The sequence below is a fragment of the Alligator mississippiensis genome, chromosome 5, assembly GCF_030867095.1.
Source record: "Alligator mississippiensis isolate rAllMis1 chromosome 5, rAllMis1, whole genome shotgun sequence".
Lineage (NCBI taxonomy): Eukaryota > Metazoa > Chordata > Crocodylia > Alligatoridae > Alligator > Alligator mississippiensis.
This window is the reverse complement of record NC_081828.1, coordinates 180,803,582-181,380,297: the sequence shown is the minus strand read 5'-3', so window position 1 is coordinate 181,380,297 and position 576,716 is coordinate 180,803,582. Positions and strand designations below refer to the sequence as shown.

General features: G+C 42.8%; 4 protein-coding genes across 7 annotated transcripts; 3 read left to right on the top strand and 1 right to left on the bottom strand.

The window, feature by feature from the left end:
- Nucleotides 1-32,038: 32,038 nt before the first annotated feature.
- On the bottom strand, nucleotides 32,039-46,064 carry VIM (vimentin). The gene is made up of 9 exons (XM_006265857.4): nucleotides 45,456-46,064; nucleotides 44,528-44,588; nucleotides 37,380-37,475; nucleotides 37,134-37,295; nucleotides 36,390-36,515; nucleotides 34,327-34,547; nucleotides 34,179-34,222; nucleotides 33,330-33,415; nucleotides 32,039-32,437 (listed from the first exon to the last, which is right to left on the bottom strand). Exons 1-9 carry the CDS (start codon nucleotides 46,016-46,018, stop codon nucleotides 32,396-32,398), a joined length of 1,401 nt encoding a protein of 466 aa, XP_006265919.1. The 5' UTR covers nucleotides 46,019-46,064; the 3' UTR covers nucleotides 32,039-32,395.
- Nucleotides 46,065-79,479: 33,415 nt separating this feature from the next.
- TRDMT1 (tRNA aspartic acid methyltransferase 1) lies at nucleotides 79,480-123,302 on the top strand. 3 transcript variants are annotated; one of them, XM_006265858.4, is made up of 11 exons: nucleotides 79,480-79,665; nucleotides 87,185-87,294; nucleotides 94,749-94,825; nucleotides 97,240-97,311; nucleotides 106,948-107,013; nucleotides 110,961-111,030; nucleotides 111,997-112,080; nucleotides 112,868-113,238; nucleotides 116,709-116,766; nucleotides 117,510-117,639; nucleotides 122,957-123,302. In XM_006265858.4, the coding sequence occupies exons 1-11, from the start codon at nucleotides 79,602-79,604 to the stop codon at nucleotides 123,055-123,057; spliced, it is 1,203 nt and encodes a 400-aa protein (XP_006265920.1). In that variant the 5' UTR covers nucleotides 79,480-79,601; the 3' UTR covers nucleotides 123,058-123,302. The 3 variants fall into 3 exon arrangements, with proteins under 3 accessions (XP_006265920.1, XP_059585032.1, XP_059585033.1); XM_059729049.1 differs by lacking the exon at nucleotides 79,480-79,665 and adding an exon at nucleotides 79,831-79,852; XM_059729050.1 differs by lacking the exons at nucleotides 79,480-79,665; nucleotides 87,185-87,294 and adding an exon at nucleotides 87,554-87,645.
- Nucleotides 123,303-137,254: 13,952 nt separating this feature from the next.
- Nucleotides 137,255-378,793, top strand: CUBN (cubilin). Its single transcript, XM_019497851.2, has 67 exons — nucleotides 137,255-137,413; nucleotides 137,570-137,699; nucleotides 138,060-138,152; nucleotides 139,750-139,788; nucleotides 140,409-140,510; nucleotides 142,773-142,876; nucleotides 151,192-151,318; nucleotides 154,023-154,191; nucleotides 154,818-154,949; nucleotides 157,492-157,587; nucleotides 158,248-158,369; nucleotides 162,407-162,593; nucleotides 165,014-165,132; nucleotides 166,480-166,714; nucleotides 169,121-169,302; nucleotides 171,364-171,526; nucleotides 171,743-171,933; nucleotides 175,124-175,280; nucleotides 176,649-176,827; nucleotides 177,380-177,542; nucleotides 177,839-178,055; nucleotides 179,338-179,468; nucleotides 193,547-193,733; nucleotides 197,941-198,101; nucleotides 198,751-198,932; nucleotides 201,139-201,295; nucleotides 207,862-208,049; nucleotides 228,340-228,499; nucleotides 249,252-249,433; nucleotides 263,894-264,068; nucleotides 268,540-268,721; nucleotides 277,565-277,721; nucleotides 280,751-280,867; nucleotides 282,986-283,099; nucleotides 283,951-284,079; nucleotides 284,937-285,069; nucleotides 287,511-287,716; nucleotides 292,468-292,649; nucleotides 295,493-295,685; nucleotides 296,885-297,082; nucleotides 297,666-297,812; nucleotides 298,889-299,079; nucleotides 299,349-299,532; nucleotides 301,339-301,513; nucleotides 302,750-302,928; nucleotides 304,907-305,116; nucleotides 305,955-306,095; nucleotides 310,160-310,341; nucleotides 312,727-312,898; nucleotides 316,211-316,417; nucleotides 318,355-318,504; nucleotides 318,846-318,967; nucleotides 323,517-323,742; nucleotides 323,889-324,076; nucleotides 330,870-331,026; nucleotides 334,027-334,176; nucleotides 341,569-341,769; nucleotides 344,206-344,335; nucleotides 346,960-347,177; nucleotides 367,197-367,402; nucleotides 368,970-369,132; nucleotides 369,556-369,764; nucleotides 373,560-373,707; nucleotides 373,831-374,012; nucleotides 375,212-375,377; nucleotides 377,847-378,082; nucleotides 378,554-378,793. The coding sequence occupies exons 1-67, from the start codon at nucleotides 137,304-137,306 to the stop codon at nucleotides 378,659-378,661; spliced, it is 10,899 nt and encodes a 3,632-aa protein (XP_019353396.2). The 5' UTR covers nucleotides 137,255-137,303; the 3' UTR covers nucleotides 378,662-378,793.
- Nucleotides 378,794-388,173: 9,380 nt separating this feature from the next.
- RSU1 (Ras suppressor protein 1) lies at nucleotides 388,174-572,039 on the top strand. 2 transcript variants are annotated; one of them, XM_059729048.1, is made up of 9 exons: nucleotides 388,174-388,277; nucleotides 388,401-388,512; nucleotides 413,458-413,508; nucleotides 441,120-441,240; nucleotides 451,203-451,321; nucleotides 452,799-452,881; nucleotides 453,152-453,266; nucleotides 468,425-468,557; nucleotides 523,673-523,690. In XM_059729048.1, coding segments are annotated over exons 2-9 (732 nt in total). In that variant the 5' UTR covers nucleotides 388,174-388,277; nucleotides 388,401-388,403; the 3' UTR covers nucleotides 523,674-523,690. The 2 variants fall into 2 exon arrangements, with proteins under 2 accessions (XP_059585031.1, XP_006265921.1); XM_006265859.4 differs by lacking the exon at nucleotides 523,673-523,690 and adding an exon at nucleotides 571,536-572,039 and having other exon boundaries at nucleotides 388,175-388,277.
- The last annotated feature ends 4,677 nt before the right edge of the window (nucleotides 572,040-576,716 follow it).

Here is a 576,716-nt window from a genome sequence, read left to right as displayed (position 1 = left end):
TGCGGCCCACCAAGCCATTCTATCCAACCCTCAGGGCCCCTAAAAAATTTAGAAAATTAATATTTATCTGCTCCTGGCTACCTGCCATGCAGCCCTTGATGGCTAGCCAAAACTCAGCGGCCCTCTGCTCAAAATAATTGCCCTCCCCTGGTGTAAGGGGAGTCTTTGAAGAACTGCAACCTCCAATGCTGAAATCAATACCTGGAAACAGGAGGGAGGAGGAGGGGGAGCAGCATATATCATGGTCATAAAAACACCCCGTTTTCAAGAAATTCTAAACCTGGTGATCTTTTAAAAAAACCACACCCTGGAAAAGTAGCATCTCTGTCAGCAGTGGCAGGACAAAGTGACTACAACTTCTGTACTTCAAAGGCCTTCTGAAAAGATCAGTATGACGGACCCAATTAGAAAGGAAATTCTAGGTACAGGAGATAGCATAGGAGGAGGAGAGTAAGGAGGACACACTGGTTTGTCTACCTTGCACAGGATGTGGAGAATGGGAACAAAGAGACGTGAGCCTAAACGGCTTTTACATTTCTCCCTTGCCTCCTTCAAAGTGTAGTCTCTTGTCATTTTGATGCAAGTTAATTAAGTTAATCATTGCCAAGTCCCTGCATTCTTTGGCAAATACCTTTTGCTGCAGTAAGATAATTCTAATCAACAGCAAAAATGTACATTTTAAGCCATGATATAAAATGTCAAGTGCATTGAGCTGATAAACTAGTGCAAACTGCCACATAACATTCTTCAAGATGAATCGTTGCCTAGTAAACCTGTCTCAGTTTAGATGTTCAAACAGGAAGCATGTTATATGTATGCACAATTGCACATATTTCAAATAAATTAAAACATTAAGCACTGTTTCACATACCACACCCCAAACCACACACATCACACACACCCATACCCCACACCCCCCCACATACACACCCTTCCCCCACAATATCCAGAACTAAGAATTTAGTTTTGACTTATTATGCAATCACTGCTATATACACTAGGCAAATGCAAATCATGACAAAAATATTTTTTGTAATAAAATATGTTATAGTAGGTGTTTGACTTTTAGTGTATGAGTTGTTTTTTTCTGGTTCCAAGTTGGCAATCCCCCCTCCCCAATTATTCAAAAATACAAATGAACAATAGAACAATCCAGAACAAAGGATGTTGATCAGGCAACCTTATAACTCTATTAAAATACACACTATTACTTCAACTTATTCACATAAATTATAAGGCACAGTCTACAAATATCTACAACGTCTTCCATCCGAGCCCTGTCTATGGTATAACTACACGACCTCCAAGGGGAGTCTATTCCAGACCCTGGACACTCTGACTGTAAAGAAGTTTTTCCTTATGTCCAATCTAAAGGCCAGACTCAGAGAGTGGTGGTCAACAGAAGTGAACCATCATGGCGCTCCATGACCAGTGTTGTCCCTCAAGGCTCCTTCCTTGGACCTGTTCTCTTTAATGTCTTTGTCAACTATGTGGATACTGGTGTCAGAAGTGGACCAGCCAAGTTTGCCGATGACATCAAACTTTGGGGTAGAGTATCCGAGAATAGGCTGGTAATCCAGGCTGACTGGAATAGGCTGAAAAAGTGGGCAAATACAAACCTGATGACATATAATACTGACAAATATAAGGTACTCCACCTTTGGGAAAAAAAACCCACAGCACTCTTATAGGCTCGGCAGTGCTACGCTCGCTAGTGCCAAGGCCGAAAGAGACTTGGGGATCATGATTGACCACAAGATGAACATGATCCACCAATGTGATGTCACAGCTGATAAAGCAGACCAAACTCTGGCTTGCATCCATAGATGCTTCTCAAGTAAATCTCAGGATGTGATCCTCCCACTGTACTCAGCCTTGGTGAGGCCACAGCTGGAGTACTGCATCCAGTTCTGGGTTCCACAATTCAAGAAGGATGTGGAGAAGCTTGAGAGAGTCCAGAGGAGAGCCACATGCATGATCAGAGGATAGGAGAATAGGCCTTATGAAGAGAGGCTGAGAGCCATGGGACTCTTCAGCCTGGAAAAGTGCAGGCTCAGGGGTGACCTGATGGCAGCCTATAAGTACATCAGAGGTATGCATCAGGATCGGGGGAATGCCAGTTCACCAGAGCGCTCCAAGGGATGACAAGGACCAATGGTCACAAACTCCTCCAAAACCATTTTATGCTGGACATAAGGAAAAACTTCTTTACTGTCCAAGCCTCCAAGGCCTGAACTAGGCTCCCTCCAGTGGTGGTGCAAGCACCTACTCTGGACCCCTTTAAGAAGAGTTTGTATGCTTATCTTGCTGGGATCCTTTGAACCTAGCTGACTTCTTGCCCTTGGGGCCGGGGGCTGGACTCGATGATCTCCTGAGATCCCTTCCAGCCCTAATATCTATGAAATCTATGAAGTCTATAAATCATCCTTCCAGAAGTTTGTGGCCATTAGAGCTTATTATCCCTAGGGGAGCCCTGGTGAACAACTGTTCTCCCAGATCCTGGTGCACCCCCCTTATATACTTATAGGCTGCCATCAAGGCTCCCCTGAGCCTTATCTTCTCCAGGCTGGAGTACTGTGTCCAGTTTTGAGTGCCGTACTTTAAGAAGGATGTTGATAGACTCGGGAGGGTCCAGAGGAAAGATAGGGGCTTACAGGACAAGCCCTATGAAGAGCAACTGAAGGACCTGGACCTCTTCAGCCTCTGCAAGAGAAGGCTGAGAGGTGATCTTGTGGCCGCCTATAAATTCATTAGCGGGACGCAGCACGGGATCGGAATTGCTCTGTTCACCAGGACGCCTCTTGGGGTAACAAGGAACAATGGTCACAAACTGACAGACAGCAGATTTAGGTTAGATATCAGGAGAAACTTCTTCACAGTAAGGGTGGCCTAAATTTGAAACAGGCTTCCAAGGGAGGTGGTGCTCTCCCCTACCTTGGGGTTCTTTAAGAGAAAGTTGGATAGGCATCTGGTAGGGGTTCAGACTCAATGATCTTTTGAGGTCCCTTCCAACCCTAGCATCTATGAATCTATGCAACTATGAGTCCCATGTCCCTCAGCCTCTCCTTGTAAGGCTTGCCCTCTTGGCCTTTGATCATACAGGTGGCTCTCCTTTGGACTCTCTTGAGTTTATCTATGTCTGTCTTGAAGTACTCCTCACTAAGGCTGAGTAAAGCTGGAGGATGACATCCCTGGTTTTGCTTGAAATGCATCGGTGGATGCATGCCAGGGTTTGGTTTGCTTTTCCAGCTATGGCATTGCATCGGTGGTGCATATTCATCTTGTGATCAATCAGGACCCCCAAGTCTCTTTCAGTCATAGTGCTAGCGAGCATAGCAGAGCCGAGCCTATAAGTATGATGCTGGTTTTTCCTCCTAAGGTGGAGTACCCTGCACTTCTTTGCATTGAATGCCATCAGGTTTTGGTCCCCCCTGTTGTGAAGGCATGCCTGCAGCCTGAGGCTTACAAGGCCTAAGTGGTGCTCTCAGCAGCTAATCCAGTCACAGAGAACTGAGACAGTTGCATTGGCCAGGGGCCAAGTTCAGGTATGGAAGCTCAAGAGCTTGGTTCAGCCAGGCGTAACTGGCCAGAGGCTCTGATAATTATCATCTTTCCCATGAGGAAATAAGTGCATTTACTGTTTCAACTACCTTATATTCAGGAGCAAAAAGGCTTAAACAGTAACCAGAGGTGGTGTTAAAAACAAAAATTGATCTAAGTAGGAAAGAGCTGGAATCAAGATCAATAACATTACATGGGGTTAATCAGCTGAGTACCAGCCCTGGTCATTTAAAAGGGGAACTAGAATGGCAGCCTGCAGTGAGCCCATGCCACTATGGTAGGAAATGTTCAGCACCCTCCCACCCACCTGAGTTGCCATAATTCCCAGTTATGCCTCTGACCAAGATACAATAGAGAATCCACATTAGAGTCAGTGGTGGAAAATGAAAATGGAAGGTAGGCAACAGTGAAGAAAGGAAGTTATAGGATGAGCAAAAGGGAAATGTCTACAGAGCTAGTTATTGCAAACATAGTTTATATGGACAGAACAGAATTCAGGTATCTTTGATAATCTACTCCTGAAAAAATAGGTTATGAGAAATCTATTGAAGGTGAGTAGTCTGTCATGACTGACTGAAAAATAAGTGCTAACAGGGAGCCTAGAAGAAGAGAAAGAGACCCCAGCTGATGACTCCATAATAAGGAAAGTGGCCATAAAAATATGTGATTCAGATACTAACAAAAGAAAGAAATGTTGCTTCCCTGGGGATAAAGAATAACTCAGGAAGGAGACTAAACAGTCCAAAATATGCTGAGAAATTCCCCCTAATGGTAGTCTTGTGTGGGAGCAATTGTCATTATGGAAGGAAAAGTCCACTTCAGGGACTTGAAAAGTAAACTGAATACAGCAATGACAGTAGCTTGCATAGATGTCACACCATGTAACAGGGAGCCCAAGACTCTTGTTACTTTAAACCAGAGACTGCAGCAGGCAGGGGCCCAGGCAGCTGAACAGGGATTAGCTGTGGGAAGGAAGGTAGCAAGGGAGCGCTGCAGCCTAGGCACAGCAAACTGCCTATCAAGCTGAGAGGGCACATGTGTAGCCAGTCAAGAGGGTACCTAATCAGAAGAGGAGAAGCTCAGGGGACATAAGCCTGGGTTCCTGAAGCAGAGGGGAACTGCACTAAAGAGAGCTCCTGCCAGCTCAGGCAGCAAGGGGGTGCGTAAGCTGCAGGCCAGATCATTTAACCACAGTATCGGGTTGTGCCTACAGGGGAGCTGTGGAGGCCACAGAGGGGTGCCTGGTGGAGCAGCCTGTGACAGGCAGCCTGGCCAAGGGTTAGAGATCTAGAGGGCTGGCCCAGAGCACATGACAGGGCCAGGGGCCCAGAACATGCAAGTGCAAAATGTGACTGGGGCCCAGGAGCTTAAGGTCTGGGGCAGAGGGCCTGGGCTGAGGGGCACAGCCAAAATAAAAGGGCCAAGGCTGGGAAGGCTGAGGCCTGGACAAAGTTTAAAGGCCTCTGGGCCAAAAGCTGCATTGAGAGTAGGAAGTCCCCTCCAAATGGACATGGAATAACATCTGTGAGGCATGGGCATGCCTATGGGGATGGCAGAAGGCCATGATTAATGCCTCTAAGGCAAATACAGTGTTGAGAAGTAAGACTTGGGCCAGCTGGGCATGAGAAGTAGAGGGTGAGGTAAACTGAGGCTCACTTCAGGGTCCTGGGCATCCTCCTGAAGAACTACAATATACTGTACATCAAGTCGTGGCAGGAGAGTCAACCATGGAAGGGTATCCTGAGGAGACGAAGTGAGGCAGGGATAGCTTGGCCATCAGGGGGCATCTTGGCTGTCCTTGAAGGCCAGGACTTGCTGCGCACCACAAGAACCTTTCATGGTCTGAGAATCTGAAGACCTTTTTGGCCCAGACTTCTATTATTCCCTTGCTATCTTTGTCTCTCATATTGGTGTTGTCATAGTCCAGGATTTATGATATTACAAAACACAACAACAGGCATCATGATCTTTCAACAAAAGCTCAGATCCAGTCATGTTTTCCATTTATCCTGACCTGTTCAAAAGGCAGAGAAAAAACGTCTGCTTGTCCTTCCATTTTTGCTCATCTTTTTTTCTGCATGTGCAATCCAATTTCAAATAACGAATTTGCTTTTCAGTTCTCAAATATTTATTTCTAGTCATTTAAGAAAATTCTTCCCAAAATGACTACAGTCCAGAGGCGGGGGGGGGGAGGGAGAGGGGGGAGAAGCGGATGAGAGGGGGCTGTTCCACACTCAAAATGTTTTTCTTCCCTATGCAATAAATACTTGACATTTAGAAAAATTGCTTCTAAATTTACACAGTGCAGTGCTCACCGTTGGAAATTACCCTCTAAACACCCTGAAGTGCCAAATGCATAAATAAATATCTTAGCAAATAGATACTCATTTATTAGTTTAGTAAGTATATTTTCCCTTGTATGAGAAAGATGATTAGAACAGGAGGGGAGAAACAGCTCCCTGATTTAGATTAAATATCTAGAGAGAGGTTGGAGAGAATGGCTGTTCAGAAACATCAGCTTATCTCCATGTCCTTAGAATTGTGTCTCCTTTGCCTGCAGTTTAAAGTACAGAATTGTGGTTCTGCATCATCTGAACTGCATTTTATTTCATGGCTCAATCAAATTTAAATCAAGTTGTTAAAATGCCTCAGTCATCAAGGATAAACTGGAGCAGAAAATCTCTTTGTGGGGTATTTATATGACTTCCATTCCTGTAGGATCTGAGCATCTCTCAAGCTTTAGTGCGTTTATTCTCACAAAACCCTAATGAAGTCAGGAAGTACTATCATGCTCCTGTTGTAGATGAGGAGCTGTGGTACAGAGACACGGAAGAAATCAAACAGCAGAAACCAAAGTAAATTGAGTATGTTTGTGTGTGGAGATTAATAAAACACAAAAGCTCTGACACAGGCATTAATTCTTGCAGGAATGCGAAGTGCTGTCCCATTACCATAGGGGGTGCTTGCAGAGTGCAGAAAGGAGAGTGAGGGAGTATTCCAGAAATTGAAGACAAGGCCTGTACCCTTCACCACCCTGGAGAATAGCTCTCTTGAAGCTCACTGTGCCCAGGTTGCAATCCTAGTTCAGGATAGCCAGGGAAAAGCATGAAACTGATTTTTTAATGATTACATGGATTCACTGATCATTCCTTCCTCCAGATACAGTCTCATCCCAGGCCAGAAAGGGGAAGGATTCTTTTCCTGCTACACTCTGGCAGAGAACCCCATGGTACGTGCTTGGACTCACCAAGGCTAAATGCAAACTGTCAAAAAGTCCAAGGCTGATTTGATTCAATCTTGACAAGTTAGCATAAGCTGCATAGACTGAACCAATAAGCAAATAAACAGACATTCACTTTTGATTCTGGAAATGCAGCCACATGCCTGCAGTGGCCCAGGCCAGAAGCCAGGGGTTCTAGAGCATGCCTCCCTGGTCAGCTGGAGCAGACAACTTGAGCCAAAGCTTATGATAAAGGCAGGAGCTTTGGGACAGGTATATCTTAAACCAGTTTGGGCCATTTTGAAAGCAGTTTATGTGCACTAAACTTCTGTTGTGTTACAGATTTGAAACAGTTTCCAATCACTTATATCAGTTTATGCGTAACTTCTGTCCCTAGCCCATAGGATTTTCTCTGAGCTCAAGAATTTGTTTCTCGCTGGTCCTACAAAAATTGAGACAGTTAGTGTTGTGTGAGGGTGAGAAGAATATATTTATTTCTGTCATACTAGATTTTGACATAAGTTAAATAAAGTCTTGGTCATTCTTTACAGAGGAAAAATTATACAGGGTTTCTCCAAGATTCCCCACAATCCTCCAGCTAAGTGGTTCCTTAAAAGGATATTTGTTTCTTACAGAGTAAGTAGAAGTTTTCCCCCTTCCTTTGGATGAGCTGCAATGTTCCCCTTCATTTCATCTTATGTATACTCCCCATTGCCTGTAATTCATCCTAAAAGCTTGAAGGGGAAAAGATTAAGAAAATGTCAGTTCCTCCAGTAACCAGTTCACAGCATGAACTTTTAAATAATTCTATCAAATGACTAAATAACTGTGTGCTGAACATGAATTGTGTGTTCATCCTGATTAACCCAGAACACTTTTGTTATCTGTTCCCTCACTTTTTCTTATTTCTGATGTAACTATGCTATGTAAACACACCAAGTGTTGCTGTGGAACCTCTAGGCAACTCATCATGAAGCTTGTGTCATCTTGAAAACCTGCTGTTGTTTTGTTGTTGTTTTCTAACTCGTGAACCCATGGCTAGTCACATCTTCTCTATAAACGGAGCTAATTGAACCAGCGCACCTCAATCAGTTAAACCCTCTTGCTATCAGTATAGCTTGCACATTGCTGAGCAAAACTAAACCAGTTTAAAAGGAAGTGCCTCATGATTCAACTAGGTTAGTTTAAAATTAGAATTGTAGAAAAGTGGGGCTGGAAGAGACCTCAGGAGACCTGGCTGCCCTCCAATGCTCTATCACAGTGGCAGAATTTAATAATAATGCATGCTCTAGTTAGGAGCTCACCTCATTTATTTTTCCGTTTCTTCTGACGTTTTGGTTGTAGATTGGTAACTTACTCTTTCTAATATCCCATTTTGTTCCAGCATCCCAACCGCTGACCTTCTAAACAAAAATCAGTTCAACAGAAGATTTCACCTAAAAATCCTTCCTGATGAAAATAGTTGCAAAGAAATGTGATCTTTGTAGCATGCTAACCCTCTTTAGTTATATATCCCCTTTACTATCTGGTAGATCAACAGACTCACTGATTTACCCATAAGGCTCATTCTTATAATGTGTCAAAAACATTTGGCTTTATGTTTATTGTAATCTTTTCTGTATATTTGAAACATCTTCATTTTCATCTGTTTCCCTTTCCATTGCTCATTCTCCCTTCCATTTTCATCATGTAATTTGAAGCAAGGATTTCTTTCACTTTCTGAAGGATTCCCGCCTGACCCAAATAACCTCTTGTACAGTACTTAGTAGTTTAGTTATCCCCACATTTTGCTTGACCCTTCTGCTTCCTGTCTCACGTAAAGCTATGAATGCCTTCTGTAACTTTGTGGTATACTTAGAATTTTTAGATGCAACACTACAGAATACCTAATTTCCACCAGTTTCGACTTGAAGGTCTGTTTAGCTATTTTTTGGTTTTTGTTTGTTTAAAATATTCATTCTAACATTTAGTAGCAGCCTAATAATTTTCAGCATATTTTCTCCTCTAAGGCTGAAAGAGTTGCTAATATGGTTGTGACCATTAACTATTAGCTCATCTATAATTACTTCAGAAATCAACTCCTATGTTAAAACTGAATAAATAGTAGCACACTTATTTGTATGTTCATCAGGAACAAGCTATTCCAAATGCAAGCAAAATCAGTATCAAGAAATGGTATTGCTATTCTGTTTTACTAGTTCAGATGCAGGGAATGTAACCACGTACAATTAGTGTTCTTAGACTTAGGTCTAGATCCTCAAAGGTATTTAGGCATCTAAATAAGAGTTAACGCCCACTGAATTCAACTGTAGATAGCCTTGAGAATCTCTGCCTTAGTTGCAGTGTCATTTCCCGACAGCACAGTACATCTTTTTTCCTGATGAGGAAGATGCTAGTTTATTTGTACTAAATATTATTAGTAATTCCACTTTAAAATGTTGTATTAAAATTTAGTAATTTATTTGACTTCATTCAGAATAGTCTATTTTCCAATGCAAAAAAGACAGTCAGTAAAACTACTTTATGTATAGGAACAGTAGCATCTAGTGGTGTACTTGTTTTATTACAGACCTAAATACCTAAGATGTTAGAAGAATTTGAATGTGAGAAGTATTAAGTTTATTGAACTCCCTTTGAAATCAGAGAGTTATGGCTTCTTAGAATCTCTCTGGATATAGCCCAATATGACCTTTATAGCCTGTATACATCAGACATCTCAGGCTGCTTACTTACAATACATAGCGGGTATGTCTATAGGCCGTTGTAAACTAGTAAACACCACCATAGGATAGTACTTGTAAACACAAGTACTATCCTGCAGTGGCATTCTTTACGGCACTGCAGTGCACGTGTAGACACTGACGGGGCTGGCTAGGGCACAAAGGTGCTTCAGTGTAGGATCTGCCTACTGGTTAGCCCTGTACTGGAGCACTCTTGGGCCCCACCCAGCCCCTCTACAGTACATTGAGCCAGGTCGGAGCAGCCCCGGGACAACAGGCTGACCCCCTGGGCCTCCTGCCAGCCAAGGCTGTTCCAGTCCAGTTCAACATGCTGGAGTCCCAGGCACACATGTAAACACAGCACCCACGAGCAATAAACTCCAGCACAAACTGCACTGGAGTTTATTCAGGTGTGTTAATTTTACATGTAGATGTGCCCAGTGTGTTTTTGTGATTCCAGTATCTGCCAGACGATTAACAGACTTAAATGTTAAGTTTCACAGATCAATGAATCAAAGCAAAATATTGTTTTATAAAGCTTGAGACAGATTTAGAAAAAAAACCACATAGGGCACTATTCACTGGAACACTTGTATGAATCTACAAAAGTTTCCTGGCTCGACCAAACTCTACTGAAGTCTATGGTAAACTTCCCAGTTTTTCCAACATTAAGACTTTTAAAACTTGCTATTTTTAAGATTTTCAAAAGCATGTAATCATATTACTTTACTTGAAACATTTCCAGTATGTTAAACAAAATATCAGTCAATGTAGTTTTAAGCATTATAGTAGTAATTGGAGCAAAGACTGATATCAGTATCCCCCAGGGAAGGACCCTAACAACAATGTGCAGTCATTCTTTTCCCCCTAATGAATTTAAATATTTTACACAAAGTCTTGCTTCAACAGAAAAGACTAAGCCCAGAATAGCCCCTGAGCTAGGACAACCTCCAGGAAAAGCCAGGTTAAAAACCCAACTCTAGCTCAGGTGGACAAGGGATCTGAACCCTGAGCCCAAGTCCTAATTTGCATCCTTCCTGTAGTTGCATGATACAACAACACAACTAACTTATTTCCATCTCTGCTGAATCATAAGGACCACTCACTAGACTGTCTTACCTAGAAACTTTTCTAGCATCTTATAGAACATTGGATATCTTCTTAAGCCACAGAAGAAAATTTTATTTTCTGCCTTCACAGTTAGAACTAGAAGGTCCATTTTAAAAAAATGCAACATTTTAAATAAATCATCTTTTGATTAGTAATATATACTATCTCCTAGTTTTTCTCTTTCTCGAATCCACATACAACCAAACATTCATGTCAGACACCAAACCAAGATAATTATGAGGCAGGAGAAGAAAAGCCAACTGCAGTGCAATTCCTGTGGGGGAAAGAAAAGCACATATGTTGTGTACACATGCTGATGCTAGATCCTCCTGTATCAAAACCCCACAGTCAAAGGCAGGTGATATAGAAGAAAAGTTGATGTAATTTGTCTTGTAGTACATCCTCTCTGCCACATGGGGACAGCTGATATACATGTCTAGAACTAGCTCTCAGCAAGATGCAGGAAGGGAAAAAATAAGAGAAATTTTGAATGTTGACTTGTTCATATAAGAAACACTTAAAATTGTTTCTCAATGATTCAGTAGTTGTGAATATTAGTATTTCCTAAGACATTGTGCCTGGTTGCTGGGCATTACTACATTTATTATAATATTACATACTAAGTACGTAATACACATCAAAACACAGAAACTAGCATCTACAGATAGCATCAGGATTCACTTCAAAACTACAGGACAGTTGTTTAACCTCTCCAGACTGCATTGGACTAAGGTTGCCAAATACACTATATGGGCCTCTTTGCTATGCCCATCAAATACACTATACAGGAAGTCTTGGGTGCCAATGACTGTGCACTGTTAGCCTATTCCAGGGAAGATCTTGGCTGCCGCCAACTGTTTTGATGCCTCTTCAACCAGTTTTGACTCTCTGTCAATCTGAGGAAAAAAAAGATTCCACCTAAACCAAACATAGGGATTCTTCTATACCCATTAGCGTAACTGAACTCCCAGTCATTCACAAATTCACTTATCTTGGAAGTCTTGGATAATAGTACTAGCATTGATAGAGCAGTAGTCTGTGGTAGCCAGAAAACTAGCATGGCCTCTGGCAGGCTTACAAAGCAAATATGGAGTCAGCATGAGATCAAGTTCTTTCCCAAATTAAACATGCACAAAGCTGTTAGTCTTATCACATGGCTATACCGGTGTGAGACTTGTCCATTATACCGAAGATAGATCCAACACCTGGAGAGTTACACCAGAGGTACTTTTCCACCCTGCCGAGAGTGAGACAGGATGTCAGACTATCAATGACAATATCCTGCAACATGCTGAATGCATGTTCATCAGTGCATTGATAACAGAGGTCCAGATATAACAGGCTGGATGTGTAGTTCAGATGGACAACACTGAAATAGCCAATCAGCTCCTATATGTTGAGCTAGAGCACAGGAAGAGAACATGGGGTTGCCCAGGACAGTGCTTTAGGTAATCATCCCGCTGGCTATTTCTTTTGGGCTCTTAGCCATACATAGACAGCAATAGGAGAACCAAGGCGAAAGAAGGTATAACATTTTTTGAACAGGAGCAGCAAACTCTTGAGCAACAAAAGCAGTCCAGGTGAAGAACATGTCAGCAGCAGCAGACCGATGCAAACAGTAGCATTGTCAGTTATGTGCCAAAAATCATGTACAGGCCTGCACAGTCATCTCTGAGTCTCCATGCTTGACCCATTTCCAGCACAGCACTGTCATCTTCGGCTCCAAAGGGCTTGTGACAGTGACGATCTAAGAGGTTAGCTAATACTTGGCACCTTTCTGAACTGTTTCTGTTAGGAGAAAATAATGATACAAATCAGGTCTTTATTTGGTGCAATTCAGTTTATACACAAGAACATAGGGAGTCCTGTTTTGCACAGCACAGCCAAACAAACAGCTGGAGGCAGTCCCCTTGCTCAGAATCCCATACTATATGGCATATGGACCCAACTAATCTCCCTTTTGAACTCCATCTGATGCAAGATATTGAAGAAAATGAAGGCAATCCACAGAGCACAGGGTAAGGTACAGAGGTAGAATTAACAGCATTACAACTAGCACCCTAATTGCTGTTGTTGCCAGTGCAGGCTCTCGCCAAAGAGGTGGCAGCCGCTGCCACCACCACATGCCCTCTAAATTGATACTCAAATGCTAGTACTTACTACTTACTTCAGCTAGTTACACTCCTGGAAAGATATAGAAGACTTGTGTGTAGTCAGTGTGCTTAGAGTAAGTCTTCTCAGCTGCCTTGGAGACCAATCAATACAGCACCCTGATAAACTAGCCAGCCTCACCTGGGGCTTTTCAGACTGCCTGACTCCCTATGGGCAGATTTAGAGACAGCCTGAGTAGCTGCCCTGTGTACCCCATTTCTGAAGCAGGTTCCTGACTTTTCACATCTTCATTCCTTGTTCCCAAGTTCCTATTTTGTCTCCAGTTCAAGGCTCGAATCTTGCTTCAGTCTCATCCCTACATTCCTGCCCAGTTTGTAGTTCCTGCCCTGGCTCCTGCCTTACCTATGTCTGAAATTCCTGCTTTAGATCTGGCCTTGTTTTTTTTTCCTCCTACCCCAATGCAGTTTTTGTTCCTGCCTGACTTCCTGTCTCTGCTCATGGATCTTAGACACCAACTTGGACCTTTTCCTGATTCCTGATCCCACCACCAGCTCCTGACTTTGATGCTAGCTTCCCACTCTACCAGACTCCTTATGCCTTGATCTTAACAGCTAGAAGTTCCCTAGTGAGGACACACACCTTTGTATCAGTAATTAGTGTGAGCTCCATATTATGTAATTCACGTTTAATTGACCCTTAAACAGCATTTATGTCCTGGTAAGTAATGCACAGGATAGCCTATACTCAGGGATAAAATCAGAGTTGTGTACTGAAGGAGCTGGCTCTTTGATAACATGCTTGTTGGAAGTTGTGGAGTGACTGAGGCAGGGGATGGCAGGGAGAAAAAAGAGTAGTATGGTTATCGCAATAGAATAGAAGCCCTGGAGAACTGGATTCTATCCCTGCCTCTGTGGCAGAGCGCCCATGCAATGCTGGCCAAGTCACCTAACCCAAACTTCTCACAGCTAGGCATTAATTCTGTTTTCCTCTTTTTCTGAGTGACTTGACACCCTACAGCTTGATGTGCTGAGCACTTAGAGCTGTAACTAAAATGGAGAGGAATGTGCAAAGAGCTATACAACACAAAATATACAGTGGAAAAGCAGACCATAGGCAGCTGAAACTGCACACCTAAAATTACTAAACTCTTAACCCCAGCTGTAAAAGGGAATAATCGTAGCCCTTCATCTCATAGGGTTATTGTTGAAATAGAATAATAATGTTTGTGAGGCATGCAAATACAGCAGTGATGAGCACCAGAGCAGGGTTTGCCTAGCACACAGTATGAATTACTACATACTGAACAAAGCTAAAACCTGTGATAAAGAGAAAAGTGACCAAACGCCAAACCGAGAGCAAGTTGTGCTCGTGGTGTGGGGGAAGTGGTGGGCGCGGCCTGATAGCCGCGTGATCGGTGTTCCCGGCCCGCGCAAAAAGCCTCTGACGTAAAGTCAGAGACATAATCTAATTGGCCGAGCGACCGTGTGTTCAGGGCGTGATCAGTGCATGCAGCAAAGTTCCCAGCTCATGCAGCCCGCGCAGCGCGCCTAAAACAAATTGCCGGATGTACTCGGCTCAATCCTATTGGCTACCCGAGCAGTATAACTGAAAAAAAAAAAAAAGGACAGGGACCCGCACAATATCGGAGAGGCCTGATCACCCTCACTGGACGTCCTGCGTCCACGAAATCCCTTCCCCCTGGACGCCCCCCCATCACGACCGAATATATCATTCAGACGTGTTAAGAGCTCTTGAGTTACTGGCAAGCTTAATCTTGAAACTGCTGTAAGAGAAACTACTATACGAAAGTGTAAGTAAAACATTTATTTGTTACACCGCTTCTTTAATTGTTTTCCGTCAACGGGAAGAAAGATAAGGGAAGGGGAAGCAAGGTCCCGCAGCCCTTTCGTCCCCAGCCTGTTTGCGCAGCACCTCTCGGGGTCCAACCACCCACCGTCAGGTTGGTCATGGCGTCACGAACAGGATCCTCGGGGCAAAGGGGGAATGAAGGAGACGTTGATGAGCTAGTCAGCTGTTGCCCGTGGGGGAACCATCACCGGCCCCCGACCACGGACGCTGATACTCTGTGGGCCCACGTGGCGTACCATCAAGCTGGGCAAGACGGGAAGATAGGGGGCTATGTCTCCATCCGCCCGACTGAGGGCAGCAGGGAGCCACTTAAAGAATGGGTCGTGTCCGGCCTCAGCCCCGCAGCCCTAGGATGCCTCCTTTCCAGCCCTGCGGTTCTTTACCACCCGCCCGACACAAAACCAGAGGCGTTACTTAGCCGTGTCAAGCCCACAGGCACAGGCGACCACACTCCTACGAAAGAGTATGCCAGGTGCATCCAGTACCTAAAGGAGGGGAGCGGCTGCGAAACCCCCCCCCCCCGATAAATTCAGATGCCCCAACCTCGATCCCGGGGGCGCCGAAAATGAAATCCTAACGGCAGTCCGTGAGAGTCTTGAGACCGATGGGCGGGACGCCACAGGGTGGACAGGGCAAAAGTGGAATAAGGGAAGGATGATTAATGTCCTGTTTCACTCGGTGACCACCTTACTACGAGATGCGGCAAACCAAGCCAGCATGATAGATACGCTGAGTAGAACGGCCGCGCAGCAGAGTACTGCACAGCCCGAGCCACCGCTTAAAGATGGCACCGCGGGAGAAGAAGAGGGAGTGGCCGAAAAGTTCCGGGCAGGAAACCCCGACACTAGTGAAACCCCGTCGACCCCGCCCGAGGAACCGCCCCCGTATAACACTCCACTGCGGCTATATCCCGCCCTCCCCGCCGACGTAGGCGCACCCGTTCTGCATGTGAACCCTGTAGCCTTAGTGAAAACTGTCACCGACGGCGCGGGAACCCACACCCTCACTACCTTCCGCACGCGCACCAGAGGGGAACTCCAAGAGTTGGTAAGAGACACCCGACTAAATCCGGGTGAAACACTGGTAATATGGTTGGGACGATTAATATTAGAACACGGGTCAGATTTAGTAGACCCTGAGGACTGTACTACCCTAATGCGCCAACCCGCATGGAGCGGAGGAGCGTGTAGCGACACGACTCAAATACTGCGCAACCAGGTTTGGCCAATCCCTCTGTGTGCTGCTGCGGTCCCAGCGCTGCTAAACCAAACCCACACTTGGCATGCGGATCCACCCGGTGATTCATCGCCCGCACAGCTCCTGTATGCAATAGCGAGAGCCAGTTACTTAACCTGGGATGCCGGACGGTATCCACTAACACTGACTCCACACCAGGCAAACAGTGTTTGGCCGCATCGCTGGTGTCATGATCCTGGCAAGATCCCTGTGTCTACATCAGCAGTAGAGGCCTGCGTTGAAATTTACAGAGGTATGAATACACCCATGTTCCGCTTGCTATTACACCCACTGGTAGGGGGGCCGATAGGGAACGTCCTAAGTAGCCTGGGAAAGCTCACCACAGCGCGTAAAACAGAACCCAAGCCCACCCCACGAGTGGCAGTGCAGGCGGTAGGAGCGTGGGGAGCACCGCCTAGTAAACCCCAAACTGATCGCTCGTTGTGTGGGCAACCGCCGGACCCCACACCTGAGGAACGCGCCATGTTTGGCTTTCTGCTAAACAAAAGCGGCCTGATGAAGAATCAGCTTCGTGGGCTAGGGATGAGGGGCAAAGAGCACTGGCACTGAACCTAGGCTTTAAGCCTAGGGGGCAGGAGCCAGACAAAGAAAAAAACAAGTAGCGGCCGTCGATACGGGCAGTGACAGCCAACCCCCCAATGACGAACGCCTGTATGCAACCTATGGTGTGAGCGCAACTGCAAATTCTACCCCTACCCCTACACACTTTTTGCTAGACACGGGGGCCCAAGTAAATGTGTTGAGACCTGAAACACCCCATGTCAAGACATCCAAAGTCATCTTTGTACAAGGGCTAAATGCCACGACATCTGCGCGCGTGGTCAAGTTTTGGATCAACAAAAGGGCCCTGTATGGAGTCTTAGGGGGCATAAACATCTTGGGCATCCCCGCAATAAAGGCGTTGGCCTTAAAGAACGCCATATACTTAGCACTCCCATTGACTGTGGCACCAGGCGAAAAACACCAGCCAGTGCTAGCAAACCCTGCACCCTGGCGGTATCAGCCAATCCCAACGCACACTGACCTGCAGCCCCAGATCCAAAACCTCTTGGCTGACTTGTGCAAGCGAGGGTGCATTCAGCCCGTAAAATCCTCCACCTACCTTTCAGCCGGATGGGGCATCCCCAAACCGGGAAAACCAACGGAAGCTCGTCTAGTGGTGGACTACTGACAAGCGAATCATCGCTGTAACCCGCTCCAAATGCCCGCCACACAAACCGTCACGGACATCCTCGATGGCATAACCGAGATGCAGAGGGGCGGAGAGTGGTTTGCCACCACACTAGACTTAAAGGACATGTTTTATTCGATCCCTATACACAACCCGCACGGAATCCTTAATATGTGCATAGGCGGGCAAATGTTTTCCTGGAAACTTTGTCCGCAAGGGTACCGGAACACACCAGCACTGGCAGCCACAGCGATGAATGGGACGTCAAGGCCTGCTAGGCCAGCAAATTCACAAGAAAACACAACGCAGAGTCCCATGGAGCGAGCGTGACCAAGCTGCCCTGGAAGAAGTTATGACAGAGGTTAAAAAGACGCGTCTGATCGCACCCCCCGCCGGCAATCTCCTGACAATTCACGTGGGCTACAACATGGAACATATCTGGTTTACAGCCAACGACGCCGAAACGGGAAAACTCGCGTACGTCAGTCACCGCACACTCCAAAGCCACCAACATCAGTATAGTTGTCTAGGGAAAATCATGCTCGCGGCTCAACTAGGGGAACACCTCACGGCGAGCCCAGATGTACTTGTTGCACCTGGTGGCACCACACTGGGATTACTTAACCCTAGCAAAATCCACCCGGAGTATCAGGGCACGGCAAAAACTTGGAGCGCCCTAGTCCTTCGTCACCAGTATCACTGGTCGGCATGGCAAGTCACTGATGGAGAAATGATTCCAGCTGCCGAAGAGGATGATCTCATTGTACCACGATTGTATGGGACCACATCCCCGGCGCGGATAGCTTCAGATGGTACATCCCGTGATGGCAGAGGGTATGGATATTATTGCGACCCTTGTCACGACTACGAGCTCCAAACGTCCCATCCAGGAGAGTCGGTCCAAGCATCTGAACTACAAGGCTTTCAACTAGCTCTTGAACACGCCTACTGTCACCACGATGGAATGTTCCCGGTACCCGTCATAGCCGTAGACTCAGAATATATATACAAGATTGTCACCGGAATGGCACAAGTTACGAAACACACACCCCTCTGGGACGATGTCAAGGCCACTTTACTACATTTCTCTGTCCGCCCCTTAATCAAGCACACGCACTCTCACCGACCTGACACGGACCCCGTACATGCCATCATAGATCAGCTACTGGCCCACCAAAGAGCCATGAACCAAAAGGACATACCTCAGTTATATGCCATTGACATCATAGACACCGACCCCTCCCTCGCTTGGTTCCACGAGTGTTGGGGACACCTCGGAGCAAAAAGGGCGCAAGCTCGCTGGAGGGAGCAAAGCAACAAAGGACCGAACGTAGAACAATGGAAAAGAATAATCCAGGCCTGCTCTGCCTGTGCGCGAGAAAAACCGGTGCACCACAAGCACCAAAAGGGTGCCTATGACCCAGCGCACTTTGCTCCAGGTAAGGTGTGGCAGGTGGACCTGCTCCGGCCACTCCCAGGAGCCAAGCCACCAAACAAGGGGCTAGTAATCGTAGACCTGGGAACCCGTCAAATCCTCGTCCTCCCCACGAGGAAGACCACCGCTCCTGTAATTCAAGGATGCCTACAGCTCGATTTCGCCCATTGGCAAGTGCCCCACATCATACACTCCGATGGAGGACCACCGTTTAACTCCAAAGGCTTAGAGCGGTTCGCGACAGAGCATAACGTTCAGTGGCATCACCATCTACCCTATCACCCACAGTCCAATGGCGTCGTGGAGCACCAGATAGGACTATACAAGGAACAGTTAAGGCTAAAGGAAAATGGATCATTCAAGAACTGGACCAAGTACAACAATGATGTACTAATTGCCATGAACGCCACTAAAGCTTTGTGGGATGAACGCACCCCGGTGCCACGTCCGCCTTGGAAGCCATGTTACTCATCCCAAGAAACAGTGTGGCTGGCCATTCCCACAGCTACCAGCAAGCACCCAACCCCAGCTCCCGGTGTTGTATTTAAACCCGGCAAGTACCCGAATACCTATTTTGTCTCTCTTGAAGCAGTCTCACCCTCACGCACCGTCTTAGCCCACCATAATTGGCTAAGTCGACATAGCACAGTTTAGTATACATTACTAACGAACCCCAAGTTTTGTTTTCCAGCCTAAAACGGTATGAAGCCGCCGATGCACGACATGGTGTGAAACGTCGCATTGGTACTCGTATTCGGGACAACCGTCGCTGTGAGTGAACCCATCGGCGATGACCCCCGGCAAAAACGCCATGCTGCACCTCGTAAAAATCTAGACAGACGCGGCCGGGTTCAGTACTGACTAGCTCTTGATAACTCTATTGTTACCATTGTTTGGTGCCTTATTATGTATTTGTATTGGATACTGTATTTTGTATGTTATCAAACTATCGTTTAATGACGTTTCAGTTTTGTATATGCCCACTTACTCGCTATAGGAGAAGAGGTTCTCAAGCTTGAAGATGTCTGAGCCTGGCATTTGGTCAAGGGGGCATGTGATGAAGAGAAAAGTGACCAAACACCAAACACGAGTGCAAGTTGTGCTCGTGGCGTGGGGGAAGTGGTGGGTGCGGCCTGATAGCCTCATGATCAGTGTTCCCGGCCCACGCAAAAAGCCTCTGACGTAAAGTCAGAGACATAATCTAATTGGCCGAGCGACCGTGTGTTCAGGGCGTGATCAGTGCATGCAGCAAAGTTCCCAGCTCATGCAGCCCGCGCAGCGCGCCTAAAACAAATTGCCGGATGTACTCGGTTCAATCCTATTGGCTACCTGAGCAGTATAACTGAAAAAAAAAAGAGGACAGGGACCCGCGCGATATCGGAGAGGCCTGATCACCCTCACTGGAGGTCCTGTGTCCACGAAATCCCTTCCCCCCGGACGTCCCCCCATCGCGACCGAATATATCGTTCAGACGTGTTAAGAGCTCTCAAGTTACTGGCAAGCTTAATCTTGAAACTGCTGTGAGAGAAACCACCTATACGAAAGTGTAAGTAAAGCATTTATTTGTTACACTGCTTCTTTAATTGTTTTCCATCAACGGGAAGAAAGATAAGGGAAGGGGAAGCAAGGTCCTGCAGCCCTTTTGTCCCCGGCCTGTTCGCGCAGCACCTCCCGGGGTCCAACCACCCACCGTCAGGTTGGTCAAAACCAAACCTTAAATAGAGGCTTTTTAAGTGAAAACTATACGTTCTGTATACTGAGTTAGGGTAGGATCTATAGGAAAAAAGTAGTGATTCTGTATGTCATCCAAAGCTGTCTCCCAATGCATATGCGCAAAGGAGCCTATACTAAAGTTGAAGTGGCAGTCTTATTCTCAGCATTTCCTAACTTCCAGATGCTTGACTGCAATCAAGCAGCTATTGTTTTACTGAATTCTTTGGTTTGCAAAAGATTAATAACCTCTGTGATGTTCATTTCTCTTTATGTAGGGGCTTGCGACTAGAAACCCGAAGTGATCTGGCTATCGAGGTCTACTGATAGGCATCACAGACATGGTCAAAGTTACCATGCAACTGCTGCACCAACCCCTTTGAGACCTAGATTTCCCCCAGGTGGCATGTGTAATTTAAGCACTGACTCTATCCCATAGCTAATGGACTGTCAAGCCTGTACCCCAGAACCAGGATTCTGAAGCTAGCTGTTCCCTCACATAGCTTGCCAGTGCGACTCCATCTTGCTGGCATGCTCAGAGCACACTTCTGAATACAGAAACCCTGTGCAGAACAATGAGTCTAAATCGTTTTAAAGGTATCACAGCACGTGACGAGAGTGGGGGGCAGTGTGAAGAACAGAGCTTGTACTTTCTTACCTTGTAATTCTCTATTTTCCTTTGCTGTTTGCATCATTGGTTCTATATTTCATCACTAATGGAGATGGTCAGAACCTTTCATTGCAAACTCTCTGACCTTTTTAAAATGAAACTAAATTGTTAGAAAATAATCATTTTTTAAAAGTTTCCATTTTTTAAATTCAAAATAATTAATAAAAGTTCTCTACAATGAACCATATAATTTATTTGATAACCCAACTATGTTCCAACTCAAGAGACTAATATCACCTAAGGGTAGAGCAATTTGATTCTGTTTAGGCTCTATTCTATCCATTGAGTCCAAAGATACAGGACAGTCATTGGTGGCAACTGAGGCCCTTAATTGTCTATTATATTCCCTACTCCGGAAAGTAGGCTATCTTCCTGGATTTCTACCTCAGGGAGAGGGTAATTGGCTACCCCAGTTATCACTAGGTGCCTAACATATAAACTCTTAAAACCAACTCTCACAGGGGTATATCTGGCTGAGCCTTCTATGGATTGAATTTTGGATGCATAAATAATATTATTTTCCAGTAGGTGAAAAGAGATTCTAAATCTTTTGTCTAAGAACCATGCAATTCTCTATTTCATATTGAAAAAGGTCTCTCTCGTGTGAAAAAAAATTGAATAATAATATATTTTGCTGTCAATCTCTTGTTTGTGTTTATAGTAGAGCTATGATTAATAAAAACAGAAGGTGTTTCCAGTTGATCAAATTTCAAATCTGTTACGTTTTCATCTGTTACACTTCATCAAATGTAATAAAATCCTCATTGTTCAGGGATTTTAGTGTTATTAAGCCCATTTCTTACAATGTCATTGCTTATCATTAGTAGCCTTAAGTAAAATACTGTGTGCTGCTAGATGTAATTTGAAATCACAAATTAATTTCTTAATTGCTGTTAATTCATTTCAAAGAAGGATATTTCTTTCTTCATTTTCTTTAAGCATAGCAAATATTGAGGACATAAGGGATGCTTGGTGGGTTTGATAGTCTATAGCATCCTCATACCCCTCATTTTCCCATTGTAGGGCTATATCATGTATGCAAGTCTTATCTCCTGGGAGGATGGAGACAAGCAATGAGTTAAAACTGTTACTCAAATTGAAGTCAAGGGTAAATGCTACTTGTGGGTTTGATAAATCTACATTAAAATTTACTTTATCCACAATGCCTATAGTTGATAATGTTGAAATCAAGTTTTCTTCATCAGTGATCTTTTCAGGAAAAGGAAGAGGTTCTTTTTAAAACTTTTAACTATACATTTTGTAATTTTTGGCTGTGCAGACAGATCTCTGTTTACTGAGATAAAGAGGTGCTTCCATATTGGGTGGAATAAAAATCACAATTACAATGACAGGTGCTTTTTGTTATAAAACGTATTACTCAAATGAAGTAATTCCTTACTTGGGGCACTGGGTGTATCTACATGAGAAGCTTTACTGTGCTGTAGACTACTCTACCGTGCAGTAAAGTGTCACCTTCTACAAGTGTGGGGCATTTACTGTGCAATAAATTAGGCTACTGCACAGTTAGCTAGTAGCTGTAAATACAGGTACTAGATTAACTATGCAATAGCTACTGCACAGTAGCACTTGTGTAGATGCAGAGGTGGGCAGAGGACATCACCCACAAGGACACATGGGACTGGCACAAGGAGGCCAGGGACTAGGCCAACCAGGAGTTAAGGAAGAGGCTGCTGGCCCTGGAGGAGCAGCACGGGGAGGACTTGCAGCAGCAGGCTGTCCTGGTGTCCAGGGCAGTGGAGACCAAGGAGGAGGATCACCAGGTGCTAGATAATGTCCTGGGCCTGACAGTCACCTTCATGCCACCTGCTGCCATGCCCCTGGCCCTAGTCCAGGGGTGGGCAATTATTTCACCTGAAGGGCTGCTTAATGAGTTTAGCTGAGCTGTTGAGGGCCGTAAGGGTAGCTCCACCCCTTGACAGGTGCCCCACCCCTTTATTGCCATACTGAAACTGGACATCCCACTTCTATCTCCTGACCCATCCTCATCAATAAATTAAGCAACCGCGGCAATGATGCCTGCACAGTTGGATGGGTAAAAAAATTGTCTGACGGGGTGCACCCAGAGAGTAGTGGTGGATGGGTTGTACTCAGCCTGGCGAGATGTGAGCAGTGGGGTACCCCAGGGCTCGGTCCTTGGGCCCACGCTATTTAACATCTTCATCAGCAACTTGTACGAGGGTGTGAAAAGCACGCTGTCCAAGTTTGCTGATGACACTAAGATATGGGGCAAGGTAGACACACTTGAAGGGAGAAAGAGGCTGCAACTAGATTTAGACAGACCACAAAAGTGGGCAGATGGGAATAGGATGGGGTTCAGTGTAGACAAATGCAGGGTGCTGTGCCTTGGGAGAAGGAATCCGCAGCATACATACAGGCTGGGGAGTTCCCTTCTTGAAAACACAGAGGCGGAAAGGCATCTTGGAGTCATTATTGACTCCAAGATGAACATGAGCTGCCAAAGCCAGACCACAGCCAGCAAGTCCAGCCATACCTTGTCATGCATCCAAGGTGCATCTCAAACCAGTCCAGAGAGGTGATACTCCCCCTCTATGCAACTTTGGTCAGGCCGCAGTTGGAGTACTGCGTCCAGTACTGGGCACCGCACTTCAAAAGGGATGTGGCTAGCCTAGAGAGGGTTCAGAGGAGGGCCATCCTCTTGGTGAGAGGGCAGCAGGACAGGCCCTACGAGGAGAGACTGAAGGACCTGAACCTGTTCAGCCTCAGCAAGAGGAGGCTGAGGGGGGAACCTGGTGGCTGCCTACAAGCTCATCAAGGGGGATCAACAGCAAATAGGCAGAGCTCTTTTCTCCCCAGCACCACCTGGAGTGATGAGGAACAATGGTCATAAGCTGATGGAGAATAGGTTTAGGTTGGAGATCAGAAGGCAATATTTTACAGTTCGGGTGGCCAAAATCTGGAACTAACTTCCCAAGGAAGTGGTCCTCGCCCCTACCTTGGGCATATTCAAGAGGAGGTTGGATGATCACCTGTCTGGGGTCTTGTGAACCCAGTATTCATTCCTGCCTGTGGCAGAGGGTCAGGCTAGATGATCTGTTCAGGTCCCTCCTGACCCTAGCTACTATGAAACTATGAAACCTTTGCCACTGGAAGTCACTCTCGTTGCCCTGGAAGTACTCCTTTTGGAAGGTAGGGTGCTGCCATCTTGAAACCAAAAAAACAAACCCCCCCGAAAAAATATACCAAAAAATAAAGCAAATACTATAACTTATTTTAATTGTATTTAAAAATATATTTGTCCCGATTTGTGTGCGCTTGCATAGTGTATCTAGAAGCAATTGCATAATAGCTCAAGATACAGTCCTACTTTCATAGGTGGCAGGAGAAAATATAATTTGAGGGGGCTGAATAAAATGTAAAAGATACATGTACAGTGCTGCTATTGGGCACAGGGGGTGGAGGGTGCAGGGGGTGGTGCAGGGTGGGGTTTGGGGGATAGTGCAGGGTGGTGCAGAATGCACCCACCTGACCCCTGACCCCCCCTCCCTCCTGCAGGGCCATTGCAGGGCTGCTGCACAGGCACGGGTGCTGGTGCGGTGCTGTAGCAGGGTGCAGCAGTGTTGCTGGAGCACTGGAGCCATGCACAGCTGAGCTCCCCTGTGTCTGGGGTGCTGGTCTGGCTGCACACCAAGCGGCACTGGTAGCTATGGTATGGTGGCACTGTGGTGCTGCTGCTGTCGCCTGCTACAAAATGAGTTGTGGGGGATAAGCCCCGTTAGCCCTGGTCTTCCACTGCCTATGTCTACTCTTGTATATTGTGTGTGGGGGAATAAGGGTGTGTATGTGGGGGTGTGGTTGGGGAGTGTGTGTGTGGTAGTGTGGAGGGTGTGGGTATGATGAGTGGGTGTGGATGGGTGTGGGGTATGTGGTTGCTGTGGTAAAGTATAGGGTTATGGTGGGTGAGGTGGAAGTGGGTGTGACAGTGTGAGTGTGAGTGTGAATGTGGGTGTGTAGGGGTGGGTCCTTAGAGTCCCTGGAGTGGGTGAGTCCCTGGAGATGCCTGTGTTGGCAGTGAGCAAAGCCAGCCCTGCCCGACTCCCTAGCATGCAACTCCCTGTGCTCCCACCCCAATCTCCAACAGGAGGTGGTGGCAGCGTGTAGGGCCAGCCACACTGAGCCCTGTACAATGAAGCTGGTGATGCAGGTCACAGGGCTCGGCTGGGGCAACAGGGAGAAGGGTGGAGCCAGCCCAGCTCTATAGCGTGGAGCTCCCTGCCTACCTTTGGGGCCAAGCTGATGGCTCTATTGCATGTGACTCTCATGGGCTGTGTGTGAGCCTCATGTGATGCAGCCAGGTAGACCCTGTGACCAGGCTCTGTGCTCCTGCTGCCTCACTCTGGGTCCCCACTGGCCCCATAGCACCAGCACGGGCTCTGCACTCCCACCTGCTGCAGCTACTCCCCAATCACTTCCCTACTTTCCCTCCTGCATGCCCACCTGCCACTGCTTCCCAGCTGCTGCTACCACTGCCCCCCCCCCACCTGTGCACCTGCTGCTCCAGCCTGCCTCAGCCAACACCACATGCTTCCCGGCTGCAGCGCTGGGACAGCATGGCACAGCATGGAACCAACCTGGGCCAGCATGGGCTCTGCAACATGGGCTGATCACAGCAGTTTCTGCCCCCACCCCCTCCCCTGCCCCACATGGCCGGGCCCCACTGACTCCATGCTGCATGGCCTGGTATGGATTCAGCTGGCCTGGGTCCTGCACCATGGGCCGATTGCTGCGGTTTCCCCCCTCCCTCTGTCCAATCTTATCTGAATTTCCACTGAGATGGAGCAAAGGTGGGGAACAGCCAAAGGGTTACTAGCCCAGAAGTCGCAGGACTTCCGGTTGGGGCTGGGGTGGGGAGGGGCTGGGTGGGCCTTGCTGCTCAGCTGCTGGGTCCTGCCGCCAGCTTCTCCTAGGTCCTGCTGCTGCCGGCACCTTGTCATCTTTCACAGGCAGCCACGCACAGATGATAATTAACTTTCCAAATTTTGCGGGGGGGGGGCAGGCAGCCTGGATAGAATGGCCTGGTGGGCTGGATGTGGCCCATGGGTGGTAGTTTGCCCACCCCTATTCTTATCTGATTCACAGGTGGAAAAAGTCCCCAGCTGCTGCTTCTGCAGCAAGGTTTGCCTGTTTCATTTAGGTGGGAGGTATGAGGGGCAGCTGAGAGTGTAGGTGTAGCCATCACTGCAATACCATTTGCTCTGCTACACACACCCTCCTCCCCTTACAAAATCCTGGATCTGCCCATGGCATTGCTAAAGTCAGAAAAATTATGGAGGCCTGACTTGATCCAACAAAGCTTGTGAATCACTGCTATAGAGTAATGACAAAATACCTTCTCCTGAGTAATAATAGTGCATTTGCACTTCTCACATCTCTTGTTTTAAAGCACATGCTTTTCCAGGTTTCTAGTGATTCTCACAGCTTTTTCTTTAAAGCTCCCAGTTTTTCCAACCAGTTTTGAAAATGTGGGCACCAAACCTGAACACTGAGTACACTAATGCCATTTACAAAGGCAGTGTCACTAGAAAGCTAGCAAAATGCAATGGAAGATGAATGAAGAATCCTTCTTGATCAGGGAAGAACAAGCACTGACCCAAAAAGCAAACTAATCCCAAAATATATTCCCCTTTTTGTCCCATAAATTGTATCTCCCAAAGTTAAAAAGTAACAGGAACAGCTTGCTGCAGGTAAATGGTCTGTAATGTTATCCTTCTGTGTGATCCCTGTTATGCCCCAAAGTGTTTTGCAACTGATGTAAGAGATGTAAGAGATTGAACCACCAACTCTGTGGTTCATCGTCTGTGTGAGATCCCAGTTTTATAGATGGGGAAGCTGAGGCACATGGGAGAAGTTCAGACAACAGTTCTGTAACAGAGCTCTGAACAGAATCCACATTTACCAATTTATACTTCTCTATTTCAGCTAGAAAGTACTAATTCTTCCCTATTAATAATAAAACCTTTCTTAAATGTTACACATACTTTTAAGAGTTATTTGTTTTTTAAACTGTAGGTAGCAACAGCAAACATTAGGGCTGATCAAATAATTCATCAGTCGTGCGGAAACCCTGAACTCTGTCAAAAATGTTCATATTACTTTTACTATAAAAAGGAGGTCTTTGATTACATGAAACAGTGAACCAGAGACTTAAAACCCTGAGTCTGTCATTAAGCTGTAATGTTTACAGTAAGCACAGAGCACCAGTGTTGGTATTAGTCACTTTTCAAGAGATTATATGATGTGGCAAGACTGAACCAGAAAAATTCCAGTTTCCAGTAGCTGTCTCATTAGGAACCAGTCTCTGAGTAACCTTTAGGAAAAACAGCATTGCCTTTTACAGCACTGGTTTCCACATGGGGATTTTAAACTGGGGCAGCTACTTGTTAAGAAAGGACATTGAAGCTTTCAGCAGTAAGCCCATGACAACGGAGACCACTTCATAGATATTTTGTTCTTGCCAGAAGACAGAACAAATCCACAGTCTCCCATGGCATCAACTCAGGTTATTAGGATGTGAAATGTAGTTCTGAGGTTAGCTGTTGGATCAGCACTTAAGTAGCTTATACCAGTTATACCCCAGCATAAGCCTAGTGTGCCCGGATTAAACAACCTGAAGTTTACACAGCCGTCATTCCCTCCCACTCCCCCACGTTTTCAGTGCTGTGAGAGTACTCAGCGAGCTTTTGCTTTAGAATAATTTGCAGTTATCTTGCTGTCCCCCTGGAAACTGGGTTTTTTTGTTTTTGTTTTGTCTTCATCCAGGGTTGGATGGTCTACCTCCTGCTTATCCTTTAAGCTTTGAGTAACACTGGACATAAAAGGAGCAGGGATAAATCACTTGATTTACTGGAAGTGTTTGGTAGCCACTTCTTTTCATCTTGTTGCCAAAGAAATAACAGATGAGAACACAATCAAAGGGATAGTTGGAGGTGGAAATCTAACAGATTGCAATAGATTGTTAGGAGCTGACTGCTCCCGAAAGCACTGATGCAGTTCTCACCATTTTCAGTGCACTGCTGCAGGTCAAATCATTTTCCACGAGGCCTGTTTTTCAAGGTACCATCTCCTTCATTTTCCCATCTGCAGCAAAGCAGCAATGGCAGCTTTCCTCTTCTCTCCTGTCCGTCTCAGAAAATGCAGCTCTCCTCAGTGAACTGGTCTAGCACCCCACCCATGTAAGGGCTGAGATGTAAGTTGAACTCAATGTGGGCCTTCCCCCTGAAAAATGTGTTGGACTTTCCCCCTGAAAGATTTGTTGGACTTCCCCCTGAAAGTCCAACAACTGCTAAAAAAAAGTGCAAAGTTTCATTTAGTCCTATTAAAACAACCATGTTGTCAATGAGCGCTTAGGTCCACAAAAGGATGTCAGTGTTAAAGGGGAGAACTAGGCAGAATTTAGAGGCCCAAATCCAAGAGTGTGACCTACTTAATTCTTACCTGACCCCTTAAGTGCCTGAAAGGACATATGTGCCAAAAGCATGGACAGTGAATTCCCTTCAGGATCTAGAATTTTGTTACTGCTCATGCCCAGAAGCAGGGCTGTGCACCTGAGCTCCTCTCGCTGCTAAGCTCCCCAACAAAGCTGAGCTGTCCAATCAGATAAACACATTATGAACCTGTGTAGCACACTCCACATTGAGTTCAACTCAAAACGTAGCTGTTGTTATTTTCAGAGACCCTGAAGGAGGAGCTGCCACCCACTTTTGATATTTGCTTAGTGGTTGGGGTACTTGCCAAAGTGAGAGTACCTTACCCCTCAAGCTCTCTGCTTGGCAGAGTGAGGGGCTCTCCATATCTCCAAAGGAGTTTGTGCAGCAAAGCATGCAAGCTTCATAGAGCTTGAGAGCACTCAGGGCAGAGGACAAACATTCATTCTGCTTCTTTTGCATTAAACAGTCATTATGTAAGATAGTCCTGAGCGTGTCCCAGGTACAGGGTATGTTCTACCATTAGGTGAGAAAAAATGCTTTATTTAAAACCGTGCAATCTTCATTCATCGTGGCTGTGAAAGAAGCTGAACAATGAGGGAAAAGAGCACAAACATACAGAATGGTGTTGCCAGTCTTGGCCATCTTCAAGGGACCCAGGCCAAGCTGCAGAAATGTAGCTAAGCAGAAGGCCCCAAAGCCTGTTTCTGAGTGAGCATAGCATGAACCTTTGCAGATGTGACAACTAGCTTGGTCAGCAAAGTAAAGGAAGCCATCCATATGTCTAACTAATCTAGTAATTAACGACACTTAAAGCACAGGGCCTGACAGAAGACATTAAGAGAAGACCATACATTAAATAATCCAACACACACTATTCAATAGTTTTATCTTAAAATATAAATGATGTAACCAAAAATATTAGATGTTATTTTTCTATGATATATATATTTTTGCTAAGCTGCTTAGATAATTTGTAAAAACAAAACAGCCTTGTCAAAGAAGACCATAAACTGAAGTAAAGAAGAGACAGGCTGGTGTTGAACAGCATTCCACAATGGGGGAGGAAAGATGATAAGAAACCCTCCCTTTTCTTTCCCAAGGGTATAAATCCCAACTAATTGACACCTTCCAAGTCCACATGAAATCCAGCTCAGTCCAAAAAAACAAAAAAAATTTAAATAAAACCAAATCAGACATCACGTATTAGTACCAGCCATCTCTAAATATCGGGTACAGCCATGAACAACTGGTGCCTCCCGAGACTGGGGGGGCACCGTGGTGGTAAGCAGCCTGCAGCCACCAGCATTGATATCAGCAGGAGGGGTGGGATGCTTTAAGTGCCCACAGAAGCCAGCAGCGGCTTCAGCGGTGGCCAATCTTGAGGGAGCACATGCCCCCCTGAGCCCCACCATGCATCGCCTATGGGTATAGGCAGGAGGGAAATTTGGAGAACTCAGTAAATTCAAGAAGACATGCTGCCAATCTGTGTACCACCGTCCTCCCATCTTTCAAATCACCCCAGCTAGTATAGGTGAGAATCTATGTTGTGCTGTCACGTGTAGCCAGATAGATTTTGGGATAAATGTTTGTTTTTATATTTCAAGTGCAAGCAAATAGAAGGTTGGGTTGCAGATCTGTTTCTACCTCCTTTATCCATAGCCTACCCATGGTTACCTGTTATCTAGGTAACAGTGGGCATTTAGACACTCTCCTCAGACATGGAAGATATAGGCTTGAACTAGGGATGCGAGAGGTTAAACATTGAAACAGTAAGTACATTTATCCTGGTAATGCATTACCAGTTAATGGTTAGTGTGCAGTGCAGTCTGATGGGGAAGGGAAGCAGCACAGTGCCTCAGAAACAGGAAGGTGGCAGGGGAGGAGGGAGGAAAGGGTGATGAGGGACTAGTACCCATAGCTTGTAAGATTAAAGAGGAAAAGGGAGTAGCCTAATGATCCAGGATCTGGGTTATTTCCCACAGAAAATGGAGTAAAACACACATTTCCCTCTTTACCAGAGGAAAAAAATGCAGATTTCTCATTTTCATAGGGAAACCCACAGATTTTTCTTTTTGCAAAAGCTCTGTGGGCTGGCAAAGTTCCAACCTACAGGGAGCTGGGGGAGCAGGAGGAGGGTGGTGGTGAGGCAGGGGGCACCCAGTGCATGTATGTGCACATGGCTGCCAGGCAGCCTGGAGAGCAGCTCTCACAGGTAAGTGAGAGGGGGAATTGAGGCCCCCATAGGGAGGGAGTTGGGCAGGGATGAAGAAGGGGCTGCTTGCCAGCTGGGCGGTACATGGGACTTGGGGGTCTGGGGTCACAATTCACAACCGTAGGGACCCCACAGGGAGAAGGATTGAGCCACAGGTAGCTCATCTGGGGGTCAGGAATGAGAAGCCAGCTCCCTATTACTGTGCACACTCCCAGGGGGGCACAGGGGACCCATGCCTGCCAGCTCTGTGCATGGGGTGGCAGCAGGGGCAGGCTGCCTGCTACAGGCTCAGGCTCCCTACCCTGCTACCCTCCCCCAGGGCCTCCACAGCCCAGCAAGTGTGATCCAGCACTGCAGGCCACATCAGGGCCATGTGGGGAAGCTGCTTGCTGCTCCGAGTTCCACGTTGGCCTGGCGACACAGCCTCCTGCGTGCACAACAGCAGTAGGAGTGGCAGCATGGGGTTGTGCCCCTCACCAGATCACTTTAAACAAATGAAGTGCTGCTCTCTCCATTTCTACCCCACTCTACTTGGTAAATTATGTATTCAACTCCAACCCATTACAAAATGTAAGTACCAAATTCAGGCAGACTTTCATTCTAGGTAGAAGGTACCTACTAGTTAATGCCAAGACCCTTTATAGAATTAAACTTGACTGCGTAACTAGGACGTAGGCAGACTTCAGGTGCTGAAAGCAGTAATGTCATCATCCTGGAGGCACCTTGCTTCCTGCCCCAACTTCCCTAAACAGTGGTCCACAATTCCAAGACAGATGTATTAGACAGTTATTGCTACATTTCAACTAGGTAAATGTTTGTTTCTGAGATGAAGGATGCCTTCCTGTGTACTCATGTATTTATAATGGGCATGCCACTATTTAAAAAATTAAACAGCTTGCACTCACTTTAAAGTACTGCCCCTCTTTTAAAAAAAACTAAGAAAGTATGCATATATTCTGTATAAATGCACAACAAAAAGCTACAGGTGCTCAAAGTACCTGAGCCATCCTCCTGCCAAAGAAGCCACTAATAGCTGTTGGTAATAGTCATAAAAGTATACTTTGTCATCTATGTGTTGTTGTTGTCCATTTAATTTGGTCCACTGCTCTTTAAGTGTTCAGAGAATTAGACATAACATTGTTACAAGCTATTTTTGGTATACTCCATGTAAGAATGAATGCATGTATACTAATCTAAGTGTATTCCATGCAGCTTCACTTACCACACCTCAATCTGCATATTTCAATTCAAAATTGAATTCCTATTCTATTGTCCAAAGCCAAGGTGCTCAACCCCTAGCCTGCAAGCAAGATCTGATCTGTAGAGCCATGTCATTTGGCCTGCAGAGCCCCTCACATGTCTAGAAATTTGGCAGCAGGAGAGTGGGGGGAGCCCTTTGGGATGAACAGCATAGCCCTGCATGTTAGGGCAGGTGTGGGGCAGAGTCCACAGAGCAAGCACAGGGATGTGACCTACTAATCTGTCCTCTGGGGCTAAATGGTCAAAATAAAACACATTAAAAAGCTATTTTCCAATTATTTATTGATGCAGCGACAGGTTGCTCATACTGTGCTGGAAAAAAGCAGTTTTATTAAATTTGGATACTTAAAAAACAGTATTGCAGCACAAGATATTGCTATTTGTAAACTAGACTCCATTGTAAACGCTAAACCTTCAGGGAGAGCCAGTTTGCAAGATCTAAAACCTATTCTCTAGCATTACAATCTTGCGCTCTTATAAAAAAAACAAAAAAAAAACAAAAAAAAAAACAACTGCGAAAGGCACTTGAAAGCTGTTTCTTCCTTTAAGACTTGGACTTTTTTAAATCTTGCTGGTAAGAATTTTTCCTGCACTAATTAGCATGCAGATTCCTTCATAGTTTTCACTCCAGATCATCATGATGCTGGGAGGTTTCATTAATAACCTATCAAAAAAAGAAAAAAAGATGACAACTTAAGTCTGAACTTCATTACTTGACATCTATTAGAAAGCTGGTTTTCAAGCCCGATTTATTACTTTTCACAACTTCTTTTACTCTGGCATAAATGCAAATCACTACCTATTCATTTGGAGATCTCTGCTTTGATTAGATTAAGCAGCAAGAATGCAGTTTACAAGCATTGCTTGCCTGCCACATTATATAATATTTCTACAAGTTCAGAAAATGGCTTTTAGCAATACCACTTCAGAACCAGCTAGCAGCCCTGGACAGCTGTATTTTCAGATATTTTAGACGTAGAAATAGCCTTCTGCATGTAGTTTTACATAAAAGGTTACAGAATTCTCTGCAACACTGCTGAAGAGTGGTCTCCTGGAGGTTACAGTAAACAGGTCTTAAATTGTATAAAATATCCAGAAAATGCAGGCTACTACACCCTGGGCTCATGGGCAAATACAAATAGATGCATTATTTTGAAGCCTGTCTTGTTTGGTAGGCAAAGAGACTACACAGATTAGTTAGGTCTACATCATGTTAGATTTGTGATCAAGGGGCATTTATACAAATACTAGTTGCCCTGCAACACAATGGAGATCCGCTGCTTTAGAGCAGACTTGCTGCATTGCACGCGGTTGTATAAGTGGTGTGCAGAAAATGGTGACAGTGCACTTTTGAACTAAAGCCCCTTCTAGGTATTTTAGTTCAAAGGCGCACCACCACTATTTTCTGTGCGCTCATGTGCGTTTTGCCACTTATACAACTGCAAGCTTCACAGTGCCAGGTACTTTTCAAGGCACCCAGCACTGCGGGGCTTGCATGTGTAAAAATGCCCAAGATTATTTCCTCCCCCACTAAAACAAATGAAATGACCACCAACCTGTCCATCTCTGGTTTCAACAGTCTTAATTAGGAGTGTCCTCTTTGAGTGAGTATCAACCATAGGTTGAGACTCAATGTTAGTTTCTGCAAGTTAAAGTATTAAAATTAGTTAATTGTACAGAATATTAAAAATGACTCATTTGCTCCTGTAGTTTATTAGTAACGAATGAATTTATAAGAAACATCCTTCAGGGCAACAGCTAGACACCAGCAATAGGCACTAAGAAGGTCAGATTTTACAAGTAAACTTGTTTAAATCTGGTCTCTTTCTCTCTCCCTCCCCACAAAAAGAAGAGACTTCTGAACTTACTTAGAAATCTTTAATATATACTAAAATTTTGTAAGCGCTGCAGTTTGGAGTATTATGAAGCAATTCATCTGAATTTGACAGCTGTCCATTGCTCATTTTTGCCTAAGTGTATGCAAAAAAGTGTTTTGAATCGACTAGGTCTCAGTTCTCAGGTGGTCAACTTGAAAGTGGGATCCCTTTTTGACAAAGGAGTCTCTGCCCTCTGAGGACCAGACTCCCTTGAAAGATGCCTTTAGTGAGCTCTGATACTCAGCTTGCCAGTTCAATCTTGGTTGCAAGGTTTTACTCTTATAAAAAGGTAGCATTATCAAAATGTAAGTACTCCATAATAAGACAGAAGGTACTACATTTTTTTTTTAAACTAATAAGGAAAGATTAATAAGCTGGTGTTTAGGGCCCAAATATCCAAATAGATTCAAGGAACAAGACTTTGATTAAAATTACACTAGAGTAAAGAAACATCTTTAGCATATTGATAGGATTAAAATATAAAAATAGATTTATAAAGTAATGTAGAAACCATCCGAAACTGCTTACCTCTCAGGTTCAAGGAAGCAAAAGTTGGAATAGGCATGTTAATCCTGGAACGAGGAAAAGAAGTCTTAGTTTAATAACTAACTAATGGAATGTGCCATTTGTTACAGCAGACAGGAGTTAACTCCTTGTCTCCAGTTTCATTTTGTACCTGCTCTCCTCTCCCTCCAGCAGTTTTCTGTAGGTAGCAATCTCAATATCAAGAGCCATCTTGACATTCAGCAGATCCTGATACTCGCGTAGGTGGCGAGCCATTTCTTCCTTCATGTTTTGAATTTCATCTTGCAGACGGGCAATAGTGTCTTGGTAGTTAGCAGCTTCAGCATTAAAGTTCTCCTCTATCTCACGCATTTGGCGTTCCAGGGACTCGTTCTGAAAATGTTTTAACATGGTTGGCTGTAGTTCAACTTTCAGCATTCCCTCCACTACAATTCTTTAATCACGCTAATTAACATTTACACACACACAAACACACACTGGTGACTGATGGTAGTAATCTAGTAGAAGACTACTTTTGATATTGATCATTCTTATCCTTCCCTTGTGGTGAAGATAGTAGGCATAACATACTGTTAAAAGACAGACCAGAAGGTAGTCAACTTTAATAGTCCTCAATTCTCCAAGAAGTTTGTTTCGAGACTGCCCTTGAACTCTTACATCTTGCCTACAGTACAGAAGTTAGGTTAATGACTTATTTTCAAAGCAATTTGTTTTTTTATAGTAGATGTATGTAATACACAGTTAAGACGACTTCAGTTTTAAGCAAACTTTATAACTAGAATCTGGCAACTATAGGAAGAGTACTCAGAGCTGTCTTAAGTCTTGCTATATTTTATAGGTGTACACAAAAGTTATTTTTCTTCCAACCCTGTTAGAGAACCATAAGACTAGAGGAACCTCTGGAATTGCAGCATCAATTTTTCTACCAGTCAACCACATCACAATTCTTTCCGTAACTGAAGTGTGGAACGTAAATTGTGGATTAAAAGTAGGTAAGAAGTCTTTATGTTAATTTACTCAGCTTGCTAATATCCATACACTCCTCCCACTCCCTCTGAGCATCAATTTGCAAGTCATAAGTAGTATGCTTCAGGAAAGCAACAAGTTTATAAAAAGATCCTTCAGCATCTATTTTATGATCTCATACAGTGTAGATGCTGTGTAGACCCTGGAGTTTTGTGCAATTATGCACCTGCACAATTGTGTGCATAAAAGGCATAGTCATGGAAAATTGCATAATTTTTGCATAATTTAATCCCAGCAGGCTCTGTGCCTGCATCCATGCAGGGCTCCCAACACTCCAACTGTGAGCCCCATGTAGAGGCACAGATCCATGTGACTGGTCAGCTCGGTAAGTAAAGAAAAAGCTCCTGCCTGCAAGAGGGGGTGGGGTGCGTGTGGGGTTTGTTGGTGGGCAGGTAGACATCGGCTGCACACCATCAAGTCAGACCAGCTGGCTCTGTGCCTCCACCTGGGGCTATTAGCACTCTAGTGGGAAGCTGCAGGTGGAAGCAAGAAGCCTGTCTGGCCTGATGGTGTTCAATTTCATGCTTCCATGCGCAGCTTCCTGCTGGAGCGCTGGAAGCCCCGTGGACACACAGACCCCATCTGGCCCAATGGTGAACAGCTCACATCTGAAGCGCCAGAAGCCCCATGTGTTGGCACAAAACCAGCCCAGTCTGGTCTGTAGGCACATGCCAGCGGACCAAGCTGGCTCTGCGCCAGCATGTGCAGGGGGCTCAGTCTGCTGTGGCCATGAATTCTAACCCCTTACCTGCCCCCTCAACCCAGCTGCCTGCTGCTGCTGAGCTGCCAGTGGCAAGGGCTGTGTACCATTGTGGGGGGGTTGGAATGTGTGGCAGGGGGCCCACAACCAACCAAACACACAAACCCCTACATCCCTTCACAACCCCCTGCACAGACTGTGTTATAAAATATATCATACAGATGTATAAATACAAAGTACCTGCATAGATTTCTAAAAGGTTCATATAGTGTTATATACAGAAATTTGTGGGAAAACATTCAGAATCCCAGGATTCTTCTGCGCAGAAAAATTCAAAGTCATGCCTGAATTTTTCTGTGCATAATTCCCCGGGGTTTGCTCTTTGCTCATCAGCTCAGACCATTCACAGTCATTTTAGCATTTCATTATACATCCTTTCAGCAATGACATTTGTAGCTTTTTCTCCTTAACTGTTGCCTTTCACTTACAGTTCCTTTAAGTGCATCAACTTCACAGGTGAGGGACTGGATTTGTCTGCGATATTCATTAGCTTCTTGCTTGGCCTGACGGAGGGCATCATTGTTCCTGTTAGCAGCTTCAGAGAGATCTGCAAACTATTGCAAACAGATTTACAATTTCAGTCACCAAAACACTTTAAGGATCTGTCATACCATGTAGACACAGGCTTAAGAGGGTTTTAAAAATGATCAATCAAGAGCCAGCACCAAGACTTAAAAAGTGTGAAATAAAAGAGCGAAGATATTATCTTCTCATTTAATGATTAAAACAGCATTAACAGCCTTAACAGTTGAACTGCTCAAATGGAGTAGAGATTGACATTATGTGCATGCATCTAAAACAAAAGAACAATTTTCCAACTATTTAGCTGGTCTAATAAAAGTTCACATTTACCCAAAGAACCCTGTCTGCCTATGTCCTTAGACCAACATGGCTATAACCAACACTCTCTAAAGCATCCTAAAATATTTTCAGATACTCCATGAACAGGAAGAACACTTCAAGAAGAAAATTAAGGAGCCTAAACTGTCTTGGGGGGCTAGTGCCTATTTTAGATTCATAACAGGCTACATCCCTAGAAAGCAGAACTACACCATTTGGGAAAACTGGTTTTACTTATCTAAGGCTTCACTATATTGGTATGATTCTGATCCCTATTTGTGGGATTACCATATTCTAGAATCTAAATGTAACAGCTGTTTAGACAGACTTACTTTGGACTTGTACCACTCTTCAGCTTCATGAAGATTCTTAGCAGCAACACTTTCATACTGCTGACGAACATCACGCAGGGCAGCAGTAAGATCTGGTTTAGAAACATCCATATCAATCTGAATGTGGTGATCCTGAATCTGGGCCTGCAGCTCCCGAATTTCCTTAAAAAGAAGTAGATAGTCAAGCACTATTCAACAGACAGTGATACAGATTACTACTCAGGGCACAAGAGCTATTCCACTTACCTCATCATGAAGCTTCTTCAAGAATACAATCTCCTCCTGCAAGGACTCAACTTTGCGCTCCAGGTCAAGACGTGCCAGAGATGCATTGTCAACATCCTGAAGCCAAGAAAAGTCTGTTTAGCAAGATCAATAGGAAAAGTGCATCTAACAGACATTTGTGCCATTAAAACAGATTCAGAAGACAAGCAGTAGGCAACCTGCAATTTCAAGGCCAGTTTTAATTTGAAAATGTGGCCCCACAACATTTAGAGGCATTGAGCTGCCTCTTACTCCCAAGAAATCAGAGTTACAGACTTCATGTGTTCCATATATAAAAGAAAGGAAAAGAGGCAGAAGTCTAACTTTTGAGGTCACAGTTTATAGGTATGATCTAATAGGTCATGTACTGCCTTACAGGCTCCTGTGAGGTACTGAAGGGCTGTGGTATGGGTGCAAGAAACTGGTAAGTCACCACAAATGCAGGACTCTGCCTCCAATTCCAGGAGTTTACTCATAGTCTCCCACAAATCTTCTCCTCAATTTTAGTTCTGGTGGTTTATTTCCCATGTTGTGAATGTTTATGACTACCCAGCAGATAAACTTAAGTCTCCACCATTCATACAAAATATAAACACTGACCTGGCCAGTTACTACCAGCCCTTGCTTTGACATGATTCAGACACCTCAAATAAATACAGTATTATTGCATGTCTCTGTACACATACAAGGCTGACTAAACAGAGGTCCATTCATTCCCTTAAGTGCCTCCCTCTGTCTCCCTAGTAGAAGTCTGCAGTATAGCTGGCATGTAAAATACACTAGCAGCACTGGGACTGTTCTGGGTGTGGGCATAGAATTTGGGTAATGTCATGAAGCCAAGCAGTGTGCAAACAGAAAGGAACCACACTGGTCTCAAGTCCCTGGGAGATGTTACATTTCAGATGCAATTAACCAATTAATCATGTTTTCTGTAGTTACCCAGCCACACATTTATGCAATTAATGGCACGATAAAACAGGGAATAAGCCACAAAAAGTCATTACACAAAATAGTGCTCTTTGTGTCTTAAAGGTGTGACCATGCTTATCAGCACACCCAGCCTCAGGAGCACCCAGAGCCCTTCTCCACAATGAGCTCTTAAGCCTGGGAGTGCCAGTCAGTTGACTGACCCTCTGAGCTGGAAACTCAGCACGCTACTTGCCAGTGCAGAGAAGCCCTGGATGCAATCCCAGGCTCTCCCTGCACTAGGAACAGGGTGCAGTTAGGAACTGATCCCCAATCCCACAACTGTGCTTTATGCCATGCACGTGGCATGGTAGAAGGTGTGATTGTTAGGAATCACAGATCAGATCCCATTGTATCTTTAAATAAACATCTGTCAGGCACCTTAGAGAAAGACAGCGTAAAGGGAGTCTTTGAAGAACTGCAAACTCCAATGCTGAAATCAATACCTGGAAACAGGGGGGGAAGAGGATGGGGGAGCAGCATATATTATGGTCATAAAAACGCCCCGTTTTCAAGAAATTCTAAACCTGGTGATCTTTAACAAAAAGACACCCTGAAAAAGTAGCATCTCTGTCAGCAGTGGCAGGACAAAGTGACTACAACTTCTGTACTTCAAAGGCCTTCTGAAAAGATCAGTATGACGGACCCAATTAGAAAGGAAATTCTAGGTACAGGAGATAGCATAGGAGGAGGAGAGTAAGGAGGACACACTGGTTTGTCTACCTTGCACAGGATGTGGAGAATGGGAACAAAGAGACGTGAGCCTAAACGGCTTTTACATTTCTCCCTTGCCTCCTTCAAAGTGTAGTCTTTTGTCATTTTGATGCAAGTTAATTAAGTTAATCATTGCCAAGTCCCTGCATTCTTTGGCAAATACTCTACCTTTTGCTGCAGTAAGATAATTCTAATCAACAGCAAAAATGTACATTTTAAGCCATGATATAAAATGTCAAGTGCATTGAGCTGATGAACTAGTGCAAACTGCCACATAACATTCTTCAAGATGAATTGTTGCCTAGTAAACCTGTCTCAGTTTAGATGCACATAACACGCTTCCTGTTTGCACATGCACAATTACACATACTGCAAATAAATTAAAACATTAAGCAATGTTTCACAGGTTAATTTTAAAAATCATTAAGTGGGGGGGAAGAAGGGGTAAAAGAGGAAAGAATAAGAAAGGGAAAATGTCTGAAACTTAAAAATATGCTTTTATCCTGAACATGTCATAAAGCCGACTCCCTTGCCAAGTGCTAGAAGACTGTATTATCGTCTCTTGGGCCAAAGTTATAGTACTAACAGAATTTGTTGGTCACTTTTACCCATTAGCACTTGTTTAATGCTTCTTTGTACTCTCAGAAAAGAACTGCTAGCATTTCATATGAGGCTGTATTCTGCTTCACAAGGTAATTATCTCCTTCTGGAAGGAAACTGTACAACCATAATTTAACCTGTGCAATGCCCAGCTATTCACAGAATGAGAGATCTTATAAAACAGTGCCCTTCAACAGAGACACTTAGGCAAACTTTAATGTTAGCTATCAGCTGTCCTACAAAGTTAAATTATGGTTAACATTTGTGTCATTTAACCATTTTCAGTGGAACATACTTAACGAGCATTTAAGTGCAAACATTTTACAGACTTCCGCAAAATGCCACACGTGGTTCAGATGTGATAGCAGCTTACAGCAGAGGAGCTGACATTATGTTTTACCTGAAGCTGTTCTGGCTCTAGCTACTTGCATCTCCACCAACAGAAGACACATTTATATGATTGCATCTGATTGAAAGACAGGTGCAGGTAAAAAATCCACTTGAACCTGGCAGCCCACTGGCCTGACATGTTTAAGGCATTTCAGTTTCTATTGCCAATAGCAAACATCACAACACAATCTAAACCCCCTCAGCTCTGCTCAAATGAAGAGACCCAGTTCCAGCAGGGTCAACTGGGAGAAGTCTGACAATTCCAGAACAAAGCAAGGCCTGTAGAGCAGCAGTAGCAACCTATAGCCTGCACAGCCATTTTCTCCCACCCACCAATATAGGTCTTCAGCACCATTTGGCATTAAGGGGGTAAGGGGCTTTGGGCACAACCACTTTTCTGTGGTGCCATTGGGGGGAGGGGGGAGGGGGGCAGAGACCAGTGATAACACCCATGTTCTCCCCATGCCACTACAGAGAAAGCAGCGGCTGGATCCTAACACCCACTCATCTTTGACCCTGAAATGAGTCACTCTGGTCCACAGCCTAAACATGTTGCCAACCACTGTTCTAAAGCACAAACATTTTAACTACTCTTCCACTGCACACCTGTGATGGAGTAGTGTCCAGTTCTGGGTGCTGCACTTCAGGAGGGATGTGGACAGCATCGAGAGGGTCCAGAGGAGAGCCACTCACATGGTCAGGGGGCAGCAGGGCAGGCCCTACGAGGAGAGGTTAAGGGACCTGAACCTGTTCAGCCTCCACAAGAGAAGGCTGAGGGGGAACCTAGTGGATGTTTATAAACTAGTCAGGGGGGACCAGCAGGCATTGGGGGGAGTCCTTGTTTCCCTGAGTACTACCAGGAGTGACAAGAAATAACGGTCACAAACTGGTAGAGGGTAGATTCAGGCTAGATATCAAGAGGCGCTATTTCACTGTCAGGGCAGCTAGGATCTGGAACCAACTTCCAAGAGAAGTGGTGCTGGCTCATACCCTGGGGGTCTTTAAGGGTATGCTGGATGAACACCTCACCAGGGTCGTTTGACCCCAGTACTCTTTCCTGCCATGGCAGGGAGCTGGACTTGATGATCTGCTCAGGTCCCTTCCGACCCTACCAACTATGAAACTACAATGCTAGAGATATGGAATCAGCTCTTTTTAAGCAGCATGCTAAACCCAGATATGCAGATGACTTATAGCATAAGTATACATATAAAAAAAAAATCTATGCATGAATAATACAAAATAACAAGGCAAAACTCTAGTAGCCTAAATGGCTGGATATGTCTGTGTTTATCAGATCATTCTTCAGAACCAGGGAAGAAAGCTGCCCAGAGGCTTGCAATGGGTTTCAATGACACTTACTCCCCAATGACACTCTGGGGCAATACTGCAGTAACTGATATTGCCACACTTTTGACCCCAGAATCTAGGGCACGGAGTTCAATTTATCCAATCTTCCCATCGTCATTTTGAAAGTTTGTGGTATGTGTCTTGTCATTCCTTAAATTGATTTTGATTAAGTTTAAATTCAATTAGACACACTTGCTCCCCATTTTGAAGCACAATTACCTATTAAGAAGTTAACATGCATTATGAAGTTTTTTCAGCACCTATACACATGCAGAGAGGCTGCTCCAATGTGCTGTAATTACAACACACCTGGGCAGACATGATTAATCCAGTCTGCTGGAGTGTGGTAATTACTGTGCTCCAGTATCAAGTGCATCAGTATCCCTGCACTGAAAAGTGGCAGCAGGGACACGAACTAAAGCTAATTCCATGAGCTTTAAAGTGCTCCAAGCTGCCATTTTTCAGTGCGAGGACAAGGATATACGTCACACTCCAGGTGCTTTAATTTGAGCAACTCTCAGAGCTGCTCTAATTCAAGTGCACCCCACAACTCCCCAAGCACATGTATAAATGCCCTGTGTCTCCAGAACAGCTCTTGGGAGATGGGGCAGCACTGTGTTCCCAGAAAGAGCTTTGGGCCATAAGTGCAGAAAATTAAGTGTCAAAACTGCTAAAACCATGCAATCAATTGAAGCATGCATTTTCTGCTAGGAAGCAATAGGCTATTCCTCTTTAAAATTTTCCTTCATGAAACAAGCTATCTTTTTCAGCCTTAGCATCAATGTGAGACCAGTCAACATGTAGTGACAGGACTATGTTAAACTGTTCAGGCTTTTGGTTCCTCAAATAAAGGCATGAATCCAATGCTTCTTCTATCATAACCAGAAAATAAATAAGATATGGTTTGTAAAATACATTACATAAATCAAACCAGAGCCACTGTAACACATTAAATGCGATTCAAATCCCGATTAATCTCAGTTAGACTACTGGCATCTGACTACTTTTAAAAAGAGTGGTAACACTTTGTGAAGTTTGACACTTCATGTAGTAAGGATATACATGTATGCCACTTTAGTCTTACTGGTAACACTGTACCTGCACTTATGGCAAAGATGAGATCTGACAGAATATTACCAACTACAGTATAATAGAGGTTATGAGATTCACCAGCATGCTGCATGTCTAGAACTCCAAGTGTATTAGGAGAAACTTGAGCTATTATTGAGTTAGCTAAGTGAGTCTTCAACAGATTGGTAGAAATAAAAAAGTACTTCTCTGATTTAAATTTAACTGATGTAAGCCAGGTTTAGTTAATTAAATTTGGCAAGAACTCTAGTTCAGCAATACAAACCAAGCACATATGCGTCCACGTAGGTCTTTACATTCATTTACATTAGGTTCTAGGTTATGAAGCATCCAATTCAGACACAAAGTGCTTCCCCTGAAGTTTATGACAATTCTCTGGCCAGTTTCAGGCTAGTTACTCCCAGTCCGTTACTCCCAGTTGCCACAGCCTCCATAAGACATCTATGCTCCAAAATAAGTTTCAGCCCTAAATATCAACTGGCACAGTTCAGCTTGATCGACAAACTGTCGCCATGCAGATAGCACCCACTAGTGGTTCCTAACAGCTTTGCCTCCAGCCAGATCCCAGTCCCTATTACAGGATTGTATTCAACTACTATGAACTTTGCCTTTCCTCCTCACCTTCTTTAGGAAGTCATGTAAAGAAGGTAAGCACTTTCATCTTAAATTAACTAAATTTAAAATAACCACCAGAAAGGCTGAGCTTGCAAGCCACTATTTGCAAGCTTGCTACTTGGAAATACCTGCACTATTTGAAAAGTTCAATATTGTAGGTCAATTAAAGGTTAGTTTCTTGCTAAAGTAATTAAAAGGTATCCAGGTAACCCTCATTATTTCACTCTGAAGCTTAGCTGACTACCTCCTGTCTCAGACCCCCAGCTCCCCCACACCATCTTTGAGAACCTCTACATTAAATAGAAAATCCAGTTTCAACACCGTAACCAGTTAGTCTGCTCTTGATATTATAACCCTTCCCTTAAAAAAAAAAAAACACAAAAAAAAAACCCCCCAAGATTGTGAAGCAGATAGGAAATTTTAATTTGGAACAAAAGCTTTGGAAGTTTGAAATGAGGTCAGTCAAGTCTTCTGAAGGAGTCCTGTATTATATACTTTGAGACTGGGAAACAGAAAATAGTTGATGCCTCTAAAATATGCTTGCATCATTACACATCCGATAAGAATGCAGCCTGTTGAAAGTCCCCCTGAATACAAAGACTTCTATTATTTCAATCTGCTGCCACTACACTTGCCATAATGCCTGCATCTGCATTCCATGGTGAATCCCATAGAAACCATTAATACCCTTCAGCCAAGCAAGCAGATGGTTCCCTTTCACCCTTATTGGATCAGAAAGTGATTCCACATCAGGGCACTTTTGTAAGATAGGCTAGACTTGGATAAAGCAAAAAAACAAAACAATACAATAGTTTCTCCCCTCCCCCTGAGACAACAGCATCGGCCCAAAGAAAACAAGCAGAATCTACATGATTACTGACAGAATTCCTCTGTGCGTTAACAAAAGCCTCTACAAAGTCCTGGGATCTCATTTATACACTAACATTTCACCTATGATACATCAGGCATGCCATACCTAGTCATGCAGATGACTTCTACTAATCCAATTTATTTAATAAAAAAAACAACCAAAACAACCCCCCCCACTCAATTTAATTAAGCTGTATCATTTGCAAAATATTCCAAAATAACCCCTACATACTTTTTTTTTTTAAATAACCTTGCAAGTTTATTATTGTATAACTGAGTTTTAACCCTAAAAGCATGTTGGCATCCTGGATTAAAAAAAAAAAATTAACCAAAAATTCCCCCAAAAACGCTCTAAGACTAAACAAAAAAATCCATATGAACGTCTACAGCTTTTCCAGTCTGCTTTTTTACCACTAGGTGGCTTTTCATCCAACTTATGTATTATGCAAGCTTTATACACTTCAATTTAGGTTGGCTGGGCCCCGCATTTAAGTGAAAAGAGAAGGGAAAAAAGCAAACAAACAAGAGAGACAAACCTGTCTGAAAGACTGTAGGGTGGTTTCAGCTTCTTCTCGCTGCTCCATCTCATCTTGCAACCTGAAAGCAGGAACATAAACAAGGGGTAAAGCCATGCAAGGAGGAAGCCACCAGCCCCTGGTGTAAAACCTGAGTGGAGCCACACCCATTCAGAGGGAGAGATGGAGCATTTGCTAAGAAGCATCCCATGCCTACACTGCCCTGGGGGGCAGAGCCTTTCCAAGTCAGCCTGACTAGGCTTTTCATGCTTCCAGTTGACACAACTGTCCCAAAACCAGACATGAGCATCACAACTCATTCAAGGGATGCAACAAGTGGCTGACTCCAAGTTGGGCTGCTTGAAAGCTGCCTTCTGCAGAAACCCAAGCTGTGGAGGAGCGACTTTCCTTTGGTAAAGGAAGGAAACAGACTAGCCTGCCCATCCGCCCAAGCCTCCCCCTTCAGGGTGGGGCTGAAGACCCAAGATCTGGTGCCCCAGGTCTCACCCCACAGCCCTAGGGAAACCTCTCTCTGGAGGCCGGGCTACAGTCACAGAACATTAGAGTTGAAAGGGACCTCAGGGTTTCATAACCCGTGGGTTGCAACCCAGCAAGAATATATGAAAGGGTCAGGCGTAAACTTTAAAAATGGGTTCTTTTAAAGGAGAAAACGTGTGAAACCACAACTTCTCCCTCCAGGCTGGCAGAACTGTGGGGCTAGGGCAGAAGGTCAGGGGCGAGGGGCAGCGGGTCGGGACTGGCCACCCGCGCCCTTGTACAAGAGGATGAGAAGCGCTGATCTAGTGCAGCCCCCTGCTGCGTAGCCAGGGGCAAGGATGGAGACCCCAGAACCGCTCCAGCGCTTTCCCCCACCCTCCTGGGGAGAAAGTTTTCCTGTTGTCCAAGCTCAGCTCCCCTCCCGCCCTGCCCCGGCCCCCCGGGCACTTACTTCTCGCGGAGCTTCATGATGTCGTCGGCCAGGTTGTCGCGCTCCACCTCGACGCGGGCCTTGTCGTTGGTGAGCTCGTCCACCTGGCGGCGCAGCTCGCGCATTTCCTCCTCGTAGAGATCGCCCAAGCGGGACGTGCCCTTGCCCTTGAGCTGCTCGAGCTCGGCCACCAGGATCTTGTTCTGCTGCTCCAGGAAGCGCACCTTGTCGATGTAGTTGGCGAAGCGGTCGTTGAGCTCCTGCAGCTCCACCTTCTCGTTGGTGCGGTTCGCCTTGAACTCCGTGTTGATGGCGTCGGCCAGCGAGAAGTCCACTGTGTCGTGCAGCATGCGCGCGGGCGGCAGGCTGCTCCGCAGCCGCACCGACGTGCTCCTGGTGGCGTAGCCGCCGGGCGTGGACGAGAGGCGCACGCCGGCGCTGGGCCGGGCGCTGCCCAGCGAGTAGCGGCTGGACGACGTGACATAGCGGGTGCCGCCGCTGGAGCTGGAGCGGGCGCTGCCGCCGCCTCCGCCGCCACCAAACATCCTGCGGTACGAGGAGCCCTTGGTCGTGGTGAAGCTCATGGCTGCGGCGTCGGGCGAGCCTAGCGGTTCGAGCGCAGAGAGCGGGGCGCTCGGCGCGGCGCGGGCTTTATAGCCTGCCACGCCCTGCCCGCTGCCAGCCAATCGGCGGCGCCGGGCGGGGCGGGGCGGGGCGGGGCGCGGGAGGGGGGGCCTGGCTCGGGACGTGGCGGTCGGGGGAGACCCCGGCCCCGCCCGGCCCGGCCCGGCGGGACTTCGCGCCTTTTGGCTGGCGCGGCGGAGCCCATCCGCCCGCGCCCCGCGGCTGCTCGGGCGGCGGCGCTTTGCCGGGCAGGGGGCGCCGCATCCCCGCTCGCAGCCCGCCCTGCTCGGCGCGGCCCCGCCGGCGCCGGGGCAGAGGCACACGGCGCTGCCCGCGCGCGTCCCCGGAGACATGAAAGCTGCTGGAAGGGTTGGGCGTAGCCGCGCTGGTCTAACGGCACTGGCAGACAAGTCCTTTGGGTAAATCCGGTATCTTTTATTAGCCCGACTCAAATAGTTGGAAAAAATCTTGGGAAGAAGAATCTTTCCAACTATTTGAGTTGGTCTAATAAAAGATATCGGATTTACCCAAAGGACCTTGTCTGCTTGAAGCCTTGCCCTTCCTTTCCCCCTGCGGTTGCTTATTCCGCAAGGTAGAGGCTGAACGCCCCGGAGGGTATGGCCTCAGCTGCGCGAAAGGGCCGTGGGCCCCAGGCTGAGCAGTGAAAAGCGTCGCTTCTCTGGCGCCGTTTCTCCCAGGGCTGAAGCGCAGAGACCTCAAGCAGAAACTGCTCTTCAGCGCGGTTTTCCCCTGAGCTGGGTGAAGGAACAGGGTGGATTTGCTAGGGCCTGGCAAGGTGCAAATGCAGGTTTTAGTTGGGCTTGGTGTTGTTCTAGCCAGAGGTGCACAGGAGTCAGCACTTGATGCTCATAAATAGAAGATGGTTTTCACCGTGGCAGCACGTCTGGAGACCAAGATCTGGCTCTTGCTTCCTGGCTCAACCCTCGGTGACTGGGGACCCAACAGGAGCCTGGCCACTGACTCCAGTGGGCACCAGCCCAGGCTTTGAGCCTTTCTAAATGAGTGCTCTGGTGAGCTGTGGAGTGTAAACAGCAAGGAGCAGGCATTCTTTATACTTAGGCAAGACTCATCCTCTCAGATGGGAATTTTGACTTAAGAAAGTTGTGCTCTCTGCAACTGTGAACAATTATTCAGGTGCTACAAGGAGTAGGAACTAGGAAGAATGAAAATTTACATTGAGTGGCAGGGAAAACTCCCTACCAGCAAACTGTATTTGCTTATAAAATTGTCTCCCAAGGGAAGACTTGGGGACTCCTCCCCCCACCCCCCTGCCCCATCGTTAAAACCCAGCCTGGCCTGAGCACAAAGGAGTGAAACTTTGCAAGACAGATCAGCTAAGTGATCTGAGCAGGAGTTTCCATATTTGCTGTGAAAATATAATTGACATAATGTAATCCTGTTATGATGTATTACATGTACTATCATAGTGCCTAGTGTGCTCTATCACAGACAATGAGCCACTGTTTTGTTTTATTGTGTTTTTACATCTCCTCTCATTTGCAACCCTATTAAAACAAATACTTCTACTGGAAGTGCAGATAGACAGCTGATGATGGAGCTGCAAAGCATTCTCCCCTCAGAGGACACTGGAGTCAGACTTACTTGTTCCCTGTGGAGTAGTAATCAAGCCTGGAATGTTCTGTAAAGGCTTTTGTAAAATAAGGGAAACTGCGCTGTGCTTTGATTCTGGATACTACCTGGAAATAAAAGCATATAGTTTGGATCTAAATGAAAGGTTTTCTTGTGGACCTCTTGCCACCCATCTTCAGACCTGCCTTTCTTTTATTCACTGCAGCTTAGTCAAACAAACGAAGCTGACAAGGTTGAACTACAGAAGTGCTTGCAACACAAGACTTGTACTATAGCTCACTTCATTCACTCATTCAATAGGAGGCAGGGGTCACACACATACATGGCATTCCTGAGGCTAACTGTACTGGCATCCTAGCCTGTATTCAGTTGTGCTGTCCAGCTCTCTGAGAGCTCTTTATTTCAGCACATCAAGTTTCAACCAGAACCCTTTGGGAGTTGTCTTAAGGTTCTGGCACACCCTCCTTCTGTGAGAAGGCAAAAGTAAGACAGCTCCTATATCAAACAGTTTATAGACTAATGATACTTTATTTGGGAAACACTGATAGTTTAGCTGAATTTTTAAAGGGGAAGAGAGAGTGTACCACACCCAGTCAGCCTTCTGCCATTTCTAGCAGAACAGTATTTATTTGTTTCACAAAATCCCTCCATACAGTGAGAATCCTGTTGTCAGTATTTATTTTCAAATAAATCTGAAAACCCCATTTTTTAAACATAATTTGTCATATGTTCTTGCATTCCTGACACATGCAGTACTTGGCCAATTGCTACTTTGCTTTTTCGACTGTTAGATTTCCTTAGAAATGCTACAAAGTTGTCAGCTGGAATGGAAATAGTAAGACCCTCTAAGCCATTTGTTGCCATGCTCTCACACAGATACATAAGTGAAAGAAGGTACAAGGTATCTTTCCCCTATTACAAAAGGGGATCTACGTTCTGAAGTTCCTACACTCAGAAGAGCACAAGGCTTGCACTCTCAAAGTAGTCTGAAAACTTCAAGAACAAAACAATGGTAGTGAGGAACTATTATATCCCATTAGAAGTGGACAAGGATTTTAGGTAGTCAGGACACACTGGCCAGATCTGGAGTTTTACCACAGCACAATGGCTAACATGCATACTTTTAGGAAAAGTGCCATGGGATTTTTAAGAACCATAACTGTCAGGAGGCTACCTTCAGTTCTCATCAATGGATAAAATACGTTAACATAATACTCTGACAGCTGTAGTAACAGTCTTGGAAGCAGGGACTGGAACCCAGGTGAATGACCTCATTACTGATGTCTAGAATCATGTTCCCTCTCACTTGTACTCTTCCACTCCCTGGTCTCATAAATCTTGTATTCCTTGCTGAACCATGGCAAGGATTCAGCAGAAGGGGTGGAGAGTACCCCCTCCCACATCCCAGCCTAGCTTTATGTTAGAACACCTCCTTAGGAAGTGGAAGATGTGGCTTTGAACCCCTTCAGGATGAGAAGGAGATGCAACCCAGTTTCCCCATTTCTGCAGAAATCCTCTAACCATTATCCTAGCGATCCTGAACAAGGATGTCAGAGCACCCTGATGTGCCTTCAGATGCTTTCAGGAGTGGTGCAGGGTGCTGCATAATGTTAGCATTGTTAGGTGTGAAACATGATTCACAAAATAAACCCAGAGATTTCAAACAGGAATCTATACTGTTGTAAACATTCTGACTTGCTGTCTTTCTGAGTTCTTTGCAACAGAAAAGTTGTTCTAGTATTTTTCTGTAGTCAAAAAACAAGTAAAAGCTAAGAGCTGGCATTTTCCAAAGGGAAAATGAGTCTCATAAGGGGTGCCTGAACTCTAAAGACGTTGAGAACCACTGCAGTAGGTTATCCCTTTGTGAACCCATGGTTTAAAGACTATTGTGTCTTTACCCAAATATTAAACAGGCTTTTAGATTAATATCTTAATTGTGTATTTTTACTAGACAGACTGAGACATTTTCCATTTTTTAAATATGGACCATTTATTCTTCAAAGGCAGTGCATATTTACTTATCAATGTTCAAAATTCAGAAAAAATAATTTAATGAATTTAACTTATGTTGTGCAAGTATACCGTAGTCACTTTTGTTCCCAAAAAATACTGTGAAGCATTGTTGTTTATTTCAGGAGAAGAGGCTAGAAGCCACATTACCCACTCCCAAGGTAAGGGCCCTAATCATTGGGCTGTGGAGTCATTATCCATTTTTCTCTGTCTCTGCTTCCTGATTTCTCTTCCTTCTTCCTATTCAGTTATGCCATGGAAAGTGAAACAGCACAAAATAGTATAAAAAGAGGAACTGAGAGAATCCTATTCTAAAATAATCTATGTCCTGGTAATTATTTTCTGTGAGATTGGAAATGTGGGTTCAAATCTTCTCATGCAAAGGAGACCCTATTCTTAAAAAGATCTTCCCAGAGCCACCCATCCTAGCCTTCAAACAAGCACCAAACCTCGCCAACCTCATCACCAGAAGCAAACTACCTCAAGCCCAGAACACACCAAAAGAATCCAGACTGTGCCATGACAAGAAATGCAAAACCTGCCAACACATCTCCACCACTCCCACAATTACTACACCCCACAACAGAGCCATCAGCATCCCAGGATCTTACAGCTGTACTTCCAGAAATATGATATACCTCATCTAATGCACCAAATACCCTGGTGGAAGATATGTAGGAGAGACCAAACAACAACTGCACACCAGAATGAACGCACACCGGAAATCTATCAAAGACAGAAATACCCAATTACCGGTGGGGGCACATTTCTCACAGGAGGGCCACTCTCTCTCCAATCTCTCAGTTCTGATCCTCAAGGGAAACTTACACAACACTTCCCAGAGACGAGCCTATGAGCTCCATTTCATTAACCTGCTGGATACTAGAGATCAGGGACTAAACATAGACATTGGATTTTTGATACATTATAATCTGCCTGACAACTGACTCCCCAGCCCAGCCCCTGGCGTCTTTACTTTTCATTCCATCCAGGAAGAGCACACACCAACTGCTGAAACTTCCTTAGCCTGACGAAGGGTTTTTGAACCCAAAAGCTTGCTTAATAACTATTCTCCAACCATTTGGGTTGGTCTAATAAAAGATATCAAATTCACCCAAGGAACCTTGTCTGTCTCATGCAAAGGAGGAATTTGAATCTGGATACCCTCATCCTAGGTGACTGATCTAACCACTGCATAAAGGAGTACTTTTTCTTCCAGCTTGGTTTTGGAAGAACTGGTTCCTTTGCTTTAAAGAACTGTCTCCTGTGCTTTGTGAAAAAAAAACCCAGCTTAGGCACCTAATTCAAGAAAAGTGTTCATGGCTGTGAATTCTGAGCTGACGTGGGTCAGTGGCTCAGAATTAGACACCTATGTTCCTGAGAAAAAGGGCTGCGGCTTAAGTTACACCTCTTACTTGGTATTGCTTACCAGTTAGCTAAGGTAGCTCCAGGTTCAGTGTGTTGGCTTTTATGAATCCGATTCTCAAGAGCTTAGTTCTCCCCATGAATTGTACCTGCTTACCAGCATACTTAATTTGGGTCATGGTTTTCACTAGCTGACAAGGCATCTAAAGCTGTAATATCTAAATCCCCCTCCTAAATCTAATCCTTGCTGGAGTAAAGATGTCAGGACTTGGTTCCACATTAGCAATTTATTTTATAACCTGCATCAGAAGTTTATACAGATCATGCTAGTTGCCATGTTACCAAGCCAATGTACACAACTGGCATGAATAGATAGTGGTTTAGTCAAGGAAATGACTGGTAGGGTTTTCAAAACCTACTGACTGTGTCTGCAACATTTTCTTTTATTCTAGCATGAAATGTATGAAGCCAAGGGGATTTTATTGCTAAGGAAGTGCTCCGATTGTGACTCATGCCACCAGATCATAAGACATATATTTCCAAAATGAATGTAATTGGCATACTTGCATTTATTTCGCCTCCGCTTATGATTTCTAGTTGCCAGAGTTTTAGTTGCAAAGAGTCACCACTTCTGAAAGTTTCCTGTCTCTTTTGGCCCCTGTTTCTGAATCAGGTAATAGTTTTCAAAGGACAATGTGTAATGTTGACTTCTCCCCCTTCCCAAGCGATCTAAGGGCATAAAAGTTATTTTTAAGATCCCCCATTCCAAGCAAAAAGAATTCTCCAGTGCAATAAGTACACAGCAAACTTTATTAGAAAACTGCAAATATGAATATTGCTAGCAAATAAAAGCTAGTAAAATACAGATAATGCATCACATGGACATATCTAAATATACTTACATAATGGAATCATTATCACTTTAACAAATATAAGCAGTCTTACAGTTTAGCACCATTACATCCTAAAAACATCTAACTGGTGGACAGCCTACCAAGAGTCCCCAAATTTGGAGGCTAAGTTTTAAGAGGCTTGGATCCTCAGAACAACTGGAGATGGGAACCTCAGCAAAGGATACAAAAAGAATACAACTTAGAGTACTGGCCTCCTTTTTACACCACTCAGCAAAGGCTTACAGCATTACTTGATCAAAACCAAAACAATTATGGTAAAAAAGATGCTTCATATCCCATGGTGGTCGGGCTGGACCATGCTGACCTGCACCCTTTATCAAACTCTAGATGTCCAAACCCATACTAACCTTTCCAAAAAAGTTCTTTCACCTGTGACTCACTTCCTTTTAAATTACTTCCCCTAGCCTGGATTATGCTAACTAAACCTAACACAGGCTAAAGGCCTCCTAAACCCACTATAATGCAAACGAAAAAGTTGCAGTCTTAACATGCTACAGTAAGAGACCTGTTCTAGCCTCAGAGAATATGCAACCATGTATTCTGGAGTTGGGAAAGAAGAAAGGGAAAGTTCCTAAGCTATACTATTTATGTTGCACAAATAGAATCCATCCTCTTTATAAAAGTATTGTACTCTCTTGTAAAACTCAGTTTAATAGTAACATATCACTGGATTTTAAGTTCTGACATAATTGCAGATACAGACCAAGATTTTCAAAACTGGCTAATAATTTTTGGGGTGCATCAATTTTTGGATGGTCAATGTGAGACCTCTTAAGGGGGCTTTATTTTTATAAGGTACTGAGGACCCATGTCTCAAAGTGAACATCTAATAAATTGGGTGCATCCAAAATTTTGACCATGTTTTTTGCTGTATGCAGTTTAGATTATATGAACCAATCAGATATCAGACATAAATCATACTTGGAGATCCAAAGAACAGTAAAGATATATAATATTTGTAAAGGAGCTAGGAGGGTTGCATACATTATTCTGGCATGCATTGACACTTCTAGGGAAAAACAGATTTTTAGTAAAGGCTTAAATAGAGAGAGGATAGGAGGTTGCATCCTTCAATGTTTGTTTCATGCATTGGAGGTAGCACAGAAGAAAGCACAATACAAGAGTAATAAAAATTAGATTAAAAATGAGATTAAAGGAATGGAAAGGTTTCTAAAATTGGTAGAGTGTAGGAACATGAGGAGGATGTGACAAGAAAGGAACAGAGCTGTAGGCAGGGGCAGAGTCTTGATTGTGAAGACAAGAACCATAAACTTGATTTGGTAAAGGAAGAGGAGTGGTAGAGTCATATGGTCAGAGTGAAGAATGAGGGCAATTATTTTGTCTTCTGAATTCTGTCTCGGGTGGAACAGTAAAATGGAAGACAGAGAGGAAGAAGATGTGTTAATTATAATAGGAGATAACCAATGTATTTTAGCTGATAGGATGCTGAAGAAGGGATGGATTTTGATATGCTGTGGAAGAAGCAATAGCAAGACATTGTGGCAACTTGGATGTATGGGGAGAAATTAAAGTAGGAATCAAAACTGGCCCCAAGGTAATGTCAGTGATATAGAATAAATGTATAAATAGTATAAAATATTTACAATGCACTGTGTGCCTAGTTGGCTTTCTGCAGAGTACTTCATTTTTCTAAGAAGGATCTTTCTTTTCACTACCAAAGAGTTTCATGGTACATTCTGTGGGCTGTATGGCCATTCTTTCCCAAGAAGCTGTTCCAGGACCTTTCCTCTACTATGTTAGACACTTGTATGGCTCTGATCAACATAGTATTCAATAAATGAATTTTAAGTCACAATCCACCAATTTAGGGCTGGCTCAGGTTTAGTCAACTCCTTTGCAAAATACTTCAGGATGCGTGGGACTCCACCCAACTTCCACCCACGAGTTACTGAGCCTCCCTGGCTTCTGCATGTCCCTAACAACCCTCAGTTGCTTTGTCTGCAGTATGCTGTTGCAGCCTATGAAAACCATACAATAGTTGGTGGATGCACATACTTTTGTTCCTGTACATAATCAAACCAGAAACTGCCGCTTCTGAACTGTGGTTGTTTCACTCCAGCTGCATTTCCTGTTTCAAATGTGAGGCTGGAAAACTCTTACAAAGGCCATGAGTCATGTTATCCATCCTCTATGTTCTCTGGGTTAATTATTCTGAAAGAGCCAAATTCTAGTGCCATATGTACCAATAATGAGTGCTGGCTGCCAGGCAGTTAATTTTTCACTTTGTACATGTTCATAAACTGTTTAATAAGGAGCATCTTGCCAGAAATCTAAAAGATTTGGAGGAGATACCTTAGTCCCTCTCTTTCCTTTCATTCTATCATGTATACTGAGCATAAATAATACAATATTTTTAATTGATGCTATACCAGGAAACGATTATGTTGTTTCTGAGGGTGAGGCAGGACTGAGTAGAAAAATTACTTAATTATCTGCAATAAGTGTCTCTTCCATTGAGATACTCAGGACATGGTGAAGTACAATAATTGAAGGCCAAAATTCTTAAATTCATGTCCCCACACCAAATCTTGTGGTTCTAATTGGTCTCATTAACTGACTGTCCATTGGACTAGCTATTTGGGTTGGCATGTTACCTAAAGGGAGGAGAGGGCAAAGTGTCATACATGACCCACAGTTAGAAACTTGGAAATTGCTCACAAGGTAATGTAGGCAATTCAGCGATTCCATGCCTACCCTCTAGGCATGAAAGTATACTGACCAACTCTCCCTCACTGCTGGGGCTGGTGAAATGGTCCAGATGGAAAGAGAAAGTAAATCCCATGCAACTGGAGTAGAGGCAGAGAGAGGAACAAAAATGTCAGATGGTATATGTATTTGCTGGGAAAGTGATACAGCAGATCCACATCAAATCAGGAACAGATGGAAATTCTTTGGTGTAGTTGGTTCTGTCTCAGCTCAGTGACAGACAGTCTATGTTTGTCATTTGGAAGCAGTCCTTGTTTCCCTCAATAGGGGACCAGAGAAATACTGCACAAGCTCAATATCTAGTTGGCTTTCTCTTCAAAGGTCTTATTCCTATACAACTGGATAAGGAGAGATCCCATGTTTAGATAGGAGGAAGGGTTGAGCACCCATTTTTTTTGGTTGCTTCAGTTGAGTTGGGAAGTATGTAAACTGGCCCCATGGTTTTTGGCAGGATAGTTTATAAGGTACAAACCTAACTAAATCAGAGATGTATAGAACTTTTGGCCAGGTACAGAAGTTAAACTTATTGTGCAGCAGGCATATAGAAAGTGCTCTACAGCCATAACTGAAGAGACAGTCAGGGCCAATAGAGTGCTGTAAAAATGGCAGATCCCTCTCTAAGATAACCCTGGATGGATGCAGTATCAGACTTCAGCACTGAGGTTAGAGCACCATAACAAACATATGTACCACATCCCATCCTGACTCACGGTAGGCCACATTCTGCCAACATCCCAGGAGGCATTGCAGCACCGTGCTTACCCCACCTCACAGGACAGCGCTCTAGCCCCACCCCTTGGCCATTACTGCCAAACGTTAGTGAAGGCGCTGTTTCTACCCCATGCCCCACTCCTCTTATTCTCCCCAGCCATCTGTAAGCCATTGTCTGGTATTATCGCTCAGTGTACATATTCCACTACCCCATCTGGGCATTTGTAAAGATTGCAGATTTCGATGAAGTGCTGTGCTGATTGAGGACAACATATTCAAACAGGGGGCTGCCCAAGATGTTCATCTTGTACAGAGTTGTTATGTAGGATCTGTATCCAGATCTCAGTCTGTTCAACTTGACCCACTCTTCTCTGTCAAGGTCATGCTCAGTGGGGAGACTCATTTGGTGTTCATATAAATTACTGTAGGAAAAAATTTCAGACCAGATTACTCTGAATTATCACTTCATTTCCATTGATCTCACCCACCCCTTATCTAAACTTAGCACAATACACAAGGCCACAGTATGCACCCTGCTGGGCTCTCCACGGGTCCAGAAATCTGGCAGCAGGGGAGCAGTCAGGGTCTGTCTTCTTATCTTGCTTGATCTAATGTTCTAGAGTGCAGGGAATACAACTGTATGTGTGCAAGTTATGAAGCCATTTATGAGTCTCTGTGCACTGTTAAGTAGTGTCAAGCTCTTTAGTGTGACAACTTCTGGACCATGCAGGAGCACTGTAATTTGCTGGGGCATATACTAATGGTAGTGGTTCTGAGCACTTTGAAGTAGGGACCCCATGTCATGCTGGCTAAATGTCTTAAGGCAGCTACCTGTGCAGAGACTTTACTGCTGACCTTCTGAATGTAATGTTTATAGGTGAAGGAAAGGTCTAATGTGACTCCATGGCAAGTTGGGGTATGCTCATACGGAAAGATTGGTTGCCTACTCTGATATTCAGTGTGGTCTTGGCTTAACAATTGTTCATGTGGAAGACTGATGATACCGACTTATTGATGCTCCCCACTGACCTTGTGCCTCTCAAACACCCCCTCCAAAACTCCCACGCCACTGGCCTGGAATGAGGCAGAGGCACCAGGACCAGTACTCCCTGCTGTTGTTGGGGATTTATCAGTCTGTGTGACATTGAGTGGGGCCATTAATCTGGAGAATTGTCAACAGACCACCCTATACCTCAAGGCCACATTGCTTTCCTGAAAGAAGCCAACGTGTTTACCCAGATCCACCTGACAAACCCTAACACAAACAGACCCCAATATTCACTGAAAGCTTTTTTTGTATCCCACAGCCAAGGTGTAACCAACAGGCATATCTGTGCATCTTTGTTCGTGATTCTCCAGGAGCCATTTGGCAGTGCATCTATGAATGAGCACTGCTGCAGGTAAGGCGGAGAAGAAAATGGGAATTCTTTCTAGCAAAAACCCTCCCACTCCCTTCCTCCCTCTCTTTCCGGAGAACTAGAGAAGGCTTATTCCTCTGGGCCCTGATCCTGGGGTTTCCCAGCCCTCCCAGCTCCCACAGCAGGAAGACAGAATTCAGGCATCTGGGTTTTCCAGCTGGGAACCAGAACGTAGGTATTTTATGGAATGGTCAGCACCAGGTTGTGAGCAGCTGTGCGACTTCTGGCCCCAGGTTGAGGAAAGACAGGGGACTCACCATAGGTCCCTTGCTGTCTCCCTTGTCTGCAGACTTCACATTTCTATATGGGAGGTCCAATCATGGGGCCTGAGATGCTGGATCAGGAAGGTCAGCTGGACACCTGCAGTGAACCAGAGATGTCCAGCTACTCTCTGAGGAAGGTTGCATGTACCACCATGGAGCTGAGAGAATCACAGCACCAGGATAAGGAGTTTATGCACAGGGTTGTGGAATCAGAAAAAATATATGCCTTAAACTTTGATTATTTTAGTTATAAGATGACATAACCGCTTTGTGGAGAATTGCTGGCTCTGTATAGTAGAACAGATAAGAGAAAGTGTTTGTTCTTTGTAACTCCTCTGCAACTGCTTCGCTCACCGTGGCCTTGAAGATAGCAAAAAAGTATGTACAAATCTGATTTCCAGGTGCAAGAAGGAGGTTTGTGAACTAACCTCACCTCCCCCATTAGTTCCCATCCTGATTACAGCAAAGAAATAATGAAGTAATATTATAGCCGCTTTTCATGCTAATTTCACTATATGATCACGTGAGTTGTAAGCAACTGTTAAAAAGTATATAAGCCTCCTGTTTTTGCTCTTGGGGGGTACCCCTTCCAAGTGCTTGGGAAATCCATGTCACTTTGGAATCCCCCCTACAGCTGTAGTTTCTTTTGAATAAAAGCTTCTGCTGACCTGACCCAAAAGTATGCTGCGTGTGTTTCCACGACAATTCCTGGTGCCGTGACTCGGATCCAGAACACGGGCTGAGGAAGGAGGACCGCAGACTGCCCCCCCCGAACCCCGAGGCGCCAAACTTGAGAGGTAAGAGACCTAATTCTAAATCTCTATTGGGGTTTTGGAGGAGGACTGCCTGTAGGCTCCCAACTTGGCCGTGGTAACTGGATCTGAACCTTCTTAAAACAGGTCAGTCTGAACCTTACTGCCGGCTAAAATTTTCTGTCTGGTAAAGGATCCCATTTTGTGTCTGGTAACGTATGTTTTATTTAGGGAGAAACTGTTTGAGGCACCTTCATCCAACAGCACATTGGGCTTGTAGTTAATTAACTAAGGCGGTGTGGGGGAGGAGGTCTGGCTGACTGAATGAATGTGCGTGTGTGTGTATTTAGAAATATGAGCCACTGACCAGGTCTGAGACTACAGTTGGGTCCAGTCGCCCCAATTCTGCCTGACAGGGCAGTTCTGAAAGCAAGGGGGCCCAACTGGAAACTCGTGACCCAGTGGACAGGGCTTCCGAGTGATTTTGTCTTTTTCTATCTGGCTATTGAATGAATGTGTGTGTGTGTGCATTTAGAAAAATGAGCCACTGACCAGATCTGGGACTAAGGCTGGGTCTAGCCGCCCTGATTCTGCCTAAAAAGGTAGCGTCGAAAGCAAGGGGGCCCAGCTGAAACCTCGTGACCCAGTGGACAGGGTGTCTGAGTGATTTTGTCTTTTCCAAACCCCTTGTCCCAGTAGCTTCTGCCGAGAGCAGGAGTGAAAAGATCCCTCTTGTGTTTCCCTCCCCATTTCCATTTTATGAGCCGGTGTCGGGTCAGAAGCCTTTTATCTGGGCAGTGAAAAACTGCGGGGCAAGGCACTGAGTGGCCCGGACATCCTAAATAAGCCTCTCCTACGTCTCCCTGTGTGACTGAAAATGGGAACAAGTCAGTCTAAACAAGTTCCTGTCCCCCCTAAGGGGACTCCGGCGTACTTTATGTACACACACTATTCTCCCGAGGCTTGCAAGTACCTGGATAAGTGGAACTGGTATACTAGGGATGATCCTGTGAAGCATTTTCCACAGGAAGGAACATTTGATCAGGATAAAATAGTGCACTTAAGAGGGGCTTTAGAGTCCCATGGATCCAAAACACCACAAAACCAGTGGGACGCGTTCTTTTATCGGTATGATCAAATGTCCAAAAGGCGGACAGAATCTCAAACTAGGAGTCTAAAAGACTCTCAAGAAAAATTAAAACAGCAGTTAAAAGCTGTTTGGGAGAAATTGGCTGCTCCCCCAAATTACACACCGGCCACCGCTCCGATGTATCCAGCACTGCCCGGGGCGCCCCCACCACCGGAGCCAGCAGAGGATATCCTTGACCTTTGTTCGAACCCTGCTCTCCTGGGACTCCCACATCAGCAACAACCGGTTCAACATCAGGCTGCAGCCCAGGCTAGTAACCCATTAGCTGAAGCTCCTTCAGTAAATTCATCCATGGAGCTTAATAGTCTGGACTCGTCCACCATATCTGCCACTCAATCATCACCAGTGTGGCAATTTACTCCTGGGTCACAACTCACCACAGGTGTATTTAGAAGAATGGGAATAGGCATGGAAAGATCTCCCATCAATCTTAGATCCTGAGCTGCACAAGTTTACGCCCTAAGACAAATGCCAGGCATTGGCACCGATGGACAAAATATAGTAACTGTGCATGCACCATGGAGTCCAGGTGATCTCTACAATTTAACTCAAAAATTCCCAAAAATCAGGGAAGACCCAGAAAAATTTCAGGAAGAATTGCAGACTGTTATAAATTGTTATAATCCAACATGGGCTGACATTAATCAGCTCATGCGATCCATTTTGCCCAAGGAAACTATGCTACGTCTGTACACTGCCTGTACTTGGCCAGATCAAAACCCAGGGATTGGCCAAGACTTTATTGACAAGAGAAATGCTTTGGTTCAGGCAGTTCTCACAATTTGCCCAAAAAAGGCAGACTGGACCAAAATAAATACCTGTAAACAAAACAAAAATGAACACCCCAGTGACTATTTAGAACGCCTCAAACAGGCATTTGAACGATATTCAGGAATGGATAACCCAGTTGGAAATGCTAAACAAGCAATAGTGGCAGCATTCGTCCAGGGACTTAACCCTAAAATTGCTGAGAAAATTCAAACAGTAATTATTGGCTGGGAAACTAAAGATTTGACTGAAGTCCTTGCTGCGGCTAACCATTTTCATAACAAATTGGAACGGTCTAAAGACAATGCCGAGTTTAAGTTAATGGCCTTACAGATTTCTCAGTTGCAGGGTCCAGGTAGAGGAAGGGGACGAGGACGGGGAAGGGGAGGTCCGGGTAGATTCAGGCGAAGAGATAGATCCTTGAGCCCACAAAACCCAGGCTATGGGAACCAATGTCATTATTGCAAGCAAGAAGGACATTGGAAATCAGAATGCCCCAACCGCCTCGGCCAAGGACCCAGACCCCAGCCCCCACCTCCACTTTCTGACAATTTTCCCAGTGTTGAATAGGACAGCCTGAGGGACAGTGACATCATCGCTCCTTTCCTTGCTACTGACCAATCTGGTCCGTTTGTTGAATGCCTTATTTCTGGTAAACCTGTCTCCTGTCTTGTCGACACCGGAGCGTCCCGCTCCACGCTAAAGGCTGCTGAGTTTCCTTTTCTACCTTATTCTCCTGAAACTGTAAATGCTGTCGGTATAGGCGGACAACCTATCCCACATCCCGTCTCTGAACCTGTCTCCATCTCTATTGGCTCTTTGTCTGAAAATCATGCCTTTCTTCTTAGCCCCTGTGCACCTGTCAACCTTCTTGGTAAGGATTTGCTGTGTAAACTGGGATGCGTGATTTATTGTAGCCCAGATGGTGTTTACCTTGAGGTACCGGAACATAGGGAAACCGAGCTTGTGGCTTTGCTAACCCAGGAGTACTCTGATCCTGACACTTCCTACTTGCAAGAGGAACTGTTGGCACGAGTACCTCCACAGCTGTGGTCCACCCATGCGAATGAAGTGGGGCACATGCTGAGTGCTGAACCAGTGCGTATCATCTTGAACCCTGCCAAGCCACTTCCTCGTGTCCTATAGTACCCCATCTCAAAGGAAGCTGAGGAAGGGATCAAGCCTGTTGTTTCCTCACTCCTTGAGCAAGGGATTATTGTCCCAATATGCTCCCCTTGCAACACACCTATCCTACCTGTCAAAAAACCTGGTAAAAATATGTATCGCTTCGTGCAAGATCTTCGAGCTGTAAATGCCGCTGTTTTACCCACTTTCCCCGTGGTCCCTAACCCTGCCACTATTCTTTCCTGTATCCCTTCAGATGCTACATATTTCACAGTAGTGGATCTTTGTTCTGCTTTTTTCTCTATCCCCATTCATAAGGATAGCCAGTATCTGTTTGCATTTACTTATCAGGGATTTCAATATACTTGGACAAGACTCCCTCAGGGATATACAGAGTCCCCAACCCTGTTTTCTCAGATCCTAAAAAAGGATTTGGACCCTATCATGTTCAAAGGGGGGTCCACCCTTGTTCAGTACGTTGATGATCTATTGTTAGCCTCACCCACTTTGGAGGCCTGTCAGCAAGATACTTTGACACTCCTCACAGCTTTAGCTCAGAAAGGCCAAAAGGCCTCAAAATCTAAATTGCAGCTCTGCAATAAGGTACATTATTTAGGGCATGATATCTCAGCAGGAGAATGAAACCTTTCCCCTAGTAGAGTTGAAGCTATCCTCAACATTCCCAAACCTATGACTAGAAAACAGATGAGGGGATTCTTAGGTGCAACGGGTTATTGTAGACAGTGGATCCTGGGTTATGCTGCTTTTGCAAAACCCTTGCAAGCATTCACTCATGATACCACCCCGGAACCCCTCCCTTGGACTCCTGAAGCCAAACAAGCATTTGTGGCCCTTAAGCAAGCCCTCACTCTTGCTCCCGCTCTTGGACTTCCTAATTATAAGAAAACCTTTACCTTGTTTTGTCATGAACGGGAAGGAATCGCTTTAGGAGTACTCACTCAGCTGCATGGTGAAAAGCATCGCCCAATTGCGTATTACAGCTCTGCCCTTGATCCTGTAGCTGCAGGACTTCCTCCTTGCCTCCGTTCAGTTGCAGCTGCTGCCTTGTTGGTTGAAAAGGCAGATTCTCTAGTTTTGGGACACTCTTTAACCGTTGCAGTTCCACATGCTGTGATGGCCCTTCTCCTCAAGGGCAAAACTCAGCACATTTCCAATTCCCGTCTTACTAAATATGAGAAACTTCTACTGTCAGCTGCAAATGTAACCTTAAATCACTGTTCAATTCTGAATCCTGCGTCACTTCTGCCTATTGCCTCTGATGGTGAGCCTCATGATTGCTTGTCTATCACAACTCAATTGTTAACCCCTGGAACTGACCTCAAGGACATTCCTATCCCGAACTCTGACCTTGTTTTGTTTGTTGATGGTTCCTGTCTTAGAAATGATGCAGGCAAATTAGTTGCGGGATATGCAGTATGCACTCAGTATGCTGTTTTGGAAGCCTATTCTTTACCCCAAGCTCGTTCTGCTCAAGTTGCTGAACTCATTGCTTTAACACGTGCTTGCATTCTTGCAAAAAATCAAACCACAACCATTTATACTGACTCTAAGTACGCTTTTGGTGTTGTTCATGATTTTGGACAAATCTGGAAACAAAGAGGGTTCCTCACTTCATCAGGGACCCAAATCAGTCATGGTTGTTATGTAAAAGCGCTCTTAGAAGCTGTTCAATTGCCTCTTGCTATTGTTATTGTTAAATGTAAAGCTCATGAGAAACCCTTTGATAATGTCACACGAGGAAATGATCTGGCAGACCGTTCTGCCAGAAACGTGGCCCTTTCTGGCCCACAGGCTCCTAACTCTGTTTTTGTTTGTTTTTCAGCAGACCAGTCTCCTTTGGCTAGCCTTTCAAGTCTGGCCCTTCTTCAAAATCAGGCCCCAAAAAAGGAAATAAATGACTGGCTGTGTGCAGGATGTTCACTGCACCCCGACTCTCTCTGGCGCTCCCCAGACGGCCGCCTGGTGGTGCCTAGAGAGCTTTTGTCACATCTTGCTCGTTTAACCCACTCTGTGGCCCAGCAAAGGGGGGATGATTGCTACAGTACAAAGAAATTGGTTTGCCCCAAATTTTCCTTCCATGGCACAACAGTACTGTAGCTCCTGTCCCATCTGTTTAGCTCACAACATTGGGCAATGGGTAAAAACGACACCCGCAGCCCATCCCCCTCCATGGGGACCGTTTGTAAATCTGCAAATTGATTTTGTGCAGCTACCTAAGTGCTGTTCTTATGAATACATTCTTGTTATTATTGATGTGTTCTCTGGATGGGTGGAAGCCTACCCATGCGTACATGCTGATTCCATCACTGTAGTAAAGAAATTGCTCAAAGAATTCATCCCTAGATTTGGATTGCCCCTCACAATAGATAGCAACCGCGGCACACATTTCACAGGACAGATAGTAAAAAAACGTCTGCCAAGCACTCAACATACAGCAACACCTACACTGTAGTTATCATCCACAATCAAGTGGTGCTGTAGAACGTAAAAACTCTGATTTAAAAACGCGCATTTCAAAGATTTGTGCTGAAACAGGCCTCAAATGGCCTGATGCGCTGCCCATTGCTCTTATGCACATTAGGAACACTGTTAACAGAAAACATGGCCTAACCCCTTATGAAATACTCATGGCATGACCCATGAGGATGCCAGCTACACCACCTGTTGCCCCACACCAAACAGACCTACAATTAACTGATGAAACTTTACTAAATTATTGCAAGGCATTAATGAAGTATGCCAGGTCTGTTCATTCACAGGTCCAAGAAGCCTTACCTCAACCGCCGGATGTTCCCTGTCACAACCTCGAACCAGGAGATTGGATCTACGTAAAGGTCTATGAACGGAAAAACGCACTTCAATCCAGATGGAAAAGACCTTTCCAGGTACTTCTGACCACTAATTCTGCTGTTCGTTGCCAAGGTCACCAAAAGTGGACTCACGCCTCACACTGCAAGAAAGTATCGCCTCCATTGGACCCCGAAGCAGCTGTATTCCAACCAAGGTTGGGATCTTTCCCTGAGGCCAAGGACAAAGACCCTCAGGACCTCACTCAGGCAAGTGAGGAGCATCAGGGTGCAAGTGCTAGTAACCTCTCCCCTGCACCCAACACCTCAGCCCAGCCGGATTTCTCAGTTGAAGAACGAAGATATCATCTTCAGCCTCGAAGAAAGTGAACGCTCCCATTCGGAAGATCACCACCTCGATCAAAACCAAGAGCCGACATTATCAGTCCTTTAGGTAACTTGAGCCCAGAGGACGAAAAAAAAGACTTTGGCTGCCATCCTGGGTTTGACTGGTAGTGTTCTTTTTCTTACTAGTGCTGGTTATGTTTGTTGTTAAAATTCTTTGTCCCTCCTGTATCTAAAAATGGCACTGATATCCTTATATATCACACTTGGGTATCTCAGTATCACCCAAGGGGGTGGGAGAAAAATTTGTACTTGCAGATCTCCCTTACGGTGGCTCAAGCTGGAAATAAAGGTGACTGCTGGATATGCTCTCACAGCCCAGCACACCTACACCAAGGAATCCCAATGATCGGAGTACCAATATCCCTCCAGCAATGGGGAAAAACAAATGGCAGCTTCGTTAGACACTACTCGTTAACTGCCCATCGGTCCGCTCCTAAGGAATGGAGGGCCGCCCCTGCTAACTGGATAATCTCCCCAATAGTAGAGGTGCCTTTCTGTTACAGATCCAACAACACCGGAGCTTATAATAAAGCCACGCCTGTAGGACACTACCCTCATTGCCTAGCTACTCTAAATTATAGCCCTAGTAGCACCAGTGGAATCCTGTTGGGTAACGTACCCTCTCTCAATTGTACAGGATTCATGGTCTACAACTTTTCTAAGGAACCTCATGTTGCTCTCGTTGCAAACAGATCGGAATTTTACATTGACTCCAATTTTACTTCTTGTAATATATCTCGGTCCAGCAGGATAGCAGCCGAACGTGGTCCGTCCTATACGATGCATATCAATCGAAAGTGCCAGATATGGCACAACACCTGTCGAGATTTGAGTACCCTTTCTGCCCCAGGCCTTTACTGGTTCTGCGGAAACAGGGCTCATAAAATCTTGCCCTGGAATTGGGTGGGGGCATGCACTCTTGGACGTGTTATCCCTGGTTTCGAAATGCATAGTGCAATATATCTGGAACAAGTAAAAAATTTCAACCATCACATGAAAAGGGCGGTTAACCCCTTAGCTACCAGAAACACAGGGTTCCATCAATTTGTGAGAACCTTCATACCGTGGCTTGGAATAAGAGAATTGGAACTAGCCATAATTAACATTTCAGCCACAATGGAAGCTATGGGAAATGCCACTGCAGATGCAATTCAGGCTCTGCAAGAAGAGATCTCCCAGATCTCACAAGTAACTATACAACACCGCATAGCCCTAGATTACCTATTGGTATCCCAGGGAGGAGTATGTGCCTTAGTACACTCCAACTGTTGTGTCTATGTCAATCAGGACATGAGAATCAAAACTGACATTCGCAAAGTCAGAAATCAGTTAAGGGTCCTACATCAAGTGGCCTCAGAAAATACTGACTGGGGTCTAAAAGAAATGTGGTCTTGGCTAACCTCCCGGCTCCCAGATTTTGGGGCCCTTGGCAAGAAAATCCTGTATGAAATATTGTTTGTCTTGATTGTTCTGATAATGTTTTATGTCTTAGTGCAACTGATCCTCTGCTGCGTGAAAGCCAGCAGGAGAAGCTTTAGCAAGGCAAGAAAACCCACAGCAGAGTCTAGAATAATGGTGTTACAAAAGTGTGAGCAGACTGAAAGAAAACATGAAAGGCTGCATGTTGAAATAGAGGGGCTCATGAGAATGGAAGTTTAAGGCTAAAGTGAGACTAAATAGTCTCAAAGGGGGGACTGTGGAATCAGAAAAAATATATGCCTTAAACTTTGATTATTTTAGTTATAAGATGACATAACCGCTTTGTGGAGAATTGCTGGCTCTGTATAGTAGAACAGATAAGAGAAAGTGTTTGTTCTTTGTAACTCCTCTGCAACTGCTTCGCTCACCGTGGCCTTGAAGATAGCAAAAAAGTATGTACAAATCTGATTTCCAGGTGCAAGAAGGAGGTTTGTGAACTAACCTCACCTCCCCCATTAGTTCCCATCCTGATTACAGCAAAGAAATAATGAAGTAATATTATAGCCGCTTTTCATGCTAATTTCACTATATGATCATGTGAGTTGTAAGCAACTGTTAAAAAGTATATAAGCCTCCTGATTTTGCTCTTGGGGGGGGGACCCCTTCCAAGTGCTTGGGAAATCCATGTCACTTTGGAATCCCCCCTACAGCTGTAGTTTCTTTTGAATAAAAGCTTCTGCTGACCTGACCCAAAAGTATGCTGCGTGTGTTTCCACGACAGGGTCAAAGACTGCTTGGGATCCAAGTATGACACCCCTGAGTGGAGTTGGTGCTCTCCCCTAATCAATGCGTAGTATGGACTGTTCCCCCACAACTGCCGCCAGAGCGCCCCCCTCGCCCCCCCGGGACTCTCAGGCATGTTGGCCTATGGGCAATCCCTGAAGTGGGTTCTGTATGGGGAAGGAAGGGGCTAGGCATCAGCCTGCCCCATTCCCCTGGCTCAGGACGGCAACTGTCTCCCCACAAGAAGCGGCACTGGTGCAACTCAGGTGTCATACTTGGATCCCAAGCAGCCTTTGACCCAGTACATAAGCTCCTTATCCTGGCACTGTGACTCTCTCAGCTCCATGGTGTCACATGCAAACTCCCTCAGAGAGTAGCTGGACATCTGTAGACCTCATTTTTGGACCTTCACAGCACGTTCCTAGTCCTGGATGGCTCATTCTAGTGCTGCAGCACTGCAGATGTAAGCAGTTGCTAACCTGTCCATTCCAACCCCACACATTGATGGTCCCCTTTAGTCCTCATGTCGCTGGTGCCATCTACACACACATCTCTGGTTCTCTGCAGGTGTTCAGCTGACCTTCCTGATCCAGCATCTCAGGCTCCATAACCAAGCCTCCAATACAGAAATGTGAAGTCTGCAGATGAGGGAGACAGCAACGGACCTATGGTGAGTCCTCTGCTACCTCTTGTGGGGATTTAGTTGCCCTCCTGGGCAAGGGCAGTGGGGCAGTCTGAAGCCCAGCCCCTTCCCCCCATACAGAGCCCTGCTTCAGGGACTGCCCCTAGGGCAATATGCCTGAGAGTCCCATGGGGTGGTCTCTGGGTGGCGGTTGTGGGGGAACACTCCATACCACGCATTGATTAGGAGACGCTGGGGGGCAGGGGGTCTCTGGAACAGGAGATATGGTATGTGGGAGCCACTGACCCACGTTCTGAGGAGTCAGGAAGGAATCTGGGGGGGTCCGCTCCAGGGAGCAGCAGTGCAGGAGGGGTGGGGACCAGGCTTCCTGAGATTCGATACCAAGGCCAGCATATACTCACCCTGCCTTCCAGGCCCAACTCACTATGTCCAGCCACTGGCAGTTGCTCGTGTAGGTGCAGGGCCACAAAGAGAATAGGGGGTTGGAGGGGCATTCCCACCAGCCCACCAACACAGGCCCAGATCTCACTGTGAGGAATGGCAGCCTCCTGGGCTCTGGGCACACAAAAAGTTTGGCAACTGCCATATCTAATTAAACTGAAGAGTAGCAGTTTCACACACAGTATTCTCCCTGCTGTCCCAAGGTTTTGTGTTTAAGTTGAGCCCCCCAAGGCTGCCAACACCTTCCCCCCCCCCCCCCCAACAGCATAACCACGTAGGTACAAGCAGTCAAAAAGCCCAAGGCTAAGTTGACCTGCATCTTAGGCAGGTTAGTCTAAGATGCATAGATTAAATTGAAAGAGAAGTGAACAGATATTTACCTTTGATTCAAGAAATGCAGCCACATCCCTGTAGTGGCTCAGGCCAAAAGTCAGGGGACGCTAGAGCAGGGCTCTCTGGCTGTATGTTCACTTCCTCTTCCTGCTGCCCCTGAGGTCTCTGGGATTTGCAGTCTAGAAGCACAGCAACAGAACTCTGCAGAGTTACTCCTCACTTCTTCTTCCTGCTTCTAGGTGTCTCTGGGATTTGTAGTCCACAGCTGCAGCCAACAGTAAGTTTGAGCAGAGGAAGGGGTGTTTAACCCCTCTCTCTGGCCCCAGATTCTAGCTGGGGTTTGCCTGGGGGTAGTCCCCCCTTCCTCCCTGCAGACTGGGCTGCATCCCCAGCCAGGCTTGCCCACTCCACCCCCTTTTCATCCAGGCCTCACTGCCCCAGTGAGGGCATATTGGAGCAGACAACATGGCCCACCCCACACACGCCTGGAAAGCATGCTGGGATGCTGAGGGACTGTGATTTAACTTGAACCCAGAAGGGGTCTGGGACAGAAGTTTCATAAACAGGTTTGAGTCAAATCAGTTAAGTTTGATACTACATTCAGACAGGTTTATCTTAAACCAGTTTCTACCATTTTGAAATTGGTTTATGTGCACTGATCTTCTGTTCTGTTACAGGTTTAAACCACTTTCTGATCATTTAAACCAGCTTATGCGCAACTTCTGTCCCTAGCCCAGGTGCAGGCAGGGTCTTTCCCTACTCTCTCAATGTTAACTAAGAAGAAGCTTCCAAGTTCTGGAACAGGCAACATTGCACATTTTTAACAGTTTGGCAGCTTCAACATTTGACTAAAATGAAGCATGTCTTTTCCTCACATAGCATTCCCCTAGACTCTGGTGTGTCCCTCAAGAGGGCATTGGGGAGGGAGAGAGGGAAGTGGATGGTGCCCAGGCAGCATGGGTTGTGGGCAGCAATGCCCATGATGCAAGGCCAGAGGAGCTTGTGGCAGGAGCCCCATGGCATAGTTCCAGGGCATGGGCACTCAAAGGCCTTCAGTCCTTCTCATCTGGGAAGGGCTCCAGGTCCATGTGGGTGATGAGGGAGTTGGCAGGTCTTCTCAGATCCAGACAGCCTGCCACACACATTAGTGGGGGACTCTCTTTCTCCCCCATGCCTGTGTCACATGTGCTTACAGTAACAGGCCCTGTCTATAGTTGAAGTGCCTCTTTAAATGATCCAGCTATCCCACCGTGGGCCTCATGAGCCAGGGCAGGAGGGGATATGCTGGGTTCCCAATGAGGATTGGGAAGGTGCAGAGGTGAAGACATCATAGAAGATGAAATCAAGGATATGAGGAGCATAATGCCCACCTATCATCACCCCAGGGAAAGGGGAGTTGCACAAAAGGGAGGCACCATCATGAAAGCCAGTGGCTCAGTTGTGCCCCAGATGCCTGGTGTGGGTGTTTCAGCAAGCGTGTGAGTGTCCAGGATGCCTGGGCTCTGTGTGTGTATATATCCAAAATGTCTGGATTCTGTGTGTGGAGAGGGGTGGGCATCTGTGATGTCCCCACCAGCCAGTCAGTGGCAGCTCAGCCATTTATCTCTGCTTATGAGTCTTATCAGCCTGGGGAGCCTGTGGGGCATGTTGGGAGGCACGTGAGAGCCCCACTCCCTGCTGCATTCAGGCCATGTTGGTAGGCTCCAAGCCTCCCCCCCACCACAAGGGCTAATGTGCATTCTGCTTCCTCCTGACCAAACTGTGGGTGCTCAGAGTAAAGCTCAAAAGTTAGAGCACTTTTGCAAGGCCTTCTTGTGTACACCTAGTTAGCTTTTGTGAGCCTAATCTCATTTCACTGATGAAGGGAGCTCAGGCTCACACAAGCTTATACTATGTTTCTGATTTAGTTAGTCTGTAAGGTGCAGCTCTACCCTGCATTCTGTCTGACTTCTAACAAGGCTAACTACCTATGGTTTTTGCCATAGGCAACTGGTAGGGAGTGCACGGGGGTGCACATGCCTCCCCCGATGGGGCCAGTGTCCCCTCAATGGCTAACACTGATGCTGTCGATTGGGCTGGTGCCCCGCCTAACAGGGCCGCTTCCGTCAGCGGCTAATGCGGATGCCTCCCCAGATTCAGGAGGCACCAGTCACTCATGGTTTTTGCCAATTTCTGTGAGAGGCAAGATGGGATGTGCATTTTCTGAGGTTCTGCAATAGAAATTACTGACCCCAGTGTGTAGCCTTGAAGCATGTCAAGGAGAGGCAGCCTTCTAGCTAAGGCAGGCTAGCTGGGTTAGGGATTTGGTAATGCTTAGGATATGGAGCTTTCATTTAAGTCTGACAAGTCTGAGTGGGCTGTTGATGTAACTGAGGCTACAACAGTGCTCCCTAACAGTAGGGTCAATAATTAGCTGTGCTTTGCCTGTTCTTTCCTATTAATTTCCTGTTTTTTTCTGGAGATGCTGCTGCCAACTACAGTGTTAGAATATGCATACTGTTTGAGCTGGTAGCACATGCACTGGAAATCAGATTTATGTACACTTCAGGTTAGACTGAATCATATGGATTTATTTTTTGTTTGTTTCCAAGTTTTGAACTTTTATACTGTCTGTGCTGTTATTTAGTGCTATACCAAACTCTGCAATGGAAGATTTCAATTGTCTGAAATCTCTCTCATTACATTATGTTCATCAGGGTGCACAGTTTCTCTCTTTTCTAACTACCTCAGGAAAAGAACATCAAAATTGCTTACCCTACTTTTTTTTTATTTAGTTATGAGAAAATGCTTAGTGCATGCAACACTTGCTATGTAAAACAGCAACAGCCAGATGTGACAACTTAGGCACATTTTATTTCACTTAGGAGCTTTTACAAAGCTTTAAAAAAGATTTCCACTTACTCTTACACAATCGCATCCCTGACAACTTCTCCCACTTTGGGCCTTTCTAGTAAGACCTTTCCTAGATCTTTCCCAGCTCATAATCTTTCACTACATCTGCACTGTAGTCATGGTAATTGAAGATTTTATAGACATATCTGAGCAAGCTTCAAACTGCTAATTTAGATACTGATAGCAGTGTAGGAACAATATCAAGGACTTAGCCTGAGCTAATTGCCCAAATATTTATTTACCCAGCTTCCTGGATGGGTTTCATAGCTCCCACTAAACTCCTGGCTGCAGTAAAACTACACTGCTAACAAAACCTAATTTAGTTAATTTAATGCTAGGTCAGTATGTCTACAACAGCTACAGTTACAGAAGTGGCTACAGTGTAGACATATCCTTCCTGTCCCTGACAGTGCAAGCACTATTTTACAGGAAAGTCTACCCATCCTGGTTACCATCATGCGATGCCTGGTCACCTGACCTAACCATAGGCTAAAACCCAAGCCCAAACTCATCACCTGAGCCTGGAGAACAAGCCATTATAGGTAAGGCCAGACTGAAATCCCTGGAAATGCAAGTTCATCCTGAAAACTGGACAAACAGTCACTTTAGGTGATACTTCATGAGCATGTCAGCGAAACGATATAGCTAGTCCTGAAATATATTTACAATTTTTTTGCAGCTGTTGCTAGTTTGTTTCTAAACTTTGAAAAACTTGAGGCTTTTTTTTCCATACCCACTGCTTTCAATGGGAGCATTTTTATTTTATGTTTTACTGATTTCAGTGGTTAAGTTTAGAGCCCATTTTACTCAGTAGAGGACTATTTTTTTTTTATCCCTTTCTTTTTGATGAAGTACTGGAATGTTCAATAACAACAAAAAATACCAATAATATAATGGAAGCATACAGTCAACAATCTGTCCAGGGTTACTGCTGCCAGCCAAATTGAACCAATCAGCTAAAATTGCCTGGTAAATAACAAATCCAAAAAGCCTTAATTAAAGAAGCAGTATCAATTACCTTTTATCCTTATTGCCTTGGAAAACTCCTCCATGGTCCCAACACCAGAAGATTAAATTCTGTACTGAACTGGGCAATCCAAACATTTAAAAAGCATGAAACAAGGAATCATTAAACATTTTTGTATCTGACTCCTCCTCCAAACACACACTATAGTTACAGAACTTCCTCTGAGGAGTTCTTAGAAAAGGAGTGGGTGAGATAGACAAACTTAGTCTGATGTGGTTTTCATTTCTTGCATGACAGACTCAAGGTCTGTAAATGAACACCTTGGATCTCAATAGTCATAATGGGTACAGATGGGTTCCTAGAAATACCACACTGGTGGCTGGAAAGCTAAGTTAAGCTGTGGCTGTTTTGTCATGGCAGAACCCTTTCTTTCTGCCGGGAGAGCAACCACACTCTGAATGAAAGTAAGCTTCTGCAGAAGGTACACATAGACACACCTACATCTCCTGGTATGAGTGACTGGTGCCTCCTGAATCTGGGGGGGCACCTGCAGAAGGCCCTGACCCTGTCAGGTGGGGCGCAAGCCCCTACCAACAGCAGCACCGTCAGCGGGGCACCGGCTCTGTAAGGTTGGGCACATGCACTCTCGTGCACCCACTACCAGTCTCCTATGTCTCCTGGTGACCATCCCCACCCATTCAGTGTCATATGCTTTCCCAGGATGCACTTCATCCCTGCTGGCACAGCAATGGAAGCAGAAAGCCACCAGAAGCTATGTAGAGCAGCCAGAAACCATGTGGAGTGGATGTGAAACCCTCTGGCAGCTTGTTGGCTGCAGCCTAGTGAATTTTGAATGCACTTAAACAAAGTTCAGTTTTGATAAGCTGCAAAACCTTTTCATTTTTTAAAGGAAATATATTGGGATAAGCGGTGTGACAGACATATTTCAGGTTAGAATCTGTCCATAGTAGATACATTGTAGCTGTTTCAGGGTTGCTGTACTGTAATAAATAACAGGAAAAAGTAATGGCCTGCAATCTTGCTGTTGAGAGGATATTACAACTTTTTTATACCCAGAAGATTACATAGCAAGGTTATGACATGCAGATACCAAACATTCTTTCTGAACCACAGAGATTTCTGATCCAAATTATGAGATTTATTTCTAGCCTGCTGAGAAGTCTACATACAGTTGCCAATCCACACTTAGGTATACAGTAAGCTATATCTGGGTACACATTAAAACTAAATATTTTTAGTTTTCAACATTAACATTTTATTTACCTTCCAGTTTTAAATGGTCATTTTAAATGCATTTTTTTTACCATTTAATACCATTCTACAAGTCCTATAGGCTGAATGGTAATATCTAAATCTCTTTTTCTCTGACTTCCTGTATATATAAAGCCATAATTTACAGGAACTTCATAGTTAGAAGTCTACCAGGGCTTTTATTATAAATCCTTATTTTAGAGGGTTCAGCTTTAGGTATTTACTCCAGAATGAAGTCTAAAACAATTAAATCACAATAACATTGTCATTGCAATGTATGTATGATGTATTATTATTTACCTGAACAGAATTTTTTTTCATGAATGCAATGGGAATGAGAACAGCTGGAAACAGAGGGAACAGCTGATCTGATGGTGACCATCTAGATTTATATATACTAGGAAGGGTAGAGAGGGTATAAGGAACATTAATGTAACCCCATAAAGTGCTGAAAAAATGGTGTGCATGTTTGTGTTGAGCACTGCAAAAAAAAAGTGTAGCTTGCTATCAGATACAGCAGTTTGGATAGACTTGGCTGCAGTGGTTTAGTCAGGGGTAATCCTACCTTGAGTAGGGAGCTGGACTCCATGACTTTGTAAGATACCTACCAGTCCTCCTTTCCTATGATCCTAGTTTTCTATCCTCTCTGTGATAAGAGGCTGTGGTGTATTTTCCAGTTCGTGATTCTTTCTTTCAGAAACAGTGAAATGCACTGTCCTTCTGCTACCATTTTCGTATATTGGTTAAGTGATAAAATTTAATATCTTTGACAAGTTTAACAATTGAAAAAAAACCCTGTAAAAGTGGAAATGCTGTAGTGGTTTTGTTGGCACGTCCCCATTCACATCAAAAAATTATTTCATTGGATATATGTTTTGGTTACCAGGGCAACAGTTCTCAGATCTAGTGTGATTAAGTGTTGTATCAGACCGATTATCAAAGTTGTGGGCAAACTTCTCAAAACAGGAGATGAAATGAGGAAATACTGCCAGTTGCTAGGAGGAAAGTTTTAAAAAGCCATCTGGATGGAAATATTGGTATAATACATTCCTCCCTACACTCCTGATAGTATAATTTAAGTGCTAAGGTTACTCTTGCTGTTTTTAATAGTACATACACACAGTTCAGGAAAATTGCAGATTCATGAATAAATTATTAAATTTTAAATGATGCATTCATTTACAATAAATGTTAATATTTTTCAAGCAACTCTATCAATTTATGTAAAAGTAATGCATACTGTTAAGACTGATTTATCAAGACCATCCTGCCCATGCCCCAAGGAAATGTTAAATGCTCAGTCCTGCAAGACACTAAGGAGTCTTGCCTTCCAATGGGCTAAAATTCTTGTGTCTTGACATCAGTGGGCATTTTATCATCACCTCATGGAAGTCTACTTAGAACCTGAAATGTGCTGTAATTAATTTATTCCATCACATGATATGGCAAGAAGACTCTTTCCACAGTCTTCATACATTGTCAGGTATTAGAAGTTTAGATGAATTGCAGATAGGATACTGAGCTAGATGGACTACTGGTCTGATACAGTATGGCACTTATGTTCGTATGAATGATTCCTTCCTCAGAGTGCATTTCACATGTAGGATGATATATCCATGGGGGGATCTAGGATTTTCAAAGGGGAGGTGCAGGCGCTGTGGTACATCATCGCATACAGCACAAAACATATTTTTCTTAAGCTAAAGAGAAGCTAGAAAATTTACTAATATGATAGGGGCCCAGTGCTATATTACTCCACTTAAAAGCAAAGCAAAAATAAATATAACTTTATTGGAACGTGTACTAATTTGCTAGTTTATAAATGTAGTTTAAAAACACAACGAACTAGACAAAAATTATCCACATATATTATTTTATTAGTCCTGTAGTAATTATAGCTAAATGTACATTTCTTCTTCAGATTCATAAAACAAAATCTAGCCTTTCTGAGAATCTTGGTGGTGCATCCAACACTTCTTTGTAAATCATTTCCATATCTGAGTAACTATTCACCTGACTTGATATAACCTCACCTGAGCTAGGTTTTTTAGGTAAAACTAAGTATAGTGTGCAGGGCTTTGAAATAGGAGAGAGATGTTACCAGAAATAGCTAGCAGGCAGTAAAACTGCAGAAAAAGGCTAGCTTGATTAATGGACTATCAAGACCCTTAAAAAGGATAGGGGGTCATTAATAGCTGGGGAATGACAAGAGATTATCAGGAATCAGGTCCATTATAATGAGGCATGAAGTGTATTGACTCCAATAGCACTGCCTGAATGGAAATGCACACACCACTGCACCCCCCCCCCCCCCAATATATCTTTCTTGGAAGAAGAAATATGAAAATGAATACTGAAATGGCACTTAACCATGGTTCTCATTTGTCCATTAAGCACTATCACAGAGGGCCTGATTCAAAGCCTATTGACATAATTGCAAAGCTTCACATTTATTTCAAGGCCATGCAGAGTCCATATGAGTAAATCTATGAAAGAAGGTTGCATTCAAATTCCTCACTTGCATTTTGCTCCTTTTTTCTATAAATTAAGGAGCTTAAACCATACAAGGTTGTTAGACTGATATGAACTACAGGACTGACTACTAAAAAGTTAGGATTTTTGGGGGGTGATACCTCATATTGGACCAACTATGTGGTTGAAATAAAGTTAGATAAGCTTTCTTTATTATAGTCTTTATACTAAAAAGTGATTCGGTTATGAGTAGTATGGAGACAATGGTGCTTTCCATACATTTCAGCAGGAGACTAATAAAATCCCATTCTGTTTTATGAGCTTTTTTATTATTATAGCATATAAATACTATGAATCAGACTCTCCAGTCCACTAAACAGAGTCAAGTGGTACTGAAGTGTCTGGACAAAGCCAATGGAAAACCCTTCCAACAGCATAAACCTGGCAGAGGGGACAGCAATCTCCTATGGTAGGCTCTACATCTAGCCTCAGGAGCAGTAGAGAGGATTCTGAGTGTAAGGTATGGACAAAAGTAGGATAGGAGGGGAAGTAAAGTAGGGCTTTACTGTCCTGGGGTCTCCTCTGGCATGCGTCAGGGCTGCTTCTCCCCACTAGTTCTATACAGCCACTACTCTGCAGTATATCCAGCTGCATGTGGCATTTTGGCAACATAAAGACAAGGGGCCAAATTCAACCCTGGTATAGTTTTACGAAAACCAATGGAATAAATGATGAATTTGATCAAATAAAAAATGACATGTTTGCCTTCCCCTCATCCTGTTAGTTGCTCTTGTTCTTCATTTCCCAGTGTTCCTGCTGAGTTTATGTTGCAGCTGACTCTAACCTTTTTCATATTCTTTCAAACCAACTTTTTTTTCCTGTATCTTCCTCATCATCCTTGTCCTATTAGGCTATAAGATCCTGTACATTCAGCCAACATCTCTCATATCTCATTTTTGCACAACCTATCCATTTTACTTGGAACTCCCTCGGCTTTTTCTGAGATGAGGAGTTACCAACTCCATGGCTTGTTATAGGCAATGTGTACTCTTCTGTTTAGCTTCTCAGTTACTTGGAGCTTCCCATTCATTCTTCCCACCTTCATAGAAATCAGATGTAGCTCTTAAGCTGTGTGCCCCAGAATGCAGCAGGCTTTTCCCCACTTTCCACAGCTCTCAGGCAAAGCGGCTATGCAACACTTCTTGGAGACACCCTGCTATGTAGAGATCCATAGGATACAAGACCAGCACAGCTTCTACAACCTGGGTGTATGAACCTGAACTGGACTTTGTTTGAACTGGAATTTCCTTCTCCTGAGGGGACTAAGTGTCATGGTTGATGAGCCCTACATGACTGGAGCGGTCTGTTTATAAAGCACCAGACGTTTGCCTTCCACACCATTCTTTACTTGCAAACACTGCCTCCATTGGAGCACCAATTGCCAATTATACAAATTAGCCAATTCAAACAGATTAAATTTATAATTAGGAAGGCTCTTGTATAATCCATGATTAAAGCGTTGAAAGGGATGCTTAATAATTGCTAGGGTTTGAGTCAGCTAGCCTCAGCACTACAGGTCATTTAAGCACTAAGGCTGGGTGTCCAGTGGGCTTCTGTGAAGGTAAGTAATTTAAGGTATGTGTAAGAAAGACACAGCACACCACACAGAACTAAAACAAAGAACATACTATATTATAAGAAAGGGCAAACAGTATAATACAGGGTTAAACTGGAACTATTTCCATGCACTATCAACAGGATCACTTTAGTAGCAATATCACAATGTTAAAGCAAGCAAGTAGGTAAACTTTGCCAAGCTCAGTGTCTCCCAACTGAAGTTGCCTGCGATTGCTCAATTCGCAGAAACAAGACTTGCCAATGGGCTGTTCTATGCAGCCAAGCACCAATTATAAGCCACTCACTAAGTTAAGACACACGTACAAATATTCTTAGAATTTCATAAATCAATAAGTCATAAAACCAATCAAACAAACCAATCTCAAACTAACAAACACAACTTGGGTAAGTATACACACACACACACTACTTCACTTACCTGGGAATCTTTAGAACTATCCTGGCCAGACATCCCCAGCTCAGTGTAATTACTGGTATTCCTGAAATATAAGGTTGCGGTAATACTTTACCACAAAGGTAGCAGAAATCTCTTCGTGATTCTTTATCCTCTTCTGCAGGATCAACACCAACAACCCAATGAACCACCACACCAATCCAGCCAACAAGAATCCAAACTCTCTCACGCAAGTGGGTTTTTATTAGGGCTGTGTGAAACAGCATCATTCCGCTTCGACTTCCATTTCAACAGAACAGTGTTTCGTTTTGAGTTTTGTTTCGTTTTGCAAGCACTGTTCCATTTCGTTTCATCTTAACTCTGGCTGTTCGATGCTGTTTTGATGTTTTGCCCATAGCCAGCGTCCGGAAAATCAGTGCTGCCGCTGGCCTCAGCTGGCAGCACCAGCCTCCGGTGATCTGGAAGGCAGATTCGGGACCTGCACCCCCGGGAGCAGTCCAGCACAGCTCCTGCAGCCCTCCTGGGGGTGCGGGCAAGCCCCGGATCTGCCTGCCAGATGACAGGAGGCTGGTGCTGCTGCCTGGGGTCAGCGGCAGACGGGCCTGAGGTGAATCAGCTTGTGCGGGGACCCGCCGGCACCCTGGGATCAGGGCAGTAGCGGGTTCCTGCACAAGCTGATTTGCCCTGGACCCCGCACCCTCCTCTGATTGGTTCCAGTGTGGGGCTTGGGGAAAATTGGCTCGTATGGGGACCTACCACCACCCCGGGATTGGGGCGGCAGTGGGTCCCCACACAAGCTGATTTGCCATGGGCCCTGCACCAGAGCCGATCCGAGGAGGCGGGGAGAGCCAGGGCTGTGCTCTTCACTGGGCAGAGCCACTCGGAGCGCAGCCCTGGCTCTCCCCTGCCTCTCACCACCAGGCTGCTTCGAAATTCAAAATGTTTCAAAACTTTTGAAACGTTTCGACTGGCCTCATTTTGTTTTGAGGCTGTTTCAAAGCCCTTTGTTTTGTTTCAGTTTTGAGCTTGAAACGAGTTGAAACAGCGTCAGAATGAAACAGTCTGTGAAGCTTTGCACAGCCCTAGTTTTGATATGCCAGTGGCCCAGCAACAAACCTCACTCCCACTTCAGCCAGTCACATACGTGCACATGCTACTATACGGTCGCAGCCAGCACCCTACCTGTCACTCACTCAAAATGGTTACCTTCCCCTCACATGCTTTCCCACCCAAAACATGGACATGCCACGCATGCTCAAAAATAGAAAATGGGTCATTGCTTCATTAAAGTCCAATAGCGCAGGCTTTCCAGAAGCCTCTGGGACCGGCTACACCTGAATTCCCTTGACAAAATGTCCAACTATCACATAAACTCTTAGAATAGGGAATGATGCTGGGGCCTTGCCCCCGTACACCTCCATAAGAAGACAAGCGGTATTAAACAGTTAGAGGCAATATGCTGTCTTGGCCGTACAATCCAATTTTGAAGGACTGAGAGCTTCTCATCAAATTCACCCTGGTCATGACAGGTCTCTAAGGGGTTCAAAGAAAACATGACTGACATACGAAACTGTGTAAGAAACATTTTGAAAAGGTCTTCCAGCCCTAATGTCTATGAAATCTATGAACATTTTTTAAAAGTTAATTTGTGTTCAATGAAACTAGTTTAGGGCCCAATGTTGCAAGCACCTACACTTGTAAGTAACCTGACTGCCACTGGGCAAATAGTCCCATTACACTCCCACGCACGTGTCTGAAGGATGGTGTTTATGAGTTTGCCGGAGTTTTCTCTTGGACATGCTCTACTGCAAATGTGCTCTTTGGTGCAGTAAGGGAATACCTTTAGGCCATCTCTTCCTTTTTCTTTGTTTGGCCAAGGCAATTAGCTGCCTTAGACAAACGAGGGCAGTTTCATCATCACTGACTTCCTTCCTCCCTGCCTTGCCAGGGTACACGGTTTGAAATGGTGGTTTTCAAAGGAGGTTGCACAATAAAACTGCGGCTGCAGAAGCGAGCCGCGGGCTGTCCCGAGCCGCGGGCCGGAACCGACTTCCCCACTGCAAACCCCGCGTGGGCGCCGCCCGGCAGCCCGGCTCGAGCCCCAGGTGGGCCAGAGCAGCAGTGCCCCATCCCCGGGGCCGGGGCGCTGCGGCTGCCGGAGCGGAGTCCCCGGGGACCGGGCGGCGGCGGAACGGAGGCGCCGGCTCGGCGGGGCAGCCCGGACGGGCGTTGGCGGCGGCACCGGAACCGGCGCGCGGGGATGGAGCCGCTGCGGGCGCTCGAGCTGTTCAGCGGCCTGGGCGGCATGCACCAGGCGCTCAGAGGTACCGGCTGCCGCCGCCGCCGCCGGGAGGGGGCCCGGCCCGCGTCGCGCTGCGGCACTGCAGGGCAGGGCGGGGAGCTCCGAGGCCCGCCCCACTGAGCGGCCCGGGCGGCCTCCAGGCTTCTCCGAGCCTCAGTAATCCCAGCTGTAAAATGGGAGTGCTCGTCCCCAGCCCCCTCGGGCGGCAGGTGCGCGCCACGTGGGAGCTGCGGGCGGGCGCCTTGCCCCGTGGGGGCTTTCGGGCCTTGGTAGGGCAGCCGCCACCCCAGCCCCCTTTGCTCCTGCTTCAGCTCTGTGCACACGCGCTCCTGTACAGTACAGCATAAGCGCACGTGTGTGTCTGTGAGAGGGGGAGTGTGTTTGTATGTGCTGTGTGTGTGTGGATATGTGTGCATGTGTGTTGGTCTAGAGGAAAAGGCAGTCGAGACTTGTGGTAGAAGTGATGTCTTCTATTAGACCAACAAGATTTTCTTTTAATTGCAAGCTTTCAGCCACAAACCCCCTTCATCCGGCATTGGAGAAAAGACTGTAAAAGTTCTCCTGGGTAGAAATGGAAGTTCATATTTTATAGGATTTCACAGAGGAGTCAATGGACGGAAAACTCCCCTGGGCAGGCAATTGATAGCTGGTATGAAGCCCCTCACCTCCTGTGAGGATCTGTGACGATGCAGATTACCTAGAAACAAAGGCAGGAGCAGGATCTCAGGTTTCAGGCAGTCACAGTTGCTTCCTGCTCTTATTTATTTCTATATAATCCCAATTTACAAGGGGGGTATAGCATATATATCTTTGTAAACTGGGATTAATTATAAGGGCCACATTGGTTTTGAGTCATGCTTTATAATCTCTGTGCACATGTGAGAGGGGTGTTACGCTCACTCTGCCTGCCAGGCTGTATCCAGACCTTGGCGCTCACCTGACCTGGGGCCTGATCTGGACACGGTGGGATAAGTGGTAGTAATGGCAGTTGTGGGGGCTCACGGCCATTGCTCACCCCAGGCTGCCCACGCGTCACAAATGGGGCTCTGTGCCTTAGATTTCAGTGGCAGGCCCCTCTGCCAGGACCACACAACATGGTTCTGTGGGCCATATGTTTGACACCCCTGTGTTAGAGTAACAAACAAGCAAGGTTGCTTCTTTTTGCATGCTTACATATTTAGCTGTTATGCTTGACCAACTTAATTTTTTTCTATGATACAGTGACAGGCTCTGTGGATGTGGTGGTGGGGTGGGGATGTGATAAACTTTAGGAAGGCTTTGGCATTGTCACCCACAATGTTCTCATTAACAAGCTAAAGGAATACAAACTGGATGAAAGTACTGTAAGAGGATACATAACACAACTAGCTAAATCACCGTGCTCAAGGAATAGTTGCCAATGGCTCAAATTTTTAATTGAGAGGAGGTATCAAGTGGTGTTCCCCAGGGGTCTGTCCTGAGTTCAGTATTGTTTAACTTTTTCATTAATTATTTGAAGGATGGGATTGAGTGCACACTTAGGAAAATTGTTGATGACATTAAGTCAGAAGGAGTTGGAGACACTCTGGAGGTAGGGCTAGGATCCAGAATGACCTGGAGAAATGGTCTACAGTCGATCAGATTAAATTAAACAAAGGCAAGTTCAGAGTCCTGCACTTGGGGCAGAATAATGCATGCATAGATACAGATTGAGGAATGGGTGGCTGTAGAGAAAGACCTGGGAGTTACAGTGGACCCTAAATTGTGTATGAGCCACCATTGTTTTCTTGTTGCAGCATCCTGGGTCGCAGGTCAAGGGAAGTGATTCTTTTGCTTTGTTCCGCACTGGTGAGGCCTCATGTAGAGTCTTGTGTCCAGTTTTAGGCCCTGCTCTTCAGGAAAGACGTGGACTAGTTGGATAGAGTCCAGCAGGGAGTAACAAAAATGATTAGGGGTCTGGCCAGTATGATTTATCAGGGAAGGCTGAAAGAACTTTGAGTATTTAGTCAGGAGAAGGTAAGACTGACAAGACATTTGATTATATTCTTCAAATATCTGGAAGGCAATTGTAAAAAGAATGAAAATAATACTTTTTGTTTTGGCTATAGAGGACAGGACAAGGGGCAATGACCTCAAGCTACGTCAGAGGAAATTTAAATCGGAGATTACGAGGAACTTTCTGAATATGAGGGTATTCAAGCATTGGAACAGGCTGCCTACAAGGGTTGTGAAATTTCTATCCCTGGAAATTTTCAAGAGCAGGTTAGACATACGCTTGGCTGGGATGGTTTAGTCAGGGATGATCCTACCTTGAGCAGGAGACTGGACTAGATGACTTCATGAGGCCCCTTCCGCTCTGCTTTCGTATAATCTTAAGGAAGAGGAACAATGAGTAGGCTTATATAACAGTTTTTAGGATTTAGCCCCATACCAATTCTTCAATTTCTGGGAGAGAGTATGAACAAAACACATCTTTGGTCACAATTATAGGGACTGTGAAGTCATTGTCAAAATAAGAGTAATAGATACTCTTTCCCCCCTAGTTCTTTTTAAAATAGCCTTATTTCTAAAAGCAGTAGGATCAATATTTTATTTTACTATCAATGAAGAGATTCTGTATAAGATATTTTTTACCCTGAAATTTGGTCTATGTCACTACTTTTAGCTCAGCCATTTGTTAGTGTTCGTAGTATACGTGGCATAATTGCCACCAAATGTTATATGGATCTCTTCCTAATATTATACTCGTATTATGCTAGACATACTTTAAATGTCCTGGACCAGCCTCCGGTGACTAACAAACACCAGTGTGAGAGAAAGTTGGGGAGCTCCTACTGATATCCATTTGAAATATAATATGCCACAGCATAAAGGCAACAACCTATGAGAGCTGTTCATTCCTAAGATGTAGCCTTTGGGAAATATCAGAATATTGCAAAGAAGTATGTAACAGGTTTACTGCTTTTTATCATACCATATTGGATAAGGCTGGGCTTGAAAAGGCTGGGAGTATGTTACAAATCATTTAATTTATATTCTGGGCATTTTCAGTTTTCAGGGAGTTCCTGTTACTGTCATCGAAAAGGTTCAGTTTATTGCTAAAACTTTCTTTTATAGCATACAATCACAAATAGAATTGCTGAACAGTTGTAGCAGTGCCATTGTGTGTTGTAATTTGCATTTCTGTTCTTTGGGGCTTACTTTTGAATGAAGAAATGACAATACTTATAAATAGTAAGGCTGAAGTTCTTTTGTAGTGGTTCCAGTCAGGACAGATGAAGAGGTCTCTGTATAGGATTCAAACCTCCCCTTTACTTGTTTGAATGACCCTGTGTAGCCTTGAAGGGTTAAATATCAATTGAAATTTACATATCAGATAGATGCAATACTATTTGCATGGAGCTGGCATTCCTTTTTTAAAATCAGGTTATTTCTTTTTATGGGAAGTGTGTGATAAGAAGTAGAAAATGCAGCCTCTAAGCACTGACATGCCTGATTTGCATGGTTCTTTTAAACTATACTTCTAGGCTAAAACCTTGTTAAGACTAAGAATTAGGGAATCTGAATAAAAGGGAATATAATTTACATTAAGTAAAGAGTTTTTTGTGGTTTGGGGATGTGCATAAAATTGGTTTAGATTATCTGGATGTTTGTGAGTTCCAAGTTGTGGTAAATCAGTCAGTTGAGCACTTTTGTTACTTTAGTCCCCATTTTTATAAAATGAGTCTTCTTGTAACCATCTGGGTTTACTTCTTCTCATGATGTTTATCCTTTTAAAGGCACAGAGTAAAAGCCAGCGAAGCTAACATGTTTACTTTTCATGAAAAAAGAAAATGTTCCTATAAGTATTTTTTATGCAAATAGCATAAATTGCATCCAACTACAGGCTCCAGGTGGGGGGGAAAACTGCAGCTGGGTGGCTCCTTCCCCAGCATACAGGGCTCTAGCTCCAGCGCTTTCAGGTGGCTGATCATCGGGCCAGGAGTTGGAGCCCCATGTGCTGGGGCAGGAGCAGCCTGGCTGAGCCTCCCTCCCAGAGCAGATCAGCAGGGGCAGGAGGAGGAGCAGCTGAGCTGTATCTGGTTGGCTGCAGCAGCAACAGGAACAGCCTTGGCAGGAAGCTGTGTGTACTGGCTGGGGCCAGAGTGGGTGCATGCACAGTTTGTCCCACAGGGGCAGGAACCCAGAGTAGGTGCAGGCACAGGGGCAGGAATGGGCAGGGCTCAACCCCATGCAGAGTGCCGTGGGGACAGCCATGGGCCGGATATGGGGGACAGAACACACATGCACTACATTGCCTGGGGAAGTCCTGCTGTACACAACCCCAGCTGGCCCTTGTCCTCCCTCCCTCCTCCCCATCTCTGCCTGGCTCCCAGGCCTTGGTGTGGGCTCCCTCTTCCCCACACATGTACACCCAGCCCACAACACAAACACCACCCCCCACAGTATACAAGAGTAAGACTTTATTTTGAGATATTATGCACTTGCCTGTGCATACTACTCGAAAAACCATGCGTCAGGACAAAAATATTTTTTGAAATAAAATTAAAATGTTATAATAGATCTTGGATTTTTGCTTTTTTATTTATAATTTGTTAAAATTTTGTGTGTCGCTCTTGACAGCTCACCAGATCTTAAGTGGCCCTCCAGCTAAAATAATTGCCCTTCCCAGCTGTACAGCATAGGCCATAAAGCCTTACCAGTAAGTTCTGTATTAAGCCTATAATTTCAGTTTGAGCTGTACTGTGTTTTTTAGAAAGATACCCAGTCTTGCTCTGAAAACTCCAGGTTGTGGAGAACATCTCTAGGCAAACTGTTCCAGTGGTTAATTACACTCACTGTGAAAACGTATGCATCTTTCTCCTACCTAAAATTAAGTTGTTTTCTACATGGCTATAGCTCAGTGGAATTGCCAGGTCTTGAAAACTGGCATTTACTCTTTCAAAAAAATTCTGCAGGGCAACATATGTCTCTGTTAGTGCTTTTCCATGGTTTTTGGGGGAGTTTAGTTTGCGGGCTGTTAGTATGACATGAGCATTTCCATATTTTTAGACTGGTAAATAGATCTTGTGCCTGTTGCTCAAGGGGATGATTAAATAAAATAAAGCATGAATCTTCTCTTTGCTCTGTCTTCTAGTGCCTGTTCTGTTGAGACAATTATTCTTCATTTGTACAGAAGTATAATGGCCAATGAGTTAGTTCAGTGCTGCTCAACCTTTTGGCCTGTACCACCAGGATTAGACCCTGTGGCATCCCTGAATGCCAGGATCGGGCCTGGGAGCCTAGCACTACCCCTGCATGCTGGGGTCAGGCCCTGGGTACAGGAATTGGAGCCCTGTGCCACCCTCACACACTGGAATCAAGCCCAGGGCCCCATGATGCCTCCATCTGGCTCCCTGTGCTGAGATCAGGGAATCAGGGTCCCGTGCTTCCCCCTGTCCTGCCCCGGCCTCCTGCCTAGCCCCATGCACTGGGATTGGGCCCTGTGCTACCCTCATACTGGGGTCAGGCCCTAGTGCACCAGGATCAGGAACTGGGGCCTGTCTGTAGGGTCATACTCTCTGGCCCACGGGGTTCCTCAGTGGTCTGGAAATCTGGCAGCAAAGGAGAGAAGAGAACCCAGATTGTTCTTTGCTAGATGAAGTGGGCCAGATTCTTGTCACTGGTTGAGCTGCTCTGTGTTATTCCAGGGTTACAAAGATATCAGAAAGCTGTTAAATCAGCTTGTAAGAAGAATTCCCAAGCAAACCAGAGCTTGTATAATACCTTTATGCAACACCCTATCCTGGTACCGAACAGCTGTGGCATTTTTGGTAGAGAGGTTTTTCCTAAGCCTTGGCAATTCCAGGTACCATGATAATCCCTTGGGGCCATAGGCAGCTGGAAATAAGTCACAGTAGTTTAAAGGCTCCTATGGCTTATGCTGGTGACTGTAAGGCAGGGGTGGGCAAAATATGGCTTGTTCCTCGGCCCCACCTGGCCCAAGCGTGTGGGACAGCCTGAGCTGTGGTATGTGGGTTGGTCTTGATGCCTCTGAGCACGGAGGTACTGCCTGGTTCATCCTGCTATCCCCGCATGTGGCTCTTGGGCACCGTAGTCTGTGGAGCTGGGCAGCAGGGCAGGGGTGATGTGGCAGCTGGATTTGGCTTCCCAGGAGCCCCCACTGCTGCTGCCAGACCCTGGTCCTATTGCTCGGGCACCCCAGGCCCATTTGCCCTGCACCCATTACCAGGGGCACCAGGCAGGCAGGCAGGGTTTTACTGTGTGTTGTTTTTCCAAATTCTCTTTAAATAGCCAATTTAAGAAAAGCAAGATTTAGAAGGGCAGTATTTTTCTATAACATTGTTTGCTTCTGCATCTTAGAACCTGAGCACAGCATGAAGGTTTATTAATAATTCTGTTTGTGGTAATTGCAGTTTACCCATGTAACTTGAGAAAATCCCATCATCATGGGGTTAAGGGAATGAGTGATGAATAGGGAGCATTAAAGTAATATTTCTATTCCTTTTCCTTGAAGAATAACTTTCATGGTTTGGGTTGAAAGGGTGTCTCAGTTACTTTCCTTGAAAGCAGTAGGGGACCCAACAAATCATGGACATTAACCTTTTTTCAGTTGAATCATAGACCAGCATTTAGGGTGGCTGAGTAAAGTCCCTGATTATTTTTTGAGGGAATAAGGCAGCGCTGCTGAAAGGGTGGACATCTGACCATGTCAGCTTTTGCCAGTATTATTTTCCCTTATTTGCTTGATGGGATAACTATTTGAGAGAGTTAATTTATATTTTTACCAGGGTGCTGAGAACACAAAGAAAACTCCAGGGAATTAGAAGTCTATATGTAAAAAATGGAAATAGTAAATGAAAGAGGTATCCCCTTACCTGTGTTTGAAATTTGCCTTTATCACTTAGACACTGTGCTTGTATAACAGGAAGACAAGGTATCAGATTTTAAATGCAGGTAGTTGATCTGTTAAGCTGACATGCTTTTCACACTAGATGTCAGTGTTAACATACCTGATCTGTAGTTTCAGGTGTAATCATTGCTTGCTCTACTGTGAATGTACCTGTGCAAAATACTTTGTCGTTACAATGGTTGTTCAGAAAGTCAAGGAGACTAGAGAAGGTAGTATAAATTGGGCCTTTAATAGGAGGTCACTGAATTCACCTGTACATTTTTCCCATGAAGCTTAGACCCTCTTTGCTGTTGGTGAAATTAAATAAATAAGAATTTTTTGATATTTTCCAAATAAAAATACCTGTATGTTTCATATTGCAGCTTTTCATATACTTGATTTGTCTTTCTTCTTAGTTCTGGACAGAAGAGGCTTGAAAAAAACACCAAGTATAATTACTTTAGAATTTATTTTAAATGCACTAGGTATTGCTGTTAGGACATTGTGATTTGTTTCATGCTCTGCAATTGTGAATTTGATGATTAGCAATGATTCATAAGATCAATCTGGACCCCTTGTAGCATGTTATTTTAAGAAGGCTATCACTAGAATAAGCAAATATAAATACTGGAGTCTGGTAGTTTTGTAGATTTCTCTCTTTTAATTCTAGAAAGTTGCATACCCGCAGAAGTTGTTGCTGCTGTTGATGTGAACACTACTGCCAATGAAGTCTACAAACACAATTTTCCAAGTACACCTTTGTGGGCAAAGACAATTGAGGTGAGTAATGGATGTTTTGCTTTGTGCTCATTTTGAGAGGCTAATGTCCCAGCTGCTCACATTTCATAGAAAATGTAGAATGGGAGCACTTTAAATTGAGAGGCAGTAATTTAATGGGATGGCGTTAATAGGTTACTTTTTCTACTGATTGTTTGATTCCTCATGGTTTGCCTGCAGCTTGAAGTAGAGAGAAAAAGAGTACAGATAGATTTCATATGGTTCTAGGTTACTGGACGGGATTTTTTAAGGGGTGCACTGATAGAGATTTGGGGGGCCAATACCGATAGCCGATATTTAAGGAGGCATATCGGCCAATACTGATCTGATATCTGATACAGCTGCCATTGTGTGGTAAGTCTGTTGTGGTGGAAGGGAGTGGGGAAGGGAAGGGGCATGGGAGGGCAGATCAGTGCCCCCTGTGGGGAGGGCAGGGGCAGGCACTGCCCAGCTGTGGGGGTGGAGGGGTGGCGTGGGACAGAGCCACGGCTTGTGGACTGGGGGCAGCTCCTCTCCTGTTTCTGCTTGCACCCCAGGAGGGCAGGGGGGTATGTGCCACTGGATCTGCATGGCACAGGGCAGGCTGCAGCCGCGGGGTGGAGCCGGAGCTGGCACTGTGCGGGACTTTTCTTACTGGTGGCTGGGCTTGGAGCAGACTCTGGTGGCACTGGGAATAGGCTGCATCCACCCCAAATTTCACTGCAGTACGGGCATTTATCAGCCAAATTATTGGCCCCATTGAGCCAATATCTGATATAGACAATTTTCTTTATATCGGTACCAATCTGATATTGACCGATGTATCAGTGCACCTCTAGATTTTTTTTTCTCTGAGGGCATTTATACACACACTTTTTTTCCAGTAACGTGCCAGAGATCCACTGCTTCAGAGCAGACTTGATTAATCGAGTCTACTTCACATGTGAACTTAAATGAACTGCGCTGCGCTGTGTGCAGTTGTATAAGCACTGAAATGTGTGTCAGCCTGAAGAAAATGGCAGCAGGGCACTTTTAAATTAAAGCACTTCAGAGGAGTTTTCAAAAGCAAGCTGCCATCATTTTCTCAGCACTGATGCGCATTTTGCCACTTATATAACTGCATGCATTGCAACACCGGGTGCTTTTCAAAGCGCCCAGTGCTGCAATGTGTGCATGTGTAAAAATGCCCTGAGTGTCAACAATGCTGAATTATAAAGGGGATGTGGACAAACAAGGAGAATGCTCACCAGCCCCAAAAGAAAAGTGACTCATAAATGATTATGTTAATATTTTAAAATAGAAATATTATACTTTTGAAATACATTATAAGGATTTTGTTAAATCAGTAAGGGGCCATTTTCAGAACTGGGCTGGATAAAGTATTAGAGAATATACTGTGGAGGACAGTACTGCATTGTTAGGGGAGTAGATAGACCAGGCAGCATAGTAGTTCTCTTCCTTCTTTAACGTCACTGAAAAAAAAGAAACTTGAAAATCAATTCAGTGCCTATAAAAAGGCTTGATGTTTTATGAATTTGTTGCAACAAAATTGGCAGTTTTTTTAGTTTTTATAATATGCCAGGAGAATGCAAAATTACCATGTGCTTTCCATTATTTTCTGTCTTCTTCAGAGTGGTTAGAAACTACAGAGTGCTTTTTAATCTTCTTTTACAGCTTTATGGCTTGATAAACAATTCTGAGCTACTGGTACGTACCAGTTTAAAGAAAAAGCAGAGTAGGTGACTAAAGGTTAGCTGCTTATTTAGCACGTGGTATTAGCTAACTAGTGTCAGCTCAGAGGTTCTTAGATGGGGGAGGGAGGAAGAAGAGGAATTACTTTCTCTACCGTTCATGGCATGTGAGAAGGCTGAAGTCTATAAGGTCTTCCTGAAGCGCTGGGGGGAAATGGCAGTATTTTTCTTGCCCTGTTATGGAATTTTTGTTATATAGCTCACCCACGAAGTACCTCCAGTTTTCTTTCACTGGTAATGAATCTGTTGCATGGAATTTGTTCCAAAAAAGGATTGAATCTCTTTTGGGGTGTACAGTTGAAAACTATAAAATCAGTTTTCTTATGATTTTACAAAAAAGGACCAGAATACAGGAAACTGTTTACAGCATATCTGTGAGGAAGAAACATCTTCAGCATAATAATAAAAACCTTCCTGTTAGGGTTTCCCAAGAGTTAACTTGTACTATGTGACATGCAAAGAGATTTTCTGTTTGTAGTGGTATGCCTGGGTGAAGTGGAACTGATATCTTACAAGTGCTACTTAAACATACAGTCTTAAATCTGGTGGTGGTTTACAAACATCTTTCTTTCACTTAGAACTATAGCTTCACCCCAACTTTGGGGAAAATACTTTTATAGTATCCCATTTTTTCTAAAAAATTATAACACATCATGGTAGAGAAACAACAAAGTAATGCCATTACCATCAACATCCTTTTGTTGAACAAGGCAGGGAAGCCATAGGAAAAACAGCCCTTGGGGACTGTGCATCCTTTGCAGAATGTAGAGCAGCACAGTCTTTCTTAGTATGGTAACGTTTGTTCCAGAATGGGGCAAGTCTTCTGGTCAAAATGACCATGGTACCATCTTCCTGATAGCACTGGTTCTCAGCCTCATTAGATTGAAGACACCTCTCAGAAAATCACAGAGTCATAGAAAGTTAGGGTTGGAAGAGACCTCAAGAGGTCATCTAATCCAGCTCCTGATCAAAGCAAGGCCATCCCAACCTAGATCATCCCAGCCAACGCTTTGTCTAACTGAGTCTTAAAAAACTCCAAGAATGGAGAGTCTACAACCTCTCTGGGTAACCTGTTTCAGTGAGAGGCTTACTTTTCCTAATATCTATCCTAAACTTCCCTTGCGTACCTTGAGACCATTGTTCTATCATCTGCTATAACTGAGAACAATCTACCTCTGTCTTCTTTGGAACCACACTTCAGGTAGTTGATGGCTGTTATTAAATCCCCACTCAGTCTTCTCTTTTCCAGACTAAATTAGCCCACTTCCCTCATCTTCTCCTCCTAAGTCATGTACCCCAGCCTCCTAACCATTTTTGTTGTCCTCCACTGGACTCTTCCCAATTTGTCCACATCCTTAGCCAGATGGTTCCCAGCCTGTACTGGTGCACAGGACTGTTCCATCCTAAGTGCAAGACTTTGCAGTTCTCCTTATTGAACCTCATGGGATTTTTTTTGGTCTAATCCTCCGATTTGTCAAGGTCTCTTTGAATACTAGCCCTACTCTCCAGTGTATCTACTACACACCCCCAGCTTGGTGTTAATTGCAAACTTGCTGAGGGTGCACTTCATCCCGTCTTCCAGGTAATTCATGAAAATACTGAACAAAACTGGCCTCAGGACTGACCCCTGGGATGCTCCACTTGATACAGGCTGCCAACTAGACATCGAACCATTGACTACTACCCTCTGAGTCCTATGATCTAGCCAGTTTTTTGTCTACCCTACACTCCATTCATCCAACCCGTACTTGCTTAGCTTGCTTGCTAGAATGTTGTGGGAGACTGTCAAAAGCCTTGCTAAAGTCCAGGTACTGTATATCACGTCCATTGCTCTCCCCACATCTACAGAGCCAGTCTGTGGATCGTAGAAGGATCATGGATCCCATCATAGAAGGCACTCATGCAGTCTGACTTGCTCTTGGTGAATCCATGATGACTGTTTCTACTCCCAAGTGCTTAAAAATGGATTCCTTGAGGATCTGCCCCATGATTTTTCAAGGGACTGAGGTGAGGCTGACTGGTCTGTAGTTCCCTCAATGCTCCTTCTTCCCTTTCTTAAAGATGGACACTATATTTGCTGTTTTCCAATCATCCAGGACCTCTCCCAGTTGCCATGAGTGTTCAAAGATGATGGCCAGCAGCTCTACAGTGACATCAGCCAACTCCCTCCGCACCCTTGGGTGCATTGTGTCCCACCCCATAGACTTGTACGCATCCAGCTTCTCTAAATAGTCCCTAACCTGTTCTGTCACCACTGAGGGCTGTTCACCTTCTCCTCAAACTGTGCTGCCAGATGCAGTAGTTTGGGAGCTGACCTTGCCTGTGAAGACTGAGGTGAGAAAGGCATTGAGTACTTCAGGCTTTTCCTCATCCTCTGTCGCTAGATTGCCTCCCCCATTCAGTAAGGGACCCACACTCTCTGATTTTCCTCTTGTTGCTGACATACTTGCAGAAACCCCTCTTGTTACCCTTTATATTCCTTGCTAGCTGCAACTCCAGTTGCACCTGATTTCATCCCTGCATGCGTGAGCAATGCTGTTATATTCCTCCCTAGTTGTTTGTCCGAGTTTCTACTTACAAGCTTCCTTTATGTGTTTTAGTTTACTGAAGAGTTCCCTGCTAAGCCAATTTGGTCTTCTGCTGTACTTGCTAGTCTTCCTGCACATTGGGCTGGTTTGTTTCTGCAGTAAGGTTTCTTTAAAGTATAGCCAATTCTCCTGGACTCCTCTCCCCTTAGACTGGCTTCTCAGGGGATTCTGCTGATGAGTTTCCTGAGTCAGTCTGCTTTTCTGAAGTCCTGGGTCCTTACTCTGCTGCTCTCCATCCTTTCTTTCCTCAGGATCCTGAACTCAGTCATCTCATGGTCACTGCTGCCTCAGTTGCCATTCACTACTACATTCCCCACCAATTCTTCCCTGTTTGTGAGCAGCAGGTCAAGAAGAGCATGGCCCCTAGTTCACTTCTCCAGCACTTGCACCAGGGAGTTGTCCTCAACACTCTCCAGAAATTTCCTGCATTGCCTGTGCACTGCTATATTGCCCTCCCAGCAGATGTCAGGGTGATTGAAGTCTCCCATGAGAATCAGGGAACTTCCCCTAACTGTTTGAAGAAAGCCTCATCTATCGTGTCCTCCTGGTCTGGTGGTCTATAGCAGACCCCCACCATGACATCACCCTTTTTGTTCTCCCCTCTAACCCTAACCCAGAGACTTTCAAGTCTAAGCTTGTAATTGCTTTTTGACTGTGGAAAAACTATACAGCAATTTTCTGTTGCAGAGAACTGAAAAAGACTACACCGGGTCAGAATGTTTCTGACGCCATGGATTCCTGTTTGAAATTTCTTGGTTTATTTTGTGAATCACATGTCAGTATTTTCATGCCTAATAGTTTTAATATTTTGCATCATCTATAAAAGGATCTCACAGCACCCTCAGGTGCCAAAGCACCCTGGTGGAGAATCACTGTGTAATAATAACTTATAGGTTGCTGTTAGAGATGCACTGATACATTGGTTCATATCATAGTGGCATTGATAAAAAGAAATTGACATCAGCAATTGTTTTGTTTTTTTCTGATGTGGCTGCTAAATGCAGCTTGCAGAGCAGCGTCCAGCTGATAAGTCTGTTGTAGGGAAGGTGGGTGTGTGCGTGTGGGGGATGGGGTCAGATTGAGTCCTCTGTGGTGAGGGAGGGATTGGGGCTGGGGTTGCAGTAGGCACTGCCCAGCCAGAGCGGAGTGCGGATCAGAGCTGTGAGCTGCTCATCCAGGGGGTGTGGGGAGGGGGGGGGCAGATTCCACTGCTATGCACACCCCTGGGAGAGTCATGGGAAGCATGTGCCCCCTGGATCTGTGTGAGGGGTGATAGCGGGCTGCCGCTGCAGGCTGGGGCCAGGGGCAGTGCTGGGCTCTTTCCAGTGGGGCTGGGGGCTGGGCCATGGCTGTGCTCAGGGTGGTTGGCTGCGGTGCTGCAAGGAGGGGTTATGGGAGGGAGTACAGCAAATTTTGGGGTGGCTATAGTCTACCCTGTAGCCCCCCCCAGAACTGCTGCTGCCTGCCCAACCCCCTGCTCCTACCCCAGCTCCACTTCCTCCCTCACTGCAGGGGCCTCGATCTGTTCCCCCTCTTCTCTGCCGCCCCTCCCCCCCAACAGACTTACCAGCTGGACACTGCTCTCCAAGCTGCCCGGCTGCATACCAGCAATTGGATTGCTATCGGCCAATGTGGCTTGTTAATAATTGGCCATCTGTTTCATCCCACAAATTCTTTATTGGTGCACCTCTAGGTGTTGTAGTGGCCACAGACCATCTGCATTAATATTTTGGGGCCTAGGTTGTGAAATCTCTTTTCTCCCAAGCTTTCCTAAAGGTCTTCTCTGTGAACCCCTTTACTTAGACTTTAGTGAGAGGATCAGAATTTGGTCCTGTGTAAGGAACTTGTCATATTTTCAAATAAAGCAAATATTTGAGATGCTTATAAAGGCAAATGACTAGAAAGAACAACATGCATTGTAGAATTTGAATAATGCTTGCCCATTATTCAATAACATTGAAGTTATAATGTTTTGAAATATTATCTAGCCACTAGGCTTACTATCTGAATAAAAGTGCTTTATTTAGGAGTGAATAATTATAGCCATCATTTTGATGTGACCCATTGAAAGAAATGTGAGCTATCCCTGTTGCTCTGGGTAATTAACCAACAAACCCAAGACTGTGAGTGTCTGCTGCCATTGCCAATTCCTTGTTAAAGTAGTAAATACCGATCTAACTGCACAGCATTTGCCAAGCATTAAAGAAGGGCAAAGCTATTAGAAGAAATGGATTAATTAAAAAGTGTTTACTAAGTTGATACCATGGGTGGATCTAGGATATTGAAAAGTGGGGATGGGTGCAGATAGAGTATTACATCACCACATACAGCCCAAAATATTTTTTCTCAGGTTAAAAAGAAGCTAGAAGATTTACTAATACTCTAGTGGCCCCATGCTATCTTATCCCTTTGAAGATAAAGCATAAACAAATATAACGTAACTGGAATATGTACTAATTTGCTAGTTTATATATTGAGTTTAAAAAACACAACAAACAAGGCAAAAATTGCCCACAAATTTTTCTTATTAGTCCTGCAGTTGTTATGGTTAAATGTGCATCTTGTCTTCAGATTTGTAAAACAAAAGCTATCTTTCTTGAGCTTCTTGACAGTGCATCCAGCACTTCCCTGTAAATAATTTCCACACCTGAGTTACTGCTCACCTGAATTAATATTACCACACCAAAGTAAAGGTTTTTAACTAGAACTAACAACAGTGTGCAGGGCTGTGAAATAGAAGAGAGATAATACCAGAAATAGCTAACAGGCAGCAGGATTGCAGAAAAAAGACTAGCTTGATTAAAGGAAGATCAAGACCCTTAAAAAGGAGAGCAGGTTGTTAACATCTGTGGAGAGATTAGCAGGAATCAGATCCATTATAATAAGCTATGAAATGTATTGCCTTTCTCTGTACTGCCTGAATAGAAATGGTGCTGCCTCTCCAGGGCAGTTGGCTTTAAAGTTTGGGTGGAGTGGGAATTAGTGCGGTGCAACTGCACCACTACACCCCGCTAGATGCATGCCTTGGAACTATATATAGGGGAAACAACCTGAACATTTTTGCACCTGTAATTTACTTATTTCAAGTCTATGAAAAGTACCCGTTCAATACCCATGTTCATATTTCTTCATCTTGCAGGGCATAACACTGAAGGAGTTCAACAGATTATCTTTTGATATGATTTTGATGAGTCCTCCCTGTCAGCCATTTACAAGGTATGTATAACAAATCTTCCAGTTTTGGAGAAAATACAGTGTGATACAGCGTGTCATAAGTACCACTATTAGATCAAAAGAAATGAGTTTTCAGCAGTGATACAATATGTGATTCATATTTGTCTGCATCTTCCCTGAGAGCTACTGCCTTTCACGAAGCAGAGATTATAATATTTAGTTCTGTATTTACCAGCATTCAAGAATGATAGTGAGTCACACATGTGGTTATACTAAGTAATTTTGGCTGAATTATTAAGCTTGATGTCCCACTTATCTTACATCCTGTACTTTAGTTCTAAAAGTAAAATTTGCAGGGTCTCCCTTTTAACGCCGATAAATGCAAGGTTCTCCACCTTGGGGGAAAAAAAACCCGCAGCATCCTTATAGGCTTGGCAGTGCTATGTTGGCTACCACTATGGAAGAAAGACTTGGGGGTCATCATTGACCACAAGATGAACATGAGCCTGCAATGCGATGCGGTGGCTAGTAAAGTGACCAAAACGCTGGCTTGCATCCATAGATGCTTCTCAAGCAAATCCCAGGACGTCATTCTCCCCCTGTACTCGGCCTTAGTGAGGCTGCAGCTGGAGTACAGGTACTCCTCACTTAACGACCTACCTATTTAACGACCGCGTGGACTTATGACCAGCTCTCCGAGCAGTCGGTACTCTGAGCAGGTGGTCGTTAAGTGAGGAGTACCTGTATTGTGGAAACGGCGTGCTGCAGGTTCAGCACAGCGGGGCGGACAGCTCCTGCGCTCGCGGCCCGGGCGGGGTGGGGCACACGGAGCGGGCTTTCCTCGCCGGGGCCGGGGCAGCTCCGCCGGCTCCCACCTGCCTGCAGGCGCAATGCCCCCGGCCCCACGCAACAACAGCTGGCAGGGCGCAGAGCAGCCCTGCGCGCGGGTCTGGAGGGTGGGTTTAAGGGCAGTGGTTAGTTCTGCCTGCCAGGGCTGAGCTTCCCTCCTGCTCCCTGGTGCCAGCTCCTTCCCTCTCTCAGCATCCTCTTCCCACCAGCCCTGGCTTCAGAGACAAATGCTGCCCTGGTGCTGGCAAGAGGCGGGGAGGGAGCAGCTCAGCCCCCCGCCCCAGAGACGCGGCTGCCAGCACATGGTCCTGCGGGGAGCACTTTGCTGCTCAGAGCGGCTCCTTGCTTATCGACCAATTCGCTTAATGACCGAATCGCAGGAACGGAACTCAGTCGTTAAGTGAGGAGTACCTGTACTGTGTCCAGTTTTGGGCTCCACAATTCAAAAAGGATGTGGAGAAGCTTGAGAGAGTCCAGAGAAGAGCCACGCGCATGATCAGAGGTCAGGGAAGCAGACCTTACGATGACAGGCTGAGAGCCCTGGGGCTCTTTAGCCTGGAAAAGCGCAGGCTCAGGGGTGATCTGATGGCCGCCTACAAGTTTATCGGGGTGACCACCAGTATCTGGGGGAACATTTGTTCACCAGAGCGCCCCAAGGGATGACGAGGTCGAATGGTCACAAACTACTTCAAGATCGTTTCAGGCTGGACATAAGGAAGAATTTCTTTACTGTCCGAGCCCCCAAGGTCTGGAACAGCCTGCCACCGGAGGTTGTTCAAGCGCCTTCATTGAACACCTTCAAGATGAAACTGGATGCTTATCTTGCTGGGATCCTATGACCCCAGCTGACTTCCTGCCCTTGGGGCAGGGGGCTGGACTCGATGATCTTCCGAGGTCCCTTCCAGCCCTAATGTCTATGAAATTAAGAGAGCTCCCTCTCTGTGCTAATGGTCAGATGCTAATAATCTCTGTCACTGCAGGAGGACTGTTAGAGTTACTTCCAGGCTTAGAACAGAAAGACCACAGGCAGGATTTCTGCCCTTGTGTGTGTGCTTAAAAGATTGAGCACTAACATACTCTGGGAGTGCATTTTCATTCTTTAGAGAGATGATAAGGCTATGACCCTGAAGGCAGGTCTGGGGTGACGGACCTTGTGTACAGGCAGACATAACATTTGTTTTGATATCAAAGGACACTGGGATAAGCTGTTACGATATAGCTGTTACGTCTGCATGATTCTGTAGTTTATACAAGTGTAACAAACCACTCCAGTGATAACCCTGCCTTGTTCAGGGTTAAATAGATTTAGTTAGTTTGTATCACTGCAGGATCTTGCAGATATATAGTTGCTGCTGCATGCTTCTAAGCAGCAGCTCTCACTCCCCTCTCAAGGAAGCTAAAATACGTGTTTGTACATACCCTTTGATACCTGTATAGAACTTTGAAAAAGCACTAATCAAAGATGTTTTATGTTTTGTAAGGTATCCAGGTTGTAGCCATATTGGTCTAGAGGAAAAGGCTTATGTTTTGTAAGAAACTCTGAGAAGACAAGCTGATCGTTGTATTCAGTACATGTATTTTATTTCTTTATTTTTATTTTCTCTTAGAATTGGCCTGCAAGGTGATGTATCTGATCCAAGGACAAAGAGTTTTATTTATATCCTTGACATTCTCCCAAGGTATAAATTTAATTTCTAGTGGAGCCCTTCTCAATCTTTTTAGTTTATTATGCAGTTACAAATATTATTTGAAGGAAAACTGTCTATATCAAATTATACAGATATGTGCCTTGTGTTCATGTAGTTGTTTTTGTATGATTTTATATAAATTGTAAATGCGGTAGAATACAGCTCATTTATATCTGGGTGGTATGCAGCCCGTTGAGTTCACAGCAGGTTGCTAAATTACGCTGCTCGCAGGTTTGGTGGGGTTTTTACTTCAGAGGGTGTTGCTTCCGACTCAGCAAGAATTCAGCAGTGGTCTCACACAGCTCTGCCCTCTGAAATAGTAAAAGCCCCAGCTAACAACTGGACTACCTCAGTGGTGTGGCACAACTGTTTATGGCAGCTCTGTATACCCCAGGTACTTCACAAGACCTTATTAGGGCTGTCAATTGGTTCTTGTGTTAATTTTTTTAATGCAATTATCACGTCTGGTTCTGGAACCCACACCATCACCACCACCTCTGGGCTATCCAGCAGAGCAGCAGTGGCAGTGCTTCACAAGTCGTCATCCCCCTCAACCCTGTAACCCCCCGCCCCCCCCCCCATACTAAGTACCTGCATAATTTTGCATTATTTTCAGTTTTTAGTGGTGCAATTAAAATTGCAATGAATTGCAACTATTTTTTTTTAATTGTGCAACTAATCACGATCACATTTTTTAATTATCTGACAGCCCTATACCTTATCTTTGCAGAGGGGTAAGGAACCTAACCCATGCAGTTTCCACTGTATGAACACATTTACTATTATACTAACACATTTACTTATTGCACTAAAACACTTAGCATTGTTTTAGTCTTCTGTGTTTCATTTTTATCTCTTTCATATGTCTCTGTAGAGGTAGTCAGCCATCTTAGCCTGAAGTCAGGCAGAAGGCAGCACGGGGGTACTTTAGAATCTAACTCATTTAGAGAGTTAGTGAAATCTCTTGTGAAATCCCTATTGCTGAATAGAACTGGATACAAACCTAAGGATTTAAGTGTTGCCATGGTGTGGGATCAGCCATCCATTAACCATTCCTTGAGGATCCTGCTTATTCAGGAGGTTGAGACAGACTGCTCATGACCTCTTCTATTTGATAATCTTACTGGCAGAGGAGGAGCAGCGATTTTGAGATTTTGGGCAGTCAGAAATCTTCTAAAAATTCTGTTGCTCTTGAGAGATCATGCTCTTCATCTTTTTTCCAGAGAAAATTCTGGTCAGGCAAGGAGGTGATCCCAGGGATCCTGGCTGTTGCAGAGGTCTCTATGTCAAAACTTTCCCAGTAGTTTGAAAGTTCTTGGCATGTCAAGGCAGCATCAGTTAAGGGAACTTATTTTATTTCATATTCTCTGACCCTGATATTGTGTCACTTTGCCTGGGGTTGACATTCATATGTCCTGCAACATATATGCCTACTGTATTGTCTTATGATGGAAGATAGTGTACTGGGTAGTCTGAACCCCCATGTGTTATTCTTAGTGATTCTCAACCTTTTTAGACTCAAAACCTCCTTCCAAATCTTTACAAAATTTAGCAGCACTCCATTTTCAAACAACTGCTTTATGCATATTGTAATATAAACATTATGTTTTTGTTATGAATTAATATTTTGCATATTTCTGTTATGATCATTTGTAATTGGTTAGATCATTCTAAATACAGTATATTCACCCACTATGTGGCTCACACCCTGCAGAACCAGATCAGAAAGTGCACACTCTTGCCACAGCCCTTCCTGGTTTGATCCTTCAGGGTGCCTCCCAGAAACCAAGGTGTGCAGGGCAGATGAAAGTCTCCCACACAGCTCTGTTTTGAGGAGGTATGTCAGAGCCAAACTGACAAGTGGCTACATTATGCAGGCAGGCGCACCATTTCTGCTGGAGCCATTCCTAGTTTAGCTTCAATGTGTCTCCTGAAAACAGATGTGCAGGCTGTTCTATCTGGTGGCAGTGGCATCTCTCTTCAGGCTGCCCCTACCATCAGGCAGAACTGCCCCATGCACTTCCATTTTCAGGAGACATGGTGGAGCCAAACTGGGAACAGCTGCAGCAGAAATGGCATAGAATTGCAGAAAATTAGAATTGGAAGGGACCTCAGAAGGCCATCTAATTCAACCCCCAGTTCAAAATCAGGACCATCTCCAACTATATTATTCTAGCCAAGGCTTTTGTCTAGCTGGGCCTTAAAGACCTTCAAGGATGGAGATTCGCCAACCTCTCTGGATAACCTGTTACAGTGCTTTACTATGCTCCTGGTGAGAAAGTTCTTCCTAATATCTAACCTAAGCTTCCCTTGCTGCAACTTGAGACCATTGCTCCTTGTTCTGTCATCTGCCATGACTGAGAACAGTTTAGCTCCATCTTCTTTGGAACCACCATTTAGGTAGCTGAAGACCTGCTATTAAATCCCCCTTCAGTCTTTTCTCCAGACTGAATAAGCCTGGTTCCCTTAGCTTCTCATAAGTCATGTGCCCCAGTCCCCTAACCATTTTCGTTGCCCTCTGCTGGACTGTCTCCAATTTGTCCACATTCTGTCTGTATTTGGGGTCCCCAAACTGAACACAGTACTCCAGATGTGACCTCACCAGTGCTGAATAGAGGGGAAGAATCACTTGCCTTGATCTGCTGGCAGTGTTCCCACTAATGCAGCCTAGTAGGCCATTAGCCTTCTTGGCAGCAAGGGCACACAGTTGGCTCATGTTCAGCTTACTGTCCACTGTAACCCCCGGGTCCTGTTCTGCACAGCTGCTGCTTAGCCAGCCAGTTCCCAGCCTATACTATATAATATAATGAGGGTAGGCATGCCTTTTTGCCACAGCTGCTTGTTAGTTTGGCTCTGATATGCCTCCTGAAAACAGGTGTGTGAGGTAATTTCACCCTGTAGCACTGGCAGCATTGCAGCCCCCCTGGCAGGTTCTCATAGTTGAGAACTGCTGATCTGCGTACTAATATCAGTAATATCCAAAAAGTCTGACTAATGGGTAAGTTGTCTCATCCCCATTTTACAGTTGGGGAGCTGAGGCACAGCAAAACTAAATGACTTGTTTAAGGTCACACAGTAAAGCTGCATTGGAACATACAGAGCAGCAAACATAGACTCCTTCTCCTCTTACCCCCCCGTCCCCACCTTTTTCAGGGTAGAAAATGGAAACATTCATCTAACATGAAACTCATGACTACCGAATGGTTCTTTATCGCTTTGATGGTAGAGAGTAAAATCAGCACCAAGTTACTAAATACCATACTTTCTTGCATACAACATGTCCCCAAGTAAGATACACACTTTGTTTTTGAAAGGCAGAATGAAGAAAGGAGGGCATTTCCCTGAAAATATTGGTAAATAGTAGTAAGTAACTGAGTAATAGTTTCTGCATTGGGACCTCTGCCAGGAAGAAAGAGAAAGTGTCCGTATCCAGCGCCCAGAGAATCCCACCAGAAACACTGCATCATTACTTTTTCCCAGCACAGGCATATTGCTGTACCCATATTTCTTCACTTACAAAGTACACCCTACTTTTCAGCAGTTGAATTGTAGAAAAAAAGGTACAAGTTGTATGTGAGAAAATACAGTATTTTGCAGCTCTTCATCAAAATATGAATAAAATTCTCAAAAGGATGGTCTGTGGTGGGTGGCTGAGTTGGCTGAACCCAAGCCCCACACAGTTCAGCTTGGTTCCTGGTTTGCTGGACACAGTACATATTGAGCTTAAAGAAATGACACAGTGAATTTAATTAGAGAGCTTTTAATCACTCTCAGCTGGACAGTTAAACCACCTGGCAGATAGGAAATGCACAAGGGTTTGCATGTCCAAAGTGTGATAGTGCAGTTATATATTTTTACCATTTTTCTACATTGAATAACTATAAGAGCCAGTCAAATTCTAACATAGACACATGCAGGGTACCCTGTTTCACTTCTTTAGTATATGTTCCAATTGGTTGTCACCTTATTGTTGAACCTCTTTTCCAGTCTTCCTGGAAAATATGTTACTTTACTTATCATCCAGATGTGATTTGAAAGGGCCTTGAAACTCCCTGCTTATTATATGTTTTAGTAAGTCCAACTAAGCCTGATCACATTTCAGGAAGGGAGAGAAAAGCGGGGAAACTGTTTAGAAGCTGATACTTTGTTAAACTAAAGAGAAGGAGAAAGAGCTGAAGAGCAAGGGAAACTGCTAGAAGCTGAGGCTGTATTAAGCCAAGTTTTTGCTGAAATCTTGGTAGGACAGTGGCAGGGGCACAGATCTGTCCAACATGGTCTTCTAATGCTTTTTCATTTTCCTAAGTCACACATATTTAATATGCTCAAAAAAGTATGAATGTGAATAGTTGTTTGCATTATGTAGGACTTAGAGACCTCAGTGAGATTGGTTAGGTGCTATATAAACATATAGTGAAAGAGTTCCTACAAAAATTATTTTGTGATCAAAATCAGTAACTCAGAGAAATGATAGGTAAATATATTATCTTCCCCCTTTTATGAATTGGGTTTGAAAGTAAGAGATTAAGTTATTGTTCCAAACCCATTGTGAAAGGAAATCTCTGGTTAGGCTGGGAACTGAACAGAGATCCTAAATTCCATGCACTATAATTGTAAGGTCATCCTTCCATGATACTACATTAAAAAGGGGAAACCTTAGGATTGAGTTAATAGGTCATTAGAGAAGTAATACTGGATTCTAATTGGATTCTATAGATTCCAGGTGGATTTACAAGGGAATGTGAAAAAGGAAAGCTCTTCTTTGAAAACAGTAGTTACTGTCTTGTGCAAACATCCTGGTCACCGTAGTGATAAAACATTGATATGACAGAAATTTTTCCTTTTCAGAAGCAAACCCTCAGACACTCCAGAGTGCACCTCCCTCTTGACGATGCAAAGGAGTTAGGCTTGGCTGACAGACTTTATCTGGGAGTCCCACCACATGCTTTCAACCTCCTTTATCTCCCTTAGGCAGGTTGTTCCCATGAAGCAGCAGTTTCTACAGACACCACAACAAATGAGGGGAGCTGTTTCTGCAGAGTTTCCCAGCTCCAACAGGTTATGTTTTACAAAGATAGTGTTCACATGAGTTTTGGAAATGACAACTTCAGTGGAGACTAAGCCCAGAGAATTAGAGTTTAAAATGGGAAATGATTGATGCCATTCTATGTGGTAAAATGTAGGAGTTGTTTTTTTACATTCTTCATTGTGATTTGCACAAATTTCATGCTAAGTATCATAACACAATTCTATCTTTCTTGCCTGATTCTGCCTTTTCCAGCCTCTTATAAAGAAAAACAAGTGAAATGCGACTTTAGGTGTGGCTGAAAGTGGCTAAGATATGAAGCCCAGGGCAGGGAGAATTTGAGAGCTGAATGTGGGGAGAAACTGGTCTTCAGCCAGTGGACATGTAGTCTAGCCACAGAATATGCTTGGTGCTCTATGTCTATGAGCATAACCCCATACAACCTACTGCAAGCATATCATAGTTTGTGTTTACCTTAAGGAAGAACAGTGCTGCTCATTTTATAGACATATTTTAAGTATTTGTGTCTGGCAGGTATCCTCAAGCTATATTGCCTCCTGAGAGTGCAGCTGTACAGTCTCAGGCTGAACTATGGGTTTGTGACTCTAGATTTGAGCTCTGTGATAGAAACTGGATTTCTTCCAATTTGGGGTAAACTTAGGAAGTCAGTGTCTGGTGGTCTCTTGGAGGCTTGGCCTCTTCTTTCTTTTTTGTTTGCTTTTATTTTTACACAGTCTCTGAGAAGTTTGCATGAATTGGTGGTCTTACTTTAACTGACTGGGCTCAGACAGAAGTAATTTCAAAAATGTTTTCAAGTATAGCAAGTGGCACCCATAGCTCTTCAGCCAGGGAGTATTGCAGAAGGCACATATTGGGGTGGGGCAGGAGGGCACTAGCAGGGAGTGGGGGGCTGGCAGGATCTTTCTGCTGCCAAGATTCTAACACTCCAGCTCCAAATATCCTAAACTTCTTGTAGGGTGGAGAAGTAGACATGAGCCCAGCTCTGGTGGTGGTGAAGGCCTGGAAAGTGGTAAAGTGGAGTGGGAGGTATGGAGGTCTGCAATGGTAATGGGGACCCCTCACTGTCAGGATCACAGTTTCTTAGCCCCAAGACCCCAAATCTTTTCTCTCCCAGTCTTCCTTGGGTAGAAACTTAGAGGGAAGGATTGAGGTTTGGGGAGCCTGGTTCTGGTTGTGGGGGGAGATAAACAGGGGCTTCCAGGAGGAATAGGGTTTCAATGGAGAGTCCAAAGGTCCCTTCCAGGCTGTCCAATATGCTCTCCCTCCCTCCCCCATGGAGGAAGTGGGAGAGCGGAGCACTGGGATTTGGAGGACCTATGAGTCTCCTGTCCCTGCACACATGTAACAAAAAGTGAAATGCTTCAAAACAATACAGGGGTGTAGGTTGTAGCCATGTTGGTTTAAGGACACAGGCAGACAAGGTTCTTTGTGTGAATCTGATATCTTTTATTAGACCAACTTAAATAGTTGGAAAACAATTATTAAGCATGCTTTCAGGTTCAAAAACCCTTTGTCAGGCTGAGGAAGTTTCAGCAGTTGGTGTGTGCTCTTCCTGGATGGAATGAAAAGTAAAGAAGCCAGCGGCTGGGCTGGTATGCATACAAGACCAGCAATCAGTGAAAATGTAGATTGAGGAGTCAATGGGTGAGAGACAGGCTGGGTGGGGGGGAGAGAAGGGGGATGAATAGTGGAGAAGTACCTGGGACATCAGCTGTCAGGCAGGTTATAATGTGTCATAAATCCTATGTCTCTATTTAGTCCATGATTTTTAGTGTCCAGGAGGTTGATGAAGTGGAGTTCATAGGCCCGTCTCTGGGAAGTGTTTTGTAAGTTTCCTTTGAGGATCAGAACTGAGAGATTGGAGAGTGATTTTCTTGTGAGAAATGTGCCCCCACAGGTCACTGGGTATTCCTGTCTTTGATAGATTTCCGGTGTGCGTTCATTCTGGTGCGCAATTGTTGTTTGGTCTCACCTATGTATTTTCCATCAGGGCATTTGGTGCATTGGATGAGATATATCACATTTCTGGAGGTGCAGCTGTAAGATCCAGGAATGCTGATGGCTCTGTTGTGGGGCGTAGTGATTGTGGGGGTGGTGGGGATGTGTAGGCAAGTTTTGCATTTCTTGTGATGGCAAGAATCATGGACTAAATATAGACATTGGATTTATGACACATTATAACCTGTCTGACAGCTGACTTCCCAGGTACTTCTCTACTATTCATCCCCCTTCTCTCCCCCCAACCCAGCCTCTCTCTCACCCATTGACTCCTCAGTCTACATTTTCACTGACTGCCTGTCTTGTATGCATACCAGCCCAGCCTCTGGCTTCTTTACTTTTCATTCCATCCAGGAAGAGCACACACCATCTGTTGAAACTTCCTTAGCCTGACAAAGGGTTTTTGAACCTGAAAGCTTGCTTAAAAATTGTTCTCCAACTATTTAGTTTGTGTAATAAAATATATTAAATTCACCCAAAGAACCTTATCAAAACAATACATTAGTTCAAGACATTTGAAGTACTTCATCCACTTTTAGAATGCTTTAAAGGACACATATGATTGTAACATTTGAAATGTTTCATTTCTTCTGTCTGCATCCTGTATTAAATTTATCAGGTTAGATGATATTCTTATATACACCAATGCAAGTCCGCTGTCACTCCACCAGCTTCAGTGGAGCCAGATTCTGATGCAGTTTGTTAGGGAAATTTTTCATCACTTAAAGGTGATTCTTGATATTGCATTCCATGGTCAACACAAGACACAAGTTATTTTGCCCTGTAGCTGGTAGGAACTGGCATCTCATTTTCCATTCCTCATCCCTCAAACTTTCAAATATATATGTATTTTAAATAGAAGTGTGATTATTAAATAATAATGATATATATTGCTAACTAATTACCACAGTTTATTATCAGTGTTTGTGTTACTGTAGTTCAGGTGTATTTTCTGATGCAGATCCTTTACCCCCTTTTTCCTCTCACATTTGTAAATATCTATTTTACTAGCTTAGGAGACCACTACAAAGTTCATATGTGTGACATCAGCCAGAGCAAAATGGAGATGTGGCCACCTCCAGGGGATGGTGTTCATGGAATAAGCTTGTTTCTTTTTGCACTGATGCCATTAGGCTTCAGACTTGCCCCACTGAAACCGAATATATAGCACATTTCTCTGAAAGTTAATTAGATATAATGGGAAATGTCTGAAAGCAAAAACTTTCTGAAGACAAAGAAGTTACTAAAACAAAACCAATTAGATGAGCACTAGACTTGTTGTTCCTCCTCTCACTCAAGCTGGTGGGAGTTTTGATGTTGAGATGAGTAACGTGACTTGTTTTATTACAATTTTCCAGCACACAGAATGAGTGCCTTAAGTGTGCCTTATTATCTTTTGAATGATAATCTTATATTTCAGTAAATCAATAAAAGTAGCATTTACAGTTTATGCTTGGGGTTAATTTGGCTCTTAAATCAGAAACTAGCCCCAGAGCAAATGTGACCAAATTGGGGCATTGAATGTGAGAAGAAGAGTGGAATCTACTTATGACCCCATTTTACTTGACACTAGCCATTTGCCAGATCCCATTGATTTTGATATTTAAAGCACTGCTTAATCCATATTAAGTGACTGCTGATTCATACAGGAACAGTGTATGCTCAGCTGTTTGCATCTCATCAAGGCTTGTGATCTTTTTACGGAGAACATACTCACCACTTGCACAGCTATTTACACTTCATTAAGGCTCCTTATCTTGCTCTGAGGCTTTACATTTCTGATAGTAGTCTTGAAATTGACAAGACCTAGTCTTTTCCTAGTGGCATTGGGTGCCTGTACACGTGTGGGACATTTGCTCTGACACATTCTAATTAGAACGTGCTGGAGCAAGCAGACTTGATTGATCAGGGGTGTGCATCAGGATCTGGGGGAACATCTGTTCACCATAACACCCCAAGGGATAACAGGGACCAACAGTCATAAACTCCTCCGTGACTGTTTTAGTCTGGACATAAAGAAAAACTTTTTTACTGTCTGAGCCCCCAAGGCCTGGAATAGACTCCCTCCAGAAGCGGTGCAGACACCTACTCTGGATTCATTCAAGAAATGTTTGGATGCTTATCTTGCTGGGATCCTTTGACCCTAACTGACGTCCTGCCCCTGGGGCAGGGAGCTGGACTTGAGGTCCCTTCCAGCCCTAATGTCTATGAAATCTTTGAAGTCTGCTGGAGTATTTGCTGTCACATTTATTCAGCACCCCCACATTTTAAAATGGTAGCAAGGGTACTTTAACTAAAGCTCGTTGAATAAGTGTCTAATTAGAATGCTTCAGCAGACTCAATCCCGAGAGCTGCTCTAATTAAAACATCCTCCACCTCGGAGCACGTCTATAGATGCCTACTATCAGTAGTTGAGATGGACTTCTTGGATTAACCACCTATCACACACACAGGCAGACTGCCAAATGAACCTGCTGTATGTATTTTAAATTGCATCACTTAACTGTTTCCTGTTGCCAAACAAATTTGTGGTGTTTATTTAATATGATTTGTATCTTAATACACTAAACTGACATTTCTTATAGGCTAGAAAGACTGCCAAAATACATACTTTTAGAAAATGTCAAAGGATTTGAAACCTCTTCTGCCAGGTATTGTATGATCAATGATTAGTTCCTTTTTATTCTTGTTTTATTGTTGCAAAGTGCTTCACTGTTATAAGTGCAACCTTAAGTTTACAATGAAAATGTTTACGTTTGAAAGGAAATCGTTGATGTCACCTACTTGTTAACATTTTTTTTTCTAACTTGAACAAGTTAACATGCCTGCCTGCCCACCTGATCTGTTGTCTTACTGCATTTGGGGAAGGGGGTATGCTAATTTTCAAGTAATAATAACATGCACCATAGATGTGCAGCTCTCAAGGTTTTTACTGATGGTAGTAACTTCAGGGTTCCTTTGAAGTGATCATAGTGGAGGTAGGTGAAGAGCCATGTTAGTCCTAAATCACTCAGAAAGCAGGGTAGAGGAGTCCCTCTATAAACTATCTGAAGCAGAAATGCATAAGCTTTTGTGAGCAAGAGTTCAATTCCCTGGATTGTCTGAAAGGACATGCAGAGAGCAGACTATCAAGCAGAGAAAATGAATTGAATACTGAAGAGAGGGAATGGGGGCAGTGCTAAGAGAAGCAAACAAATAAGAAAGTAATAAACCCATAGAGAGACAGGGATCAGAAAAGCTAGTCCAAATAATGAGTCGCCCTGCTTGATAGCTTGTTCTCTGAATGTCCTTTCATAGCATCTGATGAAGGGAGCTCTTGTGCATGAAAGCTTGTGCATTGTTTCTTCAGTTATTCCATAAGGTGCAGCTCAACCCTGCCTTCCATAGTAGAGGTTGTAAGGGTTAACTGATGGTTTTTTTATCCTTAAATCAGTTGATTGACTACGGACTCTGAGAACCAGTCATTGATTGTCCATTGGTGTGATGGCACCAGCTAACTGTCCAAAAATAATTTCAGGAAAGCATGTATAACTTTTAATTTTGAAATTTGTTACTGGGGGGGGTAATGGGTGCCTAACCCTAAAACAGAAGCATAATTTCTCCTTGCAGGTAGGGAAGAGGTTTTAGGATAGTTATCCTCCTCATGCCTTGTGCTAATGGGGTGGGATCTTTGCATTAGAGCAGTGGTTTTTAACATGTGCTCTGCGGACCCCTGCGGGTCTGCAGATTATGTCTAAGGGATCTGCAAAAATGACCATGATCAATTAGAAGTATGCAGATAGCCACACTTAAAATTCAAAGGGTTATGTACCGCCATTCAAAAATTTTTGTAGGGGTCCACAAATGGAAAAGATTGAAAACCCCTGCATTAGAACATTAGGGGTAACTGGTTAGTGTGCCAGCCTGTGCATTGCCACTGTCCTTAATGAGGATAGTCTCATCTGTTAGGAGGCATTTCCATCTTTCCAGTTGGAAAGATACGCTGCCTTTGCACATAAGAGCTGCATACTGCCCACATATGCCCCCAAGCCTGCCTTGAATCCTGTCCTGAAGACAGAATGATCTATGTATCAAAGGATACACTAGGAAGTACTTCTCCTTTTCTATGTGACAATCCCTAGGGAATGATTTAAATCATAGCTGGTGCTTTCTGTGGAGCTGAAAAAGCCTGCAAGTAGACTGTAGGGTACAGTTAAGCTTTTATTCAGAGATCCTTAGTAAGCAGTTTTCCATTGTGATGGGCTTTCCCAAATACACAGAGAGCATTTCTACTTCACTTTGATTAGGAGAGTTCCCCAGTTAAGCAAACAACATTTGCCAGTCTCTTAAGTGATCACTTTGAACAGGCTTTGCTACACAGTACTGTGCTGGCATAGCATCTAAATAAACAAACTGGCAGTAAAGAGAGGCAGATCCTGGGTGATCAGATAAAGAATCATAGAATCATCATAGAATCCTAGAAGTAGGGTCGGAAGGGACCTTGTAGATCTTCAAGTCCTACCCCCTGCCTGGGCAGGAGGGAAACTGGGCTCAAGTGACCCCAGCCACGTAGGCATCGAGCCGCTTCTTAAAGACCCCCCTGGGTAGGAGCCAACACCACTTCCCTTGGAAGTTGGTTCCAGATCCTAGCCGCCCTAACTGTGAAGTAGTTCCTACGGATGTCTAATCTAAACCTACTCTCCAACAACTTGTGGCCGTTATTCCTTGTTATCCCGGGGGGCGCTAGGGGAAACAAGGTCTCCCCCAAACCCTTCTGTTCCCCCCCTAGTGAGTTTATAGATGGTCACAAGGTCCCCTTTCAGCCTTCTCTTGTGAAGGCTGAACAGGTTCAGGTCCCGTAGCCTCTCGTTGTAGGGTCTGCCCTGCTGTCCCTGGATCATGGGGGTGGCTCTCCTCTGGACCCTCTCAATGTTGTCCACATCCCTCTTGAAGTGGGGTGCCCAGAACTGGACACAGTACTCCAGCTGTGGCCTGACCAGTGTCGTGTAGAGGGGGAAGATCACATCCTTGGCCCTACTTGAGATGCACCTGTGGATGCACGATAGGGTCCGGTTAGCCCTACTGACCATGACCTCACATTGTCGGCCTATGTTCATTTTGGAGTCAATGATGACTCCAAGATCCCTTTCTGTCTCCGTGCTCTCAGAAGGGAGTTTCTCATCTTATAGGTGTGCTGTTGGTTACTACTGCCCAAGTGCAGTACCCTGCACTTGTCCGTATTGAAACGCATCCTGTTTTTGTTAGCCCGCCCTTGCAACCTATCCAGGTCTTTCTGCAGTCTTTCCCTCCCTACTAGCGTGCCCACCTCACCCCAAATTTTGGTATCATCAGCAAATTTGAACAGGTTGCTTTTCACCCCATCGTCCAAATCGCTGATAAAGAAATTGAACAGTGCGGGCCCAAGGACCGAGCCCTGGGGGACTCTGCTGCCCACTTCCCACCAGGTCGAATATGACCCGTCCACCACCACCCTCTGAGTACGACCCTTCAGCCAATTAGCAATCCACCTGACTGTGTAGGCATCGATGCCACAGTCGCCTAGTTTTTTAATGAGGATGGGGTGGGAGACAGTGTCAAAGGCCTTGTTGAAGTCCAGAAAGACTACATCCATGACGACACCTGCATCCAATGCTTTTGTGACCTGATCGTAAAAGGCAATCAAGTTGGTCTGACATGACCTGCCCCTAATGAAACCGTGCTGGTTGCCCTTGAGCATCATCCCCGATGCCGGCCCATCACAGATGTGCTCCTTGATGATCTTCTCAAAGAGTTTCCCCAGGATTGAGGTAAGACTGATGGGCCTATAGTTGCCCGGGTCCTCCCTCCTCTCTTTCTTAAAGATGGGGACCACACTGACTATCTTCCAATCGTCTGGCACCTGGCCTGAGCACCACGAGCGCTCGTAAAGACATGCCAAGGGCCCTGCAATAACCCCTGCTAGCTCTCTCAACACCCTGGGGTGGAGAGCATCTGGACCTGATGACTTGAACATATCCAGCCCCTCCAGAAGCACTCTAACCCAGTCCTCCTCAACCTTAGGTCTTGAGGCGTTCCCCTCAAGTCCATCTTGAAACACGGTGGGGGAGTCCTGGTCCCTGCACAAAAAAACGGAGGTGAAGAATTTGTTAGAGAGGTCTGCCTTCTCCTCTGGCGCAACCACCTGTATGAGTTTTAATATCTTGCTTCTAACCCACTGTAAACTATCTGGTAATCCACAGCTCAGGAGAATGTTTCCTGCTCATTATTTTTGCTTCTGACATGTTGCAAGTACTTTTTCTAGCAATGGGAGACTTTTTTGGAGGAATGTTTGTTCCTAAATAGATGTGGAGTTCCCACGCATGTCTCCAATCGTCCTTCACTTGGCTGGAATAACACTGATCTTTATATACCCTTTTCTGAGACTCAGAAGTGTGTGACTAGCTGGATATGTACAAATCTATATTTAATCTTTGTTGTGTGACTGCTAATTGTCTAACACCTACAGATCTTCATTTAATAGAACTTTATTTAAGGAAAAAATGGAATTAGAAAGCATATGCATTATATATAGCTAATTGCTTATAGAAAATAATTGGCTTTTGTTTCTTCTCATTGCCAGAAATGAATTTGTACAAACTCTAGAGGCATGTGGGTTTAAATATCAAGAATTTCTCTTGTCTCCAACTTGTGTGAGTAGTAAGATTATAACAACTCATCAAACATGGGGTACATGGAAAAGATTTTACATGCTGGAAGAAAAAAATACATTCATGTTTAGACTATTCCTCTGGATAAGTCATGCCGTCTAATTTAGCTTCTGGCTAGGTCAGGGTCACTACATATATGCCTCTATTCTTAGTGTTGTTCAGAGCTAATTCCTGTAATGGTTTAACAGCCATTGGATACGTTTTAAGTCGATAGGAATTTTATTTGTGGAAGAGATCTGGCCCTTAGAATGCTAGCTAGAAATCTCTGCATCTTTGAGAATAGTAGCTTGGGAAGTATAAATTAAAAAAGCACTGTTTCATTATGACTTGCCTCATCCAGTTCCTCATTCATGTGATAGAACATGCCAGATAAAGGGCAGCATGTTTGCCCTAAAACTTAGGTCTAGAAACCATTTCAGTTTCTTTCACTTCCCTTTATAAATGTACGCTTTATTTTTTTTAAGTTTTCTATTGATGTTTGGAGGAAGAAGCAGAAATATGAAAAAATGATCCATATGTTTAAGAAAGTTAGATAGGAAAAGTGTGATGGCAAGTACAATAAACCAGTTACCACTCTGTTGCCTGTGTTGTGGGAAATGAGGGCATTCATCATATTGCTACTAGATAGAAAAACTGGGGTTTTATGGGTCATGAAAAATTACTTCTGCTCTTCACAACAAACTAACAGTGGCCCTTCACGACAAACTAACAGTGTTGAGATTTCTGCATGAGTGCATTTTTAAAACCTTTTTGTGCCAGTTGAAAATAGGTTTAGTTTAGATTAATGCTAATGTATTTGTGTGATGTAATGCTAATGTAATTGTGGTGAGAATACAATAGAATTTTTTTTTATTAATATAAAAAGTGTAACTAGCAGTTTTCATGACAGCACAAATCATTTTGCCATTCTGTCATGTGGACTGACTGCCTGTGGGGTTTTGCTTACAGCTTGGCGTTCCAAATTCTAGACTGCGATATTTTCTGATTGCAAAGCTTCATTCAGAGCCATTTTCCTTTCAAGCTTCAGATCAGGTGAGATTTATTTCTATTCCTTAACTACTCTTTCTTTTTCTGAAGACTGGGGGATACATCTTCAGCTGTGCCCAGTTTATGCTTATTTTAGCTGTGTGAGCATGTGTGAGGGAAACAGCTTTAAGCTACCTTCCATTTTCTTCCTCACAGACCTGTTATGTAATGAAATAGCCCCAGTTGCTTACATGACTTATACCAGTCCTTATGAGCACGTCTCTGGATGAGGACAGACCAAAGTACTGAACTCTTTGTCATGATCCCCTATAGCCAGTGGAATTTTTTCTTGAAAGGCTGACTGTGTGCAGTTATGCCTGCCTAAGGCTTTTAGGGAGAGAGAAAATAGGGGACTGTGTATACCCATCATTGAGGAGGACCTGGCCGATGAGGCCCAGAATATTCTGTGATGAGTGAAGGTGATAAATTGCTACCTAATGCCCAGGAGATGTAAAAGGTAAGGTAAAAAGGAGAAGGGCATCAAGGTTGGGGAAAAGAGTGAAACTTACCCAGGATTTTACAATATTTCAGTAAACCTACCCTGAGTTTTAGGTTATAAATCGAGCCCCAAAGGACACAACTTTCATCTGGTTCTTGTGCATCTAAAAATGCATCTAAAAAAGGTTAGTACTTAATAATACCAAAATCATTTAAAAATCTTTATAGAAAGAGAGATAATAAAGTAATTGTTGTAATTTAGATAGGGATTGCTTTATCACTGTGTGAACTTTATTGGTAGTTGCACAATACAAGTATGCCACTGTAATCTTTTGCATATTTTATTTCTTGCTAGATATTGACATATTTCCCAGATCAGGAGTCAAATAACTCAGTGAAGTACAAAGTTCCTCTAGGCTTAGAAAAGGACAATTCATCCACACTTACTGAAGAGGAAAACCTTGTGCCAAACTCTGGTTTTGATTGTGGTGAGAGGCAGTGTTCACCAAAGGAAGCCTTTCTTTTTAAACTTGAAACAATGGAAGAGATGAAAAGAAAGCAGAACCAGGACAATGATTTCTCTATGCAAGTACTAAAAGACTTCCTTGAAGGGGACAGTGAAGAAATGAGCCAGTACTACTTGCCACCCAAATCCTTACTTCGCTATGCTTTCCTATTAGACATTGTTAAACCCACCTGCAGAAGGTCCACATGCTTCACAAAAGGGTAAGTCTCAATGAGAATCTATGAGTGGACTTTACCTAGATGTTCTAAATACAGGCCTTACTTTGCAGTCCTTTTGAACACAAGAAACAGCATTTAATTAAAAAAGAGGCCTTTCTGGAACAACTTTTCTTGTAGCATACTTTCTGATCCAGTAAAATACCAGCATGAGAATCAGTCTCTCTCTGGCAGAACATCATGTGCCCAGTCCCAAAAAGAGGTCAACAATGCTTCTTGTTTCATGACCTTCACAGAAGCTTAATTATCTCTGCAGCAATATGGTTCCAGCAGGCTGGTAGAGTAGTAATCCATTAATGAATTTCTTTATATTGCTCCCTGAAGTTACAAAGCAGTATGCATGACAGCTCCATTTCTTATAACTGTATCTACATTTTATAGATGTTGATATTTTCCAGAGTGGGGCCAGATCCTTGGCTTTTAGGTCAGAATAGCTCCATTAACTTTAATGAAGCTCCGCCCATTGAAGATTGCTGTTCTTTAGTTATTACAGCAACAATTAAACTTTTAATGCAGAAAAAACACAAACGATGTCTCTTTCAGATGAGTATTTGGGACCTAGTTGTCTGGTAACTTCCCAAATCATATTTTGTATATTGATGACCTGATTATACAAGCTGCTAAATGGTCATCAGAGCTGGTCAAGAATTTTTAAGCTGTATGTTTTGACAAAAAATGCTGAACTATCAAAAAACTGTTTTATAGGAAGCATTTGGTTTCAATAGTTTTTCTGAACAAAAAGAAATGTGAAAAAAAATTTAAAGCTTCCAAAACCTTCTTTTTCACATTTTCAAAATTGAAAATTCTGTTTCTTAGTGTGAAATTTTGTTTCTTAATTAAAGACAATTATATACTACCTTTCTAAAGAAAATTGTAACAAAAATCAATCGGTTGACACAAACCTTTTTCTTTCTGTTTGTCTTTTCAGCTCATGAAAATGTTGAGATTTAAACTTTGACATGATGCAGTTTCTCAAATGTGTGACAGTTCCACACTATATAATATGTGTTGTATTTATAATTGTCACAGTACAAGTCTTTTAGAGAAGTAACTTGTTTATATTTTATGGATGCCAAGAAAAAGATTACTGATTAAAATAAAGATTTGAAATACCAGTATATGAAGCTGTAATTATTCACGTTTTGTCCCAAATCCATTTATTTATAAATTATATACAGAATATTCTGTTTAAATATGTTGCCTTGGGACTGAAAAAAGATTGGCATTTATCAGAATTCAAAGTAAACAATACTTGCTAGTTTAGGGATCAACCCAGGCTAAGTTTTTCCACCTCATGAATCTTGTTGTTTTGTTTGGGAGAGGGCCTTATGCCTCTAGCGGCCTGAAATGGACAGAATTGTTCCAGTTCAAGATTGCTTTAGAAACTCTGAAATAGACACCTGCTAGTCAGTTTTACCAAGTATGAAATTAAAGAGTTCAGTTAGGTTAGGGCTGTACTGTTTCAGTGCAGCTAGGGGTATGTGCAGCTACAGGGGGCAACACCCTCCGGCATCCTCCGTACTGTGCAGACCGTACCAGCAGAATGCGGCTTCCTGCTCCCTGCCATGCGGGCTGGACTGTCAGCATGCAGCTCCCTCACTCCTTACCACATAGGCTGTGCTGGTTGCATGTAGACCCCTAAGTCCTCCCCTGCAGCAGGAGAGGCAGCTGTGGGCCACCAGTTGGAGAGTCCTGAGTGAGGTTGACAGTGAGGCTGAAAGATGCTATGCCCTTAAATGGTTTGTACACTTAACTGATATGGACATAACCAGTGCTTGTTATGATGTAAGAAATAGGCAGCAGTTTAGGACTGGCATTGTGTTATGCAACTGAGCAAATTATGCAAAATATGCAAATTATTCTGTGTATAAGCAGAGCTTGGTGAAGTGAGGGTTCCCATCCAGAGTGCCATGGAGATGTGGTTAGCAGAGAAAACCCTAATGAGGCCAAAGAGTATGTGGGGCACTTTAACCTGCCCGTGATGGCACCCAGTTGAGAACCACTGAGGTAAGTTGGAGCAGCATGATGGTGGTTCTTAACTGAGGTTCTGCTACATTCAGAAAAGTTGGGGGTGGGGAGGTGCTGTGACTTTAAAAAGGTTGAGATCCATTGATGTAGTAAATGATGCATTGGAATTCCTTGGTAATGTTGAAAAAATAGATTTAAAAGACTCATTCCCTCTTTCTACCCCCGCAGCCCCCAATTTAGCCTATTAATTACTGACCATATATTTAAAATGTGAATCAGTTACTTTTTTAACCTGGCCCTGATTCTGAAGAGCATTTACTTATCCTTAACTTTAAGCATGTTACCACTGCTACTGACTTTAATAGGACCGCTGAATACTTAAATGCCTTGCTAGATTGGAGCAGGCGTACCTAGCACCTTACATGGCTGAGCCCTTACAGGGTTATTGCACATAAGAGAAAACATTTTTCTCCTTTTTCTCCTGTGGTGTGTAAAGGCTAATACAAACTTGGGGTACCACATAGCCGTGCACTGGGCGCAGCAGACCCAAAGAAACCATACAGAGCACCATGCAACAGTCCTTTTAACAGGAATGCCGAGAAAATTTTAGGGAGGATAGTAAAGTAAGGATTTAGTTGATGGGGAGTGTGACCCATGACGGTCTGTTGGACCAGATGATCCTTAGATGATTGCTTTGTGCAAAGCCCATCCATTTCACTCTCTATATCTCTGTGTTCAGGACATACTTGCACAATGCTATCATGCAAACAGAGCTTGTTTCTGAGTCTGGCAAGCCTATAATTATATTTAAATGATAGCTTGTGAGAGAATATAGAGTAAACATGTATTTACAGAATAAACCACAAAGACTCCAAAAAAGCCCTAGTATGGTTTATAATGTCCATTCTCTTATTATTACATACTGGTTATTTTTTCATGTCTTTTTTTTAACTGTTAAACTGTAACTCCCCCACCCCACAAAAAAACCTAACAAACAAAGACTAATGCAATAATCTGACTGAATAACTTTGCTCTTTGCACATCAGAATGACAGTTTTAGGTTCTTGGTGATGGCCATATCTTCCTATGAATTCAAGGAGCCTGGTTTCGAAAATTGCAGGTAAAACGGATGTTAATTGGGCAAAGGCCCGATTTGTGAGCCCAAGGAACCATTTTATACTTAGAAATGCAAGAGTTGTGTATGCAACTTAGGTGGCCTTTTTGAAGACATTATGCAAAAAATCCATGGCTAGTTGTACTATCTAGCACTAGCAAGACTAAATTCTTTATGCACTGATGGGAGATGATTTTCAGATGCTAGTCTAGCCTTCTCAGGGTTAGGGTTTTTTTTTTTTTTTAAGAAGACTTTTTATGTGACCTTTCCAGGAGACTGTTAGCAACATCAAAATAACCTTTGTGCATTTCTGCCCTTCTCTGTAGTGTAAAGCCCAATAACATTTTTCATGTATGGTTTTGTTGTTTTTAAGGTACGGACACTATGTAGAAGGAACAGGCTCAGTGCTGCAGACAGCAGAGGATGTGCAGGTACAGGATGACTGTTCAAACAGATCAAAGCAGATAGTATTAAAAACGTTTTTATCTGTCATCTTCTGCTTAACTATTCTGGATTTACTATAATAAAAATGTCTTAAGAACTCAATTGTATGGCACAGACTAGTTGTGTTTCCCTCTAATTCACTTTAAATTCTCAGATAGGGTATATTTAAGTGCTGGATTTAAGGGGACCTTCACTTGCAATGGTGTGGGATACTAACATCACCCCTAGTGTCATGGCTGGGTGGGGAGGGGGCCACAATGGTGCTTTCTCCAAGCTGGCATACAGAGCTGTTGCCCTGCTCAGTCCACCCTAGCTACACTACTGGCAGAAGGAATGCAGAACTGCAATTTAGAGGCATGTCGAAGCTACCTCTGAGCCAACTGCCCATAGCTTAATTTTAGTAAAGGTTGATTTGTAGCTTCCCACTTACTGAGTCATCTCTTTTACCCTTCACAGAAGTTTATAGTTTTGTGGTTGCACATTTGAGTATGTTGAAAAAAATGATCGATTCCTTCATGGCAGCATGGTTATTTTCCTTGTAGATACATTTGTTAAGATGTTGACTGCAGAGGTATAAGGCAAAGTATACTTTCAAACAGAAAATGCAGTTGCTGTGTTATCTTTGGCAGCACAGTCATCTGAGAAGCATTTCATAAAGATATGAATGTTGTGATGTAATTTTACATAGTCTTTGTTCATCATCCATATTTGTCTTGGACATTCTTTACAGCTTGAGTCAGTGTTCAAATTTATTGAGACATTATCAGAAGAAGAGAAGCTTAAGAAACTGTCAACGCTAAAATTGCGATACTTTACTCCTAGAGAAATAGCCAATCTCCATGGATTCCCTCCAGAATTTGGTACGTGCCCATTAAGCACCTCATTTCTAGTCCAGCCTTCAGAAGGGGAGCTAGAGTTGCCAGCATGGTATATTGAAGGGAATGTTTTGTGTTTTTTGTTCAATAATTCTTCTAATACAACTTTATTTTAAAAATAACTTCATTTCTGTTTTGTTACTATTCTTCTAAGCATTCATCAGTTTCTCTCAGTTTGTAACAACATTCCTATCTGTTGTATAATCAGATTTATTTTTATCATCTTAGAAAAGTAAACTATGGGATCTAAATCTTCTCTTTTCTTGAATGGCCATGAAGCAGAGGCCTTTGTTTGGTTTAGAAAATATTGTTTACTTAAGAATAGCGAGCATTACTGACAACTATAATAAGGCTGCATCTGTTGTCAGTTTGGGAGCTCTGTTATAACTATCAGTGTTAAGAACTACTGGCTTTCCCCCTCATGCACCATTTGCAACTTCTGAGGTAAGTGGGTGACCTGCAAGAAGCACAAGCAGAAAGGAGCAACAGGGAAGGGAAGCAGTTTCATTCTTCCTGAGAAAGTAGGGCAATTGGCTAGTTACCTCAGGTGTCTATACACGAATGCAGAGCCTGGGAAAGAAGCAGGAAAATTGGAATTCCTCGCAGTCACAGAACTATGACATGATTGGAATAACAGAGACTTGGTGGGATAGCTTACATGACTGGAGCACTGTCATGGATGGGTACAAACTGTTCAGGAAGGACAGGCAGGGAAGGGGGAAGAGGAGAAGGAATAGCTTTTTATATAAAAGGACTGTATGGTTGCCCAGAGCTCCAGTACAAACCTGGAGATAGACCTGTTGAAAGTGTCTGGGTTTGGATCAAAGGAGAGAGCAACAAGGGTGATGGCATGGTTGGTGTCTGCTATAGACTGCCAGGCCAGGAGGACAAGGAGGATGAGGCTTTCTTCAAGCACCTAGTGGAAGTTTCCCAATCATAGGTGCTGGTTCTCTTGGGGGTCTTCAATCACCCTGACACTTGCTGGGAGGGCAATACAGCAGTGCAATCCAGGCAGGTTTTGGAGAATGTTGAGCACAATTTCCTGTGCAAGTGTTGAAGAGGCCAATGAGGAGCAGTGCTCTTTTTGACCTGCTGTTCACAAACAAGGAAGAATTGGTGGGGAATGTAGTAGTGGATGGCAACTTGGGCATCAGTGACCATGAGATGATTGAGTTCAAGATCTTGAGGAAAGGAAAAAGGAGAAAAGCAGAATAAGGACCCTGGACTTCAGAAAAGCAGACTTCTATTCACTCGGGGAACTGATAAGGAGGATTTTTGGGAGCCAGTCTGAGTGGGAAAGGTGTCCGGGAAAGCTGGTTGTATTTTGAAGAAACCTTACTGAGGGCACAGGAACAAATCTTCCCAATGTGCAGGAAGACTAGCAAGTATGGCAGAAGACTAGCTTGGCTTAGCAGGGAAATCTTGAATGAGCTAAAAACAAATAAAGGAAGCTTACAGGAAGTGGAAACCGTGGAGCAGGTCCTCAAGGAATCTATTTATAAGCACTTGGAGAAGAAACAGGTGATTAGGAACAGTCAGCATAGAGTCACCAAGGGTAAGTCATGCCTGAGTAACCTGATTGCCTTCTATGATGAGATGACTGGCTCTGTAGATGTGGGAAGAGCAGAGGATGTGATATACCTTGACTTGAGCAAGGCTTTTGATCTGGTCTCCCACAACATTTTCACAAGCAAGCTAAGGAAGTGCAGGTTGGATGAACAGGCTGTAAAGTGGTTAGAAAATTAGCTGGGTCGTTGGTCTCAGAGTAGTAGTCAATGGGTTGATGTCTACTTGGCAACTGCTATCAAGTGCAGTGCCCCAGAGGTCAGTCCTGGGGCCAGTTTTGTTCAATATCTTCATCAACAGTATAGAAGATGAGTTGATGTACACACTCAACAAGTCTGCAGTTGACACTAACCCTGGGGGAGTAGTAGATGCACTGGAGGGTAGAGCTAGGATTCAGAGTGACCTCAACAAATTGTGGGTTTGGACCAAAAGAAATCTCATGAGGTTCAATAAGGAGAAGTGCTAAGTCCTGCACTTAAGAAGGAACAATCCCATGCTGGGGACCAACTGGCTAAAGTAGCAGCTGTACAGAAAAGGACCTGGACAGTAAGCTGAATATGGGCCAACATTGTGCCCTTGTAGCAAAGAAGGCTAACAGCACAGTGGACTGCATTTATGACATGACTATGATAATGACTTACCAGCAGCTGAAGGGAAGTGATTCTTCCCTTCTATTCAGCACTGGTGAGGCCACATCTGGAGTACTATGTCCAGTTTTGGGGCCCCTACTACAGAAATGATGTAGACAATTTGGGGAAGATTCCAATTGGAAAAAATGGTTAGGGGCCTGGGGCACATGAATTATGAAGAGAAACTGAGGGAATTGGGCTTATTTAGCCTGGAGAAGAAAGACTTGGGAGGATTTAATAGTAGCCTTCAACTACCTGAAGGTTGCTTCCAAAGAGGATGAAGTTAGACTGTTCTCAGTGGTGGCAGATGACAGAACAAGAAGCAATGGTCTCAAGTTGCAGCAAGAGAACTTTCTCACCAGGAAAAGGAAGAATTATTAGGGAGAACTTTCTCACCAGGAGAGTGGGAAAGCACTGGAACAGGTTACCCAGAGAAGTTATAGGATCTATATCTGTGAAAGATTTTAAGACCCAGCTAGACAAAATCTTGCTTGGGATGATCTAGTTGGAGTGATCCTGTTTTGAGCAGGTGATTGGACGGAATGACCTCCTGAGGTTCTTACCAACCTAATTTTCTATGGTTCTTTAATTCTGACAGAAATGGAACTACAACCGTGCATCTGGAGAATCTCTCCGTAACTTCAGACAAGCTCTGGTTTCCCCAAATGGTTCTAGCTTCTAGCCACTGATTTTTTTTTTTTTATATATATATATATATATATATATTTTTTTTTTTTAATCCAGAATCCCCAGCCCACCTCTGCCAGATTTTAACATCTATCTGAAATATCTGCTTCAAGCTTGAGATGGGAGACTGGACTGAGGATAGGGAATTATTTTCTTCTTTGGCAGTGTTCAGGAGTAGCTAGTTTCTCTAGTTATTGATCCTTTTGGGTCTCCCCATACTCTAACAAAGGCTACAAGTAGCCCTTGGTCAAAGAGGAACAGTGTCACCAGCCTAGCAATGACTCCCATTCAGAGAGGACAGATGTTTGTGGAGGATGGTAAACTTGAAGATGGCAACACAAATCCTGAAATTCATGGAATTGTGGTCCGTAAATGAATCTGTATTAATTTACCAATTTGCCCCACCAAGAGGCCAGTTTCCCCCACCATGAATCAAGTCAGGAAGGTGGGTGTTTTACGTGTTATGAGGTACTTGCCAAATCCCACCATGTTGGCATTATTTACTTTCTCACAGCAAAAAAGTCTGCTGTGACAGACTTCTTTTATTGCAAGCCAAGGTAATTAAATAAAAAACCTAGTTTCCAAGATAGATTACACTCCTGTGTGGTTTCTGTCTTTGCAACAGTTCTGCAAGTCATATTTTCTCTGGTTCATGCAGGAGACATTTTGCCAAGATTCTCAAACTAGAGCCATTGCTTAAGAACTTCTGCACTTGATAGATAAAGCCAGAGATGAGCTTCTTGAAAATAGTGAATTTAGTCATCTTAGAACAGTTTGTTATTTACTACTGGCAGGTCCCAGGGAATGGGTCTACTGCCATTAGGTTAACACAGAAACATTAAAACTGACCACACCATTCTTGCACTGGTGACCTGCTTTCAGGAGAGTGACTTCAGAGCATGCAGAAGGCTTTTGCTCTGTCCACTTGACTGTTGTTGATACAGGAATGACAGGGATGCAGACCAGAGAATGGCTTACAACAAGACAAAACATTTGGAGCTAATCCTCATTTGCACTAGAGCTTTGCCAGAGTAATGCAAAGGAAACTTTGGGTAAATGGGAATCAGGCACACAACACTTGGTGGAAAAGCAATTAATGGTCAGTTAGAGTCAGAGCTCTGTGGTAGTGTATGTGTTTAGATAGCAGCATCCCTGAGCAACAAAGACTTTGAAATTAGGCACCAAGGCCCTTCAAACCTCTGGCCACCAAGTCTGCAGATGTAGGCTAGACTCAAGTCATTTCTCCTTGAAGTAAGAAATCCGAGATAATTTATCCAGGCAAGTAAGAGAGTTAGGGCTGGTATCTGTCTAGGGAAGGGAGAGGAAACTCCACAACCATTACTGTTCAAACACGCTTATTAAATACATTATATGTAATTTATACGATAGCTCAAATGGAAACTTCATCTAGGAGAATATGTATGGGGATCTAAGAAACATTCAGCCAAGTAACTGACCCAGAGCAGGAAAGTGGATGCCTAAATATTGGTGTCAGTGAACTGGGCAGAACATCTGGAGCTGGCAGAGAAAGTGCTTACCACAGTAGTCCATATATAAGCCTTATAAACTGGCAGAGAAATATGGAACAACTCCTCCCAGCCACCTCCTCCTTGGCTTTCAGCCCTTGTTTCCGATGATCTCTGGCCACATTTTCTCCTGTGCTCACTCTGGATGGGAGTTTTCCAATGAAGTTTGTACAGCATACATTTTATAGGCATAGTTATAGTTATAGGCATAGTTATAGGTATACTCTTCCCTGATACACATGCACACACAGGCCTTTATATGTATAAAAGTTGCCTGAAATTTAATGACCCCAGGAGCTTCTTCTCAGTTCTTTCTCCCCATCCTGGCCAGGTTAAATTAGCCTGGGCCTCCATCTTTCCTTCTCCCAGCCCTTGCTTGTCCAGTATGGAGGAGGCTTTCTTAGTGCTTTCTGCAGAGCTCATATATGTTACTTGTCACAGCTGATTTACATGGTGAGTTTTAGAGTTCCTGAGGATCCCCACCAAAAGAAGGCCTAAGCAGCCTGCTGAATCATCACATTTTCTGGCGGCTGTGACCATACCCTTCTTTCAGTACCATTGCCGTCTTGGGGCATCCCACTAAAAGACTGCAGAGCAGGGACTGTGCAGTATTTATTCTGCTACATCTCCTCCCCACCTCTCCCCCCCCAAAGAGGGCCCCTCTTGCATCATGGACCTTGGACATCCTGTGCCATGTCAAGGACAGACGAATCAAAATTGATTGCAGGTTAAGCTACATTTTATAGTCATTTGTAAAGTTAGAGATCTGTGCTGCATGTTACAGTTGTTCATAACTTTACCTGGAATTGTTTGTGTAAATCCAAAAACCTGGAAAAGAAACACTGAAATTAATTTTGTCTTTGTATTGTACATTTTTTTTTTTTTTGTCTGTAGGTTTTCCTGACAAGATAACAGTGAAGCAGCGCTACCGTCTCCTAGGAAATAGTCTCAATGTACACATTGTGGCTAAACTGATTTCACTCCTGATCAGATGATTTTGAACCTGAATTTGATGAGGAGTACTTCTGTCAGGCCTGCTAACTCAGAATATAACTTCCTTTGAGTAACATAGTGACTCTGATAGCAGCTTTACAAAAATCATTGCTAACTCAAATCTCTGTCTGAAATGGCTAGATATATCCTGCTGAACATTGTATTTGAACATTTGAGCTGATATTTGTGTTTGAATATTTGAGCTGTTGGAGCATACAGGTGCACTATTAAATGTATACTGCCAACACCTTGATTGTTTTACTTATATTTTATTTTTAGTTTGTAAAATATAAACTATAGCATTTACGTGTCCCTCCTAATGAAGATGGGTAGAATTGTCATATTACATCACAAAAATTGGGCTAGGATATAAAACAGATGTGAATGTCAGGTATTTATTTGTTCTGCATTTAGGATATTCTTTACAACTGTAAGTATCAGCTTAATGTGTTCTTATGAGGTTTGTTGTAAAAGTTGTCTAATAGTTTACTGTACTTTTAATGCTTTTATAATACCAGTACTTTATATATTTTTAAATGGACACAATGTTGATTGTAAGTGTCTATCTAATCTTTGTAAGTACTTATGTCCTCAGATCACAGTTGTGTTTGTGTCATTTAGGAACAACCCATGAAATATGCTTTGAGGTTATTAGAGCCCTTACAATGCTCCCACTCATCATGTTCTAGCTTATCCTTTTTCCTTCTTTTAATATATTTTTGTCAGTATGAGTTAAATTAGGTATTATCCTCTGCAAGACATTTATTTTAGGGAACTCTTACGTTTCCTCTGGTCCCTTTATATTGTATAAAAGCACCTGCTTGGCATAAAAGAGCCCTTAAAGCCCTGTGTCCAGTTGCAGGAGGATTTCTTTGATTATAGTAACCAGAACAAAGTTATTAGGAGGTCATTCAAGAACCCCTTCACAGACATGGGGGCAGAGCTGCAGGTAGTTAATGTTTGTTGGGGTAAGGCTACTACTACATGAAGCGCTGGATATTCTGGGTGGTGCAGCAACTCATAAGCAGCTGGAGACATCCTGCAGTTATTAAGGCATGGACAAATGTATGCATGCTTGGAGTGGCTTCAAAAGTGGACGAGGTCCTGCTTGAGAGCACGGAGGACCTGTTATGCTTTGTTAATTTGCATACATGTTTGTAGCTGTTCAGGTGAATAAAAGTGTCCCAGTTTTAACCCTGGATTAAGCAGGGTTGAAGTTAGAATGATTTTTCATTTGTAACATATGTATCCCTATAAACTTCTGTTTGTCTGTAGCTGCAGTTCCCCATCTTTTCTGAAACCACTCTAAGCATAGGCTTTCCCTTAGATCATCTCCCAGATGCTACTGTTACTAGTGGCTGCAGAACAGCTGTGAATTGGAGAGGCATACAAGCAATTTAAGCCACTTTAGTTCTTTCCAGGCTGTGAGTTTTGTTTCATCATTAGAGATCGGCATAGCCGATTACCCATATGCAATCTTATGGAAATGTATTGAAAAATTCATTGGTCTTGCAAGTCTCATTTGTGCCACTAATCTTAACATTTCTGCAGAGCTGCTAAGAAGTTGTGGGAAAACTGCAAAACAACCAGTGTACCAAAGAGATACAGGTCTAAGTTTATGCACAGATGTTGCTGCCCTGATCTTTGGAAGAAATTGTGGTGTGGTTGAAAGACACATGGATTAAGCTACACTTGGTAAATATAGGAGATGATGTAAGTTAGAAAGCAGAACGCCACTTTGAGGAACTAGCATCTACTCTAAAATGCCATCTGCCCAAGAGAATTCAGCCGTAAGGATTTCTTTAGGTTGTTGCTCTTGAGCACCAAGGTACCAAAAGCACCACTACTTGAAAACTTAAGAAGAAAAAATTCTTCAGAAAACAAAACAATTGCAATGAGGACCTAGCCACAGCAGATCATGCTTTTGCCATTTCCAGGTGGGTAATGCAATGTCTCCTATCTGGGACTGAATGCCATATAGAAACTGCAGCCACTCTGTTCCATACTTGGATTGTTTTTCATACACCAGTTCCCCTCTTTCTAGATCACTTTTGTTTTGTGTGCTGCTCCTGATTTGAATAAGCTTGGCCTGAGCTACCTCAGAGCCTACCTCTCCTTTCTGATCCTGCAAGAGCAATTACAACCAACCGCGCCACTGAATTGTCAATCCTCAGAATGAAACTGTGGGGGCTTAGGCACTGGATTCTTGTAGAAGGCCCTGGATCACTAAGCCATCTTTCATTTTAGATAAGGTTGACCCCTTGCAATGGTTCTTGCAATGACACATGAGGAGAACAACCCTATGATAGTCTCCTGGATTGCACCTTCTTTTAAACAAATCCTGTTTGGAATTAAATAAGTCGTGAACTGTAGTTTTGTTCCCATTCATGGGAACATGTCATGTGATGGTGGGATATATCTTTGTGTGTCTATTAATGTGATTAATTAATGTTGTATGATTGTAGGATGCAGGAATAATTGATCAGCTATGCATTTTACTTCTGACAGATTCAAGCAAAACAATCTTTTTTCTAACATGGATTCTGTTATACAAGCATATATAGAAGTGTAAATTTGTGCTTTTATAAAATCATGTAATTTGATATACAAATTAACAATGGTTTCTCATAAAGCTTTATAGTAACGATGCATGTAGCAGAATTTGGGCCTGTGATAGCCTAGTAGTAACATTTTGCTGAAGAGTTTATTTATAAATTAAAGGAGTGGGTTGAATAGAAATCTCTTCCTTCCTTTCATTCCCATGTATCAACTCAGCAGAAATAAGGGGGCTGAAAAGTCTTGCCACTTACTAATTTTTTGTGGTCTTATATTCACCAAGTGTTTAGCCACAGTGCCTTGGCTGTAGCTATGACATTTAAGAAGTAGGTCTAGGACAGCTTAGCTTTCAGTATCACACTAGATCAGGTGTATAAAATCTAGTACAGCAGTGCCGAATGGTGATTGTATAGTTCTAAATTTGATTTGGAATTAAAAAGTGATTGGGTAGGCAGTTAAGAAAAGAATTCCAGTTGTTTCAGGGTGTTTGCAAACAATATAATGTCTGGGAGACCAGCTTTGTGGTTACTGTGCGCTCACAACAGGAGCGGGACCTCCCCACTTGACTGTACCTTGTGCCTCCTGCCTGCCTTTACCTCTGCCTGGAGCAGCACTGCTGACTTGGGGAGTGGGGAGGGGACACCAAAATACAAGTTCACCCAGGGCACCATTTTCTCTAAGGCTGGCTCTGCTGCCTGCCACTCACGCGTAGTAGAGTCAGTAGGGAAAGAAGGGATCATGTTAGATGGCCAATTCCGGGACTTTTGTTTCAATTTTCACCAACTGGTCGGGACCGGCCTATGAAATCCAGAACTGTTGTGGCCAAACTGGGCCACATGGTCACCCTACGTAAGAGAGAGTGCCTTGAACACATGGATCAGAGTGGTTTTTTTATTCTTTTACTCCAGATTGCCCCAAGGAATGGGAGTAACTGGATTAAGTGTACTAGCCTCTGTTGCATTTAGTATATCACCAGTAGAACTATTTACTGGGTTCCAGTGAGCCATTTTAATCCCAATGTTCATTGAATTATATTGTCTTTTGTGCAACCTACCAGTCAGAAATGTCTGCAAACCAATTAGTCTGAGATCAGTTCATGCTCAACTTTGCAACGTTTAGCTACCAGTTATGAAATGTGATACCTGTGAAACCTCTTTACTTATAATCAAGCGGCACCAGGGTCTTCAGTAGTTCTGTGGATATTGAACAAGGAATAGAATCCAGATCTCACCTTAGCTCAGTTGCTTTGCTAGAAAATGCAGTTCATGCTCTGCAGGTCAGAAGGTCTGACTGAATATAGGCAGAAAACATGATGAGGTAGGTGGTATCATTTTTACTTTTCAGAGTCATCTTAAATTTGTAAATGTTGCCATTTTTCTTTAAATCAGGAGTGGGCAAGATATGGCCTGCAGGTTGAATCTGGCTCACCAATTGAGTATATCCAGCCCATGGCTACCCCTGTGGCACAACGCATAGGGTTCAAACCTGCCCAGGGAAGCCAACACTGTAATCCCACCTGCATCTACCCCATGCCCACCAATGGCTCTGCCTCAGCAGTGGTTCTGGCCAGCATGCAGAGCTTCCCGACAGGGCTGGTCCTGCTGCTGCCACAGCTGCCTGGGTACTGTTCAGCTCCCCCCCACCCCAGCAGCTCTTCCTCCTTCTGCCCATGCTGCACTGCACCAGTTTTGGGGAAAGCTGGAGACAGATGGTTTCTACCCCAGCGCATGGGGCTCCAGGTTCAGTTCCTGGTTGCTTTCCACCCACTCCAGATTGGATACAGGGGTGGGGTGCACCTGCACTGCATTGCCCGGGCAAACTCAGCTACATGTGCCCCCTCCTTCCTCCCTTCTCCCACCCCCAGCTGGCTCCTGGAACCTAGCACACGGGCAGTGCCACCCAGCCCCCGTGCCCCTCCCAACACAATATACAAGAGTAAGAATTTATTTTTAGCTAATATGCGATCACCTTGTGTATATATACTACTCAACAAAAAAAAATCAAGACAAACATTTTTTTTAAATACAATTAAATATGTTATAGTAGATGTTTGAATTTTAGTATATGTTTTGTGTTTTTATCTATAATTTGTTAAAATGACATCTTCTGACATATTTTATATGTGCAGCCCTCAACGGCTCACCAGAACTCATTAAATGGCCCGTGAACCAAAATAATTGCCCACCATGCATTAGATAATATATTCGTTATCTAAACCAATTTTACCAAAGTAAATCTCTGAATTATCTGGGTTCGGTTTTAGGGTCATATCAAATTCTGGAGGTTTATCCATGCAAGAACTAAGAAAGACAAATTGATATTTCGCTGTCAGTTTTGTCTTAACCTCGAAGATGAATTATTCATCCTCTGCTTACCCTCTAATATTGTATAATGTTAGATATTTGAACTGTGGTTGATCAATCAGTAAATTGGCCTCATTTAAAAATATTTAAGTTCATTCCCTTCCCTTTGTAAATGTCAAAAACCCATTAGAAATCTAATATATCTTGCCTCATAGATACTTGAAGCCAATTTTGTGCTGTTTGTGTTGTGGCTTCTGAGTGTGTGTGTGTGCACGTGCACACGCACAGTGGTTGAAAGAATATGGGTGAATCAATAAATGTTTCCTGTACTTGGTTAGAAGTGCCATGCCCTTCTGGGCAATTTTAGACAAATTATCAAGGAAAAATGCTTGGGGAAATACCCTAAGAAATACAATACTGCAATGTGAGAAACAAGCAAAAAGCTTAAAATAAATTATAGTAATTCTAGTCTTCATTTTTACTTGTGTAAACCTGGATTTGAAAGAGTATTAGAAAAGTAATTATTTAAAAATAAAATAAAAATATGCTTAGTTAATAAAACCAAGCTTGGATAGGTAACTGATACACCAGAGCATCTGGAATAAATAAATATTAAATAGTAGAACTGTATAAATTTAAAATATTATGAAAAGTGTGGGAAAGACTTGCACAATATTCATAAAAATAATGTACACCTCTGCTTAGTTGATTGCCATTTTGACAGGCTGGTGTGTGTGGTATCAAGGAGTTATTTGCATGGAAAAGGATCATAATATCTTTAGGTAGCCAGCCTGAATACAAAAGAAAAGTGACTGGATGGTTCTTTTTGACCTGTCTCCATCCATTGGTGAGCCCAACAGAGGATTTTGGCAAAGGGAGATGCAAAGTGCATGGGCACAGAAGGCAAAGAATCCTACCTTGTTTTTCTCACCTTCCTGGTCACAAGAGGTAAGAAGCAGAGATTTGAAGGGGTGTTGAATGTACCTTTCCCCGAATCAAAAAAGGAGGGTGTGCGGGTAAGTTAAGCCTACCAAAAATTTAAGTAAGACAGGTCTATGCATGTGCCATTGGTTCTTTTAATCCCTTCTCCTATGGATGATACTTAGTTTTGAAAAAGCTGCAGTATCTTATACAAGCTATTTGAGTGATAGCACTCCATGGTTGCAGCTGAAGTTTGGGAATTTTTTGACATTTTTTTTCCATCAGAAAATGCTGATTTTATTATTGATCCTAAAGCTTTTAACACGGTGTTTCAGTTTCAACAAAAAAAAAACCCTTTTCTCTTTTAAAGTAGAGCTTCTAGTGATGGGTCTGTCTGTCCATCTTACCCCAGAACAGCCAGTCACTCAAGTGTTAGAGTGATGATTACTGTAGAGGGACCCAGGCTGAGCAGCCACACTGGTGTGGGCCTGAGTGACACATGCTCAGCAGGTGTCTCACTCCCCTATATCTCACCCACCACAAGTTGGTGTAACTGAAACTAAGTACCAGGAGGCAGTACCAGATGATGTAGGGTTTGCTGAGACTGGTGTGGATCACAACACCCAAGAGGCTTATACAGGGCTCTTCCTCTCCTACACCCCACCCCTTTCCACTCAGGGGTTCTTGTTTGTCCTTGGAGTAGATGTGTAGTTGTATTAGGCATCTGGCCTCGTTATTTAGGCAGAAGCATCTGTGACGGATGGAGACCACATAGCCTGTGATCAGTGTGCATTGGCTGAGCCCTCCCATCTGGATAAAGTTCTGCGGTCAGTGGTCTGGTCGGTACAAGAAAACAAATGAACTAATATAACTCAGATAAGAATGCCTGTGCCTGCTTCAGGCCTTGCCTCAGCCTGGCATGATGTCTCGGCTGCCTTTTTACTAGCAGCCAGGGCTTTCCAGGGTGTGCCCTTAATAGGAGTCTGATCTGAGCCGGCTAGTCTGTGCTAGGTCAAACACTGTCAGGTGACCTGGGGTCATGTGTATCATGGAGCCTCTAAAGGTACCTGATCCCGAGCGGCTGGGTGACAGTCAGGGTTCTGTTTGGAGAGCTGGAGTCGTCCTGGTCCACAATCCTAGGTCTTTGGCTGTGGTGGAGGGATGTAGCATGAACCAGTATCTACAGTGGTGTTCCTCCTCATCCAGGGTTGATGTTGCCTTAAAGAAGGAGTTGTAGGTTGGTCTGGGCCAACCTGTACCCTGGCTGGTTCCCATGTGCCCCAGAGCCACTGTCAGGTGCTGAGAGCCCCAGAGGGACTCATTAAAGCCTGCACCTGTGGCTCCCAGGCCCTAGGCAGTGCTTTCTGTGCCAGCTTCCTGCCCTCTTCTTGGGTTAGTGCCCATGTCCTTTTAGAGCTGGGGTTCTGGTTTTCATGCTGGTGGGGGAATTGGGCCTGGGGAGAACCTGCTGCCCGCTTGCTGTCTGTCTGGCCCAGGGGATGACGGTGTGGTGGAACACACCATCAGTTTGCGCTCTCACTGCTTTTCTGAGGGCCCAGCTGGGAGTCAGCCACCTAAAGAGCATTCCAGCTGATTTCATCCTGATGAGTATAGTGCTCAGCTGGGTCCTTGTTACAATCACCTAGGATATTGTCTTTCTAATTTGGACCAAAATTTTGAACCTCATTCTCCCAGGCTATTCTCCCAAGAGCTCTTATTGGAGCTTTTCAATTTTGAATAATTAACTATTCACTGGAGTAAGGACTTGAACCTGAATCTTCTACATCCCAAATATGTGCCTTGGGCTGACTGACTATATCTTTGTGCAGATGGAACAGTTACATTGAGATGAAAATCTGTAATGGTGTAGTTAGGACACTTGCCTAGGTTGTAGGAGGATGTCAAGTAGAGTACTCGATCCTGGGTATCCTGTACTCAAGTTGAATGATCTAGCCACTAGGTTATTGACTTTTTGGTGTGGTTCTTTTTGCCTGGTTTTTCACTGTCTTTAGTTACCACTTCTGAAGGTGCAGAATGCAATTGAGTAACCATGGTTAGTTCACTGGGGCACTCTAGCTTGAACCCAGGCTTAAAGTGGAGTCAATTATAGGATTCAACCCTGAAGGAAGTGCAGATGCCAGGGAAGGGTTTGGACAGAGATAGTGAATAAAATGCTAAATGCACAGCTGGTCTAAACCATATCAATAGTCCTAGTGTGATAATAGGAATGAGTTTACAGTTTACTATCTCTCAGTAACACATCAATACCACATTCAGGTACTATTCACATACCTTCCTGAATGGTAATGAATGTGGAAGGCTGAGATATATTTATGTAAAATAATCAGGGCATTGGTCAAAATATGGGACATTTTTGTTCTGGGAAAAATACACAATTTATTCAGGGACAAATGCAATATGTGTTTCTAGCCTAAGAAGCTAAAAAAATAAGGAGGGGACTGGTGGATAGATCCATTCAAAACTTTAGGAGTGTTATTGGAGAAGTATATATAAAAAAGTGAATCTAAGAACTAATATATATATACACACACACACAAGAAAACAGTTACAATGTGGTTAAGAACAGGAATGATGAAACAAAGGAAATAAAACTAATGCGACTGAAAAGAGGGTTAGCCATAAACAAGAAAAAGGGAATTAAAGAAGGAATGGAAATAAGAAATAAAAATAGAGATTTATAATTATATGCGACATGGCAAATTGGATGGGGGGGATGGAAGTAAAATGTAACTCTTGGCTAAAATGGAAAAAAGGGTGAGTTACATAGCTATTCAGTTGAAAGAAACCAGGGGATAAATATAGCTACAGATTAATTGGGAGTGAACTAATTAGCAATGGACTTCCAAAATGGAAAATGAGAGAAAAAAAGGGTCAGAAAACTAGGAGTTTATACATAACTTGGGTGAACCAGAGCAAATAATCCCTAACGTGCAGATGAAAGAATACCTGGACAAACTGAGGCCAAAGGTCTAGGATTTCGCCCTGAATAACTAGGTCAGCAGCAATAGATTATGCATGCCCAAGGTAATCCTAAAGGAAAGAATAAAGGAATCTTAGAATTTTTAGTGAACCATTTTGAAAATTCCTTTAGCCTCCCTGAGATATAAGTTAAGTAAATAAAACCAAATGCATTGTTATTCTTTAAAAAATGAAATACCATAGAGACATTAAAATAGGAAGAGAGAATGATGGGCCTATTGTAAGAAAGGGCAGCTTATAGATGGAACAAGCTGGCAGCAGCTGCCTGTTCCACAACCCAAATATGTCATTCATACAGGTTTTGTTAATTGTTTGCTTGAAGCTTTGGGGTTCCAAAATAATTACTACCTCATGGGATGCACCAACTGCGATAGTGGTATCATGATTACAGTCCTTTTTCATGCTTATATTGGGAGAGTCTCAAACTTTTTTTTTTTCTTTTGTAAAATGAGGCCAGAAAAAGAATGAGTACCAACAGTTTGAAGTAGCTCTGGGTTTCTACTCTTGGCTTTAGTTCACTGATATGAGTGATCTGCACATGACACCATGTTCATAATAATTCCTCTTCATGTGACCAATAAAGGGAACGGCCATTTTGAACAAATGTGCCTCATTATGCAGGTGAATAGGTGAGAGAGACAAAGGGAAGAGCTGTGACCTAGCAGCACAAAGATCCACTCTTTCCTCCTAGAACTGAATGCCTTGTCTACATTTGATCTCAGATTGGCCCCTCTGGTAACCTCCAGACTTACTGATGACTATCTTCCTTGTATCAAAGGATGACTTTTTAGGGAAGGTGATTCCCTAGAGGGAACTGAGGGAAGAGAAGAGAAGAGTGAAAGGGTGAGTGCTGTCAGGAGGCCAGAGAAAATGAATGTGTACTACATTAGAGTAAATCAACATAATAGAGCTATAATTGTTTACAAACTGTTGAGTTATAACATCAAGAAGAGAAAGAGAGATTATTCTCCCCACCTTCCCCTTCCCTCCCCCCCCAAAAAAATTATAGATTGTAAATAAAGAACAATCAGGACTGTTTTATCTTTTTTTCATTAAAAATAATTAAATTCTGTGCAAAGGATCATGATTGACATCTATGTGACGAGAAGACCTCAATTTACCCACTAAATAGGTATAGTAGTGTTGCACACTTACCTTACAGGTATCCATTCTGATGTAACAGGATCATCTTTCTAGGTAATGATGTAGTTCAGCCTCAGTGCATATTGCATTTTTGGGCTCTTCCTGTGTCCAAATATGTGCTGAGTATGATAGCAACTTTTTGCAATGGGTTTAGATTAACCCTACAGGGGTTTAGATTAAGTCTGCCATTTCATTTCACATAGTCCACTGTGGCATCATACAAAATGGTGGTAAATGTCAGGCACTACTAATCTGGCCTGGGTCCAAGTGGCAAAACGCAGCATGTCCTTTTGCCAAGTCCCTGAACAATCTATTCTCTTTAGAGAGAGTTTTTCAGCTATAATGCCAATGAGGTAACGGAATGATCTGCTCAGAGAGGAAGTACACATGCCAACTGTCCCTATTTATAAAGGATAGTCCCTGTTCCTAAGCCAGCTATTTACTGTTTTTCCACCTTGTCCCTCCAAAAAAAATTTCTCGGTTAAGAGCATTTCAATAAAATTAAAGCTGTGGGCTTATTCTTCTCCCTCCAAAGTGTATATAGTTTTCCAAAGTTTGCAGACCTGACATTCATTTACTAGAGGTATAGAGGTAGGATAGCTAACAGGGCCATGCAAAGCTTCAGTCCCTGATTCAATTTGGCGGAGATTCGACCCAATTCGGTGGCTGAAACTCTGAATCTGACTTAAATCAGGAGACCCTTTAATCACTTCAAATCAAATTGGAGCCCTCTGAATAAATTTGGAAAGATTTGGCAATTCGGACATACACACAGCTTTAAATGTTTTTTCTATGTACCTCAAGGTAGTAGGTGGCTTATGAATGCTGAGATGGTGGGGCTGATGGAGTATCCCATGGGAGTGTGAATGGGTCCCCAGTGCATTCAGCATCACACCCGGAAGTGGATCAGAAGCATGCTCCATCCACCCCAGCATCACAGCGTTCATGAGCCACAACTGGTACCTCGAGGTATGTAGAAAAAAACTTTTAAAGCAGTGTCTATGGCTGAATTGCTGATTCTCTGAATCAGCATCGGATCTTCACATTCAGATTCAGCTGACTTGAATCAGGGACAGTGATCAAATCACTGTCCCCAATTCGGGCCAAATCCGAATTGATATGGCGCGTTTTGCAAACCCCTAATAGCTAAGTTCCTGATGATCCATTGAAGAGAGAAATCCTCTATGCAAGGATTTGGACTAGAATACCCAGAGCTTTCCATTATATACATTCCATTATATACATACTCCATAGTCAAATGCACCTTTCCTCCAGTTCATCCATCTACGAGAGGATGAGACTATGAAACAATGAAGAATGAAAGAGTACTGCCTGTCACTTATCTTCTTGGCTACCTCTTGGGTTTGACTGAATTGTTGGGGGAGGATCAATGCACAAAGACTCACAGATTTGCCAACAGCAAGGATAAAGAAATGTCAATATTTGTTTGGGCTATACTGAAAGTCCAGGCTGAGGGGTATCAATATATGGCAGATCTGGTGAAGGAAAGTCTTTATGGTACATGTTCATTCAACTGTCTCTAGTGGGTTATGGAATAGAGAAAATCCCACACAATTTACCGATTCATTTTGATGCACTGGCTGGGGGAGTAGTTAGTTGATTGCATGATTTCACAATGATTACACACTTAATTCATACAACACAATTTTATTTTAAAATTCTTTGCTACGTATATAACACTGCTTAGCTTTAAGAAACACCACAAACATTAAGAACACAATAATTACATATATCAGAAACAATGCTCTGAATGCACTTCCTTCCCAAACAATGCTATAAGAATTAGTATTACAAAAACAACTACAATTACAACTAAAAGTTAGATTTGAATCAATACTATTATTTTTCATAATATACTTACAATCCTAGAATTCCGAGAAGCCAAACACCTAAATATGGTTTCATTCCTCAGTAGTACAATTTAATGGGTTGGCCTCAGTAGTACGATTCAATGGGCTCGCCTCAGCAATACAATTCAATGGGCTGGCCTCAATACTGATAGGACTAAGTCCCCTTCCTTCAGTCCCTTTCAGGCGCTCTGCAGCTTCAGCGTGAACTAAAAGATTCGTGTTCACGAAGACGGTGGTTCAGGTGATCAGTCTGATCCGGCCTACACTTGCGATTCTTCCTTCGTTGTTCTGCAAGTATAGTCACCTCCAAATTGGGACAGTAAGTTACAGTTTTTATTGAGTGAGCTGCCGTCTTGGGCCCCTCCTACTCAAACCTGTCATTACCCCCAAATTTGGGCTCGGATCTTACTCAACAGATTCTTTTGCTTAGTAATTAGTTTCTTTTGTTGAGCATTTTAATTACTTTGGGGAACTTCCATATCACTGCAAATGACCTTTTCTTACCAATCTGGTCAAAAGGCCCTAGGGTTTGATCTCTCGGAACTCAGGATATTTGCTAAAGGGTCAATCTTCAGATTCTTTTTGTAAAAGACTTCTAAAGATAAAATTCAAAAGTTAAGACTTTGAGCAAAGTCAGGACCTTTCGCATGTAGTCCAAAAACAATGACCTAGATAAGGAGATAAATCTTATCTTCTTCCTGAAACTGGCTAATGGGCAACCATTACAAACATTCAAACTATTTCATTCAATATGACATCAACCAGGCAGCTATGAACATCATTTGCCCATTTGACCAATAACTGCTTCATAGCCAGTCTACAAGAACCAGAAAAAACAACAGGAAAAAAAAACAGGATCAAGCACCATTAAAAAAAACAAAACATTTCCCAGTTTCAGATACACATGGACACTCTCTAAAAGGATTACACTGCAGGTAAAGTTTGGCTTCCAGAATCTTTAGTTATCAGCAAATAAACTAAAGCAGTAGAAACTGCTCTGACTTTCCTATTCTAGGGCAAGTTTTTAGAGCAAAATGGGAAAAAACAAAAGCCTAATGAGTAATGGAGGTATGGCAATTTACACCAGCTGGGGATCTGATCCTGTATTTTCATTTAAAAAACAAGTTTATCTGTGTGGGAAAGATGAATGTACATGGATCCCTGTCATACTATTTTAGAGCCACTTTTGAGATTAATGTCTATTGATATTAAGCCTGATTTTCATTCAGTGACATTCCTAAACCTGAGGAAGGAAATCCAGATATTTTAGGCTTTGCTGTAGTTTATAAACAATATAAGTTATATTCAGGGTTTTAATTTAAAATATTTACACACACAGAGAGAGAGAGAGAGAGAGCCTAAAAGCAATTAGAATAAAAAGAATAGAAAATATTGTTTCTAGAGTATTAGAGTATATATGTATTTGCTGTACGGATCTATGCATCTGGTAGAGCAGCAATAAAATGTTAGTTATCCAAGTTCTATACCTGTTTTGAAGACATATCTCTGGATGCAATGAGATTTTTAAGTGCTGCATCTTACACACTGAAAGACTGGGAGAATGAGAACCTGGAGGTGTCACAACCTCGAGCATGGGGGGAAAAGAGGAACCATAGGCAAAAGAAGAATAGGGGTCCATAGAGCACTGAGGGAAAAGGGGGAGCACACAGAATGGGCAAGACCAGGTGCGTGGAAGGAATGGGCACAAAGTGTGTATCAGATTGATCATACTGAGACCCTAGTATTGGGGCAGAATAGACACTTAGGTCTGGGATGGGAGGAAGAGAGGATGGGGGCACAGAGATCTTCTAGTTGTCTTATGGTGATTCAGTCATGCAACAAAACAACCGTTTTTGGTTGTGATTTGTTTTCCTGATCTTATGTAGTGCTGTTAGATCACTTGTGTTATTTATCCAAGGAATTATTTTAGGAATGGTTAGAGACCTCTACTTTGATGCGAACAGTCTTTTGGCAACTAGTGTAACTGTTATATGCCATTTTCCTTGTAACTGTCTGGGTCTCCTCTTGATAGCTCAGATCTTTACATTTCATTAAAATCCTTGTAGTGAAACTTGAATTCATGGCAAGGTGTTTCTTTGCAAAATCCACTGCGTACTTCAAGGTATTTTAGCACAGTGTAGTGTTTCATTATAACAAAGGTCAAAGAGGTAATGACTTAATCATGCTAATTCCGCTTTTTTAACCACTCAGTACCTGAAGAATGGAAAAAGAGAGAGGTTTTTGTTTAAGGTTTAGATCACTTGCACATTTTCAGTAATTAGGGAAATCAATTCAGTTAAAGATTATCTATTCTAGGGCAGGAAACCATAATGGGCACCCTTTGGGCAGTGAATCTTGCAAGAGCAAAGTGCACTGAGGCTCTCAAAACCAGAGTTCAGTCTTGGCTGTTTCATTTTAACTTGCTGCTCAACCCATGGAGATTGGCAGTGAGCAATGCTTTGGCCAGTTCCTTTTCCTTTGCTTTTGGTTGTACTTTCTGGATTAAGCTGTGAATCGAACCAGTATGAAAAAAAGAGGCACAAAAGGAGTGTTTATAATGAACAGTAAGTACCATTACAGGTATCAATTGCAAAAAGATTTGTTCACATAGTGGAGCTTAAATACAAGAAATGGTAATAGAGTGACTTAAATACATTTAATCTTTCACATAATCTTTGATGGATGTGTAGCTAAATGCTGTCTTTTCTTCAATACAACAGGCCTCGCATGTCCTCAGAGAGGGGTAATTTAGTGTTCCATACTGGGTCCACTAAAAATATTGAGTTTCGAACTGGATCACAGGGGAAAATAAAAATTAATGAAGATGACCTTGCAGAACTTTTTAGTCAGGTAGTATATTTACTTTGTCTTGAGAAATACTCAGCTTTATTCTTGCACATTAAACATTTAATTTAAATTGATACAGTAGCAAAATTTACCTTGGCAACTCTGTGAAGTATGGTAATAGGTTTTCTGACTATTACCTTCACTGTTATAATTATAAATCTTTAAAGACTTGTAAAGTAATTGTGTAGTTACAAAATAATTCAAAGATACCATTGTGTATAGTATGTAACTCACCACTATCATACTGGACTTTATTATGGTAAATTAATGTATGACTCAAACCTCTCTTAAACATTTGAAAAGTCAACGTTGGTTTTGAGTTGTTTTTAATAGCCTAGAACTATTTTTTCCCTTTTAATTTAGATAAGAAAAAATAAAGATGAGATACTAGAATTAAAAAGAAGCATTGGTTTCCCTCAAAATGTATCCAGCCAGGTTATTCTGATGAATTCCAAGGTAAGTCTCAGGTCATATGACATTATATTTAAGTTCTTCAAATCAATGTATTTGCCTTTATTTCTTTGACTGAATATTTTGAGGTACAGCCTTCTACTGTGAACTCCTTAGGCTCAGGACCATAGTCCTTTTCTAAAACCAAAGTAATTGGTGTAGTATATGTGAAGCCAATGGAATGATTCTGACTGATTTCAATTGGTGGTGGTTAAAGCTCTGTGTATTGTGATTCCTTTCCTAATCTCCTAATTTGTTACCATCTATGTGAACTTAATTCAGCAGTTTCTACCAAAGCAAAATCCCATTGAATTCAAGAACTGTAGGACCTAAACCTTCTGTTAATGATAAAGTGCTGCATAGATAAAGTATTCCATCTGTGGAGTCATTTGACTCCATAAACTAAAGATGCAAAACACTAGAGATGCACCCCATCTGCTGCAAATGCAGGTGTTTTCCATGCATTGCACTGTAGAATCCTTTCTTCAGGTCAGTTGTAAATTACTCAGGTTATGAAATTTCCATAATTTCCTTTAGGAACATATTCCACAGTCAAAGAGACTTCACTACAGGGAAACTATTTATCCCTCATGTCCCTGTATTCAATTTCATTCATTTTTTATAGTTATAGCTTGCTGTCTTGTAGTGAACATCTTTGCCTTTTTTTCTGTTCCTGCCTTTTACAATACAACCTCATTATAACAAACCTCTATGGGAATGGGAAAAAAGTCCATTGAAAAAGGGTGTTCACTATAATAGAGCCCATTCGCTGAATCATACTAATTAATTCCTGCCCTTGGGGTTGTTATAAACAGAGTTTATTAAAATGGCGTTCTATATATAACTGTAGACAGTTAACTCCTGTCTTAGACTCTAGTCCCACAAAGATTTGTGCATGTGTTCAATGCACATTCAGTGGCTTAAAGATAAGGTGCATAAAGGTATATGCATAAATCTTTATAGGATCAAGATGTTAGTTTTGTCACCAAATGTATAAATCGTATTTAGGTTGTTATTATTTCCAGAAAAGTTTGTACAATTTAAGTACTGCCAACAGAATGGATATTGGAGAACTTAGACCTCATTGTAAATCCATTAGTTATTTTCTTTTCATATGTGCATTTCTACTTAATCTAATAGTTTGTGCCTGGCTGAAAAAGGCACTCAGTGGGTTCATCTGCACATGAAATTAATGTAAAGCAAGAACTCCAGAGCAGTTTGAGCTGCAGTAAACTGCTCCCAGGTACAGCATCTACATGTGCACCCAGGACAGCAGCAATTTGAGCTGGAGTAGAGAAGGGCCCTGGCTGGCTGGGCTTTCTGGGCACAATTTATACCTGCAGTCAATGTCTACATATGAAATTCAGTCCAGTAAATTACTCTGACATAAGATAGTACTGTCCCTGTTAGTACTATCTTACCAGAGGAGTCAGTTTACTGTGCCGTAATACAAGCTCGTGTGTAGATGGAGACACTTTACTATGGAGCTAATTAGTCTACTCCACAGTCAAGCACCTGTGTAGATGCACCTGGTCAGACCAAGGCATGTACAAATGTGATCACAGTAATCCCAGGCACACTAATATTTGTATTTTTGTTACAGATTATGAATCTTGAGGGCAGACTTCAAAGCTTGGAGCAGGTGAGAAATTGTAGCAGGAACGCAACAGTTTTGTTTAAAAAAAAAGAACCAAGAGGACTGCAAGGATTAATATAATGTGATGGATTCATTCAGTGTAGCCTTTCCAATAGAAAAATGACATGCATGGAGTAGCTGCATTTTGTAACTGATGTGAAATGTCTTTTCTAAAAAATAAGCTTTCCCCTTTAACCAAAATTGAATTATAGAAATACTAATAGCAACTACATACCAGGAAAAGAATCAGCCCCTCTACTGCTCTGTCCATTCTAAAACCCGGGTCTTCAAATTGGGCAACAAGTTTTGTTATATTAAAACATTTAATTTCAGCTAATCAATTTCTAGTGAAGTCCTAGGGACAAAAATACAGTTGTCACTCATGTAAGAAATGAAAAATGAATGAATATTCATCAGTACTAAAAAAAAAAAAAAGGGGGTGCTTGACCAATACAGGTAATTGAGAATTGGGTGACTGCATGTATGCCCAATCACATACATACTATTATATGATTAGTAATATAGTGCAGAAAGTGTGAAAACAAATGCACTAGCTTTTAAAAATCAAGCTAGCAAAGCTGCGTGTAGCCAGGAAACTGATTTATCATTTGTTGTCCTCATTATAGGCTGTCCAGAGAAAAGCTTGTAGTAGCAACCCCTGTCAGAACTCTGGAACCTGTCTAAATCTTCTGGATGCCTTCTTTTGTCTTTGTCCCAGTAACTGGCAGGTGAGTCTTTCAAACTCTTTGAATATATTCAATATATATGATGGCAATAATGAGTCAGCGTTAGTCTGACATACTGCAGCACATCATTTCAAGATGGAGGATAATATGTCAATTAGATGAAGCTAATAGCAGGCTCAGCAGTTGGTATGTGCAAGTGCATTATAGCTATAATAAGTTTCCTCTCACAGAGTAGTGCCACTGTAAACATCTTGAGCCTTGCCATTTCTGTTGCTGATGCTCTATTGAAGAAATTGGAGCTTTGGTAATTTACATTATCAGAGAATTTGTTTATTTCCACTTTATTTGCTCTGGGAGTGAAAGAAGTTAACGATTTGGATGTGGGGGTGAAGATCTCACTGGCCAAGTTCATGGACAACACCAAGTTATGGGGGAGCGTGGTTACACTTGAAGATAGGCTACAGATACAGGTGGACCTAGACAGGCTGGCAAGTTGGGTGGATCGGAACCAGATAAAGTTCAATGCTGAAACATGTAAAGTGCTCCGCCTGGAAACAAACAACCCCCTGAACACCTACAGGCTTAGCGGTGCCAAACTGACCAGCATCGTGAATGAAAGGGACCTGGGAATAATAACAGACCACAGTATGAATATGAGCCGGCAGTGTGACGCTGTAACCACTGGGGAAAATAATACTCTGCATCTCCAGCAAAACCAAGGAGGTGATTCTTCCGCTCTGCTCAGCACTTGTGTGACTGCAGCTGGAGTACTGCATCCAGTTCTGGGCACCACACTTTAACAAGGACATGGACAAGTTTGAGAGAGTCCAGAAAAGAGCCACCCATATATGATAAGTCTTAACAGGCAAGCCATACGAGGAAAGGCTGAGGGATCTGGGACTCTTCAGCCTGAGGAAAAGAAGGCTGAGAGGGGACCTGGTAGCAGCTTACCACTACACTAGGGGAGTACATCAAGGGCTTGGTGAGCAACTGTTCACCAGGGCACCCGAGAGGAAAAGCAGGAGTAATGGCCACAAACTTCCAGAAGATCGATTCAGGCTCAACATTAGGAAAAACAGCTAGGGTATCCAGACTGTGGAATAAGCTGCCTCCAGAGGTGGTGCAATCACCTACCCTGGAAATCTTTCAGAGGAGACTAGACAGTCACCTTGCTGGGGTCCCCTGACCCCCAGTTATCTTCCCTGCTTGGTGCAGGGGGCTGGACCCAATGATCTTCTGAGGTCCCTTCAGGCCTTACAATCTATGAATCTATGAAGTAAATTGGCATGTGTTTCCAGAACTAAGGCCCAGATAATCTATACAGGGCTCTAGCAGGGTGTGGTAGAGCTTTTTAGTCCCTATCCTCTATACCAGAAGTTCTCAAACTGTGGTCTGCGGGCCACCACTAATCCGCGAGCTCCATTCAGGTGGTCGACAGAAAGGTTGCGGAACAGTCATGAATATCTGTACATGTAAGGTAAGACTACTGGAATTTAAATATGAGTTGTGTGCTTTGATTTGTAGAACAAAAAAAAGTTTAAGTGGTCCATCGAGACCCTTAGCAATTTTCAAGCGGTCTATGAAAAAAAAAAGTTTGAGAACCACTGCTCTATACAGTTATTTGTAGGCCAAATCCCAGCCTAGCTTGTAGAAAGAAGAAAAGATGGCTGGTTGTGCATGTCAATCTGTACTTACAGCATCTCTTATTTAGTGAGCTATTTTTCATGAGATTATACCTTCTCTTTATGCTTCTCCATTGGTGAAGGGGAATATGCCAATACATCCTCTGTTCTAAAGCATTTGATAAGCAACCTCCCTGGGGTTAGTAATCAGAGTAACCCAGAAAACAACAAGTTTATTCAAAACTAGTTTACATTCACATTAGATTGATTTTTTTTTTTCCTCTCTCCTCTCTTGTTCACCCCAGACCTAAGATACTGTCCCATCAAAACACTCATTTAATTTGGTCTGTTTTCATAGCATGTTTCAATTTTATAAAAATGGCATATTTCAGTGAAAAAATATTTTGCCAAAAAGTTTCTAGCCACCCAAAGGATGATGGGGATGATGATATGTTGTTATCCATATTCTGTTTATGAACATCTTAAACATTTTATACCCTTCTTTGATTAGAGGTCAAGGAAACAAACTCAAACAACAGTCATGTTTTCTAAAGGAAGTTATGTAGACAGCAGCCTGTGGTTTGTATACTTTTTTGAAAGTTTATTTCAAATACCTGCTTCATTGAACAGCTTTTCTTTCTCTGCTGTTTGGTAAATAAACTGGATTTCTATTACATTTCAGGGCCCACTCTGTTCAGTTGATGTTAATGAATGTCAGATTTATGCTGGAACAGCACTAGGTTGCCAGAATGGAGCTACATGTGTGAACACACCAGGCAGTTACAGGTATATTTTAATGTCCTTACATTAAAAAAAAAAATCATTATTAGGATCCTCTGGCATTTTTTGTCATTTACTGACAACCCAGTAACTGTGGGAAATAACAATGCACATCACTATACTGTAGCACCTTTGCCTCAAGGTGATCAAAACATGCTTGATAAATTATGGGGTAAATCCTGGCACAGAAAAAACTGTCACCAAAGCCGTTGGTAATTTTGCCTGTTTTGAGTTAAGGGAATCACGTCTCCTTCACAGCTAGAATGTAGTCTGAGCTATATACCTACAGAGTGGGGGGGGGAGGTGGGAAGGTGGGAGGGGGCGTGGGAGGAATACCTTAATCTTTCATGGTAGTCTAGATTATCCAGATCTTGGATCCAGGTAGAGAGGGAGAAGTGGGTGGTATCTTAGTTACTGTCTCGCTTGCAAGTGGGAAGGTGAGGTAGGTAACTAGTAGAGCCTCTGCTTCATACCCCTTGACCCTAATGTGCCAATCTTTGGAACAACCATACGTGTTGTAATTTGTGTGTTTTGCATCACATTATCATCTCCTGTAGCAAAAAGAAAGTGAGGAGAAAAGGGTATTTTTTCTCCAAGGAAGCTTAAGTCTTAATGTGCATTTTAGGGCTGCAATATTCATAACAGCACAATACAGACCTAAAGGAACATCGGCACCCACCACAGAAAAGCAGCCGCTACTGAGATGGAAGTCAGATAACAAGTAATACACAATTGTTTGTGTACCCAGCAAATGAGCAGAAATGGGATCTCCCACTGACAGTGTATGGGAGATGCATGCAGTTCCAGAGTCCCAGAGTGCGAGTCTTACAGAGCTTTACCCAGTTCAACAAATTGGATAGAAGTGGGGTCCATGTCACCTCCCCTTCTTTAATTGGTATGTTAGTGCTATTCAGGCCTGTTCTAATGACAGCCTTTGTTCAGTTCCCTCGAGCACACCCTCTTGTTTACTGGGGCAGGCTTGTCTGAAAATTCTTCTGCATGTTTTCATAGTGGCAAATAAGTTGGCAAATACATAACATTCAGATGTAATACAAAGCTCTTCCTGTAAGAAGGGAACAAACAGGCTGGACAGCATACCAGAGCTTTCTGCAAAGCATTTTGTTCTCAGCTTCAACCGAAAAATCTTAGCCCCCCACAAATATTTATTTGGCATGCCACTGGCTTTATAATGGTCTGTCACTGCTTTAAAGAAGTTTCTAGGAGGACTATCTCTTCACAGTGCTTCTTGTACCAGTTAGAGTACTATTTGTGGGAGGCAGGGATTGGTTTGGGTTGGTAATCTGTCAGCTTTACTTTGATTTTAAAAGACAAGTTTTCATCATGCTTGCAGCTGTCCCTGTCTTGTCAGACAGTGTGTAAAACAAGTTAAACCTAAAGTAACTTAAATAACTGTGACCTTTCTATCAGCACCATAGGTGAACTACTAAAGTAAAAGATATAACATGGTCCCCATTTCCATTTCCCTCTCATGTTTAAGTAGTCATTTCCTGAAGGGCAGCTTCCAAGAGATGACCTCAGTGTCTCTTCTGTCCCCTCTCTGTGTCAAATCAGTACTGGAAAAAAATGAACAGTACCTATATACCAGGCCCAAAGGTATATACGTTCCTTTGACGTTCTTGTCGAACAAGGCTCTCCTGCTTCATATCTTCCTGTTTCCTTTCCATTCCTCCTCCCATCCTAGTCCACTCCTCCATACCTAGTGAGGACAGTTTTATGATTTATTTATTCACTTTTTTGTAAGTTATGAGGTGAAAAGTAACTTCAAAGAAGTAAAAAAAACCCCAGCATCCTATTCAGTAGCAGAAGAACATGATGATGGTTTATTACTCATTTGAAACTACATGGAGCATGACCTCCTTTTTAAGAATTTCTGCTGTTAGCAGCTTCAAATGGGTGATAAATTAATTTTTTACTATAATACCTTGAATACAGTGATGATTTCTAGCTCTCTGGAATAACCTTTCTGAGTTTTTGTTTGCCTTGATTTTGATCTGTCCTTTGGAGCAGAACTTGAAGTATGGAAATGCACCTTAGTGTCTTTAAAGTCTATCAAGTCTTTTCTTTAAGAATCAGCTTTTTAGTTTGGTTTGGTTTTTCAGTTTGTCATTTTGTTTCTCCATATGTGCGTGAGGAACATGAAATGGTGTTAATATGTTAAGGACAGTCTTAACAGGTGAACTAAATATTTTTGGCTCCCACAGATTGTTGTTAAGTATTAAAGTATCCCAACTTTTAAACCTAAGTTAATTAGTGCCAGCTCAACATAGTCAGTGTTCAGCAATCTGCAAATAGTTTATCAAGCTTACTTTCCAACTGAACATGTGACCCAGAGACAGAGATATTATTAGTTCATTAGTGGGCACCACAAAGTCCAAATCAACCACATCCTGGCATTCACTCAGAATATCCTGTAGATCATGCATAAGCCTGTGCAACATTAGCTATGGATGACAAACAGCACTATAACTTGCTCAAACATATGTGATCCAAAGCATAACCAAATTGCAGGGAAAGTGTGGATGTCAGGCTTGGCCATTTTCAGGGAACTTGAGTCAAGGCTGTAGAAATATGACTGACCAGCAAGCCAAGGGCCTATATCCTAAATACGCTGTATTACAATTGCACCCTAAAATGTTAATAATTAAAGTGACCAAATGTATTAATAGTTATTTTGTTATGCTAAATGTATTTTTGCTAACATGTTCAAATGACTATAGACACAAAGGCAGCCTTGAAGATGGAAAGAGCAAAGTAGCCTTGTCAGCCCATAGGCCACAGTTAGTAAATAACTGATCAAGGCCAAAGAGCAAGGCATAATAGGAGATAAGAAATCTGTCCCTCTGCTATCTCAAAAATATAAATGTTAATTGATTTACAAGATCTTGATTAAAGTAAAGATTAACAGATGATAGACTGGGGTCAGATGACCTAAAAATAAAGAGCCTTAGCTAAGGTGATCCCTTGACCCACTAAGATCTGCTTCTATCCAGGTCCAAAAGTTCCAATGAAACAAAGAAACTTAAATAAAACCAACCATAGATCAATTATTAGCATGTCAAATCAACCACTATAAATATTGGGCATGGGGCAAGCAACAAATGGAACCTTTCCCAAAGCCGAGCAAAAATCCAAAAAAACAGAAACCCCCTCCCAACTCAGTGAGAATCCCCAGTAAAGCAGAAATGCCTGGCTGGCAGACCTGTTCTTCCTGAATCTAAGGCTGCATAATAAATATTGTCTTCATTAGTATCAATAAATCATTGCTATTACATATCCTAATAAAGCTTTTGAGTTTGACTGAAATGGTCTCATTGATCAATTTATCTCACTCCTAACTACAAGTTAAATTGAGGGTAACAAACTTATAGCCTAGCAGTCATGGCAGTCTTTAGCCACTGAGTTAGTGGATAAAAGGAGAGGTGAAGGCATCACTGCTAAGGCTGGGCTTATTCAGTTTAGAAAAGGACACTCGAAGGGGGACATGATAAAAGTTTAAAAATCCTAAATAGTGAAGGGAAAGTAAATAAGAAAAAGTTATTATTTACTCTCTCCCACAAAACAAGAACTAGGTGTCATAAAATGAAACTGGTAGTAAGTTGAAAACTAACACAAGTAAGTTTTTTTCACACAGCATATAATTGAAGTGTGGAACTTATTGCTACTAGATGTTGAGGAAGCTGACAGTTCAGCTAGATTCAAAAAGGGATTGGATAATTTCTTGGGGGAAAGAGGCATCGGTAGCTATTGAGCGTGGGAGTTAGGGATACCACCTCTGTTTTAGAACTTTCTAGTTCGTAAATGCTGGAGGCTGCAAGTTAGAGAGGAACAGTGGAAAAATCCCTGGTCGTTAGGCCTGTGCAAATAGGCAACTATTTGACTAGGATTTGGATTTGGTCGATTTGAATTTGGCTGATTCGATTTGGAGATTTGAATCACTTTTCTGAATCAATTCGGCTGAATCGATTCAGAAAAGATTTGGCGATTCAGAGATCCAGCCATAGGATATAATTGGGAATCAATGAAATATCTATAATGTCGTTGTTTTTTGGCTGATTTGGATAAGGCTTGCAGGGATGGTAGCCTCAGCTAAGGGCATGAAGCCTACCAGGTTTCAAGGTGATGGGTGTAGGGGTTTCTGGGAAACTGCATCTCAAAATTCTGAAAGCAAAACTCATGTCACGTGTGTGTTAAGCCACAGCCAGGTGAAGACTGCATGGATGGTAGCTCTTGATAAGGCCACAAAACTTACCAAGTTTCAAGGAATTAGGTGCACGGGTTTCTGAGAAACTGCACCTCAAACTGCTGACAAGCAAAGCTCATGACATGGGTGACACTGTGTGTGTTAAGGCACAGGGGGGTGAAAACTGCAGGGGTGGTAGCCCCTGCTGCAGCCACAATGCCTGCCAGCTGTCAAGGAGATAGGTGCAGGGGAAGTCTGGGTTCTGGGGCCCTGGACTTCTGGCTGCAGGCAGGCAAAACTCGTGACATGGGTGCTTGTGGGACTGTGTGTGTGTTCAGGTGTGCCTTTTCTGGCACTGGGGCCTCTGCACAACATGTCAGTGTGCCCCCATGAAGTCTCCTCCTCCCCTACAGCCTCGGCTCAGTCCACCACTGTAAATGACGGCAGGTCAAAATAACTTAGCTGGCTCAACATCTACAGTACCAGCAGCATCACCGGTACCCAGACGGAACTGTCACAGAGCCTTGCTTTTTATAAAGGAATTAACAGCAAAAAGTAAAGATGTTGTGTTGGATATATGTTATTTGTGGCACGTGATGTCTTATTTTGTGTTTTTTATGTTTATATGTTTATTATGAAAAAAACAAAATAGAAAAATTATCTTAGGAAGCTTTCAGGTTGAAAAACCCTTTGTCAGGCTGAGGATGTACCTGCAGTTGGGGTGTATCCTGGGCATGGATGGAAGGAATAGTAAAGAAGCCAAAGGCTGGCCTGGCCTGCAATGCAGGCTAGAAAGCCAGTCAGTGAAAATGGAAATGGAGGCATCGGGGGGTGAGGGACAGGCTGGGGTGGGTGTGGGGAAGGGGGATGTAGCAGCACAGGTAAAAGTGCAGAGGTACCTGGGGAGTCAGATGTCTGGCAGGTTGCAGTGTGTCAGAATTCCACTGTCTAATCTATACTGAGTCCATTTCATCCCACTGAGGCTTAACACACACAGGTGACACAAGGTTTGCTTGTCAGCAGCTTGAGGTGCAGCTTCCCAGAAACCCCTATACCTGTCTTCTTGAAACTTGGCAGGCTTTGTGGCCTCAGCAGGAGCTACCATCCTGGCAGTTTTTACTCCACTGTGGCTTAACACATACACATAACATGAGTTTTGCTTTTAGGAATTTGAGTTCCAGTTTCTCAGAAACCCCTGCACCCATCACCTTGAAACTTGGAAGGCTTCGTGCCCGTAGCAGAGTCTACCATCTCTGTAAGTTTCATGCAAATCATCCAAAAAACAACAGTTATAGATATTTCATTGATTTCCCCATTATACCCTATGGCTGAATTGCCGAATCTTTTCCGAATCTTTTCCAAATAGATGCAGAAGCTCCAAATAGATTCAGAAAGCCTAAAGCTTCTAGTGATTCAATTTGGATTTGTAGATTCGGCCTCTGAATCTCCCAAATCATCTCCGAATTCAAATCGTGATCCAAAGCTTTGCACAGACCTACTGGTCATACCCAGTTCACTGTCCCTTTCAGTGTCCACTGTCCGCCACTGTGTGGGTGCTTCTAAACATGCAGTTCACTGCAGAGTAGACTAATTAGCTCTGCAGCAAAGTTGGGGACAGTACTATCTTATGATGGAGTAATTTACTGTGCTGAAGAGCACATGTAAATGCTGACCGTGGGCATAAATTACACCTGGTCAGCCCAGTGAGCTGGGGGCCTGCTCTGCCTTGCTTAAATTGCTGCTTTCCAAGGTGCACATGTAGACACTATGCCTGGGAGCAATTTACTTTGGCTCCCAAGTTTATTGCTTCACATTAATTCACATGTAGATGTACCCTGTAACACAGGATACTGGGTAAGATGGACCTATGGTCTGACCCAGTAAATGGCAATTCTTATATTCTTATGACAGACATCAATGCATTTTTGTGCAGAATCCAGTCAGAGTGAGTTAGACGTGAACTGAGGGTGCCTTCAGAATTAAGTCCCATAGCGGAGACACATAGTGAAATGCCTATTTTATGGATCCTAACCAGGTTAATTCATATAATAGAAACCAGGCTGGTCAGCCCTATCAAGACTGAGGTGCAAGCATGCCTTGAGGGAGATCTCTCTGTCTCTGAGGAACTTTAAGGTAAAAAACACCCATGGAAGTTAAGCACCTTTACATATGAATGGAAGCAAAGCAGAAGTTTTCAAGTACACAATTTTGTACTTTGTTACCTAATTCAGCTGTAGTCCAAGAAGACCTCAATGGCAGACCAGGCGGAAGAAAAGTGTACCCACCTTTTCAGTGGCTGTGAAGGTGGATGAAGGCTGCAGCAGATCAAGTGTCTCCAGTAGTCTTGGCTTTCACGCCACTTTTACATCCCTATCTGTCAAGGACCATGCATTTTTTGGTGTGCGACAACATCCTCACATTAAAAGAAGTCACACACAGGTGTCTTCCTTATGGGAATTATACATCTCCTCTGCAGAACAGGAAAGTCCTACGGTGATTGCCGAGTGGCAATGGGGCAGGGCTGTGAGATCTGGAAGTTCCTGGTCATGGACCGGCACATGGTGAGTGTTTGCTTCAGTCGTCTTGTTTGAGGACAGAGGCAGTAAGAGCAGTTTGGCAGCTGCACCCATGGCTGAGCATTCCTATTTAGAATCCACTCTGGTCACCTCACGTGGGGAGGGGGCTAGAGAAGGTGCCCCAAACATAGTCTGACTCAATCAGTTTCTGACTGAATAACTGCATCCAGTGAGATCACCTCTATTTGGTCACAAAGAAACAAAAATGATTTTCAGAACCTGGAATGTACGAACCTTAATGGACTATGCAAATAGTGATTGCCCCGAGCGACGGACAGCAATTGTCTCTTGTGAACTATGAAAGTTCAACATTGACATTTCTGCCCTATCTGAAACTCAACATGCTGGAGAAGGACATCTGAAAGAAGAAAGCAGAGGATACAACTTCTTCTGGAGAGGGAGAGCAGAAGAGCCATGGACACATGAAGTTGGTTTTGCCATCAAAAATGAACTTGTGAACCTACTCTCAGAACTCCCAATTGATGTTAATGAACACCTCATGACTCTCTGTCTGCAACTTGCCAAAAACTTTGCCTATCTTGGAAGCCATCTTTCATCAAAGACAGACATTGACGTGGAAATACAACACCGTTTGAAATGTGTGAGCGCAGCCTTTGGGCGTTTGTCATTCGAATTTTGCTGTATGGCTTAGAGACTTGGACCACATACAGAAGACATCTCAAGAGCTTGGAAAAGTATCACCAATGGTGCCTTCACAAGATCCTTTGGATTAGCTGAGAGGATAGATACAAAAACATCAGCGTCTTGGCCAAAACAAATTCCAACAGCATTAAGGCCATGATCATCCAAAGCCAACTTTGCTAGACGGGTCATATTGTTCACTTTCCTGACTCCCACCTAGAGAATCTTTTTCTCACAGCTGAAAGAAGGTCAGTGAAGTAGCACAGGGCAGAGAAAGTGCTTCAAAGACACCCTGAAGGCAAACATGAAGAGGTATAACATCAATGTGAACACTTGGGAGATGCTTGCTCAGGACCAACCAAAATGAAGGAAGACTCTTTGGGAGGGATCTCAACACTTTGAAACAGCTTGTCAACAGACAGAAGAGGAAAAGAGGAACAGGCAAAAAGAACATGAGAACATCCAACACAGCAACACAGTGCCCATCCCTTCTGGAAACACCTGTCCTCGCTGCAACAAGACATGTGGATCTAGAATTGGGCTATGGAGCCACCTGTGGACTCGCCATCAAGATCTTTGGAAGACAATCTTACTTCTTCGCAAGTGATCACCCATCATCATCAGTTCTATATTAAAGGCCTACATCGTTTATCGGTGTGGCCCTAGCTGGTATGGGTTCTCCCATTGGAACAGGTATCTAAAAAGTAGGTGTTGCAATACTTGGCATTGTGTGATACGTTTCTTTGTGAATCTTGCTACTTTTTACCTTAGGTCTTCATTTTTACCAAGGTGTTCTTAAAGATATTAAAGACTGAGAAGTGCTTATTTTGCCATGACGATTATACCATATAACTATTTAAGATAGTGAACACTACAGCACTGCTCTGTGCTTTCATCCTTAGCTGCATCTGTACCCCAGAAACCTATGGGCCTCATTGTACCTCAAAATTTGATGACTGCCAAGGAGGATATCAGGCTCTCTGTGAGCATGGTGTCTGCATAGATGCAGACAGAAAGCAGCCCAGTGAGGTAAGACATGAAATATAAATCTCTACATACAACATATTATACAAATGTATTCCAGTGAACCATATTCTGAGGATACATACAAGTGTTACATTTAGATCAGCCTAACCAGGGTTAAGTTAATCTAAATGCCCTGTCATTCAGGGGCCTGAAATCCCCTAAAGAATAGGAAGCCCAATCAAAATTAGTATGCTTGAGTAGGTGCACCAGCTTAGATAGAGACTGGGTAAAGCCAATCTTGCAAATGCATTTGCAGTGCAGCCCTAGGGCTGGGAAAGCCCAGCCATTCTCCTGAGCTCCAGGGTTATACTGTTCCTACCCCCATGGCCCTGAATGGGCTATTTTTAGCCCCCTCTCACCCTCCCCTGACCAGGCACCCCCACAGACCTGCCAACCTCCGTGCAAACCTATTAACACCCCCAATCCCACCTGCCCCTCCCCCACCCAAAGTTACTTACACAGGTTTCCCCACATTGTTCCTGAGACTGGCAAATGGCTGCATGCACTGCTTCTGGTCCACATTTATGTAGTTTAAACCAAATGGTGTGAATGTAGACTGGGTGTGACGAATGACTGTATGCACCCTAAAGATCAGCTACGGGCAGAAATCAAATACTAAAGTATAAAATGACCAAACATTGGTTGTTGTGTGGTGTTGGGATTAGGGTCTATTCTCATTCATAAAAGAAAGATTTGAGAGTTTTTAACACCTCCTGAGCTGCATTTGTCCCCGCACAGTATCGGCCCCATTGTTACTGTATAACCTTAAGCAGCTGAGGAGATGACACATTTATTTGAATATTTCAAAGTTTTATTAGATATGGCCTATATTCCAGTGGCTCTCCACTTTTTTAGACTCAAAGCATACCTCACTAGACTCCAGCCACCCTTCTGTACCTTTTGTGAATTGAACAGCACCCCATTTCAAAACGAAGTATTTATTACAGTGCTTACCTCCTTGCAGAGAGGCCAGGCAGTAGAGGCAAGGGAACAGTCAGGCAGGGACAAGCCTAAGCTAGCACTTATCTGCTTATCAGCCTTCAAAGGATCTCATGGCTTCCCAGTGTGCCTCCGCATTCTGGTTGAGCGTTCCAATCTAAAAATATTAATTGTTTCAATTACATTTCATATTTTTTTTAGAGATATAATTTTCAAATAGTTTAAGAATAATAAATACTGTTATCATTGTTTTCCTCAAGGAAGTGAAAGCAAGAACTTGTCAATATTATCCCTAGTACTATCTGGTGGTAGGAGTATAGCTAGTTGCTGTATTCTTATAGCTTGCACACTCTGTGAAGATAATCCAGTGTGGTATCTGTGTTTTTATCCAGGATTTTGTTATTGCTGTCACAGTTCACCACTTCTCATATTTTTCCAGCTTTTACAGATGACATGTTTTTCAGAAGTGTTTAGTGTTGCCTTGACTTTGCTCTAAGCTTTTACTTCTAAGACTTAGAAACTGGACAGGGGCAGCACAGAGCTTCCCTTGCTGCAGCAAACACTCCTGGCAGAAGGGGAGATCCTGGCTCCCCCTCACAGTTGGTGCCTTCCTCAAACTGACAAATGCAGTGTTGTGCCCATCAGTGCATCTGGGGGCAGGGCAAGCGAGTGGGATGTTATTCCCATATGAGGAATGAAGTTAGCCATGTTAATCGGAAGTCAGGTAGAAGGCAGGGAAGAGTGGCACCTTAGGGTGCTTTTACATTTGCATTGGGGCTGGGAAAGGGTGGGGGGCACATTAATTAAAGCTGCTCTAATTAAAGCACCCAGAGTGTCTTGTGTATCAGGGTCCCCGCACTTCAAAATGGCAGTAGAGCTGCTTTATCAAAGCTCATCAAACGAGCTTTAGATAAAGTGCCCCCACTGCTATTTTGAAGTACGGGAATGCTGATGCACAAGACGTGGAGGCTGGCTGGAGTGCAATAATTACCAAGCTCCAACAAACTTGATTAATCAAGTCTGCTTTGACGCACTGTAATTACAGCATGTTGGAGGAGCCTCCCAGCATGTGTACAGGCACCCTTAGGGACTAACTCATTCATTCACTGCATGGCATCTGACAAAGTAGGAAGTTGCCTACCAAGGTTTGTGTTTTTCTGACTGAGTTAGTCTCTAAGGTGCCATGCTGTCCTGCCTTCTGTCTTTCAAAAAGAAGTTCAGGGACAGGCTGCCACTCTGATTATTCATCTGTTTTTATTGTGGTGCAATTGATTCTGAATGTCTGAACACTAGTACATTTTACAGCAGCCCTTAAAGAAAATATGTATTTGGATTTTAATTAATTATTTCAGGTTTTGCATAACACATATTACTGAACAGGTTGTTTAAAGAGAGGCACCAATTGATTTCATATAGTCTCTTTTCCTTAAATGGAAAACAAGCTGATTGCTTTTGATTATGTTTAGGTAGAGTTATGATTGCTGTTCATTTTCTCTGGTATATTTTGGTAAATTACAGATTTCTTTTGCCTACTGAAAAAATTATTCAGGCTCTTGCTACTGGAATGCCTTACAGATTCAATCTCAAAGGGAGAAATAGATTGGGAAAGTTACCTCACTGACTTAACCCATGCAAAGACAAAAATCACATGATACTCTGAAACTTGTTTTGTAATTTGCCTCAGTTTATAAACAACTTCATAAAGTGTTTCTTTTGTTTGATTTGTACTAAGTTTCACAATTTATAACATTATATATGATGTTCACAGCCAAAATACCACTGTATCTGTGAGGCCGGTTGGATGTCTCCACCAGGTAGTTCTGCCTGCAGTGCTGATATAGATGAATGCAGTCTTCCTAATCCTCCATGTTCGCAGAATCCTCCTGTTCGGTGCTACAACACTCCTGGATCTTACTATTGCGGGCCTTGTCCCACAGGTATCATAGCCTTCTGTGTTTTCAGTCACCAAGGGCAAGCATTGGTAATATTGACTGATGTTATTACTTGAGCAGAGTCAGGAGCTTTGGCTTGTATTATACAAGCATTATATTAGGCGCTTTGACATCTATTATACAAGGGGTCAGTCTAAACAATTTATTGGTCCCTTCTGGCTGCAAAATCTTGAATTTATAAATCTCCTTTTTGGATTACACATGCCTAAATAATTTAGGTAGTTTGTACAAATTAGGATTACAGAAATTTGGAATTTTCAATATTAAGTATAGAACAAACCTTTGTACCATTATTGCAGTAAATCTATATTTTCTAGTATGTAGATAAAAATGTGTTTGATTCTTGACTCTGAACAGTGTGTGTTCAGTCAGAAGGCTTTCATTCATACCTCACAGCCTAAATTATTATAAAGCCTACACTACATTTCAGCTTTTAAATATAATAAACCACAGGAGGAACCATCTGAGTCCTCCGCCTTGTCTTAAGGGCACTCAAAAATAATATTTTGTTATACTTGGAAAGGCAGAAAATCTCTTATCAAAGATAGGAGAAGGGTTGTCTTATGGGTTTTTTTTCCCATTTTATGGCTGTATACTCTGTGTCTTCATAGGTTGGCAAGGAAATGGCTACAGTTGCCAAGATATTAATGAATGTGAAAGGGAGAATGGCGGTTGTTCAGTAGTGCCAATGGTTCATTGTATTAACACTATGGGATCATTCCACTGTGGTCTTTGCCCACCAGGTAAAACAATGTACTTATTTCCTGTTAATCTTCTGCAAGATTATTTTTCTTAAATCATGAAGATTCTGCACATTTTAGCATACTACATAATAAGATATAAAAGATGTACTACTAGAGTCCTAAGATACTGTAATTTGATTTATATAGAGGTGGGTTGTATTACCAAAATCAATTGTATTTTGGTTTAATATAGTATTTGTACTCAACATACATTAAAACTACCTTAAATTATAGGAAAGCTTAGTGATGAACATTTTGTAGTGTACGTTTCTGATTATGGCTCCTTTAAAATGGGGTAAATTACTTACTTCAAACCAGCAAGACATAGCTATCAAAACATTTAAAACATTAGTCTTCTGACTTGCTAGAGGACTCCTTTTTCTAAAGAAAGGTAATTAATTGGCAGGCAGTAATTGTATAATTAAGATAGTAATTATATTTTTTATGTTAATTAAAAATGCATCCTGTATATCAGAAACCAGATGCATCACTCTTCTTTCAAAGACTAACTGATTACTTATTGCACTAAAAGTGATTCCCAAATCAACACATTTCCAGGCACAAAGTAAATAGAACAGTAGAAGTGTTAATCAGAGTCTGTATGAAGTGTTTGCATATTTTAAAGTGCTTTATGAGAAGTACTGCAACATTATAGAAGTGGTAAAAAAAATTGAAAAAAATGTTTCTAACTGGATGGAATCATTTCAGTGGAAACAAACTCTACCTTACATTTTGATCTGATGCATCTGATTGTAATTGGCTCATAGCAGGGGCAGGCAATTATTTTGGGCGGAGGGCTGCTTACCCAGTTTTGGCAAGCTGTCAAGGGCCACATGGGTAGCCCTGCCCCTTGACAGGTGCCCACCCCCTGGTCACCATCTTGGGACCAATGTCCCAGTTTCTTGGGACCAATGTCTCAGGGCCAGCACTGGCAGGGCCCAGAGTGGGGTGCAGGCTGGCAGGGGTCTGTGGAGCCAGGCTGGGCTGCACCAGCAGGGATGGGGGGTGCTGGCCTGGCTCCATAGAGCCCCTGCTGGCTGGGACCCTGTACCCCTGCTGCCCTGCTCTGGGTCCCACTGGCACTGGCCCTGGGACACTGGTGTGGGGGGCCCTGTGCACCCGCTCACTCCCAGTGCCCCCCAGCCCCATGGTACAGGCGGGAGGGAAGCATGCAGTCCTGATCCCCTGCTACCCAGCAGCGGACGAGCTGGTGCTGTGTACTCCCTGCTGCAGCTGCTCACAGCCCGCGTGGGGCTGTCCTGAGCAGGCACAGGCAGCGCCATGCAGGTTGCGAGCAGCTGCAGCACAGGGTGCTGGCCACGGGGCTGGGGAGGGGCCACTTTTCCCATGCTCAGCACCAGCTTGTAACCCACCCCCACTGCCAGCCTGGGCCCCATGCTGGCTCCGGGCTCACCCATCGGGGCTGTGCTGCCGCGGCAGCAGCAGCTGCGGGCCCCCCGCTTGCCACGCCGGGCAGTGTTTGCCACCCCTGCCTCTGGGCTGCCCAGTTTGCGAGCTCCGGGTGGGTGTCAGCAGCAGCAGCAGCAAACACTGCCTGGTGTGGCAAGCGGGGGTGGGGGGCGCTGCAGCTGCTGCCACTGTGTGCAGCCCAGACAGGCAAGCCTGGAGCCAGCACAGGGCCCAGGGTGGCAGTGGGGGCAGGTTACAAGCTGGTGCCAAGTGCGGGGGGGGGGGGGGGAAGCAGCCCCTTGCCCACCCCATGCCCAGCGCCCTGCACGGGCTGCCTGTGCCTGCTCAGGACAGCCCCGTGCGGGCTGTGAGTGGCTGTAGCAGGGAGCGTAGGCCACGGGGCCGGTGAGGGGCCACTTTTCCCCAGGTTCCTTCCCTGCCCTTCCCCACTTACTTCAGGTTCCAGCGCGGTGTAGTGTCACAGTCCCAGGCCAGAAGCCCCTGCTGGGGCTTCCAGCTGGGGGGTGGGGCCAGGCGGGCCCTGCTGTTGCGGGAGCCCACCGGGCTTCCCCTTGTGTCCTACTGCCCTTGGTTTCTGTCATTTTGACAGGAACCAAGGACAGATCAATATTAATTTTCTAAATTTTTTAGAGGCACCTCGGGCCAGATAGAATGGCCTTGCAGGCCAGATCCAGCCTGCAGGCCATATTTTGCCCACCCCTGGTTCATAGACTTTGATGAATGATACTCTGGGGTGTACCTTACTGAGCCACACTTCCTTCTCTGCATTGAGTTTTGTGTGTATTAAGAGCATCCTGGGATGGTCTGACTGAAGTTAATAAAAACCTTGTATGCATGTAATCCTGTTTTTTTAATAAATATTTTTAGGATTAACACTAGAATAAATTACATTAGGACTAGGCCTTTAAGGCATGATAGCCAGGTAAAAGAACCTAAGAAGTTTGAAAATCTCTGGTCCAGTAATTATTACAATCTTTTCAGCTGTTGTAAAAAAACATCTCCCCTTGCATTGCATTCTAATATCTTTCCCTTGATGGTTGTGTGAGTATATTTCACAAACTCACATATGCCATGAACTGTTGTGGACTAATAATGACCTTATTCTGACCAGGTTATGAAGGAGATGGAAAAATATGTACTCAAGTTGACATCTGCTTAATAAATAATGGAGGTTGTCATTCTTTGGCGTTCTGTACTTTCATTCCAGGTAATATGCCTTATTAGGAATTAAGAGATTTTGGTCTGAGTCTTTAGGAAATTTAAATCAGATCACACTAGTTTGTGGCAACACATGGCAGGGACATCCTTTACCTTTAGAATGTTTACTTAACCTTCAGGCAGGTTGGTGGCCTGCCATGCTTGTCTAGCATTATAGGCTTTTATCAAATAATTTTGTAAGAGGTGATGATTGGGAATTTGAAGAGAACATATTGAAAATTGGGAATTTGAAGAGAACATATTGAAAATTTGCAAGAATTTGCACAGTATTGACAGGAACAGATCCAGGTTCTGTCACCAGGTTCAGTTGCAGATGTGGGCCACTTTACAGTTACCTTTCTGCAACCAGCTCCCCAATTCCAGTGGCAAGCTTCCTTTTGCTTATCTCTACAAAAGTCCTCAGACTGCCCAGTAACTTGGACTTCGGACTCTTCAATAACTATATCAAATCAAAACACATAGCCTTTTAGTGACCGGTTGGGACACGGGGCAAGGAAATGGTTTTGAAAACATTTTGTACGTTAATAGATTAAAACATTTTATAAAGCCCTGCTGCTTATCTGTCTTAGGCATCATTAATGACAAGGCTAAAATGGTTGTAATCAGGATCTGCCTAGTTACTGTGCATACTTTGTCTCATCCTCCATAGGTTTGATGCCTACTTGCATCTGCCCATCAGGCTACACTGGGAGTGGCCATGGATCAAATGGATGTATCCCCATCAGTGATATTTGTCAGCGTCAAAACCCTTGTGTGAATGGGCAGTGCTTAGTAAGTGCTCAGCGTGTTATACTTGGAGAGAAAATGTAGATATTTAGATGTAGCCATTGGATACTGGTGGAACTGTGATCTGCATTGGTTTATATAGTGCTGTTATTCATGATTTTTACAGGCGTAGTGTTATGCCATTGGATAGAGTAGGAGTGAACAGGAACAGAAGTCAATGCAGGATTTGTCCCTCGTTTGTTATATCTATATGTGGCAATAATGAGAAATATGTAAATGTAGTTGTCACTTGTATGGTAGTTGTTAAATGCACCCAGCTTCCCTGGTTGATGGTAAATCAGCCACACCAGTTATGAACAGGAGAGATAGTAGGGCTTTTTAAACACAAAATGGTAAATGGAGAGTAAAACTTACGATACAACAGTGACTATCAGTGGACAATGTTTATGGGGAAAACAGTCAAAATTCTGTGCTGGGTCAGAAATGAAGAGCTAGAAAACAGAGAGTAAGAATAAATTGTTAATTTTTAGCAAAGCAAAAGTGTAATGGGGGAATTCCTTGAAAATCTACTTTAGGGTCCTTGTTAGGCCATTAGGATGGGACTTGGAAGACCTGAATTAATATCCCTGTTCTGTCCAGAGTTGCTTTGCAGAGCTTTGGGAGAGGTAATTAGCACTCCTAAGTAGCAGTACTCATAAGTCCAATAGACTGTCCATGTTGTTGTGTAGACATAGCTTCACCACTTCCAGTTTTCGAAGTAACCCTCAGGGGGGCTCCAATCCACCTGCCCTCTCTCCAGCTCAGGCTGGGCAAACCCCTTTGTGGATCTGGCATTAGAGTTAGATCTATATCACATATAGTACTGGGCAACAGTATTTGCAAATGTGCTGTTCTACTTCATTTTGGGTTACTTCCTCAAACAGAAGTGTGGTAATGTTTGCAAGGTACAGCAGGCGATCTAAAGCACTGCTGGGATACAGAATTAATTAGCTTGTGAACATTGGCTCAGGGTGTATGACTATACTGCTTTCAAGTACAGAGAGAGGCTGTTTGGATCAACCTAGTAAGTTTAATATTGTTGCAATGTAAGTATGCAGTGTAGATATGACCTTAGCCTGTCTATGCTACAGCTTTCATCTCTACTACAGGGATAATAGGACCATGCCACCTCATAGGGGGGTTATGAGAATAAGTAAGATTTAAGAAGACATACTAAAGTAATGAGACAATGTAAATAGCTATTTTAGGTAGATAAAGATACCATTAGACAGAATACTGGCAGATTTTATCTTACATTAGGTTTCTAGGTTACTAGGTTGTCTAGTAACTGAAATGATCTTTTCATATATATATTTCAGTTCCTAGAAAACCTGCTGCAGTCCTAAACAAAATACAGGCAATCACTGCTTAGCACTCTTAATTGGTTCCCAAAAAACGGAGCACTAAGCAGAAATAGCATTAAGTGAAACCGAAAGATTTTGACTAACCAAGATGGTGACCATGAGCATTATAATGAAACTTGCTGAACACTAAGTGGAATCAGGTATCAATGTAAAATGAGCATTATAGAGAAATAGCGCTGAGTGAAACAGCATCAAGCTGGAGTTGCCTGCACTTAGGAAAGAGACACGTGTCACAATAAAAATCTCCATTTAGTGCGCACTGCGGGACAAAAGGAGTTAGTCTTGCAAAGTAAGTGATAGGAAATAGTGAAAATATTATGCTGCTGTTACATACATTGATGGAGTAAATTGATGGTGGGATTACCACCACTTTGAATACTGCATTCCTCTGGCCTACCTAAGTCAAAAACTTTATAGCAGGAGCAAGAAGGTCCAGTAATGGGCACCAAAATGAATTAAAGATGTGAAATGGTTTACATATAGTGGTAAATAGGAAAGATTAGGGCTATTTAGAAAAATGATTAATGGGAAGGACAAGAGGAAGAAACACTAAATAATGACAGGTGCAAAGAACAAAGGTGCAAACAAGTGTTATCATTTGTAGTAAACTTATGAGGACCATAAAATGAAACTAAAATGAAGATAATTTAAAATAGTTAAAAATGAAAATTTTAATCTGCAGAACTCATTGTCAGTAGGTAGGCACAAAGAAAAGTGGAGGAAGTTCCAAGGAAAAATTTGACCTTTCTCAGGCAATGTTGAAGCCCATGCAATGGACTTACAAGCCAGCCCGTTTCTTCCTGATTCTTAAACACTGTATTATGGTTGGGCAGGTATCCCACTAAAAGAGTGACTGCACAATGGTGCCCTTGCCCAGTAGATTGGTACAAAACACCACAAAGGGAGTAGGCCAAAGATGTGGCTGTGACTGTTGTTTTACCACATCTGGTGACCTTTGCTCTTCAGGCAACCTCTACTTGGAAGATGTTGGCATTCCGGGGGTGGATGGTGGTGGAGCCATGAGGGGCCCAATCCTTGTTGGGGTAGTGCAGCCCGGGCTCCTTCCATGCCATTTACCCCAAGGTGCGAGTGCACCCACCGTGAGCAGCGAGCCAGGCTGGGGCTCTGCAGTGCAGCTCAGTGCAGCTGCTCAAAGCCTTCCCTCTGCTTGTTGTGAGCAGCCTGGGCTCTGTGTCACTGGCAGAGGCCTACCCAGAGCTCAAACCAGCTGTGGTAGGGAGCTGGGAGGTTGCCAGCAGCTGCACTAAGATCCTTAGAGCCCTGACTTGGCTCGTTGGTAGTGGCAGGTGCATGCACGTCTTAAGGTAGAGAGCAGAAAAGGGGCTGGGCTGGGCTGGGCTGTGCTGCCACACCAAGGATCGAGCCCCTGCATCTTCCCCATGTCCACCCCAGATGCACATGTCCCCACTGCCAACAAGCCAGGCTGGGGCTCTACAGACCCCAGTGCAGTTGCTTGCAGCTTCCTGACTGCCTGCCACAGCCAACCTGGGATCTGGGCAGGCCCTTGTCACCTGCCACAGATCTTGGGCTGCTCGTGGCTGGTGGCAGGGAGGCTGCAAACAGTTGCACCCAGGTCCGCAGAGCCCCAGCCTAGCTTGTTGCCAGTGGTGGGTGCACATGCACCTCCATGTAAATGGTAGGAGAGCCACGAGGGGCCTGATCCTTGTTGTGGCAGCGCAACCCCAGCTCCAGGCCCTTCCCTACCATCTGCCCCAAGGCACATGTGCCAAACAAAATGACTTTGCCTGCCACGCTCTGGCATGCATGTCAGAGGTTGCTGATCCCTGGTTTACACTTGCATCAACTTCAGATATTTTGTGCATTGAGTGAACTTTGCCCAATAAGAAATGTCATAGTTACCTTGGATAGGTTAGTATAAATTTGTAACCCGTATACAGTCTCTCGTTTCATAGCATATACCACCAAAAGACATGGATTAGGAAGGCAAGACTTTTTGTGTGTAATATCTTTTATTAGACAAACTGCATAATTGGGATAGACTTAGACAAGCTTTAAAGTATCACAGTACTCTTCTTCAGGTCTCAGGAAGAAACTTTCCCTGTGGTCATGTTATTCCATAATTTTTCTAGTGTTTTGTACCTTCCTCTGAAGAAAGCTCTAGTGGCCTCTTTTAGATACAGGATATTGGTCCAATGTGGACCACTGTAATGATTCTTGTGTTCCTTTGATTTAGTGATAGGGATTATCTGCAGTAGTTAAATCCTACTCATAACCTCTCTAAAATATTCAGACTTCAGAGAGACAAGGCTTGAGCCAAATGACCTATAAACAGCGGTTATCCCGGCTCACTTGTAGGGTTTAGATAACCTGATGTGCTTGTTTCTAGGGTGACAATTTCAGCAAACTGTTTCTTGGATGGCTGAAGGAAGACCAATTTTGTATTTTTCAAGTTAGTTGAAAGGCCCTTACAAAACTGCAATTTAATAGACAAAAGAAGGACCAACCTAATCCTATTAAGGTTTTTTTTTTTTTAAGAATTCACAAATTACCATCAGGACTCAGTGCTGTGTTTATTTTTCTGCATTGGAACTGCTTACTGAAAACAAATGCAAATATGAATAATTTTATTAACTACATCAATTACTTCAGTTGCCTCATAGTTCACTGTGTTTCTTTTCATTTGGTTTATGCCTACAGGCTACACTCTCTGGATATTTCTGTCTGTGTGATCTGGGATGGACAGGCACTAATTGTACAGAAAACATCAATGAATGTATTAGCAACCCTTGTCAGAACGGTGGGAGCTGCACAGATGGAATTAATGGTTACTCCTGTGAATGCACAAATACTTGGACTGGACCTCAATGTCAGATTCCCCGGCAGGGTAAGATGAAAAGCATGGTGTCTGAGAGAAGTCATGCTACCAGAATCTGCCTGTCTACATTATCAGTCTGTAAACATCAGGTAGCCAAAAAAGGTGTATTGATTAGAGGTGAAGTTATAATGAAAAACTTTTATAAATCGATGGCTGTCCTGACCCAAAGGTTTTTGAAGGCTGAGAATTTTTCCATGGGCCTCAGCGAATCCTTGGATTAGGTCAACAATGCTAAAATATTCTAGATCTATGTATTTGTCAGCAAGAGCATAACAGATTGGTCAGTTTTAGGCCTACCAGTTTTGACCAGTTCCTTGAAATCCTACAATTAGATAAGTGGTTTTCTAAGTGGCCTCCCAAATCCTGCCATGTCCAGTTGGGAAGGAGGATTTGCAATTGAGTATAGAAATTACATGAGAACAGAATAAGGTTTGGATCTGATTTATACAGTGGCTTCCATGTTTTGGTTGTCTTAAAAGGCTCTAAAAATAAATTAGAGTGTCTGAGTGCACTGGTGGTATGCTTCAGGCTAATACAGCCAACTCTTAGGCTTCTTTGAGTGGTCTACTGAGTGAGAGAGACAGAATGTGTAAAATGGAGAAAGTGATGTCCATGAAATTAGGGCTATTACCTTCTCTTTTCAGGCAGTGTCATAGGATCCGTAATATTTAGTTGGTACAACAGCTAGTGACAACAGAGACTTTCATTTAATGTTTCATTTGAGCAATAGCAGTTCTAAGTGACAGCACACCTTATCATCCTCCATCTGACTAATTACAGTGTGGTACTTGGTAGGAACCTGAATTCTACAGCAAGACTTAATGAACTGGCTCTCTAATTCTGAACCATAGTGACCTATAATTGAGTGATGGAAGAAGACATTGGCTTAAAAACCAGAAGAATAACAGTGTGCTAGAAACATTGAAACAGGTCATTGTAAAACAGCAGCTGACCAAGTATGTCCTCAGCCAAAAATGTAGCATCACCGCAGTCTACAGAGATTAGGAGAGAGAAATGAAGTCCTAAAATTTTCTGCTGACAACAAAAGCTTGAAAAAAAATTGTGAAGTGAAAAATTAATTAAAGGAAATGTAAGCCAAAGAGCCAAGGGGCTTTAAGCTTATAGGGTGATTTCAAGGATCTGTCTTAGTGCTGCTTTTGCAGTTGCACAATTTTTCCTCTTTATTTTCATTAAGGAATGTCAATGTGACATGCCAATGAGTGCCCCAGTAGAATCAGTCTGTCAGAGTTTTTCTGGCTCTGTAGTTTCACACATATTGTAAACTGCTGTGCAGAAAGCAGAAAATTAATTAGAACTGTATATGGCATATAACATGTAACCCTTTTAAAGAGTCACTGTTCTATTTAGAGATATCTCGTTATGTTTTATTCTTAATTTGTTTTTTCTCTTGATTATTTTTATTATTAATTCCTGTTTGAAAACAAGAGTTTTGTTTCTGAATCATTCATAACAGAGCCAGAGAATATTTCAATATTTGGTAGTTGCCAGTCAGGACCCAAAGTCAAAACGTCACTGTTTTATGAATGAAAAGTAATGAACATTTTAAATTTGAAAATAATGGAGTATTTTGTATGGACACTTATAAAATCAGCTTTAAAACAGTTTGTCATTCCCTGAATCAAAAAGCTTGTTCAGTTCAGCAAACTGAAATGAGAATATTATATTTTAAAGCAGTTGGGTATTAAACCGAATCTGCCTAGTAGTGCCATGAAATTTCATGGGATTTGTGTTTTGGGTGTCTCTTGTCCCTGTTTTTCCTTTATAGACTGGGATCCTGGCCTGCAATTCCTATGATCTACTATACAGTTTAGTTAGAGGAGAGATTGGACTATATCATGCAAGATGTAGTCTGGCCAGGAAGGAAGAATGCAGATATGAAGCACCTGAATTTACCATTCCCGTGAGTCAAGAGACCACCACAAGCACAGGTGGCTTAATGTTAAACTGAAACAGTTAGACAAACCAAATGTTTCAGTCCAAATGGTAGTGTTAGGTTAATGCTGTAGCCCTGATGGTCCAGGCATTACACAAAAGGCAAGGATTTTTTGGGTGTGATATCTTTTATTGGACCAGCTTCACGGTTGGAATGAAGTTAGACAAGCTTTCAAATGCAAGACATTCTTCATCAGGTCTGAGGAGGGAAGCTTCATCATTCCTGATAGAAAATCAAAATCTTTTTGAAAAATGGACATTTTGTTGTAGACATTTTCTTATTTCCCTCCAAAATAATTATCTCTAAGAAAACCTGAGGTCACTCTGCTCCTAGCAAATCCCATTCTTCTTATACAACTATTTTTCATTTTTGTTTTATATATTGAGCATACCATCTGTTAAGCTAAAGGGTTTCACTTTATTTATGTCCACATTGGAAAAGCTGTATTTAATCTGTTTCACTGTTTTTTCTCCAGTGTGTGGAGGATTCCTCTCTGGTTTCAATGGGACATTCAGCTACCCTAACAGTCCAAGCAGTCAGCAATATGATAACCAGGTCAGCTGTGCTTGGGTTATCCGAATTAACCCCAACAAGGTAATTGAGAGTTTACCTAAAATAAATCATCTGCTGGAATGACTAACTACCCATTCATCAACACAATCATAACCCTATCCAGGAAGAGTTACTGAAGTCACGAAAAATGGTTTCAGAGGGTGAATTTCAGTTCAAGGGAAGAAGTATTAATTCAAACATCAGAATAAGTAATAAAAAACTGAAAGTATTTCACATTCAATGCGTTCTCTCCTGCAACCAGTAATTATTCAGTATTGCTGTTTCCAAGTACTCATATATCATGAGTTAACTCCCTCAGAATGATACGGTTTGAAACAAAAAGAACACATTTGGGATTTTTTATTTACCATCAGATTTCTGAATGCATTTTGGTCACATTTTCAAGCTTTTCTTTGTTTCCATGAGGGTTAGAAATTTTTCTTACAAAAAATAAAAGCCAAGATTCAAATATAATGACTTCAGGATCTGTGGCTTTAAGAAAAAACTAACTGAGTGTAAAAGGAACTGGATATAAAAATATTAGGTTTTTAAAGTATTAATCATTAAGTGTTATAGCTACATGGATATTTTGATAATTTTGGCTCTGACATTCTAAATGTACCTTAAACATTGCAAAATATTTAATTGCCTCTTTGCAAACTGGAATTCTTGCCAGGGGAGTGAACTTTGTTTTCTTTAATTCTGACAGTTGCAAAAAATTAATTAGCTAAAATTAATTGATTATACAACAGGGTATGCCCCATTCTCAGTTTCAATCCTATTGATTTCAATGGAGCTTCACATCTGAGGATCAATACCTGGGTAAAATTCTGTATGCTGTTATTTGCCCAGAGTAGGTCCCTAGAAATCAGAATTTATGTCTACAAATAATCCACATTTTCCTACTCAAGGAAAGATACCTAGCACAATAAAAAGGATGGGTAGATGCTAGTTTGTAAAATATCATGGTGAATCGGTAATGAAATATTTTAGGTCATCCTGTATGTATTTCAAGTTTTTAACATTATGCTATCAAGTTTAGCTCTGAGGATCCTATAGTGAGAGGTCTTGAATAATTATTTGTTATGAGGCTAAAGACATCCGGAGTTAAGTCCACTTCAGACAACTTTTCTTTCTGTCTGGATTTCTCTTTATCTCCTCTCCTTTCTTTTGAGCCTCAAGATCATCTAATGCCTTCCTCTGTCCTGTGTTTTATCAGGAAATTACATAATGGCTCCAGAGCTTGCCTCACAGACTTACACAGTTGTATGGACAGGTGCATCTGCTCTGTCTAGGGTTATTGTATAAACAGTATATAATCATTCTTGTTTATATTTCAGACCACTGATGTAAAAAGAAAATGATCTAATTTCTCCTGTTTCTTGTTAGATCCTGCATATTACTTTCCCATTCTTCCAGCTGGAAGCTAGCAACAACTGTAATGGTGACTTCCTTCAAATTCATGATGGGGACTCACCCTCTGCGCACATGCTAGGAAAATACTGTGGCTCATCTCACCCTGCTGAGCTTTTTAGTAGCCACAGTTCTTTGTATTTCTGGTTCCATTCTGACCACACAGGGAATGCAGGGGGATTTACAGTGAAATGGGAGTCTCGAGAACCCGGTAAGTTTTAAGAGCTATCAGGTATTTAGCAAAAAGGGAAAAAACACCCAATTTATTTGACTTCATTTATAAATCTCAATAGCTGAATGACAGTTTTGACTGATGAATAAGGAAGAAGAAACATTGGCTGTTGCATTATTTTTAGATACTCAGAATCAAATTTTAAACAATACATTGCTAGAATTTCATTTTAGTCTTTAAGCCTGTCTTGCTTTGCCTGTGAAAAATCCCCAAAAGTTTACTAGCATCCCATGCCTATGGATTCCCTCATCTCCTGCAAATATCTGGTACCTTGAGCAGGTACCAGGTAAGTTTTCTTTTTCTGTCATTGTCAGTCTGCAGAGGACTAAAGTAGAAAAGGTAAAACGGTGCCTTCAGCATAAGAATGTATACCAAAATACAACCAACTTGTCATGATCTGCTTTTGGTTTTGTGCTGTCTCTTATGTCTTAACTTCTGATGACAGTAAATTCACAATTGTTCCAAGAGACCAGGCCATATATTTCCTGAAGAAGCTACAAAGTTATGTTGTCTACTTCCAAATACATTTAGACACTTCGAGTTTATTAGGTCTGAATGTCACATAGGAGGAACTGCAGTGAAAAAGATGTTGAAGAAAGAGAAGAGAAAGTTTGGTGGGAAAAAATAGTAAAAAATACATCAGAAAGAAAGCATAAATACATCAAAGTTGTGAAAAAGGGAGAGGGGGAGCCAAACTTTTTAATATATAACTTGTGTACGGCATCCAAAGCACCCACCTTGGTGTGAGAGAGAATTTCTCTTCCACCTGGTCTACATAAGGCAATGTACAACCAACATTTTAGGTTGATGATTTAGATTAAGTCTCTAATTTCTGAGAATTTGCAATAAATAGAATCCTGCGTTCATATGATCAGTGGCTAATTGTAAGGAAACTGGTTTATAAACATTAGATTTTGTAAAATATTAATCAGTAAATTTTATGTCCGCACTAATATTTTGATGCTAATTTGGGCTCAACATTTCCAGTTTTATTTTTAAAGCCTCTATGCACTTAATTTCCTGTTTAAAGATGAGAATTATTTCACTTTGACAGTATATGAAAAATTAATTAGCTAAAGTCTCTTGATTTACTACAAGTTTATACAACAGTATATGCTAGATCTTCCACTTCAAATCTATGTACCACCATTGATATTAGTGGAGCACCATGGCTTTACCCCATCTGAAGATCTCAACCTGTGTATAGTTATGTTATTGTTGTTAGCACAAACTTCCTTTTAATTTGAAAAAAATCTTTAAAAAATGGACTGTCTTTGGCTGGGATAACAAGTGGGGGATTAAGATTTAAAAATCACAAATCCAGACTAGTGTTGTAAAGCCAAAGCAGTCAATTCAATCTCTGAAGATTTGCATACGTTTATCCTTTGCGGGTGAAGATGAGTGCATCCAGCAGTGGGAGGGGAGGGAAGAAGGGAGAAAAGAAGTGGGAAAGAAAAAGGAAAGGAGAAAAAGAGAAAGAAGGAAAAAGAGAAAAAAGGGAAAAGGAAGAGAATGAAGGGGGGGGGGTGGAGGCTAGGTCACGTAAGTACATAGGTGACTTATAAGTCCGATTTTTGCTTTGAACAATCTCCTGTAGCAGGGACAAGAGAGTGATGAGCACTGGATACGGGAGGTTTTCATTTTCCTGACTGCGTGTTTCTTCATTGCTTCTACTGTGCATTGCTGTTCAAAGGCCAATGCTCTGTTTTGGATTTGAGGCCTCCAGGATGGATGGTCACAAGCGATTTGCTTCTATGACTTTTGATTGATGCCAAAACTCTTTAGGGACTCCTTTAGGGTGTCCTTGTACCGCTTCTTTGGTGCACCGCAAAAGCGTACTCCGTTTGACAATTCGCCATAGAATTGTGTCAGGCATTCTTGAGAGGTGGCCGGCCCATCTTAGCTGTGCCAGTTTCAGCAGGGTGTGAATACTGGGGAAAGTTGATCTTCCGAGCACCTTTGTGTCTGGAATCTTGTCCTGCCACTTGATCTTTAGTATCTTTCACAGGCAGCACAAGTGGAATTGGTTTAGTTTCTTGGCAGGATGCTGGTAAATGGTCCAGGTTTCGCAGGCATAAAGGAGGGTCAGAAGATATTCAATCCTGCTCTAAACCAACAGTAGTTCTATTCAGTTACTGAGAGGGTCCATTTATTTATGGACCCTCTATGTGCAGCTTTGAAAATACTTGGGTTCTGCTTTTATTATTCATAGATTGATTGAAAGGTAAACCTAAAAGAAACAAACATGTTCTTCTCTTTGATATATTGGCAGGGGGAGGGGGGCTAAAAGTCCAGTAAATGTCTAGCAGTAGAACAGTTTAATTATGTGAACCCTGAAAGTTGGATGAAAGAGTAAAATAATTCTGTATTTTTTTTTCTGCTTAGAATGTGGTGGTGAACTTACAAGTATTTATGGCTCAATATATACGCCAGGATATCCTGGTAACTACCCTCCTAATAGAGATTGTTACTGGAGCATCTCAACCAATCCTGGTCTTCTCATCACATTTGCCTTTGGCACACTAAGTCTTGAACATCATAATAATTGCAGCCAAGACTATCTGGAGGTAAATCTCAGTAGTAGTAATGACAAAAATGTGGTGCTAGTACTATTGCAAAAAAGATTTCAACATTCTGTGACAGCAGTTATCCAATTTCCTAAAGTCACTGGACCCTTTTATATCATCTCTGCCACAGAATCCATACCCCTATCCTGAAGACTGATGCAGAGCCAGGTAGCAGTGACAGCACACTGCCTCCCCACCTGCTCCTCCCTAACCCCCTGACCTCGTTGCAAAACCCACGATGACCTATCACAGAACCCCAGGGTTCCATAGAACAGTTTGAAAAACACTATTCTGTGACACGTTGGCTGCGTTTACACGTGCGGCAGACTGTGCAGTAACCAGCATTACTGTGCAGTAATGCATAAGCAAGTACTAAATGACTGCGCAGTAACCAACATTACTGTGCAGTACCGTCACTGCATGGTTTTTGCCTGACGCTACTACTTAGTAGCAATGAGCTATTACACAGTAGCTCGTTACTACTGCGCAGTAGTGTTGCCATATGGTTAGCGCCTGGCAATGCTACTGCACGGTAGCAGTGAGCTATGGCATAGTAGCTCGTTGCTACTGCATCGTAGCATCTCATGTAGATGTGCCCACAGAAATATAATGCTGACAAAGTTAAACCACAGGCCACCCTCTCTCACTTTCCCAAAGTGCAAACTCCCTCTGTTTTAGAAGTGTGAAAAGGAAGGGTTTTCAATGAGCACTTACCACTAGTAAAAATGCTGAAGAATTTAGGTGCTGAGAGAATGTGTATGCCTTTTGGAAGGAAAAGAAATATGGCCTTTTGGAAATTTCTAGCGGTACAAGTCACCATACTTAGAATGATTCCTTCTACTTGTCCCTAGAAAGCTTCCCATGAAATAGTATTTTACTGGAAACAGGTATAACCACAAATGGTATCAGTCATTCAGGGAAGAAAAGAAGAAAAAAAATAAACTTCCCCATTATAATTTTTTAGAGATTATCTAAAATGTATACACTGTTATAAGCATACTTAATAAAAGAGGATATTTCTATTTTAATTATCCAAATGAAGCTCCTCTTAATGATAAATTTGACTTTAGAATCCAGACTTTTGAGTAACCTAGCCAGTCACATGATTGGTTACTTAAAAATATAATAGCTTAGTATTTCTAAACATGTAGCTTCTTAGCAGTAATAATCAAACACATATTTTTATTCTTGTTATTTAGTTGTATGTTTACATTTAGTACTGCAGCAAGGCTGGTGCCAGCAGTGCACTGGGTGCCTTTGCATTAGTCTGGATGGTGACTTGGGAGGACGGGTAAAAAGTGGGTGCCTATGGCAACTGTGCAATAGCAATTGTGATCATTGTGGCAGCCAGAAACCACTGCCCCTCCTGTACACTAGGGACCTGGCTGCATCTCTATGTTGCTGTTTATATTAATAATGAAAGGACTTGGCTCTCATTTTACAATCTGGCTTGAGTAAGGAGAAGAAGATAGCTGCACGACTCCAGAAACAGGGCAAGAATTAATATAGCCAGGGTCTAGTATCTTCTCCCACAACATTTCCTCCATGGCTGCTACTGTGTCATTGCTGGTGGAGCTCTACTACAGCTTGTCTTGCAAATGCGGCGAGGGGAAAGCAAGGAGGGAAGGAAATGCAGCTGCAAATGTCTGTCTCCTCAGGAAAGTTGTATCCCTTCTTTGTGAATCCTTAAACTCTTTAGGTTCAATGATGGGGTAGCCTCCAAAATTTGTCTCTCCCCGAAACTGTTGTCACAGGAGAGGATGATTCTGGGAAAACTTTGCAAGGTGGATGTCCCAAAATGTTCTTCCTCTTTTAGGCACCCCATTAATAATTCCACTGTTGTTTATGTCTTGGTTGCACTTAAATCTACTAGGCATTGCTCCATACTCCTTCCAAATATGGTGGGAATATGTTACCAGCTTTCCCCTCCATTCATAACCTTTCACACACTAACAAGACTGTACATGACCTCCTTTTCTAAGATATCTCTGGGAATATCCATATTGTCTAGTACTGGTATATAGCTGACAACTCTGAGCAGAGGATCACTCTTTTGTTTAGATTCGAGATGGCCTCCTTCCACAAGATCCCATCCTCGGTAAATATTGTAGCACTCGTTCTCCACCCCCACTCCAGACCAGTGGTCCATCTGCATGGCTTCACTTTCATTCTGATGGAGCAGTCAGTGACAGAGGCTTCCACATAATCTATACCACATCACCTTGTAAGTAAAAATGTTCACTTGTAAATATGACAATCCAGAGTTGCTGTGTCTACAAACAGTGACCAGGATAGTGTGGGGACATGTTACATTTTTTGAGGGCAGAGGTAGTTTAATTGTTTTGCTATCTTTAGTTTGCTATGTAGCCAATGGTAAGGGCTAAATATTGTGCCCCGTGATACTTCTGGCATCTCATATTAAATTTTCTTTTTCTTGCAGCGGATCCCAACTGTGGAGGAAATTACACTGATAGTGTGGGGGTTATCATGTCCCCTTTCTGGCCTAATCCTTATATTAACAACAGGCAATGTATCTATATTATTAGACAACCAGAGAATGAAAAAATATACCTCAACTTCACACACATGGAAGTTCAGAGTCACAACAGCTGTTCTTGGAATTTCATTGAGGTGACTTTTATTATGCAACTGTTCTGAAATGTTGATTAATTGTAGGCATAAAATTGTAGAGCAAACTCTCAGCCTAGGAGGTGAGAGAGTAGATATCCCATTTTATTATGGTTCAAAAGCCACAGGGGATAAGATCCAGGTAATATAGAATCAGCAGGAGTCAAAGGTGAGCAAGTATGAATAACCAGCTAGGATTAAGCTGACATTTGGTCAACTCCATATGTTAAAGTGCACTGAACACAAGATAAGCATAAGTAATACCAGAGAAAGAAATGCCCCTGCTTCAAATGTTCTGGGCTCATCTCTTACTTGATATATTTAAAAAAAAAATCTTCTTTGACCAAAATGGGGATAGGTCCCTATAAACTGAGCTGAGTTAATCTGTTTCTACAGTGAGATCCTTAAAAGATTTGTTATTGCATTACCATAGTTGCCTTTCCTCCTCTTTGAATTTGGAGATTTTTGTTGGAATGAAGTATAATTAATTTCTAAAACTAGAAGGAAATCTGTGTAATGAAAACAGACAGCTTTTGTTTGCCTGGCTTGGTAGTTCTTTTGCCTAATTGCTGGCAGAAGAGCAGCTGAACTTGCAAGAGCCAGAGTAACAAAACAATTTTTGTTGAATACAATCAGTTGGTATTAATTCAGCTAGGCATTTACCTTGTTTGCTGATCAATCCCAGGCAGTTCAGTTTTACTGTACTCTTCTTATCCTCCTCACTCCATCCCTCTCCCATGAACTACTTCAGATCCATTAAGTCCACAACAGAGGAAACAGTACTGGATTTTTTGACCCTGGAAGCAGTTTGATTAAACATATGTGCTTTTTCTCAAGTGCTGCTTAGCTTCATACACCCATCAATCGGCTTGCAGGCTCTAAATAATTCTCATAAGTTTTAAACTGGAGAGATGGCTTTGAACTGTTAAATGATTACTTTAAAATCAGTTTTTGACAACTATTTTCTCACTTTGAAGAGAAACAGAATGCTCCTGTCCACTGTTAATAACAGGAAATGTGCATAGTTACTTTGGTAGCCAGAAACAGCTCATAACATTTGCTCTGGAGGATATTTAGTCTCTGGTTCAGGAAACATCAGACTGAATCCATGGGGAGTGCAGTAGAGCAGCAAGAAATGAGACACAAAAGCCCTTTGCAGTTAAGAAGACTGTGACATAGCACAACCAAGTCAGATATAGCATGTTGGCAATGCCAGTTCCTTCTCATCAGCACCCCTCTAAGCTGCAATGTGACACATTATTTCAAGTGCAGGGTAAAGTGCTCTGTTATCTCTGCTGCTGCTGACTGAATTTTCATTGGACTCTGCATACTAATCAGTGTTTTTAGTGGACTGGGGCAAATCGGGTCAAGAGAATGTATAAATTAGCTTGGACTCTAGTTGTGATCATTTTCATACCTAACTGCAGACTCTGATCTTAGTTACACCAATGTAAATCTGGAGTACTCCATTGGCTTAACTGAATTTCTAGGGATGCTGCCATTGCTACCAGATTCTGGAAAGCCATTCAAACAGCTGGAGACCACCAAATCTCAGCTGTACCTTATTCTTTTCTAGCTAGCCAATATGTAGCACAATGGTAGAGCCTTATGCCAGCCTTAGTCCCTTTCTGGCCCTTGATACCAGGGCTGGGAAGGAAAGAGAGATGATAATTGTGCAGCCATAGCCTGGTTGGACCCAGCTGCCGACATAGGGCACAGATAGAAATAACAATTTTTGCCTGATCTGACCACTGAAAGCAGTCTACAGCCATGACCAAACACAAGAGCATGGCTGCAGACTACTTCAAAAATGACCAGTTAGGTGAAAATCTGAACCTTCACTGAGTGAGGGGTCAGATAAAGACGTTTCAGAACACAGCATTGTTTCAAAACAGAGCGTTGTACCTTTTGTCTGCCTCCCAGCCTCCAGCTGTTTTCAGAATGGAAGGGTGGAGAGGGAGTTCGATCTGAGGTTTTTTCAGCCCCACCTGGAGGGTGAGGCAGGTGTGTTGGAGCCCTCCCAAGGTGGGGTGGCTCAAATTCACCCACCCCGCCCTCCAGCCCTGGCTGGGAGCTTCCTTACCCCCTCCCTCCCCTTCCCATTCTGAAACAGGGCAGGCTGGGAAAGAGGAGGGGCCGTTGCCCAGGACAAACTGGTTGAAGGCTCACAGCCAGCAGCTAGATTCCCCTCCCTGCTGGAACCAACAGTGAACATCTGTTTGGTCGGGGGTATCCTTGTAACTCAGAACACTTCTTACAAAGGTGTCTCAGTTACAGCAGGGACCTGCACTTCTGTCTGCACCCATAGTTCCTGCTGAGTGATTGCAACAGTGTGCCATATAGAGCTGTCCCAGCTAGACCAGAGAGCCAGTGGTGCTACTGAGAATGTGTCCTCTTGTTTTCACCAGCATCTCAGTCTTCAGAGCCTAATGCCAAGTGATGGAAAAATCAGTGAAGTAAATCTCTCCCTTGATCTGCAAGTTGATTAACACACTTACAGCCTAAAATAATGTAGAGAATAAAAGCAGAAACCTGATTCCTGATGCATTCTGGAGCACCCTCACTGTAATTAGAACACGTTGGAAATGTTACTGTAACTTTACTTTCACTGGCATTATAACTTTAGAATTGCATCCCTCATTAATTGTCTCTGTTCATGATGTTAGCATCCTTGGGGAGATTTCCACTGAAGTCTATAGAAATTGCACATACAGAGCAAGGATGATATTTTAATGAGAGAAGGCCATGTCTACAGAGACATGAAGAGAATCCCAAATCTTCCATTGTTGGATAGGAATTAAGTATCAAAGGAATATGTAATAACCAAGACCTTGCCCTTCCTCCTCATCGTAAGAATGGCACTTTGGGCAGCACAAGTTCTGCTTGTGCCAGTATTTGGTTCAGGGAGAATAAGTCCTGCCTACTGGATCAACAATACTGTTCTAGTTTCCTTAGAAGTCTCCTCTGTGAAAAGTGACCTTGTTCTCTGTGGTCTGAAATCTGACAAGATCATGTGCCTCACTGAGATTTTTGGGATTTTCTTGCAGTACTTCTCATTACTGCACCTGCATCCGAAAACGAACAACGTTCTATATAAAAGTTTAAATCAGATTATGATTTTTTTATATGTAAACATATCCAGTTACAGTTTTGGGATCTGAGTTAATTATTTTTTCTTGTTTTTCCTAATTAGGTCCGAGATGGTGACAATGAGATGTCTCCTCTCATTAACAAATTCTGTGGCAGCACTTTTCCTTCCCCAATCACTTCTTCTAGCAACAGTCTCTGGATCAAGTTCAAGTCAGATGCTTCAGTGCAAAGGGCCAGCTTCAGGGCAGTTTATGAAGTTGGTAAGAAGTTGAACACTGAACTGACCCACTAGCTCAGGAACCTTCAAGCAGTTCTGTACTATTAAGTTCTTTCTTTGCTTCATATTCTTTATAAGTGATCACACAGCATTCTGATTTGTTTTTTGTCCTGCATCCCTGACACGCAAAAATACTATGCTGCCAGCCAGATAAGATTGGTATACATTTAACATGCTTACCACAAACATTAAAACAAAGGAAATGAAAAGGGGGTCAATAACTTTGTTTGGATTTCTAGAAATGCTAAAAAGAGGGCTCTAGGCACTCTTGACTTATGTCAAAATGCATGCAACAGCCTCTAATCCTCCTTGCCAAGATAAACACTTTACCACTAGCCCAACCACTATGCATCACAGGCAATATACCATGATCTTTACTTTGCTCCAGTAGCTTTGTCTGTTTTAAGTTCTCCTTTTTCCAAGAATAACAAATGAGACACATGCTACTCCTCTCCTGTTCCCTCCATCCCTTCCACTTAGGTCTGTAAAATCCAAGCAAATTTGGGGAAGGTGAGAGACGTATTTTTTCATATATATAATTTCACTACTGTTCCAAATTAGATATTCATGTTCATGGTACTGTTTGACAGCAGTGATAGTTCTAAAAACTCTCCTATCTGAATTATCCATAACTGATGACCTTTGCAAAGTCTTGTGGGATGTATATTTTCAGTGGCATGTAGAAGGAAATGACATTAAGATGTAACATATTTACCTGAACATAAGATGACCCTGAATTCAAGATGATCCCTCAATAATTAGATATTGTTAGTAGAAAATGTATTTATTTGTTATAATTTTCCATGTGTAAAAGCTAATTATTGGAGGACTGTATTAAATTGATCCCAAACTAACTTTGTGGCCACTGGCCAAAGCAGCAGCATCATGGTGCCACCATCCTGCAGTGCCTGGCACCACTCCGTGTGCAGCTAGGCCAGTGTCCCATGCACGCACAGCTCTGTATGACTTTGCTGCTCCCGCACCACTGCCATACCCTGCCGCTGCAGTGCTGTGCCCACATTCCCTGCCATACCCTCCACAGCACCGGCACGTCCTGGCGCTGCAATGGCCCTGCAGGAGGGAGGGGCAGGGGGTCAGGTGGGCACTTTTACTCAGCCCCACCCCCAATAATGTTTTCCCCCACCACCTATGATGGGAGGTGCAGTGGAGGGGTGTGGGGGAGAAGCAGGTTGGGTCTGGGGGTGAGGAGGGGGCACTGCAGGGGAAGATCAGCTTGGGGGTAAAGAGGCAGGGGGGCGGAAGCAGGGAAGACAGCAGCTTGTTTTTTAATTGAGTAAAAATGGTATATTAAGCATTCATTGAAGATACTAACTTTAGTTTCTCTTTGCAGCTTGTGGTGGTGCACTGTCTGGAGAAGGTGTTATACATTCCCCTTACTATCCAAGGATGTCCTCCCGTCCAAAGACCTGTGAGTGGATCATCTCCCAGGCAGATGGCAAAGTAGTGATTCTTACTTTTATTGACTTCGGCATTCGGAATATCACTACCTGCTACTCAGATTACATTGAGGTAAGGAATAACAGATTTATCCTCAGTTATACCCATGCAAACCCTAAGTTACGTATTGTTATCTGTCAATGAACAACTGTATGGAAGAGTAGTTTGGCATATAAATATCTATTTCATTGCTCTTATGGGGATTCCTGGTGCCTCAGGTGAACTGAACTCCTTATTGCATCTTTTTCACGATGGATATTTCTGTAATAGGAATTTACCAGTGGTGAATAGCAGCTGTATTTGTAGATGGGGCCTGAATCTCCACTGCCTTGCATCTCATGTGCTGCCTCCTGCTGAGGATCTCAGGGGGCTGGAATCCTTGTCAGTTTAATTTTATTAGATTCCTTTATATCAGGGAAATCCTCATCTGTCTTTCAAAAGAACTTTAAAGCTACTTGTCACTGTGTCATGGTGCAAATTTCCCTTAGCAGCAATAGGTCCTGGCTTGCTGAGTATTTCCAGCAGCATTTCTTTGTATTGAGCAGCAAATTCCTTCAATTTTTCCGCTATCTAGTGATAATAGAACAAGTTTTCTTGTGATGTTTTGAATATATTGCTCTTCAGGTCAGGGATGGCAACAGCACAGATTCTCGTCTCCTGGGGAAATACTGTGGTACAGCTCTACCTTCTGTCACACAGTCTACACAAAGCTATCTCTATGTCAGATTCAGAGCTTCCTCTGTTACAAACCTTGGCTTCATGGCTGAATACCGGCCATTAGATACAGGTAAGATTCAGAACTTTCTTCTTTTCGGTTTCTGGACCTAAGATCTCCTGTGCAATTCAAAGAGATGATTAAATGGAAACCATTTGTTAGAATAAACTACATGCCAAATTGTATGACAACCAAGCAGTAGACATCATTTGTGACACAAATGACTCAGAATCCTTGCACAAATTCAAAGTATATGAGGAAAGAAAAAAAAGAGTCCTATTTTTAATGTTCAGAAGACATAAACTGTTTCATAATGCCTTGTCCTGGAATCATTATTTTAAATAACATGTTGTTTTAAACGTCTGTAGCATGTGGGGAGATTCTCACTGGACCAGAAGGAACCATCACAAGCCCTGGTCATCCAAGCATTTATCCACATGGTATCAAATGCACATGGACTATCTCAGTCCAGCCCGGGCACCTTATCCATCTGACGTTCACATCTTTTAACTTGGAGTTTGAGTACAATTGCAGAAGAGATTTTCTTGAAGTATATGACAATGGAACAATGACAAAGATAGGAAGGTGATTATATCTAATTTACCTATTTAATCTGCCTGCATCCTTGCTGTCACTGTAGTCCTTGTGTTCCTCAATGGATCTCTTCCTTCAGTAGCAAAATGTTGAATTTAGGTTATTCTTTCTAAAACAATTGGAGATTTATATTATTCAGGCCAAAGCAGCAATGCTTCTAGGTGGTATACTACTGGCAGTATTTTCCTTACTTTTTCATTTGGCCACAGAATAAAGATTTAATTCAATATTAGTTTACAAGAACTTCTACTTTTCTTAAGAACAAAGTTTAGTGTAGGTTTTAAAATGTCCTTAGATCAACGTGGCTAAAACCAACAACCCTAATTGCCTAGCAAGGGAATTTCATTGAAGTCTTAAGTTTCCTGACAAAAAATTAAGAGCAAGAGCTATACTGAAGATTAATTTTCAGTATTATCTGTGACCATTTGGGAAGAATACTCTGCTAGAGACAACTCAAACTCCCACTGGAGTCAGAGGGGAAGTCCCAGATACAGTGCAGATTTATTGAATTAATTGACATCAGTGACAGCTTAACAAGGCTCTTAATGAAGAGCCAGTGTGACAGTGTGTTTGTTCTATGCAAAACATCTGTGGGCAACAAGTCTGTGTTGCAGGATTTCATCATTCTATCATTGAGGCCCACCATCACAAGCAGAACTTTGTAAAAGTATTATTCACAGGCTTTGAAGGGACCCTGAATATTGTTCAAGCAATATAGATATTATTTGATCATATTACACAGCATACAGTCCTGCCCCACAGCCGTAGTGATTTCTTTTAGCACCTGGTGCACCAGGAGTCGGTGGGGGGGAGATGGGATTATTCTTACCACTGGAGAATGGGGGCAAAGGAGGAGTAGTCTTACCTGACAGCCTCTCCTTGGGCGACAGCTGCTATTGCTGCAGCTGCTTCTGTAACAGCATGGGCTAAGGCTGCTGCAGCTGAGAAACAGGCAACAGTGCAGGCTCTCTAGGGGCCCTTCCTGAGGTCCCATTCTCTCCCCTGCACTGGATGCAAGGCTTTACCTCCCATGGCAAAGTCTCCCGAGGGTGATAGTCCACTGCCCCTGATAAACTGCTGGGTGCGGGGGCTGCGCTTGCCCATCTTTTGTGGCTGGGCAATACAGAACTGCCCCTGTGGCAAAGACTTTGTGGGAGAGGGAGCCATACTGGCACCCCTCTAAGTCAGCGACTAGGTTGACTGCCTTGCCCCTCCCCAATTATGCTACAGTCCTACCCACTCAATACATGGTGTTTTTGTTGACTTCTTGCAGGTACTGTGGAAGGTCAATTCCACCATTGCTCACCAGTGGTGGCAACATAATGACACTGTACTTCGTGACGGATCACAGCATTGCCTCTGAAGGGTTCTCAGCTAATTATAACTCAGTGAATGCTTCCAAAGGTAATGCAGTAGCAATATGCAGATTAATATAGTTAAGTATTAAGTGTAGGTTTTCAGCTGACGTTGGGGGAGGAAAGTGTTTATTGTGATATTATTTAATCAGGCAAATATCAGAAGTCCATAGCAGTCATCTCTGTAGCCACAGTTTCTTCATGTAGATGTGGATCTCAACATGTTTCTTATGCATGTAGCTACTCATTTATTGTGCATGATCACAACAGCTATAATCTTTTCTTTTTCAGTTTTTTTTCCTGCTGTTTTTTCATTCAGCTCCCCATTCTCTTTTGTTTTAATATTTTATGAAAAATGTCCATTTTTCTAGATACAGCTTGGACAGTTTGGTTATTATTTCATGTCTTGAGAATGTGTATGGGGTGGGGCTGGTAGATAGTTTGCTTTCTGCCACTGCTTTTGCTTCGCCGCCAGTTAGTTTCTTCTGCCAAATTACTAATTTTCTCAGCCGCTTTCATTCATACGTTAGTTTTCTGGCATGGTGGGTGGAAAAATCACTTATAATGGGAAACTCACCAAGCAGGAATCTACTGTCAGCCTGAAAATCATATGTCAGGAACAAAATCTTGTAGATTTTCACTAAGAAAAACCTTATAGTTTGAAAATTCTTTTGTTTAAAGCATACTGCTACTCCATAAATCATGAAATCTTTCCCCTTATTTTGAAACAGTTAAGTTATTGTAAAACGCCCACCATTTTGTTTGTGTGCTACTGCAGCTGCTGCTTTGTCATCCTGAGCATATGAAAATAAAACTGTTTGTAGGGTTATTTTTCTGGGAGTCAAACATTTCTATTAAAGTGACTCTACTGAATGTTAGCAGGATGCTGCCTTACCTTTCTGATGCACTGCATTGTCAGCTTCAATATTTATTCTGATGCACTGGATTGTCAGCTTCAATATTTTCTGAACATAATGGTTACTTCTCTTGCCACCGCATACTCTTGGTTCTTCTCAAATTTCTCTAGCTTCTCATATAGCAACTACTACCACATTTCTTAGTGTCCAACAAGACACTGTACTCACCTTTATATACACTTTATCGGCTGTCTCCATGTTGATAACTTCCAAACCCTTTTACCTTTTTACATATCTCTAATTGTCTACCAATTCTGTCTATCATTGTCTACCATTTCTGTCTACCATTTTAACTCTCCATCATGGAATTGGGGATATGACATTCTGTACATCCGAGTCCCTGCCATACCTGTTGCTATTAATTACAACAACGCTTCCACACTGACTGTCAGCAGCAGCCTGATATTCAACTCCTCTCTCTTTTTCACTCCTCAGTTTCTACCACGCCGGTCCCTTCTGGCTTTCAACATCTGTAAGAGTCACCCTTTCTTTGGAATCAGTGCCTTTTTATGTCAACCATTTAGTCCATGTTTGATCTACATTATGCACTCCTGGGGCAGGGATCACATCATCTTTTAAGTTTGTTCAGTCCTGTGAACACTGTTGATGTTTTCACAGGCCAACATTTTTGGAAGTGTTCAAAAATTTCTGATGTGCCCAGATCAAGACCTATAGTCCCCTATTTTCAGACTGAGGGTCTGCATCTGCATAGCCTTTGAAAATGAAAAAAAAATTTGTCTCAAACTGGCTTTTTTTAATGTAGGCTAATTTTCATAAGGCATCAACCTGTGTCTCAATTTGGGCTGCTCACTTTATGTCCACTTTTATTTTGATAAAAATGAGAGAATATGAATGGACCCTTATGGTTTATACCTGCTCGGTGATATATGATTGTCCCTCTAACTTTTAGAAAAGCTTTTACAAACAAAAAGGATGATATACAATTTAAGATTCATTGTAGGCCGATAGGGAAGGATTCTTCCTTCTATTAAAGGTGTAAAGGCTTGTAAGAGGTACTGTAGATTTAAAATAATATTCACCTGTTGTTCTGTAATAAATTTAGAGATACAGTTTTGAGTAAAATTGCATCATTTTAAAAGCCTTTTCCTGTTTAGTATTTATAACAACTAGAAATGGATGAAGGTGTTTGGATAAAATAAGAACTCTAACGCGTGTCTGCATCTAAACTTTACCATTTTGGAAATCTGAAAATGTTTTGCTTCTTTCCCCTTCCTCCCCTATTTTATATTACCCATTGGGTCTGCTTTTACTTTGAGCAGGAACTAGATGTAGAAATATCACAAAAAAGCTAATTCTCTTTAATTTGACCTAGGGCTGGATGTATAATTTCCAGAGTAATTTTTCAGCTCAACCACTACAGTCTGGAAAGTATGGAAAACCCAAATTGTTGGCTGGTTTTTGAATAAAAATTAGTTCTCAAAATCTCATACAGTTGCATACCTGCTAATTATAAAACTATAGAAAGTTGAAACTAAAATCTGTTTCCTTATCTAAAGTATCTCATAAAGTTTTTTTCTTTGTTTGTTTTTTTATACCCAGAGTAATACTGTAAATTTGTCCATAAATTAGCTGCTCATTTTCATTTTTAAATTTAGAACAAAGATCTTTGAAGCTGGCTTTTCCTGAAAGAAATAAGCATAAACACACAAGAAAAAAGTGGTACTTAATTTACAGAAACAATCCTCCACGCCCATCATTTTATAGCAAATTAATATTTTGTACCTGTGACTGGTATTTGCCTCATACCTATTCAGTTACACCTAGGAACTGAATTGCTGCACATAATCATATTTGAGGAGAGGAGGTATATACCAGCAGTATAGATGTTTTTAAAGCCTACCACGTTTTCATTTTCTGCTTAGAAAAATGTGTTTCTAATAATGTTTCTTGTGCAATATGAATCCTGCATATTTTTTTCAGCTGCAGTTTCTAGGAGGGCAAGGCAGCTCTGTACTTGGGGGAAGGGAAGTGTGAAGCCTCTCCCTGGCCCCAGACCCCAGCCAGGGTTTGCCTGGTGGGCCCAGTACTTGCCTCCCCCTCCCCAAACCATTCTCTGCTGGAGCAGACAGCCCAGCCCAGGGCTTGAAAGCATGCTGAGATGCTGGGGAACTGTGATTTATCTTGAACCAGGAATAGGTCTGGGGCAGAAGTTTCATAAACCGGTTTGACCCAAATCACTTAAGCCATTCAACCAGGTTTATTTTAAATCAGTTTCAGCTATTTTAAACTGGTTTATGTGTACTGATCTTATGTTCTTTTACAGATTTAAACCAGGTTCTGATGACTAAAGCTGGTTTATGTGTAAGAGCTAGGCCATGCCCCCTTCCCCATGCACTGGCCAGTTGGGGTCAGGCCACACCCCCTACTTCTGCACAACCAGATCGGGGCCAGGCCACACATCTGCCCTCTACATGGCCAAATCAGGCCCCAGCTGCCTGCTTCCCCACTCTGTGTGGCTGGATTTGGTGCCATGCCCACTCCACAAACTGGCCCACTGGCCCATGGAGCAAAAAGGTTGAGCCCTATTACTCTATAGCATAGTAGGCATAAATATACCAAATATGAGTAACACAAAGGCTCTTTGATCAGCCACATATTTCCTGAACAATATTTAGATTTTTAATAGGTACACGGTTTTCTTAAAATCCATGTCCTAACAACAGAACCTGAGTGTTCCCTCATACCATAAGCTGGAGAACATTGTGATGCAGGAATTAAGATGAAAGGATTCAAATAAATAGACTGCTGAATGTGACAAAGGTTTCCCATTTGGTTTGGAATGGGCCTCCATCATGTTTCAATAGCATCTAGTAAACTTAACCTTGTTCCCAAATGATATTAGTAGCAAAGTCTCAGAGTGTTTAGTCCATATTGGGAGAGAGTACTCAGCATTTTGCTATATCAGACCCATAGTTTTCAGTTGAAACAGTATGAGTATGATTGTTCTTTGGCTATTCACAATTTTTTTAATTGTAGTCAGGGAAAGTAGGGAAAATAATGTTTCCTCCTTTACCAGAAGAATAGTTAGCTAGTCATTTTTACCCAGAGGCTTTGATCATATTTTGTTCCAGTTGCATTCTTGATCATGATTTTACTCCTGTCTCAAAATATATATATATATATATATATGAATAAGAAGGGTTCTTCTCCTCTAGATTCCTCCTGGCCAATGAGTAATGGGCATGGCCAGGAGATGACTTGGTTTTAGATATCTCAGTTTCTGTGGAATGTGCAGAAGCTGGCACTGACTGACTAGAAAATATCAAAGTTAAAGCAGGAGGTAGGAGGACTTCCTAGTTTTGGTTTAACTACAATAGATATACACTTTATGCAAAACATTTTCTAACTTTCAACTCAATGTCCTACTGGCAGATGTGGAAATACCACTTTAATTTTGGATTATTTCACATTTGTTGGCCATAGTCAACTGTGGAATGATCAAACTAAAGTGGATCTGTACTAAAAGAAAGTAGGGTATATTCTCATATCATGTCCCTCATTCAGTTTTGTATCCTTTGGCCCCTGGGGCCATTATTTTTGTTGAGCTACAAAAATAAAAAGCTATGGGCTCCTTTCCCAACCCACTTGAGATCCCAGAGCTCTACTGCCCAGCACTCTGGGATCCCGGGCTGCCGGCAGACTGAACAGTATTCCCAGATTGCTTGCAGCCTGGGATCTTAGAGTGCCACTGAGCCTTGCTGCCAGATCCTGGGCTGCAGACCCCAGGATCTTTAAGGAGCCTTCCTGCAGCCCAGAAGCATCCCTGGAAGGGGTCAGGTCCCAGGTGATCAGCTGGTCATCCAAGTTGTCCACAAGGGATAAGTGATAGGACCAAGGCCACTGTGACTCACCAGTCTGCAACTAGTAACAGCAGCTGGATCTGTGAGCACAGCCCCAGTTCACCAGCAGAAGTGAGATCATAGATAGTAGGCCTGTGTGAAGCAGCTAGCAGCTAGTATTTGCTTCGGATTTGGATTCAGCTAATTTGGGAGACAGTGATTCAATTCGGTGATTCGAATCACGATCCTGAATTGATTTGGCCAAATCTGATTTGGAGATTCAGCTGCTGCTGAATTAGCCAGATGTCTGACTCACATAGGCCCCATTCCCTGCTTACTCTCCCAGCCCCGGCAATGGCTGCCCTATCCATCCCAGCTCCAGGTACTTTGAAAAGAAAAGCCCCCACTCACTGGTTGCTGCAAGGTGATCCCTGCTGCCCCCATTGCTCCATGCCACGTGGGGGGCCCTGCTACAAGCCCTTGACTGCCCCCCACTCTCCCAGTCCCCCGCATGGCTACCCCACACACCCCAGCTCTTGGCCCATTAAAAAAAAAAACCAACAAACCAACAGCGGTCTCACCAGCTGCTGCCTGGCAGGGAGGGGGGAGATTTGGAGACCTTCAGAGATTTGGGCAGTCCCCACCAGCTGCAGCATGGAGCCGGACCAGGACCCCAAGCTGGAAAGCAGGGGCTGGGGAAGGGGAGGCTGGAGGAAGGGGGAGGGGACCATGGGGGGACCCCTGCAAGGCCCCATCACCTACCTGCTCCTCCAGCCCCCCATCTGAGTACCCCCTGACCGCCACCTACTCTCTCAGCCCCATCCATGGCTGCACCACCTGGCCCCAGCTTATGGCCTTTAAAAAAAAAAAAAAAAGCCTCAGTGCTCAATCCCTGCTGTCCTCCACTGCCCCACACCACATGGGGGGCTCTTCCATGAGCCTCCCGAAGCCCCAAGTCCACTGCAGGAACTGGTGTGTCTGGGAGTTTTGGGGGGGTTTTTTTCTTAAAGGGCTGGAGCTGGAGCGGGTGGGTCAGCCATGGGGGGTCTGGGAGAGCTGGCAAGGGTTGGGGGACTTGTGGCAGAACCCCCCCATGCAGTATGGGTCAGTGGGGGGCAGCAGGAATTGCCCCCCTGCCCAGCAGCACCCGGTGAGCACCAGGGCTTTGTTTTTAAAAGGCCAGGAGCTGGGCCTGGGTGGGGCAGCCATGGGTGGGGCTGGGAGAGCAGGCATGAGTCAGGGGGTACTCAGGGGTGGGCCTGGAGGAGCAGGTAGGTGATGGGGCCTTGCAGGGGTCCCCCCATGGTCCCCTCCCCCCTTCTCCAGCCTCCTCTCCCCTGGCCCCTGCTTTCCAGCTCGGGGTCCAGGTCCAGTTCTCTGCTGCAGCCAGTGGGGACTGCCCAAATCTCTGAAGCTCTCCACATCTTTTCCAAATAGCTTCAGCGAGCTTCAAATCAATTCAGACCTTTTAACTGGTCCCCCGATTCGAGTTGGATTTGGAGCTTCAGCCACTGAATCAGGCCGAATCTCCTCTGAATCGAATCGGCATCTGAAGCTTTACGCAGCCCTAATAGGTAGTATGTTCCACGTCTCCCTACAGTATCCCTACAGGTAGCTGCAGGCTGTGTTTGACAGCCCTAATGGAGAGCCAAGGGAGAGATCAGTGCACCTTGGGATGCTGAAGGATGCAGGAAAGTCCTGTCACTTGATGTGTAACATGCTGCCCATTCCAGTTAAAGCCTAATTCAAACAAGCTACAAAGGTGTTTAACAAGTAATGTGTTTTAGACTTCTTTACCATTTTGCAACTCATTTTCCATTTTTATCATGTGATAAATTATTTGCACATGTATTGTATCACAGTTTATTGCACGATTAACAAGTTAATCGTGCAATAAATGTAACATCTGCCAGGAGCCTGAGGTTCAGTTTTCTCAGCTTCCTTTTCTTGTTGAAAGTTTTTATAGAGTATGATCGGGCATTTATACACACATTTTTTTTGTCCCACGGCGCGCCAGAGATCCACCACGTCAGAGCATGCACGCAAGCTGAGACGAACTGCACTGCACCGCGTGCAGTTGTATGAGTAACGAAATGCGCACCAGCGCACAGAAAATGGAGGCTATGTGCTTTTGAACTAAAGCACCTCTGGTATGTTTTAGCTCAAAAGTACACCACCACCTTTTTCTCAGCGCCGATGCGCATTTCGCTGCTTATACAACTGTAAGCGTCACAGTGCTGGGTGCTTTTCAAAGTACCTGGCGCTGCGGCGCTTGCATGTGTAAAAATGCCCATCATATCCCACCAGCAGAAGTGCTTCACTTTAGTACACTCTGGGGCTTAAATGAGGCACTCAGCTAGGCTTAAGACAGGTTGCATGAGTGAAACTGAAAGCAATATGTAGGTCCTACTTCTGCAGTGTAAATATAGTATAAATTCAGTTTTAAATGCATCTCTCACTGGACAGTATCAGTGATTATTTATGAGGGTGGGTTTTTTTTCGTGTGTGTGTACTGGGCAGAGATGTTGACTCAGTTCTGATCTGCTTTGGCTATGTTTTTCAAGCACTTTGGGTTTGAAACTCTTGACAAAGAATCTTTGTGCTCCTTGTCTGTCAGTTGCAGTTGGTAAAAATTAAGGCGGTTAATGTCTACCAGCAGCAGGAACAGCAAGCCCTGAAGTACAGATATGATTTTCCATTGCCTGTGGAGAGGAATCCACCACATGGGATTTTTTTTTTTCCTTTTTCTTATGAATATGCCTAAGGTGACATAAAGAACTAGTGTTAGGGAACCTGGGTTTTCTTTGGACCATGTTAAAATCAATTGAAAACAAAATCACAGTTTTACATACAGAATAAGAGTTTGAGTTTCATCTTTCATTAATAAGCATCATAGTACTTGATTAATATAATTTTATGGGAACGAGTACAAATAAAATTGATGGTTACTGTACGTGACTACTTAAGAGTGATACAAACCCTAGCATTTTTCTCTAGTTTGGCTTCATTACACTACTTTGCTGCCATATAATGCCTTTTCTAGGAAAACAAAACATGAATGTTTTACTAAATTCAGAACCAGATTGAACGGGATGTGAAAACCTCACATTCTGGCAAAGCAAGATGTGAGCCTATCCTAACAATTACCCTTTTCTTCTCTCTCTAGTGAAATTCAGTAAATATGTTTCAAATGAACTGCAATGCATATTTTTTCCAGTAATGTAATAATCACATTATGGAATATAGGCAACACTCCAAAACTTGGCTAGGAATCCAAAGTTATTCTTTCTTGCTTGTTTCACTGATGATTTGAATTGATACAGTTGTTATTGCAAACTGAAGCAAAACACTTCCAAAATAGTTAACTTTTTAGGCTAGGGACAGAAGTTGCACACAAACTAGTATAAATGATTGGAAACCAGTTCAAATCTGTAGCAAAATGGATGAAACTGGTTTAAGATAAACCTGGATGGATGTAGTATCAGACTTAACTGATTTAGATTAAATCGGTTCATTGAACTTCTGTCCTAGATCCCCTCCAGATTCAAGTTAACTCACAGTCCTCCAGGATTGTGCAAACCTCCTGCAAACCTCTCCCCTGCAAACCTCCCCTCACAAGGTGGGCAGGCTAGTCTTGGCCCAGGCTGTGTGCTCCAGCCAAGCAGGGAGGCATGCTCTAGCATCCCCCAACTTCTGGCCTGGGCCAATGCAGGCATGTGGCTGCATTTCCATAATCAAATGTGAATGTCTGTTCATTTTCTTGTTGATTCAATCTGTGCATTTTAGAATAACCTGCAGAAATTGAATCATTTCTGCTTCAGGCTTTTCGACTGTCTGTATTTAGCCTTGAGGCTAAGTGAGCTGAGTGTAGAAAGGGAGTTATCAGGTTTTCATCTTAAAAATTGAGATTGTTTGGTATGGTATGTTAAACAGACCAGTTACTGGAATTGTGCTGGCTGACAGCATGGAAGCAAATCCATGTGGCACATTCACTCTTTTGCTAATCTTTATAATAGTGTTGCTTAATCTGGTCTTTCTTCTGTTAGTTGTAGCTGAAGAACTGATGTGGCTGAGACAGTTACTGTAACATCTATCATGCTTTTCCATCAGTCTTTTGAATTCTGAAGGACTATTTTTATGTAGAATGTGAACAGGAGATAACTTCCAATTTGGATTGTTGTGTTTTGGATTTGGTTTAAAAATGGATTCCTTCCAAGAAAGCAAATATTAGGAAGGAATGCAATCTGGACTATTTATTCTCTCTCCAAATAGCTTGCAGAAAAAGCTCTGAAATGGGGTGGTAAGAGAAAATTAGCATTCATGTGACAAATTACACCTTGAGAATTTCTATATGACACAACCATTTCAACATTTTCTGGTCTGAACATGAAATTCAGCATCCTGAAGTGAATGGGGAAAAGCAGTATTGCAAACCACAAGCATGAAAAGTACTTCTAAAAATCTTGAGATTGACTTTAAAAATCATGAGATTAGTTTTAAAAAAATAGTACTGTGGCTATTATAATATTACTAGCCAATTGCTTGTCATGAATGACAGAGTGCTTAAGGGAGCGTTTACATGGCCCCCTACCCCCATCCTCTGCTCACCCTTTGGGGCGGGCCATATAAATAGTCTCTCCACCGCTGCTGCTGCCTCCTCCAGCCTCTGGTGCAGCAGCTTCCTCCTCCCACCCCCCTACACCTCCATCTCCTTCTCCTCCCTACCCATGGAGCAGCAGGGCTTCCCTCCTCCTGAGGCAACAGTGGCAGTGGCTCCCTCTCCCCTGCCCTTCCACCTCCATCTCCTCCTGCAGAGCAGCAGGGCTTCCCTCCACCTAAGGAGGCAGTGGCAGTGGTGGTTCCCTCCCCCTGCCCACCTGTCTGCCTCTGCCTCCTCCCATAGAGAAATGGGGCTTTCCCCAACCCAAAGATGTGGCGGTGGTGGGTCCCTCCTGCTCGCCTCCCATCCCTACCATCTCCCATGGAGCAGAGGGGCTTCCCCTGCCTGAGGAGGCAGTAGCAGTGGCTCCTGCCTCCCTCCTCCTGCCTACCCCCACCTCAACCTCCTCCCGTGGAGCAGTGGGGCCCCCACCTCCCTGCCTATGGCAGCAGTGGGTCCCTCCCAGCCTGAGGAGGCAGAGCCCCCCAGCCAAGCACTGCCAGCCCTCTCAGAGCGCATGTACAGTTGCCCAAAAGCATTACAGACAGACAGACAGACTAAGCCCTTTATTATATTAGAATTTTATTAAATGTTAATATATTTTATTTGCCTTCTGGATTCTGAGGCCTTAGGATATTTTCAAATAACATTTTTAAGGTATTTCTAAATTTCAGAAAGTTAGAAACTTGCTTGTTAAAAATTAAAGCTAAATTTCTCAATAAAACACTTGACCTTAGGCCCCGAAGCATACAAATGAAAAATGAATAGGCTCATGATAAAATCATGTGAGTTGGTAATTCTGTGAGGGATTCATAGGCTTGATAGTGACTTCACTGACTAAACTTGTCCTTAAAATTAAATGCATATATATTTGACCATATGTGTGGACATGACTCGCCAGTGACTACTATCATGGTATGGGATATGAGACTGAATGCTGCAGGGTGTCTGATAACATGATACCAACTAGTCACTAAGTCACTAAGCAAAATTCAAGCCAAGTAGGCAATAACAGAAAACTTCTGGCATGCTTCAGGCTGTTCAGTGGCTTCTGTTAAATGCAGTGGTGATCTCAGTCCATTTTCACCTCACCAAAACTACTGCTACAAAATGAGCTTCTTAGGCTTATCAGAATAGCCAAGAAATAAATGGGATGTGACCAAGCTATCTTCTCACTGTTACAAGTGGTTCCCGTAAATCAGTTTTAAGACATACTGGAAGGATGGTAAAAAGAAGATTGCACTGCCATCACGTGTGCTGTGCATATTACAGGTATAGAGGACTTTAGTCTCTGGGGCTGTCAGTCTTTCCCAAACACTGTATTAATCAACTAAAATGCACAACCAGTTTACAGATTTTCTAAATTACCCAGTACTGAAATTAAAGAAGTGCATGTGTATAAGAAAAAAGTAAATTCTCCCTAAATTGAAATGGTGGGTTTTAATCAACACAATTAAAAACCCACCAATTAAAAACCCACCGTTTCAATTTAGGGACTTCCATCACTGTGACAGAACAGTGACAGCCCTGTCAGTTCATGCCCTGCACTCCCCTGTCGCAGAGCGGGCAGGCTCTGCTGAAGGGGGGAAAAAAAATCGGTGAGAGACCCGATCCTTTTTTTTTCCCCCTCTCTAGAGCCTGCTGGCCCCACAGCTGGGGGACGAGCTGCCGGTGGGCCCTGAGCTGCGGGGGACAGCCCAGTGGGTGCTGACACTGAGGAGGGAAGCACTGGGGCAGCCGCAGCTTAGGGGCTGCACAACCTGCTGGCAGCTTGCTCCCTGGCTGTGGTGTTGGCTACAAATGTCCAACTCGGGATCCTTAAAATTCTGGTTTATTAGGTGGATTGAAACACTGTAATGTGTTAAATCATAAACCTTGGGGCTGGTCCTTCCACACACACACACACACACACACACACACACACACACACAGTAGCAAGCTACAAGAGTCAGGTATATCTATCCCACAGGTGCTGGAGTCTGCCGTTGAGGCTTCTTTCAGCGTGGTGTTATCTTCCAGAAGGGGGTCGCCAGATGGTCCTTCTGGCTGGACAGGTCGGGTACTGGTCAAGTTGGAGCTCAAGAGGGCGCCACTGAGGGTCACTTTTCATTGCTTTTTATCTGTCCTTGGCAGACTTTGGTGACTCCCCAGTTTTCAGGGTTGCCCAATCCAGGGGTTGTTGACCCTTGTGGGATTTCCCCCCTCGGTGGCTACTGGATGGCATCTGTCAGCCCCAGGGGTCATCCGCATGTACGTGCAGGTTTGGGAGTCCGTTGATGAATTTTGAATAGGGCTCTGAGAGCAGTCGATCTGGAGATATTCAGCCCAAAAGTTGGTCCCTGGCATTGATTAACTCAGGCCAGGGCTTCTAGCCCTTGATCAGTGACATTTAGAGATTTCCCGGTTGTTACATTGTCTTCTATTGAGTTCTTCCATTGGTTGATCTGCAGTTTCCTTAGGTGTTAATTGCTGCCTGCTACCGTGTTACACATTCAATCACTGATTCACTCGCTCTTTCAGGGGCCAGCCTGATACAGGGAAGGGCAGTTTGATTCCTGCCCTTGTTAACATTGTTACAATGTATAACTTACTTATGAAAATAAACACATTTAGTTGAAAGGTGAGGAGTATAAAATATAAGCTACAAAAGTAATGCCATGGCACACAAATAGATAAAAATACCAAAATACAAGGGGAGATACAAAATGCACACACACAAATTTCAAAACACAATTCCTTATCTTAAAGTGAAAGAAAGAGGAAGGAAGAAAAGGTAGAAGAGGAAAAACATATCCAAGGAGGGGAGAGCAACTGCAGGCAAGAGGAAAAGGGGCTTTCTGCTACAGTGAGAGATGCAGACAGGCTCTGGGAGAAGAAAAAAAAAGGATCAGGCCCCTCACTGCTTTTTTGGTTTTTTGTCTCAGCAGAGCCTGCCCTCATGAGCTGCTGCTGGTTTGCGCAGCACCTGAGCTGCAGGGGCGGAGGTTGATGTTTCTCTTCATGGTGGCAGTGCTCCCTGGGACCATCTAGGAAGGGTGCTAGCTTTGCAGGTGCTGCCCCAGCTTGGAGGCAGCACTTTCTGGATTCAACGGTGCATGGGGTGCTGGAAGCCTGGGCATTTTCAGAGAAGCTCAGGCCCCATGCACCATCTCTGCTGCCTTCCAGCTGCCTGGGACCTCCTGGGAATAGGGTGGCTGCCCAGAGAAGGTGGCAGGAGGGCATCAGCTGAGCTCTGATCCACACAGGGACAGGTACTCTGATGAAGTTAATGAAGTCACTCTGCTTTGGAGCACCTTCATCTGAACCCTGATGTAACAAAAGTTAATTTGTTGTGCAATTGGGCACTTTTAAAGCACTCTGCAGCCATGCACTTTTGTCAGGGCACAGTTGTAGAGCACTTTCAGGGGGGCCTATCATGCAACAAAAAATCACTTCTGTTAGTGCCCTAGATGATCCTCATTGCCTTTCTCTGCACCTGTTCCAGTTTGAATTGCTCTGTTATGACCATGGGTAGCCAGAACTGATACCTAGTATTCCAGCTGAAGACTTAGTAGTGTCTTAACATTAATACTTGCCTATCTGTAATGGAAACACTTATGATATAGCCCAAGATTCCATTGTCTTTTTTCCCTTCAACTATATCACATTGGTGGCTCATAGTCATTCTGGCCAGGTACACACATTACACTTTTAGTGATATAAATAATTGGAAACTGGTCCATACTCATAACAGAACATAAGTCTGGCACACAAAACCGGTCTATACCCATAAAAGAACAGAAGTTTGGCATGCATAGATTGGTCTAAAAATGGCGGAACCTGGTCTAAGATTCTGTCCCCCCTCTCCCGCCCCCGCAACACAAAGGGCAAATATGTGTTCTGTTCACTACCTATCTAAACTACACTGCTTACAGAAAACCGTATAACTCGATTCCAGATCAGGCTTTTTGAATGCCTGTGCCTGGCCTCTGTGATCAATTAGTATACTTAGGTCTTTCTCCTCTCTGCTGTTCCCAACTCATGGTATATTTCTATACCAGAAATTCTTTTTATCAGTCCATACTTTTGACCTTTTACAAGAATCTTTGTTCTCGCTCCTTGTAGAGGTTCTCTCAGATCCCTGCATTTCTCTATTCTGTTTGCAATCTGTCTTCAAGTGCCAATGTCAGTATGTCCATTGCAAATTACTAGAGCAATACCTTAGAGTAGAACTGCTGCGTCATCACAGTCTAGCCATTTTCTGCTGATAGAATATGATCTGCCAGATGTTGTGTCATGGTCCAGGTGAACTGGAAAAAAAGGTTATACATTAAAATAAAAAAAGTGCTCCAAAATTCTGTGCTGCCTGGGAACAGTCTCCGCTACTCAAAGAGTTCAAGACTTCACATTAACAGAAGGCCGTCAAACTACCTCTTTTAGTTTTCTTTTTCTTACTTTTCTGTATTTTAGATCAAAATTAGTGTAGTCAGGCAAACCTACTCAAAAAACTTTTTTTGCAAGCATAAAAAGATGTATAATTCAACACCAAGATAATTCAAATCCATCTTTGTTTTTGATGGATTATTTTTAATTGTGATTTGTCCCAGATTAATTACAATCTGTTGGGGTTCATATGTTTATTTTTTCCATCTATCAGAAATAGATATTTGCTGTTAGTTAAGCATGCATTTCAAGCTGTTTTCACTGTAGCTTTGCTTCCAAAAATACAATACATCTGCAAGTCACTACATGCTTTCCTTTTTTTTTAAAGTGTGTTCACACGAATACAATAGTGACACTGGTGTGATAACATCGCCAAACTATCCCAATAACTACCCTGTCAGGACTCAGTGCATATATAGGATCACAGTGAGAACCAACAAACAAATTGTGCTGCACTTCACCAATTTCACCTTGGAAGGAAATAAACGCTGTTCATTGGATTACGTAGAAATCAGGTGAGTATTGTCCTGATCCTTTGTATTGTCATTATTGCCAATAACTGTGGAAATAGGTAGAATCCACTTATTCTGGGTAAGAAACTGTAGTTTGAAATGCACCAATAAGTGATATAGTAAGAACCTGTTTGATAGTGAACTTCAGCTGCTAGCTTGTTCCCTTTTCCCTCCTATTCCTCACTTGCCTTTCCCAAGTAAATTCCACCTTTCAAAGTAACTGAATGGATTTTTGTGTAGACTGTAAATTCCTCAGTGGTATATGACTCAGTGCTAACAAGGATGCTGGCATTTGTGTGGCAATATTCCCATTTGATGTGGAGGATTTTCCAGAGGTGTTGTTGATGATACTTCTGCAGGTTCTTGAGATGACAATGGTGGGCCACCCACATTTGACATAGATAGAGGAGAGTGGGGATGATGACCGCATTGTCTTTCTGGAGACTGTGATGAATAAAGACACACCAAAGCAATTTCCCAAAGGAGGCACTTGCATACCAGATTCTGCAATATTCATTCCTCTGAAAGAGGTAGCTACTGAGGTAGGGAAAATGCTTGGCTACCTTCAGAGTCTTTCCCTTGATGGTAATTTGAAGAGAGGGGTCACATACATGGCCCGGGGTAGGCTGATAGAGCACTTTAGTCTCTTCTCAATGTTGCAAGAGAGGCCCATAGCTTGGTAGGCTTCTTCAGAAGGATCCAGTGTGGTCTAAAGTTTTCCTCAGTGTGTGCAAGGATGGTGCAATCATCAATATATTGAAGGCAGTCCTTAATAAGACCCAGGATGACTGTCAGAAAAATAGAGAACATATTTGGGGTGATGACACATCCTTGCTTGACCTCAGTTTGTATGACAAATAGATCTGTGTCTGATCTGCTACATAGAATGGTCACAATCATGACAGAAGCCTCAGGACCTTGAGGTACTTTTCCAGACATCCAAATCAGGCTACTACTTTCCACAAGGCTTTGCAATTGATGTAATAAAAGGCCTTTTTGAGGTTAATGAAGGCCATATACAGGTCCTGGTGTTGTTCTCAACACTTTTCTTGGACCTGGTATGCAACAAAGGTCACGTCAATTGCCCCTTGGGGTGGTCTGAAACCATACTGAGATTCCAGTAGGACTTCCTCAGCAAGAAATAGAAGACAGTTTAGGAGGATATGGGATATTTTCCCTGGTGTGAAAAGGAGGGTGATACCTCAATGGTTCCCACCCACAGACTTATCCCCTTTCTTGAAGACAGTTGTGAATTTGGCGTTCCCCAGGTGTCCAGGGATTTCTTCATTGTTCCAGCTGTGTAGAATAAATTTTTGCAGTCTCAGTACCAGTTCCTCACCATCAGCCTTGTAGATTTCAGTAGGTATGCCATCTGGTTCTGTGGCCTTGTTCTTGGTTTCCTTGATGGCATACCAGACTTCTCTAAGATAGGATGGTTGGTGTTTCAGGGTGTTGGGAGATGGATTCAGTGGTTGTAGCCCCGACAGTGGACTCATGTTTCAAGAGTGCCTCAAAGTGCTCTTTCCAACTAGCTTTGATAGATTCATTGTCTTTGAGGAGAGTCAAGCCATCCTGCAATTGCAGAAAAGAAGGACTGTGGGAAGTTGGGTCACAGATGGACTGTGTTGCCTGGAAAATACTATGCATGTCATGACTGTCAGGATAGAGCTAGATCTCTTTGGTTTCATCTTGCCACCACTGAGCTTTAATTTCCCAGATCCTCCTCTGAGCTTCAGCTTTGAAGAGCTGATACATCCTCTTCTTTTCTGGAGATAAGATGTCATCTTGTCAAGCAGAATAAGCTCTTCTCTTTCAGTCAAGGAAGGCTTGGATCTCAGTGTTGCTGTCATTGAAACAGTCTTTGTGTTGATAGGTGGTATAGCCAGTTGATTCAGCACAGGCCATATGGACGGTGGCTTTAAACCCCTTCCAGATGAGGAAATCTTGCCTTCATTTGTGGACAGGGCTGTGGAGACATTGTTGGAGATCCTTAATAGCTATGTATGGATATATCATTCATTACTTTGTCTAGTCCCTTTTTGTCCCTTTTTTAACCTGGCTATACCATCTGTCTCTGCCATCTCCTGTGGTAGTGAGTTCCACAAGTTAGTTAATTTTAAACCTTTCTCGTGCTAATTTTAGTGGAGTGTCCCCCCAGTCTTGTATTCTGGGACTTAGCAAATAACAGTTCCCTATTCAATTTGTCCACACCCTTCATGGTTTTATGGACCTCTATTATATCACCCTGCAGCCTTTTTAGTCTTTCCTGGTATGGCAGGGCTCCATGGCCCTCATCATCTTGGTTGCCCTCTGCACCTTTTCTAATTCTACTACATTCTTTTTGAGATGTGAAGACCAGAACTGTACACATTATTCACAATGTAGGCACACCATGGGATTGTATCATGGCACTATGTTTTCCATTTTGTTTTCAGTTCTCTTCTATGGTCACTTTCCTGAGTGGTTACAGCTACTTCAGAACCCAGCATTGTATATAAATAATTGAGGATATTTTTCCTTATGTGCACTACCTTGCCCATGTCAACCAAGTTCATCTGCCACTTTTTGCCCACACATGTAGTTTAGTGAAATCTTTCTGCAGCGTCTCTCCATCTTGGGATTTGGAACAATTTAGTATTAATTGCAGGCTTGGAGATTTCTACATGCACTCCCATTTCCAGGTCATGTTGAAAATGTTGAACAAAACTGGTGTTTGCACAGATCATTGAGGGACCTCACTTTTGACTTCCCTCCATCTTGAAAAGTGACCATTTTTCTATCAGGCTCAAATTATTTATGAATTGATGCTGAATGTTGTAGATGGTTCCGGTTAAAACAAAGTGGAAAAAAATATAAAGTTTTGAAACAATTAATTTCACCATTTTCTGAATTGAAAATGTTTCTGTGTTTTGTTTTGTAACAGTGTTTGAAGATGAGATTTATATAATTTTAATATAAAAAGTAAGAAAAAGAAAATTTGCAAACAGAAAGAAATTTTCATTCTGGATAAAATTAAGTGTTTGGTTTGATCTTAAGTAAATTTTTGGGAGATTTTGTTTAAGAAAAGTGAAAAACGTTGGTTTGTTTAATTATTAAAAAAAACCCTTTAAATCAGTTATTTGCTCAGGTCTTATTTCAGATAGCATCATCGTGAAGATATTGTAAACATTGATGATGACATGTTCAAACAGTTTAACCTAACTCTGTATAGTTCTACTCGCTTGAATTAAACTGTAGAATCATCACAATTGCATGTCTTTTATTGGAGGTATGCATATTTATATCACTTGAAGATGTGGCTCAGTTTCTACACCACACAGCTAGAAAAAATGTTAATCCAGCTAAAACTGTACAGATTAGGACCCTGTCACAGTTTTTAACTCTCAGTAACCTAAGACATCAGAAAGTGACTAAACTTTTGCTCTTTGGAAACAAGGAGAGAACTGACCTGCAATAACAACTAGGTTTAAACAAAACTGTCTACAGAAAGAAGTAAATGTAGAATTTATATTTGTCTTAAAAATGAGCACCTAATCTGATTTTCTACTTTAACAGGATAGTAGTAAAGCAACACAGATATATTTTACATGATACTAATGTATGGGAATTCGATGGTGCTAACATTATAGAAAAGTCAGTGGAAACAGTCTTTCCTGTCATGCTTTTCCAGGAGATATGTATGTGTGTAGATATGTGACTATCCTGAAAAACCTCTAGATTCAGGAGGATTAACAAAGTATTGCATGACCATGCCAGTTACAACATTAAGGGAAGTTGCTTCTAGTTAAGTGTCAGTTCAGAAAAAATGTCAGATCAAGAATCACCTGTGAAGGCCAAAGAAAAACCACCCAAAAAAGAAAACGCAGCATTTCAGTTATGAGGTGAAAGTGGGCCACTGTAGGTGATTTTTGCCTCCTAGGAAACCTACTATCTCCCTGCTAACATACCCGTACTGAAAGTACCCAGAGATGATGCTTTGGCTCTTGCAGGATTTTGTCAGGTTCTGAACTTGTATTGTAACTAACTTGTTGAGATGATGAGCTAAATGGTTTACAAACAGTTGAGTAAGGCCTACTGTCAGCAACAGAACTCTTCCAGTACTTAGTCATTACATTTCTCCATAACAGTAACACTGAAGGAATCCCATGTTTTATTTATATTTCTCCCACTTGACCTGTTGACCCAAGACTTTTCTTCTGTTTTGCTCTAGAGATGGAGGCTACGAGACATCACCATTCCTTGGAAAATACTGTGGCTTAACTCTGCCACCTGTTATTGTCTCCCACAGTAACAGACTGTGGATAAAGTTTGTAAGTGATGTGTATGGCACAAAAACTGGATTTTCAGCTTACTGGGATGGAACATCAACGGGTAAAATAAGAATTCTGAGGAGGGGACCATTTGATATAAAACTCATTGTCCTTTTTCTGCTTGTCTCTGTTGTTCCATTTTTTCTGTTTCCAACTGCATAATGAATCCCTTCTAATTAAATCCCTTCATTGACTAATAAAAATAGAAATGTAGATAGCTAGAACATGGGTGAATACATGAAATGGACATACAGTTTGTTTGTTTTTTCTCCAAGGGGTGAAAGAAACATGAGTATATTGTAAACTCAACTCTATTCTTTGTTCTGTGCTTATGAGGAAAATAATGGTGGCACCAGGAAAAAACATGAGGTAGATGAGGACCACCATGAGATTTAAAGTTCCAGCAGCAGACTAGGAGTTGGGAACAGTGGGTGGAGGCTACAGGAAAGATGCAGGGGGAAGGGAAGAACAGGGGACAGGAGTGTAAGGTGTCTCCCACTCCATTCTGGCACATAGCCCTTAGACAGTGCCTGTGGCTCGTGCTCCACTTGCCAACCCATACTTACACCACTGTTGTGAAGCATTGCATTGGCTACAAAAGAGAGATGCAGTAATAGGATACAGAACTCCATATAAAATTTCTTTGCAGATGAGAGCAGGATGTTGCTGATGCTTAATGTGTTGAATGACAGTTTCTTTGTCCCTTTCAGGATGTGGAGGGACTCTCACAACTCCATCTGGCATCTTCATGTCTCCAAACTATCCTATGCCTTATTACCGCAATTCAGAATGTTATTGGTTGCTGAAATCAAGCCGAGGCAGTCCATTTGAAATCCAGTTTGAACAATTCCACCTGGAGCCCCATCCCAAATGCACCTTTGATTACTTGGCTGTATGTACAGTATTTCTCATTTCTTACATACCAGAGCAATATGAATGCCCAGGGAGAAAAATAGAAAGACACTTGTGACAATGAACAGTTCTAGAACAGTGCACATGCGCACATAAAATAAAAGGATTTAGGCCCAGATCTAAAGGCCACTGGGATAAATTAGAATCTTTGCCTTTACATCACTGGGTTTTGGATCAGAGACTTAACAAGCTATTTTTGTTGATTGGAAGGACAGAAGGCACTGCAGTGACAATAACAGCATTGTTAATCCCAAATTTCATTCTCAAAATGTTACATAATAGACCTGAATATTTGTATAAGAGTTGTACTGAAGAAGAGTTTTCTCCTCCTGGTGAACAAACCATTCAAAAGTCACTAGAATAGATTACTATCTTCACTCTTTTTCACTCTTTAGGTTTCCTTGTTCTTGAAAGTAAACTTACTGTAAAGAGAGACAACTTCTCCTGAGAACTTTAGTGTGGAAACCAACCACCATTAGACTGCATGTAACATTCCAGGCTGTATCTTGTAGCGGGCTTTCATTTGTTTGTCACTGCCAAACTAATAGGTGAAATTTATGTGCTTATTGCATCCTATAGATTCTTTAGCTAAGAGCTGGTTCACTGGGGGTGAAAGCTGGGACTATTAACACACTGGGCACCTGTACACATTACAGGGTTTAATCCTCATTAAATTAAATAGGTTTATAAAATTTAAACGTGTTTATTTTGGAGTGCTGCATCAATGTTTGCACGTACTAGGTTTTCGAACAAATTAAGACCAGTCTCTGGATGGCACCGCAGGAGAGCAGGACATCCCTTGCTGACCCACCATCCCAGGACCCCCCACTCTGTGCCCTGCCTTGCAGCTGTGAGAGCAGGGAGCCGGCACATGACACAAGAAGAAAAAATCGGCAGCAATTCAAAAGTGGCAGTAATTTGAAGGGAAGAAGTACAAATAGTTGTAGCAGCATTTAGTGGATAAAGAAGCTTATTATACGTCTTTGAGTGCCTTTTTGTTTGCACGCAACAAATCCATGAACACGACACTTTAATTTGTGATGAGCCAAACTAAATATGTCCAAGGAGTTTTAGCTTAATGCACCAGAAAGACTTTTAAAGCATCTGGAAAACCCGCTCATGCAAACAGTCATGCTGTTACAGTGCAAGAAAGGGCAAAAAACATGACGTGTACAAGCACCCAATGTTCCTACCAGGGTGCATCTACAAGTGCACTTTACTGCGGAGTTGACTGCTTAGCTCCACAATAAAGTGTCACAGTCTACACATCCAGGATTTTGTGCCCATATTAGGGTGCAGTAAATTAATTAACTCTGCTGTAGGATAGTACTGTCCTATGGTGGAGTGATCTTGTGCACTTAAACACATGTGTAGACTGTGATGGGCAGGCTGCAGCATGAGGGTGCTACAGTGCAGGGGCTTCCTGGCATACTGTAGCACCCTCATGCCCCAGCCAGCTCCTTTACTGGCTAACGCCACCACTTGGAGCCCGAGGCTGACCCCCCAGATCTCCTTCCAGCCCAGAGCAGCTCTGCTTCAGCTCAATATACTGCAGTCCCAGGCTAATGTGTAAATGCTGTACCTGGGAGCAGCTGACTCCATTGCAAACAGCCAGAATTTATCACATCATCCTAATTGCACATGTATATGCACCCCCAGAGAGTGCCCTATTCTTTTCCAACTTAAGGTGATGCATGACTTCAGAAACTATTTGCCAAAACATTTACCAGAACTTGAATATCCATGTTTCAAGCTTTGAATTAAATTTTAATTTAAACTTAAAACAACTAACTTTTATGTTTGGGATTACAAAATTTATACACACGTGCACACTTACCCATTTTGCATGCATAAAGCTGATACATAGGTAGTAGAGTTGCCAGTGGCCATGTGGTTTTACTGCAGTGATTGGCCAGTGTTTGCTCCCAGAAGCAGCTGCAGCCGCTCCCAGAAGTGGCTGCAGCAACCGCGGTTATCGGTCGCAGCAATCAGCTGTCGCAGGATCGCCCAGGAGGGATCCCCCCCAGTTGGCAGGATCAGCCGTGGGGGGGACCCCCCCCCCCCCGCCAGCCAGCGGGACTGGTCACAGGGGAGCATGTGCCCCGCCTGACTAAGTTGGCATCAGTCACCCATGTATCAAACCATGTCCATCATCCTTCAAAGTCTCTGTCTTTTTTCATTTGAAGGTATATGATGGCAACAGTACCAATGCTAAGCTGCTGGGTAAATTTTGTGGGAGTCAGACACCAGACGCAATTCGCTCCACTGGGGATACTTTGTACATGAAACTAAGGACAGATGGCAGCTTGCAAGGTGGAGGTTTCCTTGCTAAGTACAAACAAAGTAAGTACTAATGAGAAGAATGAAAGAAAAATGTTGCTAGAATGCTAGGACCTGTTCTTAAAACTTCTGCATCCCAGTGGTCTTACTGTGACCAGAGCTCCATTCCAGTAAAGACTAGGAAAATACAGTATCATTATAAATAGGGCCAGGTTCTTCAGTCTGCTCAGTCTTAAAGCATTAAGGCTTAAAGCCTTAAATTGTCAGAGATGTCTGGTGGAAGAATCTTTTTTTGTGGGGAATATCTCTCTGAGTACCAGCCACCCCTTCCACTTGTGACTTACGTAGCATGTATATGAACCATCTATGTATTGTAAAACAGTTCTACAGTTCCTGATCTTCTACTAGCATAATTTCAAGATATTCTGCTAGTGATGGAAGATAGAATAGACCCCTGACTTCTGTAGCTTGTCCTAAGACCAGATGAAAAAGATCACAAAGCTGCTCTCTCTGGATCTCTCCAAATGTAGTGGGACAGTCTGTCCCATAGTTTCTAGTAAAGCTTACTTAGAAGACTTCAGACAGTATCATTTTTTTAAAAATATGTGTTGTGAGAGTCTTATTTTTACAATTATTTATAAATTAATTCTGTTGTTGGATGTAACTGAAAGTAATGAAGCTTTGCAGAGAACAGAATACCAATATTTGAAGACTTTTTCCAGTTGGTATGAATGGATGTGCTTGACTTGTTACAATATATACACTACAAAAGCAAATCTTTTGCATCTGTTTTTCTTTGTATTAAAAATGTAGCTACATTTATTTAAACAAGAGCTTCACTTAAACTTAAATATGCTTTAAGTATTGTGCATTTTCTTTGCTTATAACTGTGGACATCGCCCCAGTATTTAGTTTCTCTCCTCACATATTAAAGGGTGTGCATGCCACTTGAAGTTGGTATGATTCTGAGATGAGGGAATGATACTAAGTATAAACTGTAGCACAGTTATTTCTAGATATTGTGAAGATGATGTGTCCTCTTAAGAAACGCTGCTGTAGTTTTTCAGGAAGAGGTATAGCTGGGCATACCCATGAGTTTGAATTACAGTAAATCATTTGGTTGTAGAGTTTCCTGTGAAAAGTCAAACACTTGGAGCAATATTTATGAGGGTGGTATTTTTTAAATTTTTGCCTGACTCATCTCTTAGAGAAACCATACTTTCCTCTACATTCTGATACCTTCCAGACCAGAAGGTCAGGACTATTGATTAGAAGAACTTTATCTGTGCAACTAACTAAAAAGAACACTTCATATCTGCAAGTGTGGAGCATACAAGGTATCAGCTAAAAGCATGTGTGCTTTACAAGTTTCATTAATATTTCATTAATAGGGATGGGCAAATAATAGGGCTGTGCAAAGCTTCAGTCATTGATTTGATTCAGTGGAGATTCGGCCTGATTCAGCAGCCGAATCTCCAAATCAAATCAAGAGACCCTTTAATCTCTCCGAATTGAATCGGAACCCTCTAAATCTATTCAGAGAGATTCAGAAAGATTCAATGATTCGGACATAGACACAGCTTTAAATGTTTTTTCTACATACTTCAAGGTACCAGTTGGCTTGTTAATGCTGAGATGGTGGGGCAGATGGAGCATCCCATGGGAGTGCATGGGGGTCCCCAGTGCGCTTGGCAGTGGACGCGGAAGTGGACCAGAAGTACTTCTGATCCACTTTCAGGTTCACTGCCGAGTGTGCACAGCCCGCCCCCACCTCTCCCCCCTATGCTCCTGTGGGATGCTCCATCCACCCCACCATGTCAGCATTCATGAGCCATGCCTTATACCTCAAGCTATGTAGAAAAGACATTTCTCTGAATCAGCGTTGAATCAAATCGGGACAGTGATCTAAATCAACTAATTGAGTCACTGTCCCCTGAATCGGACCAAATCCAAATCAAAAACAGCCTGCTTCGCCCACCCCTAGCAAATAACACAAGAAACAAAACTTCCAGCATCTTGCTTAAATTCTAAAAATAGAGACAAGTAGCAGTTTGAAATAATGTAGCTTAGTTAGTCAGAGGCATTCACATGTCCTCATAACGTTGTCTCATAAACCATTTTTTATATATGTTTTAGAGGAAAGTAGGGTGTCAGATAGGCCTGTGCAAAGAGGCTAGTATTTGCTTTGGATTTGGATTCAGCCTGTTTGGGGGACAGTGACTTGATTCAGTGATTTGAATCACTGTCCCAAATTGATTCGGCTAAATCTGATTTGGAGAGTCAACCACCACTGAATCAGCCAAATATATAAATCAAACAGGCCCCATCCTTTGCCCGCTCTCCCAGCCCCATCAATGCCTGATCTGCCCAGCACCAGCATCCTGGCTCTTAAAAAAAAAAAAAAAAAAAGAGAGAGAGAGAGAGAAAAAAAGCCCCTCACCCACTGGCTCCTGCCAGGCAGGGTCTGATCCACTGCCCCACGCTGCATGGGGGGCTCTACCACAAACCCCCAGAAGCCCTGATGGCCGCTGCAGCAGACGGTGAGTGCAGGTCTTTGTTCCAATCTCCTCCTAATTGAATCAGCACCCAAAGATTCACACAGCCCTAGTGTCAGATCAACACAGATACCTCTCAGTGTTTGAATATTATTTCATAGATTTCATAGCCATTAGGGCTGGAAGGAACCTTGGAAGATCATTGAGTCTAACCCCCTGCCCCAGGGGCAGGAAGTCAGCTGGGGTCATAGGATCCCAGTAAGATAAACATCCAATTTTCTCTTGAAGGTGTTCAGAGTAGGTGCTTGAACTACCTCCGATGGCAGTCTATTCCAGACCTTGGGGACTCGGACAGTAAACAAATTCTTCCTTATGTCCAGCCTGAAACAGTCTTGCTGGAGTTTATAACCGTTTAACCTTGTCATCCCTTGGGGCACTCTGGTGAAAAATCGTTCCTTCTGATCCTGGTGAACTCCCCTAATAAACTTATAGGTGGCCATCAGATCACCCCTGAGCCTGCGCTTTTCCAGGCTGAAGAGTCCCATAGCTCTCAGCCTGTTGTCGTAAGGTCTGTTTTCCTGACCTCTGATCATGTGTGTGGCTCTTCTCTGGACTCTCTCAAGCTTCTCCACATCCTTTTTGAATTGAGGAGCCCAAAACTGGATGCAGTACTCCAGCTGCGCCCTCACCAAGGATGAGTGCAATGGGAGAATGACGTCCTGGGATTTGCTTGAGAAGCATCTATGAATGCAAGCCAGCATTTTGCTCGCTTTACTAGCTGCACCATCACATTGAAGGCTCATGTTCATCTTGTGGTCAATCATGACCCCCAAGTCCCTTTCATCCATAGTGCTAGCCAGCATAGCACTACGAAGCTTATAAGGATGCTTCAGGTTTTTCCTCCAAAGGTGGAGAACCTTGCATTTTTTGGTGTTAAACACCATCAGGTTCTCATCTGCCCATTTCTTGAGCCTGTCAAGGTCTGCCTGGATCACCCTCCAATCCTCAGGTGTGAACGCTTTACCCCAGATTTTGATGGTCTCGGCAAACTTGGCCTGTCCACTTCTGACACCAATGTCTACATCATTAATGAAGATGTTAAATAGTATAGGCCCTAGGATGGAACCTTGAGGGACCCCACTGGTCACAGTGTACCACAATGATTGACTCCCATCAACCACCACCCTCTGGATCCTACCACAAGCCAATTCCCCAGCCAGTGGATCGTGGTGGACCCGCAGTTGGTCAATTTTGCAAGAGGTGATCATGGGATACCAGATTGAAGGCATTTTTAAGTCAAGATATACAACATCAATCTCCTCTCCCTTGTCCAGGTGATAGGTCACCTGCTTATAAAAGGAAATGAGATTGGTCAAGCAAGACCTACCCACAACAAAGCCGTGCTGGCTATCCCTCAGGATGTTGCCACTGGCTAGTCCATTAAGAATGGCCTCTTTGATGATTTTTTCTAAGACCTCCCCCTGGTTAGAGGTCAGCCTGATGGGCCTGTAGTTTGCCAGATCCACTTTCCTCCCCTTCTTGAAGATAGGCACCACATTGGCCTTCTTCCAATCTTTGGGTACTTCACTAGAGTGCCAGCTGTTCTCAAAGATCCATGCAAGGGCCTGAGCTATGATGCTAGACAGGTCCTTGAGTACCCTGGGGTGTAGATTGTCTGGGCCGGCTGACTTGAAGGTGTCCAGCTTCTCAAGGTGTTCCTTCACAAGGTCAGCATTGATGGAGGGCAAGGAAACTCCCTCACTCAGACCTCCCTGTCCTGGGCAGAGGCATCCCATGGACTGGTGAAAGACCGACGCAAAGTACCCATTTAGTAGGTTGGCTTTTTCCTGGGTGTTGGTCATCTGTTGTCCCATCTGGTTTAGCAGGGGTCCAGTGTTGCCCTTGCTTTTCCTCCGGCTTACCACTGTGCAGGCCGCGCCCCGATCCCACCTTTGTCGCCATGTGTGGCGGCGATTCCGATCTCATTCCCGTCGCCATGTGCGAGCCGGGGGAGAGCCGGGCCCGTCTTCATTGCACACGGGCTGTGGCCAGCAGCCTGGGCACACGGGGCTGGAGAGAACCGCTGGGCGGTTTAGCGCACGCGAGTTAGAATTAGTTACAGAGGCGTAATGGTTGATTGAAAAGATTGTTTATTTACACCCAAAGATGGTATTGGTGTAGGCTGGACAGGTTTCCAGGCACAGCTCCCGCTTGGATCCTCACTAGAGGAACACGACAAATCGATTGCTCCCACGGAGTTGTTCAGGCTCTGCGGGTCCGGTTCAGTTAGGTTTGAAAAGTTTCCCCAGAGTTACTTAGGCTCCGCGGGTCCGAAGTTACAGGAAAGGGATACGTCTAGGAATGCGCTCGGTGACAGAGAGAGGCTAGAAGCGAAAGCTCCGTAGGCTCAATTCCATTGCCTCTATTGCCTGCTTAGGAGAGGCGCGTTGGGTCCGCGAGGGTCCGCAGCGCTTGGAGATCTTCACACAGAATCTCTCTCGTCCTCCCTCCTCCGACTTGGGCGGAAACTACCCAAGCCTTTTGTACGGCTAGCAAGCCAATCGCTAGCCGCCACATGTGCCTACATTAGGAATGGGCCAATAATGTGGCGTGAATCCTAATACAAATGGCGGGAACTTCTTTGCAGCATGTATCACTATGATGCAAAAGAAATGCACCCTGCAAAGAAGCTGTAATCTGGTGGGAAATCCCCCGTTGCACCAGAGTTCTCTCTTGCAGCAGAGAACTCTACCGTGCAAAGAAAGTGACAAATTGGCGGGAAATAATTTAGCGGTGCCGAAGCGCGCACACAAACAAAAATCACAACTTTGGGATGTGACAACCACATATCTAGAAAAGGACATTTTATTATCCTTGATCCTTGTAACTAGTTGGAGTTCAGTCACAGCCTTGGCTTTCCTTGTTCACTCCCTGCAGGTCTGGACCATTGTGGAATATTCCTCCTTGGAGGTGGATCCCATCCTCCATTCTTTGTAGGTCTTTCTTTTTAGCTACAGGAGGTCTGCTAGTTCCCTGGAGAGCCAAGGGGGCTGCTGTGCCCTTTTGCTGCCTACACATTCTAGTTCCCGTGATCTTTGTGTATGGTGGAACATCTAAGTGCACAGAACGTGTTACTCTGTAAAACACTGAAAAAATCTAAGTACTGCACAGCAGGTATATTCCTTTTACCAGGTGATAGACATGAAAGTGTTTGTGAAGTGAATATCACGTGTCTCTCCTACCTTCTTCAAAGCCCTCCATTTGTTATTCAAGGCATCAGAATTTCCAATTTTTTCATTTTTCTATGTTCTATTTTTCTTCCCTATGCACATTATATGGATAGTTTAACATATTTTTGTATAATGGGAGTTTCTGAGTTACTGACTCCAGTGAAAGCCAGGTTTAGGAAAATAAGAATTACTGATCCAATGACATTCATACGGGGCTTTTTCACTTCTAATTTTTTTTTCATTCCCTTTCTAGCTCATGGAAAGCACCCTTTATCTGAGCTAAAATTCCCAAATCTTCCACTAAACTAAAGTTTATGAAAAAACAAAGAAAACCATGGTTCCTTTATTAAGAACTTTAGGTTTACTTCCAACATAAAAGGCAGTCTTTCCCATGGATTTTTTTTTACTGGTTTGCTGAAATGTTATATGATTTCACAGTAGCTTATCCTAATCCATCTTCTAGTCCCCTTAAATTAGTTCAAAATAACAACATTTAAGTTAATGTCACATTGCATGTTTATGATTAGTTATAAAAAGGCATGTATTTAGAAAATAATCATATATTTGAAACGACATGGTTCTGAAAGCTGAAAGATTATCAAAATGTGCACAGAGTATAGAAAAAATAGACACATAAGTCTACCAAGACTTGGAAATAAACCTATGCTTAGAAATGAAAACTAAAAGTTAGAAAATCTGTTTTTCTTTCCTGATATTTATAGTATGTCCTTGGGCAAAACACTTAGATCTCAGTGCCTCAGTCTATTCCTCTGTAAAATGGGTATAAGTCTACTTCCTATCCCATAACAGTAGTGATGAGGTTCATTGGTTAATATTTTGAGATCCTAGAATGAAAAACATGATGCAACATATAATTTATTATTATATTATTTTTTTTCTTCAGTTTGCCAAGGGGTAGTGATTGTCAATCGTAGCTATGGCATCTTGGAAAGTTTAAACTATCCAAATAATTACCCTCTAAATGAACAATGCAGCTGGACCATCAAAACTACAATGGGCAACACACTGAATTATAGTTTTACAGCTTTTGATTTAGAAGAAGGATCCAACTGTGACCTTGACTACTTGAAGGTATGTAACTAGTTTCCCCTTTGGACAGACTATAAGAATCTTTTGGGATAAGAGCAATTTGGTTACAGCAAGTAAAGGTGCTATTATTTAGAGCTAAGTAATGTTTTTCAGTGAATAGTAAATTTTCCAAAGAATTCTGTTTCAAGGCCCCCCCAAACAATTACCTTACTTAATTTGATACCTAGTTTTGCCTGAAATGGGGGACAAAATAAATTGTCAAAATACATCATGTTGATATTATTTAAATAGAATATTTTGAGTTAGATGAAAAGTTACTTTAAACTTGAAAAGTAAGTTTTTGTTGTTAATTTTTTTCGCCAAAATTTTATTTTGGCTACATCCAGAATGCATTTTTCCCCATTCTTTAATGTGGACCCCAAAATCCATTATTCACACATCTCTACTTTTATTATTATTTCTTCCAGTCCATATCTTACCTGCACATATATCAATCCTAGTCTGTTTATTTGAACACTTTCATATGGCAGCTAGAGATTTCTGCCAAAAGACACGGGCTTTCTATTCATTTTCTGACTGTGATGGATCAGCCCTTTGAAATATCAAGTGAATGCCCAAAGTTGCACACTGAATTTGAACACTTTTGTGAATTTGGTTCCTCAATTTGCCTGGTATAAGTACTGTAGGAACGAGATTCTTTTTGCAGATCACAGTTGTTCAATCTTGATTTTATTTGGCACAGGTAATAAATACACCATTTGGTTTCACTTAAATAACTGTTTAAATATGTCTGTCATTCAGCAAGGTACTTAAGCATATGTTCTGTTGCCATTAACTTAAACACATGCTGGATAGCAAGCCATGCTTGAAGTTCAGCATTTGCTTAAATGGTTTGCAGAAACAACACATCCCTTTTCAGAGTTCTGCTTAGGCTGTGGTTGCAATACTGTGTGCAGTTCTGCATTCTAAGAAGGATAAAGAAAAATGAGAGGACTGGAGGCAAGTGGTAGGGTTTGGAATGAAAACCATATGAGTAGTGGTTGGGAGAACTTAAATATGTCTAGTCTGGCAAAAAGGAGATAGAGGGTATGGACGCAGATTTCGTAGACGTTAGGGCTGGAAGGGACCTCGGAAGATCGAGTCCAGCCCCCTGCCCCAAGGGCAGGAAGTCAGTTAGGGTCATAGGATCCCAGCAAGATAAGCATCCAAAGTTCTATTGAAGGCGTTCAATGTGGGTGCTTGAACCACCTCCGATGGCAGTCTCTTCCAGACCTTGGGGGCTCGGACAGTAAAGAAATTCTTCCTTATGTCCAGCCTGAAAGGGTCTTGCTGGAGTTCATAACCATTCGATCGTGTCATCCCTTGGGGCACTCTGGTGAACAATCGTTCCCCCAGATCCTGGTGAACACCTCTGATAAACTTATAAGTGCCCATCAGATCACCCCTGAGCCTACGCTTATCCAGATTGAAGAGTCCCATAGCTCTCAGCCTGTCGTCATAAGGTCTGTTTTCCTGACCTTTGATCATGCGCGTGGCTCTTCTCTGGACTCTCTCAAGCTTCTCCACAGCCCTTTTGAATTGTGGAGCCCAAAACTGGATGCAGTACTCCAGCTGTGGCCTCACCAAGGCTGAGTACAATGGGAGAATGACGTCCTGGGCTTTACTTGAGAAGCATCTATGAATGCAAGCCAGCGTTTTGTTCACTTTACTAGCCACAGCATCACATTGAAGGCTCATGTTCATCTTGTGGTCAATCATGACCCCCAAGTCCCTTTCATCCATAGTGCTGGCAGTGTAGCACTGCCAAGCCTATAAGGATGCTGCAGGTTTTCCTCCCAAGGTGGAGAACCTTGCATTTTTTGGTGTTAAACACCATCAGGTTCTCATCCGCCCATTTCCTGAGCCTGTCAATGTCAGCCTGAATCATCCTCCTATCCTTAGGTGTGGATGTTTTACCCCAGAATTTGGTATCATCGGCGAACTTGGCCAGTCTGCTTCTGACTCCAACGTCCACATCATTAATGAAGATGAACAATACAGGTCCAAGGACAGAGCCTTGGGGGACCCCACTGGTCACAGGGCACCATGACGATTGACTTCCGTCAACCACCATCCTCTGGATCCAACCACGGAGCCAGTTCCCCAGCCAGCGGATTGTGGTGGACCCGCAGTTGGCCGGTTTTGCCAAGAGGTGATCATGGGACACCAGTTCGAAGGCTTTTTTGAAGTCAAGATATATGACATCAATCTCCTCTCCCTTGTCTAGGTGATAGGTGGTAGAAGAAAATGAGACTGATCAAGCAAGAGCTACCTGCAACAAACCTATGCTGGGTATCCCACAGGATATTGCCGTCAGCTAGTCCATTAAGGATGGCCTCCTTTATAATCTTTTCCAAAACCATGCCCAGGATAGAGGTCCGGCTGATGAGCCTGTAGTTTGCCGGATCCACTTTCCTCCCTTCCTCCCATACATTCCAAGCACTCCAAATCTCAGTCCAATTTGGAGTGCTTCAAATTCGGATCACGTTAGTTCTGTTTTGATATGCACTTCCACACTCACCTCCACCCTGAGTGCTTCAGAATGGCCATGAAGGCATGCAGCCTGCATGCCTCTCAGCTTATGGTCTCCAGAGGCTTCCAAGAACAGCCATGAGCACAGGAGAGCACTTGTTGGTGTTCACTCTGCTCTCCTCCTCCCTTCCCTCTTAACAAGCAGTAGGAAGATGTCACACTCTGCCAGAGAGTGTAGACATTTTAGGAAATGCTGCAAAATTAAGACGATCCCTTTTTAAAGGCATTTTGAAGCATTTTGGACATTTTTTAAATGCTTCTTCGTGTTTGACCATCAGCACCCTCACTGTTTGCAGCACTTCACAGGCCTTTGGAGTCCTTCAAGCAGCATGTCTGCCCATGGCCTAAGGGACCATGATAGCAGTTTTTAATTATTTGAAAGGCTGCCCTAGAAACAAGGGTGAAATGTTATCCACTGATTCAGAAGACAGAAAATGAAGCAATATATTTAAACTTTAGTAAAGCAGATTTAGATTAAGATTAAATCTCAGAAGGAACTTCCTTGATGGATGTCAGAACAGTAGAATAATGGAACACACTGTCCACAGAAGTTGTGGAACCTCCATCCTTGGCGGTTGCAAGAAGAGGCCTGAAAGTATTTTTTTGGACGTGGTTTAGAGAGGAATAATTCATACTGCATTGTGCAGGGTTTTGACTAAGTGGCCTTTCCAACCCAAATGACCTCTGGCCAGGGGACCAATACAAAAGCACCTATGCATCACTTCACCTTTTTAAATCAGAGAGGATCTTGCCCCAAAAGACCATATCCCAGAGTTTAAAGTAACATTATAGCTGTTTGGATGCAAGGTGATGGCTGTGAAAGGAGTGACTTCCTTGAGATTTATCGTCACATGGTAATTACTCTTACAGGAAATCAAGTAATAGACCTGGAGGCCTATTGGTCTGTTTCATCTTAATGTTCTACACCCCTCATTTGGTGTGCCAGTAATAAACTGCTGAAAACTGTGTGCTCCCAACATCCTCCAGCTGGACAAAGGGGTGGAAAGAAAGTAAACGGGAGTGTGGCAGAGCATGTGTTGAGAACTACCAGGAGTCATTTAAGACCTGAGAAGTTCTGTGGTTAAGTTAAAAAGCAAAAGCCAAGCCAAAAACCAAGCTGAGAGGCCAAGCTTCCTAGTTACAACATGTAAAAGCCTTTGTCAATGACAGTCAGTCATGAGCACAGTAGAAAGTCCCTGAGGAGAAGAACAGTTGCCAGAATATCCTGTTCCAGGGAAGAGCCAGAACTGAAGGGATAGGGCCAGATGAAAGGACTAGATCCAAGACATGCTTAAGGAAGTGTTACTTTCAAAAGCAGAAATAGAACATGTTGGAAGAGAGGGGAAAAACTGGTGTTCTTTGATTTTAATTATTTCTATTTTTATTTTCAATAAAAGAAGAATTTGCATGGCACTACTAAACACAGAAAACAGGGAAAAACATAGTCATCATATTGTGTCATGCCATTATGTGAAAAGAGAGCGAAGGTGAACCAATTAGGATGCAAAGTATTGTTGCCTTACCATGTCAATAGTGAGAAGAGAGGCATTTTGACATGCATATGGAGTGCTGTCAGATATGGGAGAAAGGGGGAATATTTTGGAATGAGTGCATGACTGATTTTCCAAGTAGACAGAATATATTGGACATTTTTGCATCTGAAATCCAGGTTGAGCCTGGCTTTGGTTTGTAAGGGGAACAAGGCTTAGGGGTAGTTCCAAGGGGAGGGGATGGAAGAGGTATGCACTAGTACACTTGTACCCCACTTTGATTCCTGCTTCACCCAAAGTTTAAAACTAACTGCCAATTAGTGGCGGCAGCATTTCTAGTCAAGGAGTGCTGTGGGAGTAACTTGACTTCATGGCTCATTGTAATGTATCTGGTCCCTTCTAATCTCTTCATTCCACAGGTGTTAATGACCCTCTATTCTTTTTTTAATGTTCCTGATGTTCCAGCAATCAAGCTATCCTTTGTTCTGCAATGTTGTTGTCTGTTAGCTTCTCCTGGTAATGAAACTCTTATTTCATAGCACTGCAGATTTATTTTTAACTCATTCAAAATGAAATTTATATTTGTTTTTAGTTCAATCTTAAATTGAATAATGCAGCTCCAGGCTCCTCGCCTATTACTATAGCTTCTAATTTACATTTAACTGGAGAAAAATATTTGTTGTCTTATATGTGATGATGCATCTCACCATCTGCACTCCCCTTTTCAAAATTCTATATCTGCCTTTCAGATGATACAAATGTAGCTTTTGACAGATGCTAATGTTGAGATTATATTATTCCAAAAAGACCTAATAATGGAAAACTCCAGAGGGGCTGACCAGAGTTAACACTGGAGCAGTAACATTGAGTAACAGGTGTATATTCTAGACAGATTTTCTACCTTTTTAAATAAATGTACTCCTTTTGTCACAAAGTTTCACCTCATATACCTTTTATATTTTGTTCCTGTTTGGGGGGGGAGGGGGGGCAGATCAAGGTCCTGTGGTGAGGTAGGGACTGGAGCAGACACTGCTCAGCTCAGATGAGGCAGGTGGGCTGTGGGATGGAGCTGCAAGCGGCTCATCTGGGGGGCACGGGAAAGGTGGGGTAGCTCCTGCCACTACGCGCGCCCTGGGAGGGTATGGGGGGGTGTGAGCCCACAGATCTGCTTCCAGGGGTTAGGTGAGCTGCTGCTGCAGGCTGGGGTGCTGAGCTCTTCCTGGTGGGGGGCTGGGCTGATCTTCATTCGGGGTGGGTGGCAGTCCTGGGCAGGGGTTGGGGGGCTACAGTGAATTCTAGAGTGGCTGCAGCCCCTCCCCACCATAGCCCCATTCCCATAGGCTCCTGCAGTGAGGGAGGGAGTGGGGCTGGGGCTAGAGTAGGGATAGATGCTGCCCAGCTGGGGTGGAGCGTGGGACAGAGCTGCAAGTGACTTCTCTGGGAGGCGTGGGGTGGGGCCCACCACTGCACACCGCAGGAGGGCATCGGGGGCATATGCCCCCAGATCTGCACCCGGGGCGCAGCTGGGCTGCGGACTGGGACAGGGCAGCAATAGGCTTCTTGTGGTGGGGGCTGGGCCAGGCTATGCTCAGGGTGGACAGCAGTGGCTCTGGTGGGGGGCTATGGGAGGGGCTACAGTCACCCCAGAATTTACTGTAGCGCCCCCCCCAACCCTGCTCCCAGCACAGCCCGGCCCAACACCCCCACCAGGAACAGCCCAGCCCCATTTTTTGCCCCTGCAACTAACTTACCAGCTGGGTCCAGCTGCTCTCCACATGGCTGGGCTCTGCTCTTGGCTGCCTGCATGCTGCATTGTTGCTGCATACATGCATGCAGAGATCTACATATCCCCTATGACCCTTTTAAGTACCCCTAGGGATATGCATACCCCTGGTTGACAACCACTTTTTCTAGATGACAGAGAGAGGTGGGATATTGAGCTTTATGCAAATGCATATAGCTGTATTTGGGAAGAAACCTCAGTTTACTGAATACGGGGCATGTCTACATGTACTATTAATGTGAAACAATGAACTCCAGTGCATATTGCACCAGAGTTTATTGCTTCTGGGTGCCACATTTACATGTGTGCTTGGGACCGTAGAACATTGAGCCAGCTTGCAAGGAGCTCAGGGGGTCAGCCTGCCAGCCTGGGGCTGCTCTGACCTGCCTCAGCATGCTACGGAGAGGTTGACTGGTGTACAAGGATACTCCAGGGCAGACAGCCCCCACACTGAAATATCCTTGTGCCCCAGCCGGCCCCATCAGCATCTGTACATGTGTTGCTATGTAATAAAGAACACCACCACAGGATACTACTTGTATTTACAAGTACTAACCTATGGTGGCGTTTATTAGTTTCCTGTGACCTAATAGAGCCGCACATGTAGACACAAAGATTATACTGTGGAGATAATTAGACAACTCCCCAGTAAATGTCTCATGTAGATGTGCCCAGGGAGTGCAACTCAGAAACTAAGTAGCTTAGAAGAGTAAAAAGCAGAGCTGGTTTAGAGATTCAGTTTTCAGGAAACAAAGTTTTCCAGGTATATTGCAATATGTTAAGAATTTTGTCAGGCCAAGGACAGACGTTACACCTAAACTAGTTTAAGCATTCAGAAACTGGTTTAAACCTGTAACAGAACAGATGTTCAGTACATATAAACCAGTTTGAAAATGGCTGAAACCAGTTTGAGATAAACCTGGCTGAATGTAGTATCAGACTTAACTGATTTGGCTCAAACCAGTTTATGCAATATTTGTCCCAAACCCTTTGCTGGTTTAAGTTAAACCAGACACAGCCAGCAGCCTGGCATGCTTTCTGGGCTGGGTGGGATTCTCTGCTCCACATCAAGGCTGGCCCCTCCCTTCTGCTCCCTCACGGGAGCTCTGGCAGAGACTGCTGGCATCTGCCTGGCTTCTTCCTCCTAAACAGGGATTATTCCCTCTACCCCTCTTCCTTACACAGATACCTCAGCATTAGCTAGCAGACCACATCCTGGCTACGGTCCATGCTGTGGGAGGCAAGAAAGGCAGACAGGCTTTTTGGAGCTAATCAACAGGTAGCTTAATGTCCTTCCTTGGAAAAGGTGTTTAAGAAGAGCATGCACTAATGGAGAGAGGCTTTGTTTTCTTAATGGGTTGATAAACACTGAGTTAGGGGTGATAAACATTCCCTGCTGGGCTGCTCAGGAGCAGGGGGAACCCCTCCCTAATCAGAGCATCCTGTCAGGGCCTACCCATGCCCTACTCTGCACAGCACTCTGGAAGGGAAGGGAGGGCTACTCTAGCACCCCCGGAATTTTAGCCTGAGCCACTGCAGGCATGTGCCTGGGAACTGGATTTAACTTGATTAGTTTTTATTTTGTTTTAAATTCACACACTAGGGACTTTTAGCTTCATTAATTGTGCCTTGATTTTCTCTACCTAAGAGGAAGATATAATAAAAATGAAACCCAACTCCCCTGAACCCACTTCCTATGGTTGCTGGGTACTGTTGGCAACTAAACCAAATAAACCAAACTCCAGGTATGTGAGATAACAATAGACTGAACAGTAGGGCTGTGCAAAATTTTGCCAGCTGCGAAACAGCCTTGAAACAAAACGAGGCTAGTTAAAACGTTTCAAAAGTCGAACCATTTAAACCATAGTGCTGGGGAAATGAACTCAGCCCTGCTGGGCTGACTTCCCATCCCCAGCACTAGGTGGTGCTGGGGTCTGGGAGTCAGCCCAGCTGGGTTAACTTCCCATCCCCTATGCTAGATTACACTGGGGGCAGGGAGTCAGCCAGGGGATGGGAAGTCAGCCCCGTGATCTAGCACGGGGGATGGGGAGTCAACCAAGCTATGCTGACTTCCTGCCCCGGCACAATCTAGCGTGGGGGATGGAGAGTCAGCCCCACTGGGCTGACCCCTGTCCCCAGCAAAACGTCGAAACAGCCTTTTTATTTCAACAGAACAGAATAGAACAGCTGTTTCGAATCAAAATGAAATTCGAAATGAAATGCTGTTCCGTCGAAACTCAGGGCGAAATGGAACGGTGCCATTTCGCAGAGCCCTACTGAACAGTGTCCAGGTGATCAGAGACCATGCTGTCCATGTGTCTTAAATGCATGACTGATCCAAGCTGAAATGAGATCACACAGATAGGACAAGAAATGATCTGTGTATGATAATTCCTTTTCTTTCTCTCCTTTGATCGCTGGATGCTAATGTTGTTCTTAACCAGATTGTGTCTTGAAAGCAGGGGCTAGTGTTGGGTGTGGTACAAAGCCACGTCACCCATGAGGGAGCTATGTAAATGATTCTGACTTTGGATTTTGACTGTGTGAGGTCTGATTCTCCACTGCTTTGCACCAGGTGCAGTCATTTAGGTCTGTGCTGAGTGTGTCTAAGAAACTTCCACTCTGACTTGCTGGCATTTGATGTCTGCTTGTACATATGGAAATGATTATACCAGGGCAAGAAGGGTAGAATCTGATTCATAGCCCTGCTACAGATTATATCACGGCATCAGCTAATGCTAATATTATGTGAGTACTTCTTTAACAAATGAGCACCATGCTTCATTTCATGGTCTGGCAGAGGAAGTTGGTTCATTGCTAATAGCGCTCACAGGATGCCTGACATTTTGCAGAGGAATGCAGAGGGTTTACAGCTAAGTTTTCAAGACTGTGAGAGCACTAACTTAGCAGAAAGACATCTAACAAGCTGTGGCAACATGGATTTAACCTATTTTTAATAGCAGCTCTGATTTTTTTTTTTTGTTGTGTCACTAAATGTAGTTGGACTGGACTGGACGTAGATTCAATTGCCTGTTGTGACTTAGTTTTAATAAACTAACTTTAATCTTTCAAAGGAAACAGTAATCACTGGCTAAACCAGTGATCTTACAGATAGTAATCTGAGAAAGAAGTGCTGTTTCTTCCTTTGCCTTCACCAAGCAGTTAGCTAAATAAGCATCTTTTACTTTTCTGTCCTCACTGATTGGTTGACTTATTTAATGTGACAGATCAACCTCAACAGGAACAAAGCTATTTTATAAGTAAAAATAATTTCATATTGTTGCACTTGATGTTAGAAATATGCAGGAAGAGTGAAATTCCCTCCCCTCTTATCCAAGAAAAGTATTATTTGAAACCCCCCTAATCTTCCTGTCTTTCACTGTCAGACTCCTCCTATCTTCTTGCACTCAGAAAACCCCAACTTTGAACTCCAACATATTTAACATCTGCTTTTAATAAAATCCTGCTTGCCCTTTTCCAAGGCACAAAAGGCTTGAAAAGCAGCAGTGCAATTTTGCTATGCAGTGACGACAAGATGCAACAGCCAATAGATGAGGGTCCACCCTCTGTGCACAGCAGATGACTATACCATGTTCACATAAGCTCAGAGGAAAATAGCATGGTAGGAGATGACTAAAGGTCTACATCTTGGCTAGCCTGTGTAGATAGAGGAGGCTCATGCTTCACAGATCTTGCTTAACTGAAAACATGAATCTGTTGTAGCAACTCCAGAATGACTCCTCTGTGCTCTGGAACCTGGGGTTGTGTTCCTTCCTAACATCACCCAGCACACCACAGCTCCCTTGGTCAGGACCAATTACCTTAGCTGGTCTCCATGTTTCAAGATCTAGGCCTCTGATTTAAATATTATTGCACCTTAATATATACCAAATCAGTGCTAATTTGCAGGAAATCTGTTCTTTTGTTCAGGTTCATTTCCTTTTGTAGTAATAGGATATGTTTTTACTGCAACAGCATTCCAGAGATGTACCATAATATCCTCTCTCTCCATCTGGGAATAATGCATTCAATAATTGTTGCTTGAACTAAACTGACAGTCTTTTCTTTTCAATTAAGTACTACTCAGAGGAACTGAGATATCAAGCTTTTCCTGTCACTAGTTTTACTTACTTCCCTAAATCTAACCACTAAATAAATAAGACTAATCCAGCAGGAGGGTTGCCAAAGACTTGTTAGCGCATTATATGAATGTATATCTTAAAGTGCAGGAGGAATACTTCAAACATGGAGTGTGGCTCAGTTTACGACTACATCAATTAAAAAGTGTCGCCACATTCACATCACCCAGGGGAAGTTGATGATAGACTGAATATATCCATCCTGGCTCTGCAGAGAGACATTGAATTACAGCCTCCTAGCCAGACTGCAGTGGTATCTCTAAACCCATTAGCACACAGGCTGGTAGCAATCCAACCTACCCATTGACATAAAATCCCTAAGCAATGTTGAGTTCTCCAGTGGAAACTCCTCTGTGTGAGGTTCCAAGGACAAAAGCAAAGTTTTCCCTCGGACTTCTGCTGCAGGCTGTAGGCCTGGCAACTGGGATTATTCCCTGCAGATTTTCAGTGGGAGATCTGAATCATTTGGAAGAGCAGACTATCTGGATTGGGATCTGCCTCGCTAATTGTAGAGGAGCTTGGTACTCAAAAAAGTTTTTGTTTCCAGTTAAACAAAATCTTGAGACCCTTAAATGGCTGAATGTATTTGAAGTATGCTATCTGAAAGCAGAATTGAAACCACGCTAGTGATAAATGTATTAATAGTGAAAGGGTTGTAAGATTTCTAATTGAAATCAACCAAGAACCAGTAATGTGGAGTCATTCAGGATGCAACTGAAGGATGGTTTACTTGCAGACACACAAAACCCAACATAAATGAATAACAGCTTATTTTTAGTTACTTCTTTTTTTTAACTGCCGCGCCCTAGCAACTCAGAGTAATGTGACTTTTCCTGTGCTTTTGGGAAAGCAGTTACATACAACAAGGCAACTGTGCAACTGCAAAATATCAGCATATCTAATGCACAGAAATGTGTAAGCCCCCTGGAAGAGAAAGGAAATTTGGGAATAATCCACCTTTGCTTGGATTGTTCTCTATTATCTCTCTTTTCTCCAAAATTCACTTGGTAAATTACACTGTACAATCCAGCCACCTCTGAGCAGCAAATTAGACCATTAAAGCTATGAAGGAGTTTGTCTCGTTCACTTTGTTTTATCATAACTGAAGGGAATGGCATAAACCTCCAATTCATACAAACAAATATACCTACTTCCATTCCCTTTTCAGGGGGAAGAAATTGAAGCTGTAAAATCCCTGTTCGGTGGATTCTGCAGTCAGTTTTGTCATTCGTTTTAGAATAATCAATAACACAACTTCCTTCTCAGATACCTTGGTGATTCTTATCGTATTACTGGACAGTTTTGTCTTACTATAGGTCTCAGCGGGTACATATACATGCGCACTTTTCTGTGAAGTAGACTAATAGCTCCACAGTAAATCATCACAGTCTACATGTGTGCTGCTATTAGGGTGCAGTAAACTAATTACCTCTGCCATAGGATAGTATTGTCGGGGACAGTAGTACGGTCTTACAGCGGAGTACTTTATTTCACTGAAACGCACGTGTAGATGCTGACTGGGGGCATAAATTGTGCCCGGTCAGCCCAGCCAGCTGGGGGCCTGCTCCACCCTGGCTCAAATTGGTGCTATCCTGGGTGCATGTATAGACACTGCATCCGGGAACAGTTGACTCTGGCTTGAACTTCACCAGAGTTTATTGCATCGCTTTAAGTGCATGTGCAGATGCACCCAGTACATTTAACATGCTCCTTTTCTATTTTTCCACCCTTCTTTTGTCAAGACTGGTTTTCCATTCTCCTTTAAACGCGAAAGACAGTGATCCATCCTTTGACTTAGTAAATCTTGACACTAGAGGACCCTTTTCAGAGCAGCCCCTCTTTAACTGGACCTCTGTAAGTAATGGCAGGTGTTAATTCAGTTTACAGTCAAGCTATTTCATCTGTAACACAAGGTTTGTAGTTGTCTGTTCTTGAGCAACTGGCTTCAAACTCTGCAAAATTAATCTGGGCTTTTTCAGTCTGTACCCTCTTCTTTCTTCCATTTCATTAGTATATCCGCAGGAAGGATTCTTGTCTCCTCTTGGAGAATTCCAGTCATAGATTCCACCAAAACATGAATTTTCTTTCAGAGGGTTATTTCAGGGATACAGTTCTCACAATTGCAGAAATTATCCTGCTGCCTTGTCCAGCAGTGTTTTCCCAGTTTAAAGCAAGGTCAAATTCCTGCATCTTACCAATTCTCAAGGTACACAGAGAAGCAAAAATCAATGTTATAGCACTCCTGTCTCATGCTCATAACTATTTTGTTCTTGTGGTCTTTGGTAAACCCCTCTTGTTTTCTGCAGACTTTCTATCCCAAAGGCAAAGGATTCATCATCTGCCTGAGCCCATTTTCATGAGAGTTTGTTGTGTGACTGTAAGACATTCTTCGTTCTCAGAAAGGGGTTTCAGGTCACTTTGTACCCTTTGTATACTTCACCAAAGAAATGAATGATTTAAGAATGCAAAAACTGTTCCTTAGCAGTGTTGGAGCTGCACGCATGGCACACGCTCTGTCAGTGTTCTCTCTTCAGACGCAGTACTGCTGTTTTAACCAGCTTTCTTGACCAGTTTGTTTAAAGATACTTGTTTGTTTTTTTTATTGTGCCATAAAGTGATGAATACAGTCTTACAAGGGGAGCTAATTGATTTTTTTGCATTATGTGCAAAATCAGAACTTTACTGAGAAAAGTAAAGTTCTACAGAACTATCTTTTAGTTAGAATTTTCAAGGCTGTTTCCTTTGAAAATGTGATCTGTTGGGCTAGGATAAGAAATGACAATTCCATTTTTTTTTAAATTGTATTGCAGGAAAATATGGAATTTAACCTAGCTTGATATTTCTAGCAGAGCTAAGTGTTTCAGGCTCAGTTTACAAGACAAAACATAGACTCCCTTTATCAGATATAATGCTTATTATTAAAAACTAGCCATTGGCACATTCCATAGATTATATGAATCCCAAAGGGATTGTCTTGTGTGCATAAATGTCTTGCTCTACAGAAGAACATTGCTAAGTAATTAATCTAATGCAGTAAAGGTATGGAGGCGGAGGAAAGTTGCCTAGAGTTTGGACTTGCAAATCACAGAAAGAGTGTGGGCAACATATTGAAACCCTCCCTTCTACCCACTTTGGACCACATTCTCTGCCCTGTTTGGCACTTCTCATGATGTTCAAATGGTTCCTAATGTGACTCTAGGTAACTTCCCAGTTATATGTCCTCCTATATACCTTCTATATACTCAAAATTTGCTCATAAATATGCACAGATATTAAATGGGGAGGGTTTATGTAGGAAGGGATGTTTGTTTTGAGGGGAAGTTTTGGGAGAAGAATATCAACAGGTAAGGAAATCCAGAAAGAGAGGGATCAATCAGTACAGGACAAAGGTTAGAGATGGAAGTGGGAGATAAATACAAAGTGCTGAGGGAAGCTAATTTAGCATCCTGTATTGAGTGAAGAATTATTACAGTTGGGGGAGGCAGTAGTTGCATAAAGCAAAGCAGAAAAAAAAAGTCATTTGGGATTCTAACCAATACAGTTGAACCCAGGTTTCAAACACCTTTAAATTTTGGCACAGTTCAAAGCTAGGGTTCTGGTTTCATTGCAAAATTCAGATTCAAAAATTGTTTTTCCTCTGCTGGATAATTCAACGCATTTTGGGTTCTATGCATGTAAAAACAACAAACAAATTACATGAAAACACTCTCTAGTCTTGGCCAGATAAATAAGAGAAACCCTATATTTTATATATTATTTTACATATCTTTATGTGTGTGCTTACACTTGTTTCTAGCTGTAGCAGTTGGTAGATATAGGTCAGAACTGAAATCTACAGCTATCTAACGTTAATACTACTCAGATTTTTGTTTGTGCTCCAGTATGTAGCAAAGATGATAGTGCTTCACACAGTAAATCACTAACATGCAGAAACCATGAGAAAGTACCTGTCTCAGTGGTGTGATATTGTTGTAACCTACATCCTATTGAACAAGTTTCATTTTTTTTCTGGTTAACACATGTGAGGGTTCCTGAACTGCCCCTTGCAAGTCATTTTTGCTATATGTAAACTAGTCTCTTACAAATATATTCTCTCTATTTTTGATCTTGTAAGTAGTGATATCACTCATGAATTCTTATCATCATTCAGTTGTTTGGGTTTTTATTGTGTCTGCTCTTGTTTGGCTTTGTTTTCTGGTAACAGGGTTTGTTTGTAATTCTGTCATTGGTTTTCTGCCAGAAAACTATCCACTCAGGAAAGGTTGTATATGGGCTGTAAGTCATTACTCATAATGCTGAGGCCTGTCAAAGAAAAATATCATCATAGCTTTTTTTCATTTGTGGGAGGATCCTGGTCCTAGTACAAGTTGCATTTGAGGATTTTCCCAGAACTTTCTGGTGCTGGGTGGAACACAATAATCCTTCCTGGTCTACCCTGAACAACATCATTTTGTAAGTACAGCTGCAAGCTGTTTTGGGAGATCTCTGAGACTTCAGCCAATTTGTATCAGCTTTGAAAAAGGTGTTTATGATACGTTTTTCCCCCACTGGGTCAACGTGAAACTCTCTTATGGATCTATGACACGTTCCCACCATCTCTAGACAAAATGCTGCCTCGCAGAGTGCTGCTTCTGTTTAATGTCTGATAACAGTTGACAGCCTTTCGGCCATCAGTAGAGCTAATTGTGGGGTTTTCATTCAACTGATTCTTTGGTAGAACACATCCTTTTTTTGAAAAATCAAAAATTTCCTTGGGAAAATGGAATCAGAACTTGTGGTAGAGGTGATATCTTTTATTAAACCAACTAGATTTTTGCCAAAAAAATCTCTTATTGGTCTAATAAAAAATATCACCTTTACTATGAGTTCTGATTCCTTTTGCCTCTAGACCAATACAGCTACAACTTGGATACCTGACCGATGAAAAATGCCTTTTTTTGCCAAAAAGTATTAATTTTTTTTGTCAGGAAAACTGAAATAATGACTTCCAAGGTCCCTGCCTGGAAAGCTCTTACTAATTTCACTTCTCCAATGAAAGTGACACTGATTTAAAAAAAAAAAAAAAAAGTCTTCTAAGCAAGCAGCTGGAAAACTGCAGCTGGGTTGACAAGAAGGTGAACAGACAGAGCGCCCCAAATATTTACTTCGTGATAGTTCCTTTGCCAGCTGGGTGGTGGTGAGAAGCAGGGAGAAGTCAGGGTGGGGCAGTCAGCCTCAAATAGCTGCCTGCAAGAGTTCTTGTCAGTTCTTATTCCTGCTTGCAGGACTTCTAAGTAGGCAAATGACAAGCTGAAAAAATTCTGCTTCTAATTTCCTATTATTTCTCAAAATTTTCTCTTTATCTTAAATGAGGATGGACTTTTTGACAAAAACTTGATATTTTTCACAGCACAGAGATTCCTTTTTCTATTCAGTTCCATTCTTGAGTTCCAGTTCCACTCTTAACACTTACTCCCTTTGTGGTCTTAGCCATGCCACTTAATGTCCCTCTCTTTCACAGAGAGGCGAAATGCTCCTGTCTCTGGGGTTAGGGACAGACATTACACATAAACTGGTTTAAATGATCATAAATTGGTTTAAAAACCTATAACAGAACAGATGTTTAGTGCACATCAACCAGTTTGAAAATGGCTGGAACCAGTTTGAGATAAACCTGGTTGAATGTAGTATCAAATTTAAATGATTTGGGTCAAACTGGTTTATATAATGTCTGTCCTAGATTCCTTGCTGGTTTAAGATAAACCAGACTCCCCCAGCATCCCAGCATGCTCCCTGGGCTGGCGGGGCTCTCTGTTCCACAGCAGGGCTCCACAGCCCCTCCCTTCTGCTCCCTGGCCAGAGCTCCAGCAGAGACTTGCAGGCACAGAGCATCTGCCTGGTTTCTCTCTGCTAAACAGGGATTATTCCCTCCCCATGCCCTGCCTTACACAGACACCTCAGCATTAGCTAGCAGACCACATGCTGCCTATGGGTCCATGTTGTGGGAGACAATAAGGGCAGACAGGCTTTTTGGAGCTAATCAGCCGGTAGCTTAATGTCCTTCCTTGGAAAAACTGTTTAAGAAGAGCTTGAAGAGAGGCTTTGTTTTCTTAATGGGTTGGTAAACAGTGAGTTAGGGATGATAAACGTTCCCTGCTGGGCAGCTCAGGAGGGGCCTGGCCACACACCCCTCAGCTTAGCACTGTGAAGCAAGGGAGGGCTGCTCAAGCGCCCCCCAGCTTCTAGCCTGAGCCACTGCAGGCCTGTGCCTGCATTTTTGGAATGAAAAGGGAAGTCTGTCCACCTCCAAATTGTTTCAAGCTTTGCAGGTTAGACTAACTGACAAAGATTGAATCAATTCAGGCTCAGGCTTTTTAAATGTCTGTCTCTAGCCTGGAGGAGTGCTATGGGGTATTTATGTAGTGTATTGGAAGCAGAACAGTGTAACAAAAATGAACAGGTGGTGCTTATGTCCAGAGCAGAGGTTCTTAACCTTTTGTAGATTCTGGGCACCCTTCAGAAAATGCCAGCTCTTAGTTTTCCCTCATTTTTTAAATATGGCAAAATAATACCACATTTTTTCTGTTGCAAAGAATTCAGAATATTTTTAATACTATTGATTTGTATTTGAAATTATTGGGTTTATCTTGTGTATCATGTTTGCACTCCTAACAGCACTAATATTACGTGGCACCCCATGGCACCCCTGAAGGATCTTAAGGCACCCAAGAGTGCCAAAGCACCCTTATTGGGCATCAGTGGTCCACAGCATCAGAGATTTTTGCAGGAAGTCCTAAACATCAAGACTCCAGAATCTACATTAGTTGCCCATAAATTTTCAGGCGGCATTCAAGTAACTAACTTTGTCTTAGAAAACACCAAATGATTTCTGATCAGATTCTCTGAGTTATCACCTCTTTCCTGTGCAGTTTCAGTGCACTGAAGTCAATTGATCTGGAACTCTCTTGATACAGAAGATGCACATTATCTGGGGTTGTAGCCTTGGTACCGGCAAAGGGAAAAAACAAGGAAGATAAAGGGAAACTAGCTCCATCTTAACCTTTAATAAATAGGCCTGTCTGGATGGAGCATTTCTGCATTGAACCATGTGAGTCAGGGCTGGGGTCTTCCTCAGCCTCATCTAGCAAAAGAACTGGTGCTGCATAAAAGAAAGCAAACTAGGCACACGCCTAGGGCCTTGAGCTGCAGAGAGTCCCTGGCCCTTCCCTCTGCAGCAGTGGCGTGAATGGCTTCATTCTCTTCCCTTCCCTAGTAGTAATCTGTAATAAATCATTCCAAGGTTCAATTGTCTTACCCAGGCAACAAGAATACTTTGCCTGACATGGTTTAGACAAGAACTCCCCCTGCCCTTTCTCCAAGTTAGAGAATAATAGAGATGATGAAACAAAATATCTCTTAATTAAAAAAAAACATGTCTGAGAGATTAAGAGACCAATTGTGGTTGAGGAGATCTTCATAAGCTTTAGTGGCAATTGCTTATCTTATCCAAAAGCAAAATTTGGTTCAAAATGCTTCATAAAAATGCACAGCTGTTCCTTTCATTATAAGGGTAAGACAGCTTGAAGAAAAAAAAAGTCTGTAATTCTAGCTGTAGCAGGCCTGTCTTACTCTCAGTGAGTTACAGCTGGCAGGCCATTTGAATTTCCCGTGAATAATATTCTCGTCTGAAAACAGAACCAAGGGGCAGCACGGCATGAAGTGGTTTCCGTAGCAACATTATTTGTATATTGAAAAAGTGACTGTTTGTTTTCAGGGGAATTACATAGATATGTGACGTTAACTGTCTGCTTAGATAAAAATAACACCCATTTGATGAATCAAACTTAGAAAAGATCAATTAGATGTGTTTCTCAGTTTGATTTCAGTGTTGCTACCAAATGATTCAATGAATAACGTTCAGATGTTTTTCATCACCATGCCTAATGTATGATTTTTAAAATTTTTATTTTAAGCTACAGATCATTAAATACTTCAGATTTTTCTGTTGCTTGCAAAAATTAGAGGCTATTGCAGGAAGAATTGGTTTTAAATGGAATCCAGCAGTCTAACTTTTATGAGGAATCTAACTGGATTTGCCTTCATTTAATTTTGTAGGACTAAAGTCATAAAGGAGTGTATAAGCATTCAGCCCTGCTCCAAAGAATGTCATAATTGTGACTTGGAGTAATTTACATCTTATCTTCATTTCCTCTGCCTGTTGCATTTCATAGTTGCAATTTGAAGAGATGTAGACACAGGTTGAACTTGTCAACTTCTTGTGAGGATCACCATCACTAAAACTCTGTGCCTTACCACCAAACACAAATGAAGAAAAGTTTTGCAATAATTGGGAGAGGTCACTTTGGAAGTTAGAAATTCTCAGATTTCTCTAGCCTCACCTGGGAATTTTTGAGTAAAACAATAATTACAATTGTTTTTAAATCCTTTTATTCACTTCTAAAGCTTTGGAAATTCATATATTCACAGGCCATTAGGCTTGTGGCTAAGGGTGACCACCATTTTTGTTTTAGGAGAACTTCTGTGCAGAATTTAACCTTGCTATTCCTACAAAATGCCTGTAGATTCTGGAAACTACAGCATGCTTTTGTTTAGAAAGGCATCAACTTTGAATAGATTTCTTGTCCCTCATACCTCCAGATAGAGCTAAATTAATTTAAAAAAATTCTAACGGTTCCACAAGATCTACATCTTGAACAGCAGCAGCTGAGGACTTAATAAAATATTACCAGTCTACAATTATGTGTTTGCAGTAAGTGGCAGACTGCATGGTTGATCAATATTTTTCATCTTATCATGTATGTGTGTGCAAAGTAGGACAGCTCCACCTGATGGAGTGAGGGGTATTCAGAGAAGAGCTTTTGAAATTAGAACAAAGTTAAATAATCTTGGCTAGCTCCAAAAAATCATCCATCTAGCTCTTTGCAATCTTCAGAGAGAGAATTTTATAGTGGGGAGGATCAGAACAGAGAGAGGTTTCTGACGAAATTCTGACAGAGTACATGCCAAAGACTCAGCAATGAAGATGTTCAGGCATGGTTTCTTATGCCAATTATTTGCTGGTTTATGTTAGAAAGATATGTTTTGTGAGTCAGAAGATCAGATGAATACCAAACCAGGGCAAAGTGATAAAGAAGCACGAGGGAGTTCATTTCAAACATTGAGAACCATAGCAACAAGTACAGAAGTAATAAAGAAAAATGTAACGTGACAGCACTTGAGGCCAGAAACTAAGCACAACTGGGCCAAGATATGTCACATTCTCATTGTTATCAGGTTTTTATCAGATGCCTTTTCCTCAAATGTGTGATATCACGAGTGGGACCTGTGAAGAAAGATGGCAGAGTGTTTTCAAAGCCCTCTACAGTATTTGGGCCAATGTTTTGCAAACCTCAGTGTCTGCAGTAAGACTAAGGCACCAAAAAGAGGGACAAGTTTTTAAAAAGGTGTGAGCATCCATAAACTTCCAGCAAAATATTTGGGTGCTTGCTTAAATAGCCAGTTAGGTACCTAACTTTAAATTCTAAGTTTTAAAATCCATAAACCAAGTATATTTTTGGTGAGAGAATAATGTAGCAATTTGTGTTAGTGAGCTTAATCCTTTTGGGTAGCAATAGAAAGTATTTCACCACTGCTTGTGTATGCTCCCCTGCTCCTGGCAAAAATACCAACATGCCCAGTGTAACCTGGAGATCTGAATATACAGCATTGCTTACACAGAACATTCAGAGCTCATAAGATGAAAAAGGTAATGAATCTGGAGTTACCTGCTGGTATCTGAGTCTTGAGGGCACTTGGTTTCATGTGTTCAGGTTTTTCCCCATTACCAGAAGGGATAGAAGCATACTGTCTTCCAAAGGAAAGCTGAGATTTATGAAATCATTTGACTGTAGAAGCTGGGCCATGAACCCTGCTCCCTTCCACGACCAAATATCATGTGATTTAAGTTAAAATTACAAGAGTTGGCAACACTTGAGTTTGTTTTAGGTTTCCTAGTCAAATAGGTCTTCAATCGAGTCTGGGCTGTTCATCGTGTCTTACAATTTCATTGCATTCATATCTGCCATTTCCCTTTCTTCCTGGCAACCTCCAACATGTACAAGATAAGAAAGATGCTGATTATTCCTATGACAAAAGACAGCTATTATATTTAAAGACCTGTCACTGAATTCAATTTGGGCCAACATTTCCCTCAACTCTAGCTGTGCTTCCTTTAGTGCACTTTGCTATTTTAAGGTGGCCGTTGTGTTGTGTCTCTGTGTCTTTTCTTTAGAAGCCTATTACAGTTTCTCAGATTGAGGAAGCTGCTTTTTCTCCACTGTTTTTTTGTTTGTTTGTTTGTTTGTTTGCAGCTCTATGATGGACCCAGCACCCAGTCCAACTTGATAAACACTTTTTGTGGAAATACCATTCCCCTTGTAGGGAGCACCACAGGAACCAGTCTTCATGTGGAGTTTTACTCTGATGGAATCACCTCTAAAAGTGGATTCCAGATGCTGTGGTATATCAATGGTAAGCTACCCAGAATCTCTCTTACTTAAAGTATATGATTCCTTCTTTTCGACAGTATGCTATTTCCAGCTTTCTTCATTCAGATTTAGTATGTCGTGTGTGTATACACACTAACAGACTGACTTGCATCCCTATTAGCATATTTCTTACTGAAAAAAGGCCATGAACTCAGTGTGCAATATGACAGAAGTACCTCTCACCCCTGAGCAGTACTTTGGAACAAAGGTGAGGTGCATATGCAGGGCCCTGTAGGTGAATTTTGTGCAGGCCGGGGAGCAGTCCGAGGCCCTCGGGGGGGGGGGGGGGGGGTTCACGCGGCGGGCTGTGGCCAGCAGCCCGGACATGCCGGGTCGGGGAAGGCAGGCGGCACGCTAGAATTAGGCACGGACACTTAGCGGTTGATTTAAGATTATTTTACTTACACCAAAGATGGTCGCGGTGCAGGCAGGAAAACTTGCTTGAGTTGCAGTTACAGACAGAAAAGAAGAGAGGCAGACTAGAGTTCCTTCCCATGAACCTTCTAGCCTATCCGGTTGAAGGCTCTAAACCGCGAGCCTGTCGTGTCAACCGAAGAAAGTAACTCGAAGCAAAGAGCTCTGAATACACTCACACGAAGTTTGCTAGGCTCCGTGGAACTTGCGCGCAGGGAAGGGTACGTCAAGGGATCAGGCGGCGACGGGGAGAGGCGAGAGGCTGATCAGACCCCTATAGCCTTCTTGAGATACAGGCTGGGTCCAATAGGCTCTGCAGCGCTTAGAGATCTTCACAAGATGTGAAGTTCTCCTCCTCCAGATGGTTGTGGAGTCCTCCTTTGCGGGGTTCTCCTCGGAGTTCTCCAACTTGGGCGGAAACCGCTCAAGCCTCTTATACGGCTAGCAAGCCAATCGCTAGCCGCCATGTGGGAATAATTTAGAACTGGCCAATAGTGAGACACAAATTTGTATACGAATGGCGGGAACTCCTTGCACCGTGCATTTCTCTTTTGCAACTAAGAAATGCACCCTGCAAAGAAAGCTACGAGTGGCGGGAAATAATTTAGCAGTGCCGAAGCGCACACAAACAAAAATCACACCCTTGGGTTGTGACAAATTTGTGAAGCTTCTCATGTGATGTACTTGATATGTGAAGAGGAAACATAATGCTTCATTAATAGGGTGGCCATTGGTCCTGTTTTATACTGGACTGCCCTGTTTTTAAGCCCTTTGTCCCCTGTCCATTCCTAAATGAGGACCCAACTGCAAAAAGTTCTGTTTTTTCAGTTTGTTGGTGGAAATGCATGTCAATTATTTGTCCTGGCAATCTATTGTCTGTGCCCAGAGGTAGGGGGCTACACAGCCAGGAGGAGCAGGATTTGGAGCCAACCAGGGAGGGAGGGAGGTGGAGGATCCCAGAGGCTGGTCATTCTGTGCCTGTGCGAGGAGCCTTGGCTGCAGCACACATGCAGGCACAGTGAGAGCTTAGGCACTGTTTCATACCTGAGCTCCCTGACCCTGGGCTGGGCGAGTAGAGGTGGGCCCAGGCCCTGGGGGCAGCTGAGCTGCCAGGGCTGGGCAGTTAGTCTGCACACACCTCCCCACCAAGCTGCCTCCGCACAAGATAACAGCTTTGAGAGCTGGCAGGTGGAGCACTGCATTTGTATCTGCTGGAATGCCGGTGGGACTGGGAGGAGGATTTTGTCACCGTCTTTGGACCGACCAAGCAGCCTGGTGAGTCCCTGGGCAATTAATCCATTATTTTTCCTCCACGACAGGCAAAACTGTCTGTCTCCTGAGTAAGGAGGGGTAGGTCCCACTGGGCAGCTGGCTGCACTGCCACAGGCATCCAATGCCCGCTGACTCCTCTCAGCCCAGTTCTGACCAGAATGGTGCCGGAGCAGATTCCCAGATGCCTAGTGTCTGTTCTGAATGCTGATGTGGGGAGGTGAGGTCCCTCTGCAGTGTATGCCCCTGGCTCCCAAGCGTGGAGCTGGGCTGGAGTGAGAGCAGATCCCAGTAGGGGGAGGGGGTGCTCGAGTCTCACACCTGCTATGCCACATTCTCTCAAGGCTGGTCTGTCTAGAGAGAATGGCAGAGCTGTGGGATATGTGAAACTGCAATGCAGGGGGAGCAAGGCGAGGCTCCGTGCTGGCTGAGCTGCAGAGACTCACAAACTTGCTGTTTATCCTACCACTTGCCCTCCGTCATTTCACAGGGTGCCACATGTTCATTGCTGTGTGGTTCATGGACCCAATATAGCACTCTTTTTGTAGTAGCTCCACCCCTCACTGCTGACTGGCCAAGGAGATGGTGGCCCTGCCCCTCACCACTGATTGACCAAGGGGGCTGGCAGTCCCACCCCTCACCAAGGGGATATTCCTGTATTCTGGGGGGGGGGAGTCATTAAACAGGGGTCCAGGCTGAAACACTCAGACCTCAATTAGTCCTCAGTTTCAAAAGCGTACAAGTTCAGAGTGTACAGATCTGGATATTTAGTCCAGACCTCTGTAGTTTTCTTTGCTGGTATCTGCTTCATTTCACAAGTAATAAATTCACTTCCAATCCCCCTTCTCTGTATGAAATAACATTTGTTCAGGGTGCTTTTTCCTTGTGGCCTGCCTATAGCAGAGACTGCCACACTGTTAATTAAATAAGCATGTGTGCATGCCGGTTAATAAAAAAATCTCCCAGGGACTGTGTTGGTGCAAGGTTCTTGCTGCTTCAGAAATGAGGCAACTTCATTGCTCTGCCTATTTAGCTGCAATATTGCACTACAAGGCTGAGTGTTACACCACATCCCATCAAAGACGATCCGACCTTGAAAATAATTAAATAGCCACAGTTGCCCTGTCTGCCTAATCAGTTCACACTATTCAGCTTTGGCCGCATTGTAAAGCCGCTGAAATCTGCTGGGGAGGCCCCAGTCTGGGTTGCTGAGGTGTATGCCTTGCTCCTCATTGTTTGAATAGGAGTTCCTGTGCACAGCCACAGACTGCAGTCATTTGTTGGCTCCCAGAGGGCTCTATTTGACTAGACAGTTGGGTTTAGAATTCAGAGGAGGTCAAGGAGAGTTTTTGGGAAAAGACTGACATATGCGAAAGGAGTGAGATCTTTGGCTAGAGCCCAGCAGGGGAAGTGCTCCAGCACAACGGTATGTTCTTGTGACTGTGGGATGATGTCATCCTTGGGCTACACAAAGGAAGAAAAACTGGAGCCTTTTATGTACAGAGACAGATGACATCAGCCTCCCTACAGTAGCCATGGTTTTAGTTTAACTTTCTTTTCTAAAGCTCTGAAAGCTTGCAAAAATCTGCGGGGTGGGTAAGCCTCTCTTTCTTTCTCTCTTCTCCCCTCCCCCTTGCTTCCTGAACTCACCAAACTCACTGTTAGCCCTCCATCCCACATTCCTCTCCCATTGTACATTCACTTCTGTGTCAACAAGCGCCTCCTGATAATTCCTGTGCTCCAGACTTGAGCCATCTCAACCTGCTCATATTGGAATAAGTTCCTTTTACACAGATCCCAGCTTCCTTCCTTCTTTCTTTTGCAACCTATTACCCTTGTTCTTACTTTCCTCTGTTATCACAATATCTAGTTTTCCCATTTAACCACCTTGCTTAATAGTGTGGGGATGAACAACTGTGCTCTGCTGAATCAAATCAGATCTGCTTGAACATTCAGAATGCTAGGCCATGTTGTCTTTCCCCTTTCCCATTGGTGACAAAGGGGCTGGAATCTGGTCCTGGCTGAGAATCTTCTATGCGAGTGGACAGTATAGATGGCTCCATTTTCGGCTTCTTCCTTAGCCTCTACCCCAGCATTCTTCCAAAGGTGGCTTTTGTCAGGAGCCATGGGTGCTTGTCACACCAGGCTCCATGCGTTAGGAAAACTTAGCACGTGAAAATGTTTGCTTCTTGTCTTAAAATTTAGAATAATAATCAATTTTTTGTAATTTCTTACAGTGCCTCTGAATATTGAGTCTTCAGTGAAATACTAACTTTTGAGTGATTAGTAGTATGTAACTTTTCCTGCCTACGTCACACTGATTTTGCACAGGGCCTTCCTTTTGCTAAAGCTGGCTCTGTGTATTTCAGAAGTGGGAAAGGGTATAGTCTGATTACTTCAGGGGCTGGGACTAGAGCAGCGTTCATATCTTTGAACCATATCTCTAACCTAGATCCCAGATCTCTAGATAGAAGAGACTGTGAGCCCACGTGTCTCTCTTGTGGTGCCTCACCTAAGAAGACTGTATACTGTTGACAGCAGATTTTTTTTTAGCCCAAGGGGTAGATGACTGTGTTTTGGAGATTAAGGTCCTGTGATCTGTTCCCCAGGACATCACTGTGTCTATTAGTGGGGGGACATGGTGTACAGTCTCTATGGCTAGGTACAGACATTCAAAAAGCTCGAGGCAGAATAGATCTAAGTTATACAGTTTTCTGTAAGCAGAATAGTTCAGATCACAGAACACGCAGTCGCCTTAGTGGGAGGAGGCAAATCTTAAACCAGCTTCCACCATTTTTAAACCAGTGCGCTGAACAGTGCGCTGAACTTCTGTTCTGTTATGGATATAGCCTGGTTTCCGATCATACCGATAATAGTGTAATGTCTGTACCTGGCCACAGTGTGTGGTGTGTGTACCATGGTGATGAGAAGAATATGTCTAGATTTGCATCCAGACACTTTTGGAGCTCCACGACAAAACACCCCTCAAGCTTCCTTCATAAGCATCTTTGTTTGAAGCTATGGAAAGACCATAAAACCCCTGTTGAGGCCTGACACACTGAGCTACTTCTGCCACAGAAGGGCACATACCTGAAATGTTTTTGACTGTCAGAGGAAAAAACAGCAATCTTGGGTCTTTATGATATGCAAAACTAGTACCAATTTAACTATACTGATTTAGTTAAATTAGTGCCTGCCTCTTCTGTGGCTGCTCTTATTTCAGCTTATAAATACCTTATAACAATTTCGCTTGAGTAGTAAATGGTAGCACAAAGGATTTGGTATAAATCAAACCAGTATACCATTCTTAAACGGAAATAGGAATATCCAGCTATGGGAATTTCATTGATTTTACAAAGTCAGGCCTCAAACCAATTTAGTTAAATCAGCACAATTTTCTTCTGTTAGCAAAGTCTGAGAATATTTAAGGGGTTTGTTTCACAAGAACAAAGCTTGACTCTGCAAACTGTATGCTCCAGTCTCACAGTTCTGCAGGGGGGGAGTTATACAGGAAAAATTCAATTTTAGTTTAATGCACCTTTAAGAACCAGCAGCATTTGGTAATGCTCTGGGCATTGTGGGGCTGGTAGGATGATTGAATTACTTATCTGGAAAAAAAGAGGTGGAGGTCAAAGGTCTCAGTGCAAAATTACACCAGTGACAACTGTCACGCTCTGAGAAGACATGTGTTTCCTCTACCCCACCTATATCATTAAGCAATGAACAGAAGAGAGTCAGCTGCTTTTAAAGCTGCATCACTGCATTTCCTTAAAAGAATGAGTCGTTAGATGGCATTAGATGGCATGGCTTTGAATAAACCTAGCACATAAATTAAATTTTATCCCCACAGCACAGGCAGACTTCACATCTGTTACACGTTTCAGTTCTCAGTGTCATATGTATTGCCTTCCCCTTTAAAAATAAGCACTGCATACCACTGGGAACAGAATGATATGCCCCTCTGCCTCTCCAGACTCTTCTTTCTGCTGGATTTCTCAGGGAGGGCTGATTGGTGGAAAGGCTGTAAACAGGCACATTTAGTTCACAGCTATTAGTCTCCATTATTCTGTTTTCACATTTTTCCCCAGAAGGTAAAAACTGCTAAAAAGCAAATACTTGCTAAATATTGGATTTTTAGGTTTGAAAAATGTTGTTAGCCCTGCAACAAAGCATAGCAGAAACAGAGTGAGTCAGGATGCAGCAATCATTCCCTGCCCATGAAAGTTTGGCCCCCTGGGGTCGTATAGTCTAGTACAGGAGTGCTTAACCCCTAGCTCATGGACCTTGTCATGTAGCCTATAGGACTCCCCAAATGTCTGGAAATATGGCAGCAGGGGAGTAATGGCAGCATGAATTGACACTCCCCTGCTGCCAAATTTTCAAGGTTGTGGGGAGGCTCATGGGCCAAAAAGGTGGCCCTACACATTATATCACACCAGTGTGTGGCCAGATCTGGGTGCATGGGATCAGCCTCATGGACCAACCCTACTCACCAATCCCATGTGGGATCCAACCCTCAGACTAACCAGCCCTCAGAATTATTCAACCCACAGAGTTAGAAATTTGGGTGCCATTTGTTTAGTACAGTGGTTCTCAACTTTTTAAGACTCTCAAGGTTCCCCTTGTTAGACTCAAGGAGCCTTAGCAATATGCCAGCTCTTAGCTTTCAATCTTTTTGATGACAGAAAAATAATAGAGCAATTTTTCTTTTGCAAAGAACACAGAAAGACTACAATATGTCAAAATATTTTTGATGTTATGTGCACTTGCTGAGCTTTGTGGAGCCTCTCCCGAGCAGCCCTGGAGCAAGAGCCCTGAGCCTGCCACAGAGTATGCTCCAGCTGCCTGGGTGTTTACTTGTCTTCTCCCCAGGGAATACCACGACACTCTTCTGCCATGCCTTTGATGTTGAGTTCAGTCATGAGTGACTGGTGCCTCCTGAGGGGGCACCTGCAGAAGCCGCCGACAGTGGCAGCCCTGTCGGGGGGGGTACCAGCCCTACTGACAGCATCAGTGTCGGCCATCAGGAGGGGCACCGGTCCCTTCGGTAGGGGCATGTGCACCCACATGGACCCCCTTACCAATCACCTATGAGTTCAATAGTGGGGTTCCCCTTGGTGAAGGGAGGATGTGCTGGGAGGTGTCAATGGTGGATGCTCCAGGGGCTCCACCTCCCCCAAACCCCTGCAATGCACCAGCGTGTTGGGATGGTTGGGCGTTGGTCAGTCCGAACTTTTCTTGGGTGCTGCAGTCCCAGTATCCCCAATCTCATACCCTTGACCTTGGAGGTCCGGTGTCACAATGACTTGGACAGCTGCCTCTTTCCTGTTGGCCGTGGTCCATGGCTCATCTGCCATGGACCTGGCATCAGTTTAGTACCCCCACCCTGATGGGGCTTTTTGGGTACAGGGTCGACCCTGCGATGTTGGGAGTCCCTGAGGGGCCCTGGGGTGCTCAGCCCCCAACGATAATCCTCTGGCCTTTTGCCTGGCCTATGGGACCTCAAAAGGAACAAAAAGAGTGGTGAACAACTTAAACTTCAGGGAGGGCCTGGGGCCTCCTCCCTACTCTCACGTCCTGCATTGAAAGGTGCCAATTGTCCCTTGGCGCAATCCCAGGTCCCAGCTCACTCCCTGGGCCTGGTGCTCAGTACTTCTATGATGGGGAATGGACCCCCTGCTGGGTCCTCTCCCAGGCTTTCTCCTTGGAATCAGGAGTGTTCCTGACTGGCCCAAGAGGGGGACTCACAACCTCCTCTCTGCTGCATTACCACTGCCTTTTCCCCACTTCCAGCTTTTAACACCCCAGGCAGCATCTCCTGATGACGTCATCCTCCCGTGCCAGTTCCAGCCATATAGAAAAGCGGCTGATGAACCGCACAGGAGGTTTGTTCCCCTACTGCTCACCCTGGCTTGTTGCATCTGAAAAAGGTAAGTTTGCCCCACTCGCGGGGCTGTTTTTCCAGGGTTGTGGCAGGATATCCCCACCATGGCCCCAACCGCAAGAAAGGGGTTTCTGCCCCTCTCTTTTCGTCCCCCTGGAACACTGTGGATCCCTATTTGAGATCTATGTAGAACTTTTGGTAGAGGTGATATCTTTTATTAGACCAACTAAATAATTGCAAAGAAATGTTTTTTTTATTTGCAAGCATTTGGCCTCGCATGCCGTTCCTCAGGCAAAGGAGAACGCACAGATTGTAACATTTTTCCCAGGTAGAAATGAAAATTCATAATGTATAATATTTGAAATCTATTCATTTATCTTATTAATCATGCAGAAGTAGATTGTGTGTGTGGGGGGGGGGGTGTGAACAGGACAATAAGAGTGGTGTGCAGTGGTAAAGTTGCCCCACTTTGACTTCTGCTTCAACCAGTGTTTAAAACTAAGTGCCTGGGAGAGCAACAGGATTTCTATTCAAGCAGTACTAAAAGAGTCAATTGACCTCATGACTCATTATCATCCCCATGATTCCTGCTAATCTCTCTCCACTCCGAAAGTGTTAACAACCTTCTTTCTTTTTTAATGGTTTTGATATTCCACTATTCAAAGTATCCTTTCTTCTGCAATTTTGCAACCTGTTAGCTGTTTCTGGTAATGTCTCTCTTCTATTGCACACTTCTGCAGCCCTTAACTTATGTATCCCAATATTAACTCAGGTATAAAAATGACTGACAGCAAGGTATTGGAGGTTCTGTCAAGATGCTCAGGAAAACAAGATTTTGTTTTGTGAGTCTGAACAAGAGATATACATTTAACTATAATGAGTACAGGACTAATGAAGCTATATCCTCTGACTATTTTTGCCTAGTTTGTTGTTTTCTAAACTTAAAATATTATCTAGCAAATCTATGCACTTTCCAGTTGGGTTTTTTTTCTTTGATCTTAAAATGAATAACATAGCACTATCTCCTTAACATCTAGTTTCTCTACAACATGTGCCACATCTTCTGCACCCCCTTTTCAAAATTCTAAATCCACCCATGGAATCATGTGTAGGTGTTGAACACCTAGCAGAATAATATTGTGTGGCACGCTATGACACCTTTAAAAGGATCTCATGGCAACTCAGGAAACTATGGCCTCCAGGCTGAGAATTACTGGTCTAGTAGTTCAGGTAGGGAGCTGAGAGCTGGGAACTTCTGAGTTCTAATCACATTCTCACCACAAACTTGGTGTGCTGCTGAGGACATCAAGGCAAACAAGGTTTGAAATCTCAAAGTGGCCAGCAAGCTTTCTTGTCCTATTTCTGTGGGGCCAAACATGAGACAACTAGGGCCTGATTTTCCAAGACCAAGTACTTCAAGGCCAAAAGAAAGATTAATGAAGTGCTGTTTGTATGGAAGTTTGGAAATATCAGGTTCTATATAAATGCAAAGGCCGTGATTTTCTAAATTAAGGGCCTAATGTTAGAAAACTCAGTCTACATTTGGGACCTAAGAAAAAGTCTGCAGCTGTTGTGGGAACTGTGAATACTCAGGATCTTTGAAAATCAGACCTTTTATTTAAATACCTAAAACTTGGTTTAGCTATAAAAAAAGTTTGGTTTCAATGGGGGTGTTTTCACTCAGTGGCTGCATCTACATGAGACACTGTAACAACTGTGCAGTCATTTAGTACCTGTATAAATTAGTACTAAATGACAGTTGTGTCTACAAACAGCTGTTTCGTGATGCTGACTGTGCAGTAGCTTCATGTCACACTTCCTGCCATGCAACACTACTGTGCAGTAGTCACAGACTACTATGCAATCAGCATCTCATGTAGCCATGGCCAGTGTCAAGCTCACTAATATCTGCTTGGAGCAATGTGGATGAAAATAACCAGAATTGAGGAGATAGGTAGAATAATAGCGTTTACAAGGATACAGGACATGATTAAATTATTGGAATAGAAAAATGGCCCACTCTTTTAATCCTTACTCTCACAAATAAATCTTCAGCATGAGACATCCAATTATTTTCAATAGAACTTCTCCTGTGAATAAAATGGACTTGTTTGAGTAAAGACTTCAGGAGCAAATCTAAGTTATTCTGCGTGTAACACCGTAAGTTCACATTTGTACTGAAAGAAAAATGATCACGTATGTTGTTCCTTATAATTGGGACACTTTGGGCATGTCTACATGTGACACTACATCATAGTGATGTGATACGGTGATGTAACATCCATGGGTGTCTACTGCTGACCAGCAGCTACTTCACCGTAGTAGTGCGCTCCCCCCGTTATAGGATGCCACTACAGCAAAATAGCTGTTAAAAATAACCATGTGCTGTGTATACGGCATAGTACGGGCAGTTACTGTGCCATACTTTAGTACTTGAAAAAGGAAGCACAGCACACTAACAACATCACTGTAGGACAATGTGTAGATGCACCCTTTAAAGATCATATATGTTGTTCCTTATAACTGGAACACTTTTGAAACTAACTGAAATGTCATGTAGTATACAACAATCAAAACAAACCTAATGCCATTTATTTCCTGCCCTCTGGAATGTACAAATAAATAGAGCTGAAAATCTTGCAATGAATATAGTTGTTTTTTTTTATATAATACTACTTGTAGTTGCTGTATTTGAATTCTTCTTTTGTTAATGGATGCCATCTGCTAATTAACCACATGCAAAAATATGCAAGGATCCTGGATGTTTATAAACATCATCATTTGCACAGTCTTCAGTGATTACTAAAATTTCAGCCAAGGGAAAGAAAGGCCACCAAATAGAAGTTTCTTGAACTTTCTGTTTGTTGTTTGGTGTCCTAGCAACTAAATGGCTAGTAGATAGGTGCCGTATGTATTTTCCCAGGGAACTCCAAGACCTTTAAGCTGCTAAAAGAAAACCCACTTTTTCATAGTTTTAAATATATGGAAGAAGTTTCCAAAAAATGACTACAAGGAGAGTTGATCATAATGAGTACAAACTGTACTCAACTCAGCCTCAAGAAATTTTTTCCATAGTGCAGCTGTCTTTGTGCAGCCATCCAAACATTACAAGCCCAAATATTTCTGTGTTGTAGAAGACGTTAAGCTGGATACTGAGTCCTCTGAAAAACACTTTTAAACTTGAGTGAGAGCTAAAGGCACTTGGCACTTTACAGGAACTACCCCTTAATTTTTGTTTACTGTTAAAGACCAAAACCTTCTCTCAGTGGTAGTAAAGGGAAAAAATTTCCATTTATTTCAATAAAAGTGAAATCATATTACCTGTTTTATAGACAGATGTAAGCACTGTGAGCTTTGTGCTGATTTAATGGGGAAGTTTGGTACCAGCCAGAGACTGAAAGTTTATTAAATTAGCAGAGATAGTTTCATCATTACTTATCCTATTTCATTGTCTCATCTAGTTCTCTTGGGCTAGTCCTATTCTAAGTTGCAACACAAATAAAAGTGATATTTATAGATTACCAAATACTGATAAATTACACAAGTCAGGTAGTAAAGGAACAGAATGTTGCCATGTCATTTATGCATATGATCCAACCAGTGTAAACTATGAACTGATCAAGCATATAATTCAAAATTCATTTTTAATAAATATTCAAGATAAAATATTACTCTAGAATTACTGTGGTAAAAGAGCAACACTCCAGTGGTCTTGGAACTGAAATACAAATGAGTTGTGAATATGACTGTACTGAAATGTGCTTTGAAGTTTGAGCAAATATTTCTGCATTTTTTTCCTCTCAGTTCTAGAGAAGGACCGGTACTGAAAATAAAGCTTTTACAGCTATTCAAAATATATAATGAATTTGATACCACTGTCTTTGAGTTCTTTTTGTTCTGACTTTCCACAGGGATTCTAGTAAATGAGTCTGCAGAAAGGAATATTTGTCCTAAGAGCTAAATTCAAATATTATATTTTCAGAAAGGTAATTTGAAAAATATTCACACTAGAAACTGATTATAAACTCACCTATTTTAGGAACAGAAACACAGATTGTCAATTGTATATCACAGTATCTCATGTCAAATATTGAATATTTTCAAAATGCTGCTTGTAAACAAAAAACAAAAAAAACTACCAAGAATTATTTTTAGACATTCTGTTTTAGGTTATTTTATACCTTTATTTCAGATATTTCGCAGTATTTGTTTAGATACTCAATAAATGCAGAAAATGAACAAATTTTAAGAAATTCTTTATCTATTCACAGGCAATTAACAGAGTGGCAAAAATCAATTGACTACATTATTTATTACTAATTATTCACCCAGCTTTAATACTGATCAGCTTTTTACCACAGCATATATAAAAAATACATTCTTAAAAGCTTGCCTGTGGGTAATGTGCAACGGGAAGAATAAAATAGTGCATAATTAAGACTTGATGTTCTCATTGATGTGGTTTGGCCGTCTCAGTATTGATAGAAGTTCAGAGAAAATAAAAACCATTCCTGAAAGAATGCTAGAGTGAGTAGTCTAGTGAATGTGAATCTGAATGTTGAATGTAGGAGTTGTAGAAAGGGAAAGGTCTGTGGCTTATTTTAAAACAGCACAATTTTTCCACTCGTCTGACCCATTTTGGGTTTAAATAAAAATATGTCTTTGTGGCAACTAGGAAACTCTCAGTAGGAGAAGCTTAGTCATAACTGCCTGTTTAATTTGAAATGTTCCCAATTTCTTCAGTGTAAGATAAGTAGCAAGCTGCTTTTGTCTCTTCTTGCAGGGGTCCCGTAGAAGTCAAGCCATACAAATTGGTTTGTTGAGAAATCTTTAGTTTCCAAAAGCAGTGCAGTTGCTTTTTTCCATAATGAATTGTTCACCAAAGTTGCCATTTCATTTCTGCTGACAAGTGTTGCGTAACAGAGAGAGAATTGGAGGAAGAGGTTGAGCTCACACTTGCACATGAACATATTCATTCACTCCATGCACATATGCATGATGCCATTTGCATTGTGTCAAGTGATTTGACACTGCCTTTCTCATTTTCTCCAAATTAGATAGTTTCTTTTTAAGTAACTTTGGAACACAGTCTGCCTTGCTTTTTTGTGGGTACAAGAGGGAAGAAGGGAAAACATGAGAGCTTTCTTACCCTGTCCATGCCTATAGTTAAATGCTAGGACTGGAAATTACACACAAACTGTGTTATAAGTGGTCAGAGACTGGTTTAAACCTATAAGAAAATAGAAGTTCAGTGCACATAGACTGGTTTCAAAATGGCCAAACCCAGTTTAAGACGAACCTCAATGAATGTCTATCCAGTAAGATATTGAAACAGGTTACTGCAAGAGGTTGTGGAATCTCTATCCTTGGAGGTTTTTAAGACCTGGCTAGACAAAGCCTTGGCTGGGATGATCCAGTTGGGGGCGGTCCTGCTTTGAACAGGGGGTTGGACTAGATGACCTCCTGAGCTCCCTTCTAACCCTAATTTTCTATGATGTTGTATCAGACTTAACTGATTTAAATTAAATTGGTCTATTGAACTTCTGTCCCAGATCTCACGTCATTTACTTGGATTTTAGGAAGGCCTTCAATGCGGTATCTCATCCCATTCTCATAAATAAATTAAGAGGCTGTGACTTAGATGATTACACAGTCTGGTGGGTGGCAAATTGGCTTGGGGGTTGCACCCAGAGAGTAGTGGTGGACGGGTCGGTCTTGACCTGGAAGGATGTGGGCAGTGGGGTCCTGCAGGGCTCAGTCCTTGGACCTGTACTCTTCTATCAGTGACTTGGATGTGGGTGTGAAGTGTACTCTGTCCAAGTTTGTGAATGATACTAAATTGTGGGGTGAAGTTCAACATGGACAAATGTCGAGTGCTGCACCTAGGACGTAAAAATATCCAGCACACCTACTGGCTGGGGAATGTCCCTCTCAGCAGCACAGAAGTGGAAAGGGATCTTGGAGTCATAGTGGACTCCAAGATGAACATGAGTCATCAGTGTGACAAAATCATCAGCAAAGCTAACCGCACTTTATCATGCATCAGCAGATGCATGACAGATAGAACCAAGGTGATACTTCCCCTCTATGTGGCATTGGTCAGACCACAGTTGGAGTACTGTGTCCAGTTTTGGATGCCATACTTTAAGAAGGATGTGGATAACCTCGAGAGGGTCCAAAGGAGGGCCACTCGTATGGTTAAGGGTATACAAGCCAAGCCCTATGGGGAGAGACTGAGGGACCTGGATCTCTTCAGCCTTCACAAGAGAAGGCTGAGAGGTGATCTTGTGGCTGCCTACAAATTCATTAGGGGGACACAGCAAGGAACTGAAGATACTCTGTTCACCAGGGCACCTCTTGGGGTAACAAGGAATAATGGTCACAAATTGACAGAGAGCAGATTTAGGCTGGACATCAGGAAGAACTTCACAGTAATGGTGGCCAGAATCTGGAATTGGCTTCCAAGGGAGGTGGTGCTCCCCCCTACCTCAGGAGGTCTTTAAGAGAAGGCTGGATAGGCATCTGGCTGGGGTCACCTCACCCCAGCACTCTTTCCTGCCCAGGGCAGGGGGTCAGACTCTTTGATCTGTTGAGGTCCCTTCTGACCCTAGCATCTATGAATCATCTCCTGACTCAAGATACCTCACTGTCCCCCAGCATCCCAGGATGCTTTGTGGCCCCTCATAAACCTCCACCTCACAGGGTGACTGTCTGGAACACAGCTTATACTCTGCTACTCTAGTCCAGCACCTAGCTGGCCCTGCAGGTTGTCACAGAGCTGCGGCAGCAAAGGCTCCATTTCTACTCACCAGCCTGCATTCTGCCTGACTGTCAGCTATGGGGGGCAGCGGGTGGGGGGGTGGAACAGAGCACCCCAACCCTGCCTTCCAAGCCTTGGTCTCTCCTGCTGTAGAGAGACGAGGGGAACCCTCTCTCCCCCTCCCCTGCACAGCCAGGTGGCTTAGTTCTGCCACTGCCACAGATGAGACTGGGGAAGGATTCCTCTGGGCTGGGTGCCTGCTCATGCATCTGGGCATGGGAGCACAGGGGGAGCCCTGTGCCTTGGGGGGCTTTTCCTGGCCCAGGCTCCCTCCTGTGGCAGTGGCTGAACTGAGCAGCTCCCCAGCTGCCATGCAAAGGGGGAAAGAATTCCTCTCAGCGCAGGGCTCCTCAAGGCAGGGCTGCCCTAGGCTGAGGAACCCTGGGCTGGAGGAAGCTCCCAGAGTCATGGGGCCCCTTGCCCCTGTGGGCAGATGCCTGGCTTGAGTGGGGTGACACCAGGATGGGAGCTTCTCCCCTCACCTGCAGGGGGACAGCAGAGGGTTGGGGCAGCCAATCAGGGATGGCCCCTGTGACAAAGGGAGTAAATTTGTAGCCAGACACCATACCAGCCACCCCCCTTTCTAGGGCAGTCTGCCATGTCTTGCCTGCCATGACTTGTTGGAATAAACCTTATGTAATAAGTGGGAGGATGCCCTTTTAATGCCAAGAGGTTGGCTCCGACCTCCCTTTACCATGTCCCATGCCTCGTAGATCGCATCTATACTGCACAGTGCCTCACACCATAACCTGTACTCCAAGGTCTCACTTGGGACTGACTCCCCCCTAGAGCTCATCATCACAGTGTGCCACCATACTGTGCACCAAACTACCCATGATAACTTCCCTGGCCTCTTACAGGCTCCCCTTGGCCTTTGGCTCTGCTTGCCCAGGTATCCTCAGTCATGCACTGTGTACTGAGTACTGTGTACTCTGCCTCCAGCCCCTAACTCTCCATCCCTTCACTGGGGCTATACCTCCACCCTCACCATGGAGCAATGATTTACTTACTACCCTCACTGGGGCTTTCTCACTCTAGCACAGCCCTTTAGGTCACCCCTTCCAAGAGGACCATGTTTTCCCTGTTTAGCCAAGAGGGCTTCCCAGCCCTTCTGCTACCTTTTCTCCACGTAGGAATGGACTTTTGTTGTGCTTCAAGGATCATGTCCTTAAGGAATGACCACTCTTCATGCACGCCTTTTGCCTTTGGTCGCTGGTCCCGCAGTACTCCCCCTACTAGTGACCTGAGCTTGTTGAAATTTGCATTTTTGAAGTCCAAGGCTTCAACCCTGCTGTCAGATTTGTCTGCCTTGTGACAGACAGTGGACATGATGGTTTCATGATTGCTGTCACCCAGGCTACCCTCTATATTTAAGTTGGTCACCAGGTCATCTCCTTTGGCCAGGACCAAGTCTAGAACAGTGTTACCTCTGCTTGGCCCAAGCATCTCCTGAGCCAGGAAGAGCTCTTCGATGTAGGTTAGGAAGGAATGCGACCAGTCTGACTTGACCGAGAGTTTTTCCCAAGAGATGTCCAGGTAATTGAAGTTGCCCATGATGTCCAGGTCCTGTGCATGCGCAGCTTCTGTCAATTCTTGGGCGAACTCTTGATAGAGTTGCTCCCCCTGGTTTGGTTTGGTAGCCTGTAGTAAACACCTACAGTTAGGTCTCCCTCTCTGCCCTCCTCTTCCCCCCCCCCCCACCAAGCTTGACCCAGAGGGTTTCAAGCCATTTTTCCTTAGAGCTGATGTCGGCTTCCAAGGAGGTGTATTACTCCTTCAAAAACAGAGCTACATCTCCACCTTTCTTCCCTACCCGGTCCCTTCTATGCAGGGTGAGAGTGGGGCAGGGCTTCCAGCCAGCACCAATTTACTTTCCAGCCAGCCCCTCCTCCCCACAGAGCAGCCCGTGGTCCTAAGAAGGTCTAACACTTAACTGATTTAACTATTTACACTTTATTTACAAAACAAGAATAATAGGAAAAGTTATTTACAAGTGAACTTAAATGCCAAAATACACCAGAATGCATTAGTCAACCCTTGACTCAAGAACCACAGGTAGGGTAACTGGCAGCTTTCAGCCACTGCTGAGATGCTACAGCAAGGAAACGGTGCTTGCTTCCAGCAGCTCCAACAGGCTTCCCAATAAGTGACAGACTGCAACAGTGTAAGCTCTTCTGGTCTGCAGCAATCAAATTGTATCAAACCCCAACCCCGCAAAGAGGCTGAATGGTGACTCTCCATGGCAACCAAAAAGGCAAGCAACAAGCAACAAAGTAGGCTCCTGCAGCAATTGGCATGACTCCAACCAATGACAGTCAGCTGCAGAAGGGACAGGACTGAGTCCCCTCTGGGGCAGTCAGTGGCAGAGGGTCAGCAGCACAGGCAGCTCTCAGGGATCGCTGCTCTAAACCCCTGCTCCAGATGACTGGCTGGGTGCCCCACACACCTCACGGCTCGCCAGTCCCACTCCGAGTGCCAGCCTGTGCCCCGAACTCCCGGGGACCCTCATCCTGGCACTCTGCCACTCCTCAGGATCCCAATGCCTTGCCTGCTGCTGTCCCACTTCCCCGGGGAAGGTAAGGGGTTTCCTCAACTCACCGACCCAGCTCCCTGCTCCAGATAAGGATACCGCCTGCACTTCTGGCCGCTGCTTCTTCTCTGCAGTGGAGTGGGGGCCGACTGCCACCCCTAGCCTCTGGGATGCCCGGCATGTCAGCACACTGTAATGGGGCTATACAAGCTGTCTGCCCCAAGCCCTGGCCACGGCTCCCTTCCTGTTGCAGGGCTGGAGGCACGGCCGACTGCCACTGCCTTCTTCTCCCAGGGCCTTTGAAGCTCTTCAGAGGTGTCTCTCTGCTCCCTCTGCTGGGTCAGCTCACCCCAGCTTTTCATAGGCCTCCTGCGTCATTCCCTAGAGTCACTGTCAGCAGCCCCCCATTCCAGTTTGGCTGCTGCTTTTATCCCCTCCGGCAGTCCCTCCCTGGCTTGCAAACTGGCCAAACAGGGCTCAGGTTGGCCGGCCCACAACCCCGGCCATCCCCCTTCCATGCGAATGAGGGGACTGAAAACCCCTTCTTTCAACTGGCTTCTTTTCCACAGGGCAGGGCTCCCCTACTCCACCCTTGGGGTCGGTCAGAGTTCACTGGCACTGTTTCTAGCCCAGGATAAGTATCTCAAGCCAATCTGGTGAGCCCACATTGGCAGTCTGTTACATGTATTTTCCCAATTTGTGATGTCAGCCACACTTCTTAAAGCTCATGCCTTGAGCGTATCCTTGAAGTGATTTCTCTGGCCCCTGCCTGTCCTTTGTCCTTGGTAGAGTTGGTAGTATAGCAGTTGTTTTAGTAAATTCACCCCAAGCATGTACACACAATGCCCTGTCCACTGCAGGTGACATTGAATAATCAATGCTTCTGTGTTGATGGTATGACCATCAATACTAGCGCTTGTGCAACAATAGTTTACAAAGCCAACAGAATGGTGCATACAAAACCACTTAGGAGATGGGAAAATAAGATGAGTTTAAACCCAAGAAAGAAACAGAGTGGAAAGCCAAGGCCTACATTAATTCACAAATTTAAGGATTGGAAAGACCTTCCTAGGTTATGTCCAACTTTTATTTCCTGCAACTATGTAAATGCAGTTTACCTAGTTCATTTTCTTCTTCAGGGCAAAGTGATGGAGATGCAACTTCCTTATATAAATTATTAAGATTAGAGATTTGAATGCCTGGTAAGCAATCTTCCCCATGGCTAGTTTGATGTTTACCTTTATGTTTTTCTTTTCCAACCTAAATCAGCTTCTTCTTATCTTGTTCCTTTTCAGAACTGTTGCTGTTGCTCTTGAGACTTGTTTCAACATCCTAGGAATCTAAAGCTACAGTTTGTAATGAGGGAGCTGGCCTGGCAGATACAGATACCTACCTTTGATTAACAAATACCCCTATGGGATTGTAATAATTTTTCTTATATAGATGACCATACTTGCTATTATATTTAGTACCTTTCTTTAGCATTCACCAGGGAAGCTGTTGAGAAAATTTTGCATTTACTACAAGACTTTGTCAATTAATTAATTTTAACCCTCCTGGGGAAGAAATTGATTTTAATTGAAACTATGGCATTATGGCTAGGATACAGGATTCACTATATACACTGTGCATGGATTTAAGAAATATTAAAGTAGGCAATGCTTCTCTGACAGCTAATGGAGGAGTGGAAGGAGAATTGTTATTATTTTACAAAAATATTTTCTTGAACTAGACTTTAGATAAAATTAAAGTATTTTTGGCATTTTACAGCACTTAAGCTTCATATTTTTACAGCCTATGGTTGATTAGGTGGTTTTGTTTAATATTATTTTTAAATATGAAAAACACCTTTTAATGATAATTTATTTAATATATAAAAAGCTTTTGAAATTATTTTTACGAGAAGGCAATATCAATAAACAGCCATTAACTCTCCCTTTAAGTATTTTCAGCTTATTTGTGTGTTTCCTTTTGATAAGAAAAACACTTCCTCTTATATGGTGAATAGGAATTGAAAAACAAAATAAGTAACAGGCAGCAGCTATAGGAACTCCTACAGTCCACAAAGCTTTTCCATGAAACTGAATACTATGGGATCATTTTCTGTGCCAGCTATCTAAAGTAACTTGTAATCCATTCCATAATTGTTAATTCTGGGTCAAGATTTAAACACAACTTGTGCACATGACATAAAGTAGGCTAAGTCCTAACCAGGCAGTTTTGGTAAGTATAACTAGAAGGAAGACATGATGCGTTAGGAAAGATAGAATCCCCGCAAAATAGGACTGCCCCGGAAGAACAAGGCAAAGCCTTCCTTTCATGATCGCTGTTAGTCCTCTTTGCTCTCCTGTCGTATAGTACAACAGCCTATATGTTTCAAGCAGAATGAGATGGAAGGAATGACTTTGGATGAAATGAGAGCAAAGGCTGATGATGTCAGTACTTATCCCTCCCCAGAATCCCTAGGGCAATTGTCACTACTGTATCACACAAATATGAGAAGTGTAAGACACTACATGCTCCAATGTGTTCCTCAGAGATCAAAGCCAAAAAAACCAGCATAGGATTTGGGCCTTATTTTAATGGTGACTCAAATTGGCCCATAAATGGTATATTGGAAAAAAGCTAGTTTGAGTCTAAGTGAAACAGTTGTACACTGTGAACACTTACATTGCCAATATGTAACTTCCTCCAGAAAGCCAGAGAAGTAAAGGGAAATCAAATTATTAGTCTCATTTCCCTTTGCTTGTGGTGAACAGAGGAGAAGCCACATGCTCCCATTTGTCATTGATTTCCCCATTCCACCTTTTCTCTACCTTTGCCACAATTCTGTGGCTTTCAGAGTTAACTGGAATGTAGTGTCCTTTGTCTTTCAAGGAGCCTGGCTCATAACCTAAATTTTGCAAAGATAAGGGATTGGCAGTAAAAGAACTTCATGCCTTTGACTACAAGGCCAGAACTGAAACATTTCCATGTCAGAAAATCCTCACGGTTCCTCTAACCTACACCCTAGTGATCAAAGACTTTTCAAGAATCCAGTGATCACTGGGACATAGGGATATCCTAGCTGGGTTTCGTTCTCCCATGCATACCTGCTATGAAGCTGGAATGGAGTGGCTTAGAAAGGGTAACATCAAACCACCAAATGATCCTCTGAACATTTAGAGTGAAATCCAACTGATTGGTTCTGGCCGTTCAGTGGCCTTGTGCTACCATTTTTTGTGCCCCCCACCCTTTTTTTATAGCCCCCTTAATGCAACTGCCTGTTTCCCCTGCTAAAATATTTACCACATTTTCAAGGAAAGATTTTTTTTCTCCATTCTGCCTTCCAAAAACAAGAGGTATGTATGGCTTACTCAGAGGAGTATAGTATGTGAGAAAATATGACAATTACTGCTGCAGTCCCTAAAAAGACATTAATACTAAGGATAGGTCTTCATTAGCTTTAAGGCTAAGATGGACAGTTGCTCAAAGACTAAATCGGGATAGAACAGGATTGTACGTTGAAACTTAAACTGTTTAGATGCCTAATAGGTAACTAGGATCTGGCCCAAAAATATTCCCACCAAATTTACATTGTTTTAAAAAAATAAGTAAAACAAAGGCAAAAAAAGACAGAAACATCAAAACAGAAGCTACCCAGCCAAATGGTGCTCTACCAAAGGATTTTCATGCCATGAACTTTCAGGTTGGAGCCTAAACGGTCCTACATATTTTTCTGCTAACAATCTGATAATATCTTTCTTTGAATTATAATTGCCAGCTGTTGATTCCATACTGCTTAGTTGTATAGTACTTTTTTGTTGTTGTGTTTCCAGGTTGTGGCGGAGAGCTCTCTGGGCCTTCAGGATCTTTCCATAGTCCTGGCTACCCAAACAGATACCCAAGCAACAGAGAATGTATCTGGTACATTCACACAGCACCTGAGAGCAGCATCCAGCTAACCATTCAGGAATTCGATGTTGAATATCATCCAAACTGCAACTATGATGTTTTGGAGGTCAGTGTGTTCGGTTTTTTGCACTCTAAGCTATGCATATTTCTTTCTGGAACAGAGAAATACATTCTATAGAAGTACAATATACTAGAAGAGAGCAGATTTTTAAAAAAATCTTAAACTTATTTTAAAAAATCTGTCTTTTATCAAGCATGTAGCAGGATGGTGTTATACTGTGGGGGTGATTTTTCCTGGTGCTAGATAATGATCTATATAACAGAATAAGAGGAAGAAAGCAGGTAACTAAATAGAAGACTTCTTTTAGATCTTTACTGTGAGTGGCTTACCTTTGCATCATCCACACAGCAGCTAAGGTGAACCCTTATGACTGAAAGAAGGGGAGCCATAACTAAGCTGCTTTGATCAAACAGTTCTTGGTTATCTACAGTCAGATACCATAACCATTAAATGTTTGTACAATGAAGAGTGGCCCAGGTGAAGTCAGGATTCTTGACTAATACAATGCTTCTGTACTTGTTCTAACCCTGCAAAGATTTGTGCACATACTTAATTTTATACATTGTGAGTAGTCCCACTGACTACAGTGTCTTTGCAAGACCCATGCATAAGGGAGTAGCTTCTTTAATTATGTTCAGGAGCATAGATAAGTGTTGTTCTGTATCATAGATGCTGTGCCAGACTGTGGTACAGATCCCTGGTACACATGCCCAAAGGTAGAACTTAGCCACCTTCAGTCAATTGCAGCATCAATGAGCCATCATAAGCTTCAACACTAGGCATGCCCAGGGGATTGAGGGAGGATTCCACTGCTGTACATAAATCCTCTTGGCAAGATGACCCAGGGGGAGGGCATTCATGTACAGAACATCCAGATGAGTACCAATGCCCTAAGATACTTGCAAAGTGACAGAAAACCTGAGATGACTAAGGGTGAACTCAGGCATCTTTATAGGAATGCCAGAAACATTTGCAATAAACAGGATGAACTGTCAGTCCTTCGGGCAGATGAGGAAATTGACCTCATTGGGTTGATGGAGTGGGATGATGCATATGCTTGGCCAGTGGATATTGAGGTCTATAGTCTCTATAGGAAGGATTGAGTTGGGAAGAAGGGAGGAGGGGTGTGAAAGAGTGGTACCTCTCCCTGCAGGGCACATCTAATGGCAGGGAGAGGTCCCTTGAGACCATCTGGATCAAGATACAAGGGGGCCAAGGATAAGGGGATCTGATGGTGGGAGTCTACTATAGATCTCTGTACCAAAAAGAGGAGATCTATCAGGCATTCTCCAGGGAACTGACTGAGGCAGCCAACGCTAAAGACCTGATTGTCATGGGTGACTTCAACTACCCTGACATCTGTTGGGAAGACCATTCAGCCAGCTCCAGCAGATCAGCCAAATTCTTGGCAGCTATTGACGACCTGTTCTTGACGCAGGCTGTGGAAGAACTGACTATGTGTAAAGCTACTCTGGACTTAGTGCTGACCAAAGGAAAAGACATGGTAGGTGACCTGAAGATTGGAGGTACTCCTGGTGACAGTGATCACAATCTGATTGGGTTCACCATCCACTGGGAAAAAACTGGGAATTCTGTCAGTAGAACAGAAGTTAGACTTCAGAAGGGCAGATTTTGGTAAACTCAGGAGCCTAGTTAGAAAGGCCCTTTGCTACCAGCAACTGTATGATTTGGGAGTCAGGAATGGTGGTGCTACCTTAAGGGGGCAATTCTCACTGCTCAAAAAGAGGCCATCCCAACACGATCAAAAAGAGGGAAAGGGACCAAGAGATCCACCTGGATCAACAGGGACATTAGGGAACTTTTGAAAAAGAAAAAAGAAGCATACATGCAATGGAAAAACAGTTCAGCTTCCAGAGAGGAGTACACTCATAGGACCAGGGTCTGCAGGTATGACACACAGAAAGTCAAGGCACACATGGAGATCAAGCTGGCAACCAAAATAAAAGACAACAAAAAGTCCTTCTATTGGTACATAGGGAGCAAGAAAAAATCAAGTTCCACTGTGGGACCCCTACTGAATACGGAGGGACAGCCCACAATTGACCCCCACAAAAAAGCAGAGCTCCTTCGTACTTACTTCACACTGTATTCCTGAAATCAGACAGGAACTGGTCACCTATCCAGAGGCACAAGGAAGACAACAGTCCACATTAAATTAGTCCCAAACAGGTGAGGGTACTCTTAGAACACTTGGATGTTTTTAAGTCCGTGGGGCCAAATGACCTGCCTCCGAGAGTCCTAAAAGAACTGGCTGAGCGTATAGTGGTGCCTCTGGTGAAGCTGTTCAAAGAGTTGTGGAATTCAGAAGTGGTCCCAAATGACTGAAGGAGGGCTAACGTACCCATCTTTAAGAAACAGAAGAAGAACGACCCTGCAAACTATAGACCGGTCAGTCTGATTTCTATCCTGGGAAAAATCGTTGAAAAAATTGTCAAAGAAGCCATCAACCACAAGCTTACAACTGGTGCGGTATTAAGAAGCAACCAGCATTGCTTTGTTGAAGGGAGGTCATGACTAACAAACCTGGTGTCCTTTTATGACCAGGTAACTAACCAGCTGGACAAGGGACATGAGGTTGATATCATCTACCTAGACTTCAGCAAGGCCTTTGCAACTGTTTCCCATGAGATTCTCTCAATTAAGCGGGAGGGTACTGGCCTAGACCAGTCTACAGTGAGGTTGGTCAGCAGCTGGCTCAGAGGCTGATCCCAGAGAGTTGTAATAGATGGGATGGCCTTATCCTGGAGGGCCATCTCCAGTGGTGTCCCCCAGGAATCAGTGCTTGGGCTGGTGCTCTTTAACATCTTTATCAATGACTTGGATGAGAAAGTGGAAAATGCAACAATGAAATGAAATGATGACACCAAGCTGTGAGGTAATGTGGGCACATCTGAGGACAGGGTAAGGATCCAGGATTACCTTGACAGATTGGTCCTATGTGCTGAATGCAATCAGATGAGGGTCAATAGGGACAAGTACCAGGTCCTTCATCTGGGTAGGAAGGACCTTTATCATAACTATACGATGGGTGGTGGTCCACTGGCTGACACTGCATCTGAAGGGGACCTGGGGGGTGATAATCGACCAGAAGATGAATATGAGACAACAATGTGATGACGTTGCTAGCAGGGCAAACAGAACTCTGGCATGCATCAGCCAATGTGTTGCAAATACATACAGAGAGGTGCTCCTTCCCCTCTATTCGGAATTAGTGAGGCCACAGCTGGAGTATTGCGTCCAGTTCTGGGCACTGTACTTCAGAAAGATTGTAGATAAGCTCGAAAGGGTACAGAGAAGGGCCGCCCATATGATTAGAGTCCTGGAGGATAGGCCCTATTAGGAGAGACTCCTGGAACTGGGTTTGTTCAGTCTGCATAAGTGAAGATTGAGAGGTGACTTGATAGCTACCTACAAGTACATCAGGGGTGAACACCAAGTTCTAGGGGAGCAACTCTTCAGAAAGGCACCCCTGGGGAAGGACCAATGGGCACAAGTTAATCGAGGAAAAATTTAGGCTAGACATAAGGAAAAATGTATTTTCCATAAGGGTATCTAGAATCTGGAACACACTCCTTGCAGAGATGATACAGTTGCCATCTCTTGAGGTGTTCAAGAGGAGGCTGGAAAGGACCTCGTTGAACTTGTTTGAGCCCAACTACCTCCTGCCCAAGGAAGGGGACTGGACTTGATGATCTTATAGGTTCCTGCCAGTCCTTCTATTCTGTGATTCTATGAGCTTCCCTTTTCTACTAAAGATCCTGTGGATATGTGATCAGCAGGCCGAGCTGACACCTGTGCTGCTGTGGCTTCAGAGCTCTTTATAGGAGAGCTAGCTAGATAAATGTTAGTGGGTGTGTCTGGGTGTGCAGCAGTCCTGTCTCCAGACTGTAGTGTAGACATAAGCACAGTTGCACAAAGCAGTAGGGCTGTGCAAAATTTCGCCGCCAGTTTTGTTTCAACGCTGTTTTGACTCGTTTCAAGGTCAAAACAGTGAAATTGAAATGAAACAGATATCGTTGAAACAGCCTCGAAACAAAACAAGGCAAATTGAAACATTTCGCCGTTTCAACACTTTTTTGAGGTTTCGCCCATAGGCTATAATGGGGAAGGTTGAAACAGCACATAACTTTGTCATTTCTGGCCTGATTTGGATGCAGTTTGCAGGAATAGTAGCCCCTTCTGAAGGCATGAAGCCTGCCAAGCTTCAAGGAGATAGGTGCAGGGGGATTGGGGAAACTGCACCCCAAAGTCTTGAAAGCAAAACTCATGTCACACGTATGTGTTAAGTCACAGAGGGGTCAAAACTGCAGGCATGCTAGCCCCTGCAGAGGCTGAACCCCCCTGCACCTATCTCCTTAACAGCTGGCAGGCTTAGTGGCCACAGCAGGGTCTAGCAGGCCTGCAGTTTTCACCCCCCTCTGCCCCAAGACAGACACAGTCCCACAAACACCCATGACACAAGTTTGCCTGTCATCAGCCAGAAATGCAGGGCCCCAGAACCCCTGCACCTATCTCCATGACAGCTGGCAGGCTTCACGGCCTCAGCAGGGGCTAGTAGGCCTGCGGCTTTCACCCCGCTGCGCCTTAACACACACAGTGTCACCCATGTCATGAGTTTTGCTTGTCCGCAGCTTGACGTTTAGTTTCCCCCAAACCCCTGCACCTATCTCCTTGAAACTTGGCAGGCTTTGTGGCCTCATCAGGGGCTAGCGTGCCTGCAGTTTTGACCCCACTGTGGCTTAACACATACATGTGACATGAGTTTTGCTTTCAAGACTTTGGGGTGCAGTTTCCCCAAACCCCTGCATCTATCTCCTTGAAACTTGGCAGACTTCATGCTCTGAGAAGGGGCTACTATTCCTGCAAGTTTCATCCAAATCAGGCCAGAAAATGGCAAAGTTATAGGTGGTTTTGACTTTCCCCATTATATCCTATTGGCGAAACGGCAAAACTGTTTCGACAAAACAGAACAGCAGTTTCAAATCAAAACAAAATTCGAAATGGAACCCTGTTCCATTGAAACGCTGGTCAAAATGGAGCACTGCCATTTCGCACAGTCCTACAAAGCAGTTCACAAAATCTGGGCTTATTCTTTTTAGATGGACTTAAGAGTGGATTACTAAAATTGGGGGCCACCTGCTGAAATCAGTAGGTGAAAGGTTTAAAACTAACAAGCAAAAGTACTTTTTTATGCAATGTGTAGTTAACTTGTGAAATTTATTGCACTAGAATGTGGTAGAGGCAGACAGCATAGTCAGGTTCAAAAATAGACTGGCCAAGTTCATGGATGATAGATCTACTATTAACTATTGAGCAGAGTGGCTGGAGATGTTTAACCTCATAGAAGATGGATGCCAGGGAGGGTATTGAATGAGGGATAGATCACTCTAGAGAGTGTTCAATGCTCTCCGTCTAGCATCCATTTCCGCCACTGACAAAGATAGGCTAGATGGGCCATAGATCTGACCTAGTATGCCACTTTTTATGTTCTAAGTGTGCATTGCACTTCTGTAATAACATTGAGGGGGAAAGGGTTCATGCCTTAACATGTTCAAAGAACCAAAAGGCTGTGTCTAGGAATGTACAGCTTCATTATTTAAACTACAGACAGTGAAGAGAGTTGCCTTATTTTCTTGCTTCTTGTGTTAGAAACTATGTGTTCCCAAAGTGAGTGTTGTTAGACAGCATAACCCAAATTTGGAACCTACATTAGCGGAAGTAGAAAACATGCTTTTAGGGACTGTTGTAAGATGTTCCCTTGCTGTCCTCCTATACAATACTATTTCATGTACACTGTTCACACTGTCATGGTAAAAAGTCTTGTGAAGCCATTTCAGAATCCCAGCCATTATCACTTCTAATGCATTGAAACCAGTTTAATGCTTTGAAAAATAACATTTCAGCATGTTTTAAGCTTTAAAACAAGATCACAAGTGTTAAAGTCAGCTGCCCAACATATGCAGCTGAACTGGTTTAAAAATGTGGTAGAACAGAGAAAAATGTCATGAAATTTTCTCAATTTCTGAATTTTCTGAGGTGTTGGTTGTAGCTGTCTTGGACATAAGTAGAACAAGGTTCTTTGGGTAAATGTGATATCTCTTATTAGCCAACTAAATAGTTGGAAAAAATGTTCTTCACAAGCGTTTGGGCACAACACCCTTCTTCAGGCATAGGGAGAGTCTGCTGATGTTTTGTGTTCTCCTGGATGGAATAGAAGCCAATATACAAAATGCAGCTCTGTGAAATGCACTGTGTGACAGTGAGGATCAGAGGCCGTGGGAGACAATAGGTATGAGACAGGTAGGTGGAGGGATGGGGGCGAAACAGGGAAATGTTGACCTGGTGTAGAATGTAGCTGGTAAAATGTAGAGAGGTTTCCTGGGGTTATCTGATGGGAGGCAAGTTATGATGTGCCATAAATCTAATGTCTATATTTAGTTCATGATTTTTTGTTTGCCAATCTCATCAGCAGAAGCAAACTTCCTGTGGTCCAAAACACACCATATAAATCTAGACCATGCTGGGACAAGAAATGTAAAACCTGCCACCACTCCCGCAATAACTATACCTCACAACAGAACCATCACCATTCCTGGATCTTACACCTGCGCCTCCAGAAATGTAATATATCTCATCCAGTGCGCTAAATGCCCTGAGGGAAAATAAAGGAGAAACCAAACAACAGCTGCGTACCAGAATGAATGCACACCAAAAAATCTATGAAGGACAAAAATTCCCAATTACCTGCTCGTTCACACTTCTCACAAGATAACCAATTCTCTCTCCAGTCTCTCAGTTTAATCCTTAAAGGGAATTTGCAAAACACCTTTCATAGATGAGCCTACAAACTTCACTTCAGAAATCTATTGGATACATGGACTAAATATAGACATTGGATTTATGGCACATAATAACTTGACTCCCATTCAATAACCCCAGGTAACCTCTACATTTTACCAGCTACATTCTGTCACCAAGTCAACATCCTCCCTTCCCCGCCACCTACCTGTTTCACACCTATTGTCTCCCATGGCCTCTGATCCTCACTTCTACTCATTTGCATTTTCACAGAGCTGCATTTTGCATATTGGCTTCTATTCCATCCAGGAGAACACAAAACACCAGCAGACTCTCCCTATGCCAGAAGAAGCGTATTTGTGCCCAAAAGCTTGCAAAGAACAATTTTTCCAACTATTTAGTTGACTAAGATAAGATATCATATTTACCCAAAGACCCTTGTCTGCTTACATTTTCTAACGTGCTGTAATACTGAGGCATATAAAGAAGTGAGAGCTAAAATAATGACCTTACCTAAACGAGACATGTAAGTTGCCAACACCCCTGAAAAACAAAATACTTAATTAGTTTAAATTATTATAGGTACCTACATTTCAAAATATTAGTCAAAGTTTGTAAAGCTTCAGACCCCATCAACAGTTTCCTTCTGCTTTTTTAAGGATGTTTTTTGAGCTGTGAGATTCTTTAGATGATATGCAATGTCATGTCTTGCAGCTTCCTTTTTCACCTGTCTAAAGATAAATACCAGATTTGTACTCCAGTGCTCTGGGATTTCCCTCATCCTCCATGAGTTCTCAAAATTATTTTCCAATCGTTCAGAGACTGTTTTAGGTCCTTATGTACTCTAGGATGAAATTCATCAAGCCTTGCCAACTTGAATATATTTCTGGCCTATGCTTCTACCCCTTGATCAAATTAATTATGTTGGGTATCTAGTTACAACTAACATATTTTTGTGAACTGCAAAGATTTTTGGTGATATCTTTTAAAATCAAACCGAGCAAAAAATAGTAAAAAAAAGTCAAAAGAGATCGTGTCATTTGTCTCTTAGGCCACATGTATACATTGTACCAATTAATGTAACCAGTTATTCATGCTTTAAGTAGTCACCCGCTACATGTTCAGTCAATTGATGGAATGATAGAGAGGAATATGCTACAAAGTTATTGCACAGCATATGTGAAATAACTTTGTAGCTGGTTCTTAGCATGCCATCCATTGAACTTATGGCCAGGGGTCCCTGTGGCTGGGAACAGTCAGCTGCTCAGAACTCCCAGCGGGGGGAGCCATGTGCACCCCTGAGCCTGGGAGCTCCCAGCTGACCGAGCTATTAGCCACAGTGGGGCCCCAGGCACCCCCACAGCTGGGAGCCTGCATCTCATGTGATCTCCCAGCTGCAGGGGAATGCGGGGGTACCTCTCCAGATAGGAAATCACATGAGCTGCAGTTCCCAGCTGTGGAGGTGCAGGGTAGACCACCACAGCGTGAGAGCACCATCAGCTGAGGGGGCTTCCAGATGCAGGAACTTGTTTCTTGCTGCTGCAGGCGGTGCTTGGATTGGGTTCTCCCTTTGTTGACAGTAAGGCATGATGGGTTCAGATTCACAATCCCACAATCATGCTTCCATGTAGCATAGCAGGAGGCATGATTGTGTGGATTGTACATCAGATCTCATCGTGCCTTTACCTGCACATGTGGAGTGGCCCTTATTCAGATTCATAAAACAAAATCTAGCCCTCTTGAGCATATTGACAGTGCTTCCAATACCTCACTGTCAGTCATTTTTGCACCTGAGTTAATATTACCACATTTGAGTTAAAGTTTTCAGCTAGAGCTAAAATGATTCTGCAGAGTTGTGAAATAGAAGGGAGAGATTACTATGAATGGCTAACAGATAGTGAAAAGGAGAGAGAATCATTAAAACCTATGGAGTAGAGAGAGATTGGCAGGAATCAGGAAAATGATAACGAGCCATGAAGTCAGTTGACTCAGTACTACCTGAATAAAAATGCTGTTGCCCTTCCTAGGCAGTTGGTTTTAAATTTTGGGTGGAGTGGGAATCAAACTGGGGTGCAACTGTACCACTATACCTCCCCTAGATCTGCCCCTGCATGTACCCCTTCCTTCCATGCAAATATAAAGAGATATTTTGTTAGATCTTCATACCATTAAGTATTACACTTAAACTTTTGTCTTTCTATCAAAGCACCTCTGAGCAAGCAGTTATATCTAAACAGGGCCAGCTTTATTCCCAGAACTCTGTGTCATGATGATGGCCAGCCACATAAAAACAGCCTTCTGTTGCTCATAACTCTGGAATGCTGACTTGATTGTAACAATAAATGGAGCTAACAGGGCAGAAGCAAATGATAAAAACAGACTAAAACCACCGGCTTTATTGAAATGCCCTGCACCCGCAGCCATTCAATCAAAAACATATTTTGTCTCTGAATCAGGTGCTCCAATCAGATTTTTCTATTTTATTTTTATCTTTCTGCAGCTTTGACACAGTGTAGGCCTGTGTGAACCACACCCTGAAATGTTTTCCACCCCCGGCTTTTTTTCTTTTTCTTATGAGATTTGTTTTCATTATAGCCAAAAGTAGCATTTTATTGGGGTTTTTTTGTTGTTGTTATGGAAACACTCTGGCTTGTTTTAGCTCCAGTTCTTGTGAAGCATCTGATTAGCTGAGCTGGCATAAAAGAGAAAAGGAAATCCATTCCTAGCGGTAATAAAGTAACACAATGGCATGGTTTTCACTCTCCCTTTTGATTTTGAAATTGTACAAAAGGCTTTTGCAAAACAGGCTAATAATATGGAGAAAACCCATGAAGTCTTCACCAACATTTTCTTCCCTTTACTTTCCTGGTTTGTTGTGCCCAACAATATGTATAGTTGTTCAAGATGGGCCACCTTCATCTATCTCTGCTCTAATACCCGAAAAAGCAATAGATGACTGGTTCATTTTGTCTGTGGCAAAAGGGAGGCCTCAGGAAAGTACAAACACAATGGGAATATTTTAAAAGCCTATCTGTCCATACATTATTGTCATTATGGTGAAATAATCTTGCTCAGTTTTCTTGCTAAATACCATTACTGCACAATTTTAGATGATTAAGAACACATGTTCCTGGCTGTATACTTGCTAGGGCTCTGACAGGAAAAGATACAACAAATAAAAGGAAAAAAAGTTCCCACTTTGAACAGACTTCTGACAGATGTTGAACTACTTGGGCCCCACAAGCAGCCGAGTAGTAAGATTTTGCTGATGACATTGAGCTTCAAGCACAAACACATGCTGTTTTTCCAGCACACTTGCTGCTCCAAGCTTTCATCTAATAGCATTCTCATTCATTCTGGCTTCTCCAGAATGCCTTGAGATAATGCATGGGACAGAGAGGCTATTATAGATTCAAGTCAGGCTCCTTTTCATCACAAGCCAAAAAAGTCTCTTCCTATCTAGAATTAAAGAAAACAGGAAAGATCATCTTGAGTGTCATCTGGCCAACTTGGTAAGGATGGATGGCTTTAAACTAGGTTCCACAAGGATGGTGATCAAAACACTTCAACAACAGAGCACACAGTCCAGAAAGGAAAGACGTCAGAGGCAACGTAACTCTGGGAAAAGACCAGAAAACTACAGGAGTGCAACAACTGATACAAAAGGGAAGCGAACAAGTCAAAATGCAAATTCCATCTGATGCATGTATACAAATGCAAAAAGGAAGGGGAATAAACAAGATGGGTTGGAAGCTGCAGCTTGTGAAAAAAGCTAGAATGTGATTGGCATCATAGAAACCTGGTGGGAGAGCTCTTATGATGGGAATGTCAACACTGAGGGTTACCCTCTGTTTTAGAAGGACAAGGTTGGGGGAAAAAGTGGTGGTGCCTTGTATGTCAAAAACACATACTTGTTCCCTGGTTCAGCAGGAAGAAGCCAGCAAACAGAATTCATTTGGGTGACAATGAAAGGCGAAAGATGCAGCACCAATATAATGGTAGGGATTTATTATAGGCCACCAAATCAGGAAGATAAGGTGGATGAACCTGAGGGACTTGGCCATATGTCAAATGGCTTGAGCTTTTTCTGGATGCCGGTGTGTGTGGCGTAGCCCCGATCAGGCCTTGAATGGATTCTAATAGGCAGAGCAGCTGAGTGCACACTGGTTGTAGGATGATGGCTCCTCCTATGGTGTTCTGTTTATAAAGTGCTCAGCAGATGCAGAAGAATGCTCCCCTCTCCTTGTGGCTGGACTTCTTAGGTTGGCCGGACAAGCCAGTCAGGTCAACCCGTTCTCCTACCTGGAGTCCCTGAGGCTCCCTGGTTCTTCAGCGCTGGGATTAATGCCAGTCAATATGGTCACAGTGTTCAGCTCCAGGGGCAATGCAAAATTACAGAAAGGAAAAAAGAGAATGAATCGGGGGGGAGAAGCCTCTTCTCCTGACTCTCACATCCCTGCATGTAGGTACAGAATTATTCCCTCAGCATCCTTCCTTTGTCTAGCACTGAGCATCAGTCTTCTGGAAGGAACACCCCTCTTCAGGACTTGGCTTAGTGTCCCTGGCTTGAAGCTACTCTGGCTGTACCGGCCAGGAGCAGGCAACTACCTCCAGGCTGTTGCCTTCTGGCTTCTGCCCAGCAGCCAGCTTTTAAAGCTGACTGCCTGTGCTTTTGGCTGACATCATCTCCCCGCCAGCCTGAGCTGCACAGATAACTGGCTGATGAATAGCATGGGCTACTCCTCCAGAAGTTTCCTGCTTTTCACTGCCATACCTGCATCAGATAAGTAGTCCCCAATCACGGGGCTCTTGCTGCAGAGAGTAGTACATGGGCCAATGGCTTGAAGTTGCAGCAAAGTAGGTTTAGATTGGATATCAGGAAAAACTTCTTTACAGTTAGAATAGTGAGGCTGTGGAATAGACTGCTGAGGGAAGTTGTGGACTCTCCATCACTGGAGGTGTTCAAAAAGAAGTTGGACAGGCACCGGTCATGGATAATTTAGGCGTAGCTATACCTATGTGCTACTACAGATACTTCCCATGCTTCTGGGATTTGCTAAGCATATATTGACAACCTTTTATAGAAGCAGGACATTGGCGGCCATGGTTCCCTTGCTTTACCTGTGTCAGGTTAGGGTGTTATGTCTGTGATGCATCCAGGTTCACCACAGTCGTATGTACATTGTACATTTTTTATATTGGAAGGTTTGGCATGGGATGATCCTGTCTCTCACACAGGGTTGGACTAGATGATCCCTGGAAGTCCCTTCCAGCCCTTTTTCTCTCTGATTCTATGACTATTCAGGGTACTGGACATTCTTAGAAACCATCTTTGAAATATTGCTTATTCCTTACTTGCTCTGGACTGGAACTAGAGTGTTTGAGATACTTTTCTGTCATTTCCACTGACTGTTTTCCCTGGAAAAAAGGGAACAGTGTTGTTTCCTCCACAACCTTCATAGAATTGCAGGGTGGGGCAACCTGCTTTGAACAGCGAAACAAAACATGGAAAGTTGCACTGAACATATCCGTGAAGCTTGGGGATGGAATTGGTTCATCGTTTAAAATTATTTGAATTTTTGTACAGCACTCAAGACAGACCACAGACTTTTTGTGAGGTTCTGTATCAGTTTATTAAAATGTTCACCTGTTGCTTTTCTGAACCTTTTGAGCTTCACCAGAATATTAAAATACTGTATCAGTGTCACAGGTACAGCTCAGATGTTGGGGGTCAGGTTCAGAAGCCGAGGATCAACAATATTCTAATTCCAGAGGCCAAAGCATGGGGGTCCAGTGCAAGCTTAGTGTATTTCATCTGGGGTCAGATGGGTCTGTGGGCAAAGCCAGGCCAGAGGTCAGGAACTGGAGAGCACAGTGCAGAAGATAGGATAAGCAGGGGTGAGGTTCCTAGGCAGGAACAAGGCTGGAGCAGGCAGGAGGGTTCAAGACAGAGGCAAGGCAGGGGTTCAGAGCCAGGAGGTCTAAAACAGTAGCAAGAATACAGAAGCCAGGCAAGGAGGTCCATAGCTGGGACACTGGGAGTATTGTTGCAGGGACAAGGTCCTGCAGGAAATGGGAGAACCTCATAGGAGGGCCCAGGCTGAGCTGGAGCAGCTGTATGGCTAGTCTTCTTGTGGGGCTGCAGCCTGGTACCCTTGCCTGCAGGTGCCATGGATTGGGGTTTGAATGCTAGGGGCCCTGACAATCCAATTCTGGACTGAAGTAGTGAAAAAGCATGCTGGGCCACAATTCCTACCCTCTGAGGCCAGTTTTGAAGGGCCAGAACAGCTGAAAATTTTGCTGGCCTGGCTAAGGACAATTAGTTGTTGAACAGGGAGTACTCTAAGTTAGTGTATTTTCTCAGCACTCTCTCTCACTGTGGCTCTATGGAGTCTTGGTGGATTTTGAAGCTGGTCTCCCTTGAGGGAGGCTCTAAGGAAAGGGAGGGGGCAACAACAGAGATAATGCCTAACAGAGGCAACAACAGAGATAAGTACCTAAGTTAACCTAGAAATTTGAGCACTTTTGACTTAGGTACCTAAATCACTTAGGCACTTTTGACTCAACATCTGTCCTCCCTGCAGCTGGAAAAGATAAAGCTAACAAAGGGATGTGGGGGAAAGTGAACCAGTTACACATGGACCCAAACCAAAGACCCAAATCCAAGCTTTGAGAAGGTTGAAATCAAAGATTGCTTTCACAGGCTCCAACCCCTCCTGAATACATAGTTAAAGAATTGTTTTTTGATACTCAGAACAGCAGTGGTCATGCTTCCTACTATGTAATAATCATGGGAGATTGTACAGCAATGTACTCTACTAAATAAGAAGTGATAATTCCCAAATTTAGCTTTGTGTGGAGAAAAGTATGAGGAAAGTCCTCTCCTCTGCTAAGTATGATATATACTGTATTTTGCATCCTTCATCAGGGTTCAATAACTTGGGTCTTGATTCTGCCAACAGAATCAATGGAAGTGCAGAGAAAGTGCCATCCAATATAAGAAGGGGTGGCAAAACCTGGTCCCAAGCTAAATTCTCTCTAGCTCTACATCAGATGAGCATTTCCAAACAAATAATCAACACAGGCTCCAGGGAAGAGGTATTAATTGTCGCTTTGAGAACAGGAAACACATTTTTCATGTTCTTGAGAAAAACGGTATTCCAGTTTTGTAGTTTTGGGGAGAGTATGCAGGACAAAGAGGGTGAGGGTTCTTACTTTATGCAAGAACCAGGCCAAAAGTTTACCTAGAATTTTGAATTTACTCATAGTCAGTGTGGATGAATGTTTTGATGCTTCCCACAGACATTGCATGAACTTTGGGGAAAAAAATCTTGTTTTGTGGTTCATGTTAAAATAACCCTGTTGATTTTTTTTCTACCAATACTTAATGCCATTTTTAGAACTTCTATTTATACAATAAACATCCTGAATATGGGTAGTTCGGAGAAGTAAACTTTCACGGATGGTCTCTTGGAGCAGACTACAGTGCTGTGTTTGCAAATTTGGAGGCACGAACAAAAAATTTAGGGCTAAGGTGTTTTTAATTCATCCTAAATGACTGCAGTACATGTTTTGAGTAATAAATATATTAAGCTGTGTCAGCAGTGCAGTTGGTTCTGATCTATTTTGTTATGGTGAACTGCATCTTCAAATGCATTTTGTTGTTACTTTTTCTTCTATTTCCAGATCTATGGTGGGCCAGATTTTTGGGCTCCTAGACTGGCCCAGCTGTGTGTATCAAGATCAGCACACAACCCACTGCAAGTCTCTAGTACTGGCAATGCCATTGCAATCCGATTCAAGACAGACAGATCTGTGAATGGAAAGGGATTCAATGCAACTTGGCAAGAGATATCAGGAGGTGAGTATTCAGGGACACTTCGCTGTTGAAAACATAAAATCCAGGAAGACTAGTGAATAGGTAAACTAGTTTTGCACACTTTAACCTATTTAAATATCCTGGGTTTGAAAGTTCAAAACAAATCCAAATGCTGCTTAGGTTGGATTTCATTTATGAAAAATAGTAAAATATAAATGAAGGGGAGAAAGAGAAATAGTAATGGTGAAAAGAAATAGATTACATTGGCTACCCATTTGATGCAGCTTGATTTTAGGGAAGATTCTTAAATCTCACAGTTTTCCCTATACCTAGAAAAGAATGTTCTTTATTTTGTTTTAACTAAAAGATTCTTTTGGTTTTAAATTACAACTATAAAGAGATTTGAGAATTTACCCTAGTCTTGAGAACTTTTTAAACTCCAAAAAATATTTGGAGTGATCAGTAAAACCTGGAACTCCATGAGTCATCCAACCCTTTGTGATGATTTGCTCAAACCCTTACTAACAATCAGGGAAATACATGTTACAATGATCCAAAGGTATGTTTCAGTGATGGGGTTCTTATGAATGTGCTAATCATCAGTAAATAACTTAACTAAATAGTGAACACTTGACCATTTTAAATGCAGCTCTCCCACTTAATTCAATGAAGTGATTTATTTAATTGTTGAAATTCACACCTCTCTGTTTTTACAGTTTATTTGAAAGTTTCAGGATTTTTCTGACTATAAGGGCAACCTAAAATATTTATTGAGCTGAGCCTTTCCAAAGTGTTTAGATGTTGATCAGTAGTTTATCCAAACTATTTGAAACTTCTGATGTCTTCTTTTTCCTCACTCTTTGACATCCAAACTTTCTCATTTCCTTCTCCTTCTCTATCCTCTACACCAGATCCTAAAACCTACCTAGTTTCCCTTTCACAGTTCCCTTCCATCTCCAACCCCCTGTGATATTATTTCTGAGTCCATCTCTGTCACCCAGACCTTTCATAGCCTCAGCACACCCTCTTGGAATCTGTGAGATCCCACTAAAAAGTATTGCACTTCATCTGCTGGATCCACCATAGTGTATTCCAGGGGCAGGCAAAATACAGCCTCTGGGCTGGATCTGGCCTGCCAGGCCAGTCTATCCAGTCCACAGGACCCCTCTAAAAGTTAGACAGTTATTACCTGCCAATGGCTACCTGTTCAAAAGCCATCAAGGCACTGGCAGCATGAGTCTCTGGCTGTAGCAGCAAGCAGCTCGGTCTCTGGTTGCATTGCAACCAACCCAACCCCAACCTGAACCGCCCCACTCCACCCCTAACACCCAGAAGCTTCTGAAGACCAGAAGTTTCTGGCTAGCAGAGCCTTCTGCCCTGGCAACCCTGTGGCTGTTCCCCAGCCCTATCTGAGAATTGAAATTCAGGTAAGAATGGGGGATGGGGTGAGGCAGGAATAGGCGGGACCACTGGCAATGTGGTGTTATAGTGGGAAATTGTAGGATTGTGTGGGGTTATGGTGGGAGGATGGGAGTATGTGTGGGGGCTGTGGGAGGGTATGGATGTGTGTTGGGTGTATGGTGGAAGGTGAGGAGCCAGCCCCACCCATCCTGTCCCAGCTGCAGCATGCAGTTCCTGGCTGCAAGGCCAGGAACCATATGGCGCAGCACCAGCCCGGCAGCACATGGTTCCCCACTGCAAGGCTGGGACCCACATAGTGTGGCATGAAGCCTGCACAGCACAGACCCAGCCCAGCCTGGCCCCTCCATACCGTGCCACTTGGGTCCCAGCCTTGCAGTAGGGAACTATGTGCTGCCAGGACAGGATGGGACGGGCTGGGCTAGCTCTATGCTGCACCGCTTAGGTCCCAGCTTTTTAGCAGAGAACCGCATGCTGCCAGGACAGGCTGGGCCAGCTCTGTGCTGCGGTATATGATCCCTACCCTTGCAGCTGGGAACTGTGCGCTGCAGCGAGGACAGGATGGGTGGGGCTGGCTGCAAGGCCAGAGACTGCACGGCATGGCATGGAGCCAGCCCAGCTTGGCTCATCCTGGCTGCAGTGTGCAGTTCCCTGCTGCAAGACCGCGACCTGCATGGCACAGCAAAGAGGAGATGGACCAGGCTGGGCTGACCCTGCACTGTGCTGTGCCACATGGGTCCCAACCTTGCAGCTGGAAACTGTGAACCACAACTGGGATGGGCCAGGCTGGCTCTATGCCACACCATACAGTCTGCAGCCTTGCAACTGTAGCCGTGTTGTGCCAGGCCAGGCTGGCCCCATGCTGTGCCATATGGGTCCCAGCCTTGCAGCCCAGAACTGTATGCTGCAGCCTGGATGGGACAGGCGGGGCTGGCTCCCCACCTCCCACCATACCTCCAACACACACCCACCACAGCCCCCACACAGTCCCACGCTTCCCCACCATAAACCCACCCACACACACCCACCTACACTCCAACACCCTTGACCATATCAACACACACACCGACACCCTCCAACACACCCCACCCCCAGCATACCCCAAAACACATCCGCACCCTCCCACAGCTCCCACACACAATCCCACATGCCCCTACCCCAAACACACTCCCCACACCCAACCCCACCCTTCCCCACATAACCCACTCACCATACCCACATCCCACCACACCCTCACACCCACTCACCAACCATACAGCCCCCACATGCACCCCCTTACTTCCCTACACACAGTATACAAGAGTAAGAGTGTATTTGGAGCTATTATGTAATCACCTCTAGATACACTACATAATTCAGGACAAAAATATTTAAAAAAATAAAATTAGAATAAGTTATAGTAGATGTTTGATTTTGTTAGTATATGATTTGGTTTTTTTTCCAGTTTCAAGATGACAACCCCACTGCCCTCCCCCCAAGGGTAAGGGGAGGAATTTCTGGTGGCAAAGGTCCAGGGTTAGGGGCGGGACTTCTGGTCCCAAGATAGCAACTAGTGGGGCAGGGCAACTGCCAGGGGGTAGGGGTTAACCATGCAGCCCTTGAGAGCTCACCAAAACTCATTAAGCAGCCCTCCAACTGAAATAGTTGCCCACCCCTGGTGTATTCAGACTTCAGAACCTGCAGTGGTTATTTTGGCCAGAACAAATTGGGTCCTTCAAGAAAACCTGAAAGTGCATAAGAATTAAGTGGAACAACTCTACCTAGTCCAGAAAGTTCCTGGCTTGGAAGTTAAATAAGAGAAAGGATGGACTTAGAAGGAATATAGGATTTTAGTTCTGGATTGTACCAAAGAAGGTCTGAGAAAATGTGAGACTTACATTATCTTTCATCTTAGACTTCTCAGTGTGCCAAATCCAACCATTGTCACTAATGTATAAAGAGTATATGACATCTATGTGGATAATACTGATTAAAATAACTTTTAATGTCAAGAAATGTAAAGTGCTCCACCTCGGGAAAAGCAACCCCCAACACCTACAGGCTTGGTGGCACCAAACTGACTAGCATCATGAATGAAAGGGACCTGGGGGTAATAATAGACCACAGTATGAATATGAGCTGGCAGTGTGATTACTAGGGCAAATAATACTCTGGCATGCATCAATAGAAGCAATCTCCAGCAAAGCCAAGGACGTGATTCTTCCACTCTACTCAGCACTGGTGAGACCACAGCTGGAGTACTGCATCCAGTTCTGGGCACCACATTTTAACAAGGACATGGACATGCTTGAGAGAGTCCAGAAAAGAGCCACCCATATATGATCAGTCTTAAAAGGGAAGCCATATGGGGATAGGCTGAGGGACCTGGGACTCTTCAGCCTGAAAAAAGAAGGCTGAGAGGGGACCTGGTAGCAGCTTACCACTACACTAGGGGAGTACATCAAGGGGTCAGTGAGCAACTGTTCACCAGGGCAACCGAGTAGAAAACTAGGAGTAATGGCCACAGACTCCTGGAAGATCAATTCAGACTCAACATTAGGAAAAACTCCACAGTCAGGGTGTCCAGACTGTGGAATAAGCTTCCTCCAGAGGTGGTGCAATCACCTACCCTGGAAATCTTCAAGAGGGGACTAGACAGTCACCTTGCTGGGGTCACTTGACCCCCAGTTATATTTCCTGCTTGGTGCAGGGAGCTGAACCCAATGATATTTTGAGGTCCCTTCCAGCCTTGCAATCTATGAACTTTTAAAATAGCAAGGGTAAAAGCTATAAAGAAATCAACCCTCATGCTTCAGCCCATAAGTCCCTCACTAGCTGCCTGGGGTTAGTCAGAAACTTATCTCAGAAAGCCTGACTCTTGCATGGCTTTCCATTATGCAAGTTTTATACTTTTATCAGGCAGGAATGATGGCTTGAGACAGGGCACTGAACCAGGGAAAGGGAGAGGAGTGGGGTGGGAAGGAATTGTGCTTATCCCATGCAGTGATTCCTGTGTCAACAGAAAATAAGTCATTGAAGTTATTTCCCTGTTAATTTAAAAGACCAGCTAAAATCTTGCTAAGGATGAAAGAGCTATTGATTGCATCTTTTCCAGGTTGTGGAGGTGTGTTTCAAGCTACCAGTGGTGAAATTCATTCTCCAAATTACCCTAATCCTTATAATGACAACACTGACTGTTCATGGGTTATCCAAGTTGACTATGGCCATCGCGTTCTACTGAACTTCACAGATTTTGACACTGAACCTCACCATGCCTGCAATTATGATAATGTTTCTGTAAGTACCACTGAACTTTTCAGAAGTTTCCTTAACAATCTTGAGAGGAATGCTTTCAAAAGAGGAAATTCAGTACACAGTCTAGACTACAAGTGATGACAGATTATTTATTCATTTACCAGATGAGTTACGAGGTTTAAACCATAGTAAATGTGAAGGAGTTGCTTTGTTCATCCCATAATGACAGTCTGCACAAGTACTTTTATGCCTTCCTTAAGGCTGTCAGTGAAACATGGAACTGAGCTTATTTGGAAACCCTGAGCATATGAAGGAGTCATGAAGCAAGCTTCACACTGGTGCTGCATTCTCTCTCTTTCCTTTGGGATTATGTATGCCCCAGGAAAGTATGGGGGAAGCATTCCCAGCACTTCTTATGCAAAAATAGGAATGCGACTATGATGTACCCTTTTGTGGGATGGGCTATGATTTGAGTTATTTACTTGTAGGTTCTAGTACATGTTTTGTCATCATGTGATGTTCCTGTCCAGGATCACAAAATTTGTTATAAAGCTGAAAAGGGAGAGTGCCAGGCACAAAAATGTTTCTGACTTTTTTCTTTATGTGCACACTACATTGTCAAGTGATCCTCATCTGGCTTTTGAATTGCTCTTTTAGAGAATCTGTGGAAGATTCATATTGCTCTCAACTGGTGAGCCCTTATTGAACACAGAAATTCAGACTGCAGCTCAATCAGTGTGTGAAAAATGAGACATTGCAAAGCCAAAGCTATAGGCCTCATGAGAATAGAAACAAGGAAACTTGACCTTTACTGTCAAATTCCACTTCACTCAGTACAAAGGAATGTGTGATCTGTGAGAATCCATAACATATAGATAAAACATGCGGGACCTAAACCAAAATCCAGCCCTCTTTCTCTGATAAACCCTTGTTTACAGTGAATTCAAGCTGGCAGGAACAGGAAGTTTTTGAAAACAGGTCTATGTTGTTAATAGTGTTAGGGCCTTCTTACACAGTAATTTTGGGCAGGTCCTGGAGCTTTTAACACCTGGATTGTCTGCACATTAAGGCTAGGGACCAACATTCAAAAAGCCTGAGCCTGAATTGATTCAATCTTTGCAGGTTAGTTTAACCTGGCTAGTATGAACTGGTTTGAAACTGGACAGACATTCTCTCTGGATTGAGGAAATTCTAGTTGTCAGTCGAACTGAAGTTTTTTATAGAAGATGGAGAATGCTATTTTGAACCCAAAAAGATTTTTAAGAATCAGCATTTTGACTGGCCCAGTAAACCTTCACTTTTCTGAATGCTATCTATTCAAAAGCTAGAATTATATGATCTCCCAACTTGGTCCCCAGAAATGGAAAATACCTGTACATATATACAATGATATGAGGTTTTTTTACTGGGTTTTATAATATTAAAATATTCCTCTTTCTTTTTGGTGCTATTTTATAGTATAGATCCATTGCAAATCTAAACATTTTGCATATAAGAAGAGGGGATCCCTGTGGGGTTCAGATAAGTGAAGGTCTACTGCATATAAGTTTTATTAAAGTTTTTCAGTGTTAGTTTAATGAGAAAGAAAAGGCAACAATTAAATGGATGATATTTTATTTCCTTTTTGTCACACCAGTAAGCAAGCTGGAGTTATTTTCATGAAACACCTGAATGAAATTAGTGTGTGCACATCCTTTTGTGAGGGAGTTATCTGCCTTTTATGGGAATGTAAGCCCAGGCAGAAGGAATGGAGATTTGTAAACTGATATGTTACTGTGAATGTATTTATTAATAATAATTCAAAGCAGCATAGATGGAAAATGTAGACAGTTAAGGAAGTTAGTGGATTTTTTTAAAGTCCTCTACTATAGGAAAAAATGCTGTGTGTGACTTAATACACTAGTTCCACCCTTCCTCCCCATACCCCACCCCTTATCTTTATGGATTGTATGTGTTTTGTGAGTTCCCCCAGGGACACCCCTCTGCCCTTTTGTGCACCATTGCCCATTTCTTTATTCCTGCCTCTCACCACATGATTCAAAATAGCATGTGTTGCGAAGTATTGCTTTTTGCAAGCTGTAGGCCAATTTTTTGGTAAGATTTTTCCTAGTGTTTTTCAGTTCCTTCTAGAAACACGATTCAATGGAAAACATATCAAAGCACATCTTTTCACACATGGTTTTATAAACAAAATAGAGGGACAAAGAATGGTCTGTTCAGGTAGTTCAGGATTATACTGAGGCTTGGGGCCACTGACAGATATTAAATTAAAGGTGTGATGAAATCAGAGGCATGATCCCAACAATCATGGCTTCTGCTATGGCACATGTGCATGACAGGAGGTGTGATTGTGGGATCGGGAATCAGATCCCAATCGTGCCATATATGTCGGTGTATGGGGAGCCCAGGATCATGGTCCTGACCTCCTTCTGCACTGGCAAGTAGCAAGCTTGTCTCTGCTTGGAGCCACAGTTAGGAGCCCCAGTCAGCTGATTATAATTTTCAGCCAGTGGAGCATAGGAGAGTCCTTAGCTCTGATGATCTCCAGTGGCTGGGAGCCCCGATCAGCTGATTCAGGCTCCCAGATGCAGGGAACACACAGGAGTCTTGAAGGGTTCCAATGTGCTTCCAAGGCTAAGAGCACCAGTCACAAATTAAATTGAAGGCATAATGGGAATCAGCCACAAAATTGTTACACGTATCTTGGGTAATCACCAGGTATCCAGGTTTTCCATTCACCCTGGAAAAACATAGATATTCTCCTTTTAAGGAGAAAAATGTGGATTTTCTCCTTTAAAGGAGAAAATCATAGGAAATATATATATATATGAATGGGGGGGGAGGGGTTTAATCAGAGAATTTGCGATTTTTAAACAGAAAACCAGGATCCCTGGTAATCACTTTGTGGCTTATTTCCTGTTTTATCATGTCATTAATGGAATGAACATGTGGCTGGGTCCCTACTTAAGACATAATTAACTAGTTAATCATGGCTTAGGTGTAATATCTGTCAGGGGCTTAGGAGAGCTAAATTCTGTTCCATGCTTTTTGAAGAGAAGTGCTGTAATAAGACAATGAAAAATATCATATTTTCTTGCATACAGCATGACCCAGAATATAATACACACTTTGTTTTTGAAAGGCAGGATAAAGAAAAAACAATCTTTCCTTTATAGTGAGTATCAGAGTAGCAACAGCTAGGGATCAGGGTCTGCTTGATGTTCTGCTCCCTGCGAGTCAAATGCAGATTTTACTTTTACTTTTGCGTTAGAAATTATAGCTGAAATTCCACTATAATCATAAGTCAACAAGAGAGAATACCTGGACACAATACTAAGGCATAACTCAGAAAACTGTACTTAAAGTGAGAGGCACTTTAAAGGTTGGGGAAATGCAGTTTTTTTCTCTGCAGTGGTTTATATTACATAAATTAGATTTTTATTCTTATTCCAGTGGAACATTTTGTAAGCAGGAATATAGAACTGAATCTCGTAAGGGTTGCCACAGAGGGGAAACATTTTTAAAGAACCCAAGATGCTGGAAAGGGGACCTTTAAAGATAAATTAGCCATGAAGTACAATTTTAAAAACATAGCTGAAAGACTGAAATCTCTTTTTGTATTTTGTCATGTGCTTTTGCAAATGTCATGACTACTTTCATTTCAACAAGAAGGCAATGAGTCACTTAGACATGCTTATTACATGAAAGGGGAAATAGCAGCACAGCAATACTATTCACAGTGTGAAAGGCAATATGGATTTTTTTAAAGTCACATGCCGAGATAATTTTCCTCTACTAATCCAGCAAGTGGGATGCCTTGTGGATCTCAATTCGTGTTTGCAAGTTCACTTTCAAAAGTTCTGGGGAGAGACATGTATTACATGGCTTAATACTGTGGGTTATGTTCCATTCTACCCATGGTATTGAAATGATCCTTATGAAGCAACCAAGTAAAGCTAACAAATAACAGACAAGTAACAACATGGCATCAGAAAATACACATGTTCTGCTTCTGCTAGACCTGTAGTTGCCATAACTTCATAGAAATATATATCTTAGTATTGCTCCAATCAGGCTTTTAATTAGGTTTGAAGAATGGAATTCATTCCTTGGTTTCTGAAGAATGGGACTGTTGCAGGCTGTGGGCTTGCAAAGGCTTATAGTGGGGCAGTGAAACATGATTTTAGGCCTGCCCAAGAGGACTCAGCCAGCTGATAAGAATAATTAGCTGTCACAAAGGAAGTAAAAAGACTCCCAGAGAAGAGGGAAGGGAGAGAGACAGAGAAACATACATGTTAGTCTAGTGGCTGCAACACCAAACCAGGGCAGTTTTTCAGGGTCTAGGACAGGGTGTGCAAAATATGGCCCACAGGCTGGATCTGGCCTGCTAGGGCTTTCTATTTGGCCCATGGGGCCCCTAAAAATTTATAAAATTAGTTATTATCTGCCCCTGGCTGCCTGTCAAAAATGATAAGGCACCAGTGGCAACAGGACCAAAGAGAAGCTGGTGGTAGGACCCAGCAGTGGCAGCAGCAAGGCCTGCCTGGCCCCACCCCACACCCAGCTCCCTGCCACCCCCAGTCCCCAACCAGAAGCTTCTGCCTAGCAGAGGCTTCTGGCCTGCGGCCCTGTGGCTATTCCCCTGCCCTCCCTTCATCCAAGAGGGAAACTCAGATAAGAATGGGTGGGGAGGATTGCCGGCATAGCGGGAGCCAGCCCAACCAGTCTGGCACCACACAGTTCCCAGCTGCATGGCTGGGAGCGCAGGATGAAGCAGGAGCCAGCCTGGCCTGGCCCCCACGGTTTCTGGATAGCTCCTGCTGCACCATGCAATCCTGGCCATGCAACCAGGAACCACGTGCTGCTGGCCGGGCACAGCAGGAACCAGCTAGGAGCTGGGCACAGCAGGAGCGCAGCAGGAACCAGCTAGAAATTGTAGGGGCTGGGCTGGGCTGGGCTGGCTTCGGCTGCATCCTGCAGTCCCAGCCATGCAGCCGGGAACTGCATGCTGCCAGAGCAGTGGGTGGGCAAGGGAGGAGAGTGGTGTCTGCAGGCAGGAAGGAAGGGAAGGAAGCAGCCAGGGAAGGGCAGCAGCGGCAGGTAGGGAGGAAATGGCAGTGATGGGGTTGGTGGAGTGCAGGGCCTGTGCTGGTGTCCCAGGGTCAGGGCTGGCAGAAGCCCAGGGCAGATGGCAGAAGTGCAGAGCCTGGGCCAACACCCCTTCACATGCCCCAGCCACCCTCCCCCTCCACACATGTTACAGCCCCTCTAGCCACTCCCCCATACTCACTCGCTCACAGCCCCCCACAAGCTGCATACCCCCCACCCACACACACAATCTTCCTTACATCCCACATACATGCATACCCTCATACACACATCTACAACCCCCCACAAACCCTGTACCCACACACCCATATCCCCCAACCCTCCATACCCCACCACAATGTACAAAAGTAAGCCTTCATTTTAAGCTATTATGCAGTGACCTCTATGTACACCACACAAACACATATAAATCAAGACAAAAATAGTTTTTGAAATCAAATTAATATATGTTGTTTGATTTTTAGAATATAATTTGTTTTGTTTCCATTTCCAAGATGGCAAATCCCCTAGGCAAAAGGAGTACTTCCAGGGGCAGTGGGAGGGACTTCTGGTGGCAAAGGTCAGGGGTTAGGTGCAGGACTCCCAGTTCCAAGCAGCAGCACCACAGCAGGGAACTCACTCCAGAGGGACAGAAGGAAGGCTGCTGTGCTGAGAGCAGCAGAGAATAGAGTCACCTTCTCAAGGACTGAGCATGACCTAAAACTGCACCCCCCCCCCCCCAGGAGTGGGTGGCCTGGCAGGGCTCCCAGTGACACAGGAGCCTCCAGGAAAATACAAGACCAGTTACCACCCTGGTGGAAGGTGGTTTGGGGTGCCTTAATAACCCCTAGCCCCCACATCACTGTGAGTAGCAATTGGGGCCAGGCATGGCTGTGGCCACCTGAGCCCCCACCAGGGAGGGAAGCCCTGTAGCCCCAGTAAGGGGGTGGATGTAGAGGCCCAGTGAGGGGGAAACCAGAGGGCTGGGAGCCCAGTGCATGTGTGAGTTTGCATAGAGTTGCCCCAGAAGGGGCCAGGGCAAGCTTGGCCCTGGTCGGGGAATGGGCTGGCCACTACCCCAATGATGGTCACGGAAGAGGCCCAAAAGATGGTACATCTGCCACCCAGGGTGTGCGCTAGATAAAGCCTATGGCTGAAAGGGCCCACTCTGAGAGGGAGCAAGGCAGTATAAGTTGTCAATGTGTGAAAGAGACCCTGTGAGAGGGGGTGGAGTGTGAAAGGCCTAGTGAGAGGAGGGCAGTATGAATGCATGTGTGTCTGAGGCCTGACATCAAGGGCTAACCTTGGTCTGACTGTAGGCCAGGAACATTGTGTCCCCTGGATGCCATCTGCAAGGCTTGGGCTGCGGTGCAGGGGAGGAATGGAGCCACAGATAGTGCCCCGTTATCAGGGCAAGAATGGGTAGCTTCCCACCTAATTAGAACCAATTAAGAAACAAGGCATGGCAGATGAATGAGGCGGGTGGTTGGCCCAGAAACAGGTGGGTGAGCCAATGGTGGACCGGCCCCAGGAAGGCCCCCTATTACAGTAGGGCATACTGTCTGTAGCCATTTGTTTCCTTTATGATTTCCCTTTTTTTTCATTTGGGTTCAATCTCAACTAAAATTAAAGTCAGCCCTTGTTGTCTTTCTCCTCCTGATTTGTCAGATAACATAAAGGAAAAAAAAGTTTTTGAACTTGCAGAAAAAAAGAAAATCATTTATGATAAAATTAAAAAGTGATGTTTTGCAAAACCAGCTGCCTTTTTGCTTGCTTCCTTTCTTTATACTGATGTCTGCCAATTTATGAATGCATGCTTTTTGTCTGAGTACTGAGGATGGAATCAGATCCTTGCAAAGTATTTTGAAACAGTCTGTCTGGGTGATGCAGCCCACTGATGTATCTATTAAATGTACTTTATTAACTTCCACACAGTGGCTGGGAGGTACTGAACATTCTCTGTGCCTTTTCCATCTTTCCTACTCTAAACAACATTTCCAAACTTCAGTGTGTAAGTTAGACATCTAAATCTACAGAAAAGGATGAAAATAATAAAAATATGCGGTTAGATATTTAACATTAGCTACTAGGGGTGCACCAATAAAGATGTTCTTGACTGATACTGATAGCCAATGATTAATCAACCATATCAGCTGATGGTGATCCAATAACCACTATTTAGTAATAGTGCAAGGCATTTTAAGCTACTGACATAAATAAACCTTTTTTTGTTTGGTTTGCATTTCTCTCTCTCTCACACACACACACACACACACACACACACACACACACACACACACACACACACCCACCCTACCCCTGCCTGCTCCCGCCCTTTATGAGGGAGGTGGTGACCGCCTTATTCCCACACGTCACTCCCTTGCCCACAGCTCCTACCCACAGTCCTGTGCTGTCGCCTTGGGTGAGCAGGGCAGACCCTCATGTGGACAGCAGTGCTGGGCATATTTGGAGCCCCGGAGCATGCCACTGCCTCAGCACTGGCGGGCCCTGTGGAGCTGAGCTCCCACAGCTGGGAAGAAGCCATTTTTTTTTAAAGGTGCCCAGTAGAACAGAATGTCCCTCGTGTGGTGCCTTACCCTGCCCACATGCAGGCCAATGTCTCTGCAGAGCTTCTTATCCTTTTGTACTTCTTTTGTGCCAGTGGCAGTTAATTATATGTTGGTCCCAAATCCACAGGTCTTTACTGAGTCAAATTAATGGTTTGATTGAGTGCAAATTACATGGGAGCATATGATTTTGGCCACCAGCCCAAGGAATGCCTATACTGTTAAAGCAAGAGTTGCTTCCATAACTGTCTAAAGTAAAACATGGGCAGCTTGACACTAACTGTTGATCTAAGGGTCCATCAGCCTAAGTCTGAGATGCTGCATTATTTGAAAGGGGCAACATGTTGCAATAAGTATTTTTTTTTTTTTGTCAGTATGGCCATAGTGTAACAAATTCAGCTGGGGGCAATCTGCAGGCCAAATTGGACTGCATGGACTGGTACTGTATTCTAGATCTGGAGTTGGCATCATGTGTAGCACAGTCCTGCTCTAGGCACTCACATGCTGCATGGCCTCAGATCTGCCACTGCTGTGCAGCTGTTTTTCATGACCCCAGAACTGCCACCGCAGGGCTGTTCTGCATGGCCCTGAAGCTAGAGTTGCCACCATCACAGGGCTGTGCAACCTGAACCCAGAACCACTGCACAACCCCAGAGCTGTTGCTGCTGCAGGACTGTGCTGCATGACCCCAGAGCAAATGTTGCTGCCTGAGGTAGGGGTTTGGAGTAGATGACCCTTGGAGGTCTCTCCTAGCCTTTCTTCTCTGTGATTTTATGATCTTCCTCTCTATCTCCCCAAAGGTCATAACTGTGATGAGCCCATAGCACTCTTCCCTCCCTCCCCCCAGCCCCCAGTCTTGCTGTTGGGAAAATAGGCTTGGACAGTTTTGTCATGAACCTGATGAGTTCTTTTGGTTTTTATAACAAATCTTGAAAAATGAAGCTCTGTGATACTTAGGACAGCTCTTGCAAATTCTCCTATGTAATGATTTTCTTGATTGAACCTATCAAGATAACACCCTCCTAACCAGCAGATTCTCTTCATGCACTCAGTGTGGAGGATTTTAAAACTAAGATCAGTTTTCTTTCAATGCGTACACAACTCAAACCTATAATATGTGTGTAAATTATACCTGTCAAAATAAAGTAGGGCAATTACAATGGGTGGGACACAGAAACATACTGATCTGGGGTTCTCATGATTCACTTTGCTTGCTTCTCTTTTATAAAGGTGTTTGATGGTCCAACCAGTGAAGCCCCAATTCTTGGAAACCTTTGTGGCAGTCAGCATCCTACTCCCATCACAGCCACCCAGAATATTATGTTTGTTCGACTGCGCTCTGACAGCAGCCGCCGGCACAGGGGTTTCAGTGCTTACTTTTCTGAAGGCAAGTTCCTCAGTGACATAAACGCCCTTTCACTTGACCACAAATCAGTCTTTACTACACTCACTGTCTCAGCACTCCTTATATTCAGCATTGTTTCTACATATGCGGAGTTCCCTCATGTGGTTTTAAATGGACATTCTCAAAAGACCATTTAAGAATTATAACTAAATCTGTTACGGTGAGGACCCAAACCCATTCCAGGTACTTTACAAGAGCTGTAAGGACCTAAATAGGTTACCTGCTCTGGGTAGATCTATACTCTTGTGTCAGTGGGTGCATCTGCATGTGCACTTTAATTAGCTCCACTGTCTACATGTGTGCTGGTATTAGGGCGCAGCAAATTAATTAACTCCACCCAGCTGGGTGGGGCATGAAGGTGCTAAAGTGCAGGGGCTGCCTGCCACCTAGCCACACAGCTCCACACTCTAGCACCCTCATGCCCAAGCCAGCCCCTCCACTTCCCAAAGCCACCACCTGGAGCCTGGGGCTGACCCCTCATGCCCTCTGCAAGCCCAAAGCTGTTCTGCCCAGATCAAATTGCTGCTGTCCCAGGTGCATTTGTATACACCGCATCTAGGACCAGTGTCCTCTGGCTCAAACAGCAACAGAATTCATTGCATCATTTTAATTGCACATGTAGCTGCACCCAGTGTGGCACAACAGTGACCTCTTGAGCAGAGGCTACCCTCACAGCTCCAAACCTAAAAATACACTGGTGAGGCCCTGCACAGCCCCTCAAGCAGCCTCACTGCTACAGTTCTGGAAAGTGTATGAGTAAGAGCAGGCTGGTGAGGCATTCTCAGGAGTAGCCCTACAGGGGTACCCTACTGCCAAAGGAGAGACATGCTCTAAAAGGTCTGGTTGCAGGCTGAAGAGGAATCCTTTGGTATGAACACTGCAAAGGCAGCTTCAAGATTGATTTCTAAGAACCTAGTTGTAAGCCTTGGTGCAGCAGAGGCATTGAGGATGAAAAATCTGTGCAGCAAAGATGCTGGGCAGTATTCATAGGGCCATTTCAGTTTTTCTGGAAGCATCTTCATCCCTCAGTGTAGAACAGAAGAGGCCAAGATAATTTAAAATCACATTAGTCCCTTGGTTCTCAAGACCTCCATTTCATGTTGCTCCTCTTAAGAGAATTTCACTGTATTGTACAACATTTTCATTTGTTATCATTATAAAAAACCTTTAAAATCTATTACCATTTTTATTTTTCCCTTACAAATTAGAGATGCATTAGACTTTAAGTCACATTCTTCTTCTAAGACAAATTGTTCCTCTACGATACTCATTATAAGATATCAGAAACAAGACAAAGCTTATAATTTTTGTTTTTTAAAAATGTATTATACAATTTCTCCCGGTAAGAAAGGACCATAACATTTTCCTTGTAGCCCCATTGTTCTATACCTCTAAATTTTAAAGCAATATTACTAGTAAGTAGTTGGCAAATAACATGTCATTTGAGGACAGAACTTTTTTGGATATAGAGTATGGATTACAAATACAAATGCAAACATATCTATACACAGAAAATTCAATAACTTTGCTGAGGAAACCTTGATATTAGAAGTGAAAACTCAAGCTGTAATTCTGGCTGCACTGAAATTTTTACTTCAATAGGACCAGGCTTTTACCCCAAGAACAAATAAAACTGTGTTAAATGTTAAATGTAAGAAAACTCAGAGGTTCTAGATCATCTCTTTGAAAACTCTAAGTTTTTGCAAGTTGCTGCACACTGACACCTGACATAAAATTTATAGTTTCAGTAGAGGGAGTGAGGGGCAGAAATCCAGGCTCTTCTCCAGGCTCTCACACACATCCATCAATTGTTTATTCTATAAGCTCTCAACAGTAAGAGCTGTAAAAGGGCAGTCTAGAACATGGTGTAAGGGACTCAGGATTACATCCACAAAAGGACTTAGAGGATTTAAGTCTGTCTTGACCTCTCCAGTAGGAATTTAAGTTAAAAAATTAGATCAGCTGCCGTCTGTCCTCAAGGCATCTATAACCTGTCAACCAACGTCTTGCCAAGTCCTGGCAATACTGAGAGGTTTGGTGTTTGGATCTACAGATTCCCTCCCCAACCTCCCCTTGTCAGGTAGATGCTCTCGGACCACACATCACAGGATCAGGTTCTGCATAAAACACTATTATTGCCCTTTCAGATGCCAGAGACCCAGGTCAGTTCCTTTCTTTGTCTGAGAGGAATTTGCATTTCCCACCTCCCAAGCAGATACCCTATCTTACAGGGTCATGGGCTATTCTGGTCTGCATGGCTCTCAGTTCCTTCATTCCACAAGAATGCTATAACCTGGTGCTTAGAGCAGTTACCTCGACTCTAGAATATGCAGGCTCAAATCCTATGTGGTACTGGACAGTTGGATAAAATGGTCTCTGATGCCACCCCTGGCTGCTGCCACTGTGCTTTGTGAGATGCGATTGGGCTTCTATGGGTCATTCTTGAAGAGGATTCGGAGTTGAGAATCCCAGTCAGAGTTGCATGCTTCCCTGAAGCCCAGAGTTAGGTACCTACATTTCTAAAACATGTGGGACTTAAGGTACAGCTATGGCCTTGGGGTTTCCTATTGGATAGGCTAGGCAGCTCTGCTCAGAGGGCTTTTGTTGAGGGCAGGTTTTTTCCCATTTATAGGTGCTTAGCTCTCCCCATGTGCTCTTTAAGGAGTCTGAGTGTCTAACTCAGGACTGCTAGGTTAGCCAGGGACCCCAGAATTGCCCTTTTGGACTGATAGATGGTAGCTCACAAGTAAGAGCAGGTACAATTGTTATGGATTATACTGTCAGGGTCACCATGATGAAGTGAAAGGCTAACTGGGGCAGCAGTTCTGATTCATGGACCTTGTTTTCTAGCAAATTAAGTCTCTCCCTCTTTAGATATCTTAATATTGAATCCCTGGAACAGTCAACACCTGAGCATGATAACTTCCTATTCATTTTTTTTTTGTACTTGCTACAACAGACACCTAAGAGTTGCATTGTACATGTGTCTGACTGTGTGTTTTATCCTAAAGCATGTGGAAGATTCATAGAGACAGATTCAGTTGGTGCAGCAATTTCCTCTCCTCTGTATCCTGCCAAGTATCCAAACAATCAGAACTGCAGCTGGATTATTCGAGCCCAGGAGCCATGTAAGTAAAAACATTTCTGTGGGAAAGTTTTAGCTGGATGACTAACATCCTCATCTCCTTTTGGTTAATAATGTGAAATTCCTCCTTTTCTTCTCTGGGAAGTCCTGCATCCTGGTAGGTTGGAGAGAATGAGGATCTTTTAATCTGTCAGAAACTGAGTTTGGCATAGAAAAGATTCAGGGCATAATAAAAAAATAGTGTACAACATTATCATCTTGGCTGATTTAAGGACTGAACTGCCAACTATGTGACTGAGTATGATGTGCAGCCAGAGCTGCTGTGAGAAAATCCATGGACTAGCTAGTAACTTGCCTTGTCATGGACTTCTGGTTGCAATGCGCTAAATGCAGGATTTTCCTATTACAAGCCTCCCCCACAGATTAATAATGAGAAGTGAAGGGGGAGGGTGGGGTTTTACTAAGAAGTTTAAATGCAACTAGATGCAAGGAAGGTAAATACATACATCACATATAGAATCAGAAAAATTGGGCTGGAAGGGACCTCAAAAGATCATCTAGTTTAACCCTTGTTCAGCAATTCTAGACATGCTTGTCTAACCTGCACCTAAAAACTTCCAGTGATGAAGATACCACAACCTTCCTGAGTAATCTTTTTGAGTGCTTAACCACCCTAAAAAGGGATTTTTTTTCCCCAATATGTAATTTAAATCTCCCTTGCTTCCCTGTGGTCTGAGTACTTCTTGTCCTGTCCCCTGTGCATACAGAACAGTTGATTTATCATTTTCATCATAACAGCCTTTTGTTTCTATTGTTAAATACTTCTTCTGTCTCCCCTAAGCTAAATAATCTCAGTTTGTTTCTTCTCTTATATCCATTGATGTAAATCACTAATAACTCTTGAGAGCCCGTGGAGCCCTGCTAGTAAATCACTATGAGAATCAAAGGATTCCAACATGTGTCATGAGAATTCCATCGTATATTATAGATGCACCTAGTTTCATTATACAGTCACCTAGTATTACAGTACCTAGATTTATAAAATAAAATTAGGCATTGGCCAGATGCAGTGGAATGTTCATATTCTACTTGTACCGAAATGGTCAACAAGCCTTCCCACTCCTACCACCCACTGTGATTTACCTTTTATTTTATATCCTGAGGACCAGCATTAATAGCTGTAATTGATTGACTCAACTGGCATACAAAGGCAGAGAACAGAACATGCAGAGACTATAGAGTTGAGTGCCAGTCAGTCGCGCCTTGCAATGCCTGTTTGTCTGTGTTTACCAGAGTTCACTATTTCTACCGCAATGAACAAAACAATTGTGCCAAATTCATACACATGGGTGCAAGTCCACTGTAGTTAATGACATTGTCCTATTTAAACTAGGCCTACATAGTGCCAGTTATTAAGGTTAAGTCACTCTAAACGCATATTATACATAGCTCTTCCACATGCATCAAAATCATAAGCCTCTTATCTGACCTATACAAGACATACAAATGGTCCTAAATTAAGAAAAACTTTTATCAAGTATTGATTGCAAGGAAAAATGCTATTCTTTCATTCACACCTTAATACCATCTTCAGCAGGTACACAAGATGATGGCCATAATGAATAAGCAAAGGCAATACAGTGATCTAAAAATGCCAACAGCCAAATCTCCTTTTTTCAGAGTGTAGCTTAGAGCCTGACTATGTGGAAAATCCAATTTCACATAAGTTTGGCTAACGGCAGTTAATGATCTATTAATCAGTTGGATTCACATATTCAGTATATAATAATAAAGCTGTTGGGTTGTTAAAAAGAATGTCTTCATGTGTACATGTAACATCTTTAATTCCTGCTGCTCTAGAGAGGACTACTCAATATAGAGAATGAATTAACAGATTTTTTACCAGCAGGATTAATGTATTTTCAATATTGTCGCTCAGAACATCAATAACCAAGATGCTTCTGATTTTATATTTCACAATCCGTGAAGAGCTACAAGTTTATTTCATTGACTGACTTAGTGAAAGAGAAGGATAAAACAAAGTTTTTGCTATTTTTTTCTTGCAATGAAGATATATCATAAAATACACTTTGTTCACAGATAATTAGTTGTGTACACAATGCCATACTTTCCCCTAACTTTTTACTTTTGCTCTTAACAGTCAACCATGTTACACTGTCATTCACTGACTTTGCTACTGAAGACAGCAGAAATAACTGTACTACAGATTTTGTAGAACTTTTGGAAGGTGATAATTATGAAGCTCCTCTTCAAGGTACTGTAGATTTACCTTGTCTGTCTAATGTGTTTGAAAGCACCTACATATATTTAAATTAAAATTTGTAACAAACTAAGTGAGAGTCAACACTGAATAAAACCAATGAATTTATTAGAGACTTTAGTAATATTAGAGACTTGTTTAAGTTACTCCCTTTAAGTCAGTAGGGTTGCTGCTGATTTAAAGTGTAGCAAGAATAGAACTTGGTCCTTAGTTTCATATTGCTCCTAACTTCATACAGGAAGGCCAGGGACATTATCAACCATCTGCTTCTGCAGTGTCTAGGGCCTTCCTACTTGAGCACAGTTCATCTAAGTCACAGTGAAGTTCTGTAGCATCACATTCACAACAGATCTGGTCAGAAATCTTTCAATAGTTTTTCCATCAGAAGTGCCAATTCATAAAAACTGAAACTTTCTGTAATTTTTGCTTTAGAGAGTTTTTCTTCATTTCAGACCAGAATTTCTGGTCCATATGGGAGAGCAAGATAAAAGCCAGTAATCCAGTACATCATCTCAGAAATTGTAAGGCCCAGATTCAAATCCCTGCTCTTACTGAGGTACCCACATTCAGTTGAGTAGCCTAACCACCAGACTATTGGCTACTCTGGTTGGTCTATCTTTGTATCACAAAAAAGTCTTAAAGGTGTGAATTTAATTCACACAGGGAATAAAAATGTTGAATCCCTCAGCATATGCAGTGATGTAATTAACAAATAAAAATGGTAAAAATAGTAACTGATGCCAGAAGTTAACATCCTAGTATTAGTTTTGCCCCAGATTCCTATTACAATGAGAATATACCCTTTGTAACCTTTGCCTTTCCTTTGTGTTTCTGCTGTTATGCAGGCCGTTACTGTGGCATTACCATGCCACATCCTGTCACGTCCTTTGGCAATGCATTGGTGGTGAATTTTGTCTCCAATAATGCCGGTACTGCCAGAGGCTTCCGTGCTACATATGCTGCATCGTTCTCATGTAAGTTGATTTTTGCAAGAGTTCCCTCTTCCCAACCCCCCAAACTGAAAGAAAAACTATTGGTAACTGACACAAATGATTTTAAGGGAATCCCTCTAGGCTTCACTCTTCAGCACTTATTCTGACTCCCTATCAATACTGCATTCAAAATCCCTTATTGCCTTAACCTTCTTATCTGGCTAAGAGCACAAGTTCCTACAGAATCTGTCTGGTGTTAGCCTATACCACCTTTGAATGGAATGAGCTGCTGCCTCAATGGCCAGGTACAGACATTACACTTTTACCAGTATAACTTATCGGCAACTGGTTTATGCCTGTAACAGAACAGATGTTCAGCATAGGTAGGCTGGTTTAAAAATGGTGGAACCCAGTCTAAGATTTGCTCCCCTCCTTCTCCCCTCAAAGGATGAATGTGTTTCTATTCACTGCCGATCTAAACTATGCTGCTTACAGAAAACCACATAATTTAGATCAGTTGCATCTCAGGCTTTTTGAATGTCTGTACATAACCAATGTGCTTTGAGTGTCTGCCATTCCTAGGAAAGAATAATCAAGCCATGGGGCCAAACTCATATTTCCCAGTACATACTCACTGCCTCTATTAGGTGAGCTGTTGCTTTTTATCTTAGAGTGACAGTGTGACTTGCTACTTGATTCCTGTATCTAGGATTTTCTGCCAAGGTCTTAGCACCTGGCAAGGAGATGTGCTCTGTCTAGTTAAGGCAAGAAGCTAAGAGGAAGGAGAAATATAGTCTTTGTTTCAATTATTTTCCCTAGGTAGCAAACACTCTGATTCTTCCAAGGTATTTTCCCCATTTGGTCTCTTCATTCCCTCTTCTGTCTCTTTCTCATTACAGCCTGTGGGGGTACCTTGCACATGGACAGAGGAGCCTTCAACAGCCCCAACTATCCTGATTCTTATCCCCCGAACACTGAATGTGTCTGGAACATTCTCAGCTCCCCTGGCAACCGGCTCCAGCTGTCTTTCATGTAAATCCATTTCCAGGGGTTGTTGTTCAGCTTTTTAATAGACCTAAAGGAAGGAAGCTCTTTGTTTAGCAGGAAATGTAATTGCCAGCATGTAAAACTGTAGCAGCATATCCAAAGTCACTTGGAAAGAGAACACAGAAGTTGCCACTGGGAGCATATAATCTTTCTTCACCCCTACTAGTCATTGTTTACATCACAGGCACAAACAGCATACAAGGTGGTGTATTGTGAGCGAGTAGCAAAGGGTGCTGAAGAGATCAGCTCTCACCAGATCATAAATAATGGGGAAATTCACCATCACTCCATCTTTTGTCTTTCCATTTCTGTGGGTCTCAGAGGGATATATATCTGAATAGTAGTGTCCAGATGCACTTATTAGGATAGGATTCAGAGTGAATTAAATATCTCAAATATATTTTAGCAGTAATCAAATAACAAAAGTAGAGGGAAAGCAGGGAGAAAGTGGATGTTACTGTGAGCATACTTTTCTGCCTGTCACAGGAATTTCCTTGGAAGACATGAGAACAGAAATCTGTGTGTAATCTAGAGAACAATTTTGATTCCCTAGAGTATTTAACAAGGTGCAGTTAGATTGCTCTTTATGCATGATGTTAATTTCTGAGCTTGTCTGTTTCCCAGCATGAAAGGTTAGTGCCAAGAAACAGAGCAATGACCCTTCACAGAGCAGGTTAGGGATCAGAGGGGAAAGCGAAGTAATAATGGAACTGTATTTACAGTGTAAATCACTGTATCAAATGAGGTTGAGTAGGTAAATACTGGATTATTGACATGATGAAAAGACACAGTGTTATTAATTCTTCCTCTGAAAAACAAAGACAAGTGCTATAAACAGAAAAAAAAATAAGGTATTTGCTAAAAATAATATCAAATAACTATTTACTTGTAATAGGTATACCAGCAATGTGAAGCAGACCATTTAGTGGAATATACACACAAGTGTGATATATGGTATTTAGTAAATGTAAAATATTATATAGCAGACATAAAATGTACTGGTCAGTTTCACTTAACCAGAAGGTCAAATCAGGAAAAACTGAGGTTTGGGGTCTCTCTTTAAGTATGAGAGCTTATTTTAATAGAGGGATTTTATAAAGTTGCCTTGGCATGAAGTAAGTTGGTCTTACAAAAATGTCTGTCTTGCAAATTGAGGGTTAGTTTTAAATTAGTCTAAACTATATCCAGATGGGTGGTTAGAACCATTTTGCAGGGAGTCTGTTTATTGGAAAGAGATGAATATATTCAGGTCTGCTGGAAGGGGAGAAGATGTTACAAGAATATAAGGCACACTTATTTTGTTCACATGTTAATTGCAGAAGGCCCTTTCTGGGATCTTTATATTATACTCACAGCTAGCTTTTAAAAAGTATATTATGGAGTTGATTTTTAACAATTCAGCCATTTATCGCTCAGATCAGTGGATGCAGTAACTAAGCATTTAAGAACTGATTCCTTGAAAAACATCAGACCAAACTTGATCAGGTTTTTTTATACTAATATAGTATCTCTTTAAGAGGGCTTGGAGTAGTTCTAATTAGCACTGTGCAGAATGAAACTTTTTCATTCATATGAGCTTGGTTGAACCCTTCTGCCTAGCTTCTAGGCAGAGAAACATAACCCCTGATTTCATTTCATTTTGAGGTTTACACAAATGTGGAATCTCAGACAGAAACTCAAACCAAAGCAGCATGAACCCTTTAGTCAGGAATCTAACCAGACTGTTTTCCATCACCACTCTAGATTCCATTCCCACAACAGGCTTTGACACCCATTAACCACTGGCCTCTCATCTGCTGTCACTTCTGTCAGCTTTAGATAAGGCTGGCTTATCAGTCAGATGTCCCAAATCAGCACTATTTGTGGAGTTAGTGGTCTTGTCTCCTCCCACTTTTCCTATTTTTTTAGTCAATAGCCAGCAAATATGAATGGGAAGACGTGACAATCTCAGCACGTTTATAGCCAGAGAGGGAGAGAAATTGGAGGAAGTAGGAGGAAGAGGAGATAAGAATCCATAACTTTAAATTGCAAATGAGAGAGCATTTGAGATTTGGGGTGTTCTTCTGAACTGAAAGCTAACTTCTTGAAGTCATTTCATAAAGTGTACTGGCAATTTATGTGCACTTGCATAAGTGGGCACTGGTTGATACATGCTGACATATCTATTCCATACTTCCAATATGCATTTAAATATAACCTCAGCACTCTACAAAACATACCAAATACAAATATCTGTTATTTATAACATGGCCTTATGAAATACCAGGCACTTCTTTTGAGAATCCAGTCTTCTGTAAAAGATGGAATTACGAATATGTAATAAGACATACATGGGTCAAGAATGAAATTTTCCCCTACGTGCAGCATTACAAAATATTGCATTATGATTTATGTTACAATTTTCTTCTCCACTGCTAATGAAACAGAATATTCCAGCTGGAAAATAGTGAAAGCTGCACTAAGGATTATCTGGAGATTCGTGAAGGGAATGAGACGGGACAGCTGGTAGGACGATACTGTGGGGAATCCTTACCTTTAAATTACACCTCCATCGTTGGACACATCCTGTGGATTAAATTTGTCTCGGATGGCTCAGGCAGCAATATTGGCTTTTGGGCCACATTTGCTCATTGTAAGTAAATATTATATTGGTTAAAAAAGTAATAATTTTCCAGAATCCTTCAGATATTAAATAAGAACAGTACTTTTAAGAAATAGAAGGTAAAATCTTTGGGCTCTGGGAGATGTTACACTTAAGATGCAATAAACTAGTTAATTATGCATAAAGGATAACCCTGCCACATGCTCAAGGAACTAAGGGCATGACAAATTTTGAAACCAGCCACAAAAATATTTCACAAAATATGTGGAACGTTTTTGTTGCTGGTTTCCATTGCAACTTAAATTGAACATGTGGCAGAGTAGCCCAGCCATGTAGCCCAATGCTGGCTGCATGGCAGGGCTCAGCTGACAGCTGCACAGTGCTGGCCTGCATGGGACTGCACGTCATGGCTTTAGGCTCAGAGTGGGAGCTGGTAAGATGATTGGTTCCCCCCATGTTGTCAGACTGACAACTATACGATGCAGCCCCATACAGGGTACTCACCACAGGACTGACCACAACCAGCTACAGTGCTTGCTGTGATCCCTCAGAAGCTGCAGGGCCAGGCAAGCCACGTGTCTTGCTCCACAACTCCCTTGGGAGCTTCAGGGCAAGACAAGTTCTGTGTTGGGTCATGGGAAGCTGTGGGGCTCACTCCAACCTGACACCTGAATGTGTCTTGCCCTGTAGCTCATGACAGAGCTGTGGGGCCAGGCAACCAAACAGTCAGGTTTGTCTGTGCCCAGCTGGGCTGACAGGCAAAGGGGAGGGTTCAAATACGCAGCAGGGGGACCCCTAAACTGCACTAAACAGGAAGCCTAATTAATGGCAGGATGCACCCTGTTGCATGGCAGAATGCACGAGTGTTGGGATCTGGGATCAGATACCATCGCACCATTGTTTCAGCCAGGGGCCTTTGCCTTGTACTGAGTCAATGAACAATGTCCCTTTGACTTCAGGAATTTACCCAAAACATGGGCCTCAAATAAAAAATAATACCCTCCTTTATTCAACCATGATCACACAAAGCTCTAATATACCTACATGTATTTTAGATAAGTGTATTTAAAGCATCAGAATTCAATATGAAAATGTATTTTTATAAATAGAAATTGTTCATTCGGATTTTACTATATTATGCTTCTCTTGATCAAAAGCTCCTCAAAGTAGGCAAAGTAAACATGTCCTCTTTTTCATTCACCATTTTCTAAACATAGTTCTTTGTTAACCAAATAATTCTTGGATTATGCAGGAAAAAATGCTGTTGTACTACGAAGTAGGCAAGGGCTACATACAAGAATAATTTTTCACAAGCCAAGGATTTAGTAGCATTTTTGCATAACGAATGTCTGACCCAGGTATCTTTGCTGTTATAAGGTATGATGTGCAGTGTTTATGGTACCTATGTTTTCTTATTCGTCAATAGCCAAAATAGGCACTGATGATTTGGGAAGTAACACATTAACAGTGCTGCAGAATTAGGATGAAATGAAGTATATGCCATCTATGCATAAGAACCAACAGGGAACATTATGATCATGGTTTGGCTTCCTGTAAGACACAAGCCACTGGATTTTACCCAGTGATTTCTGCACTGAGGTCCAGTAACCCTGGGTTGAGCCAGGTCCCATCACTTTAGAAAACCATCCAGCCTTAATATAAGGACACCCAGTATTGACAAATTTATCATATCCACTGCTAAGCTGTTACATTTCCAGTGCACATTAGGAGAGACACAGGAGTCTCTTCCTCCTCTGTGCATGATGCCTGTCTTTCTCATTACTTCCCTTCACTACATTGTACAGTAGCAACAACTTAGTCCTTGGAGCATCTTACTTTGCAATTTAGTACTCTTTGGCTTTAAATGTACTATGGAAATGTGAAATGTGTTTCTCAATTGGTCATAGACCAGTCAACTCAAGATTTTTTGTCTGCAGAATACACACAGGTGTTCTTCCTGAGCAAAGACTATTTCCTTCATATTCCTTCCCAGGAGCAACAGGATACGACAAATACAGGGAGGGGCAGGATATGGGCAGAGCCTTGAATCCATCTTTCCTACTTACAGATTAGCACAACAGAGGAAGCACAGGGGGCTAGCATAGTCAATTACTCTGAATCACAATACGTGGCCACCAAAGCAGGGGTTACTTGTGACAGGGGTTACCTGGGACTCAAGTCTGTATCCTAATAAGGTTCAGTCTAGCCTTAAATAAATGCAGTGTTATAGCTAGAGACCTACCAAAATCTCAGTGGGACAAAGAGATTTTTGTGGGCATGCAGAGTCAATTTTGTGGTCTTTTCATAGCAGTCTCCCCCCCTCCCCCCCCAATTGTGCAAGGGGCCCGGTGTCCCCACCTCTTGCTGCTGAGTGGCTGAGGCGCAAAAGCTGTGCCATAATTAAATAGCAAAGTCTGCAGAAATATCAAATAAATTACCTCTTTATTATAGATCTAAGTATTAAATTTAAATCTAAATTGAAATATATTATGAATATAAATCTACACACAATATGAATTGTAATTAATATCACAATTTATTGTTAGCATTCCGCAAAAATTTTAGTAATATTAAATAATGCTAGCTTTGATAGAAACAATTCCTATTAGTTAAGTTCTAGCATGCAGCATCCACTGACACCTGCAGCTGACAACCTCTGTCTCTGTGATATAAACACTTGTCCATACACTAAGATCGCATGTTCTACATCTACTGAAATAGTTGGAATGGTACGGCAGCATTTTGCAGAGTTGTAGAGACATGGAAAGTGATCGGAAACATACTCCCAAAACAGTCACAGTCGAAGGTAACTGGCACTCTTTGACAAAGTTCATGTAAGTAGCATGTTGATTGATTTTAGTAGCCGAGGGTCAAAATTCAGAAAAGGCACCTGATTGGGGTAAAAAATGCAAACAGCACTAAAAAAGGAAGCAGCGGTTGTTGAACCTGTGGTGGTACTGACTGATTGTATTTGTAGTACTGATTCAACTCTACAGCTGTTGCTTAGAACATTTCTTGTCTCCACATGTTTTCACATGTTGATAGTTTCACATCTCCACATGTTGATAGTTTGATAGTTGTGATGCCATGTCTTTGACCCAACTTATCAAATCCATCAGCTTGTTGTGTGCTTGGTGGATGAAAGCCTGCTGACTTTCACACCATGTGAGAAGTTCCATGAACCAGATGGCATTTTCGGCCATAAACTTAACTTGATCTTCAATGTTTCCCTGTCTTAAGAGATCACATACTTTAAGCATGCACTGTGTGCTGTGAGTGATTTCAAGCTCCTCGCACAGAAATTGCTGGTAGTACTTCATATTCTTTGCATGGTAATGAACTGCATTAAACCACAAATTCCACTGTGCAAGCACTGGCTCTGGTGGTAGTGACACAGTCACATGTAGATCCATGCTTTGATTGGCGATGGACTCCCTGTATTGAATCTTATGGCCTGGACAATGTTTGAACACTTTTTTGAAATAGGAAACGAGGCTATCCACATCAGGAAAATGTGTATACCAGATGTCACTTACTAAAGAAAGGAAGCATGCATTGCAAGTGACATGAATTGTGTGGGGTATCATTCCATGGAGCACATCAGAGAAAGCTTTGCACATATACATTGCATTATCAGATAGAAATACTCAGATCTTTTTAAATTCTAAGCTGTAGTTTATAACAGCCTTCACTACAGCTTGTGCCATGGCAGAAAAAATGGACAGTTGCATGGTGAAATGGCTCTGTTTGAAAAACAGGCAGGTTGCAGTCTGTTCAGTTCCCAGGTGCAAATAAAATGTGCAGAACATAGTTATCTTGGGCATTTGTTGCTTCATCTGCTGCAATCAAGATGGATTCATATTCTGCCAATGCAGGTTATCTAGACTGAAAATACAAAGCAATTACTCCTGGTAGATAATTTGGTGAAGCTTGTTTGCACATGGGAAACTGCCAGCATTTGGGATGTGTTTGTTCAAGTAGTCCCTTAATTTAGAGTTATCAGTTTTCTCCAGAGGAATGTTGGTGGCTGTGAATTCCTCCCACTAGTGGGACTGTAGCCTTTCTTCTTGTGAACCTGCATTCAGTGTTTTTTTTTTAAAGATTGAGGACATAGTTGCTAGTTCCTTGCTCTGACCTTCAGCCTCTGCTGCAGCCTTTTGCTTTATATGTGATTTGCACTCCAAACAATGATGAATGCTATTTTTCCTTGATGCATCCAGAGACATGTTATATGATGAACAAAACAATTTACTACCATCTGCATGTAGGTTCCTATAAGGAAATGCCTCCTACAATCCTGAGCTGAAAACTATTTAGCTTTCTTGGATTTCTTTTCACTCATCATCCTCAGACTGTAGCATTGCTATAGCATTGCAGCGGGCTTCTTAATAGATGGCCCCAAAACCATTTTGCTTTCCAGACTGGCACTGTCACTAAGTTTGTCAATAGCTCAGCCTCCCAGTAGCTCTCACTCTTTTGAACCGTGGGCTCTATGACTGCAGAAATTGCCATGCTTTCCTTGTATTTTGGTAAGATCTTATTATTTTGGGGTGAGTCTGTGCAAAATCACAGGAAACACCATTTTTCACAGTGATCATGGAAACTGCCATTTTTTGCAGTTTCTGTGAAAATTGCAGAACTGCAATTTAAGTAGGTCCTTAGTTATAGCTTGATGAAGTCATAGTGAAACCTCAACCTTGTTTGACTAGTTTGCTTTTTACAAGCAGCCAGCCAATGATATGAAAAGTGTTGCCGTGAGTAATATCTCTTCTGTTTTGCAGTATATGGAAACGATATTGTAGGAAATAGTGGGCAAATTGCTTCTCCACTGTGGCCCAGAAGTTATCCACACAATGCCAATTATGAGTGGAAGATAATGGTGAATGCTTCTCAAGTAATCCGAGGTCAGGTCGTAGAGATGGACATTGAAGATCATCATAACTGCAATTACGATAAATTAAAGGTGAGTTTACTTTGGTAGATTCCTATGATCATTTTCATAAATTGTCATCAAAAAAATGAACAAAGTAAGTCAACTGAAAAGTAGGGAGACTTTCTGGTGGTCCAATTTAGGCCATTCATTTTCCACAGTACTTTTCAACAATCAATTGCTCTAGGACCTGCGGCTCCGGAGCCACATGCAGCTCTTCAGAAGTTAATATACATCTCGAATCTTTGCACAAGCACACGGTGACTAGCTTCCATTTACTTATCCATTTGGAAGCTGGTCACTGTGCACTTGTGCAAAGATTCAAGGAGATATTAACTTCTGAAGAGCCACATGTGGCTTCGGAGCCACAGGTTGGCCACCCCTGCTCTAGGACAAGAGCAGCCAACCTGCAGGATGAGTGCCACAAGTGACATGGGCAGCCTCTGTGTGTGACATGCAGTACAACAGGGAGAGGACTGGCAGCACAACAGCAGATAGGGCAAGAAACAGAAAACAGAGCAGGAAATCAGGCAGGGGACGCAGGCAACGAAACAGAAAGCAGAGATTGGGCAAGGAGCACAGAGGAGGGAGCATAAAGTGGAGCAGCAGATGGGGCAAAAGTGGATCAGAGTGGGACTTGGGGAGTGTCTGGGACTAATTTGTGGTGCATACGCTAAAAAGTTTATGCCCTGCCCCACTCCTGTAAGAAGTGTGAAATGCACTTCTACTCACTAATACCAGCGTGGCGCAACTGGGACTCTGAAGCATTTTATAGGATGACAGAGAATCATAAAGACAATTTATAGTAAGGTAGAGCTTCTTTTTCAGACATTCTGAGTTCTCAAAGTTCCAGTGCTAAAGTGTAGTGGTGAAATAAAGCTGTCTTTATTTAGGTGCCTAGTGTAGATTTAAATGCCTACCTTCTAGGCATGTAAGGCCCTGAACCTGAATACACTACAGGTTTGAGACCTTGGTTCAAGTATAGTCTTTAGAAAAAAAATGTTGGTGCTCTAAAGAGAGAACTGTGCTGGCCCCATTACTCCTCTGCATGACTATACAACACAGTCTAGCCTTTGACCCTTTTTCAGGCTGTTGAGGCCAAATGCCTCCTTGATATAAGTCCAGTGAGGTCGTTAAAGACCCCCTCCCTCATGGTTGAGGATGATAACTGCCATGGATCAAGTAAAAGATTGTATATGAGTGTGTTGATGGTTAAGAAGGCCAATCATAGAGCTATAGACTCTGGAAGATGCCACAGGTTAAAGGGAAGGTCAAACCATAGATCAAACCAGTGAGGTAGGAATGGTATGAATTTAGTTTTCCTAAATAAAAATAGGACAAAACAAAAGTACAAACTAGACTGAGTGATAACAAGAACATAAACAGGCATCCCATTTCTTTGCTTTGATTCTTTCTCTAAACTGAGATAAGTATAATTCCTTTTTTCAGAATTTACTTTTCTACCAGTTAACCTAGGAACTGGCCTTTCATGTAAACCCCTTTACAAAAAGTAGTTACACAGAGGATTGTGTTGGTAGTGTGGCTTAAGTATTCTGCTACAGCTCGCGCGCGCGCTCTCTCTCTCTCTGGGCGTTTTTACATGTCCTCTGGGAGTGGGAGGGGGTGTTTTAGTTAGGCTGGCTCTGAGAGCCGCTCTAATTAAAATGCCCACAGCATCTCGTGTATCAGTGTCCCCACACTTAAATGACTGTGGGGGTGCTTTAACTAAAATTTGTCAAACGAACTTAGTTAAAGTGCCCCTGCCACCATTTTGAAGCATGGGGACGCTGGTACATGAGATGCAAAGGCTGGCTGGAGCATGCTAATTAGCATGCTCCAGCTAATTACAGTGCATCAGAGCAGACATCCCACATGTTTACAGGCACCCTATGAGTTTAAGACTCACTGTGAGCTCAAGTTGAAGGCTCCCCACAATTAACCTGGCTGTAAATAGTTATTTAGTCATTCAGGCTAAGGAGTCAGAGGGGGTTGGACATGAAGCTAGCCACATCACTCTGTGGTATGGCTCTGACTACATAAAATGGTGTGCCTTAACCACCTGAGCAGGACAGACCTTTGATTGTAACATGGATATGTTACTTTTTCCTTCTGTCTTTTCCTTAGCCCTCTTTCTTTCCTCTCAAATTCCCTGTCTTAAAAGCTAACGTGTCACATTTAAATCATTGGCATAGATCTTCAGTGAACATCTGTCACCTTGGCTACTAACTAAAAGCTCTGCTCATTGATACCATGTGATCATGTAATGTCCAATTTAGAAATGTTCATAATCTTTCTTCTGTTTTTGTTTTCCTGTTTATTTTGGGGGTCACATAATTGGTTTTGAATGCTAGCAGAACAAAAGAGTCTGTAACATTCAGAGGTTTTTGGCTTGCAAAATGCTAATTAAAATAATTATGTTGATCTACAGAGAAAACCTCAGGACCAATTTTTCACTGTTATTTATTGTTTCTTTCCCTCAGAAAAGAAAAGAACTATGCTAATGGCTCTTGTTAAATGAAAACCCAGTTAATGTCCTTGAAGAACAGTCTCTGACTGAAAATTAGTTTGATGACTTTAGTTCAGATTATTCTGGTGGGAAAGAATGAACAGGGTGAATCAGAAAAGAGGTTTTAATTTTAATTGTCATCAATATTATCCTTAACTGGAATTGGGCTGAAGTTCCAGTTCTTTCTGATTCACTGGATATGGGAATTTTCTCCTCAGGAGTTCTGTCTGTAATGCTGCAGCCTTAAGAGCTTTGCAGTCAGATTGCATACTTTGTGTTGATTTCATTTTTATTATTACCGGCATTAAATGGCCCCAAAGGCTCAAATTTAAAACCTGAATAAGAGTAACAATTCTTTTCCTCCTTATAGATCTATGATGGGCCCAGCATCCACTCACGACCTCTTTCAACATACTGTGGGGTAGTCCCTTCGTCTTTCACATCCTCTGGCAGTTCTGTTACACTCCAGTTCCAGTCAGACTACTCCGTGAATGGAAAGGGCTTCCTTTTAGAGTGGCATGCCATGGAAGCCTCTACAGCAACTCCACACCATGTTGCTAGAGGTTTGTCTCTGAAAATGGCATCACTGATTAGTTTGTTAAAGTGAATACATTCAAAATCTCTTTCTTTTAAAGTGTGTGGTGTGAAGGACAAAGAATATTAATTATCATCATCATTTTTGTTGATTTCTACTGGTATCCTTTTCATATATATGAAATTGAAGCTTCAGCTTTGATGGGAGATGGAGTGAAAAATGTTTCCTCATTTTGGCATTTTATGAGAACCAAATATTTTGCATGCCTACCCTTTAAAATAGCATTCTTGAAGTACTTGTCACTTCCACAAAGATGACTAAAAAGCTGTATCATACAGGGTGCGTCTGCACATCACCGCACAGCGATGTTGCTCTGGCACCATGCTTCCTTTTGGAAGTCCTAAAGCACAGTGCAGTATGGGTGGCTACTGCGCTGATTTCGCCACTACGTCACCATAGCAGTGTACTGTAAGCAGGGAGTGTGCCGCTATGGCAACATAGTTGGTGATCACATGTAGACTGGCATGATAGCTATGTCACTGTAGTACGCCATGATGGCAACATAGTGTGTTGCTATGTTGCCACTGGGTGCCATGTAGACATACCCACAGTGCAGAAACTCTTAGGTGAAGCTTTAATGCAAAGTATCCCAGAAATAAAGGGGAAAAGTTTCACTATAAATATTTATTTATATTGCAAAGGAAAAGAAAAGGTTTGTTTGTTTGTTTGTTTGTTTGTTTTGGCAAGTTTAAAGAGGATAGTTCAGATTAATTTACTCCTAATACACTTCTAAATCTACACTTGAAAGTTCTGGAATGGGGAGGGAAGATAATCTCATTTAGCTTTATTTCTATTTAACTTTGGTATTTAAATGACTAGCACTTCTCTAGCAAGACTATTAATATTTATATACACATGCTTTCTAATCAGAGGGTGCATCTACATGTGCCATTAAAGTGCTGTAATAAACTCCAGTGCAGCTCATGCCTCAGTCAGCTGTACCTGGGTGAAGCATCTGCATGTACACCCTGCTATAGATTTTTCTATTAGAAAATTAGGCCCAGATCACTGCCTCATAAAGAAAAGTCAGCCTTCATAGTTCTAGATCAGGGTCTTCATGCTTCCCTGCCTGCCTCTGAGTAGGTCCTTGGGAAAGTATGGTAATGTAGTACCTTTAAATCTTGAAAAAATGAGGATTGGTAATGTGTGTTCCTTTGTATACTGCAGGTGCATGCGGTGGTATCATAACAACAGGAGAAACCCCTTCATTCCTCTTCTCCCCAGGCTGGCCAAGGAAGTACAGAAATTTTGCTGACTGTACATGGCTTATCAGAGCTCCAGAGTCCACTGTGGAGTTCAACATCCTGTCCCTAGACATAGAATCTCACAGTTCATGCAACTATGACAAGCTTGTTATCAGAGATGGTGAGAAACCAATGTTGGTACTAGCCAACAGCATGAAACCCAGTCACAGGACAGCTGGAAATCCACAGACAGTTCACCAGTCACAAGAACCTATTCCAAAACTATATTCTTCTTTAATGCTGAAACGGTGTTCTGGTTATTATGAAGAGCAACAACACAGGGTTGAGGGTCTAGAACAGGGGTTGACCACCTTTTGCTGCCATGGACTGGAACTTCTGACCCAACCCCTGCCTCAAGCTACAATTCTCTGCTCTTCCCCCTCCTATCCCTCAAGACTTCCTGCATTTGCCCTTTAATGCCCTGTCCAGTGAGAATAAAGCAGCACAAGAGAACAGCAGAGAGGGCTGCAGAGGAATGGCAGCTTAATATTGCTGCATGCTGCCCAATCCCCCATGCTGCCATCAGCTAAGATGGACTTTTGTGGACCTAATCCAACACCTTTGCAGGTCATACCTGGCCCAAGGGCCATAGGTTGCCAACCTCAAGTTTATAAGAATCCACCAACAATTTGGAATGAATTACTGTTTCAAAATTTTGAATTTGAGTATGTTTTTGATGCTGATACTACTACTTTCACCCTTAGGGGACACTAGCCTTTCTCCAGTACTGGCCACCGTATGTGGTCGTGAAGTTCCTGGGCCAATAAGATCTTCAGGAGACACAATGTTCATTCATTTTACTGCTGATGCAAGTATCACTGGATTTGGATTTAATGCTTCTTATCACAAAAGTAAGTGTTTTTTATTTTTTACTAAAAATGCATTTTTAATCTACTTTTGCTGCTACAAATTGGATGAGGAAGGAAGTGGTTATAGGTGATATTTTTAGCACAACTGCTTCATATAACTGTGTAAAACCAATTGCATTAGGCATCCTGTAAAGTATTTCAAAAATAGGTAACTTAAATTCTTCCCACCAATTAGTTAAACTTTGTAACTCATTCAGAGATCAGCTACAACAAAGCACTAATCAAGCAGGCAATATCACTGTCCAGATATATAAATAAGGTGACATGGAAAATGCTCAGTAGAGGAAGAAACATTACAACAGTTCCCATGTGGTTAAGAATTTCATAATATATTAAAAATGCAAAGATGGTTGTAGCTAGAAAATAAAACTTAGTTGATGAAAGATGGATGATGAAAGAGAGGGAATCTCCAGCTTGGAGGCTAAATTAAATTAATCAAAGGGCATATACATGATAGATAACACGTGAGAACCTTGGAGCATTTTAATTTTCCGAAGAGACTTACAGAACACTATACGTAGCAACCATGGATTCCCCTTTATTCTGAAAATTCTCTTCTAATGCTACCTGTTTGCAAAGAGTTTTCCCGTAACATATACAGACTAATGTAAATTGCATTTGGAGGGCAGGCAGCACACAAGGGTCATAGGAAGGCATCCACAAGATTGATCCATATTGCACCTTGGATTGGGCTGGTTTGGCTTTCAGTGGCTCCAAAAACTGGTGTTGGCATGAGGAAAAGTACCATACCACCAGCCATACCACCGTCCTATATGCACCAAAGTGTTATATTCCTCATTTATTTATCATGGCAAGGAGCCAGTTTTCACATCAAATTGTTTTCTATGTCAGCATGCAACTTGAACAGTCTACAACATGCATGTATGTGTGGCCTGTAATTGTGCTGTGCACATTCCACACAGCTCTTCTTGCCTCAGAATTTGTTTTATCAGTCACATAATATTTTAAGAGGGAGGGTTTTTTAAATAAAAATGTGAATGATTATTTTAACAACTTTAAATGTTTTTTTCTTATTTATATCGATTCCTTTTATTCAGGTTGTGGTGGCTATTTGCATGCAGACAGGGGTGTGATTACATCCCCCAACTATCCCCAAAGCTATGTGCCTAACCTCAATTGTTCCTGGCATGTCTTGGTAACCACTGGGTTCATCATTGCTGTGCATTTTGAACAGCCATTCCAGGTTCAGGGTGAGGATGCTTCTTGCAGCCGTGGAGACTATGTTGAGGTGAGACGATCTGTTTGTCTTATCTTGGTCTCTAAGAAAGGATATGCCAAGGCAAGAGGGAAAATATGTTTAGAGTTGTCCTCCTCTCGTGTGTGTGTGTGAGAGAGAGAGAGAGAGAGAAATATTATTTAGTGATACTGTATATTAAAAGTTAATTCTTTTCTAAAGGTTGAAACACTGGAATTATTTTCATTTTTGTTTGAGCATTCTTCACGTATAATACTGTAGAGCTTTATGCCTGAATAACCTAAACTATTTCCTTTTTCTAGCTTAAAAATGGAATCGATGACTCTGCCCCACCATTGGGGACCACAGGAGGGAATGGACAGATCTGTGGTAGTAGTCCCTTTTCTACTATGTACACCACAGAAAATCAGCTGTTTGTCCGCTTCATTTCTGACAGCAACAATGAGGGCCAAGGGTTCAAACTGAAGTATGAGGCTAAGAATATGGGTGAGTGTCAGACTCAAATAGATGTTGTATAAATTAATGAATTGACTTAGAAATTGCTGTTTCAGAAGCATAGTTCTTAAAAGTGACACCTGCAAAAATGTTACTTTTCTGTGGATGATTTTTCTGTGGATGATTTGTACATACCCACTGCCTGTGAGTTTTCTATATGTTAATAAGACACTTTTCCCCCTTGGAATAGCTCTAGTATCCCTTAACTAGAGTATCTCATTCCTGCATATGAGGGAACAAGAGAAGTTGGATAAATCTGTTAGGTGTAGGCTTCAACAGTTAATAGAGAGAAAGAAAGCAAATTGAAAATGAAAACCTGGTTTGATTTCACATGGTGAAAATGCTGAATTACAGAAAGAACAAATTTGGCTCAGTGTATTTAAAAGGATTAGAACACTCCACAAAGTTTCCTCCTCTGTCAAGAAAATATCCTCTACAGAAAATGACATTTTTAAAAGAACAAAAAGGTGGAAGGTCAGATCTTGGTGTAAATCATGGACTTGGCATATGCAGCTGTTTCGGTGTATTCATGACAAACCCACATCCCTTAGGGCATTTTGAATCCTCATTTAATTGGTGCTGATTAAATACAGTTAAGACTTACAATTTTCTCATGTCTGTACAGCTCTTTTTCTTCCTACTCTTTCTATTTGAAATGACTTAAAAATAATTAATATTACTTTAGGTTTTATTTTAAATTGATGAAGTGGTGTAGTATTATTGCTAATATTTTACTGACTGAATTGCTGTGCTTATTAGCATTGTGAAAACTCATTTTAATCAAAAACCTCCTAAATAAAGATATTGTGATATGGTAAAGATTCAGAGCAAATTCTTGAGCTTGCTCAGAATGCCATATCTCACTTAATATTATCTTGATTTTACATTTCAATTTTTTGGTCACAGAATTAAGAGTGTTTCCCACAAGCATTAAAACAGCTGATTCTTAACTTTAGCTTTCCATCTTAGACTGTTAGCAAGAACAAGCACGAGACTTCTGCAGAGCTTAAGAGCACTACAGCTTCTATCAGGCAATTGTGGCAGACCTTTGCTTAACCTTTGGCAGTACAGGCAGTCCTCGGACTTACGACACAATTGATTCCTGAAAACTGTGTCTTAAGTCGAAACGTTGTAACTCGGAACCGATTTTCCCATAGGAAACAATGTTATAGATGGGGGATTGGTTTCTGAACCAAGGCCCAATACCTTGTTTTCACCAAAAATAGCCCAGAATTTTGTATTCAATCAATTATAGATGAGCAATATACCTACATTAATGTATTTATACTGTAAATAGCAATTATATTGATTTGGAAGGACTTCTTTGAGTGACCTTGCTGGACTTTTTGAAGGGCTTTTGGTTGGACTTTTTGAAGGCTTCTTAGCTGGATTCTTCTCAGGAGTCTTGGCTGAAGGTTTTTCTGGAGTCTTGTCTGCTTTCTTAAAGAAAGTGTCCAAGGAAGTTTGGAGAAATGTTCTCCAGGGAGATGGGTGACAAAGCGACTTGTTCACTGGTGTGGCATCATATCTGATCAAGCATTATAAAGTCAAAACTGATGTCAGAAATTTGGAACAGGGTGTCAATTTATAAATGTTATAAGTCAAGGACTGCCTGTATACAAAATAAGGGTTAAACTATGTTTGAATATGGTTCAATAGCAAAAATGAAAATGCATTTGTTCATGAGGTGAACACAATTCACTGAAAGGAAACTGTGATTGAGTATGTATATATGACTCATTTGTTTTTAAAATCTCACCCATTTCCTTAACATGTTGTTAATTTTTTCTTTCTCAGCGTGTGGAGGGAATATCTATATCAGTGACTCCAACCCCACTGGATATGTATCTTCCCCCAGTTATCCTAACAACTATCCACAGCATGCTGACTGCATCTGGACTATAATGACTCCTAATGGACAGGCAGTGGAGCTCCAGTTTGAAGATCAGTTTTACATTGAACCTTCACCAAAGTATATATCTACATTTGTTTTTTTCTTGTGGTCCCTAAAGCACTCTATTTTGATTTCTCTTTTCCTATTATAAGAGCATTATGCTCCATAATTCCTCAGTAGAATACACTCCCACATTTAGAGGTAAGATACCTAGGAAATTCTTGAGAGAAGTGTTTGGACTTTCTAAGTTTTAGTGTATGTTCCATAACACCTGACAGCGATTAAATATAAGGTCCCTTCTACATGTTACATCTATCATGCAGTTACCTGGTTAAGTGCTCAATTTAGATGGGCTACACATGCAAATGTAAAAGGTCCAACCAGCTAAAAAATTATTGCTGAAAAATGTGTAATAACTTTTATAGCTGGTTTCTATCCAGCTTTAATTTGCATGTGTAGCTGTGGTCTTCCAGCCTCAGGGTACATGGGACATTCCCATGGCTGGGAATCCTGTCAGCTGATGAAGCTCCCAGCCATGGGGGTTTACTTCTTGCTGGTGCAGGGGGAACCTGGGATTAGGCTCTACCTGTACCAGCAATGAAGTATGATGGGATATGATTTTCAATTCCAGTCATGCCTCCTGTCTAATGTCTGTTGGGTCAGGAGGATCAGTCTAACTCATAACACTTTCTGTGGAGTGCCATGAGTTAGACCAGGGAGGTGGACTTCTATCTGTGCCATTAGATGCTACTCTTGCCCTGTATATACATGCCTATACAGAAGAGCTGCTTACTCTTCATAGATAATGTTATCTTGTATTTTTAAATTGTTTGTGGCCCTTACACACAGGCATACTCGGTCCACCATTATTTCCAGTTCTGAACATTTCTGGATCCCTCTGATAGGTTCTGTTGCTATTCTGACAATCACAGATGAAATTTAGCAGGGAGCGCACTTTTAAATCAGAATTTAAAGGTTAACTGTTTTAAATCTGTGCACTTTATGCTTATTTAATTATTTCAGATTTTTTTGTTGTTGCCATTTCAAATAATTCATGTCAGAAACTGTCAGTCTGTATGTTGGGCTTGGCATGGTATTGTGACCTATTTAGATATTTCCAACACTTATCATTGATTCAAACCCTAGAGTGCTATCACCAGTTTTAAACTTGTCTGGCTCTCTCAGTATGCCTCCTCCCTAGGTCACATTGCAGAGAAACTGATCTAAAGTTTTCTGACTAGGTTTCAGGAGTTTGCTGAAATGTTTTAAATTCTTTAAAAAAAACAAAAACCCTAATTTTTTTTCTTGTGTTAGCTGTAGCCTCAGTTACCTCGAGCTACGTAATGGAGCTGACAGCAATGCACCAATGATTGCAAAACTGTGTGGAAGCTCTCTGCCAGGCACTCAAAGGTCTTCAGGTGGTGTCATGTACATGAAATTCAGAACTGACAATGGTGCCACACAGATTGGGTTCAGTGCCAGGTACTCAAGAGGTATGACCTACACAGTTCATAACTTTACATTTTCACTGATCTTAGGCTATGTAAGGGACAGAAAAGTTATAATGGATTTAGCATTAGTCCTTCATTTCATCCAAACAGATGGAGTGGCAGAAGGTTTTGTCTCTTTCCATTGTTTTTTAAGTCAAGATGCCAGAAACATCATATCAATTAATTATAATATATTCTTTACTGGTGATAGGTAGGATTATCAGAATATGAAAATCCTCATAGAATTACTATAGTGGAAACAAAGTCTTGTCAACCATAAATTGCAAATTGCAGGAATCAGAGAGACAACAGTAAAGGGGCCAAATGCTTCAAAGAATGGCATTAGCACTGGTGTATAGTCACCATTTGCATTACTACAAATGCAGCTTAGGTAGATAAAGCCTTGTAATATGATTTGGTATCTTGTATAAAATGACCATAACTTATGTAACAAGGAGTATGGAGAAGCGTGTGATGCTAAAAGACCAACAACAGCAGGAGGTTATGAGAGAAACTAGTGGTGCCTTGGTGCAAATGTCATAATCAGTTGTATTAACAGTACTCATAGACCATCAAAGAGACAGCAAATCAAAGGAATGGAATAAGGCTGAAAAGAGGAGAACCAATATTTGTCAGCTGGAAAATGAAATAATAAATTTTAAAAGAATATTTTCAAGATGCCAGGCCAGGATTAGAAACACCAACAAAGAGTTGCAATACTCTTGGGTCAGGTACACTAGAGATTTTACATTTTAATGTTATCAGTAATCTTCGGAGAACTGTGTTTATTATGTTGCTCTTTCTTATTCAAAAGACTTTGAGCTCTTTCTTCTTTATATTTTTGGTGGCAAACTAATGCAGCGTTGTTTTAAACAAGATTGTATTGATTAGATTTTAAATCTGAACCATAAAAACACATCAGTTGTGCAAATATATGTTTGGATGATTGAAGCTGCTCCCACTGAAAGAAAATACTAATTAACAGTAAGGCATAAATTATATCTATTCAGAAAAAGTCTCCATGTTTCAACTGCCTACAAACCAAATTGGACTAACTTATTAATCATTTTAGAGCCAGCACTGTTTACATAGCTATACATGGCACAAATTAAATATAGCCTCTTTCTTGAAAAGTTTAGACTTTAACTAACAGGCATACAGAATGCAGTAGGAAGTCCAATGTATTCCTAATTTGTTATTTTTTAAAACATTAATATTTTGAGCTTATGAAAGAAATACGTTTTCAGGAAAGATGCACTCTAAGTGAAAAGAGTGTGGTAGCTTTGTGAACTGGAAAGTGATTCCATTATTAGGGGCATACAGAAAGGCATGGAAATGAGAGAACTTGGAAATGAACAAGAAATACACAGTTCTGCTTTTAAACTGTGTTAATTAACCCCAACAAATCACCCATGCTATATTACTATTTAGGTAAAATAAATTACCATCTAGTTAAATCTAGAGAGGTATTTGAATCAGGGATCCAGATCCAAACCACAACCCGGCTGACAATTATCTTTGTAATTGTCCAACAGAAAATTCCAGATCCCGAAACTCCTACTTTTTGGAATATCTGAATCATGATCCAAAGGGCCCAGTTCTCATGTACATTGCCCATGTACTAGAATTGGACCTTTGTGTAAATGCGAATCAGAACCAACATCTGTAACTTGAGCGAATCAGGCCCAACATCTGTATCTTTGCTAGAGAATACATCAGTGAAAAACTTAAACAGCTTCTGTAATATTTGAATTTGAACAAAACCAACAGGTATTTGTGGAAGGAAAAGAAAAAAAACAGGATTGGTATAATTAGGAGACAGAAGAAGATTTAGAATCTAGAAGACAATCCCCAGTACGTTATCCCCAGTCAGGTGCCTAACCTACTTAGCATTGCCCTGCTAAGACCTGAGGGAGAGAATTTAGTTGCATAAAGGTTACTCTATGGTAAAATGATGACTCAAAAATCGTTCTCTTTGCAGCTCCATGTGGTGGAACAGTGACAGGACAAAATGGTGTAATCGAAACCATAGGATTCCCTGATCTTCATTATCAAGACAATTTGTTGTGTGAATGGTTTCTCCATGGACCTAGAGGCCATTATTTGACCATTAGTCTAGAAGGACTAAACATTCAGAACTCTCCTGGGTGTGCAAATGACTTTGTGGAGATTCGAGAGTATAATGCTTCTGGTCAGTGATTGTCTTTGTTTCCCTAATGCCAGATGGCCACCTCAGATCAGAAAGCTGCTAAACCTGCATGCAGTTATGAGTAATTAGGGGTCTATTTAAAACACAGAGAATGAAACTATTTTCCTGGGTTGGTCATGGGATATATAGCAAATTCCATGGATATTTTCTGGACTTTCTGGATGTGCTCATACACAATATACAACAAAGTAAATTATATGTAGAGTTGTACAAAAAATTTAGAAATACTTATTTATACTTACCTTAATAAAAACAATCCATTAAGGTAGGTGCCTATGCCCTGGTGCGGGGGAGGAGGGACAAGGGGGCAGCTGCCATTATGTGTATCTAGAGCCAGGCAGAGCAGCCCTTGGCGAGGTGACTGCTGCCCATTGTGTCACCCTGCCAGCCAGTGCCTTCACCCACCCGGGTGAACTGTGAGGCCAGGCCAAAGCAGTAGCAGGACCACTGGTTCCCACTGGGGAGCCAGCTTTTTATTTTTATTAAGTCTTTATTTTTCAAGTTTATTTCATGAACAATTCCATATTTTGCATTTTCCTAAAAATCTGCAGAATCACAATTGAGTAGAACTTTGTGTATAATACAGACATTTTAGATGAACCACTTGTACTGCTACATGCTTTCCTTCTTACCAGCACAGTTATATTAGTTACTGAAGTAAAATAAGGCTAGCAAAATGCCTTCTAGTAGCTTCCCAGGGACTGCTTTTTTCTATTTTTTTATGTTCCTGCCCAATAGTTTAAGCTCAAAGGTGACACTTTAATACATTTTTTAATGAAATTCATCCTGATTGCTTTGCTAATTATTTCTATATTCCTAGGGAATTTATTGGGCAGATATTGTGGTACTACTATTCCTGATGCAGTGGACACCTCTGATAGTTTTGCTTACGTCAGATTCATCACAGATGGATTTGTCAACGCCCCAGGATTCAGGTTGCGCTTTGATGCTAGCATTGAAGGTTGGATTTATAAACTTGCAACTTACCATAAGAGAAACAGCCTAAGGCTGCCTATAGACAAGCTCAGGGATGGGGGTGCTTTAATTAGAGCAGTTCCCAGAGAGCTGCTCTAATTCAAATACTGTAGCATCACGTGTATTAAGCCCCCACACATTTAAATATTGTTGTGGGACACTTTAACTAAAGCTCATTCGAGAAGCTTTAGTTAAAGCACCTCCACAGCCATTTGAAACACAGGGAAGCTTAATACACATGACACTATGATGATGCTAAAGCATTCTAACTAGAATGTGGAGCAGACTCGATTAATCAAGTCTTCTCCAATGTGTTCTAATTAGAGTGCATCAAAGGCTCCCTATACACGTGCTATGTGGCTACACACACGTTCCAAAATTATCAGTACAATTGGTCTTTCAATTAATTTATTTTTCAAAACTGTGTGTATATTTTTCCCTTTGAATCTTACTTATGTATGACTGGAGCTGTCTGATTTTTGAACCACTGGGCAGAGGTTGAGGTTGCAGGCATCCTATGTTATCTTCTTTATAATGGACTTCACTGTGAAGATTCATTGTATTGGACCATATACCAAACAGGAGATCTGGTTTACCGAAGTTCCACTCTGTCACTCCTCCTTCCTGCCCATGTCCCACTCCTAGAATGCCCATTGAATACTCTGCTTTCTTTTACACTGGGGTGTAGGGCAGTGCTGTCAATTCTCTTAATTCTATTATCTCTGTCTCTCAATATTTGGTGGTATTCAGAAATTATTTTGTGATTATGTGAGATTCATCATTCTCATTTATTTTTGGTGGAATCAGAGGGTTGAAAAGAACTGCAAGGATCAGCTAATCCTAATACCTGCACAGATACAGGATACACTATTTTTAAGAATCAGCCTTTGTGGTTGCTATGAAAATCTTCAAAACTTGAACTGCAAGGGTTAAGAATCCAAAGGCAAATGTAAAGAATCCTAATTTCTTAAGAATCTGAACAATTTTAAGCCAGTCCCTTGAGTTTTGGGGACCTGATTCATAATTTGACAATACTTTGCAGAAGATGACTAGTATAAGAACTGTTGGTAGCATTCTGCTTTGACATTTGGTAACACTTAATTGAAAGAGGGGCACCTCCCCAAGAACAAAAAGGAGCGTTTTATTTAATGATTTTTTTCAAAAGTTTGTGGAGTCCATTAGTGTCCTATAATTCTACTTAGGATGGCAGGGCTTGCTTCAGACCACTGTGGCCCACTGTGGCCCCTGAAGCCAGCCCAGGTATGGCTTTTAGAGTGGAACAGGGGGTGAGCCTTGGATCCTTCCCATTTGAAAGCTTTGGCCTTTCAGTCCCCAACCCTCTGTGGTTGTTCTGTGGCCCTGACTCAAGAAGTTAGCACTCAGTTCTGCTTTCTTGTTGGAGAGGGCAAGTGCAGGCCCAAAGATCCAAGAAGCAAAACAGACAGCTGCTCTTTGACAAAAGGATTTACTGGGGCAAAGACCACCCAGAGGTTCACTGTCCCCTTCAAAGGGTTAAGCAGTCCTTCTGTCCCCAGGCTGGCTTGCACAACCCTGAACATCCCCAAAGTTACTCAGCTGTTACCTTTCCAGTCTACTCTGCTTCTGAACTGCCAAAGCTGTTCCTCTGGTCTCTGTCTTCAGACCATCCCCCCACAATCAGAGGCTTGCTCACCCTTCCCTGTCCAGTATCATGTCCTTCACCTTCTCTAGGACTAGCTTTCTGTATGTCCCCCTCAAAATCTGGTCACCAGGGCAGCCTACACATGTGCTTAGGGGTGGGGAGGGTGCATTTTAATGAAAGCAGTTCCTGGAGAGCTACTCTAATTAAAATGCCTCAGGGTCACATCTGTGAAGCCCCCGCGTATTTAAAAATGTCCACAGGATTCTTTAGCTGAACCTTATTGACTGAAGTTTAGCTAAAGTGCCCTGGTGACTATTTAAAAATGCACAGAGGCTTAATAGATGTGACAAGGTGGCACTAAAGCATTTTAATTAGAACGTGGAACAGACTCAGTTAATCAAGTCTGCTCCAACACTTTCTAAAATGCAAATGAGCACATGTGTAGGCACCCTAGATGTATGGGAGTCTTTCCTCCAGCATATCATCTGAAATAGTTTCCATTCCCTATGTAAGATTCATTTCAGATCTAAGCTGAATACTAGGGCTGTGCGAAGCTTCCCAGCACTGATGTGTGTATGGCAGTGCTGGGAGTGGGGGCTATGCCCGGCTGCCACCCAGAGCGAGCCATGTCTGCATCACACCCCCCCACCCCCACCCCCTCACCCCAGGTGGGCAAGCAGCAGCAGGGCAGAGCCCGCTGCCTGGGAGCTGGGGCTGTCTGGGAGCTGGGGCGGCTCCGCATGTCAGCCAGAGCCCAGTAGCACTTGGCCCCAGCTCCCAGGCAGTGCACAGCATCCTGCTGAGATGCGCTGCACCTGTGCTGCTCCTGTAGCCGGTGAGCACAGGGCTTTTTTTGAAGCTCCGCAGTCACTGGCTGCAGGAGCGGCAATTGGGGCCTCTGGGTGCTCATGGCAGAGGCCCCCCACACAGTGTGGGGCAGTGGGGGGCAGCAAGGATCACCCCCCCCGGCCTGGCACCTATGCGGCAGCTGTCCCATGGTGTGGGTGCAGCATGCCTTGGCAGAATGCTGTGCGCTGCCTGGGAGCTGGGGCAACTTCAGCTGGAACCTGGGACTGCTCAGCCCCAGTGGACCCAGCTCCCAGGCAGCACACAGGAGGGCTCTGCCACGAGTGCCTAGAGGCCCCAGTCGCTGCTCCTGCAGCCAGTGAGCGCGGGGCGCTTTTTTTTTCAATGTGCCAGGACTAGGCTGGGGCCGGGCAGGACAGCCACGGGTGCTTCTCCTGCAGCTCCCCCCGCCCAGGGAGAGGCAGGCACAGCCGGAGGAGTCGCAGGAGAACCTGCAGCTGCCTGGCTGTGCCTGCCTCTCCCTGGCTGATCCAAATCATCAAATTTCTCTGAATCAGCGCTGAATTTTCCCAAGCCAATTCAGCCGAATCGATTCAGGACAGCGATCCGAATCTCCAAATCCAATCGCTGTCCTCCAAATCATCTGAATCCAAATCCGAATCAAATACTTCCATATTCGCACAGGCCTACTGAAGACATCTTTTGTCTGTTATCTAGGCCTCTAAGTAGGTAGGAGGAGGAAGTTAATGCCAAAGCTGTATTATTTCCCCTACTGTGTTTTGCAAAGTCATCTACATAACATAAGCCATCTAAAACACAGCTGTATAATCAAACAGTTAAATGGAAATGGATACACAAATTAACTCACCTTTCATAGGATTACATGGCAGTAAGGAGAGGAGTGAGAATAGCACTCCCTTTGTGTTCCATTAAACTACACATTCCTATTTAAAAAAAGCGTAGGTTGGTAGGCTTTTTCCCCAGCCAGAGGAGGGAAGTGAACTCCGTGTCCAAGTCATTTTAAGGCCCTTCCCTCAAGGCACACTTTATTGTTTATAACAAAGGACATACCCAAAGCAAAATAAAATCTCAACTAGAACATAGTGCTTGCAATCCTGAGAGATGTTTCTCTGCCTCACCAGCCAGGGGAAGAGACCACACCCTTCCCTGGTAACCCACTCTGGACTCTGCTTCCTTTTTTGGTAGATATCTTGCCAGCCACATGAAAGGCAGGTTCCTACAGCCCCTTGTCAGCCTGTTCCTTTAGCCTATCACAGTGAGCTACCCATATCTCTTGAGGCTGTTCAGGAACAAAGTCATCTAGCTTGAAGACTTAAGAGAAGTAAACAATAGTTATTTAGCAATAGTTACTATGGTAAATGAATATTCTCTTGTAATAGATATTTTATAACTCATTGGAATTGATCTACCAGAAATATTAAGCTTCTCTATTTTGACAGACATGTATGAAAGGGTATAGCATATAAAACCAAAATTTCAAGTGGTCAGAAGTTCTTTTTCTTGTATCAGTTGCATGCTTTTATTTAATACATATCTTGCAGAAAGCATTTTGCAAACACTGACACACTTTAAGAGGTTTGCTAATATTTGTGCTGTTTCAGAGTGTGGAGGGGATCTCAATGCACCTGTTGGGACATTTACTTCTCCCAACTATCCAAGCCCGTACCCACACAACCGAGTGTGTGAATGGAGAATCACTGTACAGGAAGGACGACGGGTCACTCTCACCATTGATGATATGAGGGTTGAAGACCAGCTGAGATGCAGATCAGATTATATGGCTGTAAGTGTTAGGAAGAAATATTAGGGAAACATGCTGCGAAATACTTAACTGAATTAACACATATGGAAGGTTGAAGTAACCTTTCAATTTTTACATCCATTGCTATTACAAATTGTAACCCAGACACTCTTCTCACCCCAAAAGAACTGACGTAGTGAAAGAATAAGCCAAAACTCATTTGTACCTCTCTATGGTACAAATTCAAAAAGGTACTTGAGCAAGTGCATACTTTTAAACATCTGAAGATTTCCATTAACACCAGTGGTATTCACAGGCTGTAACTCAGTGTAGATCTTCTCCACATAGATTCAACTTATCTGTATGAATCTGCTCTCTCCCCTCCCTCAGCTCCCCCTCCGCAAGGGGGATAGAGGGTGACAAAGTGGAGACTGCAGTGTCTGAAGACTTCAGGACTCCCATTCTTCCACAGACATCAAGTTCACCAGCAAAATCCCAAGTTTCTTTTCCTTCAAGGAGTTGGCTCTTTTAGTCTTTAAAAATCCTGGATAGTGGCAGTAAATTGTGATAAATAAAATATTCCTACAGATTCCTAACATTAACCTACTACTTCCACTCCTTTTACTTGATGCAACCCAGATGTTGCCAGCAAGACAAAAATCCCATCAGGTTCTGTCAATTTACATCAGAGAGAGACATTCCTTCCTGGCCCCAAAATGAACAATGAGGCAGATATGAATTATATTCCTTTTTAACTGAACTGTATCTCTTACATGCTTCAAGGAAAGCAAAGAACATATATTGGTGTCTTCCAGACTGGTTCCAATGAGAAAAATACTTTCCTAACCCAAAAAGAAAACTAGCCAGAGCTGAAGTATCTTAAGTAAGATGGCTACATTAGAACAGCTACAGAAAGGGAAGGTGGAATAGTCCAAAGGGCAAGAGGTTCCAAAAGCCCAGGTAAAGATTTCATTAAGAAGGAGAGGCAGCAGGGTGACAAGTGCATTCTAGCTCATTTCAGAACTTCTAGAGGATGAGGGATCCACTCCTTCATCCTCAAGGATATATTCCACTCCAGGTCTGTCCAACACCTGCAGGTCCTCAGATTTTCATAGCATAGGAAGCATTGATTGTGTTCATATGCTCAAGTTTTTGTAAGATTGAAGCTTTATTTACCAGATTAAACAGAAGATGACAATATGTATGACAAATTCTGAACATAATATTAAAATATTGCTGAAGCTATTTGTATAGTACAAAGAATAATTATTACGCTATACATAGACAAACCAAGCCCCTCATGAAAAATTTCTTAGAGCAGCTGAATTATGTGCTGTCCAGCATGTGGGTGGGGAGCACAGGCAAGCTCTGCTTGCCGGCCCACATATGTGAGAGAGGAGTTAGTAGCTGTTCCTTAGACATGTCAGTGTTGTTTCCTGCCATACACTAATTTCTCTGCTGATGCTTTAGATAGAGCATGCAATTTGGCCTTTTGTCAACTAGCAAATTACTTAATTCTGAAAGGAAGAACTTCCCTGTACCCCTGTGTGCCATCAGCTCTTCAATCCATTCCAGATCTTGACTAAAAAAAAATATTTTCCTTTGACACTACTTCTGAAATTAAAGCAGAAGCAGAAGAAAGCAATGCTGCAGTTGTAGTATTTAACTCCCAAGATAGAGACTGTTTGAAGAAAGCCATACAAAAACACAGTTGTATCATCAAAAAGCTAAATGTTTTAGCTGATCCAAAATATAGTCCACCCAAAAAAATGTTTTAACAGCTTCTTGACAAAACTGGTATATTTTTTTAACAAAATAATGCTTTTTCCTGGAAAAGCTTTAGGGTTCTTATGAAAAAAAATCAATATCCAAAGACGATTTCAGGTGGTTTTTTTTACAACAATCCCAAAAATTCTTAGAAAAAAATGCTGTACTTCTAATATTTTCATCTACAGTTAGACCGATTCAAGTCAGCAGTTATTCCATACACTTGAGATTTTGGATCTTCAGCAAAATGTCTCAGTTTTGTGCTAAATATATGTCAGTTGTAATTAACCTATGAAGTTTTATTTGAGTTCCTAAGGGTGGATGTGGCCACATGACATTTATGTTACAGCTCCTAATGACTTTACACTGTATTAGAAGTAAAAGAGACAGATAATACACAGCCTTACACTTGCACTAGGTAGTGATTTTACACTGATGTAAGTTATGCTAGTGAGCTGCATTTCTGTTCCTCTTGTTGTTTCATCCTGGGATAGTCTTTTCTTAGTGCAAGCCAGCTCCGTTCCCACCTAGTGGCCTGGCACCTAGTACAGGAAGCTAGCTAGATAATAAATGTATTAAGGAGTAAAATCCTAGATAAGTTACTCCATAGTAACTGTTATGTTCCTTCCCCTGTCCTAAAAATGCCTTTTTAATCAACAGGTTTACAATGGCCTCAGACCAAATTCTCCCAGACTAGTCAAACTGTGTGGGGATGGAAATCTGGGTACTCAATTGAAATCCTCAGGAAATACAATGAAAGTAGTTTTGGTCACTGATGCATCCAGTTCAACTAGAGGATTCAGTGTTTCATATACTTCTAGTGAAGAAGCAGGTAATGCATGTTTTTAAACTAACCTCAACTGAAGTGTCTTTAGTTAGCCATTTTGTACCTAACACATGACCAAAAGGCATTAGATGTATGCTAAAAGTGATGCATGCTTTTTTTCTCTCTCTCCTATTTCTTTAAAAGTGGATAGCCTGAACTACCTTACACTTGGAAAGGTTGCATGTCCTATAATCAAAAAGGACCTTTTATTTTAATTTTGGATGTTGGTAGGTTTAGGATAGGCTGAGCACACACACATAAACTGGGGTTAAATTGATACCCTTCATTACAAAGCATGCAATATTTTGCAATGTGAACTTTATGCACTTCTCTTACTGGACTGGACTGTGATTTTTGTTTGTAGCTGTAAATTAGAGGTTACTGTAGCTGCAGCAGTCCTTTAGAGTCAGAATTCCTCATGTATCCCCCTGTTATTTATTGCAGCTCTTGAAAGTGCACGAGCCCACTGTATACTTCCCACTGCAAGCATAGCACACAGAAAGCAGGTAGCTGGCAAAACAATACCTGTCAGAGCCTTTAGACCTTGGAATGCACCCTGCATGCTTCTACTGGCAACTGGGGATGACTTAATCAGCGACCTAATAATCAAAGGGAAGCTGGGTGACAGTAACCATGAGCTGATCACCTTCACCATCTGCTGTAAAGTTGGCAAGTCAGTCAGTAATACAGAAGTCCTTGACTTCAGGAAAGCTGACTTTGACAAGCTAAGGAGGCTTGTCAGCAAGGCCCTAAAGGGCCACAACCCAAAAGGGAGGGGAGTTCAGGATGAGTGGTTGCTCCTCAAGGGAGCAATCCTGGATGTGCAAGCAAAGTCCATCCCATCTCAGAGGAAAGTCAGCAAAAGGGCACAGCAGCCCCCTTGGCTCTCCAGGGAACTGGCAGACCTCCTGCATCTTAAAAGGAAGACCTACAAAGAACAGAGGATTGGAACCACCACCAAGCAGAAATACTCTGCTCTGGTCCGGACCTGCAGAGAGCAAACCAGGACAGCCAAAGCTGCGATGGAACTCCAGCTAGCTACAAATATCAAGGACAATAAAGAGTCCTTTTTTAGATATGTAGGGAGCTGGAGGAAAAGCACGGGCAACATTGGACCCCTGCTAAACCAGATGAGACAACTGACAACCGATGCCCATGACAAAGCAAACTTGCTAAATGGGTACTTTGCGTCAGTCTTTCATCAGTCCCATGGGATGCCCCTGCCCACTGTGAGTCAGGGAGGCCCAGGTGTGGGAGATTCCTTACCCTCCAGCAAAGCTGACCTCGTGAAGGAACACCTTGACAGGCTGGATACCTTCAAGTCAGCCAGCCCTGATGGTTTACACCCAAGGGTACTCAAGGAGCTGGCAAGCATCATACCCTAGCCCCTGGCACGGATTTTTGAGAACTCCTGGTGCTCTGGTGAAGTGCCCAAAGATTGGAAGAAGGCCACTGTCATGCCAATCTTCAAGAAAGGGAGGAAAGTAGATCTGGCAAACTACAGGCCCATCAGTTCGACCTCTATCCTGGGCAAGGTCTTGGAAAAGATTATCAAAGAGGCCATCCTTAACAGACTAGCTGACTGTAATATCCTGAGGGATACCCAACATGGGTTTGTTGCGGGAAGGTCTTGCTTGACCAATCTCATTTCCTTTTATGACCAGGTGACCTATCACCTGGACAAGGGGGAAGAGATTGATGTCGTATATCTTGACTTTAAAAGAGCCTTTGATCTGGTATCCCATGATCACCTCTTGGCAAAACTGGCTAACTGCGGCCTTGACCTCACCATGTTCCACTGGCTGGGGAACTGGTTCTGCGATAGGACCCAGAGGGTGGTGGTTGACAGAAGCCAATCGTCTTGGTGCGCGGTCACCAGTGGGGTCCCTCAAGGCTCTGTCCTAGGGCCTATACTGTTTAACATCTTCATCAATGATGTGGACATTGGTGTCAGAAGTGTACTGGCCAAGTTTACTGATGACACCAAACTCTGGGGTAAAGCATCCACTCCTGGGGACAGAAGGGTGATCCAGGCAGATCTTGACATGCTCATGAAATGGGCAGATGAGAACCTGATGGTGTTCAACACTGAAAAATACAAGGTTCTCCATCTTGGGAGGAAAACTCTGCAGCATGCTTATAGGTTCAGTAGTGCTACGCTGGTTAGCACTACAGATGAAAGGGACTTGGGGGTTATGGTTGACCACAAGATGAACATGAGCCTTCAATGCGATGCTGCGGCTAGTAAAGCGAGCAAACCACTGGCTTGCATCCATAGATGCTTCTCAAGCAAATCCCGGGACATCATTCTCACATTGTACTCGGCCTTGGTGAGGCCACAGCTGGAGTACTGTGTCCAGTTTTGGGCTCCACAATTCAAAAAGCATGTGGAGAAGTTTGAGAGAGTCAGAGGAGAGCCATGCACATGATCAGAGGTCAGGAAAACAGACCTTATGATGAGAGGCTGAGAGCCATGGGACTCTTCAGCCTAGAAAAGTGCAGGCTCAGGGGTGATCTGGTGGCCACCTATAAGTTTATCAGGGGTGCTCATCAGGATCTGGGGGAACGTCTGTTCACCAGAGCCCCCCAAGGGATTACAAGATCGAACAGTCACAAACTCCGCCATGACCGATTCAGACTGGACATAAGGAAGAACTTCTTTACTGTCCAAACCCCTAAGGTCTGGAATAGCCTGCCGCCGGAGGCGGTTCAAGCACCTCCTTTGAATGCCTTCAAGACACATTTTGGATGCTACACTAATGTGTAGTTTGGGATCTTATAATCCCTGCTGACTTTCTGCCCATGGGACAGGGGGCTGGACTCGATGATCCTTCAAGGTCCCTTCCAGCTCAAATGTCTATGAAATCTATGAAATACATAATAGCATGACTGTGTTCACCTATGGAGTTTGCTACAGGATACGTCTTCTCTCCTTTGCCTTTAAGAAGGTAGGTGATGTGTTGGGGTAGTTATTAGCAGAAAAAACCTTGGTGGAAAGTTTTTTGAGAAGTTAGTTAATTTTTGCTCTATTTATTTTGCTACTGGGATTTTTGTATTTGATCTTGGACTGATTGTTAGATTTGCTTCTTTTTTTCTTTAAATGATTGTCAGGGTCATCCAGAACATTAGATGGGTGTTCTCTTGTTATAGAGAAGTAGCCTCCAAATATAGAAGGAAGTTAAGAAACTGGAACAAATGTTGTTCTTGGTTATATCCACATGCCTCTGTGGATCTCCATGCACAAATCTACAAATGTAGCAAGCATTTGATTTTGCATACCATAACTATTTTCAAATACATGGTATCTTTGTTCTGCAGTTTGTGGTGGGACCCTCATGAAACCTGAAGGAGGGAATTTTACTTCTCCAGGTTACGATGGCATCCAAAATTACACAAGTAACTTGAACTGTGAGTGGACCATTGAAAATCCATCCCATTACAATTCATCCACATACATCTTCTTTGCATCTTTCCACTTGGAACAGCACCAGGACTGCCAGTTTGATTACCTAGAGCTACGAATAGGTATGTATGGTCAACAGGAGCAAAAGAATGAATTGAAAAGTTTGAGACATTTGTTGCCTTAATTACAGCAATCCTTCAAAAAGTGACCAGTATTTGATATGGCACTAAATGGCATAACAGAGGATTAACAATATAAGGCACACATGGTCACAGGGTTAACAGGCCAATATTACTTGAGAGACAAGAATTTCTTAGGGTGATATCTTTTATTGGACCAACTGTGTAGTAGAGTTAGAAAAACTTTCGAATACAAGACATTCTTCATCAGGTGTCTGATGAAGAATGTCTTACATTTTAAAGATTGTCTAACTCTACTACACATAATTTCTGGACCATCACTGCTATGACATTACTCTTACATTACAATATTACCTGTGCAAGTGAGAGCATTAGGTATAAATCATCTGCAGGCACAAACAACTGGAACTGTCATATTAAAAATGGCTCTGCCAGTTCTGACTGCAGTACAAAAGCACCAAATGCCTTGTCTAGGAAACATAGGACCTGATTTACTACTTCTTTACTCCAGTTTTAGGCTCATATTATTGTACCAAAGCCAATGACATTAAACCAATAAAAAACTGGAGGAGTGTTTTTGAGTTCTGTTAGCACTAACTGATGTGTAGTTTGTTTAACATATTAGCATTCTCTGCCCATGCCTTCTTTGGGATGTCTCACTGTAAGTCATTATGAAAGGTAAAGCACTGCCTCTTTCTTGTAATATTAAAAATGACTCAACTGGTATTGACTGCAGTATGAAAACACTGTATGTCTTTGCCTTCAGAGGCCATATTAGTGAGTCTTAGAAATTTACAAGAAAATTAGTTTTGAAAGGTGGGCAAAATGAGGGGAGAAATATGTGTCATCACCATCTGCATAGGTATACACTGGTCTACTGCCTTTTACTCTGAGAATGCAATTTTGGTTCTACACATGTAGCTGGGAATGCTTAGAAAAACAGCCAAGAAAGAGAAGAATTAAAATAAATCCCTGTGCTCCCGCCCTTTGCTTCATTTAAGTACTAAAGTCAATTGCCAGTGGCAAGAAAAGTCTTGTGGCATTGTGTGCAGTTTTGGTCTCTAAACAATACCATTCACTTTGGCCAAACTCATGGATTTTTCAGTTTCCATAAGACGGGTCTCCTGACAAAGACAGGCTGTTGTAATTCTGCTCCATATGGTGACAGTCAACATTTAGTAAAGTGCTCATGCTGCAGAAGGTCACTGTATTACGGCAGATGATCCTTGAGGAGCTCTACAGGAACAGCCATGAATTTGGGAGACAGCTTCTGTTCAGTAGCAGGACATGGACATTGAATCAAGAGAAGTGGGGGAGTAGTTTCTTGTAATTGTCCATAATACACATATTATTACAGTTAAAATAGTAGGAAAATTGCTTCCATACATGCTGGATATTTACTGGAAAGTGTGATTAGCCCCAGTAGATAAAACAAATATTTCATTTCAAGCTTCATAGGGTAAATCTTAATTCTAAAAGGTCAACTGTGGTGGAAGTGGGACTGCTCTTAATGTACACCCAACTTTTAATTTTGAAAGAGAATTCTTTGTTTTTCTGTGATAGCTCCTCGATTTTATTATTTAAAATATGCTCTTGTGTTTGAAATGCAGTCAGCCACATGGGTGATTTTTGTGCTAACTATCCATACATTTTCTTCAAAAATGCTTTGTCTTTCAAAAGAACACATAACAGAATATTGATAAATGTTCCCTGGCTCTGGTAGTGTAAGTATTCCTATTAAGCTCTATAGCTCTAAAGAAAGTGATGCATGTGGAATAAATAGTCATACTTTGAATATGTTCTTTTCTTCGTGTTACATTCAAAATAAAACTTTCTTCATTTTCTCCACATTTCCTAATTTAACTTACTTTTTGGATTGATTAAGCTAGTGATAAGATTGACTGGATTTTTTTACTCAGGGGATGCTGATGGAGAGCTGATAGCCAGACTCTGTGGCCAGACAGCACCTGCAGTGCCGCTAGTGGTAGCTGCTCCTCGGATCTGGGCTCACTTCAGAAGTGATGAACATGTGGAAGACAGAGGATTCTCTGCTTATTACATATTTGAGTGTAAGTGTCATGATAGACAGTTATTTTCCCTCCCTGCATCTAACATAAGTCTCCCCTGCTGTAATTTCAGGCTATTATTTCTTGTTCTATTTCCTGTGGACATGAAGAACAATTGATGACCTTCTTCACTGAAGCAACTTTTATATATTTGAAGACTGTTATCATGTCTTTCCTCTTTAGTTTTCTGTAGACTAAATGTGCTCAATTCTTTCACAAAACATGCTTTTTAGACCTCTAATCATTTTAGTTTTATTCTGCTGAAATATTACTGACATCATAACTGTTTCCCTACCATATGCAGTTCCTCAGATATTAAACCCACTGTCTCCCTTTTATTTCAGCCTGTGGTGGCATACAGACAGGGGAAAATGGAGTTATCTCTAGTCCTAACTACCCAGAACCTTACAACAATTTTAATCACTGTTCTTGGTTGCTGGTAGCACCTGAAGGTCAAACCATCACTGTGAGTAATGCAAAGTACATTCTATAGCAGATTGTGAATGCAGTTAATGTAGTGAATACACCATGTGATTCTGTTGGCAAAGTGATTAACATTTTTAATAATATCCAAAAAAAGAGACATATTAAAGAATACTCTCATCATTAATCACATTGAAGGAAGGGGAGATGCATCCAATAAAGATAAAGCTGCCTGTAGCCTTAGAGCAGGGGCAGGCAATTATTTCAGGCAGAGGGCCACTTACCAAGTTTTGGCAAGCTGTCAAGGCTGCATTGGTAGCTCCACTCTTTGGCAAGTGCTCCACCCCCTAGTTGCCATCTTGGGACTGGAAGTCCCGCCCCCAAACCCCTGACCTTTGCCACCAGAAGTCCTTCCCCTTGCCCCCAGAAATACTCCTTTCAGCAAGGGGTTTTGCCATTTCAGAAACAGAAAAATACCAAATTATATTCTAAAAATTGAACACTTACAACATACATTCATTTGATTTAAAAAAATATTTTTGTCCTAATTTACATGCGTTTGTGTAGTGCACATAGAAGGGATTGCACAATAGCTTAAAATGAAGTCTTAACTCTTGTATATTGTGGGGGGTGGGTATAGGTTTTTGGGGGCTGTTAGTGTGTGGGTATGTGGGGTGTGGGAGAGGGTGTGGGTAAGGGAGCATATGGGTGTGTGTGGATATGGGGGGTGTGGGTGGGTATGGGGTTTGTGGTAGGATTTGTGTGGAGAGAGGGTGGCTGGGATATGTGAGGGGATGTGGGTGTGGTGGTCTGCATGTATGGCAGTACGAAGGGGGTGTGGGTGCATGTATATGACGGGGTATGTATGTGGGACTTGCCGTATGAACACACACACACACACACACACACACACACACACACACACACACACACACACACACTCTGCCTCCTTCACTACACTCGCTCTCTCTCCCTACCTCATTGCTATCTCTGTTCCTCTCTCCCCCTCCCTCATTGCAGGGACATGGATGCGTGCACACATATGCACCAGACATGCACCCTCCCACTTCTGGCCCTGGGGTACCTGTGTGGTACTCGTGCTCCCATGGTCTGGTGATGCAGCCAGGGCTATGTGGTTCTGAAGCAGCCAGCTGGCATGCAGGGAAGCAATGAAATCTGCAGCAAGCAGAGACTTCCAGTTGGGAGGGGTGGGAGTGTGAGGGGGTTGGGGGTGGGGTGGGGCTGGGCTAGCCTTGCTGGTAAGTCCTGCTGGCTTCCCCTGAGTCCTACTGCCCCTGGCTCCTGTCATCTTTGACAGGCAGCCAGGAGCAAATAAATATACATTTTCTAAATTTTTTTAGGGGCCCCGCAGGCCAGATAGAATGGCCTGGCAGGCAGGATCCAGCCCATGGGCCATATTTTTCCTGCTCCTGCTACAGAGCATAGTTTGTTTATGACAAGCAAAGGAAGTTAATCATCTAAGGAATCTTGTCTCAGATATATAATCTATATTGCTATAACTTTTTGATAAGATGAATCGGCCACAGGAGCAGCTAAAGTAGCTGATTTAAATACATGTACTTGGTAAGCATTTGCCATATAAGAATAAAGCTGAGGCTTAAAGACTGTTCTGTATGTCCAGGCACAGAATAGAGGTATGGCTGAGTGGAAGGTGAGCCTACAAATCAATTTTGGCTATTCTGGAGGTCATTGTGGTCCCTGGCATGAATTACAGCAGCCATGTGCTAATTTCTAGCACCTTCATAAAAGCTGCTAATGAGCTTCTCTGGCTGCATACAGATGTTCATTTCTACCAGGGGAAATTTTCTGGTCTGGTGAAGATGAGGGAAGCTGCTCCCAGTCCCCAGGAAGAGAGTAACATCAGGGAAAGTCTCCCCATAGCTGCCCTAGACCAGACTCTGGGGAGCAGGATGGGAGAGCAACCTCCTCCACTTCACTCCTAGTCTTCAGGAGTGGAGCCAAGGGAGCACAAGGGCAACCCCCCCAGACCCTGTCTCAAGTAGGACAGTGTTTGGCTTGGGAAGGAGTCAGGGAGCAGTGGCAGCTGCTCCTTTCCCCTCCTGGATTGGTCCGAGAGGGGAAAGGATCAGTGAGGCACAGTCCCCAGCCCCTTTCCCAAACTAAGCACTACCCTGAATTTGGAAAGGAGCTGGTGACCGTGCATCATCACTCCTTTCCCCTCCCAGACCAATCTGAGTGGAGAGAGGAGCAGCGGGGCAAAGCTGCCTCCCTACCCAGAGCTCTGCTCTAGACCTCCAGGGGAAGAGCAGAAGGAGCAGTGGGGCAAACCCTTGTTTGCTTCTTGCTCCTGGAACTCAGGTGTGAGAAGCAGGCATAGGGCTGCTCTCTGTGTTCAGCTTCCACAGTGGGAAGCTGAGGAGATGGGGCAGTGAGGCAAACCCCCGGGCAACTCCATACATCTGGCACTCTGCTCTGGTGTGAGAAGCAGGCAGAGACTTTGCCCCACAACCCCAGGAAGAGTCTCTCTGAGGCAGGTTCCCCCCAGCTGGCTTCCCTTTGCCTCCCCTGCCACTCAGTTAAGTACCAGGGGCAACAATTTATAAGCTCACTTGGCCAGAGCCTGCGCTCCAGGAGGCTTTCTCTAGCCTGGTTTCTCCCCAGCTCTCTTCCCCCCATCTGCCATTCAGTTGAGCAGCGGGGAGGGCAAGGGGCATCCAGCAGAGGATAGCAATACTTCTTGTGCATGACTCCCCAGCAATAGTGATACTTCTTGTGCATGGCTTCTTGTGCATGGTGCCCAGAAGATGAGCAGAGGGAGTAGTGGGGCACTCGAGTGAGAACTCCAGCATGGGAAACAGGCAAGGGACTGTGCTGTTCCTTGCTGCTCGGGACCCAGCACCAGGCAATAAGGAGGCAGAGCAGTGTGGCAAAACTTCTCCCACCAGGAACTCCAGTGTGAGAAACAGGAGGTGGCAACTGGCAACTGCTCCTCCCCATCTGCTCTACAGGACAGGGAAGCAGCTGCTCCCACATGCCCTCTCAAGACTGGAGTGACCCCAGTCTCGGGAAGACACAAGGGCCTTTCTCCTGGTTCTGCCCCTCCTGGTGGGCAGGAGGAGTTAAACCAGGGAAAACTGTACAGACATTCAGTTTCCTGGGAGCAACTTATCCCTGGTAGTTCCAGATTATTATTCTCCTGAAACAGTCATTTTTGCCCCAAGTGAAAAAGCAAACTCTGGTTTCTACCAGGAGAGCAGTTCTGATGAGGAGGCCTTCTTATGGTCACTTATGTGCCTCGACTTGTAGAATTTCTCCTCTGCCCTTTGGTGCAGGGGTCCAGCCAGTGGCAGGTAAGATTTGTATCAAGGAACAGTGTCTTTCCTGGAGCTTTTAAACTGTGACTCTGAAAATTACTTTGTAAAAAGAGCATCTTAATCATTTAATATATCTTAATCATTTCCAGATCATGTTTCCACAGCTTACAACCAAAATTCTAGTAAAGGCAAGCCCAGTAAACCCAGCTTGGGAAATGAGCTGCATTAGAGTGGTCACTCTATATGTACTTATGTGTTTGAGGGAATATGAGGAAATTTTAATAAACAAAATCTGCACAAATCTTTTAATTTATTTAAACTAGCATTACTCTTACTCAAGTGAAAGTAAGACTTTAGTCTATGCTTTATCATTATAGAAACTCCCATCATTAAGGCTGTCCAGCTATTTCCATTATAAGATCTCACTTCCAGTTGCATGTGATTTCCAAATTTGGGCTAAAATTACTCATGTTTGCCCTCTACCTCAGGCTGAGTTCTTTTGGAAATTAATATTCCCTGAGACTACAGGGATACTGACTTACCATTTTGCCAGACTCTTTCACACAAATCCCCACTCTTAGAAACTGGTAATAATACCTCATTGGAAGAGTGCCAAGCACTCATTACTGCTGGTCAATAGTGCATTTCATACAAACTCAGGAGCCTATTTGATCTGCAAATTCTATGTCTGAGGCTGGAAATCCCACTCCTGAGCATATCACCCCAAGGGCAAATGGTGCAAATACCAGGGGTGAGCAGTACACTCCATTCTTCCTGTCTGATTCATTCTACCTGTCTGCAAGTACACATTTTCATTTTTCAGTTATGCAGCAGTTTCTTTCAAGTTCAGCAGAGTCATTTCCACTAATTGTTAATTGTTGTAACCCAAAAAAAGAAAAGACATTAGATTTTCTGTTTAAGTGGCCAAGTTTAAATTAAAATGTTTTAAGTCTTGATTCAGGGAAGCATTTAAAGATGTGCCCAAGTCCATCCCTATTCAAGAAATAACTTAAGTTAGTGCTAAATTTTAAGTGTGTTTAAATTTAAGCCTTGTTCATTTCAGTTCTGAACTTATCTAAATATCTTTTTTTCCCCCTTATGTCTATCACTGGACTATTGCTTTTAATTCCAGCAGAACACAACCAACAAAGTAGGCAGGGCAGGGTTTAGTAGTTTAGATTATTAGCAGTTTTGGAGCCAGTCTGGAACTGTTAGTGGACTTGGTCTGAACTATTGTGCTGTATCTTACAGGTACATGTATATGGCTTCAGGTTCTGAATGTCTCTTTGTTTGCAGCTCAACTTTACAGCTTTTCATGTTGAACAGCACTCAGTCTGCCGCTGGGATTCAGTCATGATTCTGAATGGTGGCTCTCCTGGTTCTCCTATCATAGGACAGTATTGTGGAACTATATCTCCTGGAACCATTCAGTCTGGTTCCAACAAGCTAGTGGTCATTTTTAACTCAGACCATTCAGTGCAAAGAGGTGGATTTTATGCAACATGGACAGCAGAATCTTTAGGTAAGAGTTGCATGATTTATGAGGAGAGGCTAAGGGAACTGGGCGTGCACCTCCTACGCATCGCCAGTGCCTCTCAGCTGAATGCAGTAGAAGCCTCAACATTTGAACCTTTTGACCAACTCCTTTATTTGTTACTATTTCCCTAGGATGTGGTGGAATCATTCATTCAGATAATGGTACAATCAAGTCTCCCCATTGGCCACAGAATTTTCCCATGAATACCAGATGCACATGGACCATCATCACTCATGAAAGCAAACACTTGGAGATGAGCTTTGACAATAATTTCCAGATCCCTGAAAGTAATGGAGAATGCCATCGCAGTTATGTGAAGGTAAAGTGAACATGTTTATGTGTTCAGTATTTATTACATCAAAAACTCTACCTTTGTTATTATGTTGTAGTACAGATTTCAAATGCACAGATATCAGGAAATTCAACGTTCCAGTTCCTGCAGCAAAACTGAGCCTTTGTTTTGCATAATAATCAGGGATCCAGGATTTCTGTTCACCACAGAAAGACGGAGTAAACCACAGATTTTACCTTTTACCGGAGGCAAATGAGGATTTTTCATTTTACTGGAGAAGTTGGCAGATTTTGCATTTTTGCGATGAGCTATCTGCAGGCTGGCAGAGTTCCAGCCTGCAGGGGGTGGGAGGGAGTGGAGGGAGGGTGGGCAGGCAGGGAGTGCCATGTGCATGCACATACATATGGTCCCAGGCAGCCTGGAGAGGTAAGTGCAGGGAGGAGTGGGGGAATTGAGCCCCTGTAGGGAGGGAGCAGGAGAGTTGGGTGGGCTGGGGCTGGGGCTGGATCTGGGACTGGAGCTGCTGTCCAGTCGGGCAGTGGATGGGGTTTGGGGCCCAGGGTTGCAATGCATGGTTGCAGGGCCCGGGAAGCTGACCCTGAACTTTTCCTGTGGTAGGTGTTAAACAAACACATAACAAAGATGGCCTCTATCCTAAATTTCCTTACGATCTAAATGGAAGACTGAAGACAACAAGAGCAAACACAGACAGAGACAGGAGACAACTAGGACCAGTGAGGAGATAACTATGTACTGAGTAGGGCTTCACTAAGAATAATGAATCATAATGTTGATGACATAGCCCTAAATATGTTTAAATATGTCAGTATACAAGATGTCGGAATTTTCTTAACACTTCCTTTTTATTTCAATTATAATAGGAAGACAAAAATCTTACATTTCTTATGCAGGCTATTAAAAGCCACTTGTTTCGAAGGCATTAGAATAGAGTGGGACATGCCTGGAATTCCTCAGTTTAATTTTTTTCTTTGGCATGTGTTCTGTGTTTCTCTATTCATTCTCTCCCGACCAATACAACTCCCACTTGTAATAAAAGGCAAACACAATTTGTTATCATGTAGGAGGACTTGAGTATCTGGATATCTTTGTGTCATGAATTGGCTGAAAATGAAACAGTATTCATTTTTAAAAGCCATGAAAAACTAAATATTAAATTTGCAAATCCATGTCCTGCCTTATTGAGCTGTAACTGTAAATATATCACTTAAAAATTTAATTTAATATATATCACATCTTACTGCTGCCTAACAGCTCTGTTCAATAACAATGTCCAAAGTGTCCTGGATAGCGATACTGAGCATCCTTTGCAGAGCTAAGAACGTATAGGCAAAACATTGAAATGGCAGAATTAGAAACATTGAAATGGCAGAAACCAAACACCAAGATTTTTGAGTGGCTGGTGATCTTGAGTACTTCAGTTTTTGGCTGCCCAACTTAAGATGGATAAAGGGCTGCAGATGGATAAAAAACAATGATTTTTAAAATAAAAATCTGTTTTTTTATTTAAATAGAATTTCTAAATTTAATTTATAGTTGTTTTCCTTTAGAAAAATAAACCAGCTTAAAATGAAATTTGAATTGAATACAGCATAGGTTAATGTATAAATTTAGTATAATCTATTAAAATAATTTAAATAAAATAATATGTTGAGTCAATGATCTTCTACTGAAACTCTGATGCTGAGGGCTGATTTTCTTCTATATAATAATGCGGGGGTGGGGGGGAGGGGGGAAGCATCTAACTTTTGAAGTCAATCTTTAAAAATATGGCATAGTATTTCATGTATATGGGGCTTGACCCTGCCAGGGATGCAGGATCTATATTACTGGATGCAAAAGATCAGCAAAGTCATCACAGGTGTTGGACCCTAATGTCACAAATGTAGCAAAGATGAGAAGACATAAAGGAGAAAATAATGAAGCAAATCTGAAATATTTAATATATGGCTGCCGTGCTCACTTGATGCATCTTCTAGCCCAAGATTTAAGTACTCCAAGAATAAAAAAAAAATTGAAACTGCAAAATACTTCCATAGCAACCATTTTGCTTAGGCCTCACTGAAGAGAACTGGGGGATCAAGCTAATTCTCCCTCAAGATGTACCATGGAATTCAGTGGTTTGAGCTGTTTACTATGAACCTTCCTATTCTGATGACCATCTTTGAAGAAAATCATGGCAAAATTGATGGAAGTATCACAGCTAGAGTAGTCAGCATTGGACTAAAGAGAAATGTAGAAGACAACAGCGACGCGTAAGGGGTGCAAGTGCACCCCCCCCCCCGAGATTGGCTGTGCACCCGCTGGAAGCGCCAGTCCTGAAACTGAACCCCCCCTTCCCCCAGCTGGTGATCGGACACTGGGGGGCCCCTCCCCCTGTCAGCAATCTGGTACCCCCCAAAACTCAGGAGGTACCAGTTGCCCATAGTAAAAGATATGCTGAATTGACTTAAACCTATTCTCATAGCTTTGGACAAACCACAGAAAGATTGCTGCTATATTATGGATGCTGTTGAAATTTGGAAAGAACTTTGAGTATATTAAATCAAAAAACACCCCGCAGCAAAATTAAATTGATGGTAGTAAAGAATTGAATGGATCAGGCACTTACTCCACCTTATTTTCTTGCCAATATTCTAAATGTGAAGTACCAGGGTAGATACCTAACTGCTGAAGAGGAAAATGCTGCTATGACAAGAGCATCTACTAATCACCCATGAGTCATGCCAGTCATACAAAAGTTCAGAGCTAGCAGTAAACCATTCAAGCGGTATATGTTGGCTGAGGATGTTTTAAAGAAAGTCATACCCCCTGAACTGATGGAAGACCCTAGCAAAGCACCTGAAACCAAAGTTTGCTAAAGTGCTAAACCAGCTTTTACCAGCAGTAGCCTCTTCTACAGGTGCAGAAAGAATAGTTTCTTCATTTAGACAGGTTCATTCAAATGGGAGTTGAAAAAGCAAGAAAGCTTTTCTCTTCCAGTCTGTGAATGAAAAGGGGGAGGAGGATGAGATTTATGAGATCTAAAAACTTGAAAGGTGGCAAAAAATGTCAAAACAGTCTAGGTAAAAATAAATAAATAAATAAATACTGTCTCATTTTAACAAGAATTAGGCAAGTAGGGACTTAACTTCAAATGACTTTCACCTAGGCATTTTAGAAAATTCCCAAGGGTGACCTGAAATAATTCACTAACCATAGTTCATATGTCTAATACTATACCAATTAATACTAGTGTTTAATAAAATAGATAGTTGTAAATGTGCACCATGTTTTGATTTTTAAAAAGATTCTGTATCCAAAACATTAAAGTTTTACTTAATACATTTGAAGAAAATTAATCATCTAGTGAATAAACCATATATATTTCATCATTTTATAGCACACAAAAATGTAGGCTATTTACCAATCCAAATAAATTAAGCTATGTGTATTGTACTATACATATTTTTGTGTATCTAGAAAACATATGTACCAAATCTACTGTATTTAGTTGTACATCAACATGCTTTCCTTGTTATATCAACCAAGGAAAATGCACCTTGGTTGATGATGAACAAGAAGAAGAAGAAGAAGGCCAATGTGGTGCCTATCTTCAAGAAAGGGATGGAAAGTGGATCTGGAAAATTACAGGCCCATCAGGTGACCTCTATCCTGGGCAAGGTCTTGGAAAAGATTATCAAAGAGGCCATCCTTAACAGACTCCTGACGGCAATATCCTGAGGGATACCCAGCATGGGCTTGTTGCGGGTAGGTCTTGCTTGACCAATCTCATTTTCTTCTATGACCAGGTGACCTATCACCTGGACAAGGGAGAGGAGATTGCTGTCATATATCTTGACTTAAAAAAAGCCTTCGAACTGGTATCCCATGATCACCTCTTGGCAAAACTGGCCAACTGCAGCCTCTGGTCCACCACTATCCTCTGGCTGGAGAATTGGCTCCGTGGTCGGACCCAGAGGATGGTGGTTGACAGAAGTCAATCACCATGGTGCACTGTGACCAGTGGGGTCCCCCAAGGCTCTGTCCTTGGACCTGTATTGCTCAACATCTTCATTAGTGATGTGGACATTGGTATCAGAAGCAGACTGACCAAGTTCACCAATGATACCAAACTCTGGGGTAAAGCATCCACACCTGAGGACAGTAAGGTGATCCAGGCTGACCTTGATGGACTCAGGAAATAGGCGGACGAGAATCTGATGGTGTTTAACACTGAAAAATGCCAGGTTCTCCACCTTGGGAGGAAAACCTGCAGCATCCTTATAGGCTCAGCAGTGCTATGCTGCTTAGCACTATGGATGAAAGGGATATGGGGGTCATGATTGACCACAAGATGAACATGAGCCTTCAATGTGATGCTGCGCCTAGTAAAGTGTGTAAAACACTGGCTTGCATCCATAGATGCTTCTCAAGTAAATCCCAGAACATCATTCTCCCCTTGTACTCAGCCTTGGTGAGGCTGCAGCTGGAGTACTGCATCCAGTTTTGGGCTCCACAATTCAAAAAGGATGTGGAGAAGCTTGAAAGAGTCCAGAGAAGAGCCACGCGCATGATCAGATGTCAGGAAAACCAACCTTACGATGACAGGCTGAGAGCTATGGGGCTATTTAGCCTGGAAAAGCGCAGGCTCAGGGGAGATCTGATGGCCACCTTTAAGTTTATCAGGGGTGTTCACGAGGATCTGGGGGAACGATTGTTCACCAGAGCACTCCAAGGGTTGACAAGGTCGAATGGTTATAAACTCCTGAAAGACCATTTCAGGCTTCACATAAAGAGGAATTTCTTCACTGTCCGAGCCCCCGAGGTCTGGAATAGCCTGTCATCGGAGGTGGTTCAAGCACCCACATTGAACGCCTTCAAGAGAAATTTGGATGCTTATCTTGCTGGGATCCTTTGACGCCAGCTGACTTCCTGCCCCTAGGGCAGAGGGCTGGACTCGATGATCTTCCGAGGTCCCTTCCAGCCCTAATGTCTATGAAATCTATGAAATATGAAACCTTCCTTTACAAAAAACCAAGAAAATATATACAATGGGAAAAGCAATTTAAATTCATTTAAATCCATTCACCAATCCTGAAGATCTGTATAATTATCAAAAAATAGCTCTTCATTGTGGTCCAAGCTAGACACCCAAAATTGAAGAACTCGAAATCACTAGGTACAAGCTTTTGAAACTTTTGGCCAGAATATGCATTTCTTATACTAATCACTTAAGGATCCCACACGGCAGACATCTATGCACATGAGTAAAATTACGTACATGCCAACATATTGCTGGGATCAGGCAGTACCTAGTAGGGGAGCATGAAATGGGCTCTATTCAATTCAGATTCTGCCTGAATCAGGGACAGTGATTCGATTAGTTGATTCAGATCACTGTCTGTGATTCGATTTGGCCGAATCCAAATCTGAAGATTTGATGCTGGTTTAGAGAATCAGCAATTCAGCCTTAGACATAGCTTTAAATGTTTTTTCTACATACCTAAAGGTACCAGCACAGCTAGTGAATGCTGCAATGCTGGGGCGGATGGAGCATCCGACAGGAACATGGAGCGGGGCCCCTGCATGCTCTGTGGTGAACCTGGTAGTGGATCAGAAGTACATTCAGGTCCACCGGGGAGCATACTGGGCCCCTCCCCTGTGTTCCCCTGGCTCAGCAATTGGCTGTGGGGGTGCCCCGGGTGCACCCCCAGACCCAGGAGGCACAGCTTGACAAGCCGGGGGGGCACAGGCGGGGCCCAGCGTGCTCCCTGGTGGACCCAGAAGTGGACAGGAGGTACTTCTGGTCCATTTCTGGGTCTGCTGCCAAGCGTGCTGTGGAGTCCCCCATGCTTCTGTGGTATGCTTCATCTGCCCCAGCATTGCAGCGTTCACGAGCTGCCTGGAACCTTAAGGTATGTAGAAAAAACATTTAAAGCTGTGTCAATGTCCAATCGCAGAATCTTTCCAAACCGATTCGGAGGGTTCCAATTCAATTCGGAGATTCAATTCTCCTGATTCAATTTGGATTCGGAGATTCAGCCACCGAATCAGGCTGAATCTCCAATTAATCGAATCAGGGACTAAAGCTTCACACAGCCCTAGTACCTAGCTACCTGTCTTCTAAGCTGGCTGTTTGGATAACCATTACAGTTTTATAGGGCTGTTCTGTATTTATTTTATCTTGACACTGTTTTAGCTTGTAAAACAGATTTTAATAGAGCATTATTCATTTTCCTTATATTTTGCTTAGAATAGTGGTAAGCAAACACATTGATTGGAAAATATTAGACAATTAAAAATAAAATCTTCTTACTTCACCATATAGTTTTTGAAACCAGAAGCAAGCAACATTTGGTTAATATCTTTGAGTAAAAGTCCTGATTTAAGAATGAACTTAATCATTTGCATGACTTCAAGGATTTACATATTTGTTTAGCTCCAGGCTTGTGTTGAAATTTCATTTACTTTAATGGAATTTAATTATGTGCTTAAAGTAAAGCCAATATTTGGGTTCCTGTCTGAATAAGGTTGGAGTTAAGTACCAGCTTAACATTAAACATGTATTCAGTTTCCTGAACTGAAACTCAAACTAACCTTAAAATTAATACCAGTACATTTGGTTTGCATATATTTATAGCTCAATGCACAAAAATAAATTAGGGGTAAGAATTAATACATCTCAGCTGAATCCACTTCCATCCTTACAATTTTTGGTACTTTTTGGGGAACTAATTTTCCTTGGGGAACTGTTGCAAATGTAATTATTATATTGACTGCATTTAAAAATACTAAATTATTTCCATTTTGGGTCTGTCAGGTGTGGAGAGGAAATAATGAGGAGGAAGCATCTTTGCTAGCCACTGGATGTGGAAGTTCAGCTCCTGGCTCTGTTATTGCTCCTAGCAATGTGATAACTACAGTGTTTCAATCTCAAGACACTCCTGGGCATGGTTTCTCTGCATCTTTCATAAGCAGTAAGTGACACTAAAGTGAAATATAGCAGAGACCTCTTTAGATTAACAGCAAACAGCCATCTTAACTGACTGCCATCTCTGGACCTCAGTTCAACAAGACTCTCAAGCATGTGCCATACTTTAAGGCCCTGGGTAGTCTTACTGAACTCAGTGGAAGTACTAAATGCTTGAATTTGGCAGATGCTAAAGAACTGTGTTGAATTAGGGCCCCAATGATGGCTTTAGTTTGTTGTTTTGTGGTAAAAAAGGAAGGCCCTGATTCTGAATTATTCATTTCTTATTAACAAAACTATTTGGAAGAGAGGGCTCTAGAATTCTTAAGGAATGAAAAAAGTATCCTTTCTGCATTTGACAGTTTAACCTATATTATCTTCTGCAAAATATGTTTAACTTCTTTTTCTAAGTACAGAATTGCTCTTGCTGCTCTCTTGGTAATGTATTCCATGCTCTGTGTCTGAATTGCTTTTGACAGGCTTAAGTGAATTCTTTCAACAACTGACCCATCTTTTGTTTTGCTTTATTGCCTTATTTCACACTGGCTCATGAGTGGCCATTTTTATATGTCCTCTCTATTCCCTTATTTCAGGAAGGTTAAGGCCCACTGAACGCACAAACGTTATTGTCTTGACAAAAATATTTTTTAGTGTGCTGCCAAAGCAAATCCAGTTTCCCTTCACTGCAGTCAGATTAAGAACAGCAGGAAAATGCATATTAATGCTCTTAAAATAACATTTAACGAGCATATAGAAATCCTTAATTGCAATAGATTTTACAAAATCTGACTGACACTGATATCTATCATTGACTTTGTGGTGCAGTTATTGTCATTCATCTGACACAGGGCTAGATTCTTCTTCTACTGGAGTCAATAGCAAAACCGTTAGAGAAGGCAATGGCATTCATGTTACCATGTTGCATGCATATTTCATAAAGTGGCACCCATGTATTCATGTGAATTTGTATCAAAGAGGTTGTTGTTATGTACTTTAATTTAAGTCAGTGAATTTTAACATGCTCACAGCCAGAAAGTCTTTAGAGAAGCAAGGTCATGGGGCCCAAATAAATTATTAGTGACACCTACTTTGTTAAAATAAGCAACAGCACTATATGCCTTAGAAATATTTAATTCTAAACCTTACCAGTCCCTTATCTGTGAAAGATCAGTGTCTCATTGTGTTGGATAATATACTACCAAATAACAAGGAGGCAGTGTGTGCATCTACTCGAGAAGTTTACTGTGGAGTTGACTAATTGGCTCTGCAGTAAAATGTTGCCATCTACACGTGCGGTGCTATTAGGACAGAATAAACTAATTAACTCTGTCATAGGATAGTACTGCCAAACACAAGTTCTAACCTATGGCATAGTTATTTACTCTGTCACAATGTACATGCAGATGCTGATGCAGCTAGCTGGGGCATGAGGGTGCCTCAGTGTGGGGGGCTACCTGCTGGCTAGCCTCACACTGAAGCACCCTCATTCCCCAGCCAGCCCCTCCACAGCTCAGTGAGCTAAGCCAGCTTCAGGCTGGCAGACTGATCCCACAGGGTCCCCTGCCAGCTGAGACTGTTCTGCACTGGCTCAATCTGCTACGGTCCTGAATACATGTGCAAGTACAGTGTCTGGGAACAATAAACTCCAGCATGAACTGTGCCACAGTTTATTCAGCACCATTAATTGCACATGTAGATGCACCCAGTGTCTACATTTGACCATACAGGGCACTTGTATATGTGACAGGGTTTTAGTCCTTAGGGTTGCATTCTATGCCCCCTAAACTGAAACAGTGAGTTTTTAATTGAAACAGTGGGTTTGATTTTTTCCATCACTGTATATATCAGGGATGGGCAAAATGCAGCCCGCGGGCCAGATGTGACCTGCCAGGCCATTCTACCTGGCCTGTGGGGCCCCTAAAAAATTTAGAAAATTAATAGTTATCTTCCCCTGGCTGCCTGTCATGCAGCCCTCGATGACTTACCAAAACTCAGTAAGCGGCCCTCCGCCCGAAATAATTACCCGCCCCTGGTATATTTGTTATTGTTCTGGTGGCCGCAGATGACAGCTGAAGGCAAAAGCGGTGAGGGGCCCAATCCCTTTTTCTTTTTTTTATTTCCCCGGTGGAGCCTGCCCACCTCTCCCATGGCTGAGAGGCCTTAATCTGTGACATTAATCTTTTAGCTCTCCTCCCAGCTGTGAGAGAAGTGGACAAGCTTTGCAGAAAAAAAGGATCAGGATCTTCGCCACTTCTGCCTTCAGCAGGCTCCTCCTGCCACCACCCTGTACTGTCCCAGGGGCAAACCTGCCCATTCCCAGGCGGCCTCAGGTGCCCTGATGGCCACAGGAGCCTGCTGAAGGCAGAAGCGGTGAGAGGCCTAATCCGTTTTTTCTATGGAGCCTGCCTGCCACTCCTGCAGCCAGGGAGCAAGCTGACTAATGGCTGCAATGTTCCAAGTTGCAACATTGCAAACTAAACTACAACCTAATGTAGTTTAGTTTGCATCAATGCAAACTCAGTTAAAACCCACAGAATTCGCGTGCATGTAATGTGTGATGCCATTAAGCCACACAAAGAGAAATTTTCATCATGGGTACATCAGGATATCATCACATGTACAAGAACCCATACAATCTTGCTCTAAGGCTTAATGCAACGTGTACCATTTTAAGCTAAGAATGGATTTTCAGAGGCATTTGGGTGCTCATTTCTCATTGAAATTCAACTAGATATGAGTGCCTAACTCCCTCACACTCCCTTGAGAATCCTAGAATGTGTGTCTCATGTTTGCCATAGAAATTACTGTTACACCCATCTAGGGACTACTGTTGCTGAATGTAGGTACTTCTATTCTCTCTTACCTTGTCAGGGAGTTATTTTAGAGGGAAAAGGCCCTTGCACCCATTTTCCCCCCAGTTTCCTATTTTGTCCATCTTAAAACAAACAAAACATGAATTTTGTCACTCAGTCTAACCCTGCATTTGCTTGCTTGTGTCTATTTCCAGGGTGTGGAGTAAATTTCACTGGCCTTACAGGTCGCATTGTCTCTCCCAACTACCCCAGCCAGTATGACAACAACTTGAATTGCAATTACATCATTGATGTGAGCCCAAAGTCATTTGTTATCCTACAGTTTGAGACTTTTGATTTGGAATGTAAGTGTTTGCTTCTTTTACATTTCCCACATAGTCTATTCTGAGAAGGGTAAAACAAGTCTAATTTCTTGAAAAATAATTATTGAAATTCTGTACCATGTTTTGCAAAGCCGTTACAGGCAAACATGAACTAATTTGGAAAAATAACCATGTAGAAGTTTGCCAGATGACAGAAATCTTGCAAGAATAGGGGAAGGGAGCGTCAGCAGTTTGGGGGTTTGCTCCTAGTTTTGCCACTGACTTTCTTGTAACTTTGACCAAACCATTTAATTTTTTTTTGCACTTCAACCTCCTCAGTCTGTAAAATGAATATAATCATACTCAATATGGCACAAAGATAAAATAACATCTAATTAATGTTTGTAAACTACTTTGCGATCTTTGGGGCAAGGACAGAGTTGATAGTGTTTGTTAATTAACAAGCGTCTAGTAGATTTTGCACACTGACAGAATTTAGCCAGGCAAGAAATATCTAGGGTTAAATTCTGCTCCTCTAGAAGTCAGTGACTGACCTGCCGCTGACTTCAATGTGGACAAGATTTCACCCAAGGAGTTTTGTTGTGGAACAGCTGATTCTGGATTGTCCAGATTATTTTGGTAGCCTTTTTGAAAAGGATGATTTGAATAATCTGCTTTCTGATGAATTTCTGCCTTGGACAGCAATAAAAATAGGAGATTAATATTTTTTTAAAATCTGAATTATTTTGTATTTCCAAAACATAATTCTGGTCTAACTTTGAATTTGGGACAAATCTGTGATTCAGGCATGACTTTACCTAAAAGAATTTGGTCATACCACCAGAAATTTAATGTAGTGCTTTGTGAATTAAAGAAGAGAGCAAGCCAAAATAGAAACAATACAAATGAAACAATTTGGAATAAAAAGCTAATCTTTGTCATCTTGAACAAAATATTAAAATATAAGGCAAAACAAATAATGCCCATATTTGTATCTTATATGATAATATTAATACATTTTTCTAGTGAAATATTCATGTTCTAAATTTCCTTAAATAATAATTTGCCTTTATAGTCTGGGAAGGCTTAAGTGAAATTAAAAAAAATTCTATTTAAAAATGTTATTAGTTTTTTTTTATATTAATAGCCATTCAGAAGATGTTATGCACTTGGAACATCTGTTTACAAAGACTGAGGTAAAAAGATGTAAATACTGATGACAGACCTATATTATATTATCCTGTCATCAGTATTTACACAGGTCACTTAACTGCAGCTCTGGTTTGTTCCTTTATTGTTGTAGTCCTCTTCATTGTATACAAACACAAAGTTCTTAATCGTCTGGAACACGAGAAATTGGAATATTAGCAAGAAAGGATCTAACTATACAAGAAGCCTGACAACCACTGGAAGCTGCTTGAAATGAGTGGGGGGGGGGAGTTGTGTAATAGCAGGGGAAAATTGAATTGGTTTAAATTTAAAATGGAGAAGATGATTCTGAGTTCAGTCTTGCAAGTTATTAAGCACCTGCTGAAATGTATACTTGAGTAGTCCTCGAGAACCTCTTCATTCACAAAGTTAATTGTGTGCCTAAGGGTTTTCAGGATCTGTTAAGAGTCTTCAGTCTGTTTTTCCAAAGTCATATTACAATTAGGTCCAGCACGAGCATTTTTAGTTAGATTGAAACCAAGTGAGTGTGCTTCTGTGAGCTAATACAGGTGAATTTGGCTTCTTGGCCTAAGCAAATCAATATGTCTCATTGCTAACTATGAGTTTTGGCTAGAGTCCTTTTCTGTCTTCTGGCAAAAGAATGTTTCTTTGTGTGAGAGCAGATATGGTTACAGAGCCTTGGTTTTATTCTTGTCTGATCTGCAGAGACTATACATTATTTTGTAATTCCTTCTATTACTCATCAGGTTTTGCTAGTTTATTTTATGTAGCATCAAGCAGATGGGTTCTTTAGGCATTTGCTTACTTGGTCTAAAGGACTCAGATAAATATTTTCTCCCCTCCTTTCACACTTTAGTCTGTAGGTCTGGGCAACTTTAAAATATTAAAATTGGCAAGAATCCTCCCTGCTCACCCCCTTCCCTGTTTACAGAATTATCTAAGGTGTCTATGCAGGTCCATCCTCTTTTTCCAATCATTATTCATATAGACCCTATATTTAAGTATATGTCCTTAATGGCAGCATGTGATAACATCTTATTAGAGTGCTAAAACACTTAAGTTCTCTCCAAGTAAAAGGGAGTCTTTTGTGGAATACTGAGTACCATGAAGACTTTGCTTTGTACATGAATACATGTACAGTCATTTTGTAAAACATTTACTTTATGTTTTTAGAAGATGTATTTCTTTTCCCAGCTGAAACATACCAGCCTAAGTAATTATTGTTGTCTTTTTTTTCTTTGATTTTTTTTAAAACTTGAAGCCTTAATTTTGCAATATGGCACAAGATTGCCATCCATTTTGGAATCTTCTGTCTGTTTTCTTAACTGTTTCCAAGCAAGTCAGAAAATAGATGCATTTTGCAATAAATTATTTTGAAAGAAGAGAACTTGTAAAGACTTTTGTAATTACTTACTTTCGAAATAGTCCCTTCTGCAAGTTCATGTTGGTTAATATACAATAGGAGTAGATATCAGTATAATGTCTTTGTTACATTATTATTTTTATTATCATACAGTTTAGGAACCCTAGTCATAGACCAGAAACTTAATGTGCTTGGAGCTATACAAACAGAACAAGACAATTCCTGTCCCAATGATCTTACTATTTAAGTATAAGTAAGTTGCATAGGATATAAGTAATATACAAGTATAAGATGAACAGAGACAGACAGATGGAGGAATACAAGAAAATAGTGAGATGATATTGGTTGGTATAGGTGCACCGACAGCCAGATGCTCAAGTGTTTTGGAGCAGCCATCAGAACAAAGAAGGAATTGGAATAAGGATAATAAAACTTTGAATATGCTTTCTTCTCCCCAAGCATCAGAGATAGCTTGGTAAAAAGCACGAAGGGGCTTGTTTGAAATGGGCAATAGAGGTTGCCACCATGGACCAATAGAAGATAGGAGTCAGCATTTCAGTACTGAGAGACACTGATAAGGAGACGTAATTCTCCCACCCTATTCAACACAGGTGAAACCTTTACTGGGAGGACTGTGTCCAGCTTGGGCTACTGTACTTTGCATACATGAACAGATTGGAAAGAGCCTGGAAGAAAGCAGCAAACATTATTACAGCTCTGGAAGACATGACATATGTGGAGTGGTTCAAAGAACTGGGATTATTTAGTCTGAGAGGTTATTGATCATGATCTTGAAATGCAAAAAGAGTTGTTATATTGAGGATCATGATCAACTATTCCCTGTGTCCACAGGGGGCACAACAACAACATTTAGCCTTGATATTAGAAAGAACTTTTGGAGTATGAAGGTTGTGAAACATTGGCAACAGATTACCTAGGGAGGCTGTGGCATTTCCATCATTGGAAGTCCTTAAATTCAGATTAAACAGATACTTGGCTGGGATGGTTTAGACAGGGGTGATTCTGCCCTTAACAGGAGACACCTAGACTTAAATGCCCTTCTGAGATCCCATCCAACCCTATTTTTCTGTGATTCTCTGATTCTACAATAGGCTGTGAAGGACCATGGAAACAGGCAAACAATGAGTCAAAGCAATAGACTAGGAAAATGATCTTTGCAGCAGCATTTTGAATGGATATGTATGAGAAAATTTCTTTCAAGTCCACAGAAAATAATATTTCAGTAACCAATGCTTTAGATGATGATAACCTGGACAAGAGTTTTGATTATTAGGAAAAGCCATATCTTAGAAAATGTATGAGAAATAATCTGCAAGATTTGAATATAACCTGTATGTGAGGAACTAGAAGGACGTCTGAGACAAAGATGAGCAGGTCCAGTTTATAGAATCGAGTGGTAGACTGAGGATGGTGTTTTGTTCTCAGTGATCAAGAAAGGAAGTGATATGGAGGGTCTGGAAAGAAAAATAAAGAGCTCTGCTTTAGTGCTCTTGAGTTTGAGTTGACAGCTAGACATCTATGTAGAGGTGTGAGAGAGTGGGCAACAGTTTAGACAGGTGTAGAACATATGTAGATTTGTGAGTCATCGGCATAAAAATACCAATCGAATTTAGGTTTTCACGTGAGAAAATTTAAGAGATTAGATATATGGAGAGAAGAAAATGGGACTGAGAATAGTTCCCTGTTGATCCCCCCAAAAAGTAGGAAGAGGGATGGGAGGGATCCTATGAATTACATGCAGAAGGAATGATTAGAGAAGAGGAGAACCAGGAGAAAAGAGAGATATGGAAGCTACAAGTTCAACACCAGAGACAAGAAGAAGAGCATGGTCAATTGCGTTGAAGATGGCTGTCAAGTCAAGAAGAATGAGAGTGGCGTATGAGTTCTGAAATATGACTAAGAAGGGGCCCACTGGAGATTTAAGAAAGAACTGCTTCAGTGGAGGGACAGACAGTAAACTGGAGAGAGCCTGGGATGGAACTGGAGGAAAGGAACTCCAAAAATCAACTGTAGACAGTATCAAGGAGATATATTATAGACTATAGACAAGGAGTATAGAGATGAAAGGGAGATGGGACATGAAGTGCTAGTTGGCAAGGGCAATGAGATTGAGGATTTTTTTTAAGATAGAGAAGATTCCATCTTAAAATATGTCAGTATTTTGAAATGCAAAAGCTAGAAAATAGTGAGAGGTTCAGAGGTATAAACGACAGCACGAGAAGAATCATAAAGGAGGTCCAGCAATAACCAGATAATGATGCCAGGTATGGAAGAGCCTTACTGATGTTGGCTTCTCCCACTGTGCATTCAAGGCCAGGCCTTCACAGATCACAAGACTCACTCTTTCCTCCACTGAATATGAAGTCAACTGTCCATTATAATTCTGTTGAGACAGCATCTAAGTTGTGAAAATCACTTCCCCCAGGCATGCAATTATTTTTAGCCTTCCCTTTTGAACATTACCTTAAAAATATTATTTTTTCCCGAAGTGTTTTGAGGAAACACCTACTTCTCACATCTTTCCCTTTTTCAAATTTTCCCTGTCTCGATTTCTTACTAGACCTTTGTATTTTGGAGTGTGGGATTTCATTACATGTTTTATGTTTTATTCTGTTTTATACCATGCCAGATAGCTACATGGGTAGGAGAGAGGCACTGTGTTCTTTAATTTCACTTATTTTATTTATAATAAGTTGCAGTTACCACATGAGACCAATTATTTTCTGCCTAATGAATCATGTTAAAACAATATGTGTCATACTTACTGTAAATATAATCATAAAGAACATTAACATATTCTTCACCAGGGGAGAAAGAGGATTCTTAAGATAAAGCTTCATTTGGGATCTAAATTGTATTACGTTACTAGGATTGTGGGTTTCCTGTGAAATAGGAATTTCTCTTAGCTGTGGTCTTCCTCCCTGTTCTGCATGACTCACCCTATTGACTGCAACAGCAGGAAGTGGTTTGTTTTGATTGGTAAGACAGTAGGAGTCACTCCTTTGCAGAATTAAGTCCAGTGTCTCCCATTTAAGACAACTAAATTCCTTACATTGTAAATAACTCTCTCTCTCTGCTGTTGTCATAATGTTAAACATAGACATGTAAACATAGACATGTAAAGCTAAACCAGAATGGACTTTGAAATAATTACTCTCCATTTCTAAATAATAAAATAAAAGTCAGAATGTAAAAGCCTCAGTAAAATCTAACCTTCTGTCATTATGGGCCAGCACCTGTTTCCCCTTCATGTACCCAAGTGGTGTGTATGTAGTCTTGTCACTGCTGGTTTTGGCACTTACGCGTAGTTTGGGATGTGCTGTTATGAAATAGGAGCACCCTGAGTACTTACCTGCTGGAAGTGAAATACAGTAGAGTTCTTTTACCTCTTACCCCAGTGGCCAAGGGCACTTGCCCAGAGAGTGGGAGATCTAGGTTCTAGGCCTCCTCACCCAGAGAAGGTCTGAACTTGTATCCCAGCAAAGAGGTCTAACCACCAGGCCATGGGCTAGGCAATGCCCAGAGGACTCTCCTTGAAACTCCCCACAGCTCCTTGCATTGAATATTCATTGGATAAAATAGACAAACAGCCCCTTCCTTTCCAGGCTAGCAGCCATCTAAAGAAACCACACTGTTTCTGGCTTGTTCATATCTTGCTGGTCCCACATATTTCCCTCTCTTGACTGTGCAGGAAGACAGTTTCAGGAGGAGGGCTGGGGAGGACCTAGAACCATGGTTTCCCACTCTGTGGGCAAGTATCCTAACTATTAAGCTGTAGGACTAAAACATAGGAGAGTCATTCTCCCCCTCGTTTAATGTATAATAACTACTAGTCATGCTTTTTCTCTATCTATAGTTTTGCGCACCTTAATACACATGCAAGGGCAATTACATTCCTCCCTAGGCAGCTGCCCAGCCAGAGCACAGCCTACTGAGCATGTTCAGTAGGTTATGCACCCACTACTTGGGCATGTGATTTTTAGCACAAACAACCGGCTGGTATAATATGGAAACTTTGGATTGAGCACAAAGTTCAGTACTAGAACGGTGAAATTCCCCTTTAGAAAAGCCAAAAAGCTATGGTGTGCAGGGGAAACGAGATTTGGCGGCCCTGCTTCTGTGCTGTTTAGTGGCCTACTTTTGGCCTTTAACTGATGTGAGCACTGCAGGCATTGCCACTGCTGAAGTCAGAAAGTCATGAATACTTGCCATTCCAGCACAGGATGTGGTAGCCAATGTCAAGTGATTAAATATATTTCAAGCTATTTTAACCTGACATTGAAAGTGCTAATCGTTTATAGTCATTCTGACTTCAGTAGGAACTGAAAGAACTTAGCACCACTTAATCCTATATTGTGTGTCAAACCTGTGTGTTAGAAATGAAGAAATAAGATTTCAAATAACATAAAATAAATCTGTCTTTCCTCTGCCTGAGCTATATGGAATTTGTTTTCATAATTTTGAATAATTATTGAATGCTTTAAATACATCTCTGTTGTAATTTATTATGCAAAATAGAATGCATCAAAACCATTTTCCACAGAAGTCTCTATGCCACAGGTGCTTGACTATAAGAGGGATTAAATGCATTGTGCCCTGGGAGCCTGGGAGATGTGAATTCCACAGTAGTTGAATAGAATGCTTTGAGAAAGGCTGACTCAACCTCCTCAAGAAGTAGCTCATCTTTTCAATGCCTCTATTATATTTACCACCCTGTGGTGCCATGAGGCTTAAGCCATTGTGTGAAGTGCTGAGTTCTTCGATTGAAAAGGCACACAATATTATTATATGTTGTTCTGTGAAGGTTACGGAAATTTTGATGCTCAGTAAATCTCATTGGATGTGTGCAGTTAACAATTCTGGATTTCATTCTTTTGAAGCCCCGGCATTTTCAGGAAGAACTTGTGCTTATGATGGAGTGAAAATCTTCCGCGGGACCAGGATTACTTCATACCCTGTTGCTACAGTGTGTGGCAATGAGATCCCTGGACCTATCAGTACCTTTGGATCCATGCTGCTCAACTTCTACACTGACTCCCATATTGTAGGGCTTGGATTTCTGGCAAAATACAAAGTAATCTGTGAGTATCGAAATAGTATGCTTTAGTTGGTAAAACTTGTCAGGTTTGAGTGACAGTTCAAAACAGAATTCTTCTTCTCCACGTGTGCAACATAGGAGACATTACACCTCACTGTGATTCTCCCTTAGGTTGGCAGAGATGTTTACACACCCGCTTCCACAAAGAGGCTGTTCAGGAACAGGGTTTGGGAGTATTCAGCATATTTTTTCACTGACTGTCCAAGAGCTTATAGTGCTATATCTTGGGCATGTTACTCCTCTTTAGAGGAATTATTACCATGAACGGTTCTACATGGGGCCAGGTCAAATTCTAGGACTATATTAGTGCTTTACAACCATCTGCTCCACAAAAGCAACAGGAACTGAGTTCAGCTGTGCCGTGTTATTTTTAATTAAAATGTTGCTCCAGAGAAATGTCATTTAACTGAGGAACAACTGCTATGGCATGCAGGAGGCTGGCAAAACTTTGGGCCTGATTCTCAGTTACACTAAGAGCCCCTTCTTCCACACTGGCAGCATAAAATGGGCCCAGTTGCACCTACACCTACTCAGATTCCTTTGCACTCCCAGACAGTAATGTGATTTAGCCATAGTTTAAATGAGAACCAGATTTTAAATATGCTTTTCATTTCAGTGTATACAATTCCCTTTATAAAAAGGAATGTGTATTAAAAAGAGAAATGACAACAGGAATGTTAATATTAAGCGATCAATAAATCTATTTTCAAAATGAATTTACATATTTTCTTGTTTTTGAAAACCCATTTCATTTGCCATCTGTGAAGCAAACACATGTGTTCATACCGCCTCTGAAGTTTCCCTCACTGCTCTCATTTTCACAATAGCCCTAGCAAAATGCATAAGATCAAGTAGTTCTATATAAAGTTAATTGTCCTGATACTGACAGGTTAGACAGTATAGCACTGATGGTTATCAATGTGCATTTACTTATGAAAAGGAGCTTCATAACTTACTCAAGTTGGCTGCTGCTATCTGACTTGTGACTTCTGACATTTGAGAAGTATGACTACAGCTTTATTGGTTTGTTACTCTATACAAAGCAGATTCTAGCAATTAACATTCCTTTTCCTTCTGGTTGTACTGTTTGCTGGAAAATAATGGAAAAAGCTTCCCTCTGCTAGCTTAGCATGAATACTACTTTTTATCTTCTTAGCTTTTGTTTCTTATTTGTCCACATTCCAGTGTTCGGTGCTCAAAAAGACTCCCAAGCATAGCTGTTGATGCAGAATGAGGGGTTGTACATTCACAAGTGTTTTTGCAATTTTCTTTGTGAGGGTAGTGGCTAAGGCAGTGCCTAGTCCTTAAAACTGGAGAGTCTGTGTGGGGGTTTGGGCTGTTTATCAACAGGATACAAGAAAGCCTGTTGCCAAGTTAAGACTGTAAAGGGCATGGCTAACAATTAAGTTTGGAGCCAGGTTATAATAGCATTTCTTCTCTTGAGCATTTAAGTTGGGAACAAACATTTGGCCATATCCTGGCCTAAGCAGTGTCCATGGTGTGAAAACCACAACATCAAAATGGGACCCTTAATTCTACAGCTGCACACGCTTGACTACTTCTGCCCTGATTTAGCCATATAGCATATACACCATCACTCAACTATTCCCTGTCTTTAAAGGCAGAGGCTGTGATTCTACCCACTGCTATATTGTCACATAGGGAATTGATGGCAGAGAGGTAGCTCTAAATCTATTCAGTGCCTTCTGTAAGAAATGGTAGTTGGATTCCATGCAGCTGACTGAGAGCTGGGAACAGACTGAAAAAACATTGTAGCTTAAAGAATCCTCCCCTCTCCCATAGCCTTCCTACTCCACAACTGACTAAAGAAATCCAAGAGGAGTCAGAGAGGCAGAATAATCCTGCAGCTGCAGCAGAGGGGAAAAGAAAGATAGTGCTACAAGCAAAGCAGTTTCAGAAGAGATGGGAACTGACATGTGTTTTGCACATTAGTGGCAAAATTCTTTTTCACTTTAGAAGGGTTAGGTTTTTATCCAATCAACTCATTTAGCCACCAAGAAGCCCCACCCTAATTAGAGCACATTCGGGCCCCTTCCTCAAGACACCGCTTGGCATGCAAACATTTCACATGGCCGTATGGTGCCTACTCCCTCCCTTTTAGGGTCCTTAGTGTCAGGATTTTGCCTATATTCTTAAGTGCAAAAACATGAAATCATTGAAGTCGGGGAGGGTAATGTGAGAGGGAGAACTGCGTTGACCAGAAACTACCCAAACCATGTGAGTTAATTTTACATCACTGGATGGTGGACATCAACATGCCGACACAACCTAGTATTATGAGCTTTAATTGATCAACAATTTTGTCTTGCCTGTATCTAGAACTGTACAACTATCCCTATCGATGTATTTTGCTCATGTATTCAGATCCAGACTGTTTATTTTTTGGCTGTCGTTGCAGCTTGTGGTGGTCTCTTCAATGGATCCTTTGGCACAGTCAGCAGCCCTACCCATTCAATTACTGATTACCACAACAATATGAACTGCTCATACCACATCACAGTTGGAAACAACAAAGTAGTGGCACTCAAGTATGTAATCCAAGTTCACTTTCGCTTCAGGGGGATAGAAAGGTCTTTGGTTGCAATTTAAAAAAAGGCTTTTGGTAAACCCAAAAAGTCATTAAATCCTTGCTGTTTCCAGTGGAGAACTCAAAGCAGAATTAAGGAATGTGAGTTTGAAAACAGAACCCACCCTTATTATCTCCATAGAAACCAAACTTCATCAAGACTGGTGGAGTCTTACCATCAATTTTTTGTTATTTTTAAGACATTACTTTAATTTTAGCTTACTACTGTGGTCTGCAAAGGAACTAAATTATCTCCTAAACTGCTTTTTGTCCTCTTGGCTAAACTTTACCACTCCACTGCTTTTAAGTGTTAATAATATTATTAATAGTTAAGAATAAGATAACTAAAAATCCTGTTTGGAAAACTAATGGCCTCTTTTCCTTTTAATTCAAATAATAGCCCCTTTCCAGAAATGGTATAATTATGTGCACTGTCTCTCCTTAAAAATGGCCATAGATTTTGCTGCTGAAAACTTAGGGCATTCTTACACATGTGCTGGAGTTAGGTGGGGAGGGGAAGGGACATCCTCTGAGAGAGAGCCCCCTTAATTAAAGCACCCAAAGATTCTCATGTATTAGCATCTCTGAACATCAAAATGGCATTGGGGGGACTTTATGTGAAGCTCATCAAACGAGTTTTAGTTAAAAAGCCCCCGCTGCCATTTTGAAGTGTGGGGATGCTGATACACAAGATGCGGAGGCTGGCTAGAGCGTGCTAAGTAGCACGCTGTAGCAGACTTGATTAATCAAGCCTCCCAGCTCATGTGCAGGCACCCTTACAAAATAGGAGTTATGATGTTAATACCTAGCATATAGCATAAGGTAGAGGCAGACTTATGAAAAACTTTGTATGTGACAGAATACAGTAATTTCCTTCTGTGATAAGGTGACAGGCTCTGTGGTTGGGGGGATGTGAGATACCTTGACTTTAGCAAAGCTTTGGCACTGTTCCCTATAACATTTTTATTAATAAGCTAAGCAAAAACAGACTAGATGAAATGGCTGTAAAATGGATAGAAAACTGATTGGATCATCATGCTCAGTGAGCAGCCATCAATGGCTCAGTGTCTAGTTGGGAGGAGGCATTGTGTGGGTTTCACCAGGGGTCTGTCCTGGGTCTGGTATTGTTTAACATCTCTGTTAATAATTTTGACAATGAGATTAGGGGCACACTTAGCAATTTTATCGATGACACCAAGTTGGGTGGAATTGCAGACACACTAGTGGATAGGGCTAGCATCCAGAATGACTAGAATAGACTGAAGAAATAATCCATAATTAAACAGATGAGATTCAGCAGGGACAACTACGAAGTCCTGTGTTCCAGATGAAATAATTGCATGCACAAATACAGACCGGGGAAGGACTAGCTAGGATCCAGTTAGTACTAAGTTAGTACAGAAGGATGACCTCGGAGTTACAGTAGACCATAAGTGAAATATGAACCAACATTGTCCTCCTGTTGCGAAAAAAACCAATGACATCAAGACATCCTGGGTTGTATTAAAAGGAGCATCTCTAATACATCAAGGGAAGTGATTCTTCACTGTTCAATCTTCACTGTTCAATACTGATGACACCTCACATGAAGTACTATGTCCAGATTTGAGCCCCGCATTTCAAGAAAGGTGCAGACTTATTGGAAAGAGTCCAGCAGAGAGCAACAAATATGATTAGAGACCTGAGAAACATGACTTACATGGAAAGGCTGAAAGGGCTAGGGTTATTTAATCTGCAGAGGAGCAGACTGAGTGGGGCTTTGATAATAGGATTCAAATACCTGGAGGGCAATTATAGAGAAGATGAAGATAGACTATGATCTGTTGCCATAGGGGACAGGACTCTGAGCAGCAGTTTCAAGCTGCAGCACAGGATTAACAGGAACTTTCTGACTATGAGGGTGGTCAAGCATTGGAACAGGCTACCTAGGAAGACAGAAGAATCCCCATTCTTGAAAATGTTCAAGAGCAGGTTGTATAGACACTTAGCTGGGATGGTTTAAATCAGGAATAATCCTGCCTTGAGCTAGGGGCTGGACTAGATGTCCTCATGAGATCTCTTCCAGCCCTGTTTTCCTATGATCCTATGAATATATATGCCTATCTAAGGATGTTGTTGTTTGCCCATATATGCCCATCAACCCAGGATGTTGTGGTCCGATGCTGCATTTATATCTATCAAATATGGGCATTGAAGACAATGATTGATTTGACTATTTGCATAAATGATATCAAACTGACTTTCAAAATTATGCAAGATCTATATTGTTCATAGAAATAAAGAGTACCCATTCCTGGGGTGGCTGCAGCTGGTTACCAAGTTTCACAGATAATTTATGGTATCTTATAAGTGTACTTGTCCACAAGGGAATGCACTTACTAGTTTCTAAAACATTTTTTCCTCTTATCATGAGGGCAAAGTATCTTCCCTGATTTCTTCCCAGGAGGGAAACTTGAACAGTAGCTGCCCACACTATATCTGGCTCTGGCCATTGGTATTAATAGGCATTTTCCCAGGTACTAAAAATCTACTTTATCTGATTAAAAATGAAACCACTGCATCTTAATCCCACAATGTATTTTACAGGTTTAATGATTTCCATCTTGAAGCCTCTTCCTCCTGTTACAAAGATTATGTGGCTCTATACGATGGCTTGAACATCTACACTCCAGTCCTTGGCAAATTCTGTGGCTCAGAGCTTCTTCCAGCTATTAAGAGCTCCAGCAATAACTTGCTCCTGGTATTTAAGACTGACTTTTTTCAAGTAGCCAGAGGTTGGAAAGCATCTTTCAGAGAGACAATAGGTAAGAATGCTATTCGTATTAGTAGCTCCCAGCCACCTGCTGATGAACTATCTCCTCTGGTGAACTACTGCTGTAGTCTCTGAACAACAGGAAAAGTCTCTTACTTGTGCAAAAGGCAGTTTAGTCTAAGCACAAGGTAGAGAACAGGGGATTTGTGCATTCCAGTCTCAGCAATAATGTGACTCCATGAGTTCTTTAGTTTAACTGTTACCTACCTCAGATAATATATAGATCATAGATATTCCTTGCTTGACTGATGGCCTAAAAATATCCAGATCCTCCTCCTCTATAGCATTGGAGCTCTAATTCTTTTGCAGATAGATTACCTGTAGGTACTATATTTAGTATATTTACTATATTTGGCTACATACAAGAAGGACAAGTTTAGAAGGTGCAGTTTCACCCACTTCCCTTTGGACCATGCTGCAGAAGCAGCATCTAGGGAGTAAAAAAAAAGCCTTCAAAGCTTGTCTTTGGCACCCTCTCCCTTCCCCTCCCTGTTCAGTGACACCTCCCCTTCCCTCCCATTCCCCACCTCCCCTGGCACTGCCCCCAGTTGATCTGGGGGTAGCAGGTGCTCTTGCTACACATAAGCCAGGCTGCATGGGGAGTCAGGCTCAGCCAGGGACAGCAGCCATGGCAGGCAGATTCTCCCTACCTGTCCAGTCCACCCCAGGTGTTCCCCACCAGCTCAGGAGCAGGTGCCTGGAGGGGAATACTGCCTGACATTACCACTGTCCCCAACTGAGTCCCTCCATATAGCCCTGACTAGAGAAGGGCGGGAGTGGCTGGGACAGTGGCAGCAGTGGGTAGGTGTTCCCTTCCTTAAACCAGAGAAGTAGAGTGGGTGAGGGGGAAAGTGAGGGTGGGAGGTGCCACTGAGCACAAAATGGAAGGGACAGGGGGAGAGTCTTACCTGATTCAGGGACTTAAAATAAGTCTCAGTGGTGTGATCTGCCTGCCCTGGTGTGGGGGGAAGGCTGAATCCATCTCCTATGTACAACACACCCCCAAATAATACATGTACCGTGTTTAGGGAAAGAAAGAAAAATTATTTTTCCAGAATCTTAACTATCACAATATAGGTTCAGTGTAGGTGAATGCTGGCTCCAGACAGGAGGCATGGAATTCACTCCTCAGCGTCACTTAGTCTCTAGCTGCAGCTTTAAAACTTCCATTTTGTTGCTTACCAGCCCATAACAGGGTTAAAACAAACTGTGACTTTAAAGGTTCCACTCCATCTACCTGGGCTGTTCAGTGCCCCAGTTTGATCTTTAGCTGATATGGACCCTCATTGCCAAAAATGCAAATAGCGCTCATGTAGATGCCTAACCAAGAGCAAATCTGCTCCCAGTCAGCTGTCCGCCAGAGGGCGGGAGATTGCTCCCTGCCCCTGGCAGCTGCCTGCCGGGCTTAGCCACCAGAGCCTGGGAGGGGACTATGTCCCCCTGCCCCAGCAACAGGGAGCTCCAAGCCCCCCACTCCAAGATAAAGACTGGGCAGCAGGGCCTAGGAGATGCTTATCTCCCAGCATTAGCTCTGCTGATAGGGGCTCGGGAGCTTGTTCCCTGTCCAGCTCTGTGAGTGCAGAACTAGATGGGGAACACGCTGAGGAGAATGATCCCTGTTCAGCTCCATGCTCACAGAGCTGAGCAGGAAAAAAATGGGCCCAACCTGCTTGAAATATCTCCCAGCTGAGCTCTGCTGCTCCAGGAAGATCTTGGAGGTAAGGACAGGAGCTTATGGGGATGATTTGGAGGCTCCTGGTCCTGGGCATGACTTGAAACTGCGCCCTGCTGGGAGTGGGTGGCCTGGTGGGGCTTCTGGTGGTGTGGGAGCCTCCAGGAAATGCCAGGCCAGTTACCATCCTGGTGAAAGGTGAGTCAGGGTAACTTAATAACCCCATCCCCCACAACTGGGTGGGTAACCCCATAGTAGGGCCCAAGAAGGTGAACCCATGTAAGAGAGGGTGGGCTAGTTGCTGAGAAGCCTGACTTGAGGCACTCTTGACTGGTCAATTCTGGGGCCATGACCAGAAGGGTCAAAAGGGCCAGGGGCTCACCGTGGGGGACACCTAGAGCTGGGGGCCTGGGGTTCCGACTGGCCTTGGAAGTGATGCCAGTGCCTGTGTGGCCAAAGGTCCCACGGGGCCACACCTGAGAGAGAGGAGTGCAGGGAGCTTGTCAGCCCAGAATGAGGGTGGAGTAGACCATCTGATTAGGAGGGATCTAGTTGGGGTCCAGACTTGAGGGTTATGGGGCACACTGTGGGGCCAAAGATGTTAAGAACTTAGATGCCATTTGCAAGGCATGGGCTGCGGTGAAGAGGAGGTTTGGAGCCACAGATAATACCCCCTGGTATTGGGGCAGGAAATGGGCATCCTCCCACCTGGGTAATATCTTAAACATTTTCCATCAAGGTGTGGCAGGTGAAAGAGGTGTGCAGTTAGCCCAGGAACAGGTGGGTGGGCCAACTTCTAACCGGCCCTGGGAAGGCCATTACACTGTTCCCCACTCAGCTCTGCACTCATAGAGCTGAGCAGGAAACAAGCTCCCCAGCCTCCTCCCTGCATGCTGGGAACTGTCCTGGTCAAGGGGAGAGGCCAGTCTCATGCCCTAATCACATGATCAAGGCATGGGGCTTGGAAAGAGTTGCAGGGATGGGGTAGGTCCCAACCCCCTGCCCTGATCTGCCAGTGGGGCAGCTAGCAGCAAGCTAGCTGCTAGCTGCCCCACTGGTGGATTGAGGCAGGGGGCTGGGACCTGCCCCACCCCTGCAGCTCTTTCCATGTCCCGTGCCCCTGAATGGGGAGCCAGGGCCAGGAGCACCCTGATACTGGGTTAGGGGGACATTGTCCCCACCCAGAAAACAGGCAGCCCCCTAGGGTGTAATGCCTAGCAGGCATAACCCCTAGGGTATGCCAGGTAATGTCCCAGCTCTGGCCAGGAGACAGCTGTCCCCTGGCCCAGTGGTCCCTTTCAGCCCCTGGGCTAGCACCAGGGGAAGCATAGAGCTCCCCCTTCTGGCAGGAGGGACCCATTACAGGGCCCCAGGAAGCAGGAGCAGTTTGCTGCCATTAGCAGGAAATCTGCTCCCACTTCCTTGCATGTGTAGACTCTTTCCTGGGAGCATTGACTCACAAGTAAACTGATCTCAGATTAAATGCATGTCTAGACATGCCCACTGTCAGATTGACACCTGTTGCTACAGGTGTCAGGGGTTTTTCTTCCTCATCTTCTCCAGAAGCTTTGGGCATTGGCTGCGGCCACAGCTGAGAATTTTGAGTTGGGTGTGCCAGTGTTCCTGGTACTAAAACTCAGAGGCTTCTGGTTACAGGGTCTTGCCCTTCTGCTCAAGACCAAGCACTACAGTTGGGATCAGGAAGGAATATTACCTCATGGTCAGATTTGTATAGACTGGGTGGTGGGGGGAGGTTGTTTTCCTCTGTAATGGGGTCATGGCCCTCTTCCTTGTATCTTTCGAGTGAGTTTTAACATTTGCAGTAGTGGAACACTGACAGCCCTTGTCCCCCTGCTTTACATGTAGCAGGGTATGGTGCTCTTCATGTTTTGAGGCACCAGTAGGCTCAAACCTTGTAGTACAATGTGGTGACTTATGTAGTTTAGGAATAGGTTAGACAACCAGTTGCATAGGATGGTTTAGAAAGGGATGATCCTGCCCTGAGCAGGTACTGAACCAGATGCCCTCATGAGGTCCCTTCCAACCCTATTTTCATATAATCCTGTTGTCTGAATTGTTGGATATGATAAGATGCAAATGATTACCATGTGTATTTCCATGCCTAATTCATTCATGATTTGCTGGGACAGAAGGAAGCAATTGTCATGTTTACCAAGTATGCACTCAGATATGTCAGAATGAAAGTTCCTTTGGCAGGATAAACATAGTTTTTTGCTGAGTTGTTGAACCCCTCCCCAGAAGCCAATAGTTATTTCTCATTCATTACAGGCTGAGTAAAGTATTTAAAGATAGGAAGTATAACAGAACCACATTCTTTGCCAAACATAATTTTCCCACACAAACTCATGTCCATTATAATTGTTAACTCCTCCTTGCTATAATACAGTGATTGCAGCAGAAAACTTTAAAATCATCCATATAAACTGTCTTCTCATGTAATCAGTCAAATCTGTTTCTGCTAACATTGGTTCATATGTTGCTGTCTGTGAAAAGCTATTAGATATCAATTACAATATAGTTCCACAACCATGAGTCTGTGCTTCCAGGGTGACATCAGCAGGAACTCCAAAAGCTGACAAGTTTTGAAGTTTTTCTTGCACACTGGCAAGTTGTCAGAACTTCCTTTGTAGTTAGCTTTAGATTTACTTGCATGGCTTGCCAAGAGTTCTGTTCAAGGATATGGTGGGAAGACGGCCAACTTCTCAGTGAAATAGCAAAAGTGTCTAACAAGCCTAAAAGCAATAAATTGAAAAATTTAAAGTAAATCTAAATCAAGTTAATGTCAGTGAGGGAGAAGAAAATTGTGTCTCAGCGTTTGGTCAGGGATGAAATAATTCTCCTTGCTGGTGCTGTATGTGTTGTATGTCTCAGTGTATTGATTTTCTTTATCATCATTTTCATTCCCTCCCCTCCTCTGGGAAGCAATCCACAAGGAATAAGCTATATGCCCTTTATACAGGATTCTGAGGGCCTCATGCTTACAGAAATCAGCCAAGAAACAGAAAAAAATATTTGTATATAAGGACAAATGAGTCACAATCCCATAAACCTTTACAGCTTGGCTTGGCTGCATGATCACTCCAGGAAGTTGTATAACACTTCTTTGTAATAGAACAAAGATTCTGGTTAAAATGAAAGAATTGAACCACAAAATCTGGAGAGCTGTTTTGTTGTTTGTTTTTTTTAAAACAAAAATTACTCTTTAGAGTGACTCTCTCATCTCTGTTAAAAGAAAAATCCCTTTTGGTTTTGGATTTCTACAAGAGAAAATATATTCAGATGACAATTTATAACTGTAAATTACTCCAATAAGTAGCATGGCATCTGTCAAGCAACTGCAAGCATTGCTTTCTATTAATCTACAATGAGTACATTATTCTGTGGCTACACTGGAGAAGCACAACTGGATAATGTAATTATTATGTTCTGTTTAATGTTGTCAGTGACCCTGATTAAGTCTTGGAAAGGAGTCAGTAGAAACAGAAAACTCATTGGCGGAAAAATAAACTTCGCTATTTCCTTTTTCATAAGATCTTCCCATTTCCTTACTGATTAGGATTTTATTAAAGATGTTGCCAAAACTAGGGTTTATGTATAGTTCATCTTTCATGATTTACATTAAAAAGTGATTGATTTCCTAACTAAAATAGTGAGAGGAGGATTGGCAAGTGTGTGTAACTGACAAAAACTTTGCAGGTTGCATGCTAAATAAGCACAGAGGAGTTATGGCTTGTTATTTGAAGTAAAGAATGACACCATTTTTTAATTAAAGCAGTTCATTTGTATCACTAACCCTGTGCTCAGTTCAAGAGCTGAATTCTGTCCACCAGGCATGAAAAAAAACAACAATATTAATTCATTATTATTAGTTTGGCAGAATAACAATCGTTAGTCTCTATCTTAAATGTTACTTTTTTAGAGATATGCTACTTATGCATTTGACACTACATTATCAAGCAAACACTTCATAAGCTATGGTCTTTGTCACACATACTTTTGTGATCTGAAACCCTTGGGCTTGTGTGAAGCATGGCATCTGTTACAGTCTTGTGAGATTGTGACCAAATTTTGGTGTACATTCCACGCATGTCTTTGCTACGGTTCTTATTTTACTAAAGGTTACATCAAACCAAACCCCCTGAGTTAGAACATAACTGAAAGATTGTTTTCAGGATACTAACTTTGATGCAGGTCTGAATTTCACAGCTGGGTTCCTATTTATATAATGGGTCAAAGTGTGGCCTCTAGGTCAAATATACATGAACTTTGCAGATAGTTCAAAAAGTAGATTCACAAGTGCTGCTTTTCAGTGTCATCTCTGCTGCAGTGCAGTGGTTAAATCCATAACCATGAATGGAGAAGCCAAGTTTATAGAGAATGTCGTAAATGCCAGACTTGCAGGAGGAAACTTTTCAGTTGCCTTAATTAATTTCTTTTTCCCTTTATGCCTTAGTTTTTGATCTGTAAAATGAGGATGATGTCCTACGCAATGGAATGATTGCAAGCCTATTCAATGCTGGGGAGAAAAATCAGTAAGAGGCTGGGGAGGTAAATCAATTTTGGTGAGAAGACAAGCTTCTGTACAGGAAGAAATGTGAAGGGTTAATTTTACCCACCAAGGAGTGGACCCTTGCAAAGTTGTCTCTTGCCCTCTTGAGAGAGGAACTTGGTTTCATAGTTTCATAGTTGGTAGGGTCAGAAGGGACCTGAGGAGATCATCTAGTCCGACCCCCTGCCATGGCAGGAAAGAGTACTGGGGTCAAACGACCCCGGCCAGATGTTCGTCCAGCCTTTTTTTAAAGACCCCCAGGGTAGGAGCCAGCGCCACTTCTTTTGGATTCCTTAATTTGGTTCTTTAATCACCTTTTGCACAGTTCTCAACTCTGTCCATACTAGGATTCTGTTTCTACCATAGAACACTGCTCAGAACTTCCTTTGCATCTAGTAGGGAGTCCCAACCTACCATATAGGTAGGGTGGGGCAAATCTGATTCCTAACATCTATTTACGATCTCTCTGAGAGTCACGACATCCAGGACAATAAATCATTGTTTTTTTAATCTTTCAAGTGCAAGAGATCTATGTCAGGGTACATAGCAGGAACAGCTTATAATGATTTCTGTTCAACGGCTTTTTCTTGTTCTTTATCCTCTTTTACATACCCTTCTTGTCTCAGTTGACAATTCATGTCATATTCTAAATGATCTAAGGAGGCATTCAAGCTGTTTTCAGAAAGGCATGTCTTTCTCTTCACAGCTAGGTATTACAGCCACATTAACACCACAGGCATAGTACTTCCCAGGATGGAATGGATATGCCAGGCAATGTTCATATCAAGAAGCTGTAGAGATCTTCTCCCTCTCCCTTGCAAGACTAGGCAGAATTCCACCACTGCTCTCCTGAAGTTGGGGGCAGGGGTTGATGAAAAGAAGGGTTGGAAAAGAACCTACCAGTGCTCTATAACCCTATAATCATGGCTGGCTACAGGACATGGTCAGGACCTTGCCTTACCTTCATTTTGCAGGTCTTAGGGGAAATAGATGCCACCTCTTTCTAAAGGACCATTATGGTCTGCTACATTAAGGCACCAGGGGCAGAATTCTGTTTCCCTCTGTACACCTAAATGGCCATTTTCCATCCACAGGTTGCAATTCTATTAATCCTGCACTATGGACACTTAAGACATGTAAGACATGCTCAGCACAGGCGACTGGTAGGGGAGGCATGGGGGGGGGCACATGCCCCCTCCCCCCCGAGATTGGCCCCCAACTCAGCACCGCTCAGGATGGGGCAGCTCTTTTGCTGTGTGGGCCAGTGGCATGTGGGGGGGGGGGGGCGGGGGAGGATGGGGGCACTAAGCCATGACACAGAAGTATAGGAGTGGATATGGGGCTTTTGGCCCGCCCCCAAATTGTGCCCCTCCAGGAGGCACCAGTCACCCCTGATGCTCAGTATGGAGATTGAGCATGCTCAGTAGGATGAGAACCTATGAGCTGATGAGTAGAGGGTGAGTTTCCTCCTTACTGAGTGAGTGCCCTCACCACTCAACAGTTGAGGCTAAACATGGGAGCACTTCCCCTCCTCTTCCTCCAGAACCAGACTCCAGTTAGTCATGGTTTTTGGTCAAGCTATGTTTTTATGTCTTATGTACACTTGGGTATCTACATTGAGCATAGCCAGGCATGTATATGGCTAGTGCATAGCCTACTGAGTGTGCTCAGTCTTTGTGCCTAGGCTTACATGTCCACATAGTGCAGGGATAATATAATTGTAACCAGTGCATAAGTACCAAAAATGCCATTTACACAGTTGGAAACTGCCATTTAAGTGTACGAGTAATAGAATGTATGTGCAAAGGGTAATTTACGTAAAGAGTAATCCAGGTATAAAGGATAATTTTACTTTAAACAGGAAACACAAAATGCAGAAGCAAGGCACTTGCTAGAAAGTTTATTATTAGGGAGACTTTTCCATTCGCTGAGTGAAAAATTGTTTTAAAAATGGCCCAGCAGAATTTTGGAGAAACTTTTTTTTTTCTCTCACTTTTTATTTTGTTATTACAGAACTTTGAAAAATGCAGTTTTAATGCCATGCTCTCAATCTCACATATGTGAGATTTCACATATGTGTGCATAGCTTTGGTTACCTCTGGACCTGGTGTTCAAGGTCTTGAGCATCTGCAGTTCCTGTCAACTTAATCTGGCGTTTTAAATGCTTGACACCTCTGACAATCAGGCTTCATAACTGCATGGGCAGTATATAGGGCAACATATCCCTGATGTACTGTACAATCAAGTACAGTAATCTATGTGTACACCATTTCTTATTGCAGACACTGCTAACGGTAATTAATGGCACTGATTTATGTAAAATTATTTTAGTAACAGCTTCCCAGTGACTTAGCTGATCTACACTGACAACAGCAGTTATGTCCTGTCAGTTGGGGAAACATGCAGACACTAGCAAAGCTGACTCTCAGAGTTATGGTGAGATTTTTAAAGGGAGAATATTTTTTCTCTTGAATGAATAAATCACATAACTGTGTGTCCTTGACCATGGAATGCAAGCCCACTTGCTGAAGTCAGCCTGCCTTCTCATAGTTCCAGTAAATCTGCAGAACTTGGCATGAATTTCACTGACTTCTAGCAGACTTCTGTCCTATAGTATTCAAGATGGACACATAATGTACTCCAACAGGAGAAAGAGCAGAGATTTGAGCTGAGAAGCTTAATTATATGAATGATATATATAAAATATTACTATACTACATTTCATTGAGGTTTTGGTCTGCCAGCCTTTGTAAAAGCTGTCATTTTCTGTGTTACATTCAAATTAACCCCCAAATCAAAATGGAGCTCAGGGGAAAACAGTCATAACCACACAAAATTTCCAATCAAATCAGTTATAAATCTGCCCAAGCAAACTTGAGTGTGTCATAAAATATGTATTTGCATCAGCAGGAAGAACAATGTACACAGTATACCCAAACCAAATTGCTGGCCATTGTGCAGTATCTCAAAGAATATATTTGCCACACAGTGGAGTCCAGTGCTGCTGATGGAGATGTCACCTTATTTTTTTGCCACAAAACAGGAGTTTTTTTGCAGTAGTGTATCTAGGGGCAGGCAAGAACAGTAGGAGAGGCTCCACAATCACCTCCATAGAGAAACTCAGCTCACCTGGATCACTGCAACATCAGTCATATTTTATACCAAAGGCATATTTACAAGCAGTTCATAATATTTTAAAACGTTATTAAGATATGTTTAATAAATGATTGTTAAGAGAGGAGAAAAGCCTTATTCAAACCCACAGCATCTGGAGAAAGAAACTTACCTGCCTCACTGAAGCCAGCAATGATGGGAGATGGAGAGGTGCTGCAGGAGCCGTGCCTTATTAGCAGCTGTTCAGTCCAGATTGGACTGCCCCGCAGCTGTGTGAGTATTTCTGGCATCCTGCTGAGAGCGGGAGATGGGCATGACCTGCTCCATTGGGGAGCAGCAGCACGGGAACTCTGAGACACTGGAGGAGAAGACCTTCAGGAGGGAAAGCCAGCTGCCTTCCTGCTGGGAAGCTCAAAGGAGCCTCAGTAAGTCAGGAAAATGCCAGCTTCAAACCCACGGCAGAGAAGTGGCAGGAGCTGGTTGGAAACCACACCAGGGAACAAGGCAGCCACAAGAGAAGTGGCCGCACTCTAATTAAGGCCCTGTTTCTTTTTTTTTTCTCTCTCTTTTCTTTACGGCTGGCTTTGCTGGTGGGGAATGTTTGGGTTGAGCCCTGGTATTGGGGCTGAAGATGGCAGCAGCCAGCACCAAGCCAGGTTAAAGGGAAAGTCACAGGCTAAACTGGGCTCCTGTTCCTGGGTCTGCCTGATTGCTCACAGCTGAGAGAGATCCACAGCCTAGGTGATCTGACCCTCCAGGGGACGCTGGGAAGGGGGCTGATGCTGAAGCCCCAGGGCTGGGCCTCGCACTGCAGAGAGGCAAACCCAGCCACCAATGTCGTTAGCAGTCAGTTCTTTTTTTTTTTGAGAAAGAAGATGGGCTCTGCAGAGGGAGAGGAGAACCTCTATGGCCCTCTAGAATCTAACATGCTGCGTGGGAGGACTCCGCTGGCAAGCTACAAGGCCAAGAAGGCTGAGAGACTCAACTAAGTTCCAAGTTGCCTATTTTGTGTTGCTTTTTAGTTCGTCTTACATGCCCAATGCCCTGATAGGGGAGTGGTAAGTCCAAAGAAGAGCTAAGCCCAGTGCATCCAAGTCAACCCTGCAGTGGAACTGAACATCTCCCAATAAAATATCATCCAACATCAAGTCATGGCAGGAAAGAATCAGGTAACCCCGTGGCATGGCTAGATCAAGTGAACTTGTGTCCCCATGTCCCAGTCTGGTCGGGTACAGGGCTGCCTGGCCCCATGGCCCTCTCCTGTACTACGCTGTACTAATCAGCTACCTATTACCAGAGTCTCATGCAATCCAGCAGGTCAATAACTTGCCTATAACTATGGCTAATAAATGTCATAACTCTTTTCCTGAGTTAGCATGATCATTACTAGATAGACTAACTGCCTGTCTTCAACCACCTTATACTATAGGAATGGAGAAACTTTCTAACTGTTCTGGCCACAAACCAAAATCATGACACAGGCAAGAATCACAGGATACACAGCTTTCAAGAGATGCATGCCCCTGATTCAATTATCTGAATGCAGTGTGCCATCTCAAGTAGTAGTTGTTGACATGACTTTGTAGAATGAGCAATAAGTAAGAACTGAAGAAAATCAAAATAGAAAATAATAAACAGAGAGAGAGAATATTTTTATAAAACTACTTCTCTCTTCAGGAGCCTCATTTAAACTTTCTCAGGAGCTGCAGTTTGACCACCCTGATATAATACTGGTTTATAATTAATTAACTCTTTCTATACTGCTTAGCAGTGTTTTCTAACTGCAGTATGTGTCAAGAAATAAATACTGCTAAGCATGCATTGGGTAGACAGCTTAACTTTATTAGTTGGTTGTACTGTTGAAATATATTTTTAAATACCTCTGCAACACACAGAGTTGCCTGTTAGCTCAGCAGTATATATGCCTCTATGAAATGTCTGTCATCTAGGATCCAATCTATTTCTTCTCACAAAACAAACAAAAATGCACTGCCTCTTTAAATGGATTGATGCTGGGCAGATTAAACATTTTAAAAAATAAACTATTGGCTACTCAATAAGAACGGCTGATAAATCCCTCATGGTCATATGTCGTCAGTCATCAATAACAAGCTTGTAATAGTAAGATGGACATAGGAGAGGGAAAGGATACAGAATAGAGAGAATTCAGACTCCAAGAACAAATGTCCAGCTGCTGTATATTGTCGTCCTTTCACTGAAACCAATGACTACACCTGAAGATCTAACCCCTCACCCTCACCCTCATTGCTTCTGTAAAAAGATGGAGAAAAAATGCTGTGTCAATTTTTGTGACTGATAAAAGAAATCTGGTGTGTGATATAGGCAAAGTTTTGGCTAGTTATGAAGCCAGGAAATACATTAATGCAATTAGGTAAGATTTTTTTGTATGCAGTTGGCCCAGTAAAACATATCACAAAAATATCTTTACCTCTCATACATTTCCTGGACCATCACAGCTACAACAACACTCCAATACTACTACTTAATACATTTCAATGGTGTTGAGGAAAATATTAGTATGAAGCCAGGATGTATAAAACCCAGTGCACAAGCACAGCACAGAAACAGGTGGAATGGAGTGTCTGCTACAGTTCTACAGCATTATGTCAGATTTGGCTTAGAAAATGCTTGGGTTGCTATACTAGGGATTGGTGAGCAGTCTGAAAACACAAATCTGAGCTGTCTCTAACTGAGTTTGTCAAACTATGTTGTAACAAAGCAGAATTGGGTTCAGCAGACTTGAATGTCACAGCATGTGATGTTGCTCAGTCATCATGGCTTGCAGAATGCTCTTCTTGCTCCCAGAGCCTATTTCAGTGTTGCTAATGGCAGGTGACCAAGAGATATCTTGTGCTTTTTAGAGCCTGTTCATGGACTGTTGTTGGTATTGGGGTGCAAGTCAGTCTGCAATTGGTCTGCTGCAACATTCATGTTGTAGTATAAAGGGGATCAAGTTGGCTCCATCATTCACAAAACTTTTCAACTAACTTTTAAATCTGAGGCTGTTGGGGTTTGGAAACCCTTTTCATGGGTTCTAGGACAGGTCCTAGGTATATGAATTTCCTATATTCCTTTTCATCCTTGCACAGTTACTGAGTGAGTATGGATATTTGAAACCCATTCTAAAGGAGCATGTAAAATTTCCACTGGCAGCCATACCTGGCTTCCTGTTTCATAGATTCGTAGATGTTAGGGTCGGAAGGGACCTCAATAGATCATCAAGTCCGACCCCCTGCATAAGCAGGAAAGAGTGCTGGGTCTAGATGACCCCAGCTAGATACTCGTCTAACCTCCTCTTGAAGACCCCCAGGGTAGGGGAGAGCACCACCTCCCTTGGGAGCCCGTTCCAGACCTTGGCCACTCGAACTGTGAAGAAGTTCTTCCTTATGTCCAGTCTAAATCTGCTCTCTACTAGCTTGTGGCCATTGTTTCTTGTAACCCCCGGGAGCGCCTTGGTGAATAAATACTCACCAATTCCCTCCTGTGCCCCCGTGATGAACTTATAGGCAGCCACAAGGTCGCCTCTCAACCTTCTCTTGCGGAGGCTGAAAAGGTCCAGTTTCTCTAGTCTCTCCTCGTAGGGCTTGGTCTGCAGGCCCTTGACCATACGAGTTGCCCTTCGCTGTACCCTCTCCAGGTTATCCGCATCCTTCTTGAAGTGTGGCGCCCAGAATTGCATGCAGTACTCCAACTGCGGTCTGACCAACGCCCTATAGAGGGGAAGTATCACCTCCCTGGACCTATTTGTCATGCATCTGCTGATGCACGATAAAGTGCCATTGGCTTTTCTGATGGCTTCGTCACACTGCCGGCTCATGTTCATCTTGGAGTCCACTAGGACTCCAAGGTCCCTTTCCACCTCTGTGCCACCCAGCAGGTCATTCCCTAGGCAGTAGGTGTGCTGGACATTTTTCCTCCCTAGGTGCAGCACTTTGCATTTCTCCTTGTTGAACTGCATCCTGTTGTTTTCTGCCCACTTGTCCAACCTATCCAGGTCTGCCTGCAGCTGTTCCCTGCCCTCCGGCGTGTCCACTTCTCCCCATAGCTTTGTGTCATCTGCAAACTTGGACAGAGTACATTTCACTCCCTCGTCCAAGTCGCTGATGAAGACATTAAAGAGTATCGGTCCAAGGACCGAACCCTGCGGGACCCCACTGCCCACACCCTTCCAGGTCGAGACCGACCCATCTACCACGACTCTTTGGGTGCGACCCTCTAGCCAATTCGCCACCCACCAGACCGTGCAGTCATCCACATCACAGCCTCTTAACTTGTTCACCAGTATGGGGTGGGATACCGTATCGAAGGCCTTCCTAAAGTCTAAGTATACGACATCCACCCCTCCTCCTGTGTCCAGGCGTTTTGTAACCTGGTCATAGAAAGAGACTAGGTTGGTCAGGCACGATCTGCCCGCCACAAACCCATGCTGGTTTCCCCTCAGCATAATTTGCCCTGCTGGGCTCTCACAAATGTGAGCCTTGATAATTTTTTCAAAGACTTTACCAAGGATGGAGGTGAGACTGACCGGCCTATAGTTGCCCGGGTCCTCCTTCCTCCCCTTTTTGAAAATGGGGACCACGTTAGCCCTTTTCCAGTCCTCCGGGATTTGGCCCGTGCGCCACGAGCATTCGAATATTCCTGCCAGTGGCTCTGCAATGATGTCGGCCAGTGCCTTCAGCACCCTCGGATGGAGCCCATCCGGGCCTGCCGACTTAAAAGCATCCAGTTCTTCCAAGTGACTCTGCACCGTCTCAGGATCTACGTATGGAAGTCTGGCGCCTTGCTGCTGCCTCTCTACAACCCCAGTGAGAGACTTGTCGTGCCCCTCACTTAGGAACCCTGAGGCAAAGAACTCGTTGAGGAGTTCAGCCTTGTCCCCCCTATCTGTCACCAATTGTTTCTGCCCATTTAGCAGCGGTCCTATTCCTCCCTGGGCCTTCCTTTTACTCCCAATATATCTAAAAAACAATTTCTTGTTGTCCTTTACTTGGGTTGCCATCCTCAGCTCCATGGTAGCTTTGGCCCGCCTAACTGCCTCCCTACAAGCACGAGCAGAGGAGGTATATTCATCTTTAGTGATCAACATCTTTAGTGTTAGCACTTGCCAGTGAAATTTAGATGACTGAAGGATGTTTAGAAAGGCACTGACTGTAGTAGAGTTAATCTATAAATACATTGGCTTAATTCAGATCAGAGTTAAGTCCATAGTGGCCAGAAATGTTAAGTGGTGTCAAATGTGACCTAGAAATTAGAAGGATAAATATGTAACATTCCTGTAATGTAGAAAATCAAATGTATTATGATTTTCAACGCCGATAAATGCAAGGTTCTCCACCTTGGGAAGAAAAACCCGCAGCATCCTTATAGGCTCGGCAGTGCTATGTTGGCTAGCACTATGGAAGAAAGAGACTTGGGGGTCATCATTGACCACAAGATGAACATGAGCCTGCAGTGCAATGCTGCGGCTAGTAAAGCGACCAAAACGCTGGCTTGCATCCATAGATGCTTCTCAAGCAAATCCCGGGACGTCATTCTCCCCTTGTACTCAGCCTTGGTGAGGCCGCAGCTGGAGTACTGCATCCAGTTTTGGGCTCCACAATTCAAAAAGGATGTGGAGAAGCTTGAGAGAGTCCAGAGAAGAGCCACGCGCATGATCAGGGGTCAGGGAAGCAGACCCTACGATGACAGGCTGAGAGCCCTGGGGCTCTTTAGCCTGGAAAAGCGCAGGCTCAGGGGTGATCTGATGGCCACCTATAAGTTTACCAGGGGTGACCACCAGTATCTGGGGGAATGTTTGTTCACCAGAGCACCCCAAGGGATGACGACTAGGTCGAATGGTCATAAACTACTACAAGACCGTTTCAGGCTGGACATAAGGAAGAATTTCTTTACTGTCCAAGCCCCCAAGGTCTGGAACAGCCTGCCACCGGAGGTGGTTCAAGCGCCTACATGGAACACCTTCAAGAGCAAACTGGATGCTTATCTTGCTGGGATCCTATGACCCCAGCTGACTTCCTGCCCTTTGGGCAGGGGGCTGGACTCGATGATCTTCCGAGGTTCCTTCCAGCCCTAATGTCTATGAAATCTATTAAATGATTACTCCCCATGAAGAACTGCAACGCTGCTTTTGAATCTGGGTGAGAGAAACTGTGGTATTAGTGTTACCTGATAGGAAGAAAATAAAGTATTTCCATTCATATTAATGATTGTGTTCTAAAATGCCACCTGTTTAGCTACCTGCTGCTCTTTGTTAAGATATTTAAAAATTAGAAGATTTTAATGACTCTTTAGCAGAATAAATGTTAGCATTTACCAATTGCTGTGTTTCAAAGACACACAGCTACAAAGATTCTTCCTCACCCCAATTCTGTATATGCTAGTGTCATGGAGGAAATGATTAGAGTTTGCTTAATGAGAACTTCATCTTTTCTGTTTTGTTTTGTTTTGTTTTGTTTAGAGTCAGCAGTTGGGAGTAGGAACGTGATATTATATTATGCATTGCCCCTACTTGTCAGTGCAGTATTGATCTATAAAGTACATTTCTTATCACTTTTATCGAAACTATTTTTGTATATCTCAAATGATGGGATTTCCTCTACTTTCACAGTCCAACAGGTTTTCCAGTCCTGAAGTTTTGTCTAACTTTCTGTTCTTTTTGGCCGTATTCCAGCTAAATGTGTCAGCAGGACAATGCATAGCTATCAAGTGCTGATTGTTGACCCCCCAAATTGGGCTTCTTTTCAGAAATATGGTGCAATTGTTACATTATGGTGGTAGGAATCAATGGTGGTGATTATCATAATGAGCAGCTGGATTTTGGGTAAAAAGCAGTTTAATGCAGTGCAAAAATGTTTTTCTCTAACTGTGAGTTTTTGTTTCCTAAAGTAATTGGAAACAAAAGTATCTTAGCTTGCAGGTCTTCCCTAGTAAGGATTTACTGTTCTGTAATAAAGCTATTGTTCTGTTAACTTTTATACATCATGCTTAGAGGAGAAAGTGAATTGTGCTGAAAAGAAGCCCAGCACAGATAGATTTTTAAACCAGCAGAGCTCTTCATTTGGCTTGATTCAAGATCTTGGTTTTCATTCTAGCTATCATTTATAATATTTCATAATTTTCTATTTTTGTCTCAAAACTGGTGAGGCAAACTAAATATCATGCATGCTACTGAAGAAAAAGAGGTTTCTCCATTGTAAATCATATCACTGTTAATTTAATTTAATCATCTCACAGAAACTAAATCAGCTATTCTAGCCAGACTGAACTTATCTTTAATTGGAGCTTAACCTGTTTTCTTCTTTGCATCAGCACAGTTTTTGTTGTTGTAGACACGCAGGCAGGATCCCTGTTTTTTATTTTCTGTGTTGTGTTTATACAAGCATCTTTTATTGATGAGAGTGGTGAATCTAGAAGAACCCAGGTTTCTGGTTCCCACCCAGAAAAGGAAGGCAAGTTTCTTTGGGTAGATGATATCACACCTACCCAAAGAATGATAGATAGATGGATAGAATCACATCTTCCCAAAGAAGCTTGCCTGCCTGTATCCTTAGATCAACACGGCTACAAGCAAAAACCCAGCACACAGAAAAGGGAAACTAATAACTGTGGCCCAAGGCAGCCCTAACACACATGAGGACTTTTGTCATAGCAAATCTAACTGTGAAGGGGAGGAGCTTTATGAGATGGCCTGACATGGGATAGCTAATGATTGTCTCTGTAGCTCAAGGCAGAATCATGCAGTCCTTGTGCAAGCTAACCGCAGACCTGGAAGTGATATAGTCAAGCTAATGTAGCACTAGTTCTGCACTAATAATCTTTGCTTCTCAGACTTCAGTCAGATGTCTGCTTGCTTGATGTTGATCATATGCTTAAATGATTTCATGGACGAAGTCCAGAGTTCCCAGCTCCTGGCAGGAAACAGCATTAACAGACTTGATTTGAAAAGATTGTGTTTATCTTGAACAAGAGCTAACACTGAAAAGAATATAGCAAAGCAGCACGCCAACCCACAAGCATTCTCTTCTCAGACAGTTTGCTTGTTGTACAAATGCTTTACTGAACACAATTAATTGGTTGCATTTCCCACATCTCTGTTCTAAATTCTGCAGTGGCGACAAAGTTACTTTAAGAGTTTTTCAGTTTTCTGACATTTTACTGGATGTGTCCAAGTCTCTGGACAGGATCCTGCTAACATTTGATTTTTTTCATTCTGTTCCATTATGTGTTCTCTGCTTGTTACTTGTTGCTTTTAAAAAAAAAACCTAAACCACTGAAACATTTGAACCTTCCTTATAACATCTTATTTAAGTGGAGATTTTTCTGCATCAGAGAGAATAGCAAATTGACCTTAATTTGAGTTCACTGATGTAATTATTGCAGTTTTGCAAAATTATGTTGCCACTGACACAATTGCTGATGTAGTCCTCTGGGCCTCATTTTACTCCCGATTTAAGTTTTGTAACTGTAACTCAGGTGGTGCCCATATTTATGGTTTTAAAAGTATCAGTGTCAAAGTTAAGACAACTTCTGATAGCCAGAAAGGCAGAGGTTACATATGCAAATGAGATTCCAAACAATGTTCAGGCTGCTGATCCACAACTGTGGATTATTTTGCTTAATTAGTATACAAACATTCACTGTGGGAAACAGCAGACAGACACTCACTGCCCACAGCCTGTAGTATACAGGCACTCTTTATAACATTCAGTCTAAATTAAAACCATTAACAACACTCAATATATTTTCATGTGTGAGTTAGGTAACCGGACAAGAATCGCCACAGAAAGCAGAGGATGGCCTAAGATTTGAACAGATGATTCATTTTAACCAGCAAAGTGAAGTGATCTAATCCCAGGAAACCAGAATGCCAAATGTCCCTGCAAATAACCTATACTTTACACTTAATTTAGGATTAGAAGTTAATAAAAGTGTTTCAGGTTATACATGATCATCACAAATAGAAATCTATCTAATCTAGCAAATTTTAATAAATTATAGGACCAAATATTCAAATCTGGGTAACCAAAAATTAGACAACTAGATCTGAGGGCTAACTATGTATTACCCCTATCTAGAAAACTAATTAAAAGTGAGCAGCAAGTCTGCCTGAAGCTTAGTATTTTGGAAATCAAAGCACTTTGAATGAGTTTTCTGCATATGAACCTAGGGCCTCACAAAAAATCAAACAAGGTTGGATTAGCGCCAGAAATATGGGCGTGATGTACAAATAACTAGATTGTCTGCTGCATTTTCAACGTCAAAGACATGGTGCCCCCTACTGTCCAGAGAATTGTAGGGTCAGATAAAAGATGAAAAAAATACTGCTTCTGGCCACACCTTAAATTAGAATTTAGCAGCTGTAAGGAATTATAGTTACGTGTATATTTATTACACTTCTTTCTACATTTCTCTCCTCTATCATTTACTTCCTTTTTTCAAAATTCCTTGCCCAATGTTTTCAGACATGACTAGTGATTTTGGGTACCTAACTAGAGATTTCAGTGACAGGCCTAGTTTTCAGTGCTGAGCACTCTGAGAATCTGGGGATTTTGAGGATTCTCTAACTGGACATTCAAAAATCAAAACTTATTAACCTTGTTTGAAAGCCTTGGCTTCTCTTCTAAAATCCACAGCAACAATAATCATTTTACTTCCTCTCAAGATAACCAGATAGTTTCAAATTTGTTTATTTATTTACTGTGTTCCAGTTGGGTGGCATTTTTCATGTATTTACTGTGTTTGGGTAGCGTTGTTTGTTTGTTTGTTTGTTTGTTTGTTTACTGTGTTCCAGTTGGGTAGTATTTTCAAATGGCTGAAGAGTTTGACTCCCATCATAATTCTTCCCTGTCTCAAGTTTCAGTTCATTCATGGGAGTTTTAATGGCTTTTCCTATGCAGCTAAAGCAGATCAGGGAAATGTATGATTTAATCTATTTTGTCTATGTCAGTGACTTGCCTTTTTAAACTCTATTTTCTATCCTTAAACATAATTCACATTTAGTTAGCACTTTTTAGACGTATTTTAACCATTCATATAGTTTTCTCAATAGCCTTGTGAGATAAGGCAGACTGTCCAACTGGCAGGTAGTGAGCTGCAAGCAGCCTGTAAGGGGTTAGTTAACATGTGGCCCCTGGGCTCCCACCTGTCCTTCATTTCCACTGTCACTCAGGCTGCAGCAAGGAGAGGCTCTTCTTCCTGGCTTCCACTGCCTAACCCAGCCCCAGGGGATGGGGCAGCACAGCATGCAACCCACAGTGCTGGGGGATGCTGCAGCCCAGAGTGGTATGGTGTCATGGGGAAACCCAGAGGGAACTGCAGGTGAGATAAGCTACTATGCAGGGGCACCTGGATTTTGTATGTCTACCCACCATGCACAGCAGGTATTGGGGGAACCATCCTCCCTTGCATGCAGGGCACAGCTTGTGGTCTCTATCAGTACAGCCCCTACTGAGTGCAGCCACTGCTGGTACAGCCAATGGGACGTGCAGGCCCCAGTCATTTAGAAGTTCAACAGCCCTGAGATAAGCAATGAAATGCTATTCTGAATGACAGAAAAGCCTGGAACATTAAATTAAAATAAGAGAGAATGTGTAAATAACTATCATAACTTAAAATTGTTTTTGCTTCTTTAACAGGACCTCAGCACGGCTGTGGTGGTTATCTGACTAATTCCAGTTACAGCTTTGGCTCTCCAGACTCTGACATGAATGGCAGATATGACAAAAATTTGGATTGTGTGTGGATCATAGCTGCTCCTATAAACAAGCAGATCAACTTCACCTTCACCACATTTTCTCTTGAAGCACCATCAGCTCGAAACTGCCGATACGATTATGTTAATGTAAGATAATTAGCGTTCTAATCAAGACAGACAATCTACACCTTCCATCAGTGGACCTACAATTAAAATTTAGTCAGTAGAGGAAGAACTTAATTGAGAAGCTAATTGCTGCTTTTAATTCATCAGGATTCTTCAATAGCTGAGATCAAGGCTCACAACTCCTGGCCCACAGATCTGTGTGATATGGCCCATGGGGTCCCCCAAGGGTCTGGAAATTTGATGGGGGTGGGAGGGACAGCGGCAATTAACACTGCAACCACACCCCCACCAGCGTTCCCTGTAAGCTGTGTGGCATGCACAGTCGCGCAGGTGCACTAATGCTGCATAGCCAGGTGCAACTGCCTGGCCGCGCACGCCACGCAGCTTAGAGGGAACACTGACCCCACCACCAAATTTTGAAGCCCCACAGACCAAATGACATGGGCCTGCGCACTGGATCTCATCAGCATGGAGCTGGGGCAGCAGGCCTGATCTGGCACGCACAGGTCCAGGGCTGGGGCAGCGGGCCGAATCTATTACATGTGAGGCCTGATCTAGCAGAGGGGCCTGATCCAGCACATGCAGGGCTGGGGTGGAGGGGCCCAATCCAGTGCCTATGGGGCCAGGACTGGGGTTGGGGTGAGGGTGGAGGTGCCTAATCCAGTATACATAGGCCCAGGCCGGTGCAGTGGAGCCCATCTCATATGCCTGAGGCTACAGCCACAATATGGCATGCAGGACAAGGGCTAAATACGGCATATGCTGGATGGGTCCCACAGACAGGATCGGGCCCGCAGACCCAACCCACATATCCATGCTGCAGGGCGAAAAAGTTGGCCATTACTAGGTTAGAGTAAGGTCTCCAAGTAAAACCAGCCTTCTTTGAAATCAAAGGAAGTTTCACCACTGACTTTAGTGGGGACAAGCTTTCACCCTCAGACTTCAAGCATAAATGTGTAGCCTACTTAATTCTTCAAATGAAAATAAAAGTAGAAAAAAGAAACAGACAAATAAAGCCAAGCATCTTGAAAGGAAACCTGAAGAACTATATTATTGTAATAGATTGTTTAAAAGCACTTTTTGGTTTTAGACCACTGGAAGGTAAATCTTGATAATAGTTCCTCTACACTGAGTAGATTCTGTCTTGAATATTCTTGAATCTGATCCTCTAGTATGTAAGGCAAGGAAAAGGAGAGAAACTCTGGTGTCCCAAGTCAAATTAGGTATTTTGTTGAGCTGGTCAGTAATTTTCCATCAAAATATTTCTGACAGAAATGGCTTCTAACTAAAATGAAATGTTTGAATTTTCTTTTTAAAAAAGCCTATAAAACCAATATAGGCATTGGTTTTCAGTTGATTTGGAATGCTCAGAAATTCGATTGTCATGATCTAAGATGTAAACTATCACCAATCACTAGCTACCAATAATACTCAAGAGCATCTTTCTTCTTCTTCTAATGGGAGAAAATGTTCTTAGAAATGTTAAGGTCAAACAAGAGTTCAGAGAACTAGATGTATGTTAAACTGTTTATTGTAATTTGTATATGACAAAATACCTGTGAGTTATCAAAGGCTTTGTCTCTTTTAGTTGTATGATGGAGAGAATGAAAATACTAATTTAGTTGGCACATTTTGTGGCTCTACCGTGCCAGCTCCTTTTCTTTCTACCAGTAACTTCCTGACTGTGAAGTTTTCTACAGATGGATCTGTTGAAAGGGCAGGTTTCAATGCTACCTACACAACTGTGGATAGTAAGTATGTTGTCTGACTACTTTGTATCCCAAAGATAAAAGGTACATGTAAGCAAGGTGCATGTATCTGGGACCTGGGTGCATGTAAGCAATGAATCCATCATCCCCTTACCAACACCATAACTCAAGACAGATAACACCAATGGTAGGGTATACCTTGCTATAACTCCCAAAAAACCTATAGTTAAGCCAAGAGTACAAGATTCCCAATGAAGTCCTAGTCTGTCACCTTTTATTTCAAGGTCGTCATCAGCCTCAAGAGCAGTTCACCATGTAGGCATAATAAATACCAGGGGAACTTGGGGAAATATACATTTATCTGAATGTGGATACTTGTAAAGGCACAAAGACTGATAGATACGAATTTTCAGAATGTTATGCTTCGTTGTAGCAAGATGATTAAGCTGTTACTGCTTCCAACAGGACTGTGTGGAGGAATATATAATGCAACTTCTACCCAACAGACGGCAATGTCACCTAATTTTCCAAATGCATATGCACCATTTACTGTTTGCATTTGGATCATTGATGCCCCTCCACAAGAAGAAGTCAAACTGACAGTAGAGACATTCCGTCTCCATTCCAGCCAGGACTGCTCTCAGAATTACCTGGAATTCCAGGACCGCACAATGGTAAGACTTGCACAATGCATGGCTCTGCTCAAAGATCTCTCACTTCAGTATAAGGAAGATGATCATTTGATAAGTCATTATGGTTACCAAATGAAATTGAGCCCTGTGCAGGGTGCCCCAGGGAAGTCACTGTGTACTACTAAAGATTCATATGGAAAGGCAGAGCTTATGCAAGTCTAGACTACAGAGGTGATTATGGCCCACTTTGTACTTCAAACTTTCCACAGTTACAGGAAACAATTCATCTGCCAAAATTAACATTGATGAAATGCTCCATGATATGTTTTTATAAACACGTGGCAGTGGAATATTCAGGATATATGATAAGAGTTAATATTCTTGCCAAAAATGGGTTTTTAGAAAAAGGTACAAAGAGATGTAGTCTGTTTCTATTGCATTTAACATTACTAAATTTCCTTTGGTTACTCCTTAGTTCTGATACAAAAATTGCTCTTACATTTTATTCACCTCTAGTAGTGACTGAATGTCTGATTTTAACATACTAGGGTATTACGTTATTTTTATGGAAACAAGGGCATGTCTACACATTCATTAATGTGCCTGAGATACTGCACATTTAGTTTAGTACAGTAAAATCCCCATTATCCGGTACGAGTGGGGAATGGCAGGTGTCAGTAATCTAAAAATGCCAGTTACCTGAAGCACAGGTGTTTCTGGCTGGATGCAAAGCCACGGTGGCTGGGGGTGGCAGCAGCCAGACATGGAGTTGAGGAGCAGCGGGGTGGTGGCAGCTGCAGAGTGCAGCGCAGAGTGGCACTCAGCCCTGCAGAGCAGCAGCAGCACAGGGCAGCCCATGTGCGAGCTTCCCATGTAGATTCACCCAGCGTGTGATTAAGAGTGATCCTGGTTTTCTCTGATAAAAACATTGCAAATTCCCTGATTAAAAATACCCCCAAAATCCAAGTTTTGCCATGATTAAAATGAAACACCACTATATATATATAGATATCAGCTGAACACGTTTTATTGATATATTAACAATTGTCGCAGTGCACCTTGGTGCCCTGCTCCTAGAGAGTGGAAACTGCCAGGGAGAGGGCCCTGGCAGGACATAACGAGCACAGCTGCGGGTTGCCTGGGGCAACCAGGAAGTCAGCTGACCGGAGGGGGGAGGGCCTGGCCCTCATAAAGCCCAGGGCTGAGGCCAGGCTGGCAGTTCCCTGCCAGCAGCCAGAGAGGCAGGAGCTCCTGGAGTAGGGATGCGAGAAGCAGTGAGAACCGCAGGTACTGCTTGAGCCAGATAACAGAAGGCAGCTCTAAGATGTTGGAGCAATGTGATTGTTGCTAGGCGGCTTATAGTTATGTTGCAGCCTAGGGGCTTGTGTTTTGTTTTGTTTATTACACCGGTGGTTTGGGCGAGGCTATTAGGGGTTGGAGGAGGCCTCGTAGGGACCCACAGGGGTGTGGGGCCCTAGTGCCAGTGAGGGCGCAGTATTCTCAGGGGGAACCCCCAGTGGTGTGGGAACCCCAGCGCCAGGGAGGGCACAGCGTACTCATAAAGGGACCCACAGTGGCGTGGGGACCCCGGTGCTAGTGAGGGCACAGTATTATTAGGGAGCCCAGCGTGGGCACAGCAAGCCCCAGCGAGGGGGCAGTATTATTAGGGAGCCCAGCGTGGGCACAGCAAGCCCCAGCGAGGGGGCAGTATTATTAGGAAGCCCAGCGTGGGCACAGCAAGCTCCAGAGAAAGGGAACTACTGAGCAGCCCAGTGCAGGTGCAGTGAGCCTCTGAAGAAGGGCTTAGCACTGCAGTAAACCCTGGAGAAGGGTGAAGTGCTGCGGTGAACCCCGGCAAGAGGGGGTAGTGGTGCGGTGAGTCCTGGGAGAAGGGGGTAGCAGTGCGGTGGGCCCGAGAGTCAGGGGGCGTAGCCGAGAAGTCCCCAGAGTGGGCGCAGAGAGCCCCAGACAGGGGGCGGTATTTTAGAAGCCCGAGTGTGGGCGCAAAGAGAGCCCCAGAAAGGGGGCGTTATCGAGAAGCCCCAGCGCGGGCGTAGCAGGCCCCAGGCGGGGGCGACATTACAGGGAAGGCCCCAGAGAGGGGCGACATTACAGGGAGGCCCCAAGTGGGCTCGGAGAGCCCAAGACGGGGCAGCACAACAGAGGAGGCCCCAGAGAGTGGGCGAGTGCATAGAAGAGGCCCGAGAGACGGGCAGTGTACGTATAGAGAGACAAATCAACGTCCATCCCATCTGCGAGGCTTGGGGCGTGGTATCAGGGGAGCTTGGAGCCACGCGCAGCCCATAAGGCTGGGGTGCCTGGGAAGCACCCATCTTACAGGGAGACCCACGAGGGGTCCAGGAGTCTACATGTCTGAGAGGGCGTAAGGCAGCCTCCCAACCAATTCAGACCATCAAAGACGTGGCGGGTGAGAAAATAGAGGGTGCTCTTGGGCCAACTTGACACGGACAGGGGGCCTCAAGGAGATCATGGCCCTCCTGGAGGACCCCACTGTGACAACAATTTTAAAGCGATTTGGAAGCCTACCAGTGCCTCAATCACTATAATAAAATAAAGAGCTCCCCACGTCCCCTTTGCTCACCAGGATGCAGGTCCTGCTGTGGGCACCCCCCCACACACATGTTGTAGCATTGAGCTGCCCTGATATGCCAGTGCCCTGCCCATGTCATTGCCCCTCACTCCCATGCTACAGCTCCCCAGCCCTGCTGGTGCCCCTCACTTCCAAACCACATTCTGCCCAGCCCTGCCAGTGCCCTTAACTCCCCCATGCCTCCCTGGGAGTGCACACACCAGTGAGGAACCAGCCCTCCACTGCCTCCCCAGACGAGCCGCCCATGGCTTTTTCCCACTCCCTGCAGTCATGCATTCCAGCCCTGGGCCCTAAAACCCACGCAGCCCCAGCCCTGCCTCCCTCCCTCCCTCCCTCACTATGGAGGCCTCAATCCCAGTCCCTGCCTCCCTCCCCCTCCACCCCCACCAGATTTACCTGCAGGGAGCTGCTCTCTAGGCTGCCTGATGGACCTGTTCATGTGTATGTGCGCATATGCACATGGCACCCGCTGCCTGATCTCCCTTCTCCTGCTACCCCCAGCCCCTTGCAGACTGGAGCTCTGCCACCCTGCAAGAAGAAACCTGTTGTTTCCTGCTTTAATCTCCTTTAAAGGAGAAAATCCGGGCCTTTCTTCTTAAAATGAGAAAGGCCAGGTTTTACCACATTTTTCCTTGGCAAATGGAAAACCCAGATCCCTGGTGATTAATGTAAAAGGTACACATTAAAATAACTTCAGAAACATATCAGTGGGCCTTTAGCTCTGGTGCTAATCTCTGTTGGCTCACAGTTATCATCAGAACTGTAAATACTGCTAACGTTCAGAGGCCATTTTTATATGGCAAGAATGCCATAGGAAAATGCCATGTTACATATAATCAAAAAAGGAAGTTTTGTTACCTGAGAATAGATAGCACATGAACTATTACAACTAGCCACTGAGAAGTAATCTCTATAAAATGTTGCTTTGGGCAAGACGGAAGCAAAAAAGTAGAGACTATAAAAATGAAAGTGAATGCCTGCTCAACTGGTTTTTCATTTTTCTTCATGTAAAATGTCCAAATGTCCAATATGTGACAAGTATCATTTGTTCACCCAGATAATTTTAAATTATGGGTCAATTTTGCTTAACACTGCTATATGAAATCGGATTTTAATACAGAAACCTATTAAATTACAGAAGACCTGTTAGTGTAAAGTTAGATAACCCAAGAAACTGGATTACCTTTTAGCGGTAACCTATGAAGTGCTTATATTTTTAATTTCAGAATAACCGTGGACAAGTCCATAGATTCTGTGGCACTGAAACTTTTGCAATCCCTGAATTTTCTTCTCATGGCCGCACTGCCATTGTGACTTTCAGATCAGAGGAATATATGATTAATAATGGAGTCAGGTTTACCTATCAAGCTGCAGGTAAGTTTGAAAAAGTTCCTAAAGCATCTACCTACAGATTCCTTTTTGTAACTATGGAAAGTTAACAGAAAGTGATATAGAGATTTATAAGGCATATAAATCTTTTGCTTTCTTCCACCAAAGGTTGCAGCAGAGAATATAATCAGTCATTTGGTTATCTGAAAAGTCCTGGCTGGCCTGGTCTTCATCCCAATAACCTGGATTGTACCATTATTCTGCGAGCTCCGCTGAATCACACAATTTCTCTCTTTTTCCATGCTTTCAATCTGGAAAACACCCGGCAATGTTCACGTGATTTCTTAGAGGTATTAACAGATTTTGCACTGCCAGCCTGCTCAAAAGTCTGTTCAAGTCAAAGGGAGTCTTTCTATTGACTTTAACTGGCTTGGATCAAGCCCTGCCCAAAGCATTACAGGGAACACTATGATAGGTATCAGTTTTATGTTGAAGATGTCATTGTGATGGATAGCAATGTAATAATCTAAAATAGATGGCTGCTTTTCACCCAAGTGATGTCATCACCTAGCCACTGAGGGAACTTCAAGGTGGTATGGTTGACATTGTGATTTTATTCATCTGTGAATATCCAGAGCCCTACAGGCTGAAGGATTACTTGTCATAAATGTTAAGTTTCCCTTCAAATGTATGAAAACAATGGATAAAGGGGTTGAAGCAGCAGAAATAGAGCAGTTCCAAAGGTGTTTGAAAATTCAGTGGCTAGGTGAGAACAATATCACTTGAATGAAGTGCAGTCTGATTTAGATTATTATTCTGCTGTCCACACAAACCTTTTATTCAGTCTCTGCACAAGTAATGAAAGCATCACTATGAATCCTTAAGTTGCTAGCACAAATTTATTCATCTATCAGAAATCAGGTTTCTTTGTGGGAAAATTATCTGTCCTTCATTTCTTTTATGCTATGATCCTTCCTTAACTCATTTATTAGAGTGGGTCCTAGCTCCATCATTCCCTAAACTCTGGGAAATTTTATATTCAAAACTTGAGCTTTGTAATGTGACCCATCCTTCATCTTAACAGGGAAAAGCAAAAACATCTGCAATGTTAAGATTTTGTAACAGGAACAAAACATATACAGGTGTATTTTAAGTGCAAAGTTTAAACTTAAGCCAGCAACTCTCATTAGTTGGAAAATGTACCATGTTATAATGTTTAGTTTAAAATTACTGGCTATATTTTGTTCTGTGCTATTGCTTAAAAAGCCACAGGAGACTAATTGACTGTCTCCTCTCACTCCACTCACCCCCTTTACACAAGTCAGTGGGGGCATGGTTGCATGCCGTGCAGGCAGTGGTGCCTGCCTGCAAGGTGCTCCACTCCTCTCCAACTCCTAGCCAGACTGCACCCCACATCCCCGTGTTTCCAGGATGCTCACTATAATTCTCAGCAGCTGACCAGGATCAGCTTCTGAAATCCAGGACTCTCCCAGCTAAACTGGGAAATATGGTTACCCTATGTTAACAATGGTTTTATATTCTCTTATAGGTCAGAAATGGAAGTGATGCCAGTTCCCCCCTACTTGGCAGGTATTGTGGAAATACTGTGCCCAGTCCCATCTTCCCTAAAAATCAGATTATCTACCTACATTTCAAGACTGACATTTTAGTTGCTCATGATGGATATGAGATCACTTGGACTTCATCACCCACTGGTAAGACAGCAATACATAGGTAAACATATCCACGTTAAAAGGCCCAGTATCTCTAAAGCAATGAACAAGAGGTTAAACTAAACCTTAATTAGACATGTCTTAGATTACTTAAAACACTTTGAAGAACTGGAAATACTGGCTTTAGATCATTCTGTGTCATAAATGGACCATCAAGTTATGCCATGCCATCAGATTTTAAGTGGAGTTCCCCACTGATCACAACAGGCATGTGGTCTATACTATGGCAGCATACCACAGTCCTGGGGAGCACTGGGTTGAGCATGACCCACCCACCTCCACAACTACATTCTAGACTCAGAAGCTCACCAGTGAGGTTGCTTTGGGTTTGTCCTTAGCACCCACTCTCAGTCCCTGGGTCTCTAGGTCAGTCTGAGAGCAGCCATTGGGTACAGGTCTGGAGCAGCCTCACTGATAAACTTCCAGGTTTGGAGCACATCACTTAACTCATATGGGCAGGGCGTGCTCAGCTCCGATCTCTCCAGGACCAGCCATTGTGGCAATATAGATGAGCCCAATACAACCTATTCTTAATGCTGTCTAATATAACCACTCTGGTTTAATCTCAAGATGTAATTCCTTGGGCAAGATTTTTTGCAAAGGAAGAGGCAAAATACCTCTGGTAATATGGAAGCATAGAACAAATCACACAAACACAGTTCCCAGTAAAGCAATGAATGATGTCCAAATTCAGGCCACCATTTTCTTGCAGGAATAGCTGTATATGACAGTATACAGATTCCACATCGTTCAGTTCACATGCACAATCAGACAAGTTACAGGTGCCACAAAGTGTTGTCCACTACTTGCTGCCCTGAATTCCATAAAATGCAAGGAAACTACTGGCCTGATAAATTATGGCAAATCTTTAAACAAAAAGGTTTCGTAGTGGAAACTGATTCTTTATACTAAAACTTAGCACTTAAATAGCGCTTTATACATTCAAGGACTGTAGAAGACTTGAGTAATTAAGGCCCCTGGCAGATGTTAACATAATGGCAACATTGAGATCTGAGAAAGTTTATATCGCATCCCAAAAACTGCGCATCCTGCCATGCCACACATGCATGCAGATGGGCCATAAAATTCGTCAGATCCCAATCACAAAACTGCTGGGGCTGAACTGGGACCCGGGGCTGTACACTCACCAATTCTGGAGATCTGACAGGGGGTCTGTAAAGGGCCCAAGTGTTAGTATGGGCCATGGGACAGCCACGGGTCCCAGGGGACTGGGTGGGGGACTGTGCCCTGGGTCTGGGACACATGCTGTGTAGTCAATTTAGGGAGCAACACAAACCAGCCACCCACATATAATATAATGCAGGGGTGGGCAATTACTTTGGCTGGAGGGCCGCTTAACAACTTTTGGTGAGCTGTTGAGGGCTGCAAGGGTAGCTCTTCCTGTGACAGATGCCCTGCCCCCTCACTGCCATCTTGGGACCGGAAGTCCCACCTCTGACTCCTAACCTTTGACACTGGAAGTCATCCCCCCACCCCTTTTGGGAGGGGGGTTTGCCATCTTGGAAGCAGAAAAAAAGCCCAAATCATACACGAAAACTCAAACATCTACTACAAACATCATCGATTAGAGGCAGGGGAGGAGGTACCATGTGTATCTGTGCGTGCATATGCATGTGGCATGCATGCAGCCAGGCAGGGTGGTGGGAGCAGCCTCAGCAGCTGGATGCCCAGGGCAGGGGTTGCCAAAGGCCGGGCCAGAGTCTGACTCACTCTGATGCCACTCGCATGAATTGGAGCCACTGCGCTCCAGCATGGTCGGGATGGGGCAGCTGGGGGCCCCCTCCAGCAGTGCTTGGGGGGGGACAGGGTGCTGCAGGTCAGGAGTGAGGGGCACTGGCAGGGCTGGGGGCCTGTGGCTCGGGGGAGAGGGCACAAGGGGGGCAGGGAGCTGTGGGCTGGGAGTGAGGGGCACTGGCAGCAGCAAGGGCTACAGGTCAGGATTGAGGAGCATCAACAGGAATGTGGGGCTGCGGGTCAGAAGTGAGGGGCACCAGCATGGCCTAGGGCAACAGGGAACTGTAGGTCAGGAGTGAGGGGCACTGGCAGGGCCAGGAATCTGTAGGTTGGGAATGAGGGGCAGCAGCAGGGATGGGTGGCAGTGGGTTGGGGCTGAGGGGCACCAACATAGCCTGATAGCCAAGGGGAGAAGTGCAGGGGAAGAGACTGTGGTTCAGGAGTGAGGGGCTCTGGCAGGGCCAGGGATCTGCAGGTTGAGAATGAGTGGCAGCAGCAGGGCCTGGGGGGCTGCAGATTGGGAGTGAGGGGCATTGGCAGGGCAAGGGGTATATTTGGAATGAGGTGTCCCCCCAACAGGTGTCCTCTTTTGTGGAACTGGAAATATGGTAACCCTAAACATGCTAAAATGAGCAGTTGCATTGTGCAATATTTTTTAAAAATAAATAATAACTAATTAAAACTGTCTTTTTCCAGGATGTGGAGGAACCTTATATGGTGAAACTGGTTCATTTACTAGCCCAGACTATCCTGCAACTTACCAAAACAATACTGATTGTGAATGGGTCATTTTTGCCCCAAAAGGAAGAACCGTAAAAGTAAACTTTGTTTTCATCAACATTGATGATCCAGGTGACTGCATTAGAAACTACCTAATACTTTACAATGGACCAAACGCCACCTATCCTCCAACTGGACCATACTGTGGGATGGTAAGTATTCTATATTTTATCGTAAGTTTTTTTTTAAAGAAATGTTGATTTTTTTTTTTATGTTTAACATTGTTTGTGCAGCATTTCCATAATAGAGGTAACTAAAGGTGAATGTACAGGGCTTCTGCTGGATGCTATTAGGAAGTTTGGTCTAGATAGGCTTTTCCAAATGGAGACATTCTAGTGACATCTAGTGGATTACATCAGGGATTTCTTGTCTCTGAACTCAGATGCTTGATGTTCCATATAGTGCTTTAATATTCAGTAAGTACAATTCAGCCCCTACGCTTCAGTATCTGGAACAGAAACAAAACCCTGAATGTGGGCCATAGTTCTCAAGTCACACTTTGCCTTTACATGGGTACAAACTCTCAGGATCAGACTGACTGTTTTGATACTAACAGTTACATCGCTACAGAAAAATGCTTAAAGAGATGAAACACTATCTGTACTTTTTCTTTTTAACTTTAGGATACCAACATTGCTTCATTTACTGCTACATCTCATCAAGTCTTCATAAAATTTCATGCTGAATATGTAACTTTACCATCAGGATTCCTGTTAACTTGGACCAGCTAGAACCATTATTGCCAGGAAGTGCATTTCCTCTGTACTTTGGTAAATTGAAGAGATTTTAGATCATAGAATTATGGTTTGAAATCTGATTGTGATTATTACAAGTTAAAAAAATAAATTACTTTAAGAACAGTTGCTATGCATTTGATATTATTTTTTTAAATGAGCTTCTTTTATACATGTTTTTTCTATACACATCTGTGAAAATGTGCTGCATATTAGTTGGAAATATAATATTACTTTTCTTAAATTATGTAATGTTCTTTAAAGATGTAATTTCTAAAATACATCCAAAAATAGTGTTTTGTAACTTGTCATGAAACATTAGTTATCAAAGGGAAAAATGTAAAACAAATTAAGCTTTATGTGTGGTGACGAAAATAATATTATATGATAAATATTCATTTGCAGGGCTGACGAGGTGACTTAAGCTCATGAATACCATTAAGTCATGCTTAGGAGTTTGTTTTTAAATCCTACAGTCATATTTGAAACTCTTAGTCAATATTTGAATTAAGTTTGGATAAAGCTAGTCTTCTTTCTGAAATGATCTCCATCCTGCAAGTATTTATAACATTACATTTATTTGAGAGGAAGGTTTGAGACCTTTCCAAAATCGTACACTTTACTTAATAATCCAATCTAGCAGAATACTTAAGCACATACTTAATTTTAAACAAATGGGTAGCTCTGCTGCAGCCAAAGGGACTACTCATGTTTTTTAATTTAATTTTGCACATGTAAGTGATGGCTGTAATGGACCTTATAGTTTACTTATGACCATACAGAACAAAAATCATTATTGTCGTTTTCATAAACTATCAATAATAAAGTGCAGGAACTAATTTCCCATAAAACTAGTTCAGTATATAAAACTTCAGTATAAGACCATCTTAGAAATATTTGCTGAATATTTCTTACCATTTGAATTTTTAGCCAGGAGGCCAGGAAACCATGTTTGTCCTTCCCCAAATTCAAGGGTGAGTTGCAAGTGAAAAATAATCTTTGCAGATTATGTAGCACGATTGTTGTTAACCTTTTTGGCACGAGTGCCACAAGTTAAGCTCACCGCCTCCCTGATGGCTACTCTGATCCTGCCTCCCAAAAGTGTACTTCACAAAGCTTGTATCCTGGGGTGCCAGCATGAAGGCAGGGGACTTGGGTCTCAGGTTGTGTTGAGTGGAGTAGGGACAATGTACTGCTGCAAGAGAGGTGTCACCACTAAGAGACAAGTTAACCCTTCCCTAGTTGCACAACTGCCACAGTTTTATATGATGAGAGAGGATCCAAAGCTCTGAATTCAGTGTTAGTAGGTAAGGAGGTAAGGGTTAACTTGGCTCTTGGCAGTGACAGTGACATCTCATGCAGCTATGTCCTGCCTCTGCTCCATTCCATGCAGCTCAAGTCCCCCCTGCCTGCATTGTGGTACCCACATTTACTGGGTGCCCAGAGCTCATGCATCACACAGCAGCTGCCTGAGCAACTCATAGCATGCATGCTTCAGGGTGCCTGCTCCCTTCCCCCCAACAATATAGTGGATGATGGTCCGCATCAAACTAACACATATTTCTTACAACAGAGTACAAATGACAGATTCACTGAAGATAAAATCCACAAATGGACTAGCAAGTGGAGTCTCTCTGGCAAGATACATTGGCAGGTCTTTGAGATGAAAGATATTTTTCACCTTTCTCACTTCATAACTATGCAGTCACTCAGAAAACCAATTGTTGCATAAGTGACTGGAATAAAAATTTTGAGTGGAAATTATTAACAAAAACTTGGTGCTGTTCAAAGATAAAGACCATGATTACATAGATATGAAAAAACTTATGGGTGACAAAAAACTATACTGGTTAGAGAGATATGTGGAATCAGTAATAAAACAAAATAAAATATATAAAGGATGGAACAAGAGAAGTAAACCACAACACAGAACAATCCAGGTTAAAATATGAAGCTGACTGATCAAGGACACCAAAGAATTGTCAAAATATTAGTGACTAATAGAGTTAAAAATAATAGGGCATTTGGTAAAGACAGATTTGTGAAGTAACCTGGCTTTCATAAGAAGCTGCCAGTGAATCCAAGTATTTCAAATACTTCTCTTAAGCAACTGGGAATACCTTGGAGCTCTTCCATTGAGTGGGCACACACAACACAGTAATCAGCATATTGGAGATTACTAATAGAAGTGTTGGCTATCTTAATTTGAAATGTAACTGGTTGTTATTCAAGACTCTCCCACCCATGGGATACTGGATGCTGAATCCAGATGCAAGTCTATCAGCAATGAATTGTAGAATAGCTGCGATATACGTGGAAAAGTGTTGGTGAAATCATACATCCTTGCTTGACTCCAGTTCTAATAGTGAATGGGTCTGTTTCCAAGCCATTGCTTAGGAAGGTTGTCACGTCATTTGATAACCAATTTTGAAGAGCATCCAAATCTCATCCAGATTTTCCATAGGGCTTCTCTACTGATTGAATTAGAGGCCTCAGTTGGGTCAATAAAAGCTGTGTAGAGATCTTGGTGTTGCTCGCCGCCCTTCTCATGCAGCTGTCTAACAATAAAGATCAGATTTATTGTACTTTGGGGTAATCTGAAATCACATCAGAACTTGGATAGAAATTGCTGTGTAAGGAAAGTGAGTCTATGGAGGAGAATGCAGGTGAGGACATTCCCAGCTATATTCCCAGCACAATACCACAATAATTGTTGCTATCTTCTGTCTTGAATATGGTAACACTTCTGGCGTCTCTCAAGTCACTTGAAATCTGTTTATGTTTCCAGATTTGCATAATAATGATGTATAGAGTTTTCCACCTTGCTCACGTTGTATTCCATCAGGACCACATGCTCTGTTGTTCTTCATCTGCTTAATGGTATTTAACATGGAGTGGGGTAGGGAGGGAAAGCTCCACATCTTAGAATCAAGTATGAGGGTGCTGGGGTGGGGGCAGGCAACTGCTGTGGTTTGGGCTTGTTCCGACCCTTACCCAAGGTCAGGGCCATATTTGCAGCTGCTGCCTGTTGCTCCCACCACCTCTTCAACCCACCATCTCCCCCCTGCAACCTCTTATCCCCATCTCCACTCACAACAGCCTCTGCTCCCCTGCCTGCCTCTCTTCCTCCCTCCCCCACTTACCTTTGCTCTCTGCCAGCAGACTCTGCGTATGCTACCGCCTGGGACACTAAGCATGGCCCCAGCCTGGTGCCCATAGCAATGGTGTACAGCCCACATGGTGTGGGGCCAGGATGGGGCTATGCTTAGTGCCCCAGGCTAGAAGAGGGATAAAGCCTGATAGCATGGAGCAGAGGCTGTGAGGGAGGGGGGAAGCAGAGGATTGGGGAAGAAGAGGGGACAGAAAGTGAGCACAAGGGGGGACCTGAGACTATGGGGAAGCGGGGGGGCAGGCATAAGCAGAAGGCAAAGTGCTTGGACCCTTCCCACCCCACCTGCTCCCCCCCCCCCCACAGTGATGGGAAGATGAAGTAAAGACAACTGTCCAATAATTAGGTTCTAGCAAATATAAATACAAATATGAATATAAATACAAATATAAATTATAACACATTTATACATTTTCTTTGTATAGAATCTAATATGGATGGGTCATCTTAAAATCAGGGTTGTCTTAGATTCAAGTAAATTATGGTAAATTGGGGACCTGCAATATCATCCTTAATGAGATTGCACCTGCCTGGCTTCATAGAGCCTCTCCCAGGTAGCTCTTGAGCCAGACCTCTGAGCCTGCTGTGGAGTCAGTTCCAGCTGCCCTGGTGTTTGCTTGTCTCCTCCCCAGGGAAAACCCTGACACTCACTTGCCATGTCTTAGGTGTTAAGTTCAGTACTGGGGTTCCCCTTGGTTGTGGAAGGACATGCTGGGAGTTGTAAATGGTGGATGCTCCAGGGGCTCCACCTCCCCGACACTCCTGCCATGTACCAGCCTGTTGGGATGGTCAGATGTTGGTCAGTCTGACCCTTTGTTGTGTGCCGTAGCCCCCCAGCATCCCCAATCTCACACTCTTGACCTCGGAGGTCAGGTGCTGTGATGATTTAGTTGGCTACCTCTTTCCTATTGGCTGTGGTCTGCAGCTCATCAGCCATGGACCTGGCGACAGTTCAACACCCCCGCCCCGATGGGGCTTCGTGGGTATTGGGTCGACCCTAATGGTGGATTGGCCCTGTTATGTCGAGAGTGTCTGAGGAGCCCTGGGGTGCTCAGCCCCCAACATTAATCCTCTGGCCTTTTCTCCCAGCCTACAGGGCATCAATATGAAGACAAAAGAAAGTTCAAACTTAAACTTCAGGAAGGGCCTGGGGCCTCCTCCCTATTCATGCGTCCTGCATCTGAAGGTGCCAGTCATCCCTTGGTGTGATCCCAGGTCTCAGCTCACTCCCTGGGCCCAGTGCTGAGTGCTCCTTCATTGGGGAATGGACCCCTGGCCTTTCCCCTCAGGAACAGGAGGGTTCCTGGTCAGCCCAAGGGCCTGCCAGAGTGAGGGACTCACAGCCTCCTCTCTGCTGAGTTCTCCCTGCCCTTTCCCTACTACTGGCTTTTATCATGCCTGGGCGGCATCTTCTGATGTTGTCATCCTCCTGCGCTGGTTCCAGCCATATAGTAAAATGACTGATGAACCATGCAGGAGGCTTGTTCCTCTGCAGCTTGCCCTCACTTGCTGCCTCTGAAAAAAGCAAATACACCCTGCTCAAGGCGCTGTTTCCTTGAGGTTGCGGTGGGCTATCCCCACCATGACCCTGATTAGGGGAGAGGGGTTTCTGCCCCTCTCTTTTCATCCCCCTGGGACAGAGATGTTGGGAAATGGCTTCAATGGTACAGTCAAGGAATTAGAATCTCAATTCAGAAGCTCTTGAAAGTGCTTCTTTCACTCTGCATTTATGGTGGAGTTGTCTTTAAAGAGCATTGTTCCATCCTTAGACCTGAGAGAGATGGCTTTGTCTGCTTGGCTGATAGATAGCTTTGATTGTGCTGAAGAAACTATGCTGACCATGGTTTGGGGTAAACTTTTGCATCTCTTTTGCTTTGTCCTCCCACCACTTGTTCTTTCACTCTTGAATTTTTATTTGGTCTCAGCTTTAATTCTAATATAATAAAAGCCTTAGTCTGTCTGTCCATAATGCTTTATTCACACTCTGATTTGTTGTCTTGGCAGCCAATCACAATGCTGACTGAAACAACCAATCAGAGTACTCCAAAAGTGTTCTGGACAGGAGGTGGTGGTGGCACAGCAGAGCGCCGCCATGATGGTGGGGGCAGAGGGAACAGAGGAAATGGAGTGGCGGGGGGCAGGCCTTGGTCCTGTACCCCCTGCTCCCTGGAGGTGGTGGTGGCATGGGGTGCTGGCCAAGGAGGACAGAGAGGACGGTGGGGCAAGCTTCCTCCCCACCGGCTCCTGGGAGGCGGTGGTGGAGTGGGGTGGTGGGTGGCAGCACTCTGTCCCTGCCTGCCCCCCATTCCTGATGGACAGTTGGCTAGTGTGGCAATAAAGGTCTTGCTTCTGTGTGGAGTTCATGTCATTTCACCAAGCTTCAAAAACTTGCTTTTTTTCTGTCAATGACAGCTTGTATTCTCATCAAACCAGTCCTGATGTTCCTTTGTGGAGAAGCCTAAAGATTCTTTGCATGTTTCATGGATACCTTTCTTGAGGCTCTTCCAGTGATTGATGGCATGAAGATGATCAGGGAGGTTGGATAGTTTCTCGCTGAGGCACTGCTGAAGATGATTGCTCTTTGAAAGGTCTTTCAAGCACTCAATAGTGAACCTTTTCTTTGGTTCATGTCATTTTGGGGTGATATGGACATGAAAGTGTATCAAATAATGATCCATCTCAGCAGTCATCTGTTTTGGTCATAGTTCTGGTGATACGGACCTTGTGACAGTTCTGGGCACACTCTATGACGTAGTCAATCAGGTGTCAGTGTTCTGAGCTAGGGTGCATTCATAATGTCTTTCATCTGTTGCTTTAGTGGAATAAGGAGATTGTGATGATGAGAGTATGTTCCTAAAACTAGCTCAGGAGAAGAATTACATTTGAATTGACTTCCTTTCCAAGTGTTCCTTTCCATTGCTCAGAGTCCATCCTCACTTTAGCATTGAAATCATCAAAAATTATTGTCTCTCTTCTGGGGACAAATGACAGGACTTGGTCAAATTTAGAACAGAATTCTTGTTTTTGTTTCATCATCTGCATCAAGTGCTGGGGCTCAGGTAGTGATGACTGTTGCATGTTGTCTGTTAGTCAATTGAAGAGGAAGGGTTATGAGATGCTCATTGATGCCAACCAGACATTTCAGTATCTGAGTAACAATCTTGGTCTTAATAGCAAAACCAATTCTATAGAGGGGTCTGTGTTTTTGGCTTTTCCTTTTCAAAAAGAACGGTGTAGCCATCACCATGCTCTGTAAGCTGCCCCTCCCTTGCACATCTGGTCTCATTAAGAGCGGTGACATCGATATCAAATTGTGCAAGTTCTCTGACCACAAGTTCTGTCCTTTGTTACAGTTGGTCGCTGTTAGAGTTGTCCATTAGGGTGCGGATGTTCCAGGTATAGGCCTGCTCAGTCAGACTGGAGCTGCCAGTTTGCACACCTATCTCAGTTCCAAGTTCAATATGACAATCATGGACTCCACACAGGTCTGTAACTAGGAACTTCCATTAATCAATAGTTCCTGTCCCTGTCACCACTCTCCCATCGCCATTGGATATGCTGTTGAAGGACAATGCCTGCATGTGTTTTCTTTTAACATGATGTTGTTGTATATCAGCAACCACAAGATACTTTGCAGATAGAAATCTTTAATCTGACAGCAAGGAAACCTAGGAGGCCAACTATTTCTATTTCACCACAGCCTTCATTCAATTTGCAGTGACTGTGAAGTATTCTTTATTCATCTGCCTGCTCTACCATCAAAGACTTTTATTTTTATTTTTGGATCCTAATCACCATTCTACAGAATCATTTTTAGTTACTTTCTCTTTGGCTTACTTGACAATTTCAATATTCCTATAAAGCAGAATAGCTTCAACTGGACCCAGATGATATGTCCAATTCAATGAGATGGCCTTTTGGGTTCTTGGCAGAACCATTTAGAGCAAGGGTTGGCAACATTTTGCAGTGGGGGTTGCATTAAAGGAACTTAGCTCTAAGTGTGGGATGCTTCCAACTTGGCCCGCTCTCCTTTCCTATAGGTTTGAGGACATTCTTAACAGCGCACATGGAGCGGTGAGTTGTGATGACTTCCATTTTGCTTAGCATTACTGCCTGGAGAATCAGTTTCTCATTGTTTTAGATGCTGTATATGTAACACAAGCCATCTTAAAAACAAAAGCCAGTGTTTTTGAGGCTGTGAACTCACTTCCAGGGTCATGACCCAATTAGGTCATCTTGTGACGACACCCAACTCCACTTGCAGTCCAAGCCCATGTGCAGTAACTGAATTTATATGGGCCCAAATGGGATTGTGGCCCCTAGATTAGGAACCACTAGTCTAGTGTTTAGGATGTCAGGTTAGGTCAGAGCTGACCCAGGTATGACCTCAGCCAAATTTTATATTAGGTATTTACTGGAGCAGGAACTAGAACTCAGGTCTCCACTTTCAACCTCCAGGTGAAAGTCGCAATCATTATACTAGAGTTCTGGTCACCTAAATTCATATCTTACATGTTTGTGCTGGGTTCTTTAACCTCTGAATACTTGAATAAAAAGGAATTCCTGCAGCTGTGTTTTGATGTTGAAACAGGGTTTATTTAGGTACACAGGTCCTCCAAAAAAGGTTTAGGGAAATGGAAAAAGGACAAAAACAACAAGTCATTAGTGTGAGGACACTTTAAACAGAATAACCACCTCACCTCTGGCCTAACAGTTAGTATCCGAAGGAAAATTTAAGCAAAACCTTTCAGAAGATGGGAGGAAAATAGCATAACTTTGCCAGACACACAAAACTGCAGACTTAACATAGGTGATGGTTTTATGACTGATCACACTTAACCTGTCCCTCTAACCTCTCTGTGCTCCACAAGTAATAGCTGGTCTCAACTTTTGAGTGGTCATAGTATTTTACAGAATTACATTCATCTTTCTCAAACATTCTTTACCTGATGTGCAACTATTGTAATTTCTCTCCATTTCACAAGTTTCCTGTGCAAGTCACTCCTGTCATTTACATAATAAGGTTAAACAAAAGTATTTAGCTCAGGCTGTATCTGCTTCTTTCCCAGGTGTCAGAAAAAGAACATCATGCTTGAAAATTTGTCTGAAATCTCCCCCCGAAATAGCTGTTGCCATTGTTCTAAACAACTGTAGCCTTTAAAGAGAAAATGATAGAAAAATATTTGGGGTGGATCCAAGGTGGATGCAGTGGTGCAGTCACACCCACTTCTGATTCCTGCTTTACCCAAACCAACTGCCTGGCCCTGGCGGCCTTGTTTCTATTAAGGCAGCAGCAAGGGAGTCACTTGACTTCATGGCTCGCTATAATCTACCTAATTCCTTCTGATCACTTCATTCCACAACTGTTAATAACTTTCTCTTTTCTTAAATGGTATTAATGTTCCACTCATCAAGCTGTCCTTTCTTCAGCCATTCTGCTGCCATAGCTGCTCCTGGTTACGTAGCTCCTATTTGACAGTCCTGCTGTCTGTTTTTAACTCTAGATAAAAACGTTAACTCAGGTTTGGAGATAACTCTTACTAAAGCAGTGGATGCACTGCCAAGATGCTCAGGAAGGCTAGATTTTGCTTTATGAATCTGCAAGGTGATTTAATTCTAACAACAGAACTGATGAAGCAACATCTTTTGAGTGTCTTTTGCCTAGTTTGTTGTGGTTTTAATCTCTATTATTATGTAGCAAATGAATGCACAGTCTAATAAAATTATACTTGTTTTTGTATTAACTGAATAGTATAGCCCCAGGCTCTATTGTTAGTAAAGCTAGTTTCTTTTTAACCGGAGAAAAGCATGTTTTGTTACATGTGACCATGCACCGCACCACCACCCCCTCTCTTCCAAATCCTGGACCTCCGCTGAGTACTCCTGAGAGCAGAGGTGCAAAGGCAAAGCAAGTGCCATTTACTGGAGCTGGCCCAGTAAACCTTCTCATGGGAAGGGGCAGGAGCCTCCTCAGCATGAAGGCGGGTTGGTGGTTAGGGCGCATTTTCAGCAGGGGGAAGCTGACTCTGCCCAGAGCGGGATCCCGCTGGTCCCAGAACCCCGTCTGACTGCAGGACAAGGGCCAGCCCGGGGGACGCCACCCCCAGCCCGAGCTGACATCTGCAGGTCCCTCCCTCCGGGCGGGGGCCGGCTCCCTGGCCGGGCGCTGCCATTGGGCAGCTGGGCTCCCGGGCCGAACTTTCCAGCCAATGGGCGCCGGGCGGAGGTGGAGCTGCGGCTCTGATTGGCCAGTCGGGAGCGGTGCATTCCATGACAGTGGGAGCAGCACCGGCCTGGAGCGATTCGCCTAATATGGAGCTTGGAGCGGTTCGCCGCCTCCGCCGCCACTCCCGGGTGTGGGGGCCGCTGCGCATGCGCGGGGTGGGGCGGGGCCTGGCGTGCATCGCACTAGGGCAGCGTTGCGAGACGTGACCCCCGAGCCCGGTGAGTGCAGCGCGGGGCGTTCGCGCGAGGGGCTGTGGGGTCGGGCCGTCCCGTCCCGTCCCGTCCCGTCCCGTCCCGTCCCGTCTCGTCTCGTCTCGTGACGCGCGTGTGCTTCGCCCGCAGGCCATGTCCAAGTCGCTGAAGAAGCTGGTGGAGGAGAGCCGGGACAAGAGCCAGCCCGAGCTCGACCTGTGCGACCGTGGCGTCTCCAACATGCTGGACGTCCCCGGCCTGTGTAGGTACCGCCGCGCTCGGCTGGGCCCTCGGGGCGGCCCAGGCCTGTCCTCCTCCCCCAGGGCGGGTTCCAGTGGGAGGCCCAAGTTTTGTGCCCTTTAAAAAAGAGCCCACAGAGGCGCGGCCCCTGCAGCCACTGAGCCAGTGCCTTCCTGGTCTTCAGGGCCCATCCCACACCCAGGTTGCTCCATCTGTCCGAGACTTGGCGCGCTCAAACTCGGGGACGATGTAAAAGCCTGTGCACGAGTCCCCTTAAAAATCTACGTCTTCAACCTGTCCTGTGCTGACTGCTCCCTTCTCTTGGCTTATTGAATTGTATTTTTACGTGTCTGACATAGCAGTCCTAAATTGGAGAAAATACCCAGTGGCTTCTGGTAAAGTGAAGGGAAGTGCCGGGAATCACTTGGCGTCGGGATTTTGAGTCGCTTGGTGCATGGTCCATCTTGTATTTGCAGTCCCCAAAACATGGTTAAAACTACATTGTTAAAGCTCCAGCTCTGATTTGGGCTGCCTTGTACAACTGTTTGTCTTAACTCAAAGCATAGGAGCAGTATCGCTGACTTCAGTTTGGAAATGTTCCAGTGGGTGCATTGATTTCAATGGGAGCAACTTTTATGGGCTTGACCTGAGTTTGGCAAGTACTGAACCAGGATCTAAATGTACAGTATGTAGTTCTGTTTCTGCAAAGGCTTCCAGCCATCTTTTTTGATCATGGAAGGCTTCATGTTGGGTTCTGAGTTAGAGCCCGATTCTGTATTTCATAACCTAGTGAATTGCTAGGGTGAACTACACTGCCCATTAGGTTTCTTATAACTACTGTACTTATAAAAAGGGAATTGCTCATTGCTTTCTCATCACTATGTTTTGTAATATGTATTGAATGAACACATTGTAATGGGTATGTGTTGTATCAACTTTACAGTTCATTGCTTTTGGAGTTAAAAGGTGTTTCTGAGCTTTCTGCTGTGAACCATGGTGCTAAAGAAAAATAACTTGGGCCATGAGCAATGTAAGCCCAATGCTATTAGTAGCAGCAGTGCTGTGTTTCTGCAAAGAAGCTCTGTAGGTGTAGGGGTCTCCCTGTCTGTCTTTTGCACTAACACTGGTTGGTACTAGAAGAGTTCAGATGATCTAAAAGTCAGAATTGAATTGTTCATAGTAGGACAGGCCAGTTAGTCTCTAATTGGTTATCCTGTCCTACTATGAACAATTCAGTGCAGCCAGGCTGGGCTGCACTAGCAGGGAGAGCTCCTGTCGACCTGCTCTGTGGCCCACTGGTGTTGGCCCCGGGACACCGGTGTGGGCCCTGTGCACCTTTATGCTCCCAGTGCCCCCCAGCCCCACGGTACAGGCCGGGGGCAGCGCACAGCCCCCACCCCCTGCTCGCCAGCAGGGAAGGAGCTGGTGCTGAGCACGGGGAAAAGTGGCCCCTCCTTGTGGCTGGCGCTCCCCACTGCAGCTGCTCGTTGCCTGGGCAGGGCTGTCCTGAGCAGGCACAGGCAGCCCTATGCAGGCTGCAAGCCGCTGTAGTGCGAGGCGGGCAAGGGGCCACTTTTCCCCCATGCTTAGCACCAGCTTGGGCTCCTGGCTTACCCGTTGGGGCTGCGCACAGCGGCAGCAGCTGCAGCACACCCCCCCCCCACTCCCCCGCTTGCCGCGCTGGGCAATGTTTGCCACTGCCTGTGGGCTGCCCAGCGCGTGAGCTCTGGATGGGCAACAGCAACAAACACTGCCCAGTGCAGCAAAAGCAGGGTGGGGGCTGCAGCTGCTGCCAACATGCGCAGCCCTGACGGGCGAGCCCAGAGCCAGCATGGGGCCCAGGCTGGCAGTGGGTGTGGGTTACAAGCTGGAGCTGAGCGCAGGGGAAAAGCGGCTCTTTGGCTGCCCTATGGTCGGTGCCGTACTCTGCAGCCACACACAGCCTGCTTGGGGCTGCCTGTGCCTACTCAGGACAGCCCCATGTGGGCTGCGAGTGGCTGCAGCAGGGAGCGATGGCCACAGGGTGGGGGAGGGGCCGCTTTCCTCCAAGCTCCTTCCCTGCCTGGGGTCCCCCCACCGCCCACTTGAGGTTCCGGCTGGTGCAGCCACATGGTCCCAGGTCAGAAGCCCTGCTGGTGCTTCCAGCTGTGGGGAGGCAGGGCCAGGCTTCCCCTGGGTCCTAAGACCCTCGTTTCTGTCATTTTTGACAGGAACCAAGGACAGATCAATATTCATTTTCTAAATATTTTTTTAGGGGCCCCACAGGTCGGATAGAATGGCCTGACATGCTGTATTTTGCCCACCCCTGATCTAAGGGGTCAGTGCTTTCCATGTTTTCCTAGTAAATCAGTAAGGAAGTGGAGCTGGTTGACCCATTTCTGGATCTCTGTGTGGTCACTTCCTAACCTGGTCCTTTTCATAATATAAGGATACTTGATATCTGTATTTTCCTCAGCTAGCTGCTGAAACCTTTCCCTGCAACCTTAGTTGCTTTCCAAAGATAAGGCCACACCTCCAATCCTATTTTCAAAGTCTAGTAAACTACCAGTGTGCTACATGTTGAGAGCATCCAGGCAAGGGATTTATGCAGAATAGTTAGTGCATTGGAAATTCACTGCAAAGTAAGGCAATATGAGAATTTCCTACAGAAACGCTCTAGGTTAAGTGAATTATACAGTAGAACCCAAATACTTTGCAGGGTTAAGTTCCTTATCTTATTTCCCCGTATTGCACTTGAAAATAAAGGTTGTGAATTACTTGATAAATTAGAGAGCTGTAGCACATAGTGACACAGGACCCTTGAGGTGATCCAGCTATATATGATGGGGATTTTATTTCATAGGGTTCCTCTTCTCAGACTAGCTGCATGGGACCATTGATGAGCTCCATATAAGTGGAGAAGTGGCACCCTTTTGAAGTAAAAACAGCAGCAAACTTTTGAGTGGCTCCTCTAATTCAGCACCCAGCTGTGAATGAGATGGGTTGCAAATCACCCAGATCTAAATGAGCAGAATTCTACTCCATCAAAACGTTGGCAGTAACACATCTGTAGCATCTTCCCTTGGCTTATATAGTAACCTTGCCTTTGAGTATAGGCCCATTTTTGTGTGGAAGCTATTACGAAAATGATCTCTCCTTTTATAAACTGATATTTCATTTTGGACTTGAAGGAAACTTCTCTCAATTTAATATTTGAAGCTTATGTGCTGAATTATTAGGAAGATACAGTATTAACTAGGGATAAAATATATCCTTCATTGTTTTGAGCACCAAAAATCTGTAGAGAATAAGAGAAAGTATCTTAAGGCCCTTGGTACACATTACATTTAAGACATGATTAACCAGTTAATCACATCATAAGTAGTTACTTGGCCACTTGTTAATGCAGCTACTGTATTTACTTGATTAGAAGATAACCCTGAATGTAAGATGGCCCCTTAGTAATTAAAATTTCACATATAGAAAACTTTATAAATTTTGTTATAATTTTCCAGGTAAAGAATTTAATTCCTGGAGGTTTGCCTTGAATTTGTCCCCTTCCCACTGCTACAGCAGGGAAAATAAATCTGGAGGGTCAGGTAGCCCCATCACAATTTTCTTCCTGCCAGCTTCTTCCCCCTCCAGCCTCTTTCGAGCCCCCTCCACTCTTTACTATCAGACCCTGTTTTTTTTCCTGAGCAGGTGAAAGTGAAGAGCAAATTTGAAATGCTGACCTTGAAATTACATAAAGCTGTAGTTACTTCCATATTGTACCGATTGACTTGGTTCATCTAGAATTGATGTATGTTACTTGTTTTGAAACTGCTGCAAGTTTTAGCACAGGTATTCCATAAACACATTTTTCAGCAGCATTTTGGCACCTACTTAATATATATGACAAAACTGTTTCTTTGCTCTTGGGGGGGGGGGGGTGGTTATGGAAAATTTTTCATGTCTAAGTGTCACAGGACAGGGTCCCCAGGGATGACTGTGGGGCCCCTAGGGCACCTTGACTGCCAATTCAGCCCAATGAACACCCTCTTTCTCACCCACCACATCTTGTTGGTAATAATTATGAATAAGGAGGCTGCCCTCAAGTTTACATTTGGCACGGTCTTGCTGGACCCTGCGGGTTCTTGGACCCCTTTTCGGTCCTGCATAAAAATGGTTGCCTCTCGGGGCACCTTCAGCCTTATGGGCTAGATGCATGGCTCCAAGCCACCCCTTTACCATGCCCCAAGCCTCACAGATGGTATTCACAGTGTCCCGCCGAAGCCGTAGTTTGACTTGGCCTCTGGTCATCACTGGGCTCTCCGCAGCCCTGCCTCTCTCTCTCTGCACCCACATTGGCACTGGGGTCCATGCACCCCAGATACTGCACCCACACTAATGCTGGGGTCCGTGCACTGTCATGGGCCCCCAAGGAGGCCATCTCCTTCCCCAGTAGCCTCAACCTGATCCTCCAGTTTACAAACAGAAATCAAAATACAAGCCCCTGGGTTATAACATAATGCAAGCAGCTCAGGGTGTGCTCTGTCCCTTTAAATGAGTCACCCTTCCTCCAGCACAACATGCCTTGTAGGCCAGGATCTGGTGAGCTCCTGAAGTCCCTTAAACTTATCAGAAGCAGGAGATGGGCTATCAAGCCTCTTCACTTAGGTTCCACTAGGAGAGCACCTTCACCCTTAGCTGCTGGCAGAGAACTGACCCTCTGGTCCCAGCCCTGGGGTTTATATATGCCCCAGGCCCTGCTGACTGCTTGCAGGTGTGGGCTAATGCCCTCATTCCTGCTGCCATGGTAACTTGCAGCTCAGGGGTTCCTGACTGGCTGCTAGGGCTGTCTCCTTAGCAGTTTCAGCCCTTAAAGGAGCAGGCACCTTAGTGCCCTGAGACACTCGAGTCAAATCAGCCAAATCAATTCCAAATCCTTGCGAGTCATTTGAGACCCATACATGGCCCTGCTACCCACACGCATCCTTCGCCCCCGCCTGGAGTTTCAGATGCTTCCAAATCCTTTGACGAGCATCCTGTGTGCAGGTCCAAGTCCAGAGGCTTGGGGCTCGCATGCCCCCGAATTTCGCTTGCCCTCAGCCATATGGCCACATGTGTGGTATTAGTCCAAAACCAAAAGACTCATGGTTTTACTATATAGTTAATTTGGTTGCGACCCACCAGAGTCAACAGGATCTCAAGCCACGGTGACCCCACAGCTTAGCACTGTTCAGTGTGTGTGTGTGTGTGTGTGCGTGCGTGCGTGCTCCAAATGCACCCCTGCCCCAAAAAAGAATCCATGTGCTAATTAGTCCCTCAGTCATGACTCGAACTGGGCATTCTTGTCATGAGTCCTGGGATGCTCCAAAAATGTATATGCAGATGAGATGAGACACAGGACAGCCTGATCCTGCTTCAGCTCATGATTAGTGTGGCCTCTCCCTCCATATGTGAAAAACAGAGAGGGGGCAACAGGGATTCTGGGTGAACTGTTTGGGGCTCCATTTGGTGATGTTTGCCAGGCTTTAAAGTCTGGTGAAGAAACAGGAATAATGGGAAATGAGAAAAGCACAGCTCAGCTGTGGGAGTGGAGTGGAAATTGAAATATATGCAGTGTAGTGGCTCACTGTGACTTTGAAAAGACTCAGTACTGAGGGAGACTGCACAATGGGCACTACCATATTTCTTATTCAGATGGGTTGCTTTAACTTATGTCTGTGGTCAGTTCTTATCACTATGTTTGCCCAGTAGCGCCATGTGTTTTAAATTCATGCTCTGTCTTGGCTGCCTTTAATCAACATCATAGATGTCTCGTGTTACTGAACATAGGTTGCTTTTGGCAGCAGTTTTATGGTAGACAATGTATTTAGTAAGATTTCCTTATATGCGGGTGTAAGACGAGGTGCTTTTTTCACTTATACTGACTGAAGAAAAAAAACTCCTCTTGTATTCGATTAAATATGGTAAGGGCATTATAAAATAAGGAATAAGCTACAAAGTTGTTACACAAATTATTTGTAATAACTTCATGGCTGGTTCCTATCATGCCATTAATTGAACATTGTGGCCAGGCTAGGGCTCCCAGCACTATGTGCCCCCCTGCCTCCCTCCAAGGCTGGGAGTCTTGATGGCTCATCTCGGATCCCAGCCACGGGAGCTTGCTACTTGAAAATTAGCTAATTGAGCCTGATCCCAGGCTCCCCCTGTACCATTAGTAAGGCTTTAACTGCAGGCCTGCCTGGGGAATTGAAAAATCCTTATGCTGTAGCATATAGACACTTGATCTTAGCTGTTGTATCAGGTGCAACATTAATGGAATGTTATTTATTTTGCTTATGTATACAAGAGAATGTGGGTGGACAGATAGACAGTAAACCTTTCATTCAAGAAACATTTTCTAATCCCAAGTACTCTGGACAGTAGATTGTTGGTATCAAATTCCTCATGTCATCCATGGCAACAAGCTGTGGCCATAGAACTTGAATCATAATTATGCAGATACATTTTTACAGAGTGTATCGATCTTCTTGCTAAAACTGTTTTATCTCTGAATGGTCTCCCCAGGTATATTTCTTAATCTAGATTAAAAACTTTCAGTGCTCATTGACATGGAGTATTTCTAATACCCTAAAGTGTAATGGATGGGGCCATAACTAATAGGCCTCAAATGCATTTTTTGGCATTTAGTAAATTGAACGGCCTTGTCAAAGTTCCCTTTGTACTTACTTTTGATGTGGCTCGTGAAAGCCGTAATCCTGTAACGGAGGACTAAAGGGCTAGAAAAGACCACACAATCCACTGAGACATTTTTTCTAATTTTCTTGTACAATGTTTTTTCTAAATTAACATAAATTACTAATTGTTTCAACTTGTCATGAAACTAATCGAAAGCGACCAAGGCTGAGTTGTAAACTAAAGATCTATCTGCCGAATCTTTTGAGACAGTTAGACTGTAGGTTATCTGCTAATTATCTCATAATTAATTTGGATATGATGGAACAGGCACTTGTTTTTTCATCATTTGGCATTACCAAGGCAGAGACTTCCCCGTAGGAGTATTTTACATGAACTATTAAATTATCCCATCAGAAATTATCATATTGCTTAATAATGTCAGAGAAATTCAAGTTGTTTGTTGTCTTATACTTAAGCAGATTATTAGGCAGCCATCAGATTTCAGCTTCAGTTGTGTTAATTTGGTTAATTGGATAGTATTGCTAAAGCACATGCTACATGAAAAGCAAGGCTTTAAGCCTCTTTCTTGTTGCCATAGCATCCTGTAATGCACACTGTGGTAAGTTTGGGAAAGTTCTGCAAGTAAGAATATTTCTGCCTTAAGATTTAGTCCTGAGATTTTTAAAATTTTGTTTTTGTTTTTTCAAGGAAGTAGAATAATTTTTGGCTTGATGAAGTATTGCAGCAGGTCTTTTCTGGCAATATACAGAGGCTTAGATCCAGGATTTGAGTGTCAAACATCTAGCCTGTGGTCCAGATCCAACCCACATGGAGCACAGAGCGTGCCCATGGTGAGTGGCCAGTTTGTGGGCTGGATACAGCACATGGACCAATTCCGTCCCCCTCATACCTCATCTGGTGGCCATGCCAGCTGGTCTGGGACCCGCACTGCATGAGGTGCAGATCCCAGAGAAGCTGGGGTGGGTACCATGTGTGGTGCCATCTGGCCAGAGTGGCAGACATGCTGCTTACATTTCCTGCCCTGACTGGATTGCAACTGCATGCAGCATTCACCCTAGCTCCTGGACTGGAGAGGGCTCTGTGTGGCATGCTTCCCAGAGTGGGAACCGCTGGTGGAGCCAGATGTGTTTGACACTCCTGAAATGGAGGATTTGTGTGCCTGAAATGCCCAGTGTGAAATCCAGAGCCCTGTGTGCAGTTTGTAAGGAAGTAAAAGGTTAGGTGTCTTTAAAAAGTATCCTGAACAATGAAAAGTGGCTAATAGAAATACTGGCGATATGCATTTATGTAACCTGGTAACTGGGAGGCCACACTTGGTGCACTGTTAAGGTACCTCTGTGCGCCTGGGATTTGCAGTCCAGTCTTTTGCAGAAGGTGGGCACCTACAGTTGTTCTTTTAAAGAACTGAGTAGGGATAACTGTTTATTTAAAACAGTGCAAGGGAGAAGCAGGAACATACTCTCTTGTACTTCACCCTCGCTAGTGAAGCTATGCTGCTATGCAGAAGAGAATTAGTCATTGGGCCAGAGAGCATAAGAACAAACCTGATAAGCTTGGTAGCTGGATGATTAATACGAGGGCAATCCTTGGATAAAATATAGAAAGGCTCCTTGGAATAGGAACCAAAAAGTGGATTTCCAGTTTTGCCTCTCTGCCAGTGAGTAGTGTAATCACTTGGCTGTGGAATCCTGTTTTCTGATCTAATATCTTTTTTTATACAGTGGAAAAGCTTCATGGAGTGAAGTAGAGATAACTGAAAAATGCATTAAACTCAGGCCACCTACTTCTTGAGAGAAGTGCTCTAATCCCTGGCTAACAGAGAGAAGTGACTTGTCCCTAACTTTCCCACCTGAAAATAGTCACAGCTGCTTTTTGTATGGACCCTAGTCCTGTATAGGTCTTGTTAGATCCTAGTAGATCAGACCCCTCAGGGAACTTGAACACACAAATCTCTCTAATTTCTGGAATCTGAGAGGATCTGTGAAGACTGAAGCAGTTCTGTTAGTATACAGAAGTGCATCTCTAGGTGCTTAGGAAGAGTTAAAGCCAAAATGCAAAATGCCAGTGAAAATAAGTGGCAGCCACCTAGATGTTGTACTTAAAATATACTGGCAGTTCTGGACTTGATTAGCTAAAAGAAGACTTGCATAGTAGTGAGTAGTTAGTCATTTATTAGTTCTAGTCCACAGTTTTTGTAGAGGTTTTTCTTAATGGGTTCACAAGTGTCTAGACTTGAGAAGATATGCTGTCGTGTTTTAGTTTTACAAGCTTCAGAGCAGAAGTGGTGATCTGCTGAATAGAGAAGAAAACTTTATTCTTTGATTAGTGCCAGTGTGTGGGGCAGGTGGCCTTTGGAACCAGGAGGTGATGTTGGTTGATGCTTCTGAATCAGGATTATCTCTATATTATTTGCAGTAGTGTAACTAGGGATGAGTGAGAGGCACTGGCCCTGGGTGACAGGTTACTAGGGGTGCTAGAATCGACCACCACACCCTGCAGAGCCCATGCCCCGGCAGCAAGAGCAGCCCATGCCAGCATCTCCAAAACAGTCCCTTGCTACTGCTGTTTTAAGAGCAATAGCTGGAGTGGGCAGATCATGTGGTGGTGGCTGCAGCAATACCTCAACTAGGGACTGTTAGGAGTTCCTGGCATGGGTAAGACTGCTGTGTAACCTTTCCTCACCCCTCTCTCTGCTGTCCCACAAGGTTTGTCTAGGACTCCAACTATGCTTATAATGTCACTCATTATTTGATTTGAATATAGCTCTACTGTACTTGAGCATACCCAGATTCCATGCAACAGATTTCTGTTCCACTAGCCAGCTCATCTGCTTGGCCCTGGCCCCTTGCTACTCAGCAATGAATATCAAAATTAGACACTGGAGTTAAATGAAGCAGCATCAATATTAAAGTAACCTTTTATTTCTTAAATGTTAACTTGTTTCAGTTATGAGTGTTTTAAATGCAGTGTTTGAGAGATGCCCTTATGAGTAATTGTGTCTAAAATCTCTCCAGTTATGCTAGTAATAATTTTTTTATTATCCTGTGTAGTACACTGTAGTGACCCAACTTAAACTGGAACAACATTTGATTGTATTCTTTTGCATCAGTGACTGACACACCACAGCAAAAGAGCTATAATGTCTGTGCTGTCATAGTTAATTTCCATTGTATTGCTGCTCCTGGGGTGAAAAATCTTATCTTGGTTCAGCACAACTGTGTACATTTCCGTTACTTTGGCTTTCTGGGAAAAAATATAACTTTTTCAAGTTCCTAAAATACCTTTAATAATTTGCATTAAGCTAAGTTTGGAAAGAAGTTATTTTCATTGGCATCTGGCATCAAGGTACAATGAGAAGGGCGCCTTTACACGTGCAGAGGCTGCAGGTGCTGATACATGTGACACGTTGGGCTCTTTAAGTAGAAGCATCCCCCCCCAGCCTCCCAAAGCATGTCTATAAATGACCCAATATTCCTTCCCAGCCTCTGTTGGGTGGGAGAGACTGGAGTGATGCTCTGTTTAGTAGGGAGAACGGTGGCTTTTTGTAAATTCTACGGTTCTTTCTCCAAAAGCTGCACGTTTAAATTCAGGTGCGTCTCAGTTAACTTCTGGGGCATTTATACACAAGCTTTTCTGTCCTGTGATGTGTTGGAGATCCGACTCAATTAATTGAGTCTGCTCCGCACGTGAGTTGAGGCGAACTGCATTGTGCAGCATGCAGTTGCATAAGTGGTGAACTGCATGTCAGTGCACAGAAAATGGCGGCAGCGCACTTTTGAAATAAAGCACCTTTGATGTGTTTTAGTTCACAAGCGCTGCTGCCATTTTTGCAGCACTGACACACATTTCACCGCTTATACAACTGTAAGTGTTGCAGTGCTGGGTGCTCTTCAAACCATCTGTTGCTGTGGTGCTTGCATGTGTAAAAATGCTCCGGTATTTAGCATCTAGTGGGAAACCTGATATCCTTCCAGTGCAGCCAAGATATTCCCAACTGTTACTGTAAACTCATCTGTTCTGCATCTACTGCCTGAAATGCTTATTTCTAAGTAATGCTCTTCTCAAAGGTAGTCCTTCTATTGATGGTGTCTAATTCCTTATGTGGCTGAAAGTGATGAGTTCCTGAAGAAAGCGTATTGTGGTTGTTTCAGCACTGTGTACCATGTCAGTGCATTGTTTCTTTTTTTTTTGCTCTTCTTATCTGTCACAGGCCAGCTGGGCACTGTGAGTGTATCAATTTTATCACAGGCCAACTGGGCTGTTTGATTCAGTTTCGGATCGAGGAGGTAAAGTTGGGAATGAAATAAAGGCAAATTTATTATAGCTTACACACACACAACAGTTAACAGAGAGATAAATGTGATAAGCAGATAAGGCAGTATAAAAGAGCTAATAGTAAATAATAACAACAGATAATAACAACAGATAGATAGATAGATAGATCAATCTGTCACAGGCCAACTGGGCACTGCGAGGGTATTAGCCACACTGGGCTGTTCAAAACAACAGATAGACAGACATGGGTTGGCAACTTATCGATAGTCCCTCGATGCCAGGTGCGCGCCAAATGATTCTAGCGAAGTCAGGCGTCCCCGATGATTGACGCTGCCAGAGCGATTACCGGGGAAGGTCCTGTCACAACCCAAAGTTGTGGTTTTTGTTTGTGTGTGCGCTTCGGCACCGCTAAATTATTTTCCCGCCGATTGTAGCTTTCTTTGCACGGTAGAGTTCTCTGCTGCGAGAGAGAACTCTGGTGCAATGGGGGATTTCCTGCCAAATTACAGCTTCTTTGCAGGGTGCATTTCTTTTGCATACTAGTGATACACGCTGCAAAGGAGTTCCCACCATTTATATTCGGATTCGCGCCACATTATTGGCCAATTCCAAATATAGGCACACGTGGCGGCTAGCTATTGGCTTGCTAGCCGTACAAAAGGCTTGGGTAGCTTCCGCCCAAGTCGGAGGGGGAGAGAAAGGAGGAGGGAGGAAGAGAGAGACTCTGTATGAAGATCTCCAAGCGCTGCGGACCTTTGCGGACCCCAACGCACCTCCCCTAAGCAGGCAATAGAACCGAACCTACGGAGCTTTCGCTTCTAGCCTCTCCCTGTCGCCTATCGCAATCCCAGACGTATCCCTTTCCTGTAACTTCGAACCCGTGGAGCCTAAGCAACTCAGGGGAGCTTTTCGAACCCAACCGAACCGGACCCGCGGAGCCTAAACAACTCCGTGGGAGCAATCGAATTTGTCGTGGTCCTCTAGCGAGGATCTAAGCAGGAGCTGTGCCTGGAAACCTGTCCAGCCTACACCAATACCATCTTTGGGTGTAAGTAAACTATCTTTTCAATCAACCACTACGCGTTTGTGACTAACTCTAGCTCGCCACCGGCTCTCTCCAACCCCGCGTGCCCGGGCTGCCGGCCACAGCCCGCGTGCGCGAAAGACGGGCCACAGATCGCCCCTCCCGACCCGCGCGCGGGAGCGGGGTCCGGCCCACACAGGTCCCTTGATCAGGATCTGATCCTTGCCCACACCAGGAGTCCGGGGTCCCAGCATGGAACAGAAATGACCATTCTGTTCCCTCCTTCCTGCTGGTTACCTGATGCACGTGCTTTTTATACCTAGTTTTATGTTAATCTGTTGGCCTCAGGGCCACTCATGATGTTGCCCTATAGCTGTTACCCTGTGGGATTGAAAGGTGTTAAAATTATCATAAAAGGTTACTACCCAGACTCAGGTTTATCCAATAAGCAAATTATGATGCAGCACCTTTAGGTTTGAAATTGACGTTGCTCCACTTAAATCCTAACCCCTTTTAGGCTTCATTTGAATATGCTTTCTTGGGATAGGTTTTCCTGGAATGTGTTGGGTGTGCCAAGCAGTTAGATCCAGTTTTTATCGCTAAGGCTGAACCCTGAGCAAAAAACCATTAGACCAGCTAATCTCACAGCTACAGCTTTGCCTATGGGGCCCAGTCAGTTCCATGAACAGTTAATTTATCATTTTGGTTAAGCTGATGACAGATAAGTTACATTTGCAGTTTACAAATTTACAAGCTTTATATTAATTAATATTACCTGTTTAGGCAAAGTACTAAATGCCTCCAAGAAGCACATATTTATTGCTTATTAATCCCTCTGGTTCTGGCTGTTACACTTATCCCCTCTCCTTATTTGGAACTAACTTAAAATAGAAGCTTTGTTCTGAGTGATGCCCAGAATTACCGTGAGCTCAGACGTAGTATTGGAGTCTGCATATTTGCTGGATGCTGAGCGGCAATCAGTCATCTACTGTCTGATTAGAGAAGAAAAAGGGAAAAAGAAATACCTTCATATTTTGTTGTGGTGATTTTGTTTGTCTTTTGTGTTGAAAGACCCAAACTGGAGAAATGAGAATTTGTATACAAGTTTACAGGATCATCTATTAAACTCTTCATCCTGAGTTTTCTGACTTTTTTGTACACTTTAAACTTAAAGTGTTTAAACCTCAGAAAAAAAATACATAAAAGGAATTTTTTCCTTAAATTACTCAGAGAAAAATTCAGCTGCAAGGTACTTTAGGGTTCCAGAGAAAAGCCATTTGCAAGCATCTGGAGGAGGAAAGGCTGTGACTACAAGCAGCGACTACAAGCAGCCAGTATGAATTTATTTAAAACAAATCATGCCAGACGAACCTGATCTCCTTCTTTGAGCAAGTAACTAATTGGGTGGATTAAGGTAATGCTGTAGATATAGTGTATCTGGACTTCAGTGTTTTTGACAAGGTCTTGTACAACCTACTCTTAAATTGGAGAAATGTGGGCTGGACAAAATTACTATAAGGTATAGATAACTGGTTCAATAGCCTCAGGTCCATGTCAGTAGTAGGAGGCTTTGAGTGGAGTCCCACAGGGGTCTGTTCTGGGCCCAGTGCTGTTCAATTAATGATTTGCATGCTGGCACAGAAATCTTCTTGAGCAAATTTGTGGATGGCACAAAACTGGGAAGGATGATGAACACATTAGAAGACAGAAACACAATTCAGAAAGATCTTGACAGACTGGAAAGCTGGGCTGGAGGTAACAGGATGAAGTTCAGTGCTGACAAATGTGGTGTGCTACACCTTGGGAAGAATAATCAAAAACACAAATTAAAAAATGGGTGATACCTGGCTGGATGGCAACACTATGAAACAGGTCTAGGGAGTCTTGGTAGATCAAAGACTCCATATGGGTTTGATGTATGATGCAGCTGCACAAAAGGCAAATGCAGTTTTGGGATGCATCAGTAGAAGCATTAGATGCAAGGCATGGGAGGTGATGAGGTCTGACTAGTGTTGAGTACCGAGGCATGGTCTGACCAGTGAGGCCTGACCAGTGTCAAGTAGAGGGGGCAGGCAAAATGTGGCCCACAGGCCAGATATGGCCTACCACATGATTCCTTCTGGCCCGTGGTGCCCCTCTGTAAACCAAAGGAGCTGTCATGGGCCCTGGCCCTCGCTGCCCCTCTGCAAATCGGTGCCTCCATGCAGGAGGTGCAGCTCTGGTTGCTAAGCAGGTTGCTAAGCTTTATCTTTGGCAGGTTAAGGTGTTATGTCTGTGTTGCCAGGGTTGATGGCAGTCTTATGTAGAGTTTTGATTATGTACTGTATAGGATGGTTTACAAAGGGAGGATCCTGCGTCAGGCAGGGGTTGGACAAGATGGCCTCTGGAGATGCCCTCCTACCCTACTTCTCTATGACTTTAATGATGCAAGAAACAATCAAAGTAAGTATGTGTCACTTGTAGGTGTCACTTGTGCAAGAGACATTCCTGCCTTCAGACTGTTACTGTTTGGTTCCAGAGAGTGCCCAAAGACTGCAGTCAGGATTGGGGTTCACTGTACTGTCGCACATGTGTTTAGGGTCAAACCCTTCCTGGAGATTCTGGCGGTTTAAGATGAGACAAGTATGTGTCAGATGTCAAGAAAGAAAAGGAGCGTAAGAATAACGATGCTGTTACAGAGGCTAGCTGTGTCCCCAGCTTGTTGTTTCTGAATCATCCTTTCAAACTTTGGCCAAAAGGCATGAGGCCAAATTTTTATGAGTACTTGTGACCGATCTCATTAGTTCCAATGTGAATTAGGTGACTAAGTATCCCATTAATCTGGGCTGTAGCCCCTAAAAATTCTTTCTTCCCAAAGGTACATTTGTGTATGTACTAGAGCTATTGCAGCAAGTAAAGTTAGGCATACATTCAAATGTAGGATCAGGGACTGGGGATATAGACGGAGGTGACAACTCTTATCTCACCACCTGGACACGGGAGATGTGGTAGATGTTCTATACCTAGACTTTGAAAAGGCTTTTGATCTAGTATCCTGTGATAGCCTTGTGGGAAAACGGGAAGATTGTGGGCTCAGCTGCTCGATGGTTCAGTGGGTGGAAAACTGGCTTCAGGGTAGGACCCAGAGAGTTCTCATGAACAGATGTGTGTCATCCTGGCGTGAAGTGGCCAGTGGTGTCTTGCAGGGGCCTGTGCTTGGACCAGTGCTTTTCAACATCTTTATCAATGATTTGGATGGGGGAGTGAAAAACTCGCTTACCAAGTTATGAAGCAGTGTGGTCACACCAGAAGATAGGTTGCAGATACAGGCAGACCTGGACAGCCTCAAGAGTTGGGCAAACTGGAACCAGACGAAGTTGCTGATGCGTGTTCACAAGTAGCAGTAGCAGCTCCCCTTACTTGTTTAAAGCAGTTAAAAGGTACCTTTGTCTATAGGCTAAGTTTCTCTGTGCCTGGATTGACCATCTGTAAAATGTTTCCTTTCTCTCCTCCTCTGTCTGTCTCATCTCTGTTCAGATTGGGGCATCTCTTAAGTGTGTACAGCATCTAGCACAATGAGGTCTTTTGGTGTTGTACTGTGTATTACATTTTATTTATCTTTGTGTTGCCTGGCTTCTTGTAGGAAACTTGAATTATTTTTCAGTTTTACTTTTTGATTCTTATTTTGTGTAATTACATTAGGTTAATTTGAGCAAGCAAAAATGTGTCCCCTCCCCATCCCAACTTTGCACACGCACACTCTTTCTGTTTTCATTATGAAACTTACCTGTCTTGAATAGCTCTGGGCAAAACACGTCTGCCTCCATTACTGCTTTCACATCTTTCAAACTTGTTGTGTGGCTCAGGGGTTTGTGTGTTGAGCTTGGGCAAGGTTGTGAGCCCAAGTCTGGATATGGACCTAGAGACTCAGTTTGCAAGTGTATCCTCAAGTGGGTATGAGAAACACTTTTCATGAGGTGTCCAGTGATGTCCCACAGGGTTCAGTTCTTGGCTCTGTACTGTTCAACATCTTTATCAACAATTTAGATGAGGATGTGGAAAACACACTGGCCAAGTTTGAGGATGATACTAAGTTATGGGGAAAAGCGGTCATGCTAGAGGATAGGATGCAGATTGACTTGGACTCAGACAGCTGGGAAGGTGGGCAGAGTGGAACAGGATGCAGTTCATTAAGGATAAGTGCAGAGTGCTTCATCTGGAGAGAAGTAACTAGCAGCATGGCCAGCACGATGGTTGAAAGGGACCTCAGAATTATGGTTGATCGCAGGATGAACGTGAGCTGCCAGTACAATGTTGTAGTCAACAGAGGTAATAGCATACTGAGATGCATTAGCTGATGCATCATGAGCGGGGCTAAGGAAGTGATACTTCCTCTCTACTTAGCACTGGTGAGACCCCACTTGCAGTATTGTGTCCAGTTCTGGGTGCCACGCTTCCAAAAAAAGATGTGGAGAATCTTGAAAGGGTCCAGAGAAGGGCCACAAGAATGATTAAAGGCTTGGAGGACAAACCTTATGAGGAAAGACTAAGGGGTTCTGGGACTACTCAGCCTTAGGAAGAGAAAACTGGGGGACTTGGTGGCTGTCTATAAGTATGTAAGGGGTGAATATCGGGAGCTGGGAGAAACAGTTCACTAGTGTGCCCCAGAGGAGGACAAGGAACAGCAGCCATAAACTGTTAGAGGATGGTTTCAGGTTGGCTGTAAGGAAGAACTTCTTTACCGTAAGGGTGACCAGAGTCTGGAATGGACTTCCTAAGGAGGTGGTACAGTCCCCAACCTTGGAAGTCTTCAAGAGGAAACTGGACAGACATCTTACTGTGATCATTTGATCCCAGCAATATTCCTGGCCAGAGTAGGGGTTGGACTTGATGGTATTTCAAGGTCCCTTTCAGCCTTTAATTTCTATGAGTCTATGAAACTTGTGTGCATTATCTGTGGTCCTGGGGATAGTGCTAGTGGTAACAGTGATCATGTACAGAAGTTGTAGTCTCTTTACTTGTTGATTCATAGCCAGAAAATAGCAAAAGTCCTGTTAAATTATCCAGGCTATCTATCTGCCAGTGTATTTTCTGGTATTACTTTTCAGATGACTTATGAAAGGGAATCATTTCCCATGCATTAGCAGCTGTTAGCGATTTAATACATTCATTCAAAATAAACAACCGTGAGAGCCATGTATTGTCTACATTCATAAATTTCTTGCACAAAAGTAACAACTAGGACATGTGCAAAGGTAAGTTGGCACAGTGGAAGCAGAGGCAAGTCATAACCAAATTAGGTATAATGCTTCAGCCTGTGATCTTCACTTTTATTTACTAGTATTATTGGTTTCTGAAAAGAAAAAGGGAACTACCCACATCCTTGTTAAATTTAACTTAAGGTTCTCTTAACTTTGTTTTCAGCTGAGTTGACTTCTTTATCCTTCTAAAGGCTGACAAAACTCTTTGAGTAGAAGTGATATCTTTTATTAGACAAACTAAAAAGGTGAAAAAAAAAATGTTCTTTGAAAGCTTTTGGGCCCACATGCCCTTCATCAGGCAAAGGAGAATCTGAAGCTGTTATAAGTTCTCCAATGTAGAAAAGAAGCCAATTAGTAAAAAGCTTCTCTGTGAAAATGCAAATGTGGAATAGTTTGGGATCATAATAGCTGGTACTAAGCAGGCAGTTTACCTGGGGTTATTCTTCTAAATGTACTTAGTTGCATACTGCATATTTTATAGTGTGGCTGACTGCCTTTCTATTTCTGAAGAGATCTACAAATTAACATAGTCATTAATGGGCTGATTTGCATTCCACTTCTGTTTTTATAGAGCTGTTCATTTGTTTTCATAGTAACTGTTCTATCATGCCAGATAGTTATTCACCTTTAATTCTGATGTCTCTTTTAAATAACTGAAAGATTTTAGGAAAAGATGGGGGCATTTTAATTTTAAAAAATGATTATAGATTCATAGATGTTAGGGTCGGAAGGGACCTCAATAGATTTCATAGATTTCATAGACATTAGGGCTGGAAGGGACCTCGGAAGATCATCGAGTCCAGCCCCCAACCCAAAGGGCAGGACGTCAGCTGGGGTCATAGGATCCCAGCAAGATAAGCATCCAGTTTCATCTTGAAGGTGTTCAATGAAGGCGCTTGAACAACCTCCGGCGGCAGGCTGTTCCAGACCTTGGGGGCTCGGACAGTAAAGAAATTCTTCCTTATGTCCAGCCTGAAACGATCTTGTAGTAGTTTGTGACCATTCGTCCTCGTCATCCCTTGGGGCGCTCTGGTGAACAAACGTTCCCCCAGATACTGGTGGTCACCCCTGATAAACTTGTAGGTGGCCATCAGATCACCCCTGAGCCTGCGCTTTTCCAGGCTAAAGAGCCCCAGGGCTCTCAGCCTGTCATCATAGGGTCTGCTTCCCTGACCCCTGATCATGCGCGTGGCTCTTCTCTGGACTCTCTCAAGCTTCTCCACATCCTTCTTGAATTGTGGAGCCCAAAACTGGACGCAGTACTCCAGCTGCGGCCTCACTAAGGCCGAGTACAGGGGGAGAATGACGTCCCGGGATTTGCTTGAGAAGCATCTATGGATGCAAGCCAGCGTTTTGGTCGCTTTACTTTACTAGCCGCAGCATCGCATTGCAGGCTCATGTTCATCTTGTGGTCAATGATGATGAGATCATTGAGTCCGACCCCCTGCATAATCAGGAAAGAGTGCTGGGTCTAGATGACCCCAGCTAGATACTCATCTAACCTCCTCTTGAAGACCCCCAGGGTAGGGGAGAGCACCACCTCCCTTGGGAGCCCGTTCCAGACCTTGGCCACTCGAACTGTGAAGTTCTTCCTAATGTCCAATCTAAATCTGCTCTCTGCTAGCTTGTGGCCATTATTTGAGCACAAATACTGTTTACAAAAACCAGGATTTTGAAAATGATAAAACAACAAAATCTGCAGTTTCCAATAGTTCTGCATGTATATTTTTCTGTACAACTGCTTTGGAAATAATATTTTGCATGTCTGCTTATCTTGTATCTTAAAGCCAGGCAACACTTCAAAAAAATGAAGCTACTATGCCATCTTGTGGCTATAGTGGCATCAGCATTTCCTTAAGCTTGTAGCTTAATATCTATAGAACATTCTTATAGACATTTATTGTGTTATCCTCAATATTCAGAGATGCCTATCGTGCAGTCTAAATCACTACACGTGCCATGGCAACTAGTCCTCATTATAACACGTTAGAGAATTTATAGTAGAAGAAACTTTACAACAGAAGTGCAACTTGGAGGTTTTTCTGTCCTCTTCACATTGAGAGGCATTGTGCTGAGGTTTTAGATGTTCTGCAGCATTGGCCAGCTGCCTAATAAATTATGGAAAATGCATCTGATTAAAGAAAAATGCTTTCTGGATAATCTGAGGCTGAGTAGATGCATAAAGTACCATGTTTAGTTTTCTTGGTGCCAGGGGAGAGGACAAAGGAAATAGGTGTGTACTACCTCATGTGCTGAGGAATGAACTTTCTAGCACCAGTTTGATTTCCTCCCAGACCTGTTGAATCTGTATAATATGAAATGTTCTCAATCATCTGTTCTATCAAAATTGGATGTCCTGGAATACATAATGTCAGTTGGACATTAAACCAAAAGGAAAGCTATTCTCTGCTTTTGCTGATGTAAATGTAGCGGGCACATTGGATAGAATTCAGGCTAACTCAGAGTCTGTCCACTCTTCTCCCGGGATGGTGAATGGCTGAAGGCGTACAGACTGCTTGCTACTGGGAGAAAATTAACCCAACTCCAACCAGGTAGAAGTGGCCCCCAGAAGAGTTTGTCTTGGGTGAACAAACTTGTGTAAAATTACCCTTCCTCCAGGACCCCAGCATAAATTTTTTGTCCTGCAGTACTGCAGTGTAGGTGGTACTCCATCCTGCCCTGAGCTTGGAGCAGAACCCTTTTCCTGACTGCCTTGGGGCTGGCAAAGCCCAGCCCCTTTCATTAGCCCTATGCTGAGCTTCAGGCTGCAGGGAGATGCAAGATACCAAGGCAGCTGTGTCCTCTGCATGTGACCCAGACCTTCACACCACCAAGAACCAGAACCAGACTCATTTTACGGTTCTGTTTCAGGCTGATGAAATAGACATTGACATGCCTGCAACTAGCAAGAGGGAGAAACACTCTGGATTTCCTCTTTCAAAGTCTCACAGGAGGGAGAGATGGGGAATAGTGAACAGGAGTTCCTGGGGAGTCTGGTCCTGGTCCTTGGGGGTGGGCTGATTGCTGCCCTGTGCATTTGTCTGCTCTCTGCTGCCATGGGAGCTTGCAGAGCATGCTGGAATGTATGTACTGGGGCCCCTTGCCCACACGCTGCCTGCATAGCACCAACCCAGGCCCTCTAGACTGCTTGCAGATGTTAAAAACAAATGAACAAACAAAAAACCCCCACATGCTTTACCAGAAGAAGCAGCACATTACTGCAACCCGGCTCTACAGCCTCTGTATAGATTGGGCACTTCAGCAGGGCTTTTGGCATTTTTATCAAATAGCTGATTCAGTTCACTATTAGATAGAAGCAACAAAAGAGCCCTACTAAAATGCCTGATCTATACAGATGTTCAGCGAACCGGGTCCAGCTAATGCACCGTCTCTTCTGGGCATGTGCTGGGTTTGGCGCGGGAATGCTCCAAGTTTAAAGTACTGTTTTTGTTTTGTTTTTATTTAACATCTGTAAGCAGCCCTTATGTTTGTAAAGTGGTCTCCTGGTCGGTTTCCCTGAGGAGGGGAGGTGGGCAGGAGGAGGGGAAGAAAAACAAGACAGCGAGACTTGTTATGGTTTATTTGAATGCTTTTAAGTACTCTCAGGCTAAGTACAGATAGTCAAAAAGCCTGAAGCGGAATTCTGTCTTTGCTGGGTATTTTAAGCTGCAGAGATTAAACTGGGAAACAACTGGACAGGTATTCACTTTTGATTCAGGAAATACAGCCACATACCTGCAGTGGCTCAGGCCAGAAGCTGGGGAGGGGGGTGCTAGAGCATGGCTCTCTGGCATGTAGCCAGCATGGGCTGTATATTCACTTTCTCTTCCTGCTGCCCCTGAGGTCTCTGGGATTTGCAGTCCAGAACTACAGCAACAGGACTGCAGGGTTGCTTGCTCATCACTTTACTTCCCTTTCCTGTTTCCAGGTGCCTCTGGGATTTGTAGTCCATAGTCACAGCCAGTAAGTTTGAGTGGGGGAAGGGGTATTTAACCCCTCCCTCCCTTCCCCCCCTACCCCCCCCCAGCCCAGACCCCAGCCAGGGTTTTGTGTGGGGGGGAGCAGTCCCTGCCTTCTTCCTGCCTGCTCCCCCCCAATCCCCCCAACCTTCTTTGCTGGAGCAGACAGCACAGCCCAGCTCAGGGCTGGAAAGCATGCTGGGGGACTGTGATTTTAACTTGAACCAGGAAGGGGGCTGGGACAGAAGTTCCATAAACCAATTTGACCCAAATCAGTTCAGTCTGATAACTACATTCAACCAGGTTTATCTTAAACCAGTTTCATCCATTTTGAAACTGGTTTATGTGCACTGAACTTCTGTTCTGTTACCGGTTTAAACCAGTTTCTGATTACTTAAACCAGTTTATATGCAATTTTTGTCCCTAGCCTCAGTGACTAGCTATTTATTCCTTGCAATTACCCTGTGATGGACATAAGTGCAGGTATTCCAGATCCCAGTGTAATTTCAGTACTGTATTAAAAAAATCTGATGCAAGTCACAGTGAAGTATGTGTGTTGGTATGTATATGTCTGGGGCAATACTGGTACAGTAACTCCTGTTATGAGTATCAAGAATTGAGGTGTGTGTCTGAAGGAACAGTCAGTATAATATTATTGGGACAACTAAAATCACAATGGAGAGAAATGAGTGAAATTGGACCAATACCGTGGATTTCTTTCTGTACTGATGGCTCAAATTTTAAATACATATTTTGCTTGCTTGCTTGTTTGATTTATATGCTGCGCTTCCCAGCAAAAGCTCAGAACAGTTCACATTAGGAGAACAGAATACTTATAAAATAGGAAAATGATGAAACAACTTTAAACAGAACTTGAATATCAACATAAAATAGAGGCTTTCCCCTTGCTTCCCCAGCCCCAACAATATCTCAGCTTTGATTGCCAAATGCTTGCCCATACAGAAATGTCTTACAGTACTTTCAAAAGATGTCCAGGCTTGGGCTCTAGCGGGCCTCGAGGGTTGTCTTATCCTGCAGTAAATGTATCCCTTTTTCTATACTACTGGTGGAGGATAAAATTGCCAGAGGGCAGAAAATGGTTCCTCTGTCTAATTTGTGATATTAGCAATCAAACCCTTTTCTCTATGTTCCGTTTGGTTAGACCTAAGAATTATGTAGGGACTTTAGGGTCTGACTGTTACTGAGACATCTGAACAGATATTTCATTATGGCTTTTATATGGAAGCCCTGCTTATCTTCTGTGCATTCTTCTGTAAAAGTGTAACGAAACGCAAACTCTTTTGTATGCAAATCAGCTGTCCCTGAGAACAAAACCTATGGTGTAGAAGTATAATCTATTAAATATTAATATAGTTTTAAATGCTTGATAACATGAAATATTTAGACATGCTGTATGTAGTGTAGGGCTGCATATGGAGAATACTTTTCATGTCTGCCTTTTTTGTATTGATTATTAGATACTGATGTTCAGCAAACAGCCATCCAACTTTTATCTGCCCCATGTTTTTTCTTGTAAGCTACTCCAGACAGACTTTTCAAGACTTTTTGTCTTCTGAAAATGTTCTAGGGTGGCTTTCTCTGGCTTCCTTTTCTTTTTTTTCCTCTCCCACCCTTCCTTTTTTTCATATCCTGAAATAGCTTAATGAAGTTGGTCCAGTTCTTGAGCAGAATTCCATGGTTTCTGTTGTACTTCCTATCTTTTCATCCTCCTGCTGTACCATGCCTTGAAAAGTCCACTTGGCAGTAGAAAGGAAGGAGAATTCATGGGTTAAGGACATAAGCTCCTTTATAACCTAAGCTTTCACTAAGAGGAAACTCCCCAGTTTCTCCCTTACTAACTGGAAGTATAAACTTACTCAGTACTGTGCACATGGGCCTGCATGCAATTTCAGTGTCTCGGCTGCAATTTCAGATTTCTCAGACTGCAATATAGTGAAGCCTGACCAGCATTGTTAGTTTTCACTGCTTTTCTTTGTAACATTTGGTGAGTGTTTTTGGCCAGTGATGGAACTGATGGGAAACAGGCTAGTTTCTGAGAGCTGTTGTTGTTCACAGATGTCTTCAAACAACAGCAGGTGAAGTCAGTAGAGCTGGCAACTGGGAGGAGGATTTAAGCTTAGACGGAGAGAGATGTTAGGAAGAAACCACAAATGGGGCTTTAAGGAAAGGCTCAGTAATATTCAAGATACACCCTCATAGTAAACAAGAGGTTCTGGGGTGAATTAACCTAAATTTAAGCTGTAAAGACCATGATGCACAGGATGGATTCTTTTAAATCATTAGAAACTCCCTAGCAATACAAACAACAACTTAATAGTCAGTCCCCGGACCTTGCTAAGATTTTAGCAGCCTTTTATTTCTTCTCAGTTAAGTGAAGGTGTGCGCACTGGTGGCTTCTTCTCAAACGTATTTTTGTCCAAGAGGGTAGTAGACAAACTTATGGGTATTGGATGAATTTTATTGTTCCATCCCAAGTGTAGTGTTCTACAGCAATAGCAAGGTAAAACACAGAATGAAAAGAATAATTGCAATAAAAATTGAAGAAAGCTTATTAAGAAGATCTATAATAGAAATTAATAAACATGCATCAATCTGTTATCCATCAGCTAGGAATTTTTCAGGAAACTTTTGTTATAACCGATGGAGTGTTTCTGTGGCTGATTGTGGTGTAAGTGATTTGTTCTGGTTCACAGTTGTACTCCTGGGTCTCATAAGTGTCTGGGAAACTCTTCAAGGCCCTGATACGTCTCTTTGCTTGAAAGGAAGTTTTCTCGAATCAGAAACAACTTAGTGATTCTAGGAAAAAAGCTATAGCGAAGATATTGTAGGGAAGCAGACGTTCATGCATGATGCTTTTTAAGATAAGTAGCTTTTTTAATTGTGGTAGACAATGAATTAGTTGGAAACAGCTTTCTCTCTCTGGCTTATTAACTTTATTTGACTAGGACTGTACCCAGGTTGCCTCAGTACTTCAGTAGCGTTATGAATTGCTGAAGATCTTCTATTTCTTGCACTCCCTGGGGATTACAGGCATTAATACTTCTGTTGAATTTTTCTCAAGGGAGAGTTACAAAATGCAGTTCATTTGAATTATGTGAAGCAAATAACATGGAATTCCCTTGCAGAGGTCCCATGCTGTTTGCAACCATTCTCTCCTGTCAGCTGTCTCTGCCAGGCAAAGGATCAGAATCCTTTTGAACGCCAATCAAAAGAACAACATGACTAGTAATCCTCAGTCATAGGACTAGGTTGTGCACTGTTCTGATAGGTTGTTGTCTTACTGTCATTCTGAAACAAAGTAAAAGAAGTTGCTAAAAGTATCTCAGTCTCATGATGTGGCATGGAGAGGAATATGCAACTTCCTTTTCAGCAAAGCTACAGCCTTCACCTTTTGATCTTAAAACAAAGCAAAAACAAACCCAAAACAAAAACCAAAAAACCCCTGCAAACAAAACATCTTTCTTTAAATACTCTTAGCTGAACTGGGGCTTATTTGAAGCTGTCCTATGAAGGAGATTTGCAAAGTGAGGGAGGAGAGGAGAAAGGAACATACATGTCTTACTATCTTAAGCTGTGTTTCCAGAAAATTGTACAGGTTCCAATCTCATATCAGGGAGTGGCCACATTTGTGCATATTTGTTGCATTAAACTGTCCATCTCTGAATGTGGGGTGTGGGGGGGTGGGAGGGAGTGTTGGTCTGCCTGAAACTGAACCTGGATAGAAGTGGCTATGGCATTTCATTCTCTAAATGTTGTTTGTTTTTTTTCTTTTTTCCTTACAGTTACTGTGTCCCATATCACACAGCTGGTTCTCAGTCACAACAAGCTCACAAGTAAGTTCCATGGTTGATGATCATAAGTATTGTCTAATTTACTTAAGTTTTGTTACTTGGACTCAAACAACAACGTTCAAGAGATGTCATGAGGGAATAGTTGTGGTTTAGCATCAATTAAGTTGCACCCCTGTGAGAAAAGAGGGGAAAGCATGATCCAACTCGGAGTGACTGGTACCTCCTGAATCGGGGGCGGGGGGGGAGCCCGGGGGGGGGTCAAAAGCCCCATATCCACTCTGATACGTCTGTGCCGTCGCTTAGTGCCCCCACCCCAACATGCCTCTGGCCCACACAGCAAAAAAACTGCCCCATCCTGAGCAGTGCAGTCAGGGGCCAATCTTGGGTAGGGGAGTATACCCCCCCACCATTCACCTGTGATCCAACTGTTGAGAAACTAAGTAGTCTCATTGTAGCAGGCAAATGGAGAATGTGATGGAATGTGATGTGATATGAGCTTCAGAGCTTAGCTATCTTCCTTGTTATTTCATTCTGCATTTGCTGGATGAAGTTCTTGACTGTAGTCTTACCTTCAGTCCCTGTAATTGCTATGTCTTCCACCTAACTCCAAAACTTCTCATGCTTCCAGAAGTTTCATTGTTAAAAAAAAAAATGCTTTGGATTTTGGTGTTAATTATTTTAACTTCAACAAGATTAATTAAATGGGAAATCCCCAGTGATTGTACATGTGTGTTTAAACCCACACAACTGAATGGATGTTAAAACAAAGAAAGGAATAATAAGAAGTAACTTTTTCAGCGTTGTTTAATGCAAAAAAACTCCCTCGAGGTAGGGACCAGATATCTCTGTATCTGTCCCATAGAACTGGTCCTTTAAATGTGTAGATGCTACTGCCTTAATTAGTATAAGGACTAAGGTTTTAGCAACTCCAGGAAATATTTACAATAATTCATCAACTTCCCAGTCTGAGGAAGTACTTATTTGAGCTCCTTGTGGGGCAGAGGAGAGTATCCATGTGGGAGGGCTGTTGATCCCAGATTTGCCTGCTCTCTCATTTCACAAAGGCTTTGCTTCATTGACAATTAAAATGAGAGGGAGTGTCTGTGAGGCCTCTTTTTCCATCCTGCTCCGATTGTCTTTGATTTAGCTGGCCAAGGGAGCCTTTTAGAAGAACTTGGGGGTGGATTCTTGTGGCATCCTGCCAGTCCAAGCTATTCCTTTTTTGTTCTAGTGGTACTCAGTAGGGCCTTTTAGTGCATTAGTGGACCTCCTTCATACAATATGTAACATTTTTTGGCTGTGTGTGGGAATAGGGAGGGAAATTGGAACTATTGTGTGATGCAGCATGATGAGAAAAAAATTGAGGAAGAAACAATTTGCAGGAAACATGCAGGGTGAGGTATAAAAATAGGAGATGGCAACAATTCACACTTAAATGAGGTTCCAGTCTGTCAACCTACCCTATAGAGGTACTCTAGAAAGTTTGGACAGTGTTTCTGAAGCTCACATTTTCAGTTACATAGGTCACCAAATTCTGGGCTAGTCTAAAATCAAAACCTTCCATAGGAATTATTTAATATCAAAATTTGCTTAAGGGAGGCTTCTTGGGCAAAGAGGAATTAGCAGCAGTAAAGATGACATTGATTTTGTTAAGTTACTAGATCTGCATTCAAAATATGTTTTGTCCTTTATCTTACCCTTCAACTATTGCTTAAAGTGTTTGAAGGAAATGGGTGACAAGGTAGGTGAAAGTTGGTAAAAGCATACAATTATTAAGAACTTTTGGTAGTTTGGACTTTGACTTTTTTGATCATTTCTTCATATCCTCCTGCCCCTCTTTTCATGCTTTTCACGTGAGTCCCCAGGAAATTTCCATCTCTTATTGCAATTTGGAAAATTGATTTCAAGCTGACTGACACAGGTGAGATAACTATGGACCCCTGTTAAATTCTGTAGGCGCCATGCTTCTTTTGTGCTAGGCATCTTCTCTGATACTTCACTTTCTAAGATGACTGATCTCTATCCAGTGACTGTTGACTTATGTGTAAAAGTTTTCTCCTCAGTGATGAGCAACTAAATTGCTGTTTGCTGTGATGGATACACAACACCCAGAGAAGAACTGGGCTGCTGGAGGCCTAGTCTTTCCTACTATGTTGAACCTGAAGCAGGTCCCAAGCTACCCAGGAGAGTTGAAATGGGAAAGTTGATGTCTTCTGGGAGTGAGAGCAGACCTTTTGCTTTTAGTGAAGAGCAGGCTGGGGCTGGGAAATTAAATGCGCTGCTCCTTTGTAGAGCTCAACCTAACTACCCCAGACTTAGCCAGAGATCTTCTGTTGAAAACCAAGAGGGACAGAGCAGCACAGACTGCCATAGCTCACATACCAGTAGGGGTTGGGAGCAAGATGTACAATTGTATCCAAGTCAGTAAAATTCACCATACCTATAATCTTTTTTATATGTTTATGGTAGGGATGTATATGGTTAAATGACAATTATATTTATATCATTTATTGCTTACTATTTACTGTTTAGTGACCTCTGGCAGGAATGGCCCTGGTCCCTTAGTCATCACAATGCACCCAGTCCTGCATGGGCTGCTGGCAGAGGGTGGCAGGTGTAGCAGAGCCAGTAGGGGTTCTGCCCAGCTGCAGAGCCATGGCTTCAGGGGCTGGGGCTTCAGATGGAGGTGGGGTTATAGACATTTCCTATGCCCGGAACCAGCCACTACAGGGAGGGAAGGAGGTGCTGTGCCCTCCCTCCCCCCTCAGGGGTTGGGTGGGGCCTTCCTGCCATAACAGCAAGACTCCTGGCCCTGCAGTGGATCTGCCAGCTCCCCCACCCCCAAGAGTAGTGGGACCCAAGCAGGACGATGGGCTCCCAGCATCTCTGACCACACTTGTGCTGCTGTAGCCTGGACCTGAAAGGCTCCTCCTCACTGGGCCCTCCCCAGCTTGCTCCAGGATAAGTGGGGGGTCTGGTCCCAGCGGGGTGGCCTCCGCCGGGTGTGCTGCATCTTTACCACTTCTGCCCATGGCACTGGGGCTGTGTAGGGCCTGGCCCTGCTCTAAGGTGGGGCTGAACATACAGCTGGCTCAGCCCAAGGAGGCATTGCAGCAACTGCAGCAGGCAGCCCTGGGTCTGAGGGGTTGCTGCTGGCCCCTTGTATGATGAGCATGGCCCCAGGGCATTCCTGAGGGGTAGTGGTGCAGCAGGACAGCACAGCAGGAATCCTGGGGGGCATGTTAAGGCTGCAAGAGTGGCCTTCCAGGCTGGAGCTGCTGCACCACTGCCCCTCAAGAATGCTGTGGGGCCATGCTCACTGCGCAAGGTGGCAGCAGCAACACCTCAGATCCAACATCACCAGCTGCAGCTGCCATGGTGCCTCCCCAGGCCAAGCCAGCTCTACGTTCAGGACTGAACCAGGCCCTGCAGAGTCCCAGCACCATGGGTGGGAGGGGAAAGGATGAAGTGCACCCAGTGGAGGCTGCCCTGCTGGGACCATCCCTTCCCCCTGGGTGAGCTGGGAAGGACCCAGCCTGGCAGTGTGGAGAAGCCTTCCAGGTCTGGGTCACAGCAACACAAGTGCAGTGGGAGGTTCAGGGAGCCTGTTGCCCTGCCTGGGCCCCACTACTGACATGTGGGAGGGAGTGGGCAGACCCACTGCAGGGCCTGGAGTCTTGCTGGTGGTGGCCAGCACCTCCCTTCCTCCCTCCTCTTGGTGGTGGGATCCAGGCACAGGATAAGTCTGCACCCCTGCCTCCATAGCCCAAGCTCCTGCCCATGGGGGTGAGTGAAAGTTGTGGCTTTGCAACTGGGCATTGCCCCCCTACTATGCCTGCTGCCCCCTGCTGATGGCTCCCTGCCAGCGGCTTGGGGCTCACGCAGTACTGGGTGCATGGTCAAGACATAAGGGCCAGGCTGTTCCTGCCAGAGTTCGCTAAACTAAGTGTGCACTATCAGTTTAACTGATAAAATTAGAGGAGGTTAAACAGATAATTTTTTAATGATATTTACATCCCTAGTTTACAGCTGTTTCAGCTCAGATGAGGCTAGCATCCAGCTTGTAAATGAACTAATTCTTGGAATCATGAACATGACTTATATACAGAATGGAATAAAATCATGTTTTTGCTTTTACAGTTTGTCTATACATATAGCAGTTCCTTTAAATTAAAGGTTTGTATGGTTATTGAGGGAATGAGTATTTTTTTCACATAAAGGAGCATTGTCAAGCTGTCTAACCCTGAACCACGAGCTTTCTCCAGGGGGATATGAATAAAATTTTCCAAGCAAGGAAGCTACTGCTTCTTCACAAAAGCTAAATATAGGTGTTTGGATAGACAGTGTGTCTCTTCTTAAAAAGGCTAAATTTCAAGTTCATATTTTTGTATTTGACACTTTTGACCTAATCTTTTAAACTATACAATTAATTATCTTAGCAGATCGTTCTTAAGTTGACTTGGGAAAACAGTGGCGGTGACATTTGACATGCTCCACGAAGGTCATATTAGCATCTTTTACTAGTTTTCTGGCATTTAAATGAATGCACTTGCTAGTGTTATTCTACTGTTTATAAGTAAATATGTCCATTTGATACAAAAATAAATATGCATAAAAAGTTGATGTGCATATCCTCTTGTAATCAGTATATTTTATTTGGCAAGTCAACCACACTAAAATGAGCTATGCTTCATTAATACATATCAGGATAATTCCATTAACTTTCATTCCATTCTTATGAATATTTTTATACTGTTAATATTTTGTACTCTTAATTATTTTTAGTATCACTCCCATTACTGCTTTTTTTTTTTTTTTGTATTAATCTTCCTGTAAATCGTTCTTCATCAGAAGGTCATATTTGCATTGACTTTCTGGAAAATATTGGACTTTGTTTTCAGATATCAGGTGAAAATTAACAATGTTCTGCTAATGAGGGCATTTTGAGCTTCCTGCTGCTTTTGGTAGCACTACTGGTAACTAGTGAGGTTGGCTTTGCTTATCTCTGCTTTGAGACATTAGTTTGAAAATTACAGTGGAATTAAAGCTTTCAGAAGGGACTGAATTATGTTGATTCTGCAGGCTTTCTTGGGCCAGTCTGTGGTGAAAAGTCATGTAGGCTGGAATGACAATCAGCCCCAAACTGTAATATCCAGCAAGCAAACAAGGTTGAGAAGAGGAGGTATTTGTTTCTCCACTGACCTTTTACCTGTAGACACACAATGCATGAAAGGGATTGGGTTATACTACTGATGTATTTGACTCACTTTCTCTGAGCATGATGCTTTGCAATAAAGCCAGACTAGGTGTCTATTCTACAGTTAGTCTTTTTATTTCTGATCATGAATCCTGTCACTTCTATTCCTGTTTTCTAAGTTAGTAAACAAAGACCTATTTACTGATCTTGTTTATGTTCATCATCCAAATTTCTTTTTTAAATGGTTCTGAAGTTCTGTGTAAGTACTTATTTAATAGGTGAAATTCAGAGCTGGTACCACCACAGATATGACTTTTTATCATAGAGATTTCAATGGTAAGTACTTGGACAACTTAAACTTACTTTTATTTAGAAATCTCATTAATGGCAGAGTAGTTAAAAGGGAGGTGACTATAAATACAGGTGTTAGTTGTTATGCACACGTATGTTTGGAGAAGTTATAAAAGGGGAGCTACTGATCAGGTATCTGCAACTGTTGTTATACTGGGTGGTTGTGTGTGTTTGAATTGTGAAGGATACGAATGTAGCAAAACCTGCTACAATTTTAACCCTGGATGAAGCAATGTTAAAGTTGGGGCAGTTTTGCTACATCCTTTTTGTTCTAGGCTTATCCATCTATAACAGTTAGAATGTAACAGCTGCTGCACAGTTCAGAACAAGTTTTCCCCCTTATGACAGCTCAAAGTGTATGTTTGTCCATATCCAGGATAGCCCAGTATCCTTCTAAAATTTGCCCTTGGACAAGAGGTCATGTAGTACTGTCCCTTTTAAGTTGACTGTGTATGGAGGGTGTGTCATGTGCATGCTCCTTGGCATAGATACACTTGTGACTTGGGCTAGGAACAGACATTGTGTTTATCATGAGACCAGTGGTTCCTGTTTGTCCTAGAATAGAAAAGTCCCCAGATTGGTGTGTATACATGCAGGTCTTGAAGTTGGAGTTTTAGAGCTGAATGCACTGCCACTTCGCAAATTGATTCAATGATGTAATCCCAGGAGTACTGTTCATATGTACTTTGTGATGTCCCGAGACAACCTGCTAGTGCTTTTTGTCCCATGAATCGTTTCAGAGTTTATCCTGAGAGCAAACCTGGGCATCTGAACAATTGCCTTTTGTCTTGGGAGGAAATGGCTTCTCCCAGGACAAATAGAGGTCTGTTTGTATTCCTATTGATCCATTAAATGCCCAGCATTTTGGAACAACATGAAGCTTGAGAGGAAATAGCAGTGTTTCCCTGTATGAGTTGTTAGCACTGGATTTTGACTAATTTCAAACATCTTTTGCAATAATAACCATTGGGTGAAGCATCAGAATCCATGAGACCAGGATGCTTTGTGTTTCAAGCTGGGTGGACTTTCAAAAGAAAGAGTTTGAGGTTAGAACAGTGGCAGTTCTACATTGCAAAGGCAGTCTGCTTGGAAATCTAAGAAGCAAGTATCAGCAAAGACTGAAATGATTTGAAAAGTGGATTGAGAGTCTAGTTTTTTTAGCATGCAGTCTTTGTAATGACAAGATGCTAAAGCACCTGGTCTGCAGACTAAAGAGAGAGACACCTTTGGGGCATATCTGGAGCCTGTGCGATAGATTGCAAAGATTTACTGTGGTTCCTTTTAACATTGCTGGGCCATTGCTAAAGGTCTGAAATCCAGGTGGCACTTGAATCCATCTTGAACAAATACTGGTATAGTTTTCACAGCCATAGATTGGGCATATGTCTGGGTATGGTTAGGACCTGTGCTGTTATTTTCTATTGCAGAACAGCTGCTGGGGACCACTGCTGCTAACTCTTCAGTGTCTGGTTATGAACAGAATAATTTTACTTTCAGAGTAATTTGACATCCTAACATTAACTCTTAACAGTCACATAAAGCACACAAATATTTTCCAGGGGAACAAAGCCCTCTTGTTGAAGCATCTGACAGGAAAGTGTTGTAAAACTTGATATCACAGCTGGGGGACAGACTTATTTGTTAGTTTGGTTTGCTCTTTCAGTTTTGTGCCACTTTCTGGTGATTTTTGGAATTGAAGAATTTTCCCTTGTTCAAATGCAAGTAATACCTGATTTGTCCATTAGAGGTCACTGTTTAGATGCCTTTAACTTCAGCTCAGATTTTTTGAAAGAGAAGTAAACCATTGTGTAGACAGCAGGAATTTATTAAAGCATTGTTTCACTTTGGACAGTGAAACAAACAGTTGCTGCTGCTTTGTCATCTCCCTGCCCTATCACTGTAACTGCCAAGATTATATCTCACTTCCAACCTTGCCGCATTCTTGTTCTGTCTCTGCTGTCCATTCCCCTTCTTTTACTCTCTTTGATTTCCTGGCGCACTCTGCAGTGTGGCTTTTTCCTTTCATGGTATTGCTTTTATGCCTGTTCTCTTGCCCCCCCGATTACTTCTTGTCAGAATTGCAGTAGGGTTTTTATAGGTTCTCCTTCAGGGAAACTTCAATCGCTATGATTTCTTTTCTTCCAGGTACCTTATGTGTACTATCACTTGCTTTTCCTCAACCACCTTCCTCCTTTTCTCTAGCCTCATTGTCTGTGATTTCAGCTCCCATGTTGATGTCCCACCTGACCTAATAGGTTTCTGCTTCTTGCTCTTCCCTCTACTTTTGAACTTCAGCCCTCCCTTAATCATTTCAAAGAGAAGTAAGGCTAGAATGGATCTCAAGAGATCTTCTAATCTAACTGAGGATCTACTTTGTCGGTCATGATTATTTTCTCTCCTTATCACCAAACACTGTTACCTCTTTAATGCCTCCATGTTCAGCTTCTTACACTTGCTGCCACCTAGTCTGCTTGAACATTACTTTTTGCATCAGCTTTCAATAACTTGTCATCACTATTAAACTCTACCTTGTACTTTCCTGCTTACCTGATTCGTAATACAGTTGAATTCTCCTCAGCTATTACAGTCATTCTGTACGTGTTTTCACCACCTCCGCCGCCTCCTCCTCCTAATGCACAAGCTTCTTGCCTGCTGTCCATTATTCCTCTAACTATCTTCAATTCCATCCTTTCCTAGCTGCTGTTGCCCTTGACATCACTCTCACTGTTCCTGGCCCTATTTTTTTCAATCTCTTCTTCATCTCTGGTCCCTTGCGTCCATAATAAATGTGCTTCCTGGTCTTTCTGAAATTGGAAGGCTACCTCTGAGTGTGTGTGTCTTCCTAACTACTGCTACAACCCAGGGAATTATGCGCAGAAAAATTCAAAATTATGCCAAATTATATACTTTTTTTTCCTTTTTTACAAATTAAACTAAATATAACACTGTCTTGAATCTTCTTTAGAAATATATGCAGATACTTGGTATGGTTGGGAGGTGTGTGTAGGGGGAATTTTGCAGGGGTTGTGAAGGTGAGGGTTGTGGGGGGGTGTGGGGGCTGTGAAGAGGTATGGGGCTTGCGGAGAGGATTGTGAAGAAGTGTAGGGGAGTGTGTGTTGTGTGTGGGGTGTGGGTATGAGAGTGTGGGGTTTGTGGGGGGAGGGGGCTCCCCTGCCACACATCTTAACCCCCACCCCATGGTGCACAGCCCCTGCTGCCATTGACTCGGCAGCAGAAGGTGGGGGGAGCCTCGTTGGGGTGCTCGTGGCTGCGGCAGGCAGAGCCCCCAGTAGTGTGTGCAGCTCCAGCTAAGTCCCGAGGGGCTGCACATGTTGGCACAGAGCCAGCCCAGCCTGCTGGCATGTGACTTCGGACCAGACTGGGCTGGCTTCATGCCAGCACGTCAGGCTCGTGGCACTGGAGGGGGCGCTGCACCACCATGGCCACCAAGGTGGGGCACCCCCTGCCTGCCTGGAAGCAGTAGGGGGTCGCAACTGCACGCTGCCACTGCCAACATGAAGCACCATGGTGGTGGTAGCAACATGGAGTTGTGTCCCCCAGCTGCTAAGCAGGCAGGGGGTGCCTTGCCACAATGGCATGGTGCTCCTGGTGGCAACAGCAGCAACACTGAGCCTTCCTGCCTTGCTCTGATATCCCATGCCCGCTCTTGCCCACTTGGTCTTAGAGGCAGCTTCTGCCTAGTGCCAGTCCAGCCAGGCTGTAGCCCTATGCCCCACTGCAGGTGCAGAAATCTGGGGGGCATGTCCCCCTTGTCATGCTCCCTGATGCATCACATGTGCCCCTCTATCTCCATAGACTTGTCTTCAGGGAGCTGTGGGAGCTGCTCTCCCTGACGCTGCCTGCCTGTATTGCCACCCATGCCCATGTGTGCACACATACATGCATGTGGCAGCCACTGTCTGATTGCCCTCCTGCTCCCCCCAGCATCAGGCAGCTGGCAAGGAGAAACCTGCATTTTCTTGAATTTTTCTTTCTTTAAAGGGGAAAATTGCATTTTTCCACAGGAAACAGAAAACCTTGATCCCTAGTCATATGCTCTGTAGGAGACCATTTTATTTATGGTACTGAGCTCCCTGAAAGGAAACTTCATTTTTATAAATATGATATATAGGGGGGATAATTTGAGAAGAGGGGAACAAAATTATATACTAAACCTAAGTGTGCGATACCTCAATTTTATTGGAATTTGCAGGTTAAATATGGTATTGGCTTTTGTGCTTGTTAATCTTGCTAAATGAAAATCCTGACCCTTTGATGTGATACAGATGGTAGTGAATTTTTACATGTATAAAAATGTTTATTTTTACTTTAATCAGGAGCTTGTGGGGAAAAGCAACAGATGAATAGTACACGTGTAAAGGAGTACTAGGTTCAGAAGAATAAGTTGTTATAAATCTAAATTACCCAGATTTTAAATTGTACATCAATATAAAGGAAAAAATAAATAAAAATTCAGCCACATCTTCCACGTAGAACTTCGGCAGTGCTGCAAACACCTTTGGAATGTCAGGATTTAAAGGCAGCTTCATGTTGGGGTAAGCAGAGTCAAGGATGCGAAGCATCAGCTGAATTGCCATGCCATAAAAATTCAGACATCTCCTCAAGTTGATTCTCCACAGAATGGTTCCTTGGGTAAGAAAACCTGCAGCCCTTAGACAACGTTGGCATCAGTAGTAGCCTGGAAGCTGTTACCAGTATGGCTTCTGGAAGAGCTGTATACCTGTGGACATGTAAGTACGGGTCACATATGTGGAGAACCCTTCATAGGGGGTCTGGAAAACTGACCTTTTCTAGGCCCATATGCAGCTTCTGTAGAGACTCCCTTATCTTATCCTCAGTGAACGATGAGGGCTCTCGGTTAGGATTCACTGCCTTAGGCAGGTGTTCAGGGTACAGTTTGGTTCTTTAATTCTTAAAGGTGTAAGCAAAGCAGTCTGTATATGTGTTGTTGAAAGGAAAAGTTTTTGAGCTTGTTCTTTGAAGTATACAGTTGAACTGAATTGCATTGTAATAGCAAGATCCTGTGCAATTAGATTTTTTCACTGGCATATCAGGGATATAACCAATATCCCTGTTTAGTAATTCAAACTGAACATTATGAACCACTTGTTCTCGCACTTCATAGTTTCATTTTCTTAACTCATAGTTCAAAATTCTATTCACAAACACAGTGTTAAATATGTAGCTGCCTCTAGTTATGCTTTTGTAACTGATTGAGTAAGAGACTGAAATTATCGTAACCCATGAGAAATAACCTTCATCATTCACTCAAGACCCCAACACGCTTGTCTCCAATTTATTCTAATTTCTGTGGGTGATTTGTCTGTATAGAATAGTGTGTGGTTTATTGAAAATATACTAAACATCAATGTCATGAGCTAATTTTCGGAAAAAAGAACAAAATGTTTTTCTACTGATGTTTGAACCCAAAATACTCTTATTTTTTTAACATGAGCACAGGTTTATCTATAGCTAGCATGTTTAATTAGTACTCATTTGTTAGTTTCCTATATAGCCATAGGAAAGACTCTCTCTCAAAAGTCCCCTCTACGTGTTACATGTATTATGCAATTACTTGGTTAATTGAGCAATTTACTTAGACTGCCTACGTGTACAAATTATCTGTCACTCCTTAAGACGGTCCAACCAGCTATAAAGTTAGAGCTGGAAAATGCGTAATAACTTTATAGCTGTTTTTTCTAGCTTTAATTTGCATGTATAGCAGGGTCGTCCCCCCCATGGCTGGGAGCCCCATCAGCTGATGGGGCTTCCAGCTGCAGGTGTGCACCATGTACTGCTGCTACTGGGAGTCCCATGTCTGATGGCAGTACCACTTGAGCTGCTGTGGCTGGGAGTCCTGTCAGATGGGCCACCACTGCACCGCCACTTCCCCTCTCTCCCCTGGTTGCCAATCGACTGCTGGTGGAACCCCCCCACCCCACTTGTCTGGCCGTTGGGAGGACTCCTGCCTTCTTGACCAGCTGCTGGGGGCACACTGACCCAAAAAGGTTGAAAACCCCTGTTCTAGAGTAAAAAGTGAAAATGCTTCTAAATGAAAGAAGCCCTTACAGTATTGGGCAGAAGCCTCATTTAATCTCTTCAGTAAATTTAAATGTCATATTTTTGGGCATGGTTTTACATACCCCCCTCCCTCCCAAAAAAACATGCATCAGATTTACAATCCTTTGCTATTAAACAGTGTACTTTCTACACTGGCAATTTCTTTTTTTTCAGCATCCCTGGTCACCAGCATTTCTCTTCAAATTCTAACTACTTCTTAAGCATTCTTCTCAAAGCAGAATATGTTTTTTGTCCTTTCTTCTGTCCTTCACTAGATGCCACTTTATCCCCAGGCTCTTGCCTGACTTTCTTATGCTCTTAGCATTTCTCCTTAGATCCAAGCTTCTAAATTAAAACTGTTTATTGATGTATTGCTTTGTTAGCACACCAGCACATCAGTGAACTATAGTGTAATTTAGAAAATATGTTCTTAAAAGCATTTTGGAAACTGCAGTGCTTCTCATGGACAACTGCATAAACAATTCTACTGGCTTCTGTAAAGAGCTGAAGATTAAGGAGGCAGGAAGATTTTTTTGCAATATGTTCAATATTATAGCGACTACCCTTTTTCACCTTTCTGGTGGTATAAATTTCAAAGTGGTGTCTGCATCTTTGTTGTTCATGTTAAATGGTGCGTTCTTGGGACAGGGACTGTCCCTTACTCTTTTCTGTTAAGCACCAAGCCTGCTGTCTGTGCTCAACCAATATTTGAAGCTGAAGAGGGTGGGGAGTGGAAATAGCTATTCTTCCTCTGTTAATTCCTCTCTCATTTCTGTGAAGTAGATTGCTTCTCTCTCTCAGTAACAGAGTACCCTTGTTAGATGAATCTAAATAGGATTCCAGATCTTGAATACTGTAGACTTGGCACAGAAGGTGTTTATATGTTTAGGACTTGATATATCAGTGATGTAGTACAACGATGGGATGGGCACAGGGTGAGAGAAATACTGTCATGGGCATTTATATTGTGTAACCTTGCTCTGAGTAGTCCTTTTGAAGCCAATTGAATCACAAGTGGGTTGCAGGATTGAGCCCATGTTGATGGGTCATGGGTTTATTTACTATAGAAGTTGTTTCTTGCTGTTGCCAACAATTTTAAAATTCGAATCCATAATTGATGGGAAGAACAGCAACTGCAGAAGTATTGTTACTGGGTTACTTCTACAGTTGTATTAGTCTACACCAGTGTATAGGCAGAATGGGTTAATGTGAAACTGGCATATAGACAGACCTACGTCTTTCTGACAACCAATCTTTTTTTACTTTTATGGGTAAATATTTCTATAACCTTTCTTTAATACCTCTTTGTGGCTTGGAATACTACTAAATGCCATATTCTTGGTACTATATAATTAGTTATTAATTAAAGAATGATTTTAAAAAAGGCTTGCTTAAAAATATTTCTAAAGATCATGGCAGTAAGAAAACAAATCTTAATATAAATGTTTCCATTTATGCTTCAGATCGGATTTCAAAGCTTGCTGAAGCCATGGAGAAGATTTTTCTAGGCTTTGGTTTAAATCTTTAATTGATTCCTAAAAAATAAAATTAGTTTCTTGTTGTTCTGCAAGTAGACAAATAGTAGTATTTTTCAGGAAGCAAAGCATTATATTTGTACTTTTAACTTTGAATATTCCAAATAAACTTAATCCAGAATGTTTGTCTTGTAGTTTACATAGCAAAGCTTTTTCCCCCTCTTATTGAGATGCATACACTTACTAAATCCCTTTACCAGTACAGATGGATATGGGTGTGGATTTTTTTAAGTCTGCTAAACATTCCTTAATTTTAGACTTAACGAATATGAGATATTATGATATACTATGGTAAGGACAGCCGCCACTCTCTTCAAGTTTATATATACAATTTAAAAAAAAGGATTTATTTGAAAGTTCAGTAATATTTAAAATGTTGCATGTACTTAAAAGATTGAGACTTGCCAGTATGAAAACTAAATTAAGGCCCTTAACTTGCATACCAGACTTATGCTTAATTTTTAGTGGCTGAGGAGTTGTCTTGACTTTAGTGGGACTGCTCAAAGTTTAAATTGAAGCAGTTGTGTAGCACTCTATAGGAGTAGAGAGAGAGCCCACAATGATCACACACGACTTTTTTTCTCTCATTCCTATAACATGCTCTGACACTACCACAATGAGTTAAATAAAAAATCTAGATACCAGTGAAAGGTAGCACTGTCAAGAGTTAAATTTTCTTTAATCAAAAGAAATCAGAAATTGCTTTTTCACCTTAACTTCTATACTCAGTAACAGCCCCCCTTGTTGTTGTTGTTGTTGTTGTTGTTTTTCTCTACTTTTTTCCATCTTACCCCATCTGCCTTTCAACCTCTCTCTCCTTTTTAAAGTAAAGGGTAATGGTGGGGAAGGATTATTTCTGAGAGGTGAAGGTTAGTGTACAAGCATTTCCTAGCCTTCTGGCTTCTGAAGATGACTCTGCTCCCCTAATGAGCTCCTTGGCTAGTCCTCATAACAGATATCATCCTTGGGTAACAAAAAAAAAAAAAAATCAAAAAATAAGCCCACAAAACAAAAACCCTTTTCTCTGTCCCTGGCACTCAGGGAGGGACCTTTTGTCTTTGGTTCCCAGCACAGGAGCCTGGTCTCCTTGTATCAGGCAGCAGCAGTCACTGCTTGTTTCCTTTTCTCAAGCTGTCCCTTCACAGTCCTATTTTAGCCCTCTCCTCTGGGGTTTTTAAACTCCCAGTAGGACACTTCCTCATGATCAGAAGGCCCACAGCTGAGTGCCCTTAACAGGGCTGACTGCCCCTTCTTAAGAGGACAGACCACCTTGTCACATTTGGTTAAAGAGATCAAAAGGGCAAAACAAGGTAGTTAAACCGTTGAGGGACGTAAGGCTTTAAAAAGCTAATCCAGGTAATGGGGTAAGAATCTGGAGTCTCAGCTGAAACCATGAGTCCGCTGATGACTTCTTGTGCCACAGTTTTGCATTCAGATAGGCTCTTAAAGTTCTGTTAAGAACATGTCCTCTGAGCTCAGTGTTGGACTGTCGAGGGAAGTTAAATGCAATAATGCCAACTCTCGCGGAAATGTTGCGACATTCCTGATTTCCAAGTCAAATTAATTCTAACTCATGAACTCCAGATAGAGAGATCAAATCTCGGGGTTTTTTCTTCTGGTGTGTGTAGAGCAATGCTGTGCCAGTAAGTCTGCTGAGGGAGAAGGAAGGGGTGGAGTGAAGCAGATCAACGCCCCCACAGTGAGGGAGAGAGTGGGCTAGGGGTTGGGGCAGGTTGTGCAGTGGAGCTGTGAGCGGTTCATCCAGGAGTGTGGGGGAGGGGGTCAACTTCCTGCTGCTGCATGCTGTCTCGGCCGGGCTGAGCCGACTCGAGGTAATTTAGAAACTGCTCGTTCGTCAGGGCAGGCTGGTGAATGGAGAGGCTGACAAGGTTTAATGGTTGTAAAAAACTTTACTTACGTCGCGGGTGGCTGCGACGGAAACGGTTCGGTCGTCTGGACAACAATGTGAGTTGCTCCAGCTGGCGAGGCCAATGCCAGTAAATCCGTCCATAACTCAAGCCGGCGGGAAAAGGGTACGTCTGGGATTGCGTTCGGCTATGGGAAGAAGGATCGATAGGTGATCAGTCTATCGACCAGCTAGCCGCAAGTCGGATCTCTAAGAGGCACTCTGCAGCGTGCTCAAAGCTCTTTGACTTGGGCGGAAGTCGCGCTAGTTTTTAAATGGCCAGCAAGCCCATTACCGGCCGCCACGTGTGAATAATTTAGCACTAGCCAATTGCGGGGCACGAATTTGCATCCGAATGGCGGGAGCTCTTTGCACTGTGCATTTCTGTGCTGCAAAGAGAAAATGCATCCTGCAAAGACAGCTGCAAAGTGGCGGGAACTCTCTCTTGCACGTGGGTTCTCTATGCAGCAAAAACCCTCGCTGTGCAAGAGGCTCTTATGTGTCAAGAAAATTCCATAGTGCCGAGGCACCAAACTCACTGGGTTATGACATGCCCCCTTGCCGACGGCACAACTGGAATTTTCGACACATGAGCACATCATACGGCATCTTTGTTAGAGGATTCACTGACTTGGCAAAGCCTTCACAACCAATATATATATAAATACATAAACAAATAACTTTGAACACATAACAACAACTGTTGATCATCGTCTGATTGGAGAACAGCCGCTTCAGTCCGTCTTCTCCTATAACAGGCAATGTCAATAAACACCCAACAAATGAAAATAGTGCCATAACAAGTCCTGAGCAGATGGGTTCTTTGCCATCTCAGTGCCTCCCTCGCAATTATCACTTTTTGGCTTCGAATGGACTGCAGTCTGGTCTCATAATCAGGTGGTTGTGGATTACCGCTTTTGCTGGGGCCAAACCTGTGAAGAAAACAGAATAACAAAACAAAACAAGAAAGAATCATAACTGGCTTCACTGCAAGGATACTGGGTGAACGTCGGAACGGCTAGTCATCCAGTTGTGATGAACGATAATAGGAGGACAATCAGGCTTTTCTTCCAGTTGGACAGAATAGGTATTGGGATATTGTCCTGGCCGTTGAACTGTCCCTTTGTGAACTTGTGGATGAGACTGATGAGGGTGAGGTATTGAAATCCACACTAACTCGTCAGGTTGGAACTTGGGCTCCCAAGGTGGGGGTTTCCGGATATCAGCTTCATCCCATAATGGTTTAGCAGTGTTTAGTGAAATAAGGACATCATGATTAAATTTAGTCCAATTTTTAAAAGTCCCTCCTCCTCTAAGGCGAAGCTGCTCCTTGTATAGACCTATGTGTCTCTCCACAGCGCCGTTGGACTGCGGGTGGTATGGCAGATGAAGATGCCATGCCACATTGTGAAGACGAGCAAATTTATCCAGAGCATTAGAGTTAAACGGAGGTCCTCCATCAGACTGAATTTCATGAGGGGGTTGCCAGGCGGCAAACACAGCAGTTAAGGCAGCAATAACAGCAGTGGCATTGCTTTTCCATAAGGGAATAACCTGCAACTGTCTGGTCCCCAAATCAACCACAACTAGTCCTTTATTTGGCGGTTTAGACCCTGGGAGGGGTCCCAGCAGGTCCACCTGCCAAACTTTTCCTGCCTGAAACTGTGAAGAATCGAAAGCTCCGATCTGATGCTTGGTTTTATGACACTTCTCTTTAGCACGTCTCACAGGCCTGAGCTACCTTTTCCCAGTCCCACCGGGCTCCATATGAGGCCGGCTCTGTAATGGTTCGGCACCAACGTTGATGACAAGCCCGTGGTCCTGGGTGACCCCAATTTTTGTGAAGCCACGCGAGGAATGGATTTACTTCAGGATCAGTGGTAGATGTGACAGGCAAGGCTATATCAGTCCGGAGTGGATCCTCCAAGAGCTTATCAATTACCTCATGCACTGGATCAGTATCTGGACGATGGGACTTAGTGTGCCTAATCAATGGAAGGCGTACAAATCTAGTTAACGTCCTCCAGATGTCTCGCCAATCATCCAAGTTTTCGGTGGGAGAAGCTATACCAGTAAGAATGTTATAGATATACTGCGAATCAATTGCGATGATCGGAACTGGGAGTGTATCATTATGATACAGCAAACAATGTTCTAGTACCTTCAGGAATCCTAATAATTCACATTTTTGGGACGAATTATCATCTGGGTCAGCTTGGAAAATTCCCTTATCATGACAAGCTTTACAGTAGTATCCATAGCCTCCTTCATGTCGGGAGGTTCCGTCTGAGGCCATCCATGCTGGGGCTGAAGTTCCATACAGTGTAGGAACCTTTTCATCATCTTCTGGGCTTGGATCAGGTACCGTGTCCTCCAACCTTCAGCAATGCCAATTATAATGGTGGGTAAGTACTAGCATATTCCAGGTCTTAGACTCCCCTTGAAAATGTGGGTCGATTCTTCCCGCGTCCAGCAAGGGTAACAATGTGGCACCAGGAGTGCGTAACGTCCCATGCCCCCTTGCTAACAGCTCCACCAGTTGTTCGGCTAGGAGAATCTTTCCTATAGCTCCATGTCGATGTTGTGCCGCTTGAAGCGTCTTATGGGCCGTATATACTAACTCATCGCGGGGGTTGTGCACCACAGCCCACACGTGGTTGGTGTTGAATCCAAGGGTTACGGTTAGTGATTCGCCCAGATTGATGGCATGGAGTTGTGTACCTTTAACCGTGGCTAGCAGGCAAAGCAGATTCTGCTGATCTTTTTCCGTCCAAGGCATGGACTTTCGGGACTTGTCACGAATCTGTCGCTGTAATTTAGTGAGGAGTGCCAAATCACTGGGTTCAACATAATGTTGATACCAATTTAAATGACCCATCGGCTGTTGAAAATGCCTCTTAGTGACAGATGGAATGTTTTTAGTGGATCGATGTTAGGACCCTCATGCGATACTCCGTGGCGGATGGAACCGGTGTATCGAGTGCCAAGGAACGTAATGTCATCTACAGGATGTAGGCTTGACTTTTCCTCGTTGATGGTCCATCCCTCACTTTGGAGGTGAGCAACTAGTTGGTTTACTACACTGGCAACTATAGAGCTATCGCGACCCTTGATGGCAATATCATCCACATAACTCCAAATTTTTAATTCTTTTTCTGGGGGAAGAGAATACGAAGCTCGAAAATTCTTCAGGGTGTTATTCATGGCACCAGTGGCTAATGATGGAGCGTTGCGATATCCTTGCGGACAAACTGTCCACCTGTACATGATGCCATCAATACACATATTTAGTATTCCTTCCGGGTCAGTTATTGGGATAGAAAAGAACATATTTTTCAGATCTAATGTAACTCCGACCCACGGACTTTGCTGGAACTGTGCCATCTCAAACATACACTGTGGCAGAGTAGACAGATTAGGTTGTTGAAGTACCTGACACCTTTTATTGACTTCTCGATAGTCCACGACCAACCAGGCTTCATTAGGCTTCCCAGGTTTCGCAACTCCCCATCCTGATGATAGGCCGTTACAGTCTTAATACAGCCTCGTTGCTCAAGTCGCTGCAGAAGGTTAGCAAGGGACTGTTTCAGAGAATCCTTAGTTGGGATTGGCCGATATCTCCAGGTGGTAGTGTCACGGAGTGTTGGTCGATGCCAATCCTGCTCTGGGATAATTACAGGTAATGCCTGTAGCGCTTGTTCCTTGAGGTCAAGCGCTTTTATCCTCGGGATTCCTAAAATGTTGATGCCCCCTAGAACGGCCTCTAGGGGATATCGGTGGTCCTGAACCCAAAACTTGACCTTCGTTGTGACGGCGATAGCGTTAAGCCCTTGTACCTTGATCGTCTTGGTGGTCTTTTGATGAGGTATCGTTGAGGTGATCACATTGGTCTGAGCTCCAGTATCGAGAAGGAAGGATACCTGTTGTTTGTCATCCGGATCGGTAGGGTTGTAAACAGTGAGTTCAGCGTATGGTCGAGAATCAGTAGGATCAGGTCTAAGCTGGGGAAGGCCACCGGCAGAGCCGACGGCCATTACTCGTTTTTTGACAGATCCTCAAAATTAAATCCCAATGCTTCAACCATACTGGCCTGGGCCCTGTCTCCCAAAAGTCTCAATTGAACCTTTGTTAGTCCGGAGTGAGCGAGAAGAAATCCGAACATAGTTCTTTCCTTCAGAGTTCTTTCCTTCGAGGTTCTTTCTTTTGGGTTCCTTGGAGGTGACCCCCATGGCTCTTGCCGAGGGGTATACCCTTGACGCCTAGGCCTCAATGTTGCAGCCAGGTACGCTGAAGGTCGATCCCTTGTGTCATTAGAAGCTTCCTCACCTTGCTTCATAAGTGCCTGCAATCGTGGGAGATGGCCTAAAAGATTTCCCAATGGTTGACCTGCCATCGGGTTCAAGAAGAGTCGGAGTGTAACAGCATTCACTCCTCCGTATACCTCCACGCAGGCATCTATGGCTTCCAAGGGCGTTGGAATTGCCCCGGGGTCCGATAGGTGACAATGAGCCCATCTCTCTTTACGCTGGACTGCTGTTAGTCCCATTGGATTTGTTCTTGGGCTCCATGAGAGATACGACACTCCAACTATAGCCAGGAGAAGTTGTTCTGCTGTAGCCTTCTTTGGGCAACCCTCGTGCCAGGTGTGAAATTTGTGAGTTACCTGTCCTACCACAAGCGCCGGGAGCGGGATGGGCCAGTGGGCACTGTCTGTGACCACATTCAAATCAGTAGTGCGCCCTCTGCTCCACTCTGCTTGTTGTGTCAGGGCACTCGCTTCTTCCTTATCCAGAGTGTCGGATCCAAATTCCACTATCAGTCTTCCCAACCACATGGCCAAGGTTTCTTCCGGCCTTATTTTGGATTCTTTGCAAAGCTCTTGTATCTCTGGTCTGGTGCGTGTACGAGAGATAGTGGTGGTACGTGTAGCACCATCTTCATCCTCAACATGCTTTGTCACAGCTATCGGGTAAGCTGCGGCAGAGAGAGGGTTAAATTCTGCATCTGGGAGTGTTGGGTATATCCCTCCTCCCATTGCCCCCTCCCCGTGGTAAAGAGGCGTGGTTGCAGGGAATGACGTTACCTCAGGAGGTGGAGTCACCAGGGGGATCCCCGCCGGGTCTTCCAAAACTCCGCCCCTCCTTTCCGGGTTCCCCAGGTAGCTCCCGATTCTTTCCGCGCCGTTTTCTGCTAGCAGCATCATGCGGCTGGCACTGTTAATAAATGCTGCTTCGGAGCCCTTTGCTGTCCGCTCCAGCGACTCCTTTGCCGCAGTATGCATCTGAGCCTCCAAATTCGCGTATTCCCTTAATAGGCCTGTTACTGCACGGAACAGCACATTTATCATCTTTCCCTTTTTCCATTTAATTAGACCCCACTTCGGCTTGTGACGGCCCTTAGTTTCCAAATCCTCCCGTAGCTGAACGAGGAGCTCATGGCCCCACGACTCAGGCACCAAATCCGGACAGTTGAACCAGTCCGCGGGGGTGGGTTCCCCCCCCCCTCCTTTAAGTATCAGGTGCATTGGGCGAACTCCTGAGCGGGGGTCAGCTTTTCTGCCTTCTGCGCTTTCACCCCGGCTAGGGATATTGTTGATGTTTCCTCCGGGGGCCGATAGTAAACCCGGTCGCTCCCCATTATGCATCCGAACTCCCCTAGGGATAGCTTTGTTCTCCATTCTTTCACTACGGCCTCTTCTCTTTTTATGGAGAAGTAACCATCAATACTTCTTTCCTCCCCTTCTGCTGCCTGGTGGTAAGCGATATGCGCCCATAGATCGTTAGCGTTCTCTACGTGGCGGTTCCCGGTGCGCCAGGGGCAGCACCCAATTAAGTTCTTCTCCGTCACCGTGCCCTTTAATCCCATCCTCGTCGCCATGTCTTGGCCAGGCTGAGCCGACTCAAGGTAATTTAGAAACTGCTCGTTCGTCAGGGCGGGCTAGTGAATGGAGAGGCTGACAAGGTTTAATGGTTGTAAAAAACTTTACTTACGTCGCGGGTGGCTGCGACGGAAACGGTCCGGTCGTCTGGACAACAATGTGAGTTGCTCCAGCTGGCGAGGCCAATGCCAGTAAATCCATCCGTAGCTCAAGCCGGCGGGAAAAGGGTACGTCTGGGATTGCATTCGGCGACGGGAAGAAGGATCGATAGGTGATCAGTCTATCGACCAGCTAGCCGCAAGTCGGATCTCTAAGAGGCACTCTGCAGCGTGCTCAAAGCTCTTTGACTTGGGCGGAAGTCGCGCTAGTTTTTAAACGGCCAGCAAGCCCATTACCGGCCGCCACGTGTGAATAATTTAGTACTAGCCAATTGCGGGGCACGAATTTGCATCCGAATGGCGGGAGCTCTTTGCACTGTGCATTTCTGTGCTGCAAAGAGAAAATGCATCCTGCAAAGACAGCTGCAAAGTGGCGGGAACTCTCTCCTGCACGCGGGTTCTCTATGCAGCAAAAACCCTCGCTGTGCAAGAGGCTCTTATGTGTCAAGAAAATTCCATAGTGCCGAGGCACCAAACTCACTGGGTTATGACACATGCACCCTTGGGGAAGGCATGGTTGCGTGGGCTGCAGCTGCTGGCTGCACCCTTCTGCCTTTGCCCCAGGAGCTGTGCCACATCCCTTACCCACCCAGAAGCATTGCGTGGCTCCCAGGGCAAAGGCAGCAGGGCACAGGCCTGCAACCCGTGTCTGCTTCTCATTCCCAAGCCACAGCCCCCCCCCCTTCCCCCCCCAGCCCTGCTGCTGCCCTCAATCCTGACCCACATTACCCTACATCCTGCCAGGGTATGCGCGGACCCCATCCCTTTCCCGGGCTTCACACCCCCCACACGCACACCCACAGCCCCCCCTACTTTTACAAATGACTCCCTCTCTCACCTATACACATAGCACGTACACATACACACTTCAAAAATTGCATCTCATGATTTACATTCCAACTCTCTTAATGTTTAAGTGTTTGGCTCATGATTTTTGACATGGTGGGGTTGGCAGTACTGTAGATGTTCTGCTGTGGGCTTTCCTGTTTTTTCTGGAATTGATCTTAAATCAATGCCAATTCATCCTTTTACATAGGGATTGCCCTAACTGTTCCTTGTAGGCAGCAGAGCAGCACCTTAATTAAGTTATTGTATTTATGACATTGGTAGAGGAGCAGGTGAGTGTTGCTTGATCTAGTGATGATGATCTGGTCAATGATGATGAAGGGACGTAACTGGCATCTTTGTCTGTAGCACAGTGGCTTTGTGAGAATTAAATTTTTATATAGTCAGTTGCTGGAGATACATCAGTTGAGATGAGGTGGGGAAGATGTCTGTATCTCAGTAGATCTAATCAACCCATTTGGCAGTGTCCTCTTCCCCTGCTTTCTTCCCTTCCATATCTAATCTTTCTGCCAGTCCATTCATAGCATCTGACAAAGTAGATTATTGGCTATGAAAGCTTATGCCTCTGAACCAGTGAGTCTGTTAGGGGCCACACTGTCATATCTTTTTCCAAGCGTAAAAGAGTAATGGGCCAGGGATCCTTTCCTTACAGGTCAGATAGGAAGGATGCATTGACTTTATGAACACGTTTCAATAAATGCAGAAGGCAAAAACAAGTTTGTTTGATTATCCAAGGCTCTTATTTATGTTTCTGGATATAACATTTGAAAATGATCCCTCAGTATGCAGATCAAGTATGGACACTGATTCAAATATATCATTACTAGAATGTCATCAATGAATGATGCACTGTATTAAGCAGTCATTCATACTTAATAGGCAGAAGTATTTGACCTTTTTGTCTAGTTTCTTTTTAAACTCAGCTAGAGAACAATACCAGTGTAGAGGTTTTGGGTTACTATTCTGTACATCCAAAGAGTTTATTTAGCCTCAAATGACTGTTCCCGAACTCTGTATTGAACGTGCTCTTCTAGGTCAACCAGTTGTCACAGATTCATAGATGCTAGGGTCAGAAGGGACCTCAAGAGATCATCAGGTCTGACCCCCTGCCTAGGAAGGAAAGTGTGCTGGGGTCAGATGACCCCAGCCAGATGCTTATCCAGCCTTCTCTTAAAGACCTCCGAGGTAGGGGAGAGTACCACCTCCCTTGGAAGCCCATTTCAAATTTCTCAAAGTATGGAGGCTATTTTGGCATTGGCTCATGCTAATATCCTCTGGGTTACTTTAGGTTCTTGGCAGAGGTATTTGAACAACTGTGAAACGAGCTTTTGAGCTGGTCCTTCTGTATTGCTTGGTTCTGGTCTGTCTTCTGATAGAACGGAGCTAAACCTGTGAGACGTAGTAGAAACTGCCTGACTTGAAGAAAAATCACTTTGTTCTTTTGGAGTCTTAAAGAAAACCAAAAGGAGAATCTATAAGTGGTGACAGCATGTAATGGCTGGGATACTGAGCAATTGAATGAGGTTCTTGATAAAAAGAAATCTTGCTCTTGCTTCTGGTTTCTTCTGTTGTTCTCACTGTTTCTGAATGGACCCTCACAGCATGGCATACCTGAAACTCCAGGAGGATGCAGAGACAGTGGGCTGCCTAATAGTGTCAGTATTTGCTTAGGAGGAGTTCTAGTTCTTGTTAATGACACTGGGCAGCAGATGTTCATAACAGGATTATTAAAAACATTATGGATCTTGTAAATATGTGGGCCGAATGTAACCAGGACTCTGGCAGTTCACTCTCAGCTCATCATGTAAGAGGATGATTTGAATGGAACTCTGCATCCCCTGTATATAAATTGTTAGGTCTTTCTCAGTGTTAATTCCACTATTTACTATGTGACTGGGGGGCTATGTTAGGATATAATTGTGGCATTTCAGTGAAGAACCTGGTGCCTGATACAGGCAGCTCCAAGTAAACTATTGCAGTATGTCCCTTCATCCCTCCTAGGCTATCATTGAACAATAGTTGTGGCCTTTTCTAGTCTACGAATTCTGTCCTGGTGTAAAGCTAGTTTGCAGGCTAAACATTCCTAAGTTTGGAGGCAAAATATGTCTTTATGTTCCATGGGCATCTCTTGAAGAAGCTGAGACTAAAACTTGCTACTGTGGAAAAGTTTTCTCCCAAATTAATCTAGTCACAAGCTAAACACCAAAGGTCTGTTGTGCCTTTGTCAGCAGCCACAGGAATAGCATTTAATCTGAATCTGTTGCTAGGATATTAGTTCTTTCCCACTATCAGCGTATCCAGGCAGCTTTCAAAATGGTCTGCGAGGAAGTGTTTGGAAATAAAGCATATCTGTGTCTTAAATATGATTTGCAATATAAAATCCAATTTGCTGTAACTGTACAAATATATTTCAATATGGGAGTGCTGTGCAGCTACACAAATTTCTGTTTTTCATTGGAGACCCTAAAAATGCTACCCTAGTCAAAAACTGCTAAAATCTGTTTCAACTTCAGTGGCTGCTGATGTTCTGGATGGGAACCAGCTAAACAGAACTTAATGCTTCTTATGCTGTCCTGCTGGCTATGTTCATTTGTATTTGTAACCTGTGGGTGCTACATAAACAAAGTTCCCACTTCAGAAGTCTTACTCTGTGACTCTCTTCTGTCCTACGTGGATTTTTGGCCATCATCTTCCCCAGTACTAGTTGGTCCTATTGGCTTTGTTGCCTTCCCACTCCTGAAAGCAGATTTTTAATGGTTCTTAATTATGAGATACAAAAGGCAGTGCCTAAGTTTTGTAATGTTTTGTTTTTGGGGGTGGAGGGGGTTGGTTTCAAAATCTAGAAACATTATATCTTTCACTTGTTTGGGTCAGGTTTTTAGAAAAAAACACTACCCATTTGTATGTGGATGTGTAGGAAATTAGTGATGAAAGCAAACTGGATCTGTTCTTCCTCGAGGACTAAACTATAACCTATCCCTTGCTGACAGAACTAAAAGAGGAATTTTATTTGGAAGCAGTGAAGCTGTTGACTTAGGAGGCTAAGATGGTCCCATTATTTTTTCTTTTAAAGTTAACTTTACAAGACTGACCGATTCAGGGAATTTTCAGAGTGCTATGGAAGAGAGGTCTTTTGCTTTTTTGGGGTTTTTTTGTATTTTGGGGAAGGGGGGTGAGGGGGTTGGTTTTTGTCTCCTTTTCTGTTCTTTGTTTTGTTTTTTGTATTGCTAACTGATTACAGAGTATATTGATGGTAATTCTCAAGAATCTGCTATTCTTTCTAAATAGTTCAGAATAGATTTGGCTGGTTAGAAGAAGTTCAGGATCCTGAATGTAGGGTTAATGTTTCAGTGTCCCCATAACCGAGGCCTAAATCACATTTAGCATAATTTGTGGTGTTAAATTGGACTGATTTATCTAGGAAAGTGAAATAATCTCTCATCCTGTCAAAAAGACCAATACCTTCAGACCAGGGTTTAATTGCATCAGCAGTGCAACTTTGGTAGGGTTGCATTCTGTCTGTCTGCATTATTCTTGGTTTGTAGCTAAATTGAAGCTATTATTTTGTAGTACTTCTGCTTCCTAATCCTGTGCAAGTATAGATATCCCTGATTATAAAAATCACCATTGGTATCAACCCATCATCTCAATATTCAACAAAAAGATTGAGTTAAAAAGGAATGGTAAAAGACATTATAATAATGGCTCCGTTGCAGTATTCTAATGTTTAGAACATTTGTATTATAAAGCATTGAAAAATCACTAACCTTTTATTTGAAATTTCATAGCAAGTTAAAAGCAAAAAAGTAAAAGGGCATTTGCCTTTCTAAACACCTGTGTAATTCCTGTTGACCCTATGGGATACGCTTGCAGGGGTGGATTAAATATACTAGTAAGAGTTTTGTGTTGTTATATTTTGATATGTATATTTTGACCTGTTTTCATGATTTCTTTTACAAAGCATGATAAGTGTGTCCTCCCATGAATGTAGCTATTACCAGGGTGTTAATTATAATTACGATATTTGTTAGGATTCTATTATTGTGAGCAATGTAATTGTGCTTATAATCATGTAAATGTGGCACTGTAATGTTCTGCTATGTAAAAATCTCACTTTTAGGCTGGAGGAGGATTGCCTCATGCCAAGTATAAAGGCAAATCGAGGCATCAAGGGCTTTATAATTATTTTAAACCTGCTCTCCACTCATCCTGATGTCAAGGTTGACCCTGTACAGTGGTGAACATCAGACAAGTCACAAGCTGCAGGGCAAGCGATTAGTCACCCCTTTTTCTCTGGTTCTTGTGTAAACTTCATCTGTGTGCTTGAATTTTAGTCTTAAGCCCATAGAGAAGAGACTTAAATCTGTATAGCTTTTTAACCTTTTATCTGCATGAGCATATTCATATTGTGCTTCAGAATAGCCCTTTCATATTTCTCAATAATAACCAGGTATTGATCTGTTGCTAATCTAATATAACCTTTTTTGTGTGTATTGATTACAATGCTTTACTCATGGGAGGCAAATCAAAAACTGGCTTGGCTGAGCAGTTCATCATTTAGGGCTGAACTTAAATTGTCGTGATTTAGTTGAATATTAAATGGATGACTACTCAGATTATTTAAACAGGAGGCAGAATAGACCATCACTCAGAATGGATTTTTGTTTCATTGTTGCCATCTCAGACGTTTAATAAAACTGTCATTTAGCTTTGAGTACCCAAACTATCCATTCTTCTGATTTGACTAGTGAAGTGACCCAGAACTTTATGGTAAATTTTTGAGCTGCCAGCATGTGCAGTGTGGTATCAAAGGTGTAATAGGGTAGCCCTGTGCCTTAGGCAGCTGCAGTGCAGCTGGCTCATAGCTGCTGCATCTGTTGGATTTTTTTGTCTGTTTATTTGCACCCTGTCACCCCAAGTGGGTCCTGAGGGCTGTGATACCTCAGTTGTGTCCCATTCTTTCCCCACCTCTCCCCACAGGGGTGATGGGATGCCAGGTGTGGTTCTCATGGGGGGAAGACCATGAAACCCTAGGGCCAACAATCAGTTGATTGTTGGTCCCATGTAGAGGGCTTTGGACACAACTTTTAATTTGTCAGTGGATGGGGAAGCCCAGGATTATGATCCTGGGCTCCCCCTGCACTGGTAAATAGTAATGATGCAATTGGTATTAAATCTCTGGTCCTGCCAATCGCACTCCTGCCATGCGTGTGTGGCAGAGTAGGAGACTCAGTCATTGGGAACAGAGATCAGATTGCATTATGCCATTAAATGAATGTGTGCTGGGGATCATAGCATATTGTCACCAGCTCCACAATGGGACTCTTTATTCAAAGTATTTAAAATTTCTAATAACATCTTTTGTTCTGATGAAGCCAAAGTGGTTTGTGTCACCTGTGGCTTTGAAAGTAGATTTCAAACAGAGGCACCAACAGGCCATCAGAGAGCACTGGTGTGTAGAAATATTGTTTTGTATTTTGGCATCACATAAGCATTGTTCTAGGCCACAGAACTACTTATACTTCTTGCATTGAAGAGATTAGATACAATACATCAGCAGTGTTGGGACTGGGGACCAGAGTCCCTTAGCTCTACCCTCTTGGAGGAGTGCTCACTTGACTGTGATTACAGAGATTAGTCTAGCTAAAATGAGTTTCTCCCATAATGAAGCAAGCATCTTTATTTTTTTTTCTTTTTGCAGCTGTACCACCAAATATTGCAGACCTGAAGAATTTAGAAGTGCTAAACTTTTTCAACAACCAGATTGAGGACCTTCCTACTCAAATTAGCAGCCTTCAGAAACTTAAACACCTGAATCTTGGGTGCGTATCTTTAAAGCAAAAATTAGCTATAGAACATTCAAGAAATTATCAGTTAATAGCAATTGCATCTCAGTCAGAACTTTTATTGCGTAGAAAACTCCTTCTCTGAAATTATCATGAGCAACTCTCAAGTTTGATCATCTAGTCTCAAAAACTGGTGCATGAAAAACATACCAGTCTTGAATTTAATTAAAACAGAGCAATAAGTACTTAACTGTTTTCCCATTACGTTGTCCTGCAGTTTTTGGTATTGGTAACTAATAGTGAACTACTTGTTGGATTCAAATTTAATTTTGTTTTATGTGCATGTCAAATGTAGTTTCCTTAACTATTACTCCTATTTATTAATTGTATTTTCACTGGTTAAGATCTAGGAACTGCTTTGTCCTTTCCTCCTTAAGTTCTCCATACAATACTTAAGTTTAAGCATTGATTAACTTTTAATTTTGTTGCATCAGTTCCGTGATTGAGGAGATACAACTTCCATTAATGTATATGATTTTTATTATTTCTTCAACAGGACTGCAATGATAAAAATGTAACATGTCACTTTACAGCTTTCTCTTTGTATGAAGGAACATTTGTATAATTAACTGTTATTAAACAATTGTGTTTGTCAGAGAGGATATTACATTTTTTTTTTGTCTGTGCAAAATGTCTTCCCTAACTTAGATGACTCTGCAAAACACTGATCACTGAACTTCATCATTGGCTGCCATAATGCAAATATATCTTTTCATCTCTGCAACGAAGATGGTTCTGTTCCTCACTTTGTCTTTGGTTGCCTACCTTAGTGGAGTAGGTACTAATTCTCAGCAGCCTTTGCTCACTTGGAATTAACCTAGAGATTCAAGAATCAGCATATTTGCTCAAACAAACACAGTTCCCAGTATATCACAAATAAAGGTTAAAGTCATAGTTTAGGCTGCACTTATTAAAGATATCATGCTACAGCAATAGGGAGGAGGAAAAGTTGGGCCCTTCCCACACGAGATAAATGACAGGCTTTGCCTTGTAAATATACTTGATTCCTGCGTTTCTTTCATTGATACTTTGGAAGTAGAAATAATGGTTTTTTTGCTTGTTGAACTTTATTGCACTTCAGTCTTGCAGACAGTAATCCAAAAGCTGTCTTCTATGTATAACATTTGTGATGAGTTGTATATTTTATGTATGATATATATGTATTCTGGGGGGCACATCCACATAAGCCTGCACATGCTTCTTGCAGCGTCTCAAACCCCTTTGAGACACTGCAAGATGCATGCTGGGAACAAAAATACATTCCCTGCACTGCAAATGTGCAACATGGGAACAGAATTTGATACCTGGATATCTAGGTGCCAAAAAATACCCTGGCGGGGAAAAAAGCAGGGCAGGCCATGCCCTGAGGCAACTGGAGAACTGTCTCTATGGCTGGCCCTTGTCCTGGTGCTGAAGCGTGCTGCCTACCCATGCAGGGACCTGGACTCGGGCTCCATGACAAGTAAGTGGGGGGGGGGGGGTGGCTGCAGGAGGGGGCAGGGGACTATGGGGAGGGCCCCACCTGGGCCCAGCTCCCTGATCACTCCCCCAGCCACCCCAGTTCCTCCCCCACCCAGCCCCAGCTTCCTGATCACTCCTCCGCCTGGCCCCAGTGTCCCAGCACTCACCAGCTGCAGCAGTGGCTGTCGGGGCTGCTAGGTGCCTCTTGGCACAGCCACCCCCACGTGGCGGGGGGCAACAGGGATCAGCCCCAGCCACCTAGCACCCGCATAGCTGCTGCTGTGTCATGGGGGTGCAGCCTGGCTTGGCAGGGCACCATGTGGCACCATGCACTGTCAGGAAGATTGGGGCTGCTCGGGCTGAGCAGTGCTGAACCCCATTGAGAGCCACAGCTGCCTGACAGTGTGCAGCGCCACACGGTGCTCTGCTGAGCCGGGCTGTGGTGGGCTGTGGCCCTGTGCAGGAGCAGTCCATGAGCTGTGGTGGGGGAGAGGGGAGCTGTACCCTGCATGAGGTAGGGGATCCACTTTTCCTGAGCAGCCCCACAGTTGCCCTCACCCACATACCTGGCCCTGTGTGTCAGGAGTGAGGGGACTGGGGTGGAGGGCAGGCTGTGGGTTGAGAGTGAGGGGCAGGGGCAGGGCACTGGCATATCAGTGCTGCTCAGCACTTCCCCCTTCGCTCCTCAGGATGTGTAGGGGCAGCTCTGATTTTTCTATGGGAAAAGCCAGAAGTAAATGCCAAACTGTATAGCTATTTAGAATGTATTTTATTACGATAATAGAGGCACTGATAGGCTTCCAAATTGCTTTAAAATTGTAAATATATCAATAAAACATTGCCCAACTGATCTGATCTCCCTCTATCTCTGTATAATGGTCTTTTGTTCTAATTTTGGAAGAACATGGATTTTGGGGTATTTTACAGAGTGATTTGGATTTTTTTTTTTTTATCAGGGACTTTGTAGTTTTTGAATAGGGAACACCAAGGTTCATGTTAGCGAGGCAAGTGGCAGGACCCGGGCAGAGGAGCTAGCTCAGAGCTGACACCCGGGACCCAGCTGGAGGTGGTTGACCTCCTGGTCACTTGCGGCCAGGAGGACATGCTTTGACAGTTCAAAGCAGGCCACCACACTGAGAACATCTTCCGGGCGATAGCTGCCCAGATGGCCGGGTGGTGGCACACATGACAGTAGTGCTGCACAAAGGCCAACTGTGCAGCCACAGCCCACTGGCAGCTGGCCCAGAGGGGCAGATGCCTCTAATGGCCATGCAGTCTCCATCTGGATCTGGCAGGCATGCAGCCTTGGGACCACATGCTGTTGAGAAGGTCACAGCCAGGCAGCAGCCCCCACTGCCAGACTGCTGCAGTGGGTAAAGGGTGCAGGGAACTCTCAGGGCTACTTCAGCAGTCTAGCTGGCACAAGGAGTAGTGTCCCCAGGTACCAATTGTCTGCACCCCAGAAGCTCCTGAGAGCAAGTAGCTCTGAGCTACTTGCCAGGGCAGCTGTCTTATACTGCTGGGGTTAGCACAGGGCTGGTTTTTATACTGCTGGGGCCAGCTCTAGCTCCCCTTGGCTGAAAATTTGGGAGGAGCCAGGCAGGGTTATTTTGTCCTAAGTGGCACAATTTGCCCCACACCAAAGTGCATGTCCAGGCACATGCACTGGGGCAAATAGCCCCCACTCAAATTTGTGTCACTTGTATTTGAGCTGCTGCAAGCGCATGTGTCTGCATGTTTGGATGCGCCCTGGGAGTCCATTGCCATGATATCTGAATGCCTTGCATGTTTTTAAATTAATAGTTACAAAATAACTTTGTCTAAAAATGTCTGTTTCTTTAAAGCCCAATTCATTCCCCCCTTCCCCTCTCACCCATTAAATCAGTGAAAAAGCTTTGTGGGACATGTAGCTAAACTCTTTTGTGGAAGCCCATAGTACAACTGAACAGCCAAGACATGACTACTCCTCTCCACTTGATTCATATCTTTGCCTAAACTGGTTGGCCTTATTTTTGTACAGGTATTTAAAACCTCTAGCTTGAGAGAATACTTTTGGTTTCCAAAATAATCTATACATAGCCCCCTATGGCTTTCCTTCTACTAGTGTCTTAGATCTAAATTAATGACAGAAAATATCCTGATGGTCCTTCCTTTTGTTCAGCAAAAACCTTCACGTTCACCTTCCCCCACTTCACTGACCTCAAGTTCTCAATATTTTTCCTAAGTGTTTTTTTTTTCTCACTATTACCTGATACCTTTAGGGCAGAGCCATCAATAAAGTAGTTGCCTGCTACCACTATTTGTTTGCTTACTTATTCAGGGCCCATTTCTAACATATTTGGAATATGGGTAGAATAATTTTTGGAAGAAAGAGCAAGTGCTGAGAGAATGATGTGCTGCCCCAGTACACATTTTATCACACACAAGCTGAAAGCCTTTATGTTATAATGTAAGGGCTGCACATATCTACAATTCAGTATTTTGAAGAGGAGCCTTTAGACCAGTTCTCCCATGAGGGATTAGGAGTTTGATATGAGGAAAACCACTTGTGGAAGCTACCTTTCTGGAGGCAAGAAGTTTCTGCTGTTTCTGTAAACACTTTCCTTACTGGCACTTGGGTGAAGTGGGCAGCTCTCTCTGATTTTTAGGGCATGAATCCTTCTATGGCTGTGCTAAGAGAGCCAGAGGGACAGTGCAGCAGTCATTAGACTTGGCCAGTCTGAGAGTAGCTGACTGGAGGTGTAAATTGAAGGTGGGTAGTCTGAAGATCAGTTGCTTGCCTGCCAGCCTTTTTGACTTAGAACAGATAACCCATGGACAAACAGATGTGTGTAGCTGGCACCAACCCTGTGCCACCATTGACTCAGACGTTTCTGGATACTTTCTGTAGTAGAGCATGGTGATTCCACAGTGCATGCCCTCAACATTGTTGGAGGCAAGGAAGGGGACAGCATTAAGATTTTGCCTCGCCTCTGTGAAAATTGACCTATGGCCCTGCAGGCAAACTAAAGTTGGTAAGGAGGAAGAGTGAATAGCCTGCGGGTTGGGTAGAAGTCTGGAGGGCTACAAACTTGGAGAGACTAGTCTAAGCCAGCACTTTTCCCCTAAGAACAAGACTGATGCCAAGCTCTCAAAACCAGTTACTGTTAAGGGGCTGTAATACTAAAATCAGATAAACAGTGATTTAGAAGCATATAAGTATGACCATGAAGGGCAGAAACAGATGTGGAAGCTGGAAGCAACCTCTCCCTCCCCAAATGCTTGTAAACATCTTGGCTATGTAGCCACTTTATCTATGTGCAGCTTTGGCCAAAATGTCCAACAAGAATAAACAGTTCAACAGTGAACGGGAGAGAGCTGTGACTAAAGTGTGGGCACTGCTACTGCTAAGTTTCATTCTCTACTGTCCAAAAGCCAACTTCAAGAGCCGGCATGCCTAACTTTGCTCTCTGTGGCTCCTGATCACAAAACAAAATAAAACAGTCTTCAGGAAAAAAAAAATTAAATATTATTTCTATCTACATCCACACAGCTCTTCAGTAAAAGGCACATTTAAAAGGAGGTGTATTAATTTTGACAGAATGCCTTGATGTTATTTCCCACCTCCCATCCCCTCCACTTGCTCTGCAAGAGGAAGAAGAATACTAGTGGCTAGGTAAAGTGCTGGACTATGATAGTGGGTATTGGTTGTAGCTGTGTTGGTCTAAGGATATTGGCAGGCACAGTTCTTTGGATAAATCTGATGTCTTTTATTAGACCAAGTCAGATGGAAAAATTCTTCTTTGCAAGCTTTCAGGCACAAACACCCTTCACCAGGCTGAGGAAGCAGCTATAGGTGGTCTGTGCTCTTCCTGGTTGGACTGAAAAGTAAAGAAACCAGAAGTTGGTATCCATGCAAGGAAGCCAGTCAGTAACTATGTAAATTAATGAGTCAATGGATGAGAGAGAGGTTGGGGCAGGGGGGATGAATCTAGCTGGTAAACAGTGAAGAGGTACCTGGGGAGTTGGAAGTAAGGCAGGTTATAATGTGTCATAAATACAATGTCTATATTTAGTCCATGATTTTTTTTTTTTTGTATCCAATAGGTTGATGAAGTGAAGTTCATAGGCTTATCTGCAAAAGGTGTTTTGTAAATTCCCTTTGATGATTAGAACTGAGAGATTGGGGGAAGAGAGAGAAAGAGTGGTTTTCTTGAGAGAAATGTGCACCCACAAGTAATTGGGTATTCTTGTGCTCTAAAAACATAGACCACCTTCCCAGCAACACCCTCCTAGCCACTATGGATGTTACCAGCTTATATACTAACATCCCACACCAGGATGGCATGCAAGCCTGCCTTACATACTTACAGGAGCAAGACAACAACTCTGAGTACAGACCCAAAGATATTACTGACCTTATACACTTCATCCTCACACATAACAACTTCACTTTCAATTACTAACATTTCCTCCAGAGCATAGCCACAGCTATGGGCACAAAAATGGCCCCACAGTATGCCAATCTTTTTATGAGCCACCTGGAAGAAGAATTCCTCAAGGACTGCACCGTCAAACCCTTGCTATACTTATTGATGACATCCTCATAATTTGAACTGAAAACCTTTAATCTCTGACTTCCATCAGAAATTCAACAAGCATTGCCACTCCATCAGGCTGTCTCTTGAATACTCCAGCACCAACATCTCCTTTTTAGACATGACGATCACTATCCAGAATGGTAAAATACAGGCCACAATATACACAAAATCCACAGACCAGTATCTATATCTGCACAGAGCCAGCAATGACCCTAAACACGTCAAGAAAACTGTAATATACAGCCAAGCCCTCCAATACCACCACATTTGCACTGAGGAGAACACCCGGGCTTATCACCTCACAAATCTCAAAAAGGCTTTCATTCAACAAGGGCACCCCTCCAGAGAAACAGATCACACTTTTGAAAGAGCCATCTGGATACCATTTGAAAAATTGCCGCGGTACAGAAGGAAAACCCCTGTGAATTGCACACCACTGGTTATGACATATCAACCCTCCCTGGAACCTACACGGAAAATCCTCAAATAAATTGCAGCCCATACTAGAAGAAGAGCCAGTTCTTAAAGAGATCTGCCCAGAACCACCAGTCCTAGCCTTTAAACAAGCACTGAACCTCGCTAGCCTCATTTACAGCCCAAAACGCACCAAATGGATCAAGATCATGCCAAGACAAGAAATGTAAAACCTGTCAACATATCTCTACCACCCCCACAATTACTACACCCCACAACAGAACCATCAGCATTCTCGGATGTTATAGCTGCACCTCCAGAAATGTAATACATCTCATCCAATGCACCAAATGCCCTGATGGAAAATATGTAGAAGAGACCAAACAACAACTGTGTAGTAGAATGAATGCACACCGGAAATCTATCAAGGACAAGAATACCCAATTACCTGTGGGGCAGGTAAAAAACCTTTGTGGGACTGTGATAGTGTTATATGTGTATGTCTGGCTTTGACACAGATTCCTGAAGTGCATTTGGGCAAGCTTTCTTTCCCTGCCTATATTTCTGTGACCAGTAATGCTTCCTTTACTTGGTAGGAAAGGTGTAAAGCTAAATACCTTGTTCATGAAGAATTTGGATTCAGGTGAGGGTTCATAAATTTCACAGATTTCTAGGGTTGTAAGGGACCTATTAGATCATCGAGTCCAACTCCCTGCTCTGGGCAGGAAAGAGCGCTGGGGTCAAGTAACCCCAGCCAGGTGCTTGTCTAATCTTCTTTTGAACACCTCCATGGTGAGTCTTGAAGCAAGTGTTTTGCACATTGTTTCAAGCTTAGCTGTGACACTTTGTTTTTTTCCTATGGTTTTCACAGTGATATGTGGTCCATTACACATGATTGCTTTACAGACAAATGGGATGTCATGCAGAAATATGCAGAACTTTTGGCAAAGGTGATATCTTTTATAGATTCATTCTGCAGTCATCACAAGGTAGTTCCTGATGTTTTTGCTACTAAGAGCTTTCATCATGTAATTTAATTCTTAAATAACTAGGCAAATTGTAGCTTGACACATTGCGCAGTGTCCTTCAATATAGTTTTCTCTGCCCTTGAATCAAACAGTGTGATTTCAGGTGAAATCCAGTGGTTGATCCAAAGTGATAGTATCCAGGCATCTGCTCTGCCTCCAGCTGTTATTTCTGCCAAATAAATTTATATTAAAACAGCTTTGTCTTTTGCGTTGCTTCCAGTTGAGGGTCCTCAAGTGAATTTAGTTTAGGCTGTGCGAATAACTTTTTTCATAATTAAGCTGATTATAGTGCTAATTGCATTACATAACAAGAGATGCTTTTTGAATTGAGAGCTTGAATGCCTGTGGCACTTCCACAGGCCAAACAGGTCTCTCATCAAACACATCTCCATGGTAGTGTTCTGTCTGACTTTTTTTAGTAAATCGCAGTAAATTTTAATATCAGCAAGAGTTTTGAAGTATTGCAGAATTTCTAACTTCTCAGTTTTGCTTAACATGGTCCACCTTATTTCCTTTTTATTTTTAATGAGACTTATTGTGACAAATGGGTGCAGCATCTTTTTACATGGACAAGAACTCGTGTTGAAAGGTTTATGCTAGAGCATTTCTCATGCAAAACTGAATGGACTTTACAGGCAAGATGAGCCCATTTGACAGAGAAGACTGAGAGTAGCATGGACTTGGGATGTCCATCTTCAAAACCACTTCCCTGAAGGTTTTTTGGTTGTTGTTTTTCAGTTTGATCTGCATGGAATCTCTAGCCAATCTAAAATCCTCCCAGGTTCTAGTAAAGCAAAAAAATCCATACTGAAAAATAACTGATTGAATAACGGTCAAATTCTACTAATCCTAGACTAGATAGTCTTTGACTTGTTTATTAGAAGATAAACAATAGTTTATGTTCCTAAGATGTGTTTGTTCTTGCTCCCCTCTGATGCTTTGGATGAGTATCGTAGGTGAGGAGATTGTCCCGCTGTGTTGATATGCCTCTATAACCTCCCCAACAGGTGATGGAGATGTAGCTTTTAATAGTTTATCTGTGTATTCCCTTAAGTAATTCCTGTATATTTCCTAAGTAACTTGGATTGTGTTCATTAGAATTGGATCAATGTTTGTGTGTGCTTGCAGTCGGTACCAATTCTTACAACTGAAAAACTTTTGGAGATTAAATGGTCAATATCATGACAACACACTGCCTCAGTTATGGATATCTAACTTGGTTTTCTTAAAATGCTGTCAGAAATGCTGAGCACCTGTTCCCCTTTTGCAAGGGGGATACCAAAAATAACCAATACGTTTGGTAAAATGTAGGTCCAGACTCTTCTCCTTGGCTGGAAGCATTAACCTGAATCCAACATGCCATCCTCCATACATCTCAGTTTAGAGAGGTGGTGCCTAAACATTTTTTTTTAACATACAATCAGTTACATATAGTTAAACATTAAAATCAACAGCACGGTACAGAAAATTTAATAATTAATTATTGTCTGTTCCCTGCAGAGGAAGTTTACAGAGGAAAAAAACCTAGATTCATGTTCATAGTAGAAGAATTAAAGAAAGCAGTGATGGATTTACCTTGGCCCATGTATAGTTTGATTGAAGGTTCAGACTCAGCATGTTTTCACATGTTAGTCAACATGAACAACTGTATTTGAATCTTGCCCTTGGGTGTAAGAAATGAGAGAAAAGAATAATATTCCTATTATAGATAGCCTGTAGGTGGATTGTAAACTTTATGTACCAAGTAGGGAAATCTCTTGTGGTTAAATCGGCATTCATGCTGAAATGTGAAATGTTGGTTCAGTAAATATGCCTATATGCCTAAGACGATTGCCCTGTTAAACAGTTGACACCTGTTCCTTATCTCATTTAAGTTTATGGTAAAAATGTCATCAAAATTAATTGAAGTAGTTGAATACAGTAATCCCATAAAAACTTGGGAGGGTCCTCTTAAAAGAACTGACAATGTTAACAGTAATACTGTTGTCACTGTCACCTTCAAACTACCTGCTCCACTTTCAAGGTTTTTTTGGTTTGTTTGTTTTTTTTCACTTAGTCTCCAGTCTGTGTTTTATGCTTCATTGGTTCAGCGTGTCTCCTACCTTCTTTAATCTCCTCCTAAAATGAGTTCTGTTCACTCGTCTCAAGCCCTGTTCTCACACTTGGCATTTTTCCTTCATTTGCTGTATTACTTTTAGTTTTGTGTCTCCATTTCTTCCTTGACTTGTTACTTTTGTTAGCTAATCAGCATTTATACCTTTACAAGGTTGCACTTGAGCGCTGCCTAGCATTAACGTTTGTCGGAATCTCTGTAGTCTAACACTGGTTTACAAGCACCAGTTTACAAGTGCAGACCACATGTGTTATTTATGCTTATGATGAAATAAATGCAACTAGGGTACTCCATGTGATGTGTTTCTGTAATCCTATACATGTCTTTTCTCTTTGTCAACAGTATGAATAGGTTGAATACCTTGCCTAGAGGATTTGGCTCTTTACCAGCTTTGGAGGTTCTTGACTTGACTTACAACAATTTAAATGAAACTTCCCTGCCTGGAAACTTCTTCTATCTGAGTAAGAGACTTTTTTTTTTTTAATCCATACATCTTCTTGAAATTGTGCTTTGCATTCTGCAAGAAAAATTTATTTGATCGAGACAAAACTCTAACCAAATATTTTAGATATATATGTGATTCTTCCTTGGGCCCTCTTGAATATTTCTGCATAGCTCAGTAGTATGTATCATTGATATACAGTCACCTGACACGACTGGACATAGGAGGACTTGGTTAGTAATGGAGTATTAATTTTCTTCTTGGTTATATTTCTTTGAGTCGTATACTAAAATTTCATAGACGCCAAGATGCTTTGTGGAACGGTAAAGAACGTCACCTTGATGCGTATTGACTATCTGAAAATGAACAAGTTTCTAATTGCTTTTTATGAAAACATTTAACAGCTTTTTGTGTGTATGTACACATGTACATTTATATCTATATATAAATTATATAATATGTAAATGCATGCATCCAAAAAATGTGTTAAAACCATGTTCAAGTTGTAAGGTGCAGCTCTCAGAAAGGCCAAAATTAGGTTTGCCTGCATACATGATGTGCTATATGAGCATGCAACTAAAGACTGTCATGTGATACATACATACAGGATGCTTGGAAAGCTTGCATAGGCATTTCCTTATTTCTGGCATTTTAAATGCTAGGATGTTTTATTTGGTTGTTTGTATGTTCTTTTCTGCATAATGGTTTTTAATGATCAGAAAGCTAAAATTTAAAACAGTGGCATGCAATGCAGGTAACAAGGAAAAAACTTGTGAAAGGAAACACAGGACCTGCTCCCTGAAGCAGGAGGAAGGGATCCCTCCCCCAAGTCATCTCTCTTCCAGAGTATTCACTGTTGTCTCTCTTTGTCTTAATATTCCTGCAATGGATCTTGCAAACCCATGATGCTATGTGAATAAAAATGAGCTGAATAGTTCCGCTGGGCCATCTTTTCCCCCCTTCTACTACTGGAGGATGAGAGAGAGTATATGTATGAAAAATTATAAATGGTATGATTTCGAGCTCAGCTGTATTTGTATTTTATTATCCAGTCTTAAGGTCTTTTTACACTTATACTATGCTCTGTTAGCAGTAAAAATAAATGTAATTTTTTCCAAAAACTCGGTCTGTTTTTTTTTGTATGTTTTGGATATAAATTGGGTAATAAATAGGAATCAGAGGTAAAAAGAGTAATGGCTCTTGTTCTGACAGCTCAGCATTGAAACTGTGCGACAGAACCTGCCAGAATTTACTATAGTAGAAATTGTTAATTGTGTCAGTCCTTTTAGATATAGATGTTTTCCTGAACTCACCAACAATACAATAAGCCAGTAAATCTAAGTTTGACCTGCTTGTTATTATTGTGAGCCCTGGGTATGTCAAAGGCTTTTCACCAAGTCAGGGTTATTAATCAAACCTGACTCCCTTTTATTGATCAGACTTCAAACAGTTGGGTTATATGCCACCCTGTTTATATATTGCTGTTTAATTTGCAGCCACCCTGCGTGCACTCTATCTAAGTGACAACGATTTTGAAATCCTGCCGCCAGATATTGGGAAGCTCACAAAGTTGCAGATAGTAAGTAATTTATCTAAATTCTTGGAAAATCAATTCACTTTCACAGCCCTTGTAGAAGTAGAATCTAGTCAATTTGAGAAGTTGTGGGGGTTTGTTTTGAAGGAATAATAGCCCACCACACCTGATCCCGTTTCTTGTTTATCTGCAGTACTTGTAAATAAATTGGAAGAATTGACTGTTTGGGGGAAGGCAATGGGCAGAGAGTAGAGTTCTGTTTTATTTTCCTTTATTTTAACTGAAAATTGTTCTGACAACTGTATTCTCTGTAAGCTGAGCCTTAGAGACAATGACCTGATATCACTGCCTAAAGAAATCGGTGAACTCACTCAGCTTAAGGAACTTCATATCCAGGGAAACCGCCTAACCGTGCTGCCCCCAGAACTAGGTAAGCTTGTAGAAGGTTGTTTATTTACTTGAGTAATGATGATGCAGTGTGTTTCCGACCGGATCAACTAAACCAACCATTAATCTCTAAGAAATATTATTTGCTGAAGTCATCGCTGCCGCTATTATCTATTTATTCTCATAGAAACCAACCTGCTCTTTCTCTTATTGGGCATCCCTGAATGTGCTTTGGAGAGGAGGAGCTAGCGTATGAGGCAAGTTTACCAGATAGCAAAATTTGCATATCATATTCTGCTTTGTATACAAACTGTTTTAGGGTGTTGTCTGTCTGATAAGGCTTAATGTCTAATTGGCTATGTTAGAACAATTGTTTTATTCAGCAAAAAAGCTCTTTAGCATTTTAAATGGCTGGATAAAAATGTTATGTAAGGATGTATTTTGTGGGGGGAGGTTCTCTTTTTTTTTTTTTCTCTCTGAAGCTTGCTTGTGTTACGAAAAGTTTGGCCAACAAGAATAAGATGAGTCTAAGTTACTTGTTAGACTTTTAAGTCTGTGTTTTAGTATCTAGTCTCTTGTTGGTTCAATTACTTTTTCCCTGAAAATAAAGAAACTGGAAGATGACCTATCCATTTTTTATTACTTTGTTATTTCATCACTAGGAATATATTTTTTTCTTTAGTTGTTTTCATTTGAAAAAAGAAAATCTGGCTGTAGGTTAACATTAATTAATTAATTAATTTGGTTTTTAAACTACCCTATAAGGCTCACAGTGGCTTACAAATTGCATGAATTTGCTTTGCAGTACCTCCTATATGATGATGGAGTTGTACCTACTTGTGCCAAATCTGAAGTAGTTCATGGTGTTTTATGATAACCTTTAAAAAAACTTTTTGCTTTAAAAAAGGAGCTGCTTCAGTTATCCATTGCTAAAGCACCTGTATTTTAAGCAGGCACAGTTTTTTGCTCTTCCAACTAATACTTCCTGGAACCAAAATGAAAAACAGTTTGGGAATGTGATGGTGGAAATGTTTATATTATATGAATCTATTGCAACCAGTCTGTGTGTTGATTGGTGGCTGTTTATGTATACATAGCACTCAGATATCTAAATATTTATTTTACATTTTAAATAGGAGAGCTAAGCTTTGTTACACAAAGGCTAAAGAAAATTGTTTGCGTGTTTGGAAGTACAGATTTTTGGGTCTTTTTCCCCTGTTTTGGTTCTCTTATTTGTTCCATGTCTCTCTCTCATTGTAGCAGACTCTACCATGCTGAAGGTTCTTTTCCTGCACCACTGATGCCAAAAGATGCTCTTCTAACACCTTAATCTTGGATGCGTGTGTTAATTTCATGATGTTGATATATAATTTTCTATAGCTTTTTGTCAGAATTATGTTTAGTTTTGTTCAACTAAAATAACATTTTAGAAACCTGTGCCATTTATATGAATGCACTTTCTTATGGATTCCTATTTTTATAGTCCTGGAATTCTTCATAGTGGAAAGTAAATTCCGTAATATGTAACCAGTTTTGGTGGTTAATTAAAGTGTTCTACACATACAGCTGGTTGCCTTAGAAGTATCACAGCAAATTCACATGAAAAAATGTTTGTGTATACAAGGGCAATGCTTGGAACAAAGGTCTTGAAATGCATCCTAGAGTGACCTGACAAATGCAGAACATATTGCTGATGCATTTCTTTGCAGTCAGATTTGGCTTACGTTTGTTTTGTGTCATGATGATACTGAAACTGTATAGCATGAAAGGGGCTTACACTATTGAAATGGTTTTGCATCAGAGTATGTTAGCTGTGCAGCAAAACTTCTCATGCCATTCCTTATGAGACAGCCTTCTACTATAACGCACATATTAATTTTCTTATATCTCTTGTTTATAGTCTCACCCATGATCCTTACTTATGATATAATAGCCCATTTCTCTTGCATTCTGTGCCCTGTATAATATGAGAAGTGTATCAACTTTTTTTAGCTTTTACTTCTAAAGAGACTTGTATCTCATTCTGAGTATGTAACTTGTTTTCTGTAATTATGTTTATTACAAGAAAAAGTTGTGTTTACTAGTACTTTGGTCCCTTGTGAGAAAACTAAGTTATGAGGTGCTTAGGGGCTCATGTCACAGTGATGGCTCAAGTATACATGTTAGAATAAAACCAGTTTATTTGGAGTGGGATTAGGTAATTTCATGTATAGGAGAAAGCACTGAAGCACATCTGAAGATGAGAGTGGAAAATGGGCAGAAAACAGCATCCAGGTAAAAAGTTGATTTGGAAGTAGGAGAGGATTTAACAAATATAACTAAATGTTAATCATTAATAATGGCACAGGTCAAAGCGTGTCAGTTAGTAAAGATTAAAACCAACCTGTGTTGTGTTTAGTCGAGAGAACCTGTCAGTAAATGAAGGAAGAAAACAAATATTGCTGTCCAAGAGAAAAAAGAAGGAACTTTGTACAACATATTGGTTCTTGATTAGGATACTTGTCTGTATAAACAGTACATGTGAATGATGAATACAGGAAGTGACTGAGAAGGGGGGTGGAATTCACAGCTTGTTTTTATCATTTGTCTCTCAAAGCCTGGGTCATGAGGAATGGTGGTGGGCAGTCATATATAAACTTTAAAGAGGTGCTGGCATTTTTTTCAAGCATTTGAAAGGTTATGTGCTGCAATGCAAGACAAATAAATCATGATTCACTGCAACAACAGAGTTGCAGTCAGTTATATAAATGGCCTAGGAAGCACTAAATCTGTCACTTTGTGTATTCTGACCGTTTAACATTTGGAATAGTGTTGAAAAGAAAGCTGAATAGAAACGAGGCAAAGCAAAGTGGCTGATGAAGTTAGTAAGATCAGCAGTTGGCAATTTTGAAGCTTACTGTTTGGTCATCAAAGTAGACCCTGGAGAAGACTACCTGAGTTGAGTCAAGGAGTAGGAAGCACCAAGACTGTAGGGGAAACATGGAATCATTTACATACTTGAAGTCAGATGTGATTGAATAATATTAATACATGGATTGAACAGCTCTGCAACTTTGCAGAGAAGGTAACCAGCCTATTTTTGGTTTACTTGTATCAAATGTAGTAGGTAGCATTATCAAGAAAAGAAAAACTATGTGCCATTGATGTCTTCCTGTCAGCAAGAAGTACCACAGTTGGTTTGCTTATGTTTCATTCCATGATCTTGGGAGAAACAATGGCTTTGTTTGAGCGCTGTTAATTCTATCATAACCTTTTTCAGAACTGAATATAGAAACAGATGGCTTTTAAAAAATACTACTGACAGTTGTTTTAGCCAAACAATTTTTTTTTCACATTAAAGAAAATACTGAGCTTGTAACTATGAACTTTAGTAGTTCATATTTGAAATATTGAATATCTCTTTCCAAATTAAAGTCTTTTCAAGAGTTCCATAAAGCTTCCATCCAGCTTCCTTTCATGTAAGCTGAATGTATATTTTATGATGGTTTCTCTGGCCTTCTTAGAGCAAAGGAAAGCCAGAAAATCCTCAAACTAATTCTATCATTTTTTATTTTTTTTTATAAAGCTAGATTATTTTTGGTGAATGAAAAATTGACTTCTGTCATATATGTACTCATTTGGCACATTTACTTCTAATCCTCACAAATCACAACTACACATAGGGAGATTGTTTTAGATTTTGTAATATGAGCAATATGAGGCCTGATTAGGAGGTGGATAGTAAACTTCTGTGGGAATGAACCAGCATGGTGGATATAAAGAAGTGGGTGTTTTAATCTTTACTTTAGATACCTAGGCTAAGATGGTAAATAAGCAAAAAGAAAAAATCTTTTAAAATGTGAGGTATCATTGAAACAGTGAAACTAAACACAAGCAAACAAGAAAACTCTTGACCAGCTGTGCAGATCAGGTTAAATTTTGCCATTTTTCTGCTTAGAAAAGCAAACATAAGCATACTGCCCACTATGCCAAGTGTCACTGCACCCTCTCCAGCAGCAATACCACCAACATGCAAGCAGAGTCCTGTGATACTAATGGGAAGTACGTGTATATTGGGACCACTTGGGTACTAGCTTCCACAGCAGTACTTTTGGGGAGAGTCATTTGGTTATTTAAAAGGCACTTAGTGAAGTTCCCTCTGGAGTTAAAGTAGAGGTAGGGGTACAGTATGAGAAGTGTGTTGATGAATTTCATTCTGATGTACCAATTATATGGATAAATAGAAGAACTTGTCTTCCAGAGCTGCCAACCTGGCATTTTAGTCAAATAATTTAACAGAAAAATTTACTCGAGTGTAGACCAGAAATGGCATGTTTACCTTGAGAAAACACTTCTAGACATGTCTGACTAACATATTGGTATAACTTAATAAGAAATGTTGGCATATTTCTTACCTCTAGGCTAGCTTAATATTTCTTACCTCAAGGTTGGTTTAATGTAAAATCAACTTTTTACATTGCTCAACAACATTTTCAAACCTAGTTTCTGTTAAACTAACCTTGAAAATAAAATAAAATTAACATTCACATAGATAAAGAATAAAATTAGTAGTTGCCTGGATAAATAATATTCTGGGGAAGAGTTGTGAGTTTTGTAAAGGGAAATTCCTGTCTCACTAATCTGCTGGTATTCTTTGAGGGTTTTAACAAGCGTGTGGCCAAGGGGGATCTAGTTGATATATCATATTTGGACTTTAAAGAAACTTTTGAGAAGGTTACATACTAACAGCATGGGAAAAGTTGTCATGGGATTAGAGGATCAAAAACTGGTTAAAAGATCAGAAACAAGGAGTAAAGGTAAATGGTCATCCTCCATGATGGAGGAAGGTCAATAGTGGGTCCCCGTCTACATGTGTGCCTGGGACAGCAGCAATTTGAGCTGGGGCATTGTAGGCCTCTGGTGGGCTGGGTTGACCAGGTGCTATTTACGCCCTCAGTCAGTGTCCACACATGTTTCAGCGCATTAAAGTACTCTGCCATGAGATAATACTGTCAGGGGCAATACTGTCTTATGGCAGAGTTAATTAGTTTACTGAGCGCTAGTACCAGCGCAGGTGTAGACTCTGACACTTTTTTTTCTGTGAAGCTAATTAGTCTACACTGCAGTGTAGCGCATGCATAGATACACCCACTGTAATGAACAGGAGACAGGTTTAAAACAAACAAGATGAAACTCTCTCTCTAAACACAGTTTACAGCTAACTTGTGGAACTTATTGCTACAGGAGATTGTAGAGGCGGATAGTATAACCAGGTTCAAGCAGGGATTCAATAAGTTTACGATGTGCAGCTCCATTGGGAACTATTAAATAGTATGTATCCTATCACATCACTAAACCAATAATAATGCTAGGAAAAGTATGACAGAGCATTATTCTAGACATGCCCTGCTCATATACTCTCCCACTAAAGCATCTACTATTTGCTGCTGTCAGGCACAGGAAACTGAGCCAATAGACTATTTGTGTAGCTAGGATGGCACATCTTACATTCTTCTGAGTAATACGAAAGATTTGAAATGGGGCAGAGTAAGGAGAAGTGGGGACAAAATAAAACTACAGTACACCCTGAAAGTGTTTCCTGTAGCTATGGGTTTACATTTATGAAACGTGCATTCATTTTCATGTGGTATTGTGGCTTTTGTTAAACTTTCTAAGACATGGACTTACTGTTTTCTGGGTTTGTTTTTAACATGCAACTTCTTCTGTTGCTTCTCATATAGTTACAATATGTTGATAGATTTTACCCAGACTGAATATACCCTTTTTTTTTATGAGCCCTATCAGCATAACCACATTTGTTAGAGACTATTTTACCTGTTTTGCCAGAATTAGCATTCAAGATTATTATAACTGGAGGTAATTAAAGAGATTTTTATCTGTCATTAAATCTTGTTTACTCTGCATTTCATGGCCCTTTATAGGCAGTTTTGCTGTTTGTTCTTTGTGTTTAGCTAGCTACCTATATTTATGCAGATGCTTAAAAAAACACTGGGGAAGTGTAATATCTGAAAATTAATGAGATTACAAGTTGGTGGTGTCCTGTCAAAACAAAAACACCTTTGGTAGTTGAAAATTCCATAGGTGGCTTTGGAATTTGGTTAGATGTGAAAGTTTAAAGGGTAAACTGGGATTCTGTAACCCCATAATGTTGGCTGTTAGATAGAAAGCTGCTTTGACATTGCATTAGTTTTCTTTTTTTCCAAAACCATGGGTCACTGACATTATCCCTATTGGGTTCTCAGCTGATTGAAAATGAAAGCATTTTGCAGGGCCAAAGAGCTTACTTCTTGGGATCCTAGTAAGCCATCCCTATTTAAGCCATCCCATAGAAATGTTTATCTAACCTATTCTTATCTCAAAATGTCCAAACTGTGCAAATTGTATTGTATTGAAATCTGCACTAAAATGTTTACTGAACAAGAAACTTGATCTATTAGTAAATTTGAACCTTCAAAAAGATTAAGTATTGCAGTAATTTGGTTTAGGTATATATTCAATGAAAGGTCTGTTTCACTTTCCCCATAGATGCCAAATAGCTTAATTTAACCTAGTCTTCAATTTTAAATAACTTTTAAAAGAAAGTTTAAAAAATACTTTCAGAAAAAGGGAAAAATACTTTCAAAAGGATCTCTTGGACTCTTGTCAATATGCTGCTGCTTCTCCAATTCTCCATATCTACCCACACAGTGGTATCAGTATGGTTGCCTTGGTACCTGCTCCTGAAAGATGTGAGGTAGAGTTTGACTGCTGAAATAGCATGATTTTTCATGGAGAAGTACAAGTCATTAGCACAGTGGTGTTTGTTTAGCAGTACCTTGTGTAGTGTATTGAAGACATTCTTGTTTTGTGGCTCCTATCACTGAAAGCTAATTTTGTTTGTAGATTATTTTAGTCATCCCTCTAGGCTAGGGACAGACGATCAAAAAGCCTGAGCCTGAATTGATTCAATCTTTGCAAGTTAGTCTAACCTGACTAGGCTAAACCAGTTTGTAACTGCATAGACATCTACTCTGGATAGAAAAAATTCAGGCACATGCCTGCAGTGGCTCAAGCTACAAGCTGGGGGGTGCTAGAGCAGCCATTCCTTCCCTTCCACAGGGAAGCTGAGCTAAGGGGGGTGTGGGCAGGCCCAGCCAGGATGTTCTTATTATGCCCCCCTCCCCCCAAGCCAAGCAGCTCAACCAGGAATGTTTATCACCCCTAACTCAGTGTCGATCAACCCATTAAGAAACAAAGCCTCTCTCCATTAGTTCAAGCTCTTAAACAGCTTTTCCAAGGAAGGACATTAAGCAACCTGTTGATTAGCTCCAAAAAACCTGTCTGCCCTTGTCTTCTCCCACAGCATGGACTGTAGCCAGCATGTGGCCTGCTAGCTAATGCTTGAGTATCTGCATAAGGCAGTGTGGCAGAAGTGGGGGTGGGGGAATAATCCCTACTTAGCAGGGAGAAGCCAGGCAGATGCTCTGTGCCTGCAAGTCTCTGCCAGAGCTCTTGCCAGGGAGCAGAGGGGAGGGGCCAGCCCTGCTCTGGAGCAGAGAGGCCCGCCCTGCCCAGAGAGCATGCTGGGTTGCTGGGGGAGTCTGGTTTATCTTAAACCAGCAAGGGGTCTGGGACAGACGTTGTATAAACTGGTTTGAGCCAAATCAGTTAAGTCTGATACTACATTCAACCAGATTTATCTCAAACCAGTTTCAACCATTTTCAAACTGGTTTATGTTCACTGAACATGTGTTACAGGTTTAAACTAGTTTCTGATCACTTAAACTGGTTTATATGTAATGTCTGTCCCTAGCCCTAATGTGAGATTTGTTTCATAAAACTGGTAGTAGAGATTACTAAGAATCCACCCATTATTTGAGATCTAGTTAGTAAATTTGAATTGTCCAGTGTCTTAAAGAATAAATCCCTGAGTTTTGGCTTGCTGGCTACATTCCATTTTCCTACTGTGCGTAATACCTGAAATCTTGTATGTGGAAGAAATTCAGCACTATGCATTCTGCTTTTTTCCTAACTCATCTTCAGTCTTGACACATTTGTAAGTAAAGTCCCCTGGTGTCAAATTTCCCATTATGCTTTAGTGTAATGGCTCTAGTTGACCTTTACTATGATTTTGGAATTTTGTATAAATATCTCAAAATGTGGATTTGAAACAAAGTGAATGTGGGCTTATAGAAAGGTTCAGGAGAGATGGTGCTGGAGAATGAAATCTTTTACGCACACAATTGAAACACTAATAGAAGCAGTGCCCATTTGCTTTGTGTCACCTAACCTTGACTTGAAGCATGCAAAGCCTTGAAGCAGCCAATTCCCATGCCTGTTCCTTCCTTGGTCTTTTAGCTGCCAGTCCCTTCAAGCAAAATAACTGTAGTAAGATCAGGTAGAATAATTAGATAGATTAGATTTAGAGGACCCAATCTGACTTATGTTATAAAGAAGATCGAGAGGTGTTTTGAAGTCAGTGAGCAGATAGGAAAAAAATAGTATGGAGAAAGGCAGAATGAGAAACATTGATTGCATGTTAAATCCAATAAATTCAAGTAAGAAATAAAGTTAAAAATTATAAGAGTGACAATCTAGGGCAGTGGTGAATTCTCCCTCTTGACTGCCCAATTTGCTGAAAGATATGCTTTAGTCATGTACCCTCTAGTTACTGAACATATTAGGTAATTGGGTGAAGTTCTGTGACATCTTATGTAAGAGATGGTCAAACATAGTTGATTTGTTATTTGTCCCTTCTGCTCTTTAAACCTATTAGTTAACTGAAACATTTTTCTCAGTTAAACTTGGAATAGTTGAAATGCCTGTAGAAGTTCATAAACTTGGTGCTAGCATTCCTCAGTTGGAAGAAACTGGAAAAAGTAAGATAACGTCAGGCATTAGAATCAGAAGCTTGGGTTAATCATTCAGACTTCCCTTTCAAGAGGTGTTTCCTGAACTTGCCCAGTGAGCCAGGGCTGGAAGAACCTGCCTGCCACTGTCAACACCTCTTCTGAATATACTGCTATGTGGGCAACAGAACGGGCAAAGAAATGTGCGGATCCGTTTCTTTACTTTTCCCGTCAACTAGTAGCTTGAAGTGTTTTGTTGGTTTACCTTCGTAAGATTTTTTTTCTTCCTCCCCCACCTTTTCATTTTTGGAGAAGTGAACTATTTTCCATTAAAATGTGCTTGGTGTGTGTTCTCCATTTAACCCTATTTTGGGGAACATCAAGCCAAATGTTCTACCAGGAGCAGGGACCCATTCCTGCTTCAGAAAAATCCACAATATAGGTGAATCCAAATGATGCTTACAGCTAATTCAGTAAAAGGTTTTTGCAGCAAAATGACAGAAATATAACAATAAAATGTAATATCACCCTGGATCTTTTGGAGGCGCTTCAATCTAGCTTCAATTTTTATAACTGGTGTTTTTTTAATAATTTGAATCTCATTAACAAGCAATGTATATTTTAGACATATGTTATGAAGTTATAGTTTTGTTTATCAGATTGGATTTTATGATTATTTTATCTGATGCCAAAAAGACTTGAGTCACACTTAGCTTATGTACCAGAATTCATTCCTCTGTGCTGTCTTATCAGTTCTTTTCTATCCCTTTTCTGTTACTAAAACTGTAGAAGAGGCTTCAAACAGAAATGCTGTTATTTCTTGTAGAGAGTCATGAGTTGCAAGTGTTCAGATTTGTATAAAAATGAGTAGTTTTTGTTAAAACAGACATAAAAATCACAGTTACATTCCATATAACAAATGAAAACATAATATTTATTTTATTCACAATTAATTCTCTTAGTACCTATTTTATGACCTTCTATTCATGACAGTTTTTCCACCCCCACACTTCTGCCAATCCATCTCTATGGAGAACAAAGCACATGGCACCAAAGTAATAAAAATTGTAAGCCCTAGGGTGTAAAACAAAGCTAAAACAAACCAAATCAGACACATTTTTACATATAACTTAAGTTTAGGTTTTGTGTAGTAGATTGATCCCTTACTTAGCCTTTAATAAAATTGGATTCAAGGGTATTTATAGCTAAATAAAAAAATAAAGTTAATTTCTTACCTCACGTTCTTGTGTGTGTGTGTCCTCAGAGCTGTAAAAGGAAGGAACATTTAAGTTACAAACTTAATGCCATCTATAAGAAAAATTGGTATGATCACACCAAAGGACTGTGTTTGAGGTCAGTGGTGAAATATACTACTTGGGAAGTAGTGAGGGGAGGCAGTAAAAGGGAGACAGCTATAGGGATTATGGTATAAGGCCAAATATTGCCTCCTGTGTAATTCCATTGATCTTACTGGTGCTACAATGAGGATGAATTTAGCCTATTATGAATAAGTGTTCAGCTGGTATTTCACAGGCAGGATAATGTTTCGAATGCTGAATGCCAACTTTCACTTTTAAAATGTCACAATTGTTTAATTACTTCATTACATCTTTTTTTTTAAGCAGTATAAATGCTCCTTGGTGCTCTTGAAGTGAGAAGTGCTGTTTTTTCATTCTCACCTTTTAATGTGTATTTGAACTAGTGCCTAAGACTCCCAGTAATGGCCTAATGTATCACTGAGCTAGAGCCTATAGATCCTACTCAAATGCCTAATGAGAAGATAGTCTTGAGAAGCTTACAGTCTAAAATGAGATATTTGGTGACCAGCAAAGAGCACAGGAAACAACACAGTGCTGGTCAGCCTGATAGGTAGCTCAACACTGTCTACCTGGTATTTTCTGGAAATTAGTTGTATTTAACTGTATAGCAAATTGTTGCTTGCTTGTTTTTTGTAGGCTATGTCTGGTTTTTGGAGACATTGAGCAGTTTATACAGTACAGTTTTGTGCCACCAGTATTACAGGAAGATAAGGAGAAATACGTAATGCCATTTTGAGGGGCAGTTAAACCTAAGGATGTGAGCAGGGACAAATAATCACTGATGACCAATGACCAGTTTGTGAATCAAATTTGCATAGATCAAAGTGGAAGAATGAATATTTGGTTTTCTTTGTAAATAGTTTAGCTTTGCTGGAGATCCATCTTCTGTACTTTCAGGTGGCACCTACTAAGTCATAGGCTTGTGTTATTAGTATTGTTTAATAATATTGGAGAAGCACAAAAATAAATTACTTTTGAGTTGTTTAAGCAGATGTTCACATTCACTGTGTAGGTCAAATTTGAACAGTTCATCCTTTGGTATCATAAGTGCTGGGGACATTTGATGGTTGCAAATATTTATGGCAGGCAACAAAACCACACATTTTATTAGAACTACATTTTTTTTTATTTTAGAAGGGCACATTCTAAAAGTGTAACAGCCACTTAATCTCATTTCTTCCGTTCTCTCTGGTTTAGTTAGCCTTGTATCTTCAGTGTCTGTCCTTTCTTAATCCTGGTGGACTTAAGTTGAATATGAATGCAACCCTTGTGCCAGGGAATCCAATAATTAAGGTAATTAATGCCTTTTAAGGGAGAAATCATAGGATAGGTGACATTTTTCTCACAAACTGAGTTCAAATAGCTTGAAATCTTCCTGTTGGGGGGACTCATGATTTTACCATGTTGATGCAGTATCTGAGCAGCACGGTAAGCCATTGATTCTTAACATGATTACTTTTTGATTTTCACCATTGCTTGTCAGATTGGAATCAGGGATCTGATTTTTCTGTCTCAGATCTTAAATAGTCTTTTGCTCCTGTGTAAAGTGGATGTAAAATGCTGCTGTTTTGATATTATCGGGTAGCTTTTTTACATCAACTTTGAATCATTTTACCCCAGTGTAAATAGCTACTCAAGGTGCAAAGGTATGGAGATTGGTTTTTGGGCTTTTTCTTTTTTTTTTTTTGCTGGAAGTGAATCAGGGCTTCAGAACCTGATAATTAGGGGTAATAGTTTTAATTTCAAATTATATTTATAAATTTACATTGAAATTAGAACAGCTCAGTGCTAAGAAAAATCCTCTTTAAAAGTATGGTAGTGGCAGCAGAAGATCTACTAGTGGGTCTACTTTACATGAGAGTAAAACTTGGTGTATTCTCTTTTCTCCAGCTGCCCATCTATGGAAGCACTGTCTTAAGGAGCAAAGCTTCTGATACTTCACTTGGTGTAAAAGTGAGGCAATGGGCCCAAGCCTCTAGCAGTCATTCACAATCTGGTAGAATAACCATCTTTTGTTTGTGATAAGGTAAACAAGTACTATTTAAATCAAGTGATGTACATGGGTAGAACAAAACAAAAATAATCAATGCAATCTCCAACACTCACATTTTGTTTCAGTCTACTGCACTGAATTTTTCCCAGAGGCAATTTTGTATTTTTACTTACTAAAAATATCCAAATAATTTGACGTGATCTGTTTAGCACAGTATATGTATTTCTTAAAGGCTATGGGATAGTATTCTACTTATAACATTTAAATTACACATACATGGGCACATATGCCCTGACCATTTTCCCACCCAGAGCCCCAGTACTAGAGAGAGTAGCATAAGAGCTTTTACAAGCACTGTCCCATACTAGGATTATGTTTGGAATGTTGCTTTTCAACCCTACTTGATTCAGTTTATTGCACTGAAAAAGTAAGCACCTGCAAATATTTTATCTGTGAACATACAAGAACATGGACATTGTTGCAGTTATACATGTGCACGTCTTATGTAAGTTATGTGGGTATCGCTTTGGCAATGCTACCATGAGTCTAGTGGTAAAGCTTGTTGGATTCTTCTCCTGCCAGCTTGTACAATCTTTCTGGTGAAAGTGTTCTGTTTATGGGCATTGCTTCTTCATCCATTACTTCAAAAAGAGGGCAGGGATTAGGATAGACATAGACCCAGTGTTCCTAAGCGTTATAACTAGATATGACATATTTGTTAAGTCAGTGGCAGGGGAAAACTTACGTGGTGTATTTCAAATGCACACACCAACAGTTTGTTGTGTTTAAGGGATCCTCTCTTTGCTGTAATATCCTTTCACTTCAACAGCATGGCATGTCTTTAAATTGATTAAATTTAAATGAAGTGTATGATATTTAGAATCTGCAGCAGGAACTTTACATTGAGGAGGTGAGAGAAAGTTAAGGCAGCATTCCCCAGTTTATTTGGTATGGGCTGTAAATTATTGAACCAACTCAAGATTGGATTCCTCAGCTAAGAACCTTCCTGCTGAGATTTTGGAAATATGTAACTCATTTCCATAAGCAAAATTGAATTTGCTCTGTAACGTGGCTAAATTTGCCACACTGAATTTAGCTATTTATATTAGGTGTACACAGATTGATCATTTTTATCTCTATACAACACTTACAGAATTATAATGGTTAGTGAATGCTTACTGTGTTTGGTGGCTTTGGAGAGAAATGCATATGGTTCTTTTGCAGGTAATAAAATGAAAAATCCAATTTGCAATTGCAGAATAAGCTTCTGAGTGATATATGATCTTCAGAGCAGCATCGGTCAAAGGGTTACTGCTAATCACAGTGCTGGCTTGCTTCTCTAGTGGTTTGTGCCTTAAAACTGAATAGAGAACAGTGCAAGTCTGTCTTGAGCCAGCTAGCAAAGATTTAGATGCACCAGTTCCTAGCTTATTAGGTCCTCTTTGTCACAGTGCTTAATCCTGCTGCCTGATCCTTGTTAGAACAGCAGTGCTGCTGAGTCCTCTAATAAAGGAGATGGGTGTGAGACTCCTAACTAGAAGCACTGAAGCGTAAGGCAGTTAGGGCAATTGCCGCCTGACTGACAGAGGGGTGAAATGCTTCCTGCATGTTATTACTTAAAAAGAACAGACTTCAGACAGCTGACAGATGAGCTTTGCTGAGGTAATAGTAACTTGTTGATAGGCCCATATGAGACAAGTGTCATCTTTTCACACAGTATAATGGTCTAGCTTTACCCTAATTATGTTAACCCTTTTTCATAGAGAGAGCAGCATTAAGGATTAAATATAATGCAGAGCATGGTGAAATACAGCTGAGACCACCAGCAGCTGTTGCAGTCGTATGTACATGTTAACTCTATATATACAAATGCTATTGATTTGAAAAATAAGCACATCATTTATTCTGTATGGAAGTAACAGTTTGGTTCAGCAGGCCTGCTACACTCGCTATAATTATAAGCTAGTTTGGTTAGATGAAAAATGCTATATTTTTTTTCATTATGATCTACAACAGTTTTTAAATTGTCATCACTTTTATTATATTCCTCAGTCACAAAATGCGCAATAATAAATTTAAAATAGTGACCATGTTTTATTTTGTATTAAAAATCATTTAATGTAACAAATATATATAGTAATGTCAGTGACTTGGTAAAATTAGAATTTAGTATCGTGTCCTCAGGTCATGGGGAAATTCAGCCTTCAGTTCAGCATAAATTTTTCTGGTTGGAAAATGTAAAAGTTGCCGAAGCTTCTAGTAAGTCTCAAGTCCTTGTTTTCAAATGAGCATAGATACTGACAGCTTGTAATTACAAATGTTTGCCCTTGAACTGAGAAGTACAGCTCAACAGTGAGCTGTAGGGTTTCAGGAAAAGCAGTACTAATGTTTGGTATTGAAAAGGCTAATAACCAACTAAGGTTTGTTCACTGGACTTGCGCTCTGAGCATTAATGCTGGAAATGGATTGCACCATGGGATATTGGCTATGGAACAGCTCATGGTGATGTCCCTGTTCATTCTTGCTAGCCACTGTAATGGAAAAATACTAGTGAGTTGTCCTTAAAAAATTAGAATCATTTATGTTATTCTTTATGGCATAATATTATAATAATATTATACCCCAGCATAGTTAGCGTGCTCTGAAAAGATAGACACTGGCGTAAGAGTCAGGAAATCTTGAGTTTTCATTCTTCATCATCTGCTCATTCTCTGTTAGTGCTGCATTAAATTTTACCTCCTCTGTAGAAGGCCTGACCAAGGCCTCTGCATCAAATCCAAATGAAGGCTTAATTTAATGAATAAATATGCAGTGCTTGGAGCCAAAGCAATACCTGCTGCAAATGCTATGATACAAAGTAAGTGCGGGATTAGGGGAGGATTTGGTTGCTCAACTACTACGATGGAAACTAATGTGCCTTCCTTTTTCTCACGTTAAGCCTGAAAATACTGAAATTTGCTTTGACTGTAGGTATATTGTTTCTGGAAAAAAGAACAACTTCATAATCATGATGAGAAATTAAACTGTGATAAAAGATTTTCTTTTGTTTGCTCCCTTTCAGGTAATTTGGATTTGACTGGTCAAAAGCAAGTCTTCAAAGCAGAGAATAATCCCTGGGTCACCCCTATTGCTGACCAGTTCCAGCTGGGAGTGTCCCATGTTTTTGAATATATTCGTTCAGAAACCTATAAATAGTAAGTATTAAATATTACTGTATTATGCCAAACAATTTTTTTTATGGAGTACTTGATGAAGTGCCCACAGTTTGTATACAGCATATACTAATGCAGAAGACACAAATGTCTTTATGGGTATTGGTTGTAGCCATGTTGGTCTGAGGCAGGGGTGGGCAAAATACAGCCTGCGGGCTGGATTTGGCCTGCAAGGCCATTCTATCCAGCTCGCAGGGCCCCTAAAAATATTTAGAAAATTAAAATGTATTTGTCCTAGGTTCCTGTCAAAGATGACAGGAGCCAAGGGCAGTAGGACCCAGGGGAAACCCTGGAGGGTTCCTGCAACAGCAAGCCCACCCAGCCCCACCCCCCCAGCTGGAAGCCACAGCAGGGGCTCTTGGCCTGGAACCATGTGACTGCCCTGGCACAGGAAGCTCAGGTAAAGGGTGGGAAGAAGGGTAGGGAAGGACCCCAGGGAAAAACTGTGCGCAGGGAAAAGTGGCCCCTTGCCCACCCCATGGCCCATGCTCCCTGCTGCAGGCACTTGCAGCCCACGCAGGGCTGTCCTAAGTGGGCACAGGCAGCCCCATGCAGGCTGTGAGCGGCTGCAGCGCAGGGAACCGGCCATGGGGTGAGGGAGGGACTGCTTTTCCCCCATGCTCAGCACCAGCTTGTAACCCAACCCCACTGCCAGCCTGGGCCCTGCGCCACCTCTGGGCTTGCCCATTGGGGCTGTGCCGTGGTGGCAGCAGCTGAGGCCCCCCTACTTGCCTCACTGGGCAGCGTTTGCTGCTGCTGCCCAGCGCGTGAGCTCTGGCAGTGGGGCCGGGTTGCAAGCTGGTGCTGAGCACTGGAAAAGCAGGCCCTTGCGCACCCCGTACCTGGTACCCCACGCTGCAGCTACTCGTAGCCTGCATGGGGTTGCCTGTGCCTGCTCAGGACAGACCTGCGTGGGCTGCAAGCGGCTGCTGCAGGGAGTGCAGGCCACAAGGCGGGTGAGGGGCCACCTTTCCCCCATGCTCTGCACCAGCTCCTTCCCTGCTGGTGAGCAGGAGGTCAGGGCTGTATGCTGCCCCCTGCCTGTACTATGGGGCTGGGGAGGTACTAGGAGTGAGCAGGTGCAGGAGCAGGGCCTACACCCGTGTCCCAGGGCCAACGTCAGCAGAGCCCAGAGCAGGGTGGCAGGAGTACAGGGTCCTGGCTGGCAGGGGTTCTATGGAGCCGGGCCAGCTCCCCCCTCTCTCTGCTGGTACAGCCCAGCCCGGCTCCACAGACTCCTGCCAGCCTGCATCCTTGCTCTTGGCCCCACCAGTGCTGGCCCTGAGATATTGGTCCCAAAACATTGGGACATTGGTCCCAAGATGGTGACCAGAGGTCAGGGCACCTGTCAAGGGGCGGGGCTACCCATGCGGCCCTGGACAGCTTGCCACAACTTGGTAAGTGGCCCTCCGCCCGAAATAATTGGCTGCCCCTGGTCTAAGGACATAGGCAGACAAGGTTCTTTGGGTAAATCCGATATCTTTTACTAGACCAATTAAAATAGTTGGAAAAATTCATCTTTGCAAGCTTTTGAGTACAAACACCCCTTTTCAGGTTGAGAAAGCGTCTGCAGTTTTTCCGTGCTCTTCCTGGATGGGATGGGATAGAATAGAATAGAAGCCAGAGGCCAGTATGCAAGAATGTCAGTCAGTGAAAATGGAAATTGAGGCAGTCAATGGGTGAGAAACAGGTGGGGGAATGGGGGAATGTAGATCTGGTGATAACCTTTCTGCTATTTACCAGCTACATCTTATCTGGAGGTTGAGATGTTGGGGAGGTTATAATGTGCCATAAATCCAATGTTTATATTTAGTCCAGTCAGAACTCTTGTGCTAGAGGAGATATCTTTTATTAGATCAACTAAAACATTGCAAAAAAAATTCTGTTTGCAAGCTTTTGTGTTCATACACCCTTCCTCAGGCAAAGGAGAATGCAAAGATTTAAAAATTTCTCCCAGGTAGAAATGAAACTTCATATTGCACAGGAGAACTGGAGGATGGTATAAGTTCTCCTGGGTGGGAAAGTTCATTTGTATGCAAATTAGGCTCGAGTAAAAGTTGGAGCAGTTTATTTACATCAGAAGTGTCTGATGGTAAGCAGGATGTTGAATTTTGTTTCTTTCTTGTTAAGTTGTTTCATATTGCACAGTCCATATATTTATATTTATATTTACATATATGTACAGGTTTCCCTTGCTTTATATGGGTTCTGTATCTGCGAATTAACTGTTATGCAATGACCCTTTTATACCAAAAATTTGTTGTATGTGAGGTAAATTCACTCATGCAAACAGTGTCATGGATGCTCACAGTCAGCTGCTTTGTGCGGTGCACTGTGGGAGTGACACACACCAAAATATAGTTTCCTGTGTGGAGCTGTGCTCCTTGCTCGTCTGCAAAATATGTTTCTGTAATTGCCATCCCCATTACGATAATGCCTTGTGCTTGTGTGTACTGACTGCTGTTTGTGAGTACCAAAATTGTCTTTAAAAGTGGTAGAAATGGGTCTGGGGGTCAGTACAGTCGAATTCTTGGAACATATCCCTATTTGTTACATTGTAAAGTTGGTTCCCTTTCGAGTTATGCACTGTTTTCCAGGAATGTATGTACAGCATAAAGCAAGGGAAGTGTGTGTGTGTTGCCCCCACAGGTAAATGTGTATTTCTGTCTTTGATAGATTTTCAATGTGCGTTCATTCTGGTATGCAGCTGTTGTTTGGTTTCTCCAGTGTGTTTTCTATCAGGGCATTTAGCGCAGTGGATGAGATGTAGTAGATTTCTGGAGGTGCAAGTATAAGAGCCAGGAATGGTGATGGTTTTTGTTGTGGGGTGTGTCTATTGAGGTGGGTGGTGGAGATAGGTTTTACATTCATTGTCATGTCACGTTCTGGATCCATGATGTGTGTTTTGGGCCATAGAATGTCTGTTTCTGGTGTTGAGTTTGGAGAGGTTAGTGATCATCGTGTTTAAAAAGGAAATGTTGGTGCTGGAGTATTCCAAACTATGGGCACAGCTATGAGCACCAAAATGGCCCTACAATATGCCAACCTTTTTATGAGCCACCTGGAAGACTAATTCCTCAAGGACTGCACCATCAAGCCCATGCTATACTTAAGATACATTGATGACATCATCATCATCTGGATGGAAAACCTACAATCTCTGATTGATTTCCATCAGAAATTCAGTAATCATCACCCCTTCATAGACTGTCTCTTGAATACTCCAGCACTAACATTTTCTTTTTAGAAACCATGATCTCTATTCAGCACTGTAAAATACAAACCACCATATACTAAAACCCATGGACCAACATACATATCTGCACAGAACCAGCAATCACCCTAAACACACCAAGAAAGCTGTAATATACAGCTTTGATACAAGCTGTATATTACAGGGCTTGTATGTTACGGTGTATTACAAGCTCTGATACCACTGAATTTGTACTGAGAACACATGTAACAATTGCTTGTAAAAATCCATAAACATTTGCAACCCATACTAGGAGTAGACCCAGTTCTTAAAGAGATTTTTCCAGAACCACCCATCCCAGCCTTTAAACAAACAATGAACCTTCTCACAAGACAACCACTCTCTCTCCAGTCTCTCAGTTCCAGTTGTCAGAGCGAATTTACAAAACACCTTTCACAGACAAACCCATGAACTTCACTTCATCAACCTACTGGATACAAAAATCATGGACTAAATATAGACATTATAACCTGCCCAACATCTGTTACCCCATATAAGCTCTCTACTATTTACCAGCTACATCTTATCACCAGGTCTGCATTCCCTTTCCCCTCTGCCCCTGATCTGTTTCTCACCCATTGACTGCCTGAATTTGCATCACTGATATACTGGCCTCTGGCTTCTGTGTTATTCTATCCCATCCATGAAAAGCACAGAACTGCAGACACTTGCTCAGCTTGTGGAAAGGTGTTTGTACCTGAAAGCTTGGAAAGAAAAATTTTTCCAACTTTTTTAGTTGGTCTAATAAAAGATATCAGATTTACCCAAAGAACTTTGTCTGCAAATGTCTTTATCACATTTAATTAATAAATAATCTGCTTTTAATATAAGTGCATTAAAGAAATGTTTCTTAAGTCACTCCATAAAATTCAAACCAGATGTAACAACGGTTTTTACCACCACTTCAGGATGTCTGCAGTAATTTTGATTTTCATGAATAGCATGCAGATCTGAGGGTTTCACTTTACATTGCCAAATTTATAGTCAGTATTTCCTGAGAAAAGGTTCTCTGGTGGTTTTTATATGTTGATATTAATATTTTAGAGAATAAGCTTAAATGATAAACATCTGCTTAGGCAAGAGTATCTTTATGGGTCGTTGCACTAAGAGATATTGTTGAAGATTTTTACATGCCTCTTCCTATGTTACCATACTACTGTTGTTTAAAAATAAACAGGTAATTACTTCAAGGTTTATAACTCTGACAAGTTTAGCAATAGCCTTTTTAGAAATAGTAAATAATGGAACCAGGAATAACAACCTGGGCATTAAAGTTTCACAGTTTCAGGGAACTAGGGAAACTATATAATGCATATGTTTCATATTTTTCATAAAGGAAAGCACAAATATTTAAAGTTCTCTGACAGTTTCTAGCAGCAGTCAGCCAAAATTAATGCAGTGAAAAATATATAGAAGTGAGGATTAAGGATAATAGTGACTATATGACTGCCAGGTACAGTTTCTGCATTGAACAAAATTATCCAGTGGTAACTTGGATACAGAAGTAAAGCTGAAAGAGACATCAAGAAATCATCTAGTCCAATCTGAGTTCAAATGTGCCATCTTGGTATCATTAACACCATACTCTAGCCAACTGAGCTAAACAGCCACACAGGCATGTGTATACTTGTACTGTACTGTCACACAGTTTCAGCTGGATAGGGTCAGAAATGAAAGTATGCTTACAGAATTGTTGTGTCTTGGTATATCCCTGATCTCCATACAATAATATATTGTAGAGGCAGTCTTTGGACTTATGACGCAGTTTGTTCCTGAAAACTGCATGTTAAGTTGAAACCTTATAATTCAGAACCCATTTTCCCATAGGAAACAATGTTATAAATAGGGGATTGGTTCCTGAACCAAGGCCCAATACCCTATTTTCACCCAAAATAACCTAGAATTTTGTACAGTACTCAATCAATTATATCAAATAAATAAATGTAGCTATATTACTTGTCTATATGCATTTATTTATGTATTTATATTGTAAATAGCAATCATATTTATTGCGAAGGACTTCTTTGAGGTGACTTTGCTCGACTTTTTGAAGGGCTCTTGACTGGAGTATTCTTTCACGAGTCTTGGCTGCAGGTTTTCCTGGAGTCTTGTCTGCTTTCTTAAAGAAAGTGTCCAAGCAAGTTTGGACAGATGTTCTCTTCTTGTAAATTTCTCTGTAGCAGCTGTACATGTTGGATATGCCCCTATTCACTGATGGACTGCATTCAATGTTGGGGTCATATACCTCAAACAGGGACATGACAGCTTCCAAATGTTGAAATGCCTCAGCCAGCACTTCTGTTGTCAAGACATTATGAGGAGGAGTCTCTTCAACAGTGGGTGCATCTTCTTCCTCCACCACTTTTTGCTGTCCCAACTCAGTGAGGTCCTCACTGGTTAATTCTTCAAAATGTGATACCAGCAACTCATCAACATTTTCTGATGCAACGTCCAAGTTGAGATATTTGTCCATTTCAGCAACATTTTTGGTCACCTCTTCAACAGTGTCTGTAAAGTCTTGGAAGTCGGACACAAAATTAGGACACAATTTTCTCCAAACACCATTCAAATCTGATTGATTGATTTAATTCCATGCCTAACCAATGTTTTTAACTGCATGGTAAATGTTGAAGCCATTCCAGAATTCCTTCAGAGTTGCCCAGGCCATCATGGATGAGGGGGTAATTGTATCTTTCAAGGCCTACTATCTTAGGGGCACATTTGCCCAGGCCATCAGGGCAATTGAGAAAGAAGGTGTCCACCTTCTTTCTCAATTGCCCTGATGGCCTGGGCAAATGTGGACACCTTCTTTCTCAATTGTCCTGATGGCCTGGGCAAATGTGGCTCTAAGATAGTAGGCCTTGAAGGATACAATTACCCCCTGGTCCTTGGGTTGTAACAATGAGGTGGTGTTGGGGGGCAGAAACGCAACCTTGATGCCAGGATGCATGTCATCAAGGATGGTTGGATGACCAGGAGCATTGTGGAGGATTAACAACTCTTTAAATGCAAGATTGTTTTTGCTGCAATAATACCTGATACTTGGCACACAATAATGATTAAACCAATCCTCAAAAATGTTCTTACTGACCCATGCCTTGGGATTGGATTTCCATATCACTGGGAGAAATGCCTTGGAATGTCCCTTGAAAGCTCTGGGGTTTTTCCGAATGGTACACAAGGAAAGGTTTAAGTTTAAAGTCCCCTGCTGCATTGGCACCAAATAAAAGTGACCCTATCTTTAGCAGCTTTGTACCCTGGCATGGAGTTCTCTTCGGCAATGTAGGTTTTCAACAACATTTTTTTCCCAAAAGAGCCCAGTTTCATTTCATTAAAAACTCTCTGAGCACAATAGCCATCCTTTTCAATGATTTCAGCCAGTGCTGATGAAGAGCACAAGCTGCCTCTTCATCAGCACTGGCAGCTTCACTTAAGACCTTGAAGTTATGCAAATTGGCCCTGGCTTTAAAACACGCAAACAACCCCTTACTTGCTGTAAAAGGCTCAGCATTAGAACTCTCCCCCTATTGTCGCTTTAGATCATCATAAAGACCTCTGTCCTTTTCCTGAATGATGCCTAAACTCGTAGGAGCACAGCATTTATTTTGATCCTCCAGCCAAATGATTAACAGTTCCTCAACCTGAGCAATAAGTCCAATAAGGTGCTTGGTTATCACAGTTGAGTGCATAGGAGCCGAGCCCATAACATGTTAATGAATTCTTGCCTTGTCTTTCAGGACAGTCATGATAGTCATTTAGGGGGTATCCACAGTTCTACCCATTTCAGTTGGGGTCTCACTTCTTTTTTTTAGACCTCTTCATTATTTCCATTTTTGTTTCCATATAATTGTTCTACATTTCTTGGAAGAAGAAACATCACTTCCACCAGATTTATGCTTTTCAGCCATTATTGTGGGCAGTTTGGAAAAACTTTGGAAACAGAACAGCACAGTGAACTTGTAAAGATGACTTATTCTTTATTCAGTACAGGTACAGTACCATAGTGCTGCAGTGGTAGCAGCAGTGATGAGTGAGCACCAGAGGAGCTGCCCAGAGACGAGCAGCACACTGCTGCTCTGGCCACGTGTCTGGAAGGGCATGGAGGAAGGAGGGGGCATGTGCCCCTTGATCTGCCCCAAACGCAACCCCCCCGACCAGATCCGGGGTCACACATTTCCCTCCCCCCCATGCCCTTTGGGACAAGCAACAGGAGCTGCTGGATGAGCCACAGCTTCTCCGACAGCCTCCCAGCAGAACCTGGGCATTGCCTGCTTCACCTCAGGGGTGACAGCCAGGGGAGCATCCAGACAAACAGCGGCTTGAGCCATGGCTTCTCCCACCGCTGCTTAGCAGAGCCCAGGCACTGCCTGCCTTGCCCTGGTGGGAGCAGCCACTTAAGCCACGGCTTCTCTCATGGCTGCCTGGCAACCCCAGCACTGCATGCCCCGCCCTGGCAGGGGCAGCCACTTGAGCTGTGGCTTCTCCCACGGGTGCCTGGCAGCCCAGGTGCTGTATGGCACACCCTAGCGGGGGCAGCTGGGAAAACAGCCAGATGAGCCACAGTTTCTCTTGCGGCCAGCTGGCAGCTCTGGCACTGCCCGTCTTGCCCCAGCCAGGGAAGCAGCCAGATGAGCTATGACTTGAGCCAAGGCTTCTCCCACAGCTGCCTGGCTGCCCCGGTACTACCTGCATTGTTCCAGTGGGGGCAGCTGCGGGAGGAGCCGCTTGGGCTGTAGCTTCTCCCACAGTTGCCCAGCACAGCCCCAGCACTGCTTGCCTTGACCTGGTGAGGGCAGCTGGGGGAGCAGCCAGACGAGCTGTGGCTTTTTCCGTTGCCCATAGCCCCTGCTCCCAGAGCCTGGCACAGCCCCAGCTGGGCAACATATACCCCAGCCCCTTCCTCAGCGCAGGGGCCCTGATCTGCCCCCCCTCCCCCCCCGTAGCCCTTCCTACTTGAATACAAAATGACCCCCTCCCCAATAATTAGAACGTGTATATGAAAACATATAAAAATATTATATATATTTTTAGGTAAAAAATAACTGTTGGAAGTTTGCCTTGAATTTGTCCCCCTCCCACTGCTACATCAGAGAATATTAATCTGGGAGGTCAGGTGGCCCCCTTGCCCTCTGTCCCCCCAACTTATAGATTTCATGGGTTTCATAGACATTAGGGTTGAAAGAGACCTCGGAAGATCATCACATCCTGCCCCAAAGGCAGGAAGTCAGCTGGGGTCATAGCTCACCGATAAGTTTATCAGGGGTGTTCACCAGGACAATTTTTCACCAGAGCACCCCAAGAGATGATAAGGTCAAATGGTTATAAACTCCTGCAAGACCATTTCAGGCTGGACTTCAGAAGATCATCGTATCCAGCCCCTTGCCCCAAGGGCAGGAAGTCAGCTGGGGTCATAGGATCCCAGCAAGATAAGCATTCAAATTTCTTTTGAAGGCGTTCAACGTAGGTGCTTGAACCAACTCCGGTGGCAGGCTATTCCAGACCTTGGGGGCTCGGACAGTGAAGAAATTCTTCCTTATGTCCAGCCTGAAATGGTCTTGCAGGAGTTTATAACCTTTTGACCTTATCATCTCTTGGGGCGCTCTGGTGAACAATCATTCCCCCAGATCCTGGTGAACACCCCTGATAAACTTATAGGTGCCCATCAGATCAGCCCTGAGCCTGCGCTTTTCTAGGCTGAAGTGTCCCATAGCTCTCAGCCTGTTGTAAGGTCTGTTTTCCTGACCTCTGATCATGCGCATGGCTCTTCTCTGCACTCTCTCAAGCTTCTCCACATCCTTTTTGAATTGAGGAGCCAAAAACTGGACGCAGTACTCCAGCTGTGGCCTCACCAAGGCCAAGTACAACAGAAGAATGATGTCCTGGGATTTGCTTGAGAAGCACCTATGGATGCAAGCCAGTGTTTTGCTCACTTTACTAGCTGTAGCATCACACTGAAGTCTCATATTCATCTTGTGGTCAATCATGACCCCCAAGTCTTTTTCATCCATATTGCTAGCCAGCGTAGCACTGGCGAGTCTATAAGGGTGCTGCAGGTTTTTCCTCCCAAGGTGGAGAACCTTGCATTTTTCAGTGTTAAACATGATCAGGTTCTCATCTGCCCATTTCCTGAGCCTTTCAAGGTCATCCTGAATCATTCTCCTGTCCTCAGGTATGGATGCTTTACCCCAAAGTTTGGTGTCATCAGTGAACTTGGCAAGTCCGCTTTTGATACCAGTGTCCACATCATTAATGAATATATTGAACAATACAGGTCCAAGGACAGAGCCTTGGGGGACCCCGCTAGTCACAGGGCACCATGACATTTGACCTCCGTCAACCACTACCCTCTGGCTCCGACCATGGAGCCAATTCCCCAGCCAATGGATTGTGGTGGACCTGAGGTTGCAGTTGGCCAGTTTTGCAAAGAGGTGATCATGGGATACTAGATCAAAGGCTTTTTTTTGAAGTCAAGATATATGATGTCAATCTCCTCTCCCTTGTCCAGGTGATGGGTCACCTTGTCGTAAAAGGAAATGAGATCGGTCAAGCAAGACCTACCCTCAACAAACCCGTGCTGGCTATCCCTGAGGATGTTGCTCCTTAATAATCTTTTCTAAGACCTTCCCCAGGATAGAGGTTAGACTGATGGGCCTGTAGTTTGCTGGATCCACTTTCCTCCCTTTCTTGAAGATAGGCACTACATTGGCCTTCTTCCAATCTTCAGGCACTTCACCAGAGCACCAGGAGTTCTCAAAGATCTGTGCCAGGGGCTAGGGTATGATACTAGCCAGCTCCTTGAGTACCCTGGTGTGTAGATTGTCATGGCCAGCTGACTTGAAGGTATCCAGCCTCTCAAGGTGTTCCTTCATGAGGTCAGCATTGATGGAGGGCAAGGAATCTCCCTCACCCAGGTCTCCCTGTCCCGTAGTGGGCGGGGGCATCCTGTGGGACCGATGAAAGACCGATGCAAAGTACCCATTTAATAGGTTGGCTTTTTCCTGGGTGTCGGTTGTCAGTTGTCCCATCTGGTTTAGCAGGGGTCCAGTGTTGCCCTTGCTTTTCCTCCGGGTCTCCACATATCTAAAAAAGGACTTTTTATTGTCTTCGATACTTGTAGCTAGTTGAAGTTCAGTCATAGCTTTGGCTTTCTTGGTTCGCTCCCTGCAGGACCAGACCAGCGCGGAATATTCCTTCTTGGAGGTGGATCCCATCCTCCATTCTTTGTAGGCCTGCCTTTGTAGCCGCAGGAGGTCCGCTAGTTCCATGCAGAGCCAAGGGGGCTGCTGTGCCCTTTTGCTACCTTTCCTTCCAGATGGAATAGCATTAGCTGGTGCATCAAGGATTGCTCTCTTGAGGAGCAACCACTCTTCCTGAACTCCTCTCCCCTTGGGGTCATGGTCCCTTAGGGCCTCACCAACAAGCCTCCTGAGCTTGTCAGAGTCAGCTTTCCTGAAGTCAAGGACTTCTGTATTGCTGACTGACTTGCCAGCTTTACGGCTGATGGCAAAGGTGAGCAGCTCATGGTTGCTGTCACCCAGCTTTCCTTAGATCATTAGGTCGCTGATTAGGTTGTCCCTTGTTGCCAGTACCAGGTCGAGCAGCGTTTACCTCTCATTGGCCCGTAGATCTCTTGTGTCAGAGGTCATCCACACACAAGAGGAAGCTTTATGACCTCTTGGATTTAGCTGAACGCTCTTCCCACGAGATGTTTGGGTAGTTGAAGTCTCCCATGACAACCATGGACTTGGGGTATGCGGCTTCAGCCAATTCCCTGGCCAACTCCTGATCAAGCTTCTGACTTTGGGTGGGAGGTCTGTAGTATACTCCCACCATCGTGTCCCCTGTGCTGTGTTCCCCACGGATTTTAACCCAGAGGGTCTCCAGCTGTCCACCCTGGTCACCAGTGTCAGTTTGCAGGGACACGTAGCTCTCCTTAACTTAGAGAGCTATGCCCCCACCCCTTTTGTCTACTCGATCCCTCCTGTCCAGGGTATAGCCATTTATACCCATGGTCCAGTCATGGCTGGAGTCTCACCAGGTCTCCGTTACCCCTGTGACATTGTAATTATTTGTTTTTAGCAGGAGGACAAGTTCTTCCTGTTTTATTCCCCAAGCTTCTGGCATTTGTGTACAGGCAGGCAAGTGTCCCCTTTGGTGGCCTTGCCTTGCCTACCCATTGTTCCTGGGGTGGGCTCCCTCAAGTGCCTTGGCCTGCTGGCTTTGCAAGGGTTGCTTAGTGGACCAGCAGTGGCGGTAGTCCCTCCCATCCCCTAGCAGGCTTAGTTTAAAGCCTGGTGGAGCAGGTCAGCCAGTCTGACTGAGTAGAGCCTCCTCCCCAGCAGAGAGAGGTGGAGGCTGTCCCTTCCCAGCAGCTCGCTGCCTCTTGCCAAAGAGCGGGCTGTGGTCATGGAAGACAAAGCCTTCACGATGACACCAGCACCACAGTCTTTGGTTAACTACCTGGATCCTCCTCCCTCTCCTCAGCCCATAGCCCGAGACTGGGAGGATCAAAGAAAACTCCATTTGGCCTCCAGACTCTTTAGCCCCTCTCCCAAATCCCTGTAGCGCCTCATGACCCAGCTGGGAGTGCTCCAATGCCCACATGGATAAGGAGCATGGGATAGTGGTCAGTAGGCTGGACTTGTTCTCCTATAACCCCTTCCCCTGCCTCCTTATTGCCTGCTTTCCCTGAGCACATGGAAATGAGGGGCAAATTTGAAAACACTGACTTTGAAAAAAATGTTTAGGCAGATTAATATTGATACCCATAGACTTAGTTCATCCAGCATTGATGCATTTTACCTTTTTTGAAACTGCTGCAAGTTTTAGCATGGGTATTGCATAAACACACTTTTAAACAGCACTTTTGTACTTACATTTAGTACAAACTATGCATGGTATTAATCCAAAGCCAAAAGGCTCATGATCTACCATATGAGTGAGTCATTGGGTTGTCCCCCAGCAGAGTCAACAGTATTTCAAGCCGTGGTGGTTCCACAGATCAGTACTTCTCAGTATGTCTGTGTACTCCAGATACTCCTTCTCCTCTCCCCACAAAGAATCCATTAGCCCCCCACTCATGACTAGAACCAAGTATTTTTGTGATGAGTTCTGGGATATGCAGATGAGGTTCAGGGCAACCTGTTTGGGCTCTACTTTATGGAATATGGGGCCACATTAGTCATATCCAACAGGCTGAGAGAGAGGATGACAGAGGGATTCTGGGTGAACTGTTTGGGGCCCCATTTGCCGGTTTGCCAGACTTTTAAGGTTGGTGAAGAAACATGAATAATTGGAAATGGGAAAGAGAGGCACAGTTCAGCTGTGGAAGTGAAGAGGAAATCAAAATTTATATGTAATGTAGTGGCTCACCATGACTTGAAAGAGTGTCAGCAGTGAAGGGGGCTGAGCACAATGGGCACTACCATATTTAGTATTTAGATGGGCTGCACTTACCTATCTTTGTGGTAGGTTCCCATTACTGTTTGCCCAACATGGGCCATGTGTTTTATAGACATGCTCAGTGTTGGCTGCATTTATAGAACTTTGTAGTTGGTTTCCATTACTGAGCAAATGTTGCTTTTGGCAGGAGTTTCATGCTATACAATCTATTTACTGCACACATGCTGGTTTTGGCAGCAGTTTAATGATAGACAATGTATTTAACAAGGTTTCTTTTGTATGCGAATGCAGGATGAAAACCATAACCATATAGCCCGGGTGGGGGGCTTCCACACAGCTGCAACCACTCCACTGCCATACTGCTTTCCTGCAGCTGGTCACTTGTGCAGCTCTACGGGCTGCTGTCGCACCTCAGGCACTGCCCCTCAGCAGCCTACGGACCTGCATGTGCGACTGGCCATGGGAAAGTGTCACAGGGCATGGCAGCAATGGCACAAGGTGGTGGCGGTCACCACTTGTGAGGGCCCCCCCCCCACCGCAGTCCGGCCGACCGGGAGCATGTGTGCGGCCTGCAGAGCATACTGCTGCCTTGCCACCACCCCCCCCAGCCCTGCTCCTAGGAGCGGGCACAGAGACACCCTCCCTCCCACCCCTTCTTGATCTGGCCCCCCAGTCCCTTCTCTCTCCCCCAACCTGCCCCTTCCCCTCATATACACTTACCTGCTGAGTGTCTGCATCTATTTCCCCATCTCTGTGTGTGTGTCTGCGTCTGGGTGTGTGTGTGTATGTGTCTGTCCCCTGCCCGACCAATTGCATCAGGCACATGGCTCTTGGGGCACAGGGTACAGAGTTTAGCCTGCAGCAGCTGCCTCTGCCCTGTGCACAGATCGGGGGCCACATTGCCCCCCAGACCTCCACCGGGGTGTGTGCAGCAGCAGGAATTGCCCTGCCACGCTCCCCAGATGAACCGTTCTCGCGACTCTGTCCCGCTATCTGCCCCGGCTGTGCAGTGCCTGCCCCTGCTGCTTCCCCAGCCCCACTCCCTCCCTCACCACAGGAGCCTCGATCTGCCCACCCCTCCCCCCACCCTTAAAACCAAAAAATATATATAAAGGGGTATTTGAGCTGAAACTTCGAGGCAGAAGGCGTACACTTGCTAAAAAAGATTGAAAATCCCTGTCCTGCAGGATTTCTAACAGAAGAAATATGTGGTAGTGATAGAATGAACTATTACAGCTACAACTGTGATAGTCCAGGAAATATGGAAGAGGCAAGGACTTTTATGGTGATCATTTTTTATTGGAGCTTGGACAAGCTTTTGAATGCAGTGCAGTGAAGAATGCTTGTCTGTATCTATCCCAGCTGTGCAGCTGGCCCAGTAGAAGTTATCACCCACAAGAATTTTTGCTTAGAACAAAAATGGGTGTTCTGGGGACTACGGTAGTCTCTGGGACCTAAGTAAAGTTTTGATCTGTTTACTGTGAGAAGTCAAATAGAGGAGACTTCCTGTTGAATTATGTGCAGAAGGTTTTTCATCAGTTACTGTTAAGGGGCTGTAATACTAAAATCAGATAAACAGTGATTTAGAAGCATATAAATATTTACAGATTCACACAGTTCATACATTTCATAGACATTAGGGCTGGAAGGGACCTCATTGGGTCCAGCCTCCTGCCCAATAGGCGTTTCTTAAAGATATCCAGAGTAGGTGCTTGCACCACTTCTGGAGGAAGTCTATTCCTCACTCTGGGGACTCAGATGGCAAAGAAGTTTTTTTCTTATGTCCAGTCTAAAATGGTCTTCCAGCATTGTGGGACCATTGGACCTTGTCTTCCCTTGGGATACCCTGGTGAACAGATGTTCTCCCAGTTCCTGATGCACAGCCCTTAGATACTTATAGGCTGCCAACAAGTCATCCCTGAGCCTTTGCTTCTCCAGGCTGAAGAGTCCCATGTCTCTCAGCCTCTCCTCTTAAGGCCTGTTCTCTTGACCTCTAATCATGTGCGTGGCTCTCCTCTGGCCTCTTTCAAGCTTCTCCACATCCTTTCTGAAGTGTGGAGCCCAGAATTGCATTCAGAACTCCAGCTGCAGCCTCACCAAGTAAAACAGAAGGATACCTTCTTGTGTCTTGCTTGAGATGCATTGGTAGATGCAAGCCAGAGTTTTATTTGCTTTGCTGGCTGCAGCATCACATTGGTGGCTTATGTTCACCTTGTAGTCAATCACGACCCCCAAGTCTCTTTCAGTCATAGTGCTAGTGAGTGTAACACTGCCAAGCCTGTAAGTATGATGTGGGTTTTTTCTCCTGAGGTGGAGCACCTTGCATTTCTCTGTGTTTGAATGTCATCAGGTTTTGATCCGGCCACCTTGTGAGCCTGTCCAGGTTGGCCTGAATTGCGAGCCTATCCTGTAGCATGACCATGCTTCCCCATAATTTGGTGTCATCTGTGAATTTAGCTAATCCACTTCTGACAACCGAATTAGATCATTTATGAATATATTAAAGAGTACTGGTCCAAGTACTGAGCCCTGGGGGATGCCAATGATCATCATGCACCATGTTAACTCAGTTCCATTGACTATCACTCTCTGGGTTCAACCACAGAGCCAGTTCCTCAGCCACCAGACCATAAGGTAGTTGAGGCCTCAGTTCCCCAGTTTTACCATGAGGACATCATGGGAGACCAAGTCAAAGGCTTTTTTGAAATCTAAATATATGACATCAACCTCTTCTCCCTTGTCCAGGTGATGTGTCACCTGATCATAGAAGGAAATGAGGTTGGCCAGGCAAGACCTAGCCACAATGAAGCCATCTTGGCGCTCTCTCAGAATGTTGCCTTCCATTAGTCTATTGATGGTTTCTTTGATGATTTTTTTCCAAGATCTTTCCAGGAATTGAGGTCAAACTGACTGTCCTGTAGTTCCCTGGATCTTCCTTTTTGCTTCTGCACTTGTACAGCACCCTTTATGATGTAATCAAAATTTAGATAGTTTTGTCGTAATTTATCACTTTCCCATAACTACTTAAAAAATGTAACCCTGTTACATTCAATATCTGATTCCTTGACAAGGAATGGCCCTAAAACCTAGTGGTTTCATGTTTTCAGTGGACAAATTAATTAGATTGGATTCTTAAGTTTAAATTATTGCATATAATTTCATTTGGATTCCTTTAATAACTATTTTATATTCTTGGCTGGCATTCTTCCACACTGTATGAAAAATTGTTTTTTTTCTGTCTTTTTTATATTTCCTTTATGATCTAAGAATGATTTAATGCGACCTGCCAAAAGCATTTTTCTGTTTACATTTGGTTTTGAGTGGTGATTTGTAAGAGGTAACGTAGTCAAGTTAACAGGTCAATGGGGCATTTTTGTGAACAAAACCAACCAGCTATGAACATAAAAGATGGAAAAACTACTTTCTGCTTGATTAGATTTTCATCTTTTACTTCTAACGATAGGCTTTTGCTTCTTTTCCTCCAACTCCTTTTTTTCTTTCAGAGCCTATCTCCAGGTACTGTGTCTTTTTTCTCATTAAGCAAATCATCAAGCTGAGAAGTGGGTGTACTAATTTTCTCGGTAGATGTCTGTAACCTTGTGCAAAATTGAGCTCCTTGATTTCGCTGGATCATTCTACCAAAAGAAAATTAAAAAAATTAACTAATGTATTTGATAGACCCACTCAGTTTAACTTTTCTGCTGGTACAAAGTAGTATTGTTAAATGGATGATTGGATAGAAAAGAAGTTGTGCTGTTTTAGATAATGTCACTCAAAATTTTGAGGGAATTGTATTGGCTAGCAGCCTCAGATCTGTGTTTTGAGTTATGATATGTTTTGAGGTATTGAGAAATATGGACTTTCATAAACATCTCTAGGTAGATGTAGGTATTCTCTATGTATTCTAGAACTTGTAATAGCCTCATTCTGTTTCTTGTTTGCCTGTCTCAGTAATTCAAAACTGGGTTGTGCTGAGATTTTTAAGGGTGCTGTGGAGTGAGAGGAGGTAAACTCTTGCATGTATAAGGATGGTAAGCATTGTAATAAGCAAATTGGGTTTTGAAATGGGTTCCTGCTAGGTTCAGGAATGTTAAGGAGAAGTGCCTCAAATGTAAAAGGTGTGTGCCCACTCCCAGGAGCAGAGCCAGGGGGGCAAGGGCAGAAGTGCCCCTCTGTGGGGCACAGTGCTGCCCAGCAGAGGGGACGGGGCAGCTCACACATGGCAGCAATCACCACCACTTCACTGCCGCACCTCACACTGCTTGCCTGCGGCCAGTGGCAGAAAAGCACTTGCATCCCTCTGATTCCTCCTTCATCCAGACTTGAAAACCAGTACTGAGAGAATCAGTTGACTTCATGGTTCATTATCATCTCTTTGATTCCTGTTGATCTCTCTCCATTCCACAGATGTTAACAGCCCTTTCTCCTTTGTAATGGTCTTGATGTTCCATTCAAACTATCCTTTCTTCTACAATTTTTCTGTCTGTTAGTCATTCTTAGTAATGTCTCTCTTCTGTTTCACAGCCCTGCAGACTGTTTGCAGTTCTCCCTCTAAAAACCTCGATTCAGGGGTGGTGATATCAATTTATGTGTAGAGATTTTCATAGATTTCATAGACATTAGGACTGGAAGGGACCTCGGAAGATGATTGAGTCCAGCCCCCTGCCCCAAGGGCAGGAAGTCAGCTGGGGTCATAGGATCCCAGCAAGATAAGCATCCAGTTTGCTCTTGAAGGTGTTCAATGTAGGTGCTTGAACCACCTCCGGTGGCAGGCTGTTCCAGACCTTGGGGGCTTGGACAGTAAAGAAATTCTTCCTTATGTCCAGCCTGAAACGATCTTATAGTAGTTTATGACCATTTGACCTAGTCGTCATCCCTTGGGGAGCTCCGGTGAAAAAAATGTTCCCCCAGATACTGGTGGTCACCCCTGATAAACTCATAGGTGGCCATCAGATCACCATCAGAGATGACTGACCTTGAAGTATTGGAAGCACTGTCAAGTCACTCAAGAAAGCTAGATTTTGTTTCATGAATCTGAATAAGAGGTGTGAATTTAAGCAGAATGACTACAGGACTAATGACACTATCTTTTGACTATTTTCACTATTTTTTACCTATTTTTTAATTGTATATATAATCTAGCAAATTAGTGCATAATCCAATTGTTATATTTGTATAGTGCTACTACCCCCCCCCTCCCCGCGCATATTAGTAAAGGATGTAATTTCTCTGGAGAAAAATATGTTGAGGTACAACACTGTCTGTACCACCCTTTTCAAAATCCTAAATCCGTTTATGCCTAGGTCGTACCTCCTTGAGTCAGGGCCACAGAGAACCACAGATGTTGAAGGACTGAAAGTCTGTGATTTGAGTTGGAGGGAGCCAAGGTTCCCTCCTTGCTGTAGAAGCCATGTCTATGCTGCCTTCGTGGGGGGACTCTGAGACCAGACAGGGCTGCAGTCGCCCTCAGCGAGCATTCGTTGTCCCCCCCCCAGGGGGAACTTCATAACAAATTGTGCTAAAAGGTAGGACTTCCATAGTGCTTGGAAAATCTCGAGGGTTAGGAATCTCATTCTGTTGAGAGTGCACTCTGGTCAGCGTTTATCAGCTTCAATGAGCCACAGCTTTTTCTTAATTACAGATAGACCTAAGGTCATCTAACTCAGTGTTTCTCAACCCGTGGGTTGCAACCCAAAAGTGGGTTACAAGAATATTTCCAAGAGATGCAAGCAAGTGCCAGAAAAAGGCACGAAAGCACGTGTTTCCCTTTGCAGGCTGGTTGCATTCCAGCCTGAAAGTGGCTGCTTGGTGCATGGCCAGCATGCAGTCAGGCAGCATCATGGGAGCAGCCACAGCAGCCGGATGAAGGTAAGTGTATGGGGAGTGGGTGTCTTGGGGACTGTCGGGGTCAGGGTGGAAGTGTACGCATGCGTGTGTGGAGGGGATGGGTGTGTGGGGGCAAGAGCAGGTGCCTGCTGGCACTGGGGGAAGGTGGCCAGGGGGCTGGGCACCGAAGCTGTGACAGGGAGGGGCACTGTGGGTCGGGCACGGGCAGGACCAGTGGGGTGTAGGGCAGGACAAGCCATCAATCTTGGCAAATGGGTCCTGGTATGAAAAAGTTCGAGAACCACTGATCTAGCTAATTCTCTACCTTGTAACAAAGCTTTAGCAGTTAAGGACTGGATTTATGAAAGTTTGAGTAATAGCTAAGTTTGGACTCTTGTGTTTATTAGCCTGTACTTGTGATTTAAACTTAACTGTTTATTTTCATGTTACTGCTAAGAAGCAGCTGAGAAACTTTTTCAAGCAGCAAAGGGTAATGGGAGCCTCATCTTCTCAAAGGACTTAACTAAATGTTTTATTTTTTATTCATGTCTCTAGTCAACTTTCAAAGTGACCTTTATGTTGTAAGCACATTCTCAGAGGATCTTATATGTCTAGAATAGTGACAAAGAGATGATGGATTGTATGATTTAGTAGCTGTAATATATTCAGGCAAGTACAGACAGACATAAATGTTTGAAACAAAACAGTGAATTAAACTCCTTTGAAGAACTAAAACCCTGTGAGGCTGGACAGAATTAGTATTAAATAATTAGTGATTTGATGAAGATGAGGTAAAGCTTAGATATGCAGAGGGTGGTAGTTGGGGGTGGCTTTAGTTGCTGCTATTCTCTGTGTCACTTCTTCACCAGACTGCTGTTTGAGTACATTTTTTACATTAATCATGTGCTGTTGATCAATTCTCAAGTGGAAATTGATCTTTGTCCATTTATTCTTGTTTTAGAAAGGGGAATGATTCTGTTGTTGTGATTGCAGTGTCTAGTAAAGTCATTACCTGATGGCCTAATCTCAGTTAAAGCATAATAATTTGCTAGGTCTGACTGTGTAGAATGGCATTCAGACATTTAGCATTTTTCAAACTGTTGTTTGAGTCCAACAGTCACTTTTTAACACTTGCTTTAATAGTGGTTGTCTCCTTGTTTGACCTCTTTATTTCAGTGAGGCAGAATTATGATAGAAGAGTCACCATTTGTTAAATTTCTAGGAAGTAGGTTTTCCCCATGGGCAGACAAGTTGGAGTCAAGAACCTTGACAAGATATTTTGTGAAAGGGAGTAAGTCACACTTTGCACATTTCCATTAGGAAAGGTGGTGGTAAAGCAAGCCATTTGAAAAAGTGACATATTAACTCTTAGCAGAGGAAGAGGCTTGACAACTGTTATACAGAGAAGATGTCACTTAGCGGCATTTGGAAAGTGGGCTTCCTTGTGCAGACTGCTCCTTACTAAGCACTGTAATCTAAAACCTCATTTTCAAAGATAGTGGCATTCAGAAATATCTAATGCTGATTCAGTCCTATATCCAGAGACTGTTTCTGTCTGAATGCCTGTAGAATGAACCTCTCCTTTTGGTTCTCAGTTGTTTCTTGGTTACAGCAGATCCCAATTGTCTCCAGCTCAATGGATGGAGTTAATGAAATGAGACTATTTCAGTAAATTTATTTCCAGCAAGTAGCAGAAACATGTACGACACTCAAAGTATCCTTTGTTCTGATTCCATTGTTGTCCACACTTGTTTAATTCCAACTGTGTGCTTAGTGCCATGCAAGACAAAGACAAGATAGCAGTTGAGATCAAGCTGCATGTAAAAACACTTCAAAAAGGATTTTAGGAGCAAGCAAGAAATGGGAAAGAGGATTGATCAGCAAAGAAGGCTGCATCTTAAAGGTCAGGAAATGTAGTGTTGAAGTGAGAAGTCAAGATGAGTTAGATCTTGCAAAGGAAATTAAAATAACTAGTACAAGCTTCTTTAACCACAAATAAAAAGAAAGAGGAAACAGGGTCTCATTGCTGTAGAGATGACATAGAAATTAAAGATAATTCAAGTATGCCTCAAAAGTTAAATGACTGCTTTGCTTTCCTTTTCAATAAGGATGTTTGTTGTTGACACAGGTAGAGGCAGGATGGGTAATAGGATTGAGAGTATAGAAACAGAATTTACCATGTGTATGGTAGAAGCCAACCTCACATCAGGCTCACATCAGGGAGACTGAACAATATCCATTTCAAGGTACTAAGGCATTTGAAATCACAGGTCATCAAGTAAGGATTGGTCATAAATCTGTCAAGGTGGGAGACTACTGTTTGACTGAACAACAATACATGTATGCTGTACTGAAGAAATGAAAACAAATGTAATCCTGGTCACTATCAGCCTGCTAGTCTGTCCTCAACTGTATGGAAGATTTTTAGAACAGATTTTGAAGGAAAGAATAAAGACAGGTTTACCAGCATGGATTTACCAGGAGTAGTTCGTGACAGACAAACTCTTTTAGAACATAGTTGATTTGTTGGTTGGTTGGTTGGTTGGTTGGTTGGTTCAGACAACATAAATGTGGTGGATCAAATTTATCTGGATTTTTTAAAAGTATGTGACTAGAATACCATATGGGATATTATTAATGAAAAAAGGTGTTAATACACAAATAGTATAATAGGTACGGAACTGACTGAAGGGCATACAACAGAGGGGAGTATTGGACTGGAAAGCAGCCTCTGGTAGAGTTCCTTAAGGGTCAGTCTTAGGATCAATTTTATTTAATATTTTCATTAACTGCTTTGGCACACAAAGTAAGCTTAGGACATTTGCTGATGAAACAATGTTGACAGGTTTTACCAATGCTATAGGAAGGCATAGATGACTCAGAGGATTGTTGTTGTGGGAATGGGATGAGATGTAATGTTAGTAAGTGCAAAGTAGTACACTTCAATGCTAATAAGCAATTCTTTGATAAGCTTGAAACTCATCTGTTGGAAATACGAGGCAGAGAAAAGATCAGGATGTATTGCTCTGTCACGGGCTGTCTGTGACAATTCAATATGATGCATCTGAAAAAGGTAAATACAATCCTGGGATATATCAGGAGTGGTAATTCCAGCACAGAGATTAATGCCATTGTGCAAGGCAATATGAGATCCTTCTTGGCATATGTAGATCATACTGATCCCTCTCATGTTATTACTTGAGACTGGAAACATGCAGAGAAGAACAAATAGGTATAGATTCACTATTAATAAGTTTAGGTTGGAAACTAGAAGGAGTGATATTCTGGAACATCAGAGGCAGGAGGTTCTGAAACAGCCTCCCAGTAAGAGCCCGTAAGAGGGGGGGGACAAAAACCTAACTAGTTTTAAGACAGTTTGATCAGCATATGAAGAGGGTTTACTTGGGACTTACTTCACTAAGTATCGTGATTTCTGCAATTTTAAATCAGTGCAAACTAAACTTGCTCAACTAATACCATTTGGGACAAGACCCATGGGAACTAACAAATAATTAGGATTTTATTCTTGCTCAATTTGGCTTGTACACTCAAGAGCTACACCAGTGAAGGCTTATTACTAAGCAACAAAAGAGCCTTATGTCATACATAGCATATACAAAAATTGGCTTGAAGTGGGGGAAGTCACTTTTGTTCTCTGAAAATGTAATTTACTTTGGATTCTGCTGTATTAAAAACATTGTATTATGTATTTTGAACATGATGATTTTTATCCTGACTCAATGTTTGTATTGGCTATGTTTTAAAAATTAATAAATATATTAGTATATTATGCCCAACAGAGATGATGCTGATTCAAAACGTGGACATCTTTGGACAACATTTATATGCAAACATAACTTGAAGCCGATGCCAAATAATAAACCTTTTTTTTTTGTATATATAAGGAAAGATAGATATGTTATAAAATTTATCTAATGCTGATGTAGGTGACAGATATAGATACTACATATATAAATATTGGTTACGTTACGGATACTATACTTTTATGAAACTAGAAATTCATTTTAAAGCTTAGTATATTATACAGTAGTCCATTGACAGAAGGTGGCAAGCAGAGCAGATGTAATGGTATCCAGAGGTGTAGTCCAGGTACATATTTGTCTAGTTCTTGCTCAGTGCTCCCACTCCTTTTTCCATCCCTCACTTCCCCTACACTTATTCATTATTCCCAGAGTAAATATGGACAGCAAAACGTGAACAAAAATTGGGAACCATTTTATTAGGTGTCCAGATACCATAATTTTGCAATCAAGAAAGACTACAACTTTGGCTAAAAAACCCACTTTCATTCAGCAGCACAGTGAAGGCAACAATTGGAAATAAAAGTAGTATGTAACAAATTCAGTGAAAAAGGGAAAAACAGCAATTAATATAAACTAGAAGTTATGAAATGTAGAAGGTTAAGAAGAACTAAAGACATTAGGGAAACGTGCAAGGCTGTCAGGGCTAAGGATGATGAACAATGTAAGAATATTTTAAACTAAAGACATCATAGAAATGTAGAAAATTGTCATTAGATGTTAAAACTTAACAATGGTGAAGAAAAGAAAAAACACTGATAAATATTTCTAATCTATTTGGGGAGAAGCAGTATGAGGTACTGGAATAATAAAGTATTATTTGGTTAGTTAGTAGCCAGGGAGGATGCTAAACAACATCTACTAAGGATAACCATTTTGAAATCATTTGTCTCATATAATATATAACCAAGACTCCCAAAAGAATTGCCTGGAAAGATGTGGTGCACTGCTGTTCATTTTTGATAATTCTTGGAATACCATGAAGATTCCAGAAGACTAGAAGTGTGGCAAATATTGTGCCTTTATTCAAAAAGAGCATGCGGCATGACCCCAGCTAAGCATATGCCAGTAAGTCTGACATGCCTTCTGGGCAAAAAGATGGAAAAAGAATGCCAGGGAATTAAATTAGTAAAGAATTAAAGAATAGGAGTATAATTAATAGCAGATTTATGAAAACAGTCCTAATTTCCTTATTTGATAAAATGTATCTGTTGGGTTGATAAAGGGAACAGTTTGCAGTGATGGGGAGAAGACTGAAGTCAGCAAGACCCCTCTCCTACCGTTGAAGAAAAGCAGCAGGTTCTGCTTCATTTGCTTGCTAGTTTGTTTACTTGTTTACCCTGGTTTGGGCTGATTTGCTTATTGTGACTCTAAGGCCTCTGAGGAATATAAACAGTTCGGAAAGCCTGAACACAAAGCTGGTTGGCCTAGATAAGGAAGCCGGGTGAATGAACCACTTACAGATATATAAAATTGGCGGATGCCACACAGATTGGCAGAGTGGTAAATTAGGATGAGAACAGGCAATTATACAGAATTATCTGGATCAATTGGTAAACTGTGACCATTAATAAAAAAAATGCATTTTAATACAGTTGCATGTAAAATCATACATCTAAGAAAAAGGAATTCAGGTCCCAGCTCCAGACTATACTGAGGGAGGAAGGGGGAAATATACTGCTTCCTAGAAAGTCTCTAAAGGTCATAGTGGAGAAGCAACTTTTATGAGCTCTGAATGTAATGTTGTGGCTAAAAGAGCCAGTGCAGACTTTGCCTGTAGAAACAAGGAAAGTGATATCTGTATATGGCACTGAGAGATGTACAGAAATATTGCATCTGATTCTGGGGTTCCTGTTTCTAAAATGATATTGAAAAAGTGGTACAAGAGTGCAGGAAGAGCCTCAAAAGTTATTTTAGGATAGAAAATGTCTTATCATGAAAGGCTTAGAGTTTAGTGTGTTCAGCTTGCCAAACAGGAGATTGAGTAGTGCCTGATCACAGTGTATAAATATCTTCCTGTGGAGAAAATATTAGGTGCTAAAAGGCTCTTTGATCTAGAAGAGACAGACATAAGAACCACCAGTTGTTGGAAATAGAAGCCAGGCAAATTCAAATTGGAGGCTAGGAACATGTTTTTAAGAGTGAGGGTGACTGGCCATTGGAACAAGCTGCCAATAGAAGGATGGATTCCCTCCTTTTGACACCTACAAATCAAGACTAGATGTCTGTCTGGGAGCAGCACTTCAGTTACAGAGGTAACTTTTAATACCTTCTTATTGGAAATACTTGATGATTTCATAGGTTTGTTTGGTTTTTTGTGTGTCATTTGCTCCCTAGGAAGGTGTTTATACACTGCGGTTAGATACCTCTCACTCTCCTATTTGGCATGCTAAACAGATTGAACTCTAAGCCTTTCACAACAAGAAATTTTCTATCCTAAAAATATATATATTTTGTGTGTGTGTACATGTGCACATGCGTCTCTGTGTGTATACACACGCACACACATCTCTGTGTGTGTTTGTGTGTGTGTGTATTTACCAGGGGTGGGCAAAATATTGCCCACAGACCAGATCCAGCCCAGCAGGCCATTCTAGCTGGCCTGTAGGGCCCCTAAAAAATGTAGAAAATGTACATCTGTTCCTTGCTGCCTGTCCAAGATGACAGGAGCCAGAGGCAGTAGGACCCAGGGGAAGCTGGCATGATTCACCAGGCCAGCCTGGCCCTGCCCCACATCCATCCCCCTTCTACCCCTACCCCCCGAACTGGAAGGCTCTGCTTGCCACAGCTTTCACTGCTTCCCTGAATGTCAAATGGCTGCTTCAGCACCACATGACCCCTGGCTGCATCACTGGACTGCAGGAGCATGGGTACCATGCAGGTACCCCAGGGTCAGAAGTGGGAGGGTGTGTGTGTGCGTGTGTCTGTATGTGTGCGTGCGTTCCTGCAATGGGAGAGGAGGAATGAGAAACAGAGAGAGCAATAAGGGAGAGAGAAAGAAATAGATTTCATAGACATTAGGGGCTGGAAGGGACGTCGCAAGATTGAGTCCAGCTCCCCTGCTGTAGGCAGGAAGTCTGCTGAGGTCAAATGATCCCAGCAAGATAAGCATCCAAATGCCTTTTGAATAAATCCAGAGTAGGTGCTTGCACCACCTCTGTGGGGAGTCTGTTGCAGACCCTGAACACTTAGTCTGTAAAGACATTTTTCCTTATGTCCAGTCTAAATTGGCCTTCCAGGTGTTTGTGGCCATTAGACCTAGTTATCCATTGGGGAGCCACGGTGAACAACTGTTCTCCCAGATCCTGGTGCACCTCCTTGTATACTTATCAGCTGCTGCCAACTCCCCTGTGAGCCTTGAGGGAGGGAGAAACTCTGTGTGTGTGTGTGTGTGTGTGTGTGTGTGTGTGTGTGTGTGTGTGTGTGTGTGTGTGTGTGTGTGTGTGTACAGTGAGAGAGAGAGAGCGAGTGTGAGTGTGTGTTCATAGGGCGAGTCTTACATACACATCCCACCCTACACATGCACCCACACCCCCCTTGCACTGCCATACATCCAGACCCCCACACCCACATCCTGTAACATACCCCATACCCACCCACACCTCCCATATCCACATACACCCACATGCTTCCTCCCTGACACTCCACATACCCACACACTAACAGCCCCCACAAACCTATACCCACCCCACTCCCATGTCCCCCACCCATCCACAGTATACAAGGGTTAAGACTTCATTTAAGCTATTGTGCAGTCCCCTCTATGTGCAGTAGACAAACGCATGTAAATAGGGACAAAAATATTTTTTGAAATCAAATTAATGAATGTTGTAGATGTTAGATTTTTAGACTATTTTTCTGGTTCTGAGATGGCAAAATCTCTTGCTGAAAGGAGTATTTCTGGGGGCAAAGATCAGGGGTCTGGGGGTGGGACTTCTGGTCCCAAGATGGCGACCAGGGAAGGTGGGGCACCTGTCAAGGGGCAGGGCCACACATACACACACACTGGATAAGGTCAGTACAACAGTTCTACAAGGCCTTTGTGTCCAGAGGAGTTGGTAGGTCCTCTTAATCTTTTCCAGCTGTGCAGACAATGCTGTTGGTTGCATTAGGAGTATCAATAGCTGCTTCTTAGCAACCTTTTAGCCAGTACTTTACCCAAGTATTTTGATGACTGTTCATCTAACATTTATTTAGGAAGTCCCTGGTAATCACATTTTGTTGGATAACAAACAAAGAGTGAGAATTTGGAATACGAGAAATCCTCAGGATTTCCAGTAATGGGAGGGAAGAATGGGGAAATGTCAGACAGCAAGCAGAAAGTGGAAAGCAAATATGGAAAACACTACTCATTACTGTGTAAGGAGCATTCCAGGAAAGCAAGCATGGATAATATCAGATACTGGTGAAATTATTAACCCCTTTTAGTCTTCCAGTTCACTCATTGATTTGGCTTCTTTTTTGGATTGGTTCTTTACAACAGTGAGATGAGTTATTGCACACATTTGCTGTTTTTATTTGAGAGATAAATTAAAAAGTGGCGCTTTTATAATCAAACAGAACTGTCTGCAATTTCTACTCTCTACACAGTAATATCTTGTTTTATTACATACTGGCTTTTTTATTGAACTCCAGTTTCTTATTTCAGTCTGGCATTGTTTGAGATATTCTTTTGGTACTTGACATTTTGTTTTACTCTGAGAACCAGCAGGCAACTGAAAAGTCTCTAACTTTATGGAAAGTTTTATCAACCCTTTGTCCTGCAGAAAGCATTGGTGAAAATTATTTCCGTGTGATTTGTTGAAAAATTACAGGCTGAACTGTGAGTCAACATAGAAAAAGCCTTCCTATTTGCTTAGCCGGCAGCACTAGGGTCAGATTTACATATACGTGTTTATAGTCACTTATTGTAGTATGAAGGGGATAGTGCTGAACATTAGAAACATTTTATTAAAATGTTTTTGTACATTAGGTGTTTCATTTGAGTATCTTAAAAATTGAACTTTTTCTAAAAGGGTTAGCTGAATTTCACAAGGTGCCACATTTTAAAACACACTTCGTTCTTCACCTTTCACCACTGCTTTCCTCCAACCAGACAATGCATCTCACTGCTGAGAACTGAGTCAGATTCAATTCCTCTCAGGCAAATTCTGTTGTCTGTAGTCACAAAATGGGATTTTTCTCTTCAGCATTCAGGCACATGAATATTTTAATCCTAAAAACCTAGTGTAATGAAAGCCAGTTAGAATCAAACATCTGTAGAAGAATATACCTAGCAGGTTCTCTTTTTTTTTTTCTTCACCTGGTTGGGGAACTGGGGAGGAAAATTAATCTGAGGTGAAATGGACAGGGGCATAAATAGCAAAGAGAATTCTTTAGAGTCGTGACTATTTCAATTGCTCCAACTTCACCAAAGCAATATAATAAATGGAAGGTTATTAGCCCTTTTCAGGGGTTTTCCACCACCAGTTTTAAGAAGTACGTTCAGCATTTAGTGTGAACAGCAGCATTTGTTATATTGAATTGGGATGCCCTGAATCCTTTCTATTATCCATATACTCAGGTCATGAATTTATATAAGTAGATAAATTTTCAGTCCTACAGTTGCATGTTTCTGGACCAAGTCTTGTAATACAATAAGCTACAAAGAAGGCACAGGAAACTATGCATTGGTAAATACTTGTAGATGTAATGGAAGCTTATCCTACCCTGCCTTGTATTTGTGCTATCGGTAAAGTTCCTCTCTGGAGGAAGAGGAGGAGCAGCTGATACCACTCTGATGCTCAGATGCATCTGGGAAGGTACTTCCATGGGAGTAGAGTAGGGCCACTGAATCCATTATTACTCCACAGCATTACTCGATACATGTTCTTGGACATGTCACATTTAAAGGCTGCTGCATCTCTAGGCTACAGTTATAGTTTGAAGACAGACTTGAGGTTTTGGAGAGGAAATTCAGCTACTCGACTTGTTTCATAATGCACAAGACTGATTTTAAACATGAAAACCGTACAAAAGGTAGTCTCAAGAGAACTTGATTTCCAGATTACGTTTTGATTGTTGATTTTAATTTTTGCATTTAATGTTATTCTTTTTCTTTCCTAGCTGTCCCAAATTTGGATTTATTCAAATATTGACTTTAGAAAAGAAAGGTATGCAGGGCTTGACAGTGAATGATCCTGAATATAAATTATATCAAGCAAATTGATGCAAGACAAAATTACCAAATCAACCTTTTTTATTCTATATTTTATGGAATATCTAATATATGTTTGGCAGTAATTTACTCTTGCGCATGAATTCCTGACAGTTTCGATTCTTTGGTCTTATTAATCAATGTAGTCGGCACCAGAGCAATTTTATGAGACTCACTAGTCATCAAAAATTTATCATCAGATAAATCAAAGAAACAACTAGCATCTTAATAGGTTGAACAAAGTGGCATGTAACAGATCATTCAAGACTACATGCTTTTGTCAGATGTGTATTGTATTTACTGGTAGGGCCAAAGGTTTTATCTGCAGTTTCTTTAAAATAATTATCCCAGTGATAAGACTGCTTCCTTTATACAAGATCTGTCTTGGTTTTAATTTTTTCACCCTCTTTTTGGAACTGAATTTAGTCATGTTGTTTTTATCCTTGTTTTGGTTCCATTCCGTAAATCACAGCACTTGTTTATAAAACACGATACAGAATGTTAATTAACCTCTAACTTTTAGAATTAGCTGTAATAAAGAGCCTGTCATCCTGCTATCCAAAGGCTGGATGTCAGGTATATTATGACAGATTCTAGTGGATCTTGGATAGGATTCACTGTATGTTTCATCTTACTGAAGTAGGTATTTAGGCTTACTGGGGAGGAAGAGGGGGTTGGTTCAGGGGTGGGGGTGGGGAGGGGCTGGTTTGCCAACCAGCCAAGATGAGTGTGTAAGAGAGAAAGGAAGGTCTTACCTGCCTGGGCTTTCTGTACACTGAAGGCAGCTGCTACCACTTCCACTGCAGCTTCTGTAGCAGTGTCAGTTGCTATTGAACAGAGAGCTGTATCTGCTGTGATAAAAACTCCTCAGAGGGAGTACCATTCCACTCAACCCGTTTGTCCCCTGCCCCCAGATACACTGCTGGGTATAGGGATCCACTGTCTGGCTCCTATGGCCAGGCAACGCAGGGCTGCCCCAGCAGTAGGCAAAGACTCCAGGCTAGTGGGTCTCTGTTCTGGCATCATCTATGAGCGGGCCTCATAGATGATGCCAGGGCTGGTGCCCTGTTTTGCCCCAACCCGTTAGTTAGTCTGTTGATACTTCTACATTTTCAAAAAATGTTATATATGAAATCCTTTCATTCTGATCTGGATATTTCATTTGCACTCTCAAGTTTATAGGGTTAAATTTCAAAAGCACTCATATCCCACTTTTAAAAATTAACATAGACATTCAAGAGGTAAAATCCCATTGATTTACTGCAAAAAGGTTTCTCATTTGAACAAGTTCAAGCAAACCCATTGGCTTCCAGTGGGACATAGACCTCTGAATCGTTTAGGCTTTTTAAAAAATGTATATTTACACATGCAGACTATAATATCCAGAAGTACCACCTTTATTTTTCTCCTCTTATGGCTCACCCACCATACCATAAGACTTGTGTATCTTAATATACTCTTAAAAGTAGATAACTGCTCTGTAAAATAGTATTGTCTGTATCTCCATCACTGTGGTCAAATGCATCTCATCTAGGTTGTAGTCCCAAGTAAATCATAGGTACTGCATATAATATGGTACTCTTAGTATAGCTAGCAGTAAGAATTCCCAGAGCATCAAACTTTAAAAAAAAATACTAAGAGTAAAATATCCTGGATTTTTGTCACTTTATAATGATTCGTTCCTCAAGTCATTGCTGTGGATTTACAGATTTAATGCTACTCATGTTTTGTCTGAGAATAGACATCCAAAAGCATACTGATCTGGAAGATTTGGTTATTCCCTGGTTATCTTAACTCTGATACTGAAAAGCATGCTCTTTTCATGTTGATTGTTTTCCACCTTTTAAAATGTATATAACTTTTTTTGGAAAAATCCCAATTTGAAAGCAGAATAGTCACAAGAGCGATATCAAGATCCTGACACAAAAAGTGTCCGTGAGGTTTCATGGGCACGCTTCAAAAACATAAGAGGAGGAAGCTAGAATCCTAATTTGAATGTTACCTGATAAGTTTATATAAGTAAATGGGAGCCAGAGGAAATACAGAACAACATAGGGAAGTGCACCTGTGAATCCTGTATGATATCTGATCCAGTCTCTACTTTAACCTAACAATAAATAAATAAAATAAGCTCCTTTGGTATAAATTGACAGGTGAAGCTGGGTGTCCTCGAGCAGTACTAGGGAGTATGGGTATGAAGTTGAAAGATGTGGAAATAAGCAAATAAAGTCTATTTTCTCTCTCACTCTCAGACACTCTCACACATGCGTGCTCTCTCTCTCTCTCTCTCTCTCTCTCTGTCTCTGTCTCATGCATGCGCATGCACATACGTGCTCCCCCCCCCTCCCTTTATAATTACCTTTAACGTAATGATTCTCTAACTTTCAGGACAAGTTACATAATAGTCCAAGGTATTCACTAAAGCAAATAACATACATCTTAATGTCTGTATCTCAGCTATACCAAACCTTACTGCCCTAAATAAATCTGGGGAGTAGTGGTAGCACTACTTGTCACTACTAGCTTTGCCTGACCCTTCATGTGATAAAACCCTATGTTCAGTTACCTTTAACTTGGCCAAACTTCAGTAATTGTCAGCTGTCTGGCTCACACCGACTGTTTTGGAAAACTTCAGCCAAAGCCTTTCAGCCACTTTCATGAATGAGGCTAGGAAAATATCTGGATTTCTTTCCCTCCCCCCTCCCCCCCCCCCCCAGTTAAAAAATATGAGAACTTTGCTTTGAAAGTCCTAGCACTTCAATGATTTGGTGCCCCCATCTATGCAGTAATTCTGCCCCCATCTATGCAGTAAATTTACCGAGCCCAGCAGTAATGCCTTCAAGTAATTTGTGCTGCTCTTGATAGGCCACCTCCTAAACAAGAAATGTAGAGTTGCATTTGTGTGGTCCTTTGGCTGCACTGATTATTGTTGTTGAGTGATGATGACGGTGGTAGTGACAGTGGTACACAGCACCACATGGATGCTGTTTTCTGTTTAGGAAGAACCCTGCATTGAAGCAATGTAGCCTGCTTGAGAATGCTGATTCCAGGTCCAGTAAATCGACCATGTAGATATGGGCTCTGTTAGCAGATGTGATAACTCCATGTGGTGGCTCTGAGAGTTACGTGACAACATTTTTCCAACTGCTTTTAAAGAAAATACAGTCTAAGTAGTTAAGTCAAATGCACCTAAGTTTCCATCAGGGAAAGAAAGCATTTATTAAGATTGCAAAGTCAAGCACTCAAATTTAGGAGATGCCAAATGAAGGGTCTCTGTCTAACCTTAATTTGGCATTGGCATTATGACATAGTATTTAACTAATAGGATCACACACAATCTTTCGTGCTGCAACATTGCCACATTCTGTACAAAGGGTGTATCTGCTGTTGGGAATGAATCACAATTTTGTAGTGAAGGATGCTGTTGTCCTTATAAACCCTGCCTCATTTGTTGCATAGAAATTGTGTAATGACTGAGGCAGGGCACTGCAGGAGAAGAAAGGCTGCTGTCATGGTTAAGGCAGTTGTCTGGACAATTGTATATACAGGATAAGACAATGCTGAACATCAAATGCCAATTTTTTGGAAGGAAATATGAGCGTGAATTTTATACACTAAAAAAAAATAAAAAATAAAAAAAAAAAATTAGATCCTATCCTGGCTGCTGAATGATGAGAGAAAACAAAATACATATTCATTCACTGCTGCATATTAAATGAGGCAGAGGTCTTGTTGGCGGAAAAAAGGTGTATGTTTCCTGTATTTGATGTTAATACATGATCAAAGTAGGAAGAGCCATTAATTTACCAAGTAAAGATAAAAAAATTAGCTTTGAATATATTTAAACATACATCTGTTGACAATGTAGCCACCCACTGTTAATGTTTTTATAGGAATATTTGATAGCCGTTCAACAACCCAGAAACAAGAATTGGCCATAGGCCAAGGTTTGCAAATACATGTAAAGAGTCAAAAGCTTGTATGTTCTTAGTAATATTGAAAAAAAAAAAAGATAGTTTATTTCAGGAATGGGCAAAGTCCCGCCCCCAGGCTGAATCAGGGCAAAAGTGGACTCCCATTTCCTAGCAGCACCTGCCCACATGGCTGGGGCCAGTCTCCATGGAGACCCCAGCTGCTACTGCACTGGCAGGGTGCATGGCAAGGCAGGGGAGGGGGCTGCTCCAGAGTTGCTGGTATCTTGCAGCAGGGGCACCTTGGTCGGGCCAGAACAGAGCCATGATCTGCAGCCTGCACACTCCGGGCAGGGGCACGCAGGCAGCAGATCACGGCTCTGCCCTGGCTCCTTGCAGCAGTGACAGTTTGGTCCTGAGTGGGGGCAGATCCGTGATCTGCTGCCTGCGCACCCCTCCCTGGAGCATGGAGCCTGCAGATTGCAGCTCTGCCCTAGCCCCAGCCAACCTGCTCCCGCCACAAGATCCCAGTGGCTCTGGAGCCACCCCTTGCCCTGCATTGCCATGCACCCTGCCAATGTGGCTGGGGCCAGTCTCCATGACGACCTCAGCCTTGGTATCACAGCACAGCTGTGGCTGGGGTCTCTATGGAGACCGGTCCCAGCCATGCGGGCAGGAGCTGTTGGGAAATGGAGTCCGGCTGCTGGCTGAATCTGCCATTTTGCCCACTCTCAGTTTATTTCATAAGAATCAATTTACCAGTGCTAATGTTTTTAAGCAATTTTATCAGTGGAGTGCTGGCAGCTAGTTACATGTTTTCACTAGTCAGAATCTGCTGAAAACTTGGAACGTGATTTTGGACAGGTGTTAATAAATACAAAGATAATATTTTTGGATTGTAAGTGATGGTGTAACATGGCTGTACTTCAGAAGTATAAGTTATGTACTATAGAAACAGTACTGTTCATGCTTCCTTCCAATGCATTTATACAAAAAAAATACTGCATTTGAGGTTCAGAATTGACTATACCATGTACAGGAGGAATGAATCAAAAATATGATTGGGATGTGAAACCTCTTTATAGTTGATTCCCCAGTCTGACTTCAATTCAATTATGGCTTGTAATTGCCACTGCTCGATTGTCATTTAATAGCATAGTAAAATGATTTTCCCTTCAGGAGAGATTCTATTTTTGTTTAAGTTCAGTCCCAATAAGTAAATAGCTTTCATGTGACTTAAGTGAATTGGTTTATTTTCTTCAAGTAAGAGTGGTAAACTAGTGTTAAAGGTAAAATTTTAAGTCTAGTTTGACCTGCACAATATCCTTATCAAATTAAACAAATTGCCTAAATCTCAGTCTATGATTTTTGTCCTTTTTTGGAGGCTTAGAGGTAAATCTGATAAGACGTGAAACTTTTGCAATGTAGTAGAGTTCCTTTTTTTTTTTTTAATGATATGTTGAAATGACTTTTTCTCCCTCTATGTGAGTTCTTATGCTGTTCTCATCCCCACAGTATCTCTAAGTGAAATAGGAAATCCTAATAACGTTTTTATTGTTGGTTTTACTAAGGACTAGTGCCTTTGATCAGACCAGATTTAGGACAGCTTGGTAGCAGATTAACAAACTTATTAACTGCTATTAATGTCAAAGGTGGATAGTTCTGACCAGTGCCTCAGGAAGCTCACATGAAATCTGTTTGTACTTCATAATGCTTACAAGTTACTGACGTCTGAATTTAAAAGTGTCTGTTGAATCATGGGCGCCTCTAGATTTTTCGAGCTTTGTATCATGCTGGTGACTGAAGTGTGGGCAGAAAGCCTGGAAGGTGTGAAGTAGAATTGTAATGCCAATTTTGCCACAGACTTAGTCTGTGGATTAATAGCTTGCTCTTTAATACATTTACGTTGCTTTCCAGCCAACAATATCAGAGCACCAGATAAGTATAACTTAAACCTCACGACAGCCTGGTAGATTCATAGATGTTAGGGTCGGAAGGGACCTCAATAGATCATCGAGTCCGACCCCCTGCATAAGCAGGAAAGAGTGCTGGGTCTAGATGACCCCAGCTAGATACTCATCTAACCTCCTCTTGAAGACCCCCAGGGTAGGGGAGAGCACCACCTCCCTTGGGAGCCCGTTCCAGACCTTGGCCACTCGAACTGTGAAGAAGTTCTTCCTAATGTCCAATCTAAATCTGCTCTCTGCTAGCTTGTGGCCATTATTTCTTGTAGCCCCCGGGGGCGCCTTGGTGAATAAATACTCACCAATTCCCTTCTGTGCCTCCGTGATGAACTTCTAGGCCGCCACAAGGTCGCCTCTCAACCTTCTCTTGCGGAGGCTGAAAAGGTCCAATTTCTCTAGTCTCTCCTCGTAGGGCTTGGTCTGCAGGCCCTTAACCATACGAGTGGCCCTTCTCTGGACTCTCTCCAGGTTATCCGCATCCTTCTTGAATTGTGGCGCCCAGAATTGCACGCAGTACTCCAACTGTGGTCTGACCAGTGCCCGATAGAGGGGAAGTATTACCTCCTTGGACCTATTCGTCATGCATCTGCTGATGCACGATAAAGTGCCATTGGCTTTTCTGATGGCTTCGTCACACTGCCGACTCATGTTCATCCACTAGGACTCCAAGATCCCTTTCTACTTCCGTGCCACCAAGCAGGTCATTTCCTAGGCTGTAGGTGTGCTGGACATTTTTCCTCCCTAGGTGCAGCACTTTGCATTTCTCCTTGTTGAATTGCATTCTGTTGTTTTCTGCCCACTTGTCCAACCTGTCCAGGTCTGCTTGCAGCTGTTCCCTGCCCTCCAGCGTGTCCACTTCTCCCCATAGCTTTGTGTCATCTGCAGACTTGGACAGAGTACATTTCACTCCCTCGTCCAAGTTGCTGATGAAGACATTAAAGAGTATCGGTCCAAGGACCGAACCCTGCGGGACCCCACTGCCCACACCCTTCCAGGTTGAAACCGACCCATCCACCACGACTCTCTGGGTGCGACCCTCCAGCCAATTCGCCACCCACCGGACTGTGTACTCATCCAAGTCACAGCCTCTTAACTTGTTCACCAGTATGGGGTGGGATACCGTATCTAAGGCCTTCCTGAAGTCTAAGTATACGACATCCACCCCTCCTCCTGTGTCCAGGCGTTTCGTAACCTGGTCATAAAAAGAAACTAGATTGGTCAGGCACGATCTGCCTGCCACGAACCCATGCTGGTTTCCCCTCAGCATAATTTGTCTGCTGGGCTCTTGCAAATGTGAGCCTTGATAATTTTTTCAAAGACTTTGCCAAGGATAGAGGTGAGACTGACTGGCCTATAGTTGCCCGGGTCCTCCTTCCTCCCCTTCTTGAAAATGGGGACCACATTGGCCCTTTTCCAGTCCTCCGGGACTTGGCCCGTGCGCCACGAGTGTTCAAATATTCCCGCCAGTGGCTCTGCAATGATGTCGGCCAGTGCCTTCAGCACCCTCGGATGGAGCTCATCCGGGCCTGCCGACTTAAAGGCATCCAGTTCTTCCAAGTGACTCTGCACCATCTCAGGGTCTACGCATGGTAGTCTGGCGCCTTGCTGCTGCCTCTACAACCCCAGTGAGAGACTTGTCTTGCCCCTCGCTTAGGAACACTGAGACAAAGAACCCGTTGAGGAGTTCAGCCTTGTCCCCCCTGTCCGTCACCAATTGTTTCTGCCCATTTAGCAGGGGTCCTATTCCTCCCTGGGCCTTCCTTCTACTCCCTATATATCTAAAAAACAATTTCTTGTTGTCTTTTACTTGGGTTGCCATCCTCAGCTCCATGGTAGCTTTGGCCCGTCTAACTGCCTCCCTACAAGCACTAGCAGAGGAGGTATATTTGTCTTTGGTGATCTCTCCCTGTTTCCACTTTTTATGTGCTCCCCTTTTGGCCCTTAGGCTGCCCTGGATTTCTGTGGTCAGCCAGGGAAGCCTCCTGGCCCCTTTCCCTCTTTTACCTCGCACGGGGATCGTCTCGCTTTGTGCCCGAAGGATCGTTTCCTTAAGGCACAGCCACCCTTCTTGGGCTCCCATCACTTCAAAACTCCTACTCTGCAGTGCGTCCTTGACTAATCGCCTGAGTTCATTGAGATCAGCTTTCCTAAAGTCTAGCACTTTCACCCTACTAGTTACCTTACCCACTCGACGTCTTATGGTGAATTCTATTATTAGGTGATCACTGTCCCCCAGATGGCTACCGATCTGTAGGTCCCCTACCATGTCATCCTCCGTTGCCAATACCAGATCCAGTATGGCATTCCCCCTAGTGGGACCACGTACCTCCTGTATCAGGTGGAGGTCCTGTACACAGGTTAAAAACCTGCGTGAGCGGTGGGACTTTGCTGTCTGTGACTCCCAGCAGATGTCCGGGTAGTTTAGGTCCACCATGACTACGGCCTCTTTAGCTTTTATGGTCTCCGAGAGTTGCCTCAGGAGCCCCAAATCTATTTCTTCTCCTTGATGTGGGGGTCTGTAGCAGACCCCTACCACCAAATCCCTTTCTCCTTGCCCCCCATGTAGCCTAACCCACAATCCTTCTACTTCCTCATCCTTGGATTCCGTCTTGATGAGGGTTGATGTATATTGCTCATTGACATAGAGGTAATGTGGATAAACATTCTTATCATCATTGTTGTATATGGGGAATGTGCCATTCAGATTAGTTATGGATCTAAGGACACATTGCAAGCCAGTGACACGCCAGCATTGGACCACAAGTTCCAGAATGACAAATTAATTATAATACATGGACTCCTGTACCAGTCACTTAATCTGCTTTGTGACTGTTTCCTCATCTGTAATGTTGGAGATAAGACCCCTACTTAGCTATCATTAACTAGGATTAACTAGTTAATGATTGCATGATGCTCTGAAAATATAAGTAATTGGGGTAAGGTGAAATGTTAGGCTCTCCATAGTTTAGTTTGCACCTAGCTTTCTGTTTAAAGCATGATTTATGGATCCAGCCAGCCAGTCTTGAATTTGCTAGAACTACACCAGTCCATCGACCATTTTGATGTGGAGAATGAGGAAACAGCTAGGGGTGACAGGGTATTTCCCTCAGTTTGTGTACTGGAGTTAAGGTGGGAAGCACCTCCCATCTTCTAGTCCAGGGGTCAGAAATCTTGTAGGAGGTTTGGGGCATCTTAACAGAGCTAGATCTGAAGACGGACTGCTGTTGACATTTCCTTTCTTCCCCCAGCACTTCCTTTCCTCCCCTGCTGTACCAAATTGCTGCTGGTATCCTAGATTTATGTTATTTATAACTTTTGTGAATTGAGTGGCACCCAATTTCAGAAACTAATTGATAGGTTGCCTGGGAGTGGGGATGGGGGTGGCAGAGGATCCTGGCAATGGGGAGGGGGAATCATGCAGGCAGGGACAAGCCTGAGTCTGCACTTATTTGCTTAGTTTATCTGCTTATCTCCTAACACCTCATTTGTCTCAGTGCACCTTCAAAAGATCTGACAGCCCCCTGATTGCATATCACTGGCTTAGGACATTTGCCCAGGGGGTAGGAAATTCAGACCTGAGGCCCCTCCTCACCCAGAGAGGTTTTGAATCTACATCTTTCCCAAAAAGTCTCCAACCAGCAAACCACAGGCTTTGGCATTTTCCAGCCCTCTCTTTGAAGGTGACCCACTGTGCTTATTCTCTTTATCCAATGAATAATAAATGTGAGCAGTACTGGGAAAGTTTTTGCCCCATTGGGAGAAGGGGCCTAGATTAGTACTCAGGAATCTAAGACAACCTCAGTGTTTTTGAGATGCACACACTTTCCTCCTGTTCATATGCATTCCTCTCTTAGCTGCCCAGGAGGCCAGTTCCAGGTGAAGGGTTAGAAGGAATTGGACAATGTCTAGGCTGTGCCTTGGTGGTTAGAGCCCTTTACTAGGAAGCAAGAAAAACAGATTCAAATTCCCTCTAGATGAGAGGGTCTAGAATCTGGGTTTCCTGAGCAAGGACCCCTCCCCCATCTTAAGAACACAAGAAATGCCATAGGAGGTCAGACCAGTGGTCCTTCTAGCTCAGTATCCTATGTCTGACAGGGGCAAGGGTGGATGATTTAGGCTAGAGCAGGAGTGGGCTGCTGCCCACGCTTCTGGACCACACTGTCATTACCGCAAGATCCCAGCCTCAGAGCAGCTCCTTGCCTAGCTGCATGACCTGTTGCGCTGCTGGGCCAGTCTCCATGGAAAATGTGGCCCCGCGCTGGCAGCACCACTTCTGAGGTCTCTGTGGAAACTGGCCACAGTGATGTGGGCAGGGGCTGCTGGGAAACAGAGTCCGCCATGGGCCAGACTTTACCCATCCTTACTTTAGAGGGACAGTATTGACCTGGGTAGTTATACCACAAGCATGTCAAAGGTGAGTGGAAATTGCTTGTTCATTACCTTTCCTGGTGTCCACCATCTTCGCTTTAGAAATGCTAGGGGAAACAAATCCAGCAGTTCTGTTTAATAGCTATTAATAAATCTGCCATCCGTGAATTTGTCTACTCCCTTTTTCAACCTGGCAATACTATCTGCCTCTATAACCTCCTGTGGTTGTGAGTTCTACAAGTAAACTACACACTAAGTAAAAAAAGTATTTTCTCTTGTTAGTTTTAAACCTGTCTCCTACTAATTTCAGTGGGTGCCACCTAGTTCTACTATTCTGGGACTTTGTCCTCCTCTATACATTATATTTATGCCATGATTAATGTGTTAATTGCAGCATAAATGGCAAGGGTACTATATATATGCACCCAATTTAAAGGCAATAAAAACCAGCAATAAAAATGTTCTGTATTATAGGTAAAACATTATGGTTGGTTTGTGTGGACCTTAAATTGAATGTCCACCGGGGTCCAGCCAGGGCAGTGATTAATAATCCAGAGATTTCAAAAGGAGTCAATAGTATTAAAAACATACTGATCTCTTTTGGAGTCTTTCTGAGTTCTTTGCAACAGAAAAACTGTCATATTATATTTCTGTGGTCAAAAAACTATTGAAAACTAAGAGCTCTAGTATTGTCTGAGGGGTGCCTTGAGTCTAAAAAGGTTGAGAACCACTGGGCCAGGGACTGCACTGAAATCTTAGACTTATTTGTATCCTACTTGTAAAATATTTTACAAGTAGGATACAAATATTTTGACATTGTTCTTTGGGTGAATCTGATATATTTTATTAGACCAACTAAAATACTTGGGAAAAAAATTCCTTAGCAAGCTTTCGGGCTTAAAAACCCTTCGTCAGGCTGAGGAAGCCTCTGCGGTTGGTGTGTGCTCTTTCTGGATGCAATGAAAAGTGGCCACCCAACCTCACTTAGTTCACCCACGTGCAGACCTTACCCTTAGATTAACCTAACTAGGGATCTAAGTGTGAACTGTATAGAAGTTAGGGAAGGTTAGATTGGTCTAAAAATGGCCGACCTGATCTAAGTTTACCTCATCTCCAAGGTACTCTAACTTAGATTGGGTCTGGCAAGATCAATCTGACTGAACTTCTGTGTAGTTCCAGCTCAGCTCTGAGGCTAAGCAAGCCCATTCACTGGCCCCAGCCCGGGGGCTGCGTTTTTCCTACCTTCCTCCCTCCTCCAGCATTGGGCTATTTTTAGACCCCCACCTCCTGACTACTCACCCAGATGGATAACCACCTTCCCCCACAGCAAACCAGCCAGCCAGCCTCCCCTCCTCCCCCCAGCCTGCTAAATGCCCCATCCTACAAGCTGCTCCCAGTGGTGGGAGCTGAGAGAGTCAGTTGGAGTGGGAGGAAGGGTGGGTGGGTAGGATATAGTAAGTAGGTTGGTCAGGAAGCGGGGGAGGGGCTAGGGGGATTGAAAATAGCCCCTGGCCTGGTGGGGGGATCTTTCCCATCCCTCCAAGCCTCCCTGCAGACTCTGCTAGTCCCCCTGATCCCACCAAACCCTTCTGGACCCCAACCCCAACCCCCCCCCCCCCAGCAGACCCCACATGCTTCCCCAGTTGCCCCCACAGACCACACTTGCCCCCACAATCCCCCGACCTCCCCTGCAGACCCCACTTGTCCCTTCAGTCCCCTTGCAGGCCCCACTTGCCCCCCAATCCCACTCAAGCCACCCCTGCTAACCTCTCCCATCCTAACTTATCTTACATTGGGTGGCCATTTTTAACTCCGTCTAACCTCCCCGTAACTTCCCCAAAAGTCTGTACATACCCAGGAAGAGATTTCAGGGGAAGAATTCATAGTGTTGTCCAAATGAAGAACTGCTGGTTCATTGTATTAGACCTGATAAGATTAACCTTATTGCTTGAAAGAAATATCTGACTCTTACAGTTTTGAAAGATGTATGTCCTTTCTTTATGTACTTTTTGAATATTACCTATGGGTTTTCAGTTTTCTTTACTGATGCTTAACCCTTAAATTGTAGGCCAACTCCTATTATTTCTGTTTGGAAGTAATGTTATTGTTGGATTAACAACATTGATAAAATACCCTTTCTGTTAACAATGCTATACAATTTAAAGGTTTATAACACAGGTAGTATTTATAACATTTTCTTGTCTTTGCTTTTTTTTTATTAGCACCTTCATTTTAGTGGTGAGCATTCTTTTGTGATATCTTTTTATTGGACCAGCAGTATATTTGGGAGAGGAGTTAGACAAGCTCTACGGCTCAAACGGCCCTTCGGGGGGGGAACAGATACAGCTTCAGCTAAATAGCCAATAGAACAAAATCATGTATATTGTTCCATATGTAAATGAAACCAGTCTGCTTGAAGAAATGGAATCTTGGCTGTGAAATAGAAGCAAAGATATCATCAGAGGTTACAAGGCAACAACAGTGTGATAGAGTAGGCAATATACAAGTAATATACATAGCTATGCTTAACAGTAACTTATTTAATTGTAGTCCTCTTAAGCTCTGCCCTCGCCAGAGCCCTACTATGTCCCCATAAGGGAATTGAGTTGCCTGCATTGAGTTGTCTTCCTTAACCTTCTCAGTGGAAGAGGAACCAGGAAACTTTACTATGTAAGAAAAAAAGAAACCCAGTAACAGTTGTTACAAATGAGTCATTTTTCTCTTCCTGTAAAAAAACTGATTTGTAGTCTTAAGTAACTCTATCAGTTGGTTCACAAACTGTTCTCTTTAACAAAGCTTGTTTTCAGTTCCGGGACACCAAGATTTGATGATAATATGTCATTTGTACTTTCACTCTGTGGGGATTTATAACATTCTGCAATTTAAATCCTTGGAGAATAAACATTTCTGGAGTAAAGAAACACAAGATAGCTTGCAAAATAACTATATATCATGTCATAAACAGCTAGATAGTCTTCCAACAGGGGTAGGTATATACAGTAGTGTGTGTGCATATCCACATATAATCCCCTCCCCCCCCCCCCAACACCAATTCATAAATATTCTTTCACTTTTTCCTGGATAGATTTTGTTGAGCGCTGATATAATGAATGTATCGTTCAGTAGGTATCTATTAACTCAGTTCCATTTTATTCTCTTGGGAGTGTAGACAGATTTAGAAAAAAAAAAAAAAAGAAGCAATACAGGCACTAGCGTTATAGAATTCTGTTGGTTTGAAATAAAAAAATAGAAGTGGTGTTAAAAATAAATTTGTAAAAATAATAGAGATAAAATATTGAGATGATCAAAATGAATCCTAGGAAGAAATGATCCAAATACAGATACAGCAAATCAAAATTATTATTTTTATAGGGATGATAAATTAATTATTTAATTCTAAAGGTAGACATGTTATAGTTTAAAATGTATTACATTCTTACAACTGAGTAGCTGTTTTATGTGGGAGAATATAGTCTTTGCATATTTATTAAAATTATTCATAACTGGTTTCTGCCTAGATGAATTGTTCCATTTTCATGTCTTGATCCAATATATTATCTTGAACAATTTATCCTGGCAATTTTTATGGAAATTTGTCTAAATTTTAGCATGATCCCTGGAACACTTTCCAAAAAACAGTATCAGCATCTCCTAAAAATGCATACCTTGCAGTTTCTTTATTTAAAAATTCTTCAAATAATTCCCTAGTAAGATGTATTCTTTGCATGTAATGATTTTGTTTCTTTTAAAGCTTCTGTATAGGAAAGGAGAGAGATTGACCTATTGAAAAGTTGTAAAACAAACCGTGAATAGCATGTTTATGCCATTTTCTGTTCTTAAACTTACTGACTTTTCATTGCTTCTTTTAAGGAAGTGAAATCAGAGGCATGCATACCATACCTAAAGTCACTTTATTAAACTAGTACAGATTTCCAAGGAAGTAGTGAAAGGGAGAATTTCAATTATGTAAGTGTTGTAGGGGAAAATAACCCACTCAACTGGTGTGTTTTGGTCCTCTGGAAGCTGTCAAGGTAGCATTGCTCCTTCCGACAAATAGAGGGGAAGGAATCCAGAGGGTTTCCTCAAACTGCCATGTGGTCATAGCGGCCAGTCAGAACTTTCTGGTTTTGCATGGTGGAAGACTTTCAGACATTGCCTAATCGTTGCACACATCATAATACACCTGCATTTTTAGTGGTATGTCTTTATGCAGGCATTCAGAAAAAGTACTAGGCAAAGTGAATTTTGTTTTTTTTCTTTTATCAGTCTTCTGATTTCCTATTTCTGATCAAAAGGGATAAGCTTACGTTTACTGTTTAAGATGATAAAGTAACTCTTAACATTTCATATTTTTTAGTTTGGAGATGTATGACAGTTACAAGACAAATGGGATTTGCATTATAAACCTTAGGAAATCTAATATTATGATTTGACTGTTATATGTTATGACAGATAGCTTAGTTGTACTGTCCTGTTTCTATGTGTCACAGGCCAGCTGGACACTGTGAGTGTATCAGTTTTATCACAGGCCAACTGGGCTGTTTGATTCAGTTTCGGATCGAGGAGGCAAAGTTGGGAGTGAAGTAAAAGCAAATTTATTATAGCTTACACACACACAACAGTTAACAGAGAGATAAATGCGATAAGCAGATAATGCTGTATTAAAGAGCTAATAGTAAATAATAACAACAGATAATAACAACAGATAGACAGATAGATCAATCTGTCGCAGGCCAGCTGGGCACTGCAAGGATATTAGCCACACTGGGCTGTTCAAAACAACAGATAGACAGACATGGGTTGGCAACTTATCGATAGTCCCTCGATGCCAGATGCGCGCCAAGTGGTTCCAGCGAAGTCAGGCGTCCCCGATGATTGATGCTGTCAGAGGGATTACCGGGGAAGGTCCCTTGATCAGGAGCTGATCCTCACTCACACCAGGGGTCTGGGCATGGAACAGAAATGACCGTTCTGTTCCCTCCTTCCTGCTGGTTACCTGATGCACGTGCTTTTTATACCTAGTCGTATGCTAATCTGTTGGCCTCAGGGCCACTCACAATGTTGCCCTATAGCTGTTACCCTATGGGATTGAAAGGTGTTAAAATTATCATAAAAGGTTACTACCCAGACCCGGGTTTATCCAATAAGCAAATTATGATGCAGCACCTTTAGGTTTGAAATTGACATTGCTCCACCTAAGTTCCAACCCCTTTTAGGCTTCATTTGAATATGCTTTCTTGGGATATGCTTTCCTGGAATGTGTTGGGTGTGCCAAGCAGTTAGATCCAGTTTTTATCGCTAAGGCAGAACCCTGAGCAAAAAACCGTTAGGCCAGCTAATCTCACAGCTACAGCTTTGCCTATGGGGCCCAGTCAGTTCCATGAATAATTTATCATTTTGGCTAAACTGATGACAAACAAGTTACATTTGCAGTTTACAAACTTACAAGCTTATATTAACTAATATTACCTCTTTAAGCAAAATACCGAATGCCTCCAAGAAGCACATATTTATTGCTTATTAATCCCTCTGGTTCTGGCTGTCACAGCATGGTAACAGCATTATTTCAAAAAGTTGTCAAAAACAATTGGAGGCTAATGAAGTTTTATGCAAACCATCAAATGATCATTCTCCCTTTGATTAATAAATACCTTATGTGAGGGATAACATGGCAAACCCTTTTTATTCACTTTAATTTGGAATTCGGGTGAATATTAACAAGATAAGGAATGATAACATAACAGAAAATAATGTAGGGAGGAAATGTATATGTATTATATCAGAAATTAACCATGACTAACCTACAAGAAGAAACACAGGGTATTAGTACAGCTATTTCATAGATTTCATAGATGTTAGGGTTGGAAGGGACCTGTTAGATCATCAAGTCTGACCCCCTGCCCTGGGCAGGAAAGAGTGCTGGGATCAGACACCCAGCCAGGTTTTTGTCCAATCTCCTCTTAAATACCTCCAGGGAAGGGGACAGCACCACCTCCCTTGGAAATGAATTCCATATTTTGGCAACCCTCACAGTAAAGTATTTTTTTCCTGATGTCCAGTCTGAATTTGGTCTCCTTCAGTTTGTGGCCATTGTTTCTAGTTACCCTGATGGGCACCCTGGTAAACTTCGTATCCCCTATTTCCTGCTGTCCCCCCCGATGAGTTTGTAGACTGCCAAAGATCACCTCTCAGCCTTCTGTTGCAGAGGCTGAAGAGATTCAGGTCCCTTAATCAGTCCTCGTAGGGTTTTTTTCCATAGGCCTTTAACCAGATGGGTGGCCCTCCTCTGAACACTTTCCAGGTTATCCAAATCCCTCCTGAAGTGCAGTGCCCAAAACTGGACGCAGTATTCCAGCTACAGCCTGACCAATGCCATATGGAGGGGAAGTATCACTTCCCTGTCTGTGATGCACCTACTTATGCAAGAAAGAGTGCAGTTAGCTTTACTTATTACTTCATCGCACTGGTGACTCGTTCATTTTGGAGTCTACCTATACTGCGAGATCCCTTCCCGCAGTTGTGCTACTTAGAATGGTACTTCCCAGGCTATAGGAGTGTTGATGATTCTTCCTCCCCAGGTGCAACAAATGACACTTATCCTTGTTAAACTGCATCCTATTCTGTTCCTGCCACTTCCCCAGCCTGTCCAAATCAGCCTGGATTCGCTCCCTGCCCTCTAATTTGTTTACCTCCCCCCATAGTTTGGTGTTGTCTGCAAACTTGGACAGGGTGCTTTCTACTCTCTCGTCCAAGTCACTAATGAAGATATTGAACAGTACCAGTCCCAGGACAGAGCCTTGGGGGACTCCGCTGCCCACATTTCTCCTGATAGAAACTGACTCATCCACCATCATTCTCTGAGTGCGTCCCATAAGCCAATTGTCCACCCTCTGGACTGTGTAATAATCTACATTGCAACTGTTTAGTTTACTTATAAGAATTGCGTTCAACAGCATGTCAAAGGCCTTTTTAAAATCTAGGTAAATAACATTTACCTCTGTTCCTTCATCCAAGTTTTTTGTGACCCAGTCATGAAAAGAAACCAGGTTAATCAGGCAGGATCTGCCTGCTATGAACCCATGCTTATTGCCCCTTAGCATTATTTTACCCGCTGGTCCCCCACAAATGTGATCCTTAACAATTTTCTCAAAGGTCTTGCCAAGGATAGAGGTGAGGCTAACCAGCCTATAGTTACCTGGTTCCTCCTTCCTATCCTTCTTGAAAATAGGGACCACACTGGCCCTTTTCCAGTCCTCTGGCACCTGTCCTGAGCACCACAAGTCGTCAAACAGTAGCCCCAGTGGATCCACTATGATTCCAGCTAATTCCCTAAGTACCTTAGGATGAAGATCATCAGGGCCTGTTGACTTAAATACATTCAGCCTCTCCAGGTGCCCCTTTACTTGGTCAGCGCTAACAGTTGGTGGGTTGGTATCTGTCTCGCACTTACCTACAGTCCCATTGGGATGCATGTTTGTATTTGTGTCCAGGAACACAGATGCAAATAAATCATTTAGGAGCTCTGCTTTGGCCATCCTATTTGTTACCAGTTGCCCTCCAGGGGTGGGCAAAATGCGACCCGCGGACTGGATGTGGCCCACCAAGCCATTCTATCCGGCCTGGGGGGCCCCTAAAATTTTAGAAAATTAATATTTATCTGCCCTGGGCTGCCTGTTATGAGGCCTTTGATGGCTTGCCAAAATTCATTAAGTGGCCCTCCACCCAAAATAATTGCCCACCTCTGCCCTAGTCCATCTTGAAGGGTTCCTATGTTACCTGGCACTTTCTTTTTGTATTTAAAGAATGACTTTTTGTTACCCTTAACTTTTGCTGCTAGCCTAACCTCCATTTCCACTTTGGCTCTCCTCACTGCTTCCCTGCTAGCTCAAGCTAAGCAAGTATACTCCTCCTTGGTGGCTGCCCCCTGCCTCTATAGCCTGTAGGCCTCTCTTTTTCTTCTCCAGGCTCCTCTGGATTTCCCTGCTCAACCAAGAGGGTTTCTTTGCTTTTTTGCCCCCCTTTATGTGTACTGGGATGGTCCCTTTCTGTGCCTACAGGATCAGTCCCTTGAGAAATGCCCACCCTTCCTGTACTCCCATCTCTCTACCAGTCAGTCCCTCCTTAACTAATCTCCTGAGCTTGTTGACACTGGCCTTCCTGAAGTCTAGCACTTCAGCCCTACTAGTTATCTTCCCCACCTTTCTCCAGATAGTGAACCCTATCAATAGGTGGTCACTATCCCCTAAGTTACCTTGTACCTGCAGATCCCCCACCAAGTCATCCCCTGTGGCCAGCAGCAAGTCTAGTAAGGCATTTCCCCTAGTGGGAACGTGTAGCTCCTGTGATAGGTGAAGGTCCTGTAAGCAGGTTAGAAACTTACATAAACAGGAAGACCTGGCTGCCTGTTCCTCCCAGCAGATGTCTGGGAAGTTTAGGTCACCCGTGACGACCAGGTCCTTTGAGCGCACTGCACTGCCTTTGAGATCAGTCTCGAGAACTTAGGTCTAACTCGTCTCCCTGGTGTGGGGGTCTGCATTGTTCAGATTATGATTTGTTTACATGGTGCCTGAGATGGGCTAAATGTTTTATAGGCAAGCTAAAAAGCAGTCACAGCTGTACTTTCCCTGCCCCAAAGGAAATCCCATCTCTTAATTAAATGTAAATCAGTCATATTGAATTGAATAGGATTAAAAGCAGGAATGGGGGTCTTTTGCCACATAGGGGCATTAGGGCAAGAGCATGCCATTCAATTAGATGTAATACAATAGGTAAAATGATCACTAGAAAGGGAGGTAAAGGAGAATGAAGGCTAAGAAATGGTGGCTTTAGTTAGCCAAGAATCCTTCTCACTAGATTTTTCTGGAGTTGGGTAGGAATGTTAAAGCAGCATTGACCAGAGGAAGAAAGTTGATGAAAGAAAAGGGGAAGAAGTTGGGAGCATTAGTGTTTTGGGGGAAAAATTGGGAGACCTTATTTTGGCCAGTGTCCTTATTCATTCTTTGTCTTTACTCACTGTAAACTGGGTATAATAACACTATTCGGTAGTTCTTGCTCAGTTAATCACTGTTTTAAGTCCTTATACCATCTTTCATCCCTGGAACTTTGTGTTAACTATACAGTACAGAGCAAATACAGGTGCAACAATAGTATCTATATCAAAGTATATCCAGGCATGCCATTACTGATGTAGCTGTTAGATCTGCTTATTTCTGTAGCCAACAGTGTAGCAGAACAACTTAAACTTTAACCCTGCTTCATTCAGCATTGAAGTTAGGGTGATAACAACAGGATTGTGCAGATGTAACAGTTGGATCATAAAAGCTTCTGTGTGTTCCTGAACAGCAGCCCCCCTTCCCCTTTAAGAGACCTAAAATATACATTTGTCTATATCCTGTATTAAAACAGTATTTTTGTGCCCCTGATTAAACATAGAAATGTACATTGTGAGCAAAGTAAAATCTGTTTACATATTTTACAGCATGTTTTGGGAGAATTCCCCCAAATTTGCATTGTTTGTATTTCATTGCAAACATGCCCCCAAGCCTTCCCACGCTATGTGTCCTTGACAAAGGAAGGGAGGGGAAGAGATCTCTAGAATATTGGTAGTAATTTATTTTCCTTGTTATGGAAGATGTTATCTTTACCTTTTTACAAACAAACTAATAACTATAATGTAACCTATTTCACTTCCTTGTTTTGTGTTCTGGACAAAGAACTCATCTTGAATTACTTAATTTGAGGGCTGGGGCACATGATTTATGAGGAAAAACTGAGAGAACTGAACTTATTTAGTCTAGAGAAGAGACTGAGCGGCCTTCAACTACCTGAAAGGGGGTTCAAAAAAAGATGGAGCTAGACTGTCCTCAGTGGTGGCAGATGACACAACAAGGAGCAATGTTCTCAAGTTGCAGCAAGGGAAGTTTAGGCTAGATATTAGGAAGAATTTTCTCATGAGGAGGGTAGTAAAACACTAGAACAGGTTACCCAGAGAAGTGGTGGAAGCTCCATCCTTGGAGGTTTTCAAAACCTGACTAGACAGAGCTTTGGCTGCGATGATCTGGTTGGGGATGGTCCTGTATTGAGCAGGGGGTAGACTAGGTGACCTCCTGAGGTCCCTTAAAACCCTATATTTTTATGGTTCTACTTGAATATGTTTCATATATATATAATATGCTGGTTAACAGCATGGTGCTTTTCAAGTCCATAGATACTACTTAAAATCAGGTGATGACAAGAACACAGCAGATGGTGTTTTTGTAAATTCTGATTTAGCTCTAAGATTTCTCCCATGAATAAAAAGGCAACTAGTTGATTTGCTTTTTCTGAAGTGGAGAGAGTTGGACAAATATCAACACATAAGACCCTATCATTAAGTCATGGCAAGTATCTTATTTGGGATGGGACAATAAGATCCTTGTAAATTGAGTGATTCCTAGTGGAACTTAGTCTGGCTAGTGAATGTAAGCATTCTCTTTAGGTATTCTCTGCATCGTGGAAAACACAAATCTGTTGGGCAACATTTTTAAAGCTATGTAAGAGAGTTTGTGTAGCCTTGCTGATAAATCTCTGCAAGCAAAGGTTCTAATGTTCATGGATTTTTCTGGGAGTTTTATAATTGGAGTGGGCTTCTGTTAAATGTCCTTTTCCCCCAAGGCACTGAAGAAACTTCTACATGGAGATGGGATCTATGTGAGGAGGGTTGCCACATTATCCCTGCTGGGTGTAGTCCTAAGTAAACATTGACAGTTGGTATTAACTGCTTTGCTAAGGCTCTCAGTGTAATGGTACCTCGCAGGTTCCAGAGCTGTAGCAGGAGGGGATTGCTGACACTACGGCAAGGAATGAAAAGTGCAGGTTTGTGGCACTAAATCTTTGCTTAGTTATTCTGAAGGGCAAGCCACCTTTCTGATGCTTTTTGCTAGCAACAATTTGGTGTAAATTTTGCCTTGGAGTGCTTCAAAAGTTTTCATTCTCCTTCCTAGGAATAGGTAGCCTGAGCTAATAACTCTGATTAGCTCTTGTATGAAGTAGCCAACATGCTGTTATAATTCAGTACATTACAATAAGATTTCATATTGAATCTACTCTGTTGGGGGAAAATAGTCAGTGGTGTTGCTATTCCAAACTCAGGGACTTTTCAAATTGGTAACAAATAATATAGTTCAGATCTTATGGCTTACTCATGAGGTTTAATTTATTGTAATCATTATTTATGGTCTTACAGACTGGTAAATGGCCTCCAGCACTTAATTTTTTTTTGTTTTTTTTTTTTCTTCACCTAATGCCAGCAAAAATGACCTGACTTTTTTTCTCTTTAATTAAAATGAGCCTTTGTGAATTAATGTGTGAAAATTGCTGTATGCATATACCGCTAATTGAACTTCAGGCAGCTGCTTCTCTAAGCTCTAAGACAGATGTGTAAATACATTTCATTTTTTAACATTGATTTGAAAATTTCATACTTAGACATGAATGGTTCTTGATCTTTTTAGGGAAAATATATTGTGCTAGCAGATTAAAACCCTCACTATTCAGTTGTGAGTGGTCTTGTCGGTAGCTGAGTTGTTCTGTATCCCTGTTTTCTCAATAGCCACCATAAGACAGACTGGGATGTAGAGCCTGGGACGCATTTTTGTGCTACCCTCAAGAAATAATTACAATATGAAGGGCTTTGGTTCAGGCTACAGTAAGCAAGGTAGGTGTGGAAAGGCAGCTTGTGTGGCTTGAACTGTCTGTGGACCATCTAAAGGTCATTGTGTGTGTGTGTGTGTGTGTGTACGTGTACAGAGAGACGGGGAGAATCATAACAGTGGAGACCTACCCAGTTTCCTTCACTGTTCTGGAGTCTGATCTGCCTCCCAATAGCTTTCTGGACACAATTCAAGCTGCTGTTTTTTGCCTCTGCAGTCTTAAATGGGCTGGGCTCTATGTACTTTAGGGACTGCCTCTATCTTAGGTTCCACTTGAGCCCTAAGGTCAGCCAAGAGCAACTTCCTGCAAGTATCGTTTGTTCACTAAGTTTGCTTGGCAAAAACATGCAGAAGATCTTTCTCCATAGTAGCCCCCCTGCTGTAAAACTCTCACCTGTAGCCCACTGGAATCTGAACCTGGACATCTTCAGGAAGCACTGCAAGGCCTTTTTATTTGGGCAAGAATTTAGCAAGGAAGGTTAAAATGGGGTATTGCTTGAGTAATTTTTATTATACAAGTATGCATCTTATTTAATATTTCATCTGTTTTAGAAGTATTTTGTCTTTTACTGTAAGGTGCCTTGAATCTTTTGTTTTTGGTGTGGAGAGGGGTGGATATAAACCTAGTAAAATACTGTAGGTTAATCCTTCACACAGTAAGAGGACAGCCAGAACCTTAAAAAAAATAGAAGAGACCCAGTAGCAGGTGTACAACCTGAAGATACATATTATTAACATTTTATTGTAATTGAGTAATTTTTAATTTGATGGCATCCTTTTAAACGTAAAAATGAGACCAAGAACAAAACTCAACACCTGCTATGTTATCAATACTGGTGTACCCAAGGCAAATTTTCTGTTGTTTAAATATGACTGACAAGTAGCTATTTGCTTCATGTTTAAAAAAATAAAAACTGACCCATCTTTCATGATGCTCTTTTTCTTGGCTTTTGATTTATAGTGATTTAAATGCAAGCATCTAAGTCCATAGATTTTGACTGCATGTGCTTCATTCACAAATTAGATATTTTGTCAGAAGCTGCTGAAACCTTGTCCTATTAACACAAGAATTTTAATGAAGTTTAAGTAAAAAATGCTAGGTGTTCTAATAAGGAAAAGAAAAATGTTAAAGGTTGCCATTTTGGAGGAAAACACTGTAGCATAGATTTTGAACACCGATTATCAATCCATGTTGCAGTAGAGTAGGTCAAAATCAATATTTCTGCCTGGAAGTCACACAACCTCTTTGAGAGAAGAGATTAATATGGTTACTGTTGGACTCTGTGTTCTCAATCAGCTAAGTATGTGCACTTGTCATTCATATTTTGTTTTTAGCTTGTTATACTGACAGAAAAATCTCTGAGGAGTGAAAGGAGAGCCAGTTTGGAGAGTGAAGCTATATAGCATTAACATATTTTCACACTGTAAGGGAAGCCGGCTGTTAGACTTTGAATGTTATTTATTCATTTGATGCTGCTATTTGTTACAGACCTCTGAAATATGTTACTGACGGTAACTAAACCATCAGTCTCGCTTTAGGATTTCTACTGATTGCTAATATTGTTGACTAAGTGGTGCCAGAAATTCAGCAGATATTATTACTAAAAAGACATAGTTCTATTAGTTTCTTTAAAATCCTCTGCTTTTTCATGTAAATTGCAAGAGAGGCTTATTTTTAATGTTGGCACATGCAATTAAAAATCCAAGCTGATGGCCTTGTAAATCAGACTGTAATATCATGCAGATCATTTTAGTTTGTGCTGGTGTGTTCTGAGATCATACAAATGAGCACTGTTGCAAAGTTGTTTACACAGGGGGTGGGAATATTACCATCGTTTTAAAAGTAGTTGAACCAACCAACTCTAAAAGCAATTACTAGCTACATTGATTTTTCCATTAATTGGCTGAACCCTTTGGAACATGAAATCTCTCAGGACACAGTCTCAAATGTGTTGTTGCTTTTATTGCTTTTTGATTATTTATTATTTAGATTGTGGTAGCAATCACAATATGCTAGGTGAGACTTGAAATATAATCCCTGATTTGAAGAATTTAATATCTTGTACCAGTAGCACAAGAATTTGACCAAAGTTACTGGTTTAAGTGAAAAATTCTAAGTATTCTAATAAGAAAAAGAAAAAGCTAAAGGTTGACATTTTGGCCAAATATGGCAAAGAGCATAAACTCTTCTTACCCCCCCCTGTTGTCTGCTGATTATCATTTGGCTATGTACTTATTAGCCTCACAGAAAAAAGTGGAACTTGAAGAAGGATTTAAATCTTAGCTCAAGAAAAGATTGTCCATATCTGGGAACAGTGTAGAAAGAAATTCAGAGTCAGGGTGTAGGAAATGGATAAAATGGACAATGTGCCATTGATGGAACAGAGTGGGGCACCATCAGTAAAAGTACAGGCCACTGGCAGACATGGAGGGGGGAACCCCAAAATATATCACCATACTGAAAGAGGAAGTATGATAGTTCAACCCAGCTGTTCAGCATCTGTATAGATCAGGCACTTCAGCAGGGCTTTCTGGCACTTTTATTGAATCGGCTATTAGATTAAAGCACCAAAAAGCCCCCCTGAAGCACCTGATTTATAGAGAAGTCGGGTGAGCTGGGTCAACCTAATGTGATACTTCTTCTGGGCATGTGCTGTGTTTAGCATGGGGGCATGCTGAGTTTAAAGTAAAGCACCATTTTGCAGTGGGGTGTGGAGGATTAACGTCTGTAAGCAGCCACAGAATGGAGCAGAATTATGTAGGACCCTGAAGGAGATGACAAGAGGGTTGAAATAAATGCACTGGAGCTAGTGAAGGTTTCCTGGTCATATTAAGGGACAAAAATGGTGATCTTTGCATTTTGTATGGATTGGACCAGAGTTGTGTTTGTCAGAGGGAAGTGCTATAACCAAGGCAGGAAGAAATGTTTTTTGCTTTCTGGATAGAGATGAAGGGTCAGGTCTTAGAAATGTTGTGGAAGGGAAAGTAGCAGGGTATGGGCACAATTTATTTATCCCCAGTTTGTACCAGTGCTTAATATGTTTTGTTTCTGTTCACCAACTTGCATTGTTCTGTCATATTTGGAGGCTAAGTTGTCCGAGGCAGTTATATTTTTATTTAATTTTTTTGGTCATTTGTCAGTTATTGTACTTAACATACCACGATGCTGATTCTCTATAATTCAAAGAGGAAAAATAATCCAGGGTCCTCTACTGTCAAATGGTCACATTTGCTAGGTATTAATTTTAAAATTTAATGGGGATAGAATATAATTGCAAAACCTCTTCTTTGTTATCATCCATGGATCTTCAAGAACTTTTTCATATATCGTACTGAATCAGAATTTTAAGTAAAGGAAATCTACACCTAGATAAGACAGTGACTGCTCTCGCCAGAATGGTTAATGGTATCCCATTAGCGGATGTCTACATCAGAGCCTTAGAGTCTGAAACTTCAGTAAATCTCCATGATGTTACCTGCGAGTCTTCTCACCCTCCCCCCTCCTGCTGCAAGTTGGATCTCCCTTTTTCCATTACTACTCCTTTTGCAGAAGTATTGTTTAAGAGGTTATGAAGAGGTGAGCTCATCTCCTTGGTACTGTTTGACCAGGCATGCGGGTGAAGGGAGGGAGAAAAGAGTAATAATATATTGACAAATTTGAACTTCTGTTTTCCTGAACACACGATAGCATAATATAAGTGGTAGTAAATAGTTACAGAAGAGGTGGACTGTGGCAAGCAAAGTTTTCATAAAAAAATTAATTTGTTGGTAAGTATAGGAAAGAAAATCATGTTTGAAATATAAATGCTGTTATTCCTTATTCTTAGTCTGGTTTCAAAAAAATACTGTCCACTCCTGTTCTCCAAAATGCTATGATACATATAAATACATACTTTTAGAAATCCTGTCACTAATAAATAAGTGTTATATATTCCAAAGTTCTTTCAATTGTGCTTAATAAAAATCTAAGAAATTTTAAATTACTCAAATAGACAGTGTTTAAAATTGTGTGGTTGGAGGTGGCTGGAAATTGTTTATTTCAGGCAGGAAAATGGACTGTTCTGGTGATCAATAACTCAGTGTCTCATGGAAGGTGTAGTTCAGGTGCCCTATGCTTCCTACTTTCTTTGGGGACCAGTCCTTTGTGACAGCATACTTCCCATAGTGTACCATAGTCTTCCCTTACAGAGCTTGATTTATAGTGAAAAACTGGAAACTTCATTGCAAAAATTTGAAATTTTACATGGGAAACACTCTAATCATGGAAATTTCCAATTTAGTTGAAACTCCCTATTTTGTCCAAATCATTAATGAAGGTGTTGAACAATACCCGATGAAGGACAAACTTATGAAGAACGCCACTTGATATCTGCTCCCAACTAGACACTGAACCTTGACAACTATTCGTTGAGCATGATGATCCAACCCATTATGTATCCACCTTATAGTATTTCTGTCTAGTCTGTATTTCCTTAGTTTGTTAATGATCATGTTGTGCGAGAACATGTCAAAAGCCTTGCTAAAGTCAAGATATATTGTATCCACTGCTTTCCCTCCCCATCCACAGAGCCTGTCACCTTATCAGAGAAGGAAATCAGGTGAGTCAGGCAGGATTTCTCTTGGTGAATCCATGCTAGCTCTGTCTGATGCCCTTGTTCTTCTCCAGGTGCTTCACAACAGATTCCTTGAGGACTACTCCATGATCTTTCTGGGTATCAAGGTCAGGCTGATTGATCTGTAATTCTCTGGATCCTCCTTCTTCCCTTTCCTAAAGATGGTCACTGTTTGCTGTTTTCCAGTCATCCTGGACCTCACCTGACCTCCAAGAGTTCTCAAAGAGAATAGCCAATGTCTTCAAAACTACCTCGGCAAATTTCTTCAGTACCCTTGGATGTATCTTATCTAGCCATGCTGACTTAAGCTACTTTATTAGCCACCAGTCAACTTAGTCCTTAGCCAAAATAATGTTTTGCCATCCTCTGTAGGGGGGTGCATGCCCCTCTTCCTTGGATCTCGCACGTGTATTTTAACAACCCTCTCAGCAGGAGTATGGTGGCTACTATTGTGCCCCTGCTTTTCCTGTGGAAGGTTATGCTGATTTTCGGGGCCGAGGGGCTGTGGCCAGCAGCCCGGGCACGTGGGCCGGGGAAAAGGTCGGCACGGCGAACTAGAATTAGGCACGGACTCGTAGCATTTGATTAAAGATTGTTTTACTTACACCGTAGGTGGTCGCGGTGCAGGCAGAAAAAACTTTCTTGAGTTGCAGTTACAGACAAACACAAGCGGAGTTTGCTAGGCTCCACCGAAGACACACGAGCGGAGTTTGCTAGGCTCCGCTAAACAAACACGAACAGAGCTCTGGATACCACTCACGGAGTTTGCTAGGCTCCGTGGACCGACCGAAATGAGAGTCCGAAAGGTGACTCTTCACGAGCGCACAGGGTAGGGTACGTCGAGGGATCGTGCGGCGACGGGGAGAGGCTAGAGGTTGATCAGGCCCCTGTATCCTCCTCTAAGTCACACGCGGAGTTTGTTAGGCTCCATGGTGCACTTAGAGTTCTTCACGAGATGGATTTGAAGTCCTCCAACTTGGGCGGAAACTGCTCAAGCCTCTTATACGGCTAGCAAGCCAATCGCTAGCCGCCACGTGGGAATAATTTAGAAACAGCCAATAGTGGGAAACAAATTTACATACGGGTGGTGGGAACTCCTTTGCACCGGGGTTTTCTCTATGCAACTGAGAATTGCACCGTGCAAAGAAAGCTCCATGTGGCGGGAAATAATTCTGCAGTGCCGAAGCGCACACAAAATCATACCCTTTGAGTCATGACACCGATATGCCTTGTGGTTGTGTGACAGCACTGACTGTGTAGTTTTAATAATGGATTAGACAAGGATTTTTATGGGATGGTTTGATTAGGGATGATCCTGCCTCAGGTAGCGGTTGGACAAGATGACCTCTGGAAGTCCCTTCCATTCGTGGATGGTTATAGGATTTTGAAAAGGGCAGAGCGGATGGTGTGGTGCTTCATCATATATAGCACAAAACACATTTTTCTCCAATGTAATAGAAATTACAAGCTTTATTAAACCAGGAGTATTAGGACTATATTATTCAGTTCAGTACTGAAGCAAAAACAATTTTAACTTTATTGTGCATTAATTTTGCTATATGATACATTATGCATAAAACACAATAAGGTAGGTGCAAATAATCAAAATATGTTGTTTCGTTAGCTCTGTAGTCATTGCAATCAGATGTACAACTCTTTCAGTTCCATAAAAGAAAATCTAGACTTCTTGAGCATCTTGACAGTACACCCAGTGCTTCACTGAAAGTTATTTCCTTACCCGAGTAAAGGTTTCCACACCTGAGTTACTGTTTTTAGCTAGAGTTAAAAAATAATATGCAGTGCTGTGAAGTAGGAACTACATTATCAAAAGCAGCTAACAGACCACAGAATTGTAGAAGAAAAAGATAGTCTGATTAGTAGTACCTCAAGTCCGTTAACAAGAAGTTGGGGATATAAACTCCTGTAGAATGAAGAGTTTAGAGGAATCAGGTAGACAATGAGTCATCAAATCAAGTGACTCCCTCACTGCTGCCTGAATAGAAATGCTGTTGCTATTGCAAGGCTTTACATTTTGGGTGAACCAGGAATTAAAGTGGGGTGCAACCGCACCACTGCATCCCCTCCCAGAATCTGTTGCTGCTTTCATCTCTGCTTGGACTGTCAACCTAGGTCTTCTCTTTTGTCTCAAGTGTAAAATACATCCCATTAGTTTGTATGCTTTAACCTCCAGATGTCTTCTAAATTACTTTTGCTTTAAAATATCAGCCAATTTTCTCTTATTGGAAAAATGTATTGCCCAGACGTTTCAGAAGAAAATATGCGCATGTGTGTGCATACATGCATGCATGCGCGCGCGCACACACACACACACTTTTTTTTTTCAAATTCATGTATAAGTCTTAAGGTATTTATATATAAAATGTGTGTACATAACCTACACACAAATTTAAAAAAATGTTTGAGCTTGGCCCCCTGAAACAAACTTTTTTTATGTGATTTCAGCTTGCCTGAAAACATGTTAATTTTAAAAATGTAATTGAATCAGCAGTTTAACATATTTACTTGTCTAAACTTGACTTTCACATGAATTCCGAAGAAAAAGTGTGCAAATCTGCCTCGTGTAATGAGCAAAATGAATCTTTTGCTAATAAAACAACTATGCTACACACAGTGAGTTATTTATCTAGGCTGGATGAGATATGAGTTTTTACATAATTTCTTTTTTTCCTTTTTTTTTTTTGGTTATAAAAAAAAATTTCAAATGGAGATATTTTTGAATATAAGTGAGGACTTTTATGAAAAATTCAGTATATAGATGAGGCTATCTGGTAACACTCAAGTCAGCCCTGTTGGTGTAATAGTTTTACTGTGACTAAATGTTATTCTTCAGGTGCATGTAAATAACTGAACTTGGGCCAAGTAATTTTGCCTTTTCTTGTTAATGCTAGTTACTGATACTTGAATCCACGTTTCTGGGTGTAATACTCTGTCTGGTATAGACAAATGCATTTCTGATAGGAAAACTTTCTCTTCTCTTCTTATGTCTCTTTTTCTCTTTGTGTTTTACTTTTCCTAGATTCTTGTCTCGTCCCAATCATGGGTGACCACTTGTATTTCTATCCTATGCATTCTCTTGCTTCCCTCCTTGCCTCTAATTTCATACTGATATGGGCTTATCTACACTTCCTCTGTACCAAGCCTGGGAGCTCCCATTTGCATATGCGCTAGATCCTGGAAATGAGGTAATACAGCTGCATTGGTACCCCAATCGCTCTCGTGATGTCTGTCTTGAGAGTTCTGACCAGTGTAATTTCACAGCTGTTCTAAAGTGATGCATTGTTTGATTTCAGGGAGTTGATATGCACCAAGTGGGTGGGGAGTGATTCCCAGCAGTGCTCTGTATACTACTAGGAATTGCACAGCTGATATTTTGAGGGGCCTAATATTTAATTAGGCAATTCCAAGGTCCACCCTCCAGGTCCTAGGATAGTAGGATGAGGTGTGTCCCCAAGGACTGGCTCTGCAGCAGTGCCACCCTGTGGGATCCTAGTGTCATGACCAAGATATCAGGATTTCATGACCTCCACATCAGGAGGCACTACTTCACTGTCAGGGTGGCTAGGAGCTGGAACCAACTTCCAAGGGAAGTAGTGCTTGCCCCTACCCTGGGGGTCTTCAACAGGAGGCTAGACAGCCACCTAGCTGGGGTCATTTGACCCGAGCATCCTTTCCTGCCTATGGCAGGGGGTTGGACTTGATGATCTGCTTAGGTCCCTTCCGACCCTACCTACTATGAAACAATGACACTTACAGTGTAGCTGAGGACTTTTTGTGGGGCAGTTGCATTGGTATGAGTATAACTGGGTGCACCTGAAACATGCTTCAGTGTGGGGATGGTTCGAGGGTGCATGGGGCTGCATGACTGGTGGTGCCCTGCTGTGTTTCTGAGGGTACCCACCATGGAAGGCTTGGCAGGACCATCTCATTCTGGGCCTCCTTGACTTAGAACATTCTGCGGACATGCAGGTCCTGATCTGGGATTGCCAGGTTGGGCTGGTACCGAGCAGAGGTGTAACTAACAAGCTTTGTGCCCTGGGCCTTAACCTCCCTATGCCCTGAGGTGTGTGGGGGATCCGCTGAGCACCAGAGCACCAGGAATTAAAGGAGAGTGTTCTCCTCCAGAGCAGAGAGAGGGAACGGGGTGGTCAGTCTCATCTGTCCTAGGGCAGCAGTGACTTGAGTATTGCAGCTGTGTCCGGTACCCAGCCCTTTCAGCTAGGCAGCGCGGTACTGTTCTTCTGCCTGACTCCCCACAGCTGGGTAGCACAAGGCTCCACGCCACTGCACCCTCAAGCCAGACATCACAAGCTGAGTTTGCAACAAGAGGAGCTGAGCAGGACATGGTGGGTGGGGCCCCTGCTGGCCTCCTGGCCAGGGCAGCACAAACCCACCCTCCAGCCCTAGGCCCTGCCCTTGTCTGGGCCTCCCCTCCTCTCTACACTCACAGCCCTGCTGCCAGTTCTTACATGCTACACAGTGGCTGCATGTGCCACTTCTGGCACAGCTGCCACAGGTTGGCCAGCCCTGATATACATGATGGTTTGTGGGGGGTAGGGAAGGGAGGGCTGTAGTGCCAGGAGTAACTATTTTAGTGGCTAAGGAGCAAAAGTGAATTAAGAAGCCTATAAATCACATAACACTACATAAGCAACATTACTTATTGAATAAGAATGCTGTTCCCATAGAGGAAGAAGTATTCAAGAGTTATGTAAAATGTAAATGTTGTCTTTAGGGCATGTATCCTTTATCCTTGTGTTTATTCTATCACTTCAGTTTGAAGTTACCTTGGGTTTGGGGTTTTTTTTTCCATAAATACCATATTTTAAAACAATCTGAGATAAGATTCATAAACCTTTGTGTTTGGTACACATAATTAGTGTGAGTGTGCTACTCTCTCAGCATTACTTAGTAGAATTGTTTTAAGAACTATCAAAGTGTTTTGCTGCCACCTTCCCTCTGTATTTACACCTCCTAGATTTTGGTTTATGAGCAGCAAAAGCAAACTGTCACTATTTGCTGTAAATTGAAGCTTTTAATAACTATGTCTGTTCTACAACATTTGTCAGCTTGAATATTCTGTCAGTAGAAAATAAAAATAGCAGGAAAACTGAACAACAGTGACAGAGAAAATTTATCTGCTTATACTCAAGTAAGGTATAAAATATAAACTTGACCAAGCAGTTAAAATGTTCTTCTCCAATACACTAAATTAGCATTTGATATCGCTAAGAATAAGCTCATGATGCATAGTTGACAAATAAATGAATGAAAGTATTCATATAATTGTGTAAACAAAACACTATTAAAGTACTTCAGCAGTAAGGGCAATAAGGTAGACATTATTTGCCAGACACTTTAGAGGTAGGTGCACTGTTGCACAGAAGGCTGAAGATCCAATTTTATAGATGCACATAGGAAAACACGTTTGCCCATTAACACAGGCTTTGAAATATTTTATTTAAAAATTTATTGTAAAATGTGAGATTTTACGTCTTAATGTAGAAGAGATTTCACACACAATATTTCTAATATCACTATTTTCTTTAAGGTATAAAAGCTCTTAAGTAACGAGTGGCTTAAATCAAATAAAAATCGCTTTGCGTGTAATTTTTATGTGTACATTGGTTCAAAAGGCTAGTTTCTCTTATAGTTTCTTTCAAAACATTTAACATTTAGAATAAATTTTTCTAAAGTTTATCTGCTTCCAAAAGTGATATATATTGTGTGTATGTGTAAAGTTTCTGTAAACTCTTTTCAGGTTTCTTTAATATGGAAGATGAGCACATAAACTCTTTTGCTGCTTTCATCAAAAATAGCAATAGCCAACTACTGTTTGAAATAGATTTTCAGCAAAAAATCGTTAAAGATTAGCAAACACTTCGATTTTGTAAATGGTGAGATTTCATAAATTAAGACCTTTCCTTATGTGAGAGAGGGAAAGGTTTTTAGTAAACTAAAATTTCATTTGGAAAATTGCATGTCAAGCAAATGCTGTGGAAAAATTGTGAGGACGTACACATGTACATGCATTGAAAGCTGAATTACCGGTTCAGCTCTTGTAGGGTTGAATTTGTTGTGTGTTCCTGAAGGATTCTTGCAACTCTCTGTACCACATAATCCCCTTGTGGTTTCTGTTTTTAAGCAGATCTATTGGCACAAAATTCAGCATTATAAATCAGTGTAGTGGTCATTTCCACTGCACTTTGACCTAGGGGTTGGTTGTAGTTTAGCCTCACAGCCTGATTTGTTGAGGAGGAAGATTTCTGCTTCACGCTCCCTTGAGATCTGTACACAGAGCCTGAGTATTTAGATCCTGGGAAGAATGGGAAGAGTTACTATCTTGAGGTGAATCTAGGCCCATCTTTATGCATGCTGAGGTTTCATAGGCCAGGGACCTGTTGGATTTGAACTACATGAGGAATATGGGCATTGGGTAAAGGAAAGCTGTTTATGGAATATGAACCTTTGGGCAGGAAGAGAGACTGAAACATGAACAGTGAGGAACTGGGGTACAGAGTTGGATTTGAACACCTGCCCCCCCCCCCATATAGATTTTAACCTTCTTTGTTGCACCTAGAAGAATGCATCATGAAGGCTACTCCAGCTTTTCATGCCACTGTGCAAGCTGGAGGCAACAGCTTAATTCAGTGGTCACCCTAGCTAGTTGAGCTAGATTTTATATTTAGAATTGGGGCCTCCTGTACAGCTAATGAAAGTTTATTCCTGCGTCCTTTACTTCTGCAATTAAGGGGAGTCAAATTTTACATTTTAAATGATCGTAGTAGTGTCTTTTGTCTATATCTTTCATGTTCAGATATTATTGTGTGTTGAATAAGCTTGAAACGCCTAGAATTTAAGAAATATCTTTCCTGTGTCCATAAAAGCACTTTCCTCCATTCTGACAGAATTATGGAAGCTTCAGAGCAACCATATAAAGATATAAAAGAGTTTACTTTTAACAACACATAGTGGCCCTTGTGCTTATTTATATCTTCTGCATTTGCAACTGCAACACTGTATTTTAAAGAAGTCAGATAAAATGCTTTATCCATTGGTTATATTTTTTGCAGTTTGGGAGATATGTTTAGTTTTTATGTTGGAAACTGCCATGCTATTTTAGGATCTGCTGAAAAAGAGTGTCTGAGAAGAAGAGAGCCATCATAAAGCAAGGCTTTGGGAAATCACAGGTTTTCAAACCAAGTTTACTGTAAATATATTAGATCTGTAGTTAGTTTTCAAAAAAAAAATTTTGAAAAACACAGCTGCTGCAGAGAGATCATTAGTTTTAAAGGCCCCAGCTCTGAAAGACTGAAATGCATGTTATTTATGCATTTTTAAGAACTACTCAGTGTATAAAGTGAATCACATGTATAAATAGTAGCAGGTCAGGGCATAATGTTTGTCTAATTATGCCTTTGACAGATTCTCACCTGTGATGTTTGAAAAAATGGTCCTAGTTTGATAGGGTTTAGGCTTTTTAGGGAACCTTTTATTGTCTCTCCCTCCAGCATATATATATATATATATATATATATATATATATATATATATATATATATATATATATGGTTTATATTAGGGTTATTATATATATTAATAATAGTCATAAACCTAAAAAACTAGCACTATTCTGTCCCTGCACCCTCCTTGTGTCTTGACTGATTTAAATTTTTTCTGTGTGAAAGTGAGCACAAGTGTGACAAATAAAACTCAAATGTCTCTCAGACCTGCAAGTTAACACTTTGTTGTCATTTGATATTTTACTTTTTAAACTAACGTTAAATTTTGTCCAGGCTTTTTACTTTTCTGATGCATGTGGTATGTTACCCGTGTTTAAAAAAATAACAACACTTTCAAAAAAGTGTTTCTACTTAGGAAAGAGACAGAGAAGTGAGGTGAAAGGGCAATAGACACTTGATTAAGGCATTGCGTCAGAAGTCTAATGTCAGGAAGCAGAAGTTATATTTTGGATAACTGGATTTTTCTTTAAGACCTTCTTTTAAAAGGACGACAGATTAAAGTGTTTGCTTACCTTTGCCTGGGTTAAATGATATGGTGAATGCCTCTGATATAATATTTGAATTTCATCTGAAGGCTGTAAATATTTTTCAGATCTGTCTCAGCTATTCATATGTTTAGGAGAGACTCTCACTTGAGCTGAAGCATATCCATCATTCTTAAGAGTATCCATCATCACACTTCCTGATTCAATAAGAGATGATATCTTATTATCCTTTCAGTGAGTCACCATATTTATATGTTTAGCTGACATTGTCCAGATGTATCTTCTTTGATTCAGACTGTTGGGTATTGTGGGACTTACCATTCCCAGTGCTCCACATAACTAAGATTGCAGTTGTGTGATGCTGTGCCATACAAAAAACTGTTTTTTATCTGTGAATGGCATCACCAGATATCAACTGAGTTTTGACAGAAAAGGTTTATACTTTTCAGTTTTCTTAAAAAGATCAGTTCAGTTTAGTGATTCTTCATTAGCTTATAAAATGATAAAAATTCTAATCTGAATTTGCTGCTGATAGCTAGTTATTAGTATAAGGTTTTTTTTCTTTTACAAAAGGTCAGTATGTAACATTGAATGTATAGGTTTACTGTTACTTTATTATATTATTGTGTAATATTTTAAAGTTGAGGCAGTGTTTAGGAAATGCATATAATTATTTAGATTCTGTGTAGACTGAAACATTAGCATAAAGCAATTTCAACGTGAAACTTTTGCTAGAAGGTATTGACTGTAGTATGACTATATTATAATTTTCACTTAACAAAGCATGTCTTACCATCTTGCATTAAATCAAGTTTCTTTCCCCTATTTTAATGGACTGTATGAAAGATTGATTAGGAATTGCTTTCTTTTCTGTGTTATACTGATTGTGATGTGCCTTCTAATTTTGTTACAGTCAGAATAAAAGAGAATTAGGAACATCTAACCAAATGTTCATTACTTAGGAGATATACAATACACATTCTGCAAAGACAAAAGTCAGGAACTACGCCTCTTCTTGATATTGTATTTTATAAATGATCTGCTTGTAGAAGAAGTGTACATTTTTTTCAGTAAAATGAGAAAATGATTTGAGGGAAAAGCTTACATAAGTATCAGTATATGGGCCATTTCCTGCTTTATTCTTTGTGCTTGAGAGATCCTTTTTGTTTTCAAGTCCTCCCCCTGTCATATTCCTTAGGTAAGTAGAAGGCTGTCTTTTCAAATGAAATGCATACATTTTCTGATGTGTGGAAGGCATCAAAGCTCGGACTTCAAAAAACAGCTTCTAAGGATGCTAAGCCATGACAAAGTGGGGTTGGAGGGGGAGGGCTACCAAACCCCTTCTAGGCCATTAAAGGGTTCATGGAAACATTTATGTGCTCATTTAACAGACTTTACTGCATCTGGAGGGTGTGCAAGGTTCAACTTAAGTTTTAGACCCTGTTGGGGCAGTACAGGGCTGTTACCATGAAGGAAAGGTTTCACAGAAATGGAAAGAAAGGACTTGGGATTGAGGCAGCCCTCGCCTGTTCCCAGAGAGATGATCCATCAGAGGTCTAGTTAGGTCAAGTAGGAGACAGAGGTGATGTTAGATGCTGTGGGAAATAGCTTTGGAAAAAGGCACAAGACTCCATACAGACAATCCTATTACTCAGCATTCAGTAGAAGAATGGAGAACTGGGCACAAACCTGGAATGGGCTAAAGGCAAACTTCTGGCAGGGTGAGGTTGCCTAAGTTGTGTCTTATTGGCTTTTGAGTTCTGCTGAGGAAGACTAGGCAGCACTATTCTGAAAAACAGCTGAATTAAAGGGAGCCCCTGAAGATGCATTGAAGATAATGTAGAGAACCAATACTGTGTTTGGATGCTATGTGTTTTAGACAGTCTTGGACAGGGCAAATCTTTGTAGAGATCTGATCAGAGGGGTGAGTCTACCACTACAAGAGACTGACAGCAGTGGTGCTACAAAGAGGCACTGTGGAATGAGGAGAGATGGCAATGCTGCAAACCAGTATGCTAGGATTGGGTCTCTTACAGGGTTATAAATATTCTATAGGGGCAAATAGGGCTGGTAAGGCAAATAAGGCTAAATTAACCCTTTAGTGGGCCCATGGCAAACAAACTCATGGGCCCTGGGTTGTCAAGATCCTCCTTCCCACCCTGGCACTGCTGCCCGCAGGAAGCAGGCCACTGTAGTGGCGAGGCCAGCAGAGAGGAAGGGAAGGGAGGTGGACGGGGCCATTTGCACCACTGCAGAGCGAAGGACTGTCTCCCTGACTCCCTGCAGCTCAGGGCCCTAAGCATGTGCTTAGTTTCCTCATGCATTAACCCAGCCCTGGGTGCAAACCGTATAAAGAACATGGAATTCCTTGACTTAGTGCATATAAACATAATTAGAGTCACTTTTGGTCTTGAATATTAGGGAATTCTTCCTGATGGGAAGATACTAGGCTGTGGAATAATATTCTAAAGAAAGTGATATGTGCACTGTCAAGCACAGTGCTAGTAATGTGAAACTGGAAAAAAAAACATGCAGTTCATGTCATGTGGACTAGATTGCCTAACTCATCTCTTCTATCTTTACTTGTTATAATGCTTGAAGTAATCCTTGTGGGTCAAACCAGTTATAACAGTCTTCAACTTCTTTGGATGAGAAAACCACATCCAGAAAGATGATTGAGATGGACCTGAGGACAGGCAGCTGAAAATGAGCATTTGATTAAAAATGACCTCATTCTTAACTACTGATTAGGGATTTTGCAGAACCAGGTAAGATCCTGAAATACAAGAATTCTTGTAATTTTCTGTAGGAGGACAAATCCTCATTCATGTAAGATATGCCCTGAACTATTGGATTTGAGTTGTTGTACATATGGTAAAAAGCTATAAAATCCCCTTAAAAAGAAAAGCATTTGGAAGGCAGCTACTCTACTGTCATGACCATCTGTAATGGCAACCAGGGCAGCACAGCAAAAAAGAATGAATCCTGGAAATTGGATAGATTTTTATTTATAAGCATTACATTACAAACAAAACTGAAAGAATTCAAAGATGTAAAACTGAAGTTTAAAAACTGGTATTAATCCTTTAATGTAATTCCAAATGAGTCCTAAAAAAAAAATGAGGTGTGAACTTTAAAAAAAAAAGTGATAAAAAAAATGAAAGATTAAATCCTTGTGACAACTCCAAGAGATCATCAGAAAAAGAGCAAATGAGAGAGTGCTGCTGTTGTTAAGAAATTTTAACAAGGGCATGCTGGCACCAAGTCAAGCACCTGGACTAAGTAGCTGGTTTGGCATTTGGCAGGTGTCCTGGGGAGAAATAATTCTGTATATGTTCTGTATATATACCTTGCATTCCCCCCTCCACTCCACTTTGCTTACAAAGATAGTTATGTGAGATTTATTTCTGTAGATGCAAGATCAGTAAAATTATTGTGCTATTGAATTGCAGTGTTTTAGTGATAGCTATAGAACACCTAATGTCATCTATGTCTATTAAGGCCAGGGCTCATTTTACCAGAAACATTTCTGCCTTGTAAAACTAAGTTGCCAATTCGGATGAGCAGAGCTCTTTTTTGGTCTTCCATTCATGTTTTACTACCAGTTCTGCCTTCTGCAGATTTTCAAAAGTGTGAATCCCTTGCTGTTCTTGTGAGACTTATTTAGATCCCATCAAGTTAAACAGTAGTCATTTTTTTTTCCACTTGGAGGACAGTGTTTTTTTTACATCGGGTGTGTGTATTATTTCCCCAGGTGATGCATGTATGATGATCTGTTTTCTTTTAGCTGTTGATATTTGCTAAATTGCTTTTCATAACTTTTCTGCTATGTCACTGCTCCATTCCTAAACCTGTCCAGACTGACAGTTTTCTTTGTAATGTAGTTTTGACTTCGTAGTTTTGGATAAAGTTTCTTGTTCAGGAATTGGTGGAGAATATCGGGGGGTTCTTTTATTCATGGTTTTTAATTCCAAACAACTTCTTCTCCCTTCGTAGTCTGTGACCAGCTTTAAGTCTGTGGTCTTCATAATCAGTATCTAGGTTGACAGGGCTGAGCACTCCAAATATTCTTTATTTCTATTAAGTCGCTTATGCCTTTTAAGGAGTAGTTATTAAAGACATTGTTGAAGGACTGGCCCCATCTCCATCAGCGGTATACTAATTTTGCATGAGAAACTATGCCCTTTCAAAGAAGGAGTAAAAGGAATTTGGAAACAGTTACTAATGCTTTTGCCCCATTTGTAAAATGCTCACTGTTTCTCCTACATGGTAGGGGAGTTTTATTTTTTCTAATTGCTATTAATATGCTGTTAGAAGCTCTTAATGTTTCAGGCCCACCTGACTATTACCTTACACATTGATTGTTTTAATATCTGCTCTTTATTTGCACCTAACCCAGGAGAACAACAGAGGAAGTAGGAAAAAGTCACCTGAACCTGCAACAATGTGGCAGCGCCACTCAATTTCCTCTTTCAGTGTCAAGTACTGACTACAGTTCATAACACTATTATCATTGCACTAATCAAGCATCAGAGAGAGATTGCCACCTGTCTGCCTTTTCTTTAATGTCTAATGCCTGTCACTATAGTGTCTAAAGCCAACTCTTTAAAATTAGATTGGTGTAGGAGTGTCTCTAGTGGACCTCATGTAGTTTCCTGCTCGTGTCTCATGTTAGGCCCTCATATAGAAGTATATTTGCAGTGCCCTCATTCTCCTTCTGGCTTCCCTCCTCCCCGTCTCTAGCATGCCAGTTCTGTCAGGGAAGCCTTTTCTGAAGCATTTCAGAGAGTATACTTTCAGTGGGTATTTGGAGGCTTGGTATGTAAAATTGCATGCAAATAATTTTTTTTTAAGTTTTAATTTCTCTGGGTAGTTACACTTGTTTGTGCATGCATAGTGTTTGTGTCAAACAGCCCACCTCATTAAAACTTACCATGTTAGGTGTTAATTTTCTCAAAAGAGCTCAAATATTAAGATAAACAAGAAAATGGATCTTATTGTTGCATCTTCAGTCCCTATTCCATTAGGTTGCTTTTGTTGAGAGCATACAGACATTTTTTTTAAAGAAAAAAAAATTATATATTGCATAGGAACAGGGGGACATGAGGTTAGTAGGGAAGGTGGCCATGGATACATCGTGGGAGATGAAAGTCTTTTTATTTGCAAGCTGACCTGTCCTTTAAATTGATCAGTGGAAATGTGGCAGATTGCCTAAGCAAAGTGGCATCAGAGCATCTAAAGGAAATTTGTTTGGTAAGTACATTAAGAGGTGTTTAACCCTAGCTTTCACATTTGGAATTTGATTTACAAATAGGGTTTGTAAGATTAAATTGCAGGGAAAAATTCCAACTGTATTAAATTCCATAAGACTTTATTATTGCTGCTGACTTCAGTACTGTTAGGGTTTCACTCGCAGAGTCCAACTGTGTGGAATATGCACTTGTACCTGTTTTTTTTTTTTTAAAAAAAGGGAACTTCCCACAGGCTGGTTAACTAGCCTTAATTGTCTTGTTTGAACATGGATTGGGTATCCCCAAATATTATCCAATCAACATGGAATTGTGCGTGCTATTAACCAAGCAGGTACCAATTTAGTGCTCATATTGCTAAGCATTGTAATTTAGCCTTTATGTGCATCTTAGCATGGTTATTGAGAACATACAGTACATGTTATAGCTGAAGGAATTTTGTGGAATAATTGTAGGTTTCCTTTAAAAATAAATCCCACTGCAGTAAAAATGGGGAAGCCTGGGATTTTTCTTAAACACTGAAAATAATTAGGAAGTTTAGAGCAATCAGCAGGACTAAGACTACTCAGTAATTCCAAGAGTAATGAAAGAATAGCAGGCTCTAACATTAGGCTTTTGTGCCAGGATAGAAGTTCAATATATCCTTTTATCTTCTGATAATATAGAAAGTTTTCAGTCTTTCCTTTCACCCAATTCTCCCAACTGGGAAAAATGTTAAACCCATGATTGAGCTTTTAAAAACACATAGCAACTTGGACCCCTGCAGATGCTCTATATAAGATCAGTTGCAATTAAAATGGCACCAGGGCTTGGTTTTAAACCCTGCCAAAATATATATTGTATCATTTATATAAAAAATAAAACTCGTGAGCTTTTCTTTTGTCACTTACTGTTGAGATAAAACATGAACTATTTCACTTGTTTCGAGGTGTTCAGCTAAACATCCATGAAATGCATGAGCTACAATAAATATCTGTGAGCCTAGACAGGTAGATGCAGTAAGAAAAACTAGAACAAATTCTTAAGTTGCCAATATTGTCACAAAGTCTCCACGCAGAATGAAGTTGTTTGACAAAGTGTTTCCCTGGTGATTTGGCTGCAGATGAAAATGTCTTCAGCAATAAAATTTCATGCTTGGGTCTCAGCTCTGTGTGCTCATCAATCAGCAAATGGCATATCAAGGATCTTTTTTGCTGGATTAGTTAATATGTTGGCAGAAATATGTGAAACATTGATATTCCTTGGAATTTCTAGGCAGCTTTTTTTTTTTTTTTTTTACTCTTAAGTATGCATTAATTTTTTGCAAAATATATTTTGCCAGCTACAACTTACGTTACTAATCAATAGCACGGTGCCAGGGCAAATATAAAAATTTTTATGTACAAAGATTTTCATAGCCACCAACAATGACCCACACCAAGAGGTTTTCAGTCAAGGGAAATGGGTAGTGTAATACTTCCAGTGATAAAGCATCTGGAGATAACAGAATAAGAGGTGCATGTCCTTCATGAATTAGTTCATTATTGTCTAAATAAAATAGTATTTTGTAAAAATCTTAATCATTCTACATTTTGGTTGTAAAAGACAAATTTATTAGTCATAACCCTGTTCCGTAATGGCTGATTACTTTTATAAAATATCATTAATAGATTTAAGAATTTCAATTACATGGTAGCAAAGAAGTTAATCACCCTCTATGTTAATTATTTCTGATACCCCACGAACAAATATTTTCCAGGAAACTGCCTCCTGTGTTACTGAATAGCTGTCAGTGATGAAGTTGCTTTCCTTAAAAGATGCATTATTAAGGAGATCATTTCACCATGTTTTGTGCTACATCTGTTGCTGCCAGTACTAAATTTTATAAAGTAATTTAAAGTATGATAGATATCAGTAATAACTATTATTTCATACCTACTTATTAAGCACAAATTGGAATTTATTGAAATCCATATGAAGATTTCATGTGAAATATAGGAATTAGTACAGTACTTTCAAAATACCTACCCAGATTTTATTTCTAGCAGCTAAATTGGATCTAGTGCAAACAACTAACACATTCTAACAGAAAACCTCTACTTGGAGCATCTTACCTCTTAGCAAAATTTTTCAGGACAGCAGTTACCAACTAAAAATAAGCAATTTTTCTTTAATATTTTCAAGGCTAGCCACTTGTTTGGGGCAGGGGGCAGGGAACAATGGGAAAAGGGAGGATTTGCATGGGGAAACATTAAGATGACGGATTGCAAATTTATAAGAAAAGCAAGTAAAAGGAGACAGAAAACGTACAAGTGAGAAGAGAGAGAAACTCGGAATGTGAAGGAAACGGAGAGGCAGGAAGGCAAAAGGAATGGAAAGAACCAAGAGGCTAGGCAGCGAAGATGGATTAGAAGACCCAGCTAATCAAGCAAAGAAAAGATATTGGAGGTATTGTGCAGCAAGGCTAGGTAATCAGAGAATTGAGTAAAAGTGGAAATCACAAACGCACAATAAGTAAGGAACGGAGGGTAGGATGAATGATATGTTGATGGGAGGAAATCGATCCAAAATAGAGAATAAAAGCAAATGTGGCAAAAGGCAGATGAAAAAGTGGTGACAGCACAAAATTATTTCCTTATAACAAAATTCTGCTATATTTTGGGATTTTTATTGTTTTACATTCAATATTTTTAATACCAATGAAATTGTTCTTTTATTTATTACTATTGTATTGCCAGAGACCCAGAGGATTCCTTCAGAAGCAGTTGAAAAGAATTGGTATCTTAACAAAACCCAAGGTTTTGAAAAGAAGCTGTGCAATTTTAGGTTTGGCTTCTTCCTTATGCACAGATTGAATTTACCAGTTTTAGCATGTATATAATATGCCACTTGTACCCTCAAATTTTTATAGCTCAAACCAGCAGTTGTGAGGACTTGGATATGTAAGAGTAGGCAGAATTGAAGCCTTTGTGTGTCAGATATGGTGGACAAACATAGAACCACTTCATTTTGTTGTGCTAGGTTGGGGCTAAGACCATCTGCCTGGGCAGAAAATCTTCCCAAGCTGTTCAAAACTTTGATCCAGGCATGTAAGAGTAAGATGGCTAAATCCAGAGCAGATGTGTGAGAATGATGAAGACTGGGAAGTCCATAAACCAGTAAAAATAAATTCCACAGAAGAATTCTTTTTAAATGGAAAAATGGGAAAAAATTCTGTTCAATTAATGATGTGGGAGTCAGACAACATTTAATGTACTGAATGCCGTGAAAGGAAAATTTGAGCATAAGGAACAGAGACATGTAGGTTGGTTTGGATGAACACATTTGTGTGCAAAAATCGCACACTGCCTCAAAGAAATTTTTTTTCCCTATGTATTGAAAGGTGTTGGAGATTTTTCTCCTGTAATACATACATTTTTTTACTCTCACACATGAATAGCAGTAGTATCAAAATAATTGCTGCAAAAACTATACTAGTGTTGCTTTATGTAATGTTGGTGCAAGCACTACAAAGCGTTACAAAAAAATTGTATACCTCCTTTTATTTGCTGCTTGATTTATTTTGAAATGCAAACCTATGGTCTATTCCAGTACTGTTCTGGCAGAAGCAACAAATACTCGCATCTGGTTTTTTCTCCTTACTAAAAACAATACCCCCCCACAAATACCATCCCTTATGCCAAAGGACTATGCGAATCTATTGTAAACTTATATCCTGGTTGGAAATAAAGCTTTAGGAATACAGTAAGTTGTTGAATACAAGAAGCAAGTTAAATAAGCTGTTATGATTTCTCCAATGCCAGAATAGTGTAAATACAATCCAAGTATAAGGTGAGCTAGAATAGCATAAAGTATTTACTGAGCTAGAATTGGAGGGGAAGCAAGACCAAATGGGGGGCGCTAAGTAGTAAAGCTGCCTATTCTAGAAAGGACCTAGGATATCCCTACACTGTTTCTTTTATTTCTGCAATTTATCACCTGATCTTCTAGAATTTTATTTTATGTAATTTATTTATGTAATTAATTCAAAGGGGCAACTTGTGACATGTGGGGCATGTCCACAGACACAAGCAAATTGTGCCACTTGGGGCAAAATAACCCTGCCTGGCTCCTGGATCTGCAGCCAGGACGAGCTAGAGCCTGGGGCCAACAGCTGTGCTGTCCCCAGCAGTACAAAAACCTACTGTGGCCAGCAGCTCAGGGTTACTTGACCTCAAGAGCTTCTGGGGTTCAGGCAACTGGTATCTGGGGACACTAGCCCCTTGTATCAGCTGGACTGCTGAGGCAGCATCCCAAATTCACTTTTTAAAATGTCCCAAAATCCACATTCTTCCACAATTAGAATAAAAGAGAGAGAGAGAAAGGGGATTGATCAGATGGGCAATGTTTTATTGTTATATTTACAGTGTTAAAGAAATTTGAAAGCCTGTCAGTGCAGGGGAAGCCTATCAGTGTCCCCCTGCTCCCCATTTATTCCCCATGCAATCCCCCTGCCCCCCGTTCATTCCCCCCTTCCTCTGTTCATTCTTCCAGCTCCCCGCTTGCTCTCCCAGCCCCCTCACACTCACTGGCAGTAGCAGAGAACGAGCAGGAGGCTGGAGAGAACAGGGGAAGTCTCCAGCTTATCTCCAGGAGCTTGTCTCCAGCCCCCTGCTCCTTCTCCTGCTTGTCTCCAGGCTCCCGAGGTCCCCTCCCCCCTCCCCCAGCCCCACAACCCCCTGCTTACCTGGCAAAAGCTGGGTCCGGGTCCCTGCAGCTTGCACTGCTTCAGGAGCGGGGAAAGGATCAATCATAGAGATGCTCTGGCACTCTGCCAGAGTGTCTCTGGAGGACTGAGCCTCTGGTTGCCTTGGCATGGTCTGGGACTGTGCCCTGACCTGTGGGTGACTTTTTTTCCATTTTATTATGTTATACATCAGAAGCTCAGCTGGTATAAGCCAGTATTCTTTGTCATCTTCAGTGGATGTACACTTATTTCACAGCAGCTAACAATATAGACTCTTACTTCCTTTTCTCTGTATTATAGCAGCATTAGGGTACCCAGTCGAGAACCAGAGCATCATTGTGCTTGAGCTTCTGGAACGTTATAAAGACAGGTCCTGCCCTAAAGTGCTTTTGGGTCAAGTGTGTGACAAAATGCAACTAGTGAGTGAAAAAGACAAATTGTGGAGGAAAAACTCTGCAATAAGTGCATTTTTTAATATAATAAGCAGTAGCTGCTTAGCTTACCACCTGCCTAACAATATGTCACTTGAGTGTTCAGCAGGTATCTTGGCGCAAGTTATAAGAAGAGATGTGAATAGAGTAAGATGGTGGCTTTACTGATTTCTGACAGGGAATTTTTCCAACTCATGAGGGGTGACATAGGAAAAAGCATCAACATGCGTATGGAAGCATCTGACAATTGACAGAGCAGAGAAGAGGTCAGTTTTCCAACAAAACTATCATTCAGGCAGGTTAAGAGAGGGTTGAATCATAAAACACTGTAGAGATGAAGGCAAGGATGTTGTTTGGTACAATAGGAGATGGAAACCAGTGGAGGGGGCACACAGGGAAGAGCGGGGAATGTGGGTACAGCAGTTAATCAGCAGTGTTTTGAATAGAATTAAAGTTTTCCATAGTCACAGGTCCTGAGGAGTTGACAGTAGCCAGCACATAAGATGATGGAGCCTGGGTAGCAGTTTTGATGATATCAACAGTTCAGAAAGATGGGATAATAAGACATGAGGTAGGGGGGAAGCAAAATTTAGAACCTGGCATGGATCTGAGTGAGTGGAAGAATGTGGTGACAGCAAAAGTGAGGCACAACACGTTTTGGGAGAAAGAGATTGATTCAAGTGATCATAAGTTTAAGTTACTAGTTTAATATCTCCAAGAACACACCCTAAGACAGGCTCAGTGCAAGTTTGGGCAGAAGGGAGCTACACATGTATATAAGAGTGCTGAAGTTGCCCCAGTATGTTTTCATGACTAGAATCCCTACTTGGGGAAAGGGAGAGGTACTGTCACTCAAAGTAAGTCCACATAATTTGTGTTTAAATATTTGCGCCACCACTTGCTTCCAGACAGAGCGCTGACCTCTGCCACTTCTAAATGCCTTGGATCATCTACCTGATGCCAGTTATTGCTCTGATGAGAACTCTGAGATGGCTTGTACCCCTGAAGCACAGCAACCCCCACCATGCAGCCGGGCACCCACTCTGCCACTTTATGGGAGCAGCACAGGCTCTCTCTTCACCTTAGTTGGTCAGTTCTGTTGATCACTGAGATAGGAAGAGAGATTTAGCAGTGGCCAAATTTATTCCCACACTCCTGTTACACGGCATTACAGACCAAGCAGAATTAAGTGAGCAGTTCTTGTGTCCAAGATGAAATGTCTCCACTCTAGCTGTGAGGGGGGGACATACAATGGAGGAGGTTACCTGCCTACTTCTCCATACATCTGTGCAATTAAGATACCAAACAGATCTGTAACATGTGGCACTAGGCTGGTATCTTCAAATAGCTGAATATTTTGGAGGTTATAACAGACTACTCTCTTGTGGTGAGATGAATGAAGATTCATGCAAAATTGGAGTTCAGTGCTTAAGTACAGACCCAAGCAGACCCAAGCAATCCCCTTAATGACAGCATGTTATCAAGGACGCAGTCAGCAAACAGGTTGAGTTGTCAGAGTGAGTTTGTCGGCTCCAAAACAAGCCACAGATGCAGCAATTTCAAAATAATTTTAATTTTAATACTTGTCATTTATTAAATAGGTGTGTATCCCAGAGCATATGCAGAAGTAGAATTTTTGTTAAATAAAATATGGCTGAGATGGAAGGGGTTTTAAAAGTTTATAGTCATTACATAGGGTCATAATACAGAAAAGGCTTCAGAACTGCTCTAGCTTTCTGAACTCTCAGATGTGGAATAAATAGTGTTTTTAAAATTAATGCCCTGGGCACTAGCTGTATTAATGCTCCTCTTTTGCAACATTTATTTTTTCATTAAGAGTGGTAATGTGGTCAGAAGATGAATGTGAAGAAGAGAGAAAAATGACACGTGTTTAAATGAAAGTGAGAAGTGTAGTGATCAAGTTAAATACACACTGGCACACATGAATGAAAAGAAATAACAATAACATTTATTTATGGAGCTGTAGACAAGCCTCTGGTGTCCCTTGGTGTCTCAGCTTAACTAGCTTAACTGAAATACGGGCATACTATGAATGAGAAGAACTAACCAAAAGCTTTAACTGAAGAGCAGTAGGGAACCTCTGCTGTCCCTTGGTTTCTCATACTAACTAGCTTAACTGAGGAACTGTCTCCCAATTCCCAACTTTTGTAGTCCAAGTAAGGGAGTGTCTCTTCTGTCACTACAAGGTCTGCTGAAGTCTGCTTACACTGAAGGCATTGTGTCGTGGCTATATAGTAACGCTCTGTGACTTCTGCAGTTCAAGCTCACTGCAGGGTCTCCCACATTCATCCATTCTTCCTGCAAGTGCCCATGTGCTATCCCAACCCTTCCATCAACTCCTGCAATCCTGGGCCTCGTTCTCATGCTCGGGGCCTGTACAGTGTGATTCCCTTCTCAAACACATGCTAGGAACACTGTACCTCTTTCATGGTCCTCTCTGACCCATCCTGTTTACCATCCTTTCCAGCCCATGCACCAGTCCCTGCTTAATTCCTACCATCTTCCCATCTGCCATACCATTGTCTCACATTCTCTGCAGAACCCTGTGTAATCCCCAGACTTCCAACCCTGTGATTGCCTCCAGTCTACCCTTTTCCCAAATGTTTCTCCATTCCCTCCTTTGTTATTTTTTTGCATTCTGCCAAGAAGTTAAATTTTTCAGGCTGTCAAAAGTTTTAAACTCCGTTCAGAGGAAGGGCACAGCTGAAATGTGGATACTGAACTGCTGAGGATGATGGTGCTGACTGTTGTCAATTGGTTATATTATCTCTGGACCATAGCAGAGATGTAGCTGAAGCTCTTGGATTTGCTAATCGAAGGCAAAGGAAGCATGGTGCCAGGTGCCCTGTGCGCCTCCCCTCGGGTTTTCTGAATTCTCCGAAGTCGAGACGTTTCTGCCTGTGGATGTTTAAAACATTCCCTGAAATTAGGGATTGATCAGGTATAGTGCACCCAAGCAGATGTTACAGGCAAATGGATATAATAGGGCCACAACACCAAAAATGCTAACTGGAGATGGAAAAGAGCTATTTGTTCTCCTAGTCCCTGCCCTCCCAGTGCAAGAGTGTTTCCTGTTGTTTTGTCCAATCTCACTTCAGGTGTCCCAAGTACTACTTTCCTTAGGGAACTATCTGATATATTGCCTGATTGCCCACATAAGCCTCCTTTTCTTTGTATTTATTCCTTGCCATTCTTTGCATATATTTGTGTTCTTGCCTCTACCACCTCATGATTTAACTTCTTGCTCACATTTTTTCCTTGTATGTCTCATGTAAAAGTAATTGGAGGTTCACAGGACTCCCCATGTGCTTGTTGGTCCCTCAGGCAGGCTCCTGACCACTTTCCTGCTCAATGTTGAATTCCTTTTGTTGTTTCCTGCCCACACTTGGGTTTGGATGGCAGGTTAGCCTATGCATCAGTGTGGAGATGTTACACTGGAAACTTACTTCAAGGCTGTCAGTTACTCGTGGGTTTTAATGCCTCTCTAGGCATTTGTGGCAGCAACACATGTTCATGTGAGGGCATGGTGGAAGAGCAGTTAGGGCATTTTGCTTCAACTCCAAAAGTATGAGTTTGAGGTGGGCTCTGGACTCATGCCAGAGGCTACCCCCAGCAGACCCAGCTGTAAATGGTCCTTACTAGGCCATTAAGTCAGAAGCAGCTAAATGTGGTTTTATCTATGCTGCCCTTTTTGTATGCTGTTGGCTATAGAATATGTTCTTAACTGCACTACTCCAGATAGCTATTTGGCTCAGATACACCTCTGACACTTTTTTTAAATATGTTTATGCTTCACCCTAGGCTGATCCTAAAACTTGACCAGTGAACATTTAGGAGAAATAATAGGACAAGTGCTAAGGGATAAACTTAAACATGGCTGAAACTTAAGTGTGTGCGCTGCATGTCTCCTTCCTTTACCCAGCACTTGCATGTGTAGTTTTTCCTGTAGCCATCAGTAGGTGAGCAAAGAGAAACATGGAGCAGCCATGGCTCTGCTTGCCCACTGTGATCTACTACCGGGAGCATGCAAAAGAATGCAGCAGAGCACTAGCACTCTAGTCTAAAGAAAACACTAGTAGCAAGTGACTGCATAACCCATGAAAGCACAGAAAGCAGCATAGCATGCCTCTATCTTTTGTGGGGTTTCTTTCTTTGTCTGTTCATTTGTAATGTTTTCTTGTATTATTTTCTTGTATTATTCAGAGATTCATGGTTTTGTTTGAGGTTTTATTTCCTAAAGTCTAGAAACTGCTAGAACGTATAGACTTGAACCACAGGAAGAGCACTGTCAGTAACAGAAAATCTAAAAGAGAATCTACTGTTTTGGGTTGTTTTAGTTCTTCAGTCTAAATTCTCTCCAAAAAGTTTGTAATTTAGTATTGTTGTCATTAGACTGCTAATGTAGATTGTGCAACTGCTTCCCTCATACAGCAGTGTATAACTTCAGTGTGTTATCTATTATTAAATAAGAAAATTTAATGATAGGCTTTCACTGGAGTATACATTTCATCCAATTTAGTTTATATGGGGGAAAAAACCTACAGTACAATGAAGGCCCAGTACTGTGTGAAAGATTCGTGGAAAGCACTTGCTCATCACAGCAGCATTGCTCAAAGATAAATTATGCATCAGTAAAAAGAAATAAATGATATTTTTTATTTTGCCTTAGTGGCAATGTTATAGGTATGGCTGCATTGGCAAAATCTAGGGGACAGCCCCGGCCCCACCTGCCCTGCGCAGATCCAGGGGACACATACCCCCTCCTCCCTCCCCCCCCCCATGCCCTCCCGGACAAGCAGTGGGAGCAGTGGTGGGAGCCACCGGATGATCAGGCAAGCCCTAGACGAGCCGATGGACAGGCGGCTCTTGGATGTGCGGCACACAGTGGGGGGAGCTGCCCCCCACCCCGAATGAACCACGGCTCTGTCCCATGTCCATCCCACCCTGACTGGGCAGTGCCTGCCCCAGGCCCTGTCCCAGCATGGGGGGCCTTGATCTGCCCCCCCCCCCCACTCCTTCCCTGCCCCCTCCTCTTCCACCACAACAGACTTACTAGATGGACACAGCGCTTCAAGCTGCCGGACTGTGCTCCTTGCTGCCTATGTTGAAAACTCCCTGTTAGGTTCACTAGACAGTGGGTGAGGGAATGGGCAGGGAGAGAGGGAATTTGTGTCTTTTGGCCTTTTACAGTTATATAAAAGTTTTGTGCACTCAGACCTAGCTCTTTTTTCAAAATTTTCTGCTTGCCATGGACTTATTTTTCAATAAAGATACATGTTGGTCACATTTAAAAACATGTATTTAGAAAGTTTCAGGTTATCCTGTGAATATTTTTAATTAGTAATTTTTAATTAAGTGGAATTTAATCTTCCTAACTGGATAAAAGACTTCATTCAATTTTTCATAATACTTTAAGTTTATTATACTTACAAACATTCAGATCTAAATGCTCAGTAAGCCCATCTGCAGAGTTCATCCAAAAATCAGGCTCTTATATCATATTTAAATTGTATTAATATTCACTATCAATGCATATTTAAGGCTGTTCAGCTTTAATTTTTGCTGTTCACATATTGTCCAGCAACAGCCTCCACAAGATGTATATATAAAGCAGGGACTGGATAGATGTCTTTCTCATATATTGTTCACAATAGCAATAGTTCTTTGTTGTAGTGTCTTTGGAGATGGTCTCCAGCTTTGTACATGATATTAAAATAAAGACTGAAAAATTAAAAGGAATAGATAGTGTTTTTACTATCTGAAAGGTGTGATTTTATAGAAAGGTATCTAGCACACTGTAGAATCCTGGGCAGGGATCAAGCATAAACAGTTTTTAGATGGGGTAGCAAGGCAAGGTGAGTGAGAGAGAGATTAAAAAAAGAAAGCCTAAGATGGTGCATGGGAGATTATGCTTCTGTAAGGATGGGCAGGTTCTAAAAGGTGTAGAAAGACATAGCAATTTTATCAATATCTAATGCACACAGCAGCTGTTCTGATGCAACTTTAAAGTGTTTCCCCTAAGCATTTTATCCACCATTGGGTTTCATTCATCTAGTCTGTGAAGACAGAGTATAGCTGAGCTGTGGTTTACCATAGCCACACTTCACTGTCCTGTGATATCCACTGAGGTCAGGGCTAAGACTACAGGGCTAGGGACAGACAGTCAAAAAGCCTGAGGATGAATTGATTCAATCTTCGCAGATATCTGTAAACTGCTTAGATTGAACTGATAAGAAAGTGAACTGACATTCACTTATCAAAAGTGGAAGTCCCTGCTGGCAGATGAGGGCAGGGCCAGCCCTGCTCCATTGGAGCAGAGAGCGCAGCCCGGGGCTGCAGAGCATGTTGGGATGCTGGGGGACTCTGATTTAACTTAAACCAGGAAGGGGTCTGAGACAGAAGTTCCATAAAATAATTTAACCCAAATCATTAAGTCTGATACTACATTCAACCAGGTTTATCTTAAACCAGTTTCGGCCATTTTGAAACTGGTTTACGTGCATTGAACTTAAGTTCTGTTACAGGTTTTAACTGGTTTCTGATCATGTAAACTGGTTTTTGTTTTCTGCCCCTATCCCAGAAGCTGAATATACTCGTTTCCATGCCCTCAGTCCTTTCTCCTGTACCAGGCAGACCCTTGACATAGAGAAGGACTAGGCTTTATGGGTGTGTGGACAAGTCTGTACCAATAGTAGTGATTTCAGGAGCGTGAAACGGTGGTTACAATACAGACCTCTCTAGTGCAACCTTTCCCTTCTACACTTACAGTGAGCTATGATATTCAGGTGGGGCTGATATTTTCATTTCTCTGGAATGTGAAAGTAGGGAGCCCTGTCTAAAGGTAAAGGGGTTTTAAGCCACAAGAAGGATCTGATTAGTGGATATTACCATTGTATCTAGCTTATCGGAAGGAATTTGAAGGAGAGAGAATAATCCAGCAATGCAGCTGACATCTTGTCTTAGACCAGATCATCCAAAAGTTGTTATTCACGTGATTTCTGTTGTTCATTAAGTAGCAGAACAGGCAGACAAAGTCAGCAAGACTTGGAAAGCTGTTGAAGAATGCTGCCAGCTGTGTAAAGTGACTGCCAGCTCTTGAAGCCGCTGCAGGCTTTTCTGCTAGTCCTTCCCAGTGTTACCTACCTTCATGTAAGAACATCTGGATGGGAGGTGCTGGGGGTTGCTGTTGATCATTTATGTTGACTAGCTGGTCAGTTCTTCAGGTTAAAGAACATTAAAATCTTAAAACCAAAATGATAGGCTAGAAAATATTGAAAAACTACTGTGCTCAGAGTTTGATGATATGTCAACAGTTTCGGATTAATTTTGCTTAGTAATGAAAGCAGGCAGAAGTTTAGTAGGGCCATTAATTCCGTGTGGATCCCATGGTCATGTGAGTTGGCATACTAATTGCAGAAAAGAGCTTATATAGATGTTGAATCAATTGGCAACAAGTTGTCAATAAATGCGTCTCCTAGACACTATGGAATTGACAGGCTAATGAAGTGTTGTCTTTGTGACAAGAGAGCCACTGGCAAATCTTTTTCAAGTTGTTTTTTTTTTCCTTTCCATCTTCTCCAGTTAGCATTTCTTTTAAAGTTAGATGGGTTCTCCAGGCTGCTTCACTTGTTAGTAGTGACCAGGTGTTTGCCACCCAGCAAGCACAGGAAGATCTTGGCAAAGATGTAAGGAGACAAATGAGCAGTATGGTATGTGTGGGGGTGCTAGTCATAAGTGGCAAAAGTTAGTACAGACAGTTGAGAGGAAAGAGTATGCAGAGACTGAGGACTGCGTGTGTCACCACTGCAACATGTTTTGCAACTTGTTTTTAAAAGGTCATGAAACAGAAGTCTTGCAATCTGTCACCTGAGACTGCAGCTATGGGACTAGCACTCTGTTGTTATCACTTTCTTCCGTTTCCTTATTGAAAGATGGCTGCTGTGGCACTAGCATCAACGCAGTGTGAGAGATTGTTCCAACTCTCTTCCCTTTCCATTTGCCCAAAAGCAGATGGGGCAGTTTGGTCGTTTTTGTATCAACCTTTAAGACTTCTGTGCATCTCTTCTGAATAATCGAATGATTAAGTAAACTAGTTGCTTTCTTCCTGAAATAAAAGTTCCAACACCTTTTCCTATTACCCAGGAGTCTACATTAGAACAAACAACATGGGTTGTGAAGGCTGCCTGCTTCAAGCAATAAGATGTTCAGCAAAAGCAGAAGTGCTGATATCCGTTAGCCTACCTTTGTAACAGCAACTACTTTGGTTAATGAGTGCAGTGAGAAGGTTTACAAGTGTGGCTTATTGTTCCTGGTAACAGCTATAAAAAAAAAAGGTGGGGGGGGGAGAGGAAAATTCCATTTGCATTTCAGATTTGCATTTCTCTGTGCAAAGCCTGCCTACATGTCAGTATGTTCCTGCAGAGTTTAGTCACTTTTTGTGAACTAACATATACAGCTAATGCACCCATCTGCCTGCATGGGAAACCTGCATAGCAATGTGCCTAGATAATTTAAATAATGATGAACGTGGTACTTGATTGGCATCCTAAAGAGCTGTTTGTTGTTGTACAGTTTCCAAGAAGTGCCTGAGTTGTGAACACTAATTACAAAACATACTAATATGAAATCCATGTATTTGATTAGCTTTGAGAAATATAGAAATCTTTTGATCATCTTTGTAATGTCTAAGCTATTTTAGTCAATTATAAGGTAAAACAAGAATTCCCTGTGATTACCTCCCTATAATCTTCTAGAAATATTACGATGCATCTGTTCTTTTTATAAAACACACAGTATTGCAATTTCTTCCATCAAGCATAGATTGTTATGACTTATTCTATTCCATATTCTATGTCAAATCCATGCAAAACTTCTGTTAATTTTACTGGAAGCAGAATCTGCCCTACTCTTTGTCACCATAGCAGTGAAATGAATTCTGAAGGAGAAAAAGGCCCTTACCAATTATACTAGTGCAGCTTCCTTGTCATGAGCCTGGAAACCAGGTTGAAAAGGACCTAAAAAAAATCATATAAAGCACGTTATGTCCTAATTTACTTCATCATAGTGTTCCCCGTAGTTTTCTCCAAAGATGCACAGTTGTAAAACTGGGGGTGCATTGAAGGATCTTTTAAGTGAGCAACAATGTAATTAGTATTCGTTAGGGAGTGGTCCCCATCTTGTTTTTTTGGAGGGGATATTTAACAAACAACAGTGAAAGAAAGTCATCTCTGCTCGCTTTCACCAGCTACTTGGGACATGAGCTCCTGTTGCAGGTCAGACTTTTCATCTCCCCCGAGTCATCCAGAATTCCAGAACATGAAATCAGATAAAACAGTACTCAGCCTACCACAGGCTCACAACAGGTGAGGTACTGAGAAACAACCAACATGGCTTTGTCAAGGGAAGGTCATGCCTAACAAACCTGGTGTCTTTTAATGACCGGCTGGACATGGGACATGAGGTTGACGTCACCTACCTAGACTTCAGCAAGGCCTTTGATACTGTATCCCACAAGATCCTTTCAATTAAGCTGGAGGGTACTGGCCTGGACCAGTTAACAGTGAGACCAAGTTACCAAGTGGATCAGAGGCTGATCCTAGCGGGTCGTAATCAATGGGATGGCCTCATCCTGGACAGCCGTCTCCAGTGGTGTCCCCCAGGGATCAGTGGGCCCGTACTCTTTAACATCTTTATCAATTACCTGGATGAGGGAGTGGAAAGCACACTGATTAAGTCTGTGGATGACACCAAGCTGTGGGGAAATGAGGGCACAACTGAGGATAGGGCAAGGATTCAGGATGACCTTGACAGGCTGATCCGATAGGCTAAATGCAATCAGATGAGGTTCAGTAGAGATAAGTGCCAGGTCCCCCATCTGAGTAGGAAGAACCTTCACCTCACCTACACAGTGGATGGTGGTCCACTGGCTGAAACCGCATCTGAAAAGGACCTGAGGGTGACAATGGACCAGAGGATGAATATGAGCTAACAGTGCGATGAAGTCACCAGCAGGGCAAATAGAACTCTGGCGTGCGTCACCCAATGTGTTGCCAGTAGATCCAGGGAGGTGTTCCCTGGATCAGCATTGGTGAGGCCACAGCTGGAGTACTGCATCCAGTTCTGAGGACCACACTTCAAGAAGGATGTGGATAAGCTCAAAAGGGTACAGAGAAGGGCTGCCCATATGATCGGGGCCTGGAGGATAGGCCCTATGAGGAGAGACTCCGGGAACTGGGTTTGTTCAGCCTGAGTAAGAAGACTGAGAGGTGACCTGATAGCCGCCTACAAGTATATCGGGGGCAAACACCAAGATCTAGGGGAGAAGCTCTTCAGAAGGGCACCCCAAGGAGGACAAGGTCCAATGGACACAAGCTAGTTGGGGAAAAATTTAAATGGGACATAAGGAAAACCTTTTTTTCTATAAGGGTATCTAGAATCTGGAACACACTCCCAGCAGAGGTGGTGCAGTCACCATCCTTGGAGGTGTTCAGGAGGAGGCTGGACAGGCACCTTGTTGAGTTTGTTTGAACCCAATCACATCCTGCCCACAGCAGGGGACAGACTCAATGATATTATAGGTCCCTTCCGGTCCTTCTATTCTGTGATTCTATGATTATCATTAATTATCCAAAAGGAAGCACAGTCTTTCCCTTAAAATGTTTATGGTTCAAAAGAGGTTGTGTGTGTTGTCTCTGGTTTTGGTACAGCTCCCAGTTGTAGCCATGCACTGAAACCTATCCCCTAAAGCCGGAATTACCTAAAGAAGATAAGGCAAACTTGCAAACAAATCTGCAGTAACTGGTTCAGTTTGCTGATTGCTCAGTTATGTTCTTGCAGTGTTATCTGAGTAATGAAGAACTGACTAGTGAGCATAGTTTGGTATAATTCCCCAAGTACTCTTGAAAGATAACAAAGCAAGAAAGAGCATAATGAAAAATAGTGGAGAGGTAGCTGGGGGCTAAAGTTATGATCTGTGTTCATTACCATAAATGACATTCTCACTGCAGTGTTACCATAAAGATTATTGGCTGTTACATAGTGTGGGTCCCTCCTGAAAAGACTCTAGATTAGCTTTGTCTGCATAGTGATGGCCATGAGAAAACATCAAAGATTTGCTAATATATTAATTATTTGCAGCTATTAATGGTGTGCTGCTCTGTTCAAAATGCTCCTTGTTACCAGTTCTTTCACAAGAGCTGTGTATCATATGTGTCTGACCCCATCCTGTTCCCAGCTCCAGATATTTGCTTAGACATTCCACATACTAGTATGTCTCTGCACGAATAACGAATCATTGACCTCTAGCTTTCAAATTTTCAGGGTTTTAAGTGTAAGGAAATATTGGATATGAAAAGAATTTCAGGAAAAGATCTTGAGATGAGAATAGGGGCTGATACCTAACTCTACTCTTTTTTTATTTATTTCAGGAATAATAAAAACCCCCCTACAATTACCTTCAGTTAATCTCTGTAGGTAACTGCCATTTTCATTATATGCATCAGTATCCCACTTAACATGCCAGTTATTGAAGAAGGCTTGCAGTGCTTTTATAGGCATTAAGGTCCAGGAAATTTACAAGAAGGAGGCTTTTTTGTGATAACTTTTATTGGAGTAACTGTATGGTTGGGAGAGCTGTTGGATAATCTTTTGAGCATCAAGCGCCTATGGTCATAAGTTGAACACCTGAGGAAGGGCACTTGATGCCCCAAATCTTATCCAACAGCTACCTCAGCTGTCCCTTAGATCCTCTTTGTGACTGGAAGGGCATCTCTTTGTCTCTGGAAAATCAGGACTCTTCGTCTGTTTCAGACAAATGGCATAGAGCGAATGTTCTTTAAGGATGGGTTTCACAAGGAAGGCAGCAAAGTCCTTTTTCTGCAGTAGTGCATTTCTAGTACCTTTATTAGTCAAACACAAGTTTTTGGGTTCAGTGAAGAATTAGCTGGATGAAATCAATGGCCCATGATATTCAGATCACACTAGGTTATCTAGTGCCTTCTGCCTTTAAACTCTCTGAATCTATCAGTCCTTCACCACTGCCTCAAAGGGCACAGAGTAAAGTAGATTCCTTAATTCCACCCACTGTGGTTAAATAGTCTTGTGAGAGAGACACTCATTACCCATTAGAATCTGACAAAGTAGATTGTTGCCCGTGAAAGCTGATGCCTCTCTCAACCAACCAGTCTCTAAGGTACAATATGTGCCATTAGTGCTTATAAAGTAGATGCCCCTTTTGTGCATGGCTGGTAAACCAGTACATCATCTGTGAAGCCAATACACACCTGTACTCATGTATGGCCATTCATTCCCATATGTGAATCAGTGCAGCTGTTCTCTTCCATTGCTGGGGGACCTTTTGCTCCATTTTGTTCCCTTGCATATGACTTAGTGAAGAGGAGCAGCAGGAGGATCACATCCATGTATTAAAATCCAGACCATCTTTCCCATAGTGATGCCCCAAAGAGAGATGGCATAGGATCAGCTATCCAAACACCTCAAAGAACTGTGACCTCTGGGCTTTATCTCTGCTAGAGCAAATGAAATTAGCATCCCCTTTGTGCACAGATGGGTTCCTAGAGATGTTAGTGTTTGTAAAAGAAAAATTGTGCACATAGATTAGAATTTCCCTGGAGTCTCCCTTCTTTTCATTTGATCACTAAGCCTAATGTACTTACAAGGGAAAAATTGTAACAGCTTTCCAGAGAGTAACTTTAAAAAATCACTTTGCACTTAGCCATTTTTAACCTTGCTTTCCCTTGTTCATGTTGATTAGACCTTAGATGCATCTAATACATGCAAAATACATGTACTATAAAATCAGTCCTAAAGTCTACATGAACCTGAATATTGCAGTTGCACTGTTAATGAAGACAGCTGGGCAACTAGTTTTTACTGTTGCTTATGAGTCTGGTCATAAGTAAGTATGTGTGCAATGCATTACAAAAAGGTTCTGTGCATTTATTTTATTGAATTTAGAGACTTATTTTAACTTATGTATTGGCAATTACATTTTTAAAAATAAAAGTTGTTAAGGAATTTCACTGTGGCTCAAGAGCTGTGAGGTTAGGTCTCACTCTGGACTGGCAACTCATTACAAGTGGTCTGCCCTCACTCAGTGAAAATACTAAGCCACGGTTCCTAGTATATACTACAGTTCATTAAGAATTGCTGAAGCCAGCCTTTGGCAATACCAGTAGAAGAGGGGGTTGGACCTATAGAGGGTTCTTTCCAGCCCTGTTTCTCTATGATTTTATGAACTAAATGTTTAGCAACTTACCATAAGATTTTAAAGAGCACAATATTTATTAGTTTTGAAACCAAAAGGCTAAATATGGAAAGTTGCATTACAGTAACATAGAAGTAAATAAGCTTGTTTTTAATCAGGTTAAGGAAGATGATACTGTGCTGCTCTCCAATATATTTTATATATGTTTGCTCACTTTTCCTCCAGGGTTTGCTTGAGAGCAGGCAGGTGTGCCTGATCTCAAGTCAATGGCCCCAAGTATAGTCCCAGCAACATAAATCAGTGAAAGCAGTACAGAGTGAAGATTTATTTACTACATGCTGATAGAGAGAGGCATACATAAAGACAAGGGTGTCATGAGAAGTTGACTTTGAGTAAATACACACACACACTTTCATTAGATGCATTTTGCTCCACAGCCAACTATGCTGTCTCTTGCTCTGGTGGCTGAAGCTATTCGTATGGATCTTGTGACTGCTGCTTTTTTATTCATCACATGGGAGAATGCCACTTGTCCAAAGGGACATGACAGCCCTGTAGGATTTGTTCCGATTCCTGTGTCCAGTGCCTAAACCCTTGTCCCAGTCAAATACATGAATGGAAAGAACACAGTTTAAGCTGCAGAAAAGCCAATGAGTTTAAAAAGCACTCTTTGCATAGGATTTCTGAGTGAAATATGTATTTCAGTGTCCTCTCACAAAGCAGTTTTAAAAGCCAGTAGGAGTGTAGGTTGTAGCTATGTTGGTCTAAGGATATAGGCAGACAAGGTTCTTTGGGTAAATCAGATATAGTATCATAGTAGCTAGGGTCAAGAGGGACCTGAGCAGATCATCTAGCCTGACCCCCTGCCACAGGCAGGAATGAATGCTGGGTTCACAAGACCCCAGACAGGTGATCATCCATCCTCCTCTTGAATTTGCCCAAGGTAGGGCGAGGACCACTTCCCTGGGAAGTTGGTTCTAGATTTTGGCCACCCTAACTATAAAATATTGCCTTCTGATTTCTAACCTAAGCCTATTCTCCATCAGCTTATGACCATTGTTCCTCGTCACCCCAGGCGGTGCTGGGGAGAAAAGGGCTCTGCCTATTTGCTGTTGATCTCCCCTGATGAGCTTGTAGGCAGTCACTAGGTCCCCCCTCAGCCTCCTCTTGCTGAGGCTGAACAGGTTCAGGTCCTTCAGTCTCTCTTTGTAGGGCCTGTCCTGCTGCCCTCTCACCAAGCGGGTGGCCCTCCTCTGAACCCTCTCTAGGCTGGCTACATCCCTTTTGAAGTGTGGCGTCCAGTACTGGACACAGTACTCCAACTGCGGCCTGACCAAAGTCGTATCAAGGGGGGAGTATCACCTCTCTGAACTGGCTTGAGATGCACCTTTGGCTGCATGACAAGTTATGGCTGGCCTTGCTGGCTGCGATCTGGCATTGGCGGCTCATGTTCATCTTGGAGTCAATAATGACTCCAAGATCCCTTTCTGCTTCTGTGCTTTCAAGAAGGGAACTCCCCAGCCTGTATGTATGCATGGTGTGGATTCCTTCTCCCAAGGTGCAGCACCCTGCATTTGTCTACGTTGAACCCTATCCTATTCTCGTCTGCCCGCTTTTGTAGTCTGTCTAAATCTAGTTGAAGCGTCTCTCTCCCTTCAAGTGTGTCCACCTTGCCGCACATCTTAGTGTCATCAGCAAACTTGGACAGCATGCTTTCCACCCCTTCGTCCAAGTCACTGATGAAGATGTTAAACAGTGTGGGCCTGAGGACCAATCCCTGGGGTACCCCACTGCTCACATCTTACCAGGTTGAGTATAACCCATCCACCACTACTCTCTGGGCGTGCCCCATCAGCCAATTCTTTTACCCATCCAACTGTGTAGGCGTCAGTGCCTCAGTCGCTTAATTTATTGATGAGGATGGGGTGAGAGACAGTGTCAAAGGCCTTCTTAAAGTCTAGAAAGACTACGTCCACGGTGACACAATCATCCAAGGATTTAGTTACTTGGTCATAAAAGGCAATCAGGTTGGTCAGGCAGGACCTGCCTTTGAACCCATGCTGGTTGCCCCTGAGCATGATCTCCTCTGCTGGCCCCCCACAGATGTGCTCCTTGATGATTCTCTCCAAGATCTTCCCGAGTACCGAGGTGAGGCTTACAGGTCTGTAGTTACTTGGGTCCTCCTTCCTCCCCTTCTTGAAAATTGGGACCACATTAGCCAGTTTCGAATCCCCTGGCACCTGGCCAGATGACCATGAATGCTCATACAGCCAGGCTAAGGGCTCCGCGATGACCCCTGCCAGCTTCCTCAACACCCTTGGGTGGAGGGCATCTGGACCTGCAGATTTAAAAATGTCTAGCCCTTCCAGAAAATCCCTAACTACATTTGCACTGACTGAAGGCCTGACAGAGCTATCCCCAAGATTGTCCCTACCTCTGGTAGGTAGGATATCCCGGTCCCTATTGAAGAAAACAGAGGCAAAGAAACTGTTAAAAATATCAGCATTCTTGCCTGGCGTAGCCACAAGATTACTGTTTGCATTTTGCAGGGGCCCTACATTGCCTGGTGCCCTTTTCTTGTTCCCAATGTACTTGAAAAAGGACTTTTTATTGTCCTTAATCCTGGACGCTAGCCTGAGTTCCATCTCTGCCTTGGCCTTCCTAATAGCCCTCCTACACTCCCAGGCCGAGAAGGAGTACTCCTCCTTGGTGATAGCTCCTCCCTTCCACTGGTTGTACATCGCCCTTTTAGTCCTCAGGCATTGCTGAATGCCCTTGCTGAGCCAAGGGGGTTTCTGAGCACTCTTACTCCCCTTGCTTCTCTCAGGGACTGTTATCCTTTGGGCCTGGAGGATCGCCCCCTTAAGGTACGACCATCCCTCATGGACTCCCATCTCCTCTACCTTCTGGGCCCTCAGTGCCTCCCCCCACTAATCTCCTAAACTCATTGAAGTTGGCCCTTATATTATAGCCCTTATATTTGATTTGCCTTATTTAGAATAGAGGAAAAAAGATTTTCATAATACTTGGGCATGTTTTGTGAATGTAAATCACCTAATTAATACTAAAGGTACAAATATAAACTATATATTATAAATATATAGTTCCTAATATATTGTATTTGAGTTGGTCTAATAAAAGATATCCAATTTACCAAAAGAACCTTGTCTGCCTCTTAACACTTTCTATTGTTTTATATTTGAGAGAGCTCCAAAATCTCCTTGCTTTCATTTTGCTACATCTTGTAGCTTGATTTTCAGCAGAGACTTGATTCTACATGCCCAACACCTTGAACAGACCTGATTTTCAGAGAATGGATTTCCAGGAGCACCGAGTATCTGTCATATGAAAATCAAGCCTCTTTAAGGTCTGTTTGGCTGACAAGCAATGGTTTTAACTGTTTTTGCTAAATATTTGTCTGCCTGGTTTGTTTTTTTTTGGATTAGTCTGCATTAGAAAGGGACCTACCTGCTCCTGACCTGACCATTCAATCCACTGCCAGAATGCATATGACACTGCTAGGATACTTATCCACCCCCAGCACTGGAAAGAGGACAGAATTGCCTAAAGCAGCCACCACCAGATGTTGGGAAGTGTGAAAGAATAGTGGAATGGGAAGGTTAATGGAAGGGGAAGTATATGGGATTAGGTGGTGGAGTGAAAAGACAGATGAATCTGGCAAATGGGGTGAGAGTGAGGGGGACAGTTTTTTGATGGAACCTCTTCCTACTATTTGGCAGCATATTATTGTTACTTAATGAGACCAGCCTGCCACTGTGAAGAGAACCCCACATGACCTGTTAAACCAAAGCAGTACAGCCTGAATTTTGCACATGTGCTGCAAGCACTTTCCTGATAAGTTGCCAACCACAAATTATTTCCTAAAAAAAATTGCAAATAATTTCAAATAATGAATAAATCTGACAATTGCACCATCTGCTTCTCAACATTGGCAAACTAGGGGCGAAGAAGAGTACGATAAATAAATGAATCATTGATTATTATTTGATTTGCCTTATTTAGAGTAGAGGAAAACAGATTTTCATAATACTTGGGCATGTTTTGTGAATGTAAATCGCCTAATTAATACTAAAGGTACAAAACATGGTAGTTCCTGATAAATAGCTACAAAACATTTGTAAAATAGTTTAAAATCTCCCATCTCTCAAGCATTTTAAAGCTGAACTGCATCTCTTGGGTCTGTGTCCTATCCTACAATAGATCCAGCTTAAGGAGGTAGTGTACTGAATGCTTGCACAAAGGTGAACACTGCTACATTTGCTAAATGAAGGTACAGCACCAGTGACAGGCATCACAAAAACTGTATTATGGGAAAGATAAGTATGTGTTCTTGTGAAGCAAATTATTTAAGTACAGTATCTGAGGTATTACAGCTACTGGTCCACCAGCACCTGTCAGTTTTGCAAGTAGTTCCTGCAGACATGGTCTCTGGTGATATTTAGCCTTTATCTCTATTCTCCCCTGATTCTGCAACTGAGTGCAATCCCATTAACTTGAGTGGGAATACTCATGTGCCAAAAGGTGGGCAGTACCTTGCTGAAATGCTGACTGCATATGCAGCAGCTCCTCTTTCAGCTGCTCTGGTGGTGTTTTTTTGCAGGTGATGGTATGGCATGTGAAGATGATACTTCTTCCAGGAAGGTGTTTAACTCTGCATGTCCTCTGCATTCACATCCAAGTACTTCTGTTTTAGCTACATTGGGGCAGGGGGCCATTTTCCCAAATCTATTTTAAAATGCTTAGGACAAAAGTCTTCTGCTTTTAAGGTATGTCCTGCAGTGTTGTGCGTTGAAGGTTAAACAAATAATGTGCATCAAACACAGATTTACACGTTAGACTTTCCCCTCTTAGTCTCAAATTAGCTGAGAGCAGTGAAAAGCCATTTAGTTTATTTACTTTGCATGTTAAATACAATTTTACAATTGCTCTCCTTGTTCATCATTCCTTTCTCTGATTTAGAATCATGGAATCATAGAAAATTAGTGTTGGAAGGGACCTCAGGGGTCATCTAGTCCAGCCCCCTGCCCCAAAGCCTCTAGCCAGGGCTTTGTTGAGCCAGGCCTTAAAACCTTCCAAGGATGGAGATTCCACCACATCTCTGGGTAACCCATTCCTGTGCCTCACCACTCTTCTAGTGAGATCGTTTTTCCTAATCTCCAACCTAAACCTCCCTTCATAGATTCATAGATGTTAAGGTCGGAAGGGACCTCAATAGATCATCAAGTCCGACCCCCTGCATAAGCAGGAAAGAGTGCTGGGTCTAGATGACCCCAGCTAGATACTCGTCTAACCTCCTCTTGAAGATCCCCAGGGTAGGGGAGAGCACCACCTCCCTTGGGAGCCCGTTCCAGACCTTGGCCACTCGAACTGTGAAGAAGTTCTTCCTTATGTCCAGTCTAAATCTGCTTTCTGCTAGCTTGTGGCCATTATTTCTTGTAATCCCTGGGGGCGCCTTGGTGAATAAAACCTCACCAATTCCCTTCTGTGCCCCCGTGATGAACTTATAGGCAGCCACAAGGTCGCCTCTCAACCTTCTCTTGCAGAGGCTGAAAAGGTCCAGTTTCTCTAGTCTCTCCTCGTAGGGCTTGGTCTGCAGGCCCTTGACCATACGAGTTGCCCTTCGCTGTACCCTCTCCAGGTTATCCGCATCCTTCTTGAAGTGTGGCGCCCAGAATTGCACGCAGTACTCCAACTGCGGTCTGACCAACGCCCTATAGAGGGGAAGTATCACCTCCCTGGACCTATTTGTCATGCATCTGCTGATGCACGATAAAGTGCCATTGGCTTTTCTGATGGCTTCGTCACACTGCCGGCTCATGTTCAACTTGGAGTCCGCTAGGACTCCAAGATCCCTTTCCACCTCTGTGCCACCCAGCAGGTCATTCCCTAGGCAGTAGGTGTGCTGGACATTTTTCCTCCCTAGGTGCAGCACTTTGCATTTCTCCTTGTTGAACTGCATCCTGTTGTTTTCTGCCCGCTTGTCCAACCTATCCAGGTCTGCCTGCAGCTGTTCCCTGCCTTCCGGCGTGTCCACTTCTCCCCATAGCTTTGTGTCATCTGCAAACTTGGACAGAGTACATTTCACTCCCTCGTCCAAGTCGCTGATGAAGACATTAAAGAGTATCGGTCCAAGGACCGAACCCTGCGGGACCCCACTGCCCACACCCTTCCAGGTCGAGACCGACCCATCTACCACGACTCTTTGGGTGCGACCCTCTAGCCAATTCACCACCCACCGGACTGTGCAGTCATCCACATCATAGCCTCTTAATTTGTTCACCAGTATGGGGTGGGATACCGTATCGAAGGCCTTCCTGAAGTCCAAGTATACGACATCCACCCCTCCTCCTGCGTCCAGGCGTTCCGTAACCTGGTCATAGAAAGAGACTAGGTTGGTCAGGCACGATCTGCCCGCCACAAACCCATGCTGGTTTCCCCTCAGCATAATTTGTCCTGCCGGGCTCTCACAAATGTGAGCCTTGATAATTTTTTCAAATACTTTACCAAGGATGGAGGTGAGACTGACCGGCCTATAGTTGCCTGGGTCCTCCTTCCTCCCCTTTTTGAAAATGGGGACCACGTTAGCCCTTTTCCAGTCCTCCGGGACTTGGCCTGTGCGCCACGAGCATTCTAATATTCCCGCCAGTGGCTCTGCAATGACGTCGGCCAGTGCCTTCAGCACCCTCGGATGGAGCCCATCCGGGCCTGCCGACTTAAAGGCATCCAGTTCTTCCTGCAGCTTGAGACTATTGGTCCTTGTTCTGTCATCTGCCACCACTGAGAACAGTCCAGCTCCATCCTCTTTGGAACCACCCTTCAGATAGTTAAAGGCTGCTATCAACCAGCCCCCCCCCTCCCCCCCCCACACACACACCAGTCTTCTGCAGACTAAATAAGCCCAGTTCCCTCACCTCAGCCTCTCCTCCAGAACTCATGTGCCCCAGCCCCCAAAATAATTTTGTTGCTCTCTGCTGGACTTTCTCCAACTTGTCCACATCCTTTCTATAGTGGGGGTCCAAAACTGGACACAGTATTGCAGATGTGGCCTCACCAGTGCAGAAGGGAATGGAATAATTACTTCCCTTGATCTGCTGGCAATGCTCCTACTAATACAACCCAGTATGCTGTTAACCTTCTTGGCAACAAGGGAACACTGCTGGCTCTTATTCAGCTTACTGGCCACTGTAACCCCCAGGTCCTTTTCTGCAGAGCTGATGCTTAGCCAGTTAGTCTCAAGCCTGTACTGGTGCATGGGATTCTTCTGTCCTAAGTGCAGGACTTTACACTTGTCCTTGTTGAACTTCATGAGATTCTTTTTGGCCCAATCCTCCAATTTGTCTAGATCACTCTGAATCCTAGCCCTAGTCTCTAGCATATCTACTATACCCCCCAGCTTCGTGTCATCTGCAAATTCACTTGGGGTGCAATCCATCTCATCTTCCAGATCATTGATGAAGATATCGAACAAAACCAGCCCAGGACCAACACCTGGGGCACTCCACTTCATACCAGCTGCCAACTAGACTTCAAGCCATTGATCATAACCCATTGAACCTGAAGATCCAACCAGGTTTCTGTCCGCCTTACAGTCTATTCATCCAGTCCATGCATCCTTACCTTACTTGCAAGAATGCTGTGGGTGACCATATCAAAAGCCTTGCTAAAGTCAAGGTATATCGTGTCCACTGCTTTCCCTGCATCCACAGAGCTAGTCATCTCATCATAGAAGGCAATCGGGTTAGTCAGGCATGACTTTCCCTTGGTGAATCCATGCTGATTGTTCCTGATCACCTTCTTCTCCTCCAAGTGCTTAGAAATAGATTAATTGAGGACTTGCTCCATGATTTTTTCAGGGACTGAGGTGATGTTGACTGGTCTGTAGTTCCCTGGATCCTCCTCCTTCCCTTTCTTAAAGAAAAGGAGCGTGTTGCTTTTAGCCATTGAGTTCTGTAATGTAGAGACAGAGATTTGAGGGAAAATCAAGTTGATGGTGACAAAAAAAAATCAGTGTTTTTTAGCTTTGTGAATTGTTACTATCATCCCTTTTTAAATTTATGCATGTTAATACTGAGATTTCATGTTTTCAGATTGCAAGGTTTCATTCCTTCATTTATACCATAAATTGCAACTTTTAGCTATTTGTAGTTTAATTTAGAAGGATCACCTAGTTTCTTAAATGCTTAAGTAACGTAGGAAGCTGCAGTTATTGATTCTTTCTGAATTTATTACAAGAAAGCTATATTCGCTTTTTCCTCTTGGGAATGTACTTCCTGAACTGCATGCTTGCTAGTGACAGCTTAGACCCCCTGATACATAACCAAAGACCTGGCCTAATATCTTTGCAGCTGCTCAGGGAATTTTTATTAAGTAAAGGCATCATTAAAGTGGACAGAATGATGAAGTTTAATGAGTGTCTTTCTTGCTTGATATTGTTAGTTTTGCTGTAGCAGCCACAATGCTCTCATCTGATAACTCCAGTGGGGCAGGTAGAAAATGCAGTGGGGTTTTGTGTATGTTTATATTTGCATGTGTGGAAACAATTGTTCACTAGAATTGTTTTTTTCTAATCTTTGTTTATTGGGAGGGAGGGGGCAGGAAAGAAGCAACAGGAAAATGTTGTCCATTGCTTTTATGTGTATCTTCAGTCTTACATATCATCTCCTAGGAAACCTTTGCATTTTGATATAATGAGAAGACTGTACACAGTAGTGCAGCTACTGAGTTTATAAAAACTCAGCAATTTGTGAGCCGTGATTATACAACCACATTCTTGTACTTGCTGCATGGAGTAATTAGTTGTCTGAAATGCTTATTTGCTCTCTAGGTTTCATGCTTCGGTACTGATTTTTTTTTTCTAAATAGCTATTTGCACGTAACTTTCCACATAGAAATAGAATGTCCCTGTAAACATCCAGCATAACAATAGCAAATGTAAAAGTGCCTGCTGGGCACATGGTATCAGTATTGAAAACCCAGATCAATTCCTAGAGATGGTAGACACCATTAAACGCAGCAGACCTCTCTCTGGATTCCCATGAGCATCTGTCTCTATTTATAGGTAGTATAATTACTGCAAAGTAGGCACGTTATGGACTGTGAGTAAATGGAGCCTAGATCTGTTCTTATCAAAGGAAGTTTGTTTTTCTTTCACTTCAGAGAGCTTGCTCCTCCCAATGGCATAGCTCAGTGATGTTTGCTGGTTTGGGGACTTTATTTTTTTTTATACTGGGGAGCTGTTAGCAGTTTCTAGGGTTGCACTTTGAAGTTGTTGCAAACCTGAACATCAGGAGTACAGATCTTCTATAAGCAACTTCTTTGGTGTTTCTCTGGTGTCACAAAAAGTGCAAAATTTCTTCCAAGGGTATCATCTGGTTGACATTCTGCCATTACTCTATTTAAATATTACTGTTACGCTCCTGGGTCCAATTAGGATCAAGGCCTCCTTGTGTATGTTGTATGAATGCAAGAAAGACAGTCCTTGCCCTGCAAGGCTTATACAGCGTACTGAAGTCTGGTCTTTGTTCTTGTTTTACATAGAAGATTGCTGTAGCAGATTGCAAGGAATTATCTTGAGCTAAGATGGCAACATGTAGCCAAGATACACTTAAAGAAAGGAGCATAAATAGATGTGTTTCATTCTCAAAGCCAAGTAGTTGAACTTTGTGGAGGCAGTTTTGGGTGCTTATGGGATTGGCTGTGCACAAGTAAAAGAATGCAGCCCAGTGCTGAAAGTCAGCAAGTTCAGTGAATAGACTATTGCTGATGAAGTATTAGTGGGCACATCTGTGCACTTTACTGCACAGCAGACCAATTTATTGCACAGTAAAGTATCATCGTCTACACATGCAAGGCAATTAGGTTGGTATAGACTAATTTACTATGCTGTTGAAGAGTACAAGTGATACAAGTGCTGTCCAGCGGTGTCCTAAATTACTGTGCTTAAATGCCCATGTAGATGTTGACAGGGCTGGCTGGGGCATGAGGGTGCTTCAGCCCAGGACTAGCCAGCAGGCAGCCCCTGCACTGAAATAACCTCATGCCCCAGCCAGCTGCCCCACAGTCGTTGGGCTGGCTGTTCCAATGGAGCTTCATGTGCTGTGGAGTAGCTGGCTGAGGCACAAGCAACCCCCATGTCAAAGCACCCTTGTGCCTCAGCCATCCCCCCCATAGCACATGGAGTCTTGTCAGAGCAGCCCTGGGCTTGCATCCTGACCCCGTGGGTTCCCTGTCAGCCCAGGCTGCTTCCACTGGGCTCCATGTGTGGCACACAAATAAATTCTGGAGCTAATTGTTTTAGACTTTTTTTTGCTCCTGGGCACATGTTCAAATGGCACACCAGGAGCAAAAAACTTTGGAATAATAAGCGCCGGAGTTTATTCATGCGCATTAATTGCACATGTAGACATGCCCAGTGTGTGTACAGGAAGGGAGACCAAAGACGCTAGAGCACCAAGGACATTGCCTGCCATCTAGAGAAGACTGTTTTATATGGAAAAGCTTCATCATTGCTAATGTACACTTGAACTGTGGGAGAGTTTTCTGTGACCCCTAGATTTCTACATCATGGCCAAAAAAGGGAGAGGGAATTAGTTGTATTAATCTCAAGTTAGGCAGAAGGCAGGGTACTTTATAGCCATCACCTGCTTACAGTGCCCTTCTGCGTCTCCATTGGGCAGATAGAGGGATCCCTACGTAAAAGAATGTGTGGCAGAAATTCCATAAAGACACAAAAGCCCATGGCAAAATACTAGCCGCCTTGGTTATTCCATCGCTGACCTCAAAGTAGCTGTTCTTGAACAATAAAACTTTAAAAACTGATGTGAACATACAACTGCAGAACCAGAAATCATCCACAGACTGGATTATGTTGAGTACAGCCTTAGGAGAGAGACTGTATTTTTATTACATTACCTGGACTAGCTTTTTATGACCCTTAAATCCCTCAGTGGGTTAACTATTTTGATTATCCCTTTCAGTCTCTTCAACCCATCTTCATCTCCCCCCACAGTGCCCTCTTCTTTGCTTCTGCTTTCCCTGTCCTTTGTATTTAAGTGACTTTATGCCTTTCAGTTTATTACCCCTGCTCTCTGCAAGTCTATTCATATAATCTAAAAAGTAGCCTACGAAAGCTCATGCCTCTCTGAATGAGTCAGTCTGTAAAGTGCCACCCTGCCTTGCCTTCTGCCAGTGATCGAAAATGTTACCCAATAGCTTTTAACAGAATGTCATTGTTCTGACCGGCCTCTTCACTGTAGACATACACCTTGCTCATCACCCCTGTTGCAACCTTTTAACATCTCACGGATCAGCAGTCTGTCCTTACTAGTCAGTAAACATTTAACAGAGACAAGTTGTACAACAGGACCATTGGCAGTTCTAAAGATAAGACGTTTTGTGATAAATAGTAAAAATGTGAATAATATATTTGTGTTTACTTTGACTTTGTGCCAAATACATTACCTTGCAACAGGTTTCCTACTTATTGGTAGTTTTTCTTGAGTGTTTTTTTTTCTGTTTAAAAATGCCAGAGCCTAGTCTTAAATACTTAACCAGAAAATGTGTACAGATTTCTAAATATGCAGCCTTATCCATCTTTAAAGAGAGAGAGAGAGAAATAATCCCAGTAGTGCTATTTAGAAGAGAACAATGCATGTATTGCACCTCTAAAGCACAACAGTTTTGAACCCCAAACCAACCTGTTTAGAAATCCTTACACACAGCTAATCCAAGCCCCTCAGCTGCAAAGCTCTTCCTCCTCTCATCTCTGGCTCTCCGCTAACTTGAGGAAGATGCTGTGGGATAAGGGTAGAGTCAATCCTGTGTAGTGATGCTCATACAGTGTTCTCCCTACACACGTCCTTCCTAGTCCCTTTGAGAGAAACACTCACTGGTTTTGAGATTTTAGCTTAATCCATGGCCCAGTAAATGTGCTATTTACCTACCAGCGGCTGTTTGCAGATTTGGGCACGTTTTCATTTTTCATCTGTGAAACTTTTCAGCATCACAAAATTATTGCTAACATGCTTCAACTAATCAGTTGTGTGTAGCTGAAAATGAGACAGCTCTTGTACAATGCTTTGATCATTTTTATCTAAGAGTGCTTTCTAATGAGTATTTCCTTAATTCTAATGAGCATTTCCTTAATTACAGCTGGAATTTTTATATTACGTTCAATGTGGAAATATTCCAATAGTGAAGTTTTTTTTTTAAAAAAGCAAGCAAGTCTCATCTATATGCTCCAAACCCAAAGAAAATCCTTAGTGGATATTTTGATTAATAGTTGATGCATACTAAGTTAAGTGTGATGAGGTAGAAAATTTGCATGTGCAGTAACTAACAGTCATTGTTTGCTGACCATAGAGATTCTTCCTTACTTGGACGGTATCTGGTTCCTAATTGCCAATAAGCAAGTCATTAAAGTATTTGCAGGGTCAAGGAATGGGTTAGTTTTTAACTGTACTTTCCTTGAAGGAAAACTGGTTGCAGAACAGTAAACCTTTGGGAGTGGCCAGCAAATCAGTAAGACACAAAATTAGAATATGTAGCATGGTGAAAGTGAAGAATGAATTTCCCAGCTTCCCTCCCACTTCACTCTAAAATGTGATCCAGATACCGCTGTAGAAGACAGGGATTCCAGAGAGGCAGTGTGCTCCTGACTCTGGAATGAATGTTAAAGCAGATGCACAAGAGTTTGGGCTTTAGGACTTCAGTATGCTTTAGTGAGAGGTACAGTTAAAATCTCTTGTCAAAAAGTATTCAGTGCCACGTAGTGTGAGAATTCAGAAGCATTTGTATTTATGTTGCGTCCCATTTGGTGCCTACTAGATACATTTTATTATGGACCTGGGTAAACTGGAGAGCCCAGTGTTTTCTGTGAATGCTCTTGTTGGAAAGCTGGCCAGTTGAGAATCCTTTTTGTGGGTGTAGAAAGATAGGCTAAAACCAAGCTCTACATTCAGACCATATTTGGGTTTCCTGGTGCATAGCATTCGTAAAGCTTTAGACTGTTATACAGTAGATAGGCATATGGCAATCTGTCTTCTACGTCACTGCACTAGGTAGGAGATTCAACTAGTCTGTCACCTGTGAGGTGCAGAGTTGTGGACAGGACTGAGAAGATGGGAAAGGTTCAGAGTTAATGTCCTACAAAAGGTGTAGAAGAAGTTCACGTCTATCTTGAGGTGATAATCTTGCCCTTTTTCAAAAACAGAAAGGAGTCCCAATAGTGGGGAGAGAGAGCTACTGCAACGACAGAGCCCATTCCATGTGTGCTAAAGGTATTTGAAGGCAGGCCTGGTAGGACATTTGTTATGTGGATCCATCACCTGTTTTTCCCACGTTTGTGTGTCATAGAGCCTGCTCCATCTTTCCTTTCTGGCCATGGAACAGATCTGTCAAGGCTACAGATGGCTTGGGAAGGAGAGCCTGTTTGCTCCCCTAGTCCAGAAGTGATTTCCCAGTGTGTTGTCAGGCAGCTTGGGCTGTTCACTGGGGGCAAAGTTATGGACTTTTTGGTGCAACTATAGGACAGTGAAACACCTTATCTTGTGTTAGATTGTGGTTATTCTTCTTTGTAGAGAAGTTATCATTCCTGTGCCCATCACTGAACTGCAGGTCAGGCCATGCCTACATATATAGGCATATTTCCTAGATAGATAGATAGATAGATAGATAGATAGATAGATAGATACAAAAATTTTCATGTTATAAGTCAAATTAGCCAGATCAGTTTCGAATCCTTCTGACTTAGCAAAGCTCAGTTGTCCAAACGCCATATGTGGCGCTGCAACCGGCAAGTATCCTCCACCCCAGACTTTTCAGGCTGGGGCTTCAGATGCTTCCAAATCCATCAGCAGGCGTCCTACATGCAGGCCCAAGCTCAAAGGCTTCGGGTTTGGATATCCGAGCCTCGCTTGCCCTCAGCCAACAGTCGTGGGAGCAACTATGAGGCTCTTGCTGGGAGTCCTATCCACATATGAACAGGGGTGCACCCTCCACTACACGCTGCCACCTAAATCCATTTCAACTCAGATATCAGATCAGTGTAGTGACTACACTTAATCTTGGCCCACAAGAGCTGAGAAGTGATAACAGACTTTAAAAGCCTCTGGAACATTGCAGAACCTGCTGCTCATATTTCTAATAGGCAGAGTTGGGACAGAAACAGCAGACAGGTCTGCCTCTTGTCCTCACTGATAGCAGGAGTCAGGCAGATCTGCTAGCTGCTCAGACTTTCAGTGGCAGGTGGGTGTTTTGACCACTACAACACACACAATGTAGGTAAACTTCCTGTATGCTGTGCACTTAAGGTATTAGGAAAATCCTGGGTCTCATCTCTGTAAGGACAGTGCTGACCAATAATAGATCAGAACATCAGTTTTGGCTCTCCCAAAGGCGTGTGTGCAAAGCCTAACAGTACCTTTGGCTCAAACTCTGTATCCTATTCCAGGGTTGTCCAACTGGGGGCATGCAGCCTGCGGGCCCCAGCAACCACCTCTCCCACTGCTGCTCAATAAGACACACCCCAGGGGTCAGGGAGAGACGCATGCTGCCAGTGAAGAAGGCAGGGGGCTATGTGCCACTAGCAGAGCCTGCAGGGGAAAGGAGGAGGGAGGGCTTTGTGTTGCCAGTTCATCATGTGTGGTGGGGGAATCCTCGGGGGGGGTCAGGGGGGACTTGGTGGCAGCTTATAAGTATATAAGGGGTGTGCATCAGGAACAGGGAGGACGTCTGTTCACCTGGGCACCCCAAGGGAAGACGAGGTCTAATGGTCATAAACTGCTGGAAGACCATTTTAGACTGGGCATAAGGAAAAACTTCTTTACCGTCTGAGTCTCCAGAGTCTGGAACAGACTCCCCCCAGAAGTGGTGCAAGCATCTACTCTGGATACCTTCAAGAGACTTTTAGATGCTTATCTTGCTGACTTATCGATCTGACCCCGGTTGATTTCCTGCCCCTTTGGCAGGAGGCTGGACCTGATGATCTTGCAAGGTCCCCTCCAATCCTAATGTCTATGAAATCTGTGAAATCCTGCATGCTGCTGACCCAACCCCTATGGTGAAGGGCCACCCCCACCCACCACATGTGACCCATACAGTGTACTGCCCAGAGGCCACACACCAACACCAGCTGCAGCACCCTGCCACTGTGAAATTGGACAGTCCTGTTCTGTTCTGTTCTGTTCTGTATTCCCAGAGCAAAAGATGCAGATACTGGAACACAACTTACTACACATATTCAAGGACTGTTACAGAATACAGCTTTCAGAGTAATTGGACACATTAATTTCCACAAGTTGGTTGGCAGTGTGCTAGCAGGGAGGGTGCCCTGAAGCCCAGAGGAGTGACAGAGGAGGTATTAGGGGACACCTTTCCAAGGGATTTCAGTAGATGTGTCAACATTCCTCATGTTTGCACAGCTGAGTTAGAGAAAGCAATGCTACGGGTCCTTTCCCTGCTAGACACCTTAACACCCCTGCAAAGGACAGCTTTAAAAAGCAGTTCATGGCAATAAGAGAAGTTAGGGTTTGAGCTGTATTTATTCTGGGTAAGCTTTTAATTTGGTTTAATCAGAATTGCTCATAAATTAAGTCCTAATTATTACCTGTTATTCAGCTAAATCTTCTCAGCCATGTAGTCTGTTTAGCTTTGCAGTGAATGCTAGCCATCTTAATTGTAGGATACTTTGTCAACATTTAATTGGTGATACTTATTAATGTGGCAGTGATGTGTTGGTAGCTATCCCAGTACTATCAATCATGTGTGAACAGCCAGAGAAGACTGTGACACCATTGCTCTCTGTCACATTATCAAGCCCCTGGGTTTTATGGTTAGGCATGATGCTCGCTTTGCTGTAAATGGGTACTCTGTCTCTCCAGTTCGACCCAATTTTTCTCATTGTCGGCTTAGCTACACACATTCTCAGCCTTCCAAGCCTTTGTGCCGTAAGTGCTGAATAAAGGTTGCCAGTTTCTGAAGGCAAAACTTATTCTTCCTATCTTCTCCTTAAACCCGTTTTCCTAATGTTAATCTCCTGATGAGACACACACAGCTAATATTTCAAGCTGCAGCTGAAGACTATTAGGAATTTCTAGCATGTGGAGGCAGAAAAAACATAATGACCCTCTGCTTTCTTAACTTTTTTGCTTAAGTAAATGTATTGTTTTAACATGCTGCAGGTTGAAAGCCTTTATTTTACTGATGGCATCACAAATGTTCTTTGTCTCGTTTCCTTGCAGTCTGTATGGCAGACACATGCAGGCAAACCCCGAGCCTCCAAAGAAGAACAATGACAAGTCAAAGAAGATCAGTCGTAAGCCTCTGGCGGCCAAGAACAAATAAGTCACTGGCTTGTGGCAGGGTTTTTAAGTCTTTTTTTAATTTCTTTTGCATGTGCCTAAGATATTTCCTGAAGAAATGCAGGTATTCATTTTATAAGAAAGCAAAGCCTATCTTTTTCAATCAACAGCAATTCACCATGTGCACTGGTCTTAAGACTGCTTAAAGAATATAACATTATATATTCTAATTGTAGCCAAAATTACAGCCATTTAGTATATCACTGTCAAGCACCTTTTTAAATTTTTATATTTATATGTACATTAAAACCAGTTTGACATGTCTTCTGTACACATATATCACGTGTCCTTTTCTGCTTTATTAGACATGTTTCTGCACCAGTACATAGTATTAGTTACACTTCATGTATTATCCAGATGATTTTAATAAAATATTTCTTTGTATCTTGTGTTGCTTTCTTCAGCAATGTTTTTAACAGGTATAATATTCTTCTTTCTCATTGTTTGCTGCTTTTTATTTTAGTAATAATTTAGCATTTTACATGTGGTACAAGCTAGTTAAAATGTAAAACCTTGTTCATTAAGAACTGATAAATTTTAATCAATTTCACTTTTCTTCTTATACTGGTGTCATGCTTTTTTCCCTTGAGGACTGTTTATAGATTAGGGGGAGAACCACAAAAACAGAAAATGCTATCTCAGTAAAAGACTGCTACCTGCCAAACAGTGTTTGGAACAGAACTTCCCATTTGAAGAAAAATTTTCTGTTAGTGAGTTTTTAAGCAATATTTTTAGAGATAAACATGAATAATTTAATATTTTCTGTGAAACTGTTTGTATTGAAAGATTGTTTAAAATGGTTTTCTATATGACAAAGATCCATGTTTATCTGTGCAAAGCCTGCACTACAGCCATGCTCAGAAGCTGCAACTGTGACGTGATTTAAGCAACTGATTGTTTAGCATCTGAAATAGCTTTGGATCTCATAAGGGAGAAAAGAGCCCTACATACAGCAGTTTCAAAATAACTGTCGAATTTGCTGAGCCAAAGCTAAACAGAAGGTGCATGGAGATGGAGTTCACGTTCAGAACTGGATTGCTGGTGTCAGGACCTTCCTGCTCCAAGGTTTCCTCTCTCCTGAATTTGAGACCACAACATCCAGTTGCAGACTTCCTGATGTCAACCAGGCCGCACGCAGAAAGCCATGCTCAGACTCCTGAAATGTAGGTTTTGCATTAAATAAGAAAAGTAAACAGCTCAAATACCTTACATTATAAATGATTCATTCTGGAAGATAGTCATTTGTATATGATGACTATATATCAGTGCCAGCCTCAAGACTGTGTAGAAGGTTGAGTGTTTTTGTAATAAATGCTTGTCTTGGTTTGGAAATAAACTTCATTTATGAACTAGGCCATTATGATGTATAGGGAAAAAAAACCCTAAAATCTTAAGAGTTGTCAGCAATAGTCCATTTCAGCAGCTAAAACATTGGGTGGAAGTTTCAGAAGCACCCATCTGTTTTAGAAGCACATGCCCCCTTCATAATCACTGTAGTTCCTAAGTCATTTCTGTGTTTGTATTCACATTATGAAATGCTAAGTTTTAAAGACCAACTCAAATGAATTTCAGGGCTATGGCATATAATAATAGTAGTGTGTAATCTACAGAAAATCCAGAGTGAAATGGTCAGCACTGTTATCAATTGTCTATCTATTGCTGAAAAATTAGCCAGTGCTGAACTTGTTTGGAATAGAATAAATCAAGGAACCAACTCTTCATGTGTCTGAGTGCCAACAGCCCTCCTGCCATCACTGGGACTGGAAGGAAAATGGTGATGGGGAAGGGGACAGTGGAAAGCTCTGTCCCCATGGGTACGGACAAATCAGAAATTAATACCAATTGAAGGGAAGAGGGGTGGAACTTACTGGATTTTAAGCCAATACATTATAACTGCTTTGTGTGTAACCGACAGTGGAAATGCACTAGCAAGTGGTAAGCCTTCCTTCCCACTTGAATTCAGTATAATTGTTTTGCCTGTCCACAGCCCATGGTATTAAAATAAGCCCCTGTGTTGATTCCTTAGACCTTTGCTAACTGCTATTGAAAACCTCCCTGTAATTTATGACTGCTGCTCTCTGCTGGATTTTTTTTTTAAGCACTGCTAGGAATATCTGTTTTTCTTTGCAAACCAACAAACTCCTATCCTGCTTGTGAAAATCCAGGAGTTTTGATCCCACAGACTCAAATTCTTCATTTTTTAAGAGTAGGTACAGTACATGCAGTGTATCATTGACACCCATGTGCCAAGGCTTTTCACTTTAAATGATTTGGGAGGGTTGCATATGTATTCATAAAGCTCTACTTTTTTTGTACCATCCTCCTAAGAAGAACTGTTACAAGCTAAAAATAGGCTTATTTTTTCTTCTGTTACAAAGCCAGAAGGGACTTTTGTGATCATCTAGCCTGACCTGCCCCAGGCACAGGCCATGGAATTCCCCTGAATTAATTTTTGTTTGAATCAAAGCAGATTGTTTAAAAAAAAAAACCCCGTCTACCTTTAAGAATTCCTAGTAATGGAGAATTCACCAAAATCTTGGTAAGTTACAGCAGACTCTCGCTGTTAAGTCCCTTATTTCCTATCTGACTGTGTGTAGCTTCTTCTAGCTACTGATTCGTGTTGCATGTTTGTCCACTAGATTGAAAATCTCTCCATCATCAAATTCTGTTCCCCATATAGCTGCTTATAAGCTGTGATCATAAGTAGTTCCTTATCCTTTTATTATGCTAAATTGAAGACTCAAGGCACTCTATCTGTGTGTGGGGCCTTTCAAATATGGATGCCAATGTTCATCACTTAAATCCTTCCTTAGACATCTAAGAAACTGGTCTGATTTTTTGAGCCTGGAATAAGTACATAGCAGTTGCATCTTACTTCTCAGCAAGGTAATTTAGCCTTTGTGGCTGTAGCCAGACCACTACCAAAACCCAAGCTAAGGAGACTAACCCAGAGTGCAAGCATACCTTTAATGAGGCAGGAGAACAAGGAACACAAAAGGGTTTTTTTATGGGGGAAGGGAGTGTGACGTGCCTGGGGAAGAATGAATAAAAGGAGGAGAGTTCAAAGGAACAAAAAACATCCTAATGGAAAATTATTAAACCAAAGATGGAGGGTGGTTGCAAAAAGGTTCCTTGAAGGGAAATGGAAGATGGGGAGGGAAAAGGAATGATCTGAAAAGTATCTGAAAAGTAATACTGAAGTGTAAAAGGTTTATAAACCAGAAATGAGATTGAGGAATATATGCCCAGGGATGCGCAGCAAAAGGAAGAAGTGAAGAAAAGAGAAATCAGATGGGCCATAGCGCATCAGTATTTCATTATTTTTAAATGGTGCCAACATCTTGAATCAAATTACACAATATTTTTAAATGTGCCAGTGTTACCCATGTCTTGTATACACTGATTGCTTCTTAAAAGGCTTGCTTTTTTATTGAGTTAAATTAATTTCACCTGGGGTCCTCTAAGAGCAGAATTCATTTTATTGCAATAAAGTCGGTATATCAGGATTGTTTCTCTTTTACTTGAACAGTGTACATCTCAACAGAGCCCCATGTCAGCAGGTCATGAAGGAAGAATTTGCATGACACAACAGAATGGTAAGGGAGGGATCCAAGTATTCGATATGCTGAAGCTCACAAGGGAGCACAATAAAGGAGTAGGGAGCAACATATAACTAGCCCCCTGGGGTCATATGTCTATGGGATGACGGAGGGAGAGGGAGACTAATAAGACTGACTTTTCCCTTTGAATGGTAGTCACTATAGATACAGATGCCAGCCCTAACTTTGTCACTGCCACCACCCCTACAGACACAATTGTTTTGCTACAGTGGCTCAAAGTACAGCAGAGAACAGTACTGAACGAAGATGTAATATTAGGAAAGGCAGTGTTTGTCCTTCCGTAGACAATGTTCCTTTGTTATACCTGAACAGTGTCAAATTTGCCAATTTTGATTATAGTGTCAAGATTTTTTCCCATCCTGTCATTCAAGGATACTTTTTTCTAAATTTCCCCTTTTTACTTGCCTTTCTCTCTCTCCTCCCTGAACATCATCACAACTATGCCAGTCATATGCCTTGAAGCTTCAAAGGGAAAAAGGACTAGCATGAGAGGCTGGTCAGCCAGGAGCAATTTGAGAGCAACAATTACAGAGCTACTATCTCTCCTCATTTTTCATGTGATGCCCTGGAAGCTGCTTTGGGCACTATCACAGATGACCCTGTTTATCGTCATCTTAAAAAAATTGTTATAATTATAAAAAAGACTCTGTAGCGGAGTTTGAGTAGCATCTGCTTTACTCTTACCAGGAGCAGCCCTGCACATGCATGCGCTGTGATGGAGGGGGTGTGGTGGGGAGAAAAACTGAATGAACATAGACCCTAATAAAGCTGTTCTTTTGTTCCAGCTAAACATTAACACCACTTGCTCCAGGTTCCCTGATAAACTCCTCCTGATGCTGAGTTGCTAGAGGGGGGAAGAAATCCTCGGTTCTGAGTAATATGTACCTGCTTGTAAAATGTACTTTGTTTTTGGCATCAGCATAATGTGACCTTAAAAATTTGTCCCTTTTTTAATTTGCAAATACGTTTGCTATGATTCTTACTGGAAGCACAGGTCTTTATTGTATTATTTTTTACCCAAGTCTTTCCTGTTAAGGAAATGTAGCTGTAGCTTCTGCTGATCGTATAGTTGGTAACACAGGCATCAGGCTCAAACTCCTAATCAGTTTAAACAAAGGCACTCCAGGCCAGTACTTTTCAATCCGTGCGCCCCGGCACACCAGTATGCTTCCTGGTACGCCATGAGAATTTTGGAATAATGAGAAAAAAGTTCTCCAGATCCTAGCGCTAATGAGTAAGCCGTATCAATGAGATATTCACAGAAGACTTGTGCATGTGTTGGCTGTGGGGGTGAGGGAGAACCAGCTGAGCAGAAGGAAATTCATCTACGGCGCATGTGTTGGCTGTGGGGAATGCACAGTTTGTCTCTCTCTGCACAGCTGTGCTGCAAAATTTTGCCCCAGCAATGAGCTACAATGACCTTCTAAGTATGGGGATGGAG

What these genes read in the sequence shown, in the direction of transcription:
- VIM (XM_006265857.4), bottom strand. Translation starts at nt 46,018, where the DNA reads ATGAGCTTCACCACGACCAAGGGCTCCTCGTACCGCAGGATGTTTGGT. An exon ending in TGAAGAAGCTTCATGATGAG is followed by an intron (nt 37,296 to 37,379) that starts GTAAGTGGAATA and finishes CTTCTTTTTAAG; the next exon opens with GAAATTCGGGAGCTGCAGGC. An exon ending in TGCTTCCTTGAACCTGAGAG is followed by an intron (nt 33,416 to 34,178) that starts GTAAGCAGTTTC and finishes TTTAACTTGCAG; the next exon opens with AAACTAACATTGAGTCTCAA.
- TRDMT1 (XM_006265858.4), top strand. Translation starts at nt 79,602, where the DNA reads ATGGAGCCGCTGCGGGCGCTCGAGCTGTTCAGCGGCCTGGGCGGCATG. An exon ending in CATGCACCAGGCGCTCAGAG is followed by an intron (nt 79,666 to 87,184) that starts GTACCGGCTGCC and finishes TTTTAATTCTAG; the next exon opens with AAAGTTGCATACCCGCAGAA. An exon ending in TTCTCTTGTCTCCAACTTGT is followed by an intron (nt 111,031 to 111,996) that starts GTGAGTAGTAAG and finishes TTTTGCTTACAG; the next exon opens with CTTGGCGTTCCAAATTCTAG.
- CUBN (XM_019497851.2), top strand. Translation starts at nt 137,304, where the DNA reads ATGCTTTGGCCAGTTCCTTTTCCTTTGCTTTTGGTTGTACTTTCTGGA. An exon ending in TCCACACCATGTTGCTAGAG is followed by an intron (nt 295,686 to 296,884) that starts GTTTGTCTCTGA and finishes TGTATACTGCAG; the next exon opens with GTGCATGCGGTGGTATCATA. An exon ending in CTGAAGGTCAAACCATCACT is followed by an intron (nt 318,968 to 323,516) that starts GTGAGTAATGCA and finishes CTTTGTTTGCAG; the next exon opens with CTCAACTTTACAGCTTTTCA.
- RSU1 (XM_006265859.4), top strand. Translation starts at nt 388,404, where the DNA reads ATGTCCAAGTCGCTGAAGAAGCTGGTGGAGGAGAGCCGGGACAAGAGC. An exon ending in GCTGGACGTCCCCGGCCTGT is followed by an intron (nt 388,513 to 413,457) that starts GTAGGTACCGCC and finishes TTTTCCTTACAG; the next exon opens with TTACTGTGTCCCATATCACA. An exon ending in AGCTCACAAAGTTGCAGATA is followed by an intron (nt 452,882 to 453,151) that starts GTAAGTAATTTA and finishes ATTCTCTGTAAG; the next exon opens with CTGAGCCTTAGAGACAATGA.